The sequence below is a fragment of the Podarcis liolepis genome, assembly GCF_965112155.1.
Source record: "Podarcis liolepis genome assembly, chromosome: 15".
Lineage (NCBI taxonomy): Eukaryota > Metazoa > Chordata > Lepidosauria > Squamata > Lacertidae > Podarcis > Podarcis liolepis.
The window spans coordinates 44583606-45084879 of record NC_139566.1 but is presented as its reverse complement, the minus strand read 5'-3'; the positions used below and the strand labels follow the sequence as shown (position 1 = coordinate 45084879).

Below are 501274 nucleotides of genomic sequence, written 5' to 3'. Positions count from 1 at the left end.
CCTAAGCCCAGCACAGCTCCCCCCTCTCTGTGCTAGGAGTGTGCAATGCCTGAAGGCATTTCTCCTCCAAGGGGCTCTTTTTTCTGAGGGCAATTAGGGAAAACATGGCAACAGCTGTTGCAGAAGCTGCTCAAAGCCAAGCAAAACAGCACAGAGAGCACAAGAATGACCAATGAGCTGCGCCCATAGGATTCTTGGTGAGCTGAAGGGAAAGGCAAGCCAAGCCCCACAATCACCGCCACCGCTTCCCCATCATGGCTGCACAGCCACCCTGGCTAGGCACCCATCAGCACCCTCCCATCTCCTGCTTCCTCCTTCAGTCTGGAGAACAAGGAGGTGGGTTCCCCCCCGCCAGGCCAGCAAGCAGGCCCAGCAACACGGCACTTGAGAGCCAGCTGCTGTTCTTGGCTGGCTCCAGCACATTTTCAGAGAGGGATGGCTCTGCCCTACATTCAGCACCAAAATGCACAGCCCCCCCCCCCCCCAGCTGCTGACAGCACAATGATCTGAAGGCAAGGTGACATGCTGCTAGGAGGAGCCCATCATCTGCAGGAGAATCTCCATGGAAGAAGATCCCTCTGGCAGCAGAAGACATGGAAGTGGAGAGAGAAAGCCAGTGGGAAGGCACAAGAGACTTCCCTCCCCCAGCTCTGCCAAGGCAGCTGCCAGACACCCAGCAGGTGCCCTTTGCCCTCCTCCCTCCCCAGCAAAAGCAAGACAGGGATGAAGTGACACATGGCGTTCTCCGTCTCCCTCATCAGGACCAGGAGAAGCAGAGAGGCTCAAGCCCAGGTGTGGAGGCAGCCTGTGGGCCTGCAGACAGAAACGGGAACCAGGCAAGATGGGCGTGGGGCAGCTTCCCAAGTCCCAGAGTTATTATTGTTATTGTTATTATTAATTAATTAAATTTGTATACCGCCCTATACCTGCACGTCTTAGGGCAGTTCATAGGATAAAATCAGAATATAAAACCACAAAATACATAATCAAAACAAAAACAACCCAATAACGCCCCCCAACACGTTTTAAAAGGGCATCGGATGCCAATCACCCAAAGGCCTGGTTAAAGGGGAGTGTTTTTGCCTGGCACCTAAAGGTGTATAATGAAGGCGCCAGGCGAACCTCCCTGGGGAGAGCATTCCACAGATGGGGAGCCACCACAGAAAAGGCCTGTTCTCGTAGGGCCTCAGAACTGGCGGAATTACCTGTTCTTAATGGGGCTGCACCCTGCTTGAAGCAACAGGTACTTCTGAAACCATCCTGACACCTAAGGCCAAGGTGACCTTGGTGACTAGGAGCCTTTATGTCTGGCTTTAGCTAGCCAAATGCAGCAACTACAGCCATTTCTGGACACGGATAGCCTGGCCAGGGATACTCATGCTCAACTACTGTGATGTGCTCTCCATGGAGCTGCTCTTGAAGGCAGCCCAGAAATGCTGCTGCAAGACTGCTGATAGGGACAGCATATTAGCTATCATTTTCTGGGTCCAATTCAAGGTGCTTACTTTCACACTAAAAACCCAAAAAGGCTTGAGATCTAAATAAATATCTGCAAGAACACCTTCATCCATAGTGATCAGCCTGTACTCTAAGATCTGCTCTTAGATCAGTGTGCGCAGAACAATTCCTGCTACTTCCCAGAGAAGGAAGAGACGTGACTCCCTACAGAGGGGGACAAAAGCATGGTTTCAGTTGTTTCAACACAAATGCACAGAGTATGGGAAACAAGCAAGAAGAACTTGAGCTCTTAATACAGGATGGCAAATATGACCTAATAGGCATTACTGAAACCTGGTGGGATGAGACCATTAACTGTAATACAGAAGTTGAGAACAGTCTGCTCAAAAGAAATTAACCAAAAAGAGAGGAGTAGCAGCATTATATATAAAGGGTGTGCAAAGTGGATGTAGCACTATATAGAAAGGATGTGAAGAGATCCATGACTTGAAGCATGGAAGGTACATCAAGAGTATACAGGTAAAAACTGTAAAAGAGAGAAACACAATGACCTGACTGTGGGTGCTGCTATAGACTCCCCAAGCCAAACTGAGGACTTGGATGATGCCTTCCTAGAGCAGATTACCAAACATTCAAAAAAGAAGGATAAGCCATGGGAAACTTAAAATACCCCCAATATCTGTTGGAACTCAAATTCTCCAACAAATTTCTCAATTGCCTCACTGACAATTTCACTTCCCAGAAGGTGAAGGAAGCAACAAGGGGGTTACCTCTCTTGGACCAGGTCCTCACCAACAAGGAGGGACTGATTGATGAAATGGAAGTATTGGGAACCTTGGGAGGAAGTGATCATAGCCTTTTGGGTTCCATTATACACAGGCAAGGGAAAGCTGATTGTAGTCGGACATGCACTCTGGATTTTAAGAAGGCTGATTTCAAAAAGTGTAAGAAACTACTGGATGTAGGATGGTCAGAAATACTCAAAGATGGATAGGAGTTTCTTAAAAGTGAAATATTGGAGGCCCAAAGGCGGAAAGAGGCACAATAAAAGAGGGAGGCATCTATGGCTGCATAGGAAACTTGAAGATGAACTGAGATTTAAGAGTGGCATGTATAAGAAATGGGAAATGGGAGAAATCATGAAATAAGAGTATATATGAGTAGCCAGCAATTGCAGGGAGAAGGTCAGGTGGTCCAAAGCTCAGAATGAACTCAGATTTGCAAGGGAGGTTAAAAATAAAAAGGTTTCTTTGGCTTTGGTTCAAAGTACAAGCAATTAGTCGGTCTCTTCCATGAAGACAACAGAGAAATGTTATTGGGTGTCACAGAGGAGGAGGAACTGTTCAACAGCTATTTTGCCTCTATCTTCACCCCAAAGGAAAGCAGTGCCCAACCTGGTGATAACAGTATAAACAATGCCAGCAAGGACCAGAAGCCCAAGACAGGAAAAAAGCTGGTAAGAGAACACCTAGCTACTTTAAATGAATTCACATCTCCTGGGCCTGATTTGCTGCACCAAAGGGTACTATAGAGTTTGAGGATGTAATCTCAGAGCCTCTACGCTTTGAGAATTGTTGGAGAACAGGTGAGCTCTCTGCAGACTGGAGGTGGGCAAATGTTGTCCCCATCTTCAAAAAGGGAGGGAAATACCAACTGGTCAGCTTGACACAGGAAAGGTCCAGTCTGTCTGTCTGTGAGCACTTAGAAAAGGATGTTGTGGTTATTAACACCCAGCATGGGTTTCTCAAAAACAAGTCATGCCAGACAAATCTCATTTCTTTTTTCAATAGAGTTACCAGTTTGGTGGATCAGGGGGATGCTGTGGATGTAGCGTATCTTAATTTCAGTAAGGCTTCTGACAAAGGCCCTCATGATATTCTTGTGGAGAAGGTGGTAAAATGTGGCCTGGACAAGGTAACTGTTAGGTGGCTTTGTAGCTGGTTGACTGACTGAACCCAAAGAGTACTCATTAATGAGTCCTCATCATCCTAGAAAAAAGGGACAAGTGGGGTGCCCCAGGGTTCTGTCCTGGGCCTGTTCTTGTTCAACATCTTTATAAATGACTTGCACAAAGGAACTGAGGTGATGCTCATCAAATTTGTACCTGGCACTGAACTGGGAATGGTAGCCAATGCCACAGAAGACAGACTAGGGATTCAAGATGACCTTAACAGATTGGAAAACTAGGCCAAAACTAACAAATGAATTTCAGTGGGGGGGGATTAGGTTCTGCACAAATATAAGATGGGAAACAACTGGCTTGCCAGTAGTACATGTGAAAAGGATCAAGGGGTCTTAGTAGACCACAAGCATTGAGATTCCTGCATTGCAGTGGGTTGAACTAGGTCAGGCATAGGCAAACTCTGGCCCTCCAGATGTTTGGGACTACAATTCCCATCATCCCTGACCACTGGTCCTGTTAGCAAGGGATGGTGGGGATTGTAGTCCCAAACATCTGAAGGGCCAGAGTTTGCCTATGCCTGAACTAGGTCATCCTTGGGGTCCCTTCCAACTCTACACTTCTATGGCCCTCCTGGTGGTCCATCTTCAGTTAAGAGGTCTGGACCCCCAGAAAAAGGGCTTTTCAGTGGTGGCTCCAGTGGCACAGAACCAGTGGTGCAGCTAGACTCCTAGCCCATTCTACCATTCTACCATTCAGACTCCTACCCTACACCCCACAAAGCCTAACACAGCCCTTTGGAGACTCTCCCAAAGGCACCCCACACCCCATAGAAAACGAAAAATGGGGAAGAGGAGGGATGAAGCCTGGCCAGCAAAACTGAGCCACAAAACAAACCTCTGTACACCTCCAACGAAGTCTGTGCCAGGGAGCTCCCTCACCTGCTTTGGAAACCCTTCCGAGGTCTTCCTTTGTATTCAAGCAGTATATAAATTTTATGAAATAAATCTCACTCCAACCCAGCAGTTCCAGCCTGTGGCCCACGCAGAAAGAGACAAGGCCTCAGAGCAAGGGGGGAGGACGTGCCCAATTCTGCTTTCCCCACAAAGAAAGCAAGAACTTGCTCCTCCAAGGGAGCAGAACTGCTGTCAAAAGGCTCGTCCAAGAGAGGCCTGCCACTCCCCAGACTCCCCACCCCCAACACACACCTTTTCTCCTTAAGGAGCAACAGCAGTGCTTGCCCCCAAATCGGAGGAGGCTTTGCAGAGAAAGAAGGGTGCCACAAGGAAGCCTAGGTGCTGCCTCAGTTCCTCCCCTGTTGGCCAGAAGGCATCCCATCTGATTTCAGCCCTGAGCCTCATCACAGCTGTGCCACATGTGGCAACTTCTGAAGGTGGCTTTGCACAGTGTTGATTGGATGGTATTTGTGTCAGTCACAAGGCCACTCCTCACTTAGAGCCAACGTCAACATGACATTTAAACAAGGTAGAGAAAGCCTTTTTGAATCACCACCATCATCCTCAAGCCTGTCACAAAACCATTTGGCAGGATAAGGATGCCAAATTCTTTGAAAATTAAACCCCAAATGATGGGGGGGGGGCAAACAGGGAGAGAAACAGGTGGGGCAGTAGCCAGGATTTGTTCCACAGAATCCAGAATGCGGGCAAAAGCAGGGACAGTGGGAAGCTCCACAGTCAGAACAAAGCAAAACTCAGACCTCCTCCAGTTCTCAGGTAGGCAACGAAAGCTCAGTTTATTCTGGAGGCACAGAACAAAGACCTGGCAGAGGAAATCTGCTCCCAGGTTGACCAGCCCTAGAAAAGACAGTCTTTCCCCACACCAGACTCCATTGCCTATCTAGATGTGGAGCCTCCAAGACCACCACCAGCAGCAGCAGCCTTCATGGGTCCCAAACCCCCCTCCCCCCTCCAGGCTCATCATTCGCACATAGGCTTGACTTTCCTTCAGCCCCCAGTCCAATCTCCCTCCCCTTATTTGGCTTTTTGCAAACCCAAAAGCCCCACCCGCAGCTGACAGAGGAGAGGAACACACGAAGAGCCGCCTGTTCAGCCAGACAAAGAGGCCCAAGGAAAGTCCCCCCCCCCCGCCATGCCAGTCGCAGGGAAGCAGAGCAGGGTGTGGCTCAGCCCCTCCACTCTGAAATCCCCACAACACTCAGGAGCCACAGCCATTTGCAGGATTCAGCCTCCAATACACTACAAGGCAACGGAGCCAAAAACAAAATTGCTTGACCTCCTCTCAGCATTTCTGCCCACGAGAGCATCTGGCTTTTCTGTTAACCTAACTATCCAGAGATTTTCAAAGCACAAACCAGGCTGGTGAATCTTGGGCCTGGCAGGAAGGTGAGGCAGCCTAACCAAGCCTCAACTTCACAGAAAGTGGAAAGCAGTCCAAAGGGAGGCCTCCTGAGATCCTTTGGCTGCAGCTCTGAGCCTTTTCTATGCTGGCTGGGAATGAGGGGAGATGGAGAGCAGGGCTACCTGTGGCAGAGCCAGTGTGCTGCACACAGAAGGGAAAAGAGAGACATGGCAGAATCCATGCCCATACCAAGCATTGTCTATGCCACAACTTCACACAACCGTTTCCCTGAGGACAAACGGGGAGCCCCAGGGATGGCCTGGACCCACCCAGGAGGACGTATCGCTGCACCCAGAAAGAAGGAGGCACAACAACCCTGTGCCCTTCTGGCAGGTTTCCCATAATAAGCACCTGGTTGGCCTTGATGAGAGCAGGACTAGAGGGGCCCCCTTTGGCCCAATGCAGCTACAAGGTTTTTCTTAGCCTCTTATGCAGGTGCTCTTCTTCAGGGAGAAGGGGAGCTCCCTGGTGGAGGTGCTCAGAGCTTCCATCATGATGGTGCGAGGGCACGGCTGGAGCAGCCAGAACCCTGGGGGATGCTCAGCAGAGGCAGGTGGCACCCAGGGGTTTTGCAACAGGGCCACACATCCATGCTAGCTGCATGCACTGATGATGCAGTGGCACTGAGCAAGGGAGGGGTTGCCACTGGAAGGAGAAAGGGGGCAGCATCCCCTCCAGCCGCCACAAGGACTCCTCTTCCTGCTTTGCCCCCACCCATCTCCCGGCAACTCAGCTCAAAGCCAGCAGCAGCTCTCTCCAAAGCTGTCATCTCAAGAGGAAAGAGGTTTTGAAAACAACCCAGAACTCTCCAGCCTGCAATATTTCACAAATGGTGCGAAGAGGAGTCAAGGTGTGTTACCTCCTGCTACAAAATCCCTGGCAAGAAGAAGGTCAAGCAAGAGATCCCATTTCCTGCAGCCACAGGCAAAGCAGTGGACAGTCCCAATACACTGTCACAACTCTGTCCGCCTCACCACAAGGCCCCACATATAGGCAAGGTGAGCTCTGGGGACTCTGGGCAACTCCTTCTCTCACAAAAGAATCTGGCTCACACACTGAGAGCAAACACGCATCTACAGGCAATGAGGCAGCTCCAGATCAATAACCCTTCTGGGGGCAGATGCAGAACTTGCCTGTAAATAATCAAGCTTGGCTAAGGGCAGCGGTGCAGGATGCTGACAGGCTGGCCCTTGGGACCATCACAAGACACTTCCCCCTCCCCTGCCTGGAGCAGAATTTCAAGAAGGGAAAAGAGGGGCTCCTGCGTTTCCTAAGGATTATCTTAGTTTCTTTTTTAAAAAAAATATATTTATTAACTTTTCAAAGTTTATACAAAAAAGACAAAAAAACAAAAACACAAAAATTAAAAACACATATAATTTCATTCACTTGTTTTCTTTTAACTTATTTATCGGACCTCCTCATACCTCCCCTTTTTGTATTCCAATTCAAATTATTCATTCAGCAAATCCTCACCCTTAATTTTCACTTAATTTTACACCTTTCTTTCTTCTTTTTTCCCCAATTATCTTAATCATTACAGCTGGTAACCACTTAGATTCAGGATTATCTTAGTTTCTAGGATCCTTAGTTTCTTTAGTTTAAACAGACTGTGATGCCTTTGAATTCTGGTGCTGGAGGAGACTCTTGAGAGTCCCATGGACTGCAAGAAGATCAAACGTATCCATTCTTAAGGAAGTCAGCCCTGAGTGCTCACTGGAAGGACAGATCCTGAAGCTGAGGCTCCAATACTTTGGCCACCTCATGAGAAGAGAAGGCTCCCTGGAAAAGACCCTGATGTTGGGAAAGATGGAGGGCACAAGGAGGACGAGATGGTGGGACAGTGTTCTCGAAGCTACCAGCATGAGTGTGACCAAACTGCGGCAGGCAGTGGAAGACAGGAGTGCCTGGCGTGCTCTGGTCCAGGGGGTCACGAAGAGTCGGACACGACTAAACGACTAAACAACAACAAAGAAAACTAAGAAGAACAAATCACCAGGTCTTGGCCAATTACCTTCAGAATATTATGAAGTATCTGGAGATGTTGCAGGTCAACCACTGCTTAATACCATGGATGAGTGAATGTCAGCCAGGGTAATCCAAGGCTTTGGAGCAGACAAGGACAAATATTGATCCCAAAATCAGGTAGGAAACCAAATGCACATAGTTCCTAAGTACAATTGCATTCTTTTCCAAAGTACCATGGGCATCAGTTTTAAAAATGGCTCCGGTGGGGTGTGGCATGACACAAAATGGCAGCCAAATCAAAAACAGAAGGGTGCAGCCACATCCATGCCTCCTACCCACTGCCACCAGTCAATGGGAGGAACTTGCCTATATTAGCCACTGCCACACAAACAGAAGTCTTTTGCACCTCTCCTCTGTTCAGAATGGGTAGGCTTGAGACTACAGAACCTTTAGTTTATATCAAGGGTACTCAATGCAGTCCAAAACATATGGAGGGCATCACATAAGAAAAGCCTGCTGGATCAGGCCTAAGGGGGCCCGTCTAGTCTAGCATCCTGTTCTCACAGGGGCCAACCAGAGGCCCCACAAGCAGGATCGGAGCACGACAGCACTCTCCCCTCCTGTGGTTTCCAGCAACCAAAATTCCCAAGAGCCTCAGCCAGCATGACTAATGGTCAAGGACAACAGGCGCTGTAGTCCTGGGGGGGCACCCTGTTAACCCCAAACAGATTGCCGTGTCTCTGGTGTTCAGATGATGAAGGGACCCCAACCCCCTGCAATGCGGGAATATGCAGCTGTCCCTTACGGGGATCAAGCCTCCAATCTTGGGTATTAGAAGCGCCACGCTCCAACCAGCTGAGCTAACCAGGATAGCGAATAACTAATAACTAATCAAGAAGAAGAATTTGTCTCCCTGTTCTTTTTCTTATTTATAGTTGACGGCAGGGGGAGGGGAAGAAAAATTCAAGGCAGGAACCTCCTTGAATTAGTGCTGGATTCAGAGCTCTCCCCACCCCCACCCCCACCCCCACAGCAAAACCGACAGAATGGGATGGAGCTGGCTAAATATCTCAAAGCCTGCAAGACCCTGTCAAGGGAAAGAAAGACTTGAGAAGAGTTAAGATGAGCCAAAAGAGGATACAGTGGTACCTCGGGTTAAGTACTTAATTCGTTCTGGAGGTCCGTTCTTAACCTGAAACTGTTCTTAACCTGAAGCACCACTTTAGCTGATGGGGCCTCCTGCTGCTGCTGCGCCGCTGCACGATTTCTGTTCTTATCCTGAAGCAAAGTTCTTAACCCGAGGTACTAATTCTGGGTTAGTGGAGTCTGTAACTTGAAGCGTATGTAACCCGAGATACCACTGTACACCTTCTGTGCCTGAAACCCCCCAGAAGCTACATGTACCACAAGGAGGGGCAACTCTGAAACAAGACCACTCCTTTTTCAAGGCCAGCTCCCCAGGGGCCATCTTGGGGGCAGCGGGTTGGTGCCCATCTATTCTTGCCTTTAAGGGACACTGCCTGGTGTGGTATTGATGAAAGTGGCATAACTGGATACAAATACAAACAGAAGAGGCGTGCTTTCCATAGGGTGCCCACACCAGAACCACCAGCTCCAAATTTACGGTACACTCTCCCCACCTGCCAGCCTTCCCTTGCCATCCCCGCCCCCCAAACAAAGAGGCTCCTGTAAAACTATGGAGAGCAAGCAACCCACAAGAGGAGTGGGGCAGAGAAGAGAGCCCTTTGGAGCAGTTCAGAGCTGACCGTGTTTGGGCTCACCAGGCAAACGGCTGGGCCTCACCTCAGAGCCAAATGGTGCGGGAACGACGGTCAAGTGCTATTGGTTGGCATCACAGATGGCACCGTCCTGGCACCACTCTTAGTCTGGAGCCGAGCAGGCAGCCCCTTTCACGCCACAAATGCAGCGGGGGCTGCCAGCCGCCTGTGCCAGGGAGCTCTTTCCTGCTGTGTCTGAGCAAATGGAGAGGGAGTGTTTCCATCATCTCACAGACCAAGCAGATTCAGGAGACATTTGATAGCCGAGGCCAAGAGCAAAGTGATCTTTCTCCGGCAGAGGGTGGAACCGGCCCTGGTGAGGATTGTGGCTGAGACGTGAGCACAAAGAACAAACTCCAGCCTCTGGTTTTGTGATTAAGCATCGCCTGGGTGAACCGATCCTGCAGAGAGAACCCCGACACTTCGGAGAGCCTCTTCCAGCTGCCAAGAATAATATTTCAGCAGTTTGAGTCAAGGCTTCTGCAACTGCAGCCCAAAGGGGGGTCCAAAGCGCAAACCACAGGACTTGACTCGGCCAGCTCCACCGAATGACAAAAACAGGCTTTGACAAACATGCTGGAGAGGTGGAGAGGGCACTTCCAGAGGAGGGTGGGTGGGAAGGCAGGCAGGCAGGCAAGCAGGGTGTGTGCCTGGGTGTGAGAAAGGGCGCCCGCCTGCCTGCCCCTTCCCAGCTCCCGCACTGAGGCAAAAGGCAGGAAGTCCCTGGCAAACAAAGATAGGCAATGGCCCTGGTTGCGCCAGCTCCGTGGCACAGCAGAGTACCAAGGAAGAGCGATACCTGGTGGCCGGCACAGCTGCAATATGCAGCACAGGGGACTGACAGGTCCTGTTGCTCAGCGGTGAGCCATCCAGGTAAAGCAGCGAGCCGCCCTGGGAACCCCAGGAGCCCCCATCACCCACAACAGCCGTCCCTTCCCCACCCAGCGCCACAGTTGGCTGGCTCTGCCTGCAGAAGGACGATCAGCTTAGGAAACTCTACTTCCAACAAAGCGGCCATATAAGGAAATGGCCTGAAAGAGGGAGATTTACTGCCAGCTGAGACGTGAGCTCAAAGCAGCAGCAGCAGCAGCAGCAGCAGCAGCAGCAGCCCAGCACAACCGCAGTGGCACACAGAAGGGCAGCCGCCTGGCACGTGCGCAGCGGCCAAGGCTGCACCGAGACGGGTCCAGGGGGGCATCCGCTCCACACGTGGCGGGGCAAAGCGCCTCCCCACCCCCGTCTCCCCGCAGGGCTGCCCTTCCTGGGAAGGAAGGAGCACCGGCCAGCGGGTGACAGGACCCTCCCTGGCCATGCGCGGATCCCGGGCGGAGTCCGGGCAGCAGGGCCCCCCTTGCCGCTTTAGCCACCTCCCCACACCAGCCCCCGGGGGGGGAGAGATGCCCCCGGGACGAGCCCCTCCCCAGTCGCCTGCCGGGGCCGCGCGCGCTCACCTTCTTCCGGGGCTGCCATTTCATCATATTTGTACAGCCGGGCTCCTGAGCATCAAGCCGGGACGGGGCTGGCGCTGCTGGCGGCGGCGGGCTCAAGGGCTCGGGCAGCGGCACTCATGCTGCCTCCTGCCTGCCTGCCTGCCCTCGGGGCGGGACAGCTCCGGCTCCGCCGCTCACGGCGCCCGGGGGCCGGAGCGCGCCGCTGGGCGGCCGCGCGGGGAGTCCGGGAGGCGCGGCATCCTCCGCAGAGCGCCAGGCAGGCCGGAGGGCGAGGGGCGGCGGCCGCGCCGGGAAGCCGCCCGCCCCGCCGCCGCCGCCGCCGCCGAGCCCGGCCCGCAGGAAAGCCCCACGGACCGCGCGCCCCCGGGCCCTGCGCGCAAAACAGCCCCCAGCAGCAGCAGCAGCAGCAGCGCCTGCCTGCCTGCCCGCCTGCCCGAGCCCCACATCCACGCCCCGGCCAGCCGCGCCGCCTCCTCCTCCTCCTCCGCCGCCGCCGCCGCCGCCGCTGCACTAATGACTTCCTTCCCTCGCTCCGCGCAGCCCGCCTGCTCCAGCTCGGGAGCGGGGCGCCTCCCGGGCCCTAGTGCTCGCCGCTCCGGCGCCCTCCCTTTGCGGAGTCGGGGAAGCCTCGCCGCCGCCGCCTCGCGCAGCTCCCAGCCGCGTCCCCGGCAGCGCCGCCGGGGCAAGCGGGGCCGCGCACCCCGAGGCTGCCTCCCGCCCAGGTTCGCTCGGGCTAGCCAAGCGCAGCTCCCGAGGGGAGCCCGGCACCGGGAGCCCAGCAGGCTGGACCGAGCCGAGCAAAGGAAAGAGGCCGGCACAGCACAAAAGAAGCCTATTTTGTCTCCCTAGCAAAGCCACACGTTCCCACTATCTGGACGGTGCATCTATCTAGTTTTCCAGGGCTACGGTGGCTGTTGTGCAAACACCTCCTGTAAAAGCAGAGTGGGCGGCCCCAAGGGGCTTCCCCAAGGCGGCTTCTCCCAGGCCCAGGCCTGGCTTCTCCGTCGCCCACCTGCTCACAAGGACCCCCGCCCCGCCTGCCCCGCCGGTCTCCTTCCAGCTGCCCCCAGAGGCCAGGATGGACAGCCAAGCCCCAGCTGCTCCCCGCAGCACAACTGCAGTAGGGCTCAGCCCCCTTTGGAGCTGGAGCTCCTTGTGTCATCCTCAGCATCAAAGTGGCAGTCAGCACTTTCCCCCCACTAAACCCAGATTTTCCCAATCTATGGATAATCTGCTAAAGGAAGAAAATCCCATAGAAAAGTGCTGCTGAAGCACATGGAGTGGGCGGGGCTTTTTTACATTGGGGGTGACAATTTTGCTGGGTGCCATCTCTTGCCCCCAACCCTGCTTTCATTTTGTTGTCATCTGAGCAAAGAAAGGGATGCAGGTGGCCCTTCATGGCCCATTGTTGGTGAAGGCACATTCATTGTGCTTTTATTTTTAAAACAGCTCTTTGCACAGAAGTACTTTTGCACAAAACAGCTATATTAAAATTAACAATTTCTCCTTGCAAGCACAGGAGGTGGGAAAGGAAGAGGCAGCATTTCGTGCAAACAATTGCAAAAGCTTGCCTTTCTTGGAGCAACACGTGTTTTTGACCAATTGTTCACTGCTGTTTTGTGCAAATCTGGTATTTCAAGAAATGTGTATTTTAAAAACAATTAAAAATCTTTTCAAGGTGCGCATGCCAAGCTAAACAAGTCCCCATGTGTGCATGCCCTAGCAGGGCCTTGTTCCAACACTCAGCCTGTCAGTTTCTTCATCCATTTTAACCCATGACTTACCACCCATTCAAGTAAAAAGTGAGGCCCAGCCTGTTTTTTCAACATTGCTTTCAAGGTAAGTGGGAGAAGGGGCTGCCTCTCCCTCCAGCTCCCCATTGGCCATGAAGGCGGGTCTGGCTGCACAGAGGCTATCTGGGCTCTGTATAGGGTGACTCACTTCAAAAGACTGCAAATCACTTTGGAAAAAATACTTTGCTTATCCAGGCAGAATAAAGCTCTTTTCTCAGGGGTATAATCCAGAGACAGGCCTTTGCAAAATGAGGGTCAGCTTATCTGGAAAATTCCCCATCTGACAGGGCAAGAGAGGCTGAGGAAAACTCCCCGCTTAGCACAAATTAGAGAGATGTTGTGTCACTTGGTTCAAGGAGGTGCAGAGCACCCTGCCTGGAGATAAAAGTTGTGCCAGCAGCATTTATCACCAACTGCCAGGCTGGTGGGCTCGAAGGGCTGCTGTAGGGGAGGCTGCTCACTCTCTCACACGCACTCGCACACAGGATTATCACAGGGCTCCAGGTGCCTGCCATTAATTGCAATTTATTCAGCTGGGCTGCAAAATGATCAAATAGGCTAATGCAGGATTAAGCTTAATCTTGTTGCAATAGAGAATCGCCTCCCTGCTTGCTACTGATGATGCCCCTGGAAGAGGAGGCAGGGGCTGCCACAGCACAGCGCAGCACAGCCCTCTCTCCCTCCCCTGCAGCTAAGAGAACAGGATGGGGAGGTCTTGGTCGCTGCAGCACTCAGAATGACCCCAACAGATGCGAAACACACAGAGAAAGAAAGATTTGAGAAAGAGCTCTGGGAAACTCTGCCTCTCCCTGAAAGGGTCACTGTACAACATGGAAAGCGAAGAGAAGAGAAACGACCTTGTGGATCCCCACTTCTGATCGTCCCTTCTGCTAAGACCATTTTAGAATCACAGCCAAAACAGGAAGGGCAGAATCCTATAAACTGCCTGGGTCTCATCTCTATCCTGCTTTCAAGAGAAATGTTCACAATGGTCTTTGGCTTTCTGAATTCCCTCTCCTTGCAAAGCTGCCCTGACCTGGCCTTGAGTCACTCTGGGCTTGCAGGAAATCCTGACGATCTTCTGAGCAGATCAGAGGCCAGCCAAGAGCTACGGGGTGCAGCTGACTCCGGGGAGGAAGGAGGGCAGATGAGCGCAAGGCCACAAGAGGCCACCACAAGACCTTCCCATGGGGTAAGGTCACATCCTGCTGTTGCACTCAAAATGCCCCCAAAGCGGTACAGCCATCCTGGAAAAGCTGAGGTTTGGGTGCAGCCAAGGATGGGCTAAAATCCAGCCTGAGAGCCCTGGCAGAAAAGGCCAGCTGGCCAGACCTCAGCATACCCTGAGGAAGGGCTGGAGAGGTCTCAAGGCACAAAGGCACTGCTGGAAGGCCTTGGGAAGCTGCCGACATGCACAAGTGAACAGAACTAAAGAAGCTGGGAAAGCTCAGTTGGTTGAGCATGAGACGCTTAATCTCAGGGTCATGGGCTTGAGCCTCCTGGACTGCAGAGGATTGGACTAGATTGCACTTGCAGTACTTTCCAACCCTACCATTCTATGATCTGGGGGCAAAGCCACTCTGGGAGAAGCCCCATGCTGGCAGCAATCTTGCCCACGGGGACTGAGGGATGGCGGCTGACCCTGCGGTCACCCAGGTAGCCACACTGACCGATGGGAGTTGGAGTTTGATGGCATCCAAGGGAGGCTCAGTTCCCTGCTGCCCCAGAAAGTGCTGTCCACCCAGAAGGTGGAGCTGTGTTCTGGGGAGCGAGGGCCAAGAGGGACGGAGTAGGGCATGGGGTGCCCTCCTTCATGGCCTGTGGGGTAAGGGGTGCTCTCCTGCTCCCTCCCACCGCAGCAGTCTCGCGACCTGCCTTGAGAGGGCTTCAGCTTCAGGAGAGAGGCTGGAGTGGGAAAATTGGAATTTCCTGGCCGGTGAGGGCTTGTATCCTGAGCTCAGCAGCATGATTTTAATGTGATGTTGTGCCTGTGAATTATTTATGGTAGAGTCCCCAGGCACCCGGTTCATTCCTGCGGTTCACTTGACAGGAAATGGATTTTAACTTCTGTTTTCATTGGAGGCCCAAAATGCGACATCTTCGGGGAGAAGGCGATGGATTTTATGAGCCACATTAATTGTGACCCCATTTTTAAGAGGCTTTGGTTACCTCGCTGAAATTTTTAGGATGCTGAACAGAAAATGCATTGTTTGGAAGGACTCCTTCCCTCCCCCCAACCGCTCCATCATAACTGCCCCTCTCCTCCATTCCTAGAAAGCACACATCCTGTTGCCATGGAAACATTTAATCTGATCAAGATGTGGGTCAAGAACCACTCCCAGTGCAGAAACTCCACCTGACCCCATGAAGCTTCTGCCCTCATGCACAGAGAAAGAGGCTTTGGCTTTCAGCCCAGCTTGGGTCAGTCAAAGGGTCAGACCCCAGGGTTGGGCAGTCTCCACAGAGCCCATGGTTATAGTGAGGCGGTTGTCAACGCCCACCTGAGGAAACCTAAGCTCAGTCCAGGAAATGCCACGTTATGGGGTGGACATGCGAAGGTCACGAAGAAGCAAGAAATGAAATTCACAAATGCAGCTTTCACCACAGTGGGGATGATAGGAGTAAGCCCCTGGTGGCCCCAGAAAAAGTGGGGGGCAGCTCTGCTCCATGTGGGTGGGATGGAGGTGGCTTAACCATGCAGGGACTCCTTCCTTCCTTCCTTCCTTCTTCTGCTGCTTCTCTCTCTCTCTATCTATCTTTCTCTCTCTGCTACAGCTCCTCCCTCCCTCCTCCTAGTTCTCCCTGTGGTTGCCAGGCAACCCCAACCCCATTGCATTAACTATCAACAGAGAGGACCACATCTAGACATGCAGAAATGTATAGTCTGAAACTGTAAAGATCGGGAATGTTCAAAGACAAGGGGGAAAGCCTTCCTTCCCCCACCTCTGTGCCTGCAACTGCAGGCAGACATCGATGTCTGTCTGTCTTTCTCTGCATCTTTCTGTCTCTCTCTCTCACTCACTCACACACACACACACACACACCACCTCTTAGCTGCCTGGGGGGCACAGCTTCTTTCAAATGCCAGAAATAACACCACACCCAAACCCCGTGCACAACCACTCAGCCATCAAATACCTGCATTGTTCAGTGGACAGACAATAAGCTCCACCTGCTGCAGGACGAGAGGGAAAGCCGCTCAGCACTGCCACATGAATGCATGCGCACACGCACCCAGGGACACAGCTGCATGTTTCCCACCTGTGCTTCTCCCAGACCTTTGCTGGAAAACAACACATCCATTTTTGTCTGTGCAGACAACAAGGAAACGTGGCTTCTTCTACTTGCACAGCATCTCTGAGGCTCACCCGGGGGGATCCACGGGGCTCATGTTTGTGCACACCACATCGGAAAGCTTTCAGTGGCCAGAAGGGGCTAGATGAAACACATATGGACAAGGCACAAAGACAGGTAGTCACTAAGGATGGTAGACTACCGAAAAATTTCTTTGAGATGACAGACAACTTGGACTTAGTTGATATTTGGAGAACAAAGAACCCCATGGCTAAAGAAGGAACCTTCTTTTCTGAAGCCAATATGACATGGACAAGAATTGACCAAATATGGGTAACTAGAGCAGTGTTTCCCAACCGGTGTTCCGCGGCACACTAGTGTGCCGCGAGACGTTGCCTGGTGTGCCGCGGGAAAAATTAAAAAATTCGAAAGATATCCGGAGAGGCGGCCTTCAGGCGAGTTTTAATTTTAATTTTCCTTCTCCCACTTAATGCCCCACACTCGCCCGAGCAGCTTGCAGTCCTCGGTAACCACGGCGACCCGAGGGAGGGGAGGGAACAGGGAAGTCGAGGGCGGCGGCAAGCCGCGATGACGTCAGTGGGCCCTGGCACGGTGTGAGAGCCCCGGCTAGTGGCGCGAGCTTCGGAATAAGTGGGATCCGCGTGCGCGAGACCGAGATCGCGGGTAAGGAGCTCAGCCCTGGGCAGGAGGAAGCGGGGCCGCGCGTGCGGGCCACATCCCCACAGAGAGCGAGCCTCCCCCGGCCCACCACTCCGAGCAGGTCCACTTGCATGAGGGGGCGGCGATGGCGACGGCCGGCAGCTTGCCTGCAATGCCATCCCTCGAGCAGGCGAGGAGCCCGGAGGCTACCAGATGCGAGTCCTCTTTCCCACCCTGCTCGGGAGTCCAGAGCACTTGGTCGCATTCAGGATCTAGAGTGGGGAAGCGGGGCTTGTGTCTGGGCTGGACACATTGGGCTGCTTGTGCCGCTCGACCTGCGGGGAGAAATCAGGGTGGGAGTCACGACCGTGAGGCAGGGCTGCCAAGTGTGGCAGAAGAGGACACGGCCGTCGCACCAGTCCTTAGGTAGGAGCTTCTTCCGTGTCGACCTGCTGCCCTAAAGTCTTGGCTTTTTTCTTGGCTTTTTGGCGGTTGGCACAGAAGGAAGGCAAGGGGGAGGGGGGGAAATTGAAACTTACACTTTTGTGCGTCCCTCCCGGCGTGACGCTGCGCGCTGACGTCACGGGGCTGTAATGGCGGTGTGCCTCGAGATTTTTTTCATGAAACAAGTTGCTGCAACTAGAGGAATGGCACCAAAGACAAGAAAAGTGGATTTCCACTTTTCTTGTCTTTGGTGCCATTCCTCTAGTTCAGTGTTTCCCAACCTTTTTTGGGCAAAGGCACACTTGTTGCTGTTGAAATGGAATACTCAGGATGAAACGGTGAAATCTGTGATGATTAAATGGGCACAAGACGTTGGAGATAACATAATGATGGCTGACTGGGAACAGTTATGGACCACAGGTATGAAGTTTACGGCATGCAATGCCTTAAGAGGGAATATTATGAAAATAATATACAGGTGGTACATAACCCCAGTCAAGCTTGCAAAAATCTACCATTTGCCCGATAACAAATGTTGGAAATGTAAAGAAACTGAAGGTACATTCTTTCACCTTTGGTGGACGTGCCCAAGGATTAAGGCTTTCTGGGAGATGATATATAATGAATTGAAAAAGGTATTTAAATATACCTTCTTGAAGAATCAGAGGCCTTTCTCCTGGGCATAGTCGGCCAATCAGTGTTAAAGAAGGACAGAACTGTCTTTATGTATGCTACTATAGCAGCAAGAATACTTATTGCAAAGTATTGGAAGACACAAGACTTACCCACTCTGGAAGAATGGCAGATGAAAATGATGGACTACATGGAATTGGTGGAAATGACTGACAGAATCCGAAACCAGGGAGAAGAGTCGGTGGAAGAAGATTGGAAGAAATTGAAAGACTATTTACAGAAATATTGCAAAATTAATGAATGTTAGAATGATATTTGATTGAAGTTAAGTGGTTTCTAGCTGTAATGGTATAAAAGAATATGGAAAAATTGGATTTTTAATAGGTAAAAATTTAATGCTACAATATATTAAGATTAAAGATCAGGATAATAAGGAGGGAAAGGAATTGCTGAACTAATAAATTGAACTGGAATACAAAAAAAGGGAGGTATGAGGAGGTCCGGGAAACAAGTAAATGAAAGATAAGTGACGAAAAGATGGAATTATTTTTAACTGTTTTTTATTTTTTGTTTTTTATTTTTCATTATGTAATACTGTGAAAACTTTAATAAATATTTATAGAAAGAAAAAAAACCAGAAGGGGCTAGATGAAGAAGACCGTGGCGGCTTTTGCCTCCGCCAGGAGACCTGCTCCATTTGCTAGGGGAACCTCAGCAGTTAGCAACTGCAGAGGCCACCAATTCACTTCCAGTCAAAAGTCCATAGCTGACACCAACCATTCATCAGGGGATCACCCTGATCACCAATGAGTTCAGCATCAAGACTTGACAGCCTCTGCTGGGCGTTGTGACAACTAGATCCTCAGGGCACATGGTCCTGTCAGTTGCAGACTCTGCCTTTCTCTGCTCCGTCTGAAGACCCTTCGGTGTCTGGTTCAGTTTCCACTATGCCTTGAACCTCCATCAACAAAGCTACATGCCTCCTCCTCCTTTAATGGACTTGGGGGGGCATTTGGCCAGTGAGGTGGGGCCGAGAAAGAGAGCCTGCCTGCCAGCAAGGGGAGGAGAGAGACCTGAGAACTTGCCAAGCCATCAACCTCATGGCTGGGAGCTGGCCCTGGAAAGCCCCTTCCCACACATGGCCCCTTCCAAAGGAAACAACCCCCCCTCGCCAGCTCTTTCAGGCACCCAAGGGAGTTAGTTGGAAGTGTGTGGGTGATCAGATAAAAGTGGCCACCCACAAGCAAAACTGCAGAAGAGAAAAAACCATTTGAGAAAGAACAGGAGGGTGGCTGGCATGATGGCAGACCAGGCCTGGGAAGGAGACTAACCGGAGATCTGGGTAGGAAGACAAACGGCATTAATTAATTCCCTTTAAGAAACACGACTGGGTGCACTGTGAGATGAATAGTCTCATTTGCAAAGAGCCCCGAGTGACAAAGTCAAACAAATAACTCCATAATTCTTCATTAGCACTTCATCAAACTTAACTATTTCACAGGCTGCACAGGAGAAGGGCAAGTCACGTCTTAATATGTTCCAGAGGTGCCCCTCCCCCTTGATGCTCTGTTGCTGGGATTCTCTGAGGAAGGGCGCTGGGCTTTGTCCTGCCTAGAAAAAATGGAAAGGAGGCAGCAGAGGGGTCAGTGGGCCTCCAAGACCCTCTTCTGGCAGACACGAAGCAGGGAGGGCAAGATGCCTGTCCGTGGAGAGCGGGCAGCCCCCAGCCAAGGGCAAATGGAGATTTGGAAGAGGAAAGCTGCCTTTATCATAGGGGATCTCAGACTAAATTCTTTGCCACACCATTTTCCTTGTGGCAAGGAGTTATCTAGCTCAGCTTTACTCAAACCTAACTACAGACATTTTGCTTTGGAGGTATTTTGGCCACCTCTTTATGCAGAATTTGTTCATTCAGAGGCTCTGAATGGAAAAGGTTGACTCTTTCATACATTTCCCTTCCCACCCCATGTGCCTCTCAAAGTATTTTAACTTAGCTCCTTCAACAACTTCAGCCCCGTTATCCTTTCATACTTAACTTGCACTTTATCCTTTCTTTCCCCCAAATGACCAGGACCTTTCCTCACGCTCACCTGTAACATCTGTCCTCTGCCTATCTATCTTATCTATCTATTTATTGATTTATGTTTGATAACAATGTCAACCTTTTATCTCACTCTAATTTCCTTCTCCTTTAGGAGACCTCCCTCCACCCCACACCCTAACACCCCACCCCACCCCACCCGCCTCTGCCTCCCAGCCCCTTCTACGCAGCGTGCAAGATGTGGCGGTTGCAGCTGCTGGGATGGGTGCAACAAGGCTGTGGTTGGCCTAGAAAGTGGGGCTGCTAAACGAGGAGACGCCAGGCAGGCGGAGGCCCAAAGCCCACCGGGAAGCCGCCCAAGGTTCTCTATGGTTGAGAAGCACCTGCTTGAGCATCCTGCCCTACCTTGCCTTTATCCGCTCTGCAAAGGTGAGAGGGAGTTCTCTGGCTGTTCACTAAGAATCACACAGGTGAGTAGGTACAAATAACCAACACATTGCCACTCCAGTCCTCGGAGAGAGCAGAAGTCCTCTCACTCACTCCCTCTTAGCCTCAAAGAAGTGGGTCTGCAGACCCCAACAACAGCACCCACTCCCTGACACCTGGCTCGTTCAAATCCGCCCCATTTGCCCATTAAACCCAGTCCTGCTGGCATCTCAGAGGGGTCGTCTGCAGAAAACCCAACTGCCGTTTGCTCTGATTCAGCAGTAAAATGCAGTTTCCCCTGGGTTAAGCTTCATTAGGGGGGAAAACCCAACACTGCTCAGGCATGGACAGACCTGGAAAGCGCAGAGATGTGCCTACAAAGCACAGAGCAAAGGTAAGTGTGGATGAGTCCAAAATGAGGCGAACTTTCTCCAGAAACAGGAGTAATGTACAGAGATACTGAATCACATCTGCTGGCTAAAAGCAGGCAAAACCACCCCATGCTCTGATTTTTTTCTCAAGGCCTGTCCACAATGGAGCATTATTTAGCTATTATTGTGCTTCTCCCCACATTCAGATTGGACTGTAGCAGTCCAAACCCGCTCACTTTGGTACACAAATAGGAACTTCCAGTTGGGCAGAGACAGCTACACCTCAGGTGTGTGGGGGTTGTTTTTTTAGTTTCCCCCATCCAACAAGTGTGTAAAAGCACACAGTAAGGCAGCCCACTTTCCCACAATTCCCCCATATCAAGTAAATCCAAATTTACAGGGGGGGGGTACTAAGATGGGTGTGGTTTGAGGGCCATACGAAGTACGCAAATTAAAGGGGAATGCAAAGACAACTGCAAGCCCACAGCACCCTCCCTTTGCTGAACAAGCCTTTCATGCATCTCTGATCCTCCCAGTGGCCATCTCGGTCCTTCATTGCTTCTCCCCAATTGAGCAGCTGCAGAAATCTCAGCCCTCACAACTGTGGTGAGGAGAACATTCTCCATTCACATGGAGTGTCTGAAAGGAGAACACAGCAAAACGGAAACCTAAGAGCAGAAGGCCTCCTCCTCCTTGTCCTGCAGGTGGGCAGCTCCCTGTAGTTGCTGTGGAGCTGGGCTGCTTGTTTCCAATGCAAATGGACTGAAGGAAAGGTCAGCTTCGCTCAGCTCTCCCTTCCTCAAAAGGCTGCACAATTAAACTATTGTATTGCAAAAGATCTGTTTTGTCTATTCAAAATTCTCCTCCACGCTCTGGAAACATATGGAGGTTACAACATCCATTCTGCTCGTCCTTCCCCAAGGGGTTCTGCACAGGATCCTGTAACAGCCAGCAACCGTTCTCAGGCTCCTCTGCTGCAGAGTCTTCTCTTACTGATTTGCAAGGAGAAGCAAGGTGGCTGGCTGCAAGCGAGGAAGGAGAAAGTGCCCGGTGTCTGCCTGCAGACTCTGCTGGGAAGACATCAGGAAGATGCGAGTGACCACTGCAGCGCCCCATTCTTCCCAATCCACATGAAACCTCCCTCCTGTCCATGGGGGAAACTTCTGTGCAGTAGCCATGGCAAAACACTCTGCCAAACCAGTCCCAATTTATACAGAAAACCACGCTGAGAGCAGCTGGCTCCCCCTATCCTCACTAAGGAGGCCATTCCTAAGAAGCAGCTGTGGGTGCAGGGCAAGAGGACTGGTGCCCTGGCCTGTGCTCCCCCTCCTGAAAAGAGGACCAGGCCCAGGGCCTTATCAGACCCTGAACAGGGCAACAAGGGTCACCAAGCGCTTCTCTTGGGGAAAGTAGTGCCAAGCTAAAGAAGTCACACCTGACAGGGAACGTCCCAGCATCTGAGCATTTTTGCCATGTGTGCCTTGAGTCCATTGGCATTTACTGAAAGTTTAGGCATAAGCAGTTTAATGCCACAGAATATGGGACATGCCAATGATCTGTCTGTCCGTCTGTCTGTCTCTCTCATGCACAGATCCAAGCTTGCGGAAGACGTCTGCTACCCTTTGGCAGATGCTGCTGCTCCTGCAGCTACAGCCTCCGAGCATTTTCTCTTGGAAGAGCCACCCAAGGGGAGAACCCTCACCTGCTGCCCAGGTGCACAACAGGACATGGCCCCTGCATTACCTCCAGACACAATTCAACCCAACACTCCCCACTCCCTCCCTGACCAGGTTTGTGGTCGAAGCTACGCGGGTGGCGCTGTGGGTTAAACCACAGAGCCTAGGACTTGCTGAACAGAAGGTCGGCGGTTCGAATCCCCGTGACGGGGTGAGCTCCCGTTGCTCAGTCCCTGCTCCTGCCAACCTAGCAGTTCGAAAGCACGTCAAAATGCAAGTAGATAAATAGGTACCGCTCCGGTGGGAAGGTAAACAGTGGTTCCGTGCGCTGCTCTGGTTCGCCAGAAGTCATGCTCGCCAGAAGTCATGCTGAGTCCTGCTGGCCACATGACCCGGAAGCTGTACGCCAGCTCCCTCGGCCAATAAAGCAAGATGAGCTAACAGTCAGGGGTCCCTTTACCTTTACCTTTACTACCACCATCACCAGCTGCTCCAAATGTTAGCAAACCTTCAGGCTTTAGTATTGTTCCTCTGATTCTCAGGGCACCAGGTCCAAGTAGCTACAACGTTGTTCAAATATGCCACATGGAGGATTGAGCAAGCTTGTTTTCTCCTGCTCTTGAGGGCTGAACTTGAACCAATGGCTTCAAGTTATAAAAAAGGAGATTCCGACTCAACATCAGGAAGAACTTTCTGAAGTAAGAGATGCTCCACAGTAGACTGGACACCCTCAGGAGGTGGTGGACTCTCCTCGCTTGGAGGTTTTTAAGCAGTGGTTGGATGGCCACCTGCCATGGATGCTTTAGTTTAGATTCCTCCACTGCTTCACCTTTGGTGGACGTGCCCAAGGATTAAGGCTTTCTGGGAGATGATATATAATGAATTGAAAAAGGTATTTAAATATACCTTCTTGAAGAAACCAGAGGCCTTTCTCCTGGGCATGGTCGGCCAATCGGTGTTAAAGAAGGACAGAACTTTCTTTATGTACGCTACAACAGCAGCAAGAATACTCATTGCAAAGTATTGGAAGACACAAGACTTACCCACTCTGGAAGAATGGCAGATGAAAATGATGGACTACATGGAATTGGCGGAAATGACTGGCAGAATCTGAGACCAGGGAGAAGAGTCGGTGGAAGAAGATTGGAAGAAATTGAAAGACTATTTACAGAAATATTGCAAAATTAATGAATGTTAGAATGATGTTTGATTGAAGTTAAGTGGTTTCTAGCTGTAATGGTATAAAAGAATATGGAAAAATTGGATTTTTAATAGGTAAAAATTTAATGTTACAATATATTAAGATTAAAGATCAGGATAATAAGGAGGGAAAGGAATTGCTGAACTAATAAATTGAACTGGAATACAAAAAAGGGAGGTATGAGGAGGTCCGGGAAACAAGTAAATGAAAGATAAGTGACGAAAAGATGGAATTATTTTTAACTGTTTTTTATTTTGCATTTTTTCTTTTTTCTTTTTCATTATGTAATACTGTGAAAACTTTAATAAATATTTATTTTTTTAAAAAATAGATTCCTCCGCTGCAGGGGGTTGGACTATATGATTTGGGGGTCCCTTCCAAATCTACAATTCTATGATTCTATAAACAGCCTGGAAGAGAAGTAATACTGGCTTCAAACGCTCTGAGATCTTCAGAGCCGGAGGCAACACACAAGACCCCTTCCAAAATGAGCAAAGAAGGGGGTGACGGTGGCATCTGCCCAGGGGCCCTCAACACACACACAACAGCCTCTTCCATGAATGCCTTGAAACACCCACATGGCTTCCTCAACCAGACACCTTCACCACCCAGGGGGTGCAGTGCTGGACAATCCAAACACTAGGCCTCCTGTACAGATGAAGAATTAAGACTCTGAAAGAGTCAAGAATGCACAGGGAGGGAGCGGGTGGGGTCCACAGACTGGCCAAAGACCCCGTGCTCTGCCCCTTGGCCCCATCGCCACAACCTGTTTAGTCCTTCTCATGACATGGGCCAGGGGTCAGTTGCTGCAGCCCCAGATCTTCCTGCCTTCTCTTCATTTCAATTTAACAGGACTATTGCCTGGAAGCTCTCTTCCTCTCACCTGCAGACAGAAACCTGTCTTTGTTCAGGATGCGCAATTGAAGAATCAAGCAAACTCAGACACGAGCAGCAAAATGGGGGAGTTGCCACCAGGCCCAAGTCCTGACTGGCATGGGCAGCTTGGCAGTGACCCAAGAGGTCCCCTGGTGTAGTCTTTCCAAAAGCAACACACACAGGAACCGCCTGGCAGGGCCAGAGAATCCCAGGCTGTAAATCACCCAGACAGAAAGCAAAATAAAACAAAGAGTTTTGCTCCGTCTTGTTCCCAGAGTGACGCAGGAAGGAGAACAATGCTGACTCAGGTCTTCTGGACAGACGGCTCCCAAGCGCTGAACTGACACAGCAGCAGCAGCAGCCCCAAAGGCTGGAGCATCAGGAGGGAGGAGTAAAGGCCTTGGCAGCTGGCTGGGAAGGAGACTGATCCCGTTTCCCTTCCTCCTGCCTTCCCAGGGATGGCAGCTCCCTTCCAGCACATATACATCTGGCTGTGCACAAGCTTGCGGAGCCTGGGGACAGGGGGAGGGATCTTCTGCCACTAGTGACATCATACCCCTGCCTGCCAACCAGTGTTCAGCCACTCTTGAACAGACCATGAAAATAGTGGGGCAGAAACCACTGGTGCCTCCCCCCTCCACTGGAGCCCCAGTGCTGCTCCTTCACCACTAGATCTTCCCACAGGTTCTTCCAGCCCTGGTTTCTTTTCATTGTCCAGAAAACACCATTTTCCTCATTGCAAAGCAGTTATTTGCCACCCTGTGTCTTCCTTGGGGCCTCCACACACCCTTTTAAGGGTTTATTTGCCTCCCAATGCATCTCAAAGCCCTCAGAGAGGAACCACCAGGAATTTCCCCCTCCAGTTCATCTTTCTGCAACAAGTGAGCTGTTGGAGGGACCCAGGAGCCTCTTCCAATTTCCAGTCCTGGGTCTAGTCAGAGGATGGAGTTCTTCCTGGAACAAGGATAGGTTCTCTTACAGAGAAGCAGTGGGAGGAGTGTACAGAGAGGAGGAGGAGGAGGAGGAGGGGAAGAAGAAGAAGAAGAAGAAGAAGAAGAAGAAGAAGAAGAAGAAGAAGAAGAAGAAGAAGAGTAGTAGTAGTAGTAGTAGTAGTAGTAGTAGTTTGGATTTGATATCCCGCTTTATCACTATCTGAAGGAGTCTCAAAGCAGCTAACATTCTCCTTTCCCTTCCTCCCCCACAACAAACACTCTGTGAGGTGAGTGGGGCTGAGAGACTCCAGAGAAGTGTGACTGGCCCAAGGTCACCCAACAGCTGCATGTGGAGGAGCGGAGACGCGAACCCGGTTCACCAGATTACAAGTCCACTGCTCTTAACCACTACACCACACTGGCTCTCAAGGAGAGATCAGGAGCCTCTTGGGGTCTTTCAAGTGACCTCTGACAGAAGATGGGCTTCCAATACCATAAGAATCATGCCCCCCTCTCCCTCCATCTGTTATTGCAGCAGGGGCCACATTTCCTGCCCCCTGTGCAAAAAAAACCCCAACCACCTTGTTTACTATTCCATTGAATGACAGTAGCCTCTCAGTGGAGTACAGGAGGCTCAAAACAATGGAACTAAAATGAATTAAAGCTGATACGAAGATTATGCAAGAAGAATAAGAAGTCATCTTGGAGTGCATGAATCACTATGGCCAGATCATCTCTGCCCAAGGGTGGCCATAGTTGGCATTCCCGCTGCAGCTGGTAAAAGGCATTCCCAACCATTAAGAAAGAGCACAGCTCCATCCACCATACTGTCCAACATTTCTCCAGTGAAAATAGGGACATCCTTTTCCATAATACCTGGCTCATCTGACAGGGTTGCCCCAGCCACTCTGGGCATCCAACATATATAAAAACATAATAAAACATTAAACATTAAAAAATACAGGGCTGACTTCAGATGTCTTCTAAAGGTTGTATAGCTCCTTGGCTTGGGGGTCACATAATTCCATACCCTTCAATAATTCTCTGATAAAAATAGGGACGTCCTAAGGAAAAGCAGGATATGCCAGGATCAAATCAGAAACTGGGACAGCTTCTGTAAATCCAGGACTGTCCCTGGAAAACAGGGACACTTGGAGGGTCTGACATGCAATGGGGACACATGCAAGGATCACTCTGACAACGGCAGGAGCAAGATCCTCACATGGGAGATTCTGGAACAAGCAGCTGGAGAGGAGGTCTGGAGGGAGAAAACGCACTGAAGACCAGAACACCACTGCCCCATTCAATTCAGCCCCCAGCCCAGAGCCAGCCAAAGTACCCAGAGATCCCATTGTGGAAGCCCTCCTGCTTAAAGCGTCATTTGGCCTTCAGCCTAGTCCCAATGAAAACAATCTTTGCTTTAGATTTTTACTGCTTAAAATCACTGAAGAGATATTTTGTCCTAATATAGCTGTGAAATCTCTTGCCCATGTACCAACCTGTCAACCCTCTTTCCACAATATGATGCTTCAGTTGGGGAGGAAAACGCCACGTCTCTCCAGCTGCCCCTCCAGGAAGCAGAAGGGCCCCTGTCTGGTTGCCCCAGAAGTGTCTCCAGCTTATGCCCACCCTTCCTTTGTGGGTGCCAGTTTCTCATTTGCAGACATGCTATCTACTTTGTTATTTTTATGTTTTAAATGTATCCTGTATCTGTGCTGCCTCCAAAAAGAGCCCAGGGCAGCAAACACACAAAGAATAAAACATTTAAAAACACGTTTAAAAGAATTCTAACACAGATGCTGGCTAGGAAAGAAAGAGCTCCATTGAAAGGCTTGCTGGAAGAAGGAGATCTGCAGTAGGTCCTGGAAAGGCAGCAGAGACAGCGCCTGCCTCACATCCATGGACAGGGAGCCACCAAGCGGAAGAGTTACAACCCGATATCCTTTGTGGGAAAGTCAAACAGAGACCCTGAAAACGAACCCATTTTTACATTCTTATACAGTTACATGGAAACACCAGGACCAGATGATGGGAACATGAAATGGGAGTGGGTTGGCCCACGCAGTCTTGCCTGGTCTGACTGTGCTGCCTAGAAGCAGAAGGCTAGAAGGCTGGCTGGCTGGCTGGCTGGCTGGCTGGCTGGTGAGGGGATCAGGCTACTGGACTCCTTGATGGACCAAGCTTGCCCTGGGCCACAGGGCTCTTCTGAGGTCCATTTCTGCCAAGGAAGATGCCATTATGTGGTTTGTGACTAGGGGACTACAGCTGGACCACCACTAGGCTGACTTCACATGCAAGACTGTAAAAGCCGGGAGAGCTTCTATTAAGAGGAATTAGAGCATGGTGCTGATCACCCCAAGGTTGCAGGTTAATCCCCATATGAGACAGCAGCATATTCCTGCATTGCAAGGGGTTGGACTATATGACCCTCAGGGTCCCTTCCAACTCTACAATTCTATGGTTCAATGTGGGGAGCATCAACAGAGGGCTGCAGGGCAGATGAGAGGTCTGTAGAGCTGGTGGCAAGTGGAGTTTGCTGCCCCATATAAGCTCTCCCTCTGCCACCCCATCTCTGTGGGCCCTTTGAAATTAAGCTGAGGGTGGGCCGCAGGCTCCTCACCCCATCTCTAGGACCTTCTGGAAACAAGACATTGCATCTGCCAACACAATATTCTCACTTGTAGCAGGTGATCCAGAAGCTGTGAGACTTAACGCCTAAGAGGCCAAACTTTTACTGGCAATATCCCAGCTGCTGCACTTGATCTCTCCTGGTACATCCTGTGCTCCATCATGAACGCTCTGCCTCCCCCAACCCCAATTCCAGCAGAAAGTCACATCTTGGCCGTCCTCTGCTGAGAGAAAGGGCCTTTGGCTGCCAGCACTAAGTCACCCAGGCTATTGTTAGTGGTGCCCTGGTTTACGCAACCTCCTTTAACGGGACGGAGGCACACAAGGGCCTCTTAGGCAGGCTGGCCAGAGGACAGCTCCAGCAGTGGCATCCGAAGTCCCCCCTAACTGGCCCACTTTATGCTCCGGCAGCCTGAAAGAGCCCTTTGTGGGTCTTTGTATTCTTCTTCAGAAGTACAGTGGTACCTCGGGTTAATAACTTAATTTGTTCTGGAGGTTCGTTCTTAACCTGAAACTGTTCTTAACCTGAGGTACCACTTTAGCTAATGGGGCCCGCTGTGCGATTCCTGTTCTCATTCTGAAGCAAAGCTCTGAACCTGAGATACTATTTCTGGGTTAGTGGAGTCTGTAACCTGAAGCATCTGTAACCTGAAGCATCTATAACCCGAGGTACCACTGTATCTGGTATCAGCCAGAAAGAAAAAGTTAAATTGGAGAGCAAGGTGAGGAGGGGAGAGGAGAGAGAAGAGATCCCTGAAACAAGAGGTGGGTGCCCACTTTGTATTACATGCTGTTTCTTGATGTGTGTGATTAACAGTTGACAGGTTCTGTGAAGTATTTCTGCATTACAGGGCATATATTGATTCTTTTAATTTCTTTAAACCACCTTGCTTCTGACAAGACAGAAACTGAGCTTTCAAAGAGTCAGTCACCACGTCACACATTTTCTTGGCGGAATGAAGTATTTTGGAAGAGTTTTCTGCAATGTAGAGCAATTCAAGGAGAGAGGGAGGTCTTTGATTATAAATTCATGAACTCTTCAGGGGTTGGACGGATTTTACTTTCTGGCGGAGAGCACTGTTAATGCTGCCTTTCTAGGTCATAAGCAGTCTGCAGGGATGCCCTTCCTAGAGGAGAATTGCTTGGCATAACTTCCTTTCAGCCATTAAACAGTGTTTTAATAAGGCGGCAGGATATGAAAGGAAATGCAAGCCGTCTATATCAGTTGGGACCAGCTCCGCCATGACTCTTCAGAAACATGTAAAGGGCTTTGCAAACAGGAGGGAGGCAGCAGGAGATGCCACCCGTAGGTGGCTGCAGGGTCCGCTCTGCCAAGGGCCCTGCTGGGGTCACATCAGAGCCCAGAGAGCTGCAAGTGCAGCTTGTCTGGGATAGGAACAAGCAACCAGTGGGGAAAGGGAAGCGCTGTTCAGAAGGTTCAGTGCTCTTCCTTTATTTCTGAAACATATTGAGAGGACTACCATGGTCACACAACACTCTCAAAACTAGGATGGAAAGATCTCTCCATTTCAGTTCTCATAGAATCAAAGAATTATAGAGTTGGAAGGGACTCTGAGGGTCATCTAGCCCAACCCCCTGCAAGGCAGGAACTGCTTCACACGTGACAGATGGAAAACCAAACTCTGCTTTAAAACCTCCAAGAAAGAAGAGTCCACCCACTTCTCATGGGAGTCTGTTCCCCTGTCATTCTTCCTAATGTTTAGTCATAATCTCCTGTCTTGTAATATTGGTTCGGGTCCTGCCCTCCAGAGTAGCAGAAAACAAGCTTGCTCCATCTTCCATCACACCACTGTGCTGCACACTTCCTCCTAATACATGTGCTTTTGTAAACATAGTTTGGCTGAAGAACTGCATCACAGCATTCAGGCAACTATGAATTTCAAAGGACGGTTCTGTGTTTCAGTTCACATACTGCTTCAGAAAATGTGAATTTGATCTATTCAGCTTCAGATGAGAATAGAATCAAATTTCTCCCCCACCCAGCTCCAAACCTGCCTCCCCCTCAATGCAGGGCGCCAGTCATCAGCTCATGTCCTGAATCAAGAAAGCCACTCCATCTTTCAGTCCAATGGAGCCTCTTCTCTCCCTGAATGGATCCAGTTCCCCTTTCATCTGGCCCAGACGTCTCTCGCTTGCCCCCCAGGGCAAGACTCCTTGTCTGTCTCAGTCACAGTGTGTTGCCTTGAACCTCTGCGCATGGCACATTTGAAGGCAGACTGTGGCTCAACAGAGCATAGTGAAGCAATGCAATGTTTTTGTAGGATGCCTCACAGAGGCTCCCAGATTGAGATGTAGCCTCCTCACTCTAATTAATTACTTGCTTCCCTCTGAAATTGGTTCCAAGAAAATAGAGGGGTTAATGAGAGCTGCTTTTAATAACAGCATGTCCGCCCACCCTATCTCTCCACGGTGCTTCCTCCTGCACCATATGCCACCTCCCTCCCCCTCCCCCCCGCAGCATCTCTTCCGACTGTCGCTGCAGCAGCTGTGGGCCAGGGAAGCAACCAGCCAGCACCTCATATCTCTTCCTGCTTTGGCAGTTCTGCTCCTCTCTGCTGAAACCAAGATCAGACAGCAAAAACCAACATGGATCTTCGTTTTTAAACAGTCCTCTTCTTGTTATGTAGAGCTGACTGCATAAAAGGGGTTCGATTCTTGCAATCAAGGCTGAAGTTCACCCCAACGCTTCACATTCCCACTCAGAAACACTGCTCCACCCGGTGCCTGCTCCATAGGCAGAGAGGGAGGCCAAACCATTTGCTTACAGGAAACGTGGCCAACTGGTGATGGAAACACAGGCTCTTTTCTAGAGCCATGAAATGCTTCCTGGGCAGATGGTACATGACCCTGCCAGCCATGATTGAGATGCCCCAAACTTGTCCTCCAAACGGTCAACTCTCTGAAGAGATGTCACCAAGAGGCAGGCATGGGAAGCAGAGGCAGCTCTGACCACAAAGGCATCCTGCCACAGCAACCCCGTCCTTGCATTTGCCATTAAGATAGAAAGGGGGAGTTCATTTGTCTTTGACAAGACTTCTTCCGTTCTTTGTTCTAGGTTTCCCCCCTGCAACTCTATCTTACAACGCACCCCACAGGTGCCTACTAGAGAAGCCTCTGCCTCTGTGGTGGCTCCCTCCGCCCCACCCCACCCTGCCCCAGAGGCTGCTTTTCCTCCATGGAGCACAATAAGAGGGGGAGGGGTTCCGTCCCCCAGCCCACCCCTCCACGTCACACCAGACCAGCCACTTAAGGAGGCAGGTGCATTTTGTGGGAGATGGGCAAGGGAGCATTCAGCCCTATCCCCCCCCCAAAAAAAAACCCCAATGGTGTGCTCCAAATTCCGCCACACTGGCCAAGCTCACTGCTACACACATGGTTTGGTGTAATATGTACCTTGATCCAGACCAGCTGATGACCAGCTGGGCTATAACTTATTTGGCAGGACAGAGGTCATTTTCTTGGGCACATCTGCAAACTAAGTTTCTCCCACAGCTTAACCTCTGCAAATTTTCCACCAGCCGCCTGCTCCAGTTTAGTGCTAAAATGCCAGAGCGCAAGTGGGAGAAGCTTTGAGGCAGATGCTAGCTGATCTTGGCACCCAGCGGAACAGATGGCGCTTCCTTCTATTTCAAGTGCAGAGAACCCCCAGTCTCAGTTGAGCCTGGGCTCCCCTCCCAAGAACGTCCACCCACTGTCCCCTCCTCTCAGCAGGGGAGGAGGTGTCCCAATTCTAGGGAATCAATTGTATGCATGCAGACATTCAACCAAATGGGCAGCTCTTGCCTTACCTGGCACAGATGGAGTCATTTCCTGAGCTCTACGGAGCAGGAGGCATTGCCAGGCCAGACCCAGCTTTTCCTCTCTTGCACAAGCTCCCCCTCCTTTTCCCAACACCATGCAGTAACCAAGGTGAAAAGGAGCTTGGGTATGTTCCCAAATGAAGAAACACTCTGGCCTGTGGAACTCCAGACCACCGTAGCGCATGAGCAGAATGAGGCAAGTTCCCACCAACTTCGTTGGTGCCCACTGTTGCTCCCCCATGCAATTAAGGATTCTTCCTGTGTGAAGAAGGTGGACTTCTGCCTCTTGCCCCCCCCCACCTCTGTCCGAAGGCGTGGAATCCACACAGGAGGCCAAGCAGTGCTCTAGGAGAGGGAGACACCCCCCTCCTTCAACACCTTCACCTCTCCTCCACCTGCCACCTCCAAACCATCACCACCTCCCTTAGTTGCAGGCACATATTTAGAGTGCAATCAAATCCAAGAAGCCGTCATTTTTTATTTAGTATCCAAGTGCTAGTCATGAAAAATTTACTCCCTCAAAAACAGTTGCCTGCATTTCATGACCAAAAAATTCAGGATAAAATGTAATTTCCTCGAATGCATTTTGCAAAGGGAGGCAAGAAAACCCAAAACAAACATGCCCTAGGTATGCAAAGAATGTCAATCCTGGCAGTGAAAGCGCTGCCTGGCCACTCAGCAAGCAGAGGAGCACAAGGAGGGCAGCTCTCTTGAGTGCTGGCACACAGAGGGGCACCAGCTGCCCCTGTCCCTGTGGGCTGCTCCCTCCCTCCCTGGCTCAGAAGAAACAGCCCAGTGGGCCTTTGTCCCTCCCAGTCCCCAATGTGGATCAAGTGGGCAACATCTCCCCATAAGCCACAGGGGGTGGGCCAGCCAGATGTTGACTCAAGCAGGAGTCTTTGGCCCCAGAAGAGCTGGGGTGGAGGATGCAGGTGCCCATGAGACCTTGTGTGCGGGGGGGGGGCGAGCGTTGTGCTAAATGCAGGTATCACTTAATCATCAGTGGGCAGAGAGAAAGCCATCAGAGCAGCAACAAGAATGTCCTCAGCTCGGGTTCCCCACTCCTGGAATCCCAGCAGCAGCAGCAGCAGCTGTGCCAGATCAAATGCAACCTGCCTCCTGACTGGAAAGGTGACTGCAAAGGGATATTTGCATTCTGGAGGAGGAACAACTGCTGAACAAGAAGAAAGACAGTTGTTGTGGACAACACAGAGCTAAATGGACCAATGGTCTGACTTCGTATAAGGCACCTTCCACTCTTGCCCATCCCCTGACAGGAGGGGGGCCACCCTCAGGAGTCCCCGAAGGCACCTGTGCCTGTGAAAAGGCAGAGGCTGAGTGTACCTCTGGTGCCTTTGTTCCACCAAAGGAGACACAGGCGACTTCTGGAACAAATGCTATCACACAGAACAACACACACAACCCCCCTTGTACTTCTGATGAACTGTCAGCTTTATTTTAACCATCTTAAAGCATTTGCCTGGCACTTTTTCTAAATCAAATCTTTCTTCTCATTTTATAAACTATCTTGGAGAAGTTGCAGTGAGGTGGCTTCATCACTGACACAAGGGCCTGCGAATCAACACGGTGCAAATCTGACTTCTGCTAAAACTCCACACCAAGATCAGAACTGTGGAGAAAGTTGCAGGAGTGTCCCAACAGTTATCACTGACATTCCCTATGGCTGTATGCTGAAATTCTTGCTCAAAACAAAGGCCAGGGCAGGGGCTTAGGGAATGTCCAGCCTCCTATCCTTTCCTTCAATATCTTCCACCAGCAGGAACGAGCATCGGTGAAGTCCTACATCTCTTTAAATCGTTGTGGCCTCCTCTCTGTGACAGGGGCAAAGTTGATGAGCATTTGCTTCTTATTACATTTATGAATCTTCCTTGAAAAGGAACCCAAGAGAATACTTCTATCTTAAAACTGTTGGGAGAAGCAGAGGGAGGCAGAAAGCTCGATTTTTGCCTGTTCAAGCATACACGTTTCATGACAGATGAGGAAGTCACCTGAAAGCCTGACTCGGCCACCATGGATGCCACCTTAGGTTCCTTTGGATGAATAAATCCATAAAATATGCTGGGAGAAGGAATGAGGAGGCCTCCCACAAGCAACAATTGCATTTTGATTTCTCATTTGCAAGGAAGCTGGCCATGGTCCAACTCTGGCTACGGAAATGGTTTGCAGAGCTCTTCCCAAGGTCATGGTGAGGAAACATTTCCCAGCATGCACCTCAAGGGGTGTGGGTGGAGAGCAGCCCATGAGCCAAGCCACACGTTTCCTCGGACACAAGATCTGCAGCAGCCATGGGGGACACGTCAGCCTCCCTCTCAGTGACAGTCCATGCAGGGACACAACTCACAGCAGAAGCACCGCAGGCTGAAAGAGGAGTGGGGGTGGGGCCCTCCGTTGGCCCAGCAAAGACCAGGCCCTGCTGCTCAAGTGCAGCTGCTAACAGCTGCTTAATTCCTCCCACTGCTGGAGACCAGAAACTTTTCCACCTGGCAATTGCTTTGCTAGCAAAAACTGATCACTTCACAGTCCAAACTCAACTGAGGAATTTCACTCCCCTTGAATGCAAGCACCAGTATCCCAACCTCCCCATGCTTGTTTTTCAGCTGCACCTGAAGGAACCCCAGAAAGCAATGCCCACCCACCTCTGACAACTTGCAAAAATGATTACTCACACTCAGCATTTATACAACAACAGTGAATTTCCACAGCTCTCCTGACCATCCGTTTGTAAGGTGGGCTGGGATTAATACCCCACTTCTGCCAGCGGGCAGAACAGAGGCCTCCCTAAGGTTGCCCAGTACAAAGCTGGGCTGAGTTTTCAACCTGGGGCTTCCTAGGCTTGAGTTCAGATTCTTTGCCATTACACTACAGAAGAACCCCAGAAACCTCACAATATAAACCACACAGTTAACGCTCATTGTTATGTTCTTGAATCTGTGGTTCCTGCTGTGTTCCAACACTGCATGCACAACAAAGCAGTCTCCAGGATCTCTCTCAAATTGCTCCAAGCCCCAACTCCCATCTCCAAAGTCCACAGCCTTGCCTGACTTCCACCGGAAGCAGCAGGGCCTTCTGGGCTGGGCTGGAGGCTGAGCCCCAGACCCCTAGAATGGCCCCCGTGGGTGGATGGGCAGGCAAGACCGCTGCCCATCATTCTCCTCTTTCTGGACCTCAGGGAGTCTGGCCCTCCTGTCAGGGCCATTTAGCCATGCTTTTTGTTCTGACTGCTTTGTACTGACATTTGTTGCTTAAACATGTGGTTGATGGTTTTTTTTTTATTGGGAGGGTTTGCATTTCACTTGGAGACCACGTGTTAAAAAGCTATGGACAAAAAAAACAACCTGTATGATACTGCTTGAGCGCTCAAAGCGACTTCAAGCCTGCTGATCAGCTGCACCTCCAAGCACTATGCAGGACTCTTTGTATGACGTTAGGTGACTGACAAGTGGGCGGCCCCACCCACCTGCTCTATGTGGCCCCTAAGGGTAGGATAGAAAAGGGCCCCCAGCCACCCCTGAATTAGCTCAAGCACCTGAAGTGAGCAGTCCCAAGCAAAGTGTGGTGATATTAAGATTGCTCCTGAGCAGACACAAGCAACGCATCTTCAAATGCAGCCCCTCCCCATGTGAAGCTAACTCATGCACCATCCTGGCCACGAAAATCAAGTTCTGAAGCATGGAGGGCTTGGCTAAAGATGCATCTGCTATCAGACACAAGCTGCTGGCCAGCACAGACCTACAGCGAGTTTGCTCCATGAAGAAAGAACGCTCTTGTGCTCATGTCTTGCCACTTGAAGGTCTCCCAAAACGATCTGGCTGACTATGGTGAGAGGCTGGACTAGATGGGCTCACTTTGGTCTGATCCAGCAGCAGGGCTCTTCCAACACCAGTCCCTACAAAGCACCTGCCTCACCTGATCAGCCTGCCCAGCCACAGGCGGAGGAGGGTCTGCCTAGCATATGGCTCAATGCTCCTGGTCCTAATCAGGTCAGGAAAAATTTGGTTAGGACACAAATTTCATTTAGAGCACAATACTTCCTGGTGCCCCCAGAGCAATGCCAAAGGAATCCACCACCTGCAGAAACCAGCAGGAGAATTCTTGACAACTGGAGTATCATCAAAGAGGATTCCTTGACCACAAGTCCTGACAACACTTTTTAAATCCATGACTATTCATAAACCATCCACAACCTGGATCCCAGCCAACAATTTGTAAAATCAAAGTCTGAAAACCACAACCGAAGTCCAAAACCAGGAGAAGGAATTACAGTGTCTCCTCTCACATTTCGGCAATTGCATTTTGGGACAGGCACAGGTAATTTAGACTTCCAGAGTACACAAAACATTTCAGAGAAGGGCCGGCAGGAACCCTGATAGCACCATTTGAAATGGAAGGACAACCACATCTCCTGGAAGAGGCCTCCTTCCACTGTGCAGCAGGAACAGCTCCCTTGGCACATCCCTCACTGGTGGATCCAGAGAAGACGTAGAATCATTCTATGATTCTATGATCATAGAATCATAGAGTTGGAAGAGACCACAAGGGCCATCGAGTCCATCCCCTGCCAAGCAGGAAACACCATCAGAGCACTCCTGACATATGGTTGTCAAGCCTCTGCTTAAAGACCTCCAAAAAAGGAGACTCCACCACACTCCTTGGCAGCAACTTCCACTGTCAAACAGCTCTTACTGTCAGGAAGTTCTTCCTAATGTTTAGGTGGAATCTTCTTTCTTGTAGTTTGGATCCATTGCTCCGTGTCCGCTTCTCTGGAGCAGCAGAAAACAACCTTTCTCCCTCCTCTATGTGACATCCTTTTATATATTTGAACATGGCTATCATATCACCCCTTAACCTCCTCTTCTCCAGGCTAAACATGCCCAGCTCCCTTAGCCGTTCCTCATAAGGCATCGTTTCCAGGCCTTTGACCATTTTGGTTGCCCTCCTCTGGACACGTTCCAGTTTGTCAGTGTCCTTCTTGAACTGTGGTGCCCAGAACACCACCTTACTTGCATCCCAGATTACTCTTTTTTCCACTGTAGTTTTCAAATTTATTTCAAAATAGTCACTCAGAGTCTTTTGGGCCTTTTTAACAATCTCCTGGTCTCTAAACAAGGTGTCATTCATCTTCCATCTAAAGGAGCCGGTTGTAGTTAGTCTCATTTCCATCTTTACTGCATTATGGTCGGAGCAGGTTTTTGGGCAGATTTCCACCTTTCTAGTCTTCGGTGCCAGTCCTCTAGTTATCCAAATTTGATCGATTCTTGTCCATGTCATTTCTTCAGAGAAGAATGTCCCCTCTCTTTCCAGGGGGTTCTTTGTCCTCCAAATGTCAATCAAGTCCATATTGTCAGTTAGTTCAAAAAAGGTTTTTGGTAGTCTGCCCTCTTTTGTAATATTTTGGTTCTGCGCTTTATCCATGTTCGTAGACACCACCCCATTCATATCTCCCATCATAATGATGTTGTTATAGTCCATGTAGTCCAGCATTGTCTCATGCAGCTTCTTGTAAAATTCCGATTTCCCCTCGTTCGGAGCATAGATTCTCAAGATTAAAAAATTTTCCCCTTGTGTTTGCACTTCAATTGCCAAAATTCTTTCTTGCTCATCTTTGAAAAGAAATTTTGATGACAGGCTCTCCTCTGCATATATCACAACTCCTCTTTTCTTCACTCGATCCGATGAAATAAATTCTTCAGCCTTGGCCATCATCTCCATTCAGGAGTGACATGTTGAATGAATACATTTTCAGGACTTCCGGGTTAGTGCAATCGGTTAATGGCGGATTCCCTCCGAGCTCCGGAGGGAATCGGCTCTACTGAGGACGGGTCCTGCCGCGGCGGCGACGCGGGGACCCTCAGAAACCACAGGCACGGAGGCCTGTGGACTTGGTGACTCGGCGGGCATCATTGCGCCCCCCCCGACCCACAAAGAAGCCTTTTTAAAGGCTTTGGAGAGGGTGCGGGGAGCGGCGTGGTGCTGTGAGTAGACCGCTACTTCAGTGGAGTGAAGCCGCGAGCCATGGCCGGAGAGCGCTGACTTTTTTCCTTGAATATTTGGACTGAAAAAGAAATAACCCGTGAGTAGTACGGAATTTGGATTTAAAAAATCTCCTTTTCCTTGAATTTGGAACGATCGGGGGAGTGCTAAAAGGAAGTCCGCCCCCCCTTCCTGCAGACATTTAAAGCAAGAATTCGATAACTAAGGTGGAGAGACCATCTCTCTCTTTGTGAGACAAAAGTTATTAATTTCACGATTGGCATTAGAAGTTTGGTGCTGGAGGATGAGAACTGAATCTTAGAAGTTGATGTGAACCCCCCCCCCCCGCCGGATCCGGGAGCGATCCGTGAGTGAGCCTGCTGAGGAGACACAAGGAGTTTGACAGCTGTCAAAGGAGCTGTCAAACGAGCTTTCAAAGCTAGAAAAATTTGTTATTTACTATCTTTGAGGACTAGATGAGTTACATTTGATCTCAAGTTGTTGGAAACAAAGAAGAAATAAATAAATAAAGTTACTGACTGTTGGAGAAGGACTACTAAGTAACCAGAATCCCTCTAGGGGGGATTCTGAGACATTACAATGGCTGCAGATGGAAAATTACAGGCCGAGTTAGAAAAAATGTTTCTTCTCGTGGGAATGCTACAAGACCAGAGCACAGCTATGGCTACAAAGCTTGCGACCTTGAATCTTAAAGTAAATAATCCTGTTGACTGTGTTAAGGACTTGACAAAAAATAATTCTGCAGCTGAATCAGAAGAGATATTTTCAGAACTAGAGGAGAGAGAAGGAGGAGCGGAAATATTGCTGGTGGAAAGGGCCAACCAGAAGCCTACAATTGTGGAATATAAAGAAAACAAGGAAATTGTGGATTACAAAGAAAACAAGATTTGGATTATGGGAATTTGGACTGAAATTAAGAATGAAGTAGGGAGTGATCCCTTTATGGGGGGATCAGAAGAATTACGGATTGCAAATTTGTCCAAGATGAAAGGGGAAGCCTTTGGGACACTTGGAACATTTGGACTTAAAAGAAGCAAGAAATATGATTGGGGCTCCGTTTTGGAATATGGAGGACTGGCTGGAAGAAACTTGGACTTTACTGGGATACAGCTCCTTCGAGACCCAATGACCAACATAAAGGACTATCAACAAAACCGGCGGAGAGGGACTGATGGAGATTTGAAGGCCTCGGACGTGAGAAATCCAGGCTAAGAACTGATATTGTGGATATCTTCTGCTCTGGGGGATCGAAACCGGGAAAGGGGGGGGGTGAGAGCTTCTGAATCCAAAAGGAGGATAACTTTATGATTTTAAAGTTTAGGTAGTGTGTTCAGTAACTAATACTTAAAATTGGGAAATTTGTGGAAGGGAACTTAGGTCGACCTTAGAAAAGGATGTTGTGATGGCCTGGGATTCCGATTTGGAGGATGAAACAGAGGAATCCCAGCCTGCACAGGAGTCCCCGCCCCCAGGGCCGGCTGAACTGGGGCAAGGCCTAGAGGCTGAAGAGCTTGCACCTGTGGCAGTGCAGCAGGAGCTGGCCCCAGGTGAAGTCCTCCTGGCCCCAGAGGAGCCTGATGACTCAGTGGCCACAGGTGAGCCTCCTCCAGGGCCCAGTAACCCTTCGGCCTCTCCTGATCTGCAGAGGCTTAGGGCAGAGAGGCGAAGGGAACTAGTTGCCCCCAGGAGGAGTGCTCGCCTTAAGGCCAAGGTAGGCGGGGCTCCTGGGGGTCGGGACCGCCCCTGACCTTAGAAGAGGATAAAAGCCCACTCATCCCGGCCCCAGGTTGCGGGAGCAACGTCGTTGTTGGCTTCGGACCTTCCTGTGATCCTGATCCTTGCTCGGCCTCCTGTTCCTGACTAACCGGTACTCCTGATCCCTGCTCGGCTTCATGTTCCTGACTATCCAGTACTCCTGTTTCCTGCTCGGCCTCCTGTTCCCGACCATCCGGTGTTCCTGTTACCTGCTCAGCCTTCTGTTCCAGCGTTCCTGTTCCCCGCCCGTCTCTCTGCATCGGACCTCGCCCCGCTTCGTGTGGACTCTGCTACATTCACGGTACCTTACCCCCGGGGCCAGCACAGTTTGCTCCCGCCACACCCGCACTCCCCCTTCGTAGGGGTGCGTTCGGGAAGAGCCAGAGGCCATGGAGGACCAGGCGGCTGCACTGGTGACTTTGGCCCAGGAGAACCAGGCCTTAACTCACACCGTGCAGCAGCTCAGTGATGTGGTCGTGGCACTTCAGCAACGCTTAGAAGCCCTACCGGCTCCTGGGGCCGACGCCCCGACTCCTGGCAAGTACCCAGTGGCTTTGCCTGAGAAATTTGATGGAACCCCGGCCAGCTTTCCTATGTTCCTGGCCCAGGCCAAGCTATATATTCAGGGGCGAGCCCGGAACTTTCCTGACGACCGCACCAAGGTGCACTTTTTGATTAGTTTGTTAAAGGACCAGGCGGCCAAGTGGGCGTTGCCGCTACTCAGGCAAGACTCCCCCTTGCTGGCAGACTATACGGGGTTTTGCAATCGTTTGGAGGCCGCGTTCGGCAACCCCCAGAAAGGGAGTCAAGCCAACCGGGCGATTCGGCGGTTGAGACAGGGCAAGTCCACGGTGGCCGCATACACCACAGAATTCCGGCTGCTGGCACAGGACTTGACCTGGAACGACTCGGCTCTCCGGGACCAGTATCTCGAGGGGCTTTCAGATGAGATACTGGACCAGCTGGCCACGATGGAACGCCCCACCACGCTAGACACCCTTATCCAATGGAGTCTACAGATTGACGATCGGCTAGAGGACCGGCGTCAGGCTCGGGACCGCCGGCACCTCCAGTTCTTGGCCCCAGTGTCGACCAGCAGCCCCACGGGCCCAGCTAAGTCATTGGAGGAACCTATGCAGCTTGGGGCAGTGCGGCCACGCCTCTCCCCCGCAGAGAAGTCGCGGCGTTGGGAGGGGAATCTTTGTCTCTATTGTGGCGGAAGCGGACATTATGCAAGGTCCTGTCCTGAGAAACACCAGCCGCAGGGAAACCACCAAACCCCAGTAGCTGATGGCCCTGGCTACCGGGGGTCCCAAACAGCACAGAATGGGGCGGCACCAATTGAATTACAACACCTTATGGTTCCGGTACATCTATACCCTCCAGGAGGGCCATGGATTCTTACCCATGCGCTGGTGGATTCGGGCGCAACCCGCTCTTATATGGACGCTGCTTTTGCTGCCCAGCATCGGGTGCCACTGCGGAACAAGCCAGAACCGGTGCAGGTGGAGGCAATCGACGGACGGCCCCTGCGTTCGGGTGCCGTCACTCAGGAGACCCAGCCCCTGGTCCTGTGCCTCCAGCAGCACCGTGAGATGCGAACTCTGGATATTGCCTCCATGCCCCGGTTCCCCCTGGTGCTTGGGATGGACTGGCTGGAGGCTCACAATGTGCGGATTGACTGGGTCAAACGGACTGTACACTTCCCAGACCCCAGTTCTCCGGCTGAGACTGAGATGCTAGCAGCTGCGCCCACTGAGGAGGTTGCTGCAACGCTCCCCGCTGAATACCGGGACTATCACGACGTGTTTGAGGAACGGGGGGCAGACCAGCTACCGCCGCATCGGTCCTTTGACTGTGGCATAGACCTCCAGCCCGGAGCGCCTCTACCGGTGAGTCGCTTATACTCGTTAACCGAGCCAGAGCGCGAGGCTTTACAGGACTTCTTGCGCAAGAACCTGGAGCGTGGGTTCATTAGGCCTTCTACCTCGCCCACTGCTGCGCCAGTGCTCTTTGTTAAAAAGAAATGTGGGGAGCTCCGCCTTTGCCATGATTACCGGGCCCTGAACAAAATCACCATCCCGGACCGGTACCCTTTGCCCCTTATTTCGGAGTTACTGGAGCGGGTGCAAGGGGCGCAGGTGTTCACCAAGCTAGACCTCCGGGGTGCCTACAATTTGATTCGGATCCGCGCCGGGGATGAGTGGAAGACCGCATTTGGGACCCGGTACGGACAGTTCGAATACCTGGTTATGCCCTTTGGTTTGTGCAACGCGCCTGCTGTGTTCCAACGGTACATCAACCACGTGTTCCAGGACTTGCTAGACAAGTATGTGGTGGTGTACTTGGATGACATTCTGGTTTACTCCCGTGACCCGGCGTGCCACGAAGGCCATGTCCGGACCGTGCTGCAGCGCTTGCGCGAGCATCGTCTGTATGCAAAGCTCAGCAAGTGCGAGTTTCATCAGCGGTCAGTGGACTTCCTGGGTCACCGACTCTCACCAGGTGGGGTGCAGATGGATCCTGGGAAGGTGGCAGCGGTTCGAGAATGGGCGGCACCTCGGAACCGCAAGGACCTACAGCGTTTCCTGGGGTTCGCCAACTATTACCGAACCTTCATTGCGGACTATGCTCACCGCACCACCCCGTTGACCCGACTACTGCGCCCCAAGACGCCGTTTTCCTGGGACAAGGAGGCGGAGGAGGCGTTTCAAGGGTTGAAGGCCTGTTTCCAGAGAGCGCCAATCTTGCAGCATCCGGATCCTTCTCGACCCTTTGTGGTAGAGACTGACGCCTCCAGTACGGCTCTCGGTGCCGTCTTGTCTCAGCAGCACGGACCGGAAGCGCCACTTTTACCCTGCGCCTTCTATTCCCGCCAGCTCCTCCCAGCGGAGCGTAACTATACTGTGTGGGAGCGGGAACTACTGGCTATCAAGGTAGCCTTCGAGGTCTGGCGCCACCATCTTGAGGGGGCACGACATCCGGTGGAGGTGAGAACCGACCACCGGAACCTGGAGTACCTCCAGACCACCCGCAAGCTGAACCAAAGACAGATCCGGTGGGCGTTGTTCTTTTCCCGGTTCCAGTTTCGGATCCGCTACATCCCTAGCTCTCAGAATCAGAAGGCGGATGCTCTGTCCCGGAAACCTGAAGACAACGCAGACACGGTACAGCAAGCAGAACCCACCACGATTCTACCTCCGGCTGCATTCCTGGCCACCCAGGAGGCGCAGCCACTGCAGGTTCGGGTGCGGGAACAGCAGCGGGTCGACGCTTGGGCCCAGGATCGTCTCCGGGAGCTGGCTGAAGGGTCCAGTCCACAATATCCGGGGCTGGTCCTGCATCAGGGCCTGCTGCTGCACCACGGTCGTCTGTACGTCCCGCCAGGGCCACTACGGCTGGAGGTTCTCCGGATGGCCCATGATGCCCCAGCAGCAGGGCACTTTGGACGGTATCGGACCACCCATTTGGTCAGTCGGGAGTTTTGGTGGCCCCGCCTGAAGGCTGACGTGGCTCGCTACGTTGCTGGTTGTGATGTCTGCCGTCGCGCCAAGGGTCCTACCGGGCGACCCCCCGGCCTACTTCAGCCATTGCCAGTTCCACCGCGCCCTTGGCACACGGTTTCGTTGGACTTTATAGTGGAATTACCCTCGTCTCGTGGCTGTACCTGCCTTCTGGTTTTCTCCGACCATTTCACCAAGATGGTACACTGCGCTCCCTGTCCATCTGTACCCACAGCCAAGGAAACTGCGCAGCTGTACCTTCAGCATGTCTTCCGCCTGCATGGACTACCTGAGCGCGTGGTGTCCGACCGGGGCGTTCAGTTCACATCCCGGTTCTGGCGAACATTACACCAGACCCTCGGGACAGAGGTCTGCCTCTCGTCAGCCTACCACCCACAGACCGATGGCCAGACGGAACGGGCGAACGCTGTGCTAGAGCAGTACCTCCGGTGTTACTGCAGCTACCAGCAGGATGACTGGGTCGACCACCTGGCATTGGCGGAGTTCGCCTATAACAACGCGGTGAATGCGTCCACCCAGCAGACCCCGTTCCAGGCCAGCTATGGTTATCATCCACGGCTGTTTCCAGAGGTGCTGCCGGCATCCGCGGTCCCGGCAGTGACGGAGTGGCTTCAAGAGCTCCAGTCCCAGCAACAGCTTTTGGTGGAGCAACTGCACCAGGCCAAGGAAGCGTACAAAGCCCAGGCCGACCGCCACCGCCAGGTGGGGCCGGAACTTCGCGTCGGTGACCTGGTTTGGCTCTCTACTCGCCATCTCCACCCCTCTCGACCTTCGCGGAAGGTGGACGCCCGCTTCACCGGCCCGTTCCCTATCGTGGACCAAGTCTCTCCTGTGGCATTCCGTCTCCGGTTACCCGCAACCCTGAAGGTTCACCCGGTCTTCCACAGGTCCCTTTTGAGTCCTGTGGCCCCACCCGACGAGTTCCACCCGAACCGTCCCCAACCGCAGCCAGTGTTGGTTCGGGGAGAGCCTGAGTACGAGGTGGAACGCATCCTGGACTCCCGATACCGCAGGGGAAAGCTACAGTATCTCATTGACTGGAAGGGGTACGGACCGGAGGACCGTTCCTGGGAACCAGCGGCCAACGTCCACGCACCTGCCTGCCTCCGAGAGTTCCATGCGACGTACCCCGGCAAGCCGGGTCCGGACCCTCGGTTGAGGGGGGGGCCTGGGAGGGGGGATGGTGTGATGGCCTGGGATTCCGATTTGGAGGATGAAACAGAGGAATCCCAGCCTGCACAGGAGTCCCCGCCCCCAGGGCCGGCTGAACTGGGGCAAGGCCTAGAGGCTGAAGAGCTTGCACCTGTGGCAGTGCAGCAGGAGCTGGCCCCAGGTGAAGTCCTCCTGGCCCCAGAGGAGCCTGATGACTCAGTGGCCACAGGTGAGCCTCCTCCAGGGCCCAGTAACCCTTCGGCCTCTCCTGATCTGCAGAGGCTTAGGGCAGAGAGGCGAAGGGAACTAGTTGCCCCCAGGAGGAGTGCTCGCCTTAAGGCCAAGGTAGGCGGGGCTCCTGGGGGTCGGGACCGCCCCTGACCTTAGAAGAGGATAAAAGCCCACTCATCCCGGCCCCAGGTTGCGGGAGCAACGTCGTTGTTGGCTTCGGACCTTCCTGTGATCCTGATCCTTGCTCGGCCTCCTGTTCCTGACTAACCGGTACTCCTGATCCCTGCTCGGCTTCATGTTCCTGACTATCCAGTACTCCTGTTTCCTGCTCGGCCTCCTGTTCCCGACCATCCGGTGTTCCTGTTACCTGCTCAGCCTTCTGTTCCAGCGTTCCTGTTCCCCGCCCGTCTCTCTGCATCGGACCTCGCCCCGCTTCGTGTGGACTCTGCTACATTCACGGTACCTTACCCCCGGGGCCAGCACAGATGTAAAGATTATAATTGATGTATAAGTTAAAACTGGTTAATTAAAAAGAACTAAGTTAAAAAATGATTACAATAATATTGTGAAGATGAGAGTAAGAACTTGCTGAGCCAACTATTGGAATTAGGATGTATGAAGGGGTGGTGCGGGGAAGTCAGAGAATGTGGTTAAGAAAGTAAGGATTTGAAATTATACATGTTTGTCTTTGTCTTTGTGTGTTTGTGATGTCAATATAAAATGTGAAAACCCAATAAATTTTTTTTAAAAAAAGAATGAATACATTTTCTTTTCATCTGAACTGTGATTCTGGTTTTGGGGCTTTCTTTTATTTTCTCTTTACGCCTGCACACAGCAGTTCTGCATAAAACATTGCATTTCCAAGCTCTGCATTCTTCTCTTCCCCACTTTAGCTCTGATTTCATGACACAGAAATGCAGCTGGAGGAATGCCACTCTCTGAAAAACACACACAAAGCAGCACACAAGGCTATTAAACCTGCTCCAGGACTAGCCCAGAGTTGCCAGATGGCGGCTAGAAAGGCTGTGCAGCGACAGTTCGCTGCAGAGCAGGAGGCTACAGAAATTGCACACTGGACTCCCACAATTAAGCTGCTAATCAGTGTCAATTCCACGCTGATTTGGCAGCTCCTCCTCCCCACTCGCGCCTTCACTTTTAACTCTTTGCCACACATGCTCACAAATAACCTGGAATGCTTCACTCCTTTACAAATCAGCAGGGAAACAAAAGAACCAGGACACCTGAACAGGTTCTATTACTTTTGGTCACCCCTATGAGCTAGCGACTGCAAGCCGGCTCCTGAGAGCTTAGGGTAGTCCTGCCATGGCAGCTTCCTGTTCCCAACCCAAGGCTCACTCCCTATCGCTCAGCAACCACCTCAGTTTTGTACTGAATAAGCAGATAGTTTCTCGAGAGAGAGAGTCACTAAAACTGTCTTTTCCTTAATGTGACCTTCCAGGAATCATCCCATCGTTATTTCAAGGACCACAAGATCCGCCCCCTCCAGCCACAGGAGGCCACAACCAGGGTACCTTCTGCTGCTGCTGTTTCCTGCCTTCCTCTGTAGTCTACGCTTGAGGAATGAACAGCTCAGTCACCTTCCAAGCATTACTGCTTTAGGAATTAAGGAGATCTTCAAAATATCTCAACCAGGCAGACAGAGAGCCATGGCTTCTGTGCCCCACCCAGGGCGCCTTGGCTTTGTAGCATAAGACCATAAGAAGAGCCTCTGCAGCATGAGGCCAAAAGGGCCCCCCCCCAATCCCGCCTCTTGCTTTCATGGTTGCCAACCAGATGGGTCACAAGCAGGACAGGAGCAGCCCCTGTGAGACTCAGCAATGGAGATTTGGAGGGTCTGTTGAGTCAGCTTCAGGATTTGTTATGAAAACAGATTATTCGTCAAAAAGCACTGCTTTGCTGAGTTCCTGTGCAACCAAATAGAGTACAGTCATACCTTGGGTTAAAGTTGCTTCAGGTTAAATCTTTTCAGGTTGCGTCTCGCGGTGACCCGGAAGTAACAGAACAGGTTGCTTTCGGGTTTTGCCACTCGCGCATGCGCAGACGCTCGAAATGATGTCACGCACATGTGCAGAAGCAGCGAATCGTGACCCACACACACGCAGATGCAGGTTGCATTCTGCTCAGGATGCGAATGGGGCTCCAGAACGGATCCCGTTCACGTCCAGAGGTACCACTGTGTACCTCACGTTAAGTACAGATTAGAGAACTGGGCCAAAACAATGTAAAGTATTGCACTTGGGCAAAAAAAATGAGAGGCACAAATACAAGATGGGTGACACCTGGCTTGAGAGCAGTACATGTGAAAAGGATCTAGGAGTCTTGGTGACCACAAACTTGACATGAGCCAACAGTGTGACGCAGCAGCTAAAAAAGCCAATGCAATTCTGGGCTGCATCAATAGGAGTATAGCATCTAGATCAAGGGAAGTAATAGTGCCACTGTATTCTGCTCTGGTCAGACCTCACCTGGAGTACTGTGTCCAGTTCTGGGCACCACAGTTCAAGAAGGACACTGACAAACTGGAACGTGTCTAGAGGAGGGCAACCAAAATGGTCAAAGGCCTGGAAACGATGCCTTATGAGGAACGGCTAAGGGAGCTGGGCATGTTTAGCCTGGAGAAGAGGAGGTTAAGGGGTGATATGATAGCCATGTTCAAATATATAAAAGGATGTCACATAGAGGAGGGAGAAAGGTTGTTTTCTGCTGCTCCAGAGAAGCGGACACGGAGCAATGGATCCAAACTACAAGAAAGAAGATTCCACCTAAACATTAGGAAAAACTTCCTGACAGTAAGAGCTGTTAGACAGTGGAATTTGCTGCCAAGGAGTGTGGTGGAGTCTCCTCCTTTGGAGGTCTTTAAGCAGAGGCTTGACAACCATATGTCAGGAGTGCTCTGATGGGGTTTCCTGCTTGGCAGGGGGTTGGACTCGATGGCCCTTGTGGTCTAATCCAACTCTATGATTCTATGATTCTATTCTAAGTACTTAATTCATTCCGGAGGTCCATACTTAACCTGAAACTGTTCTTAACCTGAAGCACCACTTTAGCTAATGGGGCCTCCTGCTGCCACCGCGCCGCCAGAGCACGATTTCTGTTCTCATCCTGAAGCAAAGTTCTTAACCTGAAGCACTATTTCTGGGTTAGCGGAATCTGTAACCTGAAGCGTATGTAACCTGAGGTACCATTGTATATTCATGCATACAGATGGTGACCACCTTAAGCGTGACCAATTGATGTGTGAACACCGATGTGCGGGTCCTTTTGACCTGGAGGAAAGCAGAAGGTGGGTGGGCATGCTTCTATGTGCTTCGCTGACATGCAGGGGGGCCAGGAACAGAACTCCCATGCGGAATGGTCACTGCCTGTATTTTCTTCACAGAGAATTCAAACGTAAGCAAAATGCACACTCAAGGGAATGGGTTGGCAGGAGGTCCAATCTTCCCTGAGCCAATATTTTATCGATATCATTCCGCATATTTACTTTTTCATGGCAACATGCCACATGTGTTCCCCATGGGCCACCCCTCTCTTGCTTCCTCTCTGGGCAGCTGAGGATGTCTAAAGGCAGAACAACACAGAAGAAGCAGGGATGGAGCTGCCACAGATCAACTAGACAGCTGAGTTGGTGAGAACATAGTACAGTACTAATAATGCCAACCCCGCAAGGGACAGCTGCATATTCCTGCCTTGCAGGGGGTTGGACTAGCTGACTCTCAGGCTCCCTTCTAACCCTACAATTCTACTGGAGGCCAGGGCAGGTGGGAGGGGCCTTCAACCTGGTGCAGCCCACGCTCCCTATGTCAGCATGAACCACAAACCCAAATCAGCAGTTTCTTCCAACAACTTCAAAGTGTGAATTAAAGCAAACTAGGGTTTGAATTCAGCTCAGTTAAGGTATCGCATTAAGCGCACCTAGCTCTAAAAAAGGGATAGGGGGGTGTTCAGGCAAAAGAAGAACACAGGGGCCAGCAGAGAAACCTAAGGGCTGCTCCCAGCTGTGAATTTGTTACCCCTCATCCCCACTGACCCCCCTTATCTCTCCCTCTCTCTCTCTCACACCCCCCCCCCACAGTCTCAGGTGCCAGACCCAAAGTCTTGAAGCCACAGGAGCAAAGAAGGCACTGCAAGACAGTGGACTACAGGTGCCGCCTGCAACAGAAGCCAGTCCCATCTCCCAGAGGAAAGGCATGGGGGCCACACAAACTGGCCACCGAGAAAGGCATCACCAAGGATCAACAGAGAGGCCAGAGCAGCCTGAGAGGCACAAGCTTATTGCAGACTATTCTTAGTGGGGCTCAGCTTTGGAAAAGAGGCTGGCTGGTCAACCTGTTACCTCCTGCAGCAAAAGAAGAAAAACAGGCTACCAAGGGATCTGGCAAAAGGTCTCCCCCCAAGTCTGCCTCACTGCACTGTGGGAGGAGGAGCAAACATGCGAAGTCTCGGGGTAAACTCTCGCAACCAGCACTCAGGAGGAGCCAAAAAAAACCCATTAAACAGTTTCATGTTTGAAAAACTGGAATGCATCTCTCTGCAAATTAAAGACAGATTGGAAAGAGAGGGACAGACCTGGAAAGTTCTCTGCTCATCAAATTAAAAACAAGAGCCCTATTCATAAAAAATTCTTCAGTGGTCAAGTCACATTCTTCACTCTTGTGTTTTTATGTGCCACGAGGGGGAGCAACATTCTGCCGGTGAGGGGGGCCACTAGGACCAATGTCTTAGCCCCCCCCCCTTCAGCAGACTAGGTGGGGGCACCCATCCTCAAGCCATCCCAAGGATTCTTCACATGGCCAACAGCTGGGCCCAATTAGCAAGCAAGGAGAAAAGTAAATAGTCCTCCTCAGTATTTTGTTGCATCCTCCAAAATTCACATGACACAACAGCAGCAGCAACAACTCAGAGTGAAGATCAACCCGCCCCTTCCAGGCAATGTTCCCAAATCTACAAAGCCAAAAGGAGATGAGAGGATAGTAAACTGTGGGCACTGGAGAAATAAAGCAGAGCAGAGATGCTGGGGAGAGCAAAACCCAGGCAGGCAGGAAGCCACAAGGCGGAGCATCACTCCAAGTGGCACTACTTGGCCATCCTGTTTTGCTCAGAGACAGCAGGATGCCAGGCAGTCATACACTGCCCCCCCCCAAGCTCTCTTTCTGGGTCACTCTATAAAAGCTGGACCTCTGAAAGCCTTCACGTTTCACATCACTGTGCAGGGTCTCCGGAGAGCTTGTTTTGCCGCAAGAGTGACTTCTGCATCAAATACCAAGGGAAGTGCCCTCATTGCAAATGTGTACATTGTTGGGCTCTCACATGCTTGAAAGGCATCTCTAAAGCAAGCAAGCAATTTCTGGGAGGGAAGGGCACCCCGAGAAGACGAGGCCAAGAGCAGGAGATGAGCAGAGCATGGCTTGGCAGGGGACCATCTCAGCCAGATGCCATTTGCACTGGCCAGCCAGATACATCCCGAGGGAGACTGAAGGGGGGAGGGAAAGTGCCCACATGCAGGGAGCCAGGAAACCTTCCTTTTTATTTATTTATTTTGTTTTCATAAATAAAGTAACATGCAGCAGCCGCCACCCTAGGCCTCCTGACATTTGAGCAAAGAGCTCCTGTGCTCCACTTGCTGCCCATTCTCTCTAGAGCTCCTTAAGCTTCCACTTTCCCCCTCACTGGATTCATGAGGAAAAGGAGGCTGAGGCTTGCCCAAGGCCATCCTCGGAAGCCAAGTCTGCCACATTCAAGCCCAAACTAAAGAAAACATAGCCTAACAACCCCTCTCTTCTGGGACGCAATGAAAGCAGCTGCCAGAGGAGCTTGTATAAAAGAAAAAAACATCCCTTCGAGCCCAAAGCCCACCACTGCACTGCTGCCTCCTGTCCACAGGTGTGACAGACACTCCTTGCACTGACGGGTCACTCAAACAGTTTGGCAAGGCACACGGACCTCAAGGTGCGACCCACAGGTGCCTCTCCACAGACTGAAGTGCTGGAAGCCACTCGGAAGCCAAGGCAGGAAGCTTCCTCCCCCAGCTCTGCAGGAGCCTCTGGGATGCGGCTGTCTCCACGCCCAGCTGGAGTTTCCTTATTGCAGATGCCTGGAAAGGAAAGCCCAGCCAAGGATCAATGGGCAAGAAAATGCAGCCGCTGGCTGGCAGGCAAAAGGCAACACCGGCTTCTCAAGAGATGCCGAGAGCTAGGCCTCCTTCTTCCTTTTTGGCTAGGATCTGCCTTTGCCCCAGGAGCACGCCCAGAGGTGTTGCTGGGCCTCCGCAGCAAAGGGAAGGTGGGAGAGGGAGTCAGGGAAGCCAAAGTGGTGTGCAGAGAGGTTGTCCCATACTTTGGACAGGTGTCAAATCAACATGCAGGTGTGGAGGTGGAAGCAGCGCTGCCTGGGACGTTCTAGAGCCCACCAGGCCCAGAGGAGGCTCCAGACAGGATCAGCTGTGCTCCTAACCGCAAGCAGGCGAGGTGGGTTTAAGACTCCATAAGACTCCATGACAGCCTGCAGCCTTCTCCTCCTCAGTGCAACACTGCCTCCCACAGACACAACGTAATTAATGCTGCCCCATACCCCACCACTGACCTTGATGGAGACCTGGTGATCAAGGCAAGAGACCATCATTTGGTGGCTCTGTCTGGGCTGAGCTGCAGCAGAGAAAGACCCTCTGTCACCTGCTTGACCTGAGCAGAAAGCCCCCCACCTCTGCTTTTTGCGCTCAGGATCCTGATCATCTACAAACCCCAATGCTCAGGCGGAAGCAAGTGCCAAGGGGCAGGCATCACAGACCCTCCTTGAAGGCCGCAGTTTGGCTGAGTTGGGGGCAAAAGGAAGACGTTTCTAGAGGGCTACACAAAAAGAGGCACCGAGCTCCCAGGGATGGAGCAACACTTGCTCTGCTACTTGGAGATCACCCCATATCTGCAAAAATACTTTTTGTGCCAGTCTAAGAGACATTCTGGCAGACAACCAAAGCAGACCTCTCAAAACAAGCACCCACTAAGCAAGTCCACTCCGAGGCTCCCGCTGGGCACAAACAAACAAGTATGATGCAAGAGACAAGTTCCGAAGCAAGACAGGAAATCTATGAGCAGGTCTGTGCCTTCCCTGGTTGTTTGTTGGGGGGGGTGTTAGGTTGCTTCTAAAGATGTTTCTCTGAGCATGTGCAGAATTTATAGCATAGGCCAGTAGTTTTCAACTGGTGCACTGCTTCAGCACCTTGAATGATGGTCAGGATTGTACCACTTATCCCACAAGGGAGCCACAGAAAGAACGTTGTTGGTCAAGGGAGCCGTGGATTCAAAAAGATTGAAAAACTCTGTATTAAGGTGTTCAGCAAATTAAAATACAAAAATATATACTAAAACCATCCATACAAACTACTAAGAGCAGCAACATAAAGTACAGAAATACAGCAATAAAGCATTACAATATACAGAAAACAGAAGTGTCCAGAATCACTAACAGCAAAAAGGTATCTTTTTGAAAGAGGAGGGAAGGAGTTTGCCAAAGGTCCTGAGAGAGGCAGCACCACACCAGCAGCTTCTCTGGGAATGAAATGCAAAGAAGGCCAAGGATGCTGAACCTCTAAGAGCTGGATATCAAGCCAAGCAGGGACCGAGATGGAGAAACCTCTTGGTTTCATAAGCCCATCTTATTTGAATCCAGCCTCAGCTCCCCCCTGAGCATTCAACCACCAGCAGCGTCTCTGAACGTGTGACTTTCCAACATTCTTGTCTGGTGTGCTTGGACACCTCGGTGGGCCAGAAAAGCTTCGTTCAAGAGGCCTCCATCAGCTACCCTACAAGGCAGGAGAGCGGCATCTTCCCCACCCACAAACGCCCAGAACTGTCCAGCCTTCAAGGCTGACCACCAGTGGCTGCCCTGGCATCTGGCTGGCAGCTAAAAAGCAGCTTTCCTTCTTGTGTCACAGGAGCCCTGCTCTTGCCAGAGGAGGCCCCAGTCCTGTGGGAACGACCTGTGCGGTACCCAGAGCAGGGGGCACGACACAGCGCGTCCAGGTCTATATCAGCTCTGGCCTCAAAGGCCTCACCACATCCACTCTCTGCCTATGGGGCTTCAGGAAGGCCTTGCAGGTCTCCTCTGCTTTCCCTGGGAACAGCTGGGGGTCCTGGGGGGCCCAGTCCAGTCAAGAAGCAATACGAGAAGACATGTGGAGAAGCTATTTGCTCCCTCCTTGTCTGAATGCCACAGCAGTACAAAGACCAGCGTTCCTCTCATCACTGCCCTTGCAAAGACCCTCCAAGTGACCCTATTTTCCAGAGACAGTCCCAGATTTACAGAAGCTGCCCCAGTTTCTGATTTGATCCCATAGGACGTCCCTATTTTCATAACAGAAAGTTTGTAAGGTATGGAGTTATCCAACCCCCCAAGCAATCTGAAGGCATCCCTGTATAGGTTAGTTTTTTAATGTTTAATGTTTTATTTTGTTTTTATATATGTTGGAAGCTGCCCAGAGTGGCTTGGACAATCCAGTCAGATGAGTGAGGTATAAATATTATTATTGTTGTTATTGAATAGGATGTCCCTATTTTCCTTGGAGAAATGTGGATGGCATGCCCTTAATGGGAAGCAGAGCAGAGCTCAGGAAGGCTCAGACTATGGCTGGTCTTGACCAAACAGCTGTCCTTTCCAGCTTCTCCCTTCATCCATTTCTCTCTGGTTATCTGCAGCAATGTATGCACAGAGGATACGGCCCCATCTCAGGCTGCAACCGTCTGGCTCCTGCTGCTCTCAAGCAGCAGTAAACCACCAGGCAGATTTTCTAAAAGGCTGAGGCCCTTGCACCATCACGTGGGAGAAAAATGCAAGAGGAAAGGAAACTTAAAACCTGCAATTTGCCACTGCCCAACATACAGATGCCTCACTGGGAGGAAACAAGCCAGCTAAAAACAGGGTTGAAAAGCACAGTGCACTGCAACTAGTCCCACATCGAAAGCACCCCCTGGCCTGGCCCACTTGGGCAAACTCACGTGACTTGTTACAGCCGTGAAGCAGAGAACACAGACAACATGGTTTTGGAAACAAAATGGAAGCATGAAAACCACATTATTACTGGAAAGAACCCTGCATGCATGTGAGCAGCAGCCAAATAAATAAGGGGGGGGGGGGAAATGAGGTGATGTTAAGCTAGTTCTAGGAAGTTTGCAGGGAGGTGTGAGTACAGTGAGAAGGGAATTTGGAAGGGCTCCGCTGTGTTGGCTTTTTGCTGTTAGCTTCTATGTAGAATGTAGATTTTTTCAATTCCGTTGTTCTGTATGGGACAATGACAATAAAGATTATTGTATCGTATCATATCGTTCTACCCATCTCTGCTATTTTGCCTTGTAAAAACTGTTTTCTGTTTACTTAAACCTCTGCAGTTGTTTAACGTTACCATTTTCCTCTCAATGTCTATATGCCCCTGCTTTGCTCTAACTTTTGCCATTGTTTAAAACAGCAACTTTTTTTCCTTTCACTGCTTCTCCCTTTTCACTGCACTCAAACTTCTCCCTCTTCCATTCCTCAACCCCTTCATGTGAGAGAGATAAGGGATGTGGAGTCCTCAAATATTCCATAGCACCGTCACATAATGTATTTCACTCCTGGTGATTACTAAATGTAGTAATGTGGAACAGATAATTTAACAAGCAGAGACCCATATATGTAGAACAAGAGAGAACAAGGCATGGAAAGGGGAGCAATATGTGTGTGCAAGGAGGAGCTGAGAAAAGTGGGGAGGCATGGACCAAGGGATAAAGGTGAAAACTGGAGCACAGCATGGCTGCAGAACGGAAGAGAGAGATGGGGTTGGGAAAGTGAAAAATGAACTCACCAGTTGCAGAAGGCAGGAAGCTCTTGGGGGCTGATATGGGAGAATGAGAGGGAGGCTGGTGAGGGGAGCAAGCGCAGCCCCTACTATCATCCTATTTGTTACAGATCTGGAATCAATACCAATTTGGAGCCTCTCCCCTTCGGAGTCAATAAAAGATGATATAAAGCATCGGTAGGCAAACTAAGGCCCAGGGGCTGGATCCGGCCCAATCGCCTTCTCAATCCAGCCCGCAGACGGTCCGTGAATCAGCATGTTTTTACATGAGTAGAATAAATGCATCTCTGGGTTATTTGTGGGGCATAGGAATTCGTTCATTTTTTATTTTTTTCCAAAATATAGTCCAGCCCACCACATGGTCTGAGGGACGGTGGTCCAGCCCCCTGCTGAAAAAGTTTGCTGAGCCCTGATATAAAGGCAATAGCAGGTTTCCAAATGGGGAAGGATCATAATCATTTCAGGGTTAAAGCTCTTATGACCCAAAGTTCAATGATTCCATAGTTAAAGACTTTGGAAAACTAAAGGCCAATAGGCACAGATACCAAAATCTTAACCAGCCTTTTATAAAACAAGATACCAGACCTGAACAAGTAAAACAATATCTTACGGGCATAGACTACGGGCTGGGGAGTAATCCCCTTAGAAATCTGGGGGAATCTATAGGAAACTGCATATAGACTCCCTTTAAATACTGTATGGAGTAAGAGAAAATTTCTCTAAGATCATGAGTAGGTGGTGCATTGTCCCAATGAAGATAAAAAATTACCCACCCATTTGTTGAAAATGCCAGGGGTGGTTTTCACCCATACACACACACACACACACACACACACACACACACACACACACAGTGGAAATGCGAGATGTCAAAAATACTGCAGGAAAATTAAACATTAATTAACAAGGATTATAGGCTATGAAGTCCCATTTCATCCAGCATTCTTTTTCTTACATTATACGAAATGATCAGTTAGACCAGAACATAAAGAACGAGCCCATTAGACTTCAGCTGTAGCCAGAGTACTTTTTGCTAATGACTGGATAGAATCAACAGTGTCCACAACCCAAAAATGGCTGGATGGAATCAGGGACTTTGCAGCATTGGTGAAGTCAACACATTCCCTTAGACTTTTGGAACACAACTTCTTGATAATGTGGCAGAATTTTATTGAATTATTACCAAACATAACTTAACGGATTCACAATGTTTTATTCATTTAAAGTTGGCGGTGTTTTTCTGATCTTAGATTAAATGTTATAATGTTCTAAAAACTAAGTGGCACAAGATACAAAATTGCTTTTTTTACTACAGGTGAAACTCGAAAAATTAGAATATCATGGAAAAGTTCATTTATTTCAGAAATTCAACTTAAAAGGTGAAACTAATATATGAGATAGACTCATGACATGCAAAGCAAGATATGTCAAGCATTTATTTGTTATAATTGTGATGATTATGGCGTACAGCATACATTGCTTTGCATGTCATGAGTCTATCTCATATATTAGTTTCACCTTTTAAGTTGAATTACTGAAATAAATGAACTTTTCCATGATATTCTAATTTTTCAAGTTTCACCTGTAACTATAATTGCATTATCAGGCTGCTTGCTGGTGATCAATGGTTAATATTTATCGGAATTACTAAGAATGGACTTCTGTCTGTGTCATTTTATTTAACAGATTTAAGAGAATTGAAAAGGATGTGCCTATTTTCTTGGAAAGCCTGGCCTTTTCAGAGTATCTCAGGAAGCTCAGCTCCTAGCCAGCATTTCCAGGACAGTTGCATGAGGCTGGGAGTGAGACTCCTGAACTGCAGGGGATTGAACCAGAAGACCCTCAGGGTCCCTTCAAACTCTACAATTCTATGATCACAAATGTATCAGCAGGCCTGGAAGACGAGGCAGCAAAGGAGGGAAGGAGGGAGGGAGGACTTGCAATTTTCAAACAATTAATTACCTATGTGGCAGAAATGCAGGAAAGGATAAGTGTCCCACTGGTTTCCAGAAACATTGTGTTTATCCTCCTCCTCCTCCTCCTCCTCCTCCTCCTCCTCCTCCTCTGTTTCACCACCTGGCAGCAGAGCAATTTTCTTTTGTGTAAGGCTCCCTATGAGCTACCTCTGGCACGCCTGTGCGTGGACCTGAGCTTCAGTTGCAGTGTGGCGCTGAGAACGCCAAGGTTGCAGGTCTGATCCCCATAAGGGACAGCTGCCTGTTCCTGCCTTGCAGGGGGTTGGACTAGATGATCCTCAGGGTCCCTTCCAGCTCTACAATTCCATGATTCTCCATTAGATTCTCCTTGGCGAAATCTGGCCCTGGAAGACGACATGAACAGAGAGGCAGGATCGGACCATCCACAGCAATCTCACAGGAAGATGCCAGAAATGGAGATGCACCGCCGTGGGGCAGGCAGAAGACCCCCGGTTCTTTCCCCAATGGCACCTCTGTGTAGGTGGGCATAGCCCCACCTGAAACCTTGGAGGGCTGCTGCCAGTCCGTGGGGACAGTGCTGAGCCAGATGGACTAACGGGCTGCCTCTGTCTATGTTCCATTCCTATTACAACTCCGGTTTTACAAAGGCACTGCCAAGCCCAGAACCAGCCTTGATGGGGCTTTGCGCCCATGAAACGTGGGAAGAAAGGGGCTGGGGAAGGCCCTGCAGTGTCTCTGAGAAATCACTCTGAAGTCTCACACTTACAGAACAAAGCACACACGCCACATCTATTTTCCCTGGGAGAGTACAAAGCACCAATGTGTCTGGCACACCCCCACCCACCCCACCCCCACCTCATTCCAAGCCCAGTGCCAATCGGTGGAGTGTCTGCAAGGGATCGGTCTCACATCACAGCAAGAGAAAATCTAAACTCTTTGGACAAAGAAAGCGGCTTATCAGACTCTTCTCTGGCAGACTTGCTGTCAGACTGACAGGATGGAGAACAGCTTGGGGGCACAATTGGATCAAGCTGCAAAATGTAGCCTGAAATGTGTGGGTCTCACTCCCCTCCCTGCATCTCTTCAGTGACACAGCAGGACAAAGGGAAATGGAAAGATAATGGGCAGAGAGGCCTTGGGGACTGGCCCCTCGCACCTGGGGAGGCTGAGAGACCCCTCCTGGGTCAGACTCCTCCCTTTCCTACTATTTGGAGCAGATTAATAGCCTTCACATCACCAGAGTCAGCGGAGTAAAACTCGGCCCTTGTTGCCATGGAAACAGAAGCACAGCCTCAGACAAACATTTATGGGAAACCTGCCATTTCCTTCAAGAGCAAAATAGAAAGGAAGCAAAAGCCGCCCCCCCGCCCCCCCCAACCTATGGCAGAAAAAAATTGCCCTTGCTGTCTCCAGAGAGAGAGCTAAGAAGAGCCTGTCCGAGGCTTCTCTGCTCAGCGGCCCTGGGCACACAGTGGCCTCAGGGATGAAGAGCCTCTGGTCCAAGAGGAAGGCAGGCTGCTTCTTGCCAGGGACTGGCCCTTTCACAGCTCGTGCTGGCAGCTCAAGGCAGGCAGAATGGACGGACAGAGGAGGAGTCCTCCTAACACAACGTTCCTCGCTGCCTCTGGAGCAAAATCTGAAGCTGAGAAAACCCTCGCCGTGCTTCGTCCCAATGAAGGCATCACAATCCATCCGGCACAAATTCCAACGCCCGTCACAGCAAGAGAGATGCCACAGCCTTGCAAAGCAGCTGGCGGCACGGGAGAGTCCACACCAGGCACTTATTCCAGAATGGCCAGGCTTCGTTCACTTGCCTTTTAGAGGGCAGCTACACAAGGCTGTCAAGATACTGTCCTTATCCTGTGCTTTTGGGCCGAGGGGGCTCCTTTTAGGAGCTCAGAACATCCAACTTTTAGGGGGAAGGGGAGAGAACAAAATTGTGATTCCTGTAGCAGGCCATCCAAAGAGGTCAGACGAGTGGGGCTGAGGAGATTCCACTTGCACCCAGAAACCCATTTCACACATGACCTGAGCCTTTCCTACCTATTCTCCCTGCTTCAGGAGCCGCCAGGGCAGGCGCAGGGGGATGCTGGGTTCTGGGTACTGGAGGGGGTCACAGAGGCACGGGAGCCACAAGATAAATGCTTGCATTCCCCCACCTACCCACGAAGAAGGAGAGCTGCCTGTTGCAAGTCAGGACGATGGTGGCCAGGGAGTCAGAGCAAGCAGGCTAGGGGGGAATGGGAAGGCTCCGTAGGCAGCAAAGTCAAGAGAGAGAAAGGCAGGCACCCAGGTGTCCGTGTTAATTGCTGGGTAAAGACAAGGGTAATCTCACTTCATTTTTGACTACTGCTGTTCATTCAGAGCAGCAGCACAAATCTCTGTGTGTGTCTAGAGCAAGGAAATGGAAACCAGAGCAAGGTCTCTCTGATCAAGAGCTCAACCTGGCAGTGAGCCCCCTTGGCGCCACGCTTTGTAGGGCCTGGAAGAGAGAGCAAGGGAGAAGAATGGCTAGAGGGGGGAGCCCTTGCCCACTCTGGGCCTGGCTGACCCCCACGAGCAGGAGCAGGACCCTCAGGGGCCCCAAGTTCCACTTGGTGAGCAGAAAGGCAGCATAACTTAAGAGCCCAGGAAGTGGAGAAAGGGCTTCTTCATTCAGCAGCTAAATAGAATTCCATGTACACGTTAGTCGTGACCATGCACACATAGCACAGTCCCCTTCGCAAGACTCTGCAATGCGTGGGGGGGGTGAGAGCCCTTCCCCCAAGGCCTGAAGGCAAACAACTAGCTCAGCAAGCCGAGTAATGGAAACTTTTTGGAGAGCAGCATGCGCAGGAGCCTGATGGAAAGCGTACCAAGTGTGACTCTTAGAAGGACTAGCAGATAGCTGTGAATGTCTTGAATCCAGACAGGACTTGGAAAAGCATGGGAACTACCCACAGGAACCTCAGAAGCCAGAGGGAAAGGTGCCAGGCAAAAACCTTCCTCTTCAGCCGGACCTTTGGCTGAACAACATCCTGTATCCTTTTAAATGTGTTTGTGGAAGGTAGGTTTATCGGTTTGTTTTGCTCTTGTTCCTGTTTCTATTGAGTTTTGTGTTTTTATCTTGTATTTTTATGCTGTGAACCACTCCGAGATCTTCAGATCAAGGGTGGTATACAAAATGAATAAATAAATGAAAATTACAGGGGCCAGAGAAGGTGAGGAGCCACTCTCCCCCAGCCCTGGGCAGAGCACACAGCCCTGCTCTCTCCCTCTGGCAGAAGGCAGCAAGCCAGGGAAGGCAGTGCATCTGGCTCTCACGGACCTCTGCTGAGGGAGCCTTAGGTGCCCAGTTGTGCGGACACTGCTGCACAGGCGGGGTGGACCCACAGGCGAGAGCAAGTCAGGGGGCCTACCTTTGGCCACTTGGGGTTCAGGAGGCGTGCCTGGATGGCGTCATCAAGGGCTTGGTCGTACTGCTGCGTCTTCATGTACGCTGCCGAGCGGTTGCTGTACAGGATGCAGTTCTGAGGATCGACGGCCAGAGCTTCACTGTAGAGCACAATGGCCTTGTGGAAGTTGCCCTCGTGGCAGGCCTGGTTGCTCTGGCGCACCTTCTCAACAAACTCAGCCTTGCTCAGCACGGGGCCATCAGGGCTTCTGCTCTCAAAGCGCTTCAACCCAAACAGAGAAATCTGCAAACAGGCAGGGAGGAGGAGGAGGCATTTATCCAATTTATCAGCTAGAACAAGCAGCACTTCCTGCACTTACTAAAATGCTGTTTAGTAATAGGAAAGACACAATGGCTTCCACCCTGCGAAGTCACTGCAGGTTTTCATTATTCAGTGCTCCGGCCCTGTGAAAGTCTCTGCCAAGTCCTCAGGCCCCAATAGCTGGCAAATCAACCCGGATGGGGTCATCAGCTTTTTGCTTCATTTTAAAAAGGCAAGCAGCAGCAGAGTAGAAGGTCCTCACCTTCCCCAGAGGCTGACCTAGGAACCACAGTGAAGATCCTTTCACTATACTAAAACCAACCACGGCTGGTGGGATTAGCCACACATCACAGATCAAATCTGAGGGTGGTGGCTTTGTACACACTTGCATTAAACGCTCTGTCTTCCTCCTCCCAAACTGACCTCCCCGGTAGCTGCTCAGAAAGGAGCCCTACCTACATTTATCAGAACTGCTGATTCAAGGAATAGTAATGCTTATTTCTTGCCACCCCCACCACCCTCAGTTATTTACTGAACATCCTTTCATCCGTTTCCAGTGCAGTACAAATACTTTTCTTGGAGGAGAAAGTAGTCAGCTGTCAGGGCAAAACATGTTCTCTGCAACGCCACAGTAACACTCCCCGAGAACAACCCCCCGCATTTTAGCAAAGTCAAAGTCAAGGAAGCTAAGGGGCAAGCAAACTGGCACACACAGGTTGGACTGGAAGTGGTGCAAACTCTGAGGCTGGGGGCATTCCTGCATCCGCGAGGCCAAGCTCTCATTTATGGCTATGACAGAAGCCTACAAGCTGCTGAAGGAAGATCATCTACAAGGAGATAACATGTTCCTTGAAGAAGGCATCACTGTCTTCCAGTACCTTTTCTTAAAGGGGTGTAAGCAAAGCTAGCTTCAAACTGTCCCAACGTGCGGATAATTCATCCTCCTTCCTATCATTCAGTCTCCTCCTCCTTTCCCACCCATTGCCGGCATCAGTACCTGGTGGAATCAGGTGGACAGCATGAGGACAGCTGGCCCAACGTAAGTCAGGTGCTGGGACCCAGAGACACTTTGCACAGAAGCCACAGCTCCTGCAAGCATCTCAGAAAGCCTAGAAGTAACTCAAATGGCCTGGAGTAACTGCTAATTGGCAGCAGGACCCAATAAGGAAAATGTACTGTCTGCACAACGCCAGCCTAAACCAGTGATGGAGACAGCTGACTAGTATGGAACCTGCAGCTGCCTAATTCTACTACTTTTTATTGAGGAGGCAAGGAATAAATCTGCCCTCTAGCTAGGAAGCTTCACGCTCAGCCCTTAGGGATGCATGTAGGGGTGGTGGGTTTCAGGGACTGGAAGAACAGCAGGAACCCTTTGCTACTTGAAGCAAAACAAGCAAGGCAACAACAGCTTTGCTGCTCTTCACCTGCTCATCATTGGCCCATGTAAGAAAAGGCAGGCTGGCACCTGGTGCCCTTGCAGCTCCCACTCAAGAGCATCCACAGCCCCAGCTCCTCCAAAGGCCTCCCAAGGACAATGCCAGATAAAATGGTCTCCATGGGGGGGGGGGGAGCCGCCCCCTGCTGTGAAGTGAAACAAGCTGAATAGCAGCTCTTCAGGATTTTCAGCTTATGGCACTTTCTCCCCTCTCACCCCAGGAAGGAGAGCATTTTCTCAACCAGCTCTTTATTAACCACTTTAGTGCCAAGGCATTGATACAGACCTCCTTGCAGGACACCCTCCCTGAGCCAGCCCTGCTTTTCATATATATGCGAAAACTGTGCAATCATGTTACCCCTGAAGCCACCCCACAGCCAGCCAGCCAGCCAGCCAGCCTTCTGTAAGGCAAACAGTGCTGGGGAGAGAGCATCCCTACCAGTCCCAGAGCAGCCACCCCCAGGGAGCAAGGCCTGAGCAGCACAACAGCTCTGGGAGTGTTGGGTGTGCTCTCGTGGGGCAAGCATAGCTGAAACTGTGCAACTTGGATGCCTCCAGTGTGTGTGTGTGTGCGCGCGCTCATGCACACCTATATTAAGGAGCAGATGAGTGAAAAGCCTTTCTCTGGCACAGGAGCTGGAAGTGCATTACCAAAGTGGACAGTACTGAAGGAGATGAGCCCACGACCTGCTTTGGCACAAGGCAGCTTCCTGGATCTGGAAACTCTGGTCTGCTCAACTCAGTTACACCAGGAGCTGCCTCAGCCAAGCTGGAGCTCTCCAGATGTTTTGGACTACAACTCCCATCCTGCAAGGGAAAGGCAAGGCAAGGAAACGGAAAGAAGGCAGGCCACAAGGGGAGGGGAGAGAGATCTATACCCATCTGTATAAAAATTGCACAAACACTGGAGGGGGGGCGCTTTTTATACTCCAGGGCGCTAACAAACAAGCCCGCCTCACAGTGTGCCACTATCACCCAACCCTCCAACTTGCCTCGGCGCACACGCGTCAAGCTGGCTTAGTTTCGCCACGCTGTCCGAGCGCCCTTCCCCCGGCGCGCCAGAGAGGCAGCCCCGAAGGAGCGGCCAGGGACCCCGGGGCGCGCTCGCCTCCCGGCAGGGGCTGCCGCCAGGCACGTCGGGGCTACCGAAGGGGCGGCGCCCGCCCGGCCGCTTCCCACCTCCACAGCCCCATCCAGCCGGGACGTGGCGCTGGGCGCGGCAAGAAATCGACCCCCTCCTCTCCCAGCGCCCGAATCCGCCCCCCGCTTGGTCGCCCCCGTCCCTCCAGCTTCGCCCGGCGCTCACCCCGGCCAGAAGGGGCCCGCGAGGATCCCGCTCGCCGCCGCCGCCTCCTCGGCGCCAGCGCCTGAAGCTCCGCGGCGCCTCGGGCTCCATGGCGGCCCCGCTTCGGCTCACCGCGGCGGCTGCGACGCCCCCTCGGCCCGCCGGCCGCCCCGCGCCCGCCCCGCCGGCGGCGGCGGCATCGGCGCCATCTTCGGGCTGTGCGCTGCTCCGCCCCGCTGGGGGGGCCGGGGGCCGGCCGCGCCCCTCCTCCGCTCCCTCCAACTGCAGGCGAAAAGTTGCAGAAAGTCCGGGGCAGGACAGGGACCGACGCGCGCACGTCGGAAGGGATCGCTTACACTCGGCCCCCTTCCCCAGGTAGGGCAGGCACGGTATACACAGCGGGAGTTTTTCACAATTAACCAGGTCACGCTAGTCTTAGAAAGCTTTTTATTTACCAAAATATTCATGTACTACAATTTAAAAGAACTTCATAAACTTATAAAATTTTCTTTTTTAAAAAACAGCCCTTAAGAAGCCATCTTCACTTTTTGCACCTTGGAGGGACCAGCCTGCTCCTGCGAGTGGCGCCGTTTCCTCCTGCTGGTGGGTGGCTGAAAAAGAAAGGAGGAGGATTAACCTGTGGAACCACCTGCTGCAAGGCCATGGAAGGGTGCAGTAGCAGTGCTCCAGACACTCCCTGGTGCCTAAGAAAGCCCCTTGTATGACTGGAGAAAACATGGTTTGCTGTCCACAAGGCAAACCAGCAACCACGGATTGAAGTGGGTTTGCAAACCATGGATTGCTGCCAACTGTGGCTGGGCATGGGGCCTGAACCGGCACAACCCATCATTATAGGCACCACTCTGCCTCCAGAAGCAACTGCATTATCTAGAAGAGGAGGATCAAATGAAACAGAGAGAGAAAGCAGACCAGCCGCTCTGAAAGAGACACCGCTTATCAAATATTCCAAAATACAGTGGTGCCTCGCAAGACGAAATTAATTCGTTCCGCGAGTTTTTTCGTCTAGCGAATTTTTCGTCTTGCGAAGCACAGTGTCGGAAAAGTTTTGGAAAAGCTTCAAAAATCACCAAAGTCTTCAAAAACCTCAAAAAAGGCTACCACACCGCGTTCTATGAGTTGCTCCTCGAAGTCAAGTTGCAACTGTATTAACGGTGTTAAGAAAAAGGAAACAAACTTGCAAGACATTTTCATTTTTCGTCTTGCGAAGCAAGCCCATAGGGAAATTCGTCTTGCGAAGCAGCTCAAAAAACACAAAACTCTTTCGTCTAGCGAGTTTTTCGTCTTGCGAGGCATTCGTCTTGTGGGGCACCACTGTACTTGGAGGACGTTTAGCCTCAGTGAGAAGTCCATTCCCCACCCCCCTTGGAAAAGTTGCTTCAGTTTATTCCATCTCATATGTGGTGACCATTTTATGTTGCTGCCATAGAGATTTGGCTGGTTTTAGCATACGGTTGTAGGACTCTGTTCTACTTCTTGAAATGCCAATTGTATTTGTGCCTTCATGGGTAGTCAATGCACTCCTGTAATACAAAGCCATTATACTGCACTATTTTTGTTTGGGGCTACCACCCCCCTCACTTCATCTTCCCCCCACAAAGCCCTCCAGTGGTCTATCTACGGCTTCACCTGTCAAAACCCCCACCCAGAGCCTCTGGCCTCCTTACACCATCCAGCAGCGCTCCCAAATGCCTGTGCTTGCTTGAGCACAAGCCAGTGCTGAATTAAGTTATTTTCCCATTTTAAAAAAAGGAAAATCCCCCCAAATGTTTTCTAAAATCAATTCACGAGTTCTTCAAGCAACCCATCATGAGAAATAGATACCAAAGTTGAGGCCTCTGGTGCAGGCACCGGCTCCTGAGTTTGAGTGATTAACCGTTGAAAAGTGTGCTTCATATTTTCATCCTGTGGAGAATATGTATTTGCACATATATTTAAAATGAAATCATAGGGTGGCATAATTCTAGCAGTTGATTAACAGTGTGAAGCAGCCAAGAATGAGGCTGGGCCACAAGGCAGGCAATGGGAGGCAAGAATGGGGATGAAAGGGACGCAAGGAGCAGACTCCAGCCTCAGGCAGGCAGCATATTCTGGGGTACCTATTGGAGGGCATCAAATTGTCAGTTTATTAATAAATTCCTTCCCCACTACAGTGGGAGGAGTTATTTGGATTTTCTGCCTCAGACACTTTTCGGGTTGCAGACGGACCCCCAGAACCGGAGGGTCCACTATATTTCAGAGAGAGGGAAATATATCTGCAGGACTCAGCAAGCAGAAACCTAAACAAGCTGGAATGCGGTCTTTGGCCTTGGCCAAAGGTACAAGCCCCTGCCCCTAAGGGGGCCAGACACCCAACTCCCCTTCTCCATCCATTATCTAAGCCCCTGCCCCTAAGGGGGCCAGACACCCAACTCCCCTTCTCCATCCATTATCTAAGCCCCTGCCCCTAAGGGGGCCAGACACCCAACTCCCCTTCTCCATCCATTATCTTCACTGCCATGGTGTCCCTGTGAAGACTCCACACACTGACCATTTGCTGTCTTTCATTGACATACAAAAAGCTAAGAACTTGTCCCTCCATCAGCAGGTAAAGAGCTTTTCGCTCCAACAGGCTTTTGGGAACTGACTGCTTTTAGTGAAAGGGCTGGTGCCATGCTGGTTTTATTATAATTATTTGTATGCTTTAAATAGATTTCATTTATGTTTATTCTTTTAGAATCATAGAATCATAGAATCATAGAGTTGGAAGAGACCACAAGGGCCATCGAGTCCAACCCCCTGCCAAGCAGGAAACACCATCAGAGCACTCCTGACATATGGTTGTCAAGCCTCTGCTTAAAGACCTCCAAAGTAGGAGACTCCACCACACTCCTTGGCAGCAAATTCCACTGTCGAACAGCTCTTACTGTCAGGAAGTTCTTCCTAATGTTTAGGTGGAATCTTCTTTCTTGTAGTTTGGATCCATTGCTCCGTGTCCGCTTCTCTGGAGCAGCAGAAAACAACCTTTCTCCCTCCTCTATGTGACATCCTTTTATATATTTGAACATGGCTATCATATCACCCCTTAACCTCCTCTTCTCCAGGCTAAACATGCCCAGCTCCCTTAGCCGTTCCTCATAAGGCATCGTTTCCAGGCCTTTGACCATTTTGGTTGCCCTCCTCTGGACACGTTCCAGTTTGTCAGTGTCCTTTTAACTCTATTAATGTTTAAGTGCTTTTTTAATTATTGACTTTTCTAGGTTTGTAGCAATTATTGCTTTTATCTGTAAGCTGCCTTGGGTCCTGTCAAGGAAAAAGGTGGGGTAGAAATATATTCTTAAAAAATAACAGCTTGGAACCTGTATTTGTCCAATACAGACCATTCCATACACTAAAACTGTTGGAGGAGGTCATCCTGGCTGTCACAGCCTGTTCAGGTCTTATCATGCCACAATTTGAAGAAGGGACTTTTCAGTTGTGGCACCCAGCAAATGGAACCACCTCCACTTCAGAATAAGGGCTTTCAATGCTTGTTAAAGACCTGCCTGATATATGGCTGGTCTACTGTAGATTGTGATGCATTTTGTTATGAGGGGCTGCTGAGAAACATCTTCAACAAAACAAACAAACAAAATCATCCTGTCCTGTTCTACCTAGATAGGACAGCTCAGGTGAGCATATACCTGAAGCCAGGGATGTTCTAAAGCCTCTTCTATTTTAAGACGCTTCCGTGGATCCACCACTAGCAATTTCTGCACGAGGTCAAAGGCTGAAACAACAAAACAAAATGTGCTGTAGTTCAGCAATAACAGAATGAAACCCTCATGGCCCCTCTAGTCCAGCCTGCCACACCTGCTTCTCTGCTTGGAGAAAACATGTGTGGCCCCCACCTGTTCTGGCTCCCTCCCTGTCCTCCTCCTTTGCAAAGGAACAGCTGATACATAAACATTGTAGTTAGTACTCAATGTTTAAGTACCTTACCTATATTCAGAAGAGGCTCCTGCTGTCACAATTTCTAGTGTGGGTTCAGGCCAAAGAAACTCTACATTACTCAAACATAAGCTTCATTTAATTCCAAGGGGATTGCTCTGTGATAAGTATGTACAGGAACAAAGCCTGAATCGGTTAGTCTTACAGGGTCCAAAAAGGACTGTTAACAAGGGACCCCATAAATTTCCAAACCCATGGGAAAATATTGTTCCACTCCTACAGCTTACTCACTTCTACATCTTTTTGGAATGCAGAATACCATGGAGGGATATTAAGTGCACTAGGACCCAGAAGACCAGGGTTAAAATGATGCCCGGAGCCCTTGCCACAACCCCAAGCAAGAAAGGAAGGAAGTCTGGCTGCGGTAGCACCTGCCATTAACATCACCAGTCATGGCACAGTGGCTGAGGAGATGCAGATGCACTTAGTGCCAAGCCATAAGCCAGTTACCTTGTAAGATGCTATTCAGAACACACCTGTGTGGTTTTGCTGCCCTTGCTTCCTAAGTGGGAGAGGAAAAAGGTACCTCACCTCTTTCACCTGTTTGAGGGCCAGGAGGATGCTGTAAGTCTCCTTGGCTCCCTATTGGAAGCCACAGGTAGCCTTCAAGAGACAAGAAGTTCCTTTCAGCGCCATTGTTTAGCCAGGCTTCCCTCTGATGCAAGGAAGAAGCCCCCAGCAGTTCAGTTTGTGTCATTTGTTTGAGTCCCAGGCAACATGCCTTGCACTAATAGCATTGTAGAATTGGAAGGGATCTCGAAGGATATCCCTCCCAACCCCATGCAGTGCAGGAATCCTGCCCACAGCTGTCCCTGGATGGGCTGGAACTACCAACCTTCTGCTTGAGTCACAATGACGCTTAAGTCTTTTAGACAGCTCTCTCATTTAAACAATGCTGGTGCCTCTATGGTCAACAGACACACCTCTGTCCTGAGAAGCAGGGTCACACCAATGCCTTACCCTCCTCTGACACATGCTGCCATATTTCTGCACAGTAGTAGTATTCTCCCTGGGCGATCTGCTCCCTCAGAGACAGACGAGCATTTTTATCAGAGAAGGGTGGATATCCGGAGAGGCTAATCGAGACAAACAAGAAGAAAAACATGGCAGCCCTGCAGCCAAAAACCCACGAGGGGCAGAGGGGCAATGTCTGAAGTGGGAATTGGAGGCTCAACTCCACGGCGACAACAGCGCTTGGAAATGCAACCCTCACTCAGCCTTACAAGATTGTTACAAGATTAACAGGCAACTAAAGCTTCAGCCTACATGTGCAGAAGTCAAACTAACTTTAATGAGCTCACATCCAAGTAAGTCTTGCACAGAATTCAGCCTTAGTTCTCCATGGAAGGGCAAGAGACAAAAATTAAAAATAAAAAGTATTCAAGTCAATGTGTTCAAAATTTCACCCACAAACAGGTACACTTTATGGGAGGACACAAACCTTTGTCAGCCTTCCTGGGTTTCTTACCAAATAAAGAGAATGACTCCCAGACTCCAGCAGTCCACTGAGCGCCCATAACCTCCTGTCTCAGCAAAATTTTGAACTTCGGGAGCAAGATAGTCAGGTGTACCGCATAATGTTTTCATAAGGGATGTTTCTCCAAGAATTTTGGATTGACCAAAATCTGTTATCTTGTACAACAAGAAAAGTAACAAGAATAGATTGATCAAAACTTCAGAAGTCATTTAACCTGCTGCTTGCAATGAAGGTCTGCATGTGTCCCAAACCACCCTGCCTAGGTATGTAAAAAAACTGCTAGACAATAGTTTTGTCTCCGAAGCAAAACCTTGGAAGGCAAGATTTTGCATAGGGAGAGACAAAGAGGGCCTGGGAGACCAAGCAGAGTCACAAGGTCTTTCACAAACACACCCTGCACTCATGTATTAAATATTTCATTCCATGATAACTGAGTGGCATGCACTGGAACGCCATCGACATCAGAGTCTTGACTATGCTACCACTCAGTGGATTTGTAACTGGCTGACTGACCGAACCCAAAGGGTGCTCATCAATGGTTCCTCTTCATCCTGGAGAAGAGTGACTAGTGGGGTGCCACAGGGTTCTGTCTTGGGCCCGGTCTTATTCAACATCTTTATCAACGACTTGGATGATGGACTCAAGGGCATCCTGATCAAATTTGCAGATGACACCAAACTGGGAGGGGTGGCTAACACCCCAGAGGACAGGATCACACTTCAAAACGACCTTGACAGATTAGAGAACTGGGCAAAAACAAACAAGATGGATTTTAACAGGGAGAAATGTAAAGTATTGCACTTGGGCAAAAAAAATGAGAGGCACAAATACAAGATGGGTGACACCTGACTTGAGAGCAGTACATGTGAAAAGGATCTAGGAGTCTTGGTTGACCACAAACTTGACATGAGCCAACAGTGTAACGCGGCAGCTAAAAAAGCCAATGCAATTCTGGGCTGCATCAATAGGATTATAGCATCTAGATCAAGGGAAGTAATAGTGCCACTGTATTCTGCTCTGGTCAGACCTCACCTGGAGTACTGTGTCCAGTTCTGGGCACCACAGTTCAAGAAGGACACTGACAAACTGGAACGTGTCCAGAGGAGAGCAACCAAAATGGTCAAAGGTCTGGAAACGATGCCTTATGAGGAACGGCTAAGGGAGCTAGGCATGTTTAGCCTGGAGAAGAATCATAGAATCATAGAGTTGGAAGAGACCACAAGGGCCATCGAGTCCAACCCCCTGCCAAGCAGGAAACACCATCAGAGCACTCCTGACATATGGTTGTCAAGCCTCTGCTTAAAGAGGAGGTTAAGGGGTGATATGATAGCCATGTTCAAATATATAAAAGGATGTCACATAGAGGGAGAAAGGTTGTTTTCTGCTGCTCCAGAGAAGCGGACACGGAGCAATGGATCCAAACTACAAGAAAGAAGATTCCACCTAAACATTAGGAAGAACTTCCTGACAGTAAGAGCTGTTCGACAGTGGAATTTGCTGCCAAGGAGTGTGGTGGAGTCTCCTACTTTGGAGGTCTTTAAGCAGAGGCTTGACAACCATATGTCAGGAGTGCTCTGATGGTGTTTCCTGCTTGGCAGGGGGTTGGACTCGATGGCCCTTGTGGTCTCTTCCAACTCTATGATTCTATGATTCTATAGAGACCTGGGTCAAAGCATCTCGCAGAGCAACTTTGTTTAAAGCACGTGATGTGGGTTGAGGAGGGGAGGGCTGAATTCTTAGACAACTCCTGCTCACCTTTATAAGGCAATTTGCCTCAGGAGATGACAACAGCACATTCTCCAGTTTCAGGTCCCGGTGAATAATGCCTTTTTCATGAAGATACTTTGCACAGTGTCAAAAAGAGAAAGAATATTATGCAATTAACAGATTGTTGTGGCTCACACACCTTTGCAAGTGGCATCTCTGCTCCTTTTAGAGTACAATGTCCTGCCTTCCATGCCTAGTCAACCCCCTCACAGGCACAGCCACGAGCACTGCATAAACAAAAACAACTGACAACTCTCTGTGTGTGTGATCTATATTGCCCAGAGTGTAGCAGAACAATTCAACATAACAGGTCCACATTGCAAGTTCAATGCTTAGCGCTGATCTTGAAGGAAATAAATCTTGAACTCCCAATCTTGAATAGAAAAATCTGAAGAGGATTCCACAGTGGAAGCAACATCATGGGAAGGGTGTTTCCAGGACTAAGGTGAAACTATGAGGCTCCCTTCTTATTTTTGCTCTTGGATGCTGCATGTTGTTTATGTAATCTTCTTATGTTTATAGTACAGGGGTACCTTGTTTTGAGTCCGGGATCCGCTTGACGAAAGGGACGCTCAACAAAGCGCCGCTCTGCGCACATGCGTGGAGTGGTTTTATGCTTCTGTGTGTGCAGCAAACCCAAAAGTACCCGTTCCGGCACTTCCAGGTTTGTCACAGACATTCCATGAAATGGATGCTAAACCGGGCAGACTCAAAATGAGGTACCACTGTATTGAAATGTGGGGGCTTTGTACATTATTATAATTACTATTGTTTTGCTGTGCTACTGTTTTTGCTATGCTGTCTTGCTAACCTTTTAGTGTTCTTTAAGAATGTCAACAAGCTTATAGACGTGATCCAGCCGGCAAAGTGTACTTGGAATTTCACAAAGCTTTTCACAAAGGACCTCGTCCAAGACTCTGGTTGCTTTTAAACACCTGCTTTAACTGTCTCTTATTGATAATTGTATTTTTAAGTGCTTAAAGGTTTTATTATAATCAAGCAGTATATAAATTTTGTTAAATAATAATATAATAATATATAATATAATAATAATATAATATTATAATAATATAATATATAATAATATAATAAAAAAACTCTTGAGAAAGCTTAGCAGTCGTGGAATATGACAAAAGTCTCTCCTTCATGGAGAATAAGGTGAGCAATGGCTTCTAGCCCTGAAGGCCATGTTCCACCTCCACAGTCCAAGGCAGGCAGGAAGTGTGGCTCTTGTGCTGGGGTCATGCTTGGCTTCCCACAGGCATCTGGTTGACTTCTGTGAGAACAGGATGCTGGACTAGATGGTCCACCGGCCTGATCCAGCAAACTGCTCTTATCTTTTCTGTCACTGAGCTGTGGCACTTCCTCAGGGTGCAGAGATGTAATATCTTTCTGTGAATTCTCCAAGTGATGAAGAGAGGTACACTTCTGTTTAGAGACATTGCATGGTCTATGCAGTAAATGTTTCCATGTGCTACATCAGGGGCAGCTAACCTGTAGACTTCCAGGTTGGACTCCCACTTCCCATCATCCCTAGCCAGCCAATAGTCAGGGATGAGGGGAACTGCAATCCAGCAAGGTTAGTTAACCATATTCTGAAGCAGCTACACAACAGCCTTTGCTCATCAGAAGGTTTAACAAAAGAGGCTGTTGCATCCATGTGGTGCAACAAACAAAGCAGACTCCAGATTGTACCAGTGACTACAAGCCAAGCTCACCCTACATTACCGGGAGACAACCAGTTTTGCAGAGTTAAGGGGTACCTGCACAGCCAAAAGCATTTGATAGAAATAAAGTTTGCACGTTGCTTCACTCAGTCTTGCTGGGCGCAGAACCTTGTCAAATAGCTCTCCGCCTTCCATCCTGAAAGACAGAGCAGAGTAAACCCATGTTTGAAGGCAAAATAAAAATGGAAATGGTGTTCATAATGGAAAGTAGCAACTATTTTTCATCACTGGATACAAAATTCTTCAGTGTAGCATGCAAAGATCTAGAATTTGTTTTCCAAGACTAGCCAAACACTAGCAAGGAAGCCAAAGGGAGAGACAGTCTTTGTATGCTGAAATCTCTATGACCAAGGATATCTTCCAAAATGACAAGAAAAATTCTGAAGCAGCCTGGAGCCTAAGAGGCTTGTTTGTGATCAAGAACCTCCTTCATCAAGTGAGCACGGTTGACTCTGAGATGAGAACCTCTACACACAGAGATTGTTTTGAGCACTAAACATGGAACAGTCTGAACAACAGCTGAACGAGGAGGAAGAGGGCTGGTTCCCATAGAAATCCAGCCCCTGAGAAAGGCTGTCTAGATTGTCCATTCATTCCATCTCCTTAGCTTCTCTTTCCAGCAGTCATCACCTGAGTTTCTTCTTCTTTAATTATAGCCACACTGAACTGCTCATTTTAGACACTGCCACTCACAGACCTGAGGCACAAAACCGCTCCCTCCACCCCAAAGACCACAAAGAAGAATAACTTACAATTCCAAAACAATGTAAAAGTCTTCTCCTTCAAAGAAGTCTATTATCTTGATAAGGCAAGGCTGTAGCAAGGAAGGAAAGGAAAACATCCAAACATTTGCTAGGAAAAAGCCGCTCTCAGAGAAGGCAACACCCTCCAAAAGCAGCTCTTTTTTCCTGAAGCCAAAGAACAGCACAGAACTCTCAATTCAAAGGAAAATGCTTACAAATGTGAGGACAAAGGGCAAGAATGACATCTCCACCATAGGACCTAAATATACCGCCACACTCCACTGAGTAAAAAATAAGTGGGAACTGCATTAAACTGTTGCAGCATGGTATGTTGCTGTTCACCGTTCCAGCCTGCATTGCCCTCTCCCAAGGTACTTCAAATTAATTTACTTTTCCTCCCTGCCTTTCAACAGTCAGTCAGCCAGCACCATTCCCTGGCCTCAATTCCTCCCACATTTAAGCGATTTCCCCCCTAAGATTTTTGTTGTGCTTCTGAACACCTTTAGGTTCCTCTGAGGCTGAGCCCCACAATATTCTGCCTGTTGGGCACAGTGGATTCCATTTTGCAAACATCAGAATCTGCCCCGAGAGAATGGGCTTGCTAGTAGCATATGAAATAAATTAGAACCACTGTCAGGTCTTTAGTAGGGCTGGACAATATATCAATATATCATCCAAAACTAGTTCAAGTCCGTATCATGATATCAGTTTCATAATTTTTGACCTGGCAATATATTGCTAATCATGAGTGTGCGTGTGTGCCATGCAAAAATCACAATGTGGAAGCAACCATGAAGCCAGCCAATGCCTCTACATAGCTCCATCCTTATTTCAGACATTATGATATATCAGTATATTGCAATGTTTAGCTGGTGATATATCACTAAGTTGAAAACCAGCTCCATGCTTATTTCAGACACTGTAACATATCAAGATATCATGATGTTTAGCTGGCGATATATTGTGAAGTTGAAAACCAGATATCACCCAACCCCAGCCTTTAGTGAGAAGAAGAGGGGAGGTAAAAATAATTTTAAAAGCTGCCTGGTTTAAGGGCCCACTTACATGGTCAATCTTCTTCAGAATCTCCACTTCCGTTTCCACATTAAAAGGCTTGTCCTGCTTTTAGACAATGGAACATCAAAGCGTAAAGGTCACTTGCACAGCTTTAGTATGAGCCCATCTGCTTAGCTTGAGGGTGCTTGACGGTGCAAGAGGACAGCGAAACAGAAGGAAGCTCACACACTGACAGAACATCAAGCCTCCTGCCCTCAGTAAAAGTGCTGAAGACAGCCTGCATTGCTGCAGCAAAAAAAGCAGGAAAGCCAAACATAAGGCACTCGGCTCAGCTGGAAGAAGAGTCCTTGAAATTTCACAGAGTTGTAGAACCGCCTGATTTGTATCAGGGAGATTGTTTTGAGAGATAGAAAAGGAAACTAGGCCAGCCTTCCTCAACCTGGTGCCTTCTAGATGTTTTGGGTAAAGATGTCCATCAGCTAAAGGCAACACAGCCCTGCTGGCAGAGGCTGATGGGAATTGTAGTCTAAAACATCCACCCTGGGGGAGGCTGAACCAGTCAATACTTTTCTTGAAACAAAAGCTCACGTAGGCACAATCAGGTAACTTTACAAATTCCACTAGGGCCACAAACCTCAGCACACGCCACAAAAGTTCCACTGATTCTTCCATGCTATATGTTTAGGACTGAGGTGTGAGTCATTTAAGATTGTGAGTTTTCCACAATTTGTTTAGCACAAATAAATTTGCATATATCATCTTAATCAGCAGCAGTCAAAGCAAACAATGTTTAATCATCTACAGAGCACAGGTGACAACCTAAGATACTTTACAAATAATATTTCCCTCCATCAAAAATTCCCTGCCCAGAGGACAAAAACAAAGAGATACTTACATTCTCCGGCAAAACATCTGCCATAAACCTCCGTTTATTTATTATTTTTATGGCCACTTTCTTACAGGTGTCCCTTTCAAAGGCCAGCTTCACCTCTCCACAGGCACCACTAGCAGAAAAAGGAGCTACTTCAAGGTTAGGGTTCTAACATTTAGATGGTGAAACTGTGAAAGAAATGCTTGCAGTGCCCCAGATTTAAACAGAGATTCAGAGGACAGTCCTCTCCTCTCTCATCCCCTGATGTGGGAGCAAAAGGCTGAGGAGGCTGATTCACCTCCACTGAGGGCTACCACTGGAGCCTCACGGTGCCCACCCCCCCCCCGGCCCACAGGTGCAACTCTCAGTGGTCTTCCCTAAAGACAGCATTGCAGAAAACTTGTAAGATAGGCAGGCAGAAAGACTCTAACTTACGTGCCCAAGGTTTTTGATATGATATATTTGTCTGTGAGCTCCTTGGGATACTCCAGCTGATGATCACTTTCCATGAGGTCAGAGAATACAAATACTGGAAAGCGAGAGGAAGGAGAGGAGACCCCAGTCCAATAACTACTATTGCAAGGAAAACATACCACTTTCTTCCTGATCTCCAGTGCTCAGTGTTGTGGCCAAACATAATGGAAGAGATCAGAAGAACAATGTGTTTGTATATGTAACAATGCTAATAATGCTGACAGAATGAGATCCCTTTCCAAATTGCTTTGCTACACACCAGGAAAGCCTGCCTTCACTGCGGAAGGTGGAGGGCAATATGGGAACCCCATAAGCAAGACATGAGCACAACAACCCTCTTTGGGTCATGATCTCCAGCAGATATTATTACAGTGGTGCCCCGCAAGACGAAATTAATCCATTCCGCGAGTCTCTTCGTCTACCGGTTTTTTCGTCTTGCGAAGCAACCCTATTAGCGGCTTAGCGGGTTAGCGCTATTAGTGGTTTAGCGGCTATTAAAGGATCAGCGGATTAGCGGCTAAAAGGCTATTAGCGGCTTAGAAAAGGGGGGGGAGCGGGGGAAAATCGGAACACTTGCAAGACGTTTTCGTCTTGCAAAGCAAGCCCATAGGGGAAATCGTCTTGCGAAGCAGCTCAAAAACGGAAAACCCTTTCGTCTAGCGGGTTTTCCGTCTTGCGAGGCATTCGTCTTGCGGGGCACCACTGTATATTTGAGATAGTACAACCATTATGACTAAAAGCCATTGACAGCCCTGTCCTCAATGCATTTGCTTATTCCCCTTTTAAAACCAGCCAAGATAATCAACTGTTCCTTTGTATTGGAAGATATACTATGTGGCTGATTAGAGATATACCATATTATACATTTTCTAAATCAGCCAAATATAAGATTCAAGCATTACACGACTTAAATAGTTTTGAGCAACTACTCAACTCAACCAACCCACTGGGAAAGGGAATCTCTCCCAACTATAGAAAATCCTCACACATAATTTGACTAACCTTTTTTTTCTTATATGTGATAAGTGTACGCGGCGTTGCACTCAGTTGTCTCCCAGTTATCCCCTCCCCTATGTATTCTCATTTTATTTTTCTACTTGTATTTTTACATTCATCATTCTTACTGCATTTTGTATGTGCTTATGTCAATAACCATTCTGTATGAAAATGACAATACAGTAATAACAATAAAGTTTCTTATTGAATAAAAATTAAAATAAAATAAAATCCACACACAATTGCTACTCTTCCTCTCACTTCATTAAGACTAAAATGGGGAAAAGATTTTGAAGAAGAATTAGAGGAACAAATTTGGAATAAACTACCATGTGGATCTATCTCAATTAGAACTCAATAACATGCTTTTAAGATAGCAGATTGATGCTACATACAGCTAGATTATACAGAATTAATTATAACACATCCAACTTTTGCTGGTGGGAATGCAACTTACCTGGCTATCTAGTGCACATGTGGTGGTTCTGCCCAAAAAAAATTCCCTTGGGGAAAGTTTTTCAAACAATTAATCAAACAATGGGACAATCACTACTATAAGACCCCAAATTGGCCTTCCTATCTTATTTTACCCCTCAGTTTAAGAACATAACCAATAAAGACCTCATCCTCAATTTATTAACTGCAGCTAGATTAGTGATCACAAAAATATGGGAAAACTGCAAATGCAAATCTTTTTGAAGCCTGGATTTCGCAAATATGTGACATTGTGCTTATGGACAAATTAATTATGTCACAAAAGGAATATCAATAGGCAGGGACTGGACTTATGGAGAGACACTTTCATTGGATTGCCTTTATTAAAAGGTCTAAAACTACAACCATCACACGCTGTTTTTATTTCCTTTCTGTACTACTACTAAACTGCTTTCTTTGTATGAGTTTTTTTTCTTACTTGAAATTAAAAATCAGTTAGCAAAACAACCACCATCCAAGCTAGTGTCCATCCCTACATGTTGGGCTAACGAATTTCGTTGTCTACCTGTGCACTACTACACAACAGCTGCAAGTGCGTCACTCTGAACAGCAGCCACTGGGGAACAGGAGTGGAGGGAGATTATCACCCACAGAGAGCGAGGCGTTTCTTTTGATACAGACTGCCTCTTACATTACATTCAGGGTTAATTTTGACACTATTTCATCACGCTGTGTCACTATAAAACCATGAAGGTTGAAAACTGGATTACACTCACTACCCAAAATGCCCCCTGGAAGGCAGGGAGTTTGCAAGGAATCTTACCTTTGTTGTGGGGCAAGGAGAGCGAGATTTCAGCAACATTTGCCAAGGGAAGCTTCTTGCTCTTCCCAAGGAGCTTTCCATTGATGAAAGTCCCATTGGCACTTTGGTCTTCAATATAGGCCACGTGGCAGCTTCCGGGCCCTGGTTCCTTGGAGGAAGGACAGTGAGCTAGGAGAGTCCGCTTGGCAGGGTCTCCCTCACAGCAGAATCACAAGCGAGGAAATAGGAAGGGTTCCGATGGCCCTTGTGGTCTATTCCAACTCTATGATTCTATGATTCTATAGTGCTCTGATGGTGTTTCCTGCTTGGCAGGGGGTTGGACTCGATGGCCCTTGTGGTCTATTCCAACTCTATGATTCTATGATTCTATGGTGCTCTGATGGTGTTTCCTGCTTGGCAGGGGGTTGGACTCAATGGCCCTTGTGGTCTATTCCAACTCTATGATTCTATGATTCTATGGTGCTCTGATGGTGTTTCCTGCTTGGCAGGGGGTTGGACTCGATGGCCCTTGTGGTCTATTCCAACTCTATGATTCTATGATTGAAATTCTGCAGAAAGAGCCCCACATAAACCTTGCAAGCCAGAAGGACACACAACCCAGGCACACCCATTCACTGCCACCAGAAAACTTCCTCAAAGTGGAACTTGTTGCCCAGAGCAGAAAGCAAGAAGGAATCTCTGCAGTACTTACTCTGAAGATGCGGAAGTGCCTTTTGCTGTACTGTTTATAGAGCTCTGTCTCAGTCAGATTCAGCTTAGCAAAACTGTAGTCGCAACTTGGGTCTCTGCCAAACCAGTACTCATTTTTCACGCAGTCTAGGGTGGGGGGAAAGAAGAGCACAAAACCCAAGTAAGGAAACAGCATGTGGAAAACACACCTGCATCCTTTTGCGGGTCTGAGGAGAGCAAAGGAGGCTCAAGCATAGTAGGCATCTCCCCATCTGAATCAAAAAGCTTTGAGAAATTAAAACCTACCAGAGATTTATCTGACATGGGTTTGTAAACAAGCTCTCCTTTTACTTTTATTCACCAGAAGGGCAATTGCTTGCAGGCATCAAAGACCAGAACGGTATTAATAGAAGGAAAAGGTGATTCGCAGCAAAACCCCAGTCCCTGATAATGAGGAATCATCCAAAAAGAGACAAAGAAGGAAGCAAAACATATAGTGAACTGCTGAAAATAATGAACAGCAGTTCAAATATAGAGGAAGACCAGAATTGCTGCAGTTTGGCCAAGATTGTGAAACATGTAGATGAATTCCCGATACCTTTTCCTTCTAACACAAGGAAACGCCTTAGCGAGTAGCTGGGCTGGGAGCCCATTCCACTACTTGCCTTATTCCCGAGTGCTCATATAAAAGAAAAGGGTACAAGATCACATCCCAGCTGGACAAGCAATATCCCAGTTGGATCTGGTTCTTCTGGAACTCCACAGTGGAGGATGCTGGCTGCACTGAGTTTTCCCACCTGGTGCATAAGAACACCCTTCTTAGCAAAGGAACAGGCTCTCTGGCTGGCACGGGTGGATCTCCCTTGGATCTCCCTTAGAGCAAACGCACCTCTAGAACAGGCATAGGCAAACTCGGCCCTCCAGATGTTTTGGGACTACAACTCCCATCATCCCTAGCTAACAGGACCAGTGGTCAGGGAGTTGTAGTCCCAAAACATCTGGAGGGCCGAGTTTGCCTGTGCCGGCTCTTCCCTCCGCCCAGCTGTGATTCTGAAGAGGCAACAGCAGCGTATTTTCCATAGCCTTTTGCGGGTGCAGCACTATATGCTGTGATTTATTTAAGCAGAGGTTCCTCCCTCTGGTCTGACGCCCAGGGGAGCCGCTGCTGCTCCTGGCGGGCCACGACGGGGGCTGGAGCCGGTGGGAGAGGGCCGCCTGCTCACGCACCGCAGCTGGGGAAGCCCCTGGCCAGGCTGAAGAGGCGGCCCCAGGGCTGCGGCGAGGGCTCCTGCGGGCCGGGCTCCGGGTCCTCGGGGATGGGCGGCAGGTCCTGCGTGGGGAGCGTGTCCAGGGAGCTGAGGGTGCCGGAGCTGGACGACGACTGGCTGGCGCCCGGGGTGCCGCTGGAGCCGCTGGAGCCTTCCGCCGGCGGGCGAGGAGGCGGCGGCGGCGGCGGCTGGGAGTCGCTTCCGGGCTCCTCGTGGGACATGGCGGCTTCCCGGGAGACGGAGCTGCCGGCCGGCCGGCGCGGCAGAGCGAGGGGTGCGCCGCCCAGGGCCGCTTTCCTCCGGCCGAGGCCTTCTCCGCAGCGACTCTCCCGGCGAGGAGACGAGCCCACCCGGCGGCGCACCTGGCGGCTCCCTCCCGCCTTTTCGGCAGCCCCGCCCCGGAGGCCTACGTCACGGGCCTGAGCCAACCGCGGGCGAGCCGGCGCGCAGGGCCCGCCGGGAGTTGTAGTCCGGGCCGGATGAGGTGGGACGCGCTGAGCAGGAGGCTTCGCTGGGCGGCGGCGGCGGCGCCGCGACGCCTCCTCGACCCCCGGGCGCCCCCCTGGGCCGCCGCCGCCGCCTGGCCCTCGCCCTCCTCGTCCTCGCCGCCGTCTCCAGCGTCGTGCTGGAGCTGCGGCCTGGCTCTGCCGCCCGCCTCGCCGCCGCCGCGCTTCTTCTGCCCTTCGTGCCGGGCGCTGCAGCCCCCCGAGCCCCGCGCCGACCTCTTCCGCCTCCTGGGATGGTGCGTGGCCGGGCGGGCGGGCGGGCGAGGGCGCTGGGCCGGGCGGGGTCTCCCTCCGCGCCCCCGCCTCACTCTCTCTCTCTCTCCTTCGCCTGCAGCGAGCGCAGCTTCCAGGTGGACGTGGGCCTCGTCCAGCAGCGCTTCCGGAGCCTGCAGCGAGCGCTGCACCCCGACTTCTTCAGCCGGAGACCTCAGGTCAGGCGGGCAGGCCGCCCCTCGCCCACCCACCCCGGGGGGGGCCCTCGCAGACGTCCTAGAAAGACCCCCCATGGCTATTTAGGGAGGGGGCGTCCCTCCGCTCTCATATGCAAGGCCTCGGCCGGGTGCCTCCTTCCCTTCTGCCACCCTCTCTTGTCATGGGAGGGAGCAGATCCGTAAAGGCATTATACCTCTTGTGCAAGCGAGTCAGAGTAAAGTTAAAGTGTAAGGTAAACACAGTGGTTTGGGTTCGCTGTGCTTTTCTCCCAGTGTTGGCTCAGGAGTACTGGTGAGCTGATCTCCCAATGCTCTTTCAACAGGCGGAGCAGAATTTTTCCAAGCAACACTCTTCTCTGGCTAACAAAGCCTACCGGACGCTCCTGAGCCCCCTGAGCCGTGGGCTGTACCTGGTAAGATACCTGCTGTGTGTTAGGATATTTCCGTTCCACCTTAAAAGGGAGCAGGCTGTGAGTCACAGAGTCTGCGTATTTCCTGTTTATGTTTCCTATTGCTTTCGTTTTCGTTATGAGAAGATGTTTGGTAAGAAACCCAACATCAAGCACATGAGAATCTTTGGTTCTGACATGTGGGTACACACCCCACAGAGCAACAAGCTTGGGAAGCATGGGGCACATGGTTTGTTCATGGGGTACGAAAAAGGTGCATACAGGGTCCATTAAGTTCACAAAGAGTGTTGAATACAATCCTAAGTGGGGGGGGAAATGTGGGAATTTTCCAGAGTTACCCAGAGGAGGATGAAGGTGATGTGAAGAAAGCAGATAATGTTGAGGAAGCTGAGGATGATGATGATGATCAGAGTTCAGATTCCAGTTCAGTGGGCGGCGCTGCTGCTGGTGTCATTGACAGTGATGACACAGCAGACTACAAGAGCGCAAAGGCCTCAGTCAGACCATCTGATGCGTCTGACAATGAACTGGAAGAACCACTGTTCACCATCGGTCACTTTTCTCCTAAGAAAGAGGAGATGAGTCCAGAAGACTTGCGTCTAGTACGCAGATCTGAGAGAGCCACGAAAGGCAGACCTCCAAAGAGATTTGCTGATGAGTTTGCTAAGACGGCAACTGCTGTTCTTAGTAGCTCAGAGAAGGTGTGGGAACCTTCAAGCTTCAAAGAGGTTCAGGAGTTAACCTCTAAAGATGCTGAGCCTTGGCTTAATGCCATGAAGGCTGAAGTTGATTCCTTGAACAGGAACCAAACTTGGGAACTGGTACCAGTAGTCCCAGGAATGAGACTGGTTGGCAGCAAATGGGTCTTCAAGGCCAAGACAGACCAGAATGGCAAGGTAGTCAGACACAAAGCCAGATTGGTTGCCAGAGGTTTTTCACAGGTACCAGGACAGGATTACCACGAGACCTACTCCCCCACAGTCAAATATGAGAGCATTCGGCTGATGCTCAAGATTGCTGCGGAAGAGATACTGCATGTTTCCCATCATGACATTAATACAGCTTTTTTGTACGGGATTTTGGGGGAGGAGCATTTTATGCTTCCACCTGATGGAATGCAGATACAGAAGGGAATGGTCTGTAAACTGCGGAAATCCTTATATGGTCTCAAGCAGAGTGCCAGGTGTTGGAACACAAAACTCACTGAGACGTTGCTTTCTCTAGGTTTTCACCAGGGTAAAGCTGATCCATGTGTGTTTGTCAAGGAGGAGGGGCAAAACAAACTGTGTTGTTTATGTTTTGTTGATGATCTTCTGATGTTTTGGAAGAATCAGGCTTTTTATCAAAGCACCCTAGCTCAGCTGAAGGAGCACTTTGACATGAAGGATCTTGGTGAGGTATCCAACTATCTTTCTCTGCAGGTGGAGAGGGACCAAGCAGGTAATTTTCTGGTACACCAAACACAGAAAATTGCTGATGTTTTAACCAGGTTGAATTTGGTTGATGCAAACCCAGCAGACACACCGATGGTGACAGGTTACCAGGTAGACAGTACTGCTGAAACATTTTCTTACACTACGCTGTACAGATGCATTCTAGGCAAGTTGAATTTCATTGCTAGATGCTCAAGACCTGACATAGCTGTAAGCTGTAACCTGCTTAGCAGACATGCCAACAATCCTACTGTTCAGGATTGGAAAGCTCTGAAGCGCATAGCCCGCTATTTGATTCCTGCTGATCTGTTGTCTAGGTTGTTAACAGAGAACAACTTAAGGTTTACGTACAAAGGTTGCAATTGGGTTACACGGAGAGGGGGGAGGATGTTAGGATATTTCCGTTCCACCTTAAAAGGGAGCAGGCTGTGAGTCACAGAGTCTGCGTATTTCCTGTTCACAGGATGTTTATGTTTCCTATTGCTTTCGTTTTCTCTCTGTGTCGGAGACACTGATGCAGGCAGTCATGTCTTTCTTTACTCTGATCAACGCTGAATAAAACTTGTAAATAATGCTCTCCTGAGTGCGAATTTTGCTGTGCATTATCTGCTGATAGAGTGTGCATGAGCTCTGGAATGTGGCAAGATATTTTCTAGAAACTCATGTCGCTAATTGCTGATACTGCGTGCCTACGGGAGATCGATGGATCGTCCGGCAGACGGCTTGGGGCCATGATGGACTTTGTCTCCCTGGCAGTATCCCAACACTGAGTTCCACAGGATGACACACTCACACGTGGCCAAAGTGCCTCACACCACCCATGTGAGAAGCAAAGCCCTGCTGGCTCAGGTCAAAGGCCAATCAAAGCTGGGCATGTTTAGCCTGGAGAAGAGGAGGTTAAGGGGCGATATGATAGCCATATTCAAATATATAAAAGGATGTCACATAGAGGAGGGAGAAAGGTTGTTTTCTGCTGCTCCAGAGAAGCGGACACGGAGCAATGGATCCAAACTACAAGAAAGAAGATTCCACCTAAACATTAGGAAGAACTTCCTGACAGTAAGAGCTGTTTGACAGTGGAAGTTGCTGCCAAGGAGTGTGGTGGAGTCTCCTTTTTTGGAGGTCTTTAAGCAGAGGCTTGACAACCATATGTCAGGAGTGCTCTGATGGTGTTTCCTGCTTGGCAGGAGGTTGGACTCGATGGCCCTTGTGGCCTCTTCCAACTCTATGATTCTATGAAGCAAAGGGGAGAATGCAGACCCCTAGCTACAGATGAAGCCTCCAGAGGGATTCCATTGAGTCTCCCAGCCTGTGTGTTTGTGTACACAAATGCACATGGGGGATGCCAAGTGGGGTCTTTGACCCAGGTGAAATAAAGCCTAGTTTGGCCCCTGGACAAGGACAGGCTGGGAGGGAGATGATAAGGACAGTTTAGAAAAGAAGAGGATGTTGGTTGACAGTAAGCTGCTTCATTAAAGAAAGACTAAGGAGGGACGTGTCCCTCCTGCCGCCACTTCTCATTACGTATCATCTCCCAAAAACCTTTAGCTGCTTTGCATGTTCACCACATATGATAAAATGTACCTTCTGTTTCTTGACAGAAGGTACCTGATTCTGACTTATACATATTTGCTAACTTAGTGCCAGATACCTTCTATAAATCATTTTCACATATTTCAAAGCATAACATACTGTAAATTTCAAACCAGTTTTCCAGTTTTTCCAGAGGCTCAATTCTGTATTATGTCCTACATCCCTTGCCCAATGAATCATAGCAGATTTTACCAAGTCATCATTTGTTTCCCATTATAACAAACTCTTATGCATCCTAGAAATTAATTTTCCTCTATTTTCTACTGGTTCCCTTTCAGATCTGGAACTTTGGTCCATAAATCCACACTGCTTATCTTACTTAAACACTTCGTTCAGTAGGCGGGTAATGTAGCCAGTCCATCACCTGGTTTCTGATGTCTTCTAGTTTCTTCAATTTTACCTCTTGATCTAAAATGTCCAAAAGGTCTCTGTATGTTGTCCACTGTTGACCCATATTCAGTCTTTTCAGTGAGATTGCTTCCATAGGCAAGAGCCACAAGGGTGTTTTCCTTTCTAGCAGATTTTTATGTGTCCTCCATACCCTATATAAATTCTTCCTAATTGCATGGTTCAAAAAGTTCTTAAAAATTTTAGCTTTACCATACCAAAAGCATACATGCCAACCAAATTTAATATTGTACCCCTCCAAATTTAACTGAATATTGTTCAACAGTATCCAAGTTTTTAACCAACATAAACAAGCAGTGTCATAATATAAAGTAAGTTTGGCAGCGAGAACCCACCTCTTTCTTTAGCTTCTATCAGAATTTTATACTTTATTCTCAGTTTCTTCCCCTGCTAGACAAATCTAGAAATTTCCCTTTGCCATTCTTTGAAGCAGCCTGTATTATTAATTACTAGAGCAGTTTGAAATAAAAGTAGCACTTAAGCTAAAGCATTCATTTTTATGGATGATTTCTTCACAAGTTGGTACTTTTTCTTGACTTCCCAGCCTTCTATAAATCACACTCCTGAGGCTCCTCTATTAGTATGACAGACCAGGGGATCACCACACCCCTCCTGACTGGTTTGGGATTAGTTGTCTCCAGAAGATCTATCCCCTTCTTGCTGAACTGAAACCTAAGTGGAGTGTTCCCTCACAACTCCACTTTTCCTTTCTCAAATTCAGCTTCCCAGTTCTCATTTGTCTGTATACTCCACTGTCTTTAAATCTGACACTCAGTTCAAAGACTCATTTCTCTGGCTGTAGATCTTTCCCTTAGGGTGGATGTTACACAAACAGCCAAAAGGTTATCCACCTATCCAGCTGAGCGCCAAGAATACCAACTCTCGATTCCTTTTCTTTTTCCCTCCCAAAGTGCTGAACCCACCCTCCTCAGGCTAGCTGTACCTGCAGCCAACCAGAGTGAATCTCCAGCCCAGCAGTGGCATTGCATCTCCATGCTCCAGTCTACCTCAGCTTTCCATAGGAAGTAGCTACTGCCTTTTGCATCAACAGGTGCTGATCAATTCTCATGGTTCACAGGCTGCCTTCAGAGTGAAGTGAGGAAATTCTTAAAAGCCATTATCATTCTTTTCTAGCTGGAGTTGAATGGAGTAGAGCTGGAGAAAGGAACAGACACTGAGGCAGACCCTGAGTTTCTCTCAGAAATCATGGAAATTAACGAGAAGCTGTCAGATGCAAACAGCGATGCTAAAATAGAAGAGATGGAAAACTTTATTGCAGGTAAGATGGAGAATTGTGCCTGAAGAGGTGTCTATGCTGTCTTTCAGTGGGGTGAGGGGTGGGAATCTATCAAGGAGTGAAAGCACAGTAATGAAAACCTCCACAGAACAACATGAAGCAGTATTTAGAATTATAAAGCCACCTCAAAGGTCACCCTGTTGATGAAAAAACACACGACTCCTGTCTCTCTGCTTCAAATCCTAACAAATGAGCTTTTTTTGAATTTAGGTTCCCCTGTGGGTGTTCATTTGCATCTTAACTCTTTCTTCCTTTCCTCAGTTTAAGTGTCCCACTCACAGAAGCTGCTGCTATTACTTCTGGGCAGGCCGCTTGGGCACAACAGGTGCTATATCTGTCATTTCCCCACGCCCCCTTGATAGGATTGAGAGTTTCTGAGGGTTGGGAGTGTAGATTGGGGAAAGTTCCTGATCTTGACGTTCAATACAGCTGTGTGAGGATGCATTAGCTGATCTTCATTGAAGTGTAAAAACGGATCAGTACATAACTATGGGCATCAATAATGCAAAGCCTTGTTCTTAACCACTCAGTGTGCAATCCAGTGCATCTGAACTCTGAAGTCAGTCCCATTCAGTTACATTCTAGTTTGAGTGTCCATGTCTAAATAATTCTAGCCAGCTGTGTTGAAGGAGCACAATAAAGGTAAAGGGACCCCTGACCTTTAGGTCCAGTCATGACCGACTCTGGGGTTGCGGCGCTCATCTCACTTTATTGGCCGAGGGAGCCAGCGTACAGCTTCCGGGTCATGTGGCCAGCAGGACTAAGCCGCTTCTGGAGAACCAGAGCAGGGCACGGAAACGCCCTTTACCTTCCCACCAGAGCGGTACCTATTTATCTACTTGCACTTTTTGTGCTTTCGAACTGCTAGGTGGGCAGAAGCAGGGACCAAGCAACGGAAGCTCACCCCGTCGTGGGGATTCGAACCGCCGACCTTCTGATCAGCAAGTCCTAGGCTCTGTGGTTTAACCCACAGCGCCACCCACGTCCCTAAGAAGCACAATACCAGTACCCAATTCTATGCAGAAACTATAGCAAGTGGCTTACGGTGTCGTTTCTAGAAAGACTAAAAGCTCAGATTTGCAATATATTTTCCACTGGAGCCCAAGCAATTTCCCCTTTGTCAAGGGCAAGTACAACAAGGAAGAACTGAAGGGGGGGGGGTTGTGCTGTGCTTGACATGGAGTGAGCTCAGTCACAGATGAGATGAATCAGAGAGCACTTTCTCATTTCTAGAGACATTTTGGAAAAATCCCTTTGTGGGTGTGGCTAGACTTTCAATAAGACATCTGCTGCTTCCTGACTCAATAGAGCATTCTTCCAAGACAACATGGTTCATAGGTGGGCATGATGGGAATTATAATCCAGAACAGTAAGGACAATGGGCCCGGAAGGCTGCTTTAACATTTGCCCTCCTAAGGACAGTATCCATGGTCATGACATCTCATGAACAGGGGTGAAGGCACATGTAGATAACAGCTTTGTCTTAAATGAAATCAATGCCCTCTTCTTTCCCTTCCAGCTAAACAAGAGGAGCTGATTAAGGATGTGAGCAGAGCGTTTGAACATGGTAGGAGTATTTCCTTCCTACTTTCTTTGGGGTGTGACCTGCTTGCAAATGACCTCTTGTGCTCCCAGCTGCATGTGGCACGTGCCATCCACATGGCTTACAGGGCTGAGTGCTCATCAAAAGCCATTCTGGATTGTAAGGACTTGCTTAAAGCCTACCTTTCAAGGAAAGCTGAGCTGTTCAGAAATAGAATGCATTTACTGGTTTTATTGAGGCTCATTTCTCTACAGACATTGATCTTAAGGCACACAATGGTTAGTCCTGTTAGGAGATATTAGTACTAAGTTCTGCAGGATGGCCCAGCAGCAGAGCAGCCTACTTTCTTGAAGTCACTTGACTGACATATTGCAAAAACCTGCTGTTCTTTAGGTTCCTGAATGCCAGGAGTGTGCTGATTCTGATGGTGTAGCCATTTCTCAGTGCTGGGAGCAAAGTTCCCACTGGATCAAGGGAAGTAATAGTGCCACTGTATTCTGCTCTGGTCAGACCTCACCTGGAGTACTGTGTCCAGTTCTGGGCACCACAATTCAAGAAGGACACTGACAAACTGGAACGTGTCCAGAGGAGGGCAACCAAAATGGTCAAAGGCCTGGAAACGATGCCTTATGAGGAACGGCTAAGGGAGCTGGGCATGTGTAGCCTGGAGAAGAGGAGGTTAAGGGGTGATATGATAGCCATGTTCAAATATATAAAAGGATGTCACATAGAGGAGGGAGAAAGGTTGTTTTCTGCTGCTCCAGAGAAGCGGACACGGAGCAATGGATCCAAACTACAAGAAAGAAGATTCCACCTAAACATTAGGAAGAACTTCCTGACAGTAAGAGCTGTTTGACAGTGGAATTTGCTGCCAAGGAGTGTGGTGGAGTCTCCTACTTTGGAGGTCTTTAAGCAGAGGCTTGACAACCATATGTCAGGAGTGCTCTGATGGTGTTTCCTGCTTGGCAGGGGGTTCGACTCGATGGCCCTTGTGGTCTCTTCCAACTCTATGATTCTGTGATTCTGTGAGTACTGTCAGGGAACTGCCATCGGAAGGAAGGGAGGTGGAAGGGCTCACGCAGGTTGGGAGAGACTCAGCAGCTGAAGAGGGAACCAGCAGGGGGAGAGGAGGTGAGCCGAGGGGAAGTGAGCAGGAGGGATGGCTCAGAGACACTTCCAGCGAAAACAGTGGGGAGGTTTCAGGACCTCCTGTAGGGACACCCACTCCTTGCCGGAAACTGTCACGCAGAGAGTCCAGAAGACGTGTTTCCGTTAAGGAGCTTTTATGTTGGAAGAGATTCCGAAAGCAACCACTGTCGGAATCTGCCAGCGACTGACGGAGCCATGCTTAAGGGGCTCCGTTACAGACAGAGGTTTGCGGACTTAACCAAACTCTGAGGGACTTGGATTTTACGCACAAGCAGCTCATCATCCCATCACAAGTACAAATTTGCTTTTTCTTTGTTTAATTGCAGATGATCTTCAAGAAGCCAAAAAATATCTAGCCAAAATGAAATATTTTGCAAACCTAGAAGAAAAGCTGAAGAAGAAGAAAATCCCTTCCTGACCTCACAGTATTTCCTAGGATGAGTGGTTCCCATCTGAATGTTTGATAGGCAACTCAAAGCAATGAGGCCACGGTGCAGTGCATTCTTTGGCATGACATGGAAGAGAATGGGCATGATACCTGCTCCTCAACCTGTGGAAAACATCTCACTGCTCCATTGTCAAGATGCTCTCCGATAAACACTTGAGTGCAGAGACCCTGCTTTGGATGAGGCCATACTTAGGAACTGCCTAATTTAGCCCTGCTTATGTCTGGGAAATGCATGTTATGTGTTGTTTTGAGCTCCCAAGCTTATAAATCAAAATAAATGTGTGGCCTCTGGATACACTTCAGTTTAGAATTTTAAAGAAATGAGGTTAGGCTAGATGGTGACATGCTGTCTTGATCTGGTGAGGGCTGAGTTGGTCTAAGACTGTTCTGTGAAATGCAGCACAGGGAAAGACAGGGAGTGATACAAACTAGGTGAGGCTTGTAGAAGTTGTGAGGAAACCAGATCTTCTGGCACTTAAGCAACTTACTGTTTAGCATGTCCAGTTCTGAATGTTAAAAGTACCAGAAAGGTTACATTGAAGCGGGTGTAAAGGGTGAGGTCTCTGTTTATATTTCCCTGGGCACCATTCCTCCCCCCCCTCCTCCAAATACTCCGTCACAAAAGATGCCCACTAGGTATCTTAGCCCCCGAGATGCTTTCCTTGCTGAGCTGGTCACCTTTCATTTGGTTGTCCTACCATGATTTTGCCAGGCTGCATCTCACAGCTTTGTGGCTCAGCAGTAAAGACAGTCACTTAGATGAACAGCTGACTTTATTGAACTGAGTCCTTGTACAGGATACAAAATGTGTTTAAGGAGGGACAGGGTGGGGGGAGAACAAAGTCCTGGCAGCAAGAACAGCCTACTTCTCTGTAGCCGGGGGGGGGGGGGTTTGCTAGTGTTGGGGAGCAACGGTTGGCCTGCTAGCAGAGGCGGTTGGTATGAGTGTTCCCTGGCGCAGCTGGCAAGGTCCTGCGCCTCACAGCTGTGTCCCACCCTTTAGAACTCATTGCTAAGATGTTGTCTCTCGCACAGTTCTCCCTCTTGTTCCTTGCTTCTACCAAAGTTGAGCTTGTGGAACTCTCTCTTAATTTCCAGGAAGGTTTTGTTCTTTGTCTCAGGAATAACAAAGGAGATGAAAATGACAACCAAGCAGCATTCTAGCAAAAACACAATGAAGCAGTACTGCTTGAGGCCTTTCTGGAAGAAGGAAAAAGAAAGCATGTCACGTGGGGGGGGGGACACCTTCTGTGCCCCTCCAGGCACTGCTGGATGGCTCAGCCTTCTCCATGAATTTCTCTCTCAATGGCTACAAGTTACCTCCATCATCACTAGTTGTATTTGGGCCCTGCTTGCAGCCTTCCCCAGAGAGGCTGCATCTGGCCAGCCACTGTGAGAGCAGGATGCTGTGCTAGAGGGGCTCCTTTGGCCTGATCCAGCATGCCTCAGAAGGAGATCCTGGACCATGAGCAACACCCCAACCCCCACCTGGAGTGGCTTTATCTGCTTAAGCTGGTCATTTGAATTCTTGCATCCGCTATCACTGGCTAGAAATCTCTCCTGCTTAGTGAACTTGGAATCATTGCACATCTTAGAAATTCTAGGAATTTGAATTAGATGCATTTTTCCCTTTTCATTTTTTGGGGAGGCAAGTTCTAAATCAAGGTCATTAAAGGCTTAGAAAACATGATGCATTTCTGGGCTGAACAGGCTGTTTTACTGGCAGCTGTTTCTGCTCATTCATGTACTTCTCAGCTCCGTTCGCAGGGGGTTGCTTCTAAAGGTATTAAGAGCTGGAAAGGAATTAGTGAAGATTTGTCCCTCGTGCATGAGGCACCTCTCTGATTCAAGGGCAGCTCATCATACAGAATTGCCTCCAATTGCACTAAGAGGTGAACCGTCTTTCTCAGGCTTTACTGAAAAGGGGCAGCCAGGGGTGCTGCTGAGAGAGCCCAGCCAGGGTTTGGTGCTGTCTCATCAGAGGCCAGCTTCAGTTCATTTTGCATTGATGTCAGGCGGTGGGGATGATGATGAGGATGACAATAGAGAAGGGTGCTCTCTGGGGTTCCCTCTATTTTATATCAACATTTATGAGCCCCCTTTTTGATGTGAAAGTGGACAGAAGCCCAGCTAGGAATATAATAATAAAAACAACAAATGTCAAATGCAAAAACCAGGGCAACGGGCACAGCAGCACCATCTCCTGATGAGTCCCCCTGAGTGGTGTCTTGCAGGAGAGGTTGGGTGGCTACAAACTGCCAGTTTACCTACCACAATGAAGGGGAAGAGCATCCCGATAGTGAAGAAGCTGAGCCAGCTCACCGAGCCTGCAATCATGTAAGCAGCTGGGCGCGAAGACTGGGTGAATAATTCTGTGGTCAAAGTGTTTGTCACCCCACCTGCAAACCAATTTTCAAAAAAAGTGGTGCTATGCTGGGGGAGTATTTCAATCAACAGAAAATGAAACGATTTCCCTTCCTAGATTAGGAAGCTGCTTGCATGTCTTTGAGGGGGAGGCTAGCAGCTAGGTTTTGTTGGAATCTGGCTACAGAGCCATATGCTAAGAACAAACGGACAGTTGTGGCAACTCCCTCTTCTTTTAAAGCATGGCAACTATTGTCATCCTTGGGTCTATGGAGGGAAGGCACGTCAGTACAGAATAGTAGTATCTGATGCCCATAAAATGGAGAGAATGCACCTAATAACAGCTCCACCTCTTGACCTAGGATGCTTCCCATCCCCTTCATGCCTGCCCTGAGCTTCTGGGAGAATCCAATGGTGCTTAATCTTGAGGAACAGTTGATGGGAAACGCAAGTGGGAGAGGGTTGTTGTCCTCATATCCTGCTTAGGGCTTCCCGGAAGAGGCAGCTAGCTGGCCACCATGGGAACAGGAGGCCTTGTCCAGCAACCTGGTTCTTCTTGGGGACTTAGGATGCCTCCATGCATTTCCTGCACTTGCCCTCAGCAGGTGGGCTGTTTCAGTGCCTTCAAGCAGCCTGCTTAGCTTTTGCAGCATCCTGTTGGTAGCCCCGCTCTGCCTGTTGGTAAAACCCTGTGGCTCCAAAAGTCCCCAACTTAAAATCCAACAACTGGTAGTTGAGGGCACACGCAGTGGCCGCCCCAAATTCATCACTGGGAAGAGGTACCTGGTCCAAGCCCAAAACTCAAGATGAAGGCAAATATGCAGGCCATGCTCAGGTAGGGTGCCCACGAGTACACCTGGGGAAGAGAGAGCACATGGGAAGGCTTGGCACTGGCTGCAGCCACCATGCCCCTCCCTCATGTAACCACCCTGAAGGGGATCAGGGCCAAGCCGGGGGTGGGAATCCAATAGCAGAGGGGCCAAGTGCAGCGTGCTGTCTCTCCTGGCTTCCCTCCTGCTGCGCAGAAGACTCCTGAGACCTGCTGGCCTTCAGTGACTCCTCTCATGGTGCCTTGCTCATCAAGATTCAGCACCCATGCACACCACATGAGCAGGCATCATGTTGAAAAGCTGGATTGCAGCTGGCCCACATGTGTTCTGAACAAGACTACCCAGCCTACCTGGTACGTCAGGGAAAAAGTCAGCACTATGCACCACAAGGTCATCAGGGAGTAGCCTCCCAGGATCAGGACCCTTCTCCCCATAGACTCAATGAGCAAGCCCTGCGAAAAGTAGAGAAAAGCATTCACTCACTCAGCAGCAAGGAGGATTCTCTTTCTTGCCTCAGAAATTCAGATGGGCGCAATTGGAACACTCATCACTTACGCAGGTGAGGGCAGTGAGGCACTCACAAGCCCCAGTGCCAAGGGTCACGTAAGGAATGTTTTCTCGGGGGATCCCAGCTTCCTCAAATACATAACTTGCATAGAAGTAAATCTGTGAGTAAATACCAAAAACATAATGCATGGGAGGCAAATCACCAGGCAAAGCAGGCACAGCCCAGGCAACGTGGCCTGTGCAGAGTTAATTTGGGTAGGTATCTTACCTGGCTAAGAAAAGAAAAGGAACTGCTTAATGTTACCACCTTCTAAAAACTGGTGTGCATACCTTGCCCACTATGGGGGCCTGGAAGCTCTGCATTCCTCCCTGGGAGGGTCGCCCTCCAATCTTCACAGGAAAGTGAGCTGGCTGTGAAAGGGCTGGTCAAGAGTGCCACCAGCCATGCCCTCACTGCTGAAGTCCAGTGCAAGGGAGAGCACATGGAGGGGAACAGTGGGGGGGGGGGCCTGGCTGACATTAGCTTTGCTCTTCATAGACAACTGGACCAGGCAAAGTTCAGTTTAAGAAGCAGATCAGCCAGCCAGCTTGGGTATGTAAAATGGAAAGCTGGACTTGGACATGAAACTGGCAGATAAACAATCCCACTCTGGTTCTGACAGTTGCTTCGGAACAAAGGATGGGTTGGAGTTTCTCTCATAGTGAGTGACATTCAGACACTTCCCTGTCACCCCAGTTCCTAAAAAGGCTGACATTTTGCCCCCTTCCCAGTCCACCTTTGAGCCCAATGCACATTTCCCTGTTGTGCTAACAATGGGAATAAATGTTCTTTCACATGTGTGCCCTTTGTTTGGACACATCTACACTGAGCCAGCTCCGCACCACCTTCAGTCTCTCAGCTCCCAGCCAAGGAATCCTGGGAACTGTAGTTCTGTCAGAGAACAGAGCACCTAACCCGGGGTCAGCAACCTTTTTCAGCTGTGGGCCGGTCCACCATGCCTCAGACCATGTGGTGGGCCAGACTATATTTGGGGGGGGGGGATAAAAATGAACGAATTCCTATGCCCCACAAATAACCCAGAGATGCATTTTAAATAAAAGCACACATTCTACTCATGTAAAAACACAACAATTCCTGGACCATCCACGGGCCAGACTGAGAAGGCGATTGGGCCGCATCCGGCCCATGGACCTTAGGTTGCCTACCCCTGACCTAACCATACTCATCATTTCCTCAAGGTGACAGCTGCCAGGAATCTCTTAGAGACGTCCCAGCAGCCAGTGGCGTAGCGTGGGGGGTGCAGGGGGGGCCGGCCGCACCGGGCGCAACATCTGGGGGTTAGGGTTAGAGGGCGCAAATCCACGGGTTAGGGGGCGCAAATTACTTGCCTTGCCCCGGGTGCTGACAACCCACGCTACGTCACTGCCAGCAGCTAAGCCATTTCCAAGTTGGCTGATGTTTGCTTGGAGTGTCAATGCATGTCCTTGCATGGCAGGGGGGAAACTAGGCAGCAGGCAAATGAGCGATGCCTAATGGAGAGCTGCTCTTCTCCTGAGTGGGGAGTGGCTCAGTCCTGGTACTCACCGCATTGATCCCGCTGAGCTGCTGGCCCATTGTCAAGAGGATGATGGTGATGAGCTGCCATCGGATGCTGCGGTCAGTGAAGAGTTGCCAGGGTTTCTTGGCTGCCTCACCACCAAGCGCAAAGCGCTCCTTCTGGATGTCCTCCATTTCTGCCTGGTAGTTCAAAGGGCCATGGAACCGTTTCATTGCTGGGAAGGATAGAGGAGAGCTTTTAGGGCCCAAGTGGGCCTTTGAGCGCAGGAGATCTTCGTGAGGCTGCCAAGAGCTGCTGCAGCTCAAGAGAGAGACAGGCAAGGGGCCTTGAAGTTTGGATCATAGAAACCAACCACCCAATGGGAGAGGAGTCGGGCTGGCTACTTCACAGGTGCACCTGGACTGGGCACAAACTGGCTTGCCCAAGGCCCCACACCAAGTCCTTGGACACACAACTCTTTGGAGCAGAAGGAAACAACCAGCAGTGGCTTGTGGGGTGTGAAATACAGAGTAGTCAAATACAACATTCCTAGAGTGGACATAAAAGGGGGTGTCTAGGCCAGCCAGTCAGAACTTCCTGTTTCCTCCTGGGCTGGGACAAACTTCCTCTACATGTCACCAGAGGTGGGCGTGACCTCACCTGTGCAGGTAACAAAATAGCACAGGGGAGGCACCCATCTCTCTCTCTGACTCCATTCCTCAAAGCACTCCTCTTTAAGCAGAGGCTTGACAACCGTATGTCAGGAGTGCTCTGATGGTGTTTCCTGCTTGGCAGGGGGTTAGACTCGATGGCCCTTGTGGTCTCTTCCAACTCTATGATTCTATGATTCTAAGAAGCAACATCTCTATCTCCTTATGGGATAGATTCCACATGTATATATTTTGTAACCTAAGTCTGCCTTCTGGAAAACGTCTGTGAACAGAATGTGAGTAAACTATTTTATATACTTTTATACAAGACTGTGTCGTGTCTATTCTTTTAAGAGGGAATAAAGGGGAATTACCAGGAAACTTATTTTAGAGGCTTATGCAAGCCTGGCAAAGACGTTATCTGCTGTGCAATTTTTAAAAGGGGGAATGTTACTCTTCTATATTATAGAACTTGTTAACACAAGTTGGGAAGGATATAATTAAACAATATATCCTCTCCTTCCTCCCTGAACATTCCCCCGTGGCTAAAAGCCTCTCTGGGGAGGTAAGTAACCTTTTGGGGAGCAGGGCGTCTGGGGCTGAGAGCGAGGGGGTGGGGGAAGCAAGGAGCAGTGGATGCTGAAGGGCAGACTTCACCTTTGATGCATTTCAACTCATCCCCTTGGTCAATGAAGAGAAACCGGGGACTTTCTGGAAACCAGGGTAGGGTCAAGAGTTGGATGAAGGCTGGGAAGCAGCTGCTTGAGAGCAGGAAATGCCAGTAGGCCTCTCCGCCAAGTAACTCCCTGCAGGAAGAACAGACAATGCTGAGACAAGGGGCTGCCAGCTCCATTCTGATCCTGGGACAACAAGCCAGGCCTGAGCTGAGCAGCCCCCTCTGGGTGATGAGGGCCCCGGCACTCACCTTAAGCCAATAACCTGTCCTGTTAGAATCCCCCCTGTCAGGAAGATGGAGCTGCCCATGACCATAGCGCCTCGCAGGTGCTTAGGGGCAGCCTCGCCTATGTAGAGAGGCTGCACACAGAGGCCGATGCCTGGAAATGGAAGAGGAAATCAGTGGCCTCCCTTCTTCATTGCAGGATCCACACACAGGGGACCCTCAGGGGCTGCAGGTGGCCTTTCATTATAGGTTGCTAGTGGTGTCACAGGGTGTTCAGCCTCAACAACACCACCAGGAAAAGAAAGCAAAGGTTCACAAAATAAAGCTACATAAAGGCCCTTTGCAGTAGGATGTGCCCACACAAAGTAAGACCACTAGCTGATCATTGATGAAGTCACAGGTGCACAAACATATCCCACATGTGCCCTTAATGCCCCTGAAATCCCACCAGGTGCAAAGCTGAGTGTTACCTGTGTTCATACCAATCAGAAATCTCCCAACAATCAGCAATTCATACAATCCGGCTGGAAAGCTAATTCCCATGAGGATGGCGGCCAGGATGGCAATAAAGTTGTTCATTAAAAGAGCTCCTTTCCTGCAAAGGAGGAGGGTAACAGGATTGCACCCTTGAGGGACAGAGAATTTTTTGTCACAGACCCTGACGGGCTCCTGGACAAAGTGGGCACAGCGTTCAAGGTCCTCCAAGAGAAACAGGCAAATTTAAACATCTTAGATAAGCTGGTTGGAATCCACAAGGGCCTCTTTCCCACTAAACCACACAATGGAAAGTCACCCCTCTGGAGACTCCCCGCCCCGCCCCCAACACTCCTATTTTTGCTGACAGGGTTGTGCTTGGCTTTGAGTGCTGGAAGATGAGCTGAAAGACCCACTCAGTCAATGTCCTGGTTATTCTTGGGCAAGTCTCACTCTTTCAGCCCAGCCTCACAGGGTTGTTATGCAGGGGAAATTAAGTTGGGGACTGCGTACATGGCCTCACTTCTTTCGGATTAAGCAATGCAAAAAAATAAAGAAAGCAATACAACCATTTTTCTTCTTATGATAAGAAGCATCCTGCAGAAGAGTGAAGCTTCTTCTGCAGAAGCCAGAAGCGTGTGCTCTTCCATCTTGCTCACCTGCCCAGGCGGATGGCCAGGCTGCCTCCAAGGTGAGCCCCAAAGAGCCCTCCCAGGGAGAAAATGGAAGCAATGGTGGACCAGAGGAGGGTCAGCATGCTGGAACTGAGCTCTGCCTGGTAACGCCTCTGCCAGGTGTCATTGAGGAACTTGTGGATGTGCTGGAAGGACAAAGTGGAGAGATCATTTAGCGCTGCTGCTGCTGCTGCTAACGGCCAACTCCTCTTCTCCAGGGGCAGCAAGCCCTTCTGCCTCTTTGCCTTGAGACCCAGACCCAGCGCATGGTGGCTGGTTGGCCTGATTCCAGGCAGGAATTAATTGGGCCAGGAAAGTGGGACCTCGTGGGTGAGCAGCATCCCCTTTACACCGCCATCTCCTTGCAGCCTGACATGGAGTTATCCAGGGCTTGGCCCATCTAATCCAAAGCCTCCCACCTTGACCAGAAGCATCTCTTTCCTTGCCCAGCTACACAACAGCCTTTTTGTAGCAAATGCCACAGGAGAGAGAGAGCAAGCCAGGGCCTGGTGAATGCAGAGTTTACTTGAGGGGTTGCTCCCCGACCCCAGGTGCCTCTCGGCAATTTAGTCCATGGACCTTGAACTCTTACAAGGACCATACAATGTTCACCTCACATTTTGAGGAACTAGTACCTGTGCTTTGAGGCTCCTTGTGTCTTCATATGAGGCAAACACCCAGCTAAAAAATTGCTCAAGCAAACCTAGCAAGACTAGTTGTGTTCACTTGTTTTTAAATTTTGCTTATTTTGTTTGTATATTGATAATTGCTTGTATTGTTTTCATGTATACTGCTTAGGCTTTTAAAAAGTAGTTTATAAATTCTTCTAAATAAATTGGCAGGTGCTCAGGGGTTTTGTGGTCCTCGCCCCCTCCCACCCTCTAACTTATGGACTTGGGCAGGCTGTGGGGCATCTTGTTAGTCTGAAAAGGAGATTTACAGTGTGAGGTAGAAACCTTGCAGGGGGTGTACCCTAACAGCAAGGAGCAGGAAGTAGCAGCAGGAGTCAGGACATGGTAATGCTTACATTTGTTGGTGAACAACTGATCAATGACTTGGCAGAGCCTCTAGGACTTGCTAGGGCAATCACACCCAGTGCTCCATTCACTGAGCCACTGCCACTCTTCAAGGCTGTGGGCACCTTGCCTCTGTTCCTCTCTATGCAGAGAGAGGCGGCTCTGTTTCCATGGTAACAGCTGCCTAACCCTCTTATTGAAGGACAGTCATATTCCCATTGCCAGGCCACCATGAAACCAGAGAGGCTGGTGAGAGGGAAAGTGGGGAGGTGTGGGGCTTGGCTTTCCCAGATTCACAGGGCCAGCAGAGGCCCCCCGGTGCCGATTCCTGACCATGTCCCCAACTATGCTCCCCTGCCACTGCCACTACACACAGGCACTGGTTGCCCTCTAAGAGATGCTTCATTGTCTCACTCAAGAGTCTGGGAGGGGGAATCCCTCTTTCTGAACGCTGGGTCATGGTGAGGCGAAGGGCAGGCCACTTTCTCTTCCACAGACCAAAATATACCGGCATCCTCTGAACTCTCGCTATCCGTGCAGCACCCCCAGGCTCTCAATCCATGAGACATCGGCCTGTTTGTCTCCCTCTTTTTTCAGTCTTGTGCTTTTATCTCTCCATGGTTACTTTGTTTTAATTATTTTTAAAATGCATGAAATGTTTTGGTAAATCAAGATTGCACTCTTTAATCAGAAAGGGAATCAGCTGATGATGGGCGAGGGCAGCCGCCTGCCTCCCTCCAGACTTGCTCAGTGTTGCGATCTATAGCCTTACTGTCGATTTATGACAGCACAATGGAGCCATCACCAGCTCTTGGCCAGTCTCCCCATCCTCAGGGGCAATTGGGGCGAGGCAGGACTGGAAGGAGGAGATTCTTCTGGTTGGCCCTTGTGGCCTCCTGCCCAATGATGGCAGCCAAAGTAGCCCTGAGGGAAGGGAGAGGGACAAAGCCCCCCTGTATCTGGGGAGGGCAAGTGGCCCCCGTTCCTTGACACAAATCTGGGGTGGAGTGTTCACTTAGTTTGGACTGCATGAGTCATCTGCATGATGCAGATATTTGAACGATGGTGCGTCCTGCCGACAACCTGACAGCTTTTTATTTATCCTCATGGCTTGATAAGAAGTGTTTCTGGGGAAGAGGTTTACGAAAGCAACAGGCAACTTTGCTCCAAGCCTTTGATAGGTCAGAGAATAGTGTAGAGTAACCCTCCCATCTCCAGCAATAGAAAAGAGATAAAAACAGCATCTCACCTCGGTGGGTGCATTGATGACTGAAACATTGTACCCATATTGAAAGGTGCCTCCGATTCCTGCCGCACAAACAGCCAAAAGGAGCGTCCAAGTCGGGAGCTAGAGAAAGAAGCCAGAGACCCTCATGGTCCAGAGAGTCATGCTACTTGGAACAGACTGGATCCTTCCCCCACAACCTCTCATCCCAAGAGCCTTCCTTCAGAGAATGGGATCTCTCACTTTTGCAGATTATAACTGACATCTAAGCAGCCTTTGCCAAGCTCTGCAGATGTTATGGATTAGCAGTCCTATCAGCCCCAGCCAACCAACATGGCTGTATGATGCTGAGGCGGATGACAGTGGAAGTCCAAAATATCTGGAGGGCAACAGGTTGGGGAAGGCTTCCCTCAGGCCCAGAGGGCAGGCATTTTATTCCACCCTCCTCTCCAGCAGAAAGGCTGCCGCAGAGGTGGGCTGATGCTGGACTACCTGTAACACCCACAGTTCTGAACTAAGGGAGAAGCGGATTTGTACTCACACTGGAGTCAAGCATAATAAATATGAACAGATGGTTTATAAACTGAATCAAGCAATTAATTAAGAAGCATACCAATGAATTAACAACAAACACAAGCAAGCAGCATTGATTGCATGGCACAGTGGCAGCAATTGGTCACCCGCTGAACAGCAGGTCTGGCATTGCCCTTTGGCCTGTGGGTTTCTGCTCCTTGTGCTGCCTCTGCTTCCAGGTGCCCCATCCAGCTGTCTTCTTCTCTTCCTCTTGCATTTTAAAGCAGAGGCAGGATAGCTCAGTCTGTGGGGTATGAGACTCTTAATCTCAGGTTGTGGGTTTGAGTCCCCCGTTGGCATGGGCATAGCCAATGAGGGGCAGGGGGCAGCTAACCCCCCCCCCCAGATCAAGTAAAACAATAGAAAGTCCTGCCCCCCAACAAAAATCCTGGCTACTCCCATGCCCATTGGACAAAACATTCCTGCCTTGCAGGGGGTTGGGCTAGATGACCCTCGTGGTCCCTTCCAACTCTACAATTCTAGGATTCTAGGATTCAGCTTCTCCATTCCCCACCTGCCTTGGATCTTTCCCAGCACTACAGAGGTGTTGGCCTTCCTTTTCCTTAATGCAGTTCAGCTTCCCAAGGTCAGCACCAACAAACTTCAGATGCTTGCAGGTCGCTAGAATCCTGGCAAAGCACACAGGACCTGACTAGCTGCTACCTGATCCAACAAGACAATCATTGTGACCTTTAGCAAGAGTTGCAGAATCAGGATCCCTGAGCACAGCTCACTCTTGCCCGTCAGAGTTCTCCTCTTTGTGAGTTTGCATTCTTGCTTTGTGAATTTAAAAAAGTGGCAGGCAACAATTTCTAGCAAAAAATGGAAAATGAGGAGAGCAGGCAAGTTTGGGGGTGGCTCATGAGGTTTGAACCTGCTGCAGAACAGTGTTTGCTGAGTGGCCCAACTGTTCAAAGCGAGCTTTGCCGGGTGACACCTCATTTGGCCCACAGAACTGCTGCCCTGTTTGATGGAGGTATCCTGCTCCACCAGGCAGCAGAGGCAGGAGCTGTTTGGCATCTGTCCCCACTTGGAAACCTGCCCATTGGCCTCCCGCCTTGGTCCTCAAGTAGGAATAGCCTCTTTGCCAGGTAATCCCTTGGCATGTGACCCAGGCTGATCAAGTCTGGCTTGAGCACAAAGGAATGCACACACACAAAACTACCATCCCAACACCAAAGTTACTGGCTACATCATGACTCACTCTGGACTTTCTGAATCGTGAGGAAATCAAAGCCCCAAACTGGAAAACAAACAAGCCCTTTCCCACTGCTCCCTATAGTTCTCTGGGGCTGCTGTGTTTCTTGACTTTGCCTTTGTCCTGGGGGAGGGGGCAAGGTGGAAAGGACTTCCTTGGGACACAACCGCCAGTGCCTCGTTGTTTCCCTTTTGTCCTAGACTGGGCGGTGAGCGGGCCTTGGCTTCACCTCGAGGCTGGCAGACAAGGAGATGGCCAAGCACTCGGGCAACAAGCTGCGTGTGCAGAGCAGGGTAGCCAGACAGGAGAACCCTCCCCATCACTGCTGAGAGCCTCGTGACTTCCTGCTTGTGATGCTGATGTGGATGGATTATCTGAGGAATTAATCACTTGACAGGATGAGGAGCTGTCATTCATTATGCTCTTAGCTTTTCGCATTCCTGCTTCCTTTCCTTCACTCCTGACATGCCACAACATTAAACTGACCCACCTTGAGACAAGCAAATGGGGGCTGAGGGATGGGAGAGGTGTCTGTTCAGGGACATGGATGCTCCAGCACAGTTGGTTAGACTCTTCACCCAAAACAGAGTTCAATGCGGTCACTTGGCCCATCAGTCTCTTGCCAACAGCAGCAAGTATCAGAGCTCAACACATGCCTTCGCCAAAGCCGAAATGATGGTGAAGCAGTAGCTGCAGCCATACGCCCCCGGAAGCCATTCCAGACTCTGACCCCACCCCCATTTATTACTTACAGAATTAAACTCCGCTTTTATTTCTCTGTTCTGCACCCTAAGAGAGAGAGGACAATTCTCTACACGAGTCACCAATATATAAATATTTGCTCACTCACTGACAGTGGTGTCAAAATGGTTGAAGTGCAGTGGGTAGAAAATTGAAATTTAACAATCAAATCAAATCCCCCCTCAGGTACCTACCATCAACTGCTCTGTACGAAAGATGCTGTTGACTTTATTTATTTATTTATTTATTTATCTATCAAATTTACTGCCAGCCTTCATCAACAGGTAGCTGCACAGCTTGCAACAACATTACAATCACTGGAAATCATTTACAATCGGAATAATAGGGTGGGTCCTGAAATACATATTTCACAGGTATCAAAGGCCAGGATGAAGCGGTGCCTCTTCAGCATAGGGTGGGAGCCAGACAAAGGTGCCAGATGCCCCTTCTCTGTGGGGAAGGAGGGATGACACAGCTAGTGCCACCAGAACTATCAAGAGCACACACCCCCGTCAATCTGAACACCCAAGATGGTCTCTAAGGGTATTTGGGGGCTTTTAAGAAGGTAGTGTAATCTTACCTGCAAGCCTCTCTAGAAGAATTTGTATCCTAAAAGGCTGGGTAGATAGATAGTCAGGCAGATACTTGTCAAATTCATGCTGCAATTTCCATTATCAGTTGCCTCATGAAAGTATTCACACAACCCACCATCTGTTTGTTAGAAAGGATCTCCTCTAAAATCAGGGTATGCAAATCTGCATCCTCACTTCAGTTGCCTCTGCAACGCACACACATCCCTTCCTGCATTACGAGATTCAATACTTCTGCCTTTCCCCTGAAACCTAAGCCCACGGCCGCCTTGTCGCCTGTGACTCTGCAAGCTTGCTTACCTTGCTAGGCTGTCCAGCACCTTTCAGCAGCGGCTGGTGCTCCATTCTCCACACCTGGCAGGTGGCCTTCTCACCAAGGTGGCTGAGCTACAGCAGAAGGAGGCTGAGAGGTGCCACCGTTGGGCTGGCAAAGTGCTGTTGCAGCAGACCCCCGAGCCTTCATGCCAAGGTACTCCAGACTCGGCTGTCTATGGAGTTTTATGGGCTGGGACTCATCACAGCCTGCCAGCGAGTCAAAGCATTGGGGAGGTCACCCCACAAAGAACTTTTTCACCAACTGTGAAAAGTCCATTCGTTTTGGTTGCTCAGGGAAACATGCACATTAGTGACTAGTTTGTTGTTGGCCCCCATTTGTCTGTGAAGAGAGAGATATAAAGAAGCAAACAGAGAGCTGGGAGGAGACAATTACCTTGTGATTTTCCCTCATTCCTCCCTTGGACCTCGAGCCTCTGGCAGGACACTTGGAGCAGTCCATGGAGTATGGAGCAATGCGCAGAGCTGATGAAGCATCCGAGGGTCCTTCTCTCGCATCTCAGCTCTTCCACCTAGAGGCCCCTTGAAGCGCCAATAAGAAAGACTGAGCCCCTCACCTGACTGGCTTTCACATGTTGCTGGCTCAAAAAATTAAGCTGGCTTTAAACTGCAAACTCCGTCCGGTGGGGAGGGAGGGCTCCCAGCTGAGTGCTGCTTACACAATGCGAGAGAAGAGACCTGGGAATAAATGGGGCTGTCTGAATCCCTTGGTGTCTCCGGGCTTCACGTCTGCCTGGAAAGAGCGGGTCACAGTCCAGAGCTTTTCAAACTAGCCCCCTTTGGGCAGAATTCTGTTGGAGATTCAGCAAAAGCCTCCAGAATATGGAGCTGGCAACACCAAAGTGGATGCAGAAAAAGAGCCAAAGGAAAGATGGCCGCAGCCAGCCAGAGACCCAGGTGGATAGGCTGGCAAAGGAATCCGGTCACTGGGGGAAGAGGCAGACAAACCCAAGGAGCTGCTTCCCATAATGTGCAGGGGGTCCAAGGCCAGCAAGGAGAAAAGAGGATGTCAGTAGAGATAGCCCAGAGAGGGAGGTGAGAGGAGAAACCTGGAGTTTCTGTGGTCCCTCACCTGAGAAACCTCCCCTGCAGATCCCTGCATCTCGAGCCTTGGCCAAAGGAACAGGGGTAAGCCAAGGGCATTCGTTTCTGACCAGCTAGCAACCCTTTAGGCCAGGCATAGGCAAACTCGGCCCTCCAGATGTTTTAGGACTACTACTCCCATCTCCCCTGACCACTGGTCCTGTTAGCTAGGGATGATGGGAGTTATAGGCCCAAAACATCTGGAGGGCCGAGTTTGCCTGCGCCTGCTTTAGGCACTCAGGGTAGAATCATAGAATAGAATCATAGAGTTGGAAGAGGCCACAAGGGCCATCGAGTCCAACCCCCTGCCAAGCAGGAAACACCATCAGAGCACTCCTGACATATGGTTGTCAAGCCTCTGCTTAAAGACCTCCAAAAAAGGAGACTCCACCACACTCCTTGGCAGCAAATTCCACTGTCAAACAGCTCTTACTGTCAGGAAGTTCTTCCTAATGTTTAGGTGGAATCTTCTTTCTTGTAGTTTGGATCCATTGCTCCGTGTCCGCTTCTCTGGAGCAGCAGAAAACAACCTTTCTCCCTCCTCTATATGACATCCTTTTATATATTTGAACATGGCTATCATATCACCCCTTAACCTCCTCTTCTCCAGGCTAAACATGCCCAGCTCCCTTAGCCGTTCCTCATAAGGCATCGTTTCCAGGCCTTTGACCATTTTGGTTGCCCTCCTCTGGACACGGTCCAGTTTGTCAGTGTCCTTCTTGAATTGTGGTGCCCAGAACTGGACACAGTACTCCAGGTGAGGTCTGACCAGAGCAGAATACAGTGGCACTATTACTTCCCTTGATCTAGATGCTATACTCCTATTGATGCAGCCCAGAATTGCATTGGCTTTTTTAGCTGCCGCGTCACACTGTTGGCTCATGTGAAGTTTGTGGTCAACCAAGACTCCTAGATCCTTTTCACATGGACTGCTCTCCAGCCAGGTGTCCCCCATCTTGTATTTGTGCCTCTCATTTATTTTGCCCAAGTGCAATACTTTACATTTCTCCCTGTTAAAATTCATCTTGTTAGTTTTGGCCCAGTTCTCTAATCTGTCAAGGTCGTTTTGAAGTGTGATCCTGTCCTCTGGGGTGTTAGCCACCCCTCCCAGTTTGGTGTCATCTGCAAATTTGATCAGGATGCCCTTGAGTCCATCATCCAAGTCGTTGATAAAGATGTTGAATAAGACCGGGCCCAAGACAGAACCCTGTGGCACCCCACTAGTCACTCTTCTCCAGGATGAAGAGGAACCATTGATGAGCACCCTTTGGGTTCGGTCAGTCAGCCAGTTACAAATCCACTGAGTGGTAGCATAGTCAAGGCCGCATTTTACCAGCTTCTTTCCAAGAATATCATGGGGCACCTTGTCAAATGCCTTGCTGAAATCAAGGTAGGCTACATCCACTGCGTTCCCTTCATCTACCAGGCTTGTAATTCTGTCAAAAAATGAGATCAGGTTAGTCTGACATGACTTATTTTTCAGAAATCCATGATGACTATTGGTGATCACAGCATTCCTTTCTAGGTGCTCACAGACTGTTTGCTTAATGATCTGCTCCAGAATCTTCCCTGGTATTGATGTCAGACTGACTGGGCGGTAATTATTTGGGTCCTCTCTTTTCCCCTTTTTTGAAAATAGGGACAACATTTGCCCTCCTCCAGTCTGCCGGGACTTCGCCTGTTCTCCAGGAATTCTCAAACATGACTGCCAGTGGTTCTGAGATCACATCTGCCAGTTCTTTTAATACTCTTGGGTGCAGTTCATCTGGCCCTGGAGACTTGAATACATCTAAACTAGCCAAGTATTCTTGTACTATCTCCTTAGTTATTCTGAGCTGTGTTTCCTCTGCTGAATCATTTGCTCCAAATTCTTCAGGTCGGGCATTGTTTTCTTTATCGGAGAAGACTGAGGCAAAGAAGGCATTGAGGAGTTCAACCCTTTCTGTGTCCCCTGTTTGCATTTCATCATCTTCTCCTCTGAGTGACCCCACTGTTTCTTTGTTCTTCCTTTTGCTACAGACATACCCATAAAAGCCTTTTTTGTTGCTTTTAACCTCTCTAGCAAGCCTGAGTTCATTCTGTGCTTTAGCTTTTCTGACTTTGTGTCTACACGTGCTGGCTATTTGTTTGAATTCCTCTTTGGTGGTTTCCCCCTTTTCCATTTTTTGTACACATCCTTTTTAAATCTTAACTCAGTTAAAAGTTCTTTAGATAGCCACCCTGGCTTCTTTAGGCACCTTCCATGTTTCCGTCTCATTCGTATTGCCTGAAGTTGTGCTTTTACTATCTCCCTCTTAACAAACTCCCAGCCATCATGAACTCCCTTTCCTTTTAGTATTACTGTCCATGGGATCTCACCCAGCACTTCCCTAAGTTTTATGAAGTCGGCTTTCTTAGAGTCAAGAAATTGAGTCCAAGTATGCTTGGCTGCTCCTTTCCGCTGTATAGTAAACTTCAGAAGAGCATGATCACTCGCGCCTAATGATCCTTCCACTTCTACCCCACTAACAAGGCCAGTGAGGAATCTGTTTGACCTTATGCTCTTGGCTGAGTTTGACATCCAACAAATATCCGGGTAATTGAAGTCCCCCATTACTACTATCTCCCTTCCTTTTGCATGCTTGGCCATCTGTTCCAGGAAGGCATCATCTATGTCCTCCGTTTGGCTTGGGGATCTATAGTAAACTCCCACAATGAGGTCTCTGTTATTCTTCTCTCCCTTAATTTTGACCCAAATGCTCTCACTTTGGCTTTGAGGTTCTAAATCTTGGATCTCTTCACAGCTATACACATCCCTGACATATAACGCCACTCCTCCTCCTTTCTTGTCTGGTCTGTTTCTCTGAAATAGATTGTATCCCCCCATTATTACATTCCAATCGTGGGACTTATCCCACCAGGTTTCAGTGATGCCTATTATGTCATATTTAGTTTGCTGTACCAAGAGCTCAAGCTCATCTTGTTTATTTCCCATGCTTTGTGCATTAGTGTACAGACATTGAAGTCCATTAATCATTCCCCCGTGTCTCTTATTTAAGGATTTTTCCCTCCCACCACTAGGTCTGCGTGCTGTTTGCTCCATTTGGTCTATGACATTTGGATGATCATCTTCATCAATTGATAGACTCCTACCTTCAGGAGCACTGTCTCCCTCCCCCACATTAGTCAGTTTAAAGCCCTCCTGATGAGGTTTCTGAGATTTTTGGCAAAAACATTCCTCCCAACCGTTGTGAGGTGCAGCCCATTGCTTGCCAGAAGTCCATCTTCAAGAAACTGCAGTCCGTGATCTAAGAATCCAAACCATTCCTGTTTACACCATTTGCGAAGCCAGCTGTTCACTTCCACTATTTTTCCCTCTCTCCCTAGGCCACGTCGTTCAACTGGGAGGACAGATGAGATGACAATTTGTGCATTTAATTGCTTCAATTTCCTGCCGAGAGCCTCGTAGTCTCTTTTGATCTTCTGGAGGCTATTGCTTGCAGTGTCATTGGTTCCCACATGAACCAAGAGGAAGGGGTATTTGTCAGTGGGTTTTATGATTCCTTGCAGTCGTTCAGTTACATCTTGGATCTTAGCCCCGGGGAGACAGCACACCTCCCGAGACATCTTGTCAGGCCCAGAGATCACTGCTTCTGTTCCCCTCAGTAGGGAATCCCCTATCACCACTACACGCCTCCTCTTAGGTTTGGTCGGGGTTCTTCCATGAGCTGTCCATTCCAAGGTCGCCTGCACATTCCCTGAGGACTGACTTTGCTAATCATCTTCATATACCTGATTGACTGTAATGAGGGAGAGATCCTCAAATGGAGTCTGTTCTTCGTCTTCCATGCTAGGGGAGAGGACTTCAAAGCGATTGTGTATTTCTAAACAATCAGAGTGAACCCTGGGCCTCCTACTTCTTTGAGTCACGTTTCTCCATATATCTGGCTCCTGTTTTGGTGAACTAGCCTCCTTCTCAGGGGTGTCCCCTGTCTCCTCCTTGGTGGAGACGGTGTTCTCTGTTGCTTCCAAGAAGAGCTCCAGCTCTCTAATTCTTTGGAGCGTAGCTACACGTTCCTTCAGTTGCTGGACTTTGTCTTCTAAGAGGGCAATCAACATGCAATTGCTGCAGGTAAAGCTGCCTGCAACCTTTGGCAAGATGGCAAACATTGTGCAGGAACCGCAGGCGACTGCAGCTGTTCCCTCACCCTCCATCTTGAGAACGTGTCGTTGGGGGTGGCTAGAGTGGTCCTCCATCTTAAAAAGCGTGAAGACAGGACAAATAACCCCCCCAAAAAACCCTAGGTCTCCCCCAACAAACGTTTGAGACCAGCACCCCTAAATCTAAAAGATGGATCAAACTGTGCACGCTGCCAGGCGCACCTCCCACAGGTAATCACCTTCCTCAACAGAAACCCTGCCCCCTCTGACCTTTGCACAGGGAGAACAGCTAATCAGCCACAAGAAACACACACACACAAGAAAACCCTTTTGCTCCTCCTTCAGCTGCTGCCCTGCTACCTCTGATAAGCTCCTCCCACAGCTAATCACCTGACTCAACAGAAACCCTGCCCCCTCTGACCTTTGCACAGGAAGAGCAGCACCCCAACTCTTGGAGTGTAAAGGTATTTAAGGCCAAAGTAGCCCCCAAACTCCTCTATGGCATCCCATTATGGACTGGTGCAGTTAACCAGTCGCTGGAACGCATCCAATCCAAATTCTTGCACTAAATCCTGCCAAATTGTGTGCCACATGCAGCTATGTGTCTGGAAACTGGGCGAGCTGCTGGAAACCAAAGCGTGGCTCACCACTATAAAGTACTGACTCCGCCTACATTCCATGCCTGATTCCTCCTCTTTAACTTTCCACATACTGGAAGAATCCCACCACTCTGAATGGCTAGCTTGCATTGAGAGCAAAATCAGAACCTGTGGCCTATCACTCAAATCACTGCTTATGTTCCCACAATTGGAAGCATTCTAAACAATCAAGCACAGAATCCTAGATATTTACTTCCAAACCCTTAGCAGCGTAGCCAGTAAAACCTGTTTCCCATTGGGGCTGAGAATTCCACCCTCATTTGGCCAGGACACTCCATATTTACATCAGCTTTAGGATCTCCACTTAGGTAGAGCTCGTTCCCTTGCAAGATTTAACGTCTTACCATTTGCAGTTTTGCAAGGTAGATTTTTTAAAAACCCATCCTATAAGAGATACTGCCCTTGTGGCACAAAACAGGTTGAATCCATCACATACATTTTCTTTTATTGCCCATTTTATGCAAAAAAATATATGAAAAGTAATTTTTTTTAAGTTTTTTATTAAATTTTAACAATGCAAAGTATAGGAAAAAAATACAAAGACAAAGACAAAAAGAATATAAAGACACAAAACACATACTACAAAATACAACAATACAAACATTAAGCACAAAAATACAAAATACAAAAATACATACATTAAAAACTAATAATAAAAAGAAAAAGCACATATAGGAAAAACACAAAAATTCCCTCTTTCTTAATTTTACATCTTAAATTCACATATTTTCCTGACTTCCTCACGTCCCCCGTTCTTGTATCCCTTTTAAAAGTTGGTTCAGCAAATTCATAGCCCATTAATTTATCTGTTGTTGGTTTAATCTTAGATTTTACCTTGTTGCTAGAACCCCAGCATTTCATTTCAATGTCATAAACATTCAGAAATTTTACAATATTTCTGCAAATAGGTTTTAAATTTCCCCCAATCTTCTTCCACTGAGTCTTCTCCCTGGTCTCGGATTCTGCCAGTCATTTCCACCATCTCCATATAGTCTATTAGTTGCATCTGCCAGTCTTCCAAGGTGGGTAGATCTTGTGTCTTCCAAGGTTTTGCGATAAGAATTCTTGTTGCTGCTGTAGCGTACATAAAGAAAGTTCTATCCTTCTTTAACACCGATTGGTTGACTATGCCCAGGAGGAAGGCCTCTGGTTTCTTTGGGAAGGTATATTTAAATACCTTTTTCAGTTCAATATATATCATTTCCCAGAAAGCCTTAATCCTTGGGCACGTCCACAAAAGGTGAAAGAATGTAGCTTCAATTTCTTTACACTTCCAACATTTATTATCGGGCAAATGATATATCTTTGCTAGCTTGACTGGGGTCATGTACCACCTATACATCATTTTCATAATATTCTCTCTTAAGGCATTGCATGCCGTAAATTTAATCCCGGTGGTCCACAACTTCTCCCAGTCAGTGAACATGATGTTATGGCCTATGTCTTGTGCCCATTTTATCATTGCCGATTTTACCGTTTCTTCCTCAGTATTCCATTTCAACAGCAGATTATACATTCTTGAAAGTGTCTTAGCATTGGGTTCTAACAATTCTGTTTCTAACTTTGATTTTTCCACCTGGAAACCAGTTTTTTTGTCCAAGTTATAAACCTCTCTTAATGTAACCAGTCTCGCACCTTCTCCTTAAGCTTGTCATAACTCTGCAATTTCAATTTATCACCTTCCTGTTCTAAAATTTCCCAGTATTTTGGCCATTTAGCCTCCATGTTGAGTTTTTTCAAAGCTTTCGCTTCCGTAGGTGATAACCACTCTCCAGAAAATCTTTATACCTTATCCAGACAATATGGTTTCTAAATGCCTTATGTACTTTGACCTTGCCCTACCAAAGATATGCATGCCACCCAAATACATTGTCATACCCTTCAAGATCCAACACATCCGTGTTCTCAAGAAGCAGCCATTCCTTCAGCCAGCAAAAAGCTGCTGACTCATAGTAAAGTTTTAAGTCTGGCAGGGCAAACCCCCCTCTGTCTTTAGCATCTGTGAGAATTTTAAGTTTTATTCTGGGCTTTTTGCCCTGCCAGACAAATCTAGATATGTCTCTTTGCCACTTCTTGAAACAATCCATCTTATCAATAATTTGCAATGATTGGAATAAAAATAGCATCCTCGGCAATACATTCATCTTAATAACGGCAATTCGACCCAGCAAGGAAAGCTTCAAATTTGTCCAAATTTCTAGGTCCTTTTTCACCTCTGACCAACATTTCTCATAGTTATCTTTAAATAAGTTCACATTCTTAGATGTCATGTTCACCCCCAAATATTTAACCTTCTTTACTAATGTTAATTCTGTCTCCTTCTGAAACCTCTCTCTCTCTATCGGTGTCAAATTTTTCTCCAAAACCTTAGTTTTCATTTTGTTCAGCTTGAAACCTGCCACTTGACCAAAGTCCTGGATTACTTCTAGAGCCCTCTTGGTGCTAGATATCGGCTCCTGTAATGTCATAACTAGATCATCTGCAAAGGCTTTAAGCTTATATTGTTTAACTCCGACAAAAATATATGAAAAGTAGAAGAAGGGGATTTATCGCTCTGACTCTTCCAGGATGTCTTATCTGTTGAACAATTGTGTTGCCCCAGCTTCTTCAGAGGAGAAAAAAACTTAAACATGTTGCAGAGCTCCCAAAAATAGACCAAAGGCAATTGTACTGTACTTCATCCAGCAGAGCTTTACTGCTACTGAAAGCAAATGAGCATAATGGTCACAAATCCAGTACATTCAAAATCCAGTTGTAATAAGACCAAACCTTAACACTACAGCATACAGAATACCACGCAGGAACAATGAGATAAAAGGAAAAAGTGAGACCCAGGCTCCTCCTGGTCTGACTTTAATAGTCAGCACAACCTTTAATAGTCAGCATAACAGAACTAGTTTAAACCAGCTGTACTCAGCTTCCCAGAAGAAATAACCCAAACAATAACCTTCTGCCTGTTTCTTTCACATAGAAAGAAAACTTTCCAGAACACTCTTGAATTAAGTAGAACAGGAAAAATCTCTACACATAAATCAACACTTTCTTTACTAAGAAATGCAGACTGACAAATTGTAGGAATGACGTTGTGGAGAATGTGGCAAGATTTTTGAATGAAACCATGAAATTACGTCACTATAGGTCCTAAGAGCCATTTTCATACCTCACAGTGTCTGGACAGTTTTATCCTAAAGTATCTCCTACTATGTTCTGTTAACAGTGTTGTGTTCTGATCCGTGTAAATGATGCACGCATTCTATGCCAATATAGGAGACTAATTGATTGAAGTGGATTTGTTGCACCAGGACAATGGGGCACTTTAATTGCACAAACCTAAATTTCCAGTGTGCCCTCAAACCTCTCCCATAAAATAAAACCCTGGAGGTGACCAGAGATTTTTGGCTTGACTTTAAGCCTTTCCCGCTGGCTTCCCCTGGTGAAGGGCTGCTGCTGCCACCACTTCATGGTACCTGGTATTTAAGTGCAGCTGCAACTGGGGAGTGGTGTGTCATGATCCTTCTCATTTAGGCTTTCATGCCAAAACGGGAGGTGATTTTCTCCTGAGTTTGTAAGCATTTTTAAAATTACTCTGTTAGTACCAATGTAGATGAAGTCTGTTCCTATTGCATGGAGCAGGTTTGCAAGAATGCGCTTTAAGAGCAGAGAGAATGTGAGCTATGCCAGCCCTGCAAAACAGCCCCCTGTTGTTAGCCCCATTTTGCTGAAGGGAGGCGGGAAGAAGTGAAGACAACCCTGAAGAATAGCTGGATTTTGTTAGCCTAGTACCGGTATTTATTTTCTTTCTTTCTTTTTGGGGGGGGAAAAAAAGAGGGGCGAGGGGCCTGTAAAGTTGACTGCAGCAGCAGAGTGGAAGTCAGGTGGACAGCAGGTTTGGTTGCAATCCATCTGTCTCGAGAGACAATGGAGTGTGCCTCCAGGGGTGAAGTCAAACCGCAGGGAAATCACAGTGCCTGCTGTGGCTGCAGAGACCGGTCACTTGTAACTGTTACCATTCTGCATTGTTTTTTGCTGTGTTAGCAGCACCAAAGTGACCTCTCTGGGCAAGCCTGGGCAGAGTGGGGGGGGGGTGTCATGGGCTGTGCAGATGACAACACCCCTGTCTCGGCCTCGCAGGTGTGGAGCCAGTCAAAGCCATTTCGCAGGGTGTGGCCACTGTCCCATGCTGGCCACTGCTGCAAAGAGTTTTGCAGGCTCAGGTTGAAGAGTCAAGCAAAGAACATAGCCAGGATATGGAAGCAAAACAGCAGCCAAGAGGCCTGATCTTTATTGTTGCAACAATGACTCCAAACTACAACATAAAAGATACAGAGAGAAGCCCCAAACAAAGGGTGTCACTTTCTTTTAAAGGTTTTCCCGAATTACCCATAACACCACATTGAAATCGTCACACATATGTCACAAGCATGTCATAAACTAGGAGTGGCATCTTGGCTGAAAACTGATGCCTTGTCAGTCAGGGATATTTAGCATTCCTGGCACTGGTTAAAGCAAAAGGTGATGCCCGCAATCTCTGACATCCAGGCCAAGTCCAATACCCCCCTTGTCTGAGTCTGGAAGGTGAGACCTAGCACCTATTGGGTATGGGCCGGGTTTGCAGGGAGTACGTGACCATTCCCCTTGGGGATTATGGCTCCCTCCTCTGGTCGCCATCCTTTCCCTGAGCAAAACACCATTGGAATGATGAAAATCCATCACAGATGTGATTTTATATTGAATTTTTTTACTGTAGAAAATGAGACCACGGCTCTACTGGGTAAAAAGTAGCAAGGCTGGATACCATGTTGCAAGTCACTTCCCCACTTTCCCTGACTCCTCGGCGAGGATGCCTGGTTTACCCCTGCAGTCCCGGGGGTCCTCCTTAGGGGGCGCTGCCTCGTAAGCAAAATAAGAGACGCCCCGCGATCCCTTCGTCTTCCGGCAGCGCTTAAACAGGGAAAGGGGGGGGGAATGGGTCGTGTGTTTCTCACTGACGGTTCCGGCTGCCCCACTTCCAGGAGGCGAGGGCAGGAGGGGAGCCCCGCAAGGAGCAGGCCGGGCGGAAGGGGCTTACCGGAAGGGCGGCGCCCCGCCTCCCCGACGGAACTACCGCTCCCGGCATGCCCAGGGCGCCGCCGCCTGCCATTCCCGGCGTCCTCCGGGAGCGGAAGCGGGAGAGCGGAAGCAGCGGCGCGGGCGGCCCCTCAGAGGACGAGGAGGCCCCGCGCGAACCCGCGCCATGGCGGCCCTGCAGGGGGCCTTTCCGGGGCGAGGAGCCGCGCCCCCGCCGGCCCAGCTCCTGCCCGGCCCGCTCGCGCCACCCCTCCGGCCCGAGGCCATGGGGAGCGCCATGGAGGGGCTGGGGGCCCGGCGGGCCGGCCTCTGCGCGCCCCCGCCGCCCAGGATCCGCGCACGGTAGGCAGGCGGGCGGGCGGGGGGCGGGGGGCGGGGGGCCCGGGCCTGGGCGCCCTGGCGGCTCCCGCTGAGCGCAGCCTTCTCTCCCCGCAGGCCGCCCGCCCTGCGCCGCCGCCGCCGCAGCCAGAAGCGCCGCCTGGACGGGGAGCCCGACGGGTAAGCGCCGGCCGGCCGGCGGGGAAGTGGGGAGGGGGCGCGGCGGGGAGCGGCCCCCGGGAGCTTCGGCCGCCGCGGAGCCCCGTCTAAGCTGCGCCATTCCTTCGCCAGCTGCCCGGAGGCCAAGAAGAGGCTGGCGGAGGCGGGGCCTGCCTTGGGAGAGTGGCTCCTTGTCGCGGGCCAGCCGTGCGGCCCGGGACTCTCTCCGCAGGGCCAGAGTCACTTGCCTGGTCCGCTGGACGTTCCCTGGGAAGAGATGGAGCAGTCGGCGGGGGAGCTGCAGTGCGAGGCGGCCCGCAGGAAGCTGCAGGAGATCGAGGACAGGTAGGGGCCGGGACTCTTCAGCTCAGGAGGGGGGAAGGGGCCTCCTTTTGCAACCCCCTGGACTGCATTTGCTGCTGCTGCTGGCCTGGTGTTTGCTTGTTTTTTGTTTTCGCACTGGTATTTTCTCTACTTTAGCTGAAAGTGAGTAGGTGCAGAGGTGAATAGGTGAGATTGATAGACCTCATCTTCTCCTCCCCCCACCCCATCAATGATTCCATCAGAAATTGCCCAAACACTTCCAATGTTGCCTTCACAGCAGTGTTGGAAACTTTGAAGTATAAGCTAATTGCCCAGCAGCACCTTAAACTTGCCGTTGCCACAACGGAATGTCTAGCTGCTTTTTCTTTTTTTGTGGTGACATCATTATTATTATTATTTTATTTTATTTCTATACAGCTTTATATTTGAATGAAAAAAATTCATATCCCTCCCTTTCTGTTGCTAGAATAATTGACGAGGATGAAGAAGATGAGAGTGCCCTTCCGGCAGGTGTCTGCACCCTTCCCACCTTAGTTCTTTCTGACACCCTGAAAACAGGACTGAAGAGGGATTACGAAGGAGACCTGACAAGGCAAATGATCGAGTCCATGTAAGGAGCTGCCAGAGCGAAGCCTGGCTCATGGTGGTGCTTGGGAGGGGGCAGTACAGTCCACTGAACTAACAGTGCATTTGTCAGTTTCACACACGCCCTGCCCAGGGCCATAGCAAGGCAGTCTGTAACAGGATCTTCCTGCTTGGCTTGAGGAGGGGGTTGTTGAAGTGACCAAAAATAGGCAACTGTGGGGATGAACTCCAGAGCAGCAGTAACACTGCAGGGCTTTGGCTAGGGGTTGATGCAACAGGATTCTCTGTTGTGATTCCTGTGCTCTCATCCACGCAGGAGCCGCCCCTCCATGGAGCTGGTGCTTTGGAAGCCTCTCCCAGAGTTCCTCACTGAAAGGACGCATGTTTCTGTGAAAAACTTCAAGCCACTGAGCACAGGAAGATGCCCCACGAAGCCAGCAGCCCAGGAAGCTGCCTTTTGCCCACAGACGGCAGAGTTTCCTGAGCAGCCTCAGCAAGAGGAGATGCCTTCGGCCCTCTATGGCCCCCTGGGGCGCCCTGCAGGTGCAGACGAAGAGATGGAGTTGTAGGCAAAGAAGAAGGGGCTGAGGCAGAGTTCTCCAGACATGCTGAGACTGGACTTTTCGGAGGAGGGGACTGTGAGGACCATAAAGAGTCTAGGGTGGAATAGTAACATGTCTGGAACATGGAGCAGAAGGCGCTTTCAGAGTCCTTGTAAAGAAACGTGGTGGGTAGGGTTCGTATTTTTCCTTTTGGGTGTGACTTTTTTCTTCCCTTTTCATGGAGTAAAAGTCAGGAGCTGACAGTGTAGTTCTGGCTCAGACCACCCTCTATGCCCACTAAGCTACAAGTGTTGTTCTGTTTGGAACTTCAGTGGAGGGTTTTCACCTGCTTTAAAAGGAGAGGGTCAATCTTGAGTGTTTGGTTGCCTGCGTTCGCTTTCACTGCTGCTCCTTGAGCCGTGTGACTTAAGTGTTGCTGGGAGGAAAGGGAGGAAAGGGACCTTGCAGGCATCCTTGCCGGCTCAAGTGTGGCCTAGAAATTGTCAAGAGGTGGGGCGGGATAGAGGCCAAGCCACAGAGCTGGCTGCAGGCCTTAGCTTTGAGTCAAGAGCCATTTCTGTTGGCTGACTCCTGCTTACTCTCCCCTTCCTCCCAAAGATTGCTCCATTGGGTTGAGGGAGTCAGGACACAGCTGATGGCTTTGGGCCCAACCATTCCCAAATGCAATGTCATACAAGTATCAGCCTGTCCAAAACAGCAGCTTTAACGTTCATTTCACCTTGTGCCTGAATCTGAGCCATTGCTGGTGCTGCCAGTCCTCCAGTGACAACTGTCTGAATGCCATAGAACACAAAGTTGCTTTCCTCTGGAACGATACCTCGTGTCTTTATTCAGAAAAGCCATTTCCTGGCTGCCAGGAAGCTACAAAATGGTCCTTTCCTAAATCTAGAATTACCAGGAAGGGCTACATCAGCAAAACATCCTCACCTGAAAGACTTTAAAACCACACTCATTTCCCCCTGTTCCTGCTTCATTTCCTGGATGGTCACTTGAGTTTATGTGTATGTCCTTTTTTGTTGTTGTTGTTTTTTAATCCTCCCTGCCCACACTCCTTGTCTTCTTCAAAACATTAGAACAATTGTACCTAAACATTTACATCTTAATTCAGAGTGGAAACCCTGTGCATCCACCCCCCAATCTTGTTAAGACTAAACTGTCACCTGCAGCCATCAGGGCTAGTGGTCAAGAGATTGGAGATGTAGCCTGGCAACAACTGGTGGGCCAAAGAAAAAAGCATTTATCCCATTGTTATTTTCCTTTTTGGTAGTCCTCTACATGCAAGCAGAAGTGGCTTTTAAACTGCCCAAGTTTCAGAGGATGGAGGGAAGGACACAAAGCGGTTAGAACCTGCTGGTCCCCACTCTGGTAGCATGTGGAAGGGCCTCCACAGCTGATGTGAGAAGACGGTGAAGGCAAATGTCTGGCTCTGGCATTGGGTCTTCCACTGGCCCACATCCTTGGAAGTCAGAAGGAGTGAGTGGTGGTTCTTTTTCAGATGTTGCAGTTACCATCCATGCTGGCTAAATGCTGTTTAATGAAGACTACTTCTGTTGGTGGAAGGATAAAATAGGTATATAAAGAAAGAATTCCTTTATTCCCCAGGTTTGGGGCAAGTACTCCATGGTGAGGACACAAGCAAAGTGTGGGAATACAGACCTTTAGAATATGCCCTTGTGTGTTCTAAAGAACAACACATTTGGTAAGCTTAAAATTGTCTAAAACTCTCCAAAGGTCAGATTCATGTGCTTTTCCGTACAGCAACAGCACTCAGAAAGTTGCACAGGCTGTAAAACTTGGCTTACTTACAAAGTGGTGAAAGTTCCTAAGTTATTGGTATAGGAACTCAAGGGAGGTTTGTTAGAGCCATGCGGCTAAGCTGGAACACATGCTGAGCTTTTCAGGGGGCGGGCGGGGCGGACAAAGACTTGATTATCTAGTCTCTCAAGGTGAGCTAAGCCTGGCAGGACAGCTTATGTAAGCATGTTGGTTATGAGGCTGCTTATCCTACAAATACTGGTGAGAGAAGGGGAAGTCTTCTGATTCCAGAAGTAAATAGATCCAGATCACTTTAATTTTTTTTCCAATTCATTTTTGTCATTGAGACCTGTCTCGGCTTCCTCGCAGGAAAACAGCGCCACACAAGTATAGCTCAGAGGGGGAGTTCTCTGAGTGTGTTTGCTGGTCCGTCCGTTTGAAATAAGCAACATTGGATTGTGGTCTGTCTTTGGTTGGACCAATTTGTATGTCAATAAACTTTTTTAACGTTTGTAGTATGCTGTGGGATGGTCTTGCTGTTTTGATCACTGAAGAGAAGAGGTGGTGGAATAGTTGCAAGTTTCTACTGGCTCCTGGTGATGCTGCATTGGCTAGCTGCCATGAAAAGCTCCTTTGGACTTTTTAGTTCGACCTTTGCCCCTCCAGAAGGCCCTGAAAAATATACACCACCGAGCACTCGCTACCTACTGAAGTGGTCAAACCATCTCCCTGAACAAGCTGTGTTGCAAATCAGCAAGTGACATTGTGTCGCTAAAGCAATGAAAGCACCTGCAGTCGCTGTGTAAGGTGTCTTGCATCTCAAACACTAACAGTGGCCTAAATGGGAGCCCCCCCCCAAAAAAAAACTGCCTTGAGGGACACATTACCACATTGCACTTTCAATGCTTTGGTAACTATTTAACTGGCTCTCCCCCTACAACTTCTAGTGGCACCCTTGGATTTTGAGTCTTTCATGTGCAGTTTTTAGCCTATGATCCCTCAAAGTGTTGTGACTTAGTACTTGTAGTAATCTGTATTTCTGTGTCAGCTGAAATGAAGCTGCAGGTCGATGCAAGAGCTAATCGAAAGACACCATGTACTGTGCCTCATTACATAACATGGACTTGTTTTGTGCCTGCCTGCTCCTTGTCTAACAGGATTGCTGGGGCGACCCAGTCAGATGGGTGACATCAAGTTCTGCTGTTATGAGATGTACACCTCTGAGAAATATCGAGCAGGGAAGTTGCTGGAAACCACTTCAACAAAAAAGGCATACACCGCTTCTGCTTGGCTCTTTCAGAACAATATGGAGAGTTCTTGGGCTTTCACAGCTGCTGCTTTCATGCAACTGCTATTTTTATCAGCCAGAAGTTTTTGTCCAGTTTACTAAGCCCTCATCCAAATCAGAAAGGTGGGCCTATTTTCTTGCTTCCTGGTCTGGATCAAAAGCAGTTTCACAGCATTTAATAGTGCAGTGGTGCCCCGCAAGACGAATGCCTCGCAAGAGGGAAAACTCGCTAGACGAAAGAGTTTTCCGTTTTGGAGGTGCTTCGCAAGACGACAATGTCTTGCGAGTTCCTGCTGGTTTTTTCCCTCCCCCCCCTTTTTCTAAGCCGCTAAGCCGCTTATCAGTTGATCCAATCAGCAGAAAAGCCGCTAAAAGCGCTAATCTGCTAATCCTTCAATGGGCTTGCTTCGCTAGACGAAGAGAATCACAGAATGGATTTTTTTCGTCTTGCGGGGCACCACTGTACCTTGGTTCTCAAACTGAATCCATTCTGGAAGTCTGTTCCAAAACCAAAGCACACTTTCCCATAGAAAGTAATGCAAAATGGATTACAGTGGTACCTCTGGATGTGAACGGGATCCGTTCTGGAGGCCTGTTCACAACATGAAAGGAACACAACCCACAGCGGCGCATCTGCACACGCACGGGTTGCAATTTGCCACTTCGCATGACGTCATTTTGCACGTCTGCCCATGTGCGAATGGCGAAACCCGGAAGCAACCCTTTCCGGTACTTCCAGGTTGCTGCGGGATGTAACATGAGGTGGACGTAACATGAGGCATGACTGTAATCCCTTCCAGACAATTAAAAACAACCCCTAAAACAGCAATTTAACATGAATTTTACTATCTGACGAGACCACTGATCCACAAAATGACAGCAATAGACCAGGCTGCAATTTACTACCAAGTATAGCACTGATCTACCAATTGCCATTGAAGGGACGAGTGTGCGGGGCTGATGGTGCAATGCTGCCGTCACCACCCCCCTGGCGCTGGGTCCCGCTGCTGCCTTTGTCACTGCAGCATCAGCCATCCCCCTTGCCGCTTCCGGGTGTCGCCAGTGTCCGGCACCGAGTAAGGGAAGCCCAGGTCGGGTGGCAAGCAAGCAGGCAACAGAAGTGTGGAGCTCAAAATGGAAGTGCACCCCCCACACAGAGTACGTTCGGATTCCAAAAAAAGTCTGATAACCGGAACACATACTGGCTCACTTTTGATACCTTGTTCCTTTCAAAATCTTAATGTGAATGAAAAGGAATGGTGCAAAGCTAGTGACTGTTCTTTATGTAGCAATGCCATACTTTCTGTTCTGACTGCCCAAATAATAATAATCTTTCTTCAAACCCTAAACCACCTTATTGCCAGCGATTGTGCAATACTGTCTATAGGAAAAGTATTTTACATGTTTAATAGGGTGGGGAAGGCAGGCAAGAAATCACTTCCATTTTTTTAATTGCAGATAATTGTTTAAATATGCAGCGGAGGAAAAATAATTATTACACTTTTTTGTTTTACAAAAGATTTCTATCCCAAATTGCCCCATTATTTACATAAATGAAAAGGGGAAAACCCACCCACCCCTCATAGGGCAATGTCTTAAAGACCGCAGGTGCCCACCTCTAACCCTGTAAAATGTCAATTTCTTAGATCGCCTCATCTCTGCATTGGGCAAATGTTGGGTAGATAAAACATACAAATGAGAACAATACTTAAGGTTCTGCTGAAACACTTTCAAGAGGAATGTTCTTTATAAGTAGCCCTGCTCTCCTTTTGGCTGTGAGGGCAGGGGCTCACTGGGGGAGTCAGAGACTCTTTTACACACTGATCAGCTGCGGAAAAAGTTCATTGGCAAAGGCCTCCTCCCAGCCATACTCTGCGTCCAATGGGGAGGACAGATCACTGAAAGGGGAAGGGGAGCCCTCGTAACCTGAATCACTGGAAGCATCTAGCAGACAGGGGGTGAGCTGAGGCTTCTGGTCTGAGGTGAGCAGGTGGGAGACGCCCAGCTCAGGTAAGAGAACATTGACAGGCTCCTCCTTGACAGAGATGGGGTACTCCAGGGGGACGCTTTCAGAGGAGGGATGAACAACTTCCTCTATTCTCACTAGCATATTGGCTTGGCCCTCCCCCTCCGCCACAATCTCCAGGAAGAAGGGTTTGGTATACTCATGGTCAAACCGTATCAGTTCATTAATGGCCTCCAGCTTGGGTGTTGTGGACCCCAGAGAGGAACTGGGGGAGGCTGGTAAGGAATCTGCTTCTCCATTCGCTTCTTGGTGCAACTTCTCCACACAGGCTGGTTCTGCACTTCCTCCATAGTGCAGGAACAAGTCTGGATCCAAGCTGTCCAGAATGCCCAAGAGGAGATCAGACTGCAAAAGGAACAAGTCCTCTCATTAGCACAAAAAACATCCCATTCCAAGATGTCCCAGTCAGCTCCCCAGCTCCTAACAACCTGCCTAACCCGTTGGTGAAAGTAAGGTGGCTAGCCGTTGCTGTGAGAATGTGAGGAAATCAAGGCCGTTCTTTGTGGGATGAAGCCCAGTCTGAGCTGTGCTCTAGGAAGCCAAAGGAGTCCATGTTCCATCTGCATTTGTGCACAGCAGGCCAGAAAGGGTTGCAACAGAACTCACCTCAGAATCTGAAGAATCAGAGTTGTCTGGATCCAAGCGGAGGCCACCACCACCAAGGCGAGCGGCTGCTGGGCCTGTCCCTGCTGCAGAGGAACACGTAGTCTAAGTGCTGCAGACTCAGCGGACCCGGCCGTTGCCCCAGTGGTGCTGCCCCTCTCGGGCTGCTCCCCCTCCTCTTCTTCCAGCATCTCCACCTTTGCGGGGGAAGGAGAGAGAGACTCAGGTGAGCGCTCGAGTTCAGGGAGGCAGGTGGGGCCTCTCGGAGCTGCTCTCTTACCTTGAGCGCTACTGCCGTCGGTGCTGCCCCTCCTTCGGCTCCTGCGGGCGGTGCCGCCGCCGCCGCCGCCGCTTCCAGAGCGGGGAGCCCGAGGCGCAGGCGCAGCTCCCGGTTCTCCCGCGCCAGGCTGTGCGTCCGCTCGCGAAGCGCCTGGTTCTCGGCCAGCAGCTTCTGGTTCTGCGGGGAGGAGAGAGGCGGCGCTGAGCGGCGGGATGTGGCCCCGGGAACCCTCTCCGGCCCGCGCTGCCTTCCCTGGCCCACCTACCTCCGCCTCCAGCTCGACGGCCTGCCGCTCCAGCTCGCCCATGCGCGCCTTCTTGCGGTCCCGCGCGCTCTGCGCCGCCACGCGGTTCTTCAGCTTCCTGCGGAGAGAGGCGGCCAGGCTGTCAGCGGCCAGGCCCGTTTCCCGAGCCCCTTGCCCGCCCGCCCGCCCGCCCGCCCGCCTTCCCCGCTCCCCTCACCGGCGCAGCGCCTTCTCCTCGGGGCTGAGGTGCGCCAGGCGCTGCCTCTTGCGCGGCGGCGGAGACAAGGCGGCGCCGGGGGCGGGCGGCGCGGCTGTCGAGGAGGAGGAGGCGGCCGCCGCCGGCAAGAGCAGCAGCCGCGCGTGGGGAGGCGGAGGCCCGCTTGCGGGGACCGGCAGGGGGACCATGGCAGCGGCAGTGGCGGCTCGTTCCTGCTCCTCCTCCTCCTCTCGGCGCGGCAGCTCCTCTCGGCTCCCTCTCGCTCCGGCAGACTGGCTCGCCAACAGACCCTTCCGCATAGCTAACGTCGTGTCTCGCGCTCATTGGTCTGCGTGCGGCGCCGCCGCCGCAGGGAGAGCGCTCATTGGGCAGCTGGCGTTGCGTCAGCCGGAGGAACTGCCCGCGCTGCGCATGCTCCCTCTTCTCGCCCTTCCCCCCAACCAGCGCCACGTTGGCCGCCCTCGCGCGCAGCCGCAGAAGCGACGCGGAGGGTGGGCGTCTCCTGCGCAGCCGCCTCTGTCCGCGCCGCGCGCTGGGCTCTGCCCCGAGGCGCCTGAGGAGCGGGAGGGGAGCCTGGCCGCGGGGGGGGGGGGAGGCCGCCGCGGAAGAGCCTCGCTCGCAGCCGCGGCTGCGCAGCCTTCGCTGCCTCTGGCCCTGGAGCCTTGTCCCCCCCGCGAGGCGCTTCAGGGTCCCACCAGGGAGGGAGGAGAGCTTCGCTGCTTCCTCGGCCCCCCCTCCCTTCCGCCTTCCCGGGCTAGGGAACATTTTGCGCCGTCTCCCGGTGCGGGCGGCGTCCTTCCCACCGGAGTTGTTCCGTCCCTTCTGCTGGGAGAAGCCATTCTCTGGGCCCAGAGCCAGGCGCCTTGTGGAGAGGGGGAGCGCTCACGAGGTGGCCCTCCCTCCTGAAGTTCAGGTGGGGCCAGACCTTTGCAAAGGACACCCTCCCTATGCTTTGTGGAGAGAAAAGCAGCCTTGCCCCTCTTCCTGGCCCTCCTGGCATACAGTTCTGCAAACTGCGGAGGGGGCGCTGTGCCCTTCTTCAGCATGCCATTCTGGCCCTGCACACCAGTGGCGTAGCGTGGGGGGTGCAGGGGGGGCGCTCGCAGCTCTCTGCCCCTACTAAAACCCACGGGTTAGGGGGTGCAAATTACTTGCCTTGCCCCAGGTACTGACAACCCACGCTACGCCACTGCTGCACACAACAGCTACTCTGCCACGCACCCCTCTCACAGGGGCAGTGATGGCGAAAGGGACTGATTGCAGTAGGCAGAGCTCAGTGGGGTGGCTGGATTAAGCCAGAAACAGATGGAAGGTAGCAAAGGAGAAAATCAAGTGAGGCTTTTCCACCAGCTCCCTTGAGGGGCTAGCAATTGTCTTTGGCTCTCCTTCAACTTGTTCTCCAAGATCTTTGGCTCTCCTTCAGCTGTCACCTAGTGACAACTATGTATCATGACTTGGATCAGTGGTTCTCGGAGGGTATGGCACTCCGCACTGCTGTGGCAGGAGAGGATGGCAAGCAATCAGTGAACTTAACAGCCTCAGACAGGAACATCTTGCAACATGGTAGGAAGGATTTAGTACTTTGCATCACTGTCTACATAAAATTTTGACTGGCTTATAGACTCCTTTGCAAATCACAGCTGTTCAGGATGAGGCAATGACATCCATTTCCAATGATTGCACCTTGAAAATGTCACTGGACTCTTTTTGGATATACAACCAGAAACAGTATCCATACCTCTGTTCAAGACCACTGACTATTCTTCTACAGTCTCTCCACAACATAGCATGAACTGGGATTTTCAGTTCTGATACATATGAAAGATCAGAAAAGAGAATGGCTTCTTTGTGTTTATGAAGGGATCAGAGTTTGTCTCAAATTACACCTACCAGTAATATAAATGAGATTTTCCAGCAAAAGCAAGCTCACACCTCTCATTGAGTTTGTATACATATTTAAGGCACATAGGTAAGGGGCTCATTTATAATTATATTTTGGGAATGATTCATGGTCTTATGTAGCCTCATTGTTTTGTACTCTCTGGCTGTCCCATGGTCATATAAAGTAGTTGTGCTCTACTTTACAAATCAAGCACTGCTACTTGTAGGTTTTTCCAATAAAAAGATTTGGTGTGGCATGAGCAAATTTTTGAGAAAAAAGTTTGAGAACCACTGACTTAGATGGTAAGCTTGAGAGCTATGACTGACTCTCTAATTGCACTGAAGAGTGGGATAAACAGACTTTAAAGGAGAAAAACAATATCTAGGGGAAGTGAATTAGCAAAGGAAGCGGAGAGACAGGATGAGGATTTCACTTAAGTGTGGAGGGAAGGGAAGAAAGAAGCATTTTCTCTCCTCCAGATTAGGTCTAGGTTTTCTGGGAGGGGAACTAGGCAAGAAGATGACACTCAGAGGAGCTGTCCCCCCTTTTTTTAGTTGCTCATGAAACAGGGCAAGTAAAGTATTTAAAATTTCTCCAAGCAGAGCCATTGGATTTATTTTTTAATTTATTTATTACATTTGTATACCACCCTTCATCTGAAGATCACAGGACGATTTACAGCATAATACAGGCACACACCCGACGTGTGCATTCTGCTTGCGCATGACCATGTATACATATGGTGCTGGGAAATAATAAATAAATAGAATCATACCAGGAAATGGTGGAAGAGAGCTAGAGATTCCTCATGGGTCGCAAGGAGACCCTCCCCAGAGCCCGAAGAGGATGTCAGTGAGGGTGGAGAAAGCCCAGAAGAGACCGGAGGTCCAGCAGGGCTTTGAGGAGGCTGCTCAGCCCTCTCCTCCCCCACCTAACAGCTGACTTGCAGGGTAGTGCAGCAGCAGTAGCAGCTGCCATTTTCCCGTGAATCCTCTGGCCTTCTGCCAGCCCCAGAGCTTCAACTCTAGATATTTTGGTCTGGATTGGAGAGAGCAGAAGAGAGAGCTGGACAGTAGTAAAAAAAAAAAAAAAAAAGACGTTTAGTGGCTTTTTAGATGGAGCTCCCCATTTTACGTGATTTCACTTATGCACATGGGGGGCTGGCTGATAGGACAACTGCAATTCCCCAGGTTGGAGGAGGGGCTGGCACACGGCACAGTCACTACCTCCCTGCGCCATGTGTGCCCCTTTCCCAGCCTGCCCCCCAACATACCTTTCCCTATCTTTGTAAGGCATAAAGGCAGATGCAGCCACCAGCTCCTATGGTGGCATTTCAAATGGGTTTCTGTTTTGTGGGTGGGATTCAACTGAATGCCGGCAAATTCAGGTTACTCTTGCACAACAAAATCAGCCTTCTTTGCAATACATAAAGTGATCCCTGGACAGTGTGGAATAATGACTACTTGTTGTGGCATCACCATATAACTTCCTCACAGACAACTTGGAATGAGTGCTCAATAAACAGCCTATGTTGTGATATAATCTCCCTACAAACTTCGTGCAAGAAAATCAGATGGAATGCTCAATAAGAAGAAGAAGAAGAAGAGTTTGGATTTGATATCCCGCCTTTCACTCCCCTTCAGGAGTCTCAAAGCGGCTAACATTCTCCTTTCCCTTCCTCCCTGGCTGTCTAGATGTGGCGATGATGGGACAGTACTCACCAAAGCAAATATGGATCCTCCTGGGAGCATTTGGGGGTGAAGCGCCTAATAAGTGAGCAGCCACAATCCCATAGGTTTCCAGCAGCTGCTGGCCAAAAGAAACTGGGCACATTTAAAAACATAACAAAACTGAGTGACAATTTCAGTAAGAAGAGACTCAGTTCAGCCTGGACCGCTCCCTCCCTCCCACAGTATGTTGCAGAGTCATTAGCATCCTGTGTCACTTTGTCTGAGACACAGCTTGCATCAGGATTCTTCCTGGGCTGCAGAAAGTCAAGTCTTGGCAATAGTAGTCACTGGGAGCCTGGCCACGTCTCCCAAAGGGAATAGTTTCTTGGCAAGTCCTTGGAGCAGCAATTGCCAGGGAAGGCCCATTTTTCAGAGTTCACAGGAAGCACCCACCAGGCAGGTCACATCCAGAAAGGACCTCACAGCAGTCAGCTGTGTGTGCCTGCCCTTGAGCATTTTGGACAGGAATGATTCTTCCTGCCCCTGCTGAAGGACTGGTCCACTGCTGCCCTAGAGTCCCCAGCCAATAGTAAAGTCTTCTTTCTGTGGTGGACCAGCCTCATCTTCTTCAAGGTTTGTAGCAAAAAAACTCCGCATTGCTACTGCCATGTCTGAACTGCACCTACCATCAGGCACTTCTGTGAAGGATGTAAAAAATCAGTGATGAACTGCTTATTCCATTAAGGGTCACTTCCCATCTTCCAGTACAGTGGTACCTCTTACAAACTTAATTCGTTCTGGAGGCCCGTTCTTAACCTGAAACTGTTCTTAACCTGAGGTACCACTTTAGCTAATGGGGCCTCCCGCTGCCGCTGTTCCAGTGGCACACAATTTCTGTTCTCATCCTGAGGTAAAGTTCTTAACCCGAGGTACTACTTCCAGGTTAGCGGAGTCTGTAACCCGAAGTGTTTATAACCTGAGGTACCACTGTACTTGGAGCATCTCCACCATGCCAACATTGCTACCATTATACTCCTTAAATAGGGTTGCTACTGCTATCAGTTATTGAAGGAAACTGCTTTCTTTCTAGCCTCAGAGGTGCATCAGATTTGGCCATTTTGTGTCTATCAGGCCTCTGGGGAAGAAGGCTGAGGGTCTGAGCTGACAGGCACTCCTTCTCTGCTGCCTCAGGCTGGCTGTGCTCCAAAGGCAGCTGGTTGAACCGGCTATCACGGGAAACTGCCTTACAGATCTTGGCAGTCTCCCTTCCCGTAAGCTGCTGCTTATTTGCATATCCTGGTTTGGAGCAGGAATTCCTTCCTGTAACTACCTGTGAAGTCCGGGTGCTGCTCACCTCTCTCTTGTTGAGGGAAGAGCTGGGGTGGAGAACAAACAAAAGCCACTTGCTGATCCAAAGCCTGCCTGCCTGCCTTTCTTATGCTGCCCAGATTGCCCTTGCCTTGAAGCAAGTGAGCTACCTCCCCAGCCCAGGGGAGAAGAGGAAAAGGCAGGCAGGCGGATGGACCTCTCGTTGGAGCAATCAGGCCTAGGCGCCTTTTCAGGGTCCAGCTCCACACGGGGTCTTGGGGAGATTTCATTTGCATAGGGACACATGGGCTTGAGCGGGCTACTTTTGCCACTCTTTTTCTGAACAGGCTGTTGCCAAGCCAGTCATGCGGCTGTTCTCAACTCTACAGCATAACTTCCAAAACTAGAGCATTGGAAGCCAAAGAAGACTGTTTCTCCGCCACCCACCTGAATTCCACAATGTCTGACTGAGGCTTCTGAGGGAAAGGCTCTTTGCGAATGCCCAGGGGAATTATATTATGTAAAGGGAGAAGGCAAAGGTGAGCCCTGCCTTGAGCCTTTCTTGTGCTGGGATGTGAGTAGCATGGCACCCAACACTGCCAGTCTCGTCCTTGGCTTCCTCTACCTTCAAAGATCAGCCATGGGCAGCCACAAACCCAAGCCAGCTGATAGTCCATGCCCTGGAGCACAGCAGCAGCCTCCTGGGGTTCAGGTTGGCTTTACAGTGGTACCTCGGGTTAAGTACTTAATTTGCTCCGGAGGTTCGTACTTAACCTGAAACTGTTCTTAACCTGAAGCACCACTTTAGCTAATGGGGCCTCCTGCTGCTGCCGTGCTGCCGGAGCATGATTTCTGTTCTCATCCTGAAGCAAAGTCAGGGACGCGGACTTATAAAAAATATTGGGGGGGGAAAGCTCATGAATAATAAATAAGCTCATGAATATGCAAATAAAGTGGCGCCGCCTCCTCGTGAGCGAATAGGGGAGAGCGTGCTGCGCCTATTAATCAGCTCCGAAGGAAATTGGGTGGAGCTTTTGCTCGGGAGGGAGGGAGGGCAGGAGGCATGCAGCCCGACCCTGTGCATTTTGGGCTGGGGGAGGGGCGGCAATGGCGCTCTGCTGGAGGGGCGCCCGAGATTATTGGGGGGGCAGAGCCCCCCCAAACGAATTTTTAGGACACTTATGTGGCAGGTGGCAGCGGCAGCAGCAGTGAGGCTGTGTGGGCGGTTGTGCCACTTTGCATTCCCAGCAGCAGCCCTTTTCCCAGCACTGAGAGCAGCTGACATGTGCTTTTCTGAGAAGTCCTGGCCCACATGGCAGGTTTTGCCCTTATGCACATCAGGGAGGGAACAGTCGCTGCCAGTTATCTGAGGAGATGCTTCTTAGAGGTTTCCCTGAACCAGCTGGGAACATCCCTCCTTGTCTGCATGTTGGGAAATCCTCAGCCCCTGCATCATAAGAACAGCAGGCACCGCTGTCCTGTCCGTGGGCTTCCCTGAGGCATCTGGTTAAATGAAAGAAAACATGAAGCCCGCTGGCTTAAAGCAAGGGACTAGCTTCTAATCCAGCATCTGCCTGTCACAGTGGTAGCCAACCACACCCCTAAGGGAAGCCCACAAGCAGCCCATGACTGCCCTAGTATTCTGCTGCTGCTGTTCTGCAGTGCAAGTATTCAGAGATATGCTGGTCGTATGCAGCTGTCTACCACAACCCCAAGATAGTGGGAGACCTTGGGGTCTAAAATTTCAGCAGCAGCCTGTGTGACAACAAAATTTGGTGCCTCTCTGCCTCTCAAACTCCATTCTAAATAATAGTTGTGGTGCCCACAACAGCACTTGCAAGGTGCTACACCCAGTGCAACTGAAATCCGCCTCTGCCCAAGATCCCTTTCCCCCTCTGACCTCCTCTCCAATGGCCTTGTATCAAAACACTTTCGAATACTGAATCCCTTCTATGTACACCAGCACAAATGGGAACAAGAAAGTTTCATTTGTAAAAATAATTTTCAGCAGTCTGAATCGATATTTCTGTGGGATTTGAGCAGGCAATATAGGCAACACCAAGAGCCCTTTTCAGTCTTTCTAGGGCAGTAGTTCTCAAACTTTTTTCTCTGGGCCACACATTCAGAATAAAACTTTGTGCACACGACACCAAATTGTGTATTGGTAAAATTGCATTGGAAAACAAAAAGAAACATCTCCCAGCAGTGCGTGATTTATAACATGGAACACAGCTACTTTATTAAATGATTGTGGGACACCCAGAAAGTATAAACAATACAGCTAGAGAAAATCATGAATCATTTCCAAAATATAATTATAAATGAGCCTCTTAAATATGTACTTTAAGGTGTGGGCTTGCTTTTGTCGGGCAATCTTATTTATATCAGGTCTAATTTGAGACAAACTCTCCTCTCTTCATCAACACAAATAAGCTTTTCTTTGACCTTTCATATTTGTCAAAGTTGGAAATCCCTGTTCACAACCATCAGTTGTGGAGAACTGTAGAAGAATAGCCACTATTCTTGAAGAGAGGTGTAGATACTCTGTGTGTGTGTGTATAAAATTATTTGATACTATACTGTACTGTAGCATACTGTACTGTACTGAAATGTTCACATAATTGGCCTTCAATCCTGATGCCACCCTTGGCTTCTTCTCCTGACATGCTCGTGTGGCACAACACGCCCTTTTAGGACCTCTGCTCTAAGGCCTTTTCTCCTTACAATTTCCCCACAATGGTATTCTCTCTGAAGGTAAAGGCATGTAAACTAGCCCATATATACTTTACTGCCGGAAGCAGGTGGACTGAGCCACTGTTTGACACCCTGCACAGCTGTGCACTTTTGGCAGGAAGAATCCCTAACTGTTCATCGCACCTGGAGGCAGGAGGTGTGACTGTGCAGCAGCAACTTTGGGCAGACCAATCCTTTTCCTTTTGCTAACAGCAGAGGGAGCTGATTGCTGTCCTATGTCTGGGCATCCACAGAATCACTCCCATCAGAATAAAGGAACTGAGGAAAACTGGGATTCAGAATGTCTCAAGATCCTACATAGGACCAGGAAGCTGGAAATGAAGCCATCTGAGCATTGCTGGCATTCCCATTCTGCAGATGTTACCAGTGGTCCTGTTCCTCTCCATCTCTCTGGTCGTGCACCAGGATGACAGACTCCCCCACTCCTCTTTCCACAATAAAGTTAATAATCAGCACCCCATGGCATATTCATTTAAAGGACACAGTATGATTCACAGGCTCCAGGCTTCAAGTCGGAGCAGGCAGTGAAGGGCAGTTGTCACAGGAAACAGATTCAACCAGAGGGGTCAGACAAAGTTGTTTGCTGGCTCCCTCTTTGTTCAACAAATGTGCAATGCAAAGAACAAATTGGTCAACCAGCTGATAAATCCAACTTGTCAACATTCATATTTCTCTGTGGAGTTTAAGTTTTCCCTTTAAAATCTGCAAGGAGGTGGGGCAGGAGACTTAGTCCTGTCCCCATGAAGAATGGCAGAATGGATCAGCCTTGAATGGCTGCTTACACCTCCACATTGCAGCCACACATTTGGCCAGTGGTTTCAAGCTATTCGCCATGACCTCACAACCCCTTTACTGGCTGGACACTGCTAATTTAGGTCCTGTCAGCATCTATAGTATGTGCCCCAGAGCACCCTACGAAAGGAAGCAAAGGAAACCTTAATGCTGCCAAGGGTCACTGTGGCAACTCCCTCATCTCTCCCCCTCCAAAAATTTGCTATACTGTATGTGAGTTCTGTGACCTGCCTGACCTGTTATTGCTAACACACTTGAAACAGGAAAAAATCAGAGATGACATAAAATGGGTTTTTGTTTTTTGTGATTGTTTTGCAATTTATCAGCTAGCCTAGAGGCTTATTCCACCAGTCTGCTATGGGATACACTGAAAGCAGTTTTGAGGGGCACCTTTATATGAGAAGGGAGTTGGCTTAAGATCGGACAGGAACAGAAGCAGCCTTAATTACAGTAATTAAGAAATCAAAAATTCAGAACTTAGACATAAAAGGTCTAGGAGCAAGAGGATGCACTGAATATTAACTGGGGAGGAGGTGAAACCCAGAAATAGATTTCTTAGAGGTAAATAAAACTGCAGGACCCCTCCAGTATATTAATCAGAAATATTATGAATTTGATACTGAACGATATGATTGGCTTACAAATGGAAACAAAAATGTAAAGGACATGCTATTTCCCCCTTTAAAAACAAAACAAAACAAAACAGGAGACTGTATGAACCAAGAAAAAAAACCTAACTGGAATTGTAACAATTGTTTGGAAACCTGTATACAGTACTGAGAAATAATCAGACCAAACACCAATAAATACACATCTAGGCAGGACAGGAGTGCAACAACTAGATGAGGATCAAGTAGCTCACTTAACCCAACCAATCACAATCGGCAAAATAAACTGAGTCATTAAAAATGTAAAGCCAGGCAAATCCCCTGGACAAGATGGATGCGTAGGTGGATTTTAAAAGTTTTAAAGAAGAATTGATTCCTTTCTTGTGCCTGTTATTTAATGACATTAAATCTTGAGTGCTTAAATCCATGATTCATAATATTTAATCATTACATTACCTTACTCTGTTCTCGTTTTATCTTATGTAAATAATCTTAGAGCTTAAAACTTAAATCTTTTTTACCAACTTCTCATAACCATTACCTTTTTACCATATTCTTTAAACATTTTAACAAGAGCCAAGTACTTTCATTTCAGCATTTTCCCAATATTCATCAGACATTTCTAATAATAATAATACAAAAAAGAGAATACAATAGAATAAAATAGAATAAAAACAATCCAATAGGATAAAAACAATCCAATCTTCTTCCAGCGTCCCCTCCCCCCGGTCCCGGGGTTGTCAGTCCTTTCTGTTTCCCTTTAGTCTGGCACATTAACCTGGTGCCCTAATATCCGAGGCCTTCAAATCTCTTCCATGTCCCTTTCGCAGCTCTTCTTCATATTTTCCTTTCACTCACGGGAACTCCGGCTTTGTACTGTTTTTGACCCTTTTCGACAAATCAGCCCCTTTCTCATAGTCCAAACTGGGTTCCATATGATGTTTTAGAGCATATTTCAGATTCCCTCCAAAATTGGAAGTCCCAACAACTCCAAACCTCTGACGACCCATTTCCAGACTCGGAAAGTCCAAACATCCCTGCATAGGGTGGTCAATCCAACCCCCCATTTCCAGTTCAGTCCAAACTTTATCTTTCCAAGTCTGGTTCTTTCCGAGTTCATTAGCCAAATCCAAAAGCTCACTTTCCTGCTGGGCCGAGAGTCCCGTCATCCCTGGTGTCCCAGATTCAGCAGGGTCCTCCTCTTTCTGTTGTTCTGTCATGACACACTCCTGTTTTGGTTCCTGAATGGGCTCCATGTCATTTTCCACTGCCTGATCAAAGGCACTAGCAGCTTTTATCATAAAATCCATCTTCTGGCTTAACTGGTCCAATAGGGCACTTATGTTACAGAAAGCACCCAACAGTGCTTCTGAAGGCATTGTCCTGCAAGGTCACCGAACTCTTTCCCACAGTTGTAATCAGTAAACAGCCGCAAGTTCCCAGGATTTAGTTACAATTTCATAGTTCCCCTCTAGGGGGAGAAGCTTCTAATTGATCTTTTCCTTAAGCACAATAGCAAGAAAGTTTCTTCTTTAAAGATATTCTGTCCATATTTGTCCTTTTTTTTGAAAAGCGAAAGGAAACAATGGAATCACAATGTTTCCCTCCTTTTGACTATCTGTCAAAGCATTTATTTCTGGTCAATGAGCTTCAAATGCCAAATCTGACACCCCGCTCCAGGGTCAGGACGGTGGAAAAATACTTTACTTTGACTTTGTTTCCGCAGGCTTAAACAGCTCAGTAACAATCCCCCTTCTTTTCCTGCTTCCGAAGGGGGGTTCCGCAGTTTTGAATGGTGAAAGACGATCCTTTAAAAGTGATTTTTAAGGCTCTAGTTTACTTTGTCTTTGCTTTGTTATAACTACAAGAAAACGGAAGGGTGACTTCCTGTTTACCCCTTTCCGTTTCAGTACCAAATTATGGTAAATTTTAGAGTCCAAATTCCTTTTATTTTGCCAATACGTGTTTGAAATCCAGTTATTTAGTGTTCCAGTACTCACGGTTAGTTATTTCAATGCCAAATTGTCCCAGGAAAAAGGCAGTGCTCTCCGGCAACGGCTGTGCGGCTTCGCTCCATAGAAAAAGCAGTCGACTCACAGCACAGCGCCACTTCCCCCTCTTCACTTCGGAGCCCGTTTCTGGGTTCCTTAGTGGGTTGGGGGGTGCTAAAGGTGCCCACCGAGTCCCACGGTCACAGGCTTCATCCGCCTGTGATTTTCAAAAGGGTCCCCGCTACACCGCAGCGGGAAAGACCCGTTTCTTGTGGAGCTTGTCCCTCCAGTTCAGAGGGAGTCCGCCATCAGCGGAGGCACCACCCCGGAAGTCAGATTCTGAATGTTTTGTACCACAGGAAGAAAGAGATATATCCCATTATCAGTACTGTGACGATGGGGGGAAAGTATTTTACAAATTATATTGGCCTTTACTTTTTGAAGTCCTTAGAAAAATGATTTTGGAAACTTAATAGAGCGTCTCTCTGGAGGGGGAGGGGGGCAGGGAAACTGCCATAGTCCTCTTGCCCTTTATCAAAAAGTGAGATGCAACCTAAGCCATGGGACCCTTATTAACAGCATGTATAAACTGAACCACAGAGTATAGTACGTTTCTCTGCAGAGGTCTAGATTAGTTTAGGTATAATGAGCTGTGCTAACATTTATGGAGCTTTATCTGATCTCCAAATTAATTTTCAAAAACTGGAAATGCTCTGTCTAAATATACCACACACACCACAACACCAAATGCAACAAACTACTACTGGACTTATACTCGTCAATTAAATACCTGAATGTCACAATTCCTAAAACTTGGACATGACATCTTAAAATTAATTCTTATTAACTTCTATTAAAAATAAATAAATAAAAAGCTTTTTCAACAAAATAAGCTTAAGCTATATTACCTAGGTAAAATTGCAGTAATTGAAATGGTTGGTATTCCTGAGCGGTTACTTTTATAGCAAGTAATTCTAATTGCAACAGCTGAACCAAAACTGAAAAACTGACAGATACTAATCAATAAATTTATTAATGAGGGAAACCAAGAATCAGAAATTCAGCATTTTATAAAGAAGTCACATGAGCCCTAGGTGTTCCAGATGTGCTCTGCTAGAACAATGTCTCTCATATAAAATGTATTTTTGCACTTATTGAAGATGAATATCCTAAAATCTGGTTGAGTGTGGAATATCCTGAAAATTGGGAACAAAAAAAACAACAAAAGCATTGCACTCCTAATTAATGCAATGGAAAAAATTGAACACACTAGACAAACTATTTTTAATAGAAATTTTAAAATTTGGAAGGAATTGTTGATAAAATTAGTCCCACCATCACCACCACTCATTCTGTTCCTGTATCACCACATATTTTACTGTGAGGGTCCATTACAACAATTAAATTCATAGGGCAAAGTGGGACTCAAAACACGTACAAGGTTTATTTAGAAACAACTTAACCCTTAACTGCTGCACAGATTTAAGACAAAATCACTATGGTGTCCTTCAGCTGGCTCCAGGTACGCCAGAAGCAACACTCCCATTCACTCTCAGAGGTCAAAACACAGGCTACATTGGCACTGACACTTTTTGAAACAAAGTTCTAACATCTGACATATATGAATTTCCAAATTTTTCCGTGTATAAGACGAATCCAATTGTCTGGATTTTCATTTCAATTTTAGGGTTCTGGCGACTCTAAAATATTGTTTTCTTAATTTTTGATTCCAAAAAAATAGGGGTCATCATATGCATGGGGGGGGGGGTCTTATACATGGAAACATGCAGTACTAAGGAAAAGTACTAAAGGTTCTACTGATAGCCTGAAGTAGCTATGGGAACAAGATGTTGCTACCAGTATTGATCAGGATAAATGGGAAGGCATTCGACTCGATGTCCACTCGATTAAAAAAAAGCCTTTCAGGTAATAAACAGATGCTACGTGTCTTCCCATACCCTAAGCAAAATAACCAAAATAACCATGTAGCTGAAGTAGCTTTCAATTCCTTGAGTCTGTTTCATAGAATCGTAGAGTTGGAAGGGACCTTGAGGGTCATCTAGTCCAACCTCTGCAATAAATAAACTTTGTTTTTTATTTAAAGCAAGGACCCAGTTGCTTTGGCTCTTCCTCTTTGGGGTTGCAAAGCTAGTTGTCTCAGCCAACCTACTTGTCTCATTCGGGCTCCTGTAGCCTTGAAAGCTCCATGACAGACTGCTGTGCCACAGGTGACGTTGCTCTTAACATGACTCAGCTGAAGCCACAAAGTTGGCAATCTCATGTGTCTTTCTGTTTCAGGATCCACTCCATCAATATAGGATTGGACTTTGCCAATTTATTTGTTTCTTGTTTGTAATGTGGTTTTTATTCGTTTGCATCTTTAAATTGTTTAACATGGTTGCATTGAGATATAGCTTTGTTTACACAGAGCATATGGCATACAACAGTCACATAAAAACAAAAAACAAAAAACAACACGCAGATAAATGTTTCTGAATATATTAACAAAACTGTGTCAGTGTATATACCAAAATTATTAGTTATTACACATATGAAATAATGTATTGCTTAGATTGGAGACAGTACATGTGGAAAGGATCTAGGAGTCTTGGTTGACCACAAACTTGACATGAGCCAACAGTGTGACGCGGCAGCTAAAAAAGCCAATGCAATTCTGGGCTGCATCAATAGGAGTATAGCATCTAGATCAAGGGAAGTAATAGTGCCACTGTATTCTGCTCTGGTCAGACCTCACCTGGAGTACTGTGTCCAGTTCTGGGCACCACAGTTCAAGAAGGACACTGACAAACTGGACCGTGTCCAGAGGAGGGCAACCAAAATGGTCAAAGGCCTGGAAATGATGCCTTATGAGGAACGGCTAAGGGAGCTGGGCATGTTTAGCCTGGAGAAGAGGAGGTTAAGGGGTGATATGATAGCCATGTTCAAATATATAAAAGGATGTCACATAGAGGAGGGAGAAAGGTTGTTTTCTGCTGCTCCAGAGAAGCAGACACGGAGCAATGGATCCAAACTACAGTGGTGCCTCGCAAGACGAAATTAATTCGTTCCGCAAGTTTTTTCTTCTTGCGAGTTTTTCGTCTTGCAAAGCACGGTTTCCCATAGGAATGCATTGAAAATCAATTAATGCGTTCCTAGGGAAACCGCTTGCCAGGCTGGCGGTGCGGAGAAGGGCTTTTCTCCGCACCGCAAGCCTTCAGGACAGGTACAGGAACAGAGGGGAAGGCGCGCAGCGCTTTCCCTCTGTTCCCGGGGCTTGCATGGGAGGAGTGTTTTTCCTCCCCACCGCCAACATTCAGAACAGCATTCTGAATGTTGGCGGTGGGAAGGAAAACCCTCCTCCCACCCCAAGTCTTCAGGAAAGCCATCCGATGCCGGGCAGCGGGAGGAGGCGTTCCCCCCCCGCCCGGCATCGGAGCTTCGTTCCGATGCCCGGCGGCGGGAGGAGGCGTTCCCCCCCCCGCCCGGCATCAGAGCTTCGTTTCGATGCCCGGCAGCGGGAGGAGGCGTTCCCCCCCCGCCCGGCATCGGAGCTTCGTTCCGATGCCCGGCGGCGGGAGGAGGCGTTCCCCCCCTGCCCGGCATCGGAGCTTCGTTCCGATGCCCGGCGGCGGGAGGAGACGTTCCCCCCCGCCCGGCATCGGAGCTTCGTTCCGATGCCCGGCGGCGGGAGGAGGCGTTCCCCCCCCGCCCGGCATCGGAGCTTCGTTCCGATGCCCGGCGGCGGGAGGAGACGTTCCCCCCCGCCCGGCATCGGAGCTTCGTTCCGATGCCCGGCGGCGGGAGGAGACGTTCCCCTCCCGCCCGGCATCGGAGCTTCGTTCCGATGCCCGGCGGCGGGAGGTGGTCCGAGGACAGTGGGGAAGACGCGCTGCGCTTCCCCGCTGTCCCGGAGATTTCCCTATGGGCTGTCGTCTTGCGAAGCAAGCCCATAGGGAAATTCATTTTGCGAAGCGCCTCCAAAACGGAAAACCCTTTCGTCTAGCGGGTTTTCCATCTTGCAAGGCGTTCGTCTTGCGGGGTAGCACTGTACAAGAAAGAAGATTCCACCTCAACATTAGGAAGAACTTCCTGACAGTAAGAGCTGTTCGACAGTGGAATTTGCTGCCAAGGAGTGTGGTGGAGTCTCCTCCTTTGGAGGTCTTTAAGCAGAGGCTTGACAACCATATGTCAGGAGTGCTCTGATGGTGTTTCCTGCTTGGCAGGGGGTTGGACTCGATGGCCCTTGTGGTCTCTTCCATCTCTTCCATGCTGACTATTGGTGAATCTTCCCTGGTATTGATGTCAGACTGACTGGGTGATAATTATTTGGGTCCTCTCTTTTCCCCTTTTTGAAAATAGGGACAACATTTGCCCTCCTCCAGTCTGCCGGGACTTCAAGTTATTTGTTTCTAATTGCAACATAACATGAGTACCGTATTTTGCGCCTCATAGGACGCTCTGGCCCATAGGACACACCTAGCCATTGGGGGGGGAATAAAGAAAAAAAAATTTATCCCCCCCCCCAGGTGCGGGGCTGGAAGAACCAAGTCGGGGAACAGTGGGAAGGCACACTCTGCCTCCCCGCTGTCCCCCGAGCTTGTGGGGCTGGCGATGGGGAGAAGTGCGCTGATCCCGGGAATGCAGGCAGCTCTGCGCCACCATCTGGAGCGGGGCGGAACTTCACGCCTGGCTCCCGGTGGCCGCGCAGAGCTGCGCTGATCCCGGGACTGCAGGCAGCTCTGCGCAACCCTCGGAGCCGGTCTCCCGAGGGTTACGCAGAGCTTCCTGAAGCCTGGAGAGCGAGAGGGGAAAAAGTGGGTCCTATAGGGCGAAAAATACGGTATATTAGTAGCACCAGTCCTGTGGTCACGGAGACTATCCGCCTTGTAATCAAAGATATTTTTGTGTGTGCATTTGGACTTCCGGTGGAGCGCGTCTCCGGGGCGAGAAGGGATTCGGCCAGGAGCACGAACCCAGTCCGGTAAACGGGGGGCAAGGGGGGTGCTAGAGGGCGAGAGCACCCCAGAAACACGTCCGGAGGGTGTCCGGAGTTACAGGGAGCCAGCAGAGACCGGTTCGCATCGCTGCCAGGTAACCTTGAGAGGTGAGGAAACAGCGGTGTCGAGCAGCAGGTCCTAGGCAGCCATTTCCTCCCCCCCGAACAGCGGACAGCCCAGTCCTCGCCGGAGATTAGCGCTCCGCTCCAAGAGCAAGAAACCCGGGAACGGACTTAAAGTGTTGGTTTAATAATTTTAAAAGAAGGGAAAAACTGTAAGTTGGAAAATAAAACCCGGGGAGAGAAAAAGCGAAGCTTTAGGGGTTCAGCCATTACCAGGGATCGGCAGAACCGCAAAGAAACTGCAGAGCAGAGACAAATATACGGAGCTGCCACCAGTGTTTATTTTGTTTCCCTGAAAGACTCCTAAATGTAAACAGCTGACCCTCCCTAAAGGGAGGTGTTTAAACAGGGAACAGAGGACGTAGTTATCACTTTAAAAACCATTTGTTGAAACGGAGGGACGCCGAAACGCCATCTTTACCGCAGGACGCTTAGCGGAAAAGCGGAAAAGCGGAAGGGAAGCGCCAGCGGCGCCATTTGTAAAATCAGAATACACAGAACATACATAATTACAATCTATAATCTAATAATACGGATGTATCGGTTCTATGGATATACCTGATCTCAAGAACTTTGTGGATGTGCTCCTATCCGTCTACCCAACAACTGGAGACGATTGAGCGACAGTCTCCTGCTTCGGACTGCCGGATTACCCGATTTGCCTGTGCGACGTGTTTGCCTCCAGAGCCCGGCAGCAGCAGAGAGAGCCATCTAGTGGTCAGAGCGTTTATTGTGATCAGAACTTTCTATTTCGACGCCTACTTCTTTATCTGTTTTCTCTGCCCTTACGGTCCCGCGCCCGCCCCCCCCGACTTCCCTCGGCTTCTCCCTCTCCTTCTCCCTACCTCCTTCCCTCCCTCCCACCCCCTATTATCTCTCCTCTCTATGGTCTCTCGCAGGTAAAAGGTTCAAGGACTTTTGACGGGGGAATTTTTTATCTGTTAATTTTCACCTGTTAATTGCAAAATCGATCCTCCTGACAAAATCTCCAAGAATCCACTGTGGAGATCGGAGAACATACATCTCATCTCATCGTAAACATAAGATCTCCAATTTTTTGAACTTCCTGAACTCAAGTCTCTTGAACTCCCTTGAATCTTGAGGCTTCAGGACTATTACTGATACCCCCAAGGTTGCAGCACGGCGGGATGAAATAAGACGACCTTTTGGCAATTTAAAGACTGGTAAGTGACTGTTAACTGAGCTGATTTCTGTGTAATCTAAAGATTGTCAAAATTGAGGGCTAGGACTAACTAAGCATACAGGCAATTGTTTTAGGAGTGCTGCAAGCATATTGTTTTTTAAGTTTAGACTACCTTCCAAACTTAAGAATGTCAAACACTGGGAAAAGACCTGAAGGGGGAACGCCAGTGGACAGGAAGGGATCAAAGCAAGAAGGGGACTTCAGAGCAGAGATATTGAGAATGTTTGCGGAGATAAAAGAGAGTGAAAAAAGTGTTGAGCGCAAACTAGAACAAGTAGAACATAGAATTGGGGAAGTGGACAAGAAGTTAGACGAAACAGTCAGTGAACTGAAAAGTCAAATGAAAGAGGTATTTAGGAGGACACAGACAGTGGAGGAAGGTCTGAAAAAGACAAAAGTAGAATTGAAGGAAGTAAGACGTGAGGAAGAAAGAATAAAAGCCGAGATACTGGGTCTAAATAAAAGTCAAGAGGATCTAAAAGATTGGATTGCTATGAACGAATTAAGACAGAGGGAGGCTAATCTTAGGATGAGAGGCATACCTGAAGCTCAAGGGGAAAATATAAAGGAGAAAATAACAGTAGAACTAGCCCTCTGGTTGGAATTACCAACAGAAGATGTAGAAAAGGCAATACAATCAGCTTTCAGGCTAAAAGCTAAACTTCCAAAGAATAAAAAATTCATAGGAGATTGCTTAATTATATTCAAAGATAAGGAAATAAAAAATAAGATCCTACACAAGAGCAGAGAGAAAAGGTTAAACATTGGAGGAAACAACATAATAATTTTCAAAGACATTCCGGTCAGGCTTTTAAAGCGTAGAGACTCCTACAAAGAATTAGTACAGATACTTAAAAGAAACAATATCGAGTTTAAGTGGGAGTTTCCGGAAGGCGTCTCCTTTACATATAGGAGTAAAAGGCAAAAATTGACAAATCCGGGAGAAACAGACAAATTCCTAAGGAAATACAAAGAGTTGAAACCGCAAAGAGAGGTGGGGGAGGGGGGCGGGACCGGGAGGGGATTTGGGGGGGGAGACGGGGGGGAGGGGGGAGGGAGGAGGGTCTGAAGAGGAAGTCTAAAAAGAATCAATAGTTGTTTCCTTTTTCTTCTTTTCTTTTTTTTTCTTTTTCTCTCCCTCAATTAAATCGCAATGGTGTTAAAGATATTTAGTTGGAACGTTAATGGGATGAATGATAAAGGAAAAAGGAACAGAATTGAGCACATTTTGAAGAAGGAAGGATTAGATATTATATGTCTCCAAGAGACACATATAGCGAGGAAACACAAAAGAACTCTGATTAATCCAAGATTGGGGAATGAGTTTATATCCTCAGACCAGAGTAAAAAGAGAGGAGTGGTTATCTATATAAAGAAACAAATCGAAGCGAAACTCCTTTTCAAAGACGAAGAAGGAAGGATATTAGCAGTACAAATAAATTGGCAGGGAGAAAAGATTATAATAGCTGGAATATATGCGCCCAATGTAAATAAGTCAGAATTCTACGGAAGGTTGGAAGAAAGGTTATTTGATTACGCCGACCAAAAAATCATACTATTAGGTGATATGAACGGCGTGGTGTCGCTAGAATTGGACAGATTGAGGGACACAAAAGGTAAAGAAGGGAAGCTACCCAGAACTTTTTTCTCTTTGGTCCAGAACTGTAATTTAGTAGATATTTGGAGGTTTAAATACCCCCTAGAAAAGCAATATACCTTCTACTCAGAACCTAACGATTCATCATCAAGACTAGACCAGATATGGGTCTCGAAAGAGTTAGTCCCAAAATCTCTACGGGTGGAGATCCAGGCCAGAACTATTTCAGACCACAATCCAACAAAAATGGAATTGAAAGAGCAGGAAAGCAGACTATTTAGATGGAAATTGAAGGACTATCTGCTAGATGACCAAGAGGTAGTAGAAAAGGCTCAAAATAGATTAAAAGAATACTTCGAAGATAATTTGGGCAATAATACAAAGCCTAAGGTGGTATGGGATGCAGGAAAGGCGGTGATGCGGGGTTTCTTTATTCAACAGAGTGTAATTAAGAACAAAAAAAGGGAAAAAGGGAAAAAAGAAATCATACAACAATTAGCAGAGAACGAGCAGAAACTAATCAAAAACCCAAAAAATAAGAAAATAAAAGAGAATATAAAAGTCTTACAATCCCAATATACAATGCTGATAAACAGAGAGATAGAATGGAAAATTAAAAGATTGAGACAGAGGAATTTCGAACATGCCAATAAAACGGGGAAGATATTAGCTTGGCAATTGAAAAAAAGGAAGGAACAGAACACGATAAATAGGATAGTGGTGGAAGGAGAAGAGATAAACAAACCTAAAGAAATAAGAAAAGCCTTTTTGGATTTCTATGGAGAACTTTTCAGAAATACAGAAAAGAATAAGACGAGGGAAATAGAGAGATACTTAACATCCAAGAATATAAAAAAGATCCCCGCGGCAGATAAAGAGAAATTAAATGCCCCGATCGAGGTGGAGGAAATAAAAGCAATAATAACAGACTTAAAAAATGGGAAGGCCCCGGGTCCAGATGGGTTCACTAGTAGATACTATAAAGAGATGGAATCAGCTCTGCTATATCCTCTACAAGAAGTAATGAATAATATTTTGAAGGAAAGAGAAATACCGGAGACGTGGAAGGAGGCACTGATCACATTAATTCCAAAGCAAGATTCAGAATTAGAACAAATTAAAAACTACAGGCCGATTTCCTTACTAAACGTAGACTACAAGATCTTTGCGGGAGTCCTGGCAAGAAGATTTAAAGATATTCTGCTAAATAGTATCCATAGAGACCAAGCCGGCTTCCTGCCGGGCAGGCAAATGAAGGATAATTTAAGAAATATTATAAATATTATAGAATATTTAACAGAAAGGTGCGATAAACAAGGCATATTGCTATTCGTGGACGCTGAAAAAGCGTTTGATAACGTAAATTGGGAATTCCTATTGAAACAACTGGATCACATGGAAGTGGGTACTGAATTTTTCAACGGCATAAAAGCAATATATACGGAACAAAAAGCAAGACTAATAATAAACAACGTAGAGACGGAAGAAATAACAGTAACTAAGGGAACAAGACAGGGATGCCCATTGTCCCCACTGTTATTCATAACGATATTAGAGGTTCTACTAAAAACCATCAGAGATAATAAAGAAATCAAAGGTATTAGGGTCGGCCAGCATGAGCATAAAACTAAAGCTTTTGCAGATGATCTGGTCGTAACATTGGAAGAACCATTAGACTCAACAAAAAAGGTACTCAGAGAATTTGACCAATTTGGGGAGGTTGCAGGCTTCAAATTAAATAAAAGAAAAACCAAAATAATAGCTAAAAACATGCAGGCAGCCGAAATTGAGGAATTACAAAGAGAAACAGGAATAGAGGTAACTAAGAAGGTGAAATACTTAGGGATATGGGTAACGCCAAAAAATATAGATCTCTTCAAAAACAATTACGAAACGGTATGGAAAGGAGTTAAGAAGGACATAGAAACGTGGGGTCGGTTAAGACTGTCATTTTGGGGTAGAATAGCCACAATCAAAATGTCGGTATTTCCAAGAGTTCTGTTCCTCTTTCAAAATATCCCGATTATTAAGGGTACTAAGATATTTAAAGCCTGGCACAGAGACATTTCCAGATTTATTTGGCAGGGGAAGAAGCCGAGAGTAAAGTTTAAAATTTTGACGGACACGAAAGAAAGAGGAGGCTTCGCCCTTCCTGATTTGAAGATATACTACGAGGCATCTAGTTTATGCTGGATAAAGACATGGATAAAATTAGAAGACGGGGAAGTGCTAGACTTAGAGGGTCACGATAACCGATATGGGTGGCACGCTTACCTGTGGCATGGGCGGAAGAAGGGCCACAAAGGATTTGGGAACCATATATTCAGGGGCCCTCTGTTGGAGGTTTGGGAAAGATATAAGGAGATGTTAGAACCCAGAACACCCCAATGGTTATCTCCACTAGAGGTAATGGCCATCAAAAAGATTAATATGGGAACCAACTGGGCAACCTACGAACAACTGCTTATGAAGGAGGAAGGAAAATGGAAAATGAGGCCGTACGATCAGGTTAAATTTCAAGTATACGATTGGCTACACTACCACCAAATAAGTGATATGTTTAGGAAAGATGTAAAAGATAAAGGCTATGCCGACAAAAACTCTAGATTCCAAACTGAGATCCTGGGGAGTAACATAAAAATATTATCCAAATTGTACAAGTACTTACTGGACTGGAACTTAGCTGACGAAGAGGTTAAGGTAGTAATGACTCACTGGGCTAGAGATCTTGGCCGTAATATTTATTATGAAGAGTGGGAAAAACTCTGGAAACGACACCTAAAATTCACAGCCTGTGTGTCACTTAAGGAGAACCTAATGAAAATGTTTTATCGCTGGTACCTGACCCCGGTTAAGTTAGCCAAAATGTATGGATCCTGCAATAAATGCTGGAAATGTAAGGTAAGGGAAGGTACCTTCTACCACATGTGGTGGGAATGCCCAAAGGTCACAGGGTTCTGGGAGAGTATATATGACGAAATGAAAAAAATGTTAAGATATACCTTCAACAAAAGACCAGAGGCGTTCTTGCTAGGTTTGGTAGGAAAGGAAATTAAGAAGAAAGACTATAAATTGTTCCAATACGCAACAACGGCAGCAAGGGTCCTAATAGCAAAAAATTGGAAGCAGGAGAGTATTCCAACAACGGAGGAATGGAGAAGTAAATTATTAGAATATGTGGAGATGGACAGGATGACATGTAAAATTAGATACACAAAAGATCAGAGGTTTGTTGAAAATTGGGAAAGTCTTACGAAATATCTGGAAAGCTTAATCGATGAACAGATAACACTAGTAGGTTTCCAAGGAGCTCTGTAAGAGGTAAAGGGTAAGGCTAAAAGAAAATGGATGGATGAGAATGACTTATGGCTTTACAAATATGGAAATGCGGATTTATTGTTTAATGTTATTTTGGACGATTCGTGGAATGACTGAAGGAAGTCAACTTCTTTTCTTTAAGTGAACAGATATGAGTTTTGATAAAGTTTGTTATGTATTTTGACTTTTGTAAACTAATAAAAATTATGCATGAAAAAAAAAAGATATTTTTGTGAATACATTTTTCCAGAATGTTTCTATTTTTGGATATTCCCACCACATGTGCCATTATGTTTTTTTTAAAAAATAATATTTATTGCTTTTCCAACAATTTAAACACTACAAAAAACAACAAAAAAGAGAATGGACAATACAATACAATGCAAAAACACTACATAACACTAACACAAAACACTAACACATTAAACTAACAAAACAAAACAAAAGCAATTTAAAACACATCAAATAATTTCAATATCTTATCTTTCATTCACTTATTTCAACGACCTCCTCACACCTCCCTTTTTGTATTCCACTTCTGTTAATTGTTTCAGCAATTCCTTTCCATCTTCTTCTGTTTTCTATCCTATAATTATCTTAACATTCTAACCTTATTTTTTCCTTTAATATTCTATTAATCTATTTATAATTAATTCCTTATAACATTTCTACTAAAGCCATATAACTTCATTCCAACATTCTTCTAACATTCATTAATTTTACAGTTTTTCTGTAAATAGTCTTTAAACTTTTTCCAGTCTTCTTCCACCGACTCTTCTCCCTGGTCTCGGATTCTGCCAGTCATTTCCGCCAGTTCCATATAGTCCATCTGCCATTCAGATGGGGTAAATCTTGCGTCTTCCAATACTTTGCGATGAGTATTCTTGCTGCTGTTGTTGCATACATAAAAAAAGTTCTATCCTTCTTTGGCACCAATTGGCCGACTATGCCCAGGAGGAAGGCCTCTGGTTTCTTCAGGAAGGTATATTTGAATACCTTTTTCATTTCGTTATAAATCATCTCCCAGAATGTCTTAATCCTTGGGCATGTCCACCAAAGGTGAAAGAATATACCTTCAGTCTCATTACATTTCCAACATTTATTATCGGGCAAATGGTAGATTTTTGCAAGCTTGACTGGTGTCATGTACCACCTATAAATCATTTTCATTAAGTTTTCTCTTAGGGCATCCACAAATATCAAAACTGCCTTAGTATTGATCTTCACTTGTAGTTTTTCTAGAATATTAATTATATTCCTTATATTGTCAGACAAATGTCTGCCCGGGAGAAAGCCCGTTTGGTCTTTATGAATTTCTTCTACTAACACCTTTTTTAATCTTTTAGCCAAAATATCTGCAAAAATTTTGTAATCCACATTAAGCAACGATATGGGGCGGTAGTTCTTGAGCTGTGTCTTTTCAGTCTCTGTTTTCGGTATAAGTGTAATATAAGCTTCCTTTCACGACTCTGGTGCCTTTCTCCCTTCCAATATTTCATTACAGACTTCCTTCAATGGTTGTATTAACCATTCTTTCAAAGATCTGTAATATCTTGAGGTCAAACCATCTGGTCCTGGAGATTTACCTAATTGCATGTTCTGAATGGCCCCTTCCACCTCCTGATCCATTATTTTGTGGTTCAACATTAGCTGTTTTTCCTGAGAGATTTTATGTAGTCCATTTATTTTCAAAAATCGATCAATATCTATTTCTTTCTGCTTCTCCTGTGTATAAAGTTGCTTAAAGTACCTCTGAAAACACTTCCTTTTTTTTATAAGATATTTATTGAAATTTTAAACAATCCAATCAGACCAAAAAGAAAACAACATTATCACACACAAAGCAAAACAGATATAAAAAGTAAAAAAACAAAGAGAGAAAACATAAAAAGGCATAAAAAACATAAAAATCCAAAATTTTACTTATTGTTTTCATAACCCTACTTCCTGACTTCCTCACATCTCCCTTTTCTGTGTTCCTTTTTACACAAATCATATTCAGCAGTATCTTGCCCTCTTTCAAATCTTAGTCTATATTATGCATTTCAACCCATTGTGTCTCCAATTTTTTCCTTTATATCCTTTTAATTACGTTTGACACAGTGTATTCTAATTTTTTCACCCTTATCTTTTGAGACATTTGTTATATACTCCTTTTACTTATATCACTAATGCCACCTTGTCTTTATATCTTGCATCATTTTAGCATTCCAACATTTTAACATTCCAACATTTTACAATGTTTTTGCAAATAGTCTTTAAACTTCTTCCAGTCCTCTTCCACTAACTCTTCTCCCAGGTCTCGGATTCTGCCAGTCATTTCTGCCAACTCCATGTAGTCTATCACTTGCGTCTGCCATTCTTCCAAGGTGGGCAAATCTTGTGTCTTCCAGTATTTTGCAATCAGTATTCTTGCTGCTGTTGTCGCATACATAAAGAAAGTTCTGTCCTTCTTTGGCACCATTTGGCCGACAATGCCCAAAAGGAAGGCCTCTGGTTTCTTAAGGAAAGTATATTTAAATACTTTTTTTAGTTCATTATAGATCATTTCCCAGAAGGCCTGAACCTTTGGGCATGTCCACCGAAGGTGAAAGAATGTTCCTTCAGTTTCCTTACATTTCCAACATTTATTATCAGGCAAATGATATACTTTTGCAAGCTTGACTGGGGTCATGTACCACCTATATATCATTTTCATAATATTTTCTTTTAAGGCATTACATGCCGTAAATTTCACACTGGTGGTCCATAACCGTTCCCAGTCCGCAAACATAATATTATGACCAATGTCTTGCGCCCATTTAATCATAGCTGATTTGACCGTTTCATCCTGAGTGTTCCATTTTAACAGCAAGTTATACATTCTTGAAAGTACCTTAGTTTTAGGTTCTAACAATTCTGTTTCTAGTTTCGATTTTTCCACCTGGAAGCCTACTTTTTTGTCCATATTAAAAACTTCTCTAATTTGATAATAATGTAACCAATCTCGCACTTTGTCTTTAAGTTTCTCAAAACTCTGCAATCTCAAAGTGTCTCCATCTTGTTCTACTATCTCCCGATATTTTGGCCACTTGGCCTCCATATTGAGTTTTTTCAGAGCCTTAGCTTCCATGGGTGACAACCACCTTGGGGTCTTGCTTTCTAATAAGTCTTTATATTTTGTCCAGACATTAAACACTGCTTTCCTGACAATATGGTTCTTGAATGCTTTATGAGCTTTAACCTTGTCGTACCACAAATATGCATGCCACCCAAACGCATTATTAAACCCTTCCAAATCCAAAATGTCAGTGTTTTCAAGAAGTAGCCAGTCTTTCAACCAGCAGAATGCTGCTGATTCATAGTACAACTTCATGTCTGGCAGGGCAAACCCCCCTCTTTCCTTAGCATTGGTCAATATTTTGAATTTTATTCGGTGCTTTTTGCCCTGCCAGACAAATTTAGAGATATCTCTTTGCCACCCCCTGAAACAGTCCATCCTGTCAACAATCTGCAGAGTTTGAAACAAAAACAACATTTTTGGCAATACATTCATCTTTATAGCAGCAATTTGACCCAACAAGGAAAGCTTCAATTTTGACCAAATTTCTAAATCTTTTTTAACCCCTGACCAACATTTCTCATAGTTATCTTTAAATAAATTCAAATTTTTGGCCGTCATATTTATCCCTAGGTATTTCACTTTCTTTACCACATTTAAGTCTGTCTCCTTCTGAAACCTTTCTTTTTCCATTGTTGTCAAATTTTTCTCCAAAACCTTAGTTTTCTGCTTATTTAATTTAAATCCTGCCACCTGACCAAATTCTTGAATCAGTTCTAGAACTCTTTTCGTACTAGATTCCGGCTCCTGTAATGTCAAAACCAAGTCATCTGCAAAAGCCTTAAGCTTATATTGTTTAGCTCCAACCTGGATTCCTTTGATCAACCGGTCCCTCCTAATCATGTTCAAGAGCACCTCCAGGACCGAAATAAATAACAATGGAGAGATAGGGCAACCCTGTCGTGTTCCTTTTTCAATTTTAAACTCTTCTGACACCACATTATTAACTATCAATTTAGCTTTTTGTTCTGAATAGATTGCATCTATCCCATTTTCAAACCCCCATCCCACTCCCATTCCCTTAAGATTTTTCTTCATAAAATTCCAAGAAATGTTATCAAAGGCCTTCTCCGCATCAATAAAAATCAAAACTGCTTTTGTGTTGATATTCGTTTGTAATAACTCCAAAATGTCAATGATGTTCCTTGTGTTATCAGCCAAATGTCTGCCTGGGAGAAAGCCTGCCTGATCTTTATGTATCACTTCATTTAACACTCTTTTTAATCTGCTGGCTAAAATATCTGCAAAAATTTTGTAATCCACATTTAAAAGGGAAATGGGACGGTAGTTCTTAAGTTGTGTCTTTTCAGCTTCCAATTTTGGTATGAGAGTGATGAAAGCTTCTTTCCACGACTCCGGTGCCTTCTTCCCCTCCATAATCTCGTTGCACACCTCCTTTAATGGTTGAATTAAATAGTCCTTCAAAGTCTTATAATATTTGGAGGTTAACCCGTCCGGCCCTGGAGATTTGCCCAGTTGCATGTTCTGAATGGCACCTTCAATCTCCTGTTCCGTTATCTTATGATTCAGAATTGTCTTGTTTTCTTGAGATAGTTCTTGTAGTCCATTAATTCTTAAAAATTGATCTATATCAGTCTCTTTCTGCGGCCCCTGAGTGTAAAGTTGTTTGAAATATCTCTGGAAGCATTTTCTAATCTCCACAGGATTCTGGATGTTTCTCCCTTCAACCTCAAGATTAGTAACCGTGTTCAGCTTCTGTCTTTTTTTCAACTGCCATGCCAGCAGTTTCCCACACTTATTAGCTGATTCAAAAGTCTTTTGTCTCATTTGTTTAATTTTCCATTTGACTTCCTGATTTATCAATTTCATATATTGTACTTGATATAATTTAATTTCTCTCAGAATCTCCTGTGACTTTGGTTTCGATCTTAATTTTTTCTCTCCTTTTATTTTTTCCAAAATTCTGTCTTTTTTCTCATTTTGGGTTCTCTTTTTTATTGCATTCTGCTGTATCAGAAACCCCCTCATCACCGCTTTGCTTGCATCCCAGATAATTTTTTCCACTGTAGTTTTCAAATTTACTTCAAAGTAGTCCCGCATGTTTTTTGGGGCCTTCTTAACAATTTCTTGATCTCTTAATAAGGTGTCATTCATCTTCCATCTGAAGGAGCCAGTTGAGATTAATCTCATTTCCATCTTTACTGCATTATGGTCGGAGCAGGTTTTTGGGCAGATTTCCACCTTTCTAGTCTTAGGTGTCAGTCCTCTAGTTATCCATATTTGGTCAATTCTTGTCCATGTCATTTTGGCTTCAGAGAAGAATGTCCCTTCTCTTCCTAGGGGGTTTTTTATTCTCCAGATGTCAATCAGATCCATGTTGTCAGTTAGTTCAAAGAAAGTTTTTGGTAGCCTGCCCTCTTTTGTTATGCTTTGACTTTGCGCTTTGTCCATGTTCGTAGATACCACCCCATTCATGTCACCCATCATAATGATGTTGTTGTAGTCCATATAATCCAGCAAACACTGAAAACACTTCCTAATCTCCACTGGGTTCTGTATATTCTTTCCTTCCACTTTCAGATTCGTAATAGTATTGAGTTTTTGTCTTTTTTTCATTTGCCAGGCCAACAATTTTCCACACTTATTTGCCGATTCAAATGTCTTTTGCGTCATCTGTTTAATCTTCCATTCTATTTCCTGATTCATCAGCTTCATATATTGTACTTGGTATAACTTTCTCTCTTTCAGGATCTCCTGTGACTTTGGTTTTGCTCTCAGTTTCTTCTCTCCTTCCTTTATTTTCCCCAAGATTTTATTCTTTTTTTCATTCTGAGTTCTCTTCTTAATTGCATTCTGTTGTATTAGGAATCCTCTCATAACCGCTTTGCTTGCGTCCCAAATTACTCTTTTTTCCACTGTAGTATTCATATCATCTCAAAATAGTCTCTTAGAGTTTTTTGGGCCTTCTTGGTCACCTCTTCATTCCTAAACAAAGTATCGTTCATCCTCAATTTAAAGGAACCAATTGGCCTCAATTTCATTTCCATCTTCACAGCATTATGGTCAGAACAAGTTTTAGGGCAAATCTCCACTTTGCTGATCTTCGGAACCAATCCCCTGGTTACCCAGATTTGGTCAATTCTTGTCCATGTCATTTTAGCCTCAGAGAAGAAAGTTCCCTCTCTTCCCAGAGGCTTCTTCATTCTCCAAATGTCAACTAAATCCATATTTTCAGTCATGTCAAAAAAGGTTTTTGGTAGTCTGCCATCTTTAGTGACTACCTGTCTCTGTGCTTTGTCCATATTTGTAGATACCACTCCATTCATGTCTCCCACCAAGATTATATATATATATATATATATATATATATATATATATATATATATATATAAATAGATTTTTATTGGTTTTACAAAATTTTTAAAAACAATACAAACATATAGAAAGACATACAAACACGTACAATTTCATAACCTTATTTTCATAGACCTTGTTTCTCGGACTCCCCCATACCTCCCCTTTCTGCATCCCAATGACCAAAATTTTCCAGCAACTTCTAGTGATTCTGTCCAGAATATGTCTTGCTAGTCTTTCCTTCAGTCTATTTTTATATCACTGTAACCCTTTCATTCTCAAAGCCTTGACATTTTAACATTCATCAAGTTTATAATAGTCCTTAAGATAGATTTTAAATTTCTTCCAATCTTCTTCCGTCGTCTCCTTCCCCTGATCACGGATTCTGCTAGTCATCTCAGCCAGTGTCATATAGTCCATCACTTTCATCTGCCATTCTTCCAGAGTGGGTAATTCTTGTGTCTTCCAATACTTTGCGATGAGAATTCTTGCTGCTGTAGTAGCATACATAAAAAAGTTTCTATCTCTCTTTAACACCAATTGGCCGACAATGCCCAAGAGAAAGGCCTCTGGTTTCTTAGGGAAAGTACATTTACCGTATTTTTCGCTCTATAACACGCATCTGACCATAACACGCACGTAGTTTTTAGAGGAGGAAAACGAGGAAAAAATATTCTAAATGAAACAGTGGATGTATGATTTTTATGGTTCATGCTGTGGCCACAGACATGTGATCTGACAGTGAGTTTGGGGTAGCCCAATGCAAAAATCCTGAGGATCCATGTGGATCCGTGCTTTGTAACCACGTTTTAAGTGGGGAGGGAAGGAAAATAACTCAAGGGACAAGGAGCTTTTCCGTGGGGAGGAGGGAGGGAAAGAGCACTGTTGCTTTAAAGGTATACTTAAGGTATTTGCCCTGTGCCTGGGTTTTTTTTTTCCATTTAACAGTTTGCAGCCTTTTCCTTCCGCTCCTTGTTTTGAGGCGGAATAGATTTGAGCAAGTGAGGAGGACTTGTACTGCAGGGGATTCGCCATTAGCTGTGTAAAAGTGCTCCTCCTTGCAGCCTGAATGATAAGCAGCCACCAGCAGCAATAGAATGGAGCACAAAAAAGCGGTAGGGGCACTAGGACCCAGACAATGCTCAAATCTATCCTGCCTGAAAACAAGCTGCTCCATCCCAGCCGATCAGCTGAGACGCGGGGGATTTGCGAAGTTTTCCCCTCTCCCTCATGCCCTCCCCAGCCTTTTTTTTACTTCCTGGTTTTCACTGCGTGGCTCAGAGCTAGAGGTTGGTTTTATTTTGCTGCTGGTTGCTTAAATTTTATCTTTCCTGCCGTCTCTCTGCAGCCTCATTGCTCTGTTTAGAGAGCGCACAGACCTTTGCTAGCGTCTCTCCCTCCTCCCGTGTAAGCGGCTGCTGCCGGCTTTGCTGCCATGGCTCTCCTTCCCTCCCTCCTTCCTGGCTCCAGGTCGCTTTAAAGAAAGCAAAGTGAGAGCCTCGTAGAGCGTGTAAGTGGCTCCCGCTTTGCCTGACTGACGGCAGCCATGGCTCTGATCCGTGCATTCGCTCCTTAACACGCACAGGCATTTTCCCTTACTTTCTCGGAGCAAAAAAGTGCGTGTTTTGGAGCGAAATTTACGGTAAGTACCTTTTTCATTTCATTATATATCATTTCCCAGAAGGCCTTAATCTTTGGGCACGTCCACCAAAGGTGATAAAAAGTACCTTCAGATTCTTTACATTTCCAACACTTATTGTCCGGCAAATGGTAAATCTTTGCTAGCTTGACTGGGGTCATGTACCACCTATAAATCATTTTCATAATATTTTCCTTTAAGGCATTACATGCCGTGAATTTTATCCCGGTGTTCCACAACCATTCCCAGTCAGCAAACATAATGTTATGACCAATGTCCTGTGCCCACTTAATCATAGCTGATTTAACTGTTTCATCACCCATCAAGATCATATATAGTCCATGTAGTGTGCCATTATGTCCCTAGTGGGACACCATCTCCAACACATGGGAGATCAGTTCGGTTTTATATAGGCTAGGTGTCTTTAAGTGTTAAGTGCCTACCCTGCACAATTCTAATGGCCTGTTCTCTGTTGTTGCTAAAATGGATTTGTATGGTGCTTTGCCAATTTATTTGTTGCTGGTAGGTGGTTAATGGGGACCCCTTTCCCACACTTCCTATCAGGGAGTTTGATAGGCTCCAGAGCAATGACCTCTCCTTTTTCTGCTCACTTGGGTTCCATAGGACGGAGAGGAACAAGTCCAGGGGTGGATTTAGGGGCAAGCCAAGTATGGCATAACCTAAGGCAGTGTGTCAGATGCTGTTGCGGTTGCTCAAGAGTAGCCAGGCAGGACTCCGACCTGTCTTTTACAGGCTTTATTTTTGGTGCAAACTATTTACAGTGAAGAGCATCATAAGTTCATGTCTGGCTCAGTTGCTAGCAGAATCCGGGAGTGGTCTGTTCTTGTACCTCCCCCAACATAAAAATTTTGTCACCCCAGCCTTTTCTGCCCCTCCTTGCGCCTCAAACTGCTGCGCATGACGGGCAATGGCAGGAGTGTGCTTCCCTCCTCTCCGGCTTGCTCAGGCACGGTGTTAAGGCTCTTTCTAGCATCCTCTGGTCCCTGCACCTCTTCTCCACTGGAGGTGGGGCTTTCCTCTTCTCCGGAAGAGGAACTGCTTTGCAAGATTTTCAGAGGCTCCCAGTAACACAACTCTCCCTTTCTCTTGCCTCTGAGCTGATGGCAGTTCCCTGACTGAGTGGTTCTCAACCTTTTTCATCTGGACCACACTTTCAGAATAAAAATTTGCTCGCAAAACGCCAAGTTGCTTATTGATAAGAAATAGATTGGAAAACACAACTACGATTGTCCTCAGTATCACTTGATGCTCTTACTCTCATTTTGAAAATATATCTATCCATATTCTGCAATAAAATACTATACTACACTGAAATGTTTCTGATGGTCCTTGAATCTTCCCACACTTGCCATCCTCTTCTGCCACACCAGTGTGCTGCCCCACACCCTTTGAGAACCACTGACCTAGGGCCTTACATCATGAGGACCCACTAAATATATTGGATGTTACAGTGGTGCCTTGCAAGACAAAATTAATTCGTTCCGCGAGTTTTTTCGTCTAGCAAATTTTTCGTCTTGCGAAGCACGGTGTCGGAAAAGTTTTGGAAAAGCTTCAAAAATCAGCAAAAACCTCAAAAAAGGCTACCACACCGCGTTCTATGAGTTGCTCCTCGAAGTCAAGTCGCAACTGTATTAACGGTGTTAAGAAAAAGGAAACAAACTTGCAAAAAACGCAAGACGTTTTCGTCTTGCGAAGCAGGCCCATAGGGAAATTCGTCTTGCGAAGCAGCTCAAAAACCACAAAACCCTTTCGTCTAGCGAGTTTTTCGTCTTGCGAGGCATTCGTCTTGCGGGGCACCACTGTACTAAGACTTATTATAATTGAAAAGGCTTTACCTTAAATAATGTTTCATATGAAATCCACCACCCAGATTCCAACCTTGACCCATCAAGTTCCCTTCCAGGGCTGTGGGACTACTTGCATCACCCACAAGTTGCCAACCCTTCCTCAGACCTATATAGATGTGTGTACCATAGTGGGAATTACAAACAACCAGAGATAAGGGCTGGAAACTTCTTTATTTCAGGAGCGGCGCAAAACTGAAAACTACCCCATTTAGCCCCACTCCCACTGCCTTGGCTCTGTCCTCTCCCACCTTCATCTTCCTCTCAGACCCTTTCCATGCCTCTAAATCAGGCAGAGGCAAACTCAGCCCTCCAGATGTTTTGAGACTACAGTTCCCATCATCCCTGACCACTGGTCCTGTTAGCTAGGGATGATGGGAGTTGTAGTCCCAAAACATCCGGAGGGCCGTTTGCCTATGCCTGCTCTAAATACAACTCAGCGCATGCAGCTCACCCACCGCAACACCACAGGAACCTATTTATCTAATCTGAAGACCATTTTAAAGACTACATTTAACATATCACTGGCCAAGCAACTCCATTTAGCTTTCACTATGAAGAAAATTTTTGAAAGTGGGTGTCAGAAGGGAAAAACAAAGCAGCAGCTCAAAGGCCAGCTAAAACTTATGTAACAAAACTTGGCAGCTTCTTCATGACAGCTAAGCCTGGTCCACAGCCCCCACTCCACCTGCTGGGGTGGTTTATAGATAGGAATCAGAATGCGACTAGTCCATATGAGACTGTCTTAAGAGCCTGAAACCACAGAAGGAAACAGACATGGCAAGCCCCTTGCTCAGGGGGAGGGGGAGAGACTGAGGGGGGAATGTCACCCTGGACCCAGAAAGGCCCCTCCATGTGTCAACATTTGAGCATCTGTGAGGGGCAGGGGCTCCTGCCTATGAACCCCAAGCTGACCCACCCAAAGTCAGGGATCCTCCTGCAAGTGGGTCTTCTTGAGACAGTGGGCCGGAAAATGCCTTGAGAAACATGGGCGTAGCCTGGATTTTTGTTGGGGGGTGCAGAACCTCAGTTAAGTATTTGATTTTTATTGATTTGGGGGGCAGCTGCCCCCTTGACTGCGCCCATGTTGTGAAGGGCCAGCTTCCAGCTATTCTGTGGCATTTGCAGTGGGAGTCCCATCCATTTGTGGCCAGGGATGGCACACCATAGTTGGGCCATTTCAGAACAAGGGTTCAAATCTCCACTCTGAGACATAAAGCTCACTGGGTGACCTTGAGCCAGTCCGTCTCTCAATCTAACTTACTTCATGGAAAAACAGGGAAAGCGATAACCACGCCTGCTACTGAGCTCCTTGGAGGAACAAAGGTGGGATAGGACTTCCGGCTTCTTAATCCCATGCCATTTGGCTAGGAGTTACCTTGAATGGCATTTCAGTTAAAATGCTTGCAACAAGTGAGAATCTGGCAGATCTTCTGGGCCTGAGGCAGAGGACACAGAGCCTCCTGGCCAAAGCCCCTTCCTTGATGGACCGCAGTGGGGGAAAAGGGGCAGGCACATTCCGGAAGAACAAGGCTGGGGGTCCTTCTCACCTTCCAAAAATGAGCAAACATGATTAAAATAGTGCTCTCCACCAGCCTTTGGAGAGCAAAGGACAACAGCATTTTAAATAGGCCTGTGAGTTTGGCTTTTGCTGCCCTAAGAGAACGGCTGAACTTATCCTTCTTGATGGTTCTTCATGTTAAGTTTTTCCATTTTGTACCTCAAGGGCCTTTTCAAAGGCTACATGGGAAGATATAAGCAGCATACCTACATAAAAAGAAAGAGTGAGGCAGCCACAGCAGGAACAGTCAGCTGCGCTAGGAACAGGGAGACTCCAGGTGCGTGGCGGACGCCTAAAACAGGAAGTTCCTTCCAGCCCAGAGGAAGAAAGGAAAACGGCCAGTCTAGGCCCCTTTTGGGGGAACTCTGTGGTGCTTTGGGCTGAGAAAGTGCCCAAGGGAGGTTGCTGTATGGAGACCCTCCTGGGGGAAGCCATAGCCCTCCACAGGCCAGGCAGGCTGGCTCTTTCTATTTCCCCTTGGGTGGCTGGAGAGGTGGAGGTCTCTTCTCGCAGGTAATTATTATTATTATTATTATTATTATTATTATTATTATTATTATTATTATTTATACCCCGCCCTCTCCAGCCAAGGCCGGGCTCAGGGTGGCTAACAAGCAATAATAAAAGCAAGTTGAATGATTACAACTTAAAAACAAAATTTAAATACAGCAATTAAAATATTGAAGCATTAAAATATTAAAATGTAGCCTCATTGCAGGAGGAGAAGGAAAAGAAAAAAGAAAGAGAGGGAGGGAATCAAATTGGCTCCAAGCCAAAGGCCAGGCGGAACAACTCTGTCTTACAGGCCCTGCGGAAAGAGATCAGATCCTGCAGGGCCCTGGTCTCATGAGGCAGAGCGTTCCACCAGGCCGGGGCCAGTGTTGAAAAGGCCCTGCCTCTGGTTGAGGCTAATCTGACTTCCTTAGGGCCCGGGACCACTAGGGTGTTGCTATTTATGGACCTTGAGGCTCTCCGTGGGGCATACCGGGAGAGGCGGTCCCGTAGGTACGAGGGTCCTAGGCCGTGAAGGTACACCTTCTTAGGCACCTGCCCACCCACATCTCTCCACTTCCTTGGCTGAGGACCAGCCAGGTAAAGGGGCGGGATCTGCAGGGGCCACCTGGGCCACACTGAAGCCCCTAGGTGCCCCCCCCCCGCCATGGGGGGATTAGGCCGGGTGAAGTCTGGAGGAACCTCTTCTCCCAAGCTGGAAGCGCTGCAGATGCTGCCTTCTGACCCGAGATGCCTCCTCCTCCTCAAGGGGCCAAGCAGCCCCCCCAGGCGAGCTGGGTCCCCAGGTGGGAGCGCTGGAGGGGTCAGGGCTTAGCACTGGGGACGCTCCCAGGGGCGTCAAGGGGGGCAGCTGCCCCCAACGCCCCACATATCCTGGCTACGCCCAGGGACGGTCCCCGGGCTCCCCGAAGCTTCAGGAAAAGGCAGGCGAGCAAGGGGCGCTCGAGGCCCGCCCGCCCGCCCGAGACCCTTCCCCGCAGCAGCCCCGGGGAGCCGCCTGGCCGGCCTGGGGCTCCGGGCGCGGCCGGGAGCCGCCTCGCTCTCTCTGAAGCAGCCGGCCAGGCCGCGGCGGGGAGGGCTGCGCTGGCGAGCAGCGAGGCGGGCCGGAGGCGGAGATAACCCCGCGGTGCCCGTCACGTGGAGCGGATGAAAGGGAAGCGGCTCGGCAGGGCGGAGAAGGAGAGCGAGGCGGAGGGAGAGCGAAGGAAGGAAGGAGGAGGAGGAGGAGGAGGCAGCCGCCGCCGCCGAGCGAGAGACGCGAGGCGAGGAGCCGCCGGACGGGAGGCCAGCCGAGCCCGGCCACGAGCAGCGGGAGGCGCCGCCGCGCTTTGGGGTCGGAGCCGCCGGCAGGCAGGCGGGCGGTCGGGCGGGCGGTCGGGCCAGCCGCAGCGGGAGCGATGCGTGGCCTCCACCGGGCGCCGCCGCCTCCGCCGCCGCCTCCTGCGCTGCTGCTGCCCGAGGTCGGCGCGGTGGGCCAGGCGGCGCGATGAGGCTTCTCGCGGGGCCGGCGCCTCCCTTCTCCCCGCCGGGGCTGCTGCTGCTTCTGCTGGCGCTGCTGGCGGCGGCCGCGACGAGGATGGCGGCGGCGGCGCTGGCCAAGGAGACGGCCTTCGTGGAGGTGGTGCTCTTCGAGTCCAGCCCCGGCGGCGACTACACCACCTACACCACGGGGCTGCAGGGCCGCTTCTCCCGCGCCGGGGCCACGCTCAGCGCCGAGGGCGAGATCGTGCAGGTGAGCCCGCGGCCGGCCGCGGAAGGGGGCTCCGGGGCAGGCCGCGCGGGGCGAGAGGCGGCCCTCCTCCCGTGGCCTTCCCGCGCGGGGAGGGGCCTCTGAGCATCTGCAGAGTGCCCGGTCCTGGCGGGCGCGGGACTTGGGAAGGGCGCGGAGGCTGCCGGCGGGGCTCCTTGGCCAGCCCTCCGGGGCGTCGGCCCCGCCTGCTCGCCCTGCGACGGAGAAGGGCCGCTGCAGGTTCCTGGCGGTCGGCTGCTGCGCCCCGTCGCCTTGGCCTGCGAGCCTTGCGGGTGGCGGGGGGTACTTGCTAGGTTGGGGGGGGCATCCCAAACCCGCCTCGGAGCAGGGCGAAGAGGAAGGGGCTTTGCTGGGTGGACGGAGGCGCCCCAAGCAAGGTGGCTTTGGCTCTCAGCCTGAATCCCATAAGCGTGCAGCGCCTGCGTGTTTTAATGAAAAGTGCCTCATTCCTCCCGTTAGTTTCTAAACATGCTTTAGTCCTAACCTGCTAAACAGAGGCTTTGTCTCCCAAATCGAAGTGCCCGGCAAGAATTTTTTTGTCCAGGATGCCCTCCCCAAGCCAGTGCCCGCCAGATGTTTTGGACTTTAGCTCCCATCAGCCTCTGTTGGAGGTTGTAGTCCAAACATGTAGAGGGCACCAGCTTCGGGAAGGCTGTTTTACTCAAAAGCGCAACAGCAGCTCAGGTGTCAAAAGCCTACATGTTTCTAACTTTGCGGTTAATGAAGTCCAGCCAGTAGTGGCCCTGTTTTGGAGAGGGGGGAACCTGCCGCCCGGAATCTGGCCAGCCTGCAGAGAAGCATCCCGTCCTCTGCAAGCTGCTGGTGCTGTAGCGAATGCTGCCAAGGGCCTTGTCAAGCAGCTACATAGGACTGAAAGTGTTGTGAGAAACTCGCATCTCTCTTAGCAGCTCTTGAAGGAATTGTGGGCACCTGCTCAGACGCGTCACGCATGTTGGACCTCCGCTGAAGTTTCCTTAGACATAGGAGGCCCTTGTTCAGCCATGTAGCTCTTCCGGCAAGAAAAAGGCAGGGGAAGAAGCATCCATCTCCCAGGGCTGGATCCCAGACTGGCTTTTGCTGTACTAAGGCAGGCATCCCCAAACTCGGCCCTCCCCCTGTTTTGGAACTACAGTTCCCATCATCCCTGACCACTGGTCCTGTTAGCTGTAGTGCCAAAACATATTGAGGGCCAAGTTTGGGGATGCCTGTAACTAAGGGCCCCTCCAGACACTGTTTTATGGTGGGTGTATCTTGCAATGTGTTACTGATGTTAGTGGTGGGTTTATTCTGCTTTCTTAGTTGCTCTGTACTGCTCTGCAGTAATGAAAACCTCCACAGAACAACATGAAGCAGTATTTAGAATTATAAAGCCACCTCAAAGGTCACCCTGTTGATGAAAAAACACACGACTCCTGTCTCTCTGCTTCAAATCCTAACAAATGAGCTTTTTTTGAATTTAGGTTCCCCTGTGGGTGTTCATTTGCATCTTAACTCTTTCTTCCTTTCCTCAGTTTAAGTGTCCCACTCACAGAAGCTGCTGCTATTACTTCTGGGCAGGCCGCTTGGGCACAACAGGTGCTATATCTGTCATTTCCCCACGCCCCCTTGATAGGATTGAGAGTTTCTGAGGGTTGGGAGTGTAGATTGGGGAAAGTTCCTGATCTTGACGTTCAATACAGCTGTGTGAGGATGCATTAGCTGATCTTCATTGAAGTGTAAAAACGGATCAGTACATAACTATGGGCATCAATAATGCAAAGCCTTGTTCTTAACCACTCAGTGTGCAATCCAGTGCATCTGAACTCTGAAGTCAGTCCCATTCAGTTACATTCTAGTTTGAGTGTCCATGTCTAAATAATTCTAGCCAGCTGTGTTGAAGGAGCACAATAAAGGTAAAGGGACCCCTGACCTTTAGGTCCAGTCGTGACCGACTCTGGGGTTGCGGCACTCATCTCACTTTATTGGCTGAGGGAGCCGGCATACAGCTTCCGGGTCATGTGGCCAGCATGACTAAGCCGCTTCTGGCGAACCATAGCAGCACACGGAAACGCCCTTTACCTTCCCACCAGAGCGGTACCTATTTATCTACTTGCACTGGTGTGCTTTTGAACTGCTAGGTTGGCAGGAGCAGGGACCAAGCAACGGGAGCTCACCCCATCGTGAGGATTCGAACCGCTGACCTTCTGATCGGCAAGTCCAAGGCTCTGGTTTAACCCACAGGGCCACCTGCGTCCCTGCCACATTATTGGGGTCTGAATAGGCCATAGCACAAGAAAAGTGGGACAAAAATAAACCAGAACATTTGCAGCAGAGTGGCTGCCTTGAACCTTTTATAGGTGCAGCCAGCTTTGAAAGTGGGGCAGCATATGACTGCCCCAATAGCACAGATAATCATGAATGTGCAATAAAAAGCAATGGAGGAGGGTTGTCTTCCAGGTGGGCCCAAAATCTCATCTTCTCTTCTTGCTGCTGAAGCTTGAGTGAGATGAGTGCAGCTGCCTGCCTGAGGTGTCTTACTCACTCCTGCTGTATGTGTCAAAGGAAACCCTTGACTCTTCCTGGCAGGCAGGCAGGCAGGCAAGTGGCGAGGAAATGATGCTGGGCAGCACAGCTGTGCAAGTGACAAGGAGGCTGGGTGTGGCCCCTGGTTTTGGCAGCTCTTTGGGCTGCATGGAGCGTCTGCTTCCCCCACGGTGTACACTTCTTCCAGTTTTGAGGCTAGGTTCTTGGCGGGGAAGCCTTGGCCATCTGTGAGGGGGGCGGGAGTTCACCTGCTCAGCCTGAATTGCAGCCTGTGGCGTGGTGTGTGAAGCACCTTAGGAGTCCTGGCACAGAGCATGTTGACTGTGCAAGTGGCAGAGTGCAGAATTGCTGCTCTGGGGGGATGTCTGTGCTTCTTGGGTCAGACCAATTACTTCCAGGGTTTGTCATTGGTGTGCCTCAGATGTGGGTTGTGCATATCTGAAGAGGAGGATAAACCATGGCGGCGAAACCTTTATTGCAACTCACAGGTTGATACTTTTGTTTTAGGAATCTGTTTTCAAGCAATTATTTAGAAATGTTGGTGCAACCTCCTTCAATGCTGCCTTAGTTTGCCATTTGCAAGTCTTGATCACAGGCTGCTATGGCAGTATATGAGGATTGTTGCCTGTTGGATGACAGCTGAGGAGCCTCTGATGTGGAAACCTCTGTGCCCTGTTTTTCTGCACACTGATGGTTGGTCCTGCAAAGTCCGGCATAGCACCTCTATGCTCAGTAGCCCTTGAGCAGGAATTTTCCTGTTCCTCTGGGAATCCTGCAGCTTAAGTTTGGCTTACAAGAGCAGTTAAGTGTGAGTGAGGTCTACCAGTATTGACATAAGCATGGTGAAAAAGATGCTCCTGAAGAGCTAGATCCTCTCTTGGGTGCAGAGTTGGGCATTCTGCCACAGGGTGGCTTTGTCAAATGTGATGCCTTACTCAGAGGCCAGTGCTGGAAACAGGGGCTCAGCTGCAGAGTGCTGCCTATGTTTCTAGTCCTGCAGCAGACGTTGGAGCTGGCTGGACTTGATGCTTTGTTTTGGAGAGAGGGAACCAACTGACTGGCCTACCTGGTTGAGTGGCCTACCTGCGGATGTCTGTGGCTTTGCATGCCAGGATGCCTGTACACTCCAGGTCTTTCTGTCTCACTCTTAACTGGAAAAAGGAAGTGATACTTTGATGTTGGCACTGTTGGTGCTGCATTTCTGATGATCAGCAAATCTATGAGCTGCTCCTCTTGGGACCAGCCATGGCTTGGTCTAGGGGTGGCCCTTACAGCCAGGGCAGCAGAGGAAGAAAGCATAAGGGGGAGATTCTTTACCAGCCTCTTGGTTCATTGAACTGGACTTATAAACTCCCAAAGCTGGCCCATTGCTTTTTTCATCCAGTCCCTCCACCACCATCAGGCAAAAAGAGGAGAGCTGCAGTTTGGGAAGAAGAGGGTGTGATAAATGGTTGAAGAGGGTGAGCTGGTTTGACCACCTGGCCTCCTGAATTGCATTTACGGTACCAGTCTGACCTCAGCGCTTGCCTTTTTGGTTTATCCAGGTTGAAAGGAATAGGCACCTGCGAACTGAACTCTCTCTTCATTTTCATCCTTCTGGACCGTCTAGAGGGGCTGGGAGCTGGGGGCACTTTTATACAGTGGTTCCACTCCTTCCTCCTGGGCCGTGTTCAGAAAATGGTGTTGGGGGATGAGTGTTCAGACCCCTGGGCTCTCACTTGTGGGGTGCCTCAGGGTTCTGTCGTCTCCCCCCTGCTTTTCAACATTTACATGCAGCCGCTGGGAGAGATCATGTGTTCATCAGTATGCGGATGATACCCAGCTCTACCTCTCTTTTAAATCAGAACCAGTGAAGGCGGTGAAGGTCCTGTGTGAGTGTCTGGAAGCGGTTGGAGGATGGATGGCGGCTAACAGATTGAGGTTGAATCCTGACAAGACAGAAGTACTGTTTTTGGGGGACAGGAGGCGGGCAGGTGTGGAGGATTCCCTGGTCCTGAATGGGGTAACTGTGCCCCTGAAGGACCAGGTGCGCAGCCTGGGAGTCATTTTGGACTCACAGCTGTCCATGGAGGCACAGGTCAAATCTGTATCCAGGGCAGCTGTTTACCAGCTCCATCTGGTACGTAGGCTGAGACCCTATCTGCCTGCAGACTGTCTCGCCAGAGTGGTGCATGCTCTGGTTATCTCCCGCTTGGACTACTGCAATGCGCTCTACGTGGGGCTACCTTTGAAGGTGACTCGGAAACTACAACTAATCCAGAATGCGGCAGCTAGACTGGTGACTGGGAGCAGCCGCCGAGACCATATAACACCGGTCTTGAAAGACCTACATTGGCTTCCAGTACATTTCCGAGCACAATTCAAAGTGTTGGTGCTGACATTTAAAGCACTAAACGCCCTCGGTCCAGTATACCTGAAGGAGCGTCTCCACCCCCATCGTTCTGCCCGGACGCCGAGGTCCAGCACCGAGAGCCTTCTGGCGGTTCCCTCATTGCGAGAAGCAAAGCTACAGGGAACCAGGCAGAGGGCCTTCTCGGTAGTGGCGCCTGCCCTGTGGAACGCCCTCCCACCAGATGTCAAAGCGATAAACAACTACCTGACATTCAGAAGACATCTTAAGTTCAGGGAAGTTTTTAACGTGTGATATTTTAGTGTATTTTTGGTTTCTATGGAAGCCGCCCAGAGTGGCTGGGGAGGCCCAGCCAGATGGGCGGGGTATAAATAATAAATTATTATTATTATTATTATTATTATTTATTTTATATTATGTGGCGGCTCTTGAGGTCTGGTGGTGGAACAGATTCTCGGTCTCTGCTTTGCAGTGACACCCATCCCTTGTGTCTCCAGGTGCTCCTTCCCAGGACAGCCAGGCTTCCTGCTTTGATAGGGGTCCTGCAGCGCTGCAGCTATGTGGCTGAGAGGCCATACGGCTGCTGTGGCTGCTTCACATTCTGACTTGGAAGGGGCCTGCTGGAACCTGGAAAATTGCTAGTGCCTCCTCCTCTGCGAAGCCCTGAGGCTGCCTTGAAAGAGTTAAGTTTCTAATAACTTGCGTATAAGCTATTTAATATCCTTATTAAAACTCATCTGCTGGTGGTGAAATTCTTTTTCCACTTTCCTTTTTTCCTTTTGGTGAATGCAGCTTCTTGGGGCGCTGATCCTCTCTCTGCCTCAGATCAGAGGCTCGCATGTTGCAGCCGGCAGTGCTAGAGGCTAGTTCCTATCTGTGTGACAGCATTTTTAATTTAACAGGACCGGCTTTGATCTTGCATATTTATAGGCAGCTTCAGATCACTCCAGCTTGCACTTCTTTATACTGAAACTGAAGTTCTTCCTTTCATCTTGTATCCTTTGTGGACGTGCTGTTTATTTTGGGCACTGTGGAAAATGGGAAGGGGGGGAGGAATAAAATGAGGCAAGAGGCCTCTTGGGAGCTGCAGCCCCCTCCCCTCCCTGCCTGCAAGTGGAACTGTAGTCCTGTGTGAACACCATGTTGCTGGTTAGCCTGATATGAGTTGTACCAACTTCAGTGCTTGAAGCTGGTCCAACATTTTGCTGGCCAATCCCCAAGTCAGAACGACTCAGGGTGAACCCGAAGCAAGGCAGGGGGGCGGAGCGGGTGGGAGGAGGGCTGAGGGTGCTTGTGTGAGGGGAGTTGGATGCCTGAGCATTGGGGGAATCCCGGGGAGGGCCAGCCCTAGCAGCACCACAGGAGAAATGCAGATGGCGCTGGAAACTGCCCCAGCTGAAGGAGGGGGAGGGGGAGAGACATGCCCCCTCCATATGAGTCTCTCTTTAGAAAAGGTATCTAAGAAGTTTAATCAGACTAAACTAATTGCCAAGTCTACAAAGAAAGGCAAGTAAAGGGGAGAGACAGGATTGCTGTTGTTGTTGTTTAGTCGTGTCCGCCTCTTCGTGACCCCCTGGACCAGAGCACGCCAGGCCCTCCTGTCTTCCACTGCCTCCCGCAGTTTGATCAAACTCATGCTGGTAGCTTCGAGAACACTGTCCAACCATCTCGTCCTCTGTTGTCCCCTTCTCCTTGTGCCCTCCATCTTTCCCAACATCAGGGTCTTTTCCAGGGAGTCTTCTCTTCTCATGAGGTGGCCAAAGTATTGGAGCCTCAGCTTCAGGATCTGTCCTTCCAGTGAGCACTCAGGGCTGATTTCCTTAAGAATGGATAGGTTTGATCTTGCAGTCCATGGGACTCTCAAGAGTCTCCTCCAGCACTATAATTCAAAAGCATCAATTCTTCGGCGATCAGCCTTCTTTATGGTCCAGCTCTCACTTCCATACATCACTACTGGGAAAACCATGGCTTTAAGTATACGGACCTTTGTTGGCAAGGTGATATCTCTGCTTTTTAAGATGCTGTCTAGGTTTGTCATTGCTTTTCTCCCAAGAAGCAGGCGTCTAGTGTTCAAAACTCCCTTTGCTCTAGGTGCATTTTGCGACAGGGAATTTCATTAGCGCAAGTAGTTTCTGAGCTCTGGGAGCAGTACTGCACCTAAGATTTCAGATTAAAACTGCAAAGTGGAAGGAAAGGAGGACCTTTTTCTGCTTCTCCACTTCCACCTACTCTCTGAAGACTGGAGAAGAAACCCTCTTTAGAATATTAGGGGGGCGGGCAGGGGAAAGACTAGACCAGGGGTCACCATACTTTTTCAGCAGGGGGCCGGTCCACTGTCCCTCAAACCTTGTGGGGGGCCGGACTATATTTTGGGTGGGCAGAAATGAACAAATTCCTATGCCACACAAATAACCCAGAGATGCATTTTAAATAAAAGGACACATTCTACTCAAGTAAAAACATGCTGATTCCTGGACCGTCCGTGGGCCGGATTTAGAAGGTAATTGGGCCGGATCTAGCCCCCAGGCCTTAGTTTGCCTACCCATGGACTAGACCTGCTTGGCAGGGGGTTGGACTCGATGGCCCTTGTGGTCTCTTCCAACTCTATGATTCTATGATTCTATGACCATGTGAAAAATGAACGTAATATTTTAGCTGCAATTCATTCATTTTCGACTTTGAATTCTTGTTATAAAAAGCCATTCCATTGTTGCACCCATAACCTAGTTTAAGGTGCATTTAGCTCTTAGCTTTCCTATCTCAGTTTCTAACACTGCTTCCTGTGTAGCACCACAAAGTGATTTCACACACAATAAAACAAATATATATATATATATATATATATATATATGCAGGTTTTGGTGTCCTCGGGTGTCTTCCCGTGTAAAAGTTGGGGTGTCTAGGCGACGTTTCGACGAGGTCTCACTCGTCATCTTCAGGCTGGTGCTTTCGGCTTCTTGTTACTGGAACAGAGCGGGATCTCAGTGTTTGAGTTCCTATAAATACTGTAGAGGGGTGTGGTCTACAGTATTTATAGGAACTCAAACACTGAGATCCCGCTCTGTTCCAGTAACAAGAAGCCGAAAGCACCAGCCTGAAGATGACGAGTGAGACCTCGTCGAAACGTCGCCTAGACACCCCAACTTTTACACGGGAAGACACCCGAGGACACCAAAACCTGCATTCCTGTACCCGTGAAAATCTACGAAAACATATATATATATATATATATATATGCAGGTTTTGGTGTCCTCGGGTGTCTTCCCGTGTAAAAGTTGGGGTGTCTAGGCGACGTTTCGACGAGGTCTCACTCGTCATCTTCAGGCTGGTGCTTTCGGCTTCTTGTTACTGGAACAGAGCGGGATCTCAGTGTTTGAGTTCCTATAAATACTGTAGAGGGGTGTGGTGTATTGCCTCAAAAGTTCTGGGCAGAGGGGAAGTTCCCAGGCTAGTGTTCTTTTCTTCTTTTGTTCCTTAATTACTTGAGGGATATCTTGAGTGATTTCTTGAGTGATATTCTGAGTACCACTTAGGTGGGTCATTAGGTGTGGATTAGTTGCTTAATTAATTTAGCAACTAATCCACACCTAATGACCCACCTAAGTGGTACTCAGAATATCACTCAAGAAATCACTCAAGATATCCCTCAAGTAATTAAGGAACAAAAGAAGAAAAGAACACTAGCCTGGGAACTTCCCCTCTGCCCAGAACTTTTGAGGCAATACACCACACCCCTCTACAGTATTTATAGGAACTCAAACACTGAGATCCCGCTCTGTTCCAGTAACAAGAAGCCGAAAGCACCAGCCTGAAGATGACGAGTGAGACCTCGTCGAAACGTCGCCTAGACACCCCAACTTTTACACGGGAAGACACCCGAGGACACCAAAACCTGCATTCCTGTACCCGTGAAAATCTACGAAAACATATATATATATATATATATATATATATTTGCTTTCGTAGATTTTCACGGGTACAGGAATGCAGGTTTTGGTGTCTTCGGGTGTCTTCCCGTGTAAGAGTTGGGGTGTCTAGGCGACGTTTCGACGAGGTCTCACTCGTCATCTTCAGGCTGGTGCTTTCGGCTTCTTGTTACTGGAACAGAGCAGGATCTCAGTGTTTGAGTTCCTATAAATACTGTTGAGGGGGTGTGGTGTATAGCCTCCAACGTTCTGGGCAGAGAGGAAGTTCCTCAAGATATCCCTCAAGTAATTAAGGAACAAAAGAAGAAAAGGCACACTAACCTGGGAACTTCCTCTCTGCCCAGAACGTTGGAGGCTATACACCACACCCCCTCAACAGTATTTATAGGAACTCAAACACTGAGATCCTGCTCTGTTCCAGTAACAAGAAGCCGAAAGCACCAGCCTGAAGATGACGAGTGAGACCTCGTCGAAACGTCGCCTAGACACCCCAACTCTTACACGGGAAGACACCCGAAGACACCAAAACCTGCATATATATATATATATATATATATATATATATATATATATATATATAGTTAGATATATAAAAAACAGTTAGAACCATTTCAATGCCAATAGCAGGTGGGATAGAAATCTCCACTTGGAAGGTTTCAACAGGCACCAATCAGGCGATGGAGATGGTGTCTGCCTGATTTGTAATGGGAGGGAATTCCAAAGCATGGGTGCCACCACACTAGGGGCCCCGTGATGATGTACAGCAGAAGGGAGCTTCTGAGGAGATGGTCTCTGCAGGAATTCCTTGGCATGAGACCATCTTTCACTGTATTGTAGGACTTTTCCCACCAGTACTCTAGCACCTTCAACTTAGCCCAGCAGCTAATTGGCAGCCAGCACAATTCTTTCAGTTGACCAGCTGCATTTTGCACTAGACCACAGAGTGCATTGCAGTAATCCAACCTGCAGGTCACCAGTGCATAGACAACTGTGTTTAATTAGGTTTTCCCAGTCTAGAAATGACCCTATCCATCTTGCCACCTGAAGCTGGTCCTAGCCACTGAGTGAGGTCACCTGTGTCTCTAATGATGTACATGGATCCAGGGGTATGCACAGACTGTGGATCTCGTCTTTCAGGGGGTGTATGACTCCAAACAAAGCAGGCAATTGACCCATCATCTAGACTCTGGAACCTGCAGCACCTCCATATTGCAGGATTCAGAGCTAGCTTCTTCGCCTTCATTAGGTCCAGGCACTGTGGGATTTTCTTCTGCAAAATGTGGCACCGGCACCTACTTAGAGAGAATTAGCTTTATCTTCCATGAATTTGTTTATCAGTGTTTTACTAGCCATGATTGCTGTATCCTATCTCCAGCATATCAGAGGCGGTGTGGCTCTCAATACTTGTTGCTGGAAGAGGGTGCTGTTGTGATCAGGCTCTGTTTGTAGGATTCTCAGAGGTATTTGTTTGGCCACTAGAGAGCAGGAAGTTGGACCAGGTGAATGTTTAGCCTGGTCCAGCAGCCAGGCTCTCATGGAGGTATTGGCAGTCCTGATGCTGGGCTGGGGTGGTGGTGGTACATAGCCCTCCTTACCTGCAGAAGGTGACCTCCCTTTCCTCAGCCAGCTGCTGCTGCTGCTGCTCCAGCTCCAGGAGGGGCAATTTCCCCTTTTACTTTATTTTATTTACAGTCTTTTCCACTCTTCAGTCAGCAGGTTCTCAGAGCAACCCATGTTTGACTAATTTACAAAAAAATACACTGAAACTCTTTCAGGCTGATAGATCTAAAAGTCCTGGGCAAATCAAAAGATCTTGACCACCAGGTGGTGTAGCATGAGAGGAGCTTCACAGGGGACAGAGCCCAAAGATTGGTGGGCCCCTTCTCTAGTTCCCCTCTGCCCTGCTTCTGATCTGAGAGAGACTTGGAAAAGGCCTTGGAGGCTGATCTTGATGCTCAGGGAAGTAGAGAAGGTCATTCTATAAGGGCACAAGTGTGTTCTACTGGTGCAGTGGAAAATAATTGTAATTCTAAGAAATTAGAAGGTAGCAGTGAAAGAGAGTGGACCTTCCCCAGAGGTGAAGCACGGGAGATAGAAAAGTGAGCTTTTGCATTAGCAATCCTGTCCAGATTAGTCCTCCACACCAGGTAAGACAGTTGTGCTAAACTCACCTGTAATGGGTTCATAATTCACCTTGTAATTCAGCAGCCTTGATGTGCTCTAAAACAGCACTGACAAGTAGGAGGAAGGGCAATGATGAGGAAAACTCAGGACAGCTTGGCTTGGCAGGAATGTTGCCTGGATTCTCCATAATGTGTGAGCAAGTTGTATCAGTAACAGGGGCGGGGAAGGAGGGCTATTGTGGCAGGCTCATTTTGAGTTCTTGTGGAATAACCATGGTATGGGCAGCCAGGAATAAACACTGCAGTTAAAAACAGAGCATATCGCACATAACCACTTTTAATTTCCTGCTTTCCCTGACATCTGAAGCCAAATGCCACTTCTGGAACAGCCAAGCTGTTTCTGAGCAGAGAGCACTTCAAAATGCGTGTAACTGGGAGTTGCATTGAGGCTACTGAGAATTGCATGGAGAGTGAGGCCAGAGTGTCTGGTTGTGGAGGGAGTGGGCAGGAGGACCAGGGACCAGGAAAAGGCATTGGGGCTGGATGGGTGGGGGCGGTATTAGGTTAGCGTGTGGAATGTTATAGCAGAACATTAAGCCACAGCTGTGTATGGAAATCAGGCACAACACGAATAGCCTGTGGACAACTCAAGGACATGGAAATTCCCTTGCCTTGCCTTTGCAGAAAAGGTGGCAAAGAGGCAGACAACGCTCTTCCCACCATAGGTGTGCTGTGCTGTGGTCTTGGGTGGTTCAGCGGCCACCACTCCAGATCACCCACTTGTTCCATTCTTGTTCCGAGGATGGTACAGTGGGACCTGGTCATGCAACGGTGGCAGATGCAGGCGTTGGCAGTGGCGTAGCGTGGGGGGTGCAGGGGGGGCCGGCCCCACCGGGCGCAACATCTGGGGGTTAGGGTTAGGGGGCGCAAATCCATGGGTTAGGGGGCACAAATTACTTGCCTTGCCCCGGGTGCTGACAACCCACGCTACACCACTGGGCGTTGGGGACTGTCCTTGGATACTGCAGATGCCTTACTGAGAGCTTTGTGGGTGACTCCCCCTTCCTTCCTTCTTTCTCTCTCTCTATCCCCACAACTCTCTCTGTTCCCTAAGGGCATTGAAGATGCCTTTCAGGACTGCAAGTGGTCTTGTCGAGGCTTCTGAGAGCTGCTTTCGGTCCTAATCCAAATCAGAGTGCCTGAACCTGAGTCAAGGGTTTGTGATGCTAAGGAAATATTTGCTCTCCTCCTAACTGGCTGCTGGTGACTTATGAGTGGGCACACTTCTAGTAAACAGATCCTTGGCTCCCAGTTTAGCCAGCATTGGGTTGCGCTGCCTGGGAAGCTGAAGCATCCTTTATAGTAGAGTTTCATTACTGCTCTGATGATACAATTTGGAATTTGATCATTGTAAGTTGACTCCCAGAAGAAATGAGCCCTGCAGCAGCAGCAGCAGCAGTCTTGGCTGCCAGTTGCAGAGTCTTGGATATGTGTCAGATGTCTCCTAAAAAGACAGACCCCTGGCCCAGATTGATGGGTGTTGTGCTGAGAGATGCCCCTTATCCTGAGCCAAGGAGGGGAAGGACAGGGGTGGTCAGGGCATTCCCTTTCCTACTGACACTTTCTCTGCTGCAAGACAGAGAAGGGCAGCTACTGAGGACAGATCAAGCATGTCCTGACAGGCAGGTGACCCTCCAAAAGCCACAGAGTTCAAGATCCCTGGTCCTGGGTAGGAATGCAGCACTTGCACACATCATTTTCTCTCTGGGGGAGTGCAACAAGCTTCTTCTTTCCTTAGCTGCCCACCTCCTCCTCTCTTCTGGGAGCTTTCACACATGACCCATTTTTTGTCTAAGTTGTGGGGGGAAAGAACAAGTTGGACAGCTGTGGGTGAAGGTCGTGTACAACTCCATTTGAAGCCATGTACTGAAGTTGATTCCTAAGATGTGTACTCACAAATATGTGATATGGTGCCTGTATTCCCCTCCCCTTACACCCTACACCAATTAAGCTGTGTGTGTGAAGCCATCCTAATCAGAGAAGGCTAGGGAGACCCTCTTGCTATGTCATGATGTCACCTCCTTGAAGAACCCAGAGCTCTATGACCATCCTCCCCTTTTTGTATGCCACTAAGGTGCACCCAGGAGAAATTCTGTGAGCAGTGCCAGTGCTCTGGGGGCACTGCCCTAGGCACACTGGTTGAGCCCCTGCTGAGCAAAAGGGTGGTGAGGGCTGGAGGGGCAGCTGCCTTCTGTATGGGTTGCCTCACCTATATGTTGCACTGACAGTCTGAGGACTAAAAGAAGCAGGACTCTGATCCACTTTGGAAAGAAAGGTGTAGAAGAAAGCACATGTGTAGTTGAAAGAGGGGCCCTTGCAAAACGGGGGTGGGCTGTTCCATGGCTGCCACCAGTATCTGTGCAGGAGCAGGAAAGAATGCAAGAAGAGAAGACAATTGGCATGTACTGGCTGTGCCTGGCCCTCCTGCTTTGGAGGAGGCTGTCAATACTGGGTGCTATTTGGAACAGCCAGTCCCTGCTAAGCTGGCCCCCGTGCATGCGAAGTAGAAAGCATGTGATTCCGGGTAATAGGGAGGGAGTTGTTATGTATTTGTTGCATTAGTATTCTGCAACCTTCTGCTTGATGTCTCCTTCCCTGCCCTTGGGTTGTGTGAACAGGCTCCTCTTATATCCCTGGACTTGGGAGCACACTCTTAACTCCCGGGAGGCTTCTGTGTCTTTGGAATGCGAGCCCCTTCCTCTGGGTGGGGTCCTGGAGGGGTCTGCCTCTCTTGACTTGGCCTCAGACATTTCCCTTTCCCCAGAGACTCCACACCTGCTTTTGGTGTACTCTGATGAAAGCATCTCTTCAAGCCACGTCTGCCATGGCTGATTAAGTGCACACATTCTTTAAACCAATCAACTTAATCTGCTCTGCATATGAGTTAAAGCACTAGTTCTGAATTAAAGCACAACATTTCTTGGTTTGGAAATGATTCTTGGGGCACCATCCTAGCAGAGGCTGCTAGCCACCAGCAGGGACAGTTTTGCTGCCTAGTGGATTAAAAAAATGGTTTTAATTGATTGGCTTGATTAATGAACTACTGCAAACCCTTTGTCTTATTTGATTGCGCAATTACTTCTGAGGCTGCGTACAGGATTAGACTGATGCGGCCTGGAAGCTGAAGGCACTGGCGGCAGGTTCAGTTGGCCTCTTTCTCCTGAGTGGTGAATGAGAGAGGGTGCCCTCTGTGTTGCAGGGGAACTGCAGTCCAGCAGCACTAGAAGAGGCCACAGGCCTCCCTGCCCTGGCGGATTCTGAGGGAATCAAGGAGAACCAGAAAGAGCAAGGCTGAAGGGTCAGGAGGAGAGGAGCAGCAGCAGGGGCCAGCAGAGCAGGTGGAGGGAGGGGGACGAGGCTGGAGGCCACCAGAGGGTGGCTGTTGGGGCAGCTGTCACCACTTCAGAAAAATGGTTAGCCACCTTGAGCTTCTTGAAGAAAAAGGTGGGATATAAACACAATGTACAAATTAATAAAAACTAAGCATCCCTCTCCTCTCTGCATGTCCCTTTCCTCCTACCAGATAAGGTGTGGAAAGAGGTTAAGTTGTTCCTTTCTTCTTCTCCATCTGCCAAGGCCCCAGTGACTAAAGCAAGACTTCCTTCTGAGTAAACTTCTTGCAATTCCATGCTGTCCATAAACAGGCTGGTAACTTATGCAACCTTGTTGGCAATGTTGTGGCAGGAGCCCCCCCAGCCCTGCCTCCAACAAACCATTTTTCTGAAGAGGTGATAGCTGCCCCCTTGGTTCATTAAATCCCCACATCATCCCCATCAGATGGGTTTGACTGAGGCTGTGACTGAACCATGGTCACCCATTGAACTTCATAGGGCCTTCTGGGGATTTGAACCCTGATCTCCTCCATATCCTAGACCGACCCTTGAGCCACGACACCACACTGGCTCTCCAGTGGTTAGCCCAGCCTTTGTTCTTGAAATGCCCACTTTTTGACCACAGCTAGAGGGATCTCCCTCTGTACTGCTCCTGCTGCTGCTGTGCTGCAGCCTTCCTTTTCCTTTTGGGTTCTTGCTTCTCCCAGGCTCCCTTTGTTCTGGACGGAAGAGTGATTGTCATTTTCTGCTGCTGGCTCCTTTTGGAGGGCAGCTCTTGCATCTGCAGGTGTACCTTGCTCACCTGCCTCCCCTCCTGCCTTGCCTTCTCCCCCTTGACCCCTCCAATCAAGGGGCCTTGGTCCTCGTGCATGGCAGGTGCTGTTTTTGTTTTGCCCTGGGGGGAGGCCATGACCACCCCTGTGACTGCGTTGCTGAGTGGGAGAGAAGCCTTGGCAGCTAGCCCCGATTCTGGTCACCCAGATCTATCTATTCCTCTCATCCACATGGAGCTCTCTGTCACATGTGGAGGCCAGGCAAACATTTAAATGCAAAGCTGTCTTATAGTTCCTATCCCTTCCCAACACTTCCCTCAGTCAAGGCAGCCATAGCTCTAGAGAGCCCATTTCCCCAGCTGCACCTTGGCACATCTTTGCTAAGACACAAAGATAAATACTCCTGGCCTGGCAGTTCCCCTTTGGGCTGAGGGAGCCAAATCCTGCCTTTTCCTTCTCTCCATTCTGAGGAAGAATTGGATTAGCTAAGAGCTGACCGCAAGCCCCCCCCTTGAAACAGCCGGGAGGGAGGGAAATGGGTGACTCAGCTGTTGGAAGGAAGGGGTGGGGGTCTCCTTTGCAGGGTAGCAGCTGAGAAACTGCAGGGCCTTCTGCATGCAGCCCCTTCCATGGGACCTGTCTGGGGTGGTAGGGCCAGTGCAAGCCTTCCTTTCCACTTTTTGAGAGGGCTTGGATTAGTGACACCAGAGTGGATCTGAGGGGCATTTTCCATTGAAGTGGCAAATTGCTAAGGTCCTTTGAACCTCCAGCCTGTGAGGAAGCTATTTATAGCTGCCTACTGGCATTGCTAGAGGAACGGAGGACTCTGCCTTAGTCACTGAGCTGGCTTTCTGAAGCACAAGGTGGAGCTGCCTGGAGGTCTGGTGGTGCTGCTGGGCAGTCCTGGCTGCCTTGCTCTCCCCAAGTTTGTCAGCCACATCAAAGATGGCTCCCTGCTCCTCCCCCAGCTGCCTTCCCTCTTCTTGTTGCTGGTTGGCTCTCAGTGATAGTGGAAGATGCTAGCTGCTAAAGAGTTAATTTCCTGCGCTTTGCAAGCAGCTGGCCAGTTTACACTCCTTGCTGGGCTGCACAAAAATACTTCTCCTTTGAAGTCTTGGGAGCGAGCAGCGGCTGAGGGGAAAACCTGGACTGGGAGCTGACTTGACTTGGGCTGGGTGCAGCAGTTCTGCTGCTTGGCTCTTCTCTCTGGCCAGAACGGGATGTAGGATATGAGCTGGGACTTTCAAAGGGGCAGGTTGGGGCTGTTCTCGTTTCCCTTCGTAAGTGAGCATCTCCACTGAAGGAAAACAAACTAGTGATTGCCAGTTCAATGTCTCCTGGTGCTTCTGAGCCGTCTCTCATAGGAGGATGCGGCTTACAAGGCCTTGCGGGAAGGGTCCGTGATCCATTTTCTCCTGGTGGGTGATAGATCTGGAGGGTTTTCTGATGACTGGAAAGTTTCCAGCTGAATCTGCCATGTGTAGCAAAAACTTGAGTGAGTGCAAAAGAAGTTGTTGGTCTTCGCCATTTGTGCCTCCCAGGGTTCTCACCACAGCCGTAGAGCAAGCCTTAGGGTTGAGAAGCGTTGCCAGGGGAATTTGAGTTCTCCCTCTGTCCAGGCTTCTTTTCAGTTGGGTGTCTGTACCTGGCATTGGGCACACAGGGCAGAGTAGGGGTTCTGCTGATGTATTGCCCACCTCACTGCCTAGCAGCTTCCCTGCTTGAGCTGATAGAGATGGGACTGAGCTGTTGCCAGTGCTATAAACTTAGATATATAAGCTAATCACTGAATGGCACCTTAAACTTAGGTTACAGTCACCATAACAGACTGTCTACAGTGGTACCTCGGGTTAAGAACTTAATTCGTTCTGGAGGTCCGTTCTTAACCTGAAACTGTTCTTAACCTGAGGTACCACTTTAGCTAATGGGGCCTCCTGCTGCCCTCACGCCTCCGGAGCACAATTTCTGTTCTCATCCTGAAGCAAAGTTCTTAACCGAGGTACTATTTCTGGGTTAGCGGAGTCTGTAACTTGAAGCGTCTGTAACCCAAGGTACCACTGTAGATAGCTTTTTTCTTTTGCCTGACTGGATTTTCTTATTCTTATTATTTGTTTCATTTCTATACGGCTTTATATTTTAAAGAAAAAAATCTCAAAGCAGTTTACAAGAAGAAGAAGAAGAAGAAGAAGAAGAAGAAGAAGAGGAGGAGTTTGGATTTGATATCCCGCCTTTCACTCCCTTTAAGGAGTCTCAAAGCGGCTAACATTCTCCTTTCCCTTCCTCCCCCACAACAAACACTCTGAGAGACTTCAGAGAAGTGTGACTAGCCCAAGGTCACCCAGCAGCTGCATGTGGAGGAGCGGAGACGCGAACCCGGTTCCCCAGATTACGAGACTACCGCTCTTAACCACTGCACCACACTGGCTCTCTATCAACACATTAAAACATCAAATAAAACAATCCAGAATTAAACAGTGACAAGACATCTCCACAGATCAGCAGGCTGGCTGGTTGGCATGCAGCGGCACCTTTCGATTGGGACCTGCAGCAGCAGAAACCTCTGCTGTGTGCCAGCCAGATAGTGGAGATGGTGATCTGCAAACCTGGTGACAAGACATCTTCACTTAATCACAATTGGACTGTGCACCTGGTGCCTTGAGGAATTTCGGATTCTGACTGGTGCTGAGGTCCCCCAAGCTTTCAGACCTGGAGGATTTCTCATTCACGCTGAGGCCACCAGCTCTGGGATGGCTCAGGACTGTGGGACTGTCACAACATGTTACTGGCTCTCTGCATCGGCTTGGAGGCATTTTGCCCCTGGTTTTCTCAATGGGGCAAGAAGGAAGATGCGATCTGAAGGTGTGAGGATCTTAGCACCATTCCCTTGTCATGGTCAGGTCACTACTTCTTAAGGGTTAAGCTTACAACAACTGTTCTCTGCAGAGGCAGGGGAAGCCCTGGACTTCAGGTGGCTCTGTGGGATTTTCCAGCTGGTAGGACTGATTCTCTCATTGAATCCCTGGCTGATTGAGGGAATGCAGAAAGGACCCAGGCAGTTGCTGCCTGTACTCTTGAGTGCCCCTTCCCACTGGGCGCATCTTGGGCGGCGCTGCAATTGCTGCAGTAAAACAACTCAGGTGGCAGCTAGAAAGCTAGTGGAGGCAAGCTGCAGGTGGAGCAGCCGAGTTCTGGGTGGGCTCATTTTGATAAGTGCCTCCTCAGTGATGGTGATGAGGAAGAGTTGCTTCTCTGCTGCCATTGCTTCCCCTCTGGAGTCATGTGGGATGTTTTACTTACTGGCCTCCAAAAGACTAGTATCCTTGGCGATCTGCTGCAACTTGATTGCAAGGTGTTTGGAGGATAGAGTTGCTTGTAACGGCAGGGACCCTGATGCTGCTGTTGTAGCAGGTCACCCTCACGGGGTGTCCAGAGTATTGCCTGGTCCAGTGTTAGGTAAAGGTAAAGGTACCCCTGACCATTAGGTCCATTCGCAGACGACTCTGGGGTGGTGCACTTGTCTCACTCTATAGGCCGAGGGAGCCGGCGTTTGTCCGCAGACAGCTTCCGGGGCCTGTGGCCAGCATGACTAAGCCACTTCTGGCGAACCAGAGCAGCGCATGGAAACACTGTTTACCTTCCCGCTGGAGCGGTACCTATTTATCTACTTGCACTTTGACGCGCTTTCGAACTGCTAGGTTGGCAGGAGCAGGGACCGAGCAACGGGAGCTCACCCCGTCACGGGGATTCGAACCGCTGACCTTCTGATCGGCAAGCCCCAGGCTCTGTGGTTTAGACCACAGCGCCACTTGCATCTGTGTTACTGGGCAAGTTTCAGTGAGTGTGGCTTGAGGATGTGGACAGGTTTAAGTGGCCACTTGCATTCTTCCCCTCCTGGCCTCTCAAATTAAGCGTGGAGGGAAAAGCCAAGAGGACTGGGGAGGTGCTGGTGGTGATCTTAATTTAAATACTGCTTACATGCCAAAATGACTTCTCAGTAGCTTACAACCATAAAATTGACCCATAATTACAATACACAATAACATTAAAACACCATTACTTAAAACAAACAATTATAAAGCATAACAATTAAAACACTTAATGAACAGTTAAAACAATAAAATCACCAATTCAGTTCAGAGGAATGCTCACCCAAACAGGTGTGTCTTCAGGAGCTGGTGGAATGACAGCACTGATGGGCCCTCTTGCATTTCAGCAGGGAGGGTGCTGCATAGCACTGGTAGTGCCAGTGAAAAAGCCCACCTCCTAGTTGCCACAAGCCAATAATCACCAGGCTGTGACAGTCGAGTGGGGTATAAATTTTATGAAATAAGAGGCAGCCAGCGCCAGTCCCTCAGCTTTGGCGTGATATGTGCCTGATAAGTGCCATCACCCACCACTCTCCTTAGTGCCTCACTGTGAGAGGAGGCGATTCTGGGCCACCTGGAAGTGGCAGCATTGACGCCACTTTGAAGACAGGTTGATGGGCCTTGGAATACCTTCTTTCCGCTGATCCAAGGTTGCAGGGAGCCCCTTGTCAAGTCTCTGCAGAAGGGAAAGCAGTTTGTATTCAAAGTGCTTCCGGCACTTCAAAGGCAAACTGCTTTTACAGACTCATAGAATCGTAGAATTGGAAGGGATCATCTAGTGCAACCCCTTCAATGCTGGGATCTCAACTGAAGCATCCTTGTTCCTTTTTTGTATCTTGAATCCATTGGTATGGATCCTACCCTTCTTTCTGGGGAAAGAAAGAAAAAGCTCATTTTAAAAAGGTATTGAGAGGCAGCAGAGGAGGAGCGTGGCCTCCCCAATGCAGCAATCACCCCCAGCCCTCATCCGCATGGCCAGGTATTGTCCATTGACACCCGGAGGGCATCACATTAGCTGCCTCTGTTTAAATGATGGGGGTGGGGTAGCCAGCAGCTGTGGGGCCCTCCATATTTTGTTGTAGTGCCCTTTCCATCAGCCCCAGCTAACATGGATAAAGGCCGGTGTGTGTGTGTGTGATTATTAATTGCACTTGTTCATCACATCATGCAGGAAAGAAGGTCTCAAAGTGGCTTAACAACAGGATAAAATGCGAACAAAATCAATTAAAAGGCAGATAAAAGGAAAAGAACAAAGTACAACACAAAAAAATCCTAAAATGGACTGGAGGTGTTTCTCCTCCCGTTCTCTTAGCGCCAGCGATGGCAATTTTATTATTGAGTCTCAGTTGCCATACATGGCGACAAGACTTTTCAAAGGGCTCACTTTCTGACAATCCCCAGTCACAAAACGTCTGTGGCTAATTTTGAACGCTGCCCAAGGGTGTGGTCACCAATGCTGATGCATGGAGTGCTGTGCCAGGATGTTGGTCTTCATCAGGCTGGTGGAAAGGCCCAGCTCCAAGCAGGATTAGGCAAAACTGTTGATAGGCCTCTGTAGAGTTTCCTCTAAGTGCGCTGTCTAGGCTGCATCACCTGCAAATAACATCTTGCGGATAAGAACCCACCACACTTTTGTCTTGGATTGGAGATGCACCAGGTTGAACAGAACCTGTCACTCCTTGAATGGAGCCTTCAGTCAAGCTGAGAGTTGGGGCCAGAACACAACCCTGTTTTACATAGCTCTTTATAGGGAAGGTGTCCAGGGATAGACTCTCCTACTGGATGGAGGTGATGTTCTTGTATCTTTCAGTCCCTATTAATGGCCTCTTTGCCCCATTCTTTACTACCTCCTAGACCTAACGGTCAGGGGTACCTTTACCCAAGTACTGCAGACCCCCTGTTTTTCAAAAGCTAAGCCATGGACCCTCTTGTTGTTATTGGCACCCAGCTGTCTCTGGAGACAGCAAAGGAGTGCATCTTTGGGGGTGAAATCAAACTGTTGGAAGGTTACAGTGCCTGCTGTGGCTGTAGAGACTGATAAGGGAAAGATGTTTTGTTGCAGCTGGGGCAGACGAAGGCGTCTGGTTGTGCTGATGCAGATCTTCTCCCAAAAAGTATCTCTTATTTTGATCCTGCATGCATTGCTCTACACTAGACTGTTTCATTGCAGTAATGCAGCCAGCACTGTGGTTGGCCATTGTTCTCTGTGGTGGCAGCCACCAGGCGAGGGGCGCCTGGCTCCATTATCCTCTGATTTCAGGCTGCACACAGAGTCTTTTTGGCCGATTATTCCAGTATTTGGTGGTGCCGGAAGATCACCCTGGTTTTATTGGTTTTCATGTTGTTTTATATATTCTCCCCTGGCGAAAGGAAAGCAGTGAGGCTTCTTAGGGAGCTGAATGGTGCCTTGCTCAGCTTTTCTCCAGAGGCGTCCTATAAAATGCAGTGGTGGCATGTCAGTGTACTGCACATTATGTTTGTTTATGCATTTGAAAGTATATATTAACTGCTAATATATAAAACTGCTAATATATAAAATATATTAATATATAAAAGTTAATAGTATATATTAACTGCTAATATATAAAATCTTTAAATGGTAGTTTATTGTGTAGTTGCACGAGTAGTTCTAGTTTGGGGATTCTAAAGGAAGCAAAATGGGTCTAAGAGAAAGGAGGTCTCCGTGAAGGTGTAGCAGTAGTAGTAGTTGTTGTTGTTGTCCTCCCCCCCCCCCCCGAGGGGCTTTGTGCAGAGAGGTGTTATCCTTGCACAAGGTCCTGAGAAGTGTTCCCTATCCTCAGGCGGCAGCAGCAGTAGGGTTAGAAGTCTTCCCAGGGCATGGAAGTGCCATCTCCCCAATGAAGCCAGAAGGTGGTGCCACCCTGGGGTGACCTCCCAAGGCTCACTATCGTCTGGCATATCTCTGAGGGGTCTTTCTGTGGGTACTTTAAATAAGGGTGTTCTGATGCCACTGTTAATGGTACATAAACGTACTTAAAATATTTTTATCCCACTCATCAGCTAAAAAAAGGGACTCCCAAAACAGTTAACAACATTCAGTGATATTATAGTTGTTGCCTTCTTGGCTGACACAAAAGGAATTGTGGCTGTGGGAGGGGAAGCCAACTTAGGCATGATTCCTTTTTTTTGTTAAATGATATTTATTAAGTTTTCAAAGGAAAAAAGTTACATAAGTAAAAAATTTAGACGAAAAGACAACAATAAAAATAAAAAGAAAAAAGGAAAAAAAAGAAAAATACAAAATACAGAAAAAAGATAAAAAAACATTTAAAAAAGAAAAAAAAACACATCAATATTTCCATATCATATATTCATATCCTTGCTTCCCTGACCTCCTCACACCTCCCTTTTTTGTATTCCAGTTCAGTTAGTTAATTCAGCAGTTTCTTTCCCTCTATTTTTATCTTAATCCTTTAACTTAATATAATATAACTTTAAGTTCTCACCTGTTATTAATCCATTTTTCATACACCTTTAAAACATTACTGCTTAAACCACTTAACTTTATTCTGACATCATTCTAACATTCATTAATTTTGCAATATTTCTGTAAATAGTCTTTAAATTTCTTCCAATCTTCTTCCACCAACTCTTCTCCCTGGTCTCGGATTCTGCCAGTCATTTCCGCCAGTTCCATGTAGTCCATCACCTTCATCTGCCATTCTTCCAGGGTGGGTAGATCTTGCGTCTTCCAATACTTTGCAATAAGTATTCTTGCTGCTGTTGTGGCATACATAAAGAAAGTTCTGTACTTCTTTGGCACCATTTGGCCGACCATGCCCAGGAGAAAGGCCTCTGGTTTCTTCAGAAAGGTATATTTAAATACCCTTTTCAGTTCATTATAAATCATCTCCCAGAAAGCCTTAATCCTTGGGCACGTCCACCAAAGGTGAAAGAATGTACCTTCAGTTTCCTTACATTTGCAACATTTATTATCGGGCAAATGGTAGATTTTTGCAAGCTTGACTGGTGTCATGTACCACCTGTATATCATTTTCATAATATTCTCTCTTAAGGCATTGCATGCCGTAAACTTCATACCTGTGGTCCATAACTGTTCCCAGTCAGCCATCATTATGTTATGTCCAACATCTTGTGCCCATTTAATCATAGCAGATTTCACCGTTTCATCCTGTGTATTCCATTTCAACAGCAAGTTATACATCTTTGACAAAATCTTAGTTTTGGGTTCTAACAGTTCTGTTTCTAATTTTGATTTTTCCACCTGGAAGCCAATTTTCTTGTCCAAATTATATGCCTCCATTAGGCATGATTCCTTGGTTGCAAAATTCATGTGCTGACCAACTGGATTTGGAGTTGCGACATGTCCCCCCACCTGCCCCAGCCAGCCAGCCAGCCAATCTGGGGAGATGTCTTGTCACTGTTTAATTCTGGATTGTTTTATCTGGTTGGTTTAATGATGGTAAACTGCTTTGAGATTTTTTTCCTTTAAAATATAAAGTGGTATAGAAATGAAATTAACCAACACAACAAATCTGCCGAGCCCCCCCAAAGGCTCCTAAACAGTCTGTTGCAGTGACCACAACCTAGATTTAAGGTGCCATTTGGTGATTAGCTTATATACCTCAGTTTCTAACACTGTCTGCAATTTACAAAATACTACTCCACAACACTACAGGCCCCATTATAACAATCAAAGACCAATGGGAACATGACATAGGATACGAAATAAACTCAACCCAGTGGTCAAAACGTTGCTCCAAGCCAGTGTTCGAAACCTCTCAGGCATGTTTTGCGACTGGTGTGGGTCCAATTGGGACCACATGGAGATCTCTGGATGCCAGGTTGGTGACTGAGATCTCCATCTGGCTAGCTCCTCCAGCTTTCTTGAGCAGTAAGAAGAACAGCTTATTTATTGCATTTATACCCCACCTTTTTCTCCAAGGAGGACATGGCTTACCGGCCTCCTTAGTTAATCCCTACAGTGACCCTGTGAGGTACTTTAAGAGGCTGTGACTGGCCCAAGGTCACCCAGTGAGCTTCATGACTGAGTATGGATTTGAACCCTCAACTCCCAGGTCCCAGTCCAACACTTTAACCACTACACCACACTGACTTCATAAAGTACTTCTGCTATAAGTAGGTAAAACAATATGGGGAAAGCAAAATGTCACTTAGGAAAGGATCTGGAATATTTTCCTTGAAGTTTGAATTTATTGATTTTCTAGATTGTTTCATTTGATGTTAATCATCATCATCATCATCATTCCCCCCACCAGGGCAGGGGACTGGCACCTAGACATTATGTTGTTGTCACCATAACCTAGATTTAAGATGCCATTTGTTGATTAGCATACATATCTGAGTTTCTTTAAACCCTTTAGATCTGTCTCAACCAAAAGAAGGGAACTCACTCTGAAACTTATCTATAGCTGGTGATGATACATCCAGGAACTTCACCTAGGTGCTGCTGAGGTAGCTCCTCCATGGGCACATTCTTCCACCTGTGGTGGGAATGCCCCCAAATTCAATCCTTTTGAATATCAGTCTCACAAGAAATCAGCAAAATAACAAAACTGGTAATAGAAGCAACTCCAGAACTGGCTCTACTAAATATATCCCAAGGCAATAATGTGCACTCCCATGACAAAAAACTCATAAGCTGCTTACTCTGCTAGAGCATCATAACTAGACCCTGGAGAACAGTTGCTGCCAGGCAGCTGCCTTGCCCAACTGGGTGCTCTTCATGACCACCTCCTAGCAGACCCAATAGGCAGCATTGCCAGTGGTCACAGATGATGATGGGAGTTGTACTTCAATAGCATCTGGAGGGCACAAGGTTGGGGAAGGCCACTGTAGACAGTACTGAGCCAGCTGAAGCAGTGGTCTGACTTTGTGTGCGGTTCAACTTTTATGTGTGAGCAAATAGTGGTTTTTTGGGTTTTTTAAAAAATAAAGAGCAGGTTATAAAAAGATGATGGGATGAGGTTAGCCCCCTCGATGCAGCCCAGGGCCATTCGGCACCTGCTCCTGCAAGTTCATTGTTGTTGCTGTGAAGGGGAGCACTGACACTTAGGTTTGGGGCCAACTTAACCACTGAGGGGCAGGCAGATTCCCAGCATCTGTGCCGGCTGTGCAGATGTGGCCAGGGGTTGGCAGGCAGGAAGCCATGTTCGGCTTCTTGGACCTAGATTGGGGCGGGTGGACTTGTGCGCAGAACTGCACCCTTGTGCACATGTGCCTCTTGTTCTGCTCCTGCTCCTCCAGTTGATCTAGCAAAACCTCAGCTAGGCAGGAATGGGTGCTGCTGCGTTGCCCTAAACTGTGCAGGCAAAGCAGATGCTATCAGCTCCTCCGGCCCTGGAGCAATGAAATGGAAAGATCAAAGCGCAGAGCAGCAGCACACAGAGGCTCTTCAAAGCCTGAGTAAGGCAGAACTGATATAAAAAACCAGAAGGCTCTTGGCTGATGTAATCATAGCCTGTGAGACAGGTTTCAAAGCTTTTTTAAGAGAGAGAGAAAAACAAAGGCACCCCTTGTTTGCTCAGAGAGGTGAAGCGTGTATGGTGGAGGCAGGGAAAGAGTACCTGTTTGGCTGCGGAGCTGGTGGCTGAGCCTCGTAGGAAGGTTGAGAAGTTTCCTCAAGCCTGGTGTAGAAGGAAGCAGGCAGCCTTGTTTTCTTTCATTGTTTAGAATGGAGGTTTAGAAGAAGATGCTGTGATTATTAAGACCCAGCATGGGTTTCTCAAAAACAAGTCATGCCAGACTATTTCTTTGATAATGCTACGAGCTTGGTGGATCGGGGAATGCTCATCATACTGGAAAGATGGACAAGTTGTTGTGCCACAGGGTTAACCCTGGGCCTGGTGTTGTTTAGCATCTTTATAAATGACTTGGACAAAGGGACACTCAGCAAATTTGCAGATGACACCAAATGGAGAGGGATAGCTAAAGCCTCAGAAGATAGAATCAGGATTCAAGATGTCCTTAACCGGTTGAAGAACTGGGCCCAAATGAAATGAGTTTCAATAGGGATAAATGTAATGTGCTGCACTTAGACAGGAAGAATGAAATGCACAAATATAAGATGTGGGACACCTGGCTTACTAGCAGTAGATGTGAAAAGGATATAGGGGTCTTGGTGGACTCCAAACATAACATGAGTCAACAGTGTGATGCAGCAGCAGAAAAGTCTAATGCTCTTCTAGGTTGCATCTGCAGAATTGTGTCCAGATCAAGGGATGTTATGCTCCCACTATATTCTGTCTTGGCTGGACCACACCTGGATTTGTGTGTCCGGTTCTGGCCATCACAGTTTAAGAAGGATATTGTCCAGCTGAAATGTGTGCAGATGAGGGTGACCAGGATGGTCAGGGGTCTAGAAATCAAGCCTTATGAGGAAGAGTTGAAGGAGCTGGGTATGTTTAGCCTGGAAAAGAGGAGACAGAGAGATATGATTGCTGTATTCGAATATCTGAAGGGTTGCCACCTGGATGATAGAGGAAGCTTTTTTCTGTGCTCCAGAGGCTTAAGACACCCCACTGAGAGGAAGTTTTCATTCTATAGTCAAGTTCATAAAAATTGGACATTTTCTTAATAACAGTGTCCCTGCACTATCAAATTCAAGACTGGGACATTGTTGTTTGTTGTGTATCTACTCACAGAGCAATAACATTGGATTGGAGATGTCATAATACAACTGAAATATCAAGAAACTAGCATCTTAACATCATACTTAATGATGAACTATTCATAAAACAAAAGAAGGCTAAGACTAAACAAGTCTTTGACTTAAATGCTGAGACTTTGACCACTAGAATGTATAAATGGAAAGGATATAAAGCTTTTATTTGAGGTCAAATTACAGCATACACATCACATTTAGAAATTTAGAAATAAACTTAGAAATAGTAAGGAAAAAAATTGAAAGAGGAATTAAAAGATCTATGCACATTAATAGTTAACAACCCAACTGTACAGTAAGCCACAAAAGAAGAAAATTGAACTAAATAATATATTATCCCAACAAGTAGAATTCATGTTCATGTGTATGGGACAAAAGCATTGGGAAACAGGAGAAAGGGTGGGTAGGATTCTGGCAAATTAACCAGAAAGGAAGGAAGGACGGAAGGTCAACAAGCCCACAAATTAGAGAGGAATCAGATGAAGTGCATATATCTTCAACAAATATGAACAGTCGGTGTTAAAATTTTACTCAGTTCTGTATAGTAACCCAAAAGAGCTATCTGAAGAGGTTATGGAGAACTTAAAAATTAATAAATCTACCAGCTCTTGAGACAATGCACAAACAACTATTAATGTCTCCAATATCAGAAATGAATGAATCCTTCTTTGTGTCAGCCATCGGCCATAGTAGTAAAACAACAATACAATATACAAATAATAGAAATAAAAAGTCAATTATATGAAATACATTTTTGGGTTTTGAATCAATAGTCAAATAGTGGATCTTATTCTAATTGCCCCAGCTAGAAACCTTGCAACCTTTGCTGTCACCTGGTCATCTTGATCTGCTAAGAGAAAGGACATTGTGGCACTGACTGGGCGACCCGGGATGGACATTAAAAGAGGGGTGATAGCCTCATTCCTCAAGTCTTTATAAAGAGTGGAAGCCAGAAGGGCATGCGCCACCGATTTGGTACTGCCATCTCCACAGCTACATAAGTGTTTTTCATGTGGAATCTGTTGGAATCGTCCCTCAATTACAGCCAAGGGCAATACATTCAATCTTGTGAGAGTAAAAGCGCACCTATATTTTAGAATTGCTAGGTTATGCAGATAGGGTGCCAGAGAGTCGAAATGGGTAGGTGGAAAATTGTCATACCATGGGCAAAATTTCCTTATTGTGGCCAGGTTGTTCTGACGCTCGAAATCATTTAGGCGCTGACAAATTAGACTGTTTGCTTTACTGAAACCCAAAGTGAGTAGCTGTTGTTGTGATAAACCACAAGAGTGAAGGTTTTGATAGACAATTTTAGTCCAGGTGCTCTTGTGACAATCTTGCAGCACTAGGGATATTAGACTGGGGGGAATCTGAGTTTAGGCGAAGCCAATAGTTAAGTGTCCTATGCCAAATCCGTAATTCTACTGAGGGAAGATTATCTCTAGGCGCAACGAGGCGTTTGGGACATAGGGTGGTACAGAGAAAATTTGCCTTAAGAACTTTGATTGGACAGCTTCCATAGATCCAAGGTGATGTCTGTCCAAATCTGAGCCCCATATAATAACTCTGCTAGTGATTTAGCTTGGAACACTTCCAGGACTGATGGTACAGTATATGTTTACCACCTTTTGTGTAGAAAAAGCATGTCAATTTTGGCGCTTTGGAATGCTTTTTCTTTTGCACATTTCTGGTGTGCTCCCCATGACCCCGTAGACTGGAAAATAAGGCTAAGATATTTGAAAACTTTAAGCTGTTCTATTAGCTGATTGTCCATGTGCCGTCTATGGGCCCTGTAGTTTCTTGAGAAAACCATGACTTTGGTTTTCTTGTAATTCACAGCCAGATGTTCTCTCTGGCAATATCCTGAAAATGCCCTCATCAGTCTTTTTAGGCCTGCTTTTGTTTGGGATGGACACGGGTGGCGCTGTGGGTAAATCCTCAGCGCCTAGGGCTTGCCGATCACATGGTCGGCGGTTCGAATCCCCGCAGCGGGGTGAGCTCCCGTCTGCGGTCCCAGCTCCTGCCCACCTAGCAGTTCGAAAGCACCCCTAAGTGCAAGTAGATAAATAGGTACCGCTTTCTAGCGGGAAGGTAAACAGCGTTTCCGTGTGCTGCGCTGGTGCCGGCTCGCCAGAGCAGCTTCGTCACGCTGGCCGCGGGCCTCTTAAGTGAGATGGGTGCACAACCCTAGAGTCGGACACGACGGGCCTTCGGGCAGGGGAACCTTTTTTGTTTGGGATAGAAGAACCGCATCATCTGTATATAATAATATTGAGATGGGTTTTGAGGCCAATTTAGGGGCATGATACTCTGGAGACGTTAAACACTAGACAATATCATATATGTATAGGTTGAACAGTGCGGGGGCTAGAATACACCTTTGCTTGACTCCCTTTGTGGCTGGTACAGATCCTGTAAGTTGTCCATTTGTGGAGCAGCGCACTTTCAACACTGTATCGTCAAATAAGCATTTGATCAAGTACAGTAGTCTTTTGTCTATACTTGAGGAGTTCAATTTATCCCAGAGTCTTACTTGCGAAATTGAGTCAAATGCAGCTTTCAAATTGATGAAAGCTGCATAAAGCACACCACGTGGTTTCATAGCCTACTCGTCTATGAGATGTGCTGGAAAAAAGCAATGATCTAGGGTGGATCTGCCTTGCCTGAATCAGTATCACAAACTGAGATTAGGGGAATAATCTAAAACATGGTAAATGGTAAAGCACCAGGGTTAGAGGCTTTCCCAGTGGAATGGTACAAAACATATATTGATATTTTGGTGCCTAGGTTATGCCCATTATATGATGAGATATATAAAGAAGGAATTAGCTCAGTATTATTTAAACAGGCATACATTACTGTTATTCCCAAACCCGGCAAATGCAATGCGCTAGCTATTGCCCAATTTCTCTGTTTAGTATTGATGCAAAAATCTTAACGGCAATATTGGGAAAAAGGCTGCAAATAGTAATACTGACTATTGTTAAAAACGATGAAACAGGGTTTATAAAGACAAGGCAAGCTGCAGATAATATCAGGGTGGTTGTGGATATGAGAAATATGAGCAAATATGATTTAGCTACATTATGAACTGCATCCAAGAGTATTAAAAGAACTGGCAGATGTGATCTCAGAACCACTGGCAGTCATGTTTGAGAATTCCTGGAGAATAGGTGAAGTCCCGGCAGACTGGAGGAGGGCAAATGTTGTCCCTATTTTCAAAAAGGGGAAAAGAGAGGACCCAAATAATTATCGCCCAGTCAGTCTGACATCAATACCAGGGAAGATTCTGGAGCAGATCATTAAGCAAACAGTCTGTGAGCACCTAGAAAGGAATGCTGTGATCACCAATAGTCAGCATGGATTTCTGAAAAATAAGTCATGTCAGACTAACCTGATCTCGTTTTTTGACAGAATTACAAGCCTGGTAGACGAAGGGAACGCAGTGGATGTAGCCTACCTTGATTTCAGCAAGGCATTTGACAAGGTGCCCCATGATATTCTTGTAAAGAAGCTGGTAAAATGCGGTCTTGACTATGCTACCACTCAGTGGATTTGTAACTGGCTGACTGACCGAACCCAAAGGGTGCTCATCAATGGTTCCTCTTCATCCTGGAGAAGATTGACTAGTGGGGTGCCACAGGGTTCTGTCTTGGGCCCGGTCTTATTCAACATCTTTATCAACGACTTGGATGATGGACTCAAGGGCATCCTGATCAAATTTGCAGATGACACCAAACTGGGAGGGGTGGCTAACACCCCAGAGGGGGATAGCATGTGTTTGTATAGCTGGTTGTACAATGGACAGTAGAAAAGAATATGTTCTACTGTGTTTGGCACATTCAAAAAACTTATATTAATCCATTTTATAAAATCCAGTGGAAAGCCAAATTTTTGTAGTACTTTTTCCATGTGTTGTTTATGGACTTTATCAAAAGCTTTTTCCATGTCTAGAGATCATAGAATCATAGAATCATAGAGTTGGAAGAGACCACAAGGGCCATCGAGTCCAACCCCCTGCCAAGCAGGAAACACCATCAGAGCACTCCTGACATATGGTTGTCAAGCCTCTGCTTAAAGACCTCCAAAGTAGGAGACTCCACCACACTCCTTGGCAGCGAATTCCACTGTCGAACAGCTCTTACTGTCAGGAAGTTCTTCCTAATGTTTAGGTGGAATCTTCTTTCTTGTAGTTTGGATCCATTGCTCCGTGTCCGCTTCTCTGGAGCAGCAGAAAACAACCTTTCTCCCTCCTCTATGTGACATCCTTTTATATATTTGAACATGGCTATCATATCACCCCTTAACCTCCTCTTCTCCAGGCTAAACATGTCCAGCTCCCTTAGCCGTTCCTTATAAGGCATCGTTTCCAGGCCTTTGACCATTTTGGTTGCCCTCCTCTGGACACGTTCCAGTTTGTCAGTGTCCTTCTTGAACTGTGGTGCCCAGAACTGGACACAGTACTCCAGGTGAGGTCTGACCAGAGCAGAATACAGTGGCACTATTACTTCCCTTGATCTAGATGCTATACTCCTATTGATGCAGCCCAGAATTGCATTGGCTTTTTTAGCTGCCGCGTCACACTGTTGGCTCATGTCAAGTTTGTGGTCAACCAAGACTCCTAGATCCTTTTCACATGTACTGCTCTCAAGCCAGGTGTCACCCATCTTGTATTTGTGCCTCTCATTTTTTTTGCCCAAGTGCAATACTTTACATTTCTCCCTGTTAAAATTCATCTTGTTTGTTTTGGCCCAGTTCTCTAATCTGTCAAGGTCGTTTTGAAGTGTGATCCTGTCCTCTGGGGTGTTAGTCACCCCTCCCAGTTTGGTGTCATCTGCAAATTTGATCAGGATGCACTTGAGTCCATCATCCAAGTCGTTGATAAAGATGTTGAATAAGACCGGGCCCAAGACAGAACCCTGTGGCACCCCACTAGTCACTCTTCTCCAGGATGAAGAGGAACCATTGATGAGCACCCTTTGGGTTCAGTCAGTCAGCCAGTTACAAATCCACTGAGTGGCAGCAGAGTCAAGACCGCATTTTACCAGCTTCTTTACAAGAATATCATGGGGCACGTTGTCAAATGCCTTGCTGAAATCAAGGTAGGCTACATCCACTGCGTTCCCTTCATCTACCAGGCTTGTAATTCTGTCAAAAAACGAGATCAGGTTAGTCTGACATGACTTATTTTTCAGAAATCCATGCTGACTATTGGTGATCACAGCATTCCTTTCTAGGTGCTCACAGACTGTTTGCTTAATGATCTGCTCCAGAATCTTCCCTGGTATTGATGTCAGACTGACTGGGCGGTAATTATTTGGGTCCTCTCTTTTCCCCTTTTTGAAAATAGGGACAACATTTGCCCTCCTCCAGTCTGCCGGGACTTCGCCTGTTCTCCAGGAATTCTCAAAGATGACTGCCAGTGGTTCTGAGATCACATCTGCCAGTTCTTTTAATACTCTTGGATGCAGTTCATCTGGCCCTGGAGACTTGAATACATCTAAACTAGCCAAGTATTCTTGTACTATCTCCTTAGTTATTCTGGGCTGTGTTTCCTTTGCTGAATCATATTGGTAGCCTCGGTCATCTCCCTATTTCAGGAAGAGACCAGGGCCCTAGCTGGCTTGCCAGCTAAAGCCACACCCTGAAGGACCTTGGCAAGCCATCTGGATCCATTGGTCTCTGGGCCAAGCCATCACAGTTGATGCTCTACCCCTGCCACAAGATCCACCTGCGTCAGATAATGTTCTGTGCAGGAGTAATGGAGTCACCACTGCCTTGCCCACCCATAGATCCTCCCCGCCCCCATTCTACTACAGAAAGCCAGATCCAAAGTGTGTGGCAGGCCGAGATATACCGTATTTTTTGCTCCATAAGACACACTTTTTTCCTCCTAAAAAGTAAGGGGAAATGCCATGGCTCCCATCCATTCCTCCAGCAAAGTGGGAAAGGAGCCGCTTACACAGGTGTAAAGCAAGCACACTGGGGGCCGTGTAATCCTTCTGCCCCCGCACTCGACTGCCCCATTGCGATTGGCTCGCGCGCTTGCACCACCCCCTTAGGATGACGCTCGCATGGGCGGAGGCATTCTACATTCTACGTACAAGGATGATAAAGCAGAAAAGATTAGCATATAAGATTCCTTTTAAACTAGAGGTAGTAAATATACTAAGGAGCATGGAAACAGAGCAGCGGAGAGACATTTTGGGCCACCTCCAACTGAAAAAATGGAAAGAGAGTGGAGGAAACAAGAGGATCAGCTGCAAAAAGCAGATAAAAGTAAGCAGACTTTTCGTGGAAATGCTGCAAAGTGGCCACAGTTGGACGTGGCCATGAAAGAATGGATCACAAATCACCGGAATAATGGCTTCTCAGTCTCTAAAAAAATGATAATATATGAAGCCAAACACATTGCTGTAGAGAAAGGCATTCACGATTTTACTGGATTACCATCGTGGTGCTACAGATTTATGAGGCGATATGGCCTTGCTATGCGCACCAAAACTAGAATTGCACAAAAAATGCCAGCAGAATATGAATATAAGACTTTGTCTTTTCATAAATTTGTAATTGATGCTAGGAAGAGAAATTTGAAATTGGCCAGATTGGGAATATGGATGAAGTCCCGCTAACCTTTGATGTGCCATCTAATAGGACTGTTGATCTGAAAGGTGCCAAAACTATCGCCGTGAAAATCTCTGGACATGAGAAAACCCATTACACGGCTGTGTTGTCTTGCTTTGCAGGCGGCCCTGAATTGCCACCCATGTTAATTTTCAAAAGGAAAACATTTCCAAAAGAAGTGATTCCAAGAGGAATTGCTGTACATGTTCATGAGAAAGGATGAATGGACAAAAATGGAATGAGAGTATGGGCTGAAAAAGTGTGGTCCAAACGTCCTGGAGGGCTTTTGAAAAAACCTGCCTTATTAGTACTTGACCAGTTTAGAGCACATTTTAGCGAAACTACAAAAAAGTGCTTTAAAGAAATGAAGACTCATCTAATTACAATTCCTGGAGGTCTTACCAGCCAGTTGCAACCTCTCAATGTTTCCACTATAAGCCATTTAAGGTCTTTATGTGAGAAGAGTGGAACAAGTGGATGGCTGCTGGTAATCATGATCTGACACCTACTGGACGAATGAAGAGGCCCACTATCACTCAAGTTTGTGAATGGGTGAAAACATCATGGCACTCAGTGAAGGAGGAAATCATAGAATCATAGAGTTGGAATAGACCACAAGGGCCATCGAGTCCAACCCCCTGCCATTGTACAGTCGTTGTACAGTCATTCAAAAAATGTGGCATTTGCAATGCTTTGGATGGAAACGAAGATGGTATCTTATATGAAGATAGTGAAGAAAGTGATGTCAGTTATTATGAACAACTGAGCTTCATAAATTCTGACTCTAGCACTGATAAGTTCTTGGGGTTCACAGAAGACTAGAAGAGTACTCAAACCTTAAAGTCTCTCTTCATTTGTTAATCACAGTGATGATGGTTCTTAATGCCACTGTTAACTGCTGTTCACTTTACATGGTTGAAATATTATTCTGATATACCAGTAGTTTATTAAGTAGTTTAGTACAACATTTGATTCAGAATATTTTTTTCTTGTTTTTCTCCTCTAAAAACTAGGTGCGTCTTATGGTCAGGCGTGTCTTATGGAGTGAAAAATATGGTAATTTGACAACAGGCCCATCTGTGGTTATGGAACCTCTGAACTCCAGAGTCACTCCCAACAAGTGTTTACGTTAAAGCCCACCAAAACCAGAATCCTCGAAGCATTTGAATGGAGGATGTCAGGGAACTGCCATCGGAGCATCAGGTGGTGGAGGGACTCAGGGAGGAAGAAAGAGACTCAACAGCTGAAGCAGGGACCAGCAGGGGGAGGAGTGGGTCTCTGAGGGAATGCGAGCAGGAGGGAGGGCTCAGGGAAGCTTCCAGCGAGAACAGTGGGGAGGTATCTGAGTCTCCCATAGGGAGACCCACACCTCGCCGGAAACTGTCACGCCGTGAGTCCAGGAGACGCGTTTCCGTTAAGGAGCTCCTTTGCTGGAAACGCTTCCGCAGACAGCCACTGTCGGACTCTACTAGTGACTAGAGCAGACATGTCTGAGGAGCTCCGTCACACACGGAGGTTTGTGGGGTCGCACAAACTCTGAGGGAGCACGTTTTTACGCACAAGCAGCTAATCAATCCCTAACAGATGACTTTAGTTTTTCTTAATGCACTGTCTTTATTTTTATGTCAGCTGAATGGCAGAGCCCAGGCTTTGTGTGCAGAAGGATCCCGCTTTAACCCCAGGCCTCTCCAGGGCATGGAGGGAGACTTTTCTTCCCATCCCCGGTACCTGGTCCTGGAGAGCTGCTTGTGCCGGTCAGTGGAGGCAGTCCTGGGACAGATGGGTCAATGGCCTGGCCTGGCCTGAGGCAGCCCGTCCCCCCATTTTATTTGTTACATTTTAAGGCCTGCTTTTCCTTACAGTATTCTTCCTGTCCCTGTTTTATCCTCACGACAGCCCTGTGAGGTAGGATGGACTGAGAAAAAGTGACTAGCCTGAAGTCATCCCCTGAACTTCATAGCTGAATGAGGGCTTGAACTTAGATCTCTGCAGTGCTATAGCTAGCATTTTGATAACATGACCCCATGCTGCTGACTGATTATTATTTTATCCTTTATTTGTTTGTCAGTTGCTTACTACTAACAAATAATCCATTCAATATGACGCACACAAAAGATTAGAACAGTGAACACCATCATATCCTGATTCTAAGAACAGCAAGGCAAAACCCCAACTACCCCCAAAAGCAGATAAATCAACTAGAAATCCCCCAGAGCAGACTAGATATTGACAGTCAGATGACTGGAAGAAGTGGAAAGTCTTTGCCTGGCCCTGAGAAAATATTGATGCTAGCAAGACTCTTTGACAGATTGGAGCGCTGCTTCAGAAAAGGGGTTTTGGTGTGGAGCCCCTATGAGCAATGAGAAGGATTGATCCTCTCATAAGATGAGGGGTTGGAAATTAGCAGGGCTCCAGGCTCATTTTGCGCCTAAAGATTCTCCATTTGCGAGAATCTCAAAAAGTCTGGGTGCCATTTTTTGCACCTGGCTGACATTCAAGGATTACTGAAATGTATGTGCTTTGAAGTCTCGAAAGTATATGTTAAGGATAGACAATATGTTAAGGAATTTAACAATAAAGAGTAGAGTGTTTTGAAAACTGAAGTACGGTACTAATCTTTTTATTGTAAACACCAAATTAAACATGCATTAACAATTTCTGCTAAAAATGTGATATTAACGTGTCACGTATTTGAGTTGTGTATTAGTTCATGCTTCTCAAAATAAGAAAGTGTTGCTGATACCTCGCCCCCCCCCCAGTGGTGATTAGACAACATTCCGTTTTGGCGCCCACAACCCAGGTCCCAGGATGCACTGGGCTCCTAGCTTTTCTATCCCAGTTTCTAGTAAGTAAGTTTCTAGTGAGCAATAGGTTGCAGAGGAGAAGTGAAGACGTGGGGCTCTGCAGGTGGATTTGCTGGCCGTGTCTGACGCAAGGAGGACCAGGCAAAGGCACCCTGGGAGTATTTGTGAGTGAAGCTGGGGGAGCCCAGTGGTACTGGGATCATGCCCCTTCCATCACCACCTCTGCAGCCTCAAGTAGCAGAAGCATGCCGGCCTAAATGCTTTAGGGTGTTCAGACTTTTTCAGTTTTCCTTAAAGCAGTCTTGCACTGTGAGCAGTATTTTGGTGGCTTAGCACAGGGCCAATTGCTTTGGCGCCTAGAAAGTTTCCAGGGTGAGAGAGAAGCTGCTCTGTGCTCGCAAAGGAGTGAGGTGTCTTTTCAAGCTGTCACCTTGTCTATGTGGTGGTTGGGGGTCTTTCACCTTGGAGCAGTTTTTGTAAGGCCCACTAATCCTTCTGGAGAAGACTGGTGTGAGAGTGGAGGGGGTGGCAGTGCTTTCTGCCATGTGTGCAAATTGGAGATTGCTGTCACAGGCCAGTTGTGAGCTTACCACACTTGTGTCCCCACCTTGTCTGCATCTTAAGTTGTTGGTGGCAGTGTACCACCAGAAGGAGCCAAGCCGGACCTGCACTCAGTGGTGTGGAGCCCCTCCAAACAGAGGGAGGATGTTGATTTTTTGCACAGACCCAAGTGTGGTGACATGCCCATTGGCATTCACACTCTCACTTCCACGCTGCCAAGCGGCATGGGATTGCACATCCCATATGCTGCAGGTGTGTGTCATTGGGAGGAGGTGGGGGGAGAAGCCTTGCATCCCTCCTGAAGCACCTGTGTATTTCAGGCTATTTTCCTTTCAGATAGTGCCAAGAACCTTTGGCTCTTGGAGTTACTGGCAAATCTCTTCTGCCAGAATAGTCTGGACATAACATTTTGCACCTCACTCTCTTTTCTTTTCTCTCCTTGGGGGCCATGTGCCATAAGCCTTTGGCCAGCATTGGAAGAAGACACAGCAGTGCTGTGGCCAGGTCTTTTGATGTGTTGTGGGTGGGGTGGACTTATTCTACTCTCTTAGAAGAAGCACAGTTGCAGGAGACCAAATGCTTATGGTTATCCTGTCTAATGGATGCATTATAAGTTGGGAGTGGAAGAACCCATAATCCCATGGTGTTTCTTTGGCCTTTGGAAGATCACTCCCTGGCAGACTTCCAGGCTGACTTATTCTGGGTTCTGTTCAAGCTGGGTGAGAGTGTGGCCTGGACCTATCTGTGAGTAATCCCCACTGCCTCAGGCATGGAAAACTTGGGAATTTGAGGTTTTGGCATTTATAGATCCCATACTAAGATAAGATGAATATGGTACTCTACCAAGGTTACTGTTCAGTCATGACCAGAAATTGTATAAAGGTTAATGGAACTATGAAATCTTCTCACTCGCATTTGATGGCTAGAATTAAGGGGTGTTTTTTCCTGAGTTACATGTCACACTGGCAGAGAGACAGGAAGGAGGAGCGTCACGGCCTGAGCCTTTTCCTGGGCAAATGGGAGCCTGTGGATGGGACTGCAGGGCAGACTCCCAACTTTGCTTTGTAAATTAGAGAAAGGAGGAGGCTTCATAACTTGGGCAGTTTACATCAGTAGGATATTCAAAAGTCAGCCTGACTTTTCCTCATCCTATGAGGTCTTCATGCCCACAGTGGAGCGTTGCTGAGCCAAGACTATGCTTCTAAAACAAATTGGGGTCATTCGCAGAAGCATATCCTGGCCTTGAGTGCATATTGCCAGGATTATCTCACTTGTTTGTCATCTCATCAGGGCAATTAATCAGTATTGTGCAGTAAAATTCTTATGAAGAATTTGCAGCCTCTAGGCATAAAGCCCCCTAAGCCCACAGCACAAAGAGGATTGGTCCAAATCAACAAGAAGAAAAGACTGGTGTAAGAGTTCTGTGTCTGGACCTGACATAAGATGAGCCCAGCTGGGTCAGGTCACAGTGTGTCTGCTTAACTCAACATCTTGCCTCTGAACATACATAGACTGAGGAAGAAGAGAGTAGGACTAACTGGGCGGTCTCATGGTTGAAGCGTATAAGAAATGAGGTCTTCCCAAGGATATTACATTGGGAGAGAAGCTTTTCTTTAGCTTGTTCAGAAATGTTCTCGAGGCAGAGGTGGGCAGTGAGGCAGCCAGGTTTTCAGATGACAACAAATTATTCAGGCTGGCAGATGCTCAAAGTGATTGGGAATGAGCTCCAAAAGAGTCCAAACTTGTTGAATGATCATTACAGTGGAAAATGTATTTTGGTCTATTGAAGTGAGACTGATGCATGTTGGGGCAAAAAATTCTAACTTCACACAGATAGGAACTAAACTCACGGTGAACTAATCAGGGAAGCGATAGTGGGTCTGTGGCAGAAAGCTCTGTGAAAGAATTGGTCCTAGTGTGCAGCAGCCATGAAAAGGGTGACTTCCATTTTAGGAATAATTAAGAAAGGATCAGAAATTAAAATGCCAACATCATAGTGCCTTTATACAAATTGATAGTGTGGCCACACCTGTATGCTCTTACAACTGCCACAACTTGTAAAGCTGGAAAAGGTGCAGTAAGGGACAACCAAGGTGATGGGGAGGTTGGAGCAGACTCGCCTGTGAGGAAAGACTACACAGTTTGAGACTAATTAATTGGGGGTGAGGGGAAGGAATTGAGGAAGTGGGAGAACTGATGAGAGGCTTATGGAATTATGGATGGTGTGGAGAAAAGTGAAAAGAGAGAAGTTGTTCTGTCTCTGTCATGTGGGTAAAACCCATTGAGGCCATCTGGTGAAACCAAATGTTGGGACATTCGGGGCAGACGAAAGTACATGCTACTTATCACAGCACATGCTTAAACTATGGGATTTGCTCCCCCACCCCTTGGGTAGCTCTAGAAGAGGATTGAAGCAATTCATGGAGGAGAATAAGGCTCTCCATGGCTGCTAGTCATGCTAGTTCAGGGACCACATTGCTTTGGGCTTCCCTGTGGCATTCTGGGGTGTGACACTTTCAACCTGAGCCAGCAGTGATTTTTCAAAAGTATGCAACAGATCCATGAAGGATAAAGCAATTGATAGAACTGTTGACTGTGCTAGAAGGATAGTCTTGTATCTTAGGTATGCCAAGTTCTGAAAGCCCTTTTGGATCAGGCCAAAGGCCCACGTAGTTCAGTGTCCTGTTCTCACAGTGACCAACAGATTTATGAGTTCTGGCCTTTCTGTTGCTGCTGAAGAACAACAACAGTCTTTTTCTCACATTTGAGATGGAAGGAGCAGAAGAGAGGCTGTTTCTCTCCCTTCCAGAAGCAGTTTCATGATCTTCCTCACTCTTCCAGTGTCTGCTTTCTCTCCCCTCCCCGATATCTCAGATTGTGTCTTGCATGGAGACTCTGAAGTCACAGAGTTTACAAATAGGGAGCTTGAGGATCAGAGTCCCAGAAGCAGAGCACAGAAAGAACCTGCCTCCACTGCCCCCAGCCTTGCCTCCCGGAGTGCCATGACCCAACCCCTGCCTTGCTAGCCCTACCTTCATAGGAAGCCTGAGCCCCAGGGTGGAGTCTCCGTAGGAAGGTGGCAGCCAACGCACTTCTACTCAGAGTAGGTCTATGAATGAGTAATGAATGAGGCCACTTTGAGTAAAACCTTGTTGGATGCCTTCCAGAAAGTTTCCTTTTGTGTCCTGGCTTCCCTGTGCAAGTGGGGTCACTTCCCCTAAGAGGAAAGGGAGCCTGTGATTTAGAGAGGACTTGGTTTGGGATTTAAATGGTGAAGTTGGTTATTCTGCCTTTTTAAGATTGGGAGCTTTATTTGCTAGAAGGACAAAAGAGAGGAAGTTTCTCCCCTCTGAATCATTAAGCCGCTTTTTCTTGGGGTGGGGGGACTGTTCTGCACTCTTCCTCCCAGTCACGTTGGGCCTGCTCTGTAACAGTAGCCCCACTTAAGTTGTGCGGTCCTTTTAGAAGTTATTTTAAACCCTTGGGAGTGTGTGCTGATACTGTGACCTTGGATAAAGGCAGCAGCAGCAGCCCCCTTTGAGCCAGGCTGTTTCAGACATCTGGGAAGATCTCTGCCCACCCCCACTCATTTATTTCAATGATTTTATTTAAAGGCAAAAGCTTGGTGGTTTAAACGGCTGGCTGATCCTTCACCCCCAATTTGGCTTTGCTCTGCTTCTTGGAGATGGACTGAAGAAGGAAGAGGAACTCTCTCCTAGTTTAGCTGCTGAGATGGCAACAGAGCAGCCTATAAATTGATGGCTTGGGGAAAGCTGAAGCAGGAATATCCATGTGTGTGGTGGGGGGCTGGAGGAGGCTGAAGCACGGGAGGTTAAAGATGTCTGTTCCAAACACAGTTGACGAGAGACACTGTACTGTAAGTGTTCCTACGCGAATGCCTCACTCTCTACGACAGCAAAGGCGTTGAGTCCAACAAGCTAGAAACTCCCAAAGGGTCAGACACCCCCACTAATCCCCAAGAGTAATTTAGTACTGGCAATGTGCTATCATGCCCCTGACCCAAATTCTCAGGAGAGGATGGGTTTTGGAGCCTAAAAACAAGGAGGCACCCAAAGACAGAAGTGCTACATGGTAGTGGATGACTCTAGTTATCCCCTCCTAGGCAGGTCCCATAGAATCATAGAATTGTGAAGTTGGAACAGGCCCTCAGGGTCATCTAGTCCAACCCCCTGCAATCCAGGAATCTCAACTAGACTTTTGATTCATATTCTTTTTCACAGTTTGTTTATATTCAGCATGAGACACTATTGTCCTAGACATGGGGGGGGGGGAGAAAAGGGAGGAGGGAGAGGGTTGGGGAGGAATAATGATTTTTTTCATTCAGTTGCATAGTGTTTATGCAGGGTTTTTGTGTCACCATCTTGTGGGTATGCCCTTTATTTACCATATATAGTTATTTGTTTTTATTTGCATTGTGAGAGAGAGAGGGGTCCAGAGCTTGGTTAGTTGCGTTCAGTTGATTGCAGTGTGGCTTATCAGGGGGAGGGGCGGTAGGTTGTGGGGTCAGGTTAACCACATTGATTTGTGTGCTGTTGTGGGGGATAGCTCGTTGTCTTGTTGTGCTGTGCATGTGATGAAGGGGAACTCCTTTGCTTGTTCCTGTGCTAGTTGTAAGTTTGTCGGCTAACTTTTCTAATTGGGCTGTTTCATGTATATTTTGGTACCAGTGGTCCATGTTCACTCCTAATAGGTTCTTCCCGTGTCTAGTTACAATATTTCTAGCTGCTGAGAGCAAGTGACATGAGTTCCTTGTCATGTGCATGTGTGTTGTTGACCTGGAATATGTTTAATAGGGCTAGTTCTGGAGTTGCTTCTATTACCTGTTTTGTTATTTTGGAGATTTCCTGCGGCAGTGATATCCAAAAGGATTGAACCTTGGGGCATTCCCACCACAAGTGGAGGTATGTGCCTATGTAGGTGCAGCCTCTCCAGCATTTGGATGAGGTTCCTGGGTGTACCAGCACCAGCTTACGTGATGTTAGGTACCATCTATAGATAAGTTTCAGAGTGATAGTCTACCACCTTCTGAGGGAGTCTGTTCCATTGTCAAGCAACCCTTACTGTGAGAAAGTTCTTCCTGATGTTTAGTTAGAATCTCCTTTCTTGTAACTTGAAACCATAGGTCCTAGACTCTGGAGCAGGAGGAAACTATGTAGCTTGTTCCGTTTATAGATATCTGAAAATGGCTGTCACGTCTCACCTTAGTCTCCTCTTTTCCATGCTAAACATACCCAACTCCCTCAACCGTTCCTCACAAGAGTTGGTTTCCAGACCCTTTATCATTTTGTTTACCTTGCTCTGCACATGTTCCAGCTGGTCAATTCTGCTCAGAACTGGACACAGGATTTCAGGTGTGGTCTGACCAAGGCAGAATAGAGTGGGATTATAAATTCCTTTGATTGGGACACTATACTTCTGTTAATGCAGCTTAGAATAGCATTAACATTTTTTGCTGCTCCACACTGTTGACTTATGTTCCACTTGTGGTTCACCAAGACTCCTAGATCCTTTTCACATGTACTGCTAGTAAGCCAGGTGTCCCCCCACCTTATATTTGTGCATCTGGTTCTTCCTGCCAGAGTGCAGAACCTTACATATGTCCCTATTGAAATTCATTTTGTCAGTTTGGGCCCAGTTCTCCAATCTGTTAAGGTCACATTGAATCCCGATTCTGACTTCAGGGGCATTGGCTTCCTCAATGATGAGTTGATAAGTATCTCCCAGTTCCTTTGTCCAAGTCATTTATAAAACATTGAACAACAACAGGCCCAGTACATGCGTGTTCCGGTCACAACAAGCAGGTAAAATTTCTAGATGTATTGAATGCCCTAGAATAGCTGGCAGTGGAACAGACCAGCAGGTCACTCCCCTGGACTTAATCCAAATGGATCCTTGAAAATGATTCTAAGGTGCTAAAGTGTCCTCTGATAAAACATAAAATTCTGCCCACATGAGGAAATAAGGTTGCCAGGAGAGCATGTTGAAGGCTGCTTTCCGTGTAATGTCTGTGAAGAAATGCAGATGACGTAAAAGCTGTGTTTGGGGAGGCAACAGATTCTTGCAGGAAATGAACCTGACCGCAAACACAAGAATGTGCCATTTCTGTGCCCCTTCACCACCCAGGAACTCCAAGCAGGCAGTGAGGGGTATAGGAAGATCCTTTGGGAATGCTGATGGGGAAAAGGATGGCTCCGTCTGCTGCACCATTTAATGCAGTTGTACACCTTGCCTTTGGATAACGCAAACAAGGCTGCTTCAGAGCATGAGGAAGAGGCAAGCAAGGTCAGGCAAGCGCGTGATGTCTCTTCTTAAAGGGAAGAAACAGCAATATGGTTTTGCTTTAAAAAGAGGCAGCCATAGGAAAGGAGAGATGGTTAGGGACCATCCCAAGAATGAAACAAGAATGAGAGTGCACCCAATTAAATGAAAGCTCAGCTTGCACTGCACCTAACCAATGCCTAGAGTTCATGGCCACAAGCTTTGATTCAGCAGGTTCAGAGAAATGAGTGAGATGTTGCTCTTTCTGTGGCTGTTAGCAAACCACTTTGAGACATCTCCCCTTTTGCCTTGGCCATTTGCCTGCTGGGAGGAATGGGGATGTTCCCTCTGAAGGGATATCTTCTTTGGCATCATTTCATTTTGTAGCATTTTGCTTCAACTGCTTTGTCCTAGAACAGTCCCATGTACAGACACCCACAAAGACTTATGCATTTTTCAGTATTAATGCTGTTCATCTCCCTTCAGTCTCAAGGGCATTGGGACTTTGCAGATATGTCCCAGCAGGAGACACGACTTCTGGATTTTCTCTTGGTCACAGCATTGACAGGAGCAGGTTGAGAGGCCTGCCTGGAGTTGTGCTCAGCAATATCTTTAGGACCATTCTATGGGAACCTGAGGATGTGTTGATGGGTGGGGCGCCAGGGGCACGGATGTTGGTGACCTCACAATGGAAAGCAAATGAGATGAACCTGTTCATCTGCGTCATGGTGTCCTTTCCCTTCCTCCTCTTCTAGATGCATCCCTTGGGACTCTGCAATAGCAATGATGAAGAAGATTTGTACGAATATGGCTGGGTTGGAGTGGTGAAGCTGGAGCAGCCAGAGGTGGAACCCAAGCCCTGCCTGACAGTCTTGGGCAAGGTAAGAAGACCCTCCCTGATGTTGCAGAGGGCCATGCCCTTGCCCCATGCCACACCATGCTGCCAGGAGACTTGTTTGGCAGGCCTCTTCATTGTGCTGGTTGACTCCCAGGTAGATGTGGCAGGGGTGGGTGTTGTTGCTGCCAGAAGTTTACTCCTTGATGCCCCTTCTCCAAAACGTGCTTCCAGGCTGCCGTGATCTCTTGGTGTGCTGCTGGATCTCCATCACGGAGACTTGATCCTGCACCAGTTGCTGCAAAGCCAAGTAAACAATAGGAGATTTGGTGTGCACTGCACAGTCCAAATGGGCAATGAATGTTCACCCAGAAGGTGCAGATTCAGGGCTTTTATGCTGGATGGTTTAGGGCTGCCGCGTTGTAATCTGTTTCCCTTCCTTCCCAAGAACATCCTTTCCTTCAGACTCAGAGTGAACCCTCACTCCCACCAGATGCTGGGTATCTGTCTAAAGCCAGGTCTGTTGCAAGGCACTAAGTGCCCCAGCCCACTGCTGCTCTTAATAATGTCCCTCCTGGGCCCTCCGCTCCCCTCCCCGTTGGCAGCGTAGAGCTCCTTCTGCCTTGGTCAGGCAGAGGCACCTGAGAGTCTCCCTCCACTGGAGAATGACCCTAGTCCATGAATGACTCTTCCTTGCCAGAGAGGCTGTTCAGCTTTCCGTTTCCATCTCCTGATGTTGCTCTTGCCAAACTTAGAAGCTGGCATATTTCCAACTCTAAGTCTGTGTTTTGTGGCAAAGGTCAAGCTGGATGCATTCCAAGGCGGCCCCTTTTGGGAAGACAACCGCAGGCATCACTGCAAGGGAGCCATCGCTGCCCCCCCAGCCTCAGCTGTGGCTGCAAATGGCTGCTGGCAGACCAAGAGCTGTGGTGGTCAGTGAGGCTGAGGCCAGGACAGCCTTTGGGAGCAGCACCAGGCAAAGAACAGCCCTGGGATGGTGCGGGGCAGGGAGTGGCAGTCTTGACTCTTGCCAGAGGGCCATTGGCAGGGCTGAGGCATACCTTTTTTTAAAAAAAGGGAAAAAAGAATGCTTATGAGGTTCCGACCCACCTGGAAAAGTGTGAGAAGTTGGTACTGGTTTTTCTCAGCACTGTGCAATGGGCAGCTGAGCCAGAAGGGCTTGAGTTGTGGTCCTGTTGGGTATCTTCACTTAACCCAGGTGGGGGCAGATGTTCTTCCAAGCAGGTTGTTGTTCCCCTGGAGAATGTGGGCACCCTCACCCAGCAGCTCTCCAGGGAGCAAGGGCCCCCAGGGAATACCTGCATTAGTTCAGTGATTCCCCACCCCACCCCGCACTGTTCATACATACACACACAGTTCGTTTTGGCAGACTGGTGTCCACTGATTGAAGAAGCTGCCTTACTGCCTGACTTCTAAAGTGGAGGACTTACCCCCCACAGCAGTGAAGAGTACTGGGTGGATACCTTTGCTGCATCAGACTGATGTTCCTTTTGGGCAAAGTACCGTTCCTCGTTAGGCTGACCAGGCCTAGTTGGGGGTAAGGACACCAAGAGAGCATGCAGGGAGCACCCTGGCTTCCAGCTGCTAAGGGCCCTGCTCCTTTCCAGGGTGAGGAATAGGATTCCCCTAGGGCAGGACTGAGGAACCTGTGGGGGCCTTCCAGGTGCTACTGGTGCTCCCCTCAGCCCTGACCATTGGCCATGGGGGCTGTCGGGAGTTGTAGTTCAGCAGCATGAGGAGGCCAAGAGGGCATTCCTGTGATAAGGGCAGGTGGCTGACGGTGGCTGGTTGTGAGAGAGGGCCTAGTGAGGTCAGAAGAAGCTGTTAGGACAACTGTGAAGTGGCACTATCCATCTCCTTGCTTTTATTTCTGGGATGGGTGCAGAGGAGGGCAACCAAGATGAAGCCTTATGAGGAACGGTTGAAGAATGAAGTATGGGTATGTTGAGCCTGGAAAAGAGGAGACTGGGAGGAGATATGCTAGCCGTCTTCAGAGATCTCAAGGGCTGTCACATGGCCATTTGTCAAGGATGCTTTAGTTGAGATTCCTGCACTTCAGGGGGGTCAGACTAGATGACCCTTGGGATCCCTTCCAGCTGTACAGTTCTATGATTCTGTGATTTTGTGTTTGTGCTCGGGTGCTACCTTGAGCCTGAAGCATTGTGCAAGAAAGGCAGTGGTGCTATTGCTGCTTTTCTATAGGGAAGAGAAGATCCCATCCTCTCCGCCCCCCATGCTCTGACTCCTCTGTTGAACTGGGTATTAACGCCCAACTCTTCATTTCCAAGTGGGCACAGCAAGACAAGCACCCTCCCCTTTCTTTCTGGTGCCTGTACCCTGCCCTTCTCTCTGAGGACTTGGCTCTGTTGGTGCTGCGGCAGGTGGGGGTGTTTGGAAGGGTGTTGCCCCCTTGACTGATCAAGGCATCTTGAGGGCTCTTCTTGACTGATCCAGTGATCTTCTGAATAGAATGGTCAGTTTGGGGGCAGAGAGGGGAGAAGAGTCGAGAAGCCCTGGCCTCATCTGGACAAGATTTTCCTTCCTGAAGGCCAGCTTGATTCTGCTAGGCTAATCCTGCCCCCTTCCTTCGGAGGTGGGGGGAGGAGGTTGCTTTGAGCCATGGTGGCGCACAGGCTGCTGTTTCTGCTGCTTGGTTCCCAGGCTGGGAACCCACTGAGCCCGTTTCCATGGCCACCACAAAAAGTGCCTGGTGCCGGCTGCTTCAAAGAGACACCCCCCACCCCTGCCACCAGGCCTTCGTGTTGTGGGGGAAAGGAGCAGAGGCTGCCTCTCTGGAGTTGTCAACACCAGGTTGCTCCATATCAGCCCTTCCTTTTCCTGGAGATTTTGGCGAAGGGACTGGGAGGCTGGCCAAAACCTCTCCATCGAGGAAACGGCTTTGAGGATCCTTAGCTGAAGAAATTCTTCCCAGATTTTGTGAGTCAGAAATACCTGACCTTGTCTGTGGAGAGATGCTTCTCTGCATTAGCAGTTGACCCCCACTGGGGTGGGGTGGGATTTTGGCTCATTTTGGCTAACAAGATTTGCAACTTTCACTCAAGTTGGGCTTCTTGGAAAGTGAGCAATATGGCCAATGTTTAAAAAGGAATCAGGGGTGGGGGGTGAGGAAGCATGTGAGTTCTTCTGGGCAATAAATAAGTGGAAAGTGTGATCAAGGAGAATTTGTAAGTGTTATGAATAAGCAAATGATAGCAAGGCGGTCAATGACTTCTAGTCACAATGGCTGTGTTCTACCTCCACTGCCAGGAGGCTGCAGGTCTCTGAATACTCGCTGGGAATTGCGGGTGTGGGTGTGGGGGGGCCTTTTATTGGAGCATCTTGTTGGCCAGCGTGAGAAGAGGAGGCTGGACCAGATGAGCTTCCTTGGGCCTGATCCAGCTGCCAGGCTCTTAGGTTCTTTCAGTGGCGTAGCGTGGGGGGTGCAGGGGGGGGCGGCCGCACCGGGCGCAACATCTGGGGGTTAGGGTTAGGGGGCGCAAATCCACGGGTTAGGGGGCACAAATTACTTGCCTTGCCCCGGGTGCTGACAACCCACGCTACGCCACTGGGTTCTTTAAGAGGGTTTGCAAGCCTCTGGACAAGGGTGTAGATACTGGGTACCCCCCTTTGTTTCCCCTGCCCCCCCATTTATCTCCCCTTTCCACATCCAGCATTGGGGGGGATAAGAGGCGTTGTTATCCACCCTGCTTCTTCTTTGTACACATAGAACACAAAGGGCTTTCAAAGCCTTCCCATGTGTCTCCTTTGCTTCCCTGATGTTGGAGGTGGAAATGGAAAAAATGGGTGGAAATAGGGGCAGCTTCAAAGAGCAGGCCTGGGAGGGAGAAGTGGTCCCCCCCCCTTTGAGCAAGGGGTGCCGGTTGATAGACAGTGGGAAGCATGCCTTGCTCCAGCAAAGGAGCAGTCAGGAGTCCGCTCCTTGAAAGTCCCACCTCCAGCCCACGATGCCATGTATGACTTCATGTGTAGTATAATAATAATAATAATAATAATAATAATAATAATAATAATAAATTATTTATACCCCGCCCATCTGGCTGGGTTTCCCCAGCCACTCTGGGCAGCTTCCAACAGAATATTAAAATACAATAGTCTATTAAACATTAAAAGCTTCCCTAAACAGGGCTGCCTTCAGATGTCTTCTAAAAGTCCGATAGTTGTTTTTCTCTTTGACATCTGGTGGGGAGGCCTAGTGGGCCAAATTTAGCCATTGGGCCAGAGGTTCCCCACCCCTGAAATGAACCATAACATCTGGTTCCACATGGTCAACTTGGGAGCTTTCAGTCAAAGTGTCCAGAGTGGCCGAGGGAATCGCCGGTGTTCTTGGACTCCAGAGCAGAGCTGAGGTGCAATTCCAAACTAAACACGAGCTACCTGTAAAGTCGAAAAGGAAACCCCTCCCCTCCCTCCTGGTTCCTCCTTTGCAAGCTAAATAAATGGAAAGAGACAGCATTGGGGAAGCAATGGGTCTCTTGCTCCCCTCTTGCCATAGTGTCAGGCATGGAGGAATATTAGGAGTTCCAGGGGGCTTCTGGACAAGCTGCTCTGTTTGGGGTGGGGGCCGGGAACTGACTTCAAACTCTCCTCCCAAAAATGCTCTCCACGTGGGCCCTGCAGTATGACTGGTGCCAAAGCCTGCAACCCGCCCTGAGACTATGGCATTGGCCGGCTTGTCTGCAAGGGACTAATGAGCCTGCCTGTTTATTGGCAGTGGTTAACCTCTCGCAAGTTAGCGCTCCCTCGCAAGCCATGGCCGCAACCGCCAGCACCGCAGTGTCCGTGGTGAGGGGGCTGGGTGCCAGGCAAATAGGCACGGCTGGCAGAGAGGGCCGAGGAGAGAATGCCCACGCTGGAGAGCATGCAGGAGAAAGTGGGTCTGGCTTTCCTAGTCAAGCTTTTTATTCCTGCAATGCAAGGCCAGGGGGAACAACCCACAGGCCCTTTGCCTCTCTGTCTCTCTGTCACCAGAAACATTTGCTAGGAGCAGGCTTCCCAAAAGGAGCCGACCTGCTGGGAGACGTTCTCCAAGCAACGCCTTCCATCTCAGCTGGTCTGCTGTGGAGCGGCTTTGGCAAACGAGACCCCTAATCAGAGGTGGAAGGGTTTCTGTTTTTGTTTTTCTGTAATCCTCGTCCCAAGGCTTCTGCAATGCAACTCTGTTCCTCTGATTGTGTGGAGAGAAGTTTCCAGTTTTGTAATAACTCTTCCTTTTGAAATGAAGCAACATGTGAATTTGGGACGCAGAGTGGCGTGGCCTCCACAAGAGCCATCCAGGGAGCAGGAGCAGCTCTGAAGGACCCCACAGAGCCAGGCTGGCCACAGAGCAGCTTTCCCAGGCAATAGGGAAGGGAAGATGTTTCTCGGGGACCAAAGCAGCAGCTGGGGAGGAAAGGGGCTGTGCTGCCTATGGTGTGTTTCGGGGGGGGGGGCAGTAATTGAGAGAAGGCGGCTTCCCCTGGCTAACAGAATGATAAGGCATGCATTATTCCTTGGCATGAAGGAATCTCATAATAATAATATATCCCGCCCTCCCCAGCCAAAGCCGGGCTCAGAGCGGCTAACAACAGTAAAATAAATACAACATTCTAAAATCATTTCATTGTAAAATTAATTCAAATCAGATTAATGGCAACCATTGGGCTAGAGTTCTGTGAGGATTGCCAAAGGAGGGGGTCAGGCTGTGCCCTGGCCAAAGGCCTGGTGGAACAGCTCTGTCTTGCAGGCCCTGCGGAAAGATGTCAAGTCCCGCAGGGCCCTGGTCTCTTGTGAAAGAGTGTTCCACCAGATCGGAGCCACTGCTGAAAAAGCCCTGGCTCTGGTTGAGACCAGCCTAAACTCTCTGTGGCCCGGGACCTCCAAGATGTTTTTGTTTGAAGACCGTAAGGTCCTCCGTGGGACATACCAGGAGAGGCGGTCCTGTAGGTACGAGGGTCCTAGGCCATATAGGGCTTTAAATGTTAAAACCAGCACCTTAAACCTGATCCTGTACTCCACCGGGAGCCAGTGCAGCTGGTATAGCACCGGGTGAATGTGATCTCGCAGTGAAGACCCCGTAAGGAGTCTCGCCGCAGCATTCTGCACCCACTGGAGTTTCTGGGTCAGTCTCAAGGGCAGCCCCATGTAGAGTGAGTTACAATAATCCAGTCTGGAGGTGACCATCGCGTGGATCACATTCACTGCACGTCTTCCTGGGAACTGTGGTAGACCTTTGCAAGTTATTAATGGTGCCAGTACAATTTCTGGTCCCTCTCTTTTGAGGTCCTGATCCTGCAGTGGTGGCGGAAGGGTGTTGCAATGCTGCAGTTGCACAGAACGCGGCTGCAGGTGGGGTGGGTGGCCCTCTTTCTCTGTGCCCCACCCCACATCTGAGAAGTAAAAATCCCAAGCATTCAGTCATAGAAAGAAAAATGGAGCTGTTGATTTGCATCTGCCTGGTGGAATGGTTCTTGCTCTTATCCCCACCCCCATCTCTCCCAGTTGGCCGCTCTGCAATGTTAGAGGAGATGCACACCTCCTCCTCAAAGCACCGAGGGAACCAGGCAGAGGGCCTTGTTGGTAGTGGCGCCCGCCCTGTGGAATGCTCTCCCAGCAGATGTCAAACAGATAAAGAGCTACGCGATTTTTAAAAGACATTTGAAGGCAGCCCTCCTTCAGGGAAGCTTCTAGTGTGTAATGTTTGGTTGTGTTTTTACTATTTTTGTTTGCCTGGAGTGGCTGGGGCAAGCTAGTCAGATGGGCGGCATGTAAATTTATTATTATTATTATTATTATTATTATTATTATTATTATTGGAGCAGCATCGTCTTTCAGGGGGCCCAGCACTTGCCAGGAGATGAGCAGCAGAGGCACCTGCTCTCTTCAGTGTCCGCTGGTTTTCGTCAGGGTCATCTTCGCTCCCATCTGCACCTATACATTTGCAGCAGCTTCATACCACTTTAAAGCAGCCATGGCTTGTCCCAGAGAATCCTGGAAGGTGTAGTTTTCTCAGGGTGCTGAGAGCTGTGAGTGTTACTGAGTGCCTGAACATGTATGTGTGTCACCACTCGTGGTGAGATACACATACTGTCAAAGAGTTTTGGATGCTTTTGCTGGAGCTATAGCCTGCTTTCCATTTATGAATACATGTTTTATCCTTAACCCTTATGCCCACAAAAAGTTATTATTACACAAAAGGAAAAGAAGGTTGTTTTTTTACATGAAATGAAATTGACAAACTAGATATAGGTGTCTCCCCACTTCTGCGGGGGTTACGTTCCCAGCTACTGCGCTTACATGTGAAATCACATATAGTGGGGAGCACCATCTAAAAAGCAAAACTCCACCAAAAATCTGTCGGACTCCAGCTTTCCACAGGCCTCAAAGGTTGGTGCAGAGCAGGGCCGTAGCGAGGAGGTGGCAAAGTGGGCGGCCGCCAGAGGCGCAGGCGGGAGGGGGGCGCTAAATCAAAGTCTGTGCCTTTCCTGAAAATGGCACCCCAGCGCTGCAGGAGGCTCTGGGCTGCTTCCAGCATGCTCCCAGCGCTGCTCCGGCACCATTTTCACCCTCGGGGCTGCGCCGGGGTGGTTGGCTGGTGCTGAAGGAGAGGAGGGCTCGTGCCGGCAACCACCGCTCCATCCAGCGCTACTCAAACCCATCTGCCACCGCAACCAAGCCTGGTGGCCGCCTCTGCACCAGCTCCGCCTTCCCACCATCATGCTTGGTTGTGCCCGTCCCGCCTTCCTGCTCTGCTCTCAGGCGCATTTGGAGCCCTGGTGACACTGGGGAGTGAGTGCGAGGCTGGGCGGGTGCAGGCGAGGGGGCGCGCAAAAACATAGGGAGAGGCAGCCCCCCAACTACACCCCTTAATAACCCCAGACTTTGAGGGAATGGGCTGAGCCTTCGCCTTGCGCTCTCCAAAGCGCTGACGCTCCTGGGGTGGGGTGGAGCGGGGGAGGCAGTTGCAGCCCCCGCGGAGTTAGTGCGCAGTCACCGGGTGCTCCCTTACCTCCCCCGAGGAGGAAGGTGGGATCCACACGGCTGCCCCCCTCCCCGGGTGCGCACCAGGAGGGTCCCACCACCTGCCAGTCCCATCTGCTGGCAGCCACCGCCAGGGGCTGAGCCCACCATCGCCCCATGAGAAGCAGAGGACTGGCGAAAGCACAACGGGGTCAGGAAGGCGCAAACGGACGCCCCCTCTCCGGGCTCCGGATTCTCACACCCCTCGCATTTAATGTGAACTTAAAACAAGCGAGCAGCAGCCTTGCCGTTTCTCCCTTAATTTCGTAGGTGCTCTTCTGCCTTGTAGGAGGGCTGCGAAAGGGCGTGTGGCCTGTGCGGATTCATGCCATCCTGAAGGGCTTTTGGGGCGGGGAGAGGCCCAGCCGCAACGGCAGACCCCGGAGCCTCTCTCTCCAGGGACTGCCTCTCATCCGCATGGAAGAGCAGCCAAGTGCCGCCCGCTGCTCTGGATCACGGAAAATACGGGGAAGAGTCTTTCCCACCAGGGTAGGACTTTTGAGACAGAAGGCCAGGTCACCACCACTCGGGAATAAACAAGAGGGTCCACATAGCTTAGAGAGTTGCTTCAAGATAGAAATTTTACAAATAACAACATTTTGTGTGTGTGTGTTTTTAAAAACTGTTCTCCATCAATTACCGGTACAGTGGTACCTCGGGTTAAGAACTTAATTCGTTCTGGAGGTCCGTTCTTAACCTGAAACTGCTCTTAACCTGAAGCACCACTTTAGCTAATGGGGCCTCCTGCTGCCGCCGCCACACAATTTCTGTTCTCATCCTGAGGTAAAGTTCTTAACCCGAGATACTATTTCTGGGTTAGCGGAGTCTCTAACCTGAAGCGTCTGTAACCCGAGGTACCACTGTAATAAGAACTGAACTTTCCATTGAGAATTATCAAAGGGGTAGGGTAAAGGGTTACCACTTGTCCTGTTTAATATAGGATTGTTCCTTATTTCAAAGTTGTGTCCTATGTTGATTCAATACAGGACAGTTTGCCCTGTATTTCTCCTGTTTCTGCTCTGCTCCTGTACTCTTTTTCTCTCTCTCTTGTGTGCGAAGTTAAGGATCCTCTCTAATTGCCGGCCTCTGCTCTTACAGGAAAGACACTTTTTCCGGCTTGGCTGGAGAAACTGTCTCATCTTTCCTTTTCCCCCTTTCCCTTTCTTTTCCTTTTTCCTTTCCTTTCTTGTCCTTGCTCCCTCTCCTCATTCGAGCCCCAAGGAGGAGCAAACCTGGGCAAGGCTTTCATGTTGTCCCTTTCAGTTCCCTGAAGCCTTGGCTGGGTTAAGGTGACCATCTGTAGCAGGGGTCTGCAACCTTTAAGACAAAAAGAGCCACTTGGACCCGTTTTCGAAGAAAAAAAAACCTGGGAGCCGCAAAACCATTGCGACATTTAAAACAAATATATCTCCGGAGCCGCAATCTGACAGCGGGCGGGAAGGTGACGTCGGGACGGTGCGTGACTAACACACGCACCGCCCTCATGCGACGTCACAGCCAGTACAGCGCCCGCCACAGTGAGGAGTGTCGGGGCGCACAATGCGCCTCCTCCCCTCGCTAGTATCCGCCCCGGAGCCGCGGCAAAGGTGTAAAAGAGCCACATGCGGCTCCGGAGCCGCGGGTTGCAGACCCCTGATCTGTAGAGTTGCAGCCTGGGAGCACTGGGCCCCCTCAGGCCATTTGACATCATATTTTCTTCTTCTTTGACAATCCCTCATAGCCGAGTAAGATTGTTTTCCATAAACACGGTTTTAACACAGTAAGTGACTGTGGAGGCCAGTTCTGGATCCACACGTCCTTCCACAGTGGGGACAGAGGTTTCCTGGCAGGAGTTCATCATGGTGAAGGTTTGCCAAGCGTGCCTTCTTCCTAGCACGTTTCTCCCTTGTGTCCTGAGTTCGAGCATCTTCAAAGCCCATGACACCTTTGGTCAAGGCTGTTCTCCAACTGGAGCGCTTGCAGGCCAGTGTTTCCCAATTGTCGGTGTTTATACTCCATTTTTTAAGATTTGCCTTGAGACAGTCATTAAACTTTTTGTGTTGACCATTGAGCATTACGCTTTCCATTTTTAAGTTTGGTATAGGGTAGTTGCTTTGGAAGACGATAGTCAGGTTTCCGCACAACATGACCAGTCCAGTGAAGTTGATGTTGAAGAATAATTGCTTTGACACTGGTGAGCTTTGCTTCTTCCAGTACACTGGCATTAGTTCGCCTCTCTTCCCAAGTGATGTGTAAACATTTTCGGAGACACCGTTGATGGAATCTTTTGAGGAGTTGGAGATGGCGTTTATAAGTAGTTCATGTTTCACAAGCATACAGTAAGGTTGGTAGTACAATAGCTTTGTAAACAGTGGTACCTCGCAAGACGAAAAACGCGCAAGACGAAAGAGTTTTCCATTTTTTGAGTCATTCCGCAAGACGAATTTCCCTATGGGCTTGCTTCGCAAGGCGAAACATCTTGCGAGTTCTTATGAGTTTGTTTCCTTTTTCTTAAAGCCGCTAATAGCCGTGCTTCGCAAGACAAAAAACCGCAAGACGAAGAGACTCGCGGAACGGATTAATTTCGTCTTGCGAGGCACCACTGAACAAGCATTTTGGTTTCCCTGCCAATGTCCCAGTCCTCACTCTGCACTCACAGAGCTCAGGCGATGCTGGATTTCGGCATCCGTGTCGGCCCTTGTGGAAAGATAACTGCCCAGGTAGGAGAAGTGATTGACATTTTCCACTGTTACACCATTGAGTTGGATTTGTGGTGCTGCAGAGGGATTGGTTTGTGCTTGTTGGTGCAGCACTTTGGTTTTTTGGGTGTTGAGCGATAGGCCAAGCTTTTCGTAAGCTTCTGCGAAGATACTTAGGATAGTTTGGAGGTCATTCTCTAAGTGTGTGCACAATGTGTTGTCACCAGCTGAAGCTCTCTGACTGAAGTTACCTTACTCTTTGCTTTCAGCCTGCTCAGATTAAAGAGTTTTCCATTTGTTCGATATATGATTTCTACTCCAGAGGGGAGTCTCCCATCGACAAATTGTAGGATCATGGCAATGAAAACACAGTGGTACCTTGGTTTACAAACACTTCCGGTTACAGACTCCGCTAACCCGGAAGTAGCACCTCGGGTTAAGAACTTTACCTCAGGATGAGAACAGAAATCTTGCCGTGGTGGTGCGGCAGCAGCAGAAGGCCCCATTAGCTAAAGTGATACATCAGATTAAGAATGGTTTCAGGTTAAGAATGGACCTCCGGAACGAAGTAAGTTTGTAAGAGTTGGGGCGATAACACAACCCTGTTTAACACCTGATCCCACTGTGAATGGTTCACTTTGGGAGCCACTGTTATCTGCGATTGTTGCTGTCATATTATCATGGAGGAGCCGAATGATGTTCGCAAATTTATCTGGGCAGCCAATTTTCAGGACAGTCCACAGGGCATTACGATTTACAGTGTTGAAGGCCTTAGGTCAATACATGCCATATAGAGGGGTTGGTTTTGCTCTCTGCATTTTTCATGAAGCTGTCAAGGAGTGAAAATCATGTCCACTGTCCCCCTAGAAGATCTAAAACCATTTTGGGATTCAGGGCGGGTCGTCTTGTTAGGAGAAAGTTTGCTAAGATCCTTGCAATAATTTTGCTGGCCGCAGCCAATAGAGAGATGCCTCAGTAGTTTCTGCAATCCATTCTGTCATCTTTTTTAAAGAGATTGATAATTTTGGCACCCCTAAAGTTTGCTGGGATCTGCTCTCCCAGATTTTTTTAAATATGGTATTATAATGTAAAATTATCATTGTGGAACAAATCAGTTTGTATGTTATTGTCTGTATGTTTCATTTAGACCTATCTGTATTGTTTTACAACTGAATTACATTTTAAAAACCCTCTCAACTCACATCAAAATGTCATTTTCTTTGTGGAAACTTTTTATTAAGAAATAATAAATTAAATATTGGGTTTTCTGTGAAAAAATTCATTCCAAGGTGAAGTGCGTGAGGAATTGAATGGGTGAAGGGGGGGGTTGGAGGAGAGGCGAAAAGAAGAGCTAATTTGTCCGTCGCTAGGGGGCACAATCTGTACGGTTCTGCCAGGGGCACAAGATCTCCTAGCTACGGCTCTGGGGCAGAGGGATCGCAGTTGCAAAGGCTCCTGGGATTGCTAGCTGTTTTGCTGCTCTTCTCACGCCATTTTTGCAGTTTAAATTGATTGATTTCACTATTTCCTGGTGCCTGCGAGTTGAATGCAGGTAAGTGGGGAGACGCCTATAAGCTGCTTCGGACAGCAAAATTACAGTTCAAGCAGCCAGGAAATCCCACACCTTGATCTGAAGAGTGGAAGATCATTCCATTTTTTCAAAAGTCTGTAGGAACATGAGCGTGACAGTTTTGGCAGCAGAACCCGCACTGCTCCTAAGTTAAGAAATGGAAAGGGAGGAAGAGAATCTCTGTTCTTCCTTGGGATCGCTGAATGAAGGTCCTCTGTGGGTCTGGGGGAGCCAGCTGACCTTGGTCAAGGCATCCCAGTGGAGATGAGCAATTTATACAATTTCCAATAGTCCTGTTGTCTTTCCCCCAGAGTTCCTGCCCAGCTTCACCTCACTCACCTTCCAAATTTAGTGTTTGAAATAAACTCATCCTAGAGGGCTGTGACTGAACTGGTTATCTTTTGTCTGCTCTCTGACTTCAAGTTGTGTTAGCCATTATCTTGATGGCCCCCTTTCAGGTGGTGAAGAGACTGCAATGGCAACTAATTTTACATGTGCTGACCTTTATGCCAGGTGGAAGGAGCTCAGGATGTTTCCTGAATGCCTTCTGGACATGTTTTGAGATCAGACTTGTGCTGAGGTCCTCGTGGAGCGTCTCCTGTCATATTAGAGTTATGTCATTTTTCTTCCCTATGATCCATAGTAATAAACTACAGCAGTGTTTCCCAAACGTTTTTGGGCAACGGCACACCTGCTTACCGGAAAAAAATCTCGCGGCACACCACCATTAAAACCCCGCCCCGTGACGTCAGCGCGCAGCGTCACGCGGGGGGGGGACGCACAAAAGTGAACGTTTTTTCCCTTCCCCTTGCCGGGGTGGGAGGAGGCAGCAGAGCGAGGGCAGCTGAGGCGGCGGCGGCGATAGCGGGCGGAGGAGGAGCCGTCGCCGGGAGTTGCTGCTGCTGCTGTTGCTGTTGCTGCCCGGACATGCCGGCCTCCTCCTCCTCCGCTGTCTCGCGCTCCTCCCTTTTGCGCGAGCTGCCCCGCCGCTCGGCACCACCACCGCGGAGCCGCCCCCGGCTCGACGCGGATCCTCGCCGCCGCCGCCGCCGCCTCTCGCCGCCCGACTCGCCCGCCTCCCTCCCACGGCACACCAGCCGGTGTCTCACGGCACAGTAGTGTGCCGCGGCACACCGGTTGGGAAACACTGAACTACAGAATAAGTTCAGATTCACCCACAGCCCTCTTCACCTTCGTCCCCTCACAGAGCTACGGTCCCTCTTCCCAGGGCTGCTGCTGCTGCTTGTTCTTTTGGTGTGCATTTTGCCTTCTCATTTTGCATGTTTAGGTTGTGTACTGCCCTGGGGTCTTCAGATGAAGGGTGGAATACAAATTTAATAAATAAATATAATAAATTAAAACTCTGGCAGTTGTAGCTCTGCAAGGGAACTAGGGGTGTTCTAATAACTCTCATCACCCTGAACAAGCTGCAGTTCCCAGGAAGCAATGGCTGTTTAAGGTGGCCTGATCCTGCTTTCAAGATGAAGCCTTGGTCAGGTGTCGGCACTGAGCCTTGCTCACAAAGCTGCCAGTGAAATTGGCGCTGAGGAGGAGGAGGAGGAGGAGCCGCCTAAGACTCATCACTGCCGGCTCTCTTGTTCTCCTCCTCCTCCTCCTTGTCCGTGCAGCATTTGGGGGAGCAGATTCTGCCTTTGAAGAGAGGGCGCCGCTTTTGTCCAGCCCATCCGTGCGCATGGCGGGCAGCCCAGGGTGCAACTGCCCCCCTTTCCTTTTTTGGACCTGGAGCAAAAACCTGCCAAGCTGCCCCCCCCCCCCCAGTGCTGCTCTGGAGGTTGCCAGGGAATCTCCTTCGCCTGGAGCAGCAGCAGAAATGGATGGCATTCCTTCCAAGGCTCTGTGTCTTGTACCAGGTGGCAGGTATCTAAAGCGAGCTGAGGCTGCCTTCAATGGGAAAACTCTGGAAATGCTGTTCTAAGAACTGCTGCTGCTGCTGCCCCTGGTATAAAAGCAGAAAGGGAATCCTGACCATGAGTCAGTAGCCCTGGGGAGCTGGCTGTGTGAGGGCCGCAAGCACCCCCCTCCTCTGCTCTCACTTATTTGGGGTACTTTGAGCCAAGCGTCAAAAGGCCAAGCACCTCTGTTTGAAGGCTGGCCAACCCAGCTCCTCTTTCAAGGGGGGCTCACCTTTAGCCCATCCACAGGGAGACCTGGGCTGCAGGCAGAGGGGGAGAGGAGCCCCCCTCCAGGGATGGAAGGTGAAGGACCACCACTTGCCTATCTCAGTCAGGGATTCAGCTTCTTCCCCACATCTCATCTGGGCTCTGCTGCTGGGGGGGGGCTGTGATTCAGCTGGGGGGGCCTATCAAAGGCCTCTTTGCACTTCAGTTACCCTGCCAGGGAGGGGAGGGGCAAGGCCTTCACCTCTTCCTATTCTTCCTTCTTGCGGTGGGGCAGGCAGGCAGGCAGCCACCCACCTGTGTAGTCCCGTCACCCCCCCCCCAGCAGGTGGTGGGCTGGCGGAGATCCCTCCTGCGCCAAGTTGCATGGAGGGGGGCTGAGGCTCCAGCCTGCTCCATGCTGCTGCTGCTGCTCCTGTGGCTTCCAAGCTTGCCTGAGAGCAGAGCAGAGGAGGAAATGGAAGAGGGAGGGAGGAGGACTCTGCAGTCTGTGGTGTGTTTGTGGCTTCTCTGCTTTGATCTCCTGCCAGGGAAACCTGGAAGGTCAGGCCAAGTTGCAGCGAAACTGTGGAGCGCGGAGCACGCTGGAATGCAGGAGTGGAGCCTCCCCGCCTGGGCAAGCCACCCAAATCTCTCGCTCTGGGGTGGGGGCTCTCAAGCTGGGCAAAGGCGTCGGGGGGGGGTGTCATCCTGGCTTCCGTTCTTACTCAACAGAGGAGCTATCATCAGGGTGGCATCAGCCTTGGCATAACTGCCCTGGACTGTTCCGGCAGCAGACCCAAAGAGTTGAAGATGGGGGCCCCCCCGGTGTTGTTTTATGGGCAGGGGAGGGGTGGCTCTGAGAATGATGTGCTTTGAGATCTCCTTTTTGCACCCCCCCTCCAAGTAGGTTAGGCTAGTGTGCCCTTCCAGGAGGGGGTGGACAAGGATGAGGTTGTTGGGCACAGTTTGTGTGGCCAAAACTACACCAAAGGCCAGAGAGGAAGGGAAAGACTTCATGCCGCACTGCAGAGGGTTGAGTTTTCCTTTGAAGAGCAGCGGCCTTTGTGGCCTTTGTGTCGGATGACGTGGGATCTGAGGGGCAGTTCCTGCCACTGGCGATGATCTGCCCAAAGCGCTTTGGGGCATCAAGTGGAGGCTTGTCCAGCTCATGGCTGACCTCGTGTGGCCAGTGCAAGGAGCTGCCTTTCTTGGGAGGGGATTTTTTCCTCCTCCTTGAGCTGCTGTTGACAGGCTGGGAAGGTAAGCGGGGCTGGAGTTGATTCTCTTTCTGTCTCTCCCTCCATCTTTCCCTCTCCACTTCCTGTAGGCCAAGCGGGCAGTTCAAAGAGGGGCCACAGCTGTCATCTTTGACGTATCTGAGAACCCAGATGCGATTGACCAGGTATGCAGCATCAAGTGTCTTTGTATTGTGAAAGGGGAGGGTGTACGGTTGTTGGTCCTCTGTTGATGGGGGACTGGTGTTTCCTGGTGAGCCTGCAATCTGCTTCTTTGCCAGAAAAAGGTTGATTTGCGGGGAGTAGCTTAACCTTTCGCCATTTTGTTCTAGTTGAACCAGGGCTTGGAAGACCCCCTGAAAAGGCCCATTGTGTATGTGAAAGGAGCAGATGCTGTCAAATTGATGAACATTGTCAACAAGCAGAAGGTTGCCCGTGCCAGGATTCAGCACCGGCCTCCACCGGTAAGGCGACCCGGCAGGTCCCTGTCAGGGGCTTTCTGTGGGCTGCTCCCCTTCTTTATTGCAGCTTGCTAACTGGTGGGCAGAGCCCTGCAAGCCTAGCTGGGATCTTAGTATTTAACCTTAAGTTAACAAAAAATAATAGAAATGTTTAGGAAATTAATCTTCAGATTAAAATATAATTCCCTCCCCCCAGTTGAATAGACTGCAACATGCTCCAGAACACCTCCTCCATCTTTCTTTCTTTCTCCCTGCTCCCTTTTCTGGTTGTTTGGCTCTTGCCTCTTGGCTCAGGGGCTGATCAGGGTCCCCCAAGGACCCACCGCTGGACTGACCTCATGGCATCGGGGGAGGGCTGGTCTTCTTAAGTGAGAATTCTGCCTCTTTTTTGCAAATGGAGCTGAAAGTGTGTAGTTTGTCAAGGTCATTTTTAGGGATTTCTTGGCGAAGCTGAGCTGTAAGATTCTGACCCAGTGGCACTCTGCCTCGCTCCAGGGGAAGGCTGAGCATACAGATATTCCTTCCGGCTGGCCTGGGCTTCCAGAAACATGTTTGGGTTGAGTAAACATTCTTCAGGGACTTTCACCTCTTAGTACTAGACAGTTAAAAGCAGCCAAACCCTCCCCTGCCTTCAGAAGAGCCTAATGAAATCCAAGCAATTGCTTTCTAGTGGCATGCTATAGAAATGGCTCTTGCAGTTAACAGCTGCATGGGAAAGAAGTCTTGTCACCTCCAAATGAAGAGGGCACAGTTATCAGTGGATGCCCTAAAGCCAGTAGCTAGTGGAAGAAAGAGTCGCCAGCCCAGACAGAGGCTTGGGAGCTGGACATAGCAATTCCTAGTAGGAGGCTGGGCAGGGGGATTGGGTCTTGGTGGGCAGGTGGGTGATGGTTGCTCAAAAAGGCACTTGAGTGAATGGGCAAAGTCCTTGTATTGGGGGTGGGGTGGGGTCTTTGAAAGTGCCTTTCCATGAAAACTACCGTATTTTTCTCTCTAACACGCAGATTTTTTCTCCTAAAAAGGAAGGGGAAATGTCTGTGCGTGTTATTGAGTGAATGTGTGGTCCCTGAAGCCGACAGTCCGGAGTGGAGGGGCAAAAATCAGGCAAAAATCAAATCAAATCACGCGTCTAGGAGAAGGGAAACCTGAAAAGAGGAAGCTGCTGCTTTCCTGCATTCTGCTTCAGGGTCTTACTGCCCACCCTCCTCTGTTTCTTTACTGTGTTTGCTCAAACGGAACAAAGAGCAGGGAAAGCCCCTCCAGGCAAGAAGAGGGGAAAGCAGAGCGTCCTTCCTTCTAATTCCTCTCCGTGCTCCAGCTGGAAAACATGCAGGTGGGAGAGAGAGAGAGATTGCTGGCTGGCTTGGGTGGGGGGAACTTTTGCCTTCCTTTCCTCCCTCCCATTATACCCCACTCCTGCATTCTTAGCCAGCTGCTTCTCTGCACACCCCTCTCGTGCTCCTTGTCCCTTCTGTGTTTTTCCTTCCCTCCCCACTTAAAATGTGGTTAAAAAGCATGGATCCACATGGATCCTCAGGATCTTTGCATTGGGTCAGCCCAAATTCACCACCAGAGAACATAGCATGTCCATGGCTACAGCCTGCCCCCCCCCCCCAGATCATGCACCCACTGTTGTCTGGGGCTGCAGTGGTGCAAAAATGTGGTTACAAAGCATGGATTCATATGGATCCTCAGGATCTTTGCATTGGGTCAGCCCAAATTCACCATCAGATCACATGTCTGTGGCCACAGCATGAAGCACAAAAATGATACATCCACTGTTTCATTCAGAATGTTTTTTCCCTTGTTTTCCTCCTCTAAAAATGATGTGCGTGTTATGGTCAGGTGCGTGTTATAGAGCGAAAAATACGGTTATCTCACAGGAGCAAATCACTTCCCAATGAAAAGTTGAGGCTTTCATATGTGAAGGGCCTCTTCTAAAGCTGGCTTGATTCAGTCATGAAAATGTTTGCGCAGAGATTTTAGTAATGGGGAAGGGTGCTGATTTCAACTCTTGATGCAACACAGAAGAGAAATGGACTGAATTAGCACCAGGCTTTGGGATGTAGAATTCCCTTTCACAGAGTGAGAGCACAGAGAACTATTTTATGCAGAGTCAGACCCTTGGTCTGTCTAGTTTAGTATCATTGACGCTGCCGAGCAGTGAGCTTCTCTGCGATTCTTCAAGCCACAGATCTTTCCCAGTGCTACCTGAAGTTGTCAGGAATTGAACCCGGACCTTTTGTGCCCAAGGCACGTTGGAGGCAAGGATTGTGAACCAGGTCTCTGAGGTGGGGTTTCACCTGGCATTCAGCTCACTTCCAGCCAGGGACAAATCTTTGCAAACAGCAAACACACACTTGTCAGAGGAATAGGAAACAGGTTTCTGTGCATGCACAAGCCCTGGAGAATTTCTTATGAAAGCTTTCAGCAAACTCTGAAACCTCGGGATTCCTTTTGGAGTCTTTTGGGTGTGGCGTACCTCAAACTTTAACCGTTCCAGTTTAATTCAACATGTTAGCTGCTGCTGCCAGCTAAAAAATCTCTGCCTGCTTTGAATGTAACCAAAAGGCGTATGTCATTGAGCTGGAAAAAAGCTAACCCTGCTGATCTTTGTCCATCTCTTGCCTCCTCCTCTCCCTGATTTTTCTTCTAAGCAACCTACCGAATACTTCGACATGGGGATTTTCTTGGCCTTTTTCGTGGTGGTCTCTCTCGTGTGCCTTGTTCTTCTGGTCAAGATCAAACTGAAGCAGCGCCGGAGCCAGGTAAGTAAGAGCTGCCTGGGCCTCTAGCCGTGTGTTGCTGGGAAGGTGAATCACTTCCTCTGGAGAAGAGAGGCTGCTCTGGAAAGGTGGCAGCAGGCAGCTTCCTGGCAAGAAATGCTTTGGCCTCCGCTGGCCTTGGGGTGTGAGGGGCCTTCTGGGCAGACCTGCCCTACTGCTGCCTCTGGCTTTGTGAGGTGGGCCTAGAGTCTGCCCTGATTCCTGGGTGCCCAGGGCTGGCCAATTTAATGGGCCAGGCGGGAGTCTTGGCTTCCTCCTTGCCATGACCACCAGCAGCCATTTCAACAAAGCCCGAAGCACCAGTCCGGTCCTGATGGAGGCTCCTGCAGTGGGGAAGCAGGCTGCAAGGAGACAAAAAGAACTGGAGAAGGTGAGGGATTTAAAAGGGAAGAGGGGAAAAGGCACCTTCTGGAGGGAGCGGGTAGAAACATGCAAGGTTGGTCAAGATCCCTGGGGTAAATAGTCTCTGGGTGAAAAGAAAAGTGGCTCCTCTTCTGGCTTGGGAACTGAAGGTGGCCTCAAAGGATCACCTCTGCTTTCCTTTGGCTGGTCAATGGAGTTTGGAAATGTCCTAGGTTATGTTTTGGGAGTTGGTTTAATTAGCACAGGCAGGTTTATGGCATTGTTGGCAAATGCATTTGTAGTAATTTCAAAGCCTTCCTGACGTGCTGATGTCAATTGTTCTTGCTCTTGCATTTCCTGGAGGGTCCCATTGGCAGCCATGCCTGAGTTGCTGGCAGGGGCAGCCTCATGGCATGTGGATCCTCAGTGAGTGCCAGTCAGTGCTAAATGCACTGACCTAAATGGGGAGGGAGGGAGGCTTGCCCCAAGTGCAAATGCAACCAGTGGGGGCTCACGGTGCCGGAGGGGTGTTGCCCAGATCCTCCATGCTTCAGGATGGGCTCTCTGCAGGCAACAGGCCCTGCATTGCACTACTTTGAGGTGGGGAACAGCTCCAGCCCCCCCCCCCCGATGTTGGCCTCAGATCCCCATTGTCTCTGGTCGTTGGCCATATGAGCTGCTGCTGAGCGGAGCTGGGGCTCAGCAGCGTGAGATTAGTTGCGATGGCCCTTGGGGGTGCCTTCCATCTGTACCATTCTGTGATTCCGTTAACATCTGGAGGAAGTCCATACTGTGGCCCAGTGGAAAGGAGGAGATAAGTCCATTCCCACCCCCTTCACGGCATGTGTCATGCCCAGCCATTGCTTTACCCCTGGGCCTGACCCTGGCGCTGAGAATGTCATGCAGGGTTGAGTGAACGGGGGCTGCCACTGTGGGGCGCCCCGCTTCTGCATCCCAGGAATGCCCTTGTCTTTCTCCTGTTGCAGAATTCCATGAACAGGCTTGCTGTGCAGGCCCTTGAGAAGATGGAGACACGGAAGTTCAAGTCTAAGCTGAAAGGGCCCAGCGAAGGCAGCTGCGGGGCCCTGGACACGCTGAGCAGCAGCTCCACCTCTGACTGCGCCATTTGCCTCGAGAAGTACCTGGATGGGGAGGTGAGAAAGAGAGCAGGTGGCCTTTCTTTGTCATAGAAAAAGCACGCTTTCTACTCATGCGAAAACACCAGGCAGGCCCCACAAATAACCCAGGAATGCATTTAAAATAAAAGGACACGTTCTGCTTATGTAAAAACACGCTGATTCCCGGACCGTATGTGAGCCAGATTGAGAAGGCGATTGGGCCGGATTCGGCCCCCGGGCCTTAGTTTGCCTACCCCTGATCCTGGGTGTTAACACTTTCTGCGCTGCTTTTCTTCAGAAGCTTCTAGCAAGGCAGCTGGCCTCCCTGTTGCTGTTGGTGGGTGTCTTGAGTGTGCTGTGACAAGAGAGCCTCTGGCATCTGCTTGCGACACAAGAGTCTTCCTGGCTGCAAGGTGGAAGGGAGGGGGCTTGTTCTGCAAGGAAAAGGGGCTTTGGGCCCTATTCATACCATTTGCTGCCCTTTGAGGGGGCACCTGGCTGAGCATCTCCCTGTCACCTGAGCTTGCCAGGATGTGCGCCTGGTCGTCCTGGTTTGAGAAGCCGCATCCAGCCCAATCTCTGAGCTGCTCTGAATGAGCCAAAAGCCAGCTAGACAAAGGCCCCGTCCATGGCTGCTTCCACCCCTTCAGCTCCCGTTTGCTTCCACAGGAGCTGCGTGTCATTCCCTGCGCTCATCGGTTCCACAGGAAGTGTGTGGACCCGTGGCTTTTGCAGCACCACACCTGCCCGCATTGCCGCCACAACATCATTGGTGAGTTGTAGCACTGCACGTGCCCCAGGGGAAGAGGAAGATGAGGTCCATTCCTGCCCACCAAGGGAGATGGCTCTTGCTCTCCTCTCCATGGAAGGCTCAATAGACAAATACTTGGGAGTAGAGCTGGAACGGGAGGGGGAATGCACCTCCCAGCATGGTAGGACATCTTTGTTGAAGCCCCCCCCCCCCCCGGGAGTTCTTTGGGTGGTCTGTAGGGGCGTCTGATGGGCAGGTGCCCCGTGCCCTTGCTGCAAGAACCTTCTCTGACTCGCCTTTCATCTTTCTGCACAGAGCAAAAGAAGGGTGCCACCGGCCAGGTGTGCGACGACCTTGCCAATCAGATGCGCAGCCGTCAGCACCAGCAGCGCATGATCCTGCCCGTCCATTACCCGGGCCGAGTGCACAGAGCCAGCCAGGTCACCACTTACCCCACACGAACCAGCATGGACCCCCACGGGAACCCTATTACCGTCCTGACAGTGGACCGGCACGGGGAGGCCCCGGCCTTCCTCCGGAGCTACCAGCCCATCCACTTGGACCATGCTCTGAACGCGCACCAGTGCGGGGTGGAGCACAGGGCCTACCCAGCCATTCACACCTTCCGAAGGCCCAAGTTCAGCAGCCACCACTTCTCCAAGCCAGCCTGCTTCTCCCAGTACGAGACCATGTTCCAGCACTACTATTTCCAAGGCCTTAGCTACCCAGAGCAGAACGGACAGCTGCCCCTGGGCGTCGCTGCCAAGGGCCCCTCGCGTGCCTTCCAGCCTGTGGGCGGTGGGGGCGGCAGCGGCAGGCTCTTTGCCCCTGTGGTCCACGTTGCGCCTTCCTCCCGCCTGGAGAGCGGCAGCACCTCCAGTTTCAGCTGCTACCACGGCCACCGCTCCGTCTGCAGCGGCTACCTGGCCGACGGCCCTGGGAGCGATAGCAGCAGCAGCAGCGGCAGCAGCTCGGGCCCCTGCCATTGCTCCTCCAGCGACTCTGTGGTGGACTGCACTGAGGTCAGCAACCAGGGAGTCTATGGGAGCTGCTCCACCTTCCGCAGCTCCCTGAGCAGTGACTATGACCCGTACATCTACCGCAGCAAAAGTCCCTGTCGGGGGGGCGAGGTGGGTGGGGCAAGCAGAGGGACCGTGGTTCTTCTGGAAGGGCCCCCTGCTCCAAACGTGGTGGAAGGCGACTGCCTGCCTGTGCTGGCCACTTCTGCAGGGGACCAGCTCTCCAACTGCAGCCTGGAGATGAACTACAGCAGCAACTCCTCGCTAGAGCACCGGGAGCCTCCAGGCACCATCCTCGAGGGGGGAGGGCTAGAGGGCCTGGCGGGGGGAGCCAGCCGGACCTGCAGAGGACTCCGGGAGCCAGCTTGCGCCTGCTGCTTTGAGGCCCCTCCTGCACCCCGGGAATCGCTGGGCAGGGCAGCTGAGTGCAGCATGCTGCTTCTTGGGCCGCCTCTTTGGGCAGGGTGTGGCTCTGGGCGAGAGCCGCAGGCAGGAAGAAGCCAAGATCTGTACAGTATTAGGACAGAGGGGGGGACATGCGAGGCTGTGCCCTGTTGCTTCTATGAAGAGAAGCAGGTGGCCAGCAACAGCTGCCTGACTCAGCCTGGCTGCTATTCTGCCGAGGACTATGCTGTCAACGTGCAGTACACGCCGTGCCCAGAGGACTCCTCTGCCTTGCCAGGCTGCTACGTGGGGGGATGTGACCTGGGTCAGCGCATCTCCATCATTCCCGAGGACCGGGACTGTGAGCTGCCCCTGCCTCACACGGATTGCCACGCAGGCAGCAGCCGCTCTTGGGAGGAGCCACGTGGAACAGCAGCCGCCAACCAACTCTGCCGGGGTCCAGGGGAGGTCCACAGAGAGCTGTTGCAGGATCAGCCGGGGGACTTACTGCAAGGAGAAGCCCTGGGGCTCTTTCCCAGCCCCCTCCTGAGCTGTCCTGAGGCAGCTGTGGTGGCGGCAGCAGCAGCAGCAGCAGGAGGCACCCAGATGGTGGGTAAGTCAGCAGCTCCAGCCGGTGTGCAGGAAAGGTGCTGTAGGTGGGACACCAGCTCTTTCATCTGCATAGATGCTTCATGAGGGATGGCGAACTCTGAAATGTGTTCCTGCTGGACGTTGGGCAGAGCAGCCTGCCAGGCTCTTACCTGGCCCTGCTGGGAGTGTGCTGGCGGTGGGGCGGGGTGGCGTGTCACTTTGACACCTGCCTTTGTGCATGCAGGAGCACACAACCCATGGCAAGGTCCCAAGCAGAAAGAAGGAACGGGCGCTGCTGCCCAGGGTGTGGGGCTTCCAGGGAAGCAGATTTGGCTAAACTGTGGGTTGCTACATTTCAGCGGCTTGTAGTTGCTGTGGAAGCCCTCCCCTCTGGCTGCCTACTCGAGGCACTTCCTTTGTCTTTTCAGGCTGTGATCCTCCAGGCCCAGGCCAGGTTGGTGACTAATGAGAGCAGGAGCCTGTCTTTGTGCCTCGCGATCTCTGCTGGACTTCAAAATTGTCTTTAGCTTTTGCTCACCCATTGAAGTGGTCAACTGGAGAAGGCACCTTCCGCAGTGTGCACTGCAGCCTCTATGCCACAAAGTGTTCGTAACAAGCCACCGTGCCACTTCTGCCACCTCCTGCAGCTGGGCAGGAGCCCAGAGAGGGCCATCCAGCCCCGCTGCCTGCAGAGACCATCTGGGCCTGCCTTAGAAAGCAAACGGCACCTTGAAGCAAAAGAAGTCCAAAGGAGTGGCTGCGAGGGGGCAGGGAAAGCAGGCTGGCTGCGGAGTGCCCCTTCCTCCTCACAGCCAGTCCAGCACCAGTCAAGGAGCGTTCTGGAGCATAGCATCTTCCAGGATAGCTTCACCTGCCCCCAGAAGATGAGGGGTCGGGGGACCAATGAATGTTTCCAAGGAGCACACCTGCCGCAGTAATCTCAGGGGTCTTCTGAAACAGGAAAGGGCTTTTGGGGATGATGCGGAGCCTGGTGCTGCTCTTCCGAGGGGTGTGTTGGTGAAGGCTGGACCTAAGCCCTGCCTTGTGTCCGCTGCTGCAGAGATGGTTGCTGCCACTGCTCTGAGGCCTGTGCCTTGTGCCTGCCTGCGCTCATGCCCCGGCAGGCAGAGATCCCTCCCTCTTTTTCTGTTGATGCATGTTGTCACTTGCTTCCAATTGTTAATCGTTTCCTGTGGAAACAATGGCTTCTGTCTCCCATAGGCATGATTCCAAAGGGCACCTGGTCTGCGTGGGCAGGACCTCAGGGAATGCCACTGTTTGGGGTCTGTGGATGCATGCTGTATGCGGGCTGCTTCTATCTTCTCTGTGATGTCTGTGATGGACATTTTGCTAAACTGTGTCCAAAATGTGGATTGTGGGAGGAGGGTGTTTAATGTTTTCTTAATGGAATGTGCCTAGAACTCTCTCCCTGCCCCAGACTCAGTTTAATTTACTAAAACCAATGGCACTGTGTGATTCAGAAAGGTACCTAACATCTCCATTTGTGCCCAGCTCATGAAAATAAAAAGAGAGCTTGAATAGTATAAATTTCAAAGAGCTCTTAACCTGTTCTAGGTTAAACGAACAGACCCCTAGTGTTTTACCCGTCAGTAATTATTAACTCAGCATTGTACACGTTCACCAAGTGAAGTTCCCTGGTGAGCTGCAGTCCCTCTCAGCCGTGTGTTTGTGTGCAAGGGGAGCACAGGGAAGGAAAATGGGTTCTGTTTTGATTTCTGCCTATGAGATCAAAGCCAAGGTGAGGGCCTCCTCGCCTCATGCTCTTATGATCTCTGTGCTGTGACGTAGGCAGGATCTGCAACCACACAGCAGCATTCCAGAAGGTTCTGGAGCTTAGAAGAGCTTGCAGCCCTGTTCCAGAGTGGGGGGGGACCCCTGTGCCAGCTGACTTCCTCAAGTCAGGGGGCTCCACTTTCTCCTCAGTTTCTTTTCAAGCAAGACTCTCTCCCTCCCTCTCTCTCTTTACAAATATTTATCCTCAAAATATATTTCATTTCACTTTATTTCCTGTCATTGAATATATGTGTGTCATCCAAAGCGAGAAAGGAGAGAAGGAACTGAATTTGGAAACTTTGCTTTTTGAGTACCTCAGTTTCTATCTGCTTTCATAGAATGATATAGTTGGAAAGGACCCTCAGGGTCATCTAGTCCAACCCCCTTGCAATGCAGGAATCCATAGTTTTGCCTTCATTTTTTTAATGTCCAAAATTGTGGCTTCTGCACTTTACAGGGTGCCACTTTCAAGTGGGAAGACCCCCTGTGCCTGGCAGAAATGTCCTCCGCTGAGGTCCATCTCAGGAAGGTTTTTCAGAAGGGAACATGGCGCTCAGGCTGAACCCTCTTGTGGCCCAGCCACAGTTCTCTATGTTGGGTGACCATCTTGCTGAAGGCTGTTGCCTCAACTCCTGTTTGTATCCCACCCAAGTGCTGCCAGGTTTGTCAATCCCCAAGTTTTGGGATGATACCGACTGGAGCCAACAGTGTTTGAGCTCAAAATGGCACAAGGCTGATAGCAAGAACTGTCATATCCCCAAAACTGCACAATGATCGGTTCCAACCTCTGTTTTTGCCTTCCTCAGTCGGCCCAGCAATCTGGTTTTTTTGGATGCTCAGACACTTCCATTCACAACTCGTGCTTTGGGCAGCCTAGAGCCAGTGTGTCATCATTTCCAGTGATGACTGAGACTTCCATATCCACAATGACTCCACAGTTCACCCTCCTCAGCTTGGTGCTGAAACACGTGTGCAGCCAGCCTCAGCCTCAGAGTGATCAATCCTCAGTAACGAGCATCCTCAGTACAGACAATCTTGTTACCTAGGGCACTCTGGTTTCCTCTTTGTACTTGAGGCATGTGGTTTAAATGCAGGCACCTTCTTGTCTCTCTGGATGGATGATAATGGAGTCCTGGCATTTCATCCAAGTCTTCGTACCAGGCAGAGATACAGATTTATTCCCACTACAGGTTGCTTGTGGTCTTGGTGTACTAACCCCCTGGGTGCACAGCACATGCAGTATAGATGCTTCAACACAAAGGACATTGTCTGGATCTTGTACCTTTATAGATGGCATCTCAATGCATACCAGGAACCATACAGATGCATCTTGCATAAGGGCAGTTTCTAGCAGACATTACTGGTTTGTGGGAATGATCTAGCCTGGGCCTTGGAACCCAGCACACCTGTGTAGATAATCTTGTGGACTTCTGCAAACAGCAGAAGATCTGGCCCCTGCTCTAGAACTTAAATGAATTCTGCAGTCTTGGTACCTGGGTCAGTTCTGAATGATTAATATCTATGAGATGGGAGAAGAGGGGTGAATTCATTTCACTATGTTAAAGTTTGTGGGTTGTTAATCCTTTGACCCACTGAGCCTGCTGCAACGGCCCTGCAATAAATTTGATTTATTGCCACTACGACAAACTCCAGTGGCACCACACGCTTCCACTCGCGCGCTGCCACTCTCCTCAGTTGCCAGATAATAGCAGAGTTCATTTGCAGTGTAAAATGGCTTGTCTGTCGACGTGGTGTCTTCGATAACTCAGCTCGACACCAGTGCTTCTATTCTAACACTATTTAGAAGTATAACAAACAGAAAAGAAAAACCTGCAGAATCTAGCTGCATGCTTGCAGCTTCTGCCTCTTAACAAAAACGAAACTACCTTGCTCACATTCTCAGACAGACTGCTCTCCAGAGAGAGCTCAGCCCCCACAGAGCACAGATCAAAGGAAAATGCCTGGGTCATGTGGGCAATGCACCCAGTTGATAAGAACGCTCCTGGAGTGTTAACTCTTAACTGTCCAGAACCATAACACACTACCCAGCCGGCAGCTTAGTACCAGAAGTTTTAACAGTCTGCATGCTAATGATGTGCTGGGTGTCAGCATCTGATGCCAAACTCTAGCCTCCATTTTTCACACTTCCCTTTGTTTGCTAGCAATGCTCAGGCACTGCCTCGGATCCTTAGCAGTCATTGGGTAGATCCATTTTGAGTGCCTTCTACTACCCTTAAACAGGTTCAGTGGTTGTTACCCACTTTTCTGTCTTGCACTGATTTCTGTCACTAGCACTTTCTTAGAATCTTGTCCATGAGGTCTGACAATCTGGCATCTGTCTTCTAGCAGTGTTTCAGCTCCCAAGCTATGAAGGATACACAGAATTAAGGCTTAAAGCACCAGACAACGAACAGATCTTTTCTGCTCAGTGTCCAACCTGAGCATGTTTAAGCCCTTCCAGGCTTGTTTGGACCACCTTGATGGTCAGTACACTTATTCGCATTTCAGAGACAAACTTGAAAACACCCCTGGGGTATTCAGGCCAATTTCAGACCCTCCAGAACCTGGGAGTTGATTACTTTTTGCTCTTCATCTAGTCCAACCTCCTGCAATGCGGGAATGTTTTGCTTAATGTGGGCCTCTAACACATGGCCATGAGATTAGGTCTCTCATGTTCTACCGGTAATTGAGATTTGCTTTTCTGTGGGGGAAGTCTACATTGGCAACTTTAGGTAACTGAAAGCTAACCCTCATCGGACAAAAGGCATGCTACAAAGTCCAGTGAGCTTGCCTGCCCCACTTCAGCAATGATTAGTTGGTCTGATGTCTTGCCTTGGTGTTTATCAGGAGTGGCCTTTTCCTTTCTGGAACATTCTATGTTGATCCTCATTTTAGATCAATCTTCAGGACTCACTCCAGAATCCGACCTTCTCTTTATAGCCTTCACTTGGGTACTGGTTGATGGCAATACCTAGTGTCTGTGGAGCCTCTCCCTAAGGGCCTCATCGCCTGACTTGCGTGACAGGGGCATCATCTCCTCTCAGGATGCCTGCCTACAGATATGATGTGCCCTTCACAGGACGCACCCTCTCTGAACTCACCCCTGAGACTAGGCCGCAGAACCAGCCAAGTTTCATTCCGGGAGGAACCAGAACTCTTTGGAGTGGCCATCTATGCACCTCTGTACCCACTTTCCTTCCCTGTTGAATGATGGCCAGGCTCTTATATCGGGGCTGCGGCTTGCTCCAAGGAATGGCAGGAGAGGCCAGAGGTGTGCAGTGGCCATGGAGCTTCCCTGCTTGAGAGCAGGGGCTGCAAGCTCTTCTAAGCCCTTCCCAAATGCTTTCTGCACAGGTGAAGATCCCACCTGAGTGTGACAATGCGGGGAACCACTCAGAAAGTGGCAACAGGCAAGCACCCTGGTTATGGGGCGCTTGTGGCCTCCTGCTGATGTTGTTGGGTCTCCTGCTTCTTCCATCATCCCCAGCCAGGACAGCCAGAGGAGAGGGTGTAATTCCCAACAGCAGGTTTCCCAGCCCTGAGCTCAGTCTCAGGATCAGAAGGCAGGAACAGGCTCCTCTGTGGAGTTTGCGTGCCTTGGACACTTTGCAGTTGGACCTGAAGAGCTGGGTTAGAAAGTCTCTCTCCTCGCTTGCTCCTCACCCCCAGTAACAAGGGTGCTTCCAGTTTCTGGCTGCTGTGTGTCTTCATTTCCTCGTCCTAGAGCTTCATGACAAAGGTTTTGTAATGGTCAGTACAATAGATGTTTTTAATCCAAAATGCCTTCCTATTTAATTAATTGTTGCCAATTTGATGGGCTCATGAGGCACTATTTTTTTAAAAAAAACTTTTTTAAGAAAATGAAACTTCTGTAGCACTTAAAACAGTTTTGTATAAAATGTACTGTAAAGATTTGTAATATGGTTAAAGGGCTCTTTCTCCATTACTATTTTTAATGTTTCTAAGGCTATGAAACAACTTGTGTACATTCTGTATATGTATAGCAGCACATTTCATTTATGGAAAGATGTTCTCAGAATATTTATTTACTAATATATTTATCTTAAGCCATGTCCTATGTTGAGTGTGTGATGTTATTGTCTAAATAATAATAATAATAATAATTGAAAATCACTAACAGGAAGCCTGTAAATACACAGTAATTGCACACAAAGATTTTGCAATGTTTGCTGACCAAAAAGTGATTTTACAACAAATTGTAGCTCTACAGTTTTGTAACAAAAGTGTACAAATGTCTGTTTAACCCCCCCTCCCTTCAATACAGTTTTATTGTCTAACTTGAAATACATCTGAAATACAGTTTTTGTCATGTTCTGATCGGAGACTGGGATCCCACAGAAAAAGAGGCACGTCTGGTCAAAGGTTGCTGGGCTGAGGGGAGCAGAGGGAGCAGCTTGCTGCAGCAAAGGTTGGGAGCAGAAAGGCAGGCAGGCAGACACCTTGCATGCCTCTGGCACCAGGCTCCCCTGCTCTGAGAGCCTTCAACCTTGAAGGGCAGCCAACCTCTGGCCTGAAGGCAGGCACACTGCAGCCTCCCTTCTGAAAAAGCCCTGGCATTGCCAGACTGGTCATGGGGGGCGGGAGGGGCTCTGGTCCTTATAGACCCTGGTAGTCTGGGAGGCTCCTGTCCAACAGCTCAGGTAGGGGGGGGTCACCCTACGTCCAGCAGCAGCTCTGAGCCCTGAACCAGCTTCTCCTCTGGTGTCACTGCAGCTCCATGTCTGATGGCTGCTAGAAGCAGGACTCGTGACATTAACTTGAAAGAGGTCTCCGTCCTCTCTTCTTTTACACTCAGTGGATGAATGCACCAGAAAGGGAGCTAGTCATGTTACAAATTTCTCGAATCTTCCAGATGCTGAATTGCACGGGGGGGGGGGCAAAACCTCAGCCATGTGGCCATTTTGGAGTCTATTCTTGGCCATGAGTCTCCCTCCAAAAGAGAAAGAATTATGTTAAATAGCATAGAAATGGCAACATAAATTTATTCAGTGTGGAACAGAGAGATGTTGGAAGTGACCTCTCTCACCCCATCCAAATGGGCTCATTGTCCAGCAATATAAGAACATAAGAATTGGTCACACTTAAGCTTTCTGTTTCTGTCTTCTTCCTTGAGGTTGGGGCTGTTTTGGGCTGGGATTCCTTTGCTGAGAATAATGTATGTGGCTCTCTATCCTAGTTGAAGAAACCATGATACTGGGGGGCAAATGTACAGGACAGGTAGAAAGCAATATTGGGATAAACATCACCTGAGCCTGAAAGTTTCCAGGCTGATCTGGCCAAGCAAGGGGGCTTAGAAGAGCTGAAAATATGAGGCCTGACCACATATGTCATAGTGTCTTGTAGCAGTGGAGAGCGCATCTCGTTTGCTTGCCGTCCTTGAAGTGCAAGGCTTTTTCCAAGCAAGGTGGAGGTGCTCTTAAATCCACTGCAAATCTACCCTCATGTGCAGGCAATAACCAAGTCTCACATATTAGACAGAAAATTAAATTCTACTGAGTGTACAGTGGTACCTCTGGTTATGTACTTAATTTGTTCTGGAGGTCCGTTCTTAATCTGAAACTGTTCTTAACCTGAGATACCACTTTAGCTAATGGGGCCTCCTGCTGCTGCCGTGCTGCCACCGCACGATTTCTGTTCTCATCCTGAAGCAAAGTTCTTAACCCGAGGTACTATTTCTGGGTTAGCGGAGTCTGTAACCTGAAGCGGATGTAACCTGAAGCATAAGTAACCCGAGGTACCACTGTATTTCAGTGGTTCCTCAAGCCAATGGATTGAAAACCAGGAGAAAAGAGAGGCAACTATATTTTTTCAATAGCTAAGGGAGAAGCCTCACAAAACCTGAAAAAGTACAAGTCCATATTGTAATTCCATCCAGCGCAAGGCCTTGTGCACTGTTGCTGCACCAAACAACAGCCTGAAGCTTGGAACTGCTGCTGCAGAGATGTCTGGTGGTATGTTGAGCAGTGGCCGGGGGGGGGGGGTAGGGCTTGGGGGAAAGTTGACTGCCATCTTGAAATGACAGTGGAATTACTTGGGTGGGTGAAATACCCCTTAGCTTGTGTCAGGCTCGTGACAAAACACTGTGGTTGCCATGTTGGGGTTTAATGTCAGATTTATCTGCACTGGAATAAAAGCAGTTTAAAAACAGTCTTGATATCAAAGTATCATAGGATTTGCAAATAATTTCAAAGTGCAACAAGGATGCAGTAATTCCCTGAAACTTAGGGCTGCCTTGATTTTAGGCAAAGTTTCTCTCTTCATAAGCAGAGAAATCTCAAACAAGAATTCTAACAGTTATTTTTAGTGAATTTTTGGTGCAAATTAAATACAGAGCCAAGTAAAATACAAAAAGCATAGCTATACAGGATAATGAGACCTCATAAACGGCTTTCTGCATATATATGAATGACAAGACTTCTACACCAGCTCGTTGAAGTACATCTGAAGGAAGAAAAAGAAATTACCAGCCACTCAGTTTTCTATAAGAAACAGAATGTGTACTAAGTATGTATGTTATTCTATGTCTATTAGACATTTGCATCTGTTAGGCAGCTTACATAAAACAACACAGATAAAATACAAAAAGATAAAGCTTATAAAAGACATTTGTTTAATTGCTTTTTAACTATTTTTAGCTTTTTGCATTTTTATCTGTGTCCTTTTAATTTGTGTAAACCACCTTCTGTGCCAGGTCTGGAGAAAATGCAGGCTATAAATAGATATAATAATAAAAACGTTGAGAATTCATTAGTTACTGAATCTTAATTTTCAGACTGGCAGTTTTGTTTCCTGCAGATGCACACAAAATATGCCCTAACATGTTTCAGCTAAGATGCTCTCAGACTTTGTTCGATCATTTTGGTTGATGCTCTTGGCTCCTTTGAAACAAAGGTCAGGAGACAAATTTAAAACTCAATAGATAGAAAGCGTTTCAGGAGAACTAATGGTGGGTTGACTTTTTTTTAACAAAAGTTTTATTACCTTCACAACATCTGAAGATGTCCTGTCCTCTGGAAGAGGAGTTCTATATGTTTTAAGATACCCTTTTATTAGGGCTGCTGCATCATCCATCCTGCATAAAACATTAGCAGAAAACAAATCAATATTTTTGAACTATGCAAAAAAGAAAAAGTGCATACTGAGAGAAGAGAGGCAAGTGTTTTCTAAAATCACAATACCTGTAGGGGGGTTTTTTGCAGTGGGAGTGCGGGAAGAGGTATGTATTCATTTAGACAACAATCCAATGCAGCGTTTGTTGCATATGTCGCACATGGCAAACCACTGCATGAAGCATAGCATGCCAGGGGGGCGGGGCAGCGGATCTGGACCTCTGGAGGGGCGGTGGATCCACCCACTGCTGTCTCTGCCATTGCTGGCTCCTTCTCCACCTGCTCTCCTCCTGCATTGCATACACTCTCTGCTCCCTGATGCTTATTTTCGCTCCTGGCCTTCTCCACACCATCATCTGCCTCGGGAGAAAGAGTGCTCAAGCTGCCCACCAGCTTCCGTGTGCCTGCTGCTCCCTTGCTTTGCCCAGGAAGCGACAAAGGAGCTACAGTGTCTTGTTTACACTGGATGCACACGTGGCTCACTGGTACTGTAAATGAACAAGACCTCTCCCTTCCATGTATAAGCAAAGGCTTGGGAACATCCTTTGGCACAGTTGTGGAGAAGTGTAGGATTAGGCCCTCCTAGCACAAAGAAAAATGAAACTTGAGAATTCTGCACTCACTTACCTATTCTTTTCTACAAGTTTTTCTACCAAGCTTTTAAGTTTCCCAGGGTGAATCTCCTGCAACTTCAAGAATGGAATGTATTCTGAGGTTAGAAACTCTTCACACTTCTCATTTATGATGTAGTCTAAAATCAGACATCTAATCTGCAAAGCAGTAGAAGAGTTATTCTGGTTAGGTCCACGGCTTACGAGAAAGAATCAACTGTGTCTTTGTCTATTTTATCCCAAAGGGCTGAAATTGGGGTACCTGTATGGCAAAGCCAGCTACTATACCCTGGTTCATGTGCTCCTCTACTTGCAGTAACACAGTCCCAAGCTGACATAAGGATAGGAAGCCCTGGTGGGGAAAAACAGGATCAAATCTTTTAAAGCATCTGAGAACAAACAAACATTACAGAAATATTCTTGATTCTTACAGCACTTTTGTTCAAAGAGGTTACAAAGGATAATAGCTTCACAAACTATGAAATTCTTTATAGGAGCTGTACTGAATATTGCAGCAAAAAGTTTTGCAGGGTCTTAAAGTCGACATTCTTTGCAGTAGAAGCTTTCATGCAGAAGAGGCATTTTTTAAAAATGCTATCACAAACTTGGTGGATCAGGGAAATGCTGTAGACATAGTGCATCTTAATTTCAGTAAGGCTTTTGACAAAGTCCCCCATGATATTCTTGTGAGGAAGCTGGTAAAATGGGGGTTGAACGAGGTAACTGTTAGGTGGATTTGTAGCTGGTTGACTAACCAATCCCAAAGAGAACCCATTAATGGTTCCTCGTCATCCTGGAAAAATGTTACAAGTGGGGTGCTGCAGGGTTCTGTCCTGGGCCCATTGTTGTTCAATGTCTTTATAAATGATATGGACGAAGGAATTAAGATGCTCATCAAATTCGCAGATGACAACAAACTGGGAGGAGAAGCTAATGCTGCAGAAGACAGAATCAGAATTCAAAATGACCGTAACCGATTGAAGAACTGGGCGCAAGCTAACAAAATGAAATTCAGTAGGGACAAATATAAGGCTCTGGACTTAGGCAGGAAGAACCAGATGCACAAATATAAGATGGGAGACACCCGGTTTACTAGCAGTACATGTGAAGAGGATCTAGGGGTCTGTGGACCACAAGCTTAAGATGAGTCAACACTGTGATGCAGCAGGGGAAAAAGCTAACATTCTAGGCTGCATCAACAGAAGTACAGTGTCCAGATCAAGGGAAGTAATAGCCCCACTATATTCTGCTTTTGTCAGACCACACCTGGAATCCTGTGTCTAATTCTGGGCACCACAATTTAAGTAGGATGTTGACAAGCTGGAACATGTACAGAGGTGAACAGAGGACAACCAAGATGATCAAGGGTGTGGAAACCAAGCCTTATGAGGAACAGTTGAAGGAGCTGAGTATGTTTAGCCTGGAAAAGAGGAGACTGAGAGGAGATATGATAGCCATCTTCAAATATCTGAAGGGCTGTCACATGGAAGAGGGAACATGTGTTTTTCCCCCTCCAGCTTTGGGAGTCAGGACTCGAACCAGTGGCTTCAAGTTACATTAAAAGAGATTCTGACTAAACATTTGGAAAAACTTTCTGACAGTAAAAGTTGTTTTGACAGTGGAGCAGTCTCCCCCTCAGGAGGCTGTGCCTCTCCTTCCCTGGAGGTGGGGTGGCCGTCTGCCAGGGATGCTTGAGCTGAGATGCCTGCATTGCAGGGCTGGACTAGATGACCCTTGGAGTCCCTTCCAAGATTCTATGATTCGTGACATCATCTTCATCACAATTGACAGGCACAAAATAAAACTAGAGGAAGAAAGGAGTGCAACTTTTTTTTTAACAGAAGTAGGCCAAAGTCAAAGAAAACAGAAGAGTAAGTGTTTCATTTGTGTACAGAACACAAATACAGTGGTACCTCCTCTACTTAGGTTCACCTCCGGTTATGTATCCTTTGGGATACATATGTGGCCAACCCGGAAGTATTTTTCTGGGTTTTGCCATGCGCACGTCAGAAGTGCTAAACCGTGCTGCGCACATGCGCAGAAGTGGCACCTCCGGATACGCACACCTTGGGATCGACTGGAGCTCCGGAACGGATCCTGTGTGCAACCGGAAGTACCACTGTAAATACAAAATCTACTCAGGGTGGATGCGACCTCCCAACCCAGAGCTACTGGTGATTTTTTTAAAAAAGCACGAAGGATTGTATAAACGCTTGAAGTGGAACACATAAGGCCTATGGTAGGAATTCCTGGGTGTACGTGTGCTGGGCCCTCACTCACATGATCCCATCAGCCCCAGCTAGCCTGGCCAGTTGCCAAGGATGACAGGAGTTGTTGTAGTCTAAACTTATGGAGGGCCACAGGTCCCCCAGTCCATCTTTAGTCTAGATTGATACTGTAGAATTTTAACTTGGGGGCTTCACCAACTGATTGTGAAGTACACCAACTATTTGTGTCTGTTTTCACTCACCTGAATCTGCTGAGCTCTTTTCTCAGGTTGTGGAATCAGCAACAGACACCCCAAGGACAAAGCTGGCAGGTCTAATTGGGCATACTGCTTTGCAATCCCAGTCAGATCTAGATCAGCCACGAGAGGACACCTTTGGGAAGTAGCCATTAAGTGGAGGAAACAGTAAGCAGCTACAGTTATTTTATAAATTAACAGAGTAACAACCTTCCTTCAGTGGCCTAACAGCTTGATGCATAAGTGTACACACTAATTCCATATTTTAATCATTCAACTTCTTCATGATTTAGTTGTTCCTTTCATGCTCTTATCACCAGTGCTTTTCCCCCTAGAAAAATAGGTGCTGGTTCTCCCCATGAGGTTGTTACAGTAAGTGCCACACTTTTTAACAACAGAAGAGGTGCCAACACTCTTGAGGACCCCCTGAAAAAAGCACTGCTTATCACAGACCTGGCACACACACAAAGCCATCTGAAGCTGTCAAATAAACTGCAAGAGCAGCAATGGAAAACTGCTTTCACACACTAAAATTCCCTGCAACTATGAAGCCAGCAAAGCAGGGAAAAGGCTAGCTTTTTTAATTGGCAAGTACTTTCTCCATGAGGTGCTAGGTTTTTGTTTTTACACATAGGAGAAGTGTTATTCCCCACCTGTAGCTTGAGGTAGTATGGTCCAGTTGGCCACCTCATTCTGCCCCACATGGAAAGTGCTGGAATTTTTAATTCTTAAGGAAACATTGTGTCTCTTTCTCCCACATGAGATGTTTATTTACCTCAATAATGTTCTGAAAGACTCATAGCATGCTTCAAGCTGATTAGCACTCAGTGGCTGTGAAGCTTTAAAAACAAAACAGACACATAGTGAAAGGATTTCTACACACTGAATTTTTGATTTACAGAGCGATTGCTTTCAGCTCTGCAGATGAGCTCATAGTATCCAAACTACCTCCGTGAGAGCTGTGAAGCAGAGCTCCCTCCACTGGCTCTGCTGTGACAGGTCAGCCCCATCAGGCCTCCTCTCCCCACAAGTGTCACCTGGGGCAGCCAGCAGCGGGAGAGCTTTGCTGGAGGCCCAGCTCCTTCAGGCACCTCCAGCCCCTGAACTGTGCCAGCTGGTCAGCATAGGAACAACTGTTTAGTGATTTGTGACTGAGATTTGATATTCCTCTTCCCTCCCTGCCCCTTTGCCTGTGGGCAGGGACCATCTTGCTTTGATGGTATGTAAGTCGTCTTGTGGGCTGAAGAGCGAGATACAAATGCTCCAAATAAATAAATCTCTCTATACACAGTATAGAAAACTAGTGATCTTTGTAATGTGTGACTATTGTAGTAGGGTGGCCAGATACCACATAGTATTTAAGCAAGAACAGAAGACCAAATAAGGCTAAATTGGGGGTGGGGGATATGCAAATGTGAATTAAAAATTATGTGCTATAAGAAACTAAGAAACATTCTGCTGGGTCAGACCAAGAGCCAATATTCCTTCCTCCAGTAGCCAATCAGATGCCTCCAGGAAAGCCAGCAACAGCCCTCCCCAATTGTTGCTCCCCAGCAACTAGAATTCAGAGACATACTGCCTTTGAACAAGGATCTATCACTTCTCCTTTGGACAGGCCACTCCTCCATGACTTTGTCTGATTCCCCTATAAGCCAGTGACCATGAGCACATCCTGTGGCTTTTTAATATCATACATTCATTATGCACTGCATGAATAAACACTTTGTCCTATTCTGCTGCCCACTCATTCCAATCCAAATTGTACAGTGGTGCCCCGCAAGACGAAATTAATTCGTTCCGCAATTTTTGCCATCTAGCGAATTTTTCGTCTTGCGAAGCACGGTTTAAACGGTTTAACAAAGTCGCAAGACGTTTTCGTCTTGCGAAGCAAGCCCATAGGGGAATTCGTCTTGCGAGGCAAATCGCGAACAAAAAAACCTTTCGTCTAGCGAGTTTTTTGTCTTGCGAGGCATTCGTCTTGCGGGGCACCACTGTACATTTAAAAAACTTCTCTATAAGTTAAGAATGCACATGATTTGCAATGCATGTTTATTCAGGAGTAAAACTTAAGTTTAGTAGGACTTGCCTAGGAATGTATATAAGACTACAGCCATATTCTGCTTTAATAATAATAATTTATTATTATTATGAATTAATTAATTTTATAATGAATGATTTTAGAGTGTTGTTTATGCTATACTTTTATACTGTTTTATTGTTGTTAGCCGCCCTGAGCCCGGCTTCGGCTGGGCAGGGCAGGATATAAATAAAATTTATTATTAAAATTTATTATTGTTGGTCAAGGGGAAATGCACTGAACTATTGATTCTATATGGATGCTTCAGTTGCGAATCCTGCACTGCAGGGGCCCCTTCCAACTCTACAGTTCTCTGTTCCTATCAGCCCCATCCCACTGACCCACTTTCTGGTGCCTGAGAGTTCACCAGTTATTTTGCACACACTTTGAAGGCTGCCAAGGTTACCAAGATGCTGATTCCACACCCACCCTCCAAATTTTGATGGCTTTTCCTTCACTTTACTTGCTCTACCTAAAACGCACAAAAGCATCGAGTGATGATTTGGTGGCATGATTCAAGAGCAAAGAAACAGAGCTAACCTGAAAGGCACGGCGCCAGGATGACATTCTGCCAAGCTAGGATGAAGTTTGGAATCTGCGGAAAGTTAAAACAAATCTTCAAATGCCTGAGAGAATGCCCTACTATTGGTTAGTGGATCCTGTCAAGAATATACGGTAGGTTAACGCTTTCCTGATCAGATTTGTGAGACTCTTAGCAAACATTATTGCCAACTGCTGTGATGTGCAACCCAACTCTTGCCAGAAGTCCTTCCTCAAGGAACTGGAGACCACAGTCAAAGAAGTCAAATCTTCCCTAACAAAATCCACTGTGCAGCCAGTGGTTTACTTCCAGTGTTTTCCTCTCTGTTGCTGGGCCATGACCTTCAACAGGAAAGAGTGATGAAAAAACCACCTATGCCCCAAGGCCCTTCAATGTCCTGCTCAGATTCTCAGAGTCCTTTTCTATACATTAAAGGCTGTGTGCGTCAGTATTGTTTGTACCCACATGAATCAGAAGGAAGGGGTTGTGGTCAATGGGTTTTATAAGACATGGCAACCTCTGTTACATAATAAATCTTTGCACCTGGAGGGCAGCACACCTCCTGGGACATCCTGTTACCTCCACCCACTGCGGCTCTGTCCCCTTAAGTAGGGAGTCACCTGCCACCACTCAGCGGTGTAGCATGGGGTGGGTGGGGCTGAGGGGCCGTTGGCCTTGGCATGGTTTGGCGGAGGGGCGCATCACGGCGCCTTGCCACGTTGTAAGCTGTTGCATCCTTCTCAGCACCCTCAAGCTGGAGGGCAGCTGAGAGGGACACAACAGCTCACAGCGCCCCGCAAGCCCAGTGCCATTTTTGCAAGTCTCACAAAGCGGTACTAGGCTCACAGGGCGCCATGAATATGCCCTGAGTATGCCCTGAGTAGTAGCAGCAGTGGGCAGGGGACCCCATCTGCAGTCAGTGAAATAAAAAAATAAACATCAAGCTGCAGGAAAGCAATGAAGAGTGGATTAAAAAGCTTGGGGGGAAATTAAAGTATTTTTGCCTTGTGCACAAATTATTTCGAGTTAACTGCCCAGTAAGTCTCCCTGCAAAGTGCAACCCAGTTATGCTGCCACTGCCAAGTCGGGCTCTTTGCTGCACCTCCAAGGGCAAGGGCATTCAGGCAGGGCCTCTGCTGAAGGTCTGAAGAGTCTAGGGGGACACATGTGGAGAAAAGTGGCCCTGCAGGTACTACAGTCCCAGTAATGAAATATTTTACACCTTAAAAATGAGGACATTTAAAAAGGCAACCCCACACATAGTCCAGGCACATAGATTCCTAAGGGCAGCCAGGCTCCTCCTGCCCAGGCAGGGCCACAGCTGGTAGAAAGGCACTCAGGGCTTTGGAGGCAATCGGTAACATCAGTGACCTTTTAATATTAAATTACCGTATTTTTTGCACCATAACACTCACTTTTTTCCTCCTAGAAAGTAAGGGGAAATGTCTGTGCGTGTTATGGAGGGAATGCCTACGGGTGGCATGCCTACGGATTTTCCTCCTCTAAAAACTATGTGCGTGTTATGGTCGGGTGCGTGTTATAGATCAAAAAATACGGTAAATATTAAATTGTCTGCAACTAAACAAATTACTAGACTCATTTCTTTTTAAAGTTGGGCAAATATTCCAGCTTGAGAGGGAGTGAGAATTCACGCACCTGCCATAAGGAACAGATCCCAGTAACCTCTGTCAAAGCCTTCTTCAAATAATGAACCTGAAATACACAAGGCATTTTCAAGGATTGTATAAGCACAGCAAGAGGATACTGTTAAGATGCAACTTTAATGGAGGGCATGGCGTTGTTTAATTCTCGCCCATCTTTACCAGACAATAGAGGATAACATGCACCTTTGAGTTTTCTAGCTTGTCTATGAAAACCCAAAAGTTAATAAACAAACATTGACATGGAATTCAAGACAATCAAGAATTCAAGACAATGCAATCTTCCCCCATTAATTGAATGAGAATGAGACAAATAACCAAATGAGAAATGAAATGAGGCAAATGAGAATAACCTAAATAGAAAAAAGGATGAATAGTGAATAGATTTGTTTTTATCATTATTGTTTTTTAAATTATCCCACCTTTCCTAATACATACAAGGTGTCTTATAACATAAAACAGCAACAACAATTCCGACCAGATGATGCTGGGATGCCCACAGGTGGAACACAAGCACAACAGGCCTCTTCCAACTCATGGGCTTCGGCAAGAGCTATTGAGAGCCACACAGCTGCTGATTCTGGAGGACTAGCAGCTAAGGGGAGCCTCATCCTCTGTAAATCTGTCTAATCCTCTTGCAAAGCCATCCCAATTTGGTGACCATCACCACATCTTGAGTTGGTTAATTAAATGATGAAGACAGCCCCTTCTGAAAATAAAAAAAATTAAAAATAAAAAAATTGTCCAGTAGCACCTTAGAGACCAACTAAGTTTGTTCTTGGTATAAGCTTTCATGTGCATGCACACTACTTCAGATACTTCAGATACTACTTTGTGTGCATGCACACGAAAGCTTATACCAAGAACAAAATTAGTTGGTCTCTAAGGTGCTACTGGACAATTTTATATATATATTTCAACTGCGTCAGACCAACACGGTGTCAGGGAAGAGTTAGAAGTTTCCAGTTTCTCAGAGGGAGAAAGCATTCGCCAAGGGGGGAAGGAGAGCAGTGAATCTAACAGAAGAGAGGAAGAGGAACAAGAGAGAGGGACCGGCTGTTCCCAGGAAAGGCCAGGGTTCAGTTCTAGCTCAGATTTGGAGGAGGGGAGATACAGCTCTAGCCAGGAGGGTAGGAAAAAGAGCGGGAAAGTGAAAGGAAGGGCGCCTTCGACATTTTGAGAGTGGCTGGTCATGGAGAAGCAGAGCTCAGAAGGTATCTGAAAGAAGTGACTCTGAGGAAGAATAAGAACCGTTAAGAACCGTTTATAAGATTGTTTTGTTAATACACAACAAAAAGTTATAAAAGAACAAGAAGCGTTTGTGTGGTGATCTGAAGAGGACAACGACCAGTCCTGACACACGTACCTGAATCTATAAAATTTAACTAACTAGAACCCGAACCTGCACTAGCACTAGGAAGCTTTTCTCGCAGGACACTAAAACATAGAGGGACCTTCCCCCCCCCCCCAAGAAGTCTTACCTTGTTGAAACTAATTAGCTTCTGAAGCAAACCATTCCAGAGTAAAGCATCGTGCACTTTATATTCCAAGCTAAGCTCTGCCACAAGTTTCACTGCCTGAAACCAATGAGTAAATTATTTTATTTTTAATTGAACACCATGTTACTGTGAATCATTCCAAAGCAGAGAAAACTTTTGCTGTTCATCAGTAACGTAGGAGTTAAACACTTCTTACTCTTCTCTGTGTACCTGATAATATCCTGAACACCGCTGTGCATTAAAAAAGATACAACATGAGGAAAAAGATATGTGTTTTGTCCCCTCCAATCTCCAGCCCCCTGCCATATTACCATGGGTTCGTGGCTATGGTTCTTCCACAAGCCTTTGATCATTCCTTCCTTGGGAGTGCTATGAAACGTTGAGTAGGTGTATGGGATATTCAGAATTTCAAACTGAGCAAGGAAAATTAAGCATTTCAGGAAATTCCTATTAAAAAGAAATGTGCTTTATTGTAGAGGTTCACAACAGGGAAACCAAAATGCTACAAACTTCTAATAAAGACAGCTGTGTGCAAACAGTCTGTGCAGCCAAACTGAGCTAGATGAGGAACGGTGTGTTTTCCTTCCATGATCCAAAACTGCATGCAGGGCCCTTTTTCAAATGCTAGAATTTCACTGAGTTGTTGCATGGAATTCGGGACCCGGCTTTCGTCCATGCACTGGCTGGATCTTAGCTTCTTAAATCTGCCAGTGTGATGTGGTGGCTCTGGTTTAAATTCCTGCTCAGCCTTGGGTGACTGATCTGCCTGCCATCTCACAACACATTCCACCTTGAGTTCCTGGGGAGAAGGGGGGGGAGGCTTTCATGTCTGCAGCACTGTCAGAGCAGCACATGCTGTGGATGGGGGCCAACAAGGTGTTTGGGGAAATTGAATGAAACTTCATCACTGGTTGGCATTTTGTATGTCTGAAGGAAAACAAGACTCTGCTTACCTCACTTCCTCTAGGGGCTTCTTGAAGAGGGTCTCAATAGCACAAGGGTCCGCCAGGAAGAGCAGACACTTGAGAGCCCGGCTTCTGTGGGCAAAGGTCAACTTGTTTACTCCAATAGGCTAAAATAGGGAGGGGGATGAAAATAATACAGAATTATTATTTTTAAAGCACTAAGCTATTAATAAACTATACAGTATCTTTTCCCCAGTTTATTTTTATATAACGGTGCTGGGGGTGGAGGGAGATGCTATTCCTGACTATTTGCAAAAAAAGTTCCATTCTTCCAAAGGACAGCTGCCGAGTGAAAATATTGCTGAAACTAGCCCTGCAAGAACCTGCTCACTGAATGAGAGGATATTACAGTTGAAGTAAACTGCCACCTTGATGCCACTGAAGACAGTTTAGGATACCAAGTGGGCTAGACCCCCAGCTCCTGATTCACAGACCCAAACTGGCATTGACCTATCCAGCAACTTGCCTACCAACTGGTTTCAGAGTTCAATTCAAGGTGCCAACTGAGGCCTTTGCCCATGTATGCCTCCCCCAAATTACACAGCAGACGAGGACTTGATTCAAGTTCCAAGATTTAGAGAGGCCAGGCTGCCAGCTACAGGATGCAGGACCTTTACTGCCATGGCCCTGAAATGATCTTCTGAAGGATGCCCATTTATCTCCATTGTGCTTTTAGAAATTGCATTCATTCAACCTACTCTACCACCTTCAATTGCTGCTGCAGCTAGTTTAAAACCATCAAAATAATGTCTAAACTTGTATGTTATTTTGTGAAATTGTTTTAAATTTTCTTTCATACACTTTCAGTGTTCACTCCCAAAGCTAACAGCATTAAAATTTTCAAAAATAAATAAAATAATTGAAACAAAACAACTTAGGGATTGATAAATTGGCAAAGTTATGGAGCCAGCAGCATTTGTTTTTCACACCAGACCACAGCTTAGTAAAAGGATAGGAACAATTTGGTCTTCCCGCTGCTGCTGAACTCCAACTTCTATTTGCCCCAGTCAGCCCTGCCAACGGTCAGGGGTGATGTGAGCTGAAGGGCTGGATTCCCCATCCGTGGCTTTGTAAACTTAAGGTCCTGGGCTCAGTCCCCGAAAGCTCCTGCCAGTCAGAGCTGAGTATGACCAGGTAAAAGGCAGCAGTCTATATTCTTTCTTTGCAAGTTACTGGAAAATGCAGGAGGCGAGTGCTCTTGTGTTCAGGTTCTGCTTGCAGGTTTCCCACAGGAATCTGCTTGGCTAATTTGAGAACAGGTTGCTAGGCTTGACGGGCCATTGGCTTGATCCGGCAGTCTCTTCTGATGCTCTAGCTGAAGATATATTTCAAAGCTAGAATCCAGTAGTTATGGGCCAAGAATAGTTTTGATTCCATGCACTGAAGGGGATTTAGGGCTTATGTTTCTCAAACAGCCTGCCATGCTGCATGGCAAACCTTTTTTGAAGGAGGTTTCAAGAGCAGATAAGTGTTATGACAAGGGGTAGTAGGTTCTGTAGGTTCTGAGAGAGGAAGTCATGAATTATTTTAGGCCATAGATGTGCTTAACAGTAGCTCTTTGGATCCCGGCCACTGTGTTCAAATTCTAGCTCAGACTTGGGACTCCAGTGCCACCCCCCCCCATCAATTAGTTCTGAAGTAGAGAATTTGCGCAGCATAAATGTCCAGCCACTGCATCTATAATACACACACAAATAACTTACTGAAGTTGTGGATACTGTACATTCATAAAGGATTCTCAAGTGGTTATCCACTGGGCCATGCTGTAAGAGATAGAGAACTCTGGGGAAAAATAAAAAAATTAATGGCAACTCCAGATTGCACTAAAGTGGTTTGTTTTACTGTGTGTAAAGCTGACATTTTAATTCCATCGTACATGATGAAATCAATAACTTACTGAAGAACAAGTCTTTAAAAGAAAACTGTAGTCAGTGCCAGGGGTGCTTGCTGAAGCCCACAGCACTACAGAGGGCCCACTCCCAACCTCGGAGGCCTCCTGGTCCTGCAGATCCATTTCCTTGCTGTTCACCTGCCCCCTCCAACATGCAAGAGTGAGGGAGACATAGCAGCAACTCCCTCTGGGAAGTTGTGCAGATTGGGCACAGAAGAAGAGGTCCAGTGAGTGGGGGTTACACTTCCTTGGCAAGCCCCTACTCACATTAGGATATATTCCCCAAGGGCCCCCCCAAGCCTGAAGCCCAAGGTAGAATGAACCAACAACCAACCAATCAATCAATCAATCAATCAATCAATCAATCAACCAATCAATCAGAGGGTTGCATCAGAACAAAGTCCTACCTCTTAAAGTCTTCATCTTGGATATTTTCAAAAACCTTTTAAAAAGATATGGGAAAGTAAATGGAAAGTAGAAGAGGGTGGTTTTGGAAAACTAGCTGCTGCTCGCCAGGCTTTCAAGAATAAAGTCTTTCCCAGGCCTACCTAGAACCTCTGCTTACAAAGCAGACACTCTACCACTGAGCTGTGGCTCTTTCCACCAAAGAAAGAGGAAACTTCCAAATAATCCTGGAAAGTGTGTACAGTTACTCAGGAGTATTCCAATCCAAATGTCTTGCATTTTCCACAGCTCAAAGACATCATGACCACACCTGGGCAGTTTACTCAAAGGGCTTGCAGCTGCATATAATTGACTATGTGGTTTTTAAAGCTTAAAGGTAAAGGTAAAGGGACCCCTGACCATTAGGTCCAGTCATGGCTGACTCTGGGGTTGCGGCGCTCATCTCGCTTTATTGACCGAGGGAGCCGGCGTACAGCTTCCGGGTCATGTGGCCAGCATGACTAAGCGAACCAGAGCAGCGCACGGAAACGCTGTTTACCTTCCCACCGGAGCGGTACCTATTTATCTACTTGCACTTTGACGTGCTTTCGAACTGCTAGGTTGGCTCTTAAATGCTATCGTGCTGGTTTCTGGTTTTGTTTTAAATATGGTTTAAGGATTTTGTAATATTTGGGTTTCTGTATTTTAATACTGTATGGAAGCTGCCATGTGAGGTTAGGTATCCTAAAAGGAGATTTATAAAACTTTAAACGAACAAACTCCTGTGCCCATTGTCGTTCAACATCTTTATAAATGACTTGGATGATGGAACGGAGGGGGTGCTTATCAAATTTGTAGATGACACCAAACAGAGGGGTAGCTAATGCTGCAGAAGACAGAATCAGAATTCAAAATGACGTTAACAGATTGGAGAACTGTGTCCAAGCTAACGATGTGAACTTCAGTAGGGACAAATGTCAGGTTCTGCACTCTGACAGGAAGAACCAGATGCACAAATGGGGGACACCTGGCTCACTAGCAGTGCATGTGAAGAGGATCTGGGGGTCTGGGTGGACCACAAGCTTCACATGAGTCAACAGTGTGATGCAGCAGGGGGAAAAGCTAGCGCTATTCTAGGCGGCATCAACAGAAGTGTAGGGTCCAGATCAAGGGAAGTAACAGTCCTACTGTATTCTGCCTGGTCAGACCACACCTGGACTACTGTCCATCTGTCATGGATGCTTTAGCTAAGATTTCTACATTGCAGGGGGTTGGACTAGATGACCTTTGGGTCCCCCCAACTTTAAGATTCTATGATTTTATGAGATCTAGGCAGATTCTAAGGATCTAGTTGCAGTGTGTGCCTTGTCCCCATCTCTCCACCTCACTGGTCCAGTAATACAACATTGGTCCAGACTGAGCCCTTTCCAAGGGTGTTGGTGTGAACATATCAACTGATTTTAATTTTTTTAAAAAAGATAACTAAAAACTAGGAAAAAATGCAAAAAAATGGCATTCACACTGATCTGGGCACCAGTCATATTTCTCTGTGAGGAAAGGCTAAAGCATCTGGGGGCTTTTAGTTTAGAGAAAAGGAAGGTGGTAGAAGCAACACGGGGGTCATCTATCTTAGATCTGGTCCTCACCAAGAGTTAGGAACTGATCAACAAAGTGCAAGCGCTGGGAAATTTGGGAGGAAGTTATCATGTCCTCTTAGGCTTCGTTATACACAGACAAGGGGAAGCTGAGTGTAATTGAACGTGCACTATGCACTTTAAGAAGATTGCTACCAATACAGGAGATACAATATGACTGAGTCCTCTTACGTCTGTTGGTGGCACACTTGGACATAGCCATTTTTCCAACAGCATATTCCGTATTTTCTCCATATCCAAGTTGTTAATTTCAGCTATTTCTTTAGCCATTGCATGGATATCTACACAGAGAGAGAGAGAGAGAGAATTTTTATGACAAAATCCTCATTCCAGCTTGTATACACACTGTTCAGAATGCACCAGTGCCCAACATAAATAAAATGAGAAAGTGCCTTACACCTTCCTATCAACAGGCATCGCAGAGGATAACTGGCAGTTGCAGGCAAGCCATATTTCAAGGAAGCTGCTTTGCCTGATAAGATGCTAAGGACTTCTCCCAGGCCTTTGGCTGATTTAACAGTCTATGGCCTTTTAAACTGGGTGGGGGCAGTTATTGTTTTTGTTTGTTACTGTTACATATTGTTGTGTTTTTATATTGTAAACTGCCCTGTGATCCTCTGATGAAGGGCAGTATAGAAATTTAATAAGGGGGGGGGGGAGTCAAGTTTCCAGGCACAGTTTTTAAGCCATTGCTCTGCCCAGGTACCACTAGTTTGTCAGGGAGCCAGTAGTAAAAGCTTTAGTCGGGGGGGGGGGGGCTACAAACAAAACACTATTATTTCATTTATTAATGAAAATATTAACAGGCCACCTTTCTGACAAAGGACCTTCGTCAAGCCAATGAATTGTGAAGAAAGGTGTGCAAACAGAGAATCCTTGTGTTGCCTCTAGCCTTTTTTGGTAGCAGAGTGGGAACAGTAGTGTCTGGTCCGCAGGAGCGCTGCTTTTATAAGGGTCCCAGGCAAGTGCGGGCTCTCACAGAAGGCAAGAGAGGTGTGACCTAACCTGGGTAATTTCTGCCAGATGGATTCTGAAATCTTTCGGATATGCTGCTGTGCTGATAAAGCAAAACAACCAGATTTGCAGGTTTTCCAATGAGCTTCTGATGGCTCTCAGAGTGCAGCTTGTGCTCTGCAAGTACAGCCTCAGTAGCAGATCTCTGGCGTTGCATCTGCAGCTTCTTCAGATGCACTCGGGCCTTTTCACGAGAGTCATCCTTTATCGGAAGACAGAACATTTCATTTACAAGCAGAGCTAACATCAACAAACAAATAGAAAAACGGAAACAATAAGCTAATAAGAATGGATTGCCAGTAAAACCTTTAAGTTCAACTGCTGCGTGCAAAGCTTGCATCTTACTGTGACAGCTTATTTCAGGTTATTACATATGTTCCTCTCTTCCTGAACTCCCTGAATGCTGCAGAGGCAAGAAGGCACAACCCCACTTCACTGCCTCAGCTGGGCCAAAATACCCCATGGCTTCTCTTCTCCTGGAACTTTCTCCATCTCTCTTTTCCCTCCAGGTACCTTTTTCCTTTGTATCACATCTGTGGGTGTGGGCTGCTCTGTGGGGTTCTTTCTAAATGTTTTGTTTTAATATCATTTTTATTGAAGATTTTAATAAATTATAACACTTAAAAAATGGTTGTACAGCACACAGCTTTATGTGCTTTGTAAGGGGGGAAAAACCAACCAAACAAACCAAAAAGCTAGAACACTGTCTGTCATTATGAAAGGCAGCATATGTGTGAAGAGACACATGCATACTCTGCTGGAAGACAGACTGTACATCTCTGCAAAGTCCCTGTCAGTGTGGATAAGGCAACTCAGTCTCAGTAATGAAGGGAAGGGTTTGTGCCCTATGGCACCAATACCCACCAGTACCGTACTCGACTTCTGACCATAGGAACAAATAGGGAGAGACAGTAAAGTGCACTCCCTGTCTCCAGTGATCCCAACCACTTGGAATCAAGCCTCCTCTTATCTGCATAGCCACAGCCCCTGGTTCTGTTTCCTGGTCTCACCAGTGGAGCAGAATCTGAGAAATGGCATGTTATTTTACTTATACACGCACATGTGTGTAATTCAAACTTGTTCTCTAAATCAGTGTTTCCCAACCAGTGTTCCGCGGCACACTAGTGTGCCGCGAGACGTTGGCTGGTGTGCCGTGGGAGGGAGGCGGGCGAGTCGGGCGGCGAGAGGCGGGGCGGCGGCGGCGAGGATCCGCGTCGAGCCGGGGGCGGCTCCGCGGTGGTGGTGCCGAGGTTTCTCTCTCCATTCTCCCCTCACACATACACACAGGAAATAACACAGGATCAGCTGACAGGACCCGGCCAATGGGGCGGCGGCGGGGCAGTGCGCGCAAAAGGGAGGAGCGCAAGACAGCGGACGAGGAGGAGGCCGGCATGTCCGGGCAGCAGCAGCAACAACAGCAGCAGCAACTCCCGGCGACGGCTCCTCAAGCCCCGGGCAACCCTACTCCCTCACCAGCCTCGGCCGCCCTCCTGCTCCACCCGTCGCCGCCTCCCCCGCCGCCGCCGGCCACCTCGGCCCCGCCGCCGCCCCCTCCTCCGCCCGCTATCGCCGCCACCACCACAACAGCCGCCGCCGCCTCAGCTGCCGCCGTCCCTCAGTCCCTCGCTTTGCTGCCTCCTCCCCCCCCACCCCCAAAGCTTGGAGGTTCCCCGGCAAGGGGGAGGGGAAAAATTGAAACTTTCACTTTCGTGCGTCCCTCCCGGCGTGACGCTGCGCACTGACGTCACGGGGCTGTAATGGTGGTGTGCCTCGAGATTTTTTTCATCAAACAAGTGTGCCTTTGCCCAAAAAAGGTTGGGAAACACTGCTCTAAATATTGATAACAGGCTTGTAGTGCAAGAGTTAATACCGTCACATTTGTATTCTTCAGCCACATTTCAGCTAAACTGCAACAGAATTTCAAAGTCTGGGCCTTGGTGGATCCTGAAGGGAAAAAAGAAAAGAAAGAAGACATTAAAGCACCCTCTCAGTCACTTTCCCCTTCCTCCCTGCTTAGATCTCAAAACTGTTTGAGATGGCATTCATCAGCAAAAGTCTGGTTGCAATGGCAAAGCTTAACTCTGGAATGTGGAAAGTAACAAGGGACCATGAGATAAAGAAGTCACTCAAGACAAGAGGCCTGGCTGCTCCACCATATTCCTGTGTAAGACCTGTTCTCTGTCCAATAGTGCAAAGGCTTTTGATCAAGTGGATGGGTGAGTTTTAACGCTGTGCAACAAAGAATCCATTGCAAAAGTTGTACAGTGGTACCTCGGGTTACACATGCTTTAGGTTACAGACTCCGCTAACCCAGAAATATTACCTTGGGTTAAGAACTTTGCTTCATGATGAGAACAGAAATCATGCTCCGGCAGTGCAGCAGCAGCAGGAGGCCCCAATAGCTAAAGTGGTGCTTCAGGTTAAGAACAGTTTCACGTTAAGAACAAACCTCCAGAACGAATTAAGTTCTTAACCCGAGGTGCCACCGTACAGCAGATTGTGGAATCTGTTGTGCAACAAAGTTCAGTAGGCGCAAAACATTTTTCCAGCAGAAAACAGTGTACCACTAAATAACACATTGGATACAACCCTTAGCAACCAATGGAGTCCCCACAGTTCAAAAAGAGCAGTGACTGGAGCAATGCAAGAGTGTCAATAACTTTCAGGAAACAATATTCACTTCAGAAGGGCAAACAGGTGGGGGTTTGAAGAGGCGGGAGTGTAGGAATCACTCGTCTGCCGGTGCATAAATAATCAACAGGCTCCCTTAAAGAAAATACGGAGTGCATTTCACATTCTGAATAAATCAGAACTAGAAGGCATATTGGGAAGTGGCATATCTGAGAGGAAGACCATCTCCTTTGCATGTAGAAGATCCCAGTTTCAACCCCCAGCATCTTCTTGCAGAGCAAAACAGCCTCGTCTGCCTGGGATCCTGGAGAACTGCTGTCAGAGTAGACAATGCTAGGCTAGACAACTCATATGGTCCACAATAAGGCAGCTTCCTTTATCCATATGGGCATCAATTCAAGTACAGTGGTACCTCTGGTTACGAACTTAATTTGTTCCGGAGGTCCGTTCTTAACCTGAAACCATTCTTAACCTGAGGTACCACTTTAGCTAACGGGGCCTCCCGCTGCCGCCAGCGTGCAATTTCTGTTCTCATCCTGGGGCAAAGTTCTTAACCCAAGGTACTACTTCTGGGTTAGCGGAGTCTGTAACCTGAAGTGTTTGTAACCCGAGGTACCACTGTAACTGATGTGCAAAATGCCCTTTTAAAAAGACTATACTCCCCGCTAACCTGCTGGAAGTTCTTGCAAGATCTTGTAGGCGAGCGCTGTAGCCCATTCTGGATTAGCTATAGACAACAAGTAAGACTGAATGGTCTGCATGGTCTTGGCAATTTCCTTGTTAGATGTCAGCAAATATCCTCTTCTTGCCAGTTCCAGCATTTTCGGCTTCAATTTTTCTTGAAACAGGTGGTTAGCTGCGGATGTGTAGAGGGTATCCAGTGAAACCTTGAAAAAAGAGCACAAAAACTGACAGGGCAGTGTGAGATCTTTCTACCCAACAAACTTAAGGGTATTACAAGTGGGATGCGCAACAAAATGCTTAAGTGTAGTGTTCCCTTGCTCAGATTTCCAACACTACATTCCATTCTCCCTGTCCCCTTTTCTACTTCTCCCTCCCCGTCAGCTAGCATTTCACAGCTACTGAACACACCCAGTCCTCCTTTGGCTGTTTTGGTATTCCTCCATTTATCTACCTACCTACCTACCTACTGCGAGTCTTGGGCCCCCCCTCCAAATATGCAGATACCTCCCAAACTCTTACAAGCAGATGCTGGCTACAAATAATAAAAATAATTATCTATCCCACCCTTCCTCCTAAAGGAGTCCAGGGTGGCAAACACACCAGCCTTAAAACAATAGAACAAAAATAAAACATATCTAAGAACAATCACAAGATTACCAGGAATAGAAATCAAATGCCTGGGTAAATGGGAACATTTTAAAATTCCTCTAAAAAGTTATAAAGAAGGGAGCAGACAACAGGGAGGGTAGACCACAAACAGGGGACCACCGAGAAGACCCTCTCACAGGTTAATGCCAACCAAGCAGCTCTTTTAATTGCCAAGGGAATAGTTTTGCTGCCTCTCTGTCCACAGTTACAGCCTCCCCAGTCATGTGCACATATTTGAGGTTGAAATGGCTCCTAAACCTGTGAAGCCAACAAGCGCTGCCTTTGAATTCCTTCACAGGTTGGTTGTGCATCCTGCGGAAGGTTTCAAGTCTGCAGAGGGCAAAAGCCTTTTGGCCATAGCAGCCAACTCCTAGGGGCTGGAGTCCCTTCAGTTCCCCCCAATAAAATATTTGAGGGGGCTGCCCCCTCCAAAGTTAATAGGCATTGTCATTCAAATGGGGAGGGTGTCACATCTTGTGATTGATTATGCAGGGAGGGGCTTACCTGGGCCCCCCAATGTTTTATTCAAGTTGGCCCCCCTGCCTTTGGCCATCAACAGGCACATATTTCTGGTTCCCATCTTCCAACCACAAGCTTAATGCCATTCTAGTCTTGACTAAGGCCTTGTCACACACCTGGTTCACCGCTGCCACAGCCCTGTGCGTTTCCTCCTCTCAGACCTTGATGGCACAGATGCTGGATTCATTACAGCCATACAGTGGTGCCCCGCAAGACGAACGCCTCGCAAGACGGAAAACCCGCTAGACGAAAGGGTTTTCCGTTTTGGAGGCGCTTCGCAAAACGAATTTCCCTATGGGCTTCCTTCACAAGACGAAAGCCCATAGGGAAATCTCCGGGACAGCGGGGAAGCGCAGCGTGTCTTCCCCACTGTCCTCGGACCTCCTCCGAAGGCTGGTGGTGGGAGGAGGGCTCTCCTCCCGCCGCCAGCCTTCGGGGCAGCCTTCTGAAGGCTGGCGGTGGGGCAGAGAGCCCTCCTCCCGCCGCCAGCCTTCGGGGCAGCCTTTCGAAGGCTGGCGGTGGGGCGGGGAGCCCTCCTCCCGCCGCCAGCCTTCGGGGCAGCCTTCCGAAGGCTGGCGGTGGGGCAGAGAGCCCCCCTCCCGCTGCCAGCCTTCGGGGCAGCCTTCCGAAGGCTGGCGGTGGGGCAGAGAGCCCCCCTCCCGCCGCCAGCCTTCGGGGCAGCCTTCCAAAGGCTGGCGGTGGGGCAGAGAGCCCTCCTCCCGCCGCCAGCCTTCGGGGCAGCCTTTCGAAGGCTGGCGGTGGGGCGGGGAGCCCTCCTCCCGCCGCCAGCCTTCGGGGCAGCCTTCCAAAGGCTGGCGGTGGGGCAGAGAGCCCTCCTCCCGCCGCCAGCCTTCGGGGCAGCCTTTCGAAGGCTGGCGGTGGGGCGGGGAGCCCTCCTCCCGCCGCCAGCCTTCGGGGGAGCCTTTCGAAGGCTGGCGGTGGGGCGGGGAGAGCTTCTCCCCGCGCCAGCCTTCGGATGGCTGTCCTGAAGACTTGCGGTGGGAGGAGGGTTTTCCTTCCCACCGCCAACATTCAGAATGCTGTTCTGAATGTTGGCGGTGGGGAGGAAAAACCCTCCTCCCACCGCAAGCCCCGGGAACAGAGGAGAAGCGCTGCGCTCCTTCCCCTCTGTTCCCGTACCTGTCCTGAAGGCTTGCGGTGGGGAGAAAAGCCCTTCTCCGCATCGCCAGCCTGGCAAGCGGTTTCCATAGGAACGCATTAATTGATTTTCAATGCATTCCTATGGGAAACCGTGCTTCGCAAGACGAAAAACTCGCAAGAAGAAAAAACTTGCGGAACGAATTAATTTCGTCTTGCGAGGCACCACTGTATTTGCATGCCACACTGCAGGCAGACATGCCATCCCTCAAGAAGTCCAGCACAGCCACTTTCTCTTCCAGTGTGGGAACACGTCTCTGCTGTTTAGGTTTCCCATCCATTGAGGAGGAAGCTGCCTTATGTTTGGGGACCAGGCTCTCAGACTGAACCTCTGCTTACTTTCCAACCACCTTCTCCATGCTCAATGACCATCTGCAAGTGCTCTCCAACTACCTCCCCATTGCTCTCCGTGCTCTCGCTCAGCCCACTCTCTGTCTGACCACACTCAAACACTCTCCTGGGGTGAATGCAATGGCTGATAGGCTTGCCAATAATTTTTCCTGCTCTTCCGCCCCCTTTTGACATTTTTCTTCTGTTTCCCCCCTATTTTTTCCATTATTTTCTATTTGTTTGTTTGTTTTTCAGACATGCACGTAAGATTACAATTGTGTTAAGTAAATTGAGTGTAAATTGCAGGCTTTGGCTTCCAAGCGGTTTATGGCTTAGTGCACTAATACTAAACACCTTGAATTGGGGAGAGGATATGAAAAAAGGATCTTCTAGATAGGTCAGTTCTATACTTTCCACCTCACTCTCTCACCATTTGGTCATATTCTAATGTAGCCAAGGAATAAAACTCAGACGATACTGATGAAGGGGCTGGCTTGAGTGTCTGGGGATACCATTGGTTTAGACCCCATCTGAATGGCATCCCTGAATGCCCTTGCCACTCTCTCCTGTGGGGAAGGAGTAAGTCTGCCCCAGCACCTGGTGTTTAGAGGTAAATTGCCACTGTGCATGGAGGGTCCATTTACCAATTATGAGCCACCTTTAAAAGCTGCTGATATGCCTGCCTTTCATGAATTTACCTAATCTGCTTTTAGAAAGATGCCCCCTCAGTTTGTGTTGCGTTCATCTCATCTTGCAACAAGCTAATTCCACAAGTTAAAACAAGATCAAAAGTATGCTCATCATTACCTTCAAAAGTTTGGAGATCAAGAGAATTTTTGGGAATGATTCCTCACTGAGCTCTGGATCTACAAAAAGAAAAGCCATAAATGATTTTCCAAATGCTATCAGTAAACAGAAAATGGCTCTTACCATGGATTTTGAGAAGGTTTGAGAAGCAGACTCAAGGATATTCAATTGACAGGACAACTCCTCCTCCCACTGACTGAGACAGGCTGAGCTCTTTCACACGTTTCGTCTCCCCAACCAGGGAGAGAAGTGATCTTGCCTCCAGATCAACTGGCAGAGCTACGGATGACCCCTCAACACTAACATTTTTATGGCACAGCACCACAGAGCCATGCCAATTATTCAAAAAAGTATAATAATAATAATAATAATAATAATAATAATAATAATAATAATAATTTTTATTTATATCCCACCCTCCCCAGCCAAAGCCGGGCTCAGAGCGGCTAACATCAAATGTATAACACATTAACATAAAATCAGACAATCAATTAAAATACATCCTCAAATCAGATCAGGATCAGAATAAAATCCAATCAGATGGCAACCCGCAGGTTAGGGTTGGGGACCTTAAATGCTCACCAGGCCCAACTGTTTGTGCTGAACTTATATGGGCCTGTGAGAAAAATTGGGAGGCCACTTTCATGCAAGTTCTTATGAAAGGGGAGAGGGAGTCAGACTGAACCCCGACCAAAGGCCTGGCAGAACAGCTCTGTCTTGCAGGCCCTGCGGAAAGATGTCAAGTCCCGCAGGGCCCTGGTGTCTTGTGACAGAGCGTTCCACCAGATCGGAGCCACAGCCGAAAAAGCCCTGGCTCTAGTTGAGATCAGCCTAACCTCTCTGTGGCCTGGGACCTCCAATATGTTTTTGTTTGAAGACCGTAAGGTCCTCCATGGGACATACCAGGAGAGGCGGTCCTGTAGGTACGAGGGTCCTAGGCCATATAGGGCTTTAAAGGTTAAAACCAGCACCTTAAACCTGATCCTGTACCCCACCAGGAGCCAGTGCAGCTGGTATAGCACCGGGTGAATGTGATCTCGCAGCGAGGACCCCATAAGGAGTCTCGCCGTGGCATTCTGCACCCGCTGGAGTTGGGGGAACTTTCCGCAGGGCCCCATAGGCTTGCCAGTGCAGTGCTTTTTTTTTTAGAAAAAAAGGTGCTGGTACTCACCATTAAGTTGTTACAGAAGTGCCACATTTTAAACCACCCCCCTAGAGTGCCAGTACCCTGTACCTGAGTACCCCCGGGGGGGGGAGCATGGGGTGGGGAGACAGAACACATCAAAGAACCCTGCCTATCTGAGTCAGTGGGAGGAGTAATCCTGTCAATCAAATATCCTCTCGTCCACACCTGCAAATGTACCTTTACCATCAGCCTAAGGATGAGCAGCTGCAGGGAGCTTGCTTTCCTGCCAGAAAGAAGACTTGCAAACATACTGTGCGCAGTTCTGCATGTCTCACCTTAAAAAAGTAGAATTGGAAAAAGTACAGGAAATTGCAACCACAATTATCAAGGGGATGGAGCAACTCTCCTATAAGGAAAGGTTGCAGCACCGGGGACTTGACAGAAAAGGAGAATAAGAAGTAGCATGATAGGTTATAAAATTATGCATGGCACAGAGAAAGTGGATAAAGAAAAGTTTTTCTCCCTCTCTCATAACACTAGAACTTGTGAATGTTCAAATGAAGCTGAATGTTTGAAGATTCAGGACTTTCCCATGCAGTGCATAGTTAAACTATGAAACTTGCTCCCACAGGAGGCAACAAGGACCACCAGCATGAGGGCTTGAAAAGACGACTAGACAATTTCATGTTGGCCATTAGCCAGGAGGGCCATGCTCTGCCTCCCCACTTGGACGCAGTAATGCTTCTGAATACCAGTTGCTGGGAACTCCAAGGAGGGAGAGTGATCCTGTTTGTGGGTTTGCCCAGTGAGAACAGGATGTTGGACTGGATGGACCAGTGGCCTGATCCAGGAGGCTCTTCTTATGTTCCATGAACAGAGTTCACTTCTCCCTGCCCCACATTCCTTCCTACTCCCTTTCCTCTTGTGTCTTGTAAGACTGTAAGGCTGAGGGCAAGCTACTTTTAAGTTAATGATTGCTGCCAGCTGTTCTGGGAGCTTTTTTCAGCTGAGGAAAGCAGGGAAAATACTTTAAATGCATCTCTCTTCATTTAAGGTTTAAAAAGTGGTGTTTTGTTGTGTGTGTTTTTTGCAAACTTACAAATGATTTTCCAGAAACACTGCAATGTTCTAAAGAAGATCAAGTGGAAAGGCAGCCTGGTTTGAGCAGCTGGTGATAAAGGAATAGCCTGTTCAAAGGCATACTGATGTTCCAGATCTCCAGGAGTGGAAGTTCTTTTATAGGATTTCAGGAGTTTTATGAGCTTCAGGGCCTAGAGGGACAAAGACAAAATGCTCATTCCAGAGCTGGCTTTTAAAAGATAAATATACACACCCTGGATTAAGATTCAGGCAGGGCGACTGAACAAATGTCGTTACTTAACAAATTATTTAAGAAGAATGCCTGTAAAGTACAAACTTTTCAAATGGACTAGCAGTACGACTTGTTTCTGGTAACAAGTATTACTTGAAACTTCTAGGTGATTCTAGAGGTTCTCTTCAAAATGGATTATATATGCAGCACTGGGTTAGAGTAATCCATAGTTCATCAAACAGATCCCCCATCTAAAAGCCAGATTGCAATTCCGTAAGTTAATTGGCTCAGTTCATTATCTTACCTGATTCAGAGAGATGCCTGCTGCTTCCACACCAGCCTTTTCTATGATTGTCAGAAGACTTTCAATCCTTTCATAGTCATATGGATCAAGCTGTTCCAGGGATTAGAAGCAAACAGGAAACAAAAACACAGAACAAACCAAAAGGAATGGATAAATCCCAGAAGATAAAGCTCATAAAAACAAATACACGTCAAGCTGCTGAGGACAGAAACAAAGCTCATGCTCCCTCCACTCAGTGACTCTGCTGTCACAAACATGAATGCCCCTTGCTCTTCCCCTGCTGACCTTAACCATGGATAGTGATAACCAGGTTCTCTCATAACCAAGGTTTGCTAACCAGATTCAAACCCTGGTTTAGATAGAACAAAGTTAAATACTAACCATTCCAAGGTCAAATTCACATGCAGCTATTAAGTGCATGCAATGATCACATGCGGCAGGGACAGTAAATTGAGCACAACTTGTGACTCTTGGAGACTGTAATGTTGGGCATCTATCTTCTGTAATGAAGTATTAAATAAAAGTTAGTTGCTCTGGAGGTACTTTCCTGAGATGGGTCTAGCGGGCTGTCATAATCTAGTTAAGAGCAGGTTGGTCTGCGGGTGGCCTCATCTTAAAAGCGGTGGGGTTGAAACTAGACAGTTTCGGCCTCTTACTTCTAATTAGTATGAAAAATTATTTGCAAAAAACTGTTAGGCTTAATCAGTCCATCCTTCTAATTAATACTGCCCTATTCCATACAATGGAATAGAAACTGTGGAATTTAGGTTTGGGGGATAAACATAGCCTGTAAGTTTTACCTTGTGCAACATTACACTGAGGCTTGTAACCAAGTCCGCAGTGCTTTTCAGAAGAGGGATTGTTTCTGCAGCTCTGGCCACTACCAATGCATGAGGAGTCTGCTTCCCAGAATGCCCCCCCAAATACCCTTCAGCGTGACTCATGCTAGCATTCTGGAGGTGTGTTTCAATGCAAAGCTGCAAAGCTGAATCAGTATCCAACTGGAAAGTGCTGAAAAGAAAAGAAAAAAGCACATGGAATTGGAGGGATACAACAACAAAAAATATGTATCTTTATTCCTAAAACCAATGATTCAGTCAGGGAGTATGTTCTGAATACAGTAAGAGTTGGGAATATTTTTCTGAGCATCTTTTCTATTGTACATTCATGATGATTTGGTATCAGAGCAGTTATACACAATTCTATTTATTTATTTATTATTAAAAAGTGAATTTCACTTATATAAATAATTAAGTTAGAAATAACAGCCAATCACAAACAGCTTACATAAATCAAATTAATTTAACCACATCCAAAATTAATAAATTAAATCTTAACTTCCAGTGCAATGCATACAGAACAAAGAAATGTTCCATTGACTAAAAAAATACTTCTGGGACGTTAAGCTTAATTACAAAAAAGGAGGCAGGATGTTAACAATGGAATCAATAGTCAACACACAATCTGGAAGATGGTGTCTAGCCTTAAAGTTCATTTTATCAAAGATGTATTTAATATGGAGAATTAGGTAAAGGTAAAGGGACCCCTGACTGATAAGTCCAGGCACAGCCGACTCTGGGGTTGCGGCGCTCATCTTGCTTTACTGGCCGAGGGAGCCGGCGTTTGTCCGCAGACAGCTTCCGGGTCATGTGGCCAGCATGACTAAGCCGCTTCTGGTGAACCAGAGCAGCGCATGGAAACACTGTTTACCTTCCCGCCAGAGTGATACCTATTTATCTACTTGCACTTTGACGTGCTTTCGAACTGCTAGGTTGGCAGGAGCAGGGACCGAGCAATGGGAGCTCACCCCGTCGCGGGGATACAAACCGCCGACCTTCTGATCAGCAAGTCCTAGGCTCTGTGGTTTAGACCACAGCACCACTTGCGTCTCATGGAGAATTGGCACAGTCCAAATTTTGCATTTTCAAAAATTACTAGTCTGTTTTAACTTTAATCATGTTTCTGGTGAAGTAGTCAAACTGAAAGAGAAACTCAGGTGATATCAGATCATCATACAACTCATGGTTAAAAGGCTATATCTAATTTGTAAGCAGCATTACAGTGGTACATCTGGATACAAAAGGGATCCAATCCGGATCCCCGTTCACATCCTGAAGCGAACGTAACCCGCGTCTGTGCAGGTCGCGATTCGCCGATTCTGCGCATGTGCATGACGTCATTTTGACCGTCTGCGTATGCGCGAGCGGCAAAACCCGAAAGTAACGCGTTCCGTTACTTCCGGGTTGCTGCGACGCGCAACCCAAAAGCGCTCAACCTGAAGCACATCTAACCCAAGGTATGACTGTACAGCAATTCCAGAGAAAGGATATGATAGTAATGAAGTTCCATTTTCAATAACTTTTGCGCCTGCAAAAGTTTCAGGGTGGGCATATTGCTTCATTTATCACTGCATGACCTGTAACTTCCTTTTTTTCTTTTTTTTTAATAGATATTTATTGAAGTTTCAGAAATTATATAAAGAAAACAAACAAAACACAGACAAAAAACAAGTATAATTTCGATCCCTTATTTTCTTATACCTTACTTCGCTGACCTCCTCCTACTTCCCCTTTCTGTATTCCAATTTCAAATTATTTATTCAGCAAGTCCTCTCCCTTAATTTCATTTAGTTTTTAACCTTTCTTTTCTTTTAACTTAAACATTACTGCTGTAAACCACTTAGTTTCTAAACCGTCATCATTCTAACATTCATTACTTTTACAGTATTTCTCAGCCCTTCCTTCAATTTATTTTTGATAACCTTATCATCGAACTTATACACCAGTTCTTATTCTTAAAACGTTTTTTCTAAGGTCGACCAAGATTCCCTTCCACGAATTTCCCAATTTATATAACAATAACAAACGAAGTAAAAAACGAAATAAATTGTAATTATGAACCCTTTGGATTCCCAAACTCCACCCCCCCCCCTTTCCCGGTTTCAGCCCCCAACAATGTCCATCAGTCTTAATCTACTATCAGCCTGGAGATTTCACATCCGAGGCACTTAATTGTCTCTCTGTTCCTCTCTGCCGGTCTTTTTGATAGACCTTGATATTAAACACCAAATCTTGGAGAAGCTCCGGCCCAACAGGGTCCATGTTTTTTCCAGCTAGGCCTTCATACTTAAGAGTAGAGCCTATGGGGTGTTCCATTTCTTGTTTCTTGCTCTTTTCATGACCTGTAACTTCCTGCTGAAATCCTGTCATTTTTTTTAACAACAAATCATATTTTTTTTAATGGGGGGGGGGGTGTGCTGCTTTTGTTGTGCTAAAGTGCAAGAGTGGCCCCTCCAGATGACAAGAATACAGTAACACTGAGGAAGCTTTGCAAAGCAAGTAGTAACATGGAAGGATGTGTGGACAGTCTAATATAAATCCAGCACTAATGAAGAGACACAAGAGCCTAAGAATAGCCCAGATGGATCAGGCCAGGGGTCCCTCTAGTCCAGCATCCTCTTCTCCCTGTGGGAAGGGAAATCTGAGCACTCTCTCCTCCGCCTTCTGTGCTATCCAGCAACTGGTATTCAGAAGCATGACTGCCTTCGACTGTGGCCAGGAGCCACTGATAACCTTAGCAACCATGAAATATTATTGTGCTAATGATGTGTTACAGAACACATCTCTTTAAAAAAAACCAGTTCAGAGGGCCTATTAGGCAGACATTTTATTTATTTTATTTCATAAAATTTATATACCACTTGATTGTAAAATACACATACCTCAGAGCAGTTTACAAATGATATTTCTAAATTATTTTAACAAACGTTTATGGAATAAAATGGTGTTTTTATAGCAAGAATGATATTTAGCTTTCTTACCTGCAGTATTTTAGTATGAGATCTGTATCCACATTTGGATGCTGTGCCAAAGTTCTTAGAAGCTCTTTCTTCCTTACTGAGGGCATTCTAAATAAATCCTGGAAAGAGATCTATAAACAAAATGCCAAATTTAAGAAAATGGAAGTGGTGGAAACACCATTGCCTGATGAAGAACAGAATGTCTCTCTCCCCTCAAGTTCTTCCTCTGGAGCAGCTCCTTCTCCACTACTTGTTTGAGCTTCACACATCCACTTCTCTTTTGGCACAAAGAATTGATCTAAGCTTCCTTGTCTGGAGCGGAGTGCTGTTATGGACATGCCTTTAGGCAGAGGGCGTCTTAGGAATCAGGTGGGTTTTAGCCAAATTTGGCACCTGGAAGTTCTAAGCAGCCCTATCTCTCCAATTTAAAATTATATCAGCAACAAATGCTGCAACTCATTTACTCTGGAGCATGCACAAGGACTTAAGCAAAACAACTCTAGAGTAAGTGTACTGAAGGGTAAAGTAAATGTTACATGTTTCTGGCGTTTGTGCAGCAGTGGGTGGTCCAGTCACTCATTTTACGTCATGAGCAGATTACAAAAAGTCACCAAACTTCAACAGAAAATGTGCAGCAGCAAGGTTTGGAGGAATATTTATCATCATATATATGTGCAAATATTCTCTGGTCAAAGAGCCAATTTAAGAATCAGCTCCCAGGAAATGTAAATAAACTATTTGATCCAAATTCAAACCCAAAAAAGTACTCACACCAAGTTTACCAAGCTGAATACCCCATTCAGCATCTGTGATTAATTCTTCAAATGCTTGTTTCTCGTTTGTCTCTTCATAGTGACTGGCTAGCTGCACTCCAACAAGACCAACTGCCTGTTTGTGGGGGAAAGAAATAGTAATGAAGAAAAACACAAGTATACTTGCAATCATTCACAAAACCCTTCAGGTATTTTTAAAAAGGAGCCTCCTCATGCTTTTGTATCTTATTGCTTATGCTATCATTCAATTAGACTTTTCTCATATTATATTGGTTTTTATTTTTCCTTAACTATCTAATCAATGAATAAAAACAAAAAAGGGGAAAAATATATCTCTGCAAGAGATCACATCAATCTGTAGTGCAGTATCATATGCTGCAAGAGTAGATAAGTCTTCCAACAAATGAACAATTGGGGGAGATGTAAGTTCCTTCCAGTGTCATGACGCCAGCCTTTGGTCACCAACAGAGCACACAAAGCCCACTAAACCATGGCATGACCACTAGGTGGTGATAAGAAGCATATGTTTTCGCTTTGAAGTGATGTTGCCCAGTACGTTTAAACTTGGGGAACGCTGGTTCATTAAAATTAACCAGAATTCCTCTTTACATCCATTCTCAGGGGAACCCTGATTTAAACAGTCATTTATGATCTTGGCTAAACAAATCATTATTTACAAATGGAAGCAGATTCTTCAGATCTCATCTTTGCAGCTGTGCTGGAGAAGGGGAGGGAAGCGCAAGAACACAAGAACCGCCTCCTGCATGTGGCCAGAGGAATCCTGTTCTCACAGGGGCCAACCGGACACTCATGGGAAGCCTAGAAACAAGGCATAACTAACTGAAAAATGTTTTAAACAACTTACCAGAATCTTGCTGTAATTCTGTGACATGTTATTTATGACGTCCCAGAGCTTTTTAAATACATCATCTTTGGACAACAAAGTGCAGTAACCCAGTGCAAGGTTGTGGTCTATCAGGTGGCTGTTGAAAACCTTTGGGAGTGGAGTAAAAATACTTTAAAGTAAGCTCTTTTTAAAAATAGTCTGCCTTAATTTAAATTTTCTGTAAATCAGGAAAGGATGTGGACCTTGGCAAACAAAGGGCACCCCCCCCCAAGAAAGTTCTCCTGCACAAGCATCAACAAATGAACGGGAACTGCAAAAGAGCTAAGGAGAGGAAATCGGGTGCCCTGCAAAGCCATTTCGCCCTCACAATACATGCTTATATGCTCACCTTGTGCAACAGGCCCATAATGATGCTTTTAATTAGTGAAGCAGATCTTTGAATCAGTGTTAAGAAGAATGTTCTGGCATCATCCAGTGTCTTCCGGTCATACAGCTGATGGACAGAGAATAATATACTGGAACAATTTTGTTGCTATGAAAACATGTGTCATATACATTACAAGCATCACAAACAAGAGCCAAACATGGCAAAGCTGTTTGGCTCTTAGGAGCAGAGCCTGAGCTGTAGTGCAATTGGACAGCAGCCCAGTCAGATCACTGCACCCAGCTGCTTTAAGTAATATCTTGCCCTCCACTCACACACTCTGCAAACACCTTCATAGGCAGGGAACTAGGAGGAGTAAAACTAGACATAACCCCACTCACACACTCAGCAATTACATTAATGTCATTTCTATGATGTAAATAGCAAGTGTAGGGGAAGGGGTCTTGATATAGATCAAGACCATGGTGGCGGCTTTTCATCTTTTGCCTCCTCTGCAGTATTGATCCAGATAGAAGGCCCTATGTCTGTTATTTGCATGGGAAGGAACACTTATGGATCACAGTTATATAATGGCTGCCACTGGCACAAAATGCAAACCTTACTTCCCATGCAAATAGGATATTGCCAGGTGCTTGATCCAAGACTACAGCCGGGGCACAGAGTCCAAGCCTCACTACTGTCACCATCCCCGACCTGCTATGTATATTCACACAATCAAGTAAATGGTGACCTATCCAGTTTGGCCTTAGGCACAAGCCTAAAGTAGACCTCACTAGAGTAGGTTCCTTACAGATCCAGCACATACCTTTTCACACAGACTAATTTCCATGCTGTTTGATGTCATATGCTGCAAAAACGACCCAAAAGCAGAGGCAATTAGCCCCAAAGCCAACTCTAATTGGCCAAATTCTTGTAAGCTGCTGAGCAGAACAAAGATGGGATTCCTGCATGATAGGCAAACATCCATTCCTAGAGGGGAAAGTTACAGAATGTTGTAAGAATGACAATTGGGCTTAGATTGGAAATTATGGATTTGTAGGGCACACTGTAGGGAGCTAACTTGGCAAGGTACCCACTGAAGAAAAAACGGGGGGGGGGGGGTCAGTCAGTGGTAACACTCCTGATTGACTTCAGCGGATCTGAAACCAGAACCAAAAGGCAGAGGAAATAAAGTGCAAACAGCAATCAACCAGTAGGCACACTCTGATCAATGTCTTCCCAGAGGTCCAGCCCGCTGAGCATACACACAGGTATGTGTGTGCAGGATTGTAGTCTAAAGCTACTCCCACCTGGACTATTTCAATGCGCTCTACGTGGAGCTACCTTTGAAGGTGACTACAACTAATCCAGAATGCGGCAGCTAGACTGGTGACTGGGAGTGGCCGCCGAAACCACGTAACAGCAGAATTAAAACACCTAAATTGGCGCCCAGTATGTTTCCGAGCACAATTCAAAGTGTTGGTGCTGACCTTTAAAGCCCTAAACGGCCTCAGTCCAGTATACCTGAAGGAGCGTCTCCACCCCCATCGTTCAGCCCAGACACTGAGGTCCAGCTCTGAGGGACTTCTGGCAGTTCCCTCACTGTGAGAAGTGAAGTTACAGGGAACCAGGCAGAGGGCCTTCTCGGTAGTGGTGCCTGCCCTGTGGAACACCCTCCCATCAGATGTCAAGGAAACAAACAACTATCTGACTTTTAAAAGACATCTGAAGGCAGCCCTGTTTAAGGACGTTTTTAATGTCTGGTGTTTTATTGTATTTTTAATATTTTGTTGGGAGCCGCCCAGAGTGGCTGGGGAAACCCAGCCAGGTGGGCAGGGTATAAATAATAAATTATTATTATTATTATTACTACTACTACTACTAACAAGCATCCATGCCAGGATTCAAGTAACTGAGCAACTATCTCCCCATATGCAAGGGCACTCTGGACTTGTATTTTAATCTATAGGCAAATATAAGAAAAGGCCTTAGAAATGACATTTGCACAGACATTTTGTTATAATGCAGAAAGGAACACTTTTCTAAAGCTCTACCAGCTTTAAAACAGGTTGTAGGGGCTAGGGCAATCTGTGCTAAAAAGGGGTTTAAAAATCCTACAGGTCATATTGAAGCCCCTGAGCATATCTAAAGTAACTATTTGAATTGTAACCTAATCATTTATTCTTGAACAGATTGTGTGAGTCAAATAACTAGTCAAAACTAGTTAAGCAACACTATGCCTTTCTACTTCTGGACTACTAAGGATTTAAATATATACTTTTGTCCCTATAGCTGTAACCATTTTTTCATGCAATACCTTTTTTGAATGGACAATATGCCAAACTGTTTGAGTCCAGAGGATACATCTTCCAGTCTGCAAAAGAAAGGTAGCAACTGTATCCAAATACTTTGGTACACCGTCAGCAGTTAAGATAATAATCCTCCTTCTCCAAATACAGTGGATGCTCAGGTTGGGAACGTGATCCGTGCGGGATGCACATTCACAACCCACAGCGGTGCGCCTGTGCACGCATGGGTTGCAATTTGGTGCTTCTGCGCATGCGCGACCACCAAAACCTGGAAGTAATCCGTTCCAGTACTTTCAGGTTTCAGTGGTCCGCAACCTGAAAAAACGCAACCTGAAGCCTCTGTAACCCGAGATAATGGGGCCTCCAAAAAAAAATGGGGCCTCCAAAAAAAAAGTTCATAATCCCCAAAAATGGGTTGTAATCCAAAAAAAGTTCGCATACCAGGACACGCACTTCCGAGTTTGATGTGTTTGTAATCCAAAACGTATGGAAACCAGGCAGTTTGCAAACCAAGGTACCACTGTAACCATGTTAGCAAACCCTGAAGCTTGGATGAATTAGATTGGAACCATCACTTACAGTTTATGGAGTTCAAAGGCTTTATTCATACAGAAACTATTTACAGGATGAGTGGAAATAGATGAGAAATATCAGTAAATCAGATTGTGCAAGTTGGAGTTAACTCTTTATTAGCAAAACCAGATGTGCACAAGAGTGCCGGGCCTAATGAGCACAGCAACACATCTCCGGCAGGTCCTGCCCCTATGAACCAGTTGCAGAGATTGAAGATCCCTGCCTCTCCACAGCTGTCGAAGTCCCCTCCTCTCCAGGGTCCCCCCCCCCAAGGAATCAGAGACTACATCTGTGTGTCGCCAACCTCACCTCCACCCTTTTTCTGCCTCTTCTGCTTCTGGGAGACAAGGGTGGAGGGGAAGACACCTGTCATCAGCCAGCCTCATCTCTGCCTCTTGGTCTCTTCTCCCCTGCTTCATTTTCTGCCCCCAATTCTGAACCTCTCTGCCAGCCTCTCCCTGCTCACGAAGCCATGTTCCCTCTTCAGCTTCCGACACCTCCTTTCCCCAGTCTTCCACACTTGACGACTCCTTGCTGCCCTACCACCCTTACTTTCTTCAAGTGGGGAGGGAGAGAAAGCGCATCTGCACTTGCACATCACAAGGCCATCAATTGCTACCACTAATGGCAACTGTGTACCATCTCCATAACCGAGGCAGGTGCAACATATGGACAGACACACAAGCACTCCACACACTAAATAAAGCCACAACAACAAATAAAGAACACAGTTCCACAAGATCAACAAAGCATCTCCTCCAGTTAACTAACCAAATGCTTGTGTCACTATTCAGTCACGACTATTGACTAACATGTCCGATATTTTAACCCTGAATAGCGTAAAGGTGAACTGTAGGGATCTAAAGGGTTTGAATATTACCAATTTAGCTAGCACAAAAAAAGAATAACACAGAGTGAGATCAGGCATTGAAGAGACAGGGAAGGGGGGGGGATAAAGTGCCAGAATTCCCTAAAACAGTAGTTCATATGAGAAAAGATTGTGGAAATTAAGTTTAAGCCACCAAAGGTTACCTGCTTGGGTCACTAGAGATGTAGCAATTTCATATGCAGAAGGCAGCACAGAGGGCAGGTCCAGAAGTGCTCCATCTTCAGTGAAAAAGTCATTGAACATCCACTCTACATAAGAGTCTTTATCAGCTCCAAAATAGGTTGTCTAAACAAAAAGAATTAGCTATCATTTTTGTCAAAACTCCACAAGAAAAGCAAGATGAATGAAGTAGGGAGGGCACAGATATCTTGCTGGGTCCTTAACTGTCCCTCCCAAGGTGGAAGGGGGAACAGACAAAAAGGAATCAGTCTAGTGTGTGAAAACACCTGCGCTTGGCTCTTGTTCATAAGGTTGTAAATGGGTGGGGCTCTGAGCACACAAACACACAGCTGAAAATGGTTAAGTGGGAATCCATATTCTCCTCCTGTTTACCCCTGCGTCTGTTGTTTCTACTGAAAGTCCTTGGGGGTAAGACCCTGTCCTGTGCATAGCTGTCAACGTTTCCCTTTTCTTAAGGGAAATTCCCTTATTCCGAATAGGATTCCTCGCAAGAAAAGGGAAAAGTTGTGTGAAATGTCATGTATTCAAATATTGCCATACAAAGCATCTAAACACATCCTTACTGCTTTTATTTTAGTACAACAGGGACAACTTTGATTATTAAACTGAAGAGCAAGATACCATGAACAGCAAATACTTTATTCTGCATTACCACTTTTGATATAAATCCATAGTCCTCAATTTGGCACTTTCCATAAATTTCAAGGGCAAATGAGGTATATTTGCAAAGCTCCAATGCATCTAAGATCAGATCTGTGAAGAGAGTGTGAATGTTTTAAATATATTTTACCTTTAAAAAAAATACAAGAGCTCAAACAATTTTTAAGAACTCTTACTCATTTAATGTAAAAATGAATGGAAGAAACCATATTTTTTTCAGAAGATAACAACATGTGAAGTTATTCATTACCTGGACTGCAAATAGTAACTGCTTGACATGCCATTTCATTGACCACAGCTGGAAGATTTAATCCTTTTGGCATAACCATCAGAGTACTAGAACCCAGCATATGACAAAGTTTTTGACATGCTAAGAACAGCAACTGTCCTGTTTGTTCATTAGGATGATCTTCATGAAAATCTCTTTAAGGACAAAATTTTAAAGGAAAGGATTAAGGTGAGTACAAACAGACGCAAGATGTCAAAAAATAACCTCAAATAAATATAATTAGTTAATACAGCATGCAAAACTCCAGATTGCACAGTGACTGGTAATGGCTAAGCCCAAATGTATTTTTTAAACCTGCATATATTTAGTGCCTCTTCAACTTTTCCAGCATCTAATGCTCTCAGAACCAGTTCTAAGGCCATCTCATGCTTGCTCCTCTGCAGAAGCAAAGCCAGTTTGTCAAGCTTCACATGGGACAACTGTTTCTTCATGCTGATATCTTGTGAACTGGACTCTTTTCCTTCAGTTTTCTCAAGGAGCTGAGCTACTAATAATTGATTCCAATGACCTCCGACCAAAGTACAGGTATTAAAATTCTCCTAAACAAAAAGATAAAATAAGAGGGTGAAAGGAAAAATATGAAAATAATAGAATAATAGAATTGCGTAGCTTCACGTCCAGCTTCGCCCCCATGGAAACTGTGTTTATTTACAGTGCTAAACACATACTTGCGCTCAAGTTCATTCATAGGTGATGAAATGTACACACTCCACTGAGAAAATAAATGAGCCACCTCATAGTGTGCAGAATAGAGCTCCATCAAATCCAGTTCTGACTCTTATGGAACTAGCAGTGATTCTCCAAGTATGCCCCCCCACAAAGCCCTGCTATCAGAGATGCTTTGACTCCTTGATGAGGAGCCTGTGGCACTGCAGATGTGGTAGGACACCAATTTCTTCCAGCCCCACCCAAGATGTCCAATGGTCAGGGAAGATGGGAACTGTAGTCCAGCAACATCTGGAGGGCCACAGGTTCCTCATCCCTGCTTTAGTGAAGTACTGGAGGTTGAACCCGGAACCATGTCCATGGAAGCTTGCAATTTTACTACTGAGCAATGCCATTCCCCAAATCCCTCAGGTTAGAAAGTGAAGAGGTTTGGTTCAATCATATTCAGTGATTTTCCCCAAGGGGGGACTCAAGGGTACGCCAGTACCACCACCTCTTTTTTTGGCTGTTAAAAGTGTGGCACTTACTGGAAAAACTTCATGGTGAGTATCAGCACCTATTTTTCTAGAAAAAAAGCACTGATCATATACATATATATGAAAATGATGAATTCACATATATGTGAATGATGAATGTGAGTATTTTAAAGAAATACACATACATTATTACATTTCCCCTCTAAATAATTACATTCACCTCAACCTAGAAAGCACATTAAAAAAATTCAATGCCTTATGATCCTTACCTGTAAGGCTGCAAGAGTTTTAAACAATTTAAAGTTTGTTTCATATTCCTCTTTTTTCAAAATATTTTCTGTCCAAAAAAAAGAGTGGGTGAATAAGAGTGGATATTGGATGGTTTATTACAAAACCTAAAACACAATAAATGCAAGATTTACCTTTCTGACAACAACCAAGTAGGAATTCAAGGATCTCCCCAAGAATTTTTTTAATATACAGCTGCATTTTCTGTTGACAGTGGAAAGGGGACAGGAAAAAGAAAATGTGAGAATACTCCCATCAACCTCAAAGAGCAAGATTTTACTGTTAACATTTGAGAACAGCATTGTCCTTTTAACAGAGAACATGTTTGTTTGACCTCTCTTGGGGGATAATAACTTACACATTATCAGCAGCAGTCAGTTTCATGGAAGTTACCTTTTCTTCAGAGTCATCTGTTTCTTTCTCTAATGTCAGTCTTCCCCATATCAACATTTTATCTGCAATTTCCACAGCTTCAGCAGGAGGCAGTGTTTTTAATAAACTTATAATATCATCCCCCTGAAAGCATACATAAAGTGTATTAATTCTATGTTCAGTTCACAAACAGCTTGCCGTGGGGCACAGAGATCTACTGTTCAAAAAACACATCTGGAGACCCCTTTGGCAATGTGGCACTAGTTAAATTCTAGTTAAGTTAGATCCAGATACATTGGCAGCTGCCTTATATTAAGTCAGCTCTTTGGTCTATCTGGTTCAGTACTCTCTCTACTGATTGGCAATATGGGGGTTTAGATCCTACTTGGAGATATCAGGGATCAAACCTGTGCTCTACCACTGAGCTATGGACCACTAAGTAAGATTGTGTTAATTATGTGAATTATTTCTACAATAGTTGCTAGTTGTAGAACAGCTAGCTGCTGTAGAGCACGTAACCTAATATAATTAAATATGAAGTATTTCTAATGGACAGTTAAATGGACAAGAAAAAAAATGTAAAGAATGAGTATGGTTCACACCTTTTCTTTATCAATAAGTTCCACAATCCTCCAGACATAGACATCTGCAGTGGGCAACATATACGCATTTACTATTTTCAAAGCATCTTCTAAAGTAGTATTTGAGTCTTGTTGTAGAATGTACTTTACCAGCATCTGGAAACAGACACAAATCAGTACACTATAATGCATAATACAGGCTTCCACAACCTCGGCCCTCCAGTTGCTTTTGGCCTACAACTCCCATGATCCCTAGCTAGCGGGACCAGTGGTCAGGGATGATAGGAATTGTAGTTTCAAAAACATCTGGAGGGCCAAGGTTGAGGAAGCCTGACATAATATATTCATCACAGAACATAGTCTCTTGCATATAAAGTTAAATTTTAATATGCATAAACCAAAATTGGCATATGAACAAAGGCTGTAATCTTGCAAACAATGACAGCATTCTTCAACTCAAATGATTGGGACTTATTTCTGTACATTTTACCAAAAAAGGGGCCCCACTTACCATCATCACTTGTTTATCATTTAAAAGATTGGTGTCTCTTATACCATAATTCCGCAAAAGTTTCTTCATTTCCATTAGCCTATAACCTTCTTGCAGAAGCTTCACCCTGCAGATAAAGTGTGCCTGCACTTACATTTCAGCTTCTGACAAATTGGCAGACTAATCTAATAAGCTGTTTCAGTTGCAGAAATACCACAAACAAAAGTTTGTGCCAAAGCAGCTAGAACATTCCCCAAAGGGGGCCAACCCCATATATTTCTGTCCCACTTGCAGCTTAAGCCATCTTCCCTCCCCCTCTCACAAATAAATGATTCACAACAGTGCCAGGACAGGGAACCAGTTCTCATGGGCATACTTCATGAGACCATATGCCACCAATGGGCAGGGCCAGGGCAGAGCAAATGCCTGCAATGACAATTAGCTATGTACTAGCCATGCAAAAGTTGGGGGCTTCTGCACTCTCCCTCTGGCCATCTCTCATTTCCACTAGGCAAACGTTTGTGAGTGTATAGTCTGGGGAGAACCACAAGGCCTGGTAGACCACATTTGTTCTCTTGTCCTGAACTTCAACACCCCTGTATAATGGTACAAAATTACCCGTATGAATTACAGCTAAAACCTAAGGCTGCTCTAGCAGCCTCTCACTCCTGTCTTTGCACAGCTAAGCTGTGTAAGACATGGGAAAAAATAAGTCCAAATGGCTTCTGTTCTACCAACATTCAGGGACAGGATTTAAATTCAATTCCCTCCCCACCCAATTAAAAGTTCAGTCCTGGGAGAGCAAGCATGAAGATACTAAACCGGTTGGGCAGCTGAGAGCAAGAAGAGGATGTGAGCTATTCAGTGAGAGAGTACATGTTTTGCATGCAGGAGGCCCCACATTTGGGCATGGCATCCCTAGTGTATCCCTAGTGGCATCAGGGCTTGGAGAGAACTCAGCTAGTAAGTGGAGACAATACTAGCTGGATGGACTAATGGACTGACAACAGAAAAAAGATATTGCCTGTTTAGTGATGTATGAATGTAGTGCTCCTCCTTATGAGGGGGGGCTCCTGACTGATCCCAGGAATCCCCTTAAGAAACTCCCCATGTGTAGATTAGTAGGGCCCCTTGACACACAGGGCTAGCCAATCACAATGCCATTCTCACCACGAAAGACACCTCATGCGTGAAAGATTCTTATGCATTTGCAGGTGTTTTAAACAGCACTATAATACTGTTTACCCAAAGGGGGCACTGAGTGAAATTTAATATAATGACCCATTTGGGTATCTGGCAGTCCAATGCTATGAGAGGCTTCAAGAGGCCCAAACCATCAATGCTGGCCCACTGACTATCCAACCACAGCAAGTCATTATTTTAATGTTATACAGTCTTCAAACTTTAACAAAGAGAAAAGTGAGCAGTTAAGTCAAACAAACAAGGAACAATTCCTGAAGTCCCTGAGTGTTAGAGTAGAAGTAGCCAACTTGGTGGTCTTCAGATCTTGTGGACTACACAACTCTCACCAGCCCCATCCAGCTTGGTGAAGACCAAAGGACGATGGGAGTTGCAGAGGGCATCATGTTTGCTACCCCTTGTGTTTAAAGGCTAAGAGGTACATATGTGTTTGTTCTCTTACTTGTCATGGTCCATGTCCAGGTACTGTTGAACCAGCTGTTCCACTCCTGGATTCCAAGGAACCACAGCACTGTATGTTACTGCTAGCACGCCTTCAAAGATCAACTATAAAAGAAAATTTCTATGACTTATGTCCCACTGGCCTCTTCTTTCCAAACCAGAGGCGTTTCTTATCCCGCATGCATTTCAATATGAAAAGAGGGATCATTGGAACATTGGCACACTTGTCCTACTCACATCTATGTTGGACATGCAGCTCAAGACAGCGATGGCCTTTGCTTCCCACGTAGTGTCAAAGACAGAGGTCGACTGTTTACAATACCGCTCCAGTAAGTCCTAAAGAGTATTTTAAGAAAGTTTTGAAAATGTTGTGGCAAAAGTATTTCAAAAGTATTAAAAATCAACCTTTTAAAAAATAGATGTCATTCATTAGTATAATTCCTATGCAGTTTTTAGACTAGAGTCCTACACACACTTACCTCGGAAAAGGTGTTACTGAAATCTGGTAAGAAGACAGGAAGAAATTGAGGGATACAACCTGCTCAAAAGAAATAGATCAAGCAGGAAAGAAGAAGGAGGAGAAAATGTACACTTGTGAAGAGATCCAGGACTTGGAACATGGAAGATTGAGAGTATATGGGTAAAAACTGTAGAATAGGGAAACAGCAAGTGGCCTTGCTGTGGGTGCTGCTACAGACCTCCAAGCCAGACTGAGGACTTGAATGATGCCTTCCTACGGCAGATTAACAAACATTCAAAAAGGAGAGCTATAGTAGTCATGGGAGACATAAACTACCCCAATATCTCTTGGAACTGTAAGGTCCAATAAATTTTTCAATTGCCTCAATGACAGTTTCATTTCATGGAAGTAGCAACAAGGGGGTCATCTCTCCTGGACCTGTTCCTCACCACAGGGAGGAACTGATTGACAACGTAGAACTACAGGGAATCTTGAGAGGAAGTGATCATGTCCTCTTGGGTTTCATGATACAAAGGCAAGGGAAAGCTGAGTATAGCCAGACATGCACTCTGGACTTTAGGAAGGATAATTTCAAAATGCTTAAGGAACTACTGGTTGAAGTCCCACGGTTAGAAATTCTCAAAGCGAAGGGATTCCAAGGTGAACGGAAGCTTCTTAAAGGTGAAATATTGAAAGCACAAAGTCAGACAATTCCAACAAGAAAGAAAAGTGGGAGGCACCTAAAGAAACCAATGTGTCTGCATAAGGAACTTACAGATGAGCTGAGTATGTAAGAATGGGCATTTATAGAAATGGAAGAAAGGAGAAATCAGTTGTCAACTGTTGCAGGGAGAATGTCAGGTGGGCAAAACCTCAGAATGAAATCAGGCTTGAAAGAGAGATTAAAAATAATAATGAAAGGTTTCTTTGGCTATTTCCAAGCAAGAGGAAGAACATGCAAGTAGTATGCCTCTTGAGAGAAGACAGAGAAATACTACTGGGTGACAGAGAGAAAGTGGAAATGCTTAACACAGACTTTGCCTCTGTCTTTACCCCAAAGGAAAGCAGTGCCCAACCTGGTGGTAACGGAATAAACAATGCAAGGAGGGAGCTGCAGCCCAAGATAAGAAAAGAAGTAGTAAGGGAACACCTGGCTACTTTAAATGAACTCAGATCTCCAGGGCCTGATGAGCTGCACCCAAGGATGCTAAAGGAGCTTGCTCGTGTACTCTTAAGAGCCTCTGTCTATAATCTTTGAGAATTCTTGGAGAACAGGGGAGGTCCCTGCAGACTGGAGGCGGGCAAGTCTTGTCCCCATTGTGATAGGAATTTTATGGTCTTATTTATAGTCTTAGATATATGGTAATGTTCATAACCGCACATACATGGACCACACATACATGGATCAGCACAGGAAGGCCAACCTGGAACCATTTTGATTCCTAAACTGACCAAATGTTTTCTCTGCAAGGTCAAACTGGAAAAGTCTCCCCATTACAGTGGTGCCCCGCAAGACGAATGCCTCGCAAGACGGAAAACCCGCTAGACTAAAGGGTTTTCCGTTTTGGAGGTGCTTCGCAAAACGAATTTCCTATGGGCTTGCTTCGCAAGACAGGGTTTCCCCCCCCCCTTTTTCCCAAGCCGCTAAGCCGCTTATCAGCTGATCCTAAGCCGCTTATCAGCTGATCCGCTAAGCCCACTAAGCCGCTAATAGCGCTAAGCCACTAAGCCGCTAATGGGCTTGCTTCGCAAGACGAAAAAACCGCAAGACGAAGAGACTCGCGGAACGGATTCTTTTCGTCTTGCAAGGCACCACTGTATCTCTTTCCTCACAAATCCTGTCTTAAGGACACATTTAAGATATGAATAGGGTGTGAGCCTGTGACCTGGCCCAGGAAATAAGTATTTTACCACTACAAAAGAAAGGCCAGGCTCCCCAGGCAATCCAATCAAGTAACTTGCCAGACAGGAGATAAACAAGGACAAGAGAAAAACAACATTTAAATTTCTGTGATGTTGGGGAATGTATCTGAGGGGTGGTCTTAGGTTACACCCATTCTGATGTATGCATAATGTTTCTGGGAGTGGTCTTGATCTAGAAGGATGAGAATTTCAAAAGTCTTTATAAGCCCTTGCACAGCATTTTTGTGGGTCCTCCTCTTTTCCTGCGTGTGGTGAGAGAGGACCCTGTTGCAACAGAGCAATAAAGATCAGGCTTACTAGCTGCTTTGCTTCTCAATATTCTCTGGTTGGCCTCTGTTATTTTCTCCTACCAATAGGGAACCTATGTAAGGACTCTATATGGGCTCTTGGATACCCCATAAGGGAAAAGGGCATATTTTTATTTACAAGACCATTTTCAAAAAGGGGAGGGAAGAAGACCAAGGTAAGGAAGAGGGAAACTCCGGAAAGAACTTGGAAGGGCATATTTTTAAGGTCTAAGAGCCTAAATTTCCACATTTTACTTTGCTGCATATTTTGTGATTTTGACTCTCTGCTGGGGTTCTCTCACCAAAGAGTACTTGCCCCAAACTTGGATCTCCTTTATACCTATTTTTCCTAGAACCAACACTTTCCACTGTAAATAAAATGCCACCACAGTTTATAATACAAGGATTTAAACAATGCAATTATTACAAAACAAATTTAAAAAGAAACCAAGTACTAAACATACAGCTGTGTATTTGTTGAAGACTGTACTAGGGCCGGTCGATGGATGGTTTCCAGCATCATGATACATCAGCAGCTAAATACCACGGTATACTGATATATCCCAATGTCTGAAATGTATTTGGCTGCTTCTTCCTCCCCACCTTAGGGGAAGAAGAAGCAGCCAGATAAATTGCCCAGCCCTTCAGATGAGCAAGCCCCCTTGCCATACCTCTCCAGCTCATGGAAGCCAAGGGGGTAGGGTTGCTGGGGCTTCCTTAAACAGCTCAGCTGGGAGGCAGGAAGGCTCACAGCTGTGCAAGACCAACTGTTTAGGCAGCTCTGGTTGCCTGCCAGGCTGCCTGTTTGCCTTCTCACAAGCAAGTGAGATAGCTGATCTGTTTCCTCCCTGTGGATCGCTGGGGAGGAAAGAGACCAGCCACCCACCCCATTTGCTCACATGGAGACAAACATGCAGCCAGCCAGCCAGGCAGATAAGAGAGCAAGCAGTTTGTGCTGGCAATACATGGCTCTGCAGGCAGGCAGACAAGCAGGCAAGAGTGAAATGTGTTGTGCTGGTGGTGTAATAGGAATTTTATGGTCTTAGATATATGGTAATGTTCATAAGTGTACCAACCAAGCACATACATAGATCAGCACAGGAAGGCCAACCTGGAACCATTTTGATTCCTAAACTGACCAAATCTTTTCTCTGCAAGGTCAAAATGGAAAAGCCTCCCCATTGTCTTTTCCTTCACAAATCCTGTCTGTGTTTGAATAGGGTGTGAGCCTGTGACCTGGCCCAGGAAGTAAGTATTTATCACTACAAAAGACTAGCCAGGCTACCCAGGAAATCCAATCAAGTAACCTGCCAGACAGGAGATAAACAAGGACAAGAGATAAACAACATTTAAATTTCTGTTTAGACCACCTTTTCTATGATGTATGTATGATGTTTCTGGGGGTGGTCTTGATCTACAGGAGGGCAATTTCAAAAGTCTTTATAAGGCCTGGCACACCATTTTTCTGGGTCCTCCTCCTTTCCTGCGTGTGAGGGAAGCACCCCGTTGCAACAGATCAATAAAGATCAAGCTTACTAGCTGCTTTGCTTCTCAATATTCTCTGGCTGGCCTCTGTTATTTTCTCCTACCAATAAGGAACCTATGTAAGGACTCTATATGGGCTCTTGGATACCCCATAAGGGAAAAGGGCAATTTTTTGTTTACAACAGTGGTGGCTGGGGAGCTGTGATGTATTGCCAGCTCAAAAAGTCTGAAATTGATATCAGGATCTGAATGTCATACTAGTTTCAGACACTAAATTGAAAAATCGCCCAGCTCTAGACTGCACAGGAAATTATTTACAGCTACAAGCCAATACAGTTAGGCTGTATAGACAGTCTTTCACTAGGTGTGTAGTGTGATAAGAATTTCAAGGTCTTAGATATGTAATAAATGTTCATAAATGTACCAAGCAAACACGTACATAAATATATAAACCACATGTCTGAAAACCCCACAGAAAAAAAGTCCTGAACAAATGGACCTCAATTATTTCTCGGCAAGGTCAAAGTGGGAAACCTCCCCATTGTCTCTTTCCTCACAAATCTTGTCTTAAGGGCACCTTTAAGATATGAATAGGGTGTGAGCCTGACCTGGCTCAGGAACTAAGTATTTATCATTACAAAAGGCCGGTCAGGCTTCCCAGGCAATCCAATCAAGTGACCATTAAACAGGTAACCTGGCAGACAGGAGGTAAACAAAGCACTCAGATTTCTACTGTAGACCGCCCTTTCTGTGATGTATGTATGCTGTATGGAGGGGTGGTCTTGGACTCCAGGGAGGGAATTTAAAATGGCTATATAAGGGCAGGCACACTTTTGTTCTGGGTTCCTCCTCCCTCCTGCGTGTGGTGAGAGAGGACCCTGTTGCAACAGATCAATAAAGATCAGGCTTACTAGCTGCTTTGCTTCTCAATATTCTCTGGTTGGCCTGTTATTTTCTCCTACCAATAGGAAACCTACGTAAGGACTCTATATGGGCTCTTGGATACCCCATAAGGGAGGAAAGGGCAGATTTTTGTTGACAACAGAAGGAGGCTTCCAAATAGGGGACTTCCTCCTCTTTCTGCCACTACTCTGTTGCCTCCTGCACACCAAGCCATGAGGATTCTTCACTGTGGCAATCTCATTTAATCTCTTTATATTTTTCTCCATTTGCTTTAAGCTGCACAGTCAAGCAGGTATTTCGGCAAGACTTGCCCAGGTGAACTCCAGAGTAGACAACAAATCCTTTTCCAGGTCTGACACACATTATCACACTGTCTCAACCCAGCAACCTACACCCATGGAACTCCCAGGGCTACACAAGTGGAATAAATCACGGGAGATCAATCTAAAGAGAAGTCTTGGAGTGCTTGCCCATACCAAGAAGCTACTCTTCCTTGAATCCAAACAGCATTGTCCCAAACAGAAAATTTAGAATACATCAGACTGGTGAGAAAAAAATGAAGTATTTAAATGCTGAATATTATGCAAATTAGCCTAGTTCTTTGTAAATTCATACTTTTCTACCTAAGAAAAGAAGCACCTGGCTCCCTGTAGAGGGAAATAAAGTCTTTAGTTATTTAATACTCAGAAAAGATTTTGTATTGATCTTGAATAGAGAAAAGAGCATACCTTTATGTACTGCAATAGAATTTCATCTTTCTCCAGATTATGATGGTGCATGTATGGTTCAATATACTTCTCTAAGGTAGCTGGAATGAGTTCTGCTGCAAGTACTTTATCAAGCATACGAAACACAGTCCTATTTGCATTTTCCTATGAAACAAACAAAATAAAACAATAGAAGAACTAGCTATGTAGCAAGATGAGCAGAACGTATAATTGATTGTGATACAATAACCCACCTTCTGCTCTAAAGCAGGGTTACCAAAATGTGGTCCGTGAGCTTCATTCAAATGGTCCACAGTGTGTCCACAGTGAATATTCATATTGATTTTTAATTAATAATAATAATTTTTAATTGCATTTTTATTGTTTTTAATTAATTATATTGTCTTTTATTGAACTATAATTTTAATTTTATGGAATGAAAATTGTAATACGATAAAATAGAATAAAAAAGAAGCACTAAAAATTGGCTGCTTCTAGCAGAACAGGGAAGCTGAATCCAGAGACCAACAATTTTTAAGTGCAGTGGTACCTCTGCTTGCGAACAGAATCCATTCTGGAGGCCCGTTGGCAACATGAAAATAGTGCAACCCGCATCGGCGCATCTGCGCACATGTGGGTCGCAATTTGCCGCTTCTGCGCATGACGTCATTTTGTGCATCTGTGCACGCGGCGAAACCAAGAAGTAACCCTTTCCGGTACTTCAGGGTCGCCGCCGGACATAACCTGAAAGAACGTAATGTTGTAAACAAAAATTGCCCTTTTCCCTAAGAAGAGAAAAGGGCAATTTTTGTTTACAACAGTAACATAACCAGAGGTACCACTGTAGTTCATATGGAGGGGAGGGGATGGAGTTTAGGAACAACTGCTCAGAGGATTCATTATCACACAAAAGCCACCAACTCCATCCACAACAGGTCCATTTGATTTTGATTTTAAAAGCAAACTGGTCTTGCTGGTATCAGACCAAAGGCTCATCTAGGTCAGTACGTTGCTTCCAACACTGACAAGTCAAACACCCTGGGAAATTCACAAGGAGCACCTGACATACATACTATCTTCTCTTTTAACACCAGCTAATAGCCATCTTTAATGTCTAAACATTTCCAAAAGTGTATCAACAACCAAATGCAGGAACAAGAGAGTCTGCACAAGCTATACCTCAAAGGGGAAGGTATTCTACAACCAGCAATAGGGCTCAGGACAGCAGTACCTCAAGGACTGCCTCTCCCCATATAAATCTACCCATTCATCATCTGAGGTCTTTCTTCATGTGCCTCCTCCATGTGAGATCTGGAGGGTGACAAACACAAGAGTGGGCCATTTCTGCAGTGGCCCCCTACTTGTGGAGGTTCATCTGGTGCCTACATCTTTAGGCAAAAATGTTCCTCCTCAATCACACCTTTGGCTGATTAACATACTACAGCCTTTTAAATACTTCTGTGCAAAGGGGGGTGTATTATTTTGTTGTTTTTGTTTTGACTATTTATTTATGCTTTCACCATGTATTTTTATCTTGTGAACTGCCCTGAGATCTTGGGATAAAGCGAGGCATATGAATCTAATAAACAACAACCACCACCAGGGAGCTACTCTGAGTCACAGTGTAACAGACAGCTCCTGAGGAGGGCTGTGCAATAAATTGCCATATAGTTGAATACTGGTATTGAAATAACATTGTGATACGTGTTTCAACAAGGCAATATACCAGTGAACAAAAGGTGGAGACTTAACAGCTTCCCAAGGGGTAGCTCTGCTTTGCAGATAATTTGCAGGCATGGTGTCTCCAGCTTTGTTTGCTCTCTCCCGCCTAACTGATAAGAAACGATGATAAGCCCTCACAGAACCAGCAAACTCTCAGCTTCACTGGTGTCTTTCCACTTAGAGCTCAGCTAATTATGCAGAGCCTGCTAACAATACAGGTTATTCTAAAGCTGGACAAAAAAGAACATAAACAAAGAACTGGAAAGCCCTTCAAGAGGAAGCCTCATCAGTGGAAAAAAGAGGGGGAAGAGTTTTTATTTTCTGGTGGTGTTTATTGTTGGTTCCCCCTAAATAGCCTGCCTACATATCCCACATAATTCAAATGTGACTATCTTTTAGCTTGCTTCCCCTCTCTCCCTCCCTTTGATAAAAAGGGAGAGACAGGTGGAATGAAGGTTTGGGGGGGCCCTTCTGGGGGGGTAGTGGAGGGGAGAAGATTTAACTGGCTGCCTTATGATGAAATGGGAGGTTGGGTACTGCGTGAGAATGATGGGGAGGGTGTTTTTCAGGAAGGAGTGCAAGCAAATGCGTGTCTACTCAACAAGCAAGCCCTACTGAATTCAATGGGGCTTACACCTGGGAAAGTAGAAGTACGTTTAATTCAGGCATGTCCAAAGTCCAGCCCCCGGGCCAAATCTGGCCCGCCAGTTGCTTTAATCTGGCCCCAGAGGCAGTTGTGTTCTGGAGTGGGAGCGTGGGCGGCGTTCCACTGGGTGGTTATGTGGTGCGGCTTGCTCACCCGCCCGCAGGCCGGCGCTCACCATGCAGCTCTTGGAACTGTAATAAAAATTTAAGGTCTATAAAATGTTCATAATTGTACCAACCAAGCACAAACATAGATATGTGGACCACATGTCTGGAGCAGCACAGGAAGACCGTCCTGAAACCATTTTGACTCCTAAGCTGACCAAGTGTTTCTCTACAAGGAGGGAGGGGGTGAGGGAACCTTCCCATTGTCTCAGGAATTGGGTAATCACCATTTCAAAGGAATGGGCAGACTACCAGGAAAGGAAATCATATAAGGCATTATCAGATAACCTGCAGACAGGAAAAAACAACAACATTCAAATTTCTGTTATAGACCGCCTTTTCTGTGATGTAGGTATGATGTTTGTGGGGGGTGGGTCCTGGGTCACACCCCTTCTGTGATGTATGTATGATGTATGGAGGGGTGGTCTTGAGTTCCAGGGCAGGGAATTTAAAATGTCTATATAAGGGCTGGCACACCTTTGTTCTGGGTCCTCCTGCGTGTGAGGGGAGCACCCTGTTGCAACAGCTTTAATAAAGATCAGGCTTACGAGCTGCTTTGCAGTATTCTCTGGTTGGCCTGTTATTTTCTCCTACCAATAGGGAATCCATGTAAGGACTCTATACTGAGGCATCAGGCATAAGCCTGCATTTTATTAATGTTTGATCAGGGCTTGTATATTAAAGAGGGCTTAGATTTTCAAAAGTTTCATGCCAGGCACAAGACCAGCTGCTTAGAGAACCTTGACAGTGTTTTCCTCTTAGACAAGGGGCCCCCTTGATTGATAGCAGAAAACAATTCTCAAAGTCGTAAAAGCTGAAATTACAGGCTGAGAACGGACACTGACCCTACATGTTACAGAAGATAACAAAGGCAGAGATAAATATAATTAGGAATGAGTAAATAGTAAAATAATACCAGTAAAATGAGCTAGATCTTCTTTCTAAGGTTAAAGACCAAATGGAGAAGCATCTAGCTGCCAGAAAGAAAGCATTTTTGGGAAGTCTTTTTAAAGCTGTTTCTTTCTTAAACTGAGAGAGTTTAAGGGCAATAAATGTTGGGAAGATCTAATGGGAAAAGCAACTGGCTGGAGAAGGGGGGGGGGAGTGTAAACAGGGGAAGAGGCTTTTTTCCTATTTTATTTTGAGGCTGTAAACTGTTCCTTCCTTGTTACTTTTAGGAAGTTTATCCTTCTAAAAAGCTATCTATGATAATGTATGAAATATGCTGGCTTAAATGTAATTATGCAAAGGATTTAACAAATGCTGGATTCTTATTTCATATAGTTGTAAGAGTTGTAATTAAGTCAGCCACCAGCCCCCTGCCAGACAGGAAGACGCCATCTAAGCTGTCCTGATATATAAGTTGTCAGACATTTGTTTAGAAACCTTCAAATGAAGGAGATCTTTCAATGTTGATGTGAAACTCAAGATCCTTGACATATGTTTAAGATAAAAATTTAAGATTAACCATTTGTTTTAGAAGGCAATAGGGCAAGGAGGGCAAGAGGTGAGCTGGTAATTAAGATTCCTTGTTGAGACACATGTAAGATATATTACTACTTATTTGTCATTTATAGATGTAACAATATATAGCTCTTTGTGTTCCATATAAGGACAGGAGGATATGGGTGTATCTTTTTGTGATTGGTTATAGCAATCAGCCAATAGGAAATCCAACCAGGCTGATTGGACAGAGGCAGCCACAGGAGGAGCAAAGGGGGCTGGATTAAGGGAATATAAGGGCTGGCCATAATGGCAGGAGCCAGGCCAGAGCTTGGTAACCATATACCACTGTGCCTCTCATTTATTTGTCTGACAAATAAATAATTATTTTAATTTCTCTATTGCTGCGTTGAATATTTCATTCCAGCTAAGCGTTAACCACAAGCAGGGTGCTACATTTTATGGTGCGCCTGTGACTCGGATAAGTGGTCTGCTGGAACGCAGCCCCTTCGCCCTACTGGGCAGGGTACAAGAGAGAGGATCTCTAAACTGCCTACCCAGCGCGCACTGGAAAGTCTTTTTCCAGGGGAACGCAGAAGTCTCGTCTGTCTGATACCCTGCTCACTGGCGGCGACGGACCGGGGGGGAAACGGAACCAACCAAGGGTAAGTGCACAAAGGGATTTTTGGCCCTCCAATTAACTGGGAGGAAGAGAAGTCTTGATCAAACTTCTGCGTCTCAGTAAGTGGGAACTGAGTACGCTAGGTGGTTGGGTACATCAGATGGTGATCTGGTGTAGGGAAAGGAAAGTTGGGAGGTAGTGTGTGGTGAAGTATCTAGCGCATTGTATGTGTGAGAAAGTACAGAGCAATCTGTAGCTGACCTGAGTGTGGAGTGGGCAGTACTTCGGTTCCTGGTAAGGCGACTTCACCAGGCAAGGAAACCCACGAAGCGTGTGTGTGAGTGACTGAGTGGATACTTCACAGGGCCATACAATGGGAGTTGGGGGTTCAAAAGGGGAAAATACACCTCTTGAATGTATGTTAAATAATTTTAAGAAAGCCTTCTCAGGGGCGTATGGAGTCAAAATGACGCCAGAGCGCCTGAGAACGTTATGTGAATTAGAGTGGCCGAAGCAAAATACTGAATGGCCATCTCAAGGAACCTTTGATATAAATTTAGTAAGCAAACTTTGGTCTAACATCGCCAAAGAAACTGGAGGGTGCCCAGAACAATTTTCATATATAGATTCTTGGCTGAGCACATTAAATAAAAATCCTCCATGGATAAGGGAATGCAAAGTCCAACGATGCAAATTATTGGCTGTAAAAGCCGAAGCTAGGAAAGGAATCTTGCCAAATAAACTCAAACCCATTTTTGAGGGACCAGAGGAAGAGCTGCTTCCACCTCCACCCTATGCTCCACATCGAAGGGAGCCTAATCCAAACACTCCACCAGTTGTAACCCCAAGGCAAGAAAGTGGAATGAATAATGGGGCTGGAGTCACAGAACTTGATTCCTTGATAGATTATGATAAATATCTTCAGGAGGCATTGGAGGCCTATAATGAAGCCCAAGCAGAAGTGGTTATTCCATCTGTGAGTCCCAGTAGAACTCCATCTACAGTCTCTTTTAGTGGAACAACTGATTGCCTACCCCAAACTCCTGTACATCCAAGTCCTAGAGAATTATTACAGAAGTTACAGGGAGACCTTAATCGGTCAGCAAGCAATACAGCCAGGCGTATAAGGCTGCTAAAAGAACGCCTTGGGACAAATACCATCCCCTATGATTTGAGGCCCCTAGAGCAAAGCGAAGAGAAAGATCACGTAGTAGCCCCTCTCAGAAGAGTATTTGATGCACTTGAGGAGCCTGTGCTGGTTAACGGGCAACTCGGACCATGGCCACCTCGAACTTCGACCCTCCAGTACATTCCATTCACAACTACGGATCTGATGAATTGGAAAACACACACCCCATCTTTTGCAGAAAAACCTCAGGCTATGATGGACTTGGTGACTTCAATAATAAATACTCATAGTCCTACTTGGACAGATTGCCGCCAGCTCCTGAATACTCTGTTCACCACTGAGGAAAGGAGAGACATAATTGAAAAGGCACAGATATATTTGCGTGAGCAGGCCAGAGTGGGAAATATTTTTAATATTGACCGTCATCTCCAAGACAACTTTCCCTTGGAAGATCCTAATTGGGATCCAAACAATGTAATTCACCTGGCCAGACTTACCACCTATCGCCAGACGCTTGTGCAAGGTATCCGCAGGGCATGCCAGAAGCCCACTAATATGTCTAAAGTCTCAGAAGTAGAACAGAAATCAAATGAGAGTCCAGGAGACTTTTTAGAGAGGCTGCAAGAAGCCTATCGTATATGGACTCCTTTTGACCCTGAAGCCCCTGAAAACAGCAGAATGATTACTGCTACATTTGTGGCCCAGTGCGCTTCTGACATTCGTAAGAAAATTCAGAAATCAGAAGGATGGGAAGGGATGCTGATGAGCCAAATTATGGCCATTGCACGCCGAGTTTATCGGAATAGGGATGAGGCTGAGAAACAAGAGAAGAAGAAGTGGCAGAAGGAAAAGATGGTAATGCTAGCCACAGCAGTGAAGCAAGACTACCGCCCCTTAAATGGAGGAAGAGGGCGGGGAAGGAATCCACCACTGGGAAGGAATCAATGTGCGAATTGCAAGAAGGAGGGTCATTGGAAGCGGGAGTGTCCTGAACCCCTGAGGTTGGAAGAAGTACGCCCAGGCCCAGGCCCAGGCCCAGGCTCCGGCCCAAGAAACCAGGGACGGGGACGGGGAATGATCCGAGATGGAAGATATCAGAGACCTGGACAAGGACAGAATAGAGACAATTTCATTGGACTGGCAGAGGAGGATTTTACCCAAGACTAGGAACGACCGGACTCCATAAAGTTAGGCTTCCAGGAGCCCACGGTCACGATTCAATTAGGAAGCCATTTAATAGACTTTATGATTGATACTGGGGCTGAATACTCAGTACTCCCAGAACTATTGCAGAAAAAGGCATCCAAAAGTGTAGTCATTAAAAGTGCCACTGGTCAGTCAGCTAAGAGGTCTTTCCTCCAACCTTTGGAATGCCAGATTGGGGGACATCGTTTAACCCATCAGTTTTTGTATATACCTGAGTGTCCAATACCTCTCTTAGGTAGAGATATGCTGTCCAAATTGCAGGCCCAAATCACCTTCACTCCTCGAGGTCCAGAAATGAAACTGCCATCAAAGGCAGCAGGAATAATTTCCCTCTCAGTACCTAAGGAACAATCATGGCGCCTAATGTCAGCCCTGCAAGTCCAACCCACATTGGATACAGAGTTAAACAAGCTCCTCCGAACTCTACAGGTGCCACCAGGAGTATGGGCCGAAAATAGCCCACCAGGAATGGCCAAGAATATAGCTCCAATTGTAGTAACCTTAAAACCTATGGCTACCCCTGTATCTGTAAAGCAATATCCTTTACCCCGGCGAGCAGCAGAGGGCATCCAGAAACATTTGGACCGCCTATTAAAATATGGTCTGCTTAAGCCCTGCCAATCAGAATGGAACACACCCCTTTTGCCTGTTCGAAAACCTGGGACAGATGAATACAGGCCAGTGCAGGACTTGAGGCTCGTAAACCAGGCTATCGAGACCTTGCACCCAAATGTACCAAACCCATATACCTTGCTGAGTTTGATCCCACCAGAAGCAACATTTTTTACTGTATTGGACTTGAAAGATGCATTCTTCTGTTGCCGGCTGGCACCACAGAGCCAACCTATATTTGCCTTCCAGTGGGAAGACCCTTTGACAGGAACAAAAGGCCAGCTAACTTGGACGAGATTGCCCCAGGGATTCAAAAATTCCCCAACTTTATTTGGCACTGCCTTGGCGAAGGATCTAACAAGTTACCCCTCAATACCTGGAGAAAAGGTGGTTCTGCAATATGTAGATGACCTTATACTTGCGGCAAAGGATTTTGATACCTGTAAAGAAGGTACAGAGGAACTGCTCCACTTGCTCTGGGAAGCTGGCTACCGAGTTTCCCAGAAAAAGGCACAGTTATGTTTAGAAAAGGTCAAATATTTGGGCTTTGACATCTCACACCAACAACGAGCATTGAGACCAGAGAGGAAAGAAGCTATTTGCCTTATCAAGGAACCTACCACAAGGAAACAACTCAGAGGATTCCTGGGAACAGCAGGGTTTTGTAGACTATGGATACCTGATTTCAGCAGTCTGGCCAAGCCCTTACATGAGAGCACTCGAGGTGCAGAAAAGGACCCATTCGTATGGGGACCTGAGCAGCAACAAGCCTTTTTAGTTATCAAACAACGACTTATGGAGGCCCCAGCCCTTGGACTGCCTAATTCGGAAAAACCCTTTCAGCTGTATGTACATGAACAGAATGGGATTGCAGCGGCAGTCCTGACCCAGAGATTAGGAAGTTGGAACCGTCCAGTAGCTTATTTGTCAAAACAATTGGACTCAGTAGCAAAAGGATGGCCTCCATGCCTAAGGGCAGTAGCGGCCACTGCAAGCCTTGTCAAAGAAGCTGATAAATTCACCTTCGGCCAGACGATGTATGTGAATGTACCTCATGCTGTTCTGACACTCATGGAATATAAGGGTAGTTATTGGCTAACGAACCCAAGGATGGCTAGGTACCAAGGCCTATTGTGTGAAAATCCCAGGATTCATCTACGAGTAGTGAATATGCTCAATCCAGCGACTTTGCTGCCCCTACCAGAGGTAGATGATGAAGAATCACATGATTGTCTCCAAATAATGGATGAAGTTTATTCCAGTAGACCCGATCTGAAAGATGAACCATTGAAAAATCCAGATGTTGTATATTATACTGATGGTAGCAGTTACCTGCATGAAGGTGCCAGACGAGCAGGATATGCTGTGGTCACCAATGAGGAAGTTGTGGAAGCTGAAGCTTTGCCTGCTGGCACCTCAGCACAAAAGGCTGAACTTATAGGTTTAACTAGAGCTCTGCAATTGGCAGCCGGATGTAAGGCAAACATCTATACTGATTCTAAATATGCCTTCTTAACCCTGCATGCACATGGAGCTCTATGGAAAGAAAGAGGTCTAATAGGAGCCCACGGGAAGGCCTTGAAATATGGACCTGAAGTAGAAATCCTGTTAGAAGCAGTATGGGCTCCAGAACAGATTGCTGTAATGCACTGCAAAGGTCATGGACGAGGAAGGGATCCAATAACCAGAGGAAATCATGCTGCTGACAAAGCAGCCCGAGAGGCAGCCCAAAAGCCTGTGGGAGGATTTATAGCAGCCCTCATACCAGAGGTAGTTCCAGAAGAAGTTAAACCTCACTATACCCCAGAAGAGAGGAAGTGGGCTGAACAGGAAGGAGCAGTTGTGAAGGACGGTTGGATGATCCTGCCAGACAATAGGATTTATGTACCTCATCATCTAGCAGGCACAATTGTAAGAAATTATCATGAATCTACTCACCTTGGCAGTACTGCAACCAGAGAGAGTCTCAGTCGGAAGTTGTATATTATTAATCTATCACAATTAGCAACTTGCATTTCACAGAAATGTGTTCTTTGTGCTAAAAACAATCCCAGGCAGGGACCGGTACAACCTCCTGGAATCCAACATGTGGGATATGTCCCCATGGAAAGCCTAATTGTGGACTTCACAGAGCTGGTCCCTTCTAAGGGATTCAAGTATCTCCTTGTGTTTGTAGATACTCTTACCGGATGGGTTGAAGCTTTTCCCACCCGAACTGAAAAGGCACGAGAGGTAACTAAGAGACTCCTCACTGAATTGATCCCGAGGTTTGGATTACCTAGATGCATTGGAAGTGATAATGGGCCAGCGTTCATTGATCAAGTAGTACAAGAAGTATGTCGAGTCCTACAAGTGAAATGGAGACTGCATGCAGCCTATAGGCCTCAGAGTTCAGGGAAAACTGAAAGAATGAATCGGACTCTGAAAACCCAATTGGCAAAATTAACCCAGGAAACGGGATTGGGATGGGTAGATGTGTTACCCATAACACTGTTTCGTGTTCGGTGTGCACCCACAAAAAGACTTAAGTTGTCACCTTTTGAGCTCCTGTATGGGAGACCGCCCTCCTTTGTTCAGGATATTCCAGCTGATCTTAAACAAATAGGAGACCATGTGACACAGGGACAAGTGCAATCTCTCTCCCGTGTTTTTGTTTCTCTTAACAGGTGGGCCCTCGAGCGCACGCCGTGCAGCATTGCCGAGCCGATTCATCAGTTCCAGGCTGGCGATAGCGTATGGGTGAAAGAGTGGAAACGTGATCCACTTGCACCTAAGTGGCGTGGACCTTACACCGTCTTGCTCTCTACTCCAACAGCGGTGAAGGTAGCTGAGGTGACCCCCTGGATTCATCACTCCCGTTTGAAGAAGTCCGAAGGCAGTTGGACGTGCAAAGGTGACCCCTCTAATCCTCTTAAACTGACTCTCTCCAAAAACCCCTGTATCTAGCCCTACCGGGAACGGGCTAGGTCACGGGCAACATTAGACGACCGGCCTGCTGCAGCCACAACCTGGAAGCTGGCTGACCTGCGCACGCCTGAAGCTTGAGGAGCATCTGAACCAGCGATTGTGAAAGGAAAGATTCTCTTATACAATTAATTAACTGCCCCCCCCTTGTGGAACAATTAACTGAGATATTACTCATTAGGGATCCTTGGGATATATGTTTTGGTCTTGGTGGTTCCCCATTCCTGTCACTGGGGGAATTATATTGGGACTAATATTTATTTGCTATCACAATAAGGTAATCTTTTGTGGAAGGAATGCATATGCTAGACATCAACATGATTTTATTATTAATCCTGATCCCTTGGGAAGGGGAAGGGTCCTTGAATCTGACCAAATTGACTAAATATGGATTCCGCCATGACCACAATATGTGGGTAGGTTTAGCTGAAATGGTAGCCAATGTTGCAAATAGGACCAATTGCCTTGTTTGCTCTCTTGGGCCAGATGATTCAGAGGGAGGTATGCCCTTATTACCGATACCATTAGATGCCATTGGTATGGTAAGCGAAATACCACACCAAACAGAAATACAGAATTTCCCCGGATGGAACTCAACTAAACCATTACGAGTTATACCTGTACAAGGGGAATTCTGTGTACATAAATCATCAGATGCAGCTGATTCTACCATGATAGGCTCTTCTCATTGTCACTATACTTGGGATAATATTAAGAATACCTGGGCACACGATACTACCTATCGAACTCGGAATACCTTGCCCTGTGCACCTCCTTTTATTCATGCATGGAAAGTGGTATGGAACATAACTGTGACAGAAAAAGGCAATCTAACATACTGCACTGTGAACTCTCTACCTCTTTTGCTATTTCGCCTTCTGTACTCCACGTACCAAAAACCTCAGACCCGATGGTTGTGGTGGATATGTGGAGAATGGGCATACAAGAAACTCCCCTCCAAATGGAGTGGGACTTGTTTCCTGGGATGGGTATTACCACCAATGTGGATTATGCCCACTAATTTGGCCAAGCGTACACGAAGAAACGCTGATATTTCTCATATAGCAGGAGGAAGTACCCAAAGTTGGAGCGGTACTGATGATTGGCCACCAGAGCGCATTATAGCCTATTATGATCCTGCCTCCTGGAATCCTGGTGAGCTCATACAAGGGGCACGGGATCCTATTTATAATCTAAACAGAATAATTCGGTTGCAAGCAGTAGTGGAACTTGTAACCAATGCAACGGCCCAGAGTTTGAGACTTATTGCACAACAGTTGGATGAAAGTAGAGCCGCCATTTTGCAGCTGAAAATGGGAATGGATTATGTACTTGCCAAGCAGGGAGGCCTATGTGGAGTCTTGAACTTGACAGGGAATGCCTGTTGCTTTAACATTTCAGATAATGGTGAGGCAATCCGTGTGTTGGCCACAAAGATGGAGAATATAGCACATGTCCCAGTACAAACATGGGAAGGATGGGATATGGGATGGCTCACCAATTGGTTACCTAATGTCACAGGACTCAAAGGGATATTATTGTCTTGCTTGTTTTTCTTGACAGTAGTGGTAATGGTTTTATGTATGATGCCATGTATCATTTCATGTTTTAGAAGTACAATTAGCAAGATGGTTTCAAATGAAACTCTACCTCATATCATGGCCCTATACAGAGCTTTACCTCAGGAATATGATGAAGGTCAAGCTATCAAGGACACTTGGGACGAAGGTCCTTGAGCTTGAAAGGGGGGAATGAGGCATCAGGCATAAGCCTGCATTTTATTAATGTTTGATCAGGGCTTGTATATTAAAGAGGGCTTAGATTTTCAAAAGTTTCATGCCAGGCACAAGACCAGCTGCTTAGAGAACCTTGACAGTGTTTTCCTCTTAGACAAGGGGCCCCCTTGATTGATAGCAGAAAACAATTCTCAAAGTCGTAAAAGCTGAAATTACAGGCTGAGAACGGACACTGACCCTACATGTTACAGAAGATAACAAAGGCAGAGATAAATATAATTAGGAATGAGTAAATAGTAAAATAATACCAGTAAAATGAGCTAGATCTTCTTTCTAAGGTTAAAGACCAAATGGAGAAGCATCTAGCTGCCAGAAAGAAAGCATTTTTGGGAAGTCTTTTTAAAGCTGTTTCTTTCTTAAACTGAGAGAGTTTAAGGGCAATAAATGTTGGGAAGATCTAATGGGAAAAGCAACTGGCTGGAGAAGGGGGGGGGAGTGTAAACAGGGGAAGAGGCTTTTTTCCTATTTTATTTTGAGGCTGTAAACTGTTCCTTCCTTGTTACTTTTAGGAAGTTTATCCTTCTAAAAAGCTATCTATGATAATGTATGAAATATGCTGGCTTAAATGTAATTATGCAAAGGATTTAACAAATGCTTGATTCTTATTTCATATAGTTGTAAGAGTTGTAATTAAGTCAGCCACCAGCCCCCTGCCAGACAGGAAGACGCCATCTAAGCTGTCCTGATATATAAGTTGTCAGACATTTGTTTAGAAACCTTCAAATGAAGGAGATCTTTCAATGTTGATGTGAAACTCAAGATCCTTGACATATGTTTAAGATAAAAATTTAAGATTAACCATTTGTTTTAGAAGGCAATAGGGCAAGGAGGGCAAGAGGTGAGCTGGTAATTAAGATTCCTTGTTGAGACACATGTAAGATATATTACTACTTATTTGTCATTTATAGATGTAACAATATATAGCTCTTTGTGTTCCATATAAGGACAGGAGGATATGGGTGTATCTTTTTGTGATTGGTTATAGCAATCAGCCAATAGGAAATCCAACCAGGCTGATTGGACAGAGGCAGCCACAGGAGGAGCAAAGGGGGCTGGATTAAGGGAATATAAGGGCTGGCCATAATGGCAGGAGCCAGGCCAGAGCTTGGTAACCATATACCACTGTGCCTCTCATTTATTTGTCTGACAAATAAATAATTATTTTAATTTCTCTATTGCTGCGTTGAATATTTCATTCCAGCTAAGCGTTAACCACAAGCAGGGTGCTACAATACGGGCTCTTGAATACCCCATAAGGGGGAAAGGGCAGGTTTTGTTTACAACAGAACCGCCCACCCATCAGATCGCACATGCACCCTGCTCTCTATCCTGGCCGCTGGCCGGCTCGTGCAGGCGCCCTGCGTGCGGCTCGCTCTCCCACCCACGGGCTCTTACAGCAGGCTGCCAGTGGGCTCTTGCAACGACTCCCTCTCCCTCATTGAAATCCTCTTGCAGCCACTCTTGCCTGCCTATCTATCCCTCGGAGAGCAACACTTTGTGGCAAAATCCTAAAAAAATGTCAGCAACTTCAATCCTAAAAATCTGGCCCTCTTTGAAAAAAGTTTGGACACCCCTGGTTTAGTTGAACTCAGTGGAGCTTATTCCAGCACAGATTCCACTTAGACTTCTGAGTAGGGAAGCAGATGCAAGTTGACCAGTAAATCACTTAAACTACTCTTAAATTAGTTGAATATAAATTAAATACAATACATGGACGTTTATTTAACATTTTTATTAAATCTGCTACTTCCTTACATTTTAAGACCCTCCACCATCGCAGGGAGCCTCATCAAGGCCCTCTGCTGCTGTGGGGAGGTATGGCGAGACCCTCTGCTGCTACAGGGAAGCACAGTTCACCCTCCACCGCTGTGGGGAGGTATGGCGAGACCCTCTGCCCCTGTGGGGAGGCCCAGCAAGGCCCTCAGCCATCGCAGATATCTATCATGATATATAAGATATTGTGATATTTAGCTGGTGATATATTGTGATGTTGAAAACCAGATATCACTCAGCCCTACTCCTGAAGTAGAACACCAAGGAAGATCTCCCTAGATCTTAACCTCCAGTCGGGACAATGGGAGCGGGAGCTCTCCTTCAAGCATTTTGGTTCCAAGTCTTTCTTTTTTATTTTGGCCCACCAGGAAATTGGGGGGGGGGGGCGGTGCTATGAAATCTGGCCTTTCTCCTCACCACCTTTTTATTTCACCATAATGTGTTTTTTGTTATGATTATACTTGAGGTATTGATGTAAACTAAAGTAAAATTCAATAAAATATTAATAAAAACAACCATAGTTTGTCCGTTAATACAAGACTACTTAAACCAAACTATGCATTCAAAGCAGCCCACTCCATCTGTTCCCATTTATTCCTCACATTCACCCCCCCCCTTCTTTCAAGGAATGCATCGGCTCCCACAGGAGGAGAGCCATCAATTTGGATGGCTTTCAAAGAGGATTGGGCTAAATGGCTCCTAGCCAATTATGGCTCTGCTCTGCCGCCACAATCAGAGACAGGGGTGCTTTAGAAACCACAAGAGGGCAGAAAGCCCTTTTACCTGGTTCAGGATCCTGCTTATGGGTTTCCTGCATGCTTCTGGTTGGCCATTGTGAGAACCGGCTGCTGGTCTAGATGGGCCATTGGCCTGACCCAGCAGGCTCTTCCTACATGACTACCAGGTCCTAGCCTCACAACAACCTTTGAGGTTGAATGGCTTAAAATCAGCCAGTGTATCTCATGGGAAGCAGTGATTCAGATTCCGGTTCCTTCATCTGAGTCCACACTGGCTCTTCTAACGGCTTTTCAGAGATAATTCTTCTGGAGGCTGCAGCTGGTGCAGGACATTACAGCCAGGTTGCTTCCAAGGGCAAACTACCACCAGCATGTAACACCTTGCTTGGGGAATTTGCACTGGCTTCCAGTCTGCTACCAACCCAAATTCAAGGGATTGGTACTTGAGAGACCTCATTATCCCTTATACACTCAGTAAATCACTGCAGCTAATGGGAAAGTTTCTCCTGAAGTTCCAAAGATCTCAGAAGCCTGGGCACTCCACAGTAACTTGGAGCAGGCTTTTAGTGCAGCTGCCCATGTTCCACAGAATAGCATTTTTGTTGAGATAAAACCCACTATCTGCACTTTCCAGAAACAGCTGAAGACATTTTTGTTCTGTTAGGTTTCCCCAGCTGGATCATTAGGATTTAGTCTTGTTTGGTATCTATTTGTTGTTTTTGTGTTTTTAATTATCTTACATGTAAATCATGACTCAGTGGCATAGAATCCCATTAATAAATTAAATGTAACAGTAATCTTTCATTCTTTCTTTTTACCAAAACACACACAGGCATCTACACAGAGGTTTAATGTCACAAATTTACTGTACCTTTTCGAAGTCGCAGAGGGCCAGCCTGCAGTTGTATGTCTTATAGAGGTCCACCAAACCCTGCAGAGCACTGACTAATTCTGCTAAACCACGTACCTCCTCACCATCATTGTCCTGAAACACAAAACAGTGAAATTTCCCTGCATCAAAATTATCCTTCTGCACTTAACAGAAAAATAAAAAAGGAAAACTACTAAATTCTGGAAAATTGTGTGCTTTCAAAATTTTTCACTAATTAAAATAAATGCAATGGGGTAATTTGCTTAACAGGATAAATTAAGAATTCTAAACACATGTATAGGCTCACCCTTTCCCAAACATGGGTTTCATGAAAGCAGAATCCTTACCAAAGAAACTCCAGGCCAGGAAGATGCAGATCCAATTTCACCTGGATCTTTGCTGATAAAAAACACCTGTGCCATTTCAAGTCCATTTTCTGGCCAGTTGGCCTGTTTTGAAAAATGAAACATTAGTGACATTTTTGGAGAGAGGCAATATGCAGGGTTTTACAGGAGAATTACTACGTTACCTTGTCAATTAACTCAAGGTTTCGTGCTCTTTGTTCCAGCCACTTTGCTATTTTTTCCTGGAAGATAAGGATCAAACCAGATGAGAGAGAGTGACAGAGAGAGAGAGAGAGAATGAGAATATCATAAAACTGTAGAATTGGGAGAGACCATGAGCGTCATCTAGTCCACATACTAAATATATATATCCAGTGCTTTTACATGATGGTCCCTTACAGGAGAGAGCACTAGAACTTGTCATCAGGCCACACCTACTTAGCTACCATGGACATTGTATAAGAAAAGGTAGTTACCCGCTTAGGTATAACAGGGCAGCCATCCTTTTCTCTATACAATTCCCTAGCAACAGGTCACACATTACGATGTACAGCTGCTACCTGGATCATTTAAAAAGGCATCTCACTCAGTGCTGTGCTTGCCAGCTGCTATAGGCAGCTTGAAAATGTAAAAAGATTTAAGAAAAAAATGTGCCCCTCAGACCACCTTACAAGTCATAACCTGTTAGATAAGCTGTAAGAAATTCATTGATACGCAGACAACTCCCAGTACCTATGTTCCAATCAAAGCACTGGTATGAGAACGGCAAATCAGGTAATTTCACATCAAAATGCATAGTGAACAAAATAAACCCCTATCCCTAGCAGAGACAGATTGCCCAGAGCCGTGAGTTCAATTGCCTGAGCACCAAAACAGAAGTCGCTTTTCCACTCACACACCAGGTAAAAGCAAGGCATACAGAAGGGCAGGCCCAGATGACCACCGTAGCTTTCAAACCATTTTGTCTTGTGAAAAATGCATCTAGCACCAGGGTGAACAAAAATGTATTATGTATTTTGATTTGGGTATCCACATCTGGCCTCGACTTAGGGCATTTAAAACAAAATGTACCATATTTTTTGCTCCAGAAGATGCACTTTTTTCCTCCTAAAAAGTAAGGGGAAATGTGAGTGCATCTTATGGAGCGAATGGCGCTGCGCAGAGAGGTAGAGCTGCGCAGCACCCCTTCAGCAAAGCGGGAGGAGGAACGGAGCCCCTTCTGTTCCTCTTCCCCCTTCGCTGAAGGGGCACTGCGCAGAGAGGGAGAACTGCGCAGCGCCCCTTCAGCGACGCGCCTGTCCTGGAAGCCGGAGGAGGAACAGAAGGGTCTCCTTCTGTTCCTTCTCCAGCTTCGCTGAAGGGGCACTGCGCAGAGAAGGAGAACTGCGCAGTGCCCCTTCAACGATGCGCCTGTCCTGGCTTCTGCCTTAGCCATGCGCAGCCTCTTCAGGCAGGGGGAGCTTTCATCCCGCTGCCCTGAAGAGGCTTGGTGCGATTATCCCAGAAGCCAGAACAGCCACACGGTATCCCAGAAGCCAGATCCCTCTTGCTGTTCTGGCTTCTGGGATTCAGAATAATTTTTTCTTGTTTTCCTCCTCCCAAAACTAGGCACGCCTTATGGTCTGGTGCGTCTTATGGAGTGAAAAATACGGTAATCCACTTTCAATTCTCATTTTTTTCCATAATTTTATATGCTAAATTTAGTACTTTAAAAACCCAACAGGTATTAACTTTACTTCAATGTCCTTTAAATATTAAGAAGTATTTGGACAAATTTATTGCAACTGTTTTCTATCACAACTGTTGTGCAACCTGTTGTGCAATCTCCACCTTTACCAGAGCTTAAAACTACCAGAACTTAAAAATAACTAAATCAGTGCATCTGCCTATTCACCAATCTTCACTAACTGAGATCTTATAAAGACAGAGGATGAGAAATCTCCCCACCCCCCTTAGGGACTGCATGCCAGTGCCAGGCAGACCCAGAGCACATGGAATTAGACCAAGGACAACATGTGGCTCCTGAGATGTGGGTTCTTCACCCATAATTTATAAGGATCCCCCTTGTCTCCCATTAGACCCTACCTGTCCTTTGGGTACAACACGCCTTACAAAAGGAATGATAACATCCTTAAACCACAGGCATAGTTCTTTGAGGGAAACTGTTGTAGGGATTGTATTAAGCAACTTGTCCAGCATTTTCAGATTAAAGTCACTTTTGAAGTCTTCCTGGAGAAAAGGAAAGAGATTTTCACAACCATCAGACCAATAATTGTGGTAGTTAGTGAATGGCTTGTGATTATATGCAGCTGCTTTCTTAAATCAAAGACTATCAGGTCCAGGCAAAGGGTTTTGCCAGTCCTGCTACCTTTGTATCATACAAAGGGGATACAAGCCAATCTAATGGACGTGCAGTGGAGTCGTAAGAGATCTTTAGGAGCTGCAGCCAAGATCAGGCAACGCAAGTAGCAAGGTATCTCATAGATACTTCAGGAACACAAAACAGCAGTGGGGAGGAGTGTGGCAAGGACAGAGAGTGGTGCTGACCACTGGAAATATCCAAAACCGTTTACCTGATGCCTTAGCCAGAGGTACTGGGCAGACATGAGATTTCCTCCTTTTATCTGTAAAAGGATGTCCCTGAAGAGGTCCTCATTCTTCAGAAATTCAAACCAAGCAGTTCCACTAGAACCACAAAAATTGAACATTAAACCATAGCCCAACAAAAACATAAATTACAAATACGAAAACAGAGGTGCAATTAAGATACAGAAGATTCTTCCTCCAAAAATGTGTTCAGCTTTGAGTTTTGTAACCAACCGAAGGTTTTGGATTAGATAACACACACACACACAAAAAAGAAAAATCAAATTATCATGGTACTCTGCTGGCTGAGCCTTGCTTATAGATTCAAAACATGAATTATAAACACCTCCTGTCTGGCTGCTATGGTGAATGGCTGCACCCATTACACTTTTCATTACATTACAGTGGTACCTCAGGTTAAGAACTTAATTCATTCTGGAGGTCCGTTCTTAACCTGAAACTGTTCTTAACCTGAGGTACCACTTTAGCTAATGGGGCCTCCTGCTGCTGCTGCACCGCCACTGTGCGATTTCTGTTCTCATCCTGAAGCAAAGTTCTTAACCCGAGGTACTATTTCTGGGTTAGCGGAGTCTGTAACCTGAAGCGTCTGTAACCTGAGGTACCACTGTACGCCTTTCCGTGAAGTTAATCAAGGATAATATGGGAGTAATTATCCTCCCAACACCCCCCCCCCGGGCTGGGAGGGGGCAGCTCCACCCGCAGTTCATCCAATACCTGCTGCCCACCCAGAAGGAAGAGGGGGCAGGGGGCGCTGGGTGCAATGCACCACATGTTTTCGGCAACTCTCCAAAGCTGTCGCCATGAGCAGAGGACACCTGCTTTTTTACGATGAAATTTGAACTTAATTAACAGGCATGCTCTGAACTAGGGGAGATAAAGTACTCTGCTAACTGATTCAGCCACTGGGTGCCAAGGATTTGACCTGGAGAAGGATTATCGTCGCAATTGGACTGGTATGTCGGAACAGAGGAGGGGTGAGCCTCCATTATTCTTTTTGATATATTTTGCATCTGCTGTTTTATTTGGCAAATTCCCCTCAAAAGACTGACTGCCTGATTGTTTGAAAATGCAAGTGGAATTGAAAGAATATCTTGCTATCGTTATGGTTATGGTTTAACTACAAAATTGACTGTGAAAATTTGACTAAGGTTTTGGCAAAGACTCTTAATGGAATGATAAAAGAATTTATGATGGGAGTAATGGTGTTCTTGTTGAAGCAGTAGCTCGTTAGCAGCTGGAATGAGACCAAAGAAGGGAACTTTGGATATATGCCTGGCGCTAATGGCGGAAGGCCAGTCTCCCTTTGTCTTGGCTGTGACGCACTGAGAATGGTCTGCGTGTGCAGAAAACGAAAGTGAAGGGTCGGCAAAGAGAATGTTGGATTACAACAGGAAGATAAGGAAAATAAAGAAGAAAAAACTTATTTCACACAGAACCACATAGGGAGGTTCACCTGGCGCCTTCATTATATATTTTCAGAAACCAGGCGAAAACCTTCCTCTTCAACCAGGCCTTTGGCTGATTAATATTCTATAGCCTTTTAAATGTGTCTGTGGGGAGGGGGAGTATTGTTTTGCTGTTTAAATCTACTTATTTACTTGTTTTTATCCTGCATTTTAACTGCCCTGAGATCTTATGATTAAGTGGTATATAAACCTTAATAGGATTTTTAAAAATTCAAATCCCCATTATTTTTGTCTTCTGTAGTCTTGCAAAATAGAAAAAAAATCTACTACAGTTAATGTACATCATTCTAGAAAATGTTATAATTTACACATGCACAAACCCAAAATCAACACAAGAAAAAAACAAGATAGACCTGAACATCTCTGATCCAAATGCTCCACAAAATGTAGTTAGCTTTGCTTGTGCCTTCATCACCTGGAAGGGAAAAAAACACTGATTTTTGACAAGAAAAATACTTGGATGCACATTTAACAAGAGATCTGCCAATAAACTGACAAATTCTTTAGAACTGCCAACTCAGTATTCCACTGTGCACGATTAGGTTAGAGGATATCAGGGATGGCCTGAGCCTTTTTAGACTTTTCTGGAATCTCCTCTGAAAATGCCACTTGCTCACATCTTGTGGCATTCTAAGCAGATCCTAGAGGGGCTTTTGCTTTAATTTTGCCAAAAAAAAATTTATTAGGGAGGCATTTTTAAAATTATTAAATCACCTTTTACATATATCTCTCAAGTTGATCTACACACGTCACAAAAACAGCTAAAATATTTTGAATAGCACAAAAATGGCTGGAAAAACTTGAAAAACAATACAAAATGAACACCTAAGCCTTTTCATCCAGTTGGAAAATAGCTTTTATATGTTGCTATTCTTTACTATGTTATTCATTAATTGTTTCATTACTATTTTCATTATAAACTACCTTGTGAAGGTCTGCCCTAAAAAGTAGAGCAGAAATGTATTAAAATAAATTTAAATGTTTCACTCTGTAGATGAAACAGCATAACGCAGTGCTTGAGTCAGAAGCATACCGACACTGTGCCCTTGACAAGAAGAAATATCAGTGCCCCGCCTCACAGCCTCTATACACTTGCTAGAGGAGCCAAGCCAGAGTGTAGAGGCCAAGGTTCTCTTTCCAGTTCCTCATTTCACCCACACCCCAGTAATAATTTAAAGGTCTAGGATAGTTTGATTTTCATTACCTCTGTAAGAGATGCTGGGTCCCCAGTCAAGAAAGAAACAGTTTTGTCATTTCTCTTCAGGATCTGAAATGATAAGTGCTAAATTAACTTGCAGTCCAATGCAAACATTGTAACAAAAAATTCTACATGGGTAGCTGTAAACTAGGTTTGGTTCTGGATGTCGGTGGCCAATATCTAGTGCTGGAGCAGGGCCTGCGCAAGAGAGCTCTAGAGGGAACTCGGTGAACAACTGTTAACCCAGCTTAGAATCTCCCTGCCAGCCCCTGCCCTTCTTGGTCATCTCCTGGGCCATTGTTCTCAGCTGCAATTTTTGACTCTTTCGTCCAAAGAGACTTCATCCTACAGAGACACCTGGTGATAACTTCCCAGAGGCTGACTTCCCAGAGGCTTCCCACCAGATGCTCTGCCATCTTCCCTCTTAAGGTCTGGGTGAGCGAAAAGATCAGGGTTTGAGGCAAAGCCAGTAATGTGGCTGGAGAGGTTGTCAGCAACCCAGGTGACACTAGGTACTTTACACTGCTTTAGAACTGTAGCAGGTTCTTCCAGGCCCTCAGCTAAGCTTCAATTCTCTATGGGGTCCCACACCTCTTCCTCCAAGATGGGACTCCCAAGGCCCTAGTCAAGTAGGATGTGTGAAAGCACCTATCAAAACCTACCCTGCTTCTAGCATAGTTCAGCATTTCCCGAGCACTTTCATATATTGGCCATGGTGTATTTATGCAGTAGTCAGTTACAAACTGGTTATCCTATTTAGAAGGAGAAACAATTAAAAACACAGAATAAACTTATCTTCTAAACAGCTTAAAAGAAAAACCTTTCACATACACCCATGTGCAAATTATCTACTGCAAGAGAGCTACAGATACACATGCACAAGTCACGCATAGAGTATGGCTTCTCCATAGAAGGTGTAGCGGTCTAGGCTCTGAACCTGGTAAGGGCTAATAAACTGCAGCTGAATCCTGGTCAGATGGAGGTCCTGTGGGTGAGAGGTACTTGGATCCAGAAAACAGGTGAATTGCCTTTATAGACAGAATTGCACACCCTCTGAAGGAACTGGAGTACTCATGGATCCATCATTAATCATTGGAGGTTCTAGTCTCTGTGACTATGAGTACTTTTTACCAGCTTTGGCTCAAATGCCTACAACAGCTCATTGAAAGGGATATCCTGGCTATCAGCAGCCTTGAGACTGGATTGCTGCAGTGCACTCTATGTAGTAGGTCGCTTAGATATTTTGTATATAAAGTGGTATAAAAATGCTTTTAAATAAATATAGTAGGATAAATCCATACCTTTATTTTATCCAGCGTTTCTTTAGCTTGAGCCACAAGTTCTAGCCAGGCTGACTGGCAATCTCCGGCAACAGACTCTGAAGCCAATCTCTCCAAAATAGAGCTCATTTTCACTTTGTAAACGTTCTGTTGTTTTTTAAACACACACATAACACATTATTTCCCCTTTGGGGAAAAAATCTTCTTTATTTTCAGAGTAGCAGGCCTGTCTAGTATTGTCAGAGAAAATTTTGCAGAACATTTGTTTATTCTTTACCAGTCCCTTGCCTCCATTAACAATTTTGAAATTTACATTTAAAACTCCTGCTGTAGTGGGTGACTGGAATGAGTAGGCATAGAAGCTACCAGAGAAAGCTTCCTTGTCTACTTATTTCATTGTGGTTTTGCAGTTGGCAGTAAGTGATGAGGTACGATTTGCAGACAAAGTCCTTTACCTCAACATCCAGTCCAAACTGAACAGCAAAATTCTCAGCTTCAGTAAATTTGTGCTTGTGAAGTAAACGGCTCAGTCTAAAATGGGGGAGAAAACGAATTGCTGTTGCCTCACACTTAAAAATGGTTACAGCCAGTTAAATCTATTCATCTAATTACTTACACTCACTTTAGTTACATGATAACAACCTTGGGCCGGTGGGAGGGGGATAAATAAATAGAGTGGGAGAAACCCACTCTTCATTATACACCTTTAGGCACCAGGAGAAAATGTTCCTCTTCTCCCAGGCCTTTGGCTGATTGACATCCAATCCCTTTTTAAATGTGTTGCGGGAGGGGGATTCTTGACTTGGTTTTGTTCTTATTTTTATTATGTATTTGGGGGGGGCTTATATTGTAATTTTATGTTGTGAACCCCCCTGAGATCTACAGGCACAGGCTGGTATACTAACTAAACTAGCTATTTTCCCACCACCAATGCACTCAGCAAGGCTTCTCCACCACAGAAAAAGCCTTATAAGGAATGGTTCAGGGAGCAGGGATTGTCAAGCCAGGAAAAGAGGAGATACGACAGCAATCTTCAAATATGTAAAGGGCTGCCACAAGGAAGATGCAGCAAGCTAGCTTTCTCCTGCTCTGGAGGATAGGACACAAATGAATGGTTTCAAGTTATAAGAAAGATTCAGACTTAACATCAGGAAGAACTTTCTGACAGTGGAGCAGACTCCCTTGAAGGATGGTGGACTCTCTTTCCTTGGAGGTTTTTAAGCAGAGGCTGGATGGCCACCTGGGACAGATGCTTTAGTTGTGACTCCTCCATTGCAGGGAGTTGGACTAGATCAGTGTTCCCCAACCTTGGGCCTCCAGCTGTTTTTGGACTACAATTCCCATCATCCTTGACCACTGGTCTTGCTAGCGAGGGATGATGGGAGTTGTAGTCCAAAAACAGCTGGAGGCCCAAGTTTGGGGAACACTGGACTAGATGACCCTAGGGGTTCCTTTCAGCTCTACAATTCTACAATTAAATAACTGAGGACTGCCTTACAGGACCACCACATAAGGAAATATGACCAAACCTCCTCGCACTCTCTCCAGCAAGCAGCTGTAGTAGCTGAAATTATCTGACATTAAGACAAGAAAGAGGTGCTATCTATGCAATCATTTTAGTGATTATTCTCTTAGATGTAAAGAAACTGATTTCAGAGGTTTCTTGGTCCAAAGCCCATTTCATTTACCTTTAGGGATTTCCATCTGGAGATAAGTTTCTCTTCCTATGTTCTTACTGGGAGAATGAGTCTGCAATTAACTCAATAGGACTTACTCGTGAGTGGACACTTATAGGATTGTAATGTTAAGCATATGTTTAACTCTTTCACTTTGAAGTTATTGAGGCTTACGACACACTTAACTTTGGCTCAGCCATATCACAAGTACCAAATTTTCTACATAAGCAGTAGTAGAAGTCAAAATATATGTATACCTGTTCTCAGGCAAGGCTTCAGTTAAGCATCTCAATACCAGAAGTGAGACTGGATGGTCTGATGCCCTAGAAATGAGTGTGTGGTTTAAAAAAGAGCTTTGATAACCATCAAAAATAAAGCAGCAGCTTTTTATTGTATTTTATTAAAGTGCAAACTTACCTTTGGTTATTTTCATACATTCCTTCCAAAAAGTAAATTGTATCCTGCATGGGAAACAATATGTACCATGTGCCTTAACTGTACAAGATGTCAAAGAAATAAACAACTATCAGACTTTTAGAAGACATCTGAAGGCAGACCTGTTTAGGGAAGCTTTTAATATCTGATGAATCACTGTACCAAATCCTACAATACTTAAACTCTGACTTGGATTTCTTTTTACATTCCCCCTCGTCAGCCTTACTTAGGATTGAAGAAAAGAGAAAAACATACCGTATTTATTCCGCTCTGAATCAATGAAGAAACATTAGTAGTTTCCAAAGAATAGAGCTGGTGCATAGTAGGCAGTGAAAACACCACGATGTTCCTCATCTACAGAGAAATAGTGCAATTAGGATAATCCTAAAGGATGCTGCCAAAATACAGGCACAATGTTTTGAAGCTTTTCTTTGATAGAAGACAATTACCTGTTTGCCATCATCAGGGTTTGTCAAAGCAACTAGCTTAAGACTGGCAATCCCCTGTCTTAACAAAAGAAGGGAAATGCATCAACTAATGACAAAAGTTATGAGCCATCACCATTTACATTTTATTTCAGTACTTTAGTTATTTATTACATTGGTATCTCACCTTTCCTCCAAGGAGCTCAAAGTGGCATAAATGATTCTCACTCTCCCCATTCTATTCTGTGATGTAGGTTAGTCTGAGAGACAGTGACTAGTCCAAGGTCACCCAGTGAGCTTCACGGCTGAGTGAGAATTTGAACCCAGTTGGATACTCTAACCACTGCACCATGCTGGCTCCATCAGGAGGGGGCAGCAAGTTGCCTCTCCTTGCCATATGGGGACAAGAAACCTGTGGCCCTGCAATGATCATGGATTCCCAACACCCCTGTTTTTCAGCATGGAACATGGCTACTGGCCAGAGATGTAGTTCAATAACAACTGATTAGTCACACAACACATAAACACAGCCCATTCCTATGGATGTCTGCTCAGAAATTAGGTCCTTCTTTGTTCCCAGGGGCTGATTCTGAAGTCAGTGAATACAAAATTTCAAGAAAGTGGGGGCATCAGCTCTGGTAAGACGCATGGGGAGGAGCCATTCTGCTGTGGCACACCCGTTCATATTTCTCAGCAAGTATGCTATAATCCTGAATTTACCCTGCAGCTGCTGAAAAATCCGATTCTGAAATCAGAATAAATTCTTCAATGTGAACAGAACAACAGTTCCAAATCATGGTAAGAGTGCAAATATTCCACAAAGACAAACCATTCTACAAGAAAAAGAAAACAAAAGTGTCATTATGATGTAACTAATTAAGACCTATTACCTTTGACTATATGAACCATGAAGGTATACATTTCTAATACTTAGATCTTTCATACTATGAAACAAACATTTCTATTTTGGTGGACAATTTGTCGTGCTCATTAATCAGGGCTGTCAATGGCTTCTGTCCCTTCATCGTTTCCATTTTTTCTCCACAGTGCACATCTTCTCTCACATTGGTCCCACATGACAGGATGTGTTGCTAGTATGCAAAAACAGTCAAGTTCCATGAATCCCTAGGTATGCACCACCAGATGGTGGAGACTTCAGGCACTGATAGCCAGGTGCAAAATGTGCATGGCAAATTTTGAACACTGGAAATCCTACTTGTGGACAAATTAACCATTTCACAAAAGGAGTATCAATCGGGGTGGGGGGGGGGAGGCTCACACCTCGACATGGTATCCTTTTACTGACTTTGTTAAGACAATCGAACAAGGTTTTCACCCTCCATCAAGTCATGGAACCTTATCAAGAAACACTTTCATTTGACTGACTTTCTTGAAACATCTAAAACTAAAACCATCAGCTGCTATTTTTCCTTCTTTTCTACTAAACTCTATATTCCTTGTATGGGTATGCTTTGTTACTTGCAATGAAAAATCAATTAAAACTATAAGTAGCCTTTATCTTAAACATTCTTAAAACATAACCAAAGTTCAATATATTAATTAACCATTTAAATAAGAGCTCATCATGGTTATGAATGCCTCTGAATTCCACTAGTGGAAACAAACGTTTTCTTCCTAATTGTCCATTTGCCAAATACTGAAACTATGGAACATAACCTTATCCAGGAGCAATCTGTAAAACTGGGCAACAAATAAATCAAAATAGCACTTGCCTCATTATCCAAGACAAACAATAATTCATCTACAACCTGAAGCATTTTTGCAGCTGTAAAAAATGTAAAAAGGAAAAAAGGATGTAAGTCTGTTAATTTCTTGCTTTAAAAAGTTGCATTTGAAATAGAAACTGTAAAATAGGGGTGTGGAACCTGCGGCCCTCCAGATATTACAGGACTCCAATACAGCCCTAGCCAGTAGGACCAGCAGTCAGGCAAGTTTTTTAATGTTGAATATTTTATTATGTTTTATATATGTTCAAAGCCGCCCAGAGTGGCTGGGGCAACCCAGTCAGATGTGTGAGGTACAAATAATAAAATGATGATGGCATTGGCAATGATGAGGATAGTAGCTGCAGCCCAGCAGCATCTGGAGTCACAGTCATCTCTCTTTCCACACATGTAATGCTCATTAAATCCCAAAGCCAGAGATGTCCAGTATCAATCAGATAATCTGTCAATTGAGTAAATGAAGGATTTACACTATAGAGTAATAGAATCATAGAGTTGGAAGTTTAAGGATTTTCTCCCTGCATCCCCACCTGAGAATATTTCTGTCTTTTTCCTAGCAAGCAGGGCCTCTTGTTTTCTTATCAGCTTAGCAAAACACACCAAGAGCTCATTGCCCTTCGCAGACTAGAAACTTCAAAGGCATTTGTATGAGACAGAAGAATAGTGAATCTATAAACTTTGCTCAGAACTATCTGTTGCCACTGTATTGCTGGTAGATAGGAGCATAATTTTTGTAAACCAATGAAGCTCTACATGTTCTGTTATCCAATCGTATTGCTGAAAAGAATTGATCACAAATTAATTGTGTAAAGCAAAAGCTATAAAGAGGTTTTGAAATGTATGCTCGGAGTCCATAATTCCTCTGGATCATTTATTCTTACAACAGTCTGCAATAAATCTGAACCCTTTCCAAGATGCTGCTTGCCTTTATTTGGCTAAAAAGGACTGGCTATTTCCAGACCCCCTTTGTATGGTAACACACTTAGGCAGGCATAACCAGCTGCACAAATATAAGATGGAGGACACTTGGATTGTCAATAGTACATGTGAAAATATCAGGTTTCTAGGTGGTTGCTTGCAAGTAAACAGCCAGGACTCCAACCTGTCTTTTCCAGGTTTTATTTAGTGCAACAGTTCAGAAATCCAAAGTTCATGTCTTTGTTAGTCACTTGCAGATTCCAGGAGTGGCTTTTTCCGGCACCCCCTCCCCCCAGCATAAGAACTTAGAAAAAGACCTAAAAGTCTTAGTAGACCACAAGCTGAACATGAGTCCACAGTGTGATGCAGCAGCAAAAAAGGCTAATGCTCTTCTAGACTGCATCAACAGAAGGATAGTGTCTAGATCAGTGTTTCCCAAACGTTTTTGGGCAACGGCACACCTGTTAGCCGGAAAAAAATCTCGCGGCACACCACCATTAAAGCCCCGCCCCGTGACGTCAGCGCGCAGCGTCACGCCGGGAGGGACGCACAAAAGCGAAAGTTTTTTCCCTCCCCCTTGCCGGGGTGGGAGGAGGCAGCAGAGCGAGGGCAGCTGAGGCGGCGGCGGCGATAGCGGGCGGAGGAGGGGGCGGCGGCGGGAGTTGCTGCTGCTGTTGTTGCTGCTGCTGCCCGGACATGCCGGCCTCCTCCTCCTCCGCTGTCTCGCGCTCCTCCCTTTTGCGCGCGCTGCCCCGCCGCTCGGCACCACCACCGCGGAGCCGCCCCCGGCTCGACGCGGATCCTCGCCGCCGCCGCCTCTCACCGCCCGACTCGCCCGCCTTCCTCCCACGGCACACCAGCCGGTGTCTCACGGCACACTAGTGTGCCGCGGAACACCGGTTGGGAAACACTGGTCTAGATCAAGGGAAATCATAGTATTGCTCTATTCCACCTTGGTCAGATCACGCTTGAACTGCTGTGTCCAGTTCTGGGCAGCACAATTTAAAAAAGATATTGACAAGCTGGAAGAGTATGGAAACAAGGGCTTTTAAATAAATACCAAAGGTCGTGGGAAACTAAGTCTTTGAAAAAAATAGTTCTTTAGGGTGCCTATGCCTGGAAAACATACCTTCAATCAAACTTGAATCAGCAACACTTTGAATGCTTATCTGCCTTTTGTTAGGATTCACCTCCCACACAGACATCACACAGTCACCTGTACCCTTTTAAGAAAAGTATTTGTATCAGAAACCTGCATTCTGTTTCACAACAGACCTAATCAGTGATTCTCAAGATATTTAGTTCTTATGAAAATCATAGGCACAAAGATTTTAAAATTGTAATAGCCAAGTTGGAACCCTCTCCCACCCCAATTTCTGGGCTCAGCATCACATTTTTGGAAGACTCTGGGCCACCAGTTGCTGGTGGATTTTTCCAGTGCTGCTTTGAATTGCAACTGCTACACACATTACAAAATCCTTCTGGGCCATCTAGAGGAGTTGGGAGCTGGGGGCCCTGTTATGCAGTGATTCTGCCATATCCAGAAAGTGGTGTTGGGGGATGAGTGTTCAGACCCCTGGGCTCTCACTTGCGGGGTGCCTCAGGGCTTAATCCTCTCCCCCATGTTTTCAACATGAATATGAAGCTGCTGAGAAAGATCATCGGGGGATTGGGCTGGGCGTTCACCATTATGCAGATGATACCCAGCTCTACATCTCTTTTAAATCAGAACCAGTGAATGCAGTAAAGGTCCTATGTGAGTGGCTGGAAGCTAACTGATTGAGGTTGAATCCTGACAAGACGGAAGTATTGTTTTGGGGGGATGGGGTGGGCAGGTATGTTGGTCTCCCTGATCCACTAGTATGTTCTTCACTAGTATGTATATTTCATTGATAATTATTCACTGATGAAGACTTTATTCCGAAACAGTTGAACTATTCCGGATGCACTGTCTTGCAGTTACTTGTATATTTTGTGAGATGTGTTGTATGATATATATATTGTTTTGAAGTGGCTTATTTGTATATTTTGAATGACATCATACCGATTATATATTTACTAACAGTTATTAGCCAGCGTGTTGCGTTTGCATTTTTGTAGACTGTTACAGGGAACCAGGCAGAGGGCCTTCTCGGTAGTGGCGCCAGCCATGTGGAAAGTCCTCCCATCAGTTGTCAAGGAAATAAACAACTATCTGTCTTTTAGAAGGCATCTGAAGGCAGCCCTGTTAGGGAAGTTTTTAATGTCTGATACTTTATCATATTTTTAATATTTTGTTGGAAGCCGCCCAGAGCGGCTGGGGAAAGCCAATCAGATGGGTGGTATAAATAATAGAAATAATAAAATTATTACTATTAAAATCCCCTTTATGGAGAAGGTGCTTGGAGCCCAGCTGTAACCTGCATGTAGATCACTGCACATATCACATTAATATATCATCACATTAATGGGTCATTGTCCCCCGAGCATAAAAATGCCAGGAAGCTGAAATTAGCACTTCCAGTGCCCATACATCCGAACAGGAACTAGACATTACTTCTATGCCCCTGCCTGCCAGACCTATGTAGTGTTATAAGAAAAACTGCTCTTTTTCCCTTATGGGGTACCCAAGAGCCTGTATAAAGTCCTTATGTAGGTCCCCTATCGATAGGAGAAAATAACAGAGGCCAACCAGAGTATTGAGAAGCAAAGCAGCTAGTAAGCCTGATCTTTATTAAACTGTTGCAACAGGGTCCTCACTCCCCACACGCAGGAGGGAGGAGGAACCCAGAATAAAGGTGTGCCTGCCCTTATATAGACTTTTTGAAATTGCCACCCTGCAAGCCTAAGACCACCCCCCAATACATCATACATACATCACAGAAGGGGCAGCCTACAGCAGAAGCCTAAGGCCAGGATACCAGTAATGGTCACTGATTGATTGATAATGGTCTCTGATTGCATTACCTGGGCAGTCTGGCTACTCTTTTATCTGAAGAAGTGTGCATGCACACGAAAGCTCATACCAAGAACTAACCTAGTTGGTCTTTAAGGTGCTGGTATCTGAAGAAGTGTGCATGCACACGAAAGCTCATACCAAGAACTAACTTAGTTGGTCTTTAAGGTGCTACTGGAAGGAATTTTTTTATTTTGACTATGGCAGACCAACACGGCTACCTATCTGTAACTGGCTACTCTTTTGTGATGGTTAATACTTTAGTTCCTGAATCCAGGTCACAGCCTCACTCTATTCAAACACAGATACACCCTTAAGACAGGATTTGTGAGCAAAGAGACAATGGGGTTTTCCCCATTTGCCTCCCTTGCTGCAGAGGAATATTTGAGGTCACTGGGAAAGTCAAAAAGGCTTCAGGACTGCTTTCCTGCACTGTTCCAGACATGTGGTTTATATACTTATGTATGTGTTTATGTGCCTTGTAAGTTTATGAACATTTAATTTATATATTTGAGACCTTAAATTCTTATAACACTAGGGATATTCAACCATGATGTTGCTTGTCTCTGCAACAGCTAGCAATGAAGTGGCTGAGAAAAGGAAACAACATCACATGACACATTTTGTGGCCTTAGACATATGAAGACAAAAAGAGCAAAACACACCTGGGTACAAAATCTCTCAACAGAGAGATGGGAACACATAAGAGGGACTACAGAAGCCAAATATTTTGCACACATCCTGAAGTCAGCACAGATTGCTGCAGGAAGTTCACAGACAAGGTATTCAAATAATAATACTTACCCCTATTATCAAAGTGATCTTGTTAGTTGTGTGCTTAGTTGTGGAAGTCAGGCAGCCAATGGTGTGATAGTCTTTTGTAGAAATAAAACATGTTTCCACCTGCCCTTGTAACTGTAAGGTAGACAAATAGCCACTCACAGATTTTACTTTTTGTTAAAGTGGTAGAAATAACTCACAATCGCAAGAGAAATGATAAATTAATTTGGAGGAGTAACTTGATTAAAAAAACCTAATGAATTCTTTAGCCAAGTAGTTTTATCAATTACATTTCAGATATTTGGATATGGATAAAAATAGCATTTCTAAAGGAATAAGCATGCTTGCTTTATTTATTAATAAGGTGATGCACGCATGTGTTGCAGCAGGCATCATCTTAGAAGAGGCATTCTCTCCTGCCCATGAGAGAAGTTGGTGCTTGCCACCTGCTTTCATATAGGGCATACTTTTCCATCAGGGTCAGAAATATCAACCTTGAATCTGGCAGCTATCCTTATAAGAATGTTAGCAAAGCTCTATGAAATCTCTTCAGCTTCCTGGAACAGGGGAAGGTCTCTCCTTCCATCAATAGAGTGATGCATCGTCCTGTTCCTGAGGTAAGTGGAAAGAATAACTTACTCTGCTTAATCTCCATCACAGAAGAGCAGTGGATTACAAATGTGATATATTAATTCATTTTTAATGTGGCAATTAACATTTTGCATCCCTAGTAGATCCGTACACACACCCAGTACTATGAATCACAACCAAACTATTTCAAAAACCAAAACACAATATATAAGATATATGAATGCTCCCACTTGCCTTCTTTGCAGAATTGAAGTCCAGCTTGTCAATTGCTGCATAAACATAAAATGTGTGTTGAGAAAAGCAACATTACATATCTATTTTTTAAAAGTATTTTCTATTGAGCTGTTGTAGTCACAGATTCAGAAGGCAGATTTGATTTCTGTAAACTCTTTACTGATCACACATTTATTTATTAATGTATACTTCAGGAAAATTTGCAGCTGCAGTAGCTTACTACAATAACTTATAGTATACATAGATAAAGAAAGAGTCTTGGAAGCAGTTTAAGACTAACAGCTTAGTGTAATTTAAGCTTCCATGGACTAGTGTCTGTGCATCAATGAAATCTAATACCATGATATATCAGTCTTTGAAAAAGTCTCATTACAGTGGTACCTACAGTTCCGAATGGGATCCGTTCCGGAGCCCCGGCCGTATCCTAAAAACTTCATAACTGGAGGCACCCTTCTGCGCACGCAAGCGGAGCGATGGAGCACTTCAGTGCCTGGGGTGAAACCCAGAAGTATATACTTCCGGTTTGCCACAGCCATAACCCGAAGATTCCATAACCTGGAGGTTACGCAACACGAGATACCACTGTATACTTTTTCCTTGCTGGTTATAATACTATTGCAGCACAACCCTAACCATGTTTACTCAGAAGTAATTCCTAGTGAATTCAATGCAGCTTCCTCTCAGGAAAAGAGGTTAGGATTGCAGCCGGATAACTCATCTACTCCTCTGAATTTTATCTAATAATTAAGCAATAAATATTGATACGGTTATTTAAAATAAAGATAGACAATAACATTCAGTTTTTGTAAATCTGCATGATCAAGAATATAAAACAAAACACTTTGGCTAGATATATGTTGAACAAAGAAAGAAAAATATTGTCATAAATACTGGATTTAGAACAGACCAAAGGCAAAATCCACCACTACCACCAGCACAGATCAGTTCATACAATCCAGACTAGAGCATGACACAAGTATGCTTACAAGGCAGGTAACTCCAGATGACTCAATGACCACATTCATATGCAAAATTAATCCACAATTTAAAACTACATGCAAGAGTTGAAACAAAACTGAACAACCCACCTGCACACACCTCCCTCTGTCTCTCTCTCTCTCTCTCTCTCTCTCTCTCTCTCTCACACACACACACACACACACAATTCTCCTCTGAAAAGATTGTGAGGATTTGGTAGCATTTAATTTCACTTTCACAAAATCCCAGATTATAACTGTGAAGAAACCAAAAATCTCAGTTTACATCAAACTCTGGTTAGTTTCAAAATAAGCCAACATCAAGCCATGGATTATGAAGACAACTTGTTAAACTAACCAGTTAGTTGCAAACTACAATCTCTGGTTAATACACCACAACAAGCTGTGATACTGAGAAAGCAACACTAAATGTTCCTGAAGTCCTGCTCAAGGTCATGCGAAAAGTATCCTGCATTCATTTATAAATATTACAATTGCAGCAGTTGTGTGGTTATTGTTGGCTCTCTAAAGCAAACATATTGAAATTGGTCTGCATTGAATACTACAAACCAATAAAGATTATCAAAGCCAGTGCAATTCAATTAATACACATAATCAATTACCACTTAAACAAAATCTCTTGCTCCTGCAGTATTAAGATGTTGGTGCTCAGCACATTACAAACCTGAGATTCTAATCATTACAGAAAGCAGAAAGAAAAACTCCATCTCTTACTACATGTTTCCATGCAATGATGCACAATTAGGCTTTAGATCTAAAACAACATTGTCCTACCTTCCTGAGTTTTGGCAAATGGGAGGTGCGTAATGCAGAAGAAGCCACTGTTTGTGAGAATAAATGCATGGTAGGTTCCTATCAAAATAACCAAAGACAAGGTAAATATCAAGAAGTTTTCCCAGGAAGGGTTATCAAATTGTGTCCATGTGATCTTCAAGTAAAGGAACTGCCACCTGGCATCTCCAAACATGAGCAAATAAAGGAAGAAAACTTGGTTTACACCAAGGTAATTGAAATCAAAGTAAATAAAAATAATCAAGGGTGCACAAGTTGAAATATGATGAAAATTCACAGAATCAAGTTCAAATCAGCATCATATAAGTATCCTGTATCAGGCAGAATTCTGTGGCATTACATTTCCTCCCCTCCCCCACTCAACCTGAGCTTACAAGAGAAAAACCTGAGCTTATTCAGAAAAAATATCGTACCTGTATCTCCATTATCTTTTTCTAGAATAAGATTCAGATAAGTCCTGTCATTTGAAGATCTTTGAACCAACATCTAAACACATTTTTAATTTGAAAAGGGTTAATAGAATGAGTTTCAAAAAAGCAATGTAATTTACACCACATATTAATTTAATCCTACTCAAATCATAAATTTTGTAAATTACATTAGTATCTATTATAGTTTAAAATCAGTCAGCACATCAACAGCAGAAATTCACCAGGATACCAAAACTAAAGTTCAATTGTTGAATATATGCTTCACACCCGTAAGTCCCACAGTTCAAATACCAGCATCTCTAGTGAAATAGACCTCTGATAGCAAAGCAGGAAATTCAACCGATTTGATAACACTGGACTATTGATGTAACTGGGCTGGAATGGTTCAGAAGTAACACTGAACTATGGTTTAGTATTACATGCCAAGCCTCTTATCTACTATGGTTACTTGCTATGTTTGAATCCAGACAAACTATGGTTAGTACTAACTATGGTTTAGGGAGAAAGCCAACTTCAAACAATAGTTTACAATCCTACCTTATTTCCCTAAACTATATTTAACCCTAACCACAGTTCTTGGATAAAATGAGTAACTACAGTTAGCTGAAAATATAAGCAAAAGCTTGCAATCTCTTCCTTGCAATCAGCAAAAGGAGGAAAAGGAAGGGGGCCATAAGTGAGCCAAAGCTCACCTAGGTTTATCCCCAGGGTTTAGTGTCACATATCAATGCAACCAGTATGAGGCAACTTTTTAGAAACTCATATATTTAAGAATGTCTGAGGCAGCTGCATATAGTTATATAGAAGCAAAAAAGAAATAAGCTACATACATTAGTTAACAAGGTTTGCTTTGTTGATACATGAATCAGATGTAGGTTTCCACTTCTCTCCCCAATCACAAGAAACTGTGCTTCTTGACACAATCCAACAACCTCCACCTCAGTCTCTAAAAGGTTTTAAAAAGAAGTATTCAGATACCACAACGGGTGACTATATTCAGAAATGACGATGTATTATTATTACATAACGAGATGCAGTGAATTTTTGCCTCATACACTCCTCTGCTGTGGGAAATACTAGATAGTTATTACTGTCTTAACAACTCATAGGTCAAAAGATGGCAAAATTATTTTGACAAACTTTTAAAAATTTGGGCTATGTGTCTATAATATACTAACATTAATACTGAGAGCCACTGCCCTGATCAAGTGATTTTATAAGGGCATGACAGCACCAGGCTGATCTGTTTCCTTCAAAGGGGAAAGAGTTCCTGTGTTCAGGATTTCAAAACCATATCACAGAACATGCAAAACTCCAGATCAGAGCACAGATTTTAATTAAGAAAACAAACTGAGGTACACTACGTTGAAAGTTCCAAGTATTCAATTTATGGCTGCTTCAAGATACAAAATGGTAAACTCACCAAACTGAAGAAACATCTTAAGAGACTGGCAAATATTATCAAGCACCACCACTGTTCTGTCAGCCACCAACACACATCCATCACGGGAGGAACAGCCATATAACTTTGGGTTAGACAAAACCTGACCAATAAAAGAAAGCATCTGAACATAAACAGAATTTATTTACAAATACAAACAGATAAGCAGTCTGTCCAGATTAAATTGTGTGTTGTAACTTTCTGTGTGTATCTAGCACAAAATCTAGCATCTGACTGGACTGATGTCTTGTCTCGGTCGTGGACTGGATGAGAGCCAAGAACAGGGTGGATTTGATTTAAATAAAATCTATTTAAATCACAATTTAAATCACTAGTCAGTAAGACTTGATTTAAATCACTATTTTACAGAAAGGCTCATTCTTGCTGGTATAATCTTAATATTTACAACCAGATGAATGTTTCATTTTTGGAATAATAAATTTTCATAGTGGTTTTTAGTTATATAAAAAATTACTGATTTGGTTATACTATTAGAAATACATAGACCGATAATTATGAAATTATTGTGAGGTTTAATAACTTCATATTTGGACAACTTTTCTGCTGTACTTTATTGGAAGGAGGGGGAAAAACCAATTTCCTTAATAACAAATCATTTATTTAACTAAAATGACAACATAGCATATGTATCCATGTTTGTTAACTGATGTGGTTAAACAATTTTTTTTAAAAAAAAACTTAGACCTTACACACAAATGTAATGGAATCTAAAAGGGGCTATATCTCCCAGCAGCCCTGGCTTTGGAGAGGCTGGCCTTTCTTTTTCTAGAGTGCGGGGGGGGGGGGGAGATACAGGTGGTAGGCCTAGGCTGGAACAGGCTTGCAGAATGAACAGCTGGAAAGCTGGAAAAGGGGAGCAAAGGATTGGAGCAGAGAAGTTCAGAGATTCCTGCTGCAGGACTGAAGTTCCAGGTACCGTATTTTTCGCCCTATAGGACGCAGTTTTTCCCCTCCAAAAATGAAGGGGAAATCTGGGTGCGTCCTATGGGGCGAATGCAGGCTTTCGCTGAAGCCAGGAGAGCGAGAGGGGTCGGTGCGCACCGACCCCTCTCGCTCTCCAGGCTTCAGGAAGCTCTGCGCAACCCTCGGGAGACTGGCTCCGAGGGTTGCGCAGAGCTGCCTGCAGTCCCCCGCTCAGCACAGCTCTGCGCGGCCGTCGGGAGCGGGGCACTAAGTCCCGCCCCGCTCCGGATGGCGGCGCAGAGCTGCCTACAGTCCCGGGATCAGCGCAGCTCTGCGCGGCCACCGGGAGCCGGGGGCAAAGCCCCGCCCCGCTCGGCGGCGCAGAGCTGCCTGCCGTCCCGGGACTGCAGGCAGATCTGCGCCGCCATCCGGAGCGGGGCGCTAAGTCCCGCCCCGCTCCAGATGGTGGCGCGGAGGTGCCTGCCGTCCCGGGATTAGTGCACTTCTCCCCATCGCCAGCCCCACAAGCTCGGGGGACAGCGGGGAGGCAGAGCGTGCCTTCCCACTGTTCCCCGACCTGGTTCTTCCAGCCCCGCACCTGGGGGGGGGAATTTTTTTCCCCTTTATTTCCCCCCCCAAAAAACTAGGTGCGTCCTATGGGGCGCAAAATACGGTAGACTTTATTGTTTGGACAATGTCAGGCAAGCTCTGGGAAGAAGGACCTGGAACCAGTGAACTCTTATTAGTTGTCTGGCAAGCAATTCAAAGTCTCACCAAGGACTTACAGATCCCAGTTACTATTTCCGCCACCACCCTCCCCCTCTTTGGATTTGCTTTGGATTCAGGTGTGTATTCTGTACAGTTAAGTGTTGGTGCGGTTGTTGGAACCCAGTGGGACTGGGAAGAGGTTGCCAGCCCTGAAGAGCCTCCAGCACTTGCCTCAAGTCTGAGTTGCACAATCATTACACAAAGATCCCAAGATTTGTGGAGTATTCTGCTCACAAGGTTTGCACTTTCATTTTTACTGCTTCACACTTAGCTACTTGTGCAGATCTATTCCACTATTCATTGAACCTCTTGGAACTCAGCATTTAAGAGGTAAGGGGTTGATTCTGTGAATATGAATTTGCAAAGGAACAATGGGATTAAGGTTTTTTCCTCAACTCTGTATGTTTATTTTATAACATTTTTCCTGTGAAGAAAAGGCATGTCATCTCTGCAGACACAAATTCACACTTTTGAGAACTGCAAAAACAAGCATATGTGATAATATCTTCTCATTAGAAAAACTGCCCCAAATAATCTTACAGAGACCTCTGGAAGAGCATGGCATTGTGAATGGATTAATGGAATTCATTTATCAAAAAATTAAAATAAATCCTTATTTTCTGATGAACAGCCTTTGGACTACAGTGGTACCTCTGGTTAAGAACTTAATTCGTTCTGGAGGTCTGTTCTTAACCTGAGGTACCACTTGAGCTAATGGGGCCTCCTGCTGCCACCGCGCCGCAGGAGCACGATTTCTGTTCTCATCCTGAAGCAAAGTTCATAACCTGAGGTACTATTTCTGGGTTAGTGGAGTCTGTAACCTGAAGCGTATGTAACCCGAGGTACCACTGTATAATGTAACTTAAATAGAAAACTATCTGTAGAAAGATTTTCCCTCCAAAAGCATTTTATTTTTAAAAATCCAATTTAAATCAAAAAATCAATTTAAATTTTAAAAAAATCAATTTTTTAATTATTATTTTAAAAATCATTGATTTTTATCCACCCTGGCCAAGAAATTGAAGCCCAATCCATGTAAGACAGGGGCACTGTTAATGGATGCTTCCCTAGACAAGACAAATGGGAGGTTGCCTGCTCTTGATTGGGTTACTCTCCCTCTGAAAGAGTAGGTACCTAGATTGGGTGTACTTCTGGATCCATTACTGTTACTTGAGGCTCAGGTGGCCTTGGTGGCATGGCATGGCTCAGCTACACCCCATCTGGATAGCCGCCCTAACTTCTGTTGTCTACGCTCTGGCAACCCCCAGGTTAGATTACTGCAGTGCGTTATATGTGCGGCTGCCTCTGAAAATGGTTTGGAAACTTCAGCTAGTACAGAATGCAAGTCAAGTTGCTCACCTAGGCAAGACATTGTGAGCACATAACACCAATCATAGCCCAACTGCACTGGCTACTAAATAATTTCCAATTCAACGTGCTGCTCTTGACATATAAGGCTCAGGACCCCAATACCTCAATGCCTCTTCCCATTTGAACCAATCTAGACCCTGGGATCATCATCTGAGGCCCTTCTTCATGTGCCCCCTCACGGGAGGCCCAGAGGGTGGCAACACAAGAACAGGCATTTTCAGTGGTGGTTCCCTGGTTGTGGAACAAGGAGGCTCACCTTACGTAATCAATATATATAATTAGGTGTCTTCACTCCATAGGACGCACACACATTTCCCCTTCATTTTTGAAGGGGAAAAAGTGCGTCCTATAGAGCGAAAAATACGCTAATTGTTTGATTTTGTGTTTTTAATGTACGTATTATGTATTTGGTGCTAGCTGCCCTGAGCCCAGTCTTGGCCGGGGTATAAATAAAATTTATTATTTATTACTATTTATTATTTATTATAATAATGTGGCCCTCTGGAAGATCTAGATGCTGACCAGATACTACAGCCCATAATGCCACAGTAGTTTAACCTAAGTTATAGTCCCATTTCAACTGACAGGACAAATCATAGTCAGTGGCACCTTTGAAACATCCGTCAACATGATTTTTAGTTCAGTTTTAAAGTTATTCATTATACAGGTCTTTACATAGTCTTCTCTTGCAGTGATGCCACAAAAAGAAATTCTACCTTTTCAGAAGCGGTGACTTTAAGCAGTGTGTTAATATGATACAGGGCACCACTCCCTGTATCATCCCCACCCAACAGCTCCACAGTATCCCACATGGCCCTGGAGAAAATCAGAAGAGAAAAACTAATGAGCAACATAGACCAGCAAAGTAATGATTTGAACCTTTGTATTAAGACAAAATAACCATGCTGTGTTTTTAAGCAATGTCCCCACAGGCAAAAATTTGAAATGCATTTACTGTATTTAGCTGGTAGAAATGTAGCAGAATAAGCTTTCCCTGTTGTGTGCGACTTTTATAAGAGAATAAACGGGGGGGGGGCGAGTTTAACTTTTAAAAATGATTATACTTCTTAAAATATATACTTTAAAAGTACAAGATTAAACATATCAAATGTACCACCAGTATTAGAGGCACGACCTGGGTTTTTCCTAGTATTCAATAAAATGTCTCCAGTTCTCAATAAGAGAATACCACACACATTAAAGAAGACAAAACTAACTAGTCAATTTAGCAGAAACATCAACACCATGAAACTCATTTTCCCATTCTTCTATTTTAGGAATATATCCTGCCTCCAATATACAAACATCACTCTATACAGTTTTTCTAACTAATAAAAATATCATAAATAGCATTAAATCCTAAGGCTCTTTACACACTAATTTATGTATATTGGCTGTGAGAGACAGTAATAGAGAGTTCAAAACTTTAGGTTTTTCATATACAAATACAGTAGCTACTCCTCTGGAAAAATATAACTGCACTTAAATCTATTAAAATATTTTATCTATTAAAATGTATTTTTAATATGTTTGTTTTAGCTTCTTTTTTTAAAACAAGCCAGCCTGGAGAGTCCTGTGTTAGTCACACGGGCCCCCATTTGACATTTCCCTGCGTCATGGGAGAGACGGCCGCCTGCTTCCCGCCGGGCTCCGAGCAGCCCGAAATCCCACAGGAGAAGCCCAGCCGCCCGCCCTCCAGCCCCACTCGAGCCTCCCCCGCCCAAGCCACGCGCACCTCGCCCCGCCGCCGCCGCCGCCGCCGCCGCCTCAGACGCTCAAATTGGCGCGCGCGCTCCTCCGCGGCAGTCGGCTACGGGGCACCTCGAGGGTCAAACATAGTCAGCGCACAGGGGGCGGGGCTGCTGGGAAACCCCGCCCGGCCACTAGAGATAGGAACGGCAAGAGAGATGTCTGGAAGCAGACTGCTTGGCTCCTTAGAGCTGCCGCCCCTCTTGGAAGAGCGGGGGAGTGGAGAGGGGTCTGCGGAGACCCCGCGGTCGCTCCCCGAGAGGAGTGCGCAGCTTCCTCCCTTCTGGCCTTGGTTCCAGAAGAAACGGGGCCGCTACTGTGCGCCCCTGAGCGCACCCATTTTTTTTATTTCATAGGATTCACACACCACTTGAAGGGGGGGGGGGGAGCCTCAAAGTGGTTTACCAAAAGAAAGACGAAGGAAAGTTAGAAAAATTCACAACCCTATTATAAAACATACAAATACTAAAACAAAATAAAAGTTAGACTTGTCTAAACAATAATATTTTTGACAATAATATTTATTAGTTTTCAATAGACATAACAACAAAGAAACCAACAAAAAAGAATATACAACCACACAACAACATAGCAACAACAACAGTATAGAAATTAAAAAAAATTAAAAAAAATTAACAGACTTGACATACCTAAACAGAAAATAAAAAATCAATTAATTAATTAAAATCCATTTTCAGAAACATTTTAGTTGACTTCCTCTAATCTCCTCCATCTGAATTTCCTCTTAAATTGAATGTAGCAGTTTCCAATATCATTATTTCATAAATCAATATTACAATAATATTTTTGGCAGGCACCAAAAAATAATAAAGCGAAGGTGCCTGCTAGATCTCAATGGTGTTATGTACTGAAGTTCTCACCCTGGGCCAGCAGGGGGATACTGTAGATAGTTTTCACTCAGACTTCCGGGTTAGCGCCTCTGGCAATGGCGGATTTCCTCTGATTGGGAGGAATCCGCTCCGTGGAAACTAGGGTCTGAACCGCCACGGTGAGGCGGAGACCCATCAAAAACCGCAGGCGGGAGAAGCCTGTGGATGTGGGATTCAGCTGGCACCTTTGCACCCCCTCCACTCGCGGGGAAACCCTGTTTTGGGGATCCGGAGTGACATGGGGTGAGTGGCGCGGTGCTTTGAATCGACTGCTTCTTTCACGAAGTGAAGCCGCATTGCTGTTGCCGGAGAGCGCTGACTTTTTCCTGTGGACAATTGGACTTTAAACAACTACCCGTGAGTAGAACGGAAAATTGGACTTTGAAATTTCTTAATTAGGCACCGAAAGCGGGAAGGTCTAAACAGGAAGTCCGCCTTCTGTTTTTTGTAGATAGATTGAAGCAAAGACACGGCAAGCTAGAGTTCAGAAAGTTGTTTGTAAAGGACTAAATTTTCATCATTTAAAACTACTGAACCCCCCTTGGAAGGAGGAGAAGAGGGGGGAATCTTTTTTAGACTGTTTAAACCTGCAGAAGAGAGAGTAAAGAAAGGTAGTTTTCCACCATCTTTAACCTGGGAGCGGGGTGTCAAGACAGACGTTTTGGAGAAGCCCATTGACTATGGACAAACGTCTTTGACAGATAGTTAAAAGAACAGAAACATATTGATTCCATTGTTCCCTTTCACTTTTAAAAGGAAGAAAATATTGACAAAATATCCGAAAAAGGAAAACTTTGTTGCTTAAAAAAAAAAGGAAAAAAAGATGGATACAAATAGAAATTGTCTCCCCTATAGGGAGCTTGTGAAACTGTTATTAAAGTCGAACTGGGGAGTTTTGCAGCTGTAAAAGATTAAGATCGTGGGACCAGACTTCGACCCTGAACAAGAATGTGCTCAGAGGCTCTGGTACTTGCCTTTTGCAAGACAAGTGCATTATTGGAACAGTTACAGTGGTGCCTCGCAAGACGAAAAGAATCCGTTCTGTGATTCTCTTCGTCTAGCGGTTTTTTCGTCTTGTGAAGCAAGCCCATTGACGGATTAGCGCTATTAGCGGCTTTTAGCGGCTTATCTGCTGATCGGATCAGCTGATAAGCGGCTTAGAGGCTTAGAAAAAGGGGAGGGGAGGAAAGAAAATCAGCAGGAACTCGCAAGACATTGTCGTCTTGCGAAGCAAGCCCATAGGAAGTTCGTTTTGCGAAGCACCTCCAAAACGGAAAACTCTTTCGTCTAGCGAGTTTTCCGTCTTGCGAGGCATTCGTCTTGCGGGGCACCACTGTACATGAGAAAATGGATTTAATGACAGTTGCGATAGGAAATTTTGGACAGGCAGTGGGTACCTATATAGAACCCACTCAGGAATCAACCCAGGAATGTGCTTTGACAGATGAGATGAGGGAGGAGGTTGTTGCTGGACCTCGGGTGGCAGAGATGGAGGGAGCTGTGGCCCAGCAGGAACATGAGTCGTTGGATTTGATGAATGAACCTGGAAAAAGTCAGATTTGGAGAGACGGAGATCTGCTTGGTTTGAAGATGTTTTGCAGAGATGTTTTGATTTTTCAAGTCTGGCTTTAGGCCAGGGGGAGCTTGGAGTTGTGGGGGCCCCTAATTTTGGAGGGGCCTTGAAACATGCTTTTAAATACCACATGGATTTCAGTGTTGACTATGGAAAAGGGGCTGACTTGTCAAGAAGGGACAAAAATATTGTCAAGTTGGAGTCTCCCAGAGTGAAAGGAGCACAAGACAAAGTAAAGTACAGGTATAAACATGAAGAAGACCTGTGGAAGGGACATGGAAAAGACTTAAGAGCCTCGGATATAAGGTCACCAGGTTGATGGACTAGATGGATGGGATAGAAAGGACTGACAAAACCCGAGACCAGGAGAAGAGACGATGGATGAAGATTGGAATAAAGTTTTAAAAATTTATTTAGAAAAGTATCGCAAAATCAATGAGTATCAGAAAAATGTTGGAATGAAATTAATTGGCTTTAGCAGAAATGTTAAAAATAAATATGTAAGAATATGTTATGGTTAAAAGAAATTGGTATAAATAAGATTTAAGTTTTAAGTTTTTTTATGGTAAGATAAGGTTAAAATAGATCAAGGTAATTTAATGACAGAATATTGTGAAAGGTGGAAAGGATTTGCTGAGATAATTAACAACTAGAATACAAAAAAGGGAGGTGTGAGGAGGCCGATGAAATAAGTTAATGAAAGTTAAGGATTTGGGAATATTGGATTTGTTTTTAAATTTGTTGTACATTTTTGTTTCTTGACTGTGTTGCATTGTGTGTTTTGTTTTTTTCTTTTTGATTTTGGTTTGTATTGATTTGTATTGTTTAATGGTTAATTTTATCTATTCTTTTCTTTCTTTTTCTCTCTTTTGTATTTTTTCCTTCTTTTTTCTTTGTAATTTTAAAATGCTCAATAAATATCTAATAAAAAATATAGTTTTCACTCAGGTCTGCATATGCAAATAAGGGATCGAAAGTGACGTTCAGTGATTGGATAGTTACAGAAAGTTGCTACAGTAACGTTGTACTGGAGCTCTATATAATCAGGCTGGCTGAACCCTTCAGTTCAGTTCTGTTCTGACCTGTGAATAAACAAAAGCTGTTTGAAGAATCACTGTGTTGTCTGATACCCACATCTTAACAAATAGGCAGGAAGCTCCAAAGTCCAGGTGCTTCCACACTGAATGACTGAGTTCTTACAAATATGGAACAGGTATATGGTACCTGCAGTAGTCCCAATTCTGGTGATCAAAGCAGTCGAGTGGGCACATGTGGAGTAGGGCAATCTTGCAGGTGAAGTGGTCCCAAGTTATTGAAGGCTTTATATGCCAAACTGTTTTAAAGTCTTTTTATCCTCAACAACCCTGCAAAGTACGGTAGACCACAGTACAGTTTAAACAAAACATTAAAAAGACCAGCACTAGGACCTTCAAGACTAACAAATTTATTATGGCATAAGTTTTGGGGTGCTAAGGTCTACTTAATCACGTGCATAATTCTTGGTAATTCATGAAAGCTTATGGAATAATACATTTACTAGCCTCTAAAGTGCCCATTTGGCTATTGTTTCATGTCCACTGTGACCCACGGTGAATTGATAGAAAGTATGCACCCATTACCATCCCTGAAATCTACGGAAGATGGGCTAATAATAATAATAATAATAATAATGGCCATTTGGTGGGAGGAATAATAAGCTTCAGCTTTGGAAGGCCTAGTGTGTGCGATCACAGCATTTGGGGTTGGACTAGATGACCCTTGGGTTCCTTCTATGATGCTTCATTCTCCTCTCCAGTTCAATCTTCTAAACTCTGACTGAATAAGCAGGATAGATCCCTGGGTTTCTGCCATTGACTTGTGGTTCTTCCTGCCAAATTGCTTTTAAGCCCATTAAAGTTGAATGATTAGAGATCCTTTCCTGCCACTTCCGAGTCACCTTCAATGGTAGCCCCACACAGAGTGCATGGTAGTAGTCCAAGCTGGAGATAACGCTTCACCGTGCTGCCCTCTTTCAGTTCTATGCGGTGAATGCAGACTATGACAAGCTGAAAAAAGGAGCGCCCAGATATCTGAAGAGCAAATGAATGTGGGAGCTAGAGTTTGGGTCTTTGGGTTTGATGCTTTTGTAACTGGATCTGTAATGGCTTTTACTCAAATACAATAAATGCCTCCACGCCAGCCCTGGAATCACGGCTTCACTTGTGCCTCTTCTGCCCTTTGTCCCAGCCTCTGAAGCTCAGTGGTTTAGACTCGGCATGTCCAACTTCAAATAAGCTGCAATCTACTACCCAGTATAAAAAAATTGGCAGTGATCTACCCATAGTCATTGGAGGGACAAGGAGCGTGCGTGGAAGGAGGTGGCTAACTGGAGGGGGGAGTTTAAATGGGGGGAGAGGAAAGAGAGGCAAAAGTTCTCTCTCTGATGAGCCAGTCGGCTTCTCTCTCCCCTGCCCGTGATGTCCTGTGACGGGGAGCCGCTCAGAGTTGCTCCGGAGCCCCAGCAGCGCTCGCGGGTGACACCCAGAACCGGAGGAGGGCAGAGGCAGCGAAAGGCGCAGGCGGTGTCGTCATATCAAGTGTGACGTTGCATGGAAGCAATATTCTTTCCTTAAACGTTTGTGCGTCATATCAAGTGTGACGTTGCATGGAAGCAATATTCTTTCCTTAAACGTTTGTGCGTTTGCACAGAAAAAAAAGCTGTTGTTAATTTAAAAAAAACAACCAAACAATGTCTCACACTTCTCTCTCTCTCTCTCTCTCTCTCTCTCTCTCTCTCTCTCTTTGTGTGTGTGTTTTGGTGCCTTGTTTTGTTTTAGTGTGTTGTCATTTTTTAAAATGTGATATTGCTTGGGGCACTGGAAGCTTAGCCATACCAAGTGAAATGCCAGGTCATTTAAAAATAAAAAAAATTCTCAAAACCTTGGAACTATTCCTTCTGTAATTGTTTCCCCCCTCTCTCTGTAAATTAGGGTTTTTTCAGGGGGATGGACAGGAGAACATCTGGAATAGCATGTGGGATGTAGGGAAGAAGGCGCGCTGATGTAATAATAATAGTATTAATAATAATGTTATTATTTATATATTATTTATATCCCGCCCATCTGGCTGGGTTTCCCCAGCTGCTCTGGATGGCTTACAGCATATATAAAACATAGTAAAATATCAAACATTAGAAAGTTCCCGATACAGGTGTTATAAGAATTTCTGTAGCCTTTTTAGGCCCTTTTCACGTGTAGGAAGAGCATTGCGCCCGGGGAGGGAAGAAGGAGTCAACAGACACCGAAGGAATAATCCAGAGAAATAGCTATTTATTCTGCCTTGGGGTAACAGAAGGAGCAAGCATGATAACTCACAAGCAAGCACAAGTTTTACAGCCATTGCACCCAGCATATATTCCCTTCAGGCCCCTTGCCCCCTTCTCCCCCTCCTCAGGAGCCCTGCCTCATGAGTTTCCCTGAGCATGAATAGAAACTCCGGTCTTGGGACTCCTGGCGCCCTTCCCAGGAAAAAGGGGGCTGAGAAGCCAGTGTGTCCAAGATTGGTTGCAACTGGGTAAGATAAGACTCAGTTCTCAGGCCTGCTTCTGCTTGGCATTGACAGAGCCATTCATTAGCTTTTGAAGCTTTCTTGCACTGATAAAAGAACGTTTTGCTTATGCAGCAGCATCTGTGAGAAAAGCTAAATGAGAAGGTAGTTTGAAGTCTTGAGGCCTGGTGGGGGGGGTGACTACATAGACCTAGGTGGGGTAACCTGTCCCCTTCATTTCAAGGTCTCAAATATAGAATAATTATTCATAAATGCACACATATCGAAATATATGAACCATGTGCCTGACATGGTATGGGAGAGCAATCCTGAAACCATTTCAACTCTCCCCATGACCTCAAATATTCCTCTGCAAGTAAGGGAGGCAAATGGAGAAAGCCTTCCCATTGTCTTTTTACTTGCAAGTCCTGTCTTAAGGATGTATTTGTGTATGAATAGGGTGAGCCTGTGACCTGGACTCAGGAACTGAAGTATTAACCATCACAGAAGAATGGCCAGGCTGCTGAGGTAATGCAATCAGTGATCATTATTGGGTATTCTGGCAGAAAGGATGTATGTATGATTTTGGGGGGGGGGGGTCTTGGGCTACAGGGTGGGCAATTTCAAAAGTCTATATAAGGGCTTGTGCCCCATTGTTTGGGGTTCTCCCTCCTGTGTGTGGTGAGTGGGGACCCTGTTGCAACAGTTCCTTTAATAAAGATCAGGCTTACTAGTTGCTTTGCTTCTCAATATACAGTGGTACCTTGGTTTACGAACTTAATCCATTCCGGAAGTCCGTTCTTAAACCAAAGCGTTCTTAAACCAAGGTGTGCTTTCCCATAGCGGCAGGGGACTAAATTTACACAATGGAACACACTCAACAGGAAGCGAAACATGTTCTGCTTCCAAGGCAAAGTTCACAAACCATAACACCTACTTCCAGGTTTGCAGCGCTCTTAATCCAAGTTGTTCATAAACTAACTAAGCTGTTCTTAAACCAAGGTACCACTGTGTTCTGGTTGGCCTGTGTTTTCTCCTACTGATAGAGAACCCACTTAAGGACTCTATACGGGCTCCGGAATACTGTACCCCATAAGGGAAAGGGAGCAGCTGTAGTATGGAAAGAAGAGCTGGTGGCAGCAGCAGAGCTAGACACTCGGGCACCCGGAGTGGCACATGTGCACCTGGGGGGGGGGGTGCCAATCCCCCCAGGGGGTGCTTGGCACGGCAGCAATCTGCCCCGGGGAGATTTTGTCTACCCCCCCCCCCGGGATGACACCTGGGGTGGTTCGCCCGCCCCAGCCCCCCTTCCTATGCCCCTGGCTGGTGGGGCTAATACTTGATCCCCTCAGGCTGCATCACACATTGGTTGGGAATAACACCGTCAGCCCATTTTCCTTTATATTGTCACAAGCCACCGAATCTCTGAGTGGTGTGAGATTCCAGGGGTTTCAGGCACCTACGCAAGGTCTAAGTTTCCTTTTGGAAGAGTACCCCATCCGTATGCTCCAATATCCCTGCTGTATATCCTTTGATGACAAAATAAAGGACTCCCATTCACAGTAGTACATGCACACAGTGATTTCTCTCCATTTCTCTCCATTAGACAACCTATGCTGGGTTCCCAGTGCCATAATAAAGCAAGGAAACCCCACTTTCTGGAATATATGAACTCACCAAAAATTAGCCAGAAAAATGATTTTATTTGTTTCCAAAAGGTGGTGATCCAGGGATGGAGGAGAGGGGACCTGACTCATGGCAGAAGGAGCAGGGAGGCCATAATCCTCAAGATGTACCACCACATACGGTACTCAGGATTAGGGTTGTCATATTTTGAAAACAATGTCTGGGTGAAAATCAGCTAAACGTCCGGGGAAATCTGGCAATTGTTGTCGGCAGTGTTGGTGTCAGGGAACTGCCATCGGAGGGACAGGTGGTGGAAGGGCTCACGGAGGTTGGGAGAGACCCAGCAGCGGAAGCAGGAACCAGCAGAGGGAGAGGTGGGTCTCTGAGGGAAAGCGAGCGGGAGGGATGGCTCAGGGACACTTCCAGCGAGAACAGTGGGGAGGTTTCTGGACCTCCCATAGGGAGACCCACTCCTCGCCGGAAACTGTCACGCCGTGAGTCCAGAAGACGTGTTTCCGCTAAGGAGCTTTTATGTTGGAAGCGATTCCGAAAGCAGCCACTGTCGGAATCTGCGAGTGACTAGAGGAGCCATGTTTGAGGGGCTCCGTCACAGACAGAGGTTTGTGGACTTGAACCAACTCTGAGGGACTACGATTTTACGCACAAGCAGCTCATCATCCCATCACAGTTGGTTTTCCTGATTTCCCTCAAAATAGCTAAAAAATGTCCAATTTATTTGGAATTTTGCAAAACAAAACAAAACAAACCAACACAATTTTTCTGTCTAGATTTTCACTTTTTGAAATATGGCAGCCCTACTCAGGATACCCCTCCCAATTTCCCAAACAGGTGCTAGCAGCTATGACAAAGGGGCCAGACTAGGTGTTATCAGAAGGAAATGAGACCAAGGAAGAAGAAATAAAGATGTTGAGGGAGGCCTTCCTGACAAAAGGATATGTAGATATTTTCATTAACTTGTGAGAAGTGAGTACTTGAACCATGCATGATTGACAGGGGCATGTCTAGATCTCAGATTTCTGCCTGACACCATACCTTTTCTGTGACATACCTATGATGTTTTGATGATGCATGTTTTATTGGAAATATGTTGTTGTTTAGCCGTTTAGTCGTGTCTGACTCTTCGTGACCCCATGGACCAGAGCATGCCAGGAAATATAGGGAAATAAAGGACTTTAAAAAATGATGTAACTACAATTCTAGGCTTCTTGCTGTTTTGTCTTGTTGTAGTCAGAAGTCTAGTTCTAAGAATAAAGTGATCAGGCCTGCTGGCTGCTGTTTTTGCTTCTGTCTCTTGGCTGAAGTCTTTTGCTTGTGATCTCCAATCTGGACCTGGATTCCCTCTAACAGAAATGAGGCACAGCAGAGACTGTGCTGTCTTTAGGATATATTGTTTATTTACACACACATATAAGTCTACAATGGAGTTGTACAGCATTGACATCCCACAAGATTCTTGCTTTTCCCATAATCGCAGCATAGGGTTCAAACAGAAATCAAACATGCTCCAAAACGTGGCTGTGACCCGCTCTCCAGCTTGATGATTTTTACAGACTGCAACATTTCTGAAAAAACCCAAGCCTAAACTCTCTGAAACTCCTTCCTTTTGCCTTCTAACTCTGTGCTGAAGGAGGGGCCTCTCTCTCTGGCATACCTAATGGCTCATCATTTCCCCTTCGTTCTCCTTAATGGCCTATCCTAGGCAATCTCCAGGGATGCAGGTAGGTAGCACTGTGGTCTAAAATTTCCAGGCATGTCCAACCAGTCCATCACGATTGACCAGTAGATCGTGGGATTGATCTTGGTCGATCATGGGATTAAATTAAAACCACAAGTGGAAACAGGATAGATCTGCTTGGCTCTTGTTTTGTTTAAACTTGCAGTGGTGTCCAAACTTCTTTCAAAGAGGGCCTTTTTTTAGCTTGAGCTTTTTTTATGGTATTACCCCAAAGTTGTTGAGCTTTTTTTAGGATTGAACTTATGATTAAGGACTCTATTGCTTGTTTTAGTTTGCCAGTCTAAATAGAGAGAGTGTATCGCAATATGATCCGCTGTGCATAAAAATAAGTTGGAAAGATTTTATCAAGTAAGTCACAAGTGTCAGAACCTGATGACGCGTAAGAACCCCAAGCTCGAGGTCCCCTCTGTTCTTTTCATGCCTCTGTGTCTCTCGCTCGCGCAGGCGCTCTTCCTTTCCTCCCTCCCCGCCCGGGGCCCGGGTTACATCCGGGAACCCTGGGAAGTGGGCGGGGCATCCCTGACCGCTCTCCGCCGCCGAGCAGCCGAGGCGTCGCGGGCGTTGGAGCCGCAGGGAGGAGCCGGAGCCGCCGGGCCGGCCAGGGCCGCCTTTCCCCACCCCCGACATGGCGGTGAGCCCCTGCCGCTCCTTCTCGGGGGCCGCCGCCCGCGGACGAGGGGGAGGCCGAGCTGGGCGGCGGGAGGCGCCGTCGTCTTCGCCAGCCAAGATGGCGCCCGCTCGCCGCGGGGCCGGGAGGGGCGGGGGGGGAGCTGCCTCCGCCTTCGGGCCCGCGGACGGGAAGCCTGCAGAAACGTCTCCCTTTCCACGCCACTTGGGTTTGGGGTTTTGATGGCGCGAGGGAGGGGCGCTTACTGGTTTGCGAGTGTTTTCCCTCATTATTATGTGTTTTCCGTTTTCAGCTTGCATTTCTATGTTCTATGTTGTGAGCCGCCCCGAGATCTGTGGTAAAGGGTAGTATACAAATTGAATTAGTAATGATACATTCTCACGTGTTTCTAAGAGGTTTCCTCTCCTCTCCACACTCCTGTTGACTGTTTTAGATCGCAAGGTAGTGGCACCGTCTCTTTCCCTCCCTAAAAAAAGTCTGTATGAGTGGTACAATATTTGATATTAGGCCCTTTTATAAGTGTGGCTGTTATTTGATGGCTCGGTTCCCTGTGTTTTTGCACAGAAAGGCCCACTCTGCTCAGTTGGTCTTCTTTCCAGGTAAATGCATGAAGGTTCTCACGGTTCATGCTCCCCTATATATAATGTTTTTATTAAACACTTTGTAAATAAGGAAAGCAGGGGAGAGTTAGTTAAATTAACAATGCTAAGTTAAATATAGAGTCTGAGGAAAGGGATTATTTTGAGGGTGATGATATATGGGGCTTTGGAGAGAACCCTAAGTGAGTTAGGGTGGGAGAAGGAAATGTGCCATTATGTGGTAACTTGAAAAATTGTGCAACTTAAACCTCAGCAGAACTGACAGAATTGTTGTTATTATTGGATCCCTAACAACTTGATCCTTTTATGCTTAATAACATTACTGAGTTCAATGGAACTCACTCCAGCTTTGTAAGGAAGCCCCCCAGAAGTTAGTAGTCTGGGGGTTGGGGAGGACTTAACTTGTTGGGGGGGGGTGGAGAAGTTGTCCCCACCCCCTGCTGCTGATCTCTCTTGGACCTGGAGTGAGATTCTTGTTTCTTGTGTTTCCTGCAAAGGAGGGGCAGAGTGCTCTCACTCACTGACCTGCCTGGAATTTCATGTGCTTGCCAGTATGTGGCTTTGTGTCATCTATGCCTATCAGGCTAGTGCTTAAGCACAAGGATGGCATCATACACAGCAAGGGTTCTTAACCTGAGGTCCATAGATGCACTTCAAGGGTCCTGTGAACCAGGCACACCAATATGATTTGTTCCCAATTTAATAAGATAAATTGTATGCAAAACTTTGTGCATGTTTATGGGTAGGGTGTCCATAGCTTTCATTAGAATCTCCAAAAAGGATTGTAACCACATACAGTGGTACCTCGGGTTAAGTACTTAATTCGTTCTGGAGGTCCATTCTTAACCTGAAACTGTTCTTAACCTGAAGCACCGCTTTAGCTAATGGGGCCTCCTGCTGCTGCCGCGCCGCCGGAGCACAATTTCCGTTCTCATCCTGAAGCTAAGTTCTTAATCCAAGGTAATATTTCTGGGTTAGCGGAGTCTGTAACCTGAAGTGTATGTAACCTGAAGCGTATGTAACCTGAGGTACCACTGTATATAGGATTACGTCACAGCATGTCCCATCAGAACATACACTGGGACTTGCTTCTGAGTAAGCATTTATAGGGTCTAGCTTCCAACAGTGCACTCACTCTTCCAATGGGCACACTAACCACTGCACCACAGTGGCTCTCACTGGGGTGAACCTTTTTTCTTTCAGTTTGCAAAGTCATAGCTTCTGTGATAGGTGGAGCTGCCGCTAAGGGACATTGTCTCACTCTGTCCATTCATGCCCACGTAATGTGATTATTTTAAATGTTTTTATTTCTGTAGAGGAAAGCATTCCCCTGTAAATAGTACAGGAGCACTCATGCAAACATTTAAAAAAGTAGGGGGATGCTCCACCATTTCAATATCATTGGTTTCTTTGAAGGTTTGCCCCCACCTCAAATTACCATTGCAGTTATAGTGTGTTACACATTCCCAAACTTAAATCCCACTGTGCTCTCTATACAACCTGTTTTGCTATGGCTGGTTGCAACCCTCTAAATACCACTAATTGCAAAAAGAACGAAAGAAATTCTTTACAATTATAAAAATAGAACGTGGTGCTGCATTGGGGGGGGGTGGCAATAGCTATTTTTTTCTATCCCAGTTTCTTAACACTGCTGCCCTTCATCAGTAGATCTCAGGGCAGTTCACAGCATAAAAATACATAGTATTATATATTGGATTTAAATGTGCTTAAAAATAAGACTCTATTTGGAAAGTGCATGTTGTAGATAAGTTGCTGTAATGCATTAAAATATGCCTCAAACTGTGCTGCATTGACTTCTATTGTTGGGAGTAAAGACCACAGTTGCTGTGCCTGGTGGCGATAAACAGGTGGGAAATTTAGTAGGCCAAGGACTGATGTGCCATTCTCTTTGAAAATTTACTAATCAAAACATCTAAAATCACCTGAGGTACAGAAAAGAAGCAATTCAAAGAAGGAACTATGGATTTGCTTTATCAGTATCTGTTGACATAGATGTCACTGAGGAGGAACATCATTTTTGGATTGGATACGGAAAATCCATCTCATTCTTCTGCAGTAGAAAACATTGTGGTGCTTGAATTTGGTTATTTTAACACCCTATCTAGTGGCTGTGGACTTGATTTCCTACTAGTGGAATATATAGCTTTGACAATTCAAAATTAACTAGTTTCTGGATGTTTGTGATGATTAAAAAATAGTGGTCTAAAATGCTTCAGGCAGTTAAGTTACTTTGCGATAGAGTGGTGGTGAACTATGTAATAATAACAATATTTCATTTCATCATAGGCTAGTGATACAGAGCGAGAGGCAATAGCCCCAGAGAAATCATCTCCTGATAGAGAAAAGAAAAAAGATGCATCTAATTCTCCTAGAACTTCAAAACATCATTATTCAAGGTCACGTTCACGATCAAGAGAGAGAAAACGAAAGTCAGGTATGGAAGCCTCTAGCTGTTAAGAGTTTTCCCTATAAAAACTTGCTGGTGCATAAACTTGTGATTTAGTGGTAGTGTGTAGTTAGGCTGCTAACCTAAGCATGTTTACTTAGAGGTAAAATTGAATTCAGTTCAAATTATTGCAACTTCCAAGTAAACAATAACGTTTTAGATTTATGTGCATGTCCTTTTGAGTTCTATGTTTCAACCTCTTAAAAATGTGAAATTTCTCAACACTTTAAGCTTCAGCATCATGTTAAGGGTTGAGAGTTGGAGTAGGTGAGGAGCAGAAAGGTAACATAGATGTGAAAATGCTATTTCAAATAATAATTATATTATAATAATTTATTATTTATACTCTGCCCATCTGGCTGAGTTTCCCCAGCCACTCTGGGTGGCTCCCAATCGAGTGTTAAAAACAATACAGCATTAAATATTAACAACTTCCCTAAACAGGGCTGCCTTCAGATGTCTTTTAAAAATAGGATAGCTGCTTATTTCCTTGACATCTGATGGGAGGCCGTTCCACAGGGTGGGTGCCACTACTGAGAAGGCCCTCTGTCTGGTTCCCTGTAACCTCACTTCTTGCATTGAGGGAACCGCCAGAAGGCCCTCGGTGCTGGATCTCACTGTTCCGGCTGAACGATGGGGGTGGAGATGCTTCTTCAGGTATACTGAGGCTGAGGCTGTTTAGGGCTTTAAAGGTCAGCACCAACACTTTGAGTTGTGCTCAAAAACATACTGGGAGCCAATGCAGATCTCTCAGGACCGATGTTATGTGGTCCTGGCGGCCACTCCTAGTCACCAGTGTAGCTGCTGCATTCTGGATTAATTGCAGTTTCCGAGTCACCTTCAAAGGTAGCCCCACGTAGAGCGCATTGCAGTAGTAAGTGGGAGATAACTAGAGCATGCACCACTCTGGCGAAATAGAAATGTAAACCATTGAAATATTTTAAGTACTGGGTATGACTGGGAATGGAATGTCTGTAAAGGATGAAAATCCTTTTCCAAGCACCTTTACTTGACAATAAATGTTTTATTCCTTAGATAATGACGGGAAAAAGTACAGAAGTCGGAGCAGAAGCAAAGAGGTAATTAATACTTTGTAGTGCTTAGGTAATTGTACAAGATGTATTTAAAAGTACATCATAGCATGTGTAAATCTTAGTATATAAATGTCTTAATGGTAAGTACAAAAAAATGATAATTCAGAAAAATGTGCTTGGAGAGAGAAGCATGACTGAAGCCATCATTATGACAAAAAGGTAACAGTTGACAAAAGTTCACTGACAGATTAACTGTGGAAACAGCCACAATAAACATTTCTTTGGCGAAAATAGGATTGGTATATTTGATTCTCACAGAGCTTCCATTGACCAGAGTTCTCCTCAAGAATTTGCAAAGGTGTTCTCCCTGCCCCCAATCTTATCCACTTAGTTCTTAAATATCCACTTAATATTTTAAGTTTTCCTATGGTGCCAGTGCATTTGGCAGGGTTTGTAAAAGTAAATCAAAGGCAAGGGCACTGAGATGAGGCAGTGGTAGTGATAACATTATTAGGTAAGCCAGTTGCCTCCAGTGGTGAAGTAATATCAGTGGAGGAGCCCTAGCAGTAGCCAGAAGGTTAGCCAACTTCTGATGGGGTAGTGTTAGGCTAGAGAGAGATGGGGTCAGTTCTAATGTGGGGCCAGGGACCTTTTTCTCTTTACCCAATGGAAGCTCTGTTTTAAAAAGAAATTAGAGTATTTGTGAAATTGATTATATTGTTTAGATCACATGATAACATTTCTATAATAAATCATACTCAGCGTGCTAATGCGCGAAGAGACTGAACTGAAGACGCTCCAGACTCAGATAGCAAAATTATAAGCCTACTTCATGATAAGGTAACTATTAGTCATTCAAACTCATATTTCCCTTTAAAAAGCAACTTAAATCGGTTATGGGATATTATGGTGGTTTTAAATACAAAGTGTATATTTAGAAGACTGCTCCATTATGTTAAAGTAAGAAAATCTTTCACTAAACTTAAAAAATTATGTGTAGAAGGAGGATTACATGTTAAAAGTTTGTTTTAAAAGGCTGGTTTCTTTATGTACAAGTTCTTTATGTACAACCTGTACACATTAGCTTTTAAATTCAATGGGGAGTAACTGGCGGTGATATTTGAAACTGCTGTGGATGTCTTAAAATCTGTAACATTTCAATAGCTGTTGAATTAATGCACTGACTTTTATGGTTCTAGTGAGACAATTGAAAGGAAGAAGGGCAGAAGGGTATGGGCATTGCATCTGTGTGGAGGCATGCCCACCGCAGGAAGCTCACAGATTGCCTCTACCTTGTGGAGGGTTCATTCCATGTTTGCGGGCTGGCTTGCCCATTTCCTGTATATAATAAGTGGACTCTTTGCACTATTTGTTTTACAACAAAATTCTAATGATCTTTCTTCAGTGGTTGTACAAGTGACTGAAAAAGTAGCCCAAATGGATCTAATTGATGTTACGAACTACTTGGAACAAAAACTCACCACCTACTATGTTTAAGATGAACAAGTATTAAAATCTCTATAGAGTAGGAAGGTGATATTTCTTTGCGTAGCCAACTCTCTTTGGCAGTTGTTGATGGCAGTATTGTCTTTCAGTGGGGTTAGTTGCACCTGGAAGAAACAAAGTAGTAGTTGAAGCACCTAGGATTTACCTTTACTTCTACCTTTGGGTGTGAGTTTGGGGATTTAAAAAATAATAAAGACTCACATGGTCTTTAGAGTAGAAATCTATCCATATACAATTAACTTACAAAGAAAGAAAGTTACTGAGATAATAAGAAATTTGGGTAAACTGGCCTTATATGGTAAGAGATTTCTTCAAAGAAAATAGCACACAGACTGCTGCAGATTCAAAACATGACAGTTGGTCTTATTGGACCTCTATAGTGTAAGACTTTAGGCTGGAGATACTTATTTATAATACTTAGAAAGTTGGCCAGTGCATGTACTTCCAAGCTTTCTTAATTGCTGATGAGCTTGTACGTAAAACATTTAGACAGTTCTCCTGTGTATGCTTATCCCATCCAGCTTTTGAGCATAGGGGTGGAAAAACATGGTCACTATGCATGAGGTAATCAAACACTAGAGAGGCTGCTGTTCTATCTAATGCTGTGAAACCGGTAATGGTGTGAGTTGCTTTAACAACACAGTACAAAAATGTTTGAAAAGTGTGGGATGGGAAATGGGAGGAGGAATGATAGCGAGCATCTGCAACATTGTGTAGCTGATGGTGTTAAAAGCCATCACAGTTGTCTGGGCCACACTCCTAAGGTTACTAATGTTGCATCACAACATATCATTCTTTATCTGCTGATGCCCATACTAACTCTCTTTGTTGCACTATTTTCCTGAAAGAACCAACTTCTTCTTAAAACAGGCAAGAAGACATGGGTCCAAAGAGAAGTCCTCGAAGAAGCACAAATTTGAAGACCATAACGACAAAGACCACTCTTCTGATAAAGGAAGAGAGAGCCTGGGCACTTCAGAAAATGGTGAGGAACGGCATAAGCGCAAGGAGAGGAAATCCTCAAGGGGACGAAGTCATTCAAGATCTAGGTCTCGTGAAAGGTATACTTAACAATTTCTACTTTGGAAATGCTTCAGTGTTCTTTATGCTCTTGTTCTGTTAGACGTGCCCAGCTACACCTTCATCCTTTGTTCCAGCATACCTGGTGCAACATCACAGATGTGCCAGATCGGTTTTTTGTATGGGTTGGTGTTACTGTTTGTAACTTTTTTTGATTTTGAGGATCAAGTGGCCAGTGTTTCAGCTGTTTTCCCTCCCCATATGTAGGATTTGTTTACTGTAACCCTTTTGCCAAACCTTTAGGTTATGCCACAAATTTGTTTTCCAGAATGAAAATACTTAGTAGTGTTCAGGCCACTGACTTCATTTGAAGTGAAGTTACACTATTTGTAGATGAGCCCAAAACTGACAGCTTTTTGTGACCTCTCAGTAGAAGATAATGAGCAGGTTTCCTTTGCATCTTGTTGCTATTAAATGTGAATAATAAAGCTAGAAAATGTTACCAGACGTTTGGAATGTGTTTGCAGGCGTCACCGTAGTAGAAGCCGTGATAGAAAAAAGTCACGATCTCGAAGCCGAGATAAAAAGCGACGTGTAAGATCACGTTCTAGATCAAGATCTAGACACAGGCATCGGAGCAGGAGCAGGAGCAGAACTAGGAGCAGGAGCAGGTATGTTAAGTTCTTTCTTTTTTCCTTGTGATAAAAATTATAGGGTCGGTGCTAGCACTTGGAAGTTGCACTCTGAAGAGCAGGTAGATACAATTAATTTATAGTCAAACAGTCAAATAATTACATGATAAAATACCTTTACCTGCAGAGAAAGAAAGAAGAGACCTGAAAAGCCCAGAAGATTCAGTAGAAGTCACAGCCGAACTCCAAGTCCACCTCCTTTTAGGGGACGAAACACAGCAATGGATGCACAGGAAGCATTAGCTAGAAGGTACTATGATTTTTTTTGGCCTTAAGTTTATAGAAGCCAAGAACTTACTCTGTTTACCTTTTACTGACTTAGAGTAGAAGCACAGCATGCAAGCTTTGAGGGGGGACCATTGTCATTCTCTACACACCCCTGCACCAAATTTTAACATATTAAAATGTGGAGAGCTATTTTAGGCACTGATACCTAGATGAAGTCAAAAGCATAGTGTACTCACAACATTTTTGCTTGATGTATTTGCACTTTTATCAATACACAACTGAAAAGTACCTTTGCTATAGTGAAAGCTAGAAACATACAACACAGAACCACTCCGTTATGTTCTTTGAGTTGGAGGGTTCTATGAATGCCCTTCAGGAATAACATAACAATTGTTAGTATAAAAAACAAAGGGGAAAAGAGATCAATGTGGGGGGAAATAATAACTTTTGATCAATTGATTTATTTTGCATATTTCCTAGATTGGAAAGAGCAAAAAAACTGCAAGAACAGAGAGAGAAAGAACTGGTTGAAAAACAGAAGCAACAAGAAATGGCTGCTGGTAATTCTGTTTTTATGAACTGCTAGAACATAATGAATAGTAGTGGAAATATTTATAGCTTCATATTGGAAAGCTATAAAAAGAAGAAACCTCATTTGTTTTAAAATCAAGCAACAGAAACTTCTCTATTCAAACTTTTCTCTTTTTTTGACAGTCCCTAAAAATAGTTGCATCACCAGACAAATGCTTAGAGAACTAGCAAAAGCTGTCTAAGGTCTTTCAATTGGCTAGCTTGTACTTAATGCCCATTAAGATGAAACTTTTACTTAGTCCATGTTTCTGAGATTAAAAAAAATTCTGGAAGCTTCTTCTTGTATAACATGTTAATGTTCATTTTAGCGGCTGCTGCCACCGGCACTTCTGTCATCAATGTTGCAGCTCTTCTGGCCTCTGGAACACAAGTCACTCCTCAGATAGCTATGGCAGCTCAAATGGCAGCCCTGCAAGCAAAGGCCCTGGCAGAGACAGGAATAGCTGTTCCAAGCTATTACAATCCAGCAGCAGTAAATCCCATGAAGTTTGCTGAACAGGAGAAGAAGCGGAAAATGCTGTGGCAAGGCAAAAAAGAAGGGGTATTTTTCGTTGTCTAATTATTCCACTTTGTGCCTTGGGAATTGTTGACAACAAGGACATAACTTGTGGTATTCCTGCATTGCAGGAAGTTGGACTAAATGACCCACGGGGGTCCCTTCCAGTTCTGTGATTCTGTGATACAATGGGCACAAGCCACATGTCAGCAAGAGGGGCCTCTTAGTAGCACACAGAACATTTAGCCATCTAATGGTCATACTTGGCAGTGTAACCATTGTTTTATTTTTTTAAAGTCTGGTATGTTCAGAATTCTAACGAGCACCTGCCATCGTAATCTCAAGTGTCTTAAGGTCTACAGAGCCAGTAGGTGGTCTAGTTGACATGTTGAATAGCTGTCAAAAAAGACTTTCTATGAGAAGTTCAGAAGGGGCACTTGTCCTAAGGGTGCTGGGATTAAAAATATTTGCTTAATCTTCACTAAACCAGCAGTCCTGCAACATTCTTATTTACATTATTGAAAGTTTTAGGCTTGCAGCCAGATTGTTTGTTTCTAGTTCCAGTTCCAAAGGAAACGTGTTAAAACAAGAGTGTGTGAGAAATACTTTAGGACCTCTTGCTTATTAGTATAGTTAAACAGTTTCCCCCATTGTATCATCAGATCTATAAATCAAAATGAGTTGCAAATTTACCTATGTGTCATATATGTATGTAATAAATCACTTTGTGTTTCTATAGGATAAATCACAATCTGCAGAAATCTGGGAGAAACTGAACTTTGGAAACAAGGACCAAAATGTCAAATTTAGAAAACTAATGGGTATTAAGGTATGTGAAATGTAGAAAAACTCGTAACCGAAATTGCTTTCAAGTAAGAGCTCAGGTTAAACGACTCTCTCGAATCGGTTCAAATCGGCATATACAGCAAGACGCCATTCACCGCAGATTCTGGCCCAGAACTAGGTGGTCAGTTTAATACATTGCCAGTTCAGTAGGCCTCCAGTATAATCAGGGGAGGTATATGAGCCCACAAAACCTAACTTCAAAATAGAAATTTAATTAAGTAATAATTAAGAGTGAGCCAGCAATAAATCACACAGATTATGTGCTATTAAATGTAATGCACTTATATGAACACAAGTGGAGTTAACTCTTTATTAGAAGAAACAGTATCTGCTCAGGAGTACCAAACCCACTGAGCACAGGAACTCTTCATCGGAAGGTCTTCCGCATGAGACATTTTGTGGGTCCTCACCTTCCCATAGCTGGTTAAGTCTCCTCCTCTCCCAGATCTTTCCCAAGCAATCTGAGATGGTGGAGGTGTGCTGGCCTTCATTCCTCCCACTTCATGTCTCTCCTGGTGCTGGGAGACCGGGGGGAGGGGGGAATGGGAGCTTGTTACAGCAGGAGGGGGAGATTCCCCCCCCCAATACTTTTTCAACAGTGACTCAGATGAGTCTGCTGCTTCTGATTCTGCATTTCTCTCTGCCACAGATTCCCTTCTCACTTCAGCTTCTGACACCACCTCCTCCCAGTCTTCTCCCCCTGACCATCATCGCACCACCACTAAACTGGGGGTTTAGTTTGGGGGTTCCCCAGCTGGTGCCTCCCCCTATTCCTCTGCATCCAGCCAGTCCATGACAAGTACTAGATAAGCTGTAATATTCCAAGGAAAAGTAAAAATGTGTTGGGTTGACCCAGGGGAGATTACATTTTTAAACGTTAAATTCTTGGCAAATTCTTTTGCAAAATGTTTCTATAAACCTACACCAAAATGAATTAATGAAGGTTACGTGTGCTATATATCCTTGAAACTGATAACATATTTCCCCAGGCATTTTCACTCTGCATTTACTTGCTCTGGAAATTACAGCTGCAGAAAAAATGCTTTAATGAATGAATTGCCAGAATAATAGATGACTAGTTTAGAAGACATATCTGTTAACATATTTTAATAATAATAATATATTATTTCAATTCTAGAGTGAAGAGGAAGCTGCTGGTAGTAGTTCGGTGGATGAAGAAAGTTACAAGACTTTGAAGCAGCAGGAAGAAGTATTCAGAAATCTAGATGCACAATATGAAATGGCAAGGTCACAGACACACACCCAAAGAGGGATGGGATTGGGATTCACATCTTCGATGCGAGGAATGGATGCTGTTTGAAAGAACGTGATCTTAAAGCCTGGGACTTTGTCAAAGATTATTGTTCAGATTTTGGGTCCTTGTTCACCAAAGGCTAGCATTCTAGCTTGCATGGGGTGTTGCATTGACTTTAATTTATTGACATTACAATTTTTGTAAATATCAGATCAGTGATAACTGGTGTTCCATGTTGTAATCAGGTTATACTCACTTCCATTATACTTGACAGAGCTATAGGAGGACATTTTTAGTTCTGTGTTTCAAAACAGAACAGGTGAGGATAAACTCATACATGGATATTTTGTGTCCACTGTCTTGTGTACTTTTGTACTTTAACCTTGTACAGTTATTTTCAACTCTTCAAACATAAAACACATTGTGTAGGTGTTACTCTAGCAGATTGGGCCAGTGGGTGCATAATGCAGTGCAAAAACCTGGTTAATAAAAATGTTTTTTTCTCAAATAGTACTGTTTTTAAGTTTAGTGGATGAATTGCTCAGAGGTCAATTTTGTACAATTCATTATAACTTTATCTCTAGAAAGAAGCTTACTTCAGCATAACTAGAGCAGAGCAAAATTGAGTTTTCATGAGTTCCTGCATTATGCTACTGCAAGCCCTTGCTCAGGAGATACTCTCCTCTAGGCAGAGTTCTCACTGGACTCACTCTAGTCTTATTCCAACCTGCCCAAACAAGTGGAAGTAAACCATACCATATCTAACAAGATGAATGTTACCATGTCCCGTGCCTGCTTATTCTAGCAGTAGGTTTTGATAAAAGCTTTTGGCAATGTAAAACTATCACCACCAGCTCAACATTTGCAATGTGACCTGTATGAAAAACATAATAATATGCTGTGTTGGGGGCTTTAGATCTTCTAGTTAGGCTATGTAATGTAATAAAAAAAGTTGCATAGCAACAGAGTATGTTGCACTGCAACTTTTGAACTTTTGTTGCATGTTAAGATTCTAATGCCCATGTAATGTGGCAAGTCTCCTCAGTTTTAGTGAGTAAAATGTTTATTATTAAATAAGATTAGGATAGCTGTTGAAGAAGAGAACTGAAACTACCACTAGAAGTGTTATAAGATCAATAGGTAATCTCTTTGCAGAATCACTTGTCAGTAATTTTTGTTCAGTTATTGAGCCCTCGTTCACGCAAAGCTAGCATTCTAGTTTGCATGGGTGGTCTGGAACAGTAGTCTGGAATTTTGATACTGTCTGCCCCAGATTGACTTCTCATGCTCTTTTTCTCAAGTAGTGCTCTTGCGATAGTTCCAAGGGCTTCATATGCTATAGAGTCACAAAAGTAAGTTTGATTAAAATTGAAATTGAAGCCCACAGATTTCTGTGGAATTTATTCAAAGGGAAATAACTGAAAGAGGTAGGGAGTGCTTGGTGATGGATTGCGTCAATGGACTGCTGTATGCTTTTCTGTACCCAGAAATATAGATGTATTGATTAATTTGAATGGAAAGTGGTTTACAAACCTAATTGTAACATAATAGTAACATAATAGAACACAAGTACAGCGTAAGTCATATCATGAACAAATCACCTGTAAAACAGCAACTAAAAAATAAGCTAAACACGTTTTAAGTGGCAGTGGCTTGCCAGGGTTTCAGCCAGGGTATTTTTTCTACCTCTATCAGAACATGCCTAGTGATTGAACCTGGGTGGCCTGTTGCTGCCCTATGCTTTAATGAGAGAGACCTGACAATAGTGGAAGAAAAGGAGGATCAGTTGCTTGGTTCCTGCTTGTGATGTAACCAGGTTCTTTTGGCTTTTTGCCGCTCCTGAAAGTGGTGATGCGCTTCAGGTTTGTGGAAGAAAACTTCCAGGAACTGGAAAAATGAGATTGTAGCTACTCTGTTAGTGAAGACACCTGCTAGTATGTTGGAGAGCATGGATAAAAGGGGTACTCGTTTTCCTCCTAGCTGTACAAGTTAGTAATTCCTATCCATGCTACACAAGCCGAGCTACCAAGAAACCTCTGCAAGAAAAAGCACACAGGAAGAGGCTGAGCAAAAAGAGCTGCAGCTCGCCCCCCCCCGCCCATTGCGAGTCAATCTGCGCCAGCCTGCGCTGCCGGAAGCTTGAGGATCGGGCGGAAGTGCTTGGCCAATCCCAGCATGCATCGCTGCGCCCAGCCGCTCTCCCCGTGTGAAGTTCGGGCCTGGGGGCTGCGGGTCCCGTCCGGCCTCGCTGCATTGTGGGAGTTGTAGTCGCCTGCCCGAAGAGCTCCGGCGACTGAAGGCCTCGCGTGCAAGTGCGGCCCTTTCCGAGGTGAGGCCGGGGCCTCTCGCCGCCTTGCCTCTCCGCCCGGCGGCAACTTCTTCCGCAGCGCCTGGCCGTGCGGCCGGCGGGCCACGCGCGGGCCGCGCCTTCCCTCACCCGCCTTAGATGGCGGCCGAGGTGGACTTCGGGGACCAGGAGCTCTTCCAGCAGCTGGACGCCGGCGAGGCGGCGCCCGTCCCGGCCGCGCAGCCGCCCCGCGCCCGCTTCGAGGAGGCCGGGGCGGAGACGGAGGAGCTCCGCCAGCGGCTGAGGGAGTGCCAGGAGACCGTCAGGGAGCTGCAGGCCGAGAATATCCTGGCGGGGGAAGCGGGCCGGCCCGGGGGCGCCCCCTCCCCTGAGCGGAGCCTCCTTCAAAGGGGCGGGGGGGGGGCGCCGGGGCCCAGTGGCATCTTGTGATCTCTCTTCGCCCTCGTAACCCCCCTCCCCGCCCCATTTGTAATCTAGAACTTGCGGTGGTTTCAGTTCCGGGGCTTCGGCTGTAGTTGCAGAAAGTGTCAGGGACTAGCCTCTTGCAGCCGAGACACAGTCCGGCCCCCTGGAGCACGAGAGCTTATTCCGCAAGTCTCTGCCTTCAGGGTTGGCCCGGCCCAAGACCTTTTGCTGCCTGAGCGGGGATGAGGATTTTTGGCAAAAGGATACTTAAGTAAATGCTAAGGAACTTTGCATTAGCAAATGTTTGGCTGCCCTGTGTTGGGAGTTGTAGCCCAACAACATCTGGGCACCAGGCAGACAAAGGCTGCCCTAAAGAGTGATCTAATTTAGTACATTTGTTTTACTTTTATTTCATAAGCTGCTTTGGCTGTGTGCAGTAAAGTTAACCAACTGAATATATTCTATAAGCAATGCTAAGAAGGTTGAAGCTGCCAGCCTTACCTAATAATGTATTTGTAGTTTGCATCCATTCACTGTTACTGGAGAAATTATTTCTGGCACCGAAAAAAGTTTCCACCCCACATCACTGTGCTTCAGGGAGAGCAGGAACAATGAAACTCTCACCTTGTCCTGCCCCTGTTGGAGTGTATAAGACACAAGACTGGCAAAGTTATGTTGACACTTTGGACAAGCATTTCTTCTCCTTTATGGCAGTAAAAATGCAATAATAAATTGAATTTATTCAATTTGCTGCCCCCTCGAGTTGACCAGAATTCCACTCTGCTGATCCTGTCTGTGTTGTGTTTGCTGCAACATATTGCTATCCACTTGAGAAGTTGTATCTTGGAACTTTGCTGTGATTTTTTAAATTTAATTTTATACTACTTCATCCCATACCACTCCACCTATTTTATCTTCACAACAACTTGTGGGATAAGATAGACTGCAAGAGAGAGTGGCCGCCCAAGATCACACAGGGGCCTTCAGGGCTGAGTGTGACTTTGAATCTGGGTCCTCCCAGTCCTAGGCCAGTACTCTGAGCACTATGTCGTGCAGTCTGCCTCACTGACTTTTTAAATTCCTTCTATTCAAAGTGGTGTATGGTTTTCCCCTGTCCCCTTTTCTCCTTGGCTACAATCCTGTGAAGTACATGAGGTGCTGAATTATCCAGGTTCACCTAGCAAACAGTGTAGCTGAGCATGGATTTGAACACCCAGCACTCTTATATTACACTGGCTTGTCATCGTCCCTCTGCAAATTGTTTTGTGGTCTCACACACACAGAGGACACATGACAAAGCTGGGGTGGGGAGAACAGCACCTGTTGAATATATCACTTGTGCAGCTTTTTAAAGGGCACAGGATACCAGATTTCAAAGAAGAAGGCACTGTTCATAAGCATGAATTGTACCAGGGAGGAGTACAGTTCTTCCTTTAGCAGAACTGTGACATAAATGTCAGCAGCCCTAGAAGGATGTGGCCTGAAGCGTTTGACGAGGTATTCATTCAATTCTGCCATCTTCAGGCTTCCCTTGTGATGCCTTCCTTCCTTCATTTACATTGAGTACCATGAGTGGGTTTCAGCAACTCTCTGATTCACAAGTGGGGAGGCTAACGTACTTTCCTTTAACTTTCATACCTACTTTTTATGTGTCAAATAAGCTTACATCTGGAGCTCTGGTTCTAATTATTATTACTGATTGAGAGTTCAGAACGGGGCAGTCATAAATTATTCCAGTCATTATTCTGAAATAGGAGCATGACTTGAAATTCCTTAACAAATAATTAACATCATGAACTCAGAAGAAAATTGAATATGCTGACTCGACCAAGGTATGTGTAAATTGCTTCATCATCTGTGATGTTTAGTACATTGTTTAAAAGTAGATATGTGTAAGGATTTGGGCATGCCCAGTGTGATTCCAACCCACCCACACAATGCCAAAGCATAAATTGCTTGTGGAACCCCTTTCAGTTTCCAAACTGGCTTGCCATGTTTTAGATGTATGATGTAATTCATACTTTATGTTAGTACAGTGGTGCCTCGCAAGACGAAATTAATCCATTCCACGAGTCTCTTCGTCTTGCGGTTTTTTCATCTTGCGAAGCACGGCTATTAGCGGCTTAGTGTCTATTAACGGCTTAGTGGCTATTAACGGCTTAGCGGCTTTAAGAAAAAGGAAACAAACTCGCAAGACGTTCCGTCTTGCGAAGCAAGCCCATAGGGAAATTCGTCTTGTGGAACGACTCAAAAAATGGAAAACTCTTTCGTCTTGCGAGGCATTCGTCTTGCGAGGTACCACTGTACTTTTAAAAATGTTAGGTAATTTTTAAAACATGGTTTGATCTGCTCCATTTATGGGGTGGGGCACAAAGCCTCCTTGAGCACGTTAAGCTAGCAGCATGGTTTTATGGATTAACTGGGTGTAGCAGAAAATACCTGTCATTTGTTTGTATTGAGTGGTCACAAGGGAAGAGTGCTTACACTTCTTCACTAATATTAAGCTGTAGAATCTAATGTATGTAATCAAAAGAAAATAATTTTGGCTTAGTATGCACTATTCTTAACAAACTGTGATAAGGAGAAAAGTTTATTACTAAGAATTGGGGTGGGGGAGAGAAATAAATAAATACACATATTAAGGTAAAGGACCCCTGGATGGTTAAGTCCAGTCAAAGGCGATTATGGGGCTGCTGCGCTCATCTCGCTTTCAGGCCACGGGAGCCGGCGTTTGTCCACAGACAGCGGGGATTCTAACAGCCAAGCTTCTACCGTATTTTTTGCACCATAACACTCACTTTTTTCCTCCTAGAAAGTAAGGGGAAATGTCTGTGCGTGTTATGGAGGAAGTGCCTACGGGTGGCATGCCTACGGATTTTCCTCCTCTAAAAACTACGTGCGTGTTATGGTCGGGTGCGTGTTATAGAGCGAAAAATACGGTAATTGGCAAGCCCAAGTTGTTCAGTAGTTTAGACCAGTGTTTCCCAACCGGTGTTCCGCGGCACACGAGTGTGCCGTGAGACGTTGCCTCGTGTGCCGCGAGATGCCTGGAGGGAGGCGGGCGAGTCGGGCGGCGAGAGGCGGGGCGGCGGCGGCGAGGAGAGGCCGCGCCTCCTGCTGCTGCCTGGCGCTCCTCCTCGCAGCCGGCAGCGCTGCCTGGGCGCCTCCGCGCGACTCTGCCTCGCTGGGTTTGGTCTCCCAGCAGAGACGGGTCACACGCGCCCCTCCCTCCCTCCCTCAGCCTGCGCGGAGGGAGAGCCAGAGAGAGGCATCGCTCCTGCGCGGCGGGAGAGGGAGCAGCCGGAGCAATGCCCCAAACGAACGCATGGGACCGGAGGGGAAATCCTCTCCGAGGCGGAGTGAGCGCAGCTGAGAGAAGCCTTTCGAGGAGCTGCCGAGGGAAAAAACTTTCACTTTTGTGCGTCCCTCCCGGCGTGACGCTGCGCGCTGACGTCACGGGGCGGGGCTTTAATGGTGGTGTGCCGCGAGATTTTTTTTCAGTAAACAGGTGTGCCATTGCCCAAAAACGTTTGGGAAACACTGGTTTAGACCACAGTGTGACCCGCGTCCCTACATATATTAAAGTATCTTAATGTTGTCAGAATACTTCCAAACTATGTCAAATAGGCATGTGGGCCTGTTGAAACTGCTACTACCTAATGTAATGGTAGCTTTATGCTTTCTTTTTTTAGTGGACTTACCATTGACGACTCTAAACTTGATGGGCCTTTGTTACAAATTTTATTTATGAACAATACTGTTTCAAAGTAAGTATATTTTATATTGGTTAAGTTCAGAATGTTTGTATCATGGGTGCCTTCTAGAGTATTGAGCTTTGAGTGGTGGGTCAGAACCCACTAGTCTGCTGTCCCCCAATATAAGGTGTGTCATGTCTGTAGCTGTGTACCCCAATTTTTTAGGTGTGTGTGTGTGTGTGTGTGTGTGTGTGTTCAAATGAGAACTGGAAACATTGGGTGGTTGGGTAAATAAGCCATATGTAGATTGTTTTAAAAAAGTTAAATTAAAGTTCCCACATAGTAGTCCCTAGTCTAAGAAACGTTGAAACTTATTGCTCTACAGATATTTAAAGAAAACGTGTGCAACATGAAAGGAATTTTGAATTTCTGCAGTGCTACCAAAACACTGGATAGGACAAATGCCTGTACCTTTCCCCCCAAAGTTTGATCTACAAGCTCTTCCTTCTGCAGAATTGCAGAATAAAATCCTCAGCTTGAGCAGTGTGTAAGAGCAGTCTGTGAGAGAGATGCTTTATAACAAAAAAAGACAGCATATCTATTTTGAAAATTCTTGTATAGGCAATATCATCAAGAAATAGAAGATTTTATATCTTGTTTAGTTCAAAAATATGAGGAGCAACAAAGTGCTGAATCTGACAAGACCTACTTCAATGTTAAGCCACAGGTATTTATATATTAATGAAATGATCTAAACCTTTTCTTTTATTGGTATCCATTGTTACTATTGTAGTAGACTAGCCCTAATAGCCTTTGTTATTGATGAAAAGTGTACCATGTTTCCTTAAAAGCATAAGAAGTGAAGCACATAAGCTACATTTTCGAGAAATAACATGTTTCTATTCATATGACTGGTCTGTCAAAAATGTCCTGCTGCAATGTGCTAACTGGTCATGTTCTTCAGTAGCACAGTGTATGATGCCACTGCTCCATGTGAAGATAGGCAATACTGAGTCAAACCATTGGTCCACCTAGCCCAGTATTGTCTATCAGGACTAACAGTAGCTTCCCAAGGCCTCAGGTAGGGGACTTTCCCAGCCCTGCTACCTGAAGTCCTTTTCGCTTGAGATGCCACTACATCCAAAGCAGCCACTGAGCTATGTCCATCCAGTGTGCACTCAGAGCACCTGTGCACACATGGCCTTCCCTGTTCACTTTGTGGAAGAGGGCATCGCTATGCTTATAGGAGGTTAAGCTAAAGACTTCAGAGAAAGCAAAGAGAGTGGATTTTTAGCTGAAATTTGAAGGGATGGTGGGAAGGGGGGAAGAGTTTCTTGATGGAAGAAAGTTAGGATATAAATGCAAGAATTTTTTTTAAGAATCCTGTAGGCTGGGGAACTTGTTGCCTTCCAGATATTGCTCAACTCTGGAGTTGCCCATCTTTCCTGACAATAGGCCATGCTTGCTGGGACAGAAGGCATTGGAATCCCAACAGCCTCTAGAGGGCACCAGGTTCCCTATTCCTGATACAAGTGTTCTGGAAGTGAGTTCAGGCATAATGAGTTATATAGGAGAACACTCATAATTATATACTTTGTTGTTTGATAAATATAATCTTAGTTTCCCAAACTGTGATTTGTCTTTCTATTAGCCTTCTAGTTTTATGTTGGAAGAAGACCATAAAGTGACAATCTCAAATACATCAAAAAAAATCAAGGAGGCCTTTAGTGTAAGTTACTCCTTTGCTTTGTGGTGTATGTGCTTGAATCCTACATTTTAGATTTCTGAACCATAGCATTAGAAAAGGGTTGACAAGATGCTTAAAGAGCCATGTAATTCTCACTGTATTTAATTATTGTTAAGTTGTTGTAATTCTTGGAAGGCCAAAACTCATATTAATTGGCTGGGCTTTCAGTTATGGGTGTGTAAGATGTAAGATATTGTTTGTAAAACCTTAAAACAGGAGAACCTTTATTGTAATGTACTTAATTATATCAAAATATATATTTGTGAAATATTTAAGTACATTTTTAAAAAGGAATGTTGTCTTTCAATCTGATAAAATGCTGACACTTTTTGACTCTTTCTACAGGTTGTAGGAAGTGTTCTCTATTTTACCAATTTTTGTCTTGATAAACTGGGGCAGCCTATATTAAATGAAAATCCTCAGCTGACAGATGGATGGGAAATACCCAAGTATCCTATTTAGTTTAATGTCCTCCTCTTTTCCTGCTATCAATGCAACTTAATCCAATCAGTACTAAACCAGATTCAATCTACATATTTTGAGTCTATTAACTACGTAATTGTGGTGTCATATGTTACAGGGCATGCCCTTTTTGGTGAAACATTATTTCTGGTGATTGTATTTCCTGCTCTGCTTAAAGATGCTATTGGGCTTCCATGCTATATTTCTCAATAGTGGAGTCAGGCAGCTGACACGCTACACTGATCAGGCTAAACCCTACTATTAAAAGATAGCATGCTTTCAACAATGAGGGAGCCATCCTTTCAAGCAGAATCTTGCCTTCATGGTATTGATTATGAGTCTCATCTTACCTTTCTTAAGCAAAAAACAAACAAAATTAAACTTTGTAATAACAATTTATACCAAAACACTTCTGGGTCATAGCCATCATGCATACACAGACACGTAAACCTCAGTTGTTCTGTTTTCTACAATGGCAATTCCTTATTGAACTCTTAAGATACCAGCAAGTTTTCACGCAGATTCTTTCTCTAGATGGACAGGAGATACAAGTAAAGCCTAAAAGGTTTGTATTTCTCTAAATCTATGAAAATTTCTAGTTAAAAAACTGAAATGTGCTGTGGTTGATAAGTAATGGATATGACTTAGAATGAGAGCAAAGTGCAGATTAAATTGCTGACATAAAGAGCACCCTTCATGATGTAACAGCTTGCCAGTTTTAAAGCATTTTGTGATATTAAGTGTGAAGTGCAGCCTCTTATGAACAAAAGTATCGGGGGAGAGGGAGCTGGAATGTTCTGGGTGCTTTGAAGACCTTATTCAGGCACATCCAAAATAACTATAGCAGCCTTTGCCAACCTGGTGCCCTCCAGACGTTTTGGGCTACAGCTGTCATCAACCTCAGCCAGCACAGCCATGCTGGAGGACACCAGGTTAGCAAGAGCTACTCAGACCTCGCTGTCCATCTTTCTGCTCATAACTCTCGTAAAACTCCATTCCCCCCCCCTTTAATTAGATAGAAACACAGATAAAATCTGCTAGGAGTCAGGCTTATTAACTTTCATTAAGAATTAACTAGGTGAGTCCTCAAGTAGGGCATTAGAATAATAGATTGAGCCAACATTTCATGAACAATTAAAAATAAAAATTTACTCCTCAGCTTTATAATTGGAGAGGGCCATGTGCCTTGACATATCTTAAGATAGACTTTTAAGTAGTTATTTCCAAAATATTTTGAAAAGCAGTGCACTGGTGCAAATGAAAGTTGAAAGTGGCTTTCTCCATAATGGCCAAAGCATGAAAATAATTGCTTCATGCACTGACCCACTCAGTTTCCTCTCACACTTCCTGATTCTCACAAACCATGGTTTCCCTTCAAACCTGAATTGGAAGCCACACTTCCGTGGTTCAGGCACACCGTTTCTACCTGCTTTGGGTGTTATGGCAAATTGTGGCGTGGTCTGTGGGAGGGGTTGCAAGAGAAATCACAAAGTCCATAACAAGAAGTCCAACTATGATGTCTTGGATCAGAGCACTTTTTTCTTTTTCTTTCCAACATCCAAATTTCCACTACGTACTACTTTATTTATTTGTCAGACTGTTGTAGCATAGTCACAAAATGTTTAAAATGTTAAGATGACATTGCTGTTAGTATACTTCCTCCTGTATTCTTCTGTGCTGTCACAACTGGGTTTGGTATATTAGGCATGTGGGTGACATTTTAAAAAGGCTGTTGGAAATATGTAATGGACCCACATATTTGTTAAGTCAGTATTAAATATTAGTGTTATAAACTGTTTACTTTTATAAAGCAGGCCAAAATCTCACTGCTTCAATTGTGGCTCTGAAGACCACCAAATGAAAGATTGTCCACAGGTAAAATATTCCTTCTGATGTTCTGTCCTCAGAGCACATTGATAATCAGATATAGATTACCGGTAATTTGGAAGGATTCAGTTGGGTTTTGGTAAAGCTGTATAATCCATTTGAATATTGTTGATATGTTTTATATCTTAAGACACATATTTTGCTATGTATGCCCCTATTAAAATATTCTAGGGTCTTTTAAAAAACAAGTTTAAACAATTGTATTCAGCAACATATATCCTCTGTAAGGCCAAAACTTTTAAGTATCAAATAGTCCAACTCTGTATAGTACTAGGCAGACTGTTATTCCACAGGTGAATCAAGGGAATTTGTATGTGTAACTTGGTAGCTGGTATTGTCCTGATTTCCCCCCCTCTAACTACATTTTAGCCTCGAAATGCTGCCCGTATAAGTGAAAAAAGGAAGCAGTTTATGGATGCTTGTGGGGAAGCAGGAAACCAAAACTTCCAGCAGCGGTACCATGCAGAAGAAGTTGAAGAAAGGTTTGGAAGGTTCAAACCAGGAATAATTAGGTATTTTCTCTCTCTCACTGAATATAAATCAGCCTTTCCCAACCTGATGCTTTTTGAAAGCTTTGGGTTACAACTCATATCAGCACGGACCAGCATGGCTGTGCTGGCTGGTGCTGATGGAACTTGTAGTCCAAAATATCTGGAAGGCACAAAGTTGGAGAAAGCTGAAAACATGGGGGCAGGGACTGGATGGCTCAGAACTCCTGCCCTCAGGTACCTGGTTTTTACTAAATCTAACCGAATATTGAAAATACCTTTAAAATGTTTTGCTCACTCTCATTTCAATATTTGCTACTAGCACCAAGATCTGCACCTGCAGTGGCTCCACCCAGGTCTGCACCTAAGACTTCAAGGCCCACTGCAGCGGCCTCATGATCACATTGCACCCAAGACAAGCGGAGTGCAATTTTTTATGTTGAAAGAAAAAGCAAGGTGTGGACTACAAGTAAGGCGAGGTGCCTGCCCCACCTAAAACAGTTGAAGCTGCAGCAGGAAAAGACTTAGACACAATACTCATAGAAGAATTTGCAGCACAGCATATTTCACTTAAAACCAAGATTATGGAGACATGGAAGGAGCTGATAACCCCTTTGGAAAGAATGGTAGATGCAATAGTGGAGAAATTTGCTGGCACCACCGAAACCATCTCAGCAGCAATGGATCTGGTACACTTAGATGAAAAAAATTGAAGCTGCTCCTCCGAGAAAATAAGGATACAAAATCTAAGCTGGAGGAGGTGGAAAACAGAGCCTGAAAGCTTACTTTACATGTGAGAGTCATTAAAGAGGGGGCAGAAGGAGACAGTATTATGGACTTCATATTTCAGTGATTCAAAAGTATGATACCCACCTTAGAGCTACTCAGTGCTTTTTTTCTGGGGGGAACGCAGGGGTACACATACCCCTAAACATTTTGTGAATTTAAGTTTGGCCTCATTGAGTGGCAGTATTTCAATATGAGTAGGAAAATGAGAGTACCCCTAAACTTCCTTTTTTTAAAAGAAAAAAGCACTGGAGCTACCTTTGGGGACAAGAGAGAGCTCACAGAGCACTATCAGTCTGTGAGGCACTGTTAAGTGCTTTCACCAATTCAAAAAGGACAAGATTTGGATAGCTTTTAACAAATGTGAAAGGAAGAATATGAAAATCACCCAGTTACAGTGCTTCAGGATTTATCTCTGGAAACAGAGAATAAAAGAGAAATGTGTCCAGTAATGTTCAAGTTGCAAGAAGCAGGAATATGATATTACTGGGCTTTTCATTTCCATCTGGTAGTCACTACAGGAAATTCAACATTCTCAGCAGCAAATCTCAGAGAACAAATCTACCGGCAGCATTAGTTCCTGAGATAGCTGAATATCTAGAACAACAAGATAGCAAAGATCCAGAAAAAGAACCCAGATAGAAGGTGTACATCATATCTCAAATAGTGCGAAATAGGAGAATGGGCCAAAGGAGGAGGAGTTCACCCATCAGAAAGATCTCTCCACTGTCAAACAACCAGAAAAAGAACCAAGAAAATAAAACTGCTTCAAGGATTGCAAACTGTTAAAAAAAGAGTACTTGCTGCAATTTTGGAACCCTTAGCAATAAAGCTGCATCCAGACCTGGCTGGTATGGGAGTAACATGGGGAAACCCAGCCAGATGGGCGGGGTATAAATAATAAATTATTATGCTTTCGTAGATTTTCACGGGTACAGGAATGCAGGTTTTGGTGTCTTCGGGTGTCTTCCCGTGTAAGAGTTGGGGTGTCTAGGCGACGTTTCGACGAGGTCTCACTCGTCATCTTCAGGCTGGTGCTTACGGCTTCTTGTTACTGGAACAGAGCAGGATCTCAGTGTTTGAGTTCCTATAAATACTGTTGAGGGGGTGTGGTGTATTCTGGGCAGAGAGGAAGTTCCCAGGATAGTGTGACTTTTCTTCTTTTGTTCCTTAATTACTTGAGGGATATCTTGAGTGATTTCTTGAGTGATATTCTGAGTACCACTTAGGAGGGTCATTAAGAGTGGATTAGTTGCTAAAGCTTTCGTGTCTTGACCTCTTGAACTTGTGAAGAGTTTTTCTGAGAAGATGGCTGTACTGCACTTAATTGTGCTCTGGCTTGGCTTCGTGTATAGGGGCGAGCTGTGGTTTTGTGCCCTGTGCCAGTCAGATCTGTGTAGGGATTGCAGGGGGGTGTAGCATCCGGAGGTGCCACTATGGTTTGGCTACTGGATGGTGTCTGTAATTTATCTGTGGAGAGGGTCTGGGTTTGGGTCTGGTGTGGTTGATTGGTGATGGTGTTCTGTGTGCCTCTGGTTCTGGTGTCGGTTTTTGTGGGGAGGGCTAATTTCCAGATGTCTGGCAGGCGGGACGTGTCGTCACGCTTGTTCATGTTGTGAGGGTGTTTCTCTATCTCGATGGCTTCCATGATTATTCTCTTGTGGTGATGTTCCATGTTAAAGAGCAATTTGGAATCTGCAAAATTAATTTCGTGTCCTGTTTCTTTCATGTGTTGGAAAAGAGAGGAAGTTTTTTCTTCTTTTTTGACGGCATTCTTGTGTTCTGCGATACGTGCATTTATTCGTCTGTTTGTTTGTCCAATGTACGTGGCTGGGCAGACTTTGCAGGGTATTTCATAGACCCCTTGGTTTTCCAACTGGATTTTATCTTTGGGGTTTCTGAGGATATTGGCTATTTTTTGGTTGGTGCAAAAGGCTGTTTTGATATTGTGTTTATGGAGGATTTTGCTAATTTTATCTGTAGTGCCCTTGATATAAGGAAGGAGGGCCATGCCATTGTTTTCTTCTGTGTCTTGGTTTTTGGGGGGTGTTTCTTTTTGGATTAGCTTCGTAACCCTGTTTTGCTGGTATCCATTGGCGATTAACACATTTGAGAGATTCTGTAACTCAGTTGTCAAGTGGTCTTTGTCAGCCAGGCGTTTGGTTCTGGAGATGAGAGTCTTGGCTACGGAGTTTATTTGTGCAGGGTGGTGGTGTGATTGTGCATGTAAGTAGCGGTTGGTGTGTGTTTTTTTCCGGTAGATGGTGTGTCCTAGGGAGCCATCAGGTTTTTTGTAGATTAGGACGTCAAGGAAGGGAAGTTGGTTGTTGGCTTCTATTTCCATAGTGAATTGAAATAGAAGCCAACAACCAACTTCCCTTCCTTGACGTCCTAATCTACAAAAAACCTGATGGCTCCCTAGGACACACCATCTACCGGAAAAAAACACACACCAACCGCTACTTACATGCACAATCACACCACCACCCTGCACAAATAAACTCCGTAGCCAAGACTCTCATCTCCAGAACCAAACGCCTGGCTGACAAAGACCACTTGACAACTGAGTTACAGAATCTCTCAAATGTGTTAATCGCCAATGGATACCAGCAAAACAGGGTTACGAAGCTAATCCAAAAAGAAACACCCCCCAAAAACCAAGACACAGAAGAAAACAATGGCATGGCCCTCCTTCCTTATATCAAGGGCACTACAGATAAAATTAGCAAAATCCTCCATAAACACAATATCAAAACAGCCTTTTGCACCAACCAAAAAAATAGCCAATATCCTCAGAAACCCCAAAGATAAAATCCAGTTGGAAAACCAAGGGGTCTATGAAATACCCTGCAAAGTCTGCCCAGCCACGTACATTGGACAAACAAACAGACGAATAAATGCACGTATCGCAGAACACAAGAATGCCGTCAAAAAAGAAGAAAAAACTTCCTCTCTTTTCCAACACATGAAAGAAACAGGACACGAAATTAATTTTGCAGATTCCAAATTGCTCTTTAACATGGAACATCACCACAAGAGAATAATCATGGAAGCCATCGAGATAGAGAAACACCCTCACAACATGAACAAGCGTGACGACACGTCCCGCCTGCCAGACATCTGGAAATTAGCCCTCCCCACAAAAACCGACACCAGAACCAGAGGCACACAGAACACCATCACCAATCAACCACACCAGACCCAAACCCAGACCCTCTCCACAGATAAATTACAGACACCATCCAGTAGCCAAACCATAGTGGCACCTCCGGATGCTACACCCCCCTGCAATCCCTACACAGATCTGACTGGCACAGGGCACAAAACCACAGCTCGCCCCTATACACGAAGCCAAGCCAGAGCACAATTAAGTGCAGTACAGCCATCTTCTCAGAAAAACTCTTCACAAGTTCAAGAGGTCAAGACACGAAAGCTTTAGCAACTAATCCACTCTTAATGACCCTCCTAAGTGGTACTCAGAATATCACTCAAGAAATCACTCAAGATATCCCTCAAGTAATTAAGGAACAAAAGAAGAAAAGTCACACTATCCTGGGAACTTCCTCTCTGCCCAGAATACACCACACCCCCTCAACAGTATTTATAGGAACTCAAACACTGAGATCCTGCTCTGTTCCAGTAACAAGAAGCCGTAAGCACCAGCCTGAAGATGACGAGTGAGACCTCGTCGAAACGTCGCCTAGACACCCCAACTCTTACACGGGAAGACACCCGAAGACACCAAAACCTGCAATAAATTATTATCTTTATACATTATTATAACAATTAATGGAAAAGAACATACTCATGAAATTCATGAAAATCAGTCACTTATACGTAACAACAGGCAAATATATTCAAGCTGGACACAACTCTGCAGCTTTCTTACATAATTCCAGCGTGACCTTAAGTTTTCCATCAGGATACAAATCTCTCTTGTTTGTTTTCTTAAAATGTAGCAGACAACTTCCCCAAATAGTGTTGTTCAGCTCCTTCATATTTCTAACAGGATGTCATTTGTCCTATTGCAGTGAGGAACTTCAGGATGCACTTGGTGTCACTGATAAGACTCTTCCTCCTTTCATCTATCGAATGCGGCAACTGGGCTATCCCCCAGGTTGGCTCAAGGAGGCAGAAATGGAAAAATCTGGACTAACACTCTATGATGGAAAAGGTAAGTTTAGTGGTGAGAATGGTCCTCATTACCTTACTGCAAATGTGTTTTATTTTTTCGTAATAAGAGGATACCTGTCCACTATTTGGCTTTTGACTTTGAAAAGTGTTCCACCTTTCTGGTTTCTGACTGTAAAAAAAATACTTAAAATAGTGTTGTTTATTGTTACAGCCTGTTATATGAGATGTTTGCCTATTGATTCTTTCCAATAATAATGGAAATTCTGTAATACCATTAGATTATCTGGACCCAATTCAATTCAAGGCATTGAAACTTCCTTGGCCGGCCTGGTTTCTTGGGAAAGGACCTGGGTAGTGCAACCTTGTTGATTCTTTTTGACTTCAATACTGTTGACCACAGCATCCTTCTCAAATGACTTGTGGGTTGGAAATTGGGGGCACTGTTGTACAGTGATTCCATTCCTACCTTCAAGGCCGATTTTAGACAGCAGCAATGGGGGACTATTACTCAGCACACTGAACTCACTAGTGGGGTTCCCGGGGGGGCGGTCAGTCTCTTGTCCCCTGTGATTTTTAACATCCATATGAAGTCACTGGTAGATGTCACCAGGCCGTTTGGAGTGAAATGTCAAGTGTGCTGATGACACCCATCTCAATTTCCATGTTCCATCTGAGTCAGGAGTGCCAGTTCAGGTGTTTGAGCATTGCCTGGAGGTAATGAAGGGCCGGGTGTGAACCAATAAATTGAAGCCGAATCCAGACATGAAAGTAATATCTGTTGTCAATTCTAAAGTTCAGCAGTAGGGAGATGCATGTACTCCCTTGGAAGAACCAGAGTGTAGCTTGGTGGGTACTACGTTATCCTTCTATGTCATTTGAGACCCAGTGTTATGCTGTTCCTTGATAGGGATAACTTATCACAGTGATCCATGGTCACTTCCCAGTCCATGTCAGGCTACCCTTAAAGATCATTCGGAAGCTGCAGCTAGTGCAGAACACACTAGTGAAGCTGCAAGTGGATGTATACACATTCTGGCTGGCCTTGAAAGATCTGCACTGGTTATCAGCCCACTGTGGAGCCCAATTTAAGCTCTTGGAACGACACATAAGATTTTCAACAGTTGGTCAATACACACCTTTTTACCCAGTGCTTTGGTTGAGTAGATGTCTCTCCTCTTTTCTGTGCTGTTGTTCTAATATTGGTTGTTTTTCTCATTTTATTTTCTGATTTTAATGTACATTGTATTTATTTGAAACCTGAAACACCCCTCCCCCTGGGATTGTTTGGGGTGGATGGTAAGTCCAAATATGATAATAAACAGTTATTATATGTGTGATAAGACGAGTGTGTGGCTTAGGGCACCCCCATGTTTTCAGAAAAAGTTCCATTGTTACTAAAATTCATTGGAACAATCTATGGATGCATTGATTGAGATTCCTGCATTGTGGGGAGTTGGACTTAATTGCTAGATTTGTAGCCAATGAAGTCCTACTCAGAGTAGACCTGTTGGAATGAGTGTGCCTAAGTCATGTTCATTAATTTTAATGGGTCTTTTCTGAGTAGGACTAGCATTGACTACAACCTTAAATAAGTACCATAACCCAAGCTTGGGTGGTTTATCTTGGGGTTCTGGTGGAGTGGTGCTAAATTTTTCAGTTCTGAATATGTGGTGCATAAAAAATGACTGGTTGTTTCTTTTGTGATTAATTATACAATGTTGTTTTGCTTCTTATCACAGAATCTGTGCATTCCAGACCCTGTTGTCAAAGTGGTTAGAAGCAACCCGAGCTCACCATTATATGTGCCAAGTCCTCTTTTGTCAATAGTATCAGTAACTATTTGTGGTGTTTTGTTACAGCATCTCCTGGTGGTGAAACAGAGGCAGAAGAATATTACCAACAGAATTGGCGTGTCACTTATGATGTCTCTAAGTTGATAAACTATCCAGGTTTTAATATGTCCACTCCGAATGGAGTAACAGATGTAAGTGACTAGTTTTACACTTTCATCACCTCCTTCCTCCAAAGAGTGACATACGAATTTCTTTTACACGTTATCTGTATCTGACAGTCCTTTCAAAATTTATTTGGAGGGACTCCCTGCTTCCACATGAACTGCCCTGGCCTGTATCTGAACAAGTGTGCATGCACACAAAAGCTCATACCAAGAACAAACATAGTTGGTCTATAAGGTGCTACTGGAAGGAATTTTTTAAATTTTTGTTTTGACTACGGCAGACCAACACAGCTAACTGCCCTGGCCTTGAGATGGTCCGCAAAGGCCCTCTCCTCTGGCCCACCATTAATGCAGATCTGGTTGGTGGGTACCATGGACTGGGCCTTTTGACAGTGGTTCCTCAACTTTGGAACTGCCTTCCCGAGGAGGGTTTCCTCTTTGCTTTCTTTCATGCAGACCTTTCATGTGCGTTTTAGTCTGTTCTACTTTTTAACACTAGCTTGGTATTTCAGCTCCCAATGTTTTTATATTCTAAGCTGTATTGTCTTCTTTTTAATTTGTATTGATATATTATGTCCTCACCTGTTGTAAATTCTGTGTTTGGAATACACATTTATTAAATATTTTTCTTACAGTTCATTCTTTGCTTTCTTCCTCTTTTTGCTAAACACATATATGCAAGCAAGTTTTCTAGTCCTGCACGTTGATCAGCATCTTCTTTTACTGATAGCCATGTATTTATATTCCTGCAGGAATGGAGGATGTTTGGTTCCGTACCCCTTCAGCCCAGTCAGCAGAAGGATATCTTTGCCCACTATCTTTCTACCTATCATTCGGTGACTATATTTAAATGTGCTTGTGAAAGCTGTGTGTATTGATGTTTCCAGTTAACAATCATATTTCTAGTTCTGCATAGAATTCTCTAATTTATGATAGTAAAAAGCATACATAGGTCAGAGGATTATGTATAGGTGTACATTTCTGTAGATTGTTGCCATGTTTGATACTTGTCTTCTGGTGTCTTTATGTCATATTTTGTTCATTAGTTTCAATTAGTTACTTTTCCATTAGCCTGTCTCTAGGAACCCTTTCAGGAGTTATTGAAATCTGTTAACATAAATCACATAAGAGCTAGGGTCCCTGATGGGAACATATTTTCAAAATACGGCAGTTGGTTGCTTTGAACTCTTTCGAACCATTTTAACCACCTATGATAATGTGAATAAAGAGTGTGCAGTTCTATAACCAGAAATATTAGTGGGCAGATTTAAATTTATGGTTGTATCCAGTGTAGTGGAATCCAGTGTAGCATAAGTTAGAGGAATACTTGTTCTGCTGATGTAATGTTTTGCACCAGCAAAATGTTGTGCAAGAGAGTGTTCCCAGCAGGTTGCTGATAATGTGCTGCACAATAGATTCCTTGGTTATGCAACATTAAAACTTGCCCATCTGCTAGTGCAAGAGCTTTATGCTAGCAGACAGAGAGTGCTGGAGGCAGTTCTTAGTATTTATTTTGCAAAATAGCAATACATACATACATACATTTTAAAACAAACCTAAATCCAAGCAGTGTACAGTATATAAATTTCCAAGTGCTTTCCAGTTCTTTTGGTACCTTTAGAATCATTGGCCAGACTTCTGGAAGTCAGAAGCAGTAAGGAAAAGGGATGGAAATTGCCTTTGTTTAAATGCTTAAAAAAATAAACATTGAAGCTCAGAGAAAGTGACCCTGTGAGGCCTTCTTCTCCATGGCTGTGGCCCACAGAGCACATGAGCACCTTCCAGGAATGTATCTTAATCTCTCTTGTTCCTTTGTGATGCTTCTTTAGTCAAGCCCAAAGTCCAGCAATAAAAGATCTTCATCTCACCAGAACGCTCATCATACAAAAAGACAGAAAGGAAACAGTGCTGAAGTATCATCAGCTGACATGGAGATGGATTCTGGTAAGCCTTTCAATACTAATAAACCTGTGCAATAAATATAGTTCATAAAATAGCTTTAAAACTTCCTTCTTCCCATCCCTATTAAAAATTATGATCCACCATACCTGTATACCAGCTTCCATTGAAAACAAGCTAGGGATAGGGATGCTTACTAACAGTTGCTCTTTTTCTGATTTCAGACTTTGAAGCTCCACACAGTTCTCCTGGTTATGATAGCTTCCAGTTCCAACCTCCACTGCCTCCAGGGTCACCACTGAACGCCACTCCTCCCCCATTGCCACGTGGGACCCCTCCGTGTACTCCCCCCAACATTACCCCTCCCCGGCTTCCTCCATGTATTCCCCTACCAGTTACCCGTGATACTCCACCTTTGACTCCTTCCAGTGATTCTGCTCCACTGAGAGCAGAGGGCTCTGCTATGGATGAAGACACTTTGACTCTGGAAGAGCTTGAGGAGCAGCAGCGCCTCATTTGGGCAGCCCTGGAGCAAGCAGATAGTGCAAACAGTGACTCTGACATACCTGGAGAGAATCCTTTAACAGGAAACTCTGTAGCCTCATCACCGTCTCGAATTGAGTCAGACATTTTCCCAGAAGAAATAACATGCAAGAAGCTGGATGTATTGGAACTTGGGACTTCAGACAACAGTGAACAGGTACTCAAAGCAGAAGAGTCTGAAAAGAAACAGATTTCAGGTGATGAACTGATTGATTTGACAGACAATGAAGAACCGAATCCCATGGATTCTGAAGGCAGTGTTGAGAACTGCCCCTCAACCTCGGTGTCCAGGGTAAGCCACAGTGACTCTCCTGTGGTCATCAGTGCTGAGGTGTCCAAAAATGCCAGCCCTGTCCCTGACATGAGCAAGTTCGCTGCTGGGATAACACCTTTTGAATTTGACAATATGGCTGAATCTACTGGGATTTACCTCCGAATAAGAAGTGTGCTAAAGAACTCTCCTAGGAACCAGCAGAAAAGCAAGAAGGCTTCCTCCTAGGTGTCCTATTACTACTGCAGCACGGTTGCACCCAAAAGAAACCGACTGGCCAATCACCTTTGGATACTACTCTGTACTTACTTTATAAATAATGACCAAGTAAGAACAGACACATGGGAAGCTCCTGCTTTGTTCCTCCTATAATTATGTTACTTGTTTTAAAAAGTGCAGTGTACAGAGCTTCCATTTTGACTTCAGGGCCTGTTGCTGCCTAAAACCAATGTTTCTGCTAATACAAGAAAGTGCTACCAAGTGAGTTAACTTTTCTGAAAATGTTTCCTGAATATGAGTTAATCTTTCTGACCCTGTTTGACTTGTGAAGTTAGAGCAGCGGCAACTGCAGAATTTTGTCTGTGCTTTCTGCATCACTGTAAACCAGTTTATTCTCAGTAGTTTTTAAAAGGTTCTCAACCTTTTACATGGTTTCCCCTTCATTTAAAATAGAAAAATTGTAGCAATGAAATGGGAATAATCAGGGGTTGTTTCACAATTATCCCTGCCCTTTTTGAAGAGTTTTATAAGTAATTTATGTGGGTCAGATTTTTTTTAGTACTACCTTCTTTCTTCTTTCTTTTTAGTAATGTCCCATATTTGAACTTGCTGTACATACATATTGATGCTTCTGTACAGAGGTTTAATAAAAAAAAATTCATAACTTTTTTGTATGTAAACGTTTAGGTAGACTAGAAAAACCTACTGCTGGAAAACTGAATATGAAAATCCTGTTGTGGTTGAATCTTATACTCCCTTTTTCTGCCTTTAAATAAATAAATAAATAAATATTAAAGCAGAAGTGGGGAACCTTAGGCCTGGGGGGTCAGTTGTGCCTTCCTAGGCCTCGGCCATTGGGACTCTACTCAAGCCATGCAGCCCTCCCCGTTCCACATTTCTCACCAGCCCTGCTGCACTCCCTCCTCAAGTGCTTTTGCATGTTCTTGAATGGTAAAAATCAGCCTCTTGCTTGCCTGGATGCAGAGCTGTGTGGTGTAGCCTACTGTACAAATGTAAAAATCACACTGTTTCTCACCTCCTTTGGCCCTGCCCACCACAAGCAGCCCCCAGGTGGTTGCTCATGAGGAAATGAGGCCCTCAGCTGGAAAATAAGTTGAATCCTCTTCTCTAAAAGTTGCATGCATACATATGGCAAAAAATTAATGCATAATTAGCTGCTTGTACATTTGCATGCTGCCTTTCTTTTGCCATGAAAATGAAGGTGTGGCATTGCATGGATAGTCTCTCGGGAGCACACTGCAGGTCTGTGTGCAAGGCTCCAATGCAGGCACCTTGGTTATTTGGAAGACTGGTGTCCTCCTGGCCCTTGGAGGAACCTGCCCTATGGTTCAAAATATAGCTGAGCTAGCTGTTTTCAAATATGGACATGCTGTGCCATGTCAAATTAGTTTTTTACTTCACTTGCTTAAAGGATTCTCCAATGATGTGTATGGTCATTCTCAATGGCACGTGTGAGGCCTCCACCACAACCATGGATTAGGCAAGACGGGGCCTAGAATCCGTGGAAGTGCTGTATTCTTCCTACTCTTCCCCCTCCCTTTGCCTGCCTCGCTGAGTAGAGATTCCTTCTTCAGCTAACATGGTTTTCCTTCATCTATTTTCTTACTCTTTATTTCAGCCTTTATAGCAAATTGTTCTCCATTCCTTTTGCCCTAAGCCCACTCATCCCCCTGAGAGGGCGAATACAGTCATGGGAAAAAGAAAGTACACCTTCTTTGAATTTTGTGGTTTTACATAGGACATAATAACCACCATCTGTTCCTTAGTAGGTCTTCTACCAGGGCTCCAGCTGCTTCTCTCATCTTTTCCACTAACATCTCCTTGCTGGAAATCCACTGATGGCTACAAAGGCCACTCCATCTCCTTTCTCCAGGCACTATAAAATTGACATATGCCTCAGCCGAGGCAGCATTTGAAGGAAGGCTTCTCCAGAGAAGGGCCCAATAGATACATTTTACATTTCTATCGCATCTTTTCCTGCAAGGAGCTCAAGGTGGTATACATGGTTCTCCACTCATTTAATCCCCACAACAACCCTGTGGGGTAAATTAGGCTGAGAGGCAGAGACTGGCCCGTGTGCGCTTCATGGCTGAGTGCAGCTATGACTCCTGGTCTCTCGGATCCTCGTCTGACACTGACCACTATCCTCTAACGATCCACGTACCATGAATGCTCCTCCTTGGATGAGAGTAGGACGACTCCAGGCCCGTCCTGGGCGTGTCTTGGGTTTGTGCCATACCTTCCAGTGTTTTTTTCCAGGGTGGCAGGTAGCTCCTTCCATTTGCCTCAGCGTCTTGCATTTGGCACTTCTGTTTCTTCGGCATTCATCAGGGGCTCTGAACAGGGAATTGAAGATGTACTGATTAAGTATTTGTTATGTACTGAGTTGAATAGGATCCCAACTGCAGCAGTCTGATTGGTCCTAGAACAATAGGATCCAAAATGCAGCAGTCTGATTGGTCCTAGAACAATGCAGCAGTAAGATTGGTTGGCAGGAACCACCCAATCCTGCTCCAGATAGAAGTGAATCCACAACCTGATTGGCTTACAGTACAATTCCGGAATTAGCCAATCATGTGCAGCCCATTGTGTAAATAATGTATATAAAGCAGATACTGTGAGGGGACTTCCATTCATTCCTCCTCACCACTATGAGCTGAATAAAGAGCGTGAAATCACTTTGCGACTCTGAGTATATTTCACTGGCGACGAAGGTGGGATCCCGCTGAGCTGACTGCCACACACAGCACCGCCATCTGCCGCACCGCTGCCTCGCACCGTGTATCCAGGCTTCAGCTCCGGGACACAAGGAACTCAGAATGGCAGCCAACAGCAGCTTCTCGCCATTCAACCCAGCATCTGGAGACTGGGAAGCGTACGCCTCCCGTTTCACCTTCCTCCTAGAAGCCAAAGGGGTCACCGACGAAGAAGACGCCAAGAAGAGGGCGATATTCTTCAGCGTCTGCGGAGAGGAGACATTTGAAATCGCCCGGGCTCTCCTTGCGCCTGAAGACGTTGCTACTGTTCCATACAAAACAATAATGGAACAGCTGAAGGGGCACTTTTCGCCGCAGCCCTCAATGGTGGCTCGTCGAAATGCCTTCTACGCAAAGTGGCAAGCCTCTGGGGAAACCATAACTGGGTTTGTGACCTCTCTCCGCCAAGCTGCCCGGTTCTGCAACTTCTCAGAGCTGGAGAACATGCTTCGTGACCGCCTCGTCGGTGGCCTGAAGGATGAGAAGCTGCAACGACACCTCTATGCTAAGAAGGACCTAACGTTCCAGGTCGCCCTGGAGGAGGCCCTGGAAACAGAAGCTGCCGAGAGGTCGACGCAAGAGGCACGGCCGAGCCTGCCATCCCAACCAAGGGTCTACCACGAAGACCTCACCGACGACTCAGGATCCGACAGGGAGGAGGTGCACCGAGTACAGCAGCGCACTCAAGCAGCGCACAGTCCACAGCTGCCTCGACGAGAAGGAGGAAACTGTGCAAGCTGCGGGGAGAGTCACGAGAGGAGGACCTGCTGTTTCCGCAACGCAGAGTGCAGGCAGTGCAGAAAATCAGGACACATCGCCCGGGTGTGTCGGGCTCAGCCCACCCGACACCAGGCATCAGATGACCAATCCAAGAGCCCCAGGTCCCGGGGCCCAATGCACCAAGGCAACTCGACGGAGCTCACAGACTGCCAGGTATACCAGTTACCCCACCCCAATGTAGAGAAAATTTATGTAGAGGTACAGATAGAGGGGGCCCCATGCCGCATGGAGCTTGACACAGGTTCAACTCTGTCCATAATCTCGGCAAGGACCTTAAGGAAACTGTGTCCTACTGGGGGTCCCAAACTCAGGCAAGCCCCATTCACCCTACGGGACTTCCAGAAACGCAAGGTCCCCACAATGGGGGTGGGGACCTTCAGGGTGCAATACCGAGAGCGGACGCGGCAACTGGACTTGCTTGTGGTCAAGGGCCCCTACATTAGCTTACTGGGATTGGCATGGTTTGGACCACTGGGGCTAGCTGTCACCGGGGTGAACCATACTAGCTTACAAGTGGACGTGGACGCCATATGCAAGGAATTTCCAGGGGTTTTCGATGGGAAATTGGGACAGTATACGGGGCCCCCCATTGCGCTACAGCTTGACCCCGCAGTACGACCGGTCAGGCTCAAGGCCCGCCGGGTCCCGTTCGCCTTGAAACCCCGTATAGACGAGGAATTGGACCGACTCATGGAACAAGGAGTGCTGGAGCCGGTGCCTAATGCCCCCTGGGAAACCCCAATCATCACACCTGTCAAGCCTAAAGGTTCGGTCCGCATCTGCGCAGACTACAAATGTACCATAAACAAGGCCCTCACGGCCCACACATACCCAGTGCCAGTGGTCAGCCATGTCCTTGCCACCCTGGCTGGGTCAAAAAATTTTGGCAAGCTGGACTTGGCCCAAGCATATCAACAGCTGCCAATAGATGAGGCCACAGCAGAGGCACAGACGATTGTGACACACAGAGGAGCGTTCACGGTAAAGCGGCTGCAATTCGGTGTCAGCGTGGCACCAGGCATATTCTAGAATCTAATGGACTCTCTCCTTAAAGGGATTCCTGGCGTCACCCCCTTCTTCGATGATGTGTTGATTGCCGGGCCCACACCAGAGGAGTTTGAGGACCGCCTCCGCACCGTTCTGCACTGTTTCCAGACGGCGGGTCTCGAGGTGAAGCGGGAAAAATGTCTACTAGGAGTGCCTCAGGTGGACTTTCTGGGATTTATGGTGGACGCAGAAGGGGTCCACCCGACTGGGGACAAGGTATGGGCCATTTGTGATGCCCCAGCGCCCAAGAGCAAGACTGAACTTCAGGCCTTCTTGGGACTATTGAACTTTTACCGTTCCTTCCCCACAAGGCGGCGGTAGCGGAGCCCCTACACAGACTCCTGGACAAGCGGGCCCCTTGAGTGTGGGGCCAGCGCCAGGAGGCCGCATTCCAGGCAGTCAAGGACTTGCTTGTCTCAAACTCGGCCTTGGCACACTTCAACGAGAGGCTGCCGGTGGTGCTAGCATGCGACGCCTCACCCTATGGCATTGGCGCTGTCCTGGGGCACCAACTCCCGGATGGAAGAGAGGTACCGGTGGCATACTTTTCCCAGACACTCAACACAACCGAGCGGAACTACTCACAAATTGACAAGGAGGGGCTGGCAATCGTGAAGGGAGTAAAAAAATTCCATGATTTCTTGTACGGGCGGCCCTTCACCGTGGTGACTGACCACAAGCCGTTGCTTGGCTTGTTTGCCCCCGAAAAGCAGACCCCCCAAGTGCTGTCTCCTCGCGTCCTCAGGTGGTCAATTTTCCTTGCCAGCTACCAGTATGCACTGATTCACCGACCTGGGAAGGCGATGGGCCATGCAGACGCCCTCAGCAGGCTACCACTACCGGAAACAGGCCCTGACCCAGCACCTGCACAAGAGGTTATGAGCCTGGAGCTGCTTCCCGACCGCCTGATTCAGGCACAAGAAGTTGCACACCATTCCAAGAAAGATAGGGTCATCTCCCGGGTCCTGGACTGGGTGTGGAGGGGATGGCCCAGCAGCAGCCCTGGGCCAGAATTCGCTGGCTACACAACCCGCAAACATGAACTGTCGGCCCACAAGGGGTGCCTGTTATGGGGAAGCAGAGTCGTTGTTCCACAGCCCCTCCGCAAAAGGGTCCTCACAGCCCTACACGAGACACATCCAGGGGTAGTAAGAATGAAGGCCCTTGCCAGGAGTTATGTGTGGTGGGCAGGGATCGATGGAGAGATAGGCCTGGGTCAAACACTGCCAGGCCTGCCAAGAATCCCGCCCAGATCCCCCATGGGCCCCAGTCCAGTCCTGGGAGTCCACCCGAGCACCGTGGTCACGCCTGCATGTGGATTTCGCTGGCCCCTTTCAGGGGAAAACATTCTTCATAGTGGTGGACTCCTACACCAAATGGCTGGAAGTCGCACTGGTACCGTCCACTTCCACGTCTGCAGCCATCCGGGTACTATGCAGGCTGTTTGCAACCCACGGGCTCCCTGACACTCTCGTCTCAGACAACGGGACTGCATTTATGTCAGGAGAATTCCAAACCTTCACAGCGCAGAACGCCATCCGCCACATTTGTTCGGCGCCGTTCCACCCTGCCACCAATGGCCAAGTAGAACGCATGGTGCGGACCACCAAGGACACCCTTCGCCGCATGACGCAAGGGGACTGGGAGTACCACCTTGCCACATTCCTTCTAGCACAGCACAGCACCCCCAGCTCAACGACTGGCCGGAGCCCCGCTGAACTACTAATGGGTCGGCGCCTTGCAATCAGATTGGACCGCCTTCACCCCGATAGAGCTCAGGATGAGGTAGTGGTGGGGGAAGGCAGGAACCCCCGGACCTTCGAGGCCCAGGACCCAGTGTACGCAAAGAATTTTGGGACAGGCCCAGCATGGGTACCCGCCACAGTCACCAGGGTCACTGGCCCAGTGTCGTACGAGGTGCTAACGGACGGGGGGGGGGCAATGCTGGCGCCGCCACTGCGACCAGATACGGCGACGGTTCCCAGGAGAAAACCAGGAAGAGGAAAGGTCAGAGGAGTCCCAAGGGAACAGCGGGGCAGTGAGGCCCATAGAGCAGGAGGGGCCAGCAGGAGAGGCAGAATCAGTAAATACAGAGAGGACCCGTGAGGCTGAAAGGACACCGGAACCAGAACCACGACTGAGCGAGCCGGTTGCACCAGACCAAACAGCCCCATCACAGCCAGCATCCTTGGAACACGAGCCAGAACCTGAACCCCGGACCAGGGAACACCCCAGGCCGCAACACACACGTAGGCCGCCGGCATACCTTGAGGACTATGAATGCGACCTCCCGGGCAGGACTGGAACTTAGAGGGGAGGGGTGTTATGTACTGAGTGGAATAGGATCCAAACTGCAGCAGTCTGATTGGTCCTAGAACAATAGGATCCAAAATGCAGCAGTCTGATTGGTCCTAGAACAATAGGATTCAGAATGTAGCAGTCTGATTGGTCCTAGAACAATGCAGCAGTCTGATTGGTTGGCAGGAACCACCCAATCCTGCTCCAGATAGAAGTGAATCGACAACCTGATTGGCTTACAGTAGAATTCCGGAATTAGCCAATCATGTGCAGCCCATTGTGTAAATAATGTATATAAAGCAGATACTGTGAGGGGACTTTCATTCATTCCTCCTCACCACTATGAGCTGAATAAAGAGCATGAAATCACTTTGCGACTCTGAGTATATTTCAGTATTATTAATAAGAAAGTACATAGTTTTTAATTGTATCCATGTTTAATTGTTTTTCATATATTGTTTTTCTTTTGTATGTTTTTAGTGGTTCTTGTTTCTATCTGTAAGTTGCTTTCATTCCTGTCAGGGGAAAATGGCAGCGGGGTATAAATAAATATATTCTTAATAACATGCATTCTAGGTTACATGACCGACCTATCACTGAAAATAAAATAAAAAGCCAGCTCTGAGGAGTGCTTGCATCTGAAGGGTTAATTGGCTGCATTACAGGAGATTTTAAATGGGTGGAGCAGTTCTAACTTTGTTTGAAATTGCCCATGCTATCACTGGTTTGTGTGAACTGTGGCCTACTTTTGATTGGCAGCCGCTTTCTTTGGTCTCCAGTGCAAGCCTTTCCCATAGAATGCTCTAAACTGGAGATGCCACGGATTAAGTTGAGGAATTGGGGGCGTTCACTCTTTGATGGGAGTTGCTCAGCTAGCAAACACAATGCTAGGAAAGAGGCCTGAGAGCCATGTAGCGTATGTGTGTTAGTGTGTTCCTGCAGATCTTTTGAACTATGCTTCTCATCATCCCTGGAGAAAGTTTTCTGCATGCAAGACATATGCTCCACCATTGAGTTACTACCATTCTGTGCCAATCTTCATCTCATGTCTGAACCTGCAAAGTGCAGGAATTAAAATGTTGGCCTACTTTGTAGCATAGCAGTTGCTGCAAAGGTTATTTGAAAATATATAAAAAATTATTTGACTGCTTGAGTAATTAGCATCCCTATAGTTTCATTATTGCTCCAAGGCAATTTAAATTTAGATATTAGGGAAATTAATTTCTATCTGTTGTCATGTATGTGTACGTTTATTTTTAACATTCTGTCCAGAACTCTTAAATAGTATATTACCAAAGCTAGACTTTGTTACTCTTTCTGTGCACATACATAATAGTACTGTTATTTTTTCTGGTTTCATTCCTCCTGTCTTTTCTTGCTTTTTAAAATATTTGTTCAGTTTCACATCTTTTACAGTTCTCTATTACATAATGAAGCCTTGTCTATTGCAGTGAGAGACCTTCATGGCTGACTTTATTAACAAGTGTGTATTTTCTCCCTTAGGCTGTGGGTGTGTTCTATGACAATCTAGGCCAGGTAATTAAAGTGAGTGAGTAATAATGCTTGATCTAAGTAAAAGAGATGTGAGCCTTGAAGCTTTCCCACACAACTTTTCTAATGCCATTCATACCTGGCTGATAGCTCTCCTACCACATAAACTTGATGGTGATTTATGCAGACCTGTTGGACTACTTTAAATGATTTGAGCTGTGAATGGCAAAGGTTCCAGCCCAGCTAAAGTGGTGACTTACAGTAAGTCCCTTTGAAAGAAAGGGGGCTTAAGTTACGCTCCATCCACACTTTTGTCATGTGCTTTCTACTATTTTGTATTGGATCTATTATCACAGGTCTGAGAACTGTGGGTTTTTCCTCCACCGCTGAATTGCATCTTAAGAAATCCCTGAAAAACAGCAGAAAAATAAAAATCAAGGAACACTACTATTAAAAGAGGCAGCATAACACATGATGGGAATGGGAGGGCACCAGGTTGCCAAAGGCTGGGCTTTGTGTTTTTTCAGCTTGGAAAAAAGATGTCTACAATGGGGATTAACGGGTTTATAAATTTATGTGTGGTGTGGAGAAAGCCAATAGACATTCCTCTATCCCAAAGAACTAGAACTTGGGGTCACCCAGGGGAATGAATGGTTTGGAATAGTTACTCAAACTACAAAATTAATGTAAAAAATTCCTTCCAGTAGCACCTTAAAGACCAACTAAGTTAGTTCTTGGTATGAGCTTTCGTGTGCATGCACACTTCTTCAGATACAAAATTAATGGATTGAGTTGCCCCATTGAGTTAATGGTAATGGCCATTAACTAAGGTGGCTGAATGTGGAGAAAGAAACAACTACCGTATTTTTTGCACCATAACACTCACTTTTTTCCTCCTAAAAAGTAGGGGGAAATTTCTGTGCGTGTTATGGAGGGAATGCCTACGGGTGGCATGCCTATGGATTTTCCTCCTCTAAAAACTACGTGCGTGTTATGGTCGGGTGCGTGTTATAGAGCGAAAAATACGGTATATAGAACCTCTAGAAGGGGCAGGCTTTGGACTCTCAGGCACTGGTTAGCCACAGCAGACATGGCCGTTTCCTTTCCTGCCCTTGATGCCTTCCGATTAGCATTTCTTGGGGAAGCAGGATGCAGTACTGTTGTTGTTTAGTCGTGTCCGACTCTTCGTGACCCCGTGGACCAGAGCACGCCAGGCAGTACTAGATGAACCTTTATTTAGTCTGATCCAGCTGGGCTCCTTTTTTGTGTTCTTGAAACTTCCATTTTCAGTAGGCTTGCTCCCAAGTCAAAGGGTGTGCAGGATTGTAACGCAAATAGCTTGCAACAGGTGTGCGTGTTGCTGATCTATATTTTATTCTAAGTCCATTGCATGTGTTTATTCACCCTTTCAAAGCCTCCAAGTTTCCCTTTCAGCTTCTTCAGGGATGAAGGCATTCTCTCTCGTTGCCAGGAGCATAAGAATGAAGCCTGTGCTGTGCATTGTGGAACAAAGAGCTTTGCTGTCCAGGCCTGTCAGTGTGGCAGCACTTGCCAGTACCATATTGACTCCAGGAGTGAAAAGAACATCTGCTGAGGGTTGCATAATATCATTCACTCCCACTTTTGCTGAAGCGCTTACACAGTGCAGATGTAACCAATATTTAACAACACACATTAGAAAGCGCTCGCCGCATCTTTTAGAAGAAGGAATTGCCATGTTGTTCGATCAATTTATTGGCATTGCCAACTTACTGCTTTTGAATGCAATCAGTGTTCTGGCTCCCTTTTTACCAAAAGGTAATGGTGGGTGCGCACGCGCACACACACACACACACATCAAGAGCAAATGCTTTGAAGCAAAACTGCTCAAATTTATTTTGGAAGTGCTTATCCTGTTTTCCTCTTAGAGGCACAAAGACCCATACAATAAATAATGCAGTTCCCGCTGTACTTTGAAACTCCTCTCGTCTTTCTGCTGTTGCTCTGATCCAGTGTTTATTTTCCCCATGGCTCTGCTGCCAGCTTAATTTGTTTTAGTTTGAGCACCTCTGGAGATTCAGAGTCCAGCTTTGCAAGCATCATCTGGCTCGTGGGGGGTTGTTTTCCTGCAAATGACTAACAGAATATGTGTTAATTACTAAAAACATTTATGGGTCCATAACTTTTGTGGGCTTCTTTGGAAGGTTGCCCTGAACCAAGTAATATCCTTAACTTCATGCTATTGTTCTTCCATATTTAGTAATGTCAGACAATTAAATGTGTTACATTTTTCTTTGTCCTCTGTACACACTAAATAAGAATATTTAATTGTTGCACAGCTATCTATAGAGAAGTGGCTACTTACTGCTTCGTCATGAAGATGGTGACTACCTGGAAAGATGAAGAAACAAATACATTTTGTCTCAAGAAAAAAATATCTACAATTGTTGCTGATACAAACAGGTAAAATTGAGGGGCTGGTGCCCCTCTGAAACTGTTTAAAATGGACCAGCAATAATGATATTATTCTGTAGAGTTGAACATTTTGAGAGTGTTACAAGAGAAAAAAAATGAAGATTTAAGCAGCATCCATATATGTACTTGCTTGAATATTAGTCTCCCATAATTATTTTATTTTGTCCAAAAAGTACATAATCACCCCCCAAAAAACAGACAAGAATAAACCTATCCTGATCCCCCTTTTGTTTGTGTGTTGAAGAATTGCACTCTGTAAACTCTTGTTGCTTATGCTACAGTTATACAATATCTGTAGGCAAAAAGAGGAACAAAAGGTGGCAGAAGGTAGTTGCATTGCTATGGGGCTTGCGGCGGGGGGGGGGGGCGCTTCTCAGGCTTCAGATTCTGCTTGGCCAATTGCAGGGGGAAAGAGCAGGGGGTGGTGATGTATATATCTGCCCAAACAGCGCAAGACACAGGAATCTCATGGCCATGTGGCCACTGAGGATAAAGAGACTGCTCCCATTTTATCTGTAGCTGTGGGTTTTCCATTGTTGTAAGTGACAAAGAGCTGCCTCCCTCTGAAACTGTTTATTACATATCTTCTGCATTTCCACCATCACTACTATTTTTTAAAAAATAAAAAGCATACTGTATTGATCCTACTCATTGTCACTGATGTAGATGAATAAAAGTAAAGCATCCCAGGACCATATTGGTCTTTAGAAGGAAAAGGGTTAATTTAAAAAACCCTTACTCATGGTGTCTTCATGTGGCATGAATTTCCACGCTGACTTGAATTCTAGTGCTATAGTTCAGTATGGCATAACGTAGCTCATGTCCCTAAAGACCAGTTAAATAATCAATTTTGCCATTTTCTTTGACAATGCTTGATTTAAAAAACCAACACCTACTATTCTGCTGTCTTACACATAAATCAGTGGATTTTTGCAAAGAAATGTGCCCACCCTGCTATCTTCTGCTGTCTGCTACTTTGCTCTGCTACTTTGCTCCAGCTGAAATTCAGCTGAAATAAGCCCTATAGAATTCAGCAGGACTGACTGCAGGGTAAGTATGTGTCAGATTCCACTTGTTAGCCAGCCTGTCTGCGGTGAAAATATTCCATTCAAATCAATAGGATGTACATATGGCTTGCTGATTCGTTGTGAGAAAAGTAGGAATGGATGCTTTACAAAAAGAGGTTGTAGGGGAAACAGAAGCCTCACTGAAATCCATAGGATGTGGCCAGGGTTGGTCCTTCATAGAGAAAGTGAAAATGAAGGAATTTTTAAAGGGGAAGAGAGAAAGGGTGGGGAAGAAGCTATATTGATATAGCTAATTAATTTATGTTTAGGATTGGGTGGGCCTATGAGGAAACAGTGGGGAAAAGAGGATTTTTTAAAAATAGAACTTCTACTGAAAGAGGATGTAAGCCTTGCCTGCTGAAGCCCAGAGGTGCGATCCTGGCGTCTCCAGGTGGGTCCGGGGGAGACTCCTGTCGGAAGCCCTGGAGACTTGCGGCCAGGTAGATCTGACTTGGCATAAGGAAAGAAGAGCCGGATCAGGCCGGTGGCTCGTTCCCCCCGTGGCCAACCAGACCTCTCTTCTGGGGAAGCCGCAGGCGGGACCGGGTGCAAGAGCCCTCTTGGCTCCTTCGCCATCCATTAGCCGCCCAAGTTCCTGGCCATCTCCAGGGCCGGCCCGAAGCCTTTCGGCACCTGCGGTGAGCCACACAAGGCAGCCCGTTCCGATGAGAGAGGGAGGGCCAAAGACCATTGGGCGCCAGGGTAAAAGGGCCCCGGCGAGCGGGAAGACCTGCTGTCCTTCCCGGGGGTCGGGCTGGCGCGGGCCCCATCCCCGCCTCCTCCCTCCTGCGGGCCGAGTCCCCGGGGCCCGGCGAAGGGGCGTGGGAAGGGGGCGTGGGGCGCCTGCGGCAGAGCGCGGCGGAGCCCGCGGGGAGGAGGAGAGTCCGGAGGAAGGGCGGGCGGGCGGGCGGAGAGAAGGGGGCCCAGAGCCGCGCAGAGCGAGCGGCGCGCGCAGCACGGGAGGAGGCGGCGGGGCTGGCCTGTCTCCGCGTCTCCGCCCGCCCGCCCGCCCGCCTTGCGGAGCCCAGGCAGGAAGGCGGAAGAGCCGGAGGGAGACGAGGGCGCTGCCGGCGCGTCTGGCGGGGTGAGGCCGGGGGGACGGGGACGGGGTCCGGGCTCGCCTCTGCTCTTCCCTCTCCGAGGCGCGGGCGCGGGGGGGGGGGTCCCCTGCTTTGTCTCGGCTTGGAGGAAGGGGCCCCAGCTCCGCCTCCCCGCCTGCTCCCTGCCTGCTTCGCCCGCAGAGGGACCGCGGCGTTTTCGGGGGGGGGGTCTGTTGCTCTGCCGTCTGTTAGCTGTGCCCCCCCCAGCAGCAGCAGCAGCAGCAGCAGCATCGCTTGCATTCATTCTTTCTTTCTTGGAGCGGGGGGGGGGTCTGGCTGCTCTCCCCTCCTCTTGAAGGTGTGGTGGGCTGGAGCAGGAGGGGCGAGGGCTCCTCTCCGTCCAGGGGGGCGAGGGATGCGCTGCGCGAGACTCTTCGTCAGGGGGGGCGGGGGGGATCCTCGCCCCCCTTCTGTGGGAGCAGCCTGTATCGCTTTTGCCAGGCGTCGCTGGAAGGGCTAAGCTGCTCATTTTGCAGCCCCGGGGTTGATTGCTTTCTTGGGGTAAAATATGATATTTGAGGGCGGGGAGGGGGCAGACTCTGCTTTCCAGCTCGGACTCTTATTTGTCCTGGGAGGATCCGGATGAGAAGCTTTCTTTGCCCCCCAGGTAGCAGCTGAAGCCGATCTCAGCCTTCACTAAAGGGTTAATTGGTGGGTGTTGAAGGGTCCTTTGCAAGCTTGGGGGAGTGGGGGGTGTTTTGTATTTAGAGCCCCTGATGTTTTAATACTCTTAGGTTAAATTTTTAGTTCCTAAATGGGGGGTCTATTTATGTTTTTCAGTTGGCATGGAGGCTTGCGCCTATGGCTGTTGAGCTAATAGGATTGTAAAAGGAGTGGGGCAGAGGTTGAGCATAGGTCGGGCTCTGCATCTGCTTCTCCAGACGAGTTGGAAAGGCCCTGCGGTGCCCCTTCGCCAGCCTTGTTCTCCATGCAGACTTTAGGAATGTGTGTCTGGAGGGGTGTGGGGTTAAAAAGCTGTCAAGTTCTCCCTCTCAGCCTGCCATAAGGAGGGTGGGAGAAGCAGGGCCAGCCCAAAGCATTTTGGGACCTGCGGTGGACCCCAAAATGGAGCCTTCCTCCCTGCCAAGGAAGAAGGGGCGAGGGAAGAGCTACATCAGAAACAAGGGGTGGGAGATCAACATCGAGATCCTGCCACCTAGGGCGGTTGCCTGGCCTGGCCTCATGGTAGGGCTGGCTCTGGGAAGAAGCATTCCTGAGCTCTGCCTGTCAGTCTGCTAATGGAGTCACACAGACTCTGCTCCGTCATCTGATCTGCTCTTGCCTCGGGTGACAGCAGCAGGTTTCTCTGGTACCCAGGCAGCGATCTGGCCTGAGAGAGGGAGACGAGGAGGTAGACCAGCATTGGGAGGTGGAGGCCATCTGCTTTGTGCTGGAGACCCGGTAAGGGTTCCAGATTACTGCTGTTAGCAAGGAAGGTGCTTCCTCCTTGATCCCCTTCCTTCCAACACAAAAGCTCTTGGAAGCCGAGAGGCAGGCAGTTTCATTTGAACTGGGTGGAGAGATGCAGCAATCAACTGGTGAGCAGTCTGCTGCATGACATCACTGGGTGGGTGGAAGTGCCATTGGCCAAACAGCAGAGCAAGTGCAGAACTTCCTGCCACGAGTGTTGAGATTATAGATTTCCTTATAGAGCAGCTAGGAATGTATGCTTTTACAATTGGAAATACCTTGATTGCAAGGAACAGCATGTTTAGAATGCTATGTTACCCTTAAGTTGTTTCTTAAAGATAATGTTTATTACCCGAGACTGATTTTTCAATTTTCAGATTCATTTTAAGCGATTAATCACCTATGCTTGGTGTGTGAGAGAGATGTGTGCAAAGTGAAATTAGCACATGACCAGAACTTTGTTGCATGGACAGCTGGCTAGAATAGTTATCCTTGCCAAGCATTTGGTGGTTTAAGAATCTTTCCGTTGCTGATATGCATCTAGAGCTTAAATATCCCGTGATTAAAAAAATTAAGAGTGGCATGCTTCTCCCTCACTCTTGTGCATGGTGCAAATAAGTTTCTTCATACCTCCGTATATATAGTTTTTGTGCAAGGGGAAAATATCAAATAACTCTGATTAAGTTCAAGTACGTCTTGTAACTTCTGCTCTTTGAGGTTTTGTGTTTTAGCATCTTTGTGACTTTTAAAACTACAATATGACTGTGAATCCACATTTTAGTAATAAATGTAGGAGAACTAGAGTCTGTAGTAAATAAAAGCAGGTAAAACATACCGTATTCTGCCATCATGTAAATTTAGCCTTGTAAAAAATGATCTAGCAAATTATAATCCTGTGTGTGAATGTGAGAGAAGTCGAAACAAACAAACAAAAAAAATATTTTGTTTCGACTACGGCAGACCAACACGGCTACCTACCTGTGAGAGAGAGTGTGCATGAGAGCATGCACATGTCTAGTACAATGAAAGGGTTGTGTTTTGTTTCTGTTCAAGTTTGAAATTGAATTGTAGGTTACGTGAATGGGAGCATATTAAATGTCCCTTTCATATTGCCCTTTATCCTATAGTATCTTAATCTTTAAAATCTGTAAATGCTTAACTGCTGTCATACCTCTGACTATGTGAATGTACCAGAAATGTGCAGTGACCCAGAGTTGGAAAGTAAGTAAGGGGGCTTAATTTCCTTTAAGATAGTATTGTTTTCCTACTGTTGGAAGGGTTTCCCCTATTTGTACAGTGGAACCTTGGGTTACGTACTGTCCTCCTTACAAACGCTTTGGGTAATAAGCTCCGCTAACCCGGAAGTAGATGCTCCTCGTTGCAAACTTTGCCCCAGGATGAGAACAGAAATTGCGCGCTGGCGGCAGCGGAAGGCCCCGTTAGCTGAAGTGTTACCTCAGGTTAAGAATGGTTTCTGCTTAAGAACAGACCTCTGGAATGAATTAAGTTCGTAACCGGAGGTACCACTGTACTTCTTAAAGTAACAGTAAAATGGCAGCTCATGCAGCCTGTCAAAATTGTTTTTAGTGTCCCAGGCAGCATCAGATGTGGAATAGCTTTTCATTTTAAAAACAAACAAGGGCCACATTTTTGTTCTACTGAGGGTTGCTGGATCTATTATTGAAAATTAAAGTGTGGAAATAAGGGGATAAGCATGATATCCATGGGACTGTGATGCTGTAAAGGGTCAGTCCTAACCAGGCTTATGATCAAGGCCTGCTTTGGTGTGCCTGTATCTGGGGCCAAGAGATACCATACTCATAACCGGCTCTTCTAATTTTATGTTTTGATACTTGAGTCCAGTTGAATAAAGGAAGGATGCATAGTTGACTTAGTACAGTATTTCTAAATTTCCCAACTAGAATAACTGGAAGAGAAACACATCTAAATAAAATAATTGCACACTGTTTTCAAAGTAGGGTTAATGTAACCAAAGGCATTCAAAGCTTTGTATTTTACATATAATTTAACTAGTAATTTTAGGTAAGGGAAGCTGATTAGGGTTCTATCTAGTCAGTCTGTTTCTCCCTCTTCCTCCTCCCAGTTTACTCCTCCATGCCATGGAATAACTAGCATTGTTTAATCCTTGAGCTGGTGAAATCATGAGTGTAGAGTTTTCTTAATAAGCTGGATCCCTGATGACTGTATGTGTCATGTTTTCATGAATGGTATTAAAAATATATAGGGCAAATGGGCATTGACACATAGACCCACCTCTGAGTACCAGTTAATTTTCACCCCACCCCGCTAATGAAGGTCTTGTAACTTCCGATGATCCCATTATGCTACATGAAAGAGGGATGGAATTCAAATTTAAATCCCCTTTATTGTACAAACAAGAAAAGTATGATCAATAAATGCTAAGGTATGATTCCAAGTTCATCAGGACAAGGGAAGGCAGACTTTGAAACATACAAGGCTTGCTTTTTACTAGAAAACTGTGTTCAGCAATACATTTTTAATTTATCAAAATGAATGTATAAAAGATCAGGATCTCTTAATAGTTGAGGAGAGACTACAGTACATTTTCTTACCTAAGTCAGAAGTGGGTGGCTGGCTGGACCATACCAAGGCCCACTCAGTCCTACCTCCTTTGCAAGAATCCCAGTAACCAGCTGCTGTTAGGTAGTCCACTAACAAACTGTGGGCTACCTTCTGACCCCTCTGCATTAAGAGTTCTTGGAGATTTCTAACATGCTAAAGGCCATGAATAAGATGCCAAGAAATACAAGATGCCTTACAAACATCTCCTATCATTCTTCGTCTTAACTTTAAATAGTCTGTATCTGGCCTATCATATCTCCTCTCAGGCTTCTCTTTTCCAGGCTAAACATACCCAATTGCCTTGTAGCGCTTGGTTTCCAGACCATTGAGTGATTAACTTCAATGAAACTTGCTTGTGAGTAAACCTGTCTAGATATGGGTTAGCTGCCCTGGAGTCTTTCCACATCTGCAAGTGAACCCTAAAAAGCTAGATACAGAAAGTGTGTGGGGGGTTTAAACTAGAGGTATATTTTGGGACCTCATTTGTGTCTAATTTACTTCAGTCTTCTTTGGGGGTTTCATTGGAAGCAGTGATCTAACGCAATTAGAGGGCTTGGCACACAAGCCAAAAAATGTCAAAATGGCCAGGCTTCCCTTCCCTAAACTGGAGTGTTCGCCAGCCAAAGAGTTTGTCTCCTCTTATGCTATTCCTTTCATCCTGCTTGGTGGTGGCTGAGGAAAAAGCATCGTCTTGGTTCCCCGTCAATAAACTTGTCTTGCCCCTTATTTTGCTCTCCTTTCCTTGTATGTCCTGCTTGAAAGGATGAACAGCGTTCAGTTCAGTTTAGTTGTTAAAATGAGGGTGCAAGTTCTCTAGTGCCTGGGAATTGGCAGAGGGCGGTGTGTGACTCATGAAAGCCACCTTTGTTTATACCCTTGGCGTTTCTGTGGGGAGTATTTCCTAAGTTGTTGGGTTAACATGTTTCCAGCTGCCTCAGCTGGAAAAGGGCTTTTGGGTATTTAAATGAAGTGTTTGCTTGCAGCACATGGGCGATGATCTCAGCTTCTCTGAGGGATTTTTTCGGCTAGTGGGGGAGTTAACTGTGAACAGCACTCTTAGCTTGCCTGATAGTGGTGTCTCTGGAGCATGGCAGCCAGCCCTGTTTCTTGCACTGCTCAAGGGGCTGGGATGCAGAGCAGGAGAATATTGGAAAAGCAGTAGAACACAGATCTCCTTCATCCCCCCCCCCCTTCTCGTTCTTCACCCTTATTAGCTGTTTCAAGTTCTAATTAAATTGGTTTCTTGCTCTGCATCTTGAGTGGTTCCTGACGTGTTCCAAACCCTTCAAAAATTGTGCTGGAATATTAAATTAGAAACAGACGTTATAGATGCAAAGGAAGCCTGAAGAATTAGAAATTTTCTTTTAATCTTTAAGGGACTAATTCTTCCCTGTTGTTCCTAACCTGAGAAATCTGGATCTAATGTGAGGGGGTAGGTGCTGTTTTTGCACTTTGCAGAGTGTTTTCTCAGGGAGGAAATGGGAAAGGAATTTAAAAATTCACCCTAACTAATGGAGCTCTTTAGCTATTTTTATTAATAGAATATGTTCTTAAAATCACCTAGGAGAAGGCTTTGGATTCATCCGGAAATCAGTATGTTAGGGTTAATTTGATGCAGGGTGCCTGAGGGCTTGGTGCAGCCTTCTTGACCCTGCTCTCTGGGAGCTGCAGGTCAGTGGTCAGTGGGGCCACATCCGACTCTCTTTCTCACATGCACACACACACACAGCTCCTGAGCTAATGCATGCAGATCAGATGGCGAGGTTATGGAAACATGTATAATTTTATTTGAATGTAACCTTTCCACAGTTCAAACCATAGTCAAGGTGGCTTACAACAAGAAGAAAATAAATAACTACCACATAATGAAAGTAGATGAAAGTAGTCAGACAGTAAATAAAACATTAAAAAATACCCAACCAAACTGAACAATTTCCACATAAATCAAAAGAAGGTCTAAAATAAAGATACAAAAAACCAACAGCAACAACGCCCCCCCCCCCAAAAAAAAACCCCAGCCCAAGAGTCTGTTCAGCAGCTTCAGCTCCAGCTGAGTCAGTCCCAGGCCAGGCAGAAAAAGACCTGCAAGGCAGGGAACAAGCAGGTTTTCCAGGACTCACAGCCAGGATGCCATGTCCTCCCTCCTGGCTCATCAAATGACTGATTTTATGACTGATAGGGATGAGATACGCATTCCCATCAGGGTTGGGAATTCATATCCTCAGCACTGTGTCTACTTTCATCTTTTTGCCATGCCACCAAAATGAGAGGGCAGGAGCTTGTTGTTGTTTAGTCGTTTAGTCGTGTCCAACTCTTCGTGACCCCATGGACCAAAGCACTCCAGGCCCTCCTGTCTTCCATTGCCTCCCGCAGTTTGGTCAAACTCATGCTGGTAGCTTCGAGAACACTGTCCCACCATCTCGTCCTCTGTCGTCTCCTTCTCCTTGGGCCCTCCATCTTTCTCAACATCAGGGTCTTTTCCATGGAGTCTTCTCTTCTCATGAGGTGGCCAAAGTACTGGAGCCTCAGCTTCAGGATCTGTCCTTCCAGTGAGCACTCAGGGCTGATTTCCTTCAGAATGGAGAGAATCATAAAATCATAGAATTGGAAGAGACCACAAGGGCCATCGAGTCCAACCCCCTGCCAAGCAGGAAACACCATCAGAGCACTCCTGGCATATGGTTGTCAAACCTCTGCTTAAAGACCTCCAAAGCAGGAGACTCCACCACACTCCTTGGCAGCAAATTCCACTGTTGAACAGCTCTTACTGTCAGGAAGTTCTTCCTAATGTTTAGGTGGAATCTTCTTTCTTGTAGTTTGGATCCATTGCTCCGGGTCCGCTTCTCTGGAGCAGCAGAAAACAACCTTTCTCCCTCCTCTATGTGACATCCTTTTATATATTTGAACATGGCTATCATATCACCCCTTAACCTCCTCTTCTCCAGACTAAACATGCCCAGCTCCCTTAGCCGTTCCTCATAAGGCATCGTTTCCAGACCTTTGACCATTTTGGTTGCCCTCCTCTGGACACGTTCCAGTTTGTCAGTGTCCTTCTTGAATTGTGGTGCCCAGAACTGGACACAGAGGTTTGATCTTCTTGCAGTCCATGGGACTCTCAAGATCTCCTCCAGCACCATAATTCAAAAGCATCAATTCTTCGGCGATCAGCCTTCTTTATGGTCCAGCTCTCACTTCCATACATCACTACTGGGAGAACCATAGCTTTTACTATACGGACAACAAGGACCTGCAGACAAAAACCATACAGGGGTGGCCCAGCCTGTTTTGCCTCTGGAGGCTGAAGCCCCCCACGCCTCCCTTAACTGGGTTGTGTGACAGCATCCACAGCAGCAACAGATTCTGGCAAATTGAACTGGTGTTAGCAGGTCACACTTAGACTTTTAAAAACATCTGCTGTTTTACCTCCCCTGTTAATTAAAGGTGGGAATTTTCTCAAGTTGCTGTTTTGAAATAGCACAAAGATTACTTTACAGGCCCATCATCAACCATCTACAGCAGTTCAAAATGTTTTAAAAAACAAACACAAAGTGGAGGCCTGCAGAAGTCAGGCAGCCTTCAAATGTGTCACAGCTTACAGCTCCTGCATATACTGTAGATATTTTTGGAGGCTCACACCAGGGTTGGGCAACACTCATAACTCAATGAGATTTAAAATCTTTTCTCATTGATTTTATCCATGTCCATGAGCTTCCAAACCCATCACTCTTTAGAGAAAAAGAATATATGTGATTAGCTTCCCAGTCCTGAGAATCAGAGAAAAAACACACGTTGTTGCCTTCATTGCTGCAAAATTGAAGATGGAAAGACGGGACCAAAAAGCAACTCTTAGTATTTGGTGATGATCCAAGGAAGACTATTTCTGAACTGACTTATAGGCTGACTGCTACCTTTGCACATGTTTAATCTATTCAGATGTGCAAATGGTTGTGCCTGTGGATGTTTTCCATGTCCACTTGTTTTTTAAAGTGCTCAAGGATACAACAATGTCTTTAGAGAGATGTCCGTCCCCCCACGTGTATGTTTGTTAATATCAACTTCAAAAGTTGTTGATGAATAAAGTTCAAACTACCCAGATACTTGGGAAGTCTTTGTGTTTATGTGCATGGGCAAAGAGAGAGCCATTGTGACTGGGCTGCAGCCGTGGGCTGTGAGAGATCACTGGGTGGTTTTGAGCCTAAATTACCTCACAGGGTTATTGTGAGGATAAAATAAGAGCCACGAACACTGTCTTCAGCAGTAAATAAATATAATAATTATAGAGACTTCATTTTGTTGTTAAAGCAAGCACAATAGGCAGATAGCTGGATTTTGCCGGGAGGAGGAACTGTTTTCATATTCTTGTTGGAATGAATTAAATGCTGCTATGATTAGGCAAGGGACTAAAATATAAAAACATTAAAAAGTCAAACAATAATCAGATGCAATAAAAAAATTCACAATAACTTTAAAATAAATCACTTATATCAAATAAAGCAATATTCAGTAATCCCTGTATCGGGAAGTTTTTAATGTTTGATGTTTTACAACGTTTTATATATGCTGTAAGCTGCCTAGAGTGGCTGGGAAAACCCAGCCAGATGGGCAGGATATAAATAATAAAAGTATTATTATCCATTAGAATTTAATAGTAAACAGTATAATCAATAAAAATAATGGCAAGTCACAGATGACAACCTTGAGTTAGATTAAGAACTTTGAGAACTTAAAAAAGAAAAGTCACTTTATCCAGAGCCAGTCTACATATATATTAGCCTCTTTTGACCTCTTTTTCTTAATGGTGGCATGGACCATTCATAATTAGGGATATTCTTGACAACTGTGAGCAGGGCAGTGGGGTGGGGTAAGTGAAGACAAGCTACAACAATTAACTATAACGTTCACTGCTCCTGCTCAGGTGGCACAGAAAAAGCATTTTGGTTCCTAAAATTCATTCTGATTGTGCAGATAAAATATAACTGATAAAATTATACAGAATGGGGTATTAGTGGGTGAAAATAGTCAAGCTCCAATGATCCCTCCGGCATGCACCTCTAGGTGGTGGGGATGTCTTCACTTGGTTGCAAGTGGCCAATAATGCACCTGGCACCTGCCTAATTCGAACACTGGTGGCAGTAACAGTATCAGCATCCCTCTCCGCAGCCTCTCTTGCTCTGCAGCACACACCCCTGCTTCCCGGTTACGTCACTCCCAACTCTTAACTTCATAACTTCTAAGATCTCCTTTTCTAACACATGGAGAGGCCTCACATTTGCATTCTCACACCCATTTCCTTTGATCCTGTGTAGTGGGAACACACACTGAACTCCCTCTGCTCTGAACTCCCTTGTTGTTTATTTCCCCCATGTGGTCATCTCACATAGAAGTCTGTCTGACTTCATTAACACTTGCTGATTGGGTTAGGATTATAATGTCCAATATACAACCCAGGAAGTGTGCCTGCTTAACTTGCTTTTACATGTGCTGTTACAGAGGATGATGAGTGGTTCCATCACACCTTATTACCCCTGATACCACACTTGGGTCTAGCTATTCTACATACTGGTCCTAATTAATCAGACACAAGAATTTAGCACCCACAGATATGTTCTATTGAGGAATAGTTAATGGCATAGTTTTGCAAACAAGTAAGTTTTGAGCATGCTGTGTTCTGCATATTCTTGCACTGTGTGTCTGTATCTGTTGCCAAGATCAAGTTTTATTCATCTCTGGTTTGCACATACCTAACCAAGAATGCCATATTGCGGACCCATGCACATTTTATCTGGGAGGGGTGTGGGAAGAAGTATTAATAGAAGACAAGCACAACCTGAGTTGGGTAAAAGTAGGCCACAGCTTTCTTAGGACAGGCATTGGGCATGAATCCATGTTATCTACCAGCCTACCTGCTGCTTGATGAGCTTTTTCAACAGCCAGGTTGACGGTTGCTGAGGATCCACAGCAAGGATATGATGAACCTCCCCTGGCTGCTGGGGGGGGGGGGCGGACCACGGCCTATCCGACTCTGGGCTTCAGGATAGAAAATGCCACCCACCAAGAGGGTATCCTATATATTGGGAAGGGCAGTGGCTCAGTGGCAGAGCAGAAGGGCCCAACTTGAGTCCCTGGCGAGGCTGATTGGCTCCCTTCAGTTGCCAGCCTGGCTGCAAGGCATGCAAAGCGCTTCACACCAGCCATAAGTTCCCCTGGCAGCTGTTGGGGCTACAATGGCTGCTCCTGGGCACAAAGCAATTGTGTGCCACTGGGCTCTCCATGTATGTTAGCATTGTAATAGTAGTCCTAGATGGGCAGCTGAAAGGCAGGCAGGAGGTTGATAACCTCAAAGTTAATTTTTCAAAATTAATTTAACACCAGTATCAAAAATTAAGTTTAAACAACAACAGATCAGGAGAATAGTTCCTACATGGGGTAAAAGTGCATTTTATTATTTTTTCATAATTTTTCAAGTGCTGTTAAAAATAATATTCTACTTTAACTTTCTGATTCTTTTTTTCATATCATGTATAAAAAAAGGGGAAAAAGTATTTGTTCAATGCTCAGTTTTTGGTTTTCCAGATACTTGTATTACGATGTGTGTTTTAAAATGTGCCCAAATAGGAATGCACATTTTGACGAAAAAATTGTTCATCTCATGGAAGGCAGTGGTGTCCATGTGCCTTCCAGTAGGCATCTCCTGATCCATCCGGTGATATGAGAACAAATCCGTTTAATTTAATTGGGGTTGTAAATGCAAGATGTAGGCTGCCATCAAATGAGAGTGTTTCCTACTCAGGCCCCTCAATGATAAATGGAACTTGAGCAAAAACAAAACATTTGAAGGAATGAGCCATTTTTTTCAATGGGGCTTGCATAGGAGAAATGCTTGGTGGATTGTTCCCATACTTCACCTCTCTAGTTCAGTAGTCTGCCATGCTTTTGAATGTCTGAATGCAGGCATTCTTAGATGTACCATGAAAAAGTTTTAATGTTTTTCTATGACTTAAAATATATCTTTTGACGGTACATTTTAAAGAGTTTGCCTCTTTGAGATTTCTCTTTGAGATTTCTCTCTTTGAGTTTGCACAGGGATTTAACACATAGCAATTTGAATATAGGGACGCAGGTGGCGCTGTGGGTTAAACCACAGAGCCTAGGGCTTGCCGACCAGAAGGTCAGTAGTTTGAATCCCCTCGACGGGGTGAGCTCCCGTTGCTCGGTCCCTGCTCCTGCCAACCTAGCAGTTTGAAAGCACGTCAAAGTGCATGTAGATAAATAGGTACCGCTCCGGCGGGAAGGTAAACTGCGTTTCCATGCGCTGCTCTGGTTCACCAGAAGCGGCTTAGTCATGCTGGCCACATGACCCAGAAGCTGTATGCCGGTTCCCTCGGCCAATAAAGCGAGATGAGCGCCACAACCCCAGAGTCGGTCACGAATGGACCTAAAGGTCCCTATTTGAATATATATGTACTGTATCTTTGTTTGTCCCAAAAAATAGTTCTTGTACAAGCAGGCTGAGGGTGACCTATGGTGGCATAAAACAGTTTCAGTATTAAGACTCCCCCCCCCCCCATCTTTAGCAGACAGAAGCTTGTACAGTAAGCTGGATATTTAAGACTGGCTTTGTCTGCTCAGAATTCCCATTTGGAGGCAACATGCTGGGTGGATTCAGTGTGTGACTATTTTCTATGTTGTCCTGGCTCCACATACATTTTTACCTTATATGTAAATCCTCCAGTTACTCTGTGGTTTATATATAATGAACTACAGTTCTAGCAAGAATCTGGAGGTTCCTGCTTTGGAATAATAGCAGAAGACATATAATAAATGGAAACCCTAACTTACTAACAAGCATGTTAATTAGTTGTGGTATTATTACTGGCTGTTGCTATATCAGCTGTTAAAAATTTGAGTTTTAAAAATGGAGAAGTCTGATCTTTTCTCCTGACTTCATTTTTTTGGTCCTGTGCTGGTGCTCAAAAGTCTGCTCTTCACTCCTTTCCTGCTTCTGTTGCTTCTTCTGCAATGGGGAGGAAACAAGCCAGAGTCTGGCTTGCTGTTTCATGGAATTTGGACTCATGGTCTCCCCCCCCCCCCGTCCAGATAAACCTTTCATTTGTGGTTTGTTTGGAGAGTAACAAACCACAAGCCCATATTCCACATAACAACAAATATAACATGGAGCTTGGGGCACCAGCATGCTGCTGCTTCACATTATACCATTATTTCAACTGTAGTTTAATGTAATGCATAAACCAAGTTGTTGTGCCCAAATCTGCATGCCATAACTCATAGGATATAACAGTGTGTTGTGAGCTGTTGGCTAACGCAGTGTGCAAATTGTACTGCCTTAGACCAGTGATCTCCTAAACTATCTACCGCCATGGAATTCTTTCCACATCAGTTTGCTTGTGTACATCTGTTGCAGCATTCCTGCAAACAGCAGGGATTTCAAGACATGTTCTGTCTGAGCTGTGTTGGTCTTAGAACTTGCTCAGGATCCTGTTTGCAGCTATTTGCTGCAAGGGGGCTCTTTAGTTGTGATCAAGCTGTTTTTAAGAGGAGCTTTTAACCATGACTTGTTTCTACACTGAGAAACCCCTGGTAAGCTTCTGAGGAGCTCTTGCATCCGCTTAGAGGGATAAAATTTGTAGCTTGTGTAGCTTGTATGAAAGATTCATGTTATAAAACCATCCAAATGCCATTTATTTGTGTTGCACTAAGAAAATTAATTTTGTAAAGTTCTTTGAGGATTTATTACAAAAATGTTTATCAAATTTGTTTTTTAAAAAATAAACATTTTAATTTCAGTTACATCTTTTTAAATTTCTGAGATGCATAACAACTTTTATGTTACTGAACTAGTAAATAATAACTTTATATTGTGAATTATCCTGCTGTCACGCTGGTTATGTTAGGATTTTTAAAAAATGTTTTAGTGTAAAGGGAAAAGGTTTTGAAAAGCACTCAGTTTTTCTTTGATAAACTTAGGAAACTGCGCTCCTCCAGTGAGGAGCAAAGAGGAACAGAAAAGGGCAAGCACTGCTTGCAAATAAAGGAAGTGAGCTGATGTTAATTCGTTTTTAAGTAGCAGAAGAGTTGACAGCATCAAAAGGGGAGAACTATTCAGAACCTAAGGGCAGATGCTGAAATATCAAGTCACCTTTAATATTGGGGAAGGAACACCTAAACTGTCTCTAAAGGGCAAGATCTGATAAAAGTACAGTGAGGGTGGCAGCTCAGGTGTATAGGTAGCTGAGTATAGATGGCTTACAGGTGAAACTCAGAAAATTAGAATATCGTGGAAAAGTTCATTTATTTCAGAAATTCAACTTTAAAGGTGAAACTAATATATGAGATAGACTTATGACATGCAAAGTGAGATATGTCAAGCCTTTATTTGTTGTAATTGTGATGATTATGGCGTACAGCTGATGAAAACCCCAAATTAACAATCTCAGAAAATTAGAATATTAAATGAAATCAGCAAAACAAGAACTGCAAATAGAGCAATATTGGACCTCTGAGAAGTAGAAGCATGCACAGGTACTCAGTGCTTGGTTTGGGCCCCTTTTGCATCAATTACTGCCTCAATGCGGCGTGGCATGGATGCTATCAGCCTGTGGCACTGCTGAGGTGTTATGGAAGACCAGGAAGCTTCAATAGCAGCCTTCAGCTCTTCTGCATTGCTCGGTCTCATGTCTCTCATCTTTCTCTTGGCAATGCCCCATAGATTCTCTATGGGGTTCAGGTCAGGCGAGTTTGTTGGCCAATCAAGCGCAGTAATCCCATGGGCATTGAACCAGGTTTTGGTACTTTTGGCAGTGTGGGCAGGTGCCAAAGGCCTGCTGGAAAATGAAGTCAGCATCCCCATAAAGCTCGTCTGCGGAAGGAAGCATGAAGTGCTCCAAAATCTCCTGGTGGACAGCTGTGTTGACCCTGGACTTAATGAAACACAGTGGACCAACACCAGCTGATGACATGGCTCCCCAAATCAACACAGACTGTGGAAACTTCACACTGGACTTCAAGCATCTGGCATTGTGTGCCTCCCCATTCTTCCTCCAGACTCTGGGTCCTTGGTTTCCAAATGAGATGCAAAAGCTGCTCTCATCAGAAAAGAGATTTGGGGAGCCTTGTCATCAGCTGGTGTTGGTCCACTGTGCTCAGGCTTCTGTCAGTCATTCAGTTGTCATTGTCTACAGGTGCGTACCTCCTTGGGCTCACTGACCCCTCCCTGTTCCCTCCCCTCACCCTCCCCACTCCACCCATTGGAACGCCTTCATCCTTCCTCTTTCTACCTTTTTATCCCACTCCTGTGGATTCTGAGGCCAACTGGCCACCACTTTTGGAGGCCTCCTCCTCTCCATGTGGCTCCTCTTTCTGCCCTTGCCAACTCCTCATGCTAATTGGTGGTGGCAGTGGATCCCTAGGTTGGCTGAGGGGGAAGAAGGTAGCCAATAGAGGCACTGGCCAGCCTGCGGATCTGGATCCCAGGGACAGGGCCCCTGAGGCTGGCAGGGAAAGAGCCAGCAGACTGCTGCAGCCACCACTTTTCACGCTGTAGTTCACACTCACGTGAACTACTGTGTGACGACAGGCAAGAGCAAATATATCGACATCATTATGGCAGAAGTTCTAGTAGAAGTGCAGTAGGTTTGTTGTTTTGACTTGTTTCCCTCTGTCAGGAAAAATATTTTCCTGTGTTATAACCATACACAACAATATTGTATAACCGTTTATTTATTTTAAACATTTATATCCTGCTTTTTAGTCAACAAGCCCCAGACTAGCTTTCATTAATACTGCCTTTCTGTCAAGCACTCAAGACATAATACACTTTAAAAATACTTATGTAGAACAACAGAGTCCTCTCCGGCCAGCTGATGATCTTCAGGAGCTGATGACACAAACTCACCTGGGCTTCCTATCTTCTGCCTTCCCTTAGGGCACGCAGGTTGCAAGTTGCCCCTGGGAAGGTAGGGGAGGGACCACCTCAGCTGTTTTCTCCTGCTCTGGAGGCTAGGACCCAAACCATTGGATTCAAGTTACAAGAAAGGAGATTCTAATGGAATCCCTTGGGACGGTCTCCTTTGGGATGTTGTGGACTCTCCATCCTTGGACGTTTTTAAGCAGAGGTTGGATAGCCACCTGTCATGTATGATCTGTTTGAGATTTCTGCATTGCAGGGGCGTCAGGCTGGATGACCCTGGGGTCCCTTCCAACTCTACAAGTCTATGATTCTATGAATATATAAGTAATACATTGGGAATTATAGCCCCTGTTCTTCTAAAGAAAGCCATAACAAGGCTGGCATTGAGGAGCTTTTCCTTCCTTTCCCTGGAATGGCAGAAGCTGGAGAAACATTCCCCCTCTCGTCTCTCTGAGCCTGACCAGCAGTGGCATTCCAAGGCATGTTCCTGCAGACATTCCTGAATGCTTGCCTATGAGGTCAGAGACAATGAAGTCATAATACAAAAGGCAGGCGTGAGGAGAGAGCCCACCCCTCATGGACTTAACTGTGCACTCTGGTGCTGCTAATTAAAGAGCACAAGCTGAGGGAATTTCAGGCTGCAGCACTTGAAGCTTTCCCAAGCCACTCAAGGATTTGATCCCCTGGAAGCTGTCTTAGATATTAGTGTTGTGAATAACAGAAATAAAGCAACCATATCTCAGTTTGGGTAGGTAACTTATAGAATGACCAGAACTTCAGGCTTTAAATAGACTTTTTGTTATTTCATATCTCTGCATACGGTTCAACTGTTACTTCCACAAAACATCGCCTTGTGGCAGAAATCCTTAAAGGTTGCAACTTTTTAGCTGAATATGACCTGCTGCAGTAATTCCACTTCTGCTCTTTTGACACCCTGGACTCTCTACTGCTTTCTGTATCAGAGAAGTTCCATCTGTCTTATATTTTCCTGTGCATGTAATATGTTGCTGGGCTTAAAATTTAATTTCCCAATAGTTTGCTTCCACTTAGCGTTGCTTTTGACTGCCAACCTTACTGTATTAAGACTGACAAAAATTAGATGCTCACATATTAATGTACAAGCCCACCAAGCAGTTAAGATCTGGGGACGGCCTGTTTCATGTGCCTCTTCTGCCTGGCGTACGAAGGGGTGGGGAAGCAGAATATGACCTGCCTGCGTTCTGAGAATAGTGTGAGAACCGCAATGGGGAGTGGACCCCCTTCCCCTAAAAAGAGCACCTGGTGGGCATTTGATACCTTGGACTTGACAGACTTGGGGGACTCTGAGGCTGCTCCCTCAATTTAGGAAGCTGCATGATTTTCTAAGCGGAGTCAAATCTGGCTTGTATGGCTGCAGTTTTTATGGGTGTTCCTGTCTTCTTTCAGACATGTTAGGTGACCTAACATGCATTTGTGAAAGTGTATTTCACATTTTTTCCACCTTTTTAATCCCTCTTTTTCGTATTAAATCAGTTTTACTCTCAATGTATTGTTTAAATGAGCTTCATGCAATTCTTTTTCCTAATTGCCTAGGAGATGTTGAGCTATCCTACAATTTATGGAGTTGATGACTCCTTTGAGAAGACAATACACGGAGTTGGTTTAGCTCCTGGACTAGTTATCATTCAATACTAGCATTTGAATGAAGAAAGAGTGGGTGAAGGGAAAATTGGTGAGTGGGAAAATCCCTAGTACTCTGCTGGCATGGAAGGAAATCTGTTCCAAGGCTAAGGAGATGAGACATTCCAAAAAACAAACCACCCACTTCTTATCATCACAAAGAAATCAGCTGAATCTGAACAGCAGCATTACTTCCTCTGACCCCAGGTATCATGTGCAACATAAGTGTTCAAGGTACCTGAATCAAACTGTTTTCAGTGATCCATTTGGTGCACTATGTTCTTGTGGGTTTGACAAGCAAAGCTGAGATGCATAATTCTATAATTCTGTGAAGTTGAAAAAGCTAATGAAAGTGACTTCAGCTCGTAGCCATCTGCACCCTTATCTGGACAGGAATAGCCTAACTCTGGCTTCCTCAACCTCAGCCCTCCAGATGTTTTGTGACTACAATTCCCATCATCCCTGACCCCTGGTCCTGCTAGCTAGGGATCATGGGAGTTGTTGGCGTTTTGCTTGCTGTGCTGATCTATATGTTCAGCAAGGTCACTTGGCGAAGCTCGCCTTAGACTGCCATCATTCCGGACCGCCAGGACAGGGTGGCATTTCTAAATGTTGCCTTATGTTTAAACAAAAAAGCAGGCTTATTGCATGTAAGAAAACTAGCAGCTTAGGGAAAGTGAGATGGTGAGGGAGAGAAGGGAAACATATGAAAAGAAAACAGAAAAGCAAATAGGCAGTTTGGCTAAATGATGCAAAAGCAAAGCTTTTGGCAAAATGGCTTTGATTCTCTTGCTTGTTTTGGATGGTATAGTAAGGTAATCTTTGCAGGCAGTGTGTTGTAGTGGTTAGAATATTGGACTAGGTAGGGGTCAGCAAACTTTTTCAGCAGGGGGCCGGTCCCTCAGACCTTGTGGGGGGCCAGACTATATTCTTTTTGGGGGGGGGAATGAATGAATTCCTCTGCCCCACAAATAACCCAGAGATGCATTTTAAATAAAAGGACACATTCTACTCATGTAAAAACACGCTGATTCCCGGACTGTCCGTGGGCCGGATTGAGAAGGCGATTGGGCCGGATCCGGCCCCCGGGCCTTAGTTTGCCTACCCATGGACTAGGACATGAGAGGCTCAAGTTTGAATCTTGGGCCAGTTATTGTCTCTTCCAGACTAACCTGTCCCACTGGGCAGCTGTGAGGACAGGAAGGAGGAGAGCCATGTACAGCTCCTTGGGCTCACGGAAGTGAAAGGTGGGATATAAATGTATTAATCAGTCCCTGGTCTTGGAGCTTATGTTAACCTTTGCTCCTTTTAATATTAAATAATACTGAGGATGTGAGCTGATGTGTAAAAGGGCTGCAAGGAAGGGTCATGAGAAATGGGACAGTGCATAGAGATTTATGTCTAGGGTTGGATGGTATTTGGATCCTCTCCAGACGTTTGATTCTGTTATGCTTAAACAAGGATAACTGGTTCCAGTTACAGATAGGTAGCCGTGTTGGTCTGCCATAGTCAAAATAAAAAAAATCCTTCCAGTAGCACCTTAAAGACCAACGAAGTTAGTTCTTGGTATGAGCTTTCGTGTGCATGCACACTTCTTCAGATCGTATCTGAACAAGTGTGCATGCACACGAAAGCTCATACCAAGAACTAACTTAGTTGGTCTTTAAAGTGCTACTGGAAGGAATTTTTTTATTAAGGATAACTGGGTTTGTTCAACATGTCCCTGAATGAACTTTGGCTTTCTCAAAGCTGCAAGGATAGTGTATGGAGACAGCTGCTTTTTGGTTGTATCTGGTGCTGGCTGCTGATTGTCAGATGGCCTAGAGAGACCTTTGGCCTGACTCCATAGGGTTGCTGCTGTGCTCTTAGAATTAATGAGATAGCGAGGGGCATTTATCCTGAACACTGACATTCAATTAAAATAATGCCGTAGAATGCGGGTTACCATGCAGAACATCTAAAGTTTGGACCCTCTAAAGGGAATTTGAGGGGAAAACCTGAGATTCTGAATATAAGGTTTCATTTTAGCCCTGTAATTTCCTTGATAGCCATATAAGCATCAGTGGAAATCAATTGCTGCTTAAGTTCCTCCCCTTTCCTTGTGACTGGGCTATGGTTTATTCTCTTGTTGATTTGCCTAGCAGATGAACTGTTAATGCTCTGCATGCCAGTTATTCTCCTCCCCCCATAACCACTTCTTGTGGTCAATCTGCTGGAATTATCATTTGAAGGGTTTCAGGGGGTGTTTTAGCTCAAGGGATTTACACCGCTGGCATTAGACTAAATGAATTGTGGCTTTTAAGGGCCTGTGAAATACCAGGGAACAGAAGTGCTTCCCCTTCCTCCCACATGGAGAATCTGTTCTTGGGGACCATCTATAAATTCTCTTATGCTTTTGAAGGCCCTTTTCATCCATTTCCCCTTGTCACTCTATGCACTCTATTAACAAGTGGCCAATCTCACAACTGCCTTCTTGCAGCAGGGCAAGCCAGGGCTGGAGGATTGTTGGAGCTTAATGGGCAATGTGCTGGTGCTTGCTGCTGGAGTGCGCCCGCTGTGCTCCTCCCCTGGTGTGAGGGGGAGAAATGGACCAGAGAACTGCCATTGAAACTAGGCTACCTACCTGTGATGGCCAGATCCAGCACCCTGGTTTGTAGCTCCCTAGCAAGCCAGCGTTCATAAACAAAGAACAAACTATGGTCCGAGGCAGGGGCAGCACAGTCCATTTTGCCACTGTAGGTGAAATAGGAAGTTGCCTCTCTCTCTCCCCCAACCGCCCCACCAAAGCTGGGGTCCTGGCTGCTGCTACTTTTCCTCACTTCTTGTTGTGGTGGGGTAGGAGGCACTTGTGGAACTCTGGCGCCACCATAAGCATCACCAGGTCATCCATGCACACCCAAGTCCTGACTTTAATATTATTTTGTATGGGGCTTTCTCAGTATATGTGTCACTTCACAGAATAACATAAGCAAAAGAAGATGGGCCCCTGCCTCAAAGAGCATACAATTCAGTACTAAGGCAAAGCACAAAGCAGGGTTGGGGCGGGGAGGCCTGTCCTTCAAACTCTGCTAACATATTTATTTTTGGTATATAAATTCCATTATATTATAATTTATCTCAGGATGATTTAACAGCATACTTAAAGCAAAAAAAAATACAGTAAACCTGTTAAAAGTACCAAATAACAATCAATGCAACACACAAGTAAAGTAGCAAAGTTAAAAACTTCATTTCCAATCTTTCAAAATACAAAATGCCTTGGGGAATAAAGAGGTTGGGCACCAGGCAAGCCTCCTCAAGGTGAGCCCACAGCCCCCCCTTTGCCGCCCCCTGAATTGCACCTGGTCAGGATGGCTAACCTGCCTTGCTAGCAGCCAAGCCACGGGTGGCTAAAGCGCTCTGGTTTTTTAGTTTTTAATGTGCTGTCTCCTGATCTCTTACCTTCTGAATTTCTTATTTTAACTCCTATCGTAAGCTGCCTCAGGCATTTTAATGGAAAGGCAGGAACTAAACGTTTTAAATAAAATAAATGATAAGAGAGGTAGCACTTTACAGTTAGCTTTTGGCGGTGGGCATATTGCTATGGAGGACAGCAAAGAAGAACAGGGTCATCTTAAGAGAAAAGGGCAGCTGAAGGCCACAGAGTTGATGGAGTGAGGGTCATGCAGACAGATATAATGGGAAATAAGGGTGCAGAGAGAGGAGGGGGAAAGCCCCAGGGCGGTTTGGGAGGCTCTGATCCAGATTTTGTGCTAAACAGCAGCAAGTCCCTGAACATTGCACAAAATGGTAAAAGAAGCTGCCTGTTTTTGTTTCCCAATAAATATTCAAACAAAAGTTTGAAACCCATCTGGGGGCAAGAGGAGTGGAAGACGTGTGCAGAGTTTGCTTCTGTTCCTACAGAGGAGCATTCTGTCCTCTTACAATACATTTCCATGCCAGGCCAGAGTATTGCTAGCAGTCCTAGAGGATGACCTAAAAATGCTGCAAGCTCAGAGACTTGTGCTGCTGCCAGGACACGCTGTGTACGCTGGAGACCAGGACCTGCATTCCATAACCTGTATGTCAAGTTCTGAGTAAACAGCTGAGCAACCAAGTTGCTTCTTCGAAACCATTTCAAAACTTCTCTGCCTCCTCTAAGTGCTCCTTGTAGGTGATTTAATTCTTCTCACCTCCACCACCTGTAGCCACCAGCACACAAATGATGCCTCTCTCAAGGACCTTTTGGCGTAAGTTGTGTGTTGACAAACAGCCAAAGATACATTTAGATCACCAGTGCGTTGTAAGTTTTGAAAAGAAACAATCCGCTGCCGCCTTGTTGCAGTTAAAGGAAGCCAGTCCTCAACACGTAGTGAGGAACGCTTGATTAAAATTGATTTGGGAAAAATAATATTGCCACTTGTTTCCTACTGTAAAGCCTTAGTGGGCCTCTAAATCAAAGCCATTCACTTTCCCTAGAAACTGGGAAGGAGAAGGAGACTCCTTTGTCCTGGGGGGCTGCAGGGGGGCCTGGAGAATGTCTTGTGATCTTCAGCCAGGAATTCCCGTAGAGAAGAGGTGGGCGTCTCTTCATTAGCTGCCAAGGGATAATGCTCTGCTGAGCAACGCATTATGAGTTTTGTTGTTGCTGTTGTTCAGCTCTCTAAAAGCTTTGACTCCTCTACAGGCCGCATGTGCCACCTCCCTCCCCACCCCACCCCACCCCACCCCACCCTCCACTCTTTGACTCCCCTTTGCTTGCTGGTGTGTTTTGCTCTGCAACGTCACAGCACTTTATAAATACATAGAATTGTCTGAACATCTCAAATAGCTGAATATTTTCTGTGGTAATGTTAGTAATGTCATAAAGCACTCTGTTCTCTCCCTCCCCCCCCCAGCAACCTTTAGATAAAATGTGTAAATTAAGTTTCAAAAAAATCAACTTGTTTTTAATATGAAATAGGCTTCCAATGTGGCAATGGCCAACCTTGCCCTGCAAATGTTCCTTTATTCTTGCTGAGGCTTGTGAGCTTAGTGCCCAGAAGTTTCTTTACAAGTCCTTTAAGAGCAAAAGGTACATTTTATCTTTAATTTTTTGTTTCTCTAATATACACAGGTTTAACTTGGAGGCAAACGGCGTAGAAACCCATATTGCATCCATGTTTGGGAAAAGATAGTTACTGCAGACAAGAGGGGATCAGGCGCTGACAAGAAGATGAGTATGTTAAAACCGAGTGGGCTTAAGGCCCCCACCAAAATCAGCAAGCCTGGAGGCGCATTACTGAAAACAGCTGCATCAGCTGCTCCTGGTAAGGAAGGTGAGGGGTGTGGCTTTTCCTTTTTTAACATTTTCTGATAAAAATGTAATGGTGCACATTTCTGATGCATGCTTATTTTTAATAGCTGCTATGTAGTGGGATGAATTTCTGAAGATGTTTTGCAAAAACAGGAGTCAGTTGGATGTTTGGTTGTGTGTGTGTGTGTGTGTGTGTGTGTGTGTGTGTTCTCCCAGCTCCCCTCCAAGCCTTTGGGACATGATATCCTCTCATTTCACAGGGAGGTGGGGGGTTGACCTCCAGCCAACACTGCATTATACTGACCTGACTATATAACCTGGTCCTTATTGGTCTGACGGGACTAGAAACTCTGATTAGGTGATGTGACTGAAGTGTGGATACAAAAGCAGACATACATAACTTCAGAATAAATATGTCTGACTCTCTCTGCTGTGTTTGGTTCCAGCCCCGTCAGAAAAGACAGCAGCCTGTGAGAAGACGCCAACTGCACCCACTTCAGAAGCACAGGATGAGTTCGTGGATGACTTCAGAATCGGGGAGCGTGTTTGGGTCAATGGGAATAAGCCTGGTTTTATCCAATTCCTGGGAGAAACACAATTTGCTCCTGGACAGTGGGCAGGGATTGTTTTGGATGAACCCATTGGCAAGAACGATGGCTCTGTGGCTGGAGTTCGCTATTTCCAGTGCGAGCCTCTAAGGGGAATTTTTACGAGACCCTCTAAGCTAACACGGAAAGTAGTGACTGAGGATGAAGCCAATGGTACGCAGGCCTCTTCTGCTTCCCGGGCAACTTCGCCAACCTCTGTGTCAGCTGCTAGCCTCGTGTCTTCACCTTCTGCAGCAGCGCACCTGCCCCCCACAGGTATTCCCCACAAGACATCGCCTCCTACTGCTAAGGAACTCCCCACTTCTCAAATTACCAATCTTTCCAAAACGGCAAGCGAATCCATATCAAACCTTTCTGAAGCTGGCTCTCTGAAGAAAGGAGAAAGAGAACTCAAAATGGGGGACAGAGTTTTGGTAAGTTTGTTTTATTTCCACTAACCAACAAACTGTGCCTCCATGTCAACCTGCCTATTCACTGCCATCATTGTTGGAAGCTTTCCACTGTAGGCCTTCAAGAGCTGAGGCAGGTGGCTGCTGCGGGGAGAGACTTCTGGGTGGCGGAGGCTGCAGGTGAATTGCTGTGTTCCCTACCCAGAGTGGATTGCCAGGGGCCAGCTCTGTTGTTTAGGACTCACGTGAAGATCTTTTAATTTATGGAAGATTTTTCTCATATATAAATGAAACAGCCATCTGTGGCCTTTTAGAAGTGGGTAGGATAAGTAGGCAGCCTCCACAAAGGACAGGCAATTAGAATCATAGAATCATAGAATCATAGAATCGGAAGAGACCACAAGGGCCATCGAGTCCAACCCCCTGCCAAGCAGGAAACCCCATCAGAGCACTCCTGACATATGGTTGTCAAGCCTCTGCTTAAAGACCTCCAAAGTAGGAGACTCCACCACACTCCTTGGCAGCAAATTCCACTGTCGAACAGCTCTTACTGTCAGGAAGTTCTTCCTAATGTTTAGGTGGAATCTTCTTTCTTGTAGTTTGGATCCATTGCTCCATGTCCGCTTCTCTGGAGCAGCAGAAAACAACCTTTCTCCCTCCTCTATGTGACACCCTTTTATATATTTGAACATGGCTATCATATCACCCCTTAACCTCCTCTTCTCCAGGCTAAACATGCCCAGCTCCCTTAGCCGTTCCTCATAAGGCATCGTTTCCAGGCCTTTGACCATTTTGGTTGCCCTCCTCTGGACACGTTCCAGTTTGTCAGTGTCCTTCTTGAATTGTGGTGCCCAGAAATGGACACAGTACTCCAGGTGAGGTCTGACCAGAGCAGAATACAGTGGCACTATTACTTCCCTTGATCTAGATGCTATACTCCTATTGATGCAGCCCAGAATTGCATTGGCTTTTAATTAAGCAGCATCTGTTTGTCAGGAGAGACTGCATGATCCAGGCTTACCAAATGCAGATATGGTAGGACCACCTGCCTGTCCAGCAGAGGCTGGTTGGAAGGAAGTAGGATCATGCAGCAGGCAGCCTCTGCATTGGGCAAAAATCTTTGGGTTGTATCTGCTGTGTCTCCTGCTCAGAGTAGATCAGTTGAAATTAATGGAGATGACTAACAGTGAAACTGCTTTGCGTAGGTCTAAGCATTGGATTTATGCACCAACTACTAGTGCTGAAGAAACTGAAATTGACCAGTTCTATGAAGACTTACAAGACCTTATCGAAGTGACACCAAAGAAGGATGTTCTGCTCATTATAGGGGATTGGAATGCTAAAGTAGGGAATCAAGAGATAAAAGGAACAACTGGCAAGTTTGGCCTTGGAGTTCAAAACGAAGCAGGGCAAAGGCTAATAGAGTTCTGTCAAGAGAACAAGCTGGTCATCACAAACACGCTTTTCCAACAACACAAGAGACGACTCTACACATGGACATCCCCAGATGGGCAACATCGAAATCAGATTGATTATATTCTCTGCAGCCAAAGATGGAGAAGCTCTATACAGTCAGCAAAAACATGACCTGGAGCTGACTGTGGCTCAGATCATCAGCTTCTTATAGCAAAATTCAAGCTTAAACTGAAGAAAGTAGGAAAAACCACTGGACAGGTAAGATACAATCTAAACCAAATCCCTTATGAATACACAGTGGAAGTGAGGAACAGGTTTAAGGATTTAGATTTGCTGGACAGAGTGCCTGAAGAACTATGGATGGAGGCTCGCAACATTATACAGGAGGCAGCAACTAAAACCATCCCAATGAAAAAGAAATGCAAGAAAGCAAAGTGGCTGTCCAACGAGGCCTTACAAATAGCGGGGGAGAGAAGGCAAGCAAAATGCGAGGGAGATAGTGAAAGATACAGGAAACTGAATGCAGATTTCCAAAGAACAGCAAGGAGAGACAAGAAGGCCTTCTTAAACGAGCAATGCAAAGAAATAGAGGAAAGCAACAGAATGGGAAGAACCAGAGATCTGTTCAAGAAAATCGGAAATATGAAAGGAACATTTCGTACAAAGATTACCATAATAAAGGACAAAAGTGGTAAAGATCTAACTGAAGCAGAAGACATCAAGAAGAGGTGGCAAGAATACACAGAGGAATTATACCAGAAAGATATGGATGTCTCGTACACCCCAGGTAGTGTGGTTGCTGACCTTGAGCCAGACATCCTGGAGAGTGAAGTCAAATGGGCCTTAGAAAGCACTGCAAATAACAAGGCCAGTGGAAGTGATGGTATTCCAGCTGAACTGTTTAAAATTTTAAAAGATGATGCTGTTAAGGTGCTACACTCAATATGCCAGCAAGTTTGGAAAACTCAGCAGTGGCCAGAGGATTGGAGAAGATCAGTCTACATTCCAATCCCAAAGAAAGGCAGTGCCAAAGAATGCTCCAACTACCGCACAATTTCACTCATTTCACATGCTAGCAAGGTTATGCTTAAAATTCTACAAGGAAGGCTCAAGCAGTATGTGGACCGAGAACTCCCAGAAGTGCAAGCTGGATTTAGAAGAGGCAGAGGAACCAGAGACCAAATTGCAAACATGCGCTGGATTATGGAGAAAGCTAGAGAGTTCCAGAAAGACATCTACTTCTGCTTCATTGACTATGCAAAAGCCTTTGACTGTGTTGACCACAGCAAACTATGGCAAGTTCTTAAAGAAATGGGAGTGCCTGATCACCTCATCTGTCTCCTGCGAAATCTCTATGTGGGACAAGAAGCTACAGTTAGAACTGGATATGGAACAACTGATTGGTTCCAAATTGGGAAAGGAGTACGGCAAGGCTGTATATTGTCTCCCTGCTTATTTAACTTATATGCAGAATTCATCATGCGAAAGGCTGGGCTGGATGAATCCCAAACCGGAATTAAGATTGCCGGAAGAAATATCAACAACCTCAGATATGCAGATGACACAACCTTGATGGCAGAAAGTGAAGAGGAATTAAAGAACCTTTTAATGAGGGTGAAAGAGGAGAGCGCAAAATATGGTCTGAAGCTCAACATCAAAAAAACGAAGATCATGGCCACTGGGCCCATTACCTCCTGGCAAATAGATGGGGAAGAAATGGAGGCAGTGAGAGATTTTACTTTCTTGGGCTCCATGATCAGTGCAGATGGTGACAGCAGTCACGAAATTAAAAGACGCCTCCTCCTTGGGAGAAAGGCGATGGCAAACCTAGACAACATCTTAAAAAGCAGAGACATCACCTTGCCAACAAAGGTCCGTATAGTAAAAGCCATGGTTTTCCCAGTAGTGATGTATGGAAGTGAGAGCTGGACCATAAAGAAGGCTGATCGCCGAAGAATTGATGCTTTTGAATTATGGTGCTGGAGGAGACTCTTGAGAGTCCCATGGACTGCAAGAAGATCAAACCTCTCCATTCTGAAGGAAATCAGCCCTGAGTGCTCACTGGAAGGACAGATCGTGAAGCTGAGGCTCCAATACTTTGGCCACCTCATGAGAAGAGAAGACTCCCTGGAAAAGACCCTGATGTTGGGAAAGATGGAGGGCACAAGGAGAAGGGGACGACAGAGAATGAGATGGTTGGATGGTGTTCTTGAAGCTACTAGCATGAGCTTGATCAAACTGCGGGAGGCAGTGGAGGACAGAAGTGCCTGGCGTGCTCTGGTCCATGGGGTCACGAAGAGTCGGACACGACTAAACGACTAAACAACAACAAAAGCATTGGATACAACCCTTTGGGCTCACAGGGACCTTTTGATAGTTGAAACAACTTATTTACAGCAGCACAGTTTGAGAATTGCAATCTCGTGCCTCCCCAGCATTTCACATCTTGTAGCTAAGAAGTCGGGTTCAGGTGATTCTGTGGCTAAATTGCAGGGATTTAATCAAACCATAGAAGTCCCTAGAATGAAACCAAAGGGAGAAGGACCATAAGTCTATGGCGTGTAACCCGCTAGTTCAGAAACTTGTCAGAGCAAAGTCCTTCTCCTGGGTCTTCTCCTGGGTTCCCCCCTGCTCTCATTCAATATCCTGTGACCCAGACATTCTCCAGCTGCGTTTGCTGTTCACGCGTGTGGGCAGTTAAGGCCAATTTGTGTTGGCAGTTGCTGGGGAAGACCAGCCCAGGACCTGCTGCTGCAAGTCTGAATGACGTTCTTCCTCAAGGCAACATAAATGCTGTTGCGCTTGCCCACTTCAAGGAAGAAGCTCATTTACCTTGCACACACTGACAGCAGGAACATTACATGAAGTCTGTCTACAGTACTTCTTGTTACTTTCTTAGACAAGTTAAGTGACTCTGTTTGCCTGCTTGTCACAGCTCTGCAGACCTGGCAGTTTCTCCCCAAAAGGCACAACTTAATCTGAGACCTGTTAGATACAAGTAGATGCTTTGACTGGGCTGTCAATGGGAAGAGCAATCTGGAAAGCCTTTCATTGCCCGTCATTTGGGAATCATTTTGGTTATCATTCTCATCATGGCCTTGGCCTGTCAAAAGCAGTAAGGATCCATCCTGTCTAGAATTATGGCTTTTGTTTATATAGGCTCTTGCGATGGCACCATATTTTAGAATGGAAGTGGGTTTGAAATGAGAATTTTAATGTCTGAATTTTAACACATGTATAACCTGAGCAAGAAAAAATCCAGTTTAATCATTGAAAGTGATCCTATACATATCTGCTCAGAAGTAAGCCCCATAAAAGTCAATAGGATTATCTGCTACCAGGTAAAAGTGTGTAGGATTGCAGCCTTATGTCCAGTTTCCCACTGATACTACCACATAGATATCTTAACCAGTGGTGTAAATCTGATCATTTTAATTTGCAGTTAAATTGCTACATTATTTAGAATAGGATACTTTGTTTAATTTTTTGAGATAACATGATTTCTTTATTAGTTTTCAGTAAGAAAATAGTTTTCAGAGCTTTGATAGATAAGTTTGCTGGTTAGCTTTATTATTTGAGCTCCCTCCCCACCCCAGCAACTGTTTCATCTCCTATTTGTAATCTTTAACTTGTAGTAGCTGTACTCTCTCTCTCTCGGTGATCCTGCGGGGTCGAGGAAGATGGTCTTCCATGAGCACAATCTTAGTGGTGTGTCCGTAAATGACTGTGGAGGACAGTTCTGGATCCGCACATCCTTTCATAGCGTGGACATAGTTTACGGGTGGGAGTTGATCATGAAGACGATTTGTCAAATGTGCCTTCCTCTTTGCTTGTTTCTCCCTTTTGTCCCGAATTTGTGCTTCTTCAAAATCTACCACACCTTTTGTACAGGCTATTCTCCATGAGACTTTTTTTTTGGGGGGGGGGGGATTGGAAGACGCCTGTGCGCTAATTTGTTTTATGTGTGGAGATCAGTGCACACTGATCCATGCACAGTCTTTGCAGAAAGGCTGTTTTCCGATAGCATGAGTATCACAACGGTTGGTATTCTCTTACTGCTGCAGCCTTCATGCACCTTCACAGCCGTCATAACATATCGCTAGTTATCTTTCACCTGTTTTGCCATTGAGGGCTTTTGGGATACTTTTGGGGGACTACTTGTTGCCCACACCTCTCTCCCCTGTTATAATGAACACAGAGCAAACAGCCCAATGAGATGGTTCTCATTTTCAGTGTCCATTAAGGAGGATATTTGATGACAGATGTGAGCCTAAGCATTTGTGGCTTTCCTTCAGAGTTGGTTCTTGTCAAAGGAAGAGGGATGCTTCTAAATAAACCCATGAAAGTAGAGGAAATTCAGGAGGCGATAAAGAAGATGAAACTGGGGAAAGCTCCGGGGCCAGATGGCTTATCGGCCAAATATTACAAAGATCTTATGTTGTCGCTGGCAGATCCAAAAAAAAGTGTCGGTAAAGTATTAGATCTGCTAGAAGAATTTGGAAAGTTATCCAGCTTTAAATTAAGTAGAACAAAAACTAAAATGATGACTAAAAACATGAAAGAAGAGGTAAAAAAACATATTGAATTACAGACTGGGATCAAAGCAACTAAAAAAGTAAAATACCTCGGAATTTGGCTAACGATGAAGAACATAAATCTAATGGAAGACAATTACACAAACACATGGAAAGAAATAAGGAAGGACCTGGATACCTGGAACAGAATAAAACTCTCCTGGTCGGGAAGAATGGCGGCAATTAAGATGAGTTTATTACCAAAATTGCTGTTCTTATTTCAAAATATACCGATAATTAGGGGAACCTCAGTATTTAAAGATTGGCAGAAAGTACTCTCTGAATTTATTTGGCAAGGAAAACGGCCAAGAATTAGATTCAAATTACTCACAGATCAAAGAGATAGGGGAGGATTTGCGGTTCCAAATTTGAAGCTGTATTATGAAGCCTCGTGCCTTTGCTGGGTTAAAGATTGGATTGTCATTAAAAACACAGATCTGTTAGATTTAGAAGGATTCAATATAAGATTTGGTTGGCACGCTTATCTGTGGCGTAATAAGGAAAAGGTCCACAAAGGATTTTCTAATCATATTATTAGAGGGCCACTGTTGGAAGTATGGGAGAGAAACAAAAAAATATTGGAAAAAAATACCCCTTGGTGGTTATCACCCATTGATATCTTAACAATAAAAAAAACAAACATTGAAGGAGAAAGATGGACTTATGAAGATTTGCTAATAAAAACAGAAAATGGATGGAAGATTAGGCCACATGAAGAGATAAAGAATAAACTGACAGGTTGGATCCAATTTCACCAAATTAATGCTATGTGGACTGAAGATAAAAAGAATGGGATGAATGAAAAAAAATCCAGATTCCAGGTAGAAATATTAGAAAATAAATCAAAACTACTATCAAAAATGTACAGCCAGTTGCTTGAATGGGATACCAAAGATGAAGAAATAAAGGAAGTAATGGTGAAATGGGCGATAGACTTTGGATACAACATAGAGTTTGATAAATGGAAGAAACTCTGGAATAAAGGTATGAAATTCTCGGCATGTACAGCACTTAGAGAGAACATGGATAAAATGATGTACAGGTGGTACATCACGCCTGTAAAATTAGAAAAAATGTACAAAACCGGAGACAAATCATGCTGGAAATGTAAGATTAAGGAAGGCAATTTTTATCACATGTGGTGGTTGTGTGAGGTAATTAGAAAGTTTTGGGAACCTATTTACAATGAACTAAAAAAAATATTTAAATATACCTTCACAAAAAACCCCGAGGCCTTCCTTCTGGGGATAATTGGAGAGGAAATTAAAAAGGAAGACCAAAGACTTTTCCAATATGCAACAGTGGCCGCTAGAACACTAATAGCACAAAACTGGAAGACATCAAAAATCCCAACCATAAACGAGTGGCAATCTAAATTATTTGATTATATAGAATTGGCAAAAATGACACAGAAAATAAGAAACTAAAAAGGTACAAAGTTTAATAATGAATGGAATAAATTTATGACATATATTGAAACAGATGTAAAAAACTTAAAAATCACAGTAGGCCCGATATAATGCTTGCGATGTAAAGAGTTTTAAGAAAACGAAACTGCAGATAGAAAACTTCTTGTAACATATTCCGAAACCAAGTTGAAGGGAAGTCAAGTATGTTGTGTGATTTAGTTATTTAGTTATTGTAAGTTTAAATTGTTGGTGTCTTATGTTATGTAATGTTTTTTTTTCTTTTTTCTGTGTTTTGTTTGTCTTTTCTGCTGTTTTAATGTTTGGTGTTGTATAATGAATTGAAACTAATAAAAAAAAAAAAGGAAGAGGGATGCTTCTGACCCAATTTGGTGAATGTACTTAAGTTCTCTTAACGTGTGCCTCTGTAGTCAAAATATAGCTCACCTGAGAGGATCTTGCCTTAAATGGTCACACTGAATATTGTGTAATAAGAACTATCTTAAATGATCCTGGTACACAAAGGTTGGATCTGCTTTTTAAAAGTCCGTGGAGGTTGTGGCTTTCCTTGTACAGTAAAAGGGTTCTGAGAATATTGTTGCTTCAGGGTGTATGGAGTTCCAGCCAAGCGATACTCTTCTAGAAGATAAGGAGCATAGAAAAGTCAGTGACATGTCTGCTTTTGCGTTCAGCAACCAGATGAAGCAGTTGTCCTTCTTAGAAGCCAATGGCCACCCATATTTGATTAAAGCATGTCCAAATGGAAACAATCTAAAACATTTGCCTTTCCTGCCATTGTATCAGAAGCACTTCAGAGCTTTTGAAAGGAATAACTTTGAAAGGAATACTGTGTGTTTTTCAACATCTTGTTCAGATGAAGTTTCTGTAGTTTGCAGAAAGAAATGGAACTGGTTTTATGTCTGGAGGTGGGGCATCCAAGAAGGGGGGTAATGCACAGCTCAGAAGATGGTGTGATGGTCCAGAGCAGAAGTTTCCACTTAGGGACGAAAGAGGGATAAGGAAAGTGTGCAGCTATGCACAGGCATTTGATTCCCAAATGTATTTTTGGGTAGACCAACTAAAATTTCTTAATATTTTGAAAGGAATGTCTAGCCCTTGTGGTTGCACCTATAAGTTAAGAGCAAAGGCAATAAAGGAGCAAGTCAGAGGATCACAACTGGAATTAAGAGCCTAAGAAGAACTCCACTGGATCAAGACAAAGGCATCCTGTGGCGAACCAAGTGCATTGGCTGCCTCACTGCTATCCCCGAATTCTAGACTAAGGAACTGCTTTTCACTTAAAATGTTATTTCAAGCTCTTATATCACTGTATGAAGACTGGACTGAACACATTAAATCTGCAACCAGGCCATAGTGCAGGCAGACTTCACATAAGGTCTTGTTGCAGAAGCTGACAGGGCAACAGGGAAATGAACAGTTAAATAATTTTGTGGCTTGTTGGATTTGGATACAGTTCTGTGGTCTCTAAACAAGATTGCTCCTGATGTAGGATTTACAGTTGGGTCTTGTATGGCTTTGACATAGCTTGATAAAATCTCCCATTGCTACAGATGAGTTCTAAAGCAGAAACTTGTGCTGCCAGATGTTCACAAAATGTTGCAAAGCAGATTTCCTTGCTTGGGTGGGGCTTAAAAGGAGGCAGCTTTTGGTTTTATTGTGAATTGTTCAGCTCATCTCTCATTTTATTGATCTTCCTCAGAGTATGGATAGATAAGGCAAAGTCCACATTAAATTTCACATTTGTTGTGCACAGCAAAAAAGGTGGTTTATGTACAGATTAAAATATAATGGAGGTTTGGTGATAGTAACTAAACAGCAGTAACATTTGTACTATAGTATCACATCAAACATATAATTTTTAGATCAATAATACAGAAAAAAATAGCTGTTGCAGGATAATTTTGGTTATGTTGAGACTGATGAGTGATGTAAAAATACAGTACAAGATAAACACTCTGGAGGCTTAACCACTGTGTGTGTGAGTCTCCCCATCCATGCTCTAGTATTTACGCATTCATTCGTCATTCCCAGCTCAGTCCATTTTGTGCTTTAGATAAAGTTGGTTCTTCTCTGTGAAATGCATCATGCCCCAATAAACCCATCTGTAAATCTAGCATTTTCTTGGTTTGGATGTTTTGCCTGGGCCCTGTTTTTGTGCATGGGACTATTCCAGAAGCCTAGGATATAGGATTCAAATTTCTGAGCTCCCTGGATGCCTGGGATATAGGGCCAGCCCAAGACATTTTGGCATCTCAAGCAAACCACAAAATGTTGTCTCCTTCCCTGCCAGGGAAGATTGGGTGAGTGAAGATCTACATCAGGAACAAGAGGGAATAAAGATCTACATTGGAATCTGCTGACCCTGTGGATCCAGTCACCTGAGATGGTTGCCTCACCTTGCCTCATGAGTGGGACAGCTCTGCTAGGATAGTTCTTCTCTTTCAGCCTTGTTCACTCTGAGCCAGCGTTTGAAGTTTGGCAGGTGCCAGGCACATTTGGCACCTGACCATCATCCACTTGCAACTAAGATGGCACCTGACGTCTCCACCAGCAGAAGGTGCATCCCTGGGGATCCTTGGATCTGGACTGTTTTCATTGCCTTCTTGCATTCTGCATACCACACAGTCAGTTTTGTGTTCTGCAGGTGAAGAATTTTAAAGACACTTGTTTACCTTGCTAGGCTTGTTCATGCCATCTGTTCTCCTCAGGAAGCCTTTTATGTGCTTGTAGAAAAGAGAGATAAACATCTCCTTCGAGTCCACATTGTGGAAAATATATGCTACTTTTGAATTTGACAAATGAAGTTTAATCATGGTGTTATCCATGCTTGTGATTAAAAACACGACTGAGTAGCAAACTAAACTCTTCCTCTCATCACCCCAGGCTGCAAAATAGTCCCAGTGATTTGCCAGATCAGCTGCTTTGGCTCATTACTATTTTATATCACCCTTTCTGAATTATATGGCGTTGTCATGCTCTGCTAAAAAAAGATTTGGCAGTTCTTCTTATGCTCTTCAGTTTTTTAGCACACTCCCTCCATTTGAGTGAAGGACACTAGTGCAGCTATTTTAATCATGTTGCAACATTGCCCTTGTTTTTGCTAAATTTGTCAAGTGGATTTTCTAGAAAAGGGGAATAATACCAGTAACAATACCAGTAACAATAATAATACTTTAATTGTTTATACCCCACCCATCTGGCTGCATTTCCCTGCCACTCTGGGCAGCTTATGACACACATAGAAACATAGCAAAACATCAAACATTTAAACTTCCCAATACAGGGCTGACTGTGTGATCTGGAACTAAGTTTTCCCATTCAGCAAAACTAAAGCATAGTAGCATGTCAACCAACTATACTATTTTCGAGCTAAGTACTAGCAATAGATTATGTTTCGTAATTTTTTCTGCAAAAGCTGTTGAAATTTAATTGACATATTGCTCCAGGGCATGTGGCAGTCTCAATGCAGGCTCCTGTGGTTTGGGCTCTGGTCTATTCTTCTAGGGAACAGGCAGCAATGTTGTGCTGAAGTGTAGACAGGACTCTTGAAGTTTCATGAGCTTATCAGATCCTCTTTCCCCCTCCCTGGCCGGTTTGTCTTCAGGTTTGTCATAAATTCCTGTTCCATACATTGACCACTTCTGCCTTATTATTTCTTAAGGTTTAGAGCATAAATTATACCACCCGTATCAAGGGTGAGAAAGCCACAACAACAACAACAACAACAACAACAGCTTATTAAATAAAGAAATTTGAGGATTCATCTGAGGATCACATGACAGTTTATAACATAAAAACACAAAAATACATAACATAGCAGCAAACAAAAACAATACTCGCCCCCCCCCAGCTTAAAAGGCCATAGATTGTTTAATTATCCAAAGACCTGGGAGAAGTTGTAACCTGAATCAAATTGTGCATATAGTAGGTGCTGTGAACACAAAGTGCTCCTGACACCTTAATTTAACGTGCACTTTAAAAATAAAACTTAATTTATATTCTTGTGTATAAATTTATTAGAAGCTCTTAGTATTAGGGAAGTTTGTGTTGGTGGGTTGGCCTTCAAATTTCCTGTCAAGGTTAAAAGGGCCGTTTCTGGTCTATTGTGCTTGTTGGCAGTTGTAACAGGTAGCTTCCTCTGCCAAAAAAAGAAATGAAATGTCCAAAATAACTAAGCTGAATGAAATATATTTCTTTGAGGAACTAGTTGCTATTTTGAATTTGACATGTGCTGAGAATGGCAGTTCCTGACAATTGGTTGTGGGTGCGTCTGCAGTGGTTCAGTCTTGTCTCAGTTGGGCAAATGTACAATGGAAGCTTCCAAATATGCAAGTGGTCATTTTGCTTCCATCCCTGCTACAGTTTTTTTTCTATGGCACAACAGCTTCTGGGGGCCAAACAGTGGTTTACGAAACTTGAATGTAAGCCATGCTTTGCAAACCCACTTCAAACCATGGTTTCTAATTCTGGTTGCTGGTTGATGGAAAACCTGGTTTGCCAGTTTGGTCGTCTTGCCAAACCAAGATGCATAATCTGTTGTCAAAGTCTCTGAGGAGTTGTGTGAGGAACAAAGTAACCAATTTGGAAGAATTGTTGGGTGTGCATTGGAGAATGCATGGTAGTAGGTTAAAAATTAGCTAAATATGAAAATGCAATGAAAATGATTAGAGTATGCAAAGTAAATCTTGTGCTTCCAATTTAGTTTTGGTACTTCTTTTTTAAAAGGAAATTTCTTTTGTTAAAAAATCCTTCTTTCTCCTTGCAATCAGGTTGGTGGAACAAAAGCTGGCGTAGTCCGTTTCCTGGGGGAGACTGACTTTGCGAAGGGAGAATGGTGTGGCGTTGAATTAGATGAACCCTTAGGGAAGAACGATGGTGCAGTAGCTGGAACAAGGTTAGTTCAAAATCCAGGAAGCCCTGGGAGGGCATATCACTGTCTCTGTGCTTTCACACAAGGGCTCTGCACCTGTGCTGAGCCAACTTCTGTCTGTTCCAGCATCCTAGCCAGGGAGCTTGCACTCACTCCACGTCCTACTCAAGAGAAATCTCTTTTTAATCTCAACTGCGCATGCGTCAAGGAGCGGAATGAGCAGCTAGCCACATGGTACTGCTCCAGCTGCAGTTTAGGGAACTTGCTTTCTGTGAGTCACCTTCAAACTCCTATTTTGATAGTGAGCCTTTCCTTTTTCCTTAGTTTTCTTGTTAGTAGACCCCCCCCCCTTTTTCCACCTTTCCCGTTTTGCATCTTGTGTATCTTGTGTCCCACATTCCCCCCATGGCACAGCAAGTAACTTTTTCCATAGATGCGAGGCAGGGGGAGTGTCAAGGGAACATGACCATGGGTGAAAGCTGCCATTTCAGACCATGTTATGGCTTCCCATGTGACAAAAATATATGGCACCCCTTTGGAATAAGCATGCATAAGATGTAGCAGCACATTAAATGGATACCAAAGTAAACAGGAACTGATATTTGGCCCAGTTCCTAAAGGAGGTAATACTAGAAACTGGGGGGTTACCAGAATTTTCACAAGGTTTCCCAACTCCTTCCACTGTACAACCATTCCACCTGCCTCCTGCATAGGGGCCTTCTGCCCCAGGTGGAGGAAGCATGGGCACTTACTCCTTACCCATTTCCCCCACTCCCCTTTTCTGGTACAAATGGCTTCTTCAGATTTTCTGCATTTCTGTGGCCACACACCATCCCCAAAACTTGCCTCCCGCATGCAGGCCGCTCAGAAGGGTCTCTTAAAATAGAAGTGTATGAGAGGTTATGAAAAGTGAAGGAAGGAGAGTGCAAACTGTTCACTAAACATCTCTGGAAATGCTGAACAGTGAGCATCAAGGTGATGTTAATTTTCAAGCTCTCCCCCTAAGTCGTGCAATGTGGAGTCAGTCTTATGTAGACAAGGAGGACCTATTACAACAACAACAACACTTTCTTACGATCAAAGACCAGCATAAGGAGGGGTACAATCATTTTAAACCTTTTTTAAAAAACAACAACCTAAAATGAGTTAAAACAGAATATACCGTATTTTTCGCTCTATAACACGCACCCGACCATAACACACACGTAGTTTTTAGAGGAGGAAAATGCCACCCGTAGGCATTCCCTCCATAACACGCACAGACATTTCCCCTTACTTTCTAGGAGGAAAAAAGTGAGTGTTATGGTGCAAAAAATACGGTCTATATAAAATCTGCTGAGTTAAAAAAATAGTCTCTCCAAGCCATAACAGAGCAATTGCATTTCTTCATATACTGCTGTAGTCCTATTGACTGTATGGCAATTTAACATGTAAGCATCTCACTGAATTGCTTCTGACCCAAGGTATTTATGACTAGTGCTGACGTGTGTGTCTTTGTGAATGTTTGCATGCGCAACATATTTTTACATACTTGAATAGAACTATACATTAGCAATTATGTTTGTCTGTGGAGTATGGCTTTCATTAATGGTGTTCTCCCCTCCCCCACAGGTACTTCCAGTGCCAGCCCAAATATGGTTTGTTTGCTCCTGTCCATAAAGTTACCAAGATTGGCTTCCCATCAACTACACCGGCAAAAGCCAAGGCAGCGGTCAGGAAAGCCATCCCCATGCCCTCCAGCTTGAAACGCAGCCCAAGTGCCTCTTCCATCAGCTCACTGAGTTCTGTGGCATCATCAGTAAGCAGCAAGCCAAGCCGTACAGGACTAGTAAGCTTACTTTCTGACTGCATGCTTTACAGAGATTGGCATTGCATGTGGCCTGTGCTTGGCTTCTTGGGAAAGACACGGCCCATTTTCCATGGTCCATTTTCTTCTGTTTTGTCTTCGCTTAAAGCATGCATGAAAAGAATCTTAGCTAGCCCTGGAGAATAGAAAAGTTAGATTATTTTTAAGCTCGTAGATTTAAGGTTTAACTCAAACTAACAGTTGCTACTTAAAATAAGAAAGAGGCATATGCTTTAATTATGAAACAAATGGGTTTCTGAATAACTTGCCTGGGATCTACACCATAACTTCCCCTGGAATGCATTTTGTGGTAAAACAGGGCGGAAAGCCTGAATGCACCTACTTGGAAGCAGTTCCTGCTGGAGCCAGTAGGGCTTACTTCCAAGTAACAGACCTAGGCTTCAGTCTTGAATGCACTTATGAGCCAGGTAAGTCCTTTTGGACAACTGGACTCAGATGCGCAATGGGGCTGCACTGTTAAAATGGTACCATGGCTTCATTCATTCCTTTTTTCAGTTCTGGCCCTCCTTAGTTTAAAGAGAAATGACTGGTGTGTATATATATGTATGTATGTGTGTGTGAATGGTGTGTCTTTTTCTTTTTTGTATTTCCACACACTTATTTTCAACACTGTTTTGAAAACAGTTTTTTCCACCTCTTTGTTACAGTAATCATGGTTATATGTAACTTCCCAGTTGCTGAGTATTCAAGTCAGAAGTATTTTTGTGGGCTGAAGCCTCTTCCTTTAGTTTCTAAACCATGTTATCTTATAAGATCTGGACACAAGAAAAGTGTAGAGTTTGTATTATGTTAAAATCTTATATGCTATAGATAAAATGCTTAACCTTAATATCTAACTTTTAATATTCTAACCTTTGGTCACCTGCAGCAAATGGAAATTTGCAGCTCTGCCAATTAGTTTATACTGATGGATTAAAATTAGGCCAAACATGACAGAAAGTTTCAGAAAGTTTTGTTTTTGTTTCATATGACCATTCAAATGACCATTTTTAATAACTTGGTAACAATGATCTATTGCAGTTTGTTATTCCATGCACTATTCCATGCCAGCTATTGGAACAGATGGCATTGACAACATATGGTTTTTAAAAAACCATTAGAACCAATATATTTTGGTTAATAAGATGGGTAGAATTGTTAATAGAACTAGCATTTAGCCATTCGGCAAAGTGAATGTGACAAACAATGTGAGTTTTTAATAAAAGGGTAAGGGCTGCCTAATCATAAATAATTCCTTGCTTCTCTGATTCACTATCTGCTGGGATTTGTGGTGATGGAATCCCTCTTGCAGTTTCTTCTGAACAAGGGGCAACTGTTAACTACCGTATTTTTCGCTCTATAACACGCACCTGACCATAACACGCACATAGTTTTTAGAGGAGGAAAATCTGTAGGCATGCCACCCGTAGGCATTCCCTCCATAACACGCACAGACATTTCCCCTTACTTTTTAGGAGGAAAAAAGTGAGTGTTATGGTGCAAAAAATTTGGTAATCACAGAGCCTACTGAGTCAATTTGAGCAGGTTAATTCCAATTTCCACCAGGATCTTAAAAATGGCACTCCCAAAAATTCTATTTATTGGTCCATTTAAGATTCCTTCCAATTTTGGTAGGGTAGATGCTTCAATAAAGACAGCAAGAACTGGTGATGCATATTTTCTACCCAGAAGATTTTTTTCCACAAGGCATTGGCAAACTGCTTTTTGCTGCATGTGATCCTAGGTTGACTTGAATAAGTGAGAGAATTCTTTGGCTTAACAGGAGGACGCTCTTTATATTTAGCCAGCAGCCAGGCCAAAGAATGCTTAGCAGCTTAACAAGCTAATCTGCTCTTGAGGCTCGCATCTTAGGTTGAGGCCAGCCCTTTGTTTCCCTTTGAACCCTCTGCTTCCTGTCTTCCCCTTGCTGCATTAAGAGTCTAGCTGCACAGGTATGTTTGCTTCCTTTCTTGAGCTACTAAAATGGAAAACTGAACAGGAAAGTAAATACTAGCTTTCTCAGGCAAAAATCTCCCTATAAGGTATACCTCACTGAAGCTGCTGAGCTGGCGGCCAGGTATCTTCCTCCACCCACTGTCTGGTTACACGGAGTAGGCCCACCCTGGGCCAGATCTGCTACTGGTGTAAATGACCCTTGAAGAGCCAGCATGGAGCTATAGCAGTTTCGTAGAGCTGGTTCCACTGGGTGCCAACAGCATGCCTGGCCTCCTTGTGTGGCTGTTATGACATCACTAGCAGAAGACTGGTGCCAATGTCACATCTCTCCACTCCGTCAGCCTCCATCCCAGGGCTACCACAGCACATTCATACTACGTTATGTTTACACAAAACAGGAATCTGGGACAGATACTAAGGGCCATTTCCCACATTACGTGCCAAGGAAACACTGCATGCAGGTAGCCGTCAGTCACAGCCCGTCCTGCCCCTCTGAAGAGTTTGGCTGTATGATATATATATTCTTCCATACTTTGTTTTCAGCCCCACCCACCCCCAAAACTATATGCTATACCTGTTAACACTTCATGCATCTGGTAAAGTGGACTTTGGTTCACAGAAGCTTTTGATATAATAAAATTGTTGATGTTCAGGGTGTAGCAACAGACTAAGACTCTTCTGAGAGATGGCGTACCCCTAAAAAAGTAGTCACAAGAGAGCTTCAGCTCTGAATTTTCTCTGTGTTCTAGATATACTTGTTTGATGCAGCAAAGTCCCAGTGGTCAGAAGCCATCTATGCAAACTCAAACTTGATTCTTTCTCTTTCCAACATGCCACACCCACCACGTCCACACAGCATTGATGTTGATGATGATGATGATAATTTATTTGTACCACGTCCACTTGATTGGGTTGACCCAGGCACTCTGGACGGCTTCCAACATATATAAAAACATAATAAAACATTGAACCTTAAAAAGCTTCCCTATACATGGCTGCCTTCCCGTGTTTCCTAAAAGTTACATAATTACTCATCTCCTTAACATCTGCTGGAAGGGCGTTCCACAGGGTGGATGCCACTACCAAGAAGGCCCTCTGTGATGGAAATCATGTGCTGATTGGACAAAGAGAGGCAGTGATGTTGGCCCCATGGCCGCTGCTCCAATGCAGACTTCTTTGCTGCTCTTGCTGTTGGTAATCTATCAAACAAAGCACATACCAAAAGTCAGGGAAGCATCCTGTATAGGCATGCACTTAGGGCTGCTAATTAAGCTGTCCGCTTCTTTGGACTAAAGTGGTACCCATTGCAGAACATGCTATCTACCCTCTCACTTCAGACCAAATCAGTCCATTTGTACTGTGGTGGTCTTGAATGACAAACATAAACATGGGTTGGATCCTGTGAACTGTTTATAATCTAAGGGTGGTTCTCCTATCCCTGCCTTCACCTCCCCATTGGCTGTTTTTGCCCCGTGATGGAAGATCAGCCTGTAAACCTATGCATACTTATAGAGGCTGGTGCCCCTCCTTGCGTTGCTTGCCAGTCCCACCTGCCCCCACCTCACTTACCTTTACTCACTCAAGCCCCATATCCTCACAGCTCCTCTGTCTCTCTCCATTCCTGTTTTATACAAACCTCTGCTATTGCTTAAAACTGACATTCTAAAACATTCCTTTTCTTTTGCTCCCCTCCTCTTCCACATTTAAGATTGTGGTGAAGCACTACAAACCCTCCAGTTGGGGCTGCATGATGACAGTCTTACATTTTTATGTATAGAAGAAGAAATGATAGATTGACTCTGTATGGTGAGTTAGGGTGCTTTTAATGCTTTTTAAGCTGGTAGCTAGGCTCTTAAAGATGCATGTCTTATCCTTGAAGTTGACAGAAACATCTTCACGATATGCAAGGAAGATTTCAGGCACCACTGCTCTGCAGGAAGCACTGAAAGAGAAGCAGCAGCACATTGAGCAGCTCCTGGCTGAGAGGGACCTGGAGAGAGCAGAGGTTGCCAAGGCCACCAGCCATGTTGGGGAAGTAGAGCAACAGCTGGCATTGGCCCGAGATGGCCATGATCAGGTAGGCCCTTCACCCACTGACATGTGGATTGTTCTGTTTCCTAGTGCAAGAGGATGGATAAGTAAAAAGACTCTGCCAAAAACTGAGAGAGAAGTTTTGCTTGGGTCTGTTAAAGAGACTCCATCATTAACATGGAAAAAATGACCCTTACCATCCAACCCCAAACACTTTCTGCACTGGCCAGGATGAACACATTAATTCTGCATTAGCTCAATTTTGATAAGGCATGATGTTACTTTCTTGATGCAGGCAAATTCAAGGCGTTAAACCACATATAGTTCACGGTAACCTGATTTAAGTAAATGGGTGGCTTGTCTAATACGCATCTTTGTTAATCAGCGAATACTGGAAATGGAGGCTAAGATGGACCAGTTGAGGGCTTTGGTTGAAGCCGCTGACAGAGAAAAGGTGGAACTGCTTAACCAACTGGAGGAAGAAAGAAGGTATGCTAAATTTGTAATTTGAACGTATGCAGAAAGATGTATTTTGACATTTTAGAACAAATTATAATTCTTGGTACTCATTGTGTGGCATTGAGTAAATCATCCTTATAAGTACTTGATGGTGATGCTGATGGAGAACAAAAGGATTGTGGTGCTGGTGAGGAAGAAGAGAAGAAACGAGGCTGGCTAGGTTCCTTTTCCATCTTTGCTATTGATTTACTCTCTAGAAATTTCCCCTCTCTGTATCTGTACTGCAGGCTCAAATCAGTTTTATTCCACTTTTAGCTGTAAAGGCCTTCCTCAAATCATCTTGGGAATTGCAGTTAGGTTAGGATGATTATTTCTTTAGAAATCTCTTGTCTGTCTTCCTTGGGAGGAGGGAATATGTTGTCTAACCTCTGTTCCGCATTTCTGTAAAAACTGGGAATATTAGTATAGCTAACTTTGCAGGGTTGTAGAGATGAACCAGATAAAGGTGGGAGGTAATTTTGCATCTGAAAACAGTTTTGTAAATGTACTAATACTCTTCAGAAAGTTTTTGAGCAGACTTACTGCTTTATATTTATATTGTACAACAGTAAGGCATAAACTATTGCAAGTCATGGAAATTCCAGTTCAGTGACTGCTTTAACTTTGTCCCTGGTTGGCCTTGAGCAAGTTGCCAAGCAACCTAATAGAACCAGTGTACTTGGCTGGTACACATTCACTGAACTGGCATTTTGCAGCTCAAGAAATACTCATGGCTTCGGACGTCTAGTATTTCTTCCACTTCCACGTACCCTTGTAACTTGTAACTGAGCAGCCTCAGAAGCAGAAAAACGATGGAGTCATCAGAAACTGCTGATAAATGCAGATTTGAAATTGAGTCTCTCTGCATCCCACTGACAAACTAGCTGAGATTCCTGCATTTCTGGGGGTTGGACTAGATGACCCTGGGGTCCCTTCCCACTCTATGATTCTATGAAACCTCTAGAATTCTGCTCCTGCTATGGGTCTTGTTCACACCTTGTGTTTACTGTAGAATTTTGAGTAACTTCAGAGAAATGTCATGCAATGCTCACACACGATTTTCATCACATGCAAGGGCTTTCCTGTGGGGGGTATTTTGGTGCCCAGCGCAAGAAGTTCATATGGCTAATTAATATAGAGAACAATCTACGGTGAACTCCTGTGAAAGACAGTTTGAAATGAATGAGTTGATTGTTAGTGTTTTTGCTTGTTTCCATGATGGTTCCACAAGAAAACTTCCCGGTGGGTTAACATAACAGTCTAGGGGGCCATCCATTCTAGCATTCTGCTCTCACGTCGGCCATACAGTTGCCTTTGAGAAGCCCACAGGGAGGACATAAGAACAATAGCACCCCCCCCCCCACTTCTGATTCCCAGCAGTTGGTATTCAGAGGCATAATGCATCCAAAAGTGGAGGCAGAACACACCCATTCCAGTAGGTAGTCAGTTCTCCATGTGACTAATCTCTACTCATAAAGGTAAAGGGACCCCTGACCATTAGGTCCAGTCGTGCCCGACTCTGGGGTTGCGGCGCTCATCTCGCTTTATTGGCTGAGGGAGCCAGCATACAGCTTCTGGGTCATGTGGCTGTCAGCATCGCCCTTGAGCCAGTGCCACCAACTGGACTCATCCACTTCAGCCCCGACTGGGCTAGGCGAGCTGGGTAGCACTTCCAGAGACCACCTTCTGCACAGGAACAGGTCAAAGTGCTGTGGACTCACAGCTTAGAGTTGTGAGCACCGGATTCACTCCCACAAGAAGACAGTCGTCGCACAGCAGAGTACATCAGAGTCTAGCAGAGTATATAAACAACTCGGAGAGCAGCTCTGTAGAATATCTTCTTTATTCTATAACTACAACTATAATACAACTATATACAGAGCTAAATAGGTTTAAGCATAAATGAATGCTGAACCTCACTGAGTGTCTGCAGCTGCTCTTATCTTTACACACGATCTCTAACACTCAGTCTCTCCCTCTCTCCGACACTGACTGACTGACTCGTGCTGGAGCAGAATAAGTAGAGAGCAGAACACGCCTCCTCCTCTCTGGAGAATCAGCAGACTCCTCAGGAGATTCTTGGATATGGGAGGGGTGAAATCTCCTCAGTGGCCAGCATGACTAAGCCGCGCACAGAAACGCCGTTTACCTTCCCACTGGAGCGGTACCTATTTATCTACTTGCACTTTGACGTGCTTTCAAACTGCTAGGTGGGCAGGAGCAGGGACCGAGCAACGGGAGCTCACCCCGTCATGGGGATTCAAACCGCCGACCTTCTGATCGGCAAGTCCTAGGCTCTGTGGTTTAACCCACAGCGCCACCTGCGTCCCAATCTCTGCTCATAATGGCACCCAAAATGCGTTCTCCGCCAGTCAGCAGCAGCTTACCTCTTTTCACCCACTTCACCCTTTGTTGAGGCTGCAGCAATGAAGAGCGGTGTTCTCATTGGAACTGCTCCTTTCCTCCGGAAATGTGTTGGCCATGAATGTCACTGTGGTTAAGGTAAAGAAGATATATTTTCCCTTTGAACTCCCACATGCTTCCAGGGATTGCCAAAGACATAGATAAACATTTCTCTATATTTAAATGGCTTTGAGTTGTATAAATTTCCAGAGGTGTAACAACAAAGATGTGCTGTGTATAGACCAGCTGTGTAATACAATCCACTTGTTTGCCTCAATGGCCTGTTTTGGAGAATGTAACATGTACCAAGGAAAGAATTATATCTAGAACAGTTGAAAGAACTGACACACATTTTAAAAATAGCATGGTCTCAGGCACTTGGATGTGTAAACTGGCACGTCCTTTGAGCAGTTAGATGGACACCTGGCATCCAAGTGGTCAAGAGGAAGTACTAGATGTTCTCTTTCAGCAACAACCTGTGTTTGAAGAGGGCATTGACTGTTCATAGAATCATCTGGTCCAACCCCCTAAAATGCAGGAATCTCAACTAAAGCACCCATGACAGATGGCCATCCACCCTCTGCTTAAAAACCTCCAAGGACGGAGAGCCTGCACCCTCCTGAGGGAGACTGTTCCATTGTCAATCAACTCTTACCATCAGAAGGGTTTCCAAATGTTTAGTTGGAATCTCCTTTCTTGTAACTTGAAGCCATGGATTCGAGTCCTACCTCCCAAAGCAGGAGAAAACAAGCTTTCTCCATCTTACATGTCACAGCCCTTAAGATACTTGAAGATAGCTATCATATCTCCTCCTAGTCTCCTCTTTTCCAGCCCAAACATACCCAGCTCCTTCAAACATTCCTCATAAGGCTTGGTGTTAGGAGACAGTGGAAGAGGATAGGCCCTCTGATGTCACCTGACATCAGATGTCCCCCTGAGGCTGCAGAAGTAATGGATGCTGTATGCTGTATGCATGCCCCAGCTGGAATTGCCTTTGTTTTCCATAGTGGGAGCAGGGATCCACTGCCTCCTAATTTTATAGTGCTTCTAGTCTGTACCTTTCCATGGCCAGGAGATTGTCACTTGGTAATGACAATACAGAAGTGACTTTCTCGGTGGTAGCACCTACTCTTTGGATTGTGCCCCTCCCCCTCGGTAGCTCTAATTCTTAATTCTTAGACTTCTTTCATTTGTGTAGTGCTCAGTTTGAATCTATGCTATATAGTTTTATTCCTTTTTTACTTAGTTTCTTTTGATAGTTTTTTTATTTGATAGTTGTATACTTTATGTTGACCACCTAGAGCTCTTTTATTACATGGTATATAAATTTGAATAAGTAAAATAAAGTAGCTGTGATGCTTGATTACCTCCACCTCAGAAAAGTGAGCAGATCTTTTTCCTTCTCTTCTTCCTTGCAGGAAGGTTGAAGACCTCCAATTCCGTGTAGAAGAGGAATCTATTACAAAAGGCGATTTAGAGGTAAAATGCCTCCAGCTCTGCAAAGTTGATTGTATGGTTTAGGATTATTCTAGCTACTACTATTGCAGATTATAAGAAGATGAAAATTACAGGATTTTATGCTCTGTGGTTGACAGTCCAGAAATGCACAAGACAAATAGAGATACTGTCATATTCTTTACTGGAATATATTCTAAAGTTGTGTAGCTTGTAGGAGTACTGATGGGTTTTTTTCCTAATTCTTCATTCTGCATCTGAACAAGTAACTTAGTTTCATCCATATGTTTTTAGTTCCATCATTTATATATTTTGCAGGCACCACTCCAAAATATTTATTACAATTGCAAACTAAAAATCCAATGCTAAAGTTTTTAAAAGTTGCAGTGTATAGCTATATCCTTACTGAAATGAATGCTGAAGTTGGTATATTTTGGTATGTACATTAAGGCGCCAGTAAATAGCCCAGTCCATCATTTATAGTAAATATCACTCTGCACTTCTAGACAATGGCTTTAGTTTCTTAGACTATGTTCTATTCAAGTATTGGATAAAATGTGGATGCTGAGCATCTTCTTGCTTCATTGCCAATACACGTATTTTACCAAAATCTGTAGGCACGTTGATTTGCATGTTGGGCTTAAGCAGAAAAGCTCTGTGCTTACATTGCTGTTTTGGGCTCTTAATTTATAACGTTGGCTATCTTGAAGCTTCTTTAACATGTTCTTGCTTAGTCTGAAAAAAAACAGAATGTTTAGTCGCTGCCTTTCCCCCTGTAATATGTGCAATGCAAAATTCAAAACTGACTTGCAGAGCCGCAAGTAGTTTCAATCTGCAAATGCTAGCCTTGTATTGAGATGTCCATTTCAAATCTTCTTTAGTTCAACTTTTACATTAGTCTTTCATACACTTTATCTAGAATTCATGGAACACTCATTTACTCTTTTCAGCCTATAGTCTTGTGTCCTTTTTGTGTTATCAGTATATACAAAAAGCCCCAATAATTTTATTATTTATTTCAATAACTTCTACCCAGCCTTAATTTTTGTGGACTTAGGTTAATAAAGGGTGGAAATGTATTAACTTTCTCCCATTGAAAAGTGGCTGTTCCCTCCCCATCATCACCACAGTGAGAAGTTTTAAGTACAGTGTTATATGAAGTTGACCTTGGAAAAGTCTTAGAAATCAGTTTTGCTGGAAAACACATTGGCTACATGCCCACTTTGTATTCTGGACATAGCATACAATTCAGTTTATGTATAAGTTCTAACAAAAGATCACACTGTGAACCCAGCCCCCCCCCTTGTGCATGTATACACATTTGCACGCAGGCACACACACCCCTACAACAGCCTTTGGCAACCTGTGGAACTTCCGTATCCAACAGTTTCCATGGGTGGGTGGGCTTGTTGACAGTCCCTCAATTTCAGGTAATTCTTGTATTATGGGGTCACTGAGAGAAGAGGAAAATCATTTCAGAGAGAAAGAGGTGCAATTCTATAAATCCATCCCAGTTTGAAGAGTCTGAATGTACCAACTTTTTTCACTGTATTAAAACTGTAGTGTTAAGCATTCCCATGAATTCTCTTTGTTTTAATTTTGCCGATAGCAAAAGAGGCAGATTTCTGAAGATCCTGAGAATGTAAGAGGACATCTGAATGTGTGGAGATATTACCCCCAACCCATTTTAACACAGACAGTTTACCAGTAAAACTTCTTTTTGATGATGATGTATTTAAACCACTAATGAAATAATCTGCTGTTTGTGTGCATGTAGTTGTGAGAACCACGGCAGCGTTCTAAATGTAGGATCTTGTGTAATTCTTGTTAAAAAATAATGCTGTGTTCATAGATTTGCTTTGTGTTTTATACCCAGTCCTCAAGCTTCACACAGTGGCCTTAATTCTAAAGCCTTGGGATCTTTTTTTGTAGGCAGTTAATCCTGGGTTCTGTTTAAAACCAGCAGAACGCTCAGCCTCTACCAAAATTCTGTTGGCCAGCCTAGGAGCTCTGACATATGTTCAGTGGATGGCAGTTCAGGAGATGAGACTCCCATGTTCCATGAGAAGAGAGAAAGGCAAAAAGGAGAAGATAAAAAATTTAACCTTCATTTAGCATATCTCCCACCTGTTCAATTTTAAATGTTTTAGAGAAATAGTTTCACTTCATTACATGGAATATTCTCTTCCCTGCTTGACTTGTTTTGCTTCTTGCAAAAGGAAAAAAGTTAGTGGCTTTTCTAAGATCCCCAGGGACGCAACCGAAACAAAATAGAAATACGAAGCTTGTTTTCAGCTGTGCGTTCTTCCATGTTCCATTTGCACAGAGCTAAGTGTAGCAAACTTGGTCTCTTCTGTTCTTTAAAATCAGGCCATAGTGTGTTCAAATAAATCTGCATGCAATCTGTCCCTTTCCCCCTTTTCTTTTTTTGGATATTTTGTGCTTTCCTCATGCTCTGATATCTTTTATATGCTGGTCGCCTCCTTTCACTTTTAATGTACAGTAGCAGGCATCTGGCCGCCTCGGCGTCTTCGTTTTTCAGGGAAACTTGCTGAAGTGCTAGCTGTGGGCTTTTCATCTGAGCGTTTGCTAAAAGGTTGATGCCACATCTTATAGGGTTCTCAGCCTCCCAGGACAGGGGATTTGGAATGATCACCACCCCATTTATTCCAGTTTGTACCTGTAGAAAGGTGCTAGAGCAGAAATATATTTCCTAGTTGTCTGATGCTCCTTTGCATTTTCAACACCATAATTGTATACATTTAGGGTATGGTATTGAAAGGAAAAACTGCCTTGTTGACTTACAATGTCTGAAGGCCAAACTGCTATGAGAAGCACAAGGTAACAGCTAGTAAAAAGCTTGTCAACTCTACGCAGAAAGAAGAAAGAGTCCTGGAGTCCACTTTGCATGGATGAAACCTTATTCCAAAATAAATTAGTTAAGTTTTTAAGGTGCTAAAGGACACTGATTTTTTCGCCTGCAACCGACTAATGCAACTGCCCCTCTGAGAGTTTTTATGCAGAAATAAAGTTATAGATTATATACTGAGGGCCCAAAATAGTGGGTGAGATATTTTTGTAACTGCAGAGATGCAGGCCTCACACTTCAAAACTAGAGTATATTTTTAAAAATTATTTTCTTCCATACTCCCAATTTTGTGTATGTCCATATTACTTGCAACAAGTAAGATACAAGGGGCAGCTGCTTTTCTTCTAGAGATTTCATCCCTGCCTCTTTCTGATTTGTATCAGATCTCAAGAAATGGGAGCCATTGATGTAAAACTGAAAACAACACCTCAAAAAATTAGCTGTCTTGGCGGAAAGCATAATTCAGCATAATCTCACATTTTCGTGAGTAAAATAAAAAAATTGTACAGCTATCATTTGCCTACCGGCAATTTTAAAACAGAATGTAGAAGAGAATGCCATACATGGGACCAAATTCCAACACCCCCCCCCCCAAAACCCCAGTAGAACAAGGTGATTTCTTCTTAACAGTTCTTCTTGGTAACTAGTTTTTGGATTTTTACCATGGAAGAATTTGATTTCCCCAGGGTGCTTTTGTGCCTGTCTGCAGGGTTGCCTTGCAAGCTCAGCAGTATGCGTATGAAGAAGGAGAACAAGGACTGATCCAGTGACTCGTTTAGATCCCCTTTTTCTTGCTCCTTTCTTTATCTGGGAAACTGAAGAGTCAGACACTGCAATGATTTACATCTAGTCCAGTGATGGTCCTATCGAGAGGACCATCTTTTTCAAGGGGACACTGTTGAAGGAGGGATCCCCGACCAGGTTACCTGAAGGGCTGTGTTTGCCCATACGAACTTGCCTGAGTCCTTAAGCAGCTTCAGAGGCACTCTCTGGGTCCCCTCCGTGGGCCATACCATTGGCACATACTAAGCACAGGGCATTATCAGCAGTGGCACCACAATTATGGAATTCTCTTTGGAGAGCTCAAGTCAGCCACTTTATTTCCTTTCCTGCCTTTAGATCAGGGTTGAGTAATCTGTGGCCCTCCATATGTTGTTGGAGTCCAAGCCCCACCAACAGTGGGAGTTATAGCTCAGCACCCTCTGGAGAATCCTGGGTCAGCCACCCCTACTTAAGGGAGCTCTTAAGAAGTATTTATTTTAGTAGGCATTTAGAATTTTAAAAAACGTGCCTTAATTGTTCTGTTTCTACCTCCTCTTTAGTGTTACTGGTTGTAATATTGTTTAAATTAATTGATTTTAATGATATGTGGCTTCTTCATTAGTTATACACAGCTGTAGAAAAGTGATATTTAAATGGCAGGTAATAAAAAGAAATACGTCTCATCCAATTTTTTGGGTATATTTGGAATGGGTTGAGACTGACTGATCTTTTCCAGTTGGTATACTAGAGATGGTGCTGCTGGTTATTATGCCTGTTATCGTCCCATCACCACAAATGTATCTTGTACTGAGCTGTGGCTGCTCTCCGGTGAAACTTTTCAGAGATGCTCCGCCAACACCGTGTTTTACTCACTTTCTAACTCCCGTTGGTGGAAATATTCTGTGCTGCAAGTGGTAAAAAGTTAGCCATACCTCATTGTTAGCCATTCCTCATTTGTTTTTTACAAATAAAAAACAAGTTCTCTATTAATTAATTGAGCTCTTCAAATCAATTTATTTGAAACATTTATACCCTGCCCTTCTGGTGTAAAAATACCACTCAGGACAGCTTATAAAACAAAATACTGCTGTTTCATAAAATAATTACAAAAACGGGACAGCGTCAGCTGTTGAAAAACCAAAGAAACATTGTCTGCCTCATCAACAAAAAAGCCTGTTTAAGAAAAATGGCATTTGGTAAGTGGTGAAGAAGAGGAGGGGACCGACTGTCCATTACAGGACACGCTGTTCCATAATCTGGGTGCAGCCACTGGGAATGGCCCTCTTTTGTCTCACCCAGCTGTGCCTTCAACAGCACAACACCCCCTTAGCCTCCCTCGGGACCTGTCCCCCAATCCCCACCTCATTAGCTGCATGTTCAGGACTGGCCTTAGGTGCTCACAGCGAAGGCACCTTTGAACAAGCAGCTTCTCTTGGATCTGGCTAAGCCTGCCAGGCCTTCAGGGAGGGCAAAATTTAACCAGACCTTCCAGATTCACACCCAGTAATTAATTCTGGAGGTGACTCCTCTACCTGGAATGCTAGTCATGAGGTAAATAACTGCTAAATACTTTTGTCATCTATATATAATGCAGGGCTTTCTTGGAGAGCTCTCTTATGTGCCTGTACCAAAAGCAGATATTGCTTACAAGTATTCTGAGTTAAATGTCAGCAACTGAAGGCTTCAGGGCTTCTTAGGACGCTGTCCAGCCATTCATTTGTCCACCTTGCAGCAAAAGAGGTGAGCAGAAAATGGCTTCTATAGGCAAAAATAACTTCTCAATGTTCAACAAGGAGTTTGGTACTTGTTTTGGCCCAGCAACTAGGTTTTCCTTGCAGTCCACTTCAGGGATGGTTATTGATGCCCTAGTACATCACCCCTCGCTGGTGCTGGTTCCAGGTTTGGAGGGGCCCTTGGAGAAGGTGCCGTGTGGTGCTCCCCTCCCCAAATGAGCCTGCCTCCTCCTGCTCCTGCCACTATGCACTCCCATGTGCCTCTCTGGGCCCAGAGGAAAGGAGAAGGCATGTGGGGGTTGCAAGACCCTCCTGGAGGGAACCTGGGACTTATAGTGTCAGTGTGAATGTTTTGATCTTCCACAGATGGCAGCACCTGTTTATGGTCAGGATTCATAGGCATGTCACATTATACCTGTTCAAGGCAATTGTGTCTCTTCACATCACAAAATCCCCAAATCCTCCTGCATCACTTTTTGGTTTGAAGCAATTTCCAGCTCTCTGCCTTTTACCACTTCTGATCAATTTTGTAGCAGTTCTTTTTGGTGGGCATCCTGTGGTAATTCACTAATAAGATGCCCTGAGAAACCCTAGATCAATCTTTGGAAGGAATCCAAGTTACCTTTAGTCACCCCCCCCCAACTTAGATAAATCTGGAACTTAATGCCAATTCATACAATTTCTGCGTTTTGGGTGACAAGTGAATCTCTAATCTTCTACTCTTCTCTTAATAGAGTAGAAACTATTAAGTACATCAAGACCTTGAGCAGAAAAGCTTGTAAGTCTCTAGGGATGCATTCAGACTTGTTCATAAGCAGAAAGTGAGTGGATATTTTGAAGAAGAAGAAGAGTTTGGATTTGATATCCCGCCTTTCACTCCCTTTAAGGAGTCTCAAAGCGGCTAACATTCTCTTTTCCCTTCCTCCCCCACAACAAACACTCTGTGGGGTGAGTGGGGCTGAGAGACTTCAGAGAAGTGTGACTGGCCCAAGGTCACCCAGCAGCTGCATGTGGAGCAGCGGGGAAGCGAACCCGGTTCCCCAGATAACAAGACTACCGCTCTTAACCACTACACCATTTTGCCTGCTACCACAAGCCTTTATTTATTTTTTAAAGCCAGCCAACATTTCACAGTGAGCACCAGCAGTCTTGCAGTGGTGAAGGAGGGCTTCAGAGGGTTGAAGGGCCATCAAGTGCCCTGCTTGATGTAGGAAATCCAGAGCGAAAGCATCCCTAGCAGATGGCTGCCTAGCCTTGTCTTGAAGAGGTCCAGCGAGGGAGAACCCCACGTAGTTCATTAGTTCCATTGCCCAACTACTCCTGCTGTTTAGAAGTCCAGCCAAAATCTCTTCTCCAGTAATTCAGTGGAGCCCATAGATCTAGTCCTGCCCTCTGGAACAGCACAGAACAAGTCTTTGCCCTCAGGTATTTGAATCGCGTCTTACAAAGCATTAACTATTCTAATTTGTGCTGATAATTGTCACACTGATAAATAACTTTGGCTGCATGACTTTACCTTGCCATTTCTTCTTCTTCTTTTTCTTCTTCTTCTTCTTTTCTTCTCCATGCTCCTTTGTCTCTCTGTGTGCACATCTTTTCTCTCAACATATCAGCCATTTGTCGTCACACACTTTCAAGTCGGTCTTTCTCACCTGCAACATCACCTTGTTTGGTTTTTCTTTTTTGGTTTTGTTACCCACGTGCCTCTTTTGCTGCTCATCACTGGTAGAAGACAACTGGTGGCACATCCTGCATGTAGCTCCTCTTTCCTCTTGTGCTGGCATGTGATGGTGGCACTGTTGTGTTCTCTTCCTTTCCCTTTTTACTAACAGACGCAGACCAAACTGGAGCATGCGCGCATTAAGGAGCTTGAACAGAGCCTGCTCTTTGAAAAGACCAAAGCTGAGAAACTCCAGAGGGAGTTAGAAGACACTAGGGTAATGAACTTCACTGTTTTAAATGAACAAGACCTGATTTTGGTTTTGGGTTTTTTCGTGATGGGGAAGGTTCCTGAGGCTGAAGCTGAATGGGCATAAGATGTCTAGAGAGAAGATCGGATATGTCACCCTGTCTTCTACTGCCATTACACTGTTAAGAGTACAGTGGTGTTGGGTACAATTAAACATACAATTAATTTCTTAAAATGGCTTTCTTACTGTAACAAAATCCAGGTAAGATACTTTCAAATGAAAGAGCAGAGAATAACACATCCAAAAGCACATCCACAGTGAGTGAAGACCTTGCAATTCTACACAGTCGTTCCTCAGCTGATGATAAAATAGTTTGTTGTGAAGACTAATTTTGATGTTTTGGTTCAGTCTAGTGGTGATTCTTCCTGCAGTGATTGATGTTGTAAGGAAAGGGCTTTAAAAGTTCTTGGATAGCTCAGTGCCGCTTTGGTTACTTGTGGGGCTTGTATGGAAACGTGACCTTTTGTGAAGAACCTGAGGGAATGGAGTTGTATCGTTATCCATTTCTACACACGCTGCCATTTGTCTTGGTTAGAAGCAGCATCCCCAGTCCTTAAGCTGTTTCCAATAAGAGCTCTGCTGAAGACAGTAAAGTTAGATGAGGCAAACTTTCCCCCTACACCCTTGGTGCTTCATCTGAATCTGGATCACTTCAGACAGTCAGGGTTTGAAAATATTTGTAGCTGTGCCCTGAACTTCTGTTTTAGCAGACATAACACAACTTTTATTTGAGTATTTTGCTTTGAAATGGAATAGTTTGTGGCTAGAACCTGAAGCATTCCTTTAACTTTGAGCCTCTGTCAGTTAGACATCTCACTTCTGGAGGTCAAAACCTGATTCTTAACTTCAGGCATGTCAACTTGCTGCGTCCTGCTCCAAAACGTACTTGCAGCTTATCAAATCATCTTTCTTTTGCATCTGAATAAGACTCTTAACCAAATGGATCATTTTCATCCCAGTCGGAAATGTGCCAGTGTCCAGATATTAGCACGTGACACTTGTTCAGAGTCTCATGGGGGGGGGGGGAGACTTGTCAAAGTTTAGAGTGAGCTTGGGTTTGGATGGAGGTAGCTTATAGGACAGGGAAGGGAAACTTGTCTGTCTACCACAGCCAGGATTTTATGAAAAGCTTGTTTTCATTTATTCTAGATGCTTTACATCCTTCTTCACCATCCTGGATGATTTGGACTAGAACACTTAATCAGTCCTATCCAGCACGTACAGTCATACCTCATGTTGCATCTGCTTCAGGTTATGTCTTTTCAAGTTGCATCCCATGGCAACCCAGAAGTACCGGAACGGTTACTTCCTGGTTTTGCCGCTCGCGCATGTGCAGAAGTGCTAAATCATGCCACTCATGTGCGCAGACACGGCACTTCTGGATGCGAAAGCTTTGAGTTGTGGACGTGCCTCTGGGACGGATTACATCCACAAGTCAAGGTTCCACTGTATACGTTTATAGTATAATCCTAAAAATGTAAAGGAAATGTTAGTCTAAGGCCCCTTTTAGTATGGTTGAAAGGGCCATGACCACATTCTGCCTCCAGTTCCAGCCAGAGCTAGATCTGCCTTGTGCTTTACACACTGTCAAAATGTGCTGCCGTTCTAAGCTTTTGACTTAACCTGTTTTGTATTATCACTAACTTCAGTCAGATAACCTTCAGATCAGTTGGAGCTAAAGAATATACCTGAGAACTATGTGCTTTTGGAGGCAAATACTTTTTAAAAAAACAACAACTAAATGATGGACATGAAGCTGTTATAGGCACACGTTCAGTAGCTTTTAACTTATCATTCCTTGACTTCAATTTGCAATATCACCAAAGGTAGAAATTTAAAATAGATTGCCAAGATTTAGTTAACCTTCCAGAAACCCTCCTTGGAAGTGCTAGAAAAGCCAAGTTACTGTCCTGAGGAAGTGATCAGCAAACCTCTCCACTCTTAAATGAAATCCACTGTTTTAACTATTTCTGCCCTCTTTTTGTTTGTTTTTTAATGCTTCTGGTGCTAGGTGGCCACTGTATCAGAAAAATCTAGGATAATGGAACTGGAAAGAGATCTAGTACTGCGGCAGAAAGAAGTAACTGAGTTACGAGCAAGATTAGAGTCCAGTAAGCCAGTCAGCAACGTGGACACTTCTCTCTCACTGCTGCAAGAAATCAGCACACTGCAAGAGAAGATGGCACTGCTAAGCAAGGAGCACCAGGATGAGGTGAAGTCACTGAAAGAGAAGGTTGGAATCAGTGAAGAGTCATGCCATAAGGAAATTAAAACCTTGTTGGCATCCAATGAAAAGATGTTGAAAGAGAACGAGTCCCTGAAAATGAAGCTGGATGCTGCCCACAAGGAGAATTCAGATGTGATTGAGTTATGGAAATCCAAGCTGGAGTCTGCCATTGCTTCACATCATCAAGCAATGGAAGAGCTGAAGACCTCTTTCAGCAAAGGAGTTGGGGCTCAGACAGCTGAATTTGCAGAGCTCAAGACCCAGATTGAGAAGATGAGAGTGGAGCATCAGCGCGAAACATCCAACCTGAAACTAAAGCAAGAAAACGAGAGGCTGCATCTCCTGAAGGAGGTTGAAACTCTGAAAGAGAAGCTGCTGGAAGTCACAGAGGACAAGGAGAGAAGCTTGGAGGCCTTGAACACCAAATTAGAAAGTGCTGAAGACCAGCATTTGGTGGAAATGGAAGACACTCTGAACAAGTTGCAGGAGGCCGAGATAAAGGTAAAGACGCTAGAGGGGCTCCAGGCCAAGTGCACAGAACAAGCCAAGGAGATTGATAACCTTAAAGCAAAGATCAAAGGCACTGAAACAAAGCTCTTGGAATTAGATGCTCTTCAGATGGCAAGTTCTGAAGGTAAACTGGAGCTGGAGAAGCTTAGCAAGGAGCTTGAGGCAGCTGAAAAAAAGATACAGAGTTTAGAGAATGACAGGAACAATGAAAGTAGCCAGGTTTGTACCAACATCCATCCATCCATTTATTTTTTTCATTTTTAAAAAACTTTTATTTATGCTGTTTTGTGGTAGTCTGTTCTTAGAGAAAGGGTGTTATGAAATATTATTTTGTGATGAGTTTTTAAAAATCCAGACATAAAACATATCTATCAGTGGGCAGACAGAACAAAGTCCTTCATGCAGTGCATAAACTATGTCGTTGCTGCTACAAGACGGCTGTCAGGGCCACAGCTTATATGGCTTTAGATGGAGATTAGGCAATGTCTTGAAGGATAAATGTCAATGGCTACTAGTCATGATGGCTAGATGCTGCCTACTGGTTCAGAGGTCGTGTGCCTTTGAATTCCAGTTGCTGGGAACCAACAGCAGGAAAATGCATTTATGCCCATGTTTTGCTTATGGGCCTGCTGTGGGCTTGTGGTTGGCCACTATGGGAAAATAGGATAGTGGGCTAGATGCGTTTTTATTTTGAGTACTATTTTGGTATATGTGTTAACTATTCAGGCAGCAATGAACACACTTCCTGTTTGTATTGCAACCTACCAGAGTTTTAATCCAGTCTAGAAATCTGCTTGTTGCAACTCCAGAGTTCAGAGTCTGCCTGAACTGCTTATTGGCTCCTGGGAATTCTGCCCAGGGTGAGATGCAGAGGCAGTGGCGTAGCGTGGGTTGTCAGCACCCGGGGCAAGGCAAGTAATTTGCGCCCCCTAACCCGTGGATTTGCGCCCCCTAACCCTAACCCCCAGATGTTGCGCCCAGTGCGGCCGGCCCCCCCTGCACCCCCCACGCTACGCCACTGTGCAGAGGAAGTGTTGGGCTCCAGTGCTCCCTCCATCCTCTGCCTTGACCAAGAAGCCATTTTGGCATATAAGCAGTATATAGAATAATATTATAGCAACAACAGAAATACTATATTTCCCTATGAGAGAGGTGAAAGATCTTTAAGAGAGAGAGGTTGTTTTTCTTGAATTAGGAAAAAAATAGGTTTTGATTTTTCCTAGTTATTTATTGTTCTTAGTTATGCAGGGCTCCTAGTGGTGTTTTGTGCAGCAACTGAGCATGTAGACACCTGCTTAGCTTTAGCAGTGCTGTAGCACCAGGTGCTCTCAGGATTTACAAGTTCCAGCTAGAGCAAATGCAGTGGTGCCCCGCAAGACGAAATTAATTCGTTCCGCAAGTTTTGTCGTCTAGCGAATTTTTCGTCTTGCAAATCACGAAATCCCATTGAAAATCGCATTGAAAATCAATTAATGCGTTCCTATGGTCAAAAAAAGTCCAAACAAAGCCAAATTTGGTACAACAACAGTTTATTAACTGCTCTTTAAAGTCACACATACTGTAAAGAGCAGTTCAAAAATTGAAGGGAAAATAAATTAACTTTATAAACAAAACATGTCTTTGTTTTTAGACAAAGACGTTTTCGTCTTGCGAAGCAAGCCCATAGGGAAATTCGTCTTGCGAGGCAAATCGAAAACGGAAAAACCTTTCGTCTAGCGAGTTTTTTGTCTTGCGAGGCATTCGTCTTGCGTGGTACCACTGTAGCTAGCAGGTTTCCTTCTTGCACAAGTAAACACTGTGATAAAAACAGTGCTTGTAATGCCCTATCACAAAACCTTCTCACGTGATAACTTAGATACTAGCTTTTACATATTTCCTTTCAGGCATCAATTGTTTTTTTAAGTCCTGTGGAATTGCAGATTTCCTGCAAGTTGAACAGTTAAACCTTTATCATTAGAAGGCTGTTCATGACTTATGCAACTGACCATAATTTCAATCATGGGAATGAATGTATGTCCAATGTCACAAATGCTTATTGTTTCACAGTGTGATCAAAGCAAATACTTGCACAATCTTAAGATCAGAAGTAGGCCCCATTAATTTCAATGGACTAGCCATTTAGTATTTAGTATTGGAGCCTAAAACTAAGACAATTAAAAAAATTCAGTAATCATGATTATATTCCTAATGCAAAAATGAAAATATACATGATACTTCTGAACACAATTCTAATTTAGTTCACATACCATTTTCTGTTTAGTTTATATTCATGCATTTTGTTTATTTTTACCTCCTTTTTATTATTATTTAATACTTCAACAAAATCCTTTGTTTTGTCCTTTTGTAACTTTTATTTTCACACAACATAATAATCCTTGCTAGGCTGTTAGTCTGGTCAAAGAACTACAAGCGAAAGAGCAAAAGATTCTTGATCTTGAAAATCACTTGGGTGAAGTAAATCAGCTTAAAGATTCTTTGGGAAAGGAACTTGAAGATTTGGTAAGTAGCTGTTGGAAATTTCACCTGCACCCCCTGAGCTATGCTTTGCGGCTTTTATAATTGGGATTTATTGGAAGTTTCAGATCTAGTCATCTTTACATCCACCTGTGTCTTTGGCAAAATTGGACGGGAAACTATTAGCTCTCTTGTTGATTAAAACTCTGTGGCTTGAAATGTTGCCTTGTAGTAAATCCTAAAAACAGAGTGAAGTGCCTTTCTGCACCATCTATTGGATTCCACTGGCATGTTTGTGTCTGGGCAAGAGCCATGTCTTTTGTTTCCCACTCGTTGCTCATGGTCCACACGTTGCTGGTCTGCCTTTCTCAGGGTCACTGCAATTTCTGGAGTATTAAAAGCTCAATCTTTTATTAACCTAGGAAGCTGCATTGTACAGAGTAGGACCACTGCCTTTCTGTGCAGTCTGCAGCACAATTAGTTGCATGCAAAACATGGGTCCCAGTGCTGGGCTGCAGCCCTTTGAGCATCTGACAGAAAGCAAAGACATATCCATTAGTGGCTGACACTCCACACAGACGCTTATATCTGAAAATAGAAGCAACGATGTACTCACTCCTCGTGCCTCCCAGTCTAATGTGCGCTTATTGATAGGTGTGATGTTGGACTAAGTGGCAATTGCCACAGACCAAGAAAAGTGTTATAACAACACATGGTCCATAATGTTTTTTTCTTTATAACAGCACACCATTCAATAGGGTACAGGCATCTGTCTGTGCAACAGCCGACATGTTACAGATTTGGGAAAACCCAAAGCTGTTGGTTTTAACATAAAATAAGGAGGAGTTCTGCTTCCCAGATGCTCTCTCAGACTCAAAATACACCAAGTCAGAGTTTTCTCCATTGGTCTGTAGCAAAGGTCATTGTTTTGTCCACAGTTTTCAGGTGACTTCATGTCCTTTTCACATGCCCAGTAAAGAAGAGTGAGGTGCTGTGAAGATCCTGTGTTGTTGGCTTAAAGGTGTATTGAACCAATTACAGTATATCTTTTAAAAAAATCAATGTAGTGCCTTACCATATTAAGCCAAACGGTTAAATGTGATTTTTTTTTTCTACCTCCCAGAAAGAAAAATTTACTGAGGCTGGTGATGAGGCAGAAAGTATACAAAAATCTATGCAAGGTATGGTTCCTAAGAATGCAATTAAATCTTTTTAAATGAGTGTGGCAGACAGACAGAATTGCTTCCTTTTATCATACATGCCTTATTCCAGTGTTTCCCAAACTTTTTTGGGCAACAGCACACCTGTTTACTGAAAAAAATCTCGCGGCACACCACCATTAAAGCCCCGCCCCGTGACGTCAGCGCGCAGCGTCACGCCGGGAGGGACGCACGAAAGTGAAAGTTTTTTCCCTCCCCCTTGCCGGGGAACCTCCAAGCTTTGGGGGTGGGAGGAGGCAGCAGAGCGAGGGACTGAGGGACGGCGGCAACTGAGGCGGCGGCGGCTGTTGTGGTGGTGGCGGCGATAGCGGGCGGAGGAGGGGGCGGCGGCGGGGCTTGAGGAGCCGTCGCCGGGAGTTGCTGCTGCTGCCCGGACATGCCGGCCTCCTCCTCCTCCGCTGTCTCGCGCTCCTCCCTTTTGCACGCGCTGCCCCGCCGCTCGGCACCACCACCGCGGAGCCGCCCCCGGCTCGACGCGGATCCTCGCCGCCACCGCCTCTCACCGCCCGACTCGCCCGCCTCCCTCCCACGGCACACCAGCCAATGTCTCACGGCACAGTAGTGGGCCGCGGAACACCGGTTGGGAAACACTGCCTTATTCTAAATGTAATGTGACATTGTTTAAAAATCTAACCAATGCTAACATTTTATTCCCATAGAAACTGTTGAAAAACTAAACCAAAAAGAACAACAATTTGCACACATGTCATCTGAACTGGATCAGCTGAGATCTAACTTGGCAGGTAAGAGAAGGTGACTAGGTTGAAATATTGGGTTTTCTTATAGTACATTTTCATGTGATGTTCCAACCATTGCATGTGGCACATTTTATTTTATTCATAAATTCTGGACAAACAACAGGAATGTTACAGGTTTATTTTTGGTAATTTTATCCTACCTTTAATGCAACCTGAAAGACAATTCTAAAAACAGCATCAAGAAATCCACCACAGGGCATGTGACACCTGGCCTCTTGAAAATGAAGCCTAGATCTTGAAGTTTAGCCTCCTGGCTGCTTAGACATTTGCCGCCACCCTAGATCTAGACAGCATTGCTGGAAGGTCAGATCCCCCTCCCATGACCCCTCGTCTCTGCCCTCTTTCCTCAGCCTCTGGACTGGACTTGCTGGTACTCCTCTCCTTCCTAGTGGTCGGCTCCCATCCACCCTCGGAGACGGGGCTTTGCAAACTATCTTTCATACTAGCAGAAGCCCCTCTCTGATTCTGTTCTGCCTCCACTGAAAAAAACAAGCTTTTCTTTTGCAGGATTTCTCCAGAGTTGCTTAACTCCAGATAGACTTTTGCTTTTGTGCTATTCATCCTGTTGGTCAAAGCTTTTGTTGTCGTTTACATTCAATTCCAAGTTTGAAACTCCACATGTAACTTTTCATTTGAAGTCAGCTGCATTCTTGGAGATTAGATAGACAGATAGATCCTTACTTTACATTACAGTTTATGCTTTCCATCTCTTATGTCTTCAGGGCATGTGGTTTGTTTTTGAATATACTGTTTATGTACTTGGTTGATCACTTTTCTTCCTTGTTCAGCCATGGAGAAGAAAATGAAAGAAAGAGAAGAGAGAGAGCGCCAACTGATCGAGGCTAAAGCCAAACTCCAAAACGATATAGCCGAAATAATGAAATCCTCAGGAGACAGTTCTTCACAGCTTACAAAGATGAATGATGATCTCCGGCAAAAAGAGAAGTAATTTACCTTTCCTGGCACTTTCTGCTATCCTTGACCTGGTTGCCAGGAGCTGTGCATTTTCTCTGATTTCGTTTTGAGGAGGATGAGTTCATCTTACCAAACTCTCTTTAGCTGTGCATCTGGCTCTTGGGTTATAATACTTCTAAACTGTTCCTCATGTGTGGTGCTGTTGATTTCAACCCAAGGAATGTGGGCAACATTAACCAAGGAATTTTGTTTTGTTTTGTTGCATCTATTTTGGCTAGTAAGCAAAGCAAACTTCAGAGCAAGGTGGGTGGGGATCTCAGTGGCAGATCACCTGCGGAAGTCAGTTCTTGGCATCTCAGGTTCAGAAAGCTTCCTCAAGTTGAAGTCCTGCCCAGCCCTGCCTGGAGATCCTGGAAGCAGAACAGTCTGCATGCGTGTCATTAGAGCTGGGTGATATTTCAGTTCATCGTCTGAAACTGGAATGAAATTCAGATTGCGATACTGGTTTCAGACAATCTGAGCTAGCAATATATCACGGCTTCCTAGCCACTTCCAGCACAGTGCATTTAACTCCCAGCTGCCTGCCTGCCTGCCTGCCTCTACTGTGCTGGCAGCAGCCGGTGAGCCGCAATTTATTGCCAGTTCAAAGTGGCTGCTCACCTGCCTGTGTGTTTGCCTTTGCCTGAGCAAGTGGCTGCCTCTTTCCTTTTGGTTGGTTGCTCTTCCTGCAGCCAGCCAGGAGGGAAGAGGCTGCCAAATGTGCAGGCAGGTGGATGGAGCACCTTCTCAGGCTCCCCTCAGCTGAGGCCAGGCTGCAGAGGGAGGGAGCAGGCAACCTCCTTCCTTCCCTCCTGGTCGCTCCTCCCAGCCGCTTTTTCAGCCCTTCTCAGTGTTATTTCAGACATCATGATATATCACTATATTGCGATGGTTAGCTGGTGATATGTCACAATGTTGAAAACCAGATATTGCCCAGCCCAACGTGTCATGTACTCTAGCGCTGGGCTACATTCCCTCCCAAAGATGGAGTTAGAAGGATATTCAGCAGCACAGGTGGGGAAAGACCTTTGGATCAAGACCTGTAGAGCGGTATTGGGTTAAATGGACAAACGGTCTGCTTCAGCAGAAGAAATATTTATCGCTCTGCCCCCAGCAAAATAGGTGTCCCTAGTGCGGACATGCTGGTTGCCAAGGAATCTAGGGTATGGCCAGGAATGATTTCTGCATGCCAGAGGGGTAAGCAGGAAAGTCTTGTTTGTTCGTTTTTTAAATCCCCACCCTCCCAATCTGAAAGCAGTCCAGAACTGCGAACTGTGTGTGCATTGCGGACAGAGAGCTGTGTGCAGGTACCACCTCGTCTCTGAAAATTAAACTGAAGAGAACCAAATGGGTGGGCTTAGCCTTAGCTGAAACAATGAAATTTGCTGCCATAAGCAGCTTTTTAAGATGCTGTCTAGGTTTGTCATTGCTTTTCTCCCAAGAAGCAGGTGTCTTTTAAAATCTCTCACTGCCTCCATTTCTTCCCCTTCTATTTGCCAGGAGGTGATGGGCCCAGTGGCCATGATCTTCGTTTTTTCATGTTGAGCTTCAGACCATATTTTGCACTCTCCTCTTTCACCCTCAGTAAAAGGTTCTTTAATTCCTCCTCACTTTCTGCCATCAAGGTTGTGTCATCTGCATATCTGAGGTTGTTGATATTTCTTCCGGCAATCTTAATTCCGGCTAGGGATTCATCCAGCCCAGCCTTTCGCATGATGAATTCTGCATATAAGTTAAATAAGCAGGGAGACAATATACAGCCTTGTCGTACTCCTTTCCCAATTTTGAACCAGTCAGTTGTTCCATATTCAGTTCTAACTGTAGCTTCTTGTCCCACATAGAGATTTCTCAGGAGACAGATGAGGTGATCAGGCACTCCCATTTCTTTAAGAACTTGCCATAGTTTGCTGTGGTCGACATAGTCAAAGGCTTTTGCATAGTCAATGAAGCAGAAGTAGATGTCTTTCTGGAACTCTCTAGCTTTCTCCATAATCCAGCGCATGTTTGCAATTTGGTCTCTGGTTCCTCTGCCCCTTCGAAATCCAGCTTGCACTTCTGGGAGTTCTCAGTCCACATACTGCTTAAGCCTGCCTTGTAGAATTTTAAGCATAACCTTGCTAGCATGTGAAATGAGTGCAATTGTGCGGTAGTTGGAGCATTCTTTGGCACTGCCCTTCTTTGGAATTGGGATGTAGACTGATCTTCTCCAATCCTCTGGCCACTGCTGAGTTTTCCAAACTTGCTGGCATATTGAGTGTAGCACCTTAACAGCATCATCTTTTAAAATTTTAAATAGTTCAGCTGGAATACCATCACTTCCACTGGCCTTGTTATTTGCAGTGCTTTCTAAGGCCCATTTGACTTCACTCTCCAGGATGTCTGGCTCAAGGTCAGCAACCATACTACCTGGGGTGTACGAGCCATCCATATCTTTCTGGTATAATTCCTCTGTGTATTCTTGCCACCTCTTCTTGATGTCTTCTGCTTCTGTTAGGTCCTTTCCACTTTTGTCCTTTATTATGGTAATCTTTGTACGAAATGTTCCTTTCATATCTCTAATTTTCTTGAACAGATCTCTGGTTCTTCCCATTCTGTTGTTTTCCTCTATTTCTTTGCATTGCTCGTTTAAGAAGGCCTTCTTGTCTCTCCTTGCTATTTTTTGGAAATCTGCATTCAATTTCCTGTATCTTTCACTATCTTCCTCACATTTTGCTTGCCTTCTCTCCCCCGCTATTTGTAAGGCCTCGTTGGACAGCCACTTTGCTTTCTTGCGTTTCCTTTTCATTGGGATGGTTTTCGTTGCTGCCTCCTGTATAATGTTACGAGCCTCCATCCATAGTTCTTCAGGCACTCTGTCCAGCAAATCTAAATCCTTAAACCTGTTCCTCACTTCCACTGTGTATTCATAAGGGATTTGATTTAGATTGTATCTTACCGGCCCAGTGGTTTTTCCTACTTTCTTCAGTTTAAGCTTGAATTTTGCTGTAAGAAGCTGATGATCTGAGCCACAGTCAGCTCCAGGTCTTGTTTTTGCTGACTGTATAGAGCTTCTCCATCTTTGGCTGCAGAGAATGTAATCAATCTGATTTGGATGCTGCCCATCTGGTGATGTCCAGGTGTAGAGTCGTCTCTTGTGATGTTGGAAAAGCGTGTTTGTGATGACCAGCTTGTTCTCTTGACAGAACTCTATTAGCCTTTGCCCTGCTTCATTTTGCTCTCCAAGGCCAAACTTGCCAGTTGTTCCTTTTATCTCTTGATTCCCTACTTTAGCATTCCAATCCCCTATAATGAGAAGAACATCCTTCTTTGGTGTCACTTCTATAAGGTCTTGTAAGTCTTCATAGAATTGGTCAATTTCAGTTTCTTCAGCACCAGTAGTTGGTGCATAAAGTTGGATTACTGTGATGTTAAAAGGTCTGCCTTGGATTCGTATTGAGATCATTCTATCATTTTTGAGATTGCATCCCAGTACAGCTTTTGTCACTCTTTTGTTGACTACAAAGGCCACTCCATTTCTCTTACGGGTTTCTTGCCCACAGTAGTAGATATGATGGTCATCCAAACTGAATTCGCCCATTCCCGTCCATTTTAATTCACTGATGCCCAGGATGTCAATATTTATTCTTGCCATCTCATTTTTGACCACATCCAAGTTACCCAGGTTCATGGTTCTTACATTCCAGGTTCCTATGCAATATTTTTCTTTACAGCATTGGACTTTCCTTTCGCTTCCAGGCATATCCACAACTGAGCATCCTTTCGGCTTTGGCCCAGCCGCTTCATCAGCTCTGAATCTACTTGTACTTGTCCTCCGCTCTTCCTCAGTAGCATGTTGGACGCCTTCCGACCTGAGGGGCTCATCTTCCAGCATCATAACTTTTATATGCCTGTTGTCTTTGTCCATAGAGTTTTCTTGGCAGGGATACTGGAGTGGCTTGCCGGTTCCTGCTCCAGGTGGATCACGGTGGGGCAAAACTCTTCACTATGACCTGTCCATCTTGGGTGCCCTGCTCGGCATAGTTCATAGCTTCTCTGAGTTATTCAAGCCCCTTCACCACGGCAAGGCAGTGATCCATGAAGGCGCTTTCTTTTATACATTTTGGCTGATTTGGCCGGAGTCAGGTACCATCGGTAAAACATTTTAATCAGATTTTCTTTAAGAAATTCTTCCAGAAATTCACATGCGGTGAATTTTATGTCTACCTTCCAAAGTCTTTCCCACGCCTCCATTTGGATATTATAACTGAAGTCCTGGGCCCATTGAACCATAACTGGTTTTACCTCCTCCTCCTTGACTTACCACCCAATCAAGGAGGCGTTTATACATTTTGGATAAAAGTTTTTCTTTTGATTGAATTAAATCTTTCTCTAATCTTGATAGCTCTGTTGCAAAACCTTTTTGTTTGTCTTTTCTAAATATTTCATTATGTTGAAAATATTGGAGCCAGTTAGTTGTGTTCAGATCTCAAATTTCTTTAGGCTTAATTTATTATATTTTTCTTCCCGAAAGGTTTTATTTCTTTTTTTTTTCTCTGGCCCCATATTTTTAACTAACAAATTTGCGTTTTTTTACAGTTAATTTGAAAACCAGCCACTTGTCCAAATTCTTTTGTTTGATTTTTATTTATCTCAGTCACTTTTGGTAAACTTTCTTTGGGGTTTTCCGTAGTAATGATAAGGTCGGCTTGTCTAAATAAGAATGGCTGAAGTACAACAGTAGGGTGGGACTGACTTCCTGCTCTTGGGCTTCCCAGAGACATCTGGTCAGCAGCTGTGAGGACAAGATACTGGACTGAATGGGGCCCTTGGTCTGATATAGCAGCCAGGCTCTTTTATTTTGTTTGCTTCTGTTTAGCTCGAGGCTTGAAGCTTCCTTGAATTCTTTGTAAACCTGTATCTAGTTTACATCTGCAAATTACGGCAAGGGAATGCAGAGGGAGGTAGAAAATGGAAGCATATGGTCCTCTTTGCCCTACTGCTCCTCTGCGAAACATTTTCACATGTCCACTTGTATGATCAGTGGGTAGTGATACCAGCACTGTCTGCTGCCATTCGACCTGAAATTCAAAAGTGTGTAAGCAAAATTCAAATTGTTTTTGTCCTTTGCACCCTAAAAAAGCAACATGGTCACAGTATAAAAACAACAACCTGGCCTTGCCCTATGGACTTTACCATCTATTCTTGGAGGGGAAGACAATGGAGGGAGGAAAGGGAAAAGCAAGGGTAAGAACAGACACATAGTGACATGCAGGGCTTTTTTGCAGCAGGAACTTGGGGGAACTCAGTTCCGGTACCTTTCAGGTTGGTGCCATTTTTTAAAGGAAGATAATGCTTTTGTGCTATGAAGCGCAGGCTTCCAAGAGTTGCAGTGCTGACTCTCTCTTTTTGGTTATGATTCATTTTAGGCAGCTAGAGGAGCTTCAGCTTCAGCTCACCAAGGCAAGTGAGAGAACTTCTCAGCTGCAGGAAAATTTGGAGCAGGCGACACGTAAAGCTGAAGAGGAGCAACAGGAGGTGCACAAAAAGCATCAGGCTGAACTGCAAAAGATGCAGGACAAATTAAGCAACCTGGTAAGAGCAGCTGCATGGGCATTTCTCCAGAGTGGCCAGGAAGCAACTATAGGCAGCACAAGCATTCTTGCTCTCTACTGATGGCTCAAGTAAATAGTGATGCTGGGAATAAATGCATCACTGCTCCTGCTAACTCAATTTCTCTCTCTTTAAAACATTCAAACCTAATTAGCCGTTCTGTAGCTGGAGATATTTATGTTGCAAAACATTGCTGCTTTACCGCTGATGCTGACTCTTCATCTCTTTGAAACCATTACACCAATGTTACTTACTTCAAGCTCTCTCTCTGACGCGCACGCGCGCGCACACACACACACACACACACAACCTATTTTACACCTAATAAATCACAAGGCTTCAAAGACCCTGCTTACGCTAGATTTAGCACAGCTATTCTTTCAACTCTAATTCAAGAAAAATGTGCTCTTACATGATGAGAAAGCAATTGCAGAACACCATGGCTAGCTGTATAGGAAGGGAGCAGGACACTGTGCTGAACTGAATTGGCTCTCTATATTCACAGGAGAAGAAAATTTTGACTGGCCAAAATCAGTATAAAGATCTGCAGACAACGCACAAAAAAACACATTCGGAGATGGCCGCCAAGCATGATGCAGCCATCAAGGAGCTTAAGCAACAACTTCAGGAAACGCAACAGCTATTGACAGCAGCACAAAAGGTGAACAGTGACTTAGAAAAACAGACCAAGGAGCTGAAAAAGGAAGCAGAGCATGTAAAGGTGTGTATTTCTCTGAAACAGGTAGCCAAAGTTTGGACTTTTTTGGTGGCTCAATTACACTGTCCCAAACTCTCTGCATTTGCTTGATGGCCCTTTTAAGTCAATATATGTCCATAGCTGACTGGCCCATGGGGCTGACATGAGAAAGGCATCAATTTTTGAGCAACTCACCCATGAGGGAGCTGTATGACTGGTACCTTGTCAGACTGAACTTTGGCTTCCCAAGCCTAATGGAACAAGCAGGGGCATTGCAAGGGGGGTGCAGGGGGTGCGGTCTGCCCCGGGTATCATGCCGGGGCAGGGTGTGACAAAATCTCCCCCGGCGGATCCGCACCAGGTTGCACCTCCCGGCTGGGCCGCACCAAACGAATCATGCCTCCCGGCCAGGCCTCAACACCAGATCACGCCCCCCGGCCTGGCCGCTGCGCCAAACCGTGCCTCTCGGCTGGGCCACAGTGCCAAATTGCGCTTCTAGGCTGGGCCGCAACACCAGATCATGCTCCCCAGCTGGGCATGATCGCCCCGCCCCCTGGGTCGGGCGTCGTGGGATGGCTGGAGGAGGCAGGCAAGCAAACAACGGGGGTGGGTGGGCGCCATGTTCCTTGAGCATTAGGGTTTTTGTATTTGTCCATCAGGCCAGTGTAATTCTCAGGTGTTGGCTACAGATTTTATGCCCTTTCTTTCCAAAGAATTAGATGCAAGAAAGGAAGTTAAGACCTGCAATCATGGGGGGAAATTATAAAATAAAAATAAAAATGATCAGATAGAAAGAGAAGCTGCTTGGAGGACGCAATATGCCCAGTATTATTACTTTTAAAATTTTCAAGAAGGACAAAGTCTTCCCAAGAATAAATTTAAGTGCAATTAGGCCCAGTTCAATGACATAGGAAGTAAATGTATTCTAGATCCTTTGTAGCCCTGTAATTTCTCATTTCCTTATTCTGTAGGTAACTGATTTTACTTTTTAAAAAAAATTCTTTTCATTGGATGCTTAAAAATCCCTTATCCCATTTGAAGTGGCCAAACAAGCTTTGGAGGTGGTGGGTTTTACTGGCATTTCTTACTGCTTGATACCCTGCAAAAAGCTGTCCGTGTTCCACATTGTCCTTCGTGTGACTTGAATAGCCTAAATTTTATTTTCTGCATTTCCTTGACATTGTTCCTTATGGAGCTGTTCAGGGAAGTTTCCCCTGTCAGAGTGCCATAGGTCAGTGGCTGTGCCCTCGCTCATTCACCAGCTCAGCCTTATTTCTTTGGGTTTCATGTTCATTGACAACTTGTCCAGGCACAACATGCACAGTTCTTTCCTCTCAAAATTGGAAGGGGGGTTATATTTCAGCCGCAAAGAGTAGGCCAAAGATTGTGCCATCACTACTGCTCATGTTGAAATATAAATCTCGTTTTGACATTGCAGCAGATGTTGAAACTGAGCAAAGGATCTAATCTTGCTGCCTTTAAATAAGTTAGACTTTTACCTGCCTTGGCAAACACATGATTACAGCTTTTGTCTAGCTAGAATCCCCTTCTATATTCCAGCTGCTGCATTGCCTTAAGCACTCATTTGATAGTTGGGCTGTGTGATCATTTGTGAGCTCAAAAGTTTATTAGAGACCATACAACTTGTGAGCTTAAGACATTTCAATATAATGGCATTTGTTTAGCATTCAAAAGGATTTGGAAGTATTCAGCAGGGCTGTGTGTGTGTGTCATTATATACTTTTGTTTTTAAAAAAACAACAGTAACGCTATTTGTCTTTAATCCACACTTTGCACTAGTCTGCTTGACTTCATTTTTTGTTTTTTGTTTCCCTGTTCCCCATCCTTTGTTTCTTTAGTCCTTAACCTCTGTGTTAGCAGCAGCCAGAAAAGAGATTGAACTAATGTCAGAGGAGATGAGGGCTTTGATATCAGAGAAAGAAACCTTGGCACAGGAAGGGAATGCTTTAAAATTAGAAAAAGGTTCCTTGTTATCAAAACTTGTAGAGTTGGAGTCCAAGATTGGGTTATTAAAACAAGATCAGGAAAAGCTTTGGACAGTGAATGAAGAACTTAACCTGGAGAACAAAAAAATCATAAAGGAGAAACAAGAAGCTGAGAATAAAACGCAGCAGGAAAAAACTAAAAATGATGAATTAATTTCTGAGAAAGGAAAGTTGCTCTTAGAAATAGAGGCAGCCCAAGATGATCTTCTTAAAATCACTAGAGAGAATGATGCTCTACGCACCTCAAAGGTGGCTCTCCTCCGCCAGGTGGATGAGCTCCGGACCCATAGAGATGCCTTGGCACAGGAATGTCAGAAGCATGTCTGCCAAAGGGAAGAGCTCCAGGATTGTCAGAGAAAGCTTTCTGAGGAAAATGCTGCTCTTCTCAAAGATAAGGATGACGTCATCCAGAAGCTGAAGAGTTCTTACGAAGACATGGCCAGGGATCAAAAGGAGCTGCTTGAAGAAGTCACTTCCCTGGCTGCTGAGAGGGACTTGCTTTTGGGGAAACACTTGGATCTCGAAAACCAGAATGTGGCTTTGAAAAGAGAAAGGGATAATCTATTGCAGACTAGCCAGGATCTACAGTCAGATAAGGAGGCTCTCCTGAAAAGCCAGGAAGAGCTGCATAAAAGCTTAGAGCAGGCTCTAGATGAAAAGCAGAAGCTTGATGTGAAAAGTGAAGGCCTGCGCACTGATCTAGAAGCAGCAAATAAGGAGCTGAAAAAGATTACCAAAGACAAGGTTCAACTGCAGGCTGCTCATGCCAGCCTTTCGAAGCTCCTAGAGGAGTTCAAGGCCAGTAGGGAGTCAACGGACTCTGAATGTATTCAGTTGCTGCAAGAGAAGGAAGCCTTGTTTTCTGCTGAGAGGAGACTTTCGAGTGAAAGAGAAGAGCTTTTGAATGAAAACAAGGCCCTTTCTGAAAAGCTGGCTCATGTCTCTGAAAATGCCACTCTTACCGAGAGGATGCTTAATGAAAAGCTAAGCCAGATGAGCGCAGAGAAGGAGTTGACTTCTCAGAAGTCCTCAAAGCTCAAGAAGCAGAATGAGAACCTTCTGAAGGAAAAGGCCATTCTGGAAGCAAAATGTGCTGAGCTTCTGGCAGAGAAGCAGTCTGTGACCAAAGCCCTATGCGACTTGAAGAGGAAGCATGAATTGGACATCTCTGCAAAGAGGATGCTCACTCAAGAGAAGGCCAGACTCCAGGGCAGTGTTGAAACTTTGAAGCAAGAGCTTGACCAAAAAACGGAAGAAAACCAAGAGCTTGCCAGCTACAAGTGTGAGCTGTCCAAAATCCTGAAAGAGACCCAGAGTGCCAAAACAGTGTTAGAAAATGAGTATTCTGCTTTGCTTCATGCCAAGCAACTGTTAGCAGCTTCATTTAAAAGTAGTTCTTCTGAGAAAGAGCTACTGAGCCAAGAGAAGGTTCGGTTGCAGGAGGAATGTCAAAAGTTGAATAAAGAGTTCAAAACAGTCCATGATAATCTGATAATAGAACGGGACAGTAGGAAGCTGGAAAAAGAGTCCTTTGTGGTAGAGAACACACAGCTTCATAACAGTGTCAGCCAGTTAGAGAGTGAGAAGGAACAGCTAACATCCAAAAACAAGGAGCTGTTGGCTGAGAGGGATAAGCTGAAACAAGAGAAGTTAAAATCTGAATCTAAGCTGGAGGAAATTATGAAGGAAAAGGAGATCCTTAGGGTCGAAACAGATCAACTCGCATCCAATATTGAGAAGTTGAAGGGTGAATTTGTGGCATTGACAAAGTCCAAAGCTGAGCTCCAGGAACTGCACAGCTGCGTCTCCAAGATCCTAGAAGATCTCCGTTCCAGCCATGAAACATCTGAACTGGAACGTGTTAAACTTCTTCAGGAGAATGAGATTCTGCTTTCCGAGCAGAAACATCTGATCACAATAAAAGAAGAAATCTTGAAAGAGAAAGAAAAGTTCTCTGAAGACTACTATAAGCTTCATGAGGAGGTAACACTTCTAGCACAGATCAACAGTGAGCTGTCAGCCGGCCTCTTGGCGTCTCAGAATAAAAACCTGGTGCTCCAGAAAGAAAAGGATGAGCTTATCTTGAAACTGAAAGAATTCGAGAATCTTCAGGCACATGCGGTAATGCAAAGATTTGAGGTATCAAGACACTGATAAATCAGTCGAGTATAGTTACTAACACCCAACACTAACTTCTGTTGTTTCGGTGTCTGCACTTAATTTTGCACGATCCAGCACCTTGGCTCAGTCTGAACACGCTCCTTAATTATCTTGCTCACAGAGAATTTACCTCTTTGTGAATATCAAAAAAAACCTCTCAACTGCTGTAAGAATCAGGCAGGGGAGGAGAAAATGTCACACCCAACTTTCAAGGGCCTCACAGCTATTGAATGTTGCAAGGCAATTTTTCAGTTGTGAATAAAAAGGCAGGTTTCCAGATCTGCGGGAGCTTAAAATTACACACATGTGTATTGGCACATGTAACCTTCTTAAATGTACACTCAAATTGTTATCCAAAAATTAGTTGTTAAAACTTCCTCCAAAGCCTTCTTACTCTTAATTGGATAAAAGGCAGCAGGACACTCACTGTCCAAGCAGAATTGCTTCTGTGACAAAGGATTTGGCAATGTCTGTTATCTTTTTATTCACAGTAGGCTTTGCATTCTCTACCAACTGAGCGCAAAATGGAATTTTGAGACATTCCTCTCTGGGCTTCATAAACCATAAAGTTTTTATTCCAAGGACTATTTCAGATCATCTTGCTTGGGTCTGAAGCTTTTGCTTTGCTCCCCAAAAGACATCGCAGTACTAAAAGTTTGCAACCATATATTTGCCCCATCTCTTAACTTCAGTGTTTTCTACCAAATTCAGATGCAGGGCTGCAGTCCTGATATCTCAGTACTATGAAAGTGCAAAGAGGACAAATGACAAATCTGTTGGTAGTGAATATTGCTGGAACTACTTTCTTTTTTTTACAAAATTTAAAAGGATGGCATAATTAGGGCTACCAGTCTCACCTGAAGACTGACACTAGCATGGGACTGTAATTTGTGCATGGAATAAGATGACTGATAGATTTAATTCAATATATTTTGCAAAGTTCTGGAATGCAAACACAGGTAGAAATGGAGTGCTTGTGATTACAACTAGCAAACGTCTTGCAGTCAGTTTATGTGGCCTCTACATGCTGCTAAAGAGAAATCCCATTGGCTTGAGGAACAATCTGTGGAGTAGGCAATCTATAAATTTGTATCCAGAGTCTGGCATGGTTTTGCACAGGATTTGATGTGGCTTTTTATCTCGTAGACTGCACAAACAGCAGAAGATGCTTTGCAGATAGTTGAGCAGGTGACCAAAGAGAAGGAAGTCCTTCATAAAGAGAAGATGGAAACTTTGACATCCCTGGAGGATTCCAGGCAGGCTAATCAGAAGCTGCAGAAGGAGGTACGCAAAATGTGTGTCACTCATAGCTGGAGAGCCTGGTTCTTAAATCTCTCCAGCAGATAGCTGGGTATCCAAGGGCAGGTCAGTGAAATGTTTCTGAATAGTGCATCCAGTCACCATGAGATGGAAGGGGCCGTAGCTCAGTGACAGAATGGGTGCTTTGTGTACGGGAGGTCCCAGGCCCAATGTCTGGCATTTCCATTTTAGAAAAGGGGTCATATAGCAGATGATAAGGAAGAAGCCTCTGCCATTCAGAGCAGATGTTACTGGGTGGACTGCCCCCGGGCACAAGGCAGCTTCTTCGTTATCAAATGACAAATGGCCAGAGCCTAAATCCTAGTAGCCTTTGATAGAGGGAATGCCACTCCCTTTTCCCTTTTTTTGCCCCCGTGTGCTGAACATTATAGAGAGTGTGTATCTTCTGGTGGTATCTGTAAATAATTTTACCTCGGAACAAATGAAGCTGGTTTATGTAGAGTCAGACAGAGGTCTCCATTCTGTTTACTCTGAGTGGTGACAATTCTCACAAGATCTCAGGCAGCTTCCCATCCATGTCTGGTTCTGGACCCTTATCCTGGGAGCATGATGTAGGAAACCCATAAAAAGGAAAGCAGTGCACAGCCTCCGATTATTTTATTTACAATCTGATTTCCTCCAGTATTGTTAATTGGCCACAAACAATACTTAAACTTGAAAGCCTCCCTCTTACTCCGTTCACTTTCTGGGCTGTGGAGGGCGTGTCAGCTGCCCTGGCGCCCAGCAGACAGTGGCGTTGCTCCTGGACGGAAGAAAGTCCTGGAGCTGCGTTTCCCCAGCCTGGTGCTCCCTGTTCCCCACAGCAGCAGCCATCAATGCTACTGGAGATCATAGAGCACTCAGGACCTTGAAGTCAGCTAATGCCAATGGTTGATTGCTAGATAGCTGAAAATTAAAATCCAGCAGCTCTGTAATTCTTACAGAGCATCTGGAGATTATCTGTTACATAATAAAACACAATGCTGAGTGCATGTGAACAGACTAGGCTTACTAGCTGCTAGCAAGCTCTTACAGGGAAAATGAAACCACCGTAAATAAAGGCTCGAGGTCAGTTTGGACCAGAAACATCAGATTCATTGAAAGGATGGTAGTCTCAGCACCGCCAGCTCAGTGCTTCTCTCTTTGATTCTCTCTGTTTAAGGTACTGTAGCAGCTCAGGGCAGAGGGCTTTCTTTTGTCTGGGCACACTCCATCCGTCATCTGCTGCTAAATGTGTAGGGATGTCAAATTAGGGTTGTCTGCCTTTCATCGTTGCTGCCAATTAATGTTTGATTAATATCTCTCCTTTGATGGGGCTCTTAATTCACATTAGAAGTTTTATGGTAAAACTTCTTTGCAAGATGGTTTACCTAATTATAAGCTAGCTGGTTTGCCAGTTCTGGTGGAACTTGTAGCTTAACACATTTTACTTTTGGAAGGTGCCAGAAAGGATTATACTGCCAATACTGCACTGAACCTGTTTTAAAGCAGACTCTGAGGTGTGTCACAACTTTAAAAAATGGAAAAGTAATTGAAATACCAGTGCACTTTGGGGTGTACACCCCTCTTGTTTTCTGACAAGTGTAGCTATATTAAAATGATTCCAAGCAGGCATTACTTACCTTAGATTCAGATTAAAACTATAATTCTAAGGCAGTAATGCTTATGTGAGTTTTATCCTGTTCCCCTAGCAATGTGTTGGGACTTTGATTGCTTCACTGGATTAATATATTTCCCCGTTTGCCTTTATAGTCCTCTCCTTTGAATCATATTTAAAGCATTTAGCAACCCTAGATTTTGTTCTCCCTTACTTTTGATGGCCTGAAACCTGAAGCAGCCCTGTTCTGTACTGTTTAGAATTTACTGTTGGTTGTGCCTTAGGCAGTATTCAATATCAAAGAGACTGTTGTATGGCCAGATTGGGCAAGGTATTGAACAAGGCATTGGAAACGCATGACACAGTCTCCTGAATCTTTCAGGTTTTTAAAAAAGAAGCCACAGCGTTCCTAATTGGCTGAAGATTGTTACACTGTGGGATGCAGAATGCAGGGTTAACCTCTTTTCTTATACTAGTTCCCTAAACTAACACACACACACACACACCCTAGACTGCTATTTTCACCATTTTGAAAAACAAGTTGCTTTCTGTAATGTGGTAAATAACAACTTGCAGTTTTGTTTTTCTTAATAATAAAAAATGCCCCGCCTATTGCTGCAGTCTCAGTCCAATTCATGTAATCCTCCAGCTGCTTTTAAAAGAAAGCAAAATAGATGAGAGCCCCTCCTCTGGCACAGAGCAAGCCAGTCTTCTGTAGAGACCTGGTGGTCCTGGGATGACCAGCAAATTGTCCTTTAGTGACAACATGAAAACAGCCCCCCTCCCCTGCAAGGCCCTCCCTCAGGTAATTCATGGCATGGAAAGAATAATGACCTTTAAACGCCTCTTTAAAGCTTAAATGCTTACCAGTCTTTCCTGGATTCTCCCTTTTTAATTTGTTTTGTTTTGTACACAGATCAGTTTTATTTGTGCAACAATGTTGTGTTGTGTACTTTACCTTGTTTTTATCTAAAGAAAATGATACTGTTTTTTGTATTTTTATTTTTCTGTAAACTACTTAGCAATTTTTAGTATATTAAGCAATATTAAAAATGGATAAATAAATGAAATGAAATGCCTCAGCCCCCTGGGTCCTTTCAGTCTCCCAGAATAGGAAGCCAAGTATCCTTCTTGTTTTCTTTTCTCTTCCAAGTTGGATGCCCTTAAAGGAAGTGCCGTAAAGAGCAAGGAAGAGCTGAGCAAGTCTCAGGAGCTCCTCAAAACCGAGAACAAGAAAATGGAAGAGATGAGAAAAGAACTGTAAGTGTTTAACTCTCTTACTCTTTATGTGAGACTGTTTATTATTCGTGAAAACAAAATGTTTGCTCATGGTGTATGAGGGATGTTTTCAGTTGTCTAAAAAATAGTGGAGAAATTGTGTAGCGAGAACCATTCCTCCTTCTGAAACTTTTGAGGATAACAAAGAATGACTAATATCTTTATTTAAAAGCACAAACTTTTTTGTTTTTAACGAGGGTCCACTTCGTCAGATGCATGGTAACAGTTTCTGCGTCAGGAGACAGCAGTCCACAAAAACCAATGTTGAGTCTTTAAAGTGCCACAAGACTCTTTTATAAAAAGATACAGTGGTACGTACGCTTCAGGTTACATTCGCTTCAGGTTACAGACTCCGCTAACCCAGAAATAGTACCTTGAGTTAAGAACTTTGCATCAGGATGAGAACAGAAATCGTGCTCCGGCAGCAGCAGGAGGCCCCATTAGCTAAAGTGCTGCTTCAGGTTAAGAACAGTTTCAGGTTAAGAATGGACTTCTGGAATGAATTAAGTACTTAACCCAAGGTACCACTGTAGTGGTGAAAATTATGCAGTTATGGGTCACTGAAAGTTACTGGGCGATACCGATTGTTAATACAAATCATGTTGTGTCGACTGCTGTGTTTGTGTTTACTGATTTGAAAGTATGCGTAGTTTGGCCACCTGGGGGCATGAGCACTTTTCAGAGAGGGGCTTTTCCTCTCTCCCCACATTGTGCACACACAAAGCTGATCTCTTTCTTTTTTTCATTGCTCTGCTTGTTACTAATCCTGATAACAGCATTACTGGTATTGCCTTAGACTTAGAGGAACAACCCCAAGCACAGATACCAGAGGATGTGGAACGCTTAATCCTAAGTGATAAGGGATTTTGTTTGCAAAAAAAGCCTTTATTTTTAATTTCCAGCAGGGTGGTGATGATTTGTTTCATTTTGTGTGGGATTTCCCGCCCCCCCGCCCCCATATTTTGCATGAGCAGAAACAAACATGTTGGTTTTTCACGACTAGCTGTGGGAGAGATGCAGGTTCAGCCAAGTTTTGCGGTCTCTGTGGGCAGAGAGGGAGGCAGGCTCTGTCACGCAAAGCACTGTATGCTTCAAATTCAACTCACAGTGGTCCCTCGTTTCTCTTTAAAACCAAGCCAACCCCATATTTGCATATTTGAGAAGCTATTTGATGGTGGGGAGCTCTTGATTTCCAAACCAATTTATTTGCTCTCAGGAGACATCAAGAGGAGATAATGATTTCCAGGGTTGTGTATGGTTCAAAAAGAGCCAGGAATGAATGCTGCTCTGGGTTTCAGAACAGAACAAGTGTGATTGAATCAGTCAGGGTTCAAAACTATATAGAAAAATGTTATTTAGATTTTATTGCAAGATGCTATTGAGTTGATTGATGCCTGTCCTTTCTCTATGTGGTCAGATTTTTGGTAGAAGTGGAAAGAAACCCAGGCCACAGAATTCTCAGGAATGTTCTTAGAGTGTGCTCCAGATTCTTCTTTTGCAGCAACCATGGATAGAACTTTCCCATGCTGAATGACATATTTCAGACCCATGGACTAGAGGTTCTCCACTACCCTGTTAAAGCATCTCTAGCTGCTCTACACAGAACTCTTTTGACGTGTTAATACATGCAAGAAATTGTTGTTTGGTCGTTTAGTCGTGTCCGCCTCTTTGTGACCCCCTGGACCAGAGCACGCCAGGCACTCCTGTCTTCCACTGCCTCCCGCGGTTTGGTCACACTCATGTTTGTAGCTTCGAGAACACTGTCCCACCATCTCGTCCTCTGTCGTTCCCTTCTCCTTGTGCCCTCCATCTTTCCCAGCATCAGGGTCTTTTCCAGGGAGTCTTCTCTTCTCATGAGGTGGCCAAAGTACTGGAGTCTCAGCTTCAGGTTCTGTCCTTCCAGTGAGCACTCAGGGCTGATTTCCTTAAGAATGGATACGCTTATCTTCTTGCAGTCCATGGGACTCTCAAGAGTCTCCTCCAGCACCATAATTCAAAAGCATCAATTCTTCGGCGATCAGCCTTCTTTATGGTCCAGCTCTCACTTCCAAACATCACTACTGGGAAAACCATAGCTTTTACTGTACGGACCTTTGCTGGCAAGGTGATGTCTCTGCTTTTTAAGATGCTGTCTAGGTTTGCCATTGCCTTTCTCCCAAGGAGCAGGCGTCTTTTAATTTCGTGACTGCTGTCACCATCTGCAGTGATCATGGAGCCCAAGAAAGTAAAATCTCTCCCTGCCTCCATTTCTTCCCCTTCTATTTGCCAGGAGGTGATGGGACCAGTGGCCATGATCTTTGTTTTTTTGATGTTGAGCTTCAGATCATATTTTGCGCTCTCCTCTTTCACCCTCATTAAAAGGTTCTTTAATTCCTCCTCACTTTCTGCCATCAAGGTTGTGTCATCTGCATATCTGAGGTTGCTGATATTTCTTCCGGCGATCTTAATTCCGCCTTGGGATTCATCCAGCCCAACCTTTCACATGATGAATTCAGCATATAAGTTAAATAAGCAGGGAGACAATATATAGCCTTGCCGTACTCCTTTCCCAATTTTGAACCAGTCAGTTGTTCCATATTCAGTTCTAACTGTAGCTTCTTGTCCCACATAGAGATTTCTCAGGAGACAGATGAGGTGAAATATGCCTTTACAATTGCATGTTTCACACAGCTACAAGTGCCAAGGAACTGAAACTGGCCTTGGCTCCCCACCCAGTGGTAAACATGCTTGCTACCACATAACGTTTGGAGTGACTTTCCAGGTTTTTTTGGGGGGGAGGGGACACCTGTATCCGAATGCTGGTCTAGCCAAGCCAGTCTTGGCCATACTGGGCACAACTGGTCTGGCTCAATAGAAGGCATGGGTTTCTCAAAATCAAGTCATACCAGACGAATTTCATTCCTTTTTTTGATAGAGTTACAAACTTGGTGGATCAGGGAAATGCTGTGGATGTAGTGTATCTTGATTTCAGTAAGGCTTTTGACAAAGTCCCTCATGATATTCTTGCAGAGAAGTTGGCAAAATGTGCACTGAAGGAAGTAGCTGTTAGGTAGAATTGTAATGGGTTGACTGACAGAACCCAAAGCATACTCACTAATTGTTCCTCATCATTCTGGAAAAAAGGGACAGGTGGGGTACTGCAGAGTTCTATCCTGGGCCCGTTGTTGTTCCATGACTTAGATGAAGAAATTGAAAGGGTGTTCATCAAATTTGCAGATGACACCAAACTACGAGGTACAGCTAATGCCACAGAAGACAGAATCAGGATTCAAGATGACCTTAAAAGGTTGGAGAACTGGACCCAAACTAACAGAATGTATTTCAATAGAGACAAATGTATTCCTGCACTTGGGTAGGAATAACCACAAATATAAGATGGGGTACACCTAGCTTACTAGCAAGCAGTACATGTGAAAAGGATCTAGGGGTCTTAGTAGACCACAAGCTTCACACGTGTCAACAGTGTGATGCAACAGCAAAAGGGCTTAACAGAAGTCTCGTGTCCTGATCAAGAGAAGTAATCGTCCCATTTTATCAGACCGCACCTGGAGTCCTGTGTCTAGTTCTGGGCACTGCAGTTTAAGAAGGATATTGAGAAACTGGAACATGGAGGGCAACCAAGATGGTGAAAGGTCTGAAAACCAAGCCTTAGGAGGAGCAGTTGAAGAGGCTGGAAAAGAGGAGACTGAGAGGAGATCTGATGGACATCTTCAAATATCTAAAGGACTGTTACATGGAAGATGGAGGAAACTTGTTTTCTCCTGCTCTGGAGGGTAGGACCAAACCAACGGATTCAAGTTACAAGAAAGAAGATTCTGACTCAACAGTTGGAAGAACTATTTGACAATAAGAGTTGTTTGACAGTGGAATGGATTCTTCCGCCTTCTGAGGATTTTTAATCAGAGGTTGGATGCTCATCTTTCATGGATGCTTTGGTTGAAATTTGTGCATTGCAGAGGATTGGACTAGATGACCCTTAGGGTCCCTTCCAACTCTACAATTCTATTATTCTTTCTCCAAAAATGTCTATTAGTGGGCCTCATTCTTACTCTCCAGCAATCCAAGCATCACTCAAGACCACTTACAGAACTGTTGAATGGTTTCTTTAAATGTAAAGGTTCATCATTGTTCCACTCCATGTGTATGTCTTTAAGGGGCCGGAGCAAGGGCCAGAGCAAGATAACGAGACCCAGCTTTACAGCTGTGAAACATAGCAGGTGCTGCTGAGTTGTATTTGATTAAGGTGTGTCAGCATCTGGGTGTAGTATATAAGGAGCAGCACCTAGCTCTCCCATTTCCCTGGGGGATGGGTTGGTGGTTGGGTCATGTTTGTTTGTTAATATATTTAGTGTAAATGGAGTTTTTGTTTTTCTTATTAAAACCTTCTTTAAGTACTTTTTGAGTCCTTTCTTTTTAATGCATGGTCTCCCCAGCAAGCTCTCTGCAGCGTTACTATACTGCAAAAAGCCAACAAGAACAAGTGCATGGTTGCTTTTTGAGGTGACAAACCAAAACAGCTAGAAAACTCTTAGATGTTGGAACTCCTAATGCAGATGATCTCAGGGCTCTTCAGTGTTGCTGATGCTGATCGTTCACCAGACAACACTTTGAATTTGAGCTGGGTGGCTGAGTCTTCTGGTTATGACCCCTCTGTGGGTGGAAATTAACCCAGGAGCACACTAGATGGTGTGCTGCTTGCACTGGGCTGATTCTTGATGCTTCCTGCACTGCTTCTCTCTAGTTCAGTGGTTCCCAATTAGCTAATTACTGAGGAATCCCTATTTATCAAAAGCCAAGCCACAGACCCCCTGCTTTAGAAAGTTTTGGTAACTGTGGTAGTTACCTCTGCAAAGCAATTTTTTGAACAAAATATGAGGTGGCCGCTAATAAGCAAAGGATTTTAGGTACATAGTAAAAAATAAACAAACAAACAAAACCCAGGGCTGAGCGGTATCTGGTTTTCAACATCGGAATATATCAGCAACTAAACATCACGATATTCCAATATATCACAGTGTCTGAAATCAGGCGTGGGGATGCGGGAGGGAGCAGCCATAGAGATCAGATGGGTGGGGAGGGGAGAGGAAGCGGAGGCACCTTCATCACGTGGTTTGAGTCAGAGGGCATAGGGATAGAGCCTTCATCGGCGGGGCAGCCAGTGAAGATGCATGTCCTCTGTGGCTGCTGCTGCTGCTTCCCTGCAGACTGAGAAAAGCTGCTCTACCTCAGTGCTAGGGGAAGGTGGTGCCACTGTGCCTTGACGTGAGGGCGATCAGCTGTCCTGTTCTCCGTCGGCATAAGGGGAAGACAGTGCCTCGCAATCGGTTGCCCTGGTCTCCCTCAGCATGAGGGAAGGCAGCTCAGATCAGCAGCGTTATCGGCTGAGATCATCATGCGATATCGGCAGTGCCTTGAAATTGGCTGCCCTGCACTCATATTGCTGTGTATTGCCGAGTCAAAATCGTTAACGCGGTGTGATTTCAAAACCAATTTTGGCCAATATATTGAAAAATTGCACAGTGCTAAAACAGACCATAAACATCATGATATTAACATGCAAAAATGACAAAAATGTAGTTCAGGGGGATGCAAGAGATGGAGCTGTGGACCCCCTGGGTGCGTTCCGTGGACCTCCAGGGGGCCCTGGACCCCTAATTGGGAACCACTGCTCTAGTTGTTTGCCACTAGGGAATGATTAGCAAGCAAGCAATGTAGTAGTGCAAGCCATAAATGTTCTCATATACTTGCGGAAGGCAATTTGTGGGCTTTTGCTTTTTACCCTCCAAGGTACCTGGTTGATCTTGTAACACAACTGACTTAGTTTATTTTATTTTCATCTCCCTCTTTCTTCTGGATGGCTGTGGAATGTTTGCCATTCACAAGCAGCAGAGAAGCAAAAAGCTGGGAGAGGAGGGAGAGAGTTAGGAGTGGGGAGTAGAAAGCGCTGAAAACCCACCAAAATCAGCCCTAAAATAAGTCTTGACAATAACATAGCTGCCACTTTGTGAGTTGTCTTTATATATAATATACCGTATTTTTCGCTCTCCAGGTCACCCCAGACGATAAGACGCACCTAGTTTGGGGGGGAGGAAACAAGAAAAAAATAATTCTCTAGCTGTTCTGGCTTCTGGGATAGCCGCTGAAGCCTCTCCCGGGCAGCGGGATGAAGGCTCCCCCTGCCCGGAAGAGGCTGCCCGCGGGTAAGCTGCCCTCTGTACCTACCCCCATCTCCCACAAGAACCGCACGCTCTTTAAAGGGAGTGCGGTTCTTGGGGGCTTTTCTGGGAGGTGGGGGAAGGGACAGAGTTGCACGTTCTGTCCCTTCCCCCCACTTCCCGCAAGAGGAAGGCAAAGCCTTCGCAGGACAGCAGGGAGCCTTCATCCCGCTGCCCTACGGAGGCTTCACGGGGGCTATCCAAAAGCCAGAATAGCTAGAGGGAGCGCTGCACAGCGCTCCCTCTATCTGGTCTATCTTTGCACGAAGCCTCCGCAGGGCACGGGGAGCCTTCATCCCCATGCCCTGCGGAGGCTTCGCGGGCTGTCCCAGAAGCCAGAACAGCGAGACGGAGCACTGCGCAGCGCTGCCTCTCTCTATTCTGGCTTCTGGCTTAGCCGCGCAGCCTGCATTCGCTCCATAAGACACACACACATTTTCCCTTACTTTTTAGGAGGGAAAATGTGCATCTTATAGAGCGAAAAATACGGTAAGCCTGATTGCATATTTCACCCTGCACCTATTGCAAGATTGTTGAGTGGGGTTTTAATTAGAAACAAATTGCTGCAACATCTGGGGACTGGTTGTGTGTGTGTTGTTGTTGGGGGGGGGGGTTGTGGCAGTCTGCTGCCTGAACTCTTCTTCAGTCTCTCTCAGCTCACACCATTCATGAGAGAAGACTCTTAACACGGTTATACTTGACCCAGCCCACTTACAGCTATGATAAATGTGTGTATTTGCTTTTTAAGAAAATGCTTCAAATGGCATGGAAAGTAATTCATTTAAAAAGAAGTGATTCCACACCTAGCATCCACTGCCTTCCTTTCGAAGATCGATGCTGGACAGAGGAGGGCATTTGGGATGTGGGTTGTCACCTTATTATATATCTCATCAAGCATGAGATTTTCTCTCCCTTCCTTTTTTTTGCAAGCTGCAAAGCTGATTTCTCTCCCACTGTTCCCCTCCCTTGCCCTTCTTGTTCCTATGGTAACCATGCGCTCTCTGTCTTCACAGAGAAGTACTAAAGCTGGTAGAGGCTGAGAAGTCCCAGCAGCTTGCCGTCTTGCAAGAAGAGAACATTAAACTTGCCGAGGAGCTTGGCAAAGGGGAAGTCACCAGTCACCAGAAGGTATGTCCTTTCACGTTGACTTTCCAGGGGTGGAGTTTGCTATAAGTGAGTTTTTAAGAGCTAGCCATGCTCTTCCATTCGTGTGTGTGTGTGTGTGTGTGTGAGTGAGAGAGAGAGAGAGAGAGAGAGAGAGATATTTCGGCACATGCTGATGATTGAGGGAAATTGTCTTTCAGGGTATAAATGCCAGGAAAGCAGCAGCAACAAGGCAACGAGAACTTAAAATGAATTCAGTGTTTATTGTGGGGTGATCTCTTGTGGGCGGCTGAAGTCCACCCTGACAGGAAAGCCAGTCTTATCTCCAAGGTGCTACGTTTGTGGCTCTTCCATTGGGTTTCAAAGCATTTGAGCATAATATCTTCAAAGATATCCAAGAAAGGGGAAAAATTGCATAATGCCCAACAAATCCTTTGCAGGAGAGAGGAGGTTTGATGGAAAGAAGTGTTGATTGTTAGCAGGGGTCTACATCTATTGGCTTTAGAGATTGGTCAACCTTTATGTCAGTGGCTTTCCTTACATTAATATCTCTATAATGGGGTTTTTGTCACAGTGACCTTCTGAAGCTGCCTGCTGAACCCCCACTCCCCCCCCCACTCCCAAACCAACAACACACCCCAGCACTAATTTGTAAAAGGGATATTTGAGCAAGTGAGCAAAACTGTTTTTAAGTATTGAAAGCTGTGTTTGATGATTCTGAACTGGAATATGTGCAAATGAGATTCATTGTGCTTGCTGTGAGATTTGCTTGGGATAGATGTGTGGTCATTTAGTAGCTGTTTAAAATCTATTTCATACCATTTATTGACATATACATATAGTATGGGCCTTTCATGCACAATCTCTGTTGAAATGAATGGGAGTTGGCCAGGATCACACACTTGGTGCTGACTCAAGGGATCTGTATTCTGCTTCAGCCTTTGCACATCACACACAAGCAACTTTCAGCTAACTTCTAAGTCAGGGATCTAAGAAAAACTCTGCAATGGCCCCAACACCTTAGAGAGCATATTATGTTCACACAATCTGTCATCATCTTTTCATCCTTCTCCTCATTGGGTAGTAAGTGTATTCATTGCAAAGGTAACAAGACGATCCAAAACCTGTAGTCAGAACCAAGTATCTGGGTACATCTACTTAATATCTTTCTAATTTTGCCGCATGCATCATGTTTTGAAGTAATTTGCAATCGTATTTTGATTTGGGTTAGAGTTTTTGTGCGAGAGGAATGAGTAGGAGACAAGCATGGATTCTTCTACAAGCTTTTATTTGCAAATATGAGGACTAGGAACTTGGTTATTCAAAAGAGAAGCAGATGTCCTCAGCAACCTGGGGATATGCAGAATGCCCAAGCTTTGTCATTAGTATCGCTTTGGGCTTGAAAACTATATCAGCAGTAGTTGGGAAGCTGAGAAGAAACTGGGACACTGAGGAGGCAGAGAGCCCGGGCATTACATTTCAGCCTCTTACAGCAATTCTTGTCCTTTTGTCTCTTGGGAAAACCTGCAGGGGTCCCTGGACTAATTAATGTGAACTAAAATAGTATGTAGACCTTATTGCAAGCACAGGCTCCGATGCTGGACGTGTGCCAACAAAGCACTCTGGGTATGGCTTGCAGACATACATTTTTTAAAAAATTGAATTTTAAATTTGATTTGTAAGCAACTTTAAATGGTTGGATAAAGAGGGGGCACTAATAATGGGTGTCTACCCAAGGCATGGTAGTCATGGAGCTAAATACGTGATAAAGCCTAGTGTAGCTAATTAGCCCAGATCCGCCACTTCTGCAAGGCATCCCAATGCTCCCTTTCAGTACAGGAGCACCCCCAGCCCAGCAGAAGCGAGTAGCTTACCAAGTTGGTGGGTAAGGATTGCTGAAGTGGAGGCAGCCTAAATTTACCTCTCTAACTTCTTAAAATTCAAAATCACACCAGGAAGCCCAATTTGCCAGTCCCTTCTCCTGCACAGGCCCTCTTGCAACAAAAAGAAGTTGCTCACCTATCTGCATTTCCGTTGCCCCCATTACATAAGGCTTCGGAAGGGGCTTCCAGGTGGGTGGGTGGGTGGGTGACTGGGTGTAAATTGGTTAAGAGAAAGAGTTTAACCCAAAGTTAAATCTGGTCCAAGGACTTTCTGCCTCTTCTTCACCTTCCCTTCCTCCATAGAGGAGGGAGAAAGGTTGCTCTGGACACGGAGCAATGGATCCAAACTACAAGAAAGAAGATTCCACCTAAACATTAGGAAGAACTTCCTGACAGTGAGAGCTGTTTGACAGTGGAATTTGCTGCCAAGGAGTGTGGTGGAGTCTCCTTCTTTGGAGGTCTTTAAGCAGAGGCTTGACAACCATATGTCAGGAGTGCTCTGATGGTGTTTCCTGCTTGGCAGGGGGTTGGACTCGATGGCCCTTGTGGTCTCTTCCAACTCTAGGATTCTATGATTCTATATGACAGTTGTTGGCAGAGAAGTCCTAGAGTAAAGAAATCTGGTAACTGGAATTGGAGTGTTAGCCTAGGAAGAATATCCACTTACCAAGTTGGGGTGCCAAGGAATGTGAATTGGCTAGCCCTAAAACATAAGTGAAACATGTTGATTTGCTAAGGTTTTTTCAACAGTGTTGTGAGCAAACCTGGATGTTCCTTGGAACCTTATCAAAAAGATCAGTAATGGCAGCCAAGTCCATTGGTTTATCGTTACCACTATAACTCAGCAAGATCTTCTAGGGCGCACTGTTAGCTCACACAGAGCAGTGATGAAACCTGACCAGCACCCGTGTAAACTGAGTGTGTGTACGGCTGTCAGGCCCCTTGGGCCTGAAGTCTCCAGGTACACCCACCGCCCCCAGCTGGCAGGCTTGAACCTCCATGTGGGGCTGCCCTACCCAGGCTGCCTAAGCAGGTAAGAAGGAACGACCCCCTTAATTCTGCTGGACCTGGGAATACAGTGGTACCTCGGGTTACATACGCTTCAGGTTACAGACTCCGCTAACCCAGAAATAGTACCTCGGGTTAAGAACTTTGCTTCAGGATGAGAACAGAAATCGTGCTCCAGTAGCATGGTGGCAGCAGGAGGCCCCATAAGCTAAAGTGGTGCTTCAGGTTAAGAACAGTTTCAGGTTAAGAACGGACCTCTGGAATGAATTAAGTACTTAACCCGAGGTACCACTGTACCCCCTTTCACTAAGATTTCTGACTTAAATTCCAATGAGTGACCTATTTGCTCATTTGTTGGTCCTTGTGTTTTTTGTTTGAAAATAACGACTGTGCTTAATGAGATCACTGAGGCCTGATCCATGACATCTCCAGGAGCCGCCCCCAGGTCTCAGGTTTGGCCCTGAAATCTCAGGAAGTGGGAGGCTCCTGACCTGGCAGCCATGCGTGTGTGCCCTAAAAGAACTCTCTGGTTCTATGGCGGAGAAGCCAGTGTGGAAAGGGTCCCTGAAGACCTCTGCTTTAGAATGTACGTCAGAGAGGGGCCTGCATAAAATTCAGATGACCAGCCTTTCTTTGTCCAGAGGAAGTTAGAAAGCAGTAAATGAAAGCTGTCCAGAATGAGCTTATTTTTCGGAGTGAGATTTAATGTCTAGCAAGATGAGTCTTCCACTTACCTTTGAAGAGTGACTAGTGGGGTGCCACAGGGTTCTGTCTTGAGCCAGTCTTATTCAACATCTTTATCAACGACTTGGATGATGGACTCAAGGGCATCCTGATCAAATTTGCAGATGACACCAAACTGGGAGGGGTGACTAACACCCCAGAGGACAGGATCACACTTCAAAACGACCTTGACAGATTAGAGAACTGGGCAAAAACAAACAAGATGAATTTTAACAGGGAGAAATGTAAAGTATTGCACTTGGGCAAAAAAAATGAGAGGCACCAATACAAGATGGGTGACACCTGGCTTGAGAGCAGTACATGTGAAAAGGATCTAGGAGTCTTGGTTGACCACAAACTTGACGTGAGCCAACAGTGTGACGCGGCAGCTAAAAAAGCCAATGCAATTCTGGGCTGCATCAATAGGAGTATAGTATCTAGATCAAGGGAAGTAATAGTGCCACTGTATTCTGCTCTGGTCAGACCTCACCTGGAGTACTGTGTCCAGTTCTGGGCACCACAGTTCAAGAAGGACACTGACAAACTGGAACGTGTCCAGAGGAGGGCAACCAAAATGGTCAAAGGCCTGGAAACGATGCCTTATGAGGAACGGCTAAGGGAGCTGGGCATGTTTAGCCTGGAGAAGAGGAGGTTAAGGGGCGATATGATAGCCATGTTCAAATATATAAAAGGATGTCACATAGAGGAGGGAGAAAGGTTGTTTTCTGCTGCTCCAGAGAAGCGGACACGGAGCAATGGATCCAAACTACAAGAAAGAAGATTCCACCTAAACATTAGGAAGAACTTCCTGACAGTAAGAGCTGTTTGACAGTGGAATTTGCTGCCAAGGAGTGTGGTGGAGTCTCCTCTTTTGGAGGTCTTTAAGCAGAGGCTTGACAACCATATGTCAGGAGTGCTCTGATGGTGTTTCCTGCTTGGCAGGGGGTTGGACTCGATGGCCCTTGTGGTCTCTTCCAACTCTATGATTCTATGATTCTACCTTGCAGGTATTTTTGATTGGTACTGCTATGATAACAATATAAATTCTGGCCAGTATCTGTTAGTGAATCTGTATATGCCTGAGGCATTTTGCAGATTTAATTGGTATTATTTCATCAGTGTTTTATATTTACATCTGAAGTTTGTGTATTTGAGTAGAGGAAATATGGGTGTTCTCTTCATGACTGCTTAAGTAATTAGCTGCTTTGTAATTAATTAAAGGATATTCAATCATATATTAGACCCTTACCTTGGGGAAATTTTCTGACTTGCAGTATTTCAAATCTTCGTGTGGCAGCCCTTAATTTAAAATTAGGAAGTCTTATTACTTAAAAAAATTAATCGTCCATTCTACGTATTTTTTTCTGAAAGAATTTCCCATAATCCATTTGGTCCTGCTGGGACCAATTGCATATGCAATTTTTTTCAGTTGATGGGGGCAGGGAGAAGGGCTACTGCCAGAAATTATCAGCAAGAAGCAAAGGTCTTTTCTTGGATATATTAAAAATAAATTGTAAAATAAGTATGTCATATTCAGAGCTTTTGTGGTGGTTATTTATATCACATAATATGTAGAGATGTGGTGTTCCTAAGGAGTAAGTACATGTAGTCTGGCTGCACCATTTGAGTGGGAGAGGGAGTTGATACTTTCTCATCAAACACTGTGTACAGCAGACCTGTTCCTCCATGAATACTGACCCAGCTCTAGGGCATTATAAGGATTTTCAGACTGTGGTGAGGTTAAACTGGCAGATTATTATTATTATAGTTAGTAATTTATTAATATTCTTCCACACAAGTGCATCACAGGCAATGTACAGTAGAAAGAGGAAAACAAATACATGTTTTTCTAAATCAAAAGAATGCAAAATAGACACCCATGGCAGAGAACCGTTCATCTAGCTGGGAAAACCCATTGGAACAATTGTCTTCAGAAGGTGCAGAGGGGGTACCTGTCATCTCACAACATTCCTCAGTTCTGAGGAAGTCTGCTGTCCAGAGGAGATCTCTGAGGGCTCTCCGTGACAAGCTATTGCCAAAGATGCCCCTTGAAGTCAATTGGGGTGGGGGCATGGCAGTGGTGGGTGGAGCAACAAATGTGAATTTTACCTTTTTGCAGTAGGTTACATCTCTGCAGCTTGCAGGAAGGAGATTTCATGGGCTGCCCTTGTTTACCTCCGATTTAAGCCCTTGTATCCTCCATCCTTCAGAACAAAGGCACTTTTCCTTCCAAATTCTTCTCCTTCCACCTCTGGAGTTTCAGTTTTCTTGCCTCTACAGCAAGCCTTGAAATTGAGAGCAGTAGCATGTGCAGCCTGCCTGTGCGGGGGAGGCAGATGAGCTGTCCTCTGGAGCTGTCACTGAAAATAGCTATATTAGACTTCAAGCACAATATGATGTCTGTTCTAGGCCAAACCTCCCATGGTTTGCACTTTCCTTCTCTCTCTTGTGGGGGAGAGAGAGAGAGAGAGAGAGCATCAGCCTCTCTTGGGAACTGAGGGCCAAAGCTCAGAGCTGAGAGATGGAGGGGAATGGCTATAGCTAGGGAGATCTGGGGGCCAGGGGAGTTCTAGGGGCCAGGCTGGCTGCTGTTGTGGGATTAAAAGGGGCAGGGGAGGACTCTCCTGTCAGGATTCAACAAATCCCTCTGGGCAAAGAGAGCATGTGAAGAGGGGAGAAAGAGTTGGGGAAGAGACAGCTTTGCCTCATGCGCCTGCTGAAAATAAAAAAATTATGTGAAAATGGCTTAAGTTGCAGAGGATCCCCCCTTTTTTCACCTCTGGAGAGAAGACAATCTGCAAATTAGGCAAAGTTGCAGGATGTTTGAATTAGAAGATAGCACTGTTTGATTCTTAAATGGTAAATGAGACTGATTTTCTCTTTCAGCTGGACGAAGAGAGATCTGTCCTTAATAACCAGTTGCTAGAGATGAAAAAGAGGTAAGCTTTCTCACGGGGGGGGGGGTGTTTGGGTGTGTGTACCTACAGACAATTGGGAAAAATAGGACTAAATAAACCCACAGTGAAGCTGTTTGATTCCATCTACCCTTCTTTAGTTGAAATAACCCAGGACTGCACACTTCAGCTGTTGACAATGCATGTGGAATACTAAATACATGCAAAAAGTTTCATCCTTCTCATCACTAAAATTTGTGTGAAAAGGCTTGACCTTAAGAAGCATTTAACATTGCTTAATCTAGCATGTACCATACTCTGTTAGATGTTCCCTTCTATTCTCTGCATTTCAGCACCTAGATAATTGTGCCATTTTTAGCACTAGATTATTGAATTGCTTTAACAGATCTGGAAACTGCGCAAAGCCTCCCCGTGGATCAGCTTCAAAAGTCTTCATTAAGTGGTTTTGTCAAAATATTGCTAAACTCTACACCCACTGCAGGCAAATAACTCTCTCAGTTTGACTTTAAACCTCCCCACCCCAATGGCACATTTGTCCATTGTCTCTTTAGACAGACAGAGGCCAACAACTTATAAAGCTGGCCAACAACTTATAAAACTTATAAACATCTTAACATTGACATTTTAACACCTTCAGGGGATAACTAATTTAGAAAAAAGCATCCTAGCAAACATAAATATTCTGGATAGAAAATATAATGGATAGAAACATGAATGAGTTTTATTTCTGAAGTCTGCTTACAGGGTGCCTTGTAGTTTATGTAACTTTGTAGTGATTGAGACAGTTAAATTAACCAGGGACTTTCCAAACAGTTCATTTTCAAGGCTCAGGAATTAGCAGTAGGTTTTCTGCCTAACCTCTCAGGTTTTGTGATGCAAAAACAAGAGATCTTTGGTCAGTTGATATAGAGAGACCTCTTGGAGTGAGCAGCCTTGCCCATCACCCTTTCACCCACAATAATTCTTCTTCTCCTGCCCCCAAAATTGTCTTTGTGAAAGTAGGTATTAGAACAGCCTTTTCCAAGCTGGTGCCCTCTGGATATTTTGGACTACAACTTCCATCTGCCCCAGCCAGCGCAGCCAAGGGTCAGCAACAGGGAGCAGAGCAGCCCTCAGGGTACCGGGAGGGTGAGAGGTGAGGTGGCAGCGAGGTTGGTACCATCGGAGCCCCTGGGGCGCTCCCCCCCCCCGGCTTTGCCCCTTTCCCTCTCTCCCTGGGTAAGCCAAAGTGACGCACGTGGTGGGAGGTCAGCTAAGTGCCACTGATTCCTATTGGTTGTAGTTCAAAACCTCTGGAGGGCACAAGGTTGATGAAGGCGGAGTTACAGAATTTTGGGACTCTAGCTAAAAGGGGGCTCAGTGTTGCTTCAGCTCATTAGATCCATTGTGGATTTGCTAACTGTCTGACTTGTCTCTGAGCCTGCGCTATTTTCTCAATACTCATTTCACTCCTCTCTCTCCCCTTTCCTACCCTTGCTTCCTTTGCTATATCTGTGTGTCTTTAATGGTAAGACTAAAGAAAGTCTATCCACGTTACAATAAATAACTTTTTTTTCCTCGCCAATAAAAATTGTTGTACATATTTTTCGGCTGCCTTTTTGTTTCCTTAGTGTCTTGCTTTTTTGTTTCGCTTTTTGTTTCGTAAAATACTCAGCAGTATTAATTTTTTTTTTTTTACAACAACAACGGAATCCACTTCAGTGCAAATTTAGTTCTTCCTTTACTGTATTTTGCATTTCTCTTCCATGTTTCTAACATGTGGTTCTTGTTATCTTGCATTTTTAAAGCTTGCCCAGTATCACATTAAGGTACTTGCTTCATTATTTGAATTTCTTGGTTTCTTTTGTGGCAAGCGAAGAATCTGGGTGTGCTTCTAGCTGGGGGTTATTGGAGTCACCCGTGGGATCTATTTAGTAGCTGCTTCTGGGCACAAACCACTAAGAATGTCTCCTGCACAAATCTACTTCACTCAGTGGAGCAAATCCCATTCATTTCAGTGGAACTTGCTCAGGAGATGCTTCTGGTGGGGTGAGCCCCTTGCAACCTTAAATGACACTAAAAAAAATTGGTACAAAACATGGGAATTACTGTACAAAATGGTCATGAGCCCTGCCCTAATAAACCCAATTGGAAACTGTTGTTAAATGGGTCTTTTGAGCCATGAAATTATACTTTTCAAGTTGATAATAACTGTGCTCCCATCCTACAAGAAAACGGATGAGGTTTTTCAGCATGACTGAGCTTTCAAATTGCTGGGTGTGGGGGTGTGGGGGTATACATACATACACATACACACAACTACATAGAAATATATATAGTTTGTCATTCAAAGCACATCTTCCAATTTAACCATAGAATGGCCCCTTTTTTTAACCCAAGGATAAATATTGGCAGGGGTTTTCCAAGCATTTTGGTGCCAAGGCAGAATTTCCAAAAGACTATTTTCCCTTGTGTTAGTAAAAACATAATAAAATGATTATTTGCTGTGCCTTACCTTACTGCAGCCAGGGGTGGACTGTCTCATTTTGCCTGATGCTAGGATGGGACGCGGGTGGCGCTGTGGGTTAAACCACAGAGCCTAGGACTTGCCGATCAGAAGGTCGGCGGTTCGAATCCCTGCGACGGGGTGAGCTCCCGTTGCTCGGTTCCTGCTCCTGCCAACCTAGCAGTTCGAAAGCATGTCAAAGTGCAAGTAGATAAACAGGTACCGCTCTGGCGGGAAGGTAAACGGCGTTTCTGTGCGCTGCTCTGGTTTGCCAGAAGCGGCTTAGTCATGCTGGCCACATGACCCGGAAGCTGTATGCCGGCTCCCTCGGCCAATAAAGCGAGATGAGCACCGCAACCCCAGAGTTGGTCACGACTGGACCTAATGGTCAGGGGTCCCTTAACCTTTACCTTTAAGAGCCCAATGGTTCTGGGCCTCTGTTATGTATCATGGGGGTTCTGTGCTGGCAGATCCAGTTGAAGTGTTTGGAGGTGTATGCAAGAGGCATTTTTCAAAGTCAAGGTGGAAGGGAACGAATGTGAGAGGTGTCTGAGAAGAAAGGGCATTTGAAATGTGTATATATTAGGCCTGTCACCTGATTTAAAATACTTTACCTAATTAATTATATGGGTTCTAGTTAATTGCTTAAATTTTCATATGTGTAAAGAAATGCTCTGATGCAGAAAGCATGCTTTTTAGATGATGTGTGCATGCGTTGTAGCTGTACATCATCTTAGAAAAGGCATATATTCGCCCTTGTCTCTCACATTAGAGAGAGACCCTCAGTTAGGATGGTACTTGCCACTTCCATAAGTAGTTGTATTATAAATAATAATATATATTTTTATATGTGCGTGTGTGTGCACCTTTTTAGTCTGTCCACAGTTTTTAACTGACTAAGCACTGCAGCCCAAGTAATTACTGGCCATGTGCTTTCCCACTTGCAGAAGGGCTTGTGAAATGTGGAAGTGTGGAATGTCACTGGCCAGAAGAACAGCTTGTATGATAAGCTGTGAACACCTCCAAAATCAGGTGCATTTCTCTCACACACACCGAAACACAATGTTTTCTGTCTAGTGCAAAGACTGGCATCTTAATAATCCTGGCTCTTCTTTTCTGCTTTTCAATCAAGTTCCTAGTCCCCATGGTTGTCAGGAGAAGCTTATACTCTTCTCTGTGTCCTCCTGCCATTTCCTTTCTTCTCAAATTGTGTAAGCCAGTGCAAAAATGATGCAAAACTAGCCCAATATTGTGAATATAACTTGCTTTTTGTGTGTGCAGAGTTTACCTATATGGACACACTTTTACTTACACTCAAGCACATACCCTGAATGCACACAGTTATACCCAGTGATGCACAGACGACCCCAATAATTATGCAAGGCATGCTGCTGTTAGTTTTAGCAGACCAGTGGTCAATGCTTGACATATAGGAGCTGTCACTCATGTGCTCAACAAGCATTCTGCAGAATCAAAGGCAGACTTAAATGCCATGGAGCTTTTCTGGAACAAAAGACAGCCTTTCTGATATTTAGAAGAGACACTCTGGGCAGCTGTTCGGGGCTGTGGCTTGATTCTCTTCAATTCCTTCTCTGTCTTAAAAAACAACAACCCTGACCCAGCTGTGGTGTGTGCCTTCATGTCTGTACATCCCAGATTCTCCAGTTGCTGCTTCCATGACTAAGACTAAACATCTGCATAACTTCAGATAGAATTCTGTGATGTATTATCACTGTTGTTTGTTTGTTTGTTTGTTTGTTTTTGCCATATTTCTTGGGCTCCTGCAAGGACTGTGCTGTATTTCACCCACTGGTTATCGTGGTTCTCACTAACTGTAGATACCATGGACACTTAACAACCTTTGGTTTAGGGCTATTGATTATCCCTTTCTTCAGTTTGCATTTTGCTCCATCTGGATGTGCATGAGATACTCTCTTGCTCTCTCTTTCTCTAGCTACCTCTGCTCGATTTTAGTTTCCTCCAATAGCAATTGTTGGCTGTCTTTAAAAACAAGAACAAAAACAGGCCTACTCTCCCAGTAAAAGGATTGAACCAATTCGTAGTGTCTCCCATTCAGGCCCTATTTAAATAAGTAGGAATTGCACAGTAGCATCCCGCTATTTTCAGTGTGGCTCTTAGAGGCCTTGTTTTCTGTGACTGCGTTCAGAAAAGTAACAGGGCGCTGCCTCAAGGGTTGATATTGCTGGTCATCTGCTGAGGGCCCAGTATGAACCCATTGACACGACCCCCTTGGCTCTTCCCCATTGCAGCCTTCTTGGCGGTTCACCTGCCTCTTCCTCTGGCCCCCTCAGCCGTGGGGATGAGAGGCGGCAGGAGCAGAGGCTGCTGCCTGTCAGCCGATTAGGCAAGCAGGTGGCAGAAAGGAAGCAGGAGGAAGAGCAGCAGCCAGGAGCAGCCCAAGCCATTTTGCTGCCTGAGGCAAAGGGCAAGGTGGTGCATTCCCCATTCTGTGCACAAAACCCGGCTAGACTGGTAGTTGGCTCTTACTTCAGCATTCATGGTGGAACCGCAGAGCAGCAAGCTAGCTTAGGGGCCGCTGGGCAGACCACATGGCACACATTTAAAGCCACCCCCCCCCCAGCAAATGCCTCACTCTGCCTCCTGGAAGGGCCAGTCCTGGCAGCAGCAGTTGCTCGCTGTGGTGGTGAGAAGGCCAGTGAAGGAGCCCTGCGGAGTCAGCTTGAATCAGGGAAAAGACAGAAGGGGCGCTTAATGACCTGCACAAAGTGTCTCTTCCTCTCTTCTTAGCCAAGTCCTGGCCCTGGCCTGTGGCCTTCTGAAGACAGTAGTCAAGGGGGCTGTCAGACTTGCTACGAAGGGCAGGGCCCACTGTGATTCACGCGTTGAGTCAGTGGTGCAGAAATACTGGAAGGCCAAGGCATTTAAATTCTTGTGTTTCAAGTGTCTTAACAAATCTGAAGGCAACTTTGTTTTCTTCACCAGTTCCCTGTTTGGTGGCAGCTCCCTTAGTAAACTTAGGCTACGTCAAGTGCTTGTGCCTGGATTTTCAGACTGCCTTCTTCATCTTTAAAAGTTTCTTATCAAAACTAGTGGATGTCAAATGCTTAAGAAGAAAGTCTTAAAAGCCTCAGCTGCCAAGCCTTCCCTGAATGCTGAGAGAGGAATACATTACCACCACCACCACCATCCAAATGCTACAAAACCAATTTTAAGATGCAGGCAAATGTAAATAGCTTCCAGCCGCACAGCTGGGCAAGTGTGTTCTGAAGGCCCCTCAGCCAACTCCTTGGTGGGTTTTTTTCCATAGCCATCTATCATGCTATTTGCTTAGGAAGCCACTTGTTGCGATGCAAGCAAAAAATAGAGGTCTTTAGTGTTTTTATATGCTGAATAATAATAGTTTACAACCCTTTGAACTGTACATTTGTGTTTTAGTTTGTTACGGACCAACCAACCCTCTGTTAATACGCTCCCAGTTACTCTGGGTCAAAAAGTGCATTCTCTGGAAATGTGGATGTTTACAGAAATTAGTGAGGACCAGCTGATAAGTCCAGCTTCACCCCTGCTTTGCATGACAGCTGTGTACCTGAGCTTTGCATGCACTTTTCGTTGCTTGTTAATAATGGTTCCAAGAAGTAACAAAAGTCTGAAATTAGGCTCACTCTATGCGACCTTACCCCTCCTTTTCAGTTTTCTATCTCCCAATCCTATTAACATTTTTCTTTAAATTCAAATGGATACAATGATATGCAGATTCTGGCATGAATCTACATAGGTAAAACTTTTCACTTTATTTCTACTGCTGTAAAATCCCAAATAATTTTGCCAAGTATTAAATCTCAGTAAGCAAACTGAAACTTCTGATAAGAACCTTTTCTACTTCTATAATAGTTTTAAAAAATCCACCTCTTCCCCCCGCCCAACTTGGCCTTTTAAGCAATACTAATGGAGCAAGTCTTCACCTAACTCATGAAACCGTTTGACTCTCTCTTTTAGAGAATCTGACTTAAAAAAAGAAATTGATGAAGAGAGAACATCCTTGCAGAAATCCATCAGTATTACTAGTGCCTTGATCACAGAGAAAGACGAAGAACTGGAAAAGCTCAGAAATGAGGTACTATTTTTAGAAGCACCGCCTGCTGACTTTTAGCTGGTTTGCAAAATATACCCTTCAATTCGGGTGATGAGGTGGGCTGGTATGGGATAAGACATATAAAAATACAGTCTAAAAAACCTTTCAAATACAGTGGTACCTTGGTTTATGAACTTAATCCATTCCGGAAGTCTGTTCTTAAACCAAAGTGTTTTTAAACCAAGGCGTGCTTTCCCATAGAAATTCAAAATGGTTTAATCCGTTCCAGACTTTTAAAAACAACCCCTAAATCAGCAATTTAACATTAATTTTACTATCTAACGAGACCATTTATCCATATAATGAAAACAATAATCAATGTACTGTACTATAAAATAAATAAAACAATATTGTAGATGATAAAAATGAAAATTTAAAAAAATTCTTACCTGCACTGATGAGAGTCATTGTTTGGTTGGAGGGCTTTTATCCATTTCTTCACTCAATCAATCAATCAGTAGCTGAACTGGGTTCCACACAGTTCCCACCCACCCCCCACGCTGCTGTGGGAAATGCACCCTAGAGCGTGCGTCTCCCACAGCAGCTGGGGGGCGAGGAGTTGCACGCCTGCCAACCAGCTGGCTGGCGGGCACGCAGCTTGCCTCCCTCACGGCTGCGGGAAACGCCTAAGCTCCTGAAACACCTGAAGGAGCGTTATACCTGAAAGATGGTCTCCACCTCCATTGTTCAGCCCGGACACTGAGATCCAGCGCCGAGGGCCTTCTGGCAGTTCCCTCATTGCAAGAATGAGGTTACAGGGAACCTTCTCGATAGTGACGCCTGCCCTGTGGAACGCCCTCCCACCAGATGTCAAGGAAATAAGCAGCTATCTTATTTTCAAAAGACATCTGAAGGCAGCCCTGTTTAGGGAAGTTTTTAATATTTAATGCTGTATTGTTTTTAACACTCGATTGGGAGCTGCCCAGAGTGGCTGGGGAAACTCAGCCAGATGGGCAGGGTATAAATAATAAATTATTATTAATAATAAAAACAACAACAACACCCTTACTAACATGCTGAAAAAGAAATGAAAGCGATTGTAAATTCTCAGCACACACTTTTCAATACTTCTGGTGTATAATTTTTTTTATGTAGTTTCCTTGTGCAGTGTTCAAATTTTGCTCAAATCTGAGGGATCAGAAGTATGTATATATTCCTCAGTTCAGGTGCATTCTGTAAATATTTATGCGCACAACCAGGGGGGAAAAAAAGGAGCGCAGAGGAATTTGTGGGCATGGAAAGGGAAGTAGCAGAAAGTGATTATGGATCCTGAAAGGTTCCCCGCCAAAGAATGTGGCCCTCGGGCTGAAAAGGATTCCCTCCCCTGAGCCGCCGCGTCCTCTCTTCGTTTAACTTTTGCAGGTGACCGTGCTCCGTGGAGAGAATGCCACTGCGAGGAATTTGCATTCCGTAGTTCAGTCTCTGGAGTCTGATAAGCTGAAACTTGAACTAAAAGTAAAGAACCTGGAGCAGAAGCTCAGAGAGAGCCAGAAACAGCCACGTGGCTCCTCAGGTAAAACCAGATCTGGTCTGCTTGCTGTATCTTCGCTGTGCAGCTCGCTGAAAGTGAGTTGGCTGCAAGGTATATGGCACCTCAGATCCCATCGGATGACAGAGTTAAGTCCCTTCGTGTGGTGGTAAAAACCTGCATCACTTAAGTGACTTATTAGTTCAGTTCAGGGTGAGATGCCACATGACGTAGGTGGTTGGTGATACCATCACTGGATTCCAGCAGCAACAGAATCCTAAATAACTGTCTTATATTCTGTAGTACTCAGATATGTTTCTGTGTCTTTGGAAACAAAGTAGGAGAAGCCCTTTGGGGTTGTAGCTCTTCAGAGGCCCTTTGAACCTAATATTGTACTCAACAGTGAGAATGTTACCACATGGTAGTAGTTTAACAGCTTGAGTGGATGTGTAATTTATAGACCTGAATTCCCTTCCCTCCCAGATGTCCACTCTGCAACCATGACCATCTCCTGTTCTAACTGGAGAGCGAACACAGATTACCATTCTCCCAAGGGTTGCTACAGTGGGCATGTAATCACGGAATAAACTGCTCAGAATGTATGGTTGTCGCATGTGGTGACAATCTTCTTACTCTGTACATTTGCGCCTATTGGCATAATGATATTGCTGGTCAGTTCCCTGCCTTAGAAAAGTGGGGCTACTTCAGTTGTTCATGCATGGATTTTCAAACAATAGGTTTGCAGGCATTTGGTTTCAGATTTATAACTTGCAGGCTTTAAAACTCTGGAACCTGAAATAATGGTCCCCATATTCATTTATCAAAGCACCCTCAGAAATAAGCAAGGCATTTCAATAGTCAGAGACTTTGATTATCAGTTTAATGCTGATATTGCCATACTGTTAAGTAGCATGAGACTCTATGCACCTAGTAAATTCATTTAACAGAGAGATGGGATGATATGGTTTCAGATAATTGGGGAGGAGTATTTTTCCTCATATTGCCATCCAATGCATCACTCCTGTTGCATGTCTGTGTTTAAGTCCTTTCACCACCACACCACCCACCATGTAATATGCTCTGCAGTACTAACTTGTAGACCAATTTGGGTTTGCATCAAGAGTATCACTTGCAGCCGGAACTGTTTTCTGGTTCAACCATGTTCCTTTTGCAAAATCCCTCCAACTTTGCTGCATTTGCTCCTTTGTTAAAAGGAATATGGGATTTGTGTGTGGTTTAAATTGGTGCTTTTACTTTTCCTTGAACAATCAATTTCACTTATAACAAAAATTGTATTTTATTTATTGTTAACTCACTCTAGTAAGCTAATCACTTTGAGATCTGATTATGATTTCAAAATACTTTGAAAAATAAGTCGCAGAATGCAGCATTTTATAGCTGAGGAATCAAATAAAAGCATATGGAGACCAGGTTTAAAAAAGATCTAAAATAAAACCTTGTAAGGTCTTTACATGGTTCAATAAAGATGGCAGAATATTCCCTGGTCACCTCAGACATCACTTCCGAAGGCAAGAGATTTGGAGCAGGGTTTTCAAACATTGTCCTAATATATGGGCAGGTTCTTGCAGAACCAAGTATCCGAGTCCCTTCATGCCATTTTGAGCTTTAAAGGTAAGAATGAGGAGCTTGAAATGTGCTCAGAACCAGACCAGTAACCCACGCTACAGTTTCAAAGCAGGCATGAAGATTTTGTGTAGCCTCCAGGGGCAGTCTTAGGTACAGCTCACTACATTACTCCAATCTGGAAGTTTTAATCAGAGTATAGATATGAGGCCAGATTTCCTTTTCTTTCTCTCCCTCTCTCATATCTCTCCATTCCCCACCCCACCCTCCTGGTTCTCTCCTAAATTCCAGTTGTATCAGCACATAAGTAATGATTATTTGCTGGAAATATTTTCATGAGTGTTTTTTTCTTCTACTTTTCTAAGATGACACAGCCAGTGATGCCCTCCAGGATGAAAATAACCAAGAAAGCCAGGTATTTCTTATACCCTCTTGGCCCCATGCAGAAATAGACAGCTGCAAAGCAGCATTTCACGGGTTGGTTACGCGTACGATTAACATGGGATGACTCCTACTTCATTTGTTTCTCATGGGGGGGGGGGGAAGAAAAATGATGTCTTATTTTGCATAAAGAAAAGCAACCTGTGAAAGAGCAATTGGTAGGGCAGCATCCCAGAGATGGTGGTGCCTGTCTGGCTGAGGGAAGGATGAGCCCCTGGTGGGGGTGAAAAAGGTATGACTGGATGTAGGAGCTGCTCAGGTGTACTTAATTTCTGGTAGTGGAACCACGTCTCTTCCCTTCCGACCCTTCTCTGGGCCCAGTGACTTAATCTATGTCTCAGGAGTAAGAGCTGGGCCTAACATCAGCAGTGAGATTTGTCGTTTCTCAGATCAGAAAGTATTTGAGTAGAATTATTGCATTATCAGACATTAGAAATTGCCTCCAAAACCTAATAATAATAATAATAATAATAATAATAATAATAATATTTATTTATTTATTTATTTATTTATTTATTTATTTATTTATTTATATCCCGCCCATCTGGCTGGGCGGCTTCCAACAAAATGTTAAAATACAGTAATGCATCAAACATCAAAAGCTTCCCTGAACACGGCTGCCTTCAGATGTCTTCTAAAAGTCTTGTAGTTGTTGTTCTTTTTGACACCTGATGGGAGGGCGTTCCACAGGGCGGGTGCCACTTCCGAGAAGGCCCTCTGCCTGGTTCCCTGTAACTTGGCTTCTCGCAGTGAGGGAACCACCAGAAGGCCCTCAGCGTTGGACCTCAGTGTCCGGGTAGAACATATCCATATCAGTTTCTAATCCTGCCCCATAATATGCAAAATCACTGCACCCTGATTCCTTTTGTGATGGATACTTTCCACCCATACTGGAATGGGGAGGGGCTGCAGCTCAGCAACAGACCACTTTGTGGCATGGAGAAGGTCCCTGCACCCATCATTGGCTTAGGCTCTGGAGAGCTGCCTCAAATCAGAGCAGACTGACTACCAAGCATCTGTCTTGGGTAAAAGGCAATGAGTAGGCCTGGGTGATATATTGACATATTGCACAGGACCAGTATGAGGGCCAGACTGCGATGGTGACTTCACTCAGTGGTATATGGCTGGTGAAACTGCTGCTGCTCCTGAGCCCCTCCAGCACCCAGCACAGCAAAGGAGAAACAAGCTGTAACTGGGTGCTGGTGGGACTCAGGAGCCACGGCGGTTTCACCAGCAATATACCACTGAGTGAAACCGACATCATGGTTGGTCCCTCATACCAGCGCAGAGGGAGAATCAAGCTGCATCGGTGAGGCTCCAATACAGCCTGTTCCTCCCTATGTGTCGTTAAACTGCTTGGCTGAGGAGAGCCAGCTGTCCTCTCCTCACTGGCTCTCCTCAGCCAAGAAGTTTTATGGAGCCCCGGACCCGCCACCGGCTCGCACGATACGTTGGTGGGGTAGGGGCGCTCCTTCACTGCTCCCACTCCCCAGCTGCTAGTGCGCAAGCGGGAGAAGGACTGGGGCTCCCTCAGCTGGGTGGGGGGCAAGCAAGCGGCCTCTTTCTCCAAGGAGAAGGAGGTTGCTTGCCTGCCCCCTTCCCATTTCCAGCAAAGGCAAAGGAGCCCTGCTGGCGGAGCCTGTCCGGGCTCCCTCCATCTTGGGGCGTGGTCTGGCTCACTCGGCTGTCAGGCGGGAGCCTCCCCCAAGCTGAGCAGCGGACTTAGGCCAGCTGCATTGGCCCCGACCTGCAAGACTTTGGGGTGAAAGAGCCTCAGCTCCTGGGGTGAGAGCTGTGGCAGTTTACCCAGCACCTCAAGGGATGGGGCCAATGCAGCTTTTTCTCAGCATCGCGGTATATCGCCAAACCACAATGTTTGACTGGTGATGCACCACAGCGTTAAAAACCTAATATCACCCAGCCTAGTGATGAGTTTCATTAGGAACTGGTAGCTACCAGCTCAGCAGATTTTACAGGCTTCTTTTTTTGGATACAGCAAGAGTGACTGTATCCCACTGTCTCCCTCACACACACACACACACCCCACAAAGGCCGACATGCACACACAGACTCAGGGCTCACACACACCCTCCAACATTTCTCTGGTGAAAATAGGGACATCCCATTCCATATAATCTTACTGGGTTGCCCCAGCCACTCCGGGCAGCTTCCCATATATATATAAACACAATAAAACATTAAACATTAAAAAAACTCTTCCTTATACAGGATTGCCTTCAGCTTGGGGGGTCACATATCTCCCTGCCCTCCAACATTTCTCCAATGAAAATAGGGACATCCCAAGGAAAAGTGGGACATTCCGGGATCAAATCAGAAACCGGAGCAGCTTCTCTAAGTCAGGGACATCCCTGGAAAATAGGAACACTTTGAGGGTCTGACACACCACACAAGAAGAATGAAAACACACACAAATAAACCGATACACAATGGTCTCCTGCTGACTCAGGGACAAAGAGCACACTCGTCCCCATCGGTGTGGAACCTTTACAGAAGCCCAGCTCTGGAGAGCAGAAAGAGAGGCTCCTGCCCTGGCCCTCCTGAAATCCCTGGAAAGCCCCTTTTCCAGGCTTCATCACCCAAACTGGGGTAAAAGGTTGGAAGGGCAAGCTTAGATATTGTATCTGCCGGGGCTTCTTCAGTGTAATACACTTCACATAGGCTTAATTATAACTATAGTATAATTAACATACTAATGCTTGCTTGCTTTTTCTTTCCCCCACCTTCCCTTGCTTTCATCTGCCTCTGGGAACGTTTTTCTCCAATCAGCATATGGTTTGTTTCCACTTTCTCTCCTTTTTTAAATAGCTTTGTCAGTTTCAAGCTTTTTGCTGTGGGCAGTTCTCACTGTCTTATCCCTTGTGCGGCTGCCCCATGGTTCTCCTCTGCTTTGCCTTCTGTAAGAGGAATAGTCCTCTCTTTAGTGCAAAGAGACAGGGGGGTGCTGGCTATTTGAGCTTAGGGGCACAGGCCCATGGCACAAGGTTGCAGAAAATGGCATACGCTAATTGATATGGATAGATGCATATTTAGGGCCACTTTCAGGGTGGGGGGGGGGAACCCCGGCTCTTGCTTCCAGAGCTTACCCTGAGCTATGGATTTTCTAGACCCAGTGCAGGTGGCTGCAGTCTCACTGGTACTGCACTTTGCAGTGCACCCAGTGGTCCTGCAGAGCAGCGTAAACTGTATATAAAACAGCCCAGAGAGACAGGATCCATGCAGAAGATCCAGGGTTTTGTTCTCCTGGACCACCCCTTGATTGTACCCAAGTAAAGGAGGAAACCTGCACTATTCTGGGAACTTTTACATGAATAAATTGGCACCTGTCCTAGAAGGATGCCCTGGGTGTTGTGAGCCAGCCTTTTGGATACTGAACCACCAGGGTTAACTATTAAGGAAATCTGCCAGAGGACAGTACTTGGGGGTGTCATATATTCAAAGAGATATCATGGGGGGGGGGAGACCCATCGGAATAAAGAAGGGGCAGTTTTTTAAAAAATATTGGGAATTCTCCGACACAAAAAGGTTGCAGCTTTGGGGGCTTTTAATTTAAGCAAATTGATTTTTTGGCCCCAAAACAAAAATTAGTCATTTTTTAAAAAAAATATAAAAATTACCTTCTTAAAGCCAAGTTTTGACTGCTTTTAGTGCTCCCCTGCTGTGATGCCAAAAGCCTTGTTCTGCCCCACAAGGACTCCAGGTACACACACACACACAAACACACACACACACACACACACACACTCTTTTCTGTTTTTTTCTGGGTGCTCCCACAGGTCTTCTGATGCAAAACACTTTTCTTTTTGCCCCCAAAGCATCCCAGTAATTTAAAAAAAAATCATTTACATTTTTCTTTTCTATTTTGCTGAGTGCTCCCATAGTTACTTTGATGCCAAAAGTTTTTTTTGTGGCTCGCCAGTCATACAAAAATTAAAATTGGCCACATCCACTTTTACACTTCAGCTCTCAGGATTGTTGGTCAATGCTGCTTATGGCCCAAAAAAGTTTAGCTACCCCTGGTTTAAAGACAAGGTGACTAACAGAAGATGTGACAGAGGTCTGTAAGTTTATGTATGTTGTGGAAAGAGTGAATAAATAGTGTGTGGGGAAAGGGATCCTCCATGGTCCATAAGATTTGAATATGGGGTAACCCAATAAAATGAATTGGCAGTATCATAGAAGCATAGAGTTGGGAGAGACCACAAGGGCCATCGAGTGCAACCCCCTGCCAAGCAGATTCGGAACAGGCAAAAGAGATTACATCACACACTGCAGAATTTATGGAATTCACTAAAGCAAGACACAGTGGTTGTCAGTGACTTGGGTGACTAGAGAGATTTGTGAAGAGCAGGAGCAGCTCCTTGTCATGGTGGCTCCATGGAGCCTCTGTGTCCCCGGCTGCTGCCTTCATCCCCTGCTGATGTCCTTCTCAGAGGCATCTGGTTCTCTAAGCATATGGAGTGTATACTGGAAGGTTTGATCAAGTCCCTCTCCAAAGACTCCCAAGTGAGCTTAGCTATCACAGGATAAGTTGACAGGTCTCCTTAGAAAAGACCCAGAAGCAGACAACCAAAATGTTCCAGGGGGCTGGAAAAATTCCCCTTTATGAAAGGTTTTTCGTTTGGTTTAGAAACAAGGGAGGGAGCACAATAGGGGAGTATAAAATTATGCATAGTGTTGAGAAAATGGAAACAGAATCTGTCATGATACTAGAAACAGGTCATCAGAGCAAAACATGTTTATCTAAGAGAATTGCTATCCTGTGCATTACGGTTTTCCAGCTCTGACAATTCACTCCTCTACCTACCATGAGGTTTATTAATATTTGTTTAATGCTTAAAAGTGTTCTATGTTTAAAAATAAAAGTTACAAGCATTCTATCTATGTATAAATTAAGTCAGCACAATTTCTTTCTGTGCCCAATTTCTGCCCTATTCATTGCTTACATCACATGCTGTGTTTTTTAAAACCTTCAGCTTAAATATTCTGAGTTTATAATCCTGTCTCTTCTTTCTTCCACCATGTACCCTTCAGATTGACTTTCTAAATTCAGTGATCGTGGATCTTCAAAGGAAAAATGAAGAACTAAAATTGAAAGTGGAAATGATGTCTGAGGCAGCACTCAACGGCAATGAGGAAGAAGCTATTAATTATGACAGGTTGGTTACTTACAATATCAGCTGGAAATCTTGGTAGCATTTTAGAATTGAGGCTGTTGAACTGGCCTCATCAAATGCCAGCCAGAAATTCCTGAAGTATTACTGTGGTTTTCAAACCGTATACTTGCAAGTAACCCTGTTGAAGAAACTTGGAACTGCAGAGGCTCCTAGCCCATCTGCAGAGTGCACACTCCGTTCATGGGGCTCACAGAGTGAGCATTTTAGACCTCCCCATGGCCACTAGGTCAATTGAGAGATGACCTCAGACACCCCCAGGGTCTTCTTGCAACTGTGCACCACACAGTTATGGTGGGCAGGCTATCTTTGGGGAGTTATTTCACCAGTATTGACCTTCTAATTGACAAACACTTGGTAAGCTTCTGAGGAACCTCTGAGTGCCCAGAAAGGATTTTTAAATGCTATGGCTATGTCATTACTAATTCACATCATGCACCTTTATTTACTGTTCATCTTTACTAAGCTGAGTGTCATGATTAAGCCACTGTTTTCATGCTGCCAGTGTGGATAGAGCTTTGACTTCCTCCAGCCCAGTGAATTTGATTCCCACATACAGATGGCAGGAAGTGAGTTAACAGCTACCCCATCTGAGACTCGCTGAAACTTTGACCCACAATTGTCAAGGATATAGACAAGTTAAGATTTTAACCCTGTTTCTCTTTAGTGCATGACTCCCAGACTAGTCAAGGACACGGGACAATCCTCTTTTAAATTAGTCTAAAACCTTGGTGTGAATTTCAGACTGTTTATATCTCTATTCCCCCCCCCCCCGCAATTACGTTGAGATATGAGAAATCTCTGCAGTTCACAACAAGCAGTAATGTATTTCTGTGTAGGTTTCCAAGGTAAAGTGTGGAAAGCTTCTGCAAAAGGCAGATGATCTTGCCTGCTGGCCCAAACCCTCCCAAACCAGTACAAAAGCAGGGAGTGTTTTGATCTGAAGGCAGCCCTCTTGAGGGAAGTTTTTAATATTTAATGCGGTATTGTTTTTAACACTCAATTGGGAGCCGCCCAGAGTGGCTGGGGAAACTCAGTCAGATGGGTGGGGTATAAATAAATTATTATTATTATTATTATTATTATTATTATTATTATTATTATTATTTATTTTATTTCCTATAGATTTCCTGTCTCTTTAGAATCACTGTTCTCTGTAAAAACATAATGAAATTCTAGTCTTACTTATCAAATTTTGATCTTGGCAGTGAGGAAGAAAACCAAATCAAGAAGAAGCCTCGCCTTTTCTGTGACATTTGTGACTGTTTTGATCTCCATGACACTGAAGATTGTCCGACTCAAGCACAGGCGTTAGACGAACCTCCACATTCGACTTACCATGGCAACCGAAAGGAAGAGCGCCCCTATTGCGAAATCTGCGAAGTGTTTGGGCACTGGGCTACAAATTGCAATGACGACGAGACCTTCTGATGCAGGAGAGGACCAGGGAAAAGAAGCTTTGCTCTGTGCATTAGTCGGACCGTGCCCACCCCCAGCCATTGAGGGGCTGATGGCGCCGGAAAGAAAAGGGCAGCCACCCTTGCCCTCCCCAACCTCTTCACAACCAACAGACATAGAGATATTTTGGTCTTCCATAGCAAAATAACTTTATACCGCCCTAAGTTAAATGAAAATAGAAATAAATAATTTACTAGGCAGATTGCTGCCATTTTCTTTTCCAACTTCTGGGTTTGCATTATCTGTAAAGAGGAACTTCCCATATGTCATGTTGTTTAGCTGTAAGGGGGAAACAGCAACACTCTAGTTATGTTTTAGCTTGTTTAAAGACCTTAAAATTATGCTGTTAATTTTCATATTTGCACTATGCTCTTAAAGCTGCAGTTGTACGTTTTTAGATTTTGTAAAGTTTTCAACACTGGAATGAGTTAAGAGATGAGCTCTTCTTCATTATTTTCAACTGCTCAGTTATCTCTTGTTCAAAGAATATGTGAGCTCTGGTGCACTACCTAGAGATCAGTAGTGCCTTTATTTCAGCAAGATTTCTTAATGGTGTGAAATTTTGTTTAGAAAAATATCATGAAGCAGGTAAGCCAACAAGCTCCTGTGCAGAAACTTTTTATAACAAAGCCTCTAAGCTGCGCACATGGACGGACTTCCCTTTCCACGTTCTTTCAGCTTCTGTAGAGTTGTACATAATAAGTACATATATAAATATATTTAAGAAAAAGGTTTATATTTTGAAAAATTCTTGTTGTCTTTAGTGCTTCTTTTCATCTGAACTCCTCAGAGGACCTTTGTGCACAGCACAGTCACTTGATTTAATAACTTTAGATAGCCTCAATCTTGGGAGATTTTTTCTGACTGAGTTTATTTTGTGTGTGTTTGCAAAAAAAGAAAAAAAAATCAGCAAATTTGTATCCTGTAAAAGGTTTTTATCAAAGCCCATTCACAAATCAAGACTTTTTAAATGAACAAATAATTTATTTATTTCCCCCTTGGTCTGAATTTAGTTCCAGATGAATGTAAAACAGAAAATTCAATATTTAAGAATTATGGATTTTCTAAGAAGCAAAAAAAACCTTATATGAAATGAAGAAAATGTAAAACCAACAGGCTTGTGCTGTTATGGGTGAAATCGTGCCATGCGTTGAAGTGGACGTAAAATTTCTGATGGAGTTAATGCTGTGGGTCACTGAACCCAGGTCAAGGTGACACCACTTAAGCTGGTTTAGGTCTCTCTTCTTTTGAATGTCTCAAAAACAAATGTAAAAAAGAGAAGCTATATGTTCCCTGCTCTCTGTACATTAGAGGAATTTAACTCTTGTATAACTTTGTGTGTATGTGTGTGTAAATATATATATATATATATATATATATATATATATATATATGCGCGCACCTCTGATGTATTTTTCCTCCAGATTACAGACAGTATTTGGCATATGAGTACAATTTAATGTAATTGTTGGAAATTTGGAGTAATGAATGTATAAAAGGGTTAGGGAAAAAAGCAGGGAAATCAGTATTAAACTAAACGGAGTGTACTGTAGCTTTAATAAAACGGTTATTCTCTCGTCACCTGTGTTGTTTTTCTTTTTCTTTGAGATTACAAAACCCAGAATGCCAAACTGCTTACAAGCCATTTAGGCATATAAGTGGGTAAGTAAACAAATAAAAATGCTGCAGTGCGCAGGTTGAACTGGGACCATGCCCAAGAAAGTGTTAAGTCGGCTCTGTGACAGGTTCTGCTCTTTTTGTTTGTCGTCATCACTTAATGCTAAACATGTTTTTATCATCTTATTAGGGTGCAATGGTTTTTCATCAGGTTTGCTAAGGGAAATTTGGGTGTGAGAAGCAAGTGTTCTTACTTGTGTCTCAGGCAGGTGCAGGTAGCCAGGTGCCTTCTAGATGTTGTTGGACTCCCAACTCCCAGCAAAATCTGGATAGTCCCAGATCAGTTATCCCTGCTCTAAGACAAACCTTTGAGAGTTTTAAACTGCAGAACTATACACACTTACCTGGAAGTGAGCCCCATTAATGCAATAGCACTTCCTTCTGAGTAGACATGCATCAGATTGCACTGATAAGAGGTGGGAAGAGAGAGGTGGGAAGCTAGCCGCTGAAGGTTCCAGTAGGAGCAAGAAATACCATGTTGTGAACCCTTTATAAGACACCTGAACCTAGAATCGGGAAAATGTTTGCCTGCTCCAATACCTGATGACTTCCCAAAAGTAGGCCTATATCATCCCCTCCCCTACAATGCACATGTTGACACCATTTATGACTCAGGCATTCTATCCAGGCCCACCAATGTTCCCAGCCCTTATTTTATGGATATACCAAACCAGTGTATCTTCTTGGCACTGCCTTAGACAATTTATCATACTTCTGTATCTGTTTAATAGCAGGTAACTGCACTCACTCTCCCTACTACTGCTGCTGTCTTCATCTATGACTTTTCAGTACATGCCACATGGAAAAAAATGTTGTGTTGCATGTATGGCAATTTTCTTATCCTTCCAAAGAAAAACAGATTTTTTCAGAGAAGCAACATTAAGAAAGTAAGGTTGAAACCTAGTTGCTCAGATGCTCCAATCCAATGAAACTAGCAGCAGATCTTTTTAAAAAGAATAAGGTTATTTCTAAACTTTGTGTGCGAACATATACACTTTATAATATATATAGTTTATATATTATAACTGCACTTTATAATATATATATATAGTTATCTTATTGAGTTGATTTTATATGTGTACGTATATTTTTTCATTAGAAAAATAACCACTCCAGTGCAGTTGAAGCATCTGACAGCTGGGGAAAAGTTTTTTTTATTTCCCTAGATACCCCCAAAATACATTATTAAAACCTGAATTCTCGTATTAAAACCACAACTTGCAATGGTACACATCTTATTTATTAAGTGATCCACAAGTTAGTTTAAACCTTTGAAACTGGTCTTCGGTTTTCTGGAGAATTTGTAAACAAAATGAAGCTCTGCCCCTCTCAGGCAAAGGTATATTTGGGCTTCGTTCCTCTGCCAGTCTTACTTTGTGAGTCAGCTTTTCCATGAGGGCCATACACCACATTCTTTACCCAGCATTCAAGTTCACACCTTTTAAGTCCTTCTAGAATGTGGCTATAACTCTATGTGCTGCCACTAAAAGAAATCCAGTTAGTGGTTTATCCACCAAGTCCTGGTTGTCATTTAGACACATAGTCAGTAACACAAGCTCTGGAGACTTTGTGACATGCTGAAGGGAGAGGTTTCTAATACTTTTGCTTCCCCAGTGCCTTCTGCATCTGCCACCAGCACTACAGGCTGTAAGAGACAACATCTGTGCAAGTTCTCTTGGGTTTTAAAAAATAAAACTGGCTTATAGTTTATATAGCAGAGGTAAAAACTTGGAAGCTGGATCTAACCAATTCTTCCTCCACCACCTCAGTCTCATTCACGCATCACTATCATTGCTTAAAAGAGTAAATAAAAGACACGTCCCATTGGGAAGCAGGAAAAAAATGGTTCTTTACTTACATTTTCTTCATATTTACAAATATGGCTTTGAATTCTATGCCTTACATGGGGAGCTAGTTTCTCAAGCCTGCCTTGTGTGTGTGAAAGAGAGACCACAGAGTGTGTTGTTGTTTAGTTGTTTAGTCATGTCCAACTCTTTGTGATCACATGAACCAGAGCACACCAGGCATTCCTCTCTTCCACTGCCTCCCTCAGTTTCGTCAAATTCATGTTTGCAGTTTCGAGAACATTGTCCAACCATCTCGTCCTCTGTCGTCCCCTTCTCCTTGTGCCCTCAATCTTTCCCAACATCAGCATCTTTTCCAGGGAGTCTCCTCTTCTCATGAGGTGGTCAAAGTATTGGAGCCTCAGCTTCAGGATCTGTCCTTCCAGTGAGATCACAGAGTGTATTCCCCCATCTGTTAGTCTCAGCTCACCCTCTGCTGACGGGAGGTGTGCAAGGTTGCTTGGACCTGACAAGTTCTGCCCACGAAGAGACTCCTGGCCTCTGGGGCCTAACATCTGGCTGCTTCCACAGCCAGTTCCGTACCAGGAGTTTCAACTGCAGATGGGCAGGGGGGTGGTCCTGGGTGGCAACGCACCTACCTGTGCAAGTGTACACAGGCACATAGATTGTAGCTTTATTTGTGCACCACTTTTGCACAGTGAACATGTCCATCATCCCAACAGCATTAGAACAGCAGAGCATGGTAGGGCAATAATGTGCAATAAAACAGTACATCAATCTCTCTGTTTCCAAATATATTAATCCTTTCAACAAAAACCACAATAGTCTTGTGGCCAATTCTCTTGCTGCCAACCTTCAGGTGTTGTGGTCCTGAGTTAAATTTAAGGCTTTATAGGTCAAAAACAGCACTTTGAATTGGGCTAGGAAGCTAATTGGCAGCTGGAACAGTCGGGCCAGGATGCTCAAGCTGTCTTGCCTCAGTGAGCAATGTGGCTGTTGAATTCTGCACCAGCTGAAGCTTCTGAACTGCCTTCAGAGGCAGCCCAGAAAGAGATCCACCTTGAGACCTGTGGTCAGATGTGGTTCTTCAACCCTGCCTACCTCGCAGGGTTGTAAGTCTGGGCTGACAAGGAAGGCTTTGGTGCATCTCATTGGCCCCTTCGGTTGAACCACTGGCACCTCTCAGATTATGTAATTGTCTGAGTTGAAGATCGCCGTGATGTGCTCCTTGCCAGAGCTATGACGAGTGCTGACGACTGATGGACAGATCACCGGTTATTATGCTCCACGATGGCTATCCTCAACGCAGGCTTCAAGGAAGGAAACCAAGGCGCAAAAGGAACACTCAAATGAACGAAATGAACACTCAAGCCCTTCAAGATCCTATTAAGTGGGATTGCTTCCAAACGACTCTTAAGGACCATCCGCATTCAGAATTCCCTGATAACATTGAGGAACTCTGGACCAAGCTAAAAACATCATTATTGCAGCCGGTGAACCAACTATTGGATACCAAACCAAGAAACACCAGGACTGGTTTGATGAGAATGACAGTGAGATTGAACACATTATTGACAAGAAAAGGAAGGCTTTTCAGATCTGGCAAAGAGACAGAAACTGAGCCACTAAGAAAAAAACCTATGCCAATGCTAAGGCTGAGGTTCAAAGAAGAACCAGAGAACTAAAGAACACCTGGAAGATAAAAAATGCTCAAGAGATCCAGCACTTAGCTGACACTCATGATGCACAGAGTTTCCTTAAAGCCACAAAGACCATCTATGGACCAATAAATCATGGCATATGCTCCCTACGCTCCACAGATGTGTGCTCTGATATACCGATCAAGAACAAGTTCTGCGAGGAACTAGACCAGGATGTCTTGAGCCTGCAAACACCTTCTCGGTAGTGGCGCCCGCCCTGTGGAACGCCCTCCCAGCAGATGTCAAAGAAATAACTCTCTGACTTTTAGAAGACATCTGAAGGCAGCCCTGTTTAGGGAAGTTTTTAATGTTTGAAGTTTTATTCTGTTTTTAGTGTTCTGCTGGGAGCTGCCCAGAGTGGCTGGGGAAACCTAACCAGATTGGGGGGGGGTATAAATAATAAAATTATTCTTATTGTTACTATTACTATTCCTGCTGAAAGAGTTCATCACAGCTGACATAACCGCAGAGGCCCCTTGGTATCGGGACCTGAACAAGAACGGACAAAGGCTATCTGAACTGTGCTCATACCACAGCCTCTATGTCACGAACATGGTATGCTCTACCAAGGCAAAACACTCAGTGTCCTGGAGAGATCTTAGATCTCAAGTCACTGGCACCAGCTGGACTGGATTGTTGCCAGGCAATTGCACTGAACTGTGTTAATGCCACACAGAGCTACCACAGCACTGACTGCGACATGGTCACACCCTGAAGGCGAGCAAAGAGGACTTCTGGTCAATCTAAGGTTCTGCACTTTGGCAGGAAGAAGCAGCTGCACCAATAAAAGATGAGGGACACTGGTTTGCTAGTAGGGAAAAGGATCTAGGGATCTTAGTGGACCACAAGCTTAACATGAATCAACCTGAGAGTGACGCAGCAGCAAAAAATGCTAATGCTATTTCAGGCTGCAACAACAAAAGTGTCCAGATCAATGGAAGACAATAACACAATGAAATTCAAAACAGTAACAATTTATTGTGCATTTATTCAAAATCCATTAAAAAATATTTATTTTTATTCCATTCTCTTCCAGTTCTTTTTCTTCTTGACACGTGGAGTTACACAGGGAATAGATCATATAACCTAAGGAATGGAAAAACCCAAAATTCCATGAAATCTTTTGAGGCAAAATAATGTTAACAGCTTTCAGATCTCTCTCTGTCCCCTGCCCTCTCCTGTCTTTTGTCAAAACTAAGGGGTCAACCCTGTGCCCAGAGCCGCCCCCCCCCCGGCCTCCCTGAGGTGGTCCAGAGGAAAGAAGAGCAAGGCACAAGGCACCAGCTGGGCTGCAGGAGCTGCCAGAAGGAGGCCTACAAAATGCCACCCAGCCATCCTAGGGACTCCACTCTGCATCTGTGTAGGGTTTACTCTGGAGCCTGTTCTTCTCCTGAAGCCATCCCATGAGGCAGCGGAGGTTTAGAATCAGATCGGCCCCTGGCTTCCCTCTACGGCATGTGCACAAACAGCTTTCTCTGGATCTTGTCCGCTCCATCTGCTGACACGGGAAAGTCCCTCACTCACCGAGGGTTTGAGACCCATTGGCTTCCCTCCCTGGTTCCCCGGCCTCTTCTCCCTCTGACTGCTCCTCCTTGTCCCCCCTCCACAGCCTGGGCTCTGAGACGTCTTCCCTTCCTGGTTCCTGCTTCCTCCCACCATTCCTCTGTGCACAACCAGTCCATGACACCGTTCCACCCCTTGGCCTCTGTCCCCCCAAGGCAGCTTCCCCCTACCTGATCTGGTCCCACAGCCACTGCTTCCCTTCTGCTGCCATAAAAAGATGGAGAAGGCGGTCTTGCCGGCATCATTCTGTCACCTGCAAGAGAAAAAAGGTAAGCAGGTCGCCAGGAGTGCCTGCTTCTCTCACAGATGAAACAGGGCATCTCTAACTACAGGTGGGCTTTTGAGAAAGTCTTACCTGCTGAGTGCATTTGGATGTTGGCCTCTCTCGGGTGTCCAGTGGAGCCCGAGGTCCGCACTACTTATATATCTTCAATGATGATGTCATCTGGATGGAAGAGAATGAGAAGAGAATGAAAATGAGATTTTCCCACAGGCCTTTAGTCAAAGGTCGCTGTCTCCAAGGTGTGGCGCTTACCTTCTTGCGGCTTCAGGCGGAAGCAAGCCAGGTCCGGCCGAACTACTGTCATCTGCAGAGGAAAGAAAAATCGGGGTCAGATGGGAGCAAGAGAGCACAGAAGCAGCACCTGGAAGGACGGGTCTCCCTCTGTCTTGGGCCCAATCCCTTGTTCCAGAGGACCTCCCTGGGCCCTGCAGCCTCCTGGGCAGAGGTGGAAGGGCAGCAGCAGCAGCAGCAGCAGGAAAGGGGGCAGGAAAAGCCTCTGGCCTCATCCTGGGCCCCAGGGACACACACCACATCATCTGTGCTAAAGATCACTTGGGGATGTGATCTGGGGGGGGGGGTGAAATTAACCAAAGAAATGAATAGAAGAAGGCAAGGTACTTACTCTGAGGTTGGGGTATTTCCGGGCAACGGCCAGCAGCAAGGAAATGCTGCTGGCCGCTAGTTCTTGAGCCTCCCCACTTTCCCCAGGGCATATCCTCGGAGGTCCTGCAGGAGGAAAGAGCATCTCAGAGTCAGGGGCCAGTCTGGGCCAAAGCAGCCCCCACTGCCCCCACCACGGAGTCCCTGGCACTTCTGGACCATGAGGGTTTGCCAGCTTTGGTCTTGGACCAAATTGGGGGCCAAACAGGCTCTGTGCCCCAGAAATGGGGCAGTCCATTGGGTAAGGGACGGGGGGGCAACCCTAAAACTACCCCTGATGCCATCGGGACACTTATGCTGAGAAGGTGGAGGAGGGTGCCAGGGTTGGGGGCTTCCATAAGGAGACTCCCCAGCAGGAGCCGGAAGTGCCTCTTCAGTTCCTGTGGGAAAAGAGAGAAGAGAGTGTGAACGCTGGGTTGGATTCTGCAAGTGTGTGACGAAGAAGAAGAAGAAAGAGCCTGTGAAGGGAAGTCAAAACCAAGGACATACTTCTCTCTCCTCCTCCTCGGCCCCATTCAGCACGGCCTCCAACGTCCTGTGCAGGATCACACTGATCATATCGCAGCTGAATTTGGGCCTCATGGTGCTGCAGAGATGAAAGGGAGAGGGTTAGAGTCTCCCTTGCCCCTTCTCCCTCCCGCCTGCTCTTTCCCCCTGGGGTTCTGCCCCCCACCCACAACCCCATCCACGCCAAAGACCCCACTCACCTTAGCTGGAGGAGGGCCTCCAAGGCAAGGGCCAGGGTCAGGGGGCAATCCCTGAAGTGTTCCAAGGGCCCCAAGATGTCCTGGAAGAGGAGGAAAATCAGCTCTGACCCCAAACACCAGGCTTGGCTTTGCAGTGGAATGGCAACCCCATGCCCTAAGCCGGCAGGGTCTTCCTCTACACAGATGCACAACCCTTTCCACCCCCCCCCCCCATCACTCACCAGAATGGCTTGGGCCGTCTCCTGCTTGGAGCACTTCAGGGATCATTTCTCCCTGTTAAAGTTCATCTTGTTTGTTTTGGCCCAGTTCTCTAATCTGTCAAGGTCGTTTTGAAGTGTGATCCTGTCCTCTGGGGTGTCAGCCACCCCTCCCAGTTTGGTGTTGTCAGGGGTTCAGGAGCAGAGGCGAGGGCAAGGGAGGAAACAGAGAGCGAGGGGGAGGAGTCCGAAGAAAAGATGAGTGACGACGACGACCCGAGATCTCCGAGCCTGTCCAGTGAATCAGAAGATTCACAGAAAGGAGCGCCAGTGGCAAGGGGGGAGCTTAGGGGGACACCCCAGAAAGAAGGGTCCAGAGAGGGTTCAGAGGGCAGCAGTTGGAAATCGGGGCCAGCGTCACCAACAGAGCGCAGTGGGGAGGAAAGGCGCCAGGTATCGAGCTCTGGCAGCTCGCAGCAGGGGGGAGGGCATGAGTCAGGAGTGGCCACACCTCCATCGGAGAGCAAAGAAACGGTCAAGCGGAAAGTGGAAGGTTGGGCGCGCGCGCCAAGTTCAAATGCACAGGAAGGCGGCGCAGTGAGCAGCCCGGAAAGGGAGCCAGGTCCTAAAGCCCGGCGCAAGGAGACAGGAGGGTCCGGGGGGTCAGCGTCAGAAGAGTCCAGGAAGGAAGAGACCACGGGGGCAGAGGGACCCAGAGAAGAACGGTCAGGCGGAAAAGGTGGAGTAAGGCTAGGGTATTCAGTTGGTGTACAAGGGGCGGAGACTCAGACGGAGCTTCGCCAGTCTAGCTTATAAGACGTAGAGCTGCACGCGGCAGCTTGGAAATGGAAACTGTAACTCAATAAAGACTTTTATAAAGTGCACGCTGGCTAGCGTGATCCTCTGTGAGCTAGGATCTGGGAGCAGCTCTGACAGGTGTCATCTGCAAATTTGATCAGGATGCCCTTGAGTCCATCATCCAAGTCGTTGATAAAGATGTTGAATAAGACTGGGCCCAAGACAGAACCCTGTGGCACCCCACTAGTCACTCTTCTCCAGGATGAAGAGGAACCATTGATGAGCACCCTTTGGGTTCGGTCAGTCAGCCAGTTACAAATCCACTGAGTGGTAGCATAGTCAAGACCGCATTTTACCAGCTTCTTTACAAGAATATCATGGGGCACCTTGTCGAATGCCTTGCTGAAATCAAGGTAGGCTACATCCACTGCGTTCCCTTCATCTCCCAGGCTTGTAATTCTGTCAAAAAACGAGATTAGGTTAGTCTGACATGACTTATTTTTCAGAAATCCATGCTGACTATTGGTGATCACAGCATTCCTTTCTAGGTGCTCACAGACTGTTTGCTTAATGATCTGCTCCAGAATCTTCCCTGGTATTGATGTCAGACTGACAGGGCGGTAATTATTTGGGTCCTCTCTTTTCCCCTTTTTGAAAATAGGGACAACATTTGCCCTCCTCCTGTCTGCCGGGACTTCGCCTGTTCTCCAGGAATTCTCAAAGATGACTGCCAGTGGTTCTGAGATCACATCTGCCAGTTCTTTTAATACTCTTGGATGCAGTTCATCTGGCCCTGGAGATTTGAATACATCTAAACTAGCCAAGTATTCTTGTACTATCTCCTTAGTTATTCTGGGCTGTGTTTCCTCATTTGCTCCAAATTCTTCAGGTCGGGCATTGTTTTCTTTATCGGAGAAGACTGAGGCAAAGAAGGCATTGAGGAGTTCAGCCCTTTCTGTGTCCCCTGTTTGCATTTCACCATCTTCTCCTCTGAGTGACCCCACAGTTTCTTTGTTCTTCCTTTTGCTACGGACATACCCATAAAAACCTTTTTTTGTTGCTTTTAACCTCTCTAGCAAGCCTGAGTTCATTCTGTGCTTTAGCTTTTCTGACTTTGTGACTACACGTGCTGGCTATTTGTTTGAATTCCTCTTTGGTGGTTTCCCCCCTTTTCCATTTTTTGTACACATCCTTTTTTAATCTTAACTCAGTTAAAAGTTCTTTAGATAGCCACCCTGGCTTCTTTAGGCACCTTCCATGTTTCCGTCTCATTGGTATTGCCTGACGTTGTGCTTTTACTATCTCCCTCTTAACAAACTCCCAGCCATCATGAACTCCCTTTCCTTTTAGTATTACTGTCCATGGGATCTCACCCAGCACTTCCCTAAGTTTTATGAAGTCGGCTTTCTTAGAGTCAAGAAATTGAGTCCTAGTATGCTTGGCTGCTCCTTTCCGCTGTATAGTAAACTTCAGAAGAGCATGATCACTCGCGCCTAATGATCCTTCCGCTTCTACCCCACTAACCAGATCATCAACATTGGTTCGGACCAGATCTAAAATGGCTGTTCCTCTTGTTACTTCTCCCACTTTCTGGACAATGAAGTTGTCTGCAAGGCCAGTGAGGAATCTGTTTGACCTTATGCTCTTGGCTGAGTTTGACATTCAACAAATATCCGGGTAATTGAAGTCCCCCATTACTACTATCTCCCTTCCTTTTGCATGCTTGGCCATCTGTTCCAGGAAGGCATCATCTATGTCCTCCGTTTGGCTTGGGGATCTATAGTAAGCTCCCACAATGAGGTCTGTTATTCTTCTCTCCCTTAATTTTGACCCAAATGCTCTCACTTTGGCTTTGAGGTTCTAAATCTTGGATCTCTTCACAGGTATACACATCCCTGACATATAACGCCACTCCTCCTCCTTTCTTGTCTGGTCTGTTTCTCTGAAATAGATTGTATCCCCCCATTTTTACATTCCAATCGTGGGACTTATCCCACCAGGTTTCAGTGATGCCTGTTATGTCATATTTAGTTTGCTGTACCAAGAGCTCAAGCTCATCTTGTTTATTTCCCATGCTTTGCGCATTAGTGTACAGACATTGAAGTCCATTAATCATTCCCCCGTGTCTCTTATTTAAGGATTTTTTCCTCCCACCACTAGGTCTGCATGCTGTTTGCTCCATTTGGTCTATGACATTTGGATGATCATCTTCATCAATTGATAGACTCCTACCTTCAGGAGCACTGTCTCCCTCCCCCACGTTAGTCAGTTTAAAGCCCTCCTGATGAGGTTTCTGAGATTTTTGGCAAAAACATTCCTCCCAACCGTTGTGAGGTGCAGCCCATCGCTTGCCAGAAGTCCATCTTCAAGAAACTGCAGTCCGTGATCTAAGAATCCAAACCGTTCCTGTTTACACCATTTGCGAAGCCAGCTGTTCACTTCCACTATTTTTCCCTCTCTCCCTGGGCCACATCGTTCAACTGGGAGGACAGATGAGATGACAATTTGTGCATTTAGTTGCTTCAATTTCCTGCCGAGAGCCTCGTAGTCTCTTTTGATCTTCTGGAGGCTATTGCTTGCAGTGTCATTGGTTCCCACATGAACCAAGAGGAAGGGGTATTTGTCAGTGGGTTTTATGATTCCTTGCAGTCGTTCAGTTACATCTTGGATCTTAGCCCCGGGGAGACAGCACACCTCCCGAGACATCTTGTCAGGCCCACAGATCGCTGCTTCTGTTCCCCTCAGTAGGGAATCCCCTATCACCACTACACGCCTCCTCTTAGGTTTGGTCGGGGTTCTTCCGTGAGCTGTCCGTTCCAAGGTCGCCTGCATATTCCCTGAGGACTGACTTTGCTGATCGTCTTCATATACCTGATCGACTGTAATGAGGGAGAGATCCTCGAATGGAGTCTGTTCTTCGTCTTCCATGCTAGGGGAGAGGACATCAAAGTGATTGTGTATTTCTAAACAATCAGAGCGAACCCTGGGCCTCCTACTTCTTTGAGTCACGTTTCTCCATATATCTGGCACCTGTGTTGGTGAACTAGCCTCCTTCTCAGGGGTGTCCCCTGTCTCCTCCTTGGTGGAGACGGTGTTCTCTGTTGCTTCCAAGTAGAGCTCCAGCTCTCTAATTCTTTAGAGCGTAGCTACACGTTCCTCCAGTTGCTGGACTTTGTCTTTTAAGAGGGCAATCAACATGCACTTGCTGCAGGTAAAGCTGCCTGCAACCTTTGGCAAGATGGCAAACATTGCGCAGGAACTGCAGGCGACTGCAGCTGTTCCCTCCCCCTCCATCTTGAGAACGTGTCGTTGGGGGTGGCTACAGCGGTCCTCCATCTTAAAAAGCGTGAAGACAGGACAAATAACCCCCCCCCAAAAACCTAGGTCTCCCCCAACAAGCGTTTGAGACTAGCTCCCCTAAATCTAAAAGATGGATCAAACTGCGCGTGCCGCAGAAACCCTGCCCCCTCTGACCTTTACACAGGGAGAGCAGCTAATCAGCCACAAACAAACACACACACAAGAAAACCCTTTTGCTCAGGGGCCATGCTAATCTTCTCTGTATCGTTCCAATTTTAGTATATGTGCTGCCGAAGCACATATCTCACTCATACCAAAGACAGAGACTGAAAAGACTCAATTGAAGAACTACCGCCCAATATCACTACTTAATGTGGATTACAAAATTTTTGCAGACATTTTGGCAAAAAGATTTAAAAAAGTGTTGATGGAAAAGATTCATAAGAACCAAGCAGGCTTTCTCCCAAAAAGACACCTAGCAGATAATGTAAGGAACATAATAGATATTTTGGAGAAGTTAGAGGTGGATATAAACTCTAAAGCAGTGTTGATTTTTGTGGACGCGGAGAAAGCCTTTGACAATATTTCTTGGAGTTTTATGAAAAAGAATCTTCATGGGATGGGGGTAGGCCAAGGTTTTGAGAATGGTATGGGTGCAATATACTCTGAACAAAAAGCTAAGTTGATTGTAAATAATGTAATAACTGAGGAACTTAAGATTGAAAAAGGAACACGACAGGGGTGCCCAATTTCCCCATTGCTTTTTATTTCGGTTCTGGAGGTGTTGCTGAATATGATTAGAAATGACCAGCAGGTCAAAGGTGTACAGGTCGGAGCTAAACATTACAAGTTAAGAGCATTCGCAGATGACCTAGTATTGACATTGCAAGAGCCAAACACTAGTACAAAAAAGGTGTTAGAAATAATCCAAGAGTTTGGCCAGGTAGCTGGATTTAAGTTGAATAAACAAAAAACTAAAGTCTTAGGAAAAAACCTAACAGATATGGAGAAGGAGAAATTCCAAGAGGAGACAGGGCTGACGGTGGTTAAGAAGGTGAAATACCTAGGGGTTTATTTGACATCTAAAAATCTGAATTTGTATAAGGATAATTATGAAAAATGTTGGTCAGAAATTAAAAAAGATCTAGAAATATGGTCAAAGTTGAAATTATCAATGTTAGGCCGAATTGCAGTAATTAAGATGAATGTATTGCCTAGAATGTTATTTTTGTTTCAAACCTTGCAGATTCTTGACAAGATGGAATGTTTTAAGAGGTGGCAGAAAGATATTTCGAAGTTTGTCTGGCAGGGCAAAAAACCCAGAATAAAATTTAAAATATTGACAGATGCCAAAGAAAGAGGGGGATTTGCCCTGCCGGACTTAAAATTGTACTATGAAGCAGCAGCGTTTTGCTGGCTGAAAGAGTGGATGCTCCTCGAGAACACTGACATTTTGGATTTGGAAGGTTTTAATAATGCATTTGGTTGGCACGCATATCTATGGTATGATAAAATTAAGCTGCATAGGGCCTTTAAAAACCACATTGTTAGAAAGGCATTGTTTAATGTTTGGATAAGATACAAAGATCTGTTGGAAAACAAAACCCCTAGATGGGTGTCTCCTGTGGAGGCTAAGGCAGTGAAGAAACTCAATATGGAGGTCGGATGGCCGAAGTACTGGGAAATCTTGGAACAAGAGGGAGATAAACTGAAATTACAAAGTCATGAGAAAATGAAACATAAAGTACAAAATTGGTTTCAATATCGTCAAATAATGGAGTTTTTCAAACAGGATAGGAAAATTGGCTTTCAAGTGGAAAAATCAAAATTAGAGACTGAATTGTTAGAACCTAATACTAAGAATTTATCAAGAATGTATAACTTGTTGCTGAAATGGAATACACAAGATGAAACAGTTAAATCGGCCATGATTAAGTGGGCACAGGACATTGGTCATAACATCATGTCTGCTGACTGGGAGTGGTTGTGGAACACCGGTATTAAATTCACGGCATGTAATGCCTTAAAGGAAAACATTATGAAAATGACTTACAGGTGGTACATGACCCCAGTCAAGCTAGCAAAGATCTACCATTTGCCTGATAACAAGTGTTGGAAATGTAAAGAGACTGAAGGTACCTTTTACCACCTTTGGTGGACATGCCCGAAGATTAAGGCTTTCTGGGAAATGATATATAATGAAATGAAAAAGGTACTTAAATGTACTTTTCTTAAAAAACCAGAGGCCTTTCTCCTGGGCATTGTCGGCCAATTGGTGTCAAAGAAGGATAGAATTTTTTTTATGTATGCTACAACAGCAGCAAGAATACTCATCGCAAAGTATTGGAAGACACAAGATTTACCCACTCTGGAAGAATGGCAGATGAAAGTGATGGACTATATGACTTTGGCCGAGATGACAGGCAGAATTCGTGATCAGGGAAAAGAGACGGCGGAAGAAGAATGGAGAAAATTCAAAAGTTATCTTAAGGACTACTATAAACTTGATGAATGCTAGAATGTCGAGGTTTTTAGGAAAAAAGGGGATACAGTGACATAAGATTAGATTATAGAAAAGATTAAGATGACAGAGGTTGGAAAGGAATATTCAGAAGTTGCTTAAAAATTGTGGACATTGGGATGCAGGAAGGGGGGGTATGGGGGAGTCCTGGAAAAGAGGTTTATGAAAAAATGCTATGAAACTATACGTGTTTGTTTGTCTTTTTAGTTGTTTGTTTGTCTTTAAAAATTTGTAAAATCAATAAAAATTTTATATATATAAAAAAAAGAAAACCCTTTTGCTCCTCCTTCAGCTGCTGCCCTGCAAGCTCTCAAAGTCCTCTTTTGCATCCTTGGACTAGTTGCCCCCCATGCCCATTCCTGCCCTCCTCTGTCCAAAAAAGGAGGGCCACTTGCTCACCTGGCGCCACAGGCTGCTCTGGGTCTTGCTGGGGGGCCACCAGACGTGGCATCAGACGTAACAGCGTCTGAACAGGCGCCTTAAGCACCTGATCCTAGAAGAGATGAGCGGAAAGAGCAACTCAGACGCTGGCCGCTCCAATTCTTGAGGGGGTGTTTGTGTGTGAGGAGGGGCATCTGGAGAAAACAGTGAACCCCTGCCGAATTTGCAGAACAGAAATACATATGTGGAGCCTAATCAATCCTTGCCTGCCCATCACGACCAATTCCTTCCATCTCTCTGCAGTTCAGTGACCTGAAGGGGCATCATCAGAGTCTGAAAGAGGCAGCCCAGAGCATGAAGGCCTGGCAGAGAGAGAAAGGAGGTCCCAAGCGCTCTGGGTTCAAGAGCTATGGCCATGCCAGGACCCAGAGGGCCTGGTCCCCTCATTCATGCAGTCAAGCAGTGTATAAATTTCATGAAGCAAATGAAATGAATAGGGGGAGGGGAGAGCTTTGGGTCATTCTTAACATTGTTACCGGAAGTTTTGGAAAGGGTGGGGGGGTTTCCCCCTCCAGCAGGCCCCATACCCCCCCTCCGACTGTACCCCAAATCAACATCTTCACTTCTGCAGATTTCCCCACAAAACACATCCTGACACAGTCATTTCCTTTTTCTATTCCAAAGGCTCCCATAAATAAGGGTAGAACATTTGCCCTAATGAAGGCTGAGCCTTTTGCTCAACCAATCTGCTCAGACTATCCAAAGAAGTGTCCAATAGCAACCAGTGAGTGCCACGAAACAGTGCCCCCTCCAGCACAAAGCACTGAGGGCAGAAGGAGAAGGGGACGACAGAGGACCAGATGGCTGGACAGTGTTCTCAAAGCTACCAACATGAGTTTGACAAAACCGCCGGAGGCAGTGGAAGACAGGAGTGCCTGGCGTGCTCTGGTCCAGGGGGTCACGAAGAGTCGGACACGACTAAATGACTAAACAACAGCAACAACAACAGAACAAAGCACACAGGCACTGCAGCTGCCGACCAGCCGTGGCCTCTGCTCTGCAAGTAGGAATTCCCACTGGGAAAAGGGGAAAGTCAGAACCAGCCATGAAAACCATTCTTGGTCCATTGAAACTAGTCTTTTAAGTTTCAGTCTAGGCTCTTGAACTACCAACCCAGCTGTACGCTTGTGAAACATAGAATCATAGAATCCTAGAGTTGGAAGAGACCACAAGGGCCATCGAGTCCAACCCCCTGCCAAGCAGGAAACACCATCAGAGCACTCCTGACATATGGTTGTCAAGCCTCTGCTTAAAGACCTCCAAAGAAGGAGACTCCACCACACTCCTTGGCAGCAAATTCCACTGTCGAACAGCTCTTACTGTCAGGAAGTTCTTCCTAATGTTTAGGTGGAATCTTCTTTCTTGTAGTTTGGATCCATTGCTCCGTGTCCGCTTCTCTGGAGCATGGACCACTTATAAACGCCATCTCTAACTCCTTGAAAGATTCCAGCCATGGTGTCTCTGAAAAATGTGACACACCACTGGGAAGGCAGGCGAACTAATACCAGTGTCCTGGAAGAAGCAAAGATCACCAGTGTTGAAGCAATGATTCTTCAACACCAACTTCGTTGGACTGGTCATGTGGTTCGGATGCCTGACTATCGTCTTCCAAAGCAACGACTCTATTCCAAACTTAAAAATGGAAGGTGTAATGCTGGTGGCCAACAAAAGAGGTTTAAAGACTGTCTCAAGGTGTCAGAGCTGCTTGAAGATCCTAGCTCACGGAGGATCACGCTAGCCAGCGATCATTAAGTAAAAGTCTTTATTGAATTACAGTTTCCATTATCACGCTGCTGCGCGCAACTCTACGTCTAGTAGCTAGGTCGGCGAAGCTCCGTCTGAGTCTCCGCCCCGTGTGCACCAACTTAATATCCTAGCCTTGCTCCACCTTTTCCGCCTGACTGTCCTCCTCTGGGTCCCTCTACCCCCCGGGGCTTCTTCCTTCCGGGATTCTTCTGACGCTGACCCGGACCCTCCTGCCTCCTTGCGCCGGGCTTTAGGACCTGGTTCCCTTTCGGGGCTGCTTACTGCGCCGCCTTCCTCTGCATTTGAACTTGGCGCGCGCGCCCAACCTTCCACTTTCCTCTTAACCGTTTCTTCGCTCCCCGATGGAGGTGTGGCCACTCCTGACTCATGCCCTCCCTCCTGTGGTGAGCTGCCAGCGCTTCCCCCCTGGCTCCCTTCCTCTTCCCTGCTTCCTGGCGGTGACGCTGGTCCCGATTTCCAGCTGCTCCCCTCTGAGTCCCCTCTGGCTCTATCTTCCTGGGGTGCCCCCCTAGACTCCCCCCTTGCCCTGGCCACTGGTGCTCCTTTCTGTGAATCCTCTGATTCACTGGAAAGACTAGGAGATCTCGGGTCGTCGTCATCACTCATCTTTTCTTCTGCCTCCTCCCCTTCGCTCTCTGTTTCCTCCCTTGCCCGTGCCTCTGCTCCTAAACCCCTGACATCCATTCCCCCCCTCGAAGCCCCCCATTCCCCCCTCCCCTCCTTCCGGTGCTGGAGCTGGGGGCTGCTGTTGCAAAGGGACGAACGTCGGATATCGGTCGCTTCCCGTGGCGGGCCTCCATCTGAACTCTCCCGGGTCTTCCTCCCTGCTCTCGTCGACGACGGTCACCTCCGCTTCCATCTCTGTGCCGCCGTGCTCGAAACCAGGGTCGTCCCCGAAAATGTCCATGTCCGTCTCTCCCTCACTTCCTCCTGGCGGCGTTGCTCGTCCTGAGCATTCCAGCCACTTTCTGCGGAACTGCTCCTCTGGCCTATCGTCCCACCAATACAAGGGTTCTGAGGCAGATCCCGAGGGTGACCCCTCCGGGGAACGGACGTCTCGTGTCGGTTCCTCGTCCGAGTCGAACCCCCGGAACGTGCTGGCCGAAAGCGTGGGCGTGAAAAGCCAGTCGTCGAAAAAGTCTGCTGGCATAGGTCTATGTGGGAAGAGGGCATGAAACTCGTCTTTGAGCAGAGGTTCGTCTAAGGCGTAGCCCGGCACCCAGCTGTTCGCACTGGCCGGGGTGCCCTCCTTGGCGAGAAAGTATTCTACCCCCTCTTCCCCCCATCTGGAGTCCAAAATCTCCGTGACTTCGTTGATGCGCTCCTTCTGTGCCACTCCCGCGTGCCCTGTTCTGTCTCTGGCCGGACTCGGCGCCGTTCCGGGTTCCTGGAACCTGTGCGGTGCCTTGTAGGGAGTGAGCACCGATCTGTGGAATACCGGATGCATTCTGGAACCCTCCGGAAGTGCCAGTCTGAAAGCTACCGGGTTGACCTGCTCTTCGACTTGGTAGGGCCCCAGTTGTTTATGCCCTAGTTTCTTCTTGGCCAACGACCTGGCCGGCACTGCGTGGGCTGCTAACCAAACCCAGTCTCCCACGTGGAGCTCTTCTCCAACCCTTCTGTGCTTGTCTGCTTGTACCTTGTATGCGTGCTTGGCCAGCTCCAGGTGGCGCCTCAGCTGATCGTGGACTTCCTGCAGCTCCGACGCGAACGCATCTGCTGTCTGCGGCTCCCCCTCCCCCATTCTTTCCAGTCCCGGGAAGGTTCTGGGGTGCCTCCCGTTGTTGGCGAAGAACGGCGTGACCCCCGTGGACACGTGCTTCGTGTTGTTGTAGGCGAACTCGGCAAGCGGCAGGTAATCCACCCACGTCGCAGGCTGTTGATTTGCATAACATCTCAGGTACTGCTGCATGATGGCATTGACCCGTTCCGCTTGCCCGTTGGTCTGCGGGTGTCTCGCCGACGCCAGGTTGATCTTGACGTTCAGGAAGCCCATCAGCTTCTGCCAGAAATTCGAGATGAACTGCCGCCCCCGGTCGGACAGAATAGACCGTGGCAGACCGTGAACCTTGAACACGTGGTCTATGAACAGTTTGGCGGTTTGCTCCGCCGTGGCCACCTTAGCACACGGAATGAAATGCGCCATCTTGGAAAACAGGTCCACCACCACCAGCACTGCCGTCTTGCCCCTTGAGCTGGGCAGATCCGTGACAAAGTCCAGGGCCACCCTTTCCCAAGGTTCGACCGGAGTTTGCAGCGGTTCCAACAGTCCGGCCGGCGGTTTGTGCACTGGTTTGGCCCTCTGGCAGGTGTCACACCTCGCCACGTAGTCTGCGACCTCCTCTCTCATTCCAGGCCACCAGAAATCCCTGGCTACTAATTCCACCGTCTTCTCCTTGCCAAAGTGCCCGGCCGTGGGCGCGTCGTGCAGCTGCTGCAGCACCTTGGCTCGAAGTTCGTCTCCCGGCACGTAGATGGCCCCTTTACGGATGAGCAATCCATCTCTTAGCTGGAAACCGTCGGCCGCTGCCTTGCCCCTTTGCACCTCTGCCATCTTTGCTTGTGCGAAGGAGTCCCCCTGCAACGCTCGTCGCACCGCCTCTAGGTCCACGGTCGCCGCGGCGCACGCCCACACTGTTGGTGCGAAGATGTGCATGGCGGCCGCTGGTGTTGCGTCCTCCAGATACTGTGGCTTACGGGAGAGAGCGTCTGCCATGATGTTGGTGTCCCCCGGGACATACTCTATTCGGAAGTCGAAGTTCGCAAAGAACTCAGCCCAACGTATCTGCCTCTGGTTCAGGAACTGTGCCGTGCGCCAGTGCTCTAGATTCTTGTGGTCCGTGCAAACCTGCACCGTGTGCTTGGCGCCGATCAGAAAGTGCCTCCACGCCTTGAACGCTGCGTGAATGGCCAGCAACTCCCTGTCCCATATGGTGTAGTTCTGCTCGGACTTGCTGAGCTTCCTGGAGTAAAACGCTCCCGGTCGCCACACCCCCTGCGGGTCTTTCTGCAGCAGGACCGCCCCCACGGCTCTGTCCGAGGCGTCTGTCTCCACCCTCATCGGCTTGCTGGGGTTGACATGAAGCAGCTGCTCTTCCGACGCGAAGAGACGCTTGAGTGCCTGAAAGGACTGCTCCGCCTGCTCTGTCCAAATGAACTTCTTTTTCTTGGAGCTAAGCGTGTCAGTGATGGCCGCCGTCTGCATCGCGAAGCCCTTGATAAACTTGCGATAGAAGTTCGCAAACCGACAAACCGTTGGACCTCCTTCTGGTTGCGCGGGCTCTTCCAATCCAACACCGCTCGAACCTTGGCGCTGTCCATGGCGAGCCCCTTGTCAGACAGCTTGTAGCCCAGAAAATCCACCTCCGGCACGTCAAATTGGCACTTCTCCAGCTTGGCGTAGAGCCTATGTTGCTTTAGCCTGCTCAGCACTTCCTTGACGTGTTTGTCATGCTCCTGCTGCGACTCCGAAAAGATCAGGATGTCATCTAAGAAACAGACGCACGTCTTGTAGAGAAGTCCCGCCAACACGTGATGCATAAATGCTTGAAAAACGTGGGAGCCATTTTGCAATCCAAAAGGCATAACTCTATATTCGTAGGTCCCCAGTGGCGTGAACATGGCTGTCTTCCACTCATCACCCTCCCGCATGCGAATGAGGTTGTACGCCCCCCGCAGGTCCAACTTGGTGAACACTCTGCCCTTCCGTACCTTTGCGAGGAGGTCGTCAATTCGGGGCATGGGGAAGTCCGATGGCCTAGTCACACTGTTCAAAATCCTGTAATCCACTACGAGTCTCTTTTGGGGCGTGTCCCGCTTCTTAACAAAGAATACGGGACTGCCCCCCACTGCCCTGGACTCCCGGATGAAGCCGCGCTGCAAATTATGATCAATGAACTCCTTGAGTTCTTGCAGTTCGTCCTCTGACATGGAATACAGTTTCCCTTTAGGCAGCGCCGCCCCCGGCAGCAGGTCAATTTTGCAGTCATATGGTCTGTGAGGGGGTAGCCTGTCTGCCTCCTTCTCGCAGAAAACTTCCAAAAATTCAGCGTACTTGTGGGGAATCGCTTGCAGCGTGCCTAGCAGCAGCTGTGACTCCTCTTCCTCTCCTTCCTGCCTGGGCACGATGCAGTGTTCAGCACAAAAGGAAGAGCCGAAGGTCAGCTGCCTCTGGTACCAAGCCATCGTTGGGCTGTGCTTGTCCAGCCAACTCATGCCCAATACAATGGGCGTGTCAGATAGTTGAGTGACGTTGAAGCTGATGATTTCTCTGTGATTCCCAAGTCGCATCACCATTGGTGGCGTCTGCTTCACCACTTGCCCCCCGAGCAGCTCCCTGCCATCCACCGTGACAACCTGCAGGGGCAGTGTGGCCGGCAGCAACTGCACAGCGTGCCTGTCGACAAAGTCCTGCCCTATAAAGTCCGCATTGCTGCCTGAGTCAATGGTGATTGGCACGTCCATGGTGATTCCATTGGGCAGCTGGAGAGATGCTGTGAGCCTCACTACTGGTTTGGGCGGGAGGGGGTT

At 46.1% G+C, this 501274-nt stretch overlaps 12 protein-coding genes and 3 long non-coding RNA genes across 67 annotated transcripts in view; 7 read left to right on the top strand and 8 right to left on the bottom strand.

Moving 5' to 3' along the window:
- Positions 1 to 62809, bottom strand: part of TTC28 (tetratricopeptide repeat domain 28) — a gene marked incomplete at its 5' end in the record, with an annotated part of 118183 nt that extends 55374 nt beyond the window's left edge. Inside the window, 3 exon segments of the mRNA XM_083476630.1 lie at positions 59584 to 59862; positions 62622 to 62786; positions 62789 to 62809. Of these exon segments, the coding sequence (XP_083332756.1) occupies positions 59584 to 59862; positions 62622 to 62786; positions 62789 to 62809 (465 nt within the window).
- The window catches only part of LOC310694062, a 243112-nt gene extending 150014 nt beyond the window's left edge, over positions 1 to 93098 (top strand). The window contains exon 3 of the long non-coding RNA XR_014519511.1: positions 93052 to 93098. This is a non-coding gene — a long non-coding RNA (uncharacterized lncRNA). The remainder of the gene's footprint in view (positions 1 to 93051) is intronic.
- On the bottom strand, positions 63033 to 79249 carry CHEK2 (checkpoint kinase 2). Of its 2 annotated transcripts, none has more exons than XM_083476726.1 (14): positions 78814 to 79249; positions 77609 to 77733; positions 76918 to 77065; positions 74625 to 74718; positions 74214 to 74322; positions 73367 to 73423; positions 72311 to 72372; positions 71595 to 71694; positions 69820 to 69906; positions 68056 to 68219; positions 67548 to 67663; positions 66281 to 66366; positions 64443 to 64523; positions 63033 to 63211 (listed from the first exon to the last, which is right to left on the bottom strand). In XM_083476726.1, the coding sequence occupies exons 1-14, from the start codon at positions 79073 to 79075 to the stop codon at positions 63128 to 63130; spliced, it is 1575 nt and encodes a 524-aa protein (XP_083332852.1). In that variant the 5' UTR covers positions 79076 to 79249; the 3' UTR covers positions 63033 to 63127. The 2 variants fall into 2 exon arrangements, with proteins under 2 accessions (XP_083332852.1, XP_083332853.1); XM_083476727.1 differs by having other exon boundaries at positions 73367 to 73420; positions 78814 to 79164.
- On the top strand, positions 79286 to 88369 carry HSCB (HscB mitochondrial iron-sulfur cluster cochaperone). The gene is made up of 6 exons (XM_083476760.1): positions 79286 to 79596; positions 79695 to 79791; positions 80115 to 80204; positions 84770 to 84914; positions 86452 to 86499; positions 87951 to 88369. The coding sequence occupies exons 1-6, from the start codon at positions 79334 to 79336 to the stop codon at positions 88040 to 88042; spliced, it is 735 nt and encodes a 244-aa protein (XP_083332886.1). The 5' UTR covers positions 79286 to 79333; the 3' UTR covers positions 88043 to 88369.
- Positions 88828 to 102306, bottom strand: LOC310694027 (solute carrier family 2, facilitated glucose transporter member 11-like). 4 transcript variants are annotated; one of them, XM_083476719.1, is made up of 12 exons: positions 102063 to 102306; positions 98276 to 98374; positions 95996 to 96156; positions 95333 to 95457; positions 94887 to 95016; positions 94619 to 94767; positions 93359 to 93546; positions 91822 to 91932; positions 91617 to 91718; positions 91220 to 91292; positions 90344 to 90471; positions 88828 to 89272 (listed from the first exon to the last, which is right to left on the bottom strand). In XM_083476719.1, the coding sequence occupies exons 1-12, from the start codon at positions 102126 to 102128 to the stop codon at positions 89072 to 89074; spliced, it is 1533 nt and encodes a 510-aa protein (XP_083332845.1). In that variant the 5' UTR covers positions 102129 to 102306; the 3' UTR covers positions 88828 to 89071. The 4 variants fall into 4 exon arrangements, with proteins under 4 accessions (XP_083332845.1, XP_083332846.1, XP_083332847.1 ...); XM_083476720.1 differs by lacking the exon at positions 102063 to 102306 and adding an exon at positions 101654 to 102027; XM_083476721.1 differs by lacking the exon at positions 102063 to 102306 and adding an exon at positions 101344 to 101476.
- A 10602-nt stretch (positions 102307 to 112908) lies between these two features.
- Positions 112909 to 116857, top strand: CCDC117 (coiled-coil domain containing 117). Its single transcript, XM_083476759.1, has 5 exons — positions 112909 to 112977; positions 113071 to 113133; positions 113245 to 113457; positions 113903 to 114046; positions 114338 to 116857. Exons 1-5 carry the CDS (start codon positions 112913 to 112915, stop codon positions 114588 to 114590), a joined length of 738 nt encoding a protein of 245 aa, XP_083332885.1. The 5' UTR covers positions 112909 to 112912; the 3' UTR covers positions 114591 to 116857.
- Positions 116858 to 119061: 2204 nt separating this feature from the next.
- On the bottom strand, positions 119062 to 121311 carry XBP1 (X-box binding protein 1). The gene is made up of 5 exons (XM_083478065.1): positions 120998 to 121311; positions 120802 to 120898; positions 120537 to 120713; positions 120260 to 120453; positions 119062 to 119998 (listed from the first exon to the last, which is right to left on the bottom strand). Exons 1-5 carry the CDS (start codon positions 121294 to 121296, stop codon positions 119809 to 119811), a joined length of 957 nt encoding a protein of 318 aa, XP_083334191.1. The 5' UTR covers positions 121297 to 121311; the 3' UTR covers positions 119062 to 119808.
- A 35328-nt stretch (positions 121312 to 156639) lies between these two features.
- ZNRF3 (zinc and ring finger 3) lies at positions 156640 to 229896 on the top strand. Of its 2 annotated transcripts, XM_083476681.1 has the most exons (9): positions 156640 to 156965; positions 200626 to 200751; positions 216438 to 216512; positions 216678 to 216809; positions 219464 to 219574; positions 220921 to 221088; positions 221722 to 221824; positions 222119 to 223819; positions 224226 to 229896. In XM_083476681.1, the coding sequence occupies exons 1-9, from the start codon at positions 156720 to 156722 to the stop codon at positions 224261 to 224263; spliced, it is 2700 nt and encodes an 899-aa protein (XP_083332807.1). In that variant the 5' UTR covers positions 156640 to 156719; the 3' UTR covers positions 224264 to 229896. The 2 variants fall into 2 exon arrangements, with proteins under 2 accessions (XP_083332807.1, XP_083332806.1); XM_083476680.1 differs by having other exon boundaries at positions 156698 to 156965; positions 222119 to 229896.
- A 680-nt stretch (positions 229897 to 230576) lies between these two features.
- On the bottom strand, positions 230577 to 318822 carry KNTC1 (kinetochore associated 1). Of its 5 annotated transcripts, XM_083476635.1 has the most exons (64): positions 318744 to 318822; positions 317725 to 317824; positions 313928 to 314048; positions 313335 to 313450; positions 312487 to 312559; positions 312056 to 312133; positions 310284 to 310318; positions 309483 to 309593; positions 306873 to 306966; positions 304814 to 304866; positions 303801 to 303913; positions 303105 to 303162; positions 302911 to 303009; positions 302638 to 302681; positions 302478 to 302543; positions 301000 to 301075; positions 300566 to 300691; positions 299927 to 300016; positions 299271 to 299333; positions 298420 to 298481; positions 296567 to 296678; positions 296079 to 296222; positions 294179 to 294235; positions 293997 to 294098; positions 293650 to 293763; positions 277986 to 278129; positions 272437 to 272535; positions 272201 to 272304; positions 270580 to 270685; positions 270090 to 270224; positions 269509 to 269631; positions 269250 to 269319; positions 269097 to 269164; positions 267980 to 268224; positions 267647 to 267819; positions 267389 to 267489; positions 266700 to 266841; positions 265103 to 265159; positions 263612 to 263775; positions 262810 to 262914; positions 262440 to 262568; positions 261573 to 261689; positions 260823 to 260932; positions 257803 to 258013; positions 257003 to 257092; positions 256486 to 256657; positions 254261 to 254319; positions 250785 to 251001; positions 249354 to 249427; positions 247475 to 247685; positions 246641 to 246750; positions 244838 to 244872; positions 244243 to 244321; positions 242528 to 242646; positions 241886 to 242021; positions 241557 to 241652; positions 240071 to 240127; positions 238414 to 238468; positions 236572 to 236635; positions 235803 to 235932; positions 233595 to 233684; positions 233349 to 233491; positions 232594 to 232684; positions 230577 to 232053 (listed from the first exon to the last, which is right to left on the bottom strand). In XM_083476635.1, the coding sequence occupies exons 2-64, from the start codon at positions 317818 to 317820 to the stop codon at positions 232030 to 232032; spliced, it is 6558 nt and encodes a 2185-aa protein (XP_083332761.1). In that variant the 5' UTR covers positions 317821 to 317824; positions 318744 to 318822; the 3' UTR covers positions 230577 to 232029. The 5 variants fall into 5 exon arrangements, 4 of the variants coding, with proteins under 4 accessions (XP_083332761.1, XP_083332760.1, XP_083332762.1 ...); XR_014519477.1 differs by lacking the exons at positions 241886 to 242021; positions 318744 to 318822 and having other exon boundaries at positions 317725 to 317845; XM_083476634.1 differs by lacking the exons at positions 230577 to 232053; positions 232594 to 232684; positions 233349 to 233491; positions 269097 to 269164; positions 318744 to 318822 and adding an exon at positions 232701 to 233303 and having other exon boundaries at positions 269474 to 269631; positions 317725 to 317845.
- A 9789-nt stretch (positions 318823 to 328611) lies between these two features.
- Positions 328612 to 339997, top strand: RSRC2 (arginine and serine rich coiled-coil 2). Of its 2 annotated transcripts, XM_083476734.1 has the most exons (11): positions 328643 to 328758; positions 331662 to 331809; positions 332857 to 332900; positions 333618 to 333695; positions 335210 to 335422; positions 335909 to 336052; positions 336201 to 336323; positions 336782 to 336861; positions 337201 to 337433; positions 338128 to 338217; positions 339373 to 339997. In XM_083476734.1, exons 4-11 carry the CDS (start codon positions 333688 to 333690, stop codon positions 339553 to 339555), a joined length of 1074 nt encoding a protein of 357 aa, XP_083332860.1. In that variant the 5' UTR covers positions 328643 to 328758; positions 331662 to 331809; positions 332857 to 332900; positions 333618 to 333687; the 3' UTR covers positions 339556 to 339997. The 2 variants fall into 2 exon arrangements, with proteins under 2 accessions (XP_083332859.1, XP_083332860.1); XM_083476733.1 differs by lacking the exon at positions 333618 to 333695 and having other exon boundaries at positions 328612 to 328758; positions 335232 to 335422.
- A 1659-nt stretch (positions 339998 to 341656) lies between these two features.
- Positions 341657 to 367755, top strand: ZCCHC8 (zinc finger CCHC-type containing 8). Of its 3 annotated transcripts, none has more exons than XM_083476687.1 (16): positions 341657 to 342119; positions 343992 to 344034; positions 345895 to 345969; positions 346519 to 346624; positions 347549 to 347626; positions 347990 to 348093; positions 348606 to 348671; positions 349921 to 349981; positions 350363 to 350505; positions 355299 to 355441; positions 357261 to 357385; positions 358111 to 358194; positions 359188 to 359302; positions 359482 to 361442; positions 361656 to 362678; positions 367587 to 367755. In XM_083476687.1, the coding sequence occupies exons 1-14, from the start codon at positions 341936 to 341938 to the stop codon at positions 360297 to 360299; spliced, it is 2145 nt and encodes a 714-aa protein (XP_083332813.1). In that variant the 5' UTR covers positions 341657 to 341935; the 3' UTR covers positions 360300 to 361442; positions 361656 to 362678; positions 367587 to 367755. The 3 variants fall into 3 exon arrangements, with proteins under 3 accessions (XP_083332813.1, XP_083332815.1, XP_083332814.1); XM_083476689.1 differs by lacking the exon at positions 341657 to 342119 and adding an exon at positions 342324 to 342355 and having other exon boundaries at positions 342406 to 344034; XM_083476688.1 differs by lacking the exon at positions 341657 to 342119 and adding an exon at positions 342324 to 342355 and having other exon boundaries at positions 342406 to 344034; positions 349918 to 349981.
- LOC310694051 lies at positions 358852 to 372708 on the bottom strand. 2 transcript variants are annotated; one of them, XR_014519494.1, is made up of 5 exons: positions 372537 to 372708; positions 371028 to 371053; positions 362476 to 362647; positions 359824 to 359976; positions 358852 to 359326 (listed from the first exon to the last, which is right to left on the bottom strand). It is a non-coding gene; the product is annotated as an uncharacterized lncRNA (long non-coding RNA). The 2 variants fall into 2 exon arrangements; XR_014519495.1 differs by lacking the exon at positions 372537 to 372708 and having other exon boundaries at positions 371028 to 371812.
- A 405-nt stretch (positions 372709 to 373113) lies between these two features.
- CLIP1 (CAP-Gly domain containing linker protein 1) lies at positions 373114 to 480906 on the top strand. Of its 37 annotated transcripts, XM_083476660.1 has the most exons (29): positions 385695 to 387172; positions 387756 to 388993; positions 395000 to 395192; positions 395626 to 396200; positions 408363 to 408487; positions 410075 to 410291; positions 414145 to 414342; positions 414682 to 414785; positions 418616 to 418676; positions 420262 to 420294; positions 425849 to 425953; positions 427998 to 428942; positions 431106 to 431222; positions 432301 to 432358; positions 433057 to 433140; positions 433944 to 434100; positions 439515 to 439680; positions 440204 to 440419; positions 442255 to 444540; positions 445708 to 445845; positions 448611 to 448717; positions 455964 to 456078; positions 462555 to 462607; positions 464371 to 464391; positions 469047 to 469164; positions 470545 to 470695; positions 472600 to 472649; positions 477728 to 477852; positions 479076 to 480906. In XM_083476660.1, exons 3-29 carry the CDS (start codon positions 395099 to 395101, stop codon positions 479296 to 479298), a joined length of 6642 nt encoding a protein of 2213 aa, XP_083332786.1. In that variant the 5' UTR covers positions 385695 to 387172; positions 387756 to 388993; positions 395000 to 395098; the 3' UTR covers positions 479299 to 480906. The 37 variants fall into 37 exon arrangements, with proteins under 37 accessions (XP_083332771.1, XP_083332774.1, XP_083332797.1 ...); XM_083476671.1 differs by lacking the exons at positions 385695 to 387172; positions 387756 to 388993 and adding an exon at positions 373121 to 373288 and having other exon boundaries at positions 410075 to 410261; XM_083476652.1 differs by lacking the exons at positions 385695 to 387172; positions 387756 to 388993 and adding an exon at positions 373121 to 373288 and having other exon boundaries at positions 427998 to 428714.
- LOC310694066 lies at positions 476035 to 476874 on the bottom strand. The gene is made up of 2 exons (XR_014519515.1): positions 476418 to 476874; positions 476035 to 476373 (listed from the first exon to the last, which is right to left on the bottom strand). It is a non-coding gene; the product is annotated as an uncharacterized lncRNA (long non-coding RNA).
- Positions 480907 to 485465: 4559 nt separating the features above from the next.
- Positions 485466 to 488177, bottom strand: LOC310694047 (uncharacterized protein). 4 transcript variants are annotated; one of them, XR_014519493.1, is made up of 9 exons: positions 487942 to 488130; positions 487721 to 487800; positions 487503 to 487599; positions 487309 to 487393; positions 486976 to 487078; positions 486606 to 486657; positions 486426 to 486515; positions 486241 to 486323; positions 485466 to 485593 (listed from the first exon to the last, which is right to left on the bottom strand). XR_014519493.1 is itself a non-coding variant. In XM_083476766.1 (8 exons), the coding sequence occupies exons 1-8, from the start codon at positions 487985 to 487987 to the stop codon at positions 485585 to 485587; spliced, it is 555 nt and encodes a 184-aa protein (XP_083332892.1). In that variant the 5' UTR covers positions 487988 to 488143; the 3' UTR covers positions 485466 to 485584. The 4 variants fall into 4 exon arrangements, 1 of the variants encoding a protein (XP_083332892.1); XR_014519492.1 differs by having other exon boundaries at positions 486606 to 486650; positions 486976 to 487393; positions 487942 to 488166; XM_083476766.1 differs by lacking the exon at positions 486426 to 486515 and having other exon boundaries at positions 486976 to 487079; positions 487310 to 487393; positions 487942 to 488143.
- Positions 488178 to 501274: the final 13097 nt, after the last annotated feature.

Bases quoted from the DNA above. Each gene is read 5' to 3' on its own strand.
- HSCB (XM_083476760.1), top strand. From the start codon at position 79,334: ATGAGGTGGGACGCGCTGAGCAGGAGGCTTCGCTGGGCGGCGGCGGCG. The intron at 79,792-80,114 runs GTCAGGCGGGCA...CTCTTTCAACAG, and splicing joins TCTTCAGCCGGAGACCTCAG to GCGGAGCAGAATTTTTCCAA. The intron at 86,500-87,950 runs GTAGGAGTATTT...GTTTAATTGCAG, and splicing joins GAGCAGAGCGTTTGAACATG to ATGATCTTCAAGAAGCCAAA.
- XBP1 (XM_083478065.1), bottom strand. From the start codon at position 121,296: ATGCGGAAGGGTCTGTTGGCGAGCCAGTCTGCCGGAGCGAGAGGGAGC. The intron at 120,714-120,801 runs GTAGGTGGGCCA...TCCTCCCCGCAG, and splicing joins CCGTCGAGCTGGAGGCGGAG to AACCAGAAGCTGCTGGCCGA. The intron at 119,999-120,259 runs GTGAGTTCTGTT...TTCCTTTTGCAG, and splicing joins CTGATTCTTCAGATTCTGAG to TCTGATCTCCTCTTGGGCAT.
- CHEK2 (XM_083476726.1), bottom strand. From the start codon at position 79,075: ATGTCCCACGAGGAGCCCGGAAGCGACTCCCAGCCGCCGCCGCCGCCG. The intron at 69,907-71,594 runs GTACCCCTTAAC...CACTGTGCAAAG, and splicing joins AAATGCTTTTGGCTGTGCAG to TATCTTCATGAAAAAGGCAT. The intron at 63,212-64,442 runs GTATCTATTTCT...TTTCTTTTTCAG, and splicing joins CACCAGAGGCCTCAACTTTG to CCACCCACCAGCAGGAGGAA.
- CCDC117 (XM_083476759.1), top strand. From the start codon at position 112,913: ATGGAGGGGCTGGGGGCCCGGCGGGCCGGCCTCTGCGCGCCCCCGCCG. The intron at 113,134-113,244 runs GTAAGCGCCGGC...TTCCTTCGCCAG, and splicing joins CTGGACGGGGAGCCCGACGG to CTGCCCGGAGGCCAAGAAGA. The intron at 113,458-113,902 runs GTAGGGGCCGGG...TTCTGTTGCTAG, and splicing joins CTGCAGGAGATCGAGGACAG to AATAATTGACGAGGATGAAG.
- RSRC2 (XM_083476733.1), top strand. The intron at 336,324-336,781 runs GTACTATGATTT...CATATTTCCTAG, and splicing joins CAGGAAGCATTAGCTAGAAG to ATTGGAAAGAGCAAAAAAAC. The intron at 338,218-339,372 runs GTATGTGAAATG...TTTCAATTCTAG, and splicing joins GAAAACTAATGGGTATTAAG to AGTGAAGAGGAAGCTGCTGG.
- ZNRF3 (XM_083476680.1), top strand. From the start codon at position 156,720: ATGAGGCTTCTCGCGGGGCCGGCGCCTCCCTTCTCCCCGCCGGGGCTG. The intron at 156,966-200,625 runs GTGAGCCCGCGG...CTCCTCTTCTAG, and splicing joins CCGAGGGCGAGATCGTGCAG to ATGCATCCCTTGGGACTCTG. The intron at 219,575-220,920 runs GTAAGTAAGAGC...CTCCTGTTGCAG, and splicing joins TGAAGCAGCGCCGGAGCCAG to AATTCCATGAACAGGCTTGC.
- KNTC1 (XM_083476634.1), bottom strand. From the start codon at position 317,820: ATGTGGGATACTGTGGAGCTGTTGGGTGGGGATGATACAGGGAGTGGT. The intron at 304,867-306,872 runs GTATGTTTTCCA...CATTTTTTACAG, and splicing joins TGATTCAAGTTTGATTGAAG to CTGCAAAAATGCTTCAGGTT. The intron at 242,022-242,527 runs GTAAGCAGAGTC...TCTTTTTAATAG, and splicing joins AAGCCCCTAGAGGAAGTGAG to GAATTTCCTGAAATGCTTAA.
- CLIP1 (XM_083476638.1), top strand. From the start codon at position 395,099: ATGAGTATGTTAAAACCGAGTGGGCTTAAGGCCCCCACCAAAATCAGC. The intron at 418,677-420,261 runs GTAAAATGCCTC...TTTTGCCGATAG, and splicing joins TTACAAAAGGCGATTTAGAG to CAAAAGAGGCAGATTTCTGA. The intron at 439,681-440,203 runs GTAAGAGCAGCT...CTATATTCACAG, and splicing joins AGGACAAATTAAGCAACCTG to GAGAAGAAAATTTTGACTGG.
- LOC310694047 (XM_083476766.1), bottom strand. From the start codon at position 487,987: ATGATCCCTGAAGTGCTCCAAGCAGGAGACGGCCCAAGCCATTCTG. The intron at 487,801-487,941 runs GTGAGTGATGGG...CTCCTCTTCCAG, and splicing joins AGACGGCCCAAGCCATTCTG to GACATCTTGGGGCCCTTGGA. The intron at 487,394-487,502 runs GTATGTCCTTGG...CTTTTCCCACAG, and splicing joins CCGAGGAGGAGGAGAGAGAA to GAACTGAAGAGGCACTTCCG.
- LOC310694027 (XM_083476718.1), bottom strand. From the start codon at position 100,342: ATGGGGAGGGTTCTCCTGTCTGGCTACCCTGCTCTGCACACGCAGCTT. The intron at 95,017-95,332 runs GTAACACTCAGC...TTCCATTTCCAG, and splicing joins TCTGATTGGTATGAACACAG to GCATCGGCCTCTGTGTGCAG. The intron at 91,933-93,358 runs GTGAGTACCAGG...ATTTACTCACAG, and splicing joins AGCTCAGCGGGATCAATGCG to ATTTACTTCTATGCAAGTTA.
- ZCCHC8 (XM_083476687.1), top strand. From the start codon at position 341,936: ATGGCGGCCGAGGTGGACTTCGGGGACCAGGAGCTCTTCCAGCAGCTG. The intron at 342,120-343,991 runs ATATCCTGGCGG...CAAATAATTAAC, and splicing joins CAGGGAGCTGCAGGCCGAGA to ATCATGAACTCAGAAGAAAA. The intron at 347,627-347,989 runs GTAAGTTACTCC...CTCTTTCTACAG, and splicing joins AAATCAAGGAGGCCTTTAGT to GTTGTAGGAAGTGTTCTCTA.